General features: G+C 46.3%; 1 protein-coding gene across 18 annotated transcripts; it reads right to left on the bottom strand.

Annotated features, from left to right (window-relative positions):
- Positions 1–36,278: 36,278 nt before the first annotated feature.
- On the bottom strand, positions 36,279–390,509 carry DAB2IP (DAB2 interacting protein). 18 transcript variants are annotated; one of them, XM_073314874.1, is made up of 17 exons: positions 299,480–299,768; positions 268,589–268,692; positions 230,511–230,629; positions 119,851–120,004; positions 104,886–104,984; positions 102,025–102,579; positions 75,247–75,391; positions 72,263–72,407; positions 66,187–66,423; positions 62,488–62,689; positions 61,583–61,761; positions 58,579–59,452; positions 55,294–55,446; positions 49,148–49,350; positions 45,614–45,701; positions 41,458–41,528; positions 36,279–39,805 (listed from the first exon to the last, which is right to left on the bottom strand). In XM_073314874.1, exons 1-17 carry the CDS (start codon positions 299,598–299,600, stop codon positions 39,796–39,798), a joined length of 3,459 nt encoding a protein of 1,152 aa, XP_073170975.1. In that variant the 5' UTR covers positions 299,601–299,768; the 3' UTR covers positions 36,279–39,795. The 18 variants fall into 18 exon arrangements, 17 of the variants coding, with proteins under 17 accessions (XP_073170975.1, XP_073170974.1, XP_073170971.1 ...); XM_073314873.1 differs by having other exon boundaries at positions 36,279–41,528; positions 58,579–59,049; positions 59,137–59,452; XR_012155308.1 differs by lacking the exon at positions 36,279–39,805 and adding an exon at positions 43,570–43,881 and having other exon boundaries at positions 41,444–41,528; positions 299,480–299,769.
- Between the last annotated feature and the right edge of the window lie 78,259 nt (positions 390,510–468,768).

Below are 468,768 nucleotides of genomic sequence, written 5' to 3'. Positions count from 1 at the left end.
ACCGATGTAACTATGTCACAGCTTGGTAAGCTATCATCCATCCTATTGAACTGAGCAGCTGTTGATTAGATGATGGAGCTTAGCTGTGGCTTTATTCAGTTAGTGCAAGCCCTTCAAGCCGAGAGCTGGACTCCTCTCCTACCTTTCTGCTCATTAACACAAAACCTGATCAATTGTCCTTAGCAGATGAGCTCTGTCTTTTCCTGTGTTTAGAATATAGTGCTTTGCTTTCCAGGGGGTGGGCTTTCTTAGAGCTTCATTGCACAGGAATGCCTACGTCATCATTAAATCCAGTCCTGCCTTACTGGAGAGAGACCCCTGACCAACCTCCCAGCCAACCCAAGTGAGGCCAAGTTGTAACTGTCCTTGGTGCTGCTACTGACTGGAGCTGTACAATTAGCAGGCTCTGGTTTTCACACCATGTGCATTTTTTCCACCCAGTGAGAATGGCTTTGGTTTTTTAACCTTTGAAAGTGAATATCTGCCTGGTTATAATTAACATAAGGGATAAAATAAATCAAATCTAATCTTTTTAGCTAATGTCTTGAATCAAATTTACCGAAGGGACCTCTCAGTAAATGGCACAGTGCAATTTATTTTAAATCTACAGAGCTACAGTTGAAAGGTAGAGTAGATGCATTAAAACCCCATCTACACTTCACCCTGCAACCAGATACATTGTTAGATTTCTACCAAAATCCAGTTGGTTTTCTGTCTAGTCTTGCCTTGAATAACGCCAGGCTGGGAGATTCCTTGGCAGGTAGTTTTTTAAGGATAAGATATTAGCTGAGGCAGTAAGTACGGTGCTGCTCCCTAGTCTTTTAAAAGAACAGCAATAATAGTGTATTTTGGTTATCATAAAAACACATCAGAGTGTATGACACATTAAATTCCAGACCTGAGCCGAATATTCTAATTTAATACATAAAGTAAGTGAGAGTCTTGGAAACATCATGAAACCCTGAAATTAATGGAAGCATCTTAGTGTCAAAGTTGTTTTCAAGTTGGCTAAGGATGTTGTCTCATCATACGACTCTGCCAGACAGTGCTGCTGTTTCTAATAACGCCCAGCTTGGTGGGCTTGGGGTGCTGTTGTTGCTCTGACAAGTTGTGCTGTTTGGAAGTTGTAAAGTTCTCCTTGACTACAAACACCCGCACCAAGAGCCAGGGGTGGTTCTTCGAGCAGATGCAGCTGTGTATCCCAGTTAGGTGTGTACGCGCACCGGAGCTGGAGAATTTTGCCTAGAAGTACCCACAGAGATGCTACAGGTCATACCCCCCGGGCTGGATGAGGCAGCGCCACCCGGCCCCCCTCCCTTCCTCCGCACTGAATGCCCACGAGATGAGACTCTGGTGCAGAGGGGATGAAGGGTGGGTAATGGAATGCACATTTGCATCACAGCTCGAAGAACCACCGGTACAATAAGTAACCATTTCTGCTGAGTATTGTGCTGAAAGTTCTGGAGCCCTCTTCTCCCTGGCCTTTAAAGGCTGCTTGGCAATGGCAGTGCTTTCTGTGCTGGCCTCTAAGGAGTGTGGTACTGCTGATAAACAGGCTGTCTGCGCCTATAAAGCAAAATCTCATCTATAACTCTGTGTGCAACTACCTTTGACTTCACTGTGCGCATCTGAGCGCAGAGTTGAGCCGAGGGAGCTGATTATTGTTACTTTGGAAAAAAAATTGGAAATGGTAATGATGCAATTCTGTCTTTCATTTACGTTTCTAACACTGAGAACCACTTGATAGGAAGTGAAACCAAAAAGAGGTGTTCTGCTCCGTCCGACGGAGACACCACCAAATAGTTATTGCTTCTGGAGCACGACACATCCAGGACGCTTCATCAAACACATGAGGCCAAGGTACATGCCCCCCCGATTTTACAGACTAATCGCTGAAGTAATTCTATTGCAAATACTGTAATAGAAATAGAATTCAGCCAAATGTTTGGCTTCACTGAGTTAATCTTCAATCGGTCCAGATGCTGCAGCAATGGGCCTCTCGTAATGAATGCAAATATTTGTGTCATCTTAAGGTCATCAGCAGAGATTAAAATAATTGACATATCAGTGTAGTGTGGAGTGGAGACAACTCAGAATGTGTCTCTGAACACGATTGCAGGCTGTGGTTTTACAGGTGGGTCTGAGGGCAACAATACCCAGAAAGATCGTTGCATGATATGGAAGGAGAGGGGAATTTCTTAAGAGTGCTGCAGCCCTTGTGCCTCTGTTAACTGTTCATAGCTTCTTCCCACCAAGTCAGTAGTTCCAGTCTCTGGCTGACAGGAGGCAGAGTGTCTGTACGCAGCAGTTCAAAGCAGTAGGGGCTTAAAATCAAAAGGGCACAACCTGGCACTGAAGTTGTGCTGAGCCTACTCCTTTATGGTTCAGGATGCCAGGCAGAAAACAGAAGAGGGCCAGAACCCTCTCCGCCTTTGCAGTTGTCATGTTGGCACTGCCAATGACACATACTAAAATGTTTGCATTTATTAACCCAAGTGTAAACTACAGGGACCTGAATCAACTCAAAATGATCACTTACCAATTCAAAACTAAAGTGCTATTTGCTCTCCTCACTTGGTCCTGAAACAATAAATGTCATTATTGTTTGTACCACTGTGTTTGTAAAATGTTGCACTTTATTGCTGTGGATATTTTGATCTATTTAAGATATTGATTCTGTTATTGCATAGAGAGTTGTGCTATATTTTATCCTTGATATGAATGAATCATTGAATGTTTAGTGCTTTAATTTTTCTGAAGTAGGAAAACAGGCTTTGTGTAATATACATAGATTATGAATCATTGATAAGATACATTTCTGGGTAATGATCTATATATTAAATATTTAGGAGCCATCTTTTAGAATGCCTGGTACAAGGTAGCCAGCTATAACAGCAGCACGCATGTCGTCATGTGCATATTTCAGTGTGGATGGGGGGAGAGGGAGGGTGGGAAATGAGGCCATATCAGAGAGAGAGAGACGTGACATAGGTTTAAGCAGTTATTTATTCAATCTCCTAATGTAAAGGTTAAAGATCACTAAAGCCCTTTAAACCACTAAACAAAATAGACCCACAAGAAGAATCAATAGCAGAAAAAGTGGATTTCAGATTCTCAACTCCAAAGTTGCTTCTGTTTAGTTTCTTCCCTTCAAGGTCCCATACCAAAGTGGGAAGAAAAGAGGTGAGTAACATATAATCCCAGGCCATGCTATCTCCATTCAGCTGTGTTTCACTTTCACCACACAAGGGAGTGACAATTCTTCTGGTGCGTGTACTGTGCTAGAGAACTACAAACCCCAGCATGCTTTGCAAGTGAGCAACAATTCCTATCTGTCCAAGGGATAAAATTACCTATATAACAAACACCTGGGTACTCCCTTCCTTCTGCATCTCTTGCTGTGTCAGTGGATTTGCTTCCGAGCCAAACAGAGGCCACAAGCCTTCCACCAGGATGCGTGTCTGTGAGTAGCTGATTTCTTCCAATTACCCTGCCCAGAGCAATAGCATAGGAGCTCGCAAACCAGTAAGTAGCCGCATATGCTGTATTTACATGTTTGTATTTGCGTGGCCATGGCTTTGCTGCTCTCCTACCATATCATATAACTAAGTAACCATCATCCATTGCTACCCTTGTTGGGGGTGATAGCCTATTTTAATATTGGGGGTGCTGGGCAAATAGGACTTTGTCAAAATCAGTAACAAGTTTAAATAGGTAAACTAAACAGACATGGGAGTTGGAAACAGCCCTTTACACAAGTTAGGGCCACCCAGTAAAACAATACTAGTAGGAAGGCCTTGGGATTCCCCAATTCAGACTGGCTCTGTGTCCTCTCATCCACAGTAAGAAGGCTGCTTAGTAGCTGTGTTGTCTGCAACCCAGCCACCAGACCCCCTGTGCTTTGTGCATCCCCTTACCAACCTGTGTGTAGCACTGGGCTGCTTGTATGGCAAACACTCACTCAAACCCTAATCACTTAAATACAATCACTCATTTTGTTGATTGTGAGGCAAACAATCTGTTGATGCTTTTTTCAAATAAGAATGGATTCTTCATTTACAAACATAATGAGCTCCATGCATGCTTTTAACTTCTATATTTGCTGCTGTATATTCAAGAAAGACATTTGATAAGACTGCTGTCCCAGAGTGGGGCTCCAGATCCAATGGTGTTTGAATAGTGAGGCAACATTAGAAAGAAGCGCTTGTTATGCAAAGAGAACTGTAATGTTGCTGGGGTTTGATTCCTTTTAGTTGCTGAGCCAGGGATTGAAGAATTTCAGGGTATTAGTGCATTGCTCATTGAAGTCAGGTGTTTATCAGCTGGAAATTAACTTGCCTTGATCAGCTGTGACCATGTGCTTGGCAGTGAGGAAAGAGACATCCCAGAACGTTCTCCTCTCTGCTGTGATGCTGCTGAATTCAGAGGAGCAGGTGGATTGAATGTAATTTTTGGCTGGGGACTGTGCCATGAGTGTTTAGAGTAAGGCAAATCTGGTCTATTGGCCCCATTGCCAAGACGGGTCTGGGTGTATTATCCGAAGGTGAAAGCAACTACATAGCCTCCTTGAGTAGGTTTTGAACAGCAATATGGAAGTGAACGAATGTACCTTTTAAATGAATTAAAGTCCTCTTTCGTTAACAGATGTTTATTCACTGTTGCACCAGTTTTCTTCTGTACAAAACACACTTTGAAACTGTATAGAGAGGAGTGCGACTGAAATGAACTTGAAACAGTGGCAGTGACTGACAGAGAAATCTCCTGTAAAGCCATTTGTCTGTCCCTATTTCAGTGTGACTGTGGCCACTGTCCTCAGCCCCTGGCAACCTCCTCCCAGCCTGAGGCCCTGGGAGCCAGCCTGGTTCTGGCCATGCAGCATTCGCGATCACTGAATTCCCTAACTTTTTGGTTGATTTCATCTTAAAAATGTAAACAAGTCATAAAAGAAGAACCCCTTGGTTGTGTAAGGCCGATTTTTAAGTACCATTTTAGGAGTTTTTATAAAACACAGACTGTAACCAGTTGATCTTAATGAACTGATCACAGGGATACTTATGCAAGTGCTGTTAAAACACACCACTTAGGGAGCTTTTAAATGGAGCTTATTAAATCAGTATATACTAGGTGCAGCCTGCCATGTAGATGTGCACTGAAGATCCTCTGTAAAAATTCTTAACTTAACCAATAGACTTTTATGGTTTCTTTGCAGCCATGAAAGCCTATTCTGTAAATATCTATTAGAAGTATTTTTAAATGCATCTTATTTTTAAATCCAATAGATTGAATTTTTTTGAAAACTTTTCTATGGTCTTACCTAGCAAATCTGTATTTAGTGACGTCTTTAAAAGCTGAATTGGATTCTATTCCAGCTAGGTTCTTACTCTGCACTCACCACTGTAGTATCTGATGACCTGACATTCCCCAGGTCACACAGGAAATCTGTGGTAGAATCAGGACTGGAAGCCATTCTGTTAATGCAAAGATGTGTCTTAATTAACAGGGAATCCAAGAGCTAAAGTCTGTCCTGCTAAATGTGTGCAATTCCCACTGATGTCAAGAGGCCATCATGAGGTGGATATGATAGAGGTCTATAAAATCATGACTCATATGGAGACAGTAAATGACGAAGTGTTATTTACTCCTTCTCATAACACAAGCACTAGGGCATCACCAAATGAAATTAATAAGCAGCAGATTTAAAACAAACTGAAGTTTTTTTTTTTATATAACGCACAGTCAACCTGTGGAACTCGTTGACAGAGGATGTTGTGAAGGCCAAGATTATAACAGGGTTCAAAAAAGAATTCGATAAATTCATGGAGGATAGGTCCACCAATGGAAGCTGGGAATGGGCGACAGGGGATGGATCACTTGACGATTACCTGTTCTGTTCATTCCCTCCGAGGCACCTGGCCTTGGCCACTGCCGGAAGACAGGATATATGGCTAGATGGAACTTTGGTCTGATCCAGCATGGCCATTCTTATGGGGTGGAAGCAATCACAGATGTGGGGAAAATCAGCAGCGTGCAGAAAGTCAGCACAAGATCTTGCATCCCCCTGAGCCTCTGGTGGCTCTGTGTACGGGGTGGCAGAATCTGGGCCCAAAAAGGAATTCTTCAGAACAACATCTGTGCTGCACTGCTCTAGGCCTGTGCAAAGCATGTGTTAGCATACTCAGAGGGGCTGACTCATCGAGCACTGTTGTTACCAGAAAGATACAAATTGCGGATTTATTGGTATCAGAGCTCAGTAATCCTGTCAGAATAGTATTTGTTTTTGGATGGGTTTTGTCAACTTGTCCTAAACTAACCTGCCTTTTTCCTGATGATCTTCCTTGTTCTTTCATCAGTGGGGAAGGCAGAGACTGTAGTAGCCCTGTTTGGATCTTGACATTATTAACAGCTGTCTGATAGCTCCATGAGCGTGCCACTATGCAGTTCATTAATTGGGAACAGAAAGATGGTTTTGAAGCAATTGGTACATCTGTTCTATGCTGGTTTTTTGCTCTGATCTCCATCATGTGCATTAGTTGATCAAAACCTTGTAAAACATGGAGCTGTCTGTGTATCTGATCAACGCAAGGAGATTATGGAAGTTGTCGGGGTGGTGTGATATCCTGGATTAATGTAGTATCTTCCCAAAGGGGCTGCTTCTGACTTTACACACTGCCTGTGAATTCCTTGGGAGCATTTTAAATGAGGGCTGTGTTTAGTGCTGGCTTTATTAATATTGTTCAAGTGATTATTAAATGAAGCGAAGTTCACCGTTGCCTTGTAAATGCTGTTAGGAAATAAATTTGTAATCAACTCTTGACAAATGATGCTGCAGGAGTTTATGTAGCAGTAGGCAGTGAGTGAAAACTCTGGACTCGATTTGGGGGTGCTCGCTTCCCACATGAGCGCAGGGGAGGGAGGGAGGGATGGATGGAGGTCATAGGCATAAGGCACAATTAGAGCTGATGGAAAAAAATCACCACCATTTTTCTATGGAATATTTTGAAATAAGTTTTGTTTGTAACTTTTGTTTCCCCTTTATTCAATTTTTTTTCAAAGAATTTTCATGGGAAATTTTTGGTTTTGAAATTTTGGGGTTTTAAGGGTTTTCGGTTTATCGGTCTTTCCTCCATCCTCTCCTTTGTTTCCTTGTTATTTTTTCTCACTCGTCTTCCCCACCTTTTTCCATTTTGCCACTAAAGCATGTGGGGGAGGGAAAGAAAAGGCGAGGGAAAGCTGAAACAAACATTTTCACTTCGGTGGGTTTCACTAAGAACAGGATTTTGAACATTTTCATGAAAAAAAAGTGTTTTTCTGTTTGGAAAAGGGCCATTTTTCAATGAGCAAAGTTGTTCCAAGAGTTTTAACCAACTTTCCCCAACAGCCCAGCTGCTGCAGGGGCTCAGGGTTGACCCAGTGACTCCAGACTGTCCAGGTTGGGAGATAATATGAGGATGATGGGTGGGAGGATGTGCTGAATCAGCAATCCTCCCCACTCCCTTGCAGAGCTGCCTTCCAGTTGCCCTCCTGCGGTGTAGCCCTCCAGGAGCATAGCTAGGGAGCCACTGCTCAGTTGGGTCTAAGTCACAAATACACTCTGCTCTTGGTGTGGGTGGATATATCTAATCCCAGAGAGCTTGCGTTGTGTCCGCGCTGTGTAAAGCAATGGCAAAACCTGGGAAGGTCTGTGTTGACAGGCACTCACCAGGCCAAAAGTGAACTAAAGTGTGTGTTTAAATCTCAGCCCGAACTCTAAGGAGCATCATATTCAAAGAACAGCAGGTTGATACCTCCCAGCGTGTAGCCAGCAGGCTACAGGGGGCAGGCAAGGATCAATAGCAGCAACAATGAAGATCTTTGTGGGTAACTGTAAGGGCCTAATTCACAAAGCCCAGACTGTTCTCAGGGGCTGCTCTGCTGTGGGCTGGAGTGAGAGGTCCCCTTGTGTCTGTTGCAGAGTCTGCATGCAGGTCAGGGGAGGTGCAATGCTGGTGTCCTAACCCACTGGTAGCACCTACCCAACATGGGTAAAACGGCACAGCGGTTTATATGAATACATTTCACCCTGGGATCTCAAAGTCTTTTGCCAAATATTAATTCAGCTTCCCAGCCAGCCCCTGTGAACAGAGTAAGTAACATCCACGTTTCATAGATGCACAAAGGGATGCAGATGGGAGCTGAGATTTGTTCAGGTCGCACTAGCAGAATCCTTCCCGCAGTTCCTCCCCAGTGCATTGCTGCCACTGAGTCATCTAGCCCTGCTTGGGGCAGGTTCCCATGGCAGGATGGTAAAAAAGCACCAGCCCAGTTTACACTAGAGCTGTTGCTACTGCCAGAGGTGGGTGCAGATCTGAATTCCGCTAACCTAGGTGAGGCCCTGCTGAGCCAGCAGCAGGGCTGGGAATAGAGCCCAGAGCTCTCGCCTCCTCATCCTGCCCTCTGGTTGCGCTCTGCCCCGTTTTGAACTAAAAATGACAAATAGGGCATGAGGGAGCTGGCTTGCTGGGTGACTCTTCCCAGTTCTGATCTCCACTGGGCAGCTGATGACTGACCTCCAGGCAATCAGCATGTTCTCTGCATAGGGAGCTAAGCCTCCTGAGAAAACAGAGGCTAAAAATGGGTGGGTTTAGGGGTCCCTTGGCATGGCTGTTTTTAGACAGGGTATTGACTGACACTCCACACTAGGAAGAGTCAAGCTTTAAAGCAAGGCTGTGTCGAATGCTGGATGCCTGGTAAATAGCCTGACAAACCGGCTCAGCAGTAGCTGCTTTCCTCGCTGGCATGGCCACACTTCCTGCAACACCACTCTTCCCCCTTCCCCTGATGTCTCTGCAGCAGACCGCCAGTGCCAGCTTGCTGCCGGAACCAGGCCTCGTTCAGATCCTTCTGCTTCACAAACATGCAGCTTGTGCCAGCTTGCTGTGGAGGACGAATTCCTGGGCAGCTGCCCCTCGCCCAGCCACCTGTCAAAACAAACCCTGAGCAGGTCAGCTGAGATTGCCAGGTTACATGCTTCTCTGCAGCTTCCCTCTCCTGTAGCGAGCGCTTCATCTCGGGTCTGATGGCAATAGTAGGAGAGGGGCCCATGCAGTCCCCTCCATGGCTGCTGGGGCCATGGGCTGTGTAGATCTCACACCCCATCTGCACTACACAGCTAAGGCCTGATTCTGCCTCACTGCCCTCAGTTTCAATGGGAGCTGGATCAGACTGCTAACCCCACTGCTCCAACATGCTTGTGGCCCAGCCATGTTGTCACATGAGTTTTTCCCTTGCTAGTGTGGTTATAACTGTATCAGAGAACCATGTATTGCTTTACCTACACTGGGGCAGCACCAATGCAAAGTGGCTCACAGCTTTTCCTGTCTACACTGGGGGTTTGCACTGGTCCAGTTAAGCAAGTGACTGGTCACCCCTGGCTGGAACAAGGGCAAATTCTCATTGTAGGCAAGGTCTCCAGCAGGGCTCAAACCTGGTTCCCTAACATGCTTACCACATGCTCTTCCTGACCACGAGAGGAAGCACAAATCACGTTAGGGCACAGAGCAAACACTTTCACTGCTAGGGACTGTGTGTACACTGGTCACTTCCTTTCGCAGACACTGATTGGCACGACTGCCCCATGGCGCTCCAGCCTGCAGTGGCAAGCAAGCCCTATAGCAAGCTTGGTATTGAGAAACATGTCCTAAAAATGTGAGACTTCCCTTGGGAGACTGCTCAGCCTCCAGCACTTCCTTTGCCATTGCTCTGGCGTGGGGATAGGCAGAGGAGGGGTGCAGGTGCCTCAGACTGCAACAGGATGGTCCTGTAAATGGACAAGTTGTGTCCATCTTTGCCTGTCTCCACGTCTCCCAGGCACGGCCTGTCTAGGCTCTCCACATGTCCGGCTTAGGGAATGCCTCTCAAAGGCAGTATAAAGCAGCTCACGCCATCTCCAGCTGGGAATGTAGTTTAGTTGTTAGAGCCAGGAGTTGGGAGCCAGGACTCCTGGGTTGAATTCTGACTCTTGGAGGCAGCGTGTCCTAGTGGTTAGAAGTCCTGGCATTGACTTGACTTTGGGGGAGTCAACCTCTTGTGCTTCAGTTTCCTCACCACAGGGATGTGGAGTCTGTCAGGTGCCTTGAAATCCTCTAATAGTGCCGGACCCGGAGAGGAGTGAGATCCCTGAGTTCCTTTTCCTATGCTGGCAGAAGATGGGCTGGATGGCCTGGTAGTGCTCCCCCAGCCCACTTTCCCTGCACCTTGTTACCATTGGCTGTAGAAGGCAAGACCCGGTGAGAAACCCCAATGGCCAGATTCACCCCACCTTTCCTTAGCGTTCTCATCCAGATCCTGGTGCCGGTGCTGGCTTTGCCGGCAGGGCCCCTGAGCTACTGAGGGGAGAGCCAGCCCTGGGACTGTGGCGGAACATCAAAGAGAGCCTGGTGACACAGGCCCAGCCTGCTTTGCACCCCATTGTAATCGGCACCCGCGGCTCAGTCTGCACATGCTGTATGGACCCGCCCTCCGTACAGTCCGAGCATGCTGTGCTGAGAGGCAGCCTCTGCCAACCAGCTGTACGTGCTCTATGCTCCAAGCCATGCTGCAGCCTTTCCCCCTTCCTCCGTTGGAGTCAGCAGCATTTCTAGGACTTAGCCTATGGACAGCAGAGAATTTTCCAGGTGGGGCAGGGACCAGCACTAGTCCCCACCTCTCTGGCTGCAGGAATAAGCATGGCGCATTTGAGAGAGACGTTTAACAAACCTTTGGTTAGCAGCTAACCACTGTAAAGCAATGCGATCTGCTGTGTCCCATCCAGAGCCATTGCTCAGCTCTGGGTGGGCAGCACTGCCTTTCCTTGTGGTTCTGTTTCTGGCAGGAGTTAAAATTATCTCCTGACTGTGAACCCAGCCGTGATGGCCATATCAGCTTGCCTGATACCTGGGGAAATTTATCCCCTAGGTCAGCTGGGCTATCCGTTATCCAGACCTAACATCTACTACAAACCTCCAAGAGGATCCTTCGTACAATGATTTGCGGGGAAGCAGACTTCCCATACTCGTGCCAGACAGACCCTCGCCCTCACTGCTGGTGAGGCCCTTCATGGAAGGGGTGAGGCAGACAGTGCTTCCAGAACCTATATCAACAGCTCCCAAGGAAAGAGGGCATCGGGGCGAAGAGATGTGACACCAACCCAAGCCATAGAATAAATACAAATCCAGGCACGCAGCAGAGAGGGGGAATTCACTGAGAGCCCCAGGAGACATGTGGCTCTACAGTTAAAATGGGGGAATGCGTACGGCCATTTTTACCCAGCCCCAGCTCTGGATTTGTTCCACCCTAGCCTGGGCAGACTGGCAGATGTCTGCCCTTTGCCCACCTGAGCTAAGCCACATCTCCACTTCCATCCTAGAAGGCACCTACAAGCTGAGATTTCACTTTGTAACAAGTTTCTCTGCCATTGGGCGCCTCATTTTTCTGTCAAAGCCCTGCTGGAGCAGTGGCATTAATTCTGTGTTATAGGCACGTAAAAGGAACAATTGCCCTCTCTCCCATGCACCTCAGCAACGGGCACGTTCCAGTCCAGGGCATGTGGCGGCTGCACATGAGCTGTAAAAGCCCTGATTGCCAGATGTGGCCCCATAAATCCTGCCATGGTGTTTACGCAGCACCACTACGTTTCGAGGAGTTTAAATTAAAACGTATTTATTGCCATCTACTTTTTCCATAATGGCCCTTGTTCAGTCTTGCATCTGCTCTTGAATTGCAAGGGAAGAGACGCTATGATCAGTTCTGACCATTATAATTTTTTGATGCTCATGCTCTTCAGTGATTTATGGGAAATCCCAGCTGAGCACCACCTGTTGTCCCCTCTCCCCACCCCATTCACCTTTTTTATTGAGCTTCTGACAACCGTCTATAAAAGAGCTGAAGGTGACCAGTTACTCAGATGCTGCTGTGCTGTAGCTCTCCTGCTTCCAGGTTCGGAAGCAAACCCTCCTCCATCTTTCTTCCAAGCACTCCAGTTCAGACGAATCCATTGGAAACATACAGTCCCAGAGCCATGCCATGGAAGCAAGTCCTTGCTACAGTCTCAGCATAGGGCTCCTTCCTCTCCAACCCGTGCTCCTGATCATTCTGTTTCAGGCTCCCCAGCTCTCTCCCCGAGCCTCCCCCGGTTTTCTGTGAGGTTCACAGTAGGAATATAAATGTGGAGATTATGTAAATTAGGAGGCCAGGGAGGCCTGTGTATTGTGGCTGAGAAATATGATTGCTGGTGCTTTAGTAGGATCATTTAGTTCCTTGTAAATAACTAACTGGTTTTGCTTCCAAGAACCTGGTGAGGAGTTTGAGTTCCCAGCACTGAATTAATTGTCTGATTCGGGCACCTCCAGATGTGTTGTGTTCACTCCCCTCCAAGGAAATGCTGAGCACGTGGAGAGTCTGTGGATTTGCCAAGCCTGCTGTAGGTGGACACATCCACTTCTATAATCTCAGGTGCTCCATGGAACCAGCTCCTCAGCAGGGAGTAACCCCCAAGAAGTTTGCTCCATTGTGCTAAATTCTGCTGTTACTCCCACCAGCTTCCTTGGGAGGGCACTGGTGTCTGACAGTAAAATTTGGTTGCTGGATCCCACCTCTGGTCCCTGGATGGCTTGTTCCCACCTTATTTCAGGTGCTGAGTACAGGTAACTGAGTGCCTTATAACCACACATGGCTTTAATTTCAGAATTACAGGCATGTTGGCAAACACTCTGATTTGGAGCCTGCTGTCTGCGTAGGGTGGTCTATGTGATCCAGCATTAGCACGTTACAGTGAAGTTTGGATGGGCAGCTCTGAGCCCTGTGAGCTGCTTCTGTCTGAAGACTGAGCATGACCTGCCCCCTAAAGACTCAGGGAAGGTCAAGAGCCCCTAAGGTAACCAGATCAAGCCCCATTCTGGTTTGGCAGGTTTCCTGCTTTGAGCCTAAGGAAACTGTGGCCAAAGGAGCCTAATAAAGGTGCATCTAGACTTTGTAGATGGAGAAAGGCGCTCATGTGTTTGACATTAGCCCAGCAAGAAATGTGATTCCAGTTAGCTTGCCATGCCACATTACTCATCGCAGAAACCTTCTCCGCAATGGTTGCGTTATTTCCCTTTGGAGTCTGCACTGTTATTTTGGCAATTAGTCCTCTTAATTTCTTCCTCCTCTTGCAAGCCTCTGCAGAGGGAAAGGACGGCTCCAGAGCACCCGGCTAGGAATGATAGTCAGAGAAGGCTAAAATGGGGGGCAAAGGTGGGTAGAACCGAAGGCACCGACCAGCGTCTGGCCATAGCACAGAAGGACCTTAGAGCCTTGGCTTGCCTACAAGGGCAGAACAGAAGCAAACTCCAAAGAGCCCCAGTGGGGTGTGTTCTGGGAAGGAGTCTCTCTGGCCCCAGAGCTGTCATTGTAACTCATTAAATCTATTAGAGCGCTTTAGCATTTTAACGACGAGGAGTCGTTCTTTCTAGTGGAACCCAGTCAGGTGCAGGATTTAACTTACGTTATAATTTCCCTTGTTTACAAAATGTCCGAGTCCGCATTGGCTCGGAATATTAAACGGGGCAGGGCCCAGGAGTGTGCCGGGGGCTGCATGCCGGCTCTTTGGCCTTGTCTGGCTCCCTGTTTGACAGCCCCTCGGAGCCAAGAGCTGGGTTCACCTTCTTTAAAATCACAGGATGCATGTGGGTTGGGGGATGCAACCGGAGAGCCACCTCTAGCCCCCCTGGCCACAGTGTGGGGCTGGTCCATCTGAGTGGTTAATGAATTGGCTACAGCTCCCAGCTGGGGCACCTCGCCTGTTAGCTTTAGCCATGGAGGCTCCTGATCTTAGACGGAGGGGTCCCAGGTTCAAGCCCTCCCACAGACCAATCACATACCACATCTAGAGGCTGATGTGGTGATGGAGCATGGGGCGGGTGTAGCATCCCAGCAGCCGGCCACCTCCTGGTAGGGGTGTGGGATAGAGTGGACTGGTCTTTATTCCTTGGCCCTGGCCATCTCTTGTATGTCAGGGAGAGCAAGGTGGGGCTGGATTCCCCAAGTCATCACTGCGGGGTGGGTTGCCTCTCTCCCCTCACGTGTTTGGCACTTTGTCCGGCCTGTTTGCATCAGGCATATTTCAAGCTGTGTGTGTGTGGTGAAACAGTTTATTGTGAAAGGACTTTTTAAAAGTGTGTGTTCCCCTTGCACTTAAATATGCTCTGCCCTCGGTGGGAAAGATGGTCTTGTGAGTAAGGCAGTGGCGTAGAACGCATGACATCTAGGTTCAGTTCCCAGTCCTGCTACTGCCTTCCAGCGTCCCTTGGGCAAGTCCCTTAATCCCTCTGTGCAACAGCGGTAGAGCTGCTGCTTTCTCCCGCTCGTGTCTACTTGGCTTGTAAACTTCTTGGGAGATGGCCTGTCACTCAGCACGTTTGTCAGCCCCCCGCACGATGGGACCCGACTGTAATACAGACAAATAATGGAGAATTAGGATGGCACTGGAGAAGCATTAAAGCTCGTTTTGTGTGTGCCTTCCCTCATGTGCGGTGCCGATGGCTAGAGCTGATCCAGTTTTGTGGAGCTTTTCATCCAGCTTGTGAAGGGTTTTTTTAGAGAGTGGCCAATTTGTAGAATCAGAAATTTCCCCAGGAAACGTCTGTTCTTGATGAATTTTTTAGGGATTTCACCAAAAAGCTGAAAACTGACTTGGCCCCTGCCCTCCATTTGTTTTTGTTTTTGTTTTGTTTGTTTGTTTTTAATTTTAGCTTGTTGGACAAAACAATGTTGGCTTGAATGAAAATTTTCACCTGCCCAGCAGAAATTTGTGGATTTTTGTTGCTGGAAATTGAATTTTCTTGATATGTGGGGTGGGGTGGGATGAGAGGGGAGTTTTGTTTTTTGATTTAAAACCTGACCTGTCTCACTGGCTGGGAAATGGGGATTCCCTGGGTTACCCATAACCTGGTGTTGAACACCCCTTTGCACAGCTGCAGTCCCTGCACTGCATTGTTTCTGCAATGAACACGCTTCAGTGGCCTACGTAATGTGCCATGCCCTCCTGTGACATAATCTTTCCGCTCACTGTGGCAGTCAGCGGGCAGCAATTATTGGGGGAACGGGAAGAGGAATGCCCAGCAAACCTTGAAAAGCTGGTCCCAGCAGCTGTGTGCTCCACCTTTTAATACCACGATGACTCTTAACTTTATTGATTCTCAAGAGCTAAATGTTGCAGCCATTAGTCTACTCGTAAATAGCATAAAATAGTGCAAATATGCCTAAAATTCTGCATATTGGACCTATCCACCCTGCAGTCTCTGCCTAGAAAATCGTTACTGGGTCATACTCCTGAGCAGCACAGAGTCCTGCACTTTCTAACAACGGAGCGCTCAGCAGCAGCTCACAACGGAGCGCTCAGCAGCAGCTCACGTGGCCCCCGGGTTAGCGCAGGGAGCTGGGGCCGCAGGCTAAGAGGCACTATTCTGAGCTTTGCTGCTGGCTTGGGCCTCCCTCTGCTGCAGTTTTGGTGTGGCACCTCCCAGTGGAAGGCGACAGGGGAGGCAAGGCATTGTTGTGTCTCTTCTTTGCTAAGGGCCTGGCCCAGAGCCCACCGAAGTCGATGGGAGTTTTTTCCATTGGACTTTGTGGGCTTTGGAACAGGTCAATGATACGAAGCTGGACTAGACTCCTAAATGTTGAGAGCCAGCCTCGGGAGTGGGCCTTGGTGATGGTCGGCTTGGCTTGAACAGTAACCCCTCCCCTCCCACGCCTCCAGTACTTCGCTACAGGATCTAGGGGGGAAGGGGGCCTGACCTGGCCATTGGGGCTCCTGGGTTCTATTCCCAGCTCTGCCACTGGCTCCCTGTTTGATCATGTCCCGGGCACTGCACCTCTCTGTTCCTCGGCCGCCAGGGTGCATCTGCACTGCCAACAAAAGCCCATGGCGCCGGGTCTCCCAGCCCAGGTCAATTGACTCGGTTCTGTGGGGCTAAAACTAGCAGGGTAGCCATTCAGGCTCATGCAGCTGGGTGCACCCCGCAGAGCCAGCCCTGGGAGCAGCATGGATCATGGGAATTGTAACTCCCAGCACATGCAGACAAGCACCCAGGGCCGGGCCGGGCAGCAAGAAGAACTAACAGAGCAAACATGATAACGATGCCCCTGATCTGCCTGGTGCCTGTGGTGAGCTGGAAGGTGGTTCCTTTGGTCACCACCAGACTGAGCAGTGCTATCTGGGTTGCCCCCCAGGTCCTGCTGCGGGTATAGGCAGGGCAGCGACCTGGTGCATGTGGTGTCCCATCCCCCGTGCTCCTGCCACCCGGCCTGTCCTTACCAATGGAGGATGCTCTGTTTCAGACACTCATTGCCGAGCAAACCTGCCCCTGGTGGCTCTGGGCACAAGTGAAGACTGCCAGGCCCTTGCTATTTTGGAAGGGGGTTGTGTGCAAACTGCCCCCCGCCCCGGCTCTGGTGAGGAATGCTGGAACGTTCCGTGTACAGAGGGAGAAGGGTGCAGTGGGTAGAGACTTGGGAGACCAGCTCCTGGCTCCACCCCGGACTCCCTGTGACCTGGGGCAAGTCTATGCCTGGAGTCACAAAGGGCTTTCGGGGCCTAAACCCCAGTTTTGGCTTCACTGTGACTCTCTGAAACCGGTCAGCACATGAACTCTCTCACCCCCTCGGTGCCGATGTTCCCGCCTCTGGGGCGCACTGTCGTCTTGCGAGGGGGTCCCAGCACCTCCGTCCTCGAGCGATTCGCACAGCAGGGAAGAGAGGCCGGCGGCTGCCTAGCTGGCGTGCAGCGCCCAAGCCGGTAGGTGCGCTCGGGGCACCGCTACTGGATCAGGCCCATCGGTTCACAAGGTACCTGCCACCTCTCGCGTGTGTCCTCTAACCACTGGGATGCTCTGGGGTGGGGCTCCCTTGGTCTCTCCTATCGGTAGCTAGTTAAGGAGTCATTGGAGCAAGAGGACCCCGTGTCCTGGGGTCGTGCTCTAAGGGCGAGGCTAGAGTCATGCTCGTGTGTGCGCGCTTGGGCTCTCCCCCCTCAGTGACAACGGGATGATTTATCCAAAGTGGAAGAGTCGCATCAGGAGCGTGTCGGAATATCCACGAGCCCAATCCCTAGGGCCCTCACCTGGGAGGGGGCAGAGCCCAGCCCGGGTCCTTTCTCCTGCCTCAGGCAGAGGGGGAACCTGAACTGGGCTCTCCTACCTCCCGGGTGAGTACCCTAACCACTGGGCCGAAGGCTAGGAGGGAGTGCCTCCTTCCTCTCCAAACACCGAAGTACCCTGGGGAGGCTAGTTCACGGTGTGTCTGCCCTCCAGTTCCCCTTCTGTCCAATGGGGATAAATAGCCCAGCCCTGCCCCACAGGGGTATGGCAAGTGAGCTAAACTACAGTAAAGATTGTGAGGCACACAGATGCTACAGGGGTGGGCCCAGATGGGTCCCTGAGGCAGAGATGTGCCCAGGGTTGCCCTGGCTCTGTGCTGTCCCAGGGCGCCTCCCTCGGGAGATGGACGATGTTGGGTCTGTGGTATCGGGTGAGGGGATGAGCAAATCCTCGACTCCTCCAGCATTTGGCACCTTTTGGAGGCTGGCCTTTTACACCTGCTCTCCCTCCCCGCTGCTCTGGGGGCAGCTCCGTAATCACCCAGGCCTGGTGCCAAGCCACTGCAGCAGGAAAGGGAGAGTTCAGCAGGCCTCTGCCTAGAGCTGTGCAGGGATAAACCCCCACATCTCTGAGAAGTCTGACCCCATGCAGCCTGGTGGGTGGGTGGGTGTGTTGTGTGTGCGTGCGCACACATGCGAGCCCACCTGAGAGAGAGAGACAATTTTTGTTGTTGTGGAATCTTGTGAAAATTCTGCTGCTGGCTTTTTTGGGGGATTTATTTATTTATTTATTTATTTATTTATTTAAAACCATGAAAAACTTTCCAAGCCCGAACAGAGCCAGCCAGAGCCTGCAGCAGCCCCACCCAGACAGTCTAATATAGCTGCATGCTCTTCTGTTCGCTTCTTTCGGCCTGCCTTACCTTCGCTCCTTCATTTCACCTTAAGTGCACTGGCAAAAAAAAAAAAAATAAATCAGAAATGCTCAGCTAAATACATCTGGTCTCCTTCTCAGCTTCATTTCACCTCCCCTAGCAGAGACTGTGTCACATGGTATTCAGCTGAAGCCTATTACCTTGCATGCCCAAGCATATCATACTGAATTATCTTGATCCATAGGAGTGTTTGCTAATAGCTAATGGCATTGTCTAAGTGTGTGGTGATTTATTAGAATGCACTTTAATTTCTTGGTGCAGCGGGGGTTGGTTTTTTTTTAACAGAGCTCGGTGATGGCAAGTGGAAGGGCTGTGGCAAAAAGGTCGGGAGAGTGGCTCACTTCACAACTCCTGAGCGCAAGGCACTGACCTTTCTGTCCTCTCCCTGCTGCCTGCCCCAGACAGAGACCTGCGCCTGCCATGCTGCTCAAGGAGAATCGAGTTGGCTTGTGTATAATTTGTCCAGTTCACTCCCCTTCCTCCTAGCCTCAGCCTGCTTGTCTGTCCTTGGACTGCAAACTTCAGAGCAGGGACAAGTTGGTGGGTGTTTGGAGAGCAGCTAGCACATAGTGGTAATCTGTAACCGCAAGGAAACGGGTGTGGGTTGTGTGTGGCTTGCTCCAGTCTCCTGGGGAGGGGAAGTTCCTTACTTCTTCCCAGAAGGGTCTCTGCAGGAGACCGTTAGTGTTCCAGTTGTAATGGGAGAAGTCAGACTGCCCCCACTTGCTGCCGATTTGATGTAGTGCCGTGAGGAAATGATGTGAAATTGCTGCAGAGGACGCAGTCAAAGGTCCACAGGAGTGCCAAGGCTTCCTCTTCGTAATCATCAGCATGAAAGTCCTGTGTGCAGCTCTTGTCACACCGCTGAAGAAATAGCGGGACCCTGCTGGGTCCCTGCTCCTGGCCTACACCAAAAATGTAGGTCAACCTAGCTACATTCCCTCAGGGCACGAAAAATTCACCCCCCAGAGAGATGTAGTTTTGTCGACGTATGCCCCAGTGGGCGTTCTGCTAGACGACAGAAGGATTCTCCCTTGACCTAGCTACGGCCTTTCAGAGAGGCGGATGCACTGCAGCAACCAAAGAACCTCTTCCATTGCTGCTCCAGCATTTCTTGTGTAGATGTCCTGGGAGTGGGAGCTGTGCTAGGCACGTCTGCCCTGGGGAAGCTCAGCAATAGCAATGAGTCTCTGGCTGAGGTTCATGAGATGGTTTTGGAAGAGATGCTTGAGGTTAGTTTGCCTCTTTCCCTTTTCTCTCTCCAATCGGCTTGAGTCTTCGTCAGCAATGCCTGCAGCCCAGTAACATGTCTCCAGGGAGGGTCCGTGACCGAGCTGAGCGAGGAGGCAGGCTGACCAGGAGCAAGAGCACAAGGAATATTGACGGTCGTCAGTGGCATTGTTGTAAGGAAAAGGGACAGGCTTTAGCTAGAGCCGGAAAATGTGGAGAAAGGTAGGAAAGCGCTGCGAGAACACAATGGTCCTGGTGAATGGAGGTAGGCCCCTGCTAGCAGGGGCGCTGTGGGAATTCAGCGTGCAGCCAGGCACCAGGCACAGCGTTCCTGGATCACCTGCTGCGTGGAGGGTGCCAGATCTGACGCTTGCACTGGAGAGTGGGAGACATGCAAATAGTTACCTATCACCCTCATGGCGCAGGGCGGGACTGTACTGTGCGACGCAGATCCTGAAGAAATTCAACTTCTGCAGGCCTGCTTGGCTTCTTGACCGATTTGGATCTAAGGGGCTGGAGGCCAAAGCTTGTCTTTATTTAGGGAAAGCTCCCACTGACTCCAGTGGAAGCAGGATCAGGGCTTTAGGTTGTAAGTGGTGAGCTCTTTTCTGTGCCGGACACGTGTCCGGGGAGCATAATAATACACAGGAATTCAGATGATCCACTCTGGGGAAATGCTCCCAGCTCTATGGCCTGTCTTCCTCCTCCAGCAAAGCAGCCAGTCTTAATCTTGCTTGTGGTCCCCGTCTGCTAGCCTGGCACCACTGATTCCTGCTTATAGGTCACTGGGCTGCAGTCACATAGCGATAACTTCCAGTCCCCATTGCCAAACTTCCACCCCTTTTCCCAGTGTTTTCATGGCACGGTGCAGAATGATGGGACTGAACTCCTCACTCCTGCAGCTCCACTGAAGCAAGTGGAATTACAAGGGGGATAAAATTGGCCTGAACTTTCCTTTTTTTACAAACAAAGCCCATGCTGTCAGTGGTGTTTGCGTATGATCTTGGCTATGGGACTAGCAGGAGGTGATTAGAGTTTCCCTGATCATCGTACACAGGGGTATTTTTTTTCCTTAGGCTCTCACTAGCCAAGTCATGTTACAGTCTGTACCCTGCAGTTACCGGCCGTCGCATGGCTTTAGAACCAAGAGAATGGCTGCAGCTGACAGAGCTCCAAAGCCAGCGTGAAGCAGGTCAGAATGTCACTGTGTAATAATCCTGCTTCGCTGCAGTAATGGACAGGGGGAGTGGGGATGCTTGTGACACACAAACCCCAGCTCCTTGGTTTGCTGTCCCTAGGTCTGGTCATTAATACTGGGTTTTCCTTCTTTCCTGTGCAGGCTGCCTAGGTGGGTTGGTCTCATTGAATGATTCTAGCTCCTAATGATGAGGGGGAAATACGGATTCCAGGCTGAAAAATATGTCACTGTCCTAAATCAAAGACCACAACATGGGACCTCAGTTATTCAGGCTTCATTCCTTCAAGATATGGCACAAAAATCAAATGGCTGAGGTTATTCTGTTACAGCTTATACCAACAATGGGAAAATCCTATAATGTAAAGGGCCAGCATCAATATGTGCTCTGTGAGGATGAATCGCCCAGCAGCAGATGAGAGAAGAACACAGAAATTGTTAAAGGGGTCCACATCCTTCTGTTTTTTTGGGGGTGGGGAGTTGTTGTTTTTACATAGCCAGCTAACCTGATCTGGAGCGTCTCTTGGATCGATGACAGCATGGGTGTGTAGCGAGAAACTGCAAAACGCTTTTCCCCCAAGTGAAGGGAACGTGTCTTAAAATCCAACCTGAGAGAGGTTTTGATCTTAATTGAGTTGGACACCAGTGGCCTGGCACGTTAAATGAAAGCAGCATGGAGCCCAATCCCCTCCCCCCCCATGCCGCTCACTCGGTAATTGCAATCTTCTCTTTCTCTGTTAACATTGTTCTTTCTAATTAGCATCTGACAGATATGTTTGGACCTGGGCCTGGTTTCCCTGGCGGTGGCTGAGTGTACTTCCACGTGCAGTAATAAAACGGGTGCTGCCATCCCCGGCTAATTGCACCCATGACCAAAAACATATGGGAGTGGCATTGGGGCTTATGCCATGTGGCCTTTCAGCTGCTCCAGCCGCATTGTATAAGTAGGGGCATAGCGAGCAGATCGAGGGACGTGATCGTCCCCCTCTATTGGACATTGGTGAGGCCTCATCTGGAGTACTGTGTCCAGTTTTGGGCCCCACACCACAAGAAGGATGTGGATAAATTGGAGAGAGTCCAGCGAAGGGCAACAAAAATGATTAGGGGTCTGGAACACATGACTTATGAGGAGAGGCTGAGGGAACTGGGATTGTTTAGTCTGCAGAAGAGAAGAATGAGGGGGGGATTTGATAGCTGCTTTCAACTACCTGAGAGGTGGTTCCAGAGAGGATGGTTCTAGACTATTCTCGGTGGTAGAAGAGGACAGGACAAGGAGTAATGGTCTCAAGTTGCAGTGGGGGAGGTTTAGGTTGGATGTTAGGAAAAACTTTTTCACTAGGAGGGTGGTGAAACACTGGAATGAGTTACCTAGGGAGGTGGTAGAATCTCCTTCCTTAGAAGTTTTTAAGGTCAGGCTTGACAAAGCCCTGGCTGGGATGATTTAATTGGGGATTGGTCCTGCTTTGAGCAGGGGGTTGGACTAGATGACCTTCTGGGGTCCCTTCCAACCCTGATATTCTATGGTTCTATGATTCTCACACTCAGTTGACTGAGTCTGGTATTTGGGGGAGCAGTGCACAGGTGCGCTGGAAGCCGGCACATTCTTAGAGGGCTGGGGGCCAGGTAGCTTCGTCCTGCGTCAGTGCTGCTCCTGTGCACCTCCGCACTAGACTCCCCTTCCCCCGCAAGCTGCGACCACCTTCACCGGCATAGCAGAAAGCCAGCTGGCTGGCCTGCTCTGCACACACAGACATACTGGGCCGTATTTCAAAATAATCTGAAACTGCAAAGCCATATGACACACGCAGTGACTCCACTCCCTGGTTTCCCAATTTCCGTGCACAGATTCAGGGACGGCGCATGCCTCTGTCATAGAGGCTACGTGCTGACAATGTATCAGTGTGCATATAAAGATTGCACCAAAAGAGGACCCAGCGCTGTGCTCTCGGTGGCCGTGCCCAGGAGAAAAGGCCTCACGGGGAGGGGAGAGCGTCTGAAGAGCTGAGCAGATCCAGCACAGTGTGACAGAGAGCACGACCGTTTCTGTGCACTCGGCAGGTCGTGCACGTGCGTGATTTCATTGCTGAAAATCAGGGGCTCTCCCATCTGCGTCCGTGGCCACAGCTAAACCTGACCCCACCTCAGCTGGAGCGCGGCTGTGCCCGGGGCTGGAGCATTCTTTAAGAGAGGGAAAGGAAGTGCATAGCAGACACGCCTTGGGCGGGGCTCTGGGTCTACAGAGCTACAGGAAAGGCGGTGCAAGATCTGGGATGGAGGGTTGGAGGGCACAGAGAGCAGCAGGGGCACAGACATAGTGTGAGGTGCTTTGGCTCTTGGAGCACGTAGGCTGTACAGAGAGACCACGGAGAGGCTGATACTTTTGTCCCGCAAAACAGCACTTGGGAAGCAGCAATATGTGTTCCATTCAGCTGACGAAGATGAATATTCAGTATCTTAGGTGCCAGCCCCATTCCCTTCTGGAAGGGATCTCAGTATAAAATATTGGTTAATTAGAATGGGGACGCTAGTGAAGAGAAACTGGATCCTGGTGCCTCAGTGTGGCGCGGGAGCCTTGAAAGCCCTTATTGCCTCATCAGTCTCCTCTGCGTTCAGCAGGCTCGGAAAGCTGACGATGTCCTCCTCCCTGGGAAGCCGCCTCCTGTGTTCACTGAAGGTATCCGCCGCTGGCATGCGGGAGGATGTGCTTCTCATCCCACGGGCTGGCGTGGCCTTTGCTGGTGGAGTGAGTCCCTTCCTCAGGCCCCCTGAGCCTTGTGGTGCTGATCCAACTCCCTCTGTGTGACAGGCCTGTCTCCATTGTCTTGTCTGGGCATTTGCACTCTAACGGAAGGGATGGGATGCACTGGTCTGTGCTTGGGTTTTTATGAGCTGGTGAAATAAGCGTATGGAAGGGGATTTACTAACCGGCATGCTGATTGTGTTGCTGACTGTATAAAGTGGCCATCAAGGGGTTAACTGGGTTATTCAGAGTATTATGGATTGGAGCTATGCTCCACCCCTCCCTGTTGAGTCACTCTTCCCACCCACTCAACCCCCTGGCCAGATGCATGCAGTTAAATAAAGCAGCAAGTTCCCAGCCTGCAGGCTTGTGAGGAGGGTTATTTGTGTTGCACTGAGTGGTCCCTTACCAAACTTAACAGGAGCATATGGCTAAGGTTTGTGGTGAGCATGGCCTGTGATGTGCTTGAGCACGTCTAATGTTAAGCACCTGAGTTGTCTACTGAAGCCAATGGGACAGTTCAGGTGCTTCCTGTGAGACGGATGCATAGATACGGTGCTGACGTGGGGCCTTTAAGAACTTCAGCAGCCGTAGATGTACATGCATGGTAATGTGCATCCCCAGGAACAGTATCAGGGCCAGTTTCCCCTGGGCACAACTTCATGTCGAATCTGTACCATTAGTGCAGCTGCACATGCAGGGTGGGTTATTCTGCATGCAAATAGCTTTCTTCAGTGATGTAGGCGTGCTGTTGGGTGGTCAGGCTTGTCTGTCAGGTGCTGAATATTGTGTGCATTGGGCGCATGCAGCTGCTTCCCTCCTGTTGGCAAATCAGGCCTCTAATGCAATGATTACAGCGGGTGGGGGCTTTGAAAGCAGGGAGCACCACATGGCATGGTGCAAAGACTGAGCTGGAATCGGCAGTGGGTCTCAACAGCGTCCACCACAAAGGGTCACCGTCCTGTGCCAGGCTGGGGAACGGACGATGTGCATGTCTCACTTCTGTATCAAGCAGTGTTCATTCCCTGTGTTACAAACTCCTCCTCTTCCATTTCTCTCTGGCCTTCCTCCCCCAAAAGTGCTACACAAATCGACTCAAGCACCACTTCACAGAAACATGCACAGAATTTCCTCTGTCGGGAAAGGGGGCATCCGCTTCACAGTGCGCAGCCCCACTGCACAAGCCTGCAGGTGAAAGAGGCTCATTAGCTGGCACGCCGGCTTGGAGCTGACAATGGATAGTGAACCAAATTGCTCGCCGAAAACGGCATTGCTTAAAGACAGACAAAGCTGCGTCCTGGAAACCTTGTGAGTGCCCTCAGGCGGCAAGGGCAGCACTAGGAGTTGTGGAAGCAAAGCAGAGCTTGTTGCTGGGGGGGGGGGGGGGGGCATTACAGCCTGGCATCTCCTGAACATTGCTGAATGTGTCCTAGGCCAGGACAGCTTGTCCACCTGTGTGATACTCCTCTTCGGTAACTCAGTCTGCAGCCACCGCCTCTTCCAGGCCACTGCACTGGGGCTCTATCAACGAGAGGCCAAACCCTGCAAGGGGCTGAGTAGCTCTCTTTGAAGGGGCCAGTGGTCAGCCCCTCCAGGATTAAAGGGGGAGAGAGCGCCATTCTGAGAGAATGAGTGCTTTCTTCCTGCACACTCGCCCTGAGCAAGGAGACACTAAAAAACATGACTTGAAGAGTCTGAATACGGCAGAGCGCCTGGCGGAGGAGTCTGAGGAACCTGGACAGGTAATGCAATCCTGTGTTGGGGCTGCAGGAGTTGTGTGGCACACTCCTGTGCATTAACCGCGAAGAGAAAGGGAGCAGAGAGTCCGTAGAGAAGAGAAATTAAGTTCTGCAGATCTAGAGGAGCTGAAGCTTGTAACATCAATAGCAGTTCCCAGATAATCATCCAATTAGAGAAAACAATGAGTTTCCACTAATGACCACCTCTTGCTCTTCCAGCCCCCTTCTTTCCCACCCACCCCTCAGTTGCGAAGAATTGCTTTGCCACCAGGATGTTTGCTCTGGGATTTAGCCCAGTCTTTGGGGCTGATGCATGCATGGGATGCAAGCTGCATTCAGAGAAGGAAGGGAGAGGTCGAGAGCTAATGCAACCAAGCGGCTAACAATAAACAGGTCTCTGGGATGAGCGACTTGTCTACCTGCCATTAATACCACATCCCAGTGTGCTGCCGAAACATCCTCTGCTTTATTAAGGTAGCTGGTGCCATTCCAGATCCAGGCATTCACCCATCCAGACTGGCTTTGGTCTCCAACAGTGGCTCGCACCAGCTGCTTTGGACAAAACCGAACCCTCCCCCGCCACCACTCGCAGTGCATCTGGCTGGCCACGAGACAGTGAATTTCATCCCACCTCCCTGCTCAGGTCTGAAGGAGAGGAGGGTTTGCTCCTGGTTGTGCAGGGGAATGCAGTGAGGCTATCAGGTTCTGTTTCCCACTCTGCCGCTGACTGACTGACTGACTGCAACCATGGGCAGCCCTGTGAAATGGGGCTGGTGGCACCTGCCTACATCAGCTGGGGCTTTGGGAGCTCGAGCGAAGGTGCTAGAGAGGGGCAAAGGCCTGTCAGTAACAGATGGGCCAGTGTGTGAAGGAAAGACTAAACCATTCCCCAGTGTACCCGTCCTGGCCGTACATCAGACTGAACAGCGCTGTCTCCCGTTCAAACGGACCATTAAAGGAAGGCATCTCTCTGCAGCCCCTCAGCCTGCGGTCAGCTGCACTGGGCCTCTAGCAAGATGTTGTCTGTGGCAGGTGGTGCCTTCCTATTGGTGACTGCATCATCCTTCTGCTGCACCAGCGGGACCCCAGCATAGTGTTGGAAAACGCGCCAGCTACCTGCTGCTTGGCCGGCTTTCAAAGGTGCTGAGGGCCTGCCGCCCTCGCTGATTTCACCGGGACTGGTGGGCGTTGCAGATCAGGCCTTCACGTGGCGAAGGGCCTTAGATGCTCTCTAGTGCCTCTGGAGAGCCACTGGCCGTTGAGGCTCAGGAAATCCCTCACGGGCCTAATGGAGAGGCACAAACCAACGTCGAACTGAGACTTGGAATGTGACACCGCCATGTTGAGATGGGAGAAGGTCAGCCCACAACTGAAAACACGGGGCCAGAGAGCGAAGGCTTCTTGCTCCAAAAACAAGAGGGGGCATGCACCCACTGCAAGAGTCACCGGGCTGTGGTGTGGGCAGGTGACTCCCTTTGCTGCAGGCTGCTGCTGCTTGTTGGTAAGATCGCTGAGCTCTTCAACAGGACAGGCAGCAGGGATAGCAGCAGAGGGATGTGATGGAGTCTAGCAGGCAAGTTCCTTCTGCAAAGTAGGCCTGATGGCTCCTTGCTGGGAAGGGCACTCCGCTCCTTCAGCAGTGAGGAGGATCCTAACTGGGGAGGTCTGTAGTGATGAGATCTACTCTAACATGGAGGGGAAATGTACTGTGTTTGAGGTGATGTAGAGGCTTGTTCCAGGCGGTCAGCTGTGGAGGAAGCCAGCCCTGGTGGCGCTGCACAGAGAGATAGGGTTCTCCGGTGATGCTTGCTCTCACCCGCGGCTGGCTACAGCCCAGTGTTTGAATTCTGGCCTGACCAGCTGAAAACAAAAATCAAGTGAGAAGTTATTGAAATCTTGACATCTGTGGAAACAGCTTCATGGCAGCTCTGAACCTCCACAGGGTGTTTGAGGAAGAAAGTGTGACTGTCCATGGAACAGGCTTTGCATGAAGGCCCCACGACACATGCATGGGCAGTACACATCTAAGTGCCAGCAGCAGCAGCCCCCTTTAGGGAGACATGACAGCGCGTGCTCTGGTGGGGGTGGAACAAGGCCCATCTTCTCTGCTCACATTTGCATTTCCAACAATAGCGAGATGGCCTGGTGGTAATTAACGAGGGAGGGGCTCTCTACATGGCACTGGGGAGCTAGACTGGCCTGAGCAGCTTCCTGGCTATTGGGCACTAACTTGCTACTTTGGGATTTTCTGTTCCCAGCACAAAAAGGGGCTGGTTTTTAAGAGCCATCCTGTGGTGATTTCTATCTCTCTGGCTAAAGCCTTTTAAAATAATGGCCTCAATGTCCACCCAGAGCTGCTCACAGGACCCTTCCAGGCCCCACACCTGCATCTGTCCTGATTTCCCACAGTCAGAGCTCTGTTTTCCAATCTGTCCTAGAATTTCCAGCCCCGAGTCTTCAAAAACCAGGAGTCAGGTTCCAAAAGCACGAGAGTTAAACATAAGTTTGGGTTCTCTGTACATTTGCCTTCTGGGTTTTGAACCTTAAGGAGCCCTGGTCTCCAGCTTCTTCTCCACCCTGGAAATGGACCCTTTGCCCCATGAAAGCTGAGATTCTCTCATCAGCATATGACTCCGGGAGATGGGGCTTTCAGGAAAAACTCCAAATATGGAGATGCTCGCCATAAAAATCTAAAGAATTGGCAACGCTGTTCATCCGCTGTATTCCACCCCCTGCCTCACTCACTCACCTAAATGGGCCCCATCTGGTTCATTTGCCAGATGTGTGAGTTCTCCCCACGAGGGCACTGCTCTGATACACAAGTAAAAGCCATCTAACTGGCCTGGGAAGGCGGGCTTGGTCCCACGTGGTCTGTTGCATCAGCTATAGCTGCTGCTCCCTTGCAGTCAGCTCCCAGCTTTGTGGGGAGTGTTTGGAGCCCAGCCTTGGCTCCATCCGCTCTTCGGTTTCCCACAGAACATCCCCCTCCTTGTAAGGACTTGGGTGGGAAGGGAAGGGAAGTGAACTGCATTTCTAACACCCCAGACACTAATCGCGCTCTGGCTTGCATGCTAAATTAGATTCAAATCCTTTCTGGGTATAATTACTAAACCGTTATTAACTCTGATGACATTTGGACTAGAACCACTCTCCAGATAAAATACAAACCAGCCCCATGTGCCCCATGTTGTTCTGTCCTGCTGATTTGCAATGCAGAATCTCACTCCTCCCAGCCTTGCCCTTCTGACAACAGGCGTCTGGGAAATGCCGCCACGAGACTCTAGGAGCCTCAGATGCTGAAAGCCGTCAAGTGCACAGAGATGTTCTCGGTCTTTTCAGCACGGCTCTAATGAAGCGATAACAGAGACCTCTGAAGAGGGTTTTATTCCAATCCAGGTATTAGTGACTAATCCCTGCTTGCTGCAGTCGCTAAAATGCCTTGTTTCTTGGATTGCTTTTGCTTTGCCCAGCTCGAGTTTCTCACAACCTTCAAAACCAAGGAAGGTAAAAGCAAAGACACAGCCGCTCCTGGGCCTGGCTCTTTAACGCCAGTTGGAGCCTTGAGAATTGGGCTCCTGAGCTGTTTTGGGGAGAATTGAGACAGGTGGGAACTCAAGTTTACAGAGTGCTGGAACTGGGGCTCTCACCCTGAGACCCCTGCTGCTTGGTAGTGAAGTGCAGTGGCGTCCGAGCACCTCGCTCCAGCCTACATCCTGTGGCAGGCTGGCTCAGGGAGTGGCCTGCACTGGGTTGCAGGCCGAGTCCAAAGTGCTCCAAGGGGAAACCCTCCTGCAAGCAACAGCTTCACCCACGCAGTTCTTTCAGGAGGGAGCCCTGGGCTCTCGTCTTTAACCACAGTGCAATGGGCTTGGAAAGCGTGTGGTGTGTTCCCTCAAGTGATTGGTACATAGATGAGGATAACAGTCTACTATTGTCATAGGTGAATGGTGTTTTGTTGTGTGGAGGGAGGGGAAGGAGCATTTTCTCTTACATAAATTAAATCCTCAACAGAGACCTAGTTGGGGAGAACCTCAACTGTAGTGGGGGCCTGTAAATGCGGGGATTGCAGGGAAGGTGGGAGTGAAGTTAGTTCCCTGCAGCACTCCAGGGCACCAGGCTAGAGATTACGGTGGGGGAAGGAATTCTCTAGCATTTCTAGTCCTTACATGGACAGGTGTCACTTTACACAGTTGAAGCTGTTGTCCTTGAAGACACTTTCTTCAGGCAACCCTAAAAGAATTACACCTGGGTCCCCCAGTGCCATCTCAGCTCTGCCTGAGTCACTGCTCTGGCCCCATTCCTTGTAGGAGCCCCCCACCATGATTAAAGCACTGAGTCACTGTCCCACCTGTTCCCTGGCTAGGATGTGGGGGAGTCATGGAGCAGATTGATGAACTCTCCTGCTGGGTCACAGCTAGACGGTGAGTCGGGAAATGGAGATCTAAGAGTCACTGGAAATCCAGGGCTTCAGAGATTGAACCACCTTCCTTGGAGGCAGGGCAAGTTTGGGCCAAAATTCAAGAATCTCCTGTACCAATATTAAATTAGAATGGATCCCAGTGAACAAATCCACCTCCCGTGCAGTGTTTTGCAAGGTAGACATTGCAACATCTGTGCTCCTGCAGGAGAACTCAACCGTGGAACTGACAGGCTGCTCTTCCTCGCCCAAGCAGAGTGAAATGCCAAGAACCCAGGAGCAGGGTCCAGGCGGAAGCCCTGGCTCCAGGCACTCCAAGCTGGGGTGGGGGCAAGCCTTGGAAGCCAGATCCACTTGAGCATTTTTTGGCTGGTTGGGTTTTGGGCCGTCCTCTCTCAGCGGCCTGCAACACACCGACGTAGGGAAGGGAGAAGCTACTGCACAGACTTTGGGAGGGCATGAGCCCTCCTGCTGCTGGCCCAGGACAAACCTAGAAGGGTGGTGGTGGAAAGTGCTAGAAAACCTCTGAGCCCCATTTGCTTCGGAGCCAGCACCTGTGCGCTCAGCTTTGCCACGGGCATTCTCTGCATCTTTAGCCATTTTGATCCAGCCAAGCTCTTTCCCTCAGTTCTCTGAGGAGCTAATTATGCTGATGTTAATGAGGCACAGGTGCTCATTCTTCCCAGTGTTTTAATGCATCAGCTACAAGTTTTCAGTCTACTTTTCGAAAGGCCAAACCAAGGGGATTATTTGGAAAGGGTGGGGCGAAGTGGGAGCTGCAGTGGGACTAAGGCTAAGGTTGTGTCTCAGCCAGAGGGAGGCAGGAAGCAAGGGCATGGGGGCTGCCTGGGGGCTGGGCTGCAGCACCCGCTATTGCCACAGCTGTAACTGTAAGGGGTGGGAAATGGAATCTGATCAGTGCAACCTCCTAGGCTGGATGCAGTTGGCCACACTGCGTATAGCTGTGCCCACTGTAGGGGGGGCTGCGATATCCACCTGTGGTGCTAGCAAGCCCACAGTTATCCTAGTATCTGAGCACCTCACATTCTGCAGTGTATTTATTCCCAGGGGGGAGGTGTACGGCAAGGCTATTCTCCTCATTGTACAGATGGGGAAACTGAGGCACGATGAATGAATTGTCTTGTCCATGGTCATACAGGAAGTTTGTGGCAGAGCAGGGAATTGAATCCGTGTCTCCTAAGTCCCCAATTAGTGCCCCGCCCAGTGGCCCATCATCTCACTCCCACCATAGAACTTGCATCCCCAAGTAAACTAGTACAAACCCTGGGTGAGGGGATAAAAATCCAAGGGAAAGGCCTGGGTTTTAGAGCCAAGGGTCAGCGTGTGGCCTGTGCTGGGCATTTCCTGCCGGGTTGGGGCCAGTTGAGACCAGGCCTTAGCGTAAACGTGGGATTGAGACGGCAATTCCCTGCTCTGGTGCTGGAACGGAGACGTTTTCTGGAGTTGGCAAACACCCTTTAGGGAGGAAAGAAGTCTTTGGTGGTGTGTTGTCTGGGGTCGGGTGACCTGCCTCTCTCATGCACCACTTGCCACCATGAACTAATACCCCCCACGCCAGAGCTAGCAAACCTGAGGCTTGTGCAAGGGGGCAGACAGTGGGTGACAGCCTGCAAAGCCCAGCTGAGTCTGTTCTCTGCCACCCCTCCAGCATGCCCTGCCCTGCCCCCCTAATGCCCCATGAGCAGTACCCCCACTGTGGCTGACCCTGTAGGGATCTGTGCCTCAGCACTGCCATGACTGAACTTTGGGGTGGGCCAGCCCCCCAGAATCTGGCCTGTTTCCTCTCAGCGAAAGTGCTGGTCTCCCCAAAAGCAAGGCGGCAAGTGATTTGAGGTGCAAGGAACCAATTAGGCCTCTGGTTATAATGGCCAGGTTTGAAATGCGATTGCAAGGATGCCAGGGAGTTCTTTAATGAAGCCAGTTCATCAGCTGTCATAAGCTGAGATTTGGCCAGCATTAGATCAGTGCTGCTTGCAGCCTTAATGATTCCAGCTGCTGGGTAAAATCTTGTGTGTGCAGGTTTTTTTTTCCTTCCCTCCACTCATCTGCTTTCCTTCCTGGGACCAGCTCCCTGGCTGTGTCTGGGCAGCATCAGAACAACACAGCCAGCAAATGCAGCTTTGTGCCCAGGCAGAGCTGTGACATCTCTTTTATCTCCCACTGTCGTCGTGGGACGAGGGTGCTCTGGGCCAGGCTTGTCCTGCGTTTCCAGGCAGAGCGGTTTCCCACAGGGTTGAGCAGCGTCCTCTGCAGCTCTAACATCTCCCCAGTGTGCACAGCTCTCCACTCTCAAAATCATGCCAAATAGGCTCAGGAGGAAAGGGCCCATCCCACGCAATGGCAAAACAAGCCCTACGGCTGCCCCTTCCCCGCAGGGTCTCAAAACATAAACCCAGGGGAAACAAAGGGTTTGCTGCAGGAATAAGAGGTTCTGGCCTGTCCCTGTAGGTGCCTGGCACTTCCAGCGCTCTGACCATCTCGGTAAACACTGGGGAACTCACAGCCCTCCTGGGACTCGGGAGTAGTTAGAGCGTTGAGAGCCGCTCGGGGTGGGTGCAGCGTGCTTTCTATGGACCCCCTCCCCAGCTGCTATCAGCCTGTGAGGGTGTGTCCCCCACACACCTGCAATCACTCCATCCCCCCATGTGTGTCTGGGCGTCATGTCGCTCGCATGCGTCTCCTTCACAGCGCCACATCCAGCATCTTTCATAGAATATCAGGGTTGGAAGGGACCTACATGTCTGTCTTGCCCCATGTGCACCCCCCCGGCATTCTGACATGCCGCACACTTTCACAGACAGACCGCCCTGCCTGAGCCTCCCAGCCGGCCAGTGAGGGAGGGACCATCTTTTTGTTGTGTCTGTACAGTGCCTAGTGCCGTGGGGTCCCCTGACACGACGCGGGCTCCTGGGCCCTACAGTAATACATGTAGTTACTAATAACATGACGGCATTGATAGCAACGTAGTTCTGTAATTGTACATTGATTGTCCCAGTGTATCAGCACAAACCTCCAAAGCTAAGACTGCTTATTCACAAGAAGCCTGCCTCTCTCCCCCTCTTCACCCTTTGCAGCGTGGCCTGGTTTCACTTTTCAGGTGAAATGTGTTGACGCCTGACTGCAGTGAGCCTCCAGGGGCCCCAGGTCACTGCCCGGGAGCCCAGGTGCTCTGAAGTGTGGAGAAGTCGGACACAAAGCTGCTTCCTCATGCTCTCCAAGCATAGCCATCACAAGACCTGTCCAGTTCTCATGACTGGGCAATTAAGCAACTCAGCTCTGGGCCCAGGTGTGGAGAAACCAGGGCCTCAGAGTTAGTGACTCTGCAGATACCCATTGCAGGCTAAGAGAGAGGGCTTCAGGCTGCAAATAGTTAGACAAATATTACTTGGTTGCCATAAGAGAGAGGAAGTGAAATAATTCCTGGCCCAGGGCTGGGTCTTTGTCTGAAGCCCTGCAGCTGTTCAGTGGGACTCAGACAATGCTAATGCTGCCAGCCAGGCTTAGGGTGTTGGGGCCGTGCCTGGCTCCCAGATCTGCTGGCTCGAGCTCAGGGACAGCGCTCTTCTCCCCAAAGCAAGGGGGTGAGCAGGTTGAGGGGCAGGAAGCCAATTCGGCCCCTGGTATAAAGGCCAGGTTTGAAGAGGGACTGTGAGCAAGTTGATCCTGCATGGTGCTTTGGGCAGTGATCGCAGCCGGCTAGCCAGTCGGATACCTGGCGCTGCTGCAAGAAGTACCCGTGTTGTGTGGGTGGCTTCTCTGGGAGTGAGGCCTGGGATCCCTTCCCAAAGGGATCTTGTAGCCCTGGCCAAACAGCAAGCTCAGTTCTGCTCTGTGACACCTGGGCCGTGGTCAATCCAACGGGGCCCAGCTGCTTGCTGGTGAATTCTCTCTAACAGCCGGTCCCCGCTGCTGGGTGTATCCCAAGCGAGGGGTCACCACACACAGAGCCATGGGGAATCTCCACACCAGGTGCCAAACCTTGGCCTTGCAGCGCATCCTACAGCTGAGGCTCTAGCCGACAGCACTCTGGCGGTGGCTATGCCTACGCTCGGGGCCAGAGGTGGGGTGCTCCTGCTTGTAACCGTCGACAGACCCCGGGGGGTGGTGGGTGGGCTTGAACTGGGGACCGCTGGAGCTTAGTGCAGGAGCCTCTACCACACAAGCTAAAAGCCAGCTGGCTGTTAGCTAAGACTGTAGCGCAGACTCAGTTGAAGTGGTCTCTGGGCCACTGGATGGGCCCGAGCACCACCCCCAGAAGGTGGGTGGGTGGGTCACGCGTGTACTGCTGGCAGCTCAAGCTGGGCAGCCGTGGGAGGTCGTACCCGCTGCACGCAGGCAGCTCTGGGGGCTCGAAGTTCAGCCCAGCCTCTGCTACCACAGCCATGCTGCTCTTGCTCCTCTCAGCAGGTTGCCTCAAGGGAGCATGAGCCTGACCCCCCCCACCCCGGTGCAGTGGAGACATAAGCCTACAGGCTCCCCTGCCAGGCGGGCGGGGAAGCTGAGCTGTCTAACAAGGGGGTGTGTGGGGAGGGAATGTGACTGCATGTTTCCAGTGAGAAAGGCTCCCGAGCTGCTTGGCTGCCGTTCAGGGGCCCAGAGTGACGCCTGCAAGCAAACTGGCTGAAAAAGGGCCTGGCTTCGCAGAAGAAATTGCCCTGGAGAACACGCTGCCGCCTGGCGCGAGCGAGTGAACGATTTCTGCTGCGCGTTGCTGTGTAAATGGGTTTGGGGTTCAGCCACGTGTTAAATGGCGACACGTCTGCATTTGGCACAAACTTCTCACTGCATTTTGGCTCCTTGCCGAGGCCGCTTGTTTCTAACAATAACTAACTGCCCCGGCAATGCAGCGCTGCGGGCGTGGAGCTCGGCTGGGCCCTGCCCGCTGCGTGGCGCAGCGGCCATGTTCCTGTGAGTGACACGGATGCAGCAGCCATGCTGGGCTCAGCAACAGAGGGGAGCCCTGGGGCAGGGGAGCATGGAGGTGCGGGGGGCTAAGCAAGGAATGGGCCTACTGTGCCCTCCCCGCCCCTCCCCACTGCCACGCTTGCTTGCATGACAAAATGGGCTAGCTTGGGCCATTGAGGGAAAAGGGGGAGAAGCCTGGTGAGGTGTGTGTCCCCCTGAGCAACCCCCTTCCAATGCAGGTAGTGCAGGAGGGCCTCTCCTCTGTGCTCTCACTAGCTTGCAGCCCCTTGCGGCAGTCGCTCTGCTTTGGTGTGGCATTGCATCGCTTTACCTCCATGTGCCCTGGCTGGCTGCAGCCATAGGCCACCTTGGGGCTATAATCATGGGACAGCTCATCAAGCAAATCCATGTCAGACTGGAGCCCTCTAAGGAAATCCCCTGGGGCCAGTATTACCTTCTGCCCCAGGGGCATGGTAAAGGCAATAGCTAAATCTCTGCCCATGCATATCCGTTAAAGAGCTGCTACCTCGAAGGCCCTGGCTAGTCTTTGTTGGGATAACTGGAGTCTGCCTCCTAAATTCTCCCTGGTGTGTCAAGTGGCTAAAGTATGTGTCTGTGCCTAACCTAAATGGTCATGTTGCTGTGCTTTAAACTCCTGCTTCCCACCCTAGAGGTGGCTGCAATTCAGCTTTCATGCACTTGGGGTCCTGGGGGATGCCAAATACTAAGGCAATGTCAGCTATTAGGAACATGCAACTAGGTGTGAGTGGAGGGAATGGGATCAGCGGCCTAGCTGTGAGTACAGGGTAGGGGCGCTCTGCACAGGAAGCATTTGTTCCAGACTCTTATTTCCAGCGTGGCAGCTCCCCTCTGGGCTGATTTATTCACATGCCTCCCCTAACAGCCAGCGCCAGGAAGGCACTTTGATTTCTCATGCCTTCCCTTTTATGGGGCTGCAAATTGGAAAATCTGAGGAAAGTGGTTTCTTTAACTGCCTCCCCCTGCTGAGAAACCCCCCAGCCCAGGTGTGGGCCCCTCGTTCCCCACTTTAATTGTGACAATATTTTAGTGAGCCTGTCAGGAGGCATCCAGAAGGCTGAGCATCCAGCGTGTCAGAGCAGGGATTCTGTGCCAGGACTGGCACCCAGGCTGTGTCTGTGCCCTGGGTGCAGGGGCCTACTGCTGGAGTCTCCCCTCGCCCCTGGGCTGTAGAGTGCCCGCCTTGGGCCTGTTGGAGTGCCCGTGGTTGCTGTACTTCTCCCCTGCAGGGGGGCAGGTTTGCCCGGCCTAGGGGCGGATCCCAGCCGCACACAGTGTCTCTGGGATCTAGTTTCTCGGTGTGCATGCTGTAGCCAAAGGGTATCACTGTCTCTGGGGTCCTATGGGGGAGGGGGCTGGTGCTAGGGGGAGCATGTCTGATCAGTCATCCCCTACTTCCAGGACTAACTTGCTTCCCTGGCACACACCTTGGTGCTGCCATTATCTTAGTAAACCCTAGACCGCCTGCTCTGCTTTAAAAAATTCCCTTCTCCTGCGTCTATGCACCTTGGAACTTTCTTTTGTATCTTGTTCAACTGTTCTCCTGGTGGAGGGGGAGGTTCCAAGATCTGTGCCCCATGTCTGGCATCAGTCTAACACGGCTGTGTCCCGAAGAGTAGGGGTGGGTGCAAGGTGCAGCGTGAATGTCCTCTGATGCCTTGGTGCTGTTCTAAGTTTCACTGGAGATCAGGCTTCTGCCAATCCTCCCCCTTGAGACCTTGACCCTAATATGGTGGTTTCCAGTATCTCCCCTTCTGCTTCCCTGAGATCTTTTTGTTTCTGTCTAGGAACATCCTCCCTCCCACTAAGCGGGAGGTCTTGAAGAGACCTCTAGTTGTGTTGGAGTATTTACTCCCATAGAAGACGAATGACTCAGACAGCAGAAGCCAGGTCAGGTTGCCACCCAGGGCCAAACAGGGTAGGATCTGACTGATTAAAGCTATGGGAGACCTTACATAAAATAGCTAAATAAATCTTTAATATTTCTAATTGCAAATGTACAGAAATTGCACGTCCACATCATCTCTTTGAACACCAACAACTTTCTCTGTACATTATTACATAGTTTAAAAGAGGCTGAAGGAGTTTCAGCAAACACTTCCACTTCGCTTTGTTTTTTAAACATACTTACAAAAAAGGTTTTTTGTTTGTTTTTTTTCGTCATAAGAGGATATAAAACATAGCGACTGCTCATCAGGAACAAGTATCAGCCTAAGCAGATATACAGAGAGAGGTATATCTTAAGACACAGTGATGGATGATAAAGGAATATGGGACCATGGAGACTGCACTTTGGGTACCGATAGTTGATGCAGAACCACATAAAATTTACAGCAATGTCACACCTCACGTTACCTGTGAAAGTCAAGTAGCGAAACCAAAACCCTGCTCCAAAGCGCCAGCATTTGAGGATTGTTGTGGAGTGTCCATGGGCTGTAAAGCCTCTGCTCAGCAGACGAACAGGTTCCTCTCTGGCCCAAATTACATACTCCCCCTCCAAGAACAGAAAATGACAACGCTTCTCTGCCCAGCAGTCACACAAGGGGGCCCGTAGCTGACCCATCAGGTGGGGGGCCATTCGCGCAGACACAGTATCTGGCTAGAAGTGAACGGTCTCCCTTCTGGGGCAGTTCAAGGAATCGCTTGGGAACTAGGGAACAGCAGCAGCCGCACTCACTTTAGAGGCCAGGACTAGACAGGCGGAGTTGGAGTCCCAGCTCACCCTGAATACAGCCCCTTTTGGGGCAGGGCTGCAGCATGCCAGAACAGGGATGGAAGAGACCCAGAGGTGACCTGGGGGGAGGCCAGGCCCTGGAGATCAGTGCAGGGTTGTCCCCCCCTGTACATTTGCTTGGTGCTTTCTCAGTGGAGGGTAATGAGCTTGGTGGAACTGACAAAGCACAGCTATTGTCACCCAGGTCCAGCAAATCCCTACAGTGTGCCTGGGGAAACCTCCAGTCTATGGATTCCAGCATAACTCGGTGTGTCCTGCATCTGGCAGTACGTTACACAGCTGTCCTAAAGCGGGGAGCCAAGACACTGCTCACAATTCCAGGAATGCTCTAACAGGGACAAGCAAAAACCACAATGCTGAAGGGACAGAGTGCAGACTTCCAAGGACCTGTTTGGGTGGAGGGCATTTCTGCTTAATAGATTGGGGGGGGGAGGGGGGAAGCGGTTGGTTCCTAAACTATTGTAGTTGGTAGGAAGTCTCCCTGGAGCTTCTGGCTCTGAACTTAAAGCACAACCCCCACTGTATTAGATTTATAGCGTGCAGCAACCATGGGATATTTCACACCCCAACGCCTCGCACGTTTTCTCTCCATCACCCCAAATCAAAACCCTGGATCCATCCCAGCCCCCAAGGGGCAGCTGAAATCTGAACCCAGATCTGAATTTGCTTACTTGAGCCCACCTCTGTTTAAAAACAAAACAAAAAAACCCAAACAAACCAGCGGTAGAGACACTCAACTCCTGACCAAATAAGCAGCACCAGAAGTAAATTACTATATACAACTGTTAGGTGAATAGGTACATTACAGTCAAACACCAAGAACATATACAAAAAATTGTAAGACTTGCATTAAGATAAAAATCTGTGAATGTTTGTTTTGTTTACACAGTTACAGTTTTTGCACTAGAATAGGCTCTTGTCACAGAAAGCACGAGAACGAAAACAGCAGGTCGCATGATGGTCAGTAGAGTGGTTGTTTTACTCTCTGTTGCTGGGAACACCTCTGCAAATTGTCTCTGGTATTGCTATGCGAAACACCAGGCTTGAGGACAGGAATTGCACTCACACCCCCCCACTGGTGTGCAGCTCATAAATAACAAAACCACAAACTGAAGTAACACACTAAGAGATGGGCCTGAACCAAACCTCCAGATCTGGATCCCATGTTTTAGGGGACATCTCTACAAAGAAGAGATTTCTTCTGGGACTGAGTTCCTTTTCATACTGGCTCAGGAAACTACAGATCAGAAGGTGTCAGATCCGGAAATGTTAGTTTTTAAATAACTCCCTGTGGAAGGGTTTAGGTTTTTCTGCTACACCAGCAGCACACTGTGCATGCTTTAACTGAGATTTTGGTATTAACCAAGAGTTTGTAATGTAGTCCCTAAAAAGTTTTGGTAGCAATGGATTGGCTCAGGGCTGAGGAGTAGGTTAAGATGTATGGTACTTAGCTTCAGTACTAAATAGACAATTGTTTCGGGGATTCCCCTGCCAGTTCTTAGGGCAAGCACTGAATTTGCATCCAAAAACAGTTCCCTGAAGTTTCCGTGTAAGAATGGAAATCAGTCCCTGCTAGGGCACCCTTCCACCACTCCTTCCTAGCATTCTAAGTGAAACAGCTTCCATCTGTCATAGGAGGAATATTTCAGACCCTAAAAAAATAACCAGAGCTAAAAGTACATCTCCAGGCACCAGCTGCTTAAAAAGAGTCTTTTTTTGCAGGGTTCTGTAAAGGTATTTGACACTGAGACAAAGGCGGGTGTAAGCGTATGTACCAAATTGTTCATAGTACCCTGTATACGCCTAACCTGTCTGGGTCTTTCTCCAGGGGCTGTCAGTTTTGTGAGCTTCTTCAAAGCCACTTGTGCTAATTCTCCAATATTCAGTGGTCACTTGGCTCTGAGGAGCTCCTCTTTTTGGTCTTACGTTCACGCCACACTGTGAATTTAAATCAAGAGATGGGACGGCATTCCTTGCGTGTGGAGAGCTTCGAGCGCAGACAGGCCGTCAACCATCCAAGATCCGGAGCTGCAGAAGTTGCAGCCCTATGTGACCTGGGCTGGGGCTTCCGTGGAAGAGAAGCTTTTAGAAAAAAGCAGCTTTAACTTTAAAATAATCCCCTCCACAGTGAATCTTTTTAGGATTTGCGGTGGCAGGACAACAGAGAAATGCAAACAGTGTCCTGCTAGCACAGACTAGATACTGTGGAGTTGGGACCTAAGCCTAGCACAATTCAGTATCCTAGTCCCTTCTGACTGTACATTTAAACATGGCACTGGGCAAACTAGGATAAGCATACAGCAAGTATGTGCTCCTAATGGGCGGAATAGGCAGATGTCCTATACACTGTACAGTGGCATCCATGTCTCAGAGAAACCATCTCTCTGGGTCTCCGTATTAATGACCTGTTCTGAGACTGGGAATCAAGGACTAACTTTAAAAAACAAAAACAAAAAAACCTGCACTGGCAGCAGGTCAGTGGCATAATCCCCCTCTAAGGAGATGGCCCTTCCGCTGAGCAACACACGTCTGAATGTGCCGAATCTACTTCTTTCAGCAGTTAGGAAAGTCTAATCCTGGCTTATGTCTGCACAGTGCCTCCTGACCATGGGAATTTCGGTGGCTGCTGCTGTTCTTGTTGATTATTCCCTTATGACCATGTTTTACATTCTTCGAGGCTGTTAATTTCCGTGCAGTGCTCATTCCCAATTTAAAGAGGACAGTATTCCAGAAAATGGGCTGTATTTTTTTCTAATGCATACTGTGAAAGAAAAGAAATATAATTACCAATCTTCATGCTTCTTCAGGGTTTTTCTTTTTCTTGAATGTTTAGCACACACCTTTGCATATAGCACCCCCACCCCCTCCGCACAAATAACCCTTCCTTTTCTGAGCAAGCAGCCACATCCTAAACAAATGCTGGTGTAAAACTGATTCCACTCCCTGAATCGTGATGGGGCTTCAAGACATTTTTCGGCGTGATTTTTGGCTAGTAACCCACACTTCACAACCCAACCGCTAAGCAGCTGGGTGAGCTGAGTGGACGTGATATTTGCTGTGTTCAATAGCAGGAAGTTTAGTGGGATGCTACTCATGTGGAACGTTTCACTGTGTTAGATTTGTGACAAGGTAACATGCCCCTCCCTCCCCTCCTTAGATTGCCAAGAAGAAACTGCACCTAGAAATAAAGACACCATCCCTAGAACACCAGCTCCCCTTCTCTGCTGGCGTATAACAGTCCCGCTGCCTTGGACACAAGCCTGCACCAGCTGCACTGGGCTTGGCGTCTGACTGGTAGGTTGGCAAAAAGTAAAGCAAAGACAGAGAGCTGTTCTCTTGCTGCAAGGTGCCATCGTAGGTGTAATATGCATGGACTCTCCCGGGAGCGCCGGACTCCTACAGAGGTAACACTCGCTGCGACACTGCTTAGCCCAGCAATTCCTGCTGAAGTGCTATTTACTCCCCTCCCAGGTGACCTGCCCTGTTGTCTATCTGTGCCAGCATTCCTTTGGCTCCCACCCCGCACACATAGCGAGCTTTGTCCTTGCTCTTCAGACCCTCCTCTCCTGAGTCACTCGGATTTCATTCAAACACCAGTTCCCTTGGGTGAGCGTCAAACTGAGAGTGGCCCAGGAACCCTCTCTTACTGCACAACGCCGGGGGAAAGGTGCTTGTGCAGGGACCAGTGCATGGAGCATGCTCCAAGCGGGGCACAGGAGCCATGTGCTGCGGCCACCCCGACCTGAAGCTACACAGAATGACCCACCGAGCAAACCAAGTGCCATGGCAGAGCATTTCCTGACCAGGGCTGGAATTAGACTAAGTGGGTTTCAGACCGATACGTTCTCCTCCTCCACTGAGCATTTACCCGCAGGAACCCACCACTGAACACACTTTAACTAGCCTGAGTGGGCCTGGCTCAGGCTTTCCCAGACTCCTTTATTTTGCTTACTGGCACGCCAAGGCCATTATCATGGGCCAGGAGGAGTGTGAGGTATGTCCTTGGGGCAGTTGGAGAAGGAAAAGGTTAAACATTAAACACTGACTTAAATCCACCAGTGACAGCAATCCCCCCCGCATACGGAGCTCTCCTTTTGCCACACATTTCACACAACTCGGTCTTTTGGTCCCCTCAACTTGCTGGCGTTGGCGTCTCCCACCACGGAGCAGTCAAGTGCGCCGTCTGCAGTAAGGAGCTGGTTCCTTGGGGAGTGGGGGGGGAAAGACAGCAGCCATTCTCTGAAGCACGGCTCACCCCTGCTGCTGCGCAGTCTTTCAGGCCAGGCCTCCTCTCCTGCAGCAGCTCCCTCCGCGGGTTAACAATTGCTGCTGTTTCTGAATTCTCCGTTCTCTGTAATCTGTAATTTAGTTGGGTTTGTGGGGGAGATCCCGTTACGTGTCTGCATGCTGTACCTCTCTTTCAGCTGAGTAAGGGCACTCATTAACCGTGCGTTGGCCGCATCCAATGAAGCAATACGTTTCTCCTGCAACCAAACAGAAAGTGGGGCACTTTCAGTGAGCGTGCCTGTAGAAACTGCCTCCATGAGACCTCATCTCTTGGCACAGGTGTGCAAAGGCAGGGTCAGCTTTGGTTTAGCAAACCCAGGGAGGATTTGGATGCAGGTCCTGTTCTACAGGAGCTTGCAGTTGTTGGGGGTTGGACAATTTGAGAAAACGGTACCAGTTCAGAGCCAGAGGTATTGGGATATCTCTGTCCGAAAGGACAATGTTAACAGATACCACTGCCAGCCCTGCCCTCCCTGGGCCAGCCTCTCTGCAGATAACAGTTCGGCTCACACAAACTCCAACATGTCAGGCTTTCAGGCTAGTGGAATCAGAGCTAAATTCATTTCATCATGTTCTAATTGACCCTGAACAAAACAGAGATAAAATGGCTTCTATTATTCTCCCAATTATACAGGCATGTGCCACACGCGGTTTTTTTCCTCCCACCCAGCAGCAGTTAGAATGAGGAGAAGGTTCATGTTCTAAAACCCAATTCTCTCCTTCAATGGTTATTCATATCCATGTTTAATTGATTTTGTTTTAATGGATGTTGATCGTTCAAACGCCTCGTAGCCTGCCCGGAGAGCTGCGACGGCCGGGTCCCATTTCGCGCTGAATACAGAGGGGGCAGAGTCCAGCGTTATGACGACAAGGATGGGTGCCAAGCAGTCCTGTGCTGCCATCTGGTTCTGACACCATCTCTCTCTGTGAACTTGGGTAAGTCACTGAGCCCTCCCTCTGTCGTCAGTTCCCCCAGCTGCAGCCTGGGGATAGAAATACTTACCTGAGGGATGCTCAGAGGTTGGACTGGTGACGGTTTGTGTGTACACGGCTTTGAAAACCGTTCTTCCCCACACACGATTCTAGCACTGAGGCTAATCTTAGGGTGGGGTGGAACCCAGAGGCACAGAAACTGGTTACAAATGGAAAGGTGACGCTCATGCTCTAGGGTTGCAGCTGCAGGGTCCGGAAGGGACCTCCAGGATGTTCTGGGTTTGAGGTTTTTTTCTTCCTCTGAAGCATCGGGGCTGGCCACGGCCAATGATGAGACACTGAGCAGGGAGCACCAGGGCTCGGAGGTAGCCCTGAGCATTTTCTCTTCCAGGCGCTTGGCCGCCTGGTTCTTGCTCACATGCTCAGGATCTCACCGATCCCCATGTGTGGGGGTGGGGAAGGAATCCCCCCCCCGAGTTAGACTGGTAGGGACCTTGGGGCTTTTTGCCTTCCTCTGCAGCGCGTGGGTGCAGGTCACTGGGCATATCTCACTTCATCATTTCCCTGCCATGGCTGGGGCCTCAGGAGGGACGGAGGGCCACCAGTGCTTATTGTCAGCCTGTGGCCTGTCGCAGTCTAGTCACCTGTGGGCTGTAACACTTTGGATTTAGGGTGTAGGTGCTAGGCTGAGGAATGTGTGCAATTCCGGCTTTAATGCTCCAACTCTGAGCAGATCCAGCACTAGTTCCTTTAGAAGAGCAAGCAGACCTTGTTGACACTGAATTGTGCTCGCTCTCCGGGACGTGCACCTCACAATGGGAGGCTGCGTGCAGTCTTTGCTCAGGAGTAGTGCTCATGGAGATCAGGATTTGGCCAATTTAAACTAGAAAATCAAAGTAAAACTTTGTTTCCACTCATTGCTCCAATGGTAGCACATCCATGTAGGAAAAGAGTCCAAAAGGAAACTCCAGCGAATGGGCTGTGTCTACTTAGGGGGTTAGAATCTTTAAAGCACTGCCCAACAGAGCTGGACATGGATAACTATGGCAGGCCTGTGTTGTAACCACTGCTCTCACTCATATTTAAAGCATCACCGATGTCAAGAAACGAGTGAGCCGTCGCCTTCAGCCTGATCCATAGCAGTGTATGGGCCATGGATCTGTCTGAGTTGTACACGAAAAGTTAGAGCATCAAAGGGCATTTTGGCAGAGTTGAGACCATGCTGATATCTATTTTTCTGCCTGGAGCTCTGTGGGCAGCAGCAAGGAGGAAGGACAAAAGTGTGAAGTTTGGTGGCGAACCCACCTGAACGGATGAAATTTCACAAGGGAGAAAGTAGTAACTTTCTGTTCAGTTCTGCTTTCCTGGGACCTGTTCAGGCCCCTGCCCAGCAAGGAGGGAGCCTCTTATGCTGGTTGATCAGCAGGGTTCTTAGGTGGCCGTGTCTGGACGATGCGGGGAATGATTGGTGCCTGGCCTGGCTGTGCGAGATTCTGAAGCAAGCAATGCTCCTTAGTGGACGGGATCAGGTGCCCTCCTCTGAGCTCTACCTGTGCCCCAGGGAACGTTCCTAAAATCCAGTTAAAAAAGCTTGCCGGACAGCCCTGGAGGCTAGCTCTGAAAGGAGGAGAAACAGGTAGTGCGTGAGGGCCAAGGCGAGGCTGAGAGTCAAGCACAATTTGCAGGCTACGGAAGGCACGCTGTCAATAGCTGTCTGTTAACGGACTCCCCGCTCTCTCCTAGGCTCAGCTTGAACACTAGAGAGGTGGATGTGCTGATTTACTAGCACTGACCAAATGACTGTAAAGATAAACTGATTCCTTTTCGCCAGGTTCTCCTTGCTCCTTTCCCATTTGCTACCCAGTAAATCATTACTCAAGAATGGTGACTCAGTCTATGATAAACAGGGTCATTAAGCATGTAGTCTAGAATAGTGGGACCTGGCTGCAGATGGTGGCCAAGACACTGATCTTCTTTTCCTGTGTTCAAACTGGAGCAGAATGTCAGCATCCACAGCGCCTCTCTCAGGCATTGTTTCACACCCACAGACCTTTGCCCCCACCTCTGCACCCGTCGCTAATTGTGGCCATGTCTATTTAATGAGCTGAGTTGTGGGTGCTACAGTTAGCTAGGAAACTAGCTTCAAATATTTGTGCCTGAACAAATGGAAGCCAACCCTGGAATTCTCTCCTTATCGGCTAATGGGAGCCTTTGCAACTGTTGGGCGGGAGGTTGATCGTTTGTCAGGGGGCTGAGGTAAAAGCTCAGCTGAGGCAGATTTCCAACAGCGACTAGAGGAGTCTCTCTGCTGTCCCATGCAGGAGAGAGCAGCTGGGTCCTACACATGACCTGCTAATGGAAACAGCTGCCTTTATGCCAAATGCCTAGAGAAGGAGGAGAAGACTCTTTCTGCGCATCTCCTGCCACCCAGCTGCTCAATGGAAAGGGGAGCTGTGAGCGATGTTGGAATAGTTTGTACCATCTTCCTACAGGTGAGTACCTGCTCATGCTCTGAACTCTTTATCAGGGCTCTTAGTCATCCGATGGGGCGTGCAGCCCTGAGAAGGAACAGGCTATGCTACCCTACTCAAGGGTACATGTTCTTTGGATGGTACTTTTTTATACTGCTCCTGGCATTTCATGGGGAAAGCCCTGATGTCCTCCGCCTTCATCACTAGTGCATGGTAGGTGACTTTCTGACCTACACCTGCTTGCTTCCCTTTTCCTCCATCTTCCCTTCCCCTCTATGGTGGCTTTCCAGGACACCTCTCTCCATCCTGCAACACCCATGGCCAGTAAGCACAAACATCGGAGAGATTCCTGGTACATAAAGGGAAGGAGTGACTTATAAGCCTGTCATGGTAATGTCTCCCCTAGAGATCTCCCTGCAGTTACCAGTGGGCATGGGATATAGAAGCATCTGAGCAGCAGGTGGTGATGTTATCCTGTTTGTGCAGCGTAACTGCTGCACTCAAGGGAGGCTAGAAAGAGACAGGCTTCCACCATTAACTCGGACTCCTTTTGCTTTGGGTTTAAATCAGCCCCTTCTAAGGCTACACTGAAGTTGAGAGAGTCCTAGAATCCCCCAGCTCCATTTCAGCCTCCCCATACCCTCACTGTCTTCTGCCAGGGAGGCAAAGGTCTGAGCCCCTCGGATGGATGGTGCTGTAGCCGTGCAAACACCATGATGGTAATAACAACAGGTTACAACCTTAACTGTGGTCTGGATTGTCATCGGTTTAGTGCAATGCTTGCTATGCCCTCTGGGACAGTAACAATGGGATCTGCACATCAGTGGGGCTCATTCCCCCAGGGCTGCTGTACATCCTGACATTAAAAGGGTACTGACCTGGGCATCAATAATCTTCTGTTTGGAATCCACTGCCGCCTGCATTTCTGCATGATCTTTCTTTAATTCCTCCTCGACCGACATCAATCTGGCAAGAGAACCCAGAAGCAAACGTTTAGCTTCCGAGAAGCAGAGAGTCTAGCTGCTGTTATTAAACAGTGCATTCTGCTGCTGCAAGGAGCTCGCCTGGGAGACCAAAATCTCCTCTCTGTGCCCAGAACAAGTAGAGCATAGGCAGCAGCGGTAACCTCTTCCCTCCCGCTGCCAGCCTGCCCTGGCCCTGCCTGGAAGGACAGACTGGCCCATTCCAGCTCCTTGGCTGCTCTTGCTGAGGCTGCCGGCTGCGTAGTGGGTTTTGTGATAGGGACACCTGTCTATTAGAAACTATGCTCAGACCCACCAATGCCCAGCACCCAGCCAGCAGCCGGGAATGACTTTGGCTTACCCCTGGCCATTGCAGGTTCGCTGTGAGTGCTGGCCTGAAGCAGAAAGGCATCAGGCACCCTGTTAGAAAGCCATGGAGCCCGCCAGGCCAGCACTAGTTAAAGTGCAGTGCTAGTTCCCCTGCTCGTCCTTCATCCCTTTCATGCTCATTTCAGTTCTTCAACTTGCAGAGTGGGTCAGCCCTGCACAGCTGCCAGCTCTCTGGTGACCTAGGAGGCTGCCCTAGCAGGGGGGTGAGATTGCTCTGATCACCTGTTTGTGGGATCCAACACCCTGAAAGGCAGTGCCCCTCTGCAGAGAGCATCCAGGTGCAGGAGTCCATTAATTACACGTGCTAGGATCTATACCGGCTCTGTCACCTGCAGCCACCACGCCATTAGTTTGGTAGACTTTTAAATCAGTCTCCTGGGATGGATGATACAGACTATTTCTTCCCTTACTCCTTGACAGCAGAGGAGGCAAAGGGTTGATTTACATCTCGAAAGCTCAGAGCAAGGGGTGAAACAGCAGGCCAAACCAATGGGAAGCTCTCACATCGTATCCCCGCCTTCAGGGAGCACAAAAACCGGTTTTTTCACGTGACATTGCCGGCATTCGCACACACAGCATCCCACTTTCAGAGAACGTGGAATTTCTGCAGTTAAGATCAGAATAGGGCTGGGGCCGTGGAAAATGGCTGGCCCTGAGAGTCTTATTGGTTAAAAAACAAACCAACCAAAACTCTCTGCTCCAATCGTTCAAAACCCTGCTGTTTGCTGTCTGACTGTTAAACTACTCTAGACATGAGCAAGCAAAGGATGAGGTGGGAAGGGAGGGAGCTTTAGAGCAGCTGATTTAGGAGAGCAGCTTAAAAGAAAGGAACGGGTCTAGCTTGGCTAAAGACTATGACATTGGGCCATAACAGCCTATATGTATGTAAACACCATGGAGGCAGAGGGTTACTTGGGATGTCAGCTCGGAGTAATGAGATGGAGAGGAACACTCAGACCTTCCTGACAGTGAGAGATGTCTGCTGGAGACATAATCTCCAAAGGGGAGAGGCAGAAGCCCCATTGCTTTGGGTATAGAAAACAGGACAAAATAATATACTGAAAGGAAAAATCCTACCCTGAGCCCAGAGAGCTGGGCTGGGTTCAGAGGTCTCAACCATCTCTGAATTCTACCATTCCATGAACCAAGCAAATCTATGGATTCCGTCACCCCGAGCTTTAACAGAGACAGGTGCCCCTCCAAAGGGGCAGAGGGTCGCTGGAGTGAAATAGCTGACGTTTGCAAACCTGAGGTTGGAAAGAACATGGGAGCAGGTGAGGGCCCCTCCATTTCCAGCTGGATCCCAGGAAATGAAAAACAGTGAAAAGCTAAAAGTTGCCCAGACTTGCCTGCACCTCAGAAGAAGTTTGATTCTCTTGTAGCTTGGGGTCAGTGCTGATTTCAGAACTACTTCCCTCCCCCAGCCCAAGAAACACAGATTGACTGAAAATGTAGTGCTTTGGTGACTGTGTATTTTGCATACAACAGTGTAACGCCACCGACGACCATGGGTTATGCTAAGGGTTAATCTGGCCCAGTGTCTGAAGTGCTTCAGAGCTGACAGTGCTATGTAAATACCAAAGTACTTTTACAGCCCTGCACCAGGAGCTACATTCAGATAGCCCAAGCCCCTGGAAGCTTAGAGAGTTTTGATTCAGCCCATTACTGAGAAAGGAGCTAGCTGGAAATTTCACACCTGGTTCCAGGTTTAGCCTCTAAACCCACAACCCGCTCTGAATTTGAAGGTTTCCTGGATCCATAGATTCTAAGGCCAGAAGTGACCATTGTGATCACCTCGTCAGACACAGGCCATAGAACATCCCCCAATACTTCCTAGAGCAGATCTATTAGAAAACCAGCCAATCCTGATTTAGAGTGTCACCGATGGAGAACCCACCATGACCCCGGCAGACTTGTTCCAATAGGCAATTACTTCACCATTAAAAATGTATGTCTTATTTCCAGTCTAAAAGAAGGCACAAATTTCCAGGTGGCTGGATCCATCCCGGATTCACACCCTTCACTACTGGGCACAGGGCCAGTTGTTCATCTTTGGACATTAAAGGCCTTGGGCACTGCACCACTCCTGCACGTGAGATGGGACTATAGAACGAGAGGTTTCAGGGCACCATTTCCAGGATATCCTATTGCCAGGCTTGGATGTGGCCATTTTGAGTGTGTAACAAATAGTGTTAGACAGCACTGTCCGTCCTAAAGCACTCTGCAATCTACAGCTAGAGACGCCAGTCCCGCTACGACTAGGGCGACAGAGGGCAGCACACAGTAGTCCATAGTGTACTGCACACCAGTGCCAGGAGAGGAATTATGGCAAAGAACGTTTAGCAGGGACTGTCGTGTTGTTGTGTGCCTGGCAGCACCTAGCACAATGGAGTTCTGCTCCATCACAAGGGCTCCTAGTTGCTACAAACAGTAATTATGCTCTACTCTTACAATCCCCCACCCCTATAATCTTGACTGTTCACACAGATTGAACATATTCACTATGTGGTAGGCCTTCCTCTAAAGGCTCATCAATAGAGGATAACAACCTACTGTTGCAACCAGCTAACAGAAGGTTATTCCTTGCTTAAGAGGCAGAGCGCTGTGCTGAAGACTTGTGATGAACCTTGTTTGTAAGATTTCATTTGAGACACCCACACAATGACCTGCCTCCATTTCGCTACCTCAGAAGAGTTAAACTGGCCCTCATGGGTTCCAGGAAAGCTTGCTGCTCCCCTTCAGCTGAGCTACAGCATCCTGCTTGCTTACTGCTAATGCGGGGTGGGGCTAGAGTTAAAACACAATGAGGTACTAGTGGCTGCCTATTGCTTTAATGTGTAGTTTCTATCACAACTAAATGTATCCATTTTATTAACAATGACATAAACCAGCTTCTGTTCCAGACTCATTGTTTCCTTTAACAACACAATCCCTAATTATTTTTGGGGGGTGAAGGAGAGCTAAAGCTCCCAGGCTCCCAGTTGTCTACATGCAGCCACCTCCTTGCTACAATCATTTAGATGTTGGGGTTTTGCTCTCTCTCTCCGTCCCCCACCATACCTGCTGATGATCCCCTTCATCTGGATCTCTTTATCTTCCTGCTGTCTGCGGAGCCTCTCCTCGCTCTCCTCCAGCCTGGCCTGGTACTCCAGCATCAGTTTCTGGGTTGTCTCTTCCTGGCATTTGAACCTGTTTTCATACTCCTCCAGCTTCTTGTTGGAGATGCGGAGCTTGTCCTGCAGCACCACCAGGTCCTGCTGGTACTGCAGCATTTAAGGAGAAAGCACAAGGCATTTTTATTGCTAGGGCTTTTCCCTCACCAAGACTCTCCAGTAACCCAGCCATGACCGTCTCCTCGCATTAGACTAGCTGCAAACCCACATAGGAGCAACCCTGAATAGCTGCTCAAAACCTTCTCCTCTTCCATCTTCTCCTCCAGACTGCACGAGGAGTGGGGCTGCCCTTCTGCTGGGATGACAGGTCACTAGCAGGTGCAGAGAATGGTTGGTTAGCATAGTTTGGAACTTAAAATGAGGATGCAAGTTAGCTCGACTGACTGGCATATGTATGCGGGCAGCTGCTCAAGCTGAACAGCAGTACAGGGTTAGACACAGCCAGGTGAGGCAGCACTGGTGGGGTTCTGGCTTCAGGCATCTGCTCGTCAGGTCTGTGTAAATCAAGGGGTGGCACTGAATTCTGCACACGCTTGCATCTGAATCCAGTCAGTTGGCATTCTAGGAAAAGCTGCCTTCCTAGGGTTCATACGGCCCGAGTTTAGGGACAACATTTGAGACCTGACTGTCTGGAAGTGAAAGCCTTGCAGGCCAAGCAACAGCTCATTCAGAGCGATCCCTGCCTGACTGGGCACCGGGGCAGCTACAGCCTTGGAGCTCACAGCCCCTGTAGTCAAAGGACAGTGAAAATGCTCATCAAGGAGCCACTCTTCCAAGCCTAGGGCCAAACCCAGCATGAATCCGGCACCGATCCCACTAAATCCAGGCCACGCTACAGGAGCAGGGGCTGGGCTGGGTTTTGGTGGGATGTGCTTAGTTCCGGAATGTGTTACATTTTGTTACCCTGCTGGGTTTTCTGCACAGATGCACCCAGCTTGGAGACCTTTTCAAAAGGAGCGAACCCAGCTCTGGGGGGCTACGTGGAGCTGAAGCTATGGCGGGCATCACCATTAAACACAGCTGGACCCCAGGGTGACTGAGAACAGCAGAGACCACGCGGATCACATGAGCTCAGCGAGTAGCACTTTCGATGCTGAATGGTTATTTGCTTTTTTAAAGGAAGCGTCGAAGCGTTGTAATGAAAGATGCTGGTCTGGCCACCCTAGAGACTGAAGGTCTCAGCACAGACAGTGCCAATGCAAGATTCATCACACTGGCCTCCGCCAAACCACCTCTCTGCAGCCAATTCAATCATCCTCCTTGGAGACTGCCCCCGTTGCCAGCCGCTTTCGGGGTAGGTCTTGGGAGGCTGATACCTGTCCGCTGCGGCCATCAAACTCAGCGCACATGGGCCATCACGCAGCCAGCAAATGATAACCACATTTGGTCACATACCACGGGAGTTACTCTAATTGGGCCCAAACACTCCTATGGGATTTGCTCTAATAAACAACCATCAGATGCCCCCACAGGGCACGGATGCCCCATTGTCCATGGCCAAGCTTTTATTAATGTGCATTTTCCCTAGGAAGCTGGTGCTTCTGAAGCCAAACACATGGCTTAGAGCCAACTCCCACTGAAGTCAGTGGGAGCTGGACTGAGCTCGGAGCAAGGGCTCGCACTGGGCACGACTGATCGGAGACGGTCAGTTGTACACCAGTGCAGTTTTAGATGATCAGTGCAGAAAACTGACTTTCGCTTAACCCACAGGGTCAGAATTTCAACCCAGGGCTCAATGGGAGAGGAGGTAGTGCATGAAGCCAAGACTCCACCTATTGTGCTTTTCATGTAAAAAAAACTCTGAAAAGTTTTTGGTAAAATAAAAGTAAATAGTGGCAAGACTCACAGAAAACAAATGAACAAGTTCAAAACACGGGGGATTTTTTTTACTCAGTAACATTGGATTGAGCTGTGGTAGCTCAGCATTCGGTACAACTTACTGAGACAAAGGAAAACTCCAGTGTACAAATGTGCAACAGAGAAGAGATTTTTACTTTGGAAGGAGTGACTTTTCTCAATTGCTTAAAAGTGCCCTCGCTCTAACAAATTACCAATGATTAATAAGCAAACAGGAACCTGCCATTTTGATGAGCAGTTTAAGGAGTTTGAGACGTTGTAAATACCTGACTAAACGCAGAAGACTTTCAAATCTGAGCTAAGGCAACTTATCGAGTATATTACTGGTTATAATAAATGAAGAGGGCTCTGGTTGCTTTTGCTATTGATTTAGTAAATAGTGGCTACATAGCTGGTAATCTAACCTTTTGTTTTTAAACCTAAATGAACAGAAGGTACTCAACAACAGCTCTGCAAGTCTCCTGCCTCTGCTGAGCATTCAAACGGCAGGCTGCATTTGTGTTCCAATGTACGCCCTCACACAGGGCCTCCTTCCGGGGACCATTAGTAGAATGGCAGCTCTCTCGGAGTGGGAGACGCGAGCCCCATTCACTGATTGGAGATGGCAAGGGCCAGATTCTAGCTGTGTCAATCAGTGCAGCTCCAGTGATGGCAAATTGCTACAGTCATTTCCATTGGCTGAGAAGCGACTACAACCGCGACCCACACAGCTAGGAATTCATGATGCTGAATAATTTTGTGAGCAGCTGGAGTATTCGAATGATGGCAGGCAGAGATGGGAAAGCCCTAGTAGATCCTTCGGCCACGGCAGAAGACAGCTGTGACAAATCACTGTGGTTTTCCTTTAATCAGGTTTTTACAGAGTCCCTGAGACAACACAGTTCACGCACACCACCTGGTGAAGAGGGGGAGACACCAACGCCCAGACAGTGCACAGAGTGGAGTCACTCAGACACGGAGAGATTCCATACCTACCCTACACTTAAAATAGGAGCAGCGTAAGGGAGCTCCAGGGATAGCAGGAGAAGCCTCAGGAGAGCGTGGGAGTCGCTCCTGTCTCTAGAACACTTGTCTCATTGTTGGTTACCATTCAAGTCTTACAGTAATGGGGAGAGAGATTATGCTAATGAAGAACTTTAATGCCAGTGACTGATATGACAACGAAGTAACAAAGGATGCTTCATGGGAATGAGACACCAGGCTCTGGTGGGGTTTGCGTTTTGATATTTTGGCAGGGAGCAGAATTTATTGAAATACCGTCAGACCTCGTAATCCTGACGTGGTCTGTCTCTACCCAGGCGGAGTACATACTGGAGGAGAGCCTGCAGCATCCTGTCCCTCCCTCAGCCTGTGGGTGAAAACATGGTGGAGATCTCTCTGGCAGGGCAGAAAGCCAGTGCCAGAAGCTGCAGAGAGTGGAATTCACTTGAGAGGCCATCTGTTGAAAGATGAGCCAAGGTTGCCACAGAGTTGGTTTGGTGAGAAGGAGTTTAGTGACTACCAGTGGGGAAGTGGCACACGGAGTCTGCTAACTGGGGTACCTTCTGCCTTGTCAGAGTAGTTTGCAGGTGTAAATTAGAGCATAAGCCTTCCAAGTGGTTCCTCACTCACGTTACTCTGCTGCCCAGCTCTCTTGCAGCAACTACACCAGCCATGCTGATCTCCCGTGCTCCATGCTACACCCCAGTGAGCACCGGTTTCACTGGTGACTTTTGAGACCCCTGCTGGACTCTGTGCTAATTACACGGATTCTACTCTACTCTCATTTAGCAGTCGAGATTTTTATAGCCTAAAAATGAAGGCAGCTAGCTGGCTGACCTTTCCCCACACCAGATGCTTTCCTCCGCCCATTTCTTTTCATGTTATAAAGATGCCAAAATGGGGGAAAATCCATTAATAAACTGGGATAAACTTTTAAAAACTACCCAGGGACTTTTTTCTTTTATTTGAAAGGTGGGAGATTTCTCCTTGTGCGTCTCAGTCCCTGCCTGACAAAGGCTTTGGCATGTCACTCAAGTTTAACAGATGACAGCCCAGAGAATGGTGCAGCACCAGAGAAATTAGACAGAGAAAGTCAGTGTTACAAAACTAGAAACATCCCTGTCCCTCAGAATAATACACGAAGGACTAGCGCTCCAAGTTTCAGGTGATAATGAATGGCTAATGGGAGGAAGAATTACAGTTTGTGAGCTCCACTACCAAAGTGCCTCCAATGTCTGGCTGCTGGGAGAGCTTCTTGCAAATTAAAAAGAAAAAGATCCCCCCCCTTCCCCAGTGTATGTGATTTGCACTCTGACTGGTCTTGTTGTGCTGGGCATGAAGCTGCTGGTGTCACCAACGGGCTAACCTGTCACAGACAAAAGTGATGTAATCCTGGTCAGATATGACATAAGCTCTTTGCTTTTCCCTAGTGCCTGATGAAACCTTCCCCTAGTGATCTGGTTTGAGTTGCAGTATCTTCCGCAAACTCTGACTGTAACATCTTGATTTCTAGCTCCACTTGCTCACCAGGCACGCTGGTCTCCTCCTCAGACTGGGCTGGGAGCTGGGGAACCCAGCCAATCCATCACTCTTCCTACAGCGAGGGCCGAGTAGTGCTGAGCAAATAATGGACTTAGTGGCCGAATGGAAAAAGCTGAAAAAATCTGGTTCATTTCAAACCAAAACTGAATCTTTTTGGGTGGTTTTTCTTGCCGAAACAAAAAAAAAATCCACAACCCAAATGTTCATTCGAGTCACACAAAATGTTTCAAATGGCGATTCAACTCGATGTTTCATTTGGAGAAGATTGCTGTGAAATGAGAGAGAGACAAGGTGGGGGAGGGAATATCTTTTATTGGACCAACTTCGGGGAGGGAGGGGGAAGAAACGTTCAAGCTTACACAGAGCTCTTCCTCTTCTTGATCTGAAGCAGAGCTCTGTGAAGCTCCAAGCTTCTCTCTCACCAACAGAAGTTGGTCTGATAAAAGAGATTCACCTACCTTGTCTCTCTAATATCCTGGGACCAACATGCCTCCACCAACGCTGCTTACAACCGTTTTGAAATGAAACCTCCAGAGAGTTTGTTAAGAAAACGTCAAGGCAAAACATTTTGACACTTGATTTTGTTTTTGGATATTCCTGACATCTCACCTGAAATTCACCAATAGCTTCAGTGCCTGGAAAAAACGCATTTTGTGGTGAATTTACTATTTGCTGAACATATTCTGTGCAACTCTAATGCAGAGCTACTCCCTGGCGTGGGGTGCTCAGATTTCACACAGCAGCTAGAGGCTGCGCCTGCCCTGGGAGCCGGAGGTGCGAGTCCCAGCGCGCGTGGACATTCCTGGGCTCGGTCTCCCCGAGCCAGCGCGCCACCGACCACGGCGTAGCGGTGGTAGTAGAGGCAGCAGCGGGTGTCGGCAGGGGCTCGTCGCTCTGAACACACCCCCATGGGTACCCGGCAGATCTGCGCTCAGGACCGCTCGCCTGTGCTGCCACTTGCCGCCGCCCACTTGCCTACTGTGGCTACACTCCTGTCGGCGCGCTAGCCCGATGAGCACGAGCACGTACACCCACTCAAGCTGGGCATCACCCCCTGAGCACAAGACACAGCCTTTGAGACGTTCTTGGAGCGCGACGGGTCTCTGGACTTGGTTACATGGCCTCAACCGGCAGCAAATGGAGTCACGCCAGCCTAACACTCCTGTAACTGGGATCAGAACCTGGCCCCTCTCCTTGGAATGTGCTAATGGCTTTTGTAAGCCTGAATGCTGGAGCTCATCTTGCCCCACCTCCCCTGAGCAAGCCAGGAGAGCTGCCTGCTACTTCCTGCCTTGTTCATTTCGTTCCGTTCTTTAGTTCACTTGGTAAGCCCTGTTCTCTGCAGTGGGGGAGCAGGGGCACTGACATGCACTGCTTATGCTGGCTCTGCTGTGCCCTGATGCTCTAGCTTCTCATACTCGCTCCTGTCCCCTCTGTTCCTCTCTTGCCCTGAGAAGAGGGACAACCCAGTTCGTGAAGCCTGAGCAGGATCCCCAGCATTCTGCCCCTGACGTGCGGCAGGGGAACAGTGGGGTTTCTCCCAGGGCTGCTGAGTCCCCTGGAGACCCCGCCTCACCCCGTGCAGCTCAGTTAAATGACGTTTAAGGAAACTCTCTCTAGTTAGACACTTGTTTCAATCCAGTCAGGTTTTACCTTTTCTGCTTGGCTGAGCTCGTCCTTATTCCTGAGCTTATCCCTGTGCTTGGAATCTGGGTCAATGCTTTCATCTTCTAAAAAGTGCATGTTCATATTCAAAAGCCATGCGGCAGTGCGGTCCAGGGCATTGGGGTTCACAGGAGAAGGGGCCTACAATGAAACATACAACCATAACAAAAGAAAAATCGGTAACAAAAATGGATGTGAAGCTAGAGAGCAAGAGAGTTTCCTTCCAACCAAGCCCAAGGCCCCAGTACTGCTCCGATGGAAAGGAATGGATTAGAGTGCCCGAAGGGGTCTGGGAGAGAGCAAGGACACTGCCTGTTAATGCACCTTATTTATTTGAGCTTATTAATGTCAGCTTGCCTTTATAGGCCCAATTCTGCCACCCTACAAATCCACTGCTGTTAATTGGGCTTCAAAGGGATCTGCTCAAGATCAAGAGGCCCTAGTTCCTGGGCAGCTCTTGCTATTGTCTCATGCCACGTGGCCTGTCAGGGTTCATGCTGCAGGCAGACAGGTTGTGTCTGCTCAGCCTCTGGGTAGAGCTGTTGCTTAACTCTTGAGCTCCTCCTCCATTGAGATGCCTCTTCACCTGCTGCGGAGATTTCACTATAGCCACAAACAAATTTACAAAGTGAAATGCGATTTTTGATCACACTGGGGCCTCCTGAAAAATCTACGGTTCTTCAAAGGCAGGTAGTCACATGAGGGACCCTACAACAACAAACCTTGGGGCTCTGCGTTTCTTAATGCTACAGTGGCTCAGAGAATGGGATTCTTGTAAGTTTCCTTTCGAGGAGAATGCTCTCTAGCCATCTGCACTACAGAAATGCTACTGTAAGCAGTACTCTACCATCAGCAAATTAAAGACACCTGCCCACCTATTGCCCTGGGCAGTGTCTCTGTAAACCCAAAGGCAAACAAAATTGGCTAGAGATTTTCCAACCACATTATAAACTCCAGGAAGTGGATTTCCAGCTATTTTTCCTCCATTGGAGCTGGCTACAAATTGCAGTCAATGATGTCTCAGGCTGAACGTTGTGGGTTAGAGTGAATGTGCTAAGAGGATCCAGGCTGAAAACCCAGACATGTCAGAGACTTGTTCACACCTCCAGCTCCCTCGTCCTTTTAGTCAATCACCAGCAGTATCAGCATGAGAGCAGATCCCTCGCTCTGAGGTGGAAAGCCCTGGATGGAGAATTCTTCATAGGAGCATTTGGGGAAAGTCCTCCCAGCTCAAGTCAGATGATTCCATGATGGCTCAGTGGGAATGGAAACAATTACACTGATGTTACTACCCCTCCCTCTCCTGCCCCTCCAAGTAAATCTTGCCCTCTGAATCTCAGACTTTGAACCTGAAGTTTCAGACTCAGCTCTTGGATTATCTCCCTGCCATAGATGGGCCCTTAGCTTCCTGCCATTTGGGGCGCCTCTGGACTGGGAATTGTGACCACGGCAGAAGCAAAGAATGCAGGTCTCTCAAAAGTGCATGGCCACAAGAGGTGGAGGAAATTGTCCCTATTGTTCCTTTCAGCCCTGTAGAAGATGTTTGGGGTTTTCCAGCCCCGTGAGTGCTGACAAAATGGGGGTCAGCCCTGCATGAATGGTGCCTCCTCCCTCGCTGGGCTTCTTCCTCTGAACATGACCGAAAACCCCGAGTTAAGTGGATTCAAAATTGGATCCACCATGTGAAATAAAATGAGGAAAGAGGCGGTCGGAAGCTCTTCCAATCAGCAGCAGTAAGGGACTCGGGAATCCAAATGACATGGCCACTGAATGGGATGTATTTCCTCTCAAACAGCACTAAGCCCCGTTGAGTGGGATCAAGCAGTTTCATTATGATTGGCATGGACTGTTACTATACCACTCAGATACACAGATAAAGAGGCAGGAGCGGCGTGGCAGGGACTCCTGCTCCCCCGAGGAGAACCTTTTGCGGAGACAAGGAGTGTGAACACAAATTGACCAGAGCTCTGTGAAGGGTCATCACACATTCATTCCACTCAGCATAACAACTCTGGAGCAGCCCCCATTCCCGAACAGGCCCCCAAGTGCTTTGCCAACCTCTCTGCCTTCCCCACATAATGAGTATCGATCCTTATTATATAAATGCTGCTATATGCCCAGCTTGCTAATGCCTACGCCGACAGACAGCTCCGCTGTCCACAGCTGATTGACAAAATGTCTTTTAATGGCCAGCGCTGGTAAAGGGCTCTGTAGAGTCCTTGAAAAAGAAGAGTAATTGTGCACACCTGTCTGTCTCTTGCTTTCAAGTGGGCTGCCTCCGGGGAGCTGTTCCACTGTTTCTGGATTGAGATGGAGGGGATAGTCGTTAGCTAGCCACATCTTTTTTCGGGGTGTTTTTTTGTTTTTTTTAAAAGAAATCTTCATTTGAAGTATCATAAATCCTCGGTGTGTTTCTTTCCCTATGGGATTAGTTCTGAGAAAAAAGATAAGTGCTAGGAAAACTATTTCCACGTGCCAGCCAAACGGGATATGTCCCAGGCATGGGGACAAAGCAGAGTGACCTGCTACTTTTATTATCAGGGCTACATGCAGTGAAATTCACCCTCAGGCAAAGGTGGACTTCAGCTGGCGCACAGTCTTTGTGCACAGGAGGGAATTTCAGTGTTGCTGATTTTGCTGGAATGACGGCTCTTTCCCCTTTTTTCCACCCCTCCCTTTGCTTCCCCTCCCCAAAAATGCATCCATGGGAGATTCTAAAAGGCAAAACTAACAGGATTGGGAGTGTCCAGTCGCACCACGTCCCCAGCGAAACAGCAGCAGGACGGAACCTCTTCCTGAGCGGAGATCAGGTCCTGATCCGAGTCTGTGAGATGGAACTTGACTGACTGTGGCATGGGATGAGCAGTTGGCACGTGCAGGCAAAGCAGTGAGAGGATGGTGGAGCGGAATGGAGGAGAGGCTCTAACCCCATCGCCGCCTGCAGCCCCGAGGCAGTCGCACTCTAGCAGAGGAAACGGACGCAGCAAACTCCGAGAGCAAAAATGTAAACGTCACCTTTTCAGGATGGGCTCTGTCTCAGGCCAGGCTTCGGGCAGGAGCCAACACATGGCCCCCCACATGGGCCAGTGCGGCCTTGCACTGACTCAGCGGCTTGGAGCCAGCCCCACCTCCCCATTCTGCTGCCAGACTGGAAGGGGAGGAAAGTCATGGCCTAATCTCCCAATTCCCTCCAACCATTTGGGGCCTGATCCCCACCCACATCCCTTCCACCCACAAGGCCAGCTTTGCTCGGCATGACCTCCTGGCACTAACCTGTTTCTGCATGGTGCGCGGCTTCATCTCTGGACTGTCGCCCTTAGAGGAGGACGACTGCTGCCGGAGGCGGGCCCCGCTGCCCGGCCAGTCGGGTGAGGAGGACATCATGCTCCCGCTGGAAGGTCTCTGGTACTGAACCGTGTTCAGCAGGGAGGGCGGCGTCCTGCCCCTGGTGACCGGCGGCGGGGGAGGTGGCGGTTGGTCTATCCGCCTCTGGGGGCCGGCGCTGTTCTGCCGGGGCATGGTGGGCTGGCCACCTTTTTCTGTCAGAGAGAGCTGCCGGCGGGCCAGCTCCCCCGTCCGCCGGGTGAAGTCCTCGCTCCCAGCAGGGTTGACGAAGCCATGCTTGTTGGCCGTCAGCTCTTCGCTGTTGCTGTGGGAGCTCAGGGAGCTGTGGCACTCAGAGCCAGAGTCCCCCAAGCCCCGGGGGGACAGCGGGAGCCCGGCCGCCATCTGGTACACCGGGTTCTGGAATGATAAAGGTGCTAAAAGCTGGGGCCTGCCAGGCGCGCTCTCAGAATTGGGCGTGGTGGGGGTCTGGCCTACCCTGCGCACCGTGGCCATGCTAGTCACGTTGTTCTGCTGAGTTCGTGCGGTCCATATGCCCTGTAACTGCCCGACAGACGACTGACTGTCATTGAGGGAATCCGCGGCCCCAGGTGCATTTGCCCCACTGTCCAAAATCCGATTGTCCTGCAAGTCCACCATGGACAAACTCTTGCTGCCATTGGACATCTGCACATCAGGCTCATTGGCCTCCGAGTAGCTGGAGCTCCGGGCGGGAGAGGGCTGAGCCCCAGCAGACCTTGTGACAAAAAACAAGTCCTTGTTTTCAGGGGTCGGAGACGGTAACCGTGTGAAATCTATCAGACTGCGGGGACATAAACGCATAAAGGGGGGGGAGAGGAGAAGAAGAAAGAAGAGCTGTGAATGCTACACTGCAGCAGGCAAAAGTAATCAGCAAAATGAAACTAGCAGGAAAATCAATATAGCCCAGCAGTGTACAGCTAAGCAAACAAGCCAACCCCCCAGGATGCATGTGAGGGGGGTGCAAAACTCGGTCACAGTACTGTTCCCCTGGGAAGAATGGATTAGGGCTAGAGCTGGGCAGAAAATAGAGATTCTGTGCTGGGAAACGTTGAGAGATTAAAAACGGTCCAGATTGACGGCAAAAAGCCAAAATTTCATGGAAAAAAATTGGTGCAATGTTTCCTTTCAATTTTTTGATTTTGACTTCTTTTAAATTATCATGTAATTTACATTTCAAAATGAAAAGTTGTTAAGAACGGACAAACAGGAACTTTTCATTTTGAAAATGTCAAAACAGGATGTTTTACTAATTTCAAAACTTGTTTTTTCTGAAAACGTTTCGAGCCAGGAAATCTGTTGACATTGGCCTTTTCCTGCCAAACATGTTTGGTTTCAACAAATCAGCATTTTCTGATGAAAGAATGTTTAGTGGAAAAATTCATGGCCAGCTCTCATCAGATCCTCTCTGTCAAGAAGAGGCAGTGAGGTTGGATTTGTCAGTGCACTGAGCGTGTGTGTGTAAGCGTGTGAATGCACAGACACACATGTACATGAGGGAGGGGTGTGGGGTTGGGGATGGATGGGTGTTAGTTGTGTATGAGCGAATGAGAGTGTCTGCGTGGGCATGTTGTATGTGGGAGTGGCTGAGAGGTCTGGGAAGATGGGTCTACTTGTGTGAGTGAGAGGCATCGTCCCGATGTGATCCTTGGATGCTTTGTATCACCAGTTACAACCATGCTGACCAATACTGTCTCATTGTTTCCTTGTGCTCCCCTGTCTGTCTGCATCTGTCTGCTGTCTCTTGTCTTATCCTGAGATTGTAAACTCTTTGCACAAGGATCATCTTTTGGTTCTGTTTGTACAGCGCATAGCACGGTGGGGTCCTAGGCACTAGGATAATACAAATAAAAAAACCCAGCAATAATGACGATAATAACTAGCACCAACGTTGACTGCTGCTTTCCAAGGAAAGGCAGAGGCCTCGTCACCCATTCCTCCTACAGTAAACTGACAGAGTTGTGCACCATTGATTTGCGGTGGATAAGGCAAGGGCTTTGCAGTAGTTTCATGTGAATACGTCAGATCAAAGATGCTGCATTTACATTTACGTAGGAAGTATTTGGGCCAGAGTATTTTGTTCAGAGAAATTCTCCCTTGCACAAAATGTGAAGAGCTTTACCCCATGCAGGGAAACATCAGAGATGAAAGCTCTGATTACAGAGCAAGTCCGGCTTCCTCTTGCTGGGTCCCTCACTCCTAATTAGATTGTTCAATAATTTCTAGCTCCCATTTAGAACCTATTTTACTAGTGGAGGCTTTTCATTTGTGTGAGTTCCTGCATCTTCAGCAAATAGGAATAAAACTAGCATTATAACTCTGCAACACGATCCGCTGTTCGACCACCGGGACCGAAATTCCTCAATGAGAAAGCCAAGAAGAGTGTGTTCAGGGACTGGGCCTGTGGGCTATTGCTCAGTGGTTTTACATATATAATAAAAATTAGGCAGAGCAGGCTGAAAACCCCAATAAGCAAACTACCAAAGGGTGAGTGACTGTTAGGGAAACAACCAGTGATTTGGATCTAAATATACTCAGGACCGATCCAGTGCTTTACAAGCAGGATGGGCCCAATCCTGCCTAATTGCCATGTACAGAATTCCCACCGAATTTATTGATAAATCCTCCCGTCCTGCTGCACTTGCACGTGTGCGTGTGTGCACACACACACGCGCACACAGAGTTTTCGGATTGGGCCTTCTCCCATCCTCACACTCACGGGTGGGAAGGAGGAGAGTATTCTATTCCCCAGATTAAGTCTGGCAAACTCCCAGCCACACCTCGCTTTGCCCGGCTCTGCATGCAGCCAGCCGGGTACCACAGGCTGACACTCACAGAGTATTTGCTATTTCCCTGGTCAATGGCCAGGAGCGTCCGTGAAGATTTCCTCCTGAGGTGATGCTCGCTCTCTTACCCAGATAAGTCATTCTCTATCACCATTTTCTGTAGCCCAGCAGAGATGCTGTTGCCAGCATTTGGAGTCGATGCAGTATGGTCAGCTGTGACGGAGACCTGCACACACGCTGGGTTACTGAGCGCAGCGTTGACGTCCCTCAGAATCCGAGGCAGGGGCCCAAGTTTTGTTACAGTGCCCTGAGGAGAAATGGGTACAGAAACGTTATAGGCTGCTTGCTTCCTACACAAAGAGAACCCTGGCCAGCTGTCCCAGGATCTGTAAAGTCTCTCAAGGAACTCTTTCTTAGCAACATTAGTTTCCTCAGTCGGTCAGCCACACTTCTTTGTAGTAGTAGGGGTACCCCTCCTTAACTCGTGTGTGGATCAACAGAGTCTGTACACAGAAAAAAGCAGGTGTGTGTAAGTCTGGTCCAACCGGTCTTGATGGAGACCCATTAATTAAAAACATTTCTTTTTTAAAGTGAAACTAGCTGAAGTCAGGAGGCAAGTTCTGTTCCTTCCTACTGCACGACACTTGCTGAGACAGAGGTGAGGTCTAGTGCTCTGAGCACAGGACTGGGAACCAGCAGCACCTAAGTTCTGATCCCCCCTGCCTCGGTTTCCCCGCTGGATAAGGGGATAATTATACTCACCTGCCTCATAGGGGAGTTGTGAGGGTTAGACAGACAATGTGTGCGAGGCTACAGAAGTGCTAACCATTGCTAGACTACAGAGATCCTGCTACTCAGTTATCCCTTCCTGATAACCAACAGACGTCTTTCTTGTGGATGGTTTGCAAGGAACCGCCGTGTAGTGTGGTGCATGCTAAACTCCCAGTCACTCCCCGCAATCCCAGGAAGTGTCTGACTGAGGTGTGACCCCCGTAGAGCTTGCCCCTCCAGCTCCCCATCTCCCCATGGGTACCTGCTCGAGCTGAGAAATGACCTCCCACAGTAGAGAGTGCAAAGTGGACAATTCCCGGCCCAGGTCGATGTAGCCTTCAAAGCCAGCTGTGTTCGAGATGGTTTCTGGATTGGAAATCTCCAATAGAAATCGCTGCATGTTAGTCCATTCGTGTTCCAGAAACTGATTCATGAAGGACATATACTCCTCTTTGCTGCCAAACCTGCCAAGACAGGCACATGAATCTCAGCTAGAACTTGTGAGTAACGGCGCACAAGTAACCAGCTGTAAACAGCACAGGGAGGAACAGAGCTAATTAGCGCCATGCTGAGCCTTTCTTCCAGCCCTCTGCACCCTTTCCTGTGCCAGGAACCACCGCCATTTGTCCAACTCCTTTGCCTCCCGCTTTGGGGACTGAGATGAAGTGGGGCATTTGACCCAACCCACCCTTCCATACTGATGTGTCTTTGCAATCTAGAAGCAGTCGCTGATCTTGCTGCTTTGAGCCATCTCTGTGCAAATACAATTCCTGATCGATGCTAAACAAAAGCCTCCCCTGGGTCTACCTATGTCTAGCAAATACCCTGGACCCAACGTTCACGGAAGGGCCTGTCCCTCCAGCAGCTAGCCTGGGATCTGGCCTGATACAGCCACTGGAAGTATCGCTACCAAGTCACTGCTAACATGCAGTCCTCTTTCTCCCAATGATCATTGCCCAGCACCCGAATCCCTTCTCCTGCCCTCTGCCGCTCTCTGCGATGTGTGGAGTGACAGCCCGTGGCAGAGCTCCTGAATGCTGCCACCCCAGTGCATTGATAATGTCATTTCTAGTAGCCCGTCTGCCACAGTCTCTGCTGTCTGTGTCAGAGACAGCGTCTGTTCCTACGTGTGAAGGCTTGCAAGGCGAGGATGTGTCTGGCATGAGAATGTGCTGGGTGTCAAGCTCCAAATATGCTCACTGAAAGATGAAAGGGAGACAGGACAGGGATGAAGGCTACAGATTAGGCAAAACTCCCACTGACTTCACTGGGGCCAGCGTACGTGTATTTGCATCGGGGTCCAGCAGCCTCAGGACCAGCCCCTCCCCTCCATGTTGTCTGCTTGGCTCATTTGGGATGGTGGAGCCTAAGAAAAATCATCCCCCACGTGGGGCTGTTACTGCCCAGCATCGCATGCAAAAGGGAGAAGGCAGGCAAGACCTCCTGCTATCAGTGCACTCCTCTACAGAGCTGCTAAGTGCAGTTTAGTTTTCAAAGTGGGAGTAGAAATCTTCAGCCATAGCCCCTTATGCTGGGATCTTGTACGCTCAGTAGGTTCAAGCCTAAGTAGTGGCGGTGAGACCTTGACAGGCAAAGCCAGGGCACCGCGAGCAGTGGCATAGGTGGGACTCTTCCCTCTGAACCACGTCCCAGGGAGCTAGTACCGGGTACTGTACCACTGGAGGTACAAGGTTTGGAATAAGACCTCATCTGACAACCTATTGTTTTGCTCATTTAAACCCCCCGGGGGGGGTGCTCTTTGTACGAGCACGTTCCATTAATCCCCTCGTCTTGGCTAACTCCCACAACACCTCACTGAAATCTGGCAATTTCAGGCAAGGTAGCTTTTACTGATTCCGAACCACTGACTGGTGCTACTCTGTTCCGCCCACTCAGAGGTGGTTGCATTTCAGTGGTGGGAAAAGTGACCTCTCTGAATGGTCTGAAAAGTGTAAGTGCTTTGGGTTCTTTGGCTGAGAGGCACTTTGTCATTGTGCTCCAGTTACATTAAGAGCAGGGCCAAGCGCCTTCAAACAGTTCCACAAGGGAATTAGGGCCTGATCCGGCTTAAATTCACGTCTTTTGCATCACGTGGCTTAAACAGAGGTCATAAATGGAATAAATCTGATGGTCTTAGCCAGGTCCCAAGTTCAAAGTCACGTAACAATTTGGCACAATTAGTGGATTTAACTTGAAACGTACAGACAGGGCAGGTGTAGCCAGGGGAATGCGGAGGGGGAAGTGTGGGGCGACACAAACTGGATTCATGTGTGAGAAAACACTAGCAGGATAACCGACGAGGCTGCAGCTCATATATGGGGAAACTGGCCATCTACACTAGACCTCGCTCCCGCTGGCACTAGCTGCCCGTCATGTTCCTAAGCACTAAGTTAAATTCACCCTCTGAATGCCGTTCGTGGACCTGGAACACCAGATCATCAGGGACCTTGGGGCTTCTGTCCAACATTTGCCCAATTCTCTTTTGGAGCCAGTTTATTTTCATTGGATTCTCTGCGCCACCCCCTGCTCCGCCCCATGTCATCCAATCTTCGTTCTACTGAAAATGTCTTATTTAAAGCATGACAGATCCCCTTCTACCGGCTGGTACGAGGAGACTTGCTGGGGGAGGAGGTCGGCAGTGACGTTGGCTGCAGGAGAGCTCAGCTTGATTGCTCAGGCTTGAGTAATGCCAGCTTAGTTAAAGAGCCTTTCTTGCAAGGTCCAGAAACGTGAAACTTTTAACTTTTAGTTAAGGACGGGTCAGAAAGATGGATACTTTCTGTCACTTAGAGTAACACACTTGTACATCTTATGTCTGTGTCTGGCTGTGGGCATGTGAATTAAATTAGTTTGCAATTCTAAGAAGCTTTTGACTGAGGTTGTCCATTCACATTTCCAAGAGCTCATGGTTCTGTTGTCAGAGCTCAGGATAAGTAGCTCAGAGCTTCCACTGCAGCCAGTGGAAAGATGTTCAGAAATCTCTTCCTTTGTTTCCACCAACCCTCTGGGCTTAGATAGAGATTGACAGCTTCCCCAATTTCTTCCCCCATCCTCCAAGTTCAGAGACATTCATTTTAATAACTGGGGTGATCCCTGAGCTCAGTTTGAGGGAGCAGATTCCCCCAGAGCTACAGATTCCATAGGCTCTGGCAGCATCATTCATTCGGGGTCTGGGCTGTGCAGTGCCTCCGCTGGGACTGTGAAGAGCTCACGCACTTCAGTCACATCCAGCTGGGTAACTGTGGGACAGAATGGTGGACGGCACCTTTCTTACCAACCCTGGTGTACTTCAAAACTGGGCGTTTCAACTTCTGCCCTATCTGCCTCTCCCTGGGTTGAGAATGGGCCATTCTGCTCAGAAAAGGCCTAGCAGCAGGTCGGTTTGGAGAATAAAATGGTCTCTCTCCCAGTCGAGGTACGGCTGGAGGCACTGACCTAGTGGGAACGGGAAAGGCAAGGTGTTTCCCATGGGGGGAACGTGGAAAACAGAGGAAACAGCAGGCACTTCTGTAAGTCTGTCTTTCTAGAGGGTGGCTGAAGGTAGCAGCAGGGACAAAATTGCCTTTGCTGACTGACTGTTCCTTAGTGGGAATAAAAATGGTCACCAAATCTCTCTGAGCAATGGTTTCTTATCTGCTGCTGTTCAGTGGCCAATCTCAATGAGTTGGATCTCAGTCCTGCTCCTGACATCACACCTGGCACTAACTGCCCCCTTTGCAGCTAGTTTCAGCAGACAGGCCGAGGACCGCGTTCTCACCAGACCCTGCTCCTGCTTCCCTTGAAGTCACTGCCATTGACTTCCATGGCACCTGGGTGACTGCAGTTCTGGCTGCATCCCACGGAGGATGGCTGCCTTGCAGGCTGTCAGGCTAGCACTGAATATTCACTGAACACAATTAACTGACACTGCAGACTCCTTCATGCTCGTCGAGAACAAACCCAACTCCTTCCCCCAACTTACTTGGCAAAGTTGGCGAGGTTCTGTGTGACCTTGGCGATGAGGGTCAAAGTGCGTGCAGTGCGGTCATCAGGGTATTCCTGGAGCAGGTTAAAGAGGGAGGGGGACATGATGGCTGGACAGAGGAACCGGAGGAATAAGGAGGCACTGATGAGCCGCTCGCTGATGTCTGGCCGGCCACGGTTACTGCACTCTTGTCTCCACGAAGCAAAAACCTCTTTGAGTTCCCTTGGGAAGACACTGCAATGAAAATTCAGGGTTTGTAAATTCAGGGCTAGGAACCTGAGCCTATTTCATAGTTCTGGCTGGCAAGTACGACAACCAAGCGTAACAACCCCCTTCCCCAGAAGTCATCCATGGGGCATGAACTCTGCTCCTCCAGCACCAAAAGTAGAGGCCTCCATTCCCTGAGCTGAAAGAGTAACTCCATTAGCCAGTAGCAATAATAGGCTCTTATCCTCTTTTGTGGAGCTATCACTAGAAGGGGATAGGAAGCCACACTGAACCAGTGGGCTACATAGGAAGAGTTTTGATTGCCTCTGAAACTTGCAAGAGAAGCAACTTAATCCACCAGGCAGAACTAGCCCCACTGTCTGTTTCCACTGAAGATGCTGGGAGCTGAATGTGCAGAAAAGCAGGCTCACAACAGCCTTCACGTTTGGTGCTTAATGGGCTCCTATCAGCTGGATCGAGGCCCCCACCCAGGCTTCATTAAGAAGGGATTTACAAAAGTCTTAATAGGAAAAAAAATCATCCTGGCTTTTTAAGTTTCAGCAAGAGAACAGTTTGTCCTGGGATTGAAACTTTCTCAGCTGTGCCGTGAACCCAAACAACAGCCTTGTGCTAGTGCCCGAGACCCGGGAACGGAACCGCGCATGTAACCGGCCAGGCTCGTGTCGCTGCCCAAAGGGAGAGAGATGGGAAATGTCAACTGCACGGAGAGTGACAACAAAGCCCTGTCCAGACATGAACTGATTCTTTCCCACCCCCTCCCGGCAAGGTTGGGAAATGTTAACAACCCTATTCTGCAGGTGGGAAACTGAGGCACAGAGCTGACGTGACTTTACCAAGGGGACACAGGGAGTCAGTAACGGGGCCGCCATTAGAACTTGGGGCTTTTTGTCTCTTGGGCGCACACCCAGTCTAGTAGATCACACAAAGTTAAAATGCTCCTATACTGGGGCAGGGAACAGGAAGTTAGTGTTGTACAGGCATGTGTGTCAAATTCTGCTCTCGGAGACTGGTGTAAAGCCAGAGTAACTGCTTTGAAGCCACTGAAGTTATTCCTGGTTTACACCAGTGTAACTCAGGCCAGCATCCAGCCCATTTACCCTGAATCCCAGACCCCAAATTCACTTGGGTTTAACCCGTGGGTTCTGGCTCCTGAGGGTGCGTCTCACCAGAGAGCCTCTTGCCTGTTTCCCCTCCCCATTCCCAGCCTCCCACTATCCTGTTCCCAGCATGTTTTATTGACTCAGCTGGATCCAGCCACTCCCAGAAGGGAGGCTGGACGATGGGTCTGAGCAGCCTGGCCAGCTGCCAGCAGCTCAGTGGCACAGAATGCCCTGGCCACTCCCCCCGGAAGCTGCCCTGCCCGTGGAGCAGGCTCTTTGTCTAAAAGCAAACAGATCCAGAGACCCTGATGGAATAAGCACGCGCAGACTGGGGTCACCGCAGCCCGGCCCACGTTAGTGAGCAGCCAGCTCAGCGGAGAGCGTCCCAGCTCCTCTGCCGAGAACGGGGGACGAGCTATGTGACAGTGAGAGGCAACCCGCGCAGACTTATCTCCTGCCATCCCCCTCTTGCGCTGGGCCTGACTGCCTGCGGCGTGAACATACCGTGCCCGTTACAAGGAGCCTGGGTGGCTCTTCTCCACCAGCAGTGGTGCGCTGAAGTGGAAGCACAGCCAGGGAAAACCACCCTCCTGGGTCTGCTCCTCCCTGCACAGCGTGGCAGGCGGCCAGGATGTTAATGGAAGAGCACTCCTCCTGGTGCCCGTGCTCTATGCCATGCGCCCCGCACGCCCCAGGCTGAGGTCAGTGGGCCCATCCGGTCCAATGGCACGTTCTCCTCCCCAGTGACACAGCTCAGGACCTACTGGGGCATGTGTTCCATCACAGTCAGGTACGCCCTGCGGCTGAATGGCTTGTTATGGCTTCTTTCCTTCCCTGGCTACTAATTGGCCTGGCTTTTAGCATCTCCACTGCTCTGTTCTGCTACACAGAGCGTGCGCTCATCAATACATTAGTGCCTGGAAATCCCGATATGTCCTTCCTCAGCCCTCCTGGCGGGTTTCCGGGCAGGTCAGAGCGCCATGCCTCTCGGTGAGGGGGATACTCCGAGTCGACGTGCTGTCCCGGTCGGTAGTTCCTGTTGGACGGGTAGCTTTGGCTTCCCCTTCCGATCCTGGTGGAGTGCTCTGGCCACGTGGCAGGGACCTGCCTGTTCAGCACGTTTTTGGGTGTGTCGTTTTCCTCTGTGCTCAGGGTCCTGCCTGTCTCTCCCATGTTTGTCTCCCCACCCTGTACATCCCCCCAGTCACTACTGAGGTCACCTGTACCCCCTGCCCCTTCCTTCTAGACCTGTCACCATTGACAGTTCAGCAGTTACCCATGGAGAAACTGGAGAGTCCCGTCATCACCCTTAGCTCTGAAGCAGGAACTCACTGCGTGGGAACAGGCGGCACATGCTGATCTCTTTAAATGTCACCGGATGCGCCTCTCTCCTCACTCTGTCCGTTTCATCTCTACGTTTCTTCCCTCCCCAGCTCTCTGTCCCCAGCTCATTTCTCTTTCCCCTTTCTTAACGCTGCTCTGTTTTTCCGACTCTGAAATGCTAAAGGTCCCCTGAACGAGAAAAATAGTTAATTTATAGCCACGTGGACTTGATGGAGGGGGACATTTAAAAAAAATGAATGGTCTCCGCAGAAAGCTGCGCACGACAGAGATCTGCTCCCAGTATCCCCCATAAAAGCCCAGGGCCATTACAGATTCTCTACCCCAAGCCTTCCAAGTCACACCGGCTAAATCCTCCTCCTCTGGCTCAATCCATATAAATGGGCAAAACCCCTTTACTTCATGCTACTTGCCCAGTAAAACTGGGATCCTTTAAGCAATTTAAGGGTGGAACAATCTGGACAGGTTGAAGAGTTACTGAAAAATACCCCTTTAAAATGTATGTGACAGCGGCACACGCAGTAACGTGAAGTGCTCTTTGCTAATGCAGGATGGGAGTCAGAGAGACCATAAACATTTAATTGTATAATGAGGGATGGAATTTGGTTAGCAGGGCTTTATGCGATGGAGGGGTCCATAATTCATTATCCAACTGTCCTGTAACGAGCTTCCGCATGCTGAAATTCTGCTTACAGTGAAACTTTCCAGATGTCCAAATCATGCCATAATTGTAAGAATTTTCAGTTATTGTGAACCTCTTTCCTCTCTCCAGCAGCTCCGCCTGCAGACTCTGCCACTCTGTTTTTCAAGCAAGATCTGTAATTGTCAGGGTGCCTCGGCCAATCCAAAACACTCATCGTCAGCCCAATTATTCCTCCAGAATCAGTGAACAACAAGGCCCTGAGAACAGCATCCCGGCTGCTTCAGACTCTTCCTAAAGGGAGGGCCGGAGGAACACATCTCCCCATTGCATCTTTGACTTCCCCCGCGTCTCTTTTCTAGGCTATTTTTACCTTGACCTTTTAATGGCACCTCTGTTATTTTTAGCCAGAAATGAATTCAAACAACAATAATTTGCATCTCTGTCTTTTTCCATCTATAATTTGCCAATGTCTGAAGACATCAGGTGTCACTCATGGGAAAGAGAAGTTCAATTCCTGAGGCCAAGAGAGCAATTAACTGGCCCACAGTAAGTTCTAGGCTACCAGGAAAAGAAGCTGCCCTTTTTGCTTCTTTGTGGTGGATACAGAAGGTCTGAAGTGAGGATTTATTTGACTGACTGTTCTCTCCCTGAGAAATATCAACTCTATTCCTTCCCAGGTTTGCCGAAGGACCTATTGGACGTCTTGGGAGATTATCCAGTGAGAGTTTTCATGGAAGGGCTGGGGGATGAATCTTTAGTGGAGACTTCCTTTCTCCAAAACGATCATGAACATTAATGTTAAACCGGCATTAAGAAAAACTAAAGCCAGAGACTTAAGCAGTCTGATAAAAAGCCCATCCATTTGCTCAGCTTTCATTTGTCAGTCTGGTGATGTCATCCGGACCCGAATCTCTAATGTAAAAAAAAAAAGCAGGATGACAAAAAAGGAAGGAGGGAACTCTTTCAGGCCCTTCTTTACCCACCAAAGAAGCTTAAAAGGGCACAAGCCTAACTTTTTCCCTTTGCAGGGCATCTTTAAAGGGAGCACTGGGGACAGGCGCCAAGGAGTTGTGGCTCCTAGTGCCCTGAATACTTGAAAACACTCTGTATAGATAAGCACCACCACAAACTGAATCCACAAAGAGCAGCTAAGCCAGCTGTGATACACATATGCCATTAGCGTTTGTCTACCCAAGCCAGCTCCAGCCAGACCTCCAACAGCCCCAGCCTCCATCACTTCACAGCAGAGAAACTATGATTCCAGGCAAGAGCCCTGTGCAAGTGAAGTGAGGAATTCCCCATTATCGCTGACACAGGATGCTTCTGATGTAGAGAGACAGGCTCCTCCACAGTCATGCACAGCACGGAGCCAAAGGGTGCTTGAGAGAGAGAGAGAGAGAGAGAAATGAGGAAATTAACAGCGTCAGCTCTGCCCCGCCCGCTGGGGAACTCGGCATCCTGCAGCCCAAGTGCCTTCGATCTTCAGTGCTGCTTCCTCAAAGGCGTGGTTAGAAACTTAGGCACCACCTGCTACACAGAAATTCCAAACCTCACCTGATGTTAGAGAAGTGCAAGATCAGAGGTGGCAGAGATGGAAAAGACTGAGGCGATCTCCAACCCCTGCAAGAGCAGGAGAGAGCCCAAGGGAGGACATAGCAAAGAGTAACGTGATGCTGCACTTGGTTGTAGCCAAAAGGCCAAGATTCTTCAATTGCATCGCAACGTGTGCAAGAGTGAACAGTGTGCGTGTGTGCATGAGTCTGGGGGAGTGTGCAGAGTCTCACCTGATTCCCAGTGGCACTCATGGCACTGATTTCTACACTTTGCTCAAGCCTGTCACACTGCAATGCTTGCAATCCCTGTCTGAATGGGTTCTTAGGGGGGTTCAGGTGGGAATCAGTGCACACACTGGGCCAAATTCAGGTCTGATTGACAGCAGTGGAGTTCTGCCTGCTAACCTCAGGTCTCGCTGGGGAAGGCGTATCTTGGTCTCTTGCTCCACTGCCCTTGCCCAGTTTTGTGTGCATGCGTGTACACACACCACCCTTGGCGTCAGTCCTCATTGCCACAAAGAATGCTAAAGAAGAATCACTGAGTCAAGCAATCCCACTCATCTACCCACCGAAAAGCAATGTAAAAGCAAAGCCATGCTGCAGCCACACTTCGGCTAACACCACACTTGCCTTGTTCTCTCACTAACGACACTGTGGAGAAGGGCAGAGTCTCGCCCCTTGCAGACAATGGACACACAGAGCTGGGCACAAACTGATTGTCACTGTGATCACTTTTTGTAGAAAAAAAGTGATGTTTTCCAAAATAAAGTCAGTTTTTGCAAAACACTTTTCACTGCGAAAATGGCACATTTCTGCAGCCATGACCACCCTCATTCTCTTCCCAGGCAAGACCCCAAGGGTGCCCAATAAGAAGCTGTGAGTGTTTGTAGACCATGCGTGCACATTGACATTGCCTCCTGCTTCCCTACACAGCACCCTAAGGGTCCTGCTTCTGCTCATTTCGATTCCCCACCCCCTGATGGGTTGGTGTCCCGGGGCAGCCCCCCAGCTGAAAGTGAGAACTCTCAGCAGCTACTGAGGGCATCTGCAACCTATAGGGCTCTGAATAGCTGTCTTTCGCCACTAGAAGACAGGACAATGCAAAACAGACTGAGTGCTGGGATGGTACATCTCACACCTACAGCAGTACCATGTCTGCAACAGTGGAAAAGCAGGTGGAGGGAAATGAGGGTTGTAGGGATACTGACCAGTAAGAATTGATGATTTTACAGAAGGCCAGCTCACAGCACATTTTCAGGTTGCTCTGATGTTCAGGAAGGTCCGAGGATGAGCACTTACTGGGGTCCACCTCGCAATTTTCATCTGATTCGTACAGAGCTTTGATGAACTCCCCTACAAAACAGACAGACAGAGATGGTCTTTGGTGGCAAGGTAGATATGCATTCCACAAGCCCCAGTGTATAAGGGGTTAACCCCGACCCTTGCCTGTCACGTGGGACTATAAGGCAAGAGAAGATACCTAGGGGGAAGGGTGAGGCCTTTCTCCTCCCAGCTGGCTAAGAGCCTGCAAGGGGTCTGGGGATTTGGACCCACTGTTCTGGGTGGCTTATTTTTGTCTGGTATCCTTTGTTTATAGATCAATTCAGGAAAACCTGGAGGAAAGGGACTGAAACCCTAGCTGGTGAGTGTTATTCTCTTCCCCCGGCTGGCAGTTCTAGTGATGTGTCCAGAGGCAGTTACACTGAAATTCTGCCGTAATGCTGCTTTGCCAAAACACAACTTTCCTAGGGTGCTACTGGCCTGGATTTGCCCCAGGATGGTGCCAGTTTGGACAGATCACTCCCCTAGCAGAAAGAGTCCACACATGCCATGGCGACTTGTGAGGTCAGGACTTGCATCGTGTCATTATGATCTCAGCTGACAGTGTCCCGATGCTGGAGATTGTGCCGGTGACATGTCGCAACACGGTCACGGGCCACAGGAGAAATGGGCAGTCAGAGGGGGAGATCCCAGAAGGAATTTACTGGTTGGTTGATTTGGAGCTAAACCACCAGGCAGCGTCACCTCAAGGTCATTCTCCTCGATCCCCTTCACTCCCATTTGCCAGTTGATCATTCATCACACTCCCTGTGTTACGCGTTATGGGTCTGACTCACCCCTCCCTCACACTTGCACCACCATTTCTACCTGTGCACAGTGGGCAGAACTATCGCCATTCGGACTGGGGAGTGTTTTACCCCACCCCCACCAACTTCTACACAGGAGTAGCTGACCGACCAAGGCAGTGGGAGAGTCAGACGTAGGACAGGCTCCAAGGGAAGTGGTGGAGACACAGTGGAGGGACATTAATGGGAATACAGGCAGGATTTAGCTGCCTCTCTGCATCTCCAGGAGGTGCAGGACCAGGCTGCCAACCTGGACAGAACAAAGCTCCCTGGGAAGGTGACCAGTTGGGCTGGATATTGCAGGAGAACAACCTTCCCCAGCAGGCTGCGCTGCTTCAGGTTCTGCTCCCAGGCAGTGCAGATGGGTTTGCAAAAAGAATCTGTTTGAGTTCTGGGAAGAGGTTCAGTTTCCCTTTTCACCCTGATCCATTTGCCCATCAACAATTACTGACCACGGGCCCTTCCTTGGTCAGTTCCCTTCTGTGTTTTCCCCCTTCTATTGCCTGAAACAGGTTTTAGTGATTTACAAGACAGCCTGTCCAATGTATTTTCCACTCAGCCGGCCAGCTTTTGGAACCTCTCTGTTTGCTCCAGGTGATGCCTGCAGGGTTTATCCTGCCCCATTCCTTCCTATGCTTAAAGCAGGCAATATGCACTATTGTGTTACCCTGCCACACAAAGATGAATTGTTTCCTTCATAAAATATCTACCGACAATTTGCGCCCCAAACAGTGAACAACTGCTGCAGCCTTCCCCTGCATCAGCCTGGAGCAGTGGGGATATTTGCGATCTAGCCCTGGAAATTCTAGCCCTTCATTAATCTTCTGACTTCTTAGCATTTTCAAAGGCAATCTGCTTACAGACTTACCTTCAGCCAGAAATCATTAGAAAGTAGAAACAAATAATATCCCTTTTTAAAAACTCTCCTGAGGTCTGCTGGTTTGACTGAATTTGCCTGATAACCCCAGGTCTCCATCCCTACTATTTTTAATCTGGTACTTCCACTTTTAGGCATTAACAATCACCTCCCTTCTAATGTTACATAACCCTCTTGCCAGGATCTTGCTATGAATTTAGTATGAACGAGAAGGAAATTAATAGCTAGATAAACAGCAATAATGTACGAATGTGCATCAGATCAGACAATGGATCCAGCAAGCCCTCTATTGTGTCTCTGGCTGAGTCTAGTAGATTATGCTTCAGAGGAAAGCAATTCAGTCCCCACCCTTCCCCCAACAGCACCTGACCATTGTGCAGTGCTGCCCATGTGGGACTTCTCCCTGACCTTCCAAAGTTGATCAGCTTTTGCCCTGAAGCAGAAGCCATAATTATCTTGATTTGTGGCAGAACAGCTGTTGTTTGGGTCACAAAGTTATCCAGCCCTTCTTAAAACCAGCATGAAGGGTTTCTGACCATGTGGAATGCAACAGTCGTCACTCAAATTTGTGAGCTCTCATCAGATCCATTAGTGATTAGGGAAAATCACACTGTGATCACTTGATTTGCTCTTCAGGCGGAAGGAACCAATAAGGCCTGTGTGACACTGCGAATGCATGTATGGGGAGCCGGGATGCTATGGCAGAAGACCTGGTGCATAACATAATTTAAAGTATTAATTTGCTTTCTCCTCTGAAAGTAGATTAAAGAGCTAAAATTAGATAACTCAGCAGTGACCTCAAGGAGGCCCCACAGAGCTGTAAAGTATGGCCCTCTGCAGTCACTTCGGGGCAGCCCACACAGACTACATGCTCCAGCATGTGGTGCTCCATCTGGATCCAAGTGGCCTGACTGCATTGCATGCTGGGATTTGTATTCCCACAGGCTGCACCCCCACACTAATCTGCAATCTGCTCCATTTTATGCAGTATACACACGGACCATAAGCTCCTGACGAAGTGCCAGAGCAGCCCTGGGCTGGGTAAAGTTACGACGCCCCTGATAGAACTGAAGGCAGGTAGTGCTGAGTTAATGTTCCTTCCATAATGGAGAACACAAGGGACTGCAGAGATTAAGGCACTTCGTGGGGTAGATCCAACCTCCCCACTGCTGCTCCTGCTTGCACATACCTAAGGCATCCTGTAAGTACTTCTGCCCCACCAGCTTCAGGTACTCCTCGATGGCTTTCGTGGCCAGTGTGTTCTCTCGGAAAATGAGGTGCTCATTTTCTCCACAGCGGTCAACTTCAGACATCATCAGGTCGGTCAAGAAATCCTGGAAAGGAAAGTCCATTGTGGGTTATCACTTACGACACGTGCGTCATTTAGCAGAGAACACACCGATCCCCCTTCTCCATGGGGCTATCACATTCACAGGGGGCCAGTGCATTGTAGGTGTTGCGGTCCATGAAATCCCCTAGTTTCTCCTGCATGTATCAGTCACTTCTTTACCAACCCTGCCCCTTTTCTGGCTCCCCTGCAACTCCTAACGATGGAGACAAGTAGTACAATACATCTCTGAAGAGTTATTACGTAGCCATCTGGAAAATAAGCCATTCTAGCCCTTATGCAGCTTCAACATTACCACCACCACCGTCTTCACTGTGGGCCTGATTTTTAAAGGGCTCTCTACCTGGCCGCCTGTTCTTTTGGGCACAATTTTGTCCACCCTGTTAACTGCAGCTACATTTAGACATCTAACTACAGTGCCAGCAAAACAGCCATTTGCTGTGCCCCCAGATAATAGCTGAAAATCAAGCCCATAATATGCACCAGGATACTTCAATGTCATATTTACTCTAGTGTTCAGGCAAGTAAACAGTACTGCCGCATGCCCGCTGACGGACTCATTTCCAGTTTGATGTACATGGAATCCAACTGCTCGTTAATCTTTGTGCTGCACAGCCATGTGCCTGGTGAGTGGGGGCCAAACACGCTGCCAGCCATGCCCTCTGCATTAGTGAAGGCTGACCTTGACTTGCCAAGTCTAATAGCACTTCCACACTCCAGAGAGCACCACTGTGTTTGCTGGAATGAAGGGGTTAACAGGGGAAGGCGGGAGGCTCACCTGATTCCCCATGTGCCCAGCTGAAAAGCCGCTGGTATTCAGTTGGCAGGAGATGTGAATGCAGGTTAAATATTGCACAGTTTTAAATGCTAAGAACACCTGCACATGCTGTTATCTGCATTGCTAATAACATGTTTGCTCTGGAATTCTGGACTGCTCTGGGTACTGAAAGGTATCCTGCCCCTTCCCAGAGCTTTGACATTCATTTGGAGGGCAGAAGGGAAATCAGTTGCCAGATACTGTGTGAATTACCCACATTAAACCTTTGACTGTTGCCTCGTGCAGGAGAGAAAGAGAGACAGAAATGCTGACAAGTAAATTTACTTATACAGCTGAAGACATTTTTTTAAACCGCCTTCCACTAAAACAAAATCTTGTGCTTGGTGGTAACTTCACAGAGATAATGAAATTCTTCTTCCTTCGGCTTCCATAAGTATCCGTAAAACACACAACCCGTTGGCTGGGGCATGAATTGTAGAATGCAGTGCCCATCTCCAAGCCTTGTTATGGCATTCCCCAAATAAATACTGCGCAGTCAGTGGGCCAGCAAGGTACATGCATAGCTTGGAAGAACCTCATGGTTTCTCATGTCCATGAATCTGCCCCACCCGACTATCATAAGCACAGCAGAACGATGTTAAGAAAGGCAAATGAGCCCGGGCCGCAATGTTTTCTCCCCTTCAACAAAGTAACGACTCATTCACCTTCCCCTTTTACAGAAACCAAACACTGCAGACAGATATGCTGGGGTATCACATGATTAAACTAATAAGCAGCACATTCCAGGAAGACCTCCAGTCTTGAGTCTCAAGATGTCCAAAGAGATGGGATCTGAACAGATTTTCTTCACTTTGGGGACCCATGAAATCCAATCAAGCCCTAACACCAGCCATCTGACTCCAAGACCAAGGTAGCATTGGTATTGGGAGAGGGGTGGTCCCTGGGAATCAGTTTTCCATTAGCGAGAAGGAGGTGTTTCTGATTATCTGAGTGTGCAGAGTGTAACACTTGATACTCCAAGTCTCAGGCCAGATAATCTGACTGGGGTCTCAGAATCCGTCTCTGGAGAGTTTGGAGGTTTGGTCTGATCCCATCCCCGCATACTTTCCAGTAAGACATCACTGACATCCAGACAGGGGAGGAAGGACCTACCCTTCAAGATAATTAAGTAATATAGTGATGCCAGATTGACAGCCTTGGAGCCTGTCATCCTCCATCCACACAAAGGACACTCACAGGCATAACAGAACAAGCTTCCCCCGTCCGCTTTCCTGCCAAATGTGCCTCACCCAAGGCCTGCGGCTGAGACAGTCATTCAGGTTCCACTCCTTGGCCGTGGCTCCCCAGGTTGCCTTCAAGGGGGGAAGTTAGTTCTAGTCCTGGAAGAGTTTATTTTGGATGTAGACACCTGTCAACGAGGAGCTGAATTAAGACACATTAACTCATCTCACGTAGGCCAAATGGGGATAAATTTCAGTCACTTTCCAATCTGTGTTGAATTTGAACTGGTGACTGTGACAAAGTTCCTGCTCTACCTTGGTGGGTCTTGCGCTTATTGGCGGATTTGCTTGCCTTGAAGCTTCATGGCAGCCCTCAGCTTTGCCGTTTTTCTGAACCTACAGTCCAGGTCAACTCCTCCTGTGTCTGACCAGGAGTTGGGAGGATTTGGGGGGAACCCGGGCCCACCCTCTACTCCAGGTTCCAGCCCAGGGCCCTGTGGAATGCAGCTGTCTACAGTGCCCCCTGGAACAGCTGTGTGACAACGACAACTCCCTGGGCTACTTCCCCATGGCCTCCTCCCAACACCTTCTTTATCCTCACCATAGGACCTTCCTCCTGGTGTCTGAAAATGCTTGTACACCTCAGTCCTCTAACAGTCCGCGTTCTCACTCTCAGCTCCTATTGCCTCTTGCTCCCAGCTCCTCACACGCACACCACAAACTGAAGTGAGCTCCTTTTTAAAACCCAGGTGCCCTGATTAGCCTGCCTTAATTGATTCTAGCAGCTTCTTGATTGGCTGCAGGTGTTCTAATCAGCCTGTCTTAATTGTCTCCAGAAGGTTCCTGATTGTTCTGGAACCTTCCCTGTTACCTTACCCAGGGAAAAGGGACCTACTGAGTCTGGGGCTAATATATCTGCCTTCTATTACTCTCCTACAGACCCGGATCCCAATAGGATTACTCTCCTATAGCCATCTGGCCCGACCCTGTCACATGACCTACAAGCAAAGGGACTATTAAAGTGATACACTGCCCATTCCAGCCCCAAGCAACTTCATTCTTTACCAAGACTGTATTGTCATGTCTCTTTCATGAAAACAAAGAAAAATCCAGACTGCTCACAGTACATTCTGCACTAAAAACAAACAAACAACAAAAAAAAAACCTGGAAGAAAGATTGATAGGGACTGTGAAGCACTGCGAGGTCCAATTCCTCAGCAAAGACTGACAGCTGTAGTGCAGCTCACTGACATGACTGATGGCCACTGCTTTGCTCTCCCCTTGTTATATTTACAGTATTTACAGTATATTTGCTCTCCCCTACGCATATATTTACAGTAAGTGGAAATAAAGCGATACCCAGTTGTATTTTAACATCCGCCTCCATCCTTCCAAACACCTTGTCCAAAGGCAAGGCTCATGTGCCAACCGTGATCAATAGGAGCAGCAATTCTGATCAGCACGTAAGGCCAATACTACTGCTAGTCCTGACTGCATCTCATGGATTAGTCTAACTGGTCTTTAGTGATGCCTGTGAACAGAAGTAAATGCCAGTCTTCCATTGTATGTGAGATGCAGAGTCAGTGCCCCACAAGAGAAAAACACTGAATCCAGGGGTCCGCATAGCTCCAGCTGGGACAGTACCAGATCGTCCGAATGCCTAAGCGGCCTGCCCTGCATTAAAGCAATAATATGAGCAGCTACAATAACAATAATACTCCTTTGCATCTTCTAGGTGCTTGGCAGGTATCTCTTCAATTCCTGCAGCTGCTGACTCCTTTTAAAAATGAACGAACATTTCATTGAAATAAAAACAACAGCCCAGCAGGACATAAACACACAATAGGGTGCATGAAGAGAACATGTGGCACTGAATCATATCCCAGTCTCGGTACAGCTGTGTAGGGTATGAGCCGTGCAGGCATAGAATCAATGTTCTGGTATGGCCATTCATCACGTAGATTCCCCGTCCCTCCTTCCTACCCATTCTGTCAGAAGGCTTTCAGATCCCATTCCGCTAAGTAATGCATTGACATAGGCACTTGATACGTTCCATTTACTTTTCCCTAACATTTCAGTAGAGGCATCAACATGATTCAAACATACAGTCTTTGGAGTATGAATCTGCAGCTGTGCTTGTTGAATTACAGGGCAGGCTGACACAGCTCTAGTGCCAGAATGGGAAAGATCTTAGTAGCATTGGCAGTTTAATTTATGAATGTGGGTGTAATCAACTGAGGCTCCTAACCACTTCCCTTTCTGGGAAAGTCTGATAGGATTTGATAGGGATGCAACCAAGTGGGCTCTACAGAAACTCTGGAGACTGACAGAAATCAACGGAGAATGAGAGCCTTCCTTTAGAATGTTGAAACCATCCTGGAGAATGTAACAAAGAACAATGTCCCTGCCAGATAATTCTGTAGGTGGGTTTAAAACTCCTGTAGGACTTTCCTATAAAGGTTACAGAGAGGCATCACCAGGCACATGTAATGGGAAAGCAAAGTCATCAGGGCAAGTTGAAGGGCAGTCTGTAATGGGGAGGGCTTCATTGTACACACAGGGGCATGCACGGCTGCTGCATAGCTGTGCCCAAGGACCCTGGCCAATTTCACAGCCAGCTGGATGGCAACAGCAGGCCACAGGTGACTTCCACAGGCCTTGTGTTCACAGGGCTGGGACCGACGCGCCAGCAGAGCCTTCCCTGCACAGGAACCTCGATAATAAAAGACAAGCTTTTAAAAAAAAAAAAGTCATTCTGATTATTTCTCTAGACAGACAATCTCTCACCTTGTGGGCCCAGTAAGCTCCATATTTCTCTGGCCACCAAGCAGGCGTGAATTTCCCTCCCCTTGCTGTTTTCTCTGCCTTCTTCCCCTTTTATCAGAGGAGCTGGAAAGTAACTTTAAACCCCCTGTTCAGATCCCTTTAGCTGCTGTCTGTGTAACTCTATCACCTTTATCTTCCTGGGTTTCTCCCTGTGTATGTTTCAGTTCCAAGCAGCAGCACAGACTGACACAAAGTGCTGATTCTTAATTAGCAGCCGCTGACCTTGGCTTTGCCTGATTCTCTTTCCTGTCACTTTCCCAACATACTAATTATCTCAGGACCATGGAGTTTTAGAGCTTCTCTTAGCCAAGTGTTTGCATTTTGTATTTTTTTTTTTTTTTTTTTGTCAATTGAGGACTTGGTTGGGAGCTGGAACAACTCCTGGCCGCAGGGCAGCGAGACCCAAATCCAGGCTGAGCTCAGAGTTTTGATACAAAAGCAAAACTTGGGCCAGGGTGCTGAGATATATGGACCGAAGGGCTGGCCAGAAAAATCAAGTGAATTTTGGTGGCTTCAGCCCAGTTATAGGGCTCCTCAGAATCTACAACTTAATGCAAAACTCTGGGTATGAGTGACCCAACATAAAGCAAGCTGAGAAGAGATCCCCATGTGTAACGATGCTGGTTCTGGCAGGATCCAACTGAGAGTGTCATTTCAGGACAAATTGCTTCAAGCAGGGGAGTTACAGCCCAAGGTTGGGGTTTTTCCACCTCTAAGGCAAACCAAACCAGCCAGCCAGAGAGGACTTTGGTTTTACCCCACTGGCTAACCACAAGTCACACAAGCAATTCCCTTAGGCACTCCAGTTTCCTAGTATCACCACCAGTGCCACTCGTTATGGGGACAAATGGCTGTGAAAACCAATACCCCAGTAAAGAAAAAAGGTTCTCTCGAACCCAAAGGACCAAGCCCCAGACCCAGGTCAATATACAAATCAGATCTTCCCCACAAATCATGCTGTTGCCAATCCTTTAGAATCTAAAATCTAAAGGTTTATTCATAAAAGGAAAAAGATATAGATGAGAGCTAGAATTGGTTAAATGGAATCAGTGACATACAGGAATGGCAAAGTTCTTGGTTCAGGCTTGTAGTAGTGATGGAATAAACTGCAGGTTCAAATCAAGTCTCTGGAGAACATCCACAGCTAGGATAGGTCATCAGTCCTTTGTTCAAAGCTTCAGTGCAGCAAAGTCCCCCCAGAGGGAAGAAGCAGGATTGAAGACAAGATGGAGGAGCTGCAGCAGCTTTTTATAGTCTCTTGCCATGTGGTCTTTTTTCTTTGTTCCAAAGACAAGCTGCCCATCCCATGGCCGGGAAAAACCTCAGAGTTCTGTCCATAGGCAGGTCCCTGCATACCTTGCTGAGTCACAAGGCGTGTCTGTCGTCTCTCAATGAGTCGATTGTACAGAGCTGACACCAACTTCTCTGGGGTGTTACCCAGAAGCAGAGCATAAGTTTGAAATACAGACAGTATAGATCCAGTATTCATAACTTCAACTACAAAAATGATACACGCATATAGACAGCAAAATCATAACCAGCAAACCATAACCTTGTCTTAGACACCTTATTTGACCCCCCTTTATACAAGATTTGGTGCCACTACAGGGCCTTGGTTGCAATCATGTTCTTCTATATGGTCCCAGTTCAAGTCAATAACGTGACACCCTGACATGCCTGCTCTGGTCATTATTATACCCTGCCCTCCTGCAGCTTGGCCCGGTACAGAGACACGAGAAGTCAAAGTCCTTGAGTATGGCAAATACATTTTAAGTCAGGAGTTCAGGCAGTGACAGTGGGGAGCTGAATGGGGAATCCTGACATTGTTATTTAACAGCTAAGCCACACCCCTGCAGCCGTGGGACTAAAACACAGAACCTTATGTCCGCAGGCACAGTCTTCTAACCATTCATGTGCCTCTGCCTGGCCTAGTTTGGGCTAGAAAATGCCCTGAGAAAGGGCTGTTTGGAGAATCTCACAGCAGCTGGTTTCTAGCTGTCTAGCTCAACTCCGAGGACTGAGAAGGCCCCAAACGTTTGCATTACCATCAAAGACAAACCTCCAGAACAGAACACCCCGAACTTTGGATCTGGATCCCAGCTTTCCAGCTAGGGCATGTCACTGGGTCCGTTATCCTGGTACCCTGCCATTGTACTCACAGTGTTGTTGGCCAGAACTCAGCTCTTCCCCATACAAAGGGGCAGATCAGTGCTGGGTTACATAACCAGAATGTCTTCTTTACACACAACGGAATGCCTGCAGAACTCCTCCCGAGGCCTTACTCACCCACCGAAAAGAGGCTGAATCAAATGCAATAACTAAAGCCAATAAAGCTCCGTGGTTCTGAGCAGCAGAGATCAGCAGGGGGTTGTTTTTAGTTTGAGCCCCTGGCTATGGAAGAAAATAGCATTTGTTATTTCATTCCGTCAGTGTCCAGAGGGGTAGTAGAAGGGCTCTACTGAGGTTCTCCAGACCTCCTTAAGTGTTTGTTTAATGGTATTTGCTTCAGATTGGACACAGACAAACCTGTACAAGCCCAGTCGCTTCACAAACCTTGATATGATAAAGAACAAAGATCCAGCGGAATAAATCCAGGGTCTGACAGCAGCGCTGCAAGGCTGGTTACCAGGAAAACCATTTAGACAAACCAAGCCTGGCCTACCTATCCCCAAGTGCCGTGCGCCCTGTCCTAATAATGACTCCGACAGTCCTTCCAAAACAGATCTCTGAAGAAAACACACACAGGAGTTAAACAACAAGGAGTCCGGTGGCACCTTAAAGACTAACAGATTTATTTGGGCCTAAGCTTCATAAAGAAGTGGGTTTTTTACCCACGAAAGCTTATGCCCAGGAGGTAGTCGTTGTTTTTGTGGATACAGACTAACACGACTACCCCCGATACAGGAGTTAAACTGGCTTAGTGGCAATTAGAAACTCTGGGTTCCTTCTCCCTTTGACCGCCTTAATGGGCTTCCACAAGTGCTTCACTAAGGAGAGAACAGGCTGGCCCCACCTCCACTTCTCTAGGATTGTGACATGCTTTGGGATGTCAGGAAAAATCCCTTCTGGTGCTGCAGGCTTCAGTTCACGGGGAAGGACCTTGCTACCTACCTTCCAGACTGCCTCCCTGAGCCTTCTCCTGGCTACCTGCACACTCTCACAACTACCACTAGCCTGACTGAAGTCAGCAGCTGGCTCAGCTGTTGCTGCGGTGGCCCCGGACTGTGGAACGCACACAGCCACCAACCATGCCTGCATTTCTGTACCCTTATCATGGTCCTCATTCTGCCTCTTGAAAGGCTTATCCTAGGCAAGTGGACTTCACTGGAGTCACACAGGGTTTCCCTACTTATCCCCCCAAAAGCCTTGCCTGGTGAATTTCAAACACGGCCTCCCTGGCCCCATCTGCCTCAGTCCAGGCCTGTTTAAAATAAATAAATAAATAAAAAGGCCATAACTTCTTTTTGAAGGTTAGTAAATACATTCTCTGCCCCACCTCAGGCTCAGTGCATTCTGTTAACTGCTGGAAATGGCCCACCTTGATTATCACTACAAAAGGCTTCCCCCCCCCCCCCCCCCGCTCTCCTGCTGGTAGTAGCTCATCTTAAGTGATCACTCTCCTTACAGTTTCAGAGGAACAGCCGTGTTAGTCTGTATTCACTTTGGATGGGCTAGCACCAGCAGGAGAGTGAATTTGTGTGGGGGGGTGGAGGGTGAGAAAACCTGGATTTGTGCTGGAAATGGCCCACCTGTTGATCACTTTAGATAAGCTATTACCAGCAGGACAGTGGGGTGGGAGGAGGTATTGTTTCATGATTTCTGTGTGTATATAAAGTCTGCTGCAGTTTCCACGGTAAACATCTGATGAAGTGAGCTGTAGCTCACGAAAGCTCATGCTCAAATAAATTGGTTAGTCTCTAAGGTGCCACAAGTACTCCTTTTCTCCTTACAGTGTGTATGATAACACCCATTTTTTCATGGTCTGTGTGTATATAAATCTCCTCACTGTATTTTCCACTGTATGCATCCGATGAAGTGAGCTGTAGCTCACGAAAGCTCATGCTCAAATAAATTGGTTAGTCTCTAAGGTGCCACAAGTCCTCCTTTTCTTTTTGCGAATACAGACTAACACGGCTGCTACTCTGAAACCTGCAGTGCAGAGTGTTTCAACAGATACAGTTGTCTGACATTCAGTCCCATGGCTGTTTTACCCTTCCATAGGGCTCACCCAAAAGCTTAGTCAGGGCAGGGAGACCGGTGGGGGGAAGGGGACTAGGAAATTACATGTAAAGCACAGAGAGATCTTCTCGGGAGAGAGGCACCAGCAGCCCTAGGTTGTACAATGCTGTTCCCCGGCAGGTAGCCATGTGGTTCTGTAGTGTGGTTCACCAGGATGGGATGCAAGGAGCCGCTTCCCAGGGAAAGAGCCTGAGAGAGTACATGAGACAGGAGATAGAGCGGAGCGAGCGGCCTGGTGAGACCTTGTGACAGTGGACTTGTGACAGCGTGTGGGCCCTATGTTCTAACCTAGGCATGAGAGTCGGGTACCACCTGCCACAGGCGGGAGGCTGCGAACCCCAAAATAAAACTCTGGTCATAAATAACAAGCAAGTCTACAGGCAAATGCGGCACACACCTCTGTGGCTTTAGAACAGCGGTTCTCAACCCGCGGGCCACATGCAGCCACCTTAGCACACAGCTGCAGCCCAGCTCAGCTGCATGCTAAAGGCCGGCCCGCAAGCTGGCATGGAGGGATCTGGGTTGCCCTGCAGCCCAGCATGGTGGGGACAGGGCTGCCAGCCAGCCCCACGTTATGAGGACTGGGGCGCAGCAGTGGTTTGGGATGGGCGAGCAGCCGGCCAGCCCCGCACGGAGAGGGTCTGGGCTGCCACTGCCCTGCTACCCAGCCCCTTCAGCCCATGTAACACAAGGTGGTAAGTTGAGAACCACTGCTTTAGAACATTGGTCAGAAAGAGTTCACAATGTCTTGTTTTATCTGAACCAGTTTGCTGGCCCTAATTTCAAAAAGCTGCTGCCCATTCTCCCCCCTCTTCCTCCCAATGCCTCTGGTCTCCACGCCCCTGGACTGGGGCAGAGAGGGGGCAACATGATCTATCTGGAAATCCAAACTCAAGAGGCCAGTTGCTCCTTGATAACAGACAGGCTGGGCCCACAGGTCCCATTACATGTAACAGGGCCAGCAGCTAACTATCGTCCCTGAACTTTGGAGAACTGATTGAAAAGTCCACCGTGTAAAAAAACCAACACCCCTCAGAAAAGCAACCCTTCATTACGGATGTCAATAGGCATGAGAAAGCATATTAATTACTAAGCTCAAACAAAGACACACAAAATAATGGGAAGAAAAAGCTTCTTCACTAGAGACTAACCAGAAGAGGAGCAGGCAGCTAATTCACTCCTTCACTCAATCAATAATTCTGACATTCTTTGCCTCCAGGTTTTCTTTCTGCACCACAATGGTTATGCTTAAACCTGCCTCTGGAGAATGTAAAAAGTATTAAGAGACAAGCCCATCCTGCATTAGCTGTGTTTCAAGTATTGGACTGAGCACCGTGACAGACAGCTCGTAATTTTAATCAACAGATCTGCCAATGTCAAACTTGAATAAAACTCTGTAATGAAAATCACTCAAGAAAACAAACAAAACAAAACAAACAAACAAACCGACCAATGCCCCACCCACACTGCAAAGGGTCAGGAAGTCTTTCCATATGATTTAATAAGCCTGGGTACATGCTCTCCCACATGCCTTTGTGGCCCCCTACCCCCTCGTCCCCCCCGCACCCCCCATGCATGGATGCTCTTCCCTCCAACCTGTGCTGACAGGTGTACTCCTGCCTGCATGGATCGGTAAGGTGCCAGTCCTCTGGAAAAGTCCCAGTAGGATTTAATAGGGATGAAACCAATAGGGTTCTATAGACATTTCTCTGGAAGTCTATAGATGTTAACAGGGAATAAGACCATTTCTAAATGGTTCTGGAGCCAGTCTATAGAATTCTGTAGCGGAATGTCATTCCCTACTCAATTCCGTGGGCTGTTTCCATAAGGAACAGCCCACATCTGAGCTCTGACATGTCTGTTTGTAGATATACATCCTTCTATGCTTCCTGGGGCACGTTTCCATGTCTGCTGCAACCCTCTGGATGTAAACACACAGCCAGCCGGCACTTTGCCATAAGGAAAGCACAAGGAGACAAAAGGGAAGTTTCTTTGGGAGAGGCAATGAGCGAAAGAGTAAAGAGCAGCAACGTTTCCTAGCAAGGAAAGGTCTTTCCAGAGGCGTAACAGGCAGAAAAGGTTTGGGACGACAAGTCCTGCTCAGATTGTACTTGGAGCATTTTATAACCTTGCCAACCTGGGGAATGTTTACACAAGATCTAACCTGCACCTTTAAGGGATATATTCACAACTGGACATGCAAGGGGTTTATTTAGCTAGCAGTGTTAATGAGAGCTGCAGAGCTATGCCCCACACACCTGCTGCTCTGAAATGCACTCCCTTTTGTGCTGGAGTTTACTGTAGCGAATATCATCACTGACTGTTAGGCAGATTGATTTTGAAATGACAAGGTTCCGCACATCACAAGCCTGATTAATAGGACTGACTTAACCTTAAGAGGATTGAACTGATAAAGGTAATAAGATTACTAGTTATCCCAAAGACTGGCACCAGAGTCTGGCTACACTCTTTGTGGGGGGCAGAGGAGGGTGGGTCAGGTGTTGTGCTAAGGATTGGCGGGGCTGGATTGCATGTGTACTAATGAGAGAGACAAGGCAGCGGAGGTAATATCTTTTATTGGACCCAGTTCTGTTGGTGAGAGAGACAAGCCTTCGAGTTTACATGGAGCTCCTTGTCAGGTCTGGGAAAGGGACCTATGTATGTATACTCCTGTCAGAAGTCCCTGAACTTCAGTGTTTTATTAGCAGGATAACAAGATGCTCTTTGATTACAGATGCATGTTTGGGAAACAACTGTGCCAAGGAAGAACTGCCTGAAAAAACCCAACCACCACCAACGCAGTATTGCACAAATAAAAAATACGTCAAAAATAAGAAGGTACAAAAGGCAAATGGCAGATTTTGCGGTTGGGGGAGGGTGTGTAGTTGCATCTGTGGAATCAGTGCCAGCCCCTCCACAGGGAAATGCCCGTGGCTGGACATTGGCATGCTCACTATTACCAGGTGTGAAGGCAACGCCCCACCTATCTGGTTAGGGCCCCTCACATTCTCTTACCCTGTGTTTCTCCAGGACTGGTCCGTGGACCTGCGCTGGTCCCTGATATCCAAAAGGTTGAGTAACACTGCAAGCCCCCGTCATTCATTGTTCAAGGAATACACTTGCTGTCAGGGTATATTTTCAAATTAAACAGTGTGGAGTCCAGCACTTCTGAGCAAAGTACTGAGTCTCCTGACATTCATGATCACACATACAAAATTGGATTTGTGTGCAGTGGAAGAAGCCGAGTTTGGAGGAGGAAAACATATTCCTGTTCAGTTCTAGGCTTACACTACACAACAGCAAAACAGTTGATTTTTAAAACATATTGGCAGCTCAATGAACGTCCCTTAAATACATTTTAAAACACCATGTAAACTAAAGCAGCCAGCTGAGACCGTAAACTATAAAACATGTACAAGACAAAGGCCGACGGAGATGTTCTGGCAGCAGCTGGGCTCTCAAGCAATGAACAGCCCTGAGAACACAATTAAGTAGAATGTAAATTTTTCTCGCAGCACAACATGGAGCCAGTAATACCTTGTTAAAGCTCCATATATGCAATAGCCATGAAATAATGGCCTGTGTTGTGCCAGTGGCCTACCTGAGGCCAGTGACTCCCCCTGACTGTGTCAGAGACTGTCCCTCAAGTGACAGTTCTGGGAAAACAGACAAGGAAAATGAACAGAGGTAGAAATGTTCCAACATCAACGTCTCGGAAGGGACATACCCTGGCCTACAATGCTACAGAGCACCAGCAGAGGAAAGAACGCTGCTCCCTGACGTGTCTTTGGGGGGCTAGATAACCGCCAAAACCAGAACCTCACCTAGGAAGCCCTTCATATATTGGAACTGGGGGGAAGGCGGCAGGCCCATGATTTTGGTTCCATGTTTCATTCCAAGCTGATAGGGGCTAATTTTCCAGCTTCTGTTTCAATGTGGCCAGTGTCTTGTGAAATGATGGTGGCTATCTCATAAGAACAGCTGATCTCTTAAGAGTTCTGCTGTCTTGGCCAATGCTCATGAGATTTTGGTGCTTTTGATTCAGCCTCACAACCCAACCCTGAGCCTTAGTCTAAACTTAATATGGATACAGATCCTCAGACTGCCTCTGGTCTCATTCCTACCTGTAGATTGAATTTGTGAGGTAAATACCTGTTTCTCCTACCCCATCAAGGCCCACGTTGAATGAACAGTGGACTTCCCCAGGGATCTGTACTTGCTCCAATGCTCCTTAACACATACCCAGATGACCTACCTCCGACCTTGGCAACAAAGTTTGTATATGCTGATGATCTCTGCCTGGCAATAGCTATGAGGAGCTGGAGACCTGCCTGACTGTGATACCTTTGCCAAGTACTTTTCAAAGTGTCAACTTACCCTATACATATTAAAGACAGTGTCATCCATCTTGCCAACTGGTTAGCTCATTGAGAGCGGCATGTCGTTCTGAGCAACCAGCCAATCGTTTTTGAATTGCACCCTACTTATTTTGGGATAAAGCTTGACAGCTCTCTGTCCTTTCAACAACACACTGAGAAGACGAGCCACAATCTAGCTGAGAGTCGCACTCCTCTGAAGGTTTGCCAGCAATGTACTGGATGCTAGTGCTGCAACCCTATGGACATCTATCAATGCCTTAATTTTTCCACAAAAAGAAAAGGAGGACTTGTGGCACCTTAGAGACTAACCAATTTATTTGAGCATGAGCTTTCGTGAGCTACAGCTCACTTCATCGGATGCACGTAGTGGAAAATACAGTGGGGAGATTTTATATACACAGAGAACATGAAACAATGGGTGTTACCATACACATTGTAACAAGAGTGATCAGGTAAGGTGAGCTATTACCAGCAGGAGAGCGGGGGGAGAAAGGGGGGACAGGGACGGGGACGGACCTTTTGTAGTGATAATCAAGGTGGGCCATTTCCGGCAGTTGACAAGAACATGTGAGGAATGGGGTGGGGGGGTGGTGATGGGGTGAAATAGTTTTACTTTGTGCAATGACCCATCCACTCCCAGTCTTTATTCAAGCCTAAGTCAATTGTATCCAGTTTGCAAATCAATTCCAATTCAGCAGTCTCTCGTTGGAGTCTGTTTTTGAAGTTTTTTGTTGAAGAATTGCCACTTTTAGCTCTGTAATCGAGTGACCAAAGAGATTGAAGTGTTCTCTGACTGGTTTTTGAATGTTATAATTCTTGACGACTGATTTGTGTCCATTGATTCTTTTACGTAGAGACTGTCCAGTTTGGCCAATGTACATGGCAGAGGGGCATTGCTGGCACATGATGGCATATATCACATTGGTAGATGTGCAGGTGAACGAGCCTCTGATAGTGTGGCTGATGTGATTAGGCCCTAGGATGGTGTCCCCTGAATAGATATGTGGACAGAGTTGGCAACGGGCTTTGTTGCAAGGATAGGTTCCTGGGTTAGTGTTTCTGTTGTGTGGTGTGTGGTTGCTGGTGAGTATTTGCTTCAGGTTGGGGGGCTGTCTGTAAGCAAGGATTGGCCTGTCTCCCAAGATCTGTGAGAGTGATGGGTCGTCCTTCAAGATAGGTTGTACATCCTTGATGATCCACTGGCTGATTACTGTGCGGCAGAATGGGGCTCCAGTCGCCATTGTGGCAAGTTGGACTCAGTGATCAGCTCTGCCCTTCACATCATGGCGTGATCTGGACAACTCCAGTCTCCAATCTTCCAGTCCTGGCTGTCATTGGTCCCCTGGTGATTAGGCGTGAAGGCAGGGTCCTGGCTGCATTACTGTGCACAGCCAACGATCACGACAGCGTACTTCACAATTTCATCTCAAAGCCATGTCAACAATGCCAGCGAAAGTCAAGATATCCCTTTTCTGAAATAGCTGACCCTGTCAGACAGCACGTCAGACACAGTCTTTCTAAGGAACAGCAGCAGCAGGTGATGTGGGACTAAATTTTGGATCGATGGCTCATTTCTTTGCAGATAGGCAAAGCAGATCTAGGTCCCTTAGTCTCTCCAGCTCAGTTCTCATGTGCCCCTCTGAACAACCACATGCACCAAAAGATCCTTCCTTGTTACAACAGGGTACATTGGGTTTTAATTTACATCTTCACTGTTGGGGTTTCTTGAGCGCCTTGCCCTGCCCTGCGGAACTCAAGAACAAAGAGCGTGCCATCTGGTCACGGACTGCCCTCTTTCTCCTCAGGATGATGGATGGAGGTGCTGACGTCTCCAGATGATGTGGCCATCATAGAGTGGCTTCATCACTGACTCAACATCAAATTCATTGTTTGTGCTGTCAGAAGCCATGCGCCAGAAGACTATAAAGGCAGGATAAAAACGCAGAACAAATAGGAGCCCAGTTGCAGCAAAAAAATCCTCACCGCAGGAAACCTGCATGAACACTCTGGACAGATTCACAATCTTCTGGGGCACCTGGGGCAGTGTCTCAGATTAAGAAATTGCCTTGGGACATGCCTACCTTCTTCCCATCAGCTGTATACGCTCTAGCCTTCCAGGGGGTAGAACTGCTCCACAACCCAAGCCTGAGACCGAGAGCACAGCAATCTCTGTCGTGGGTTAGAGCAGCCACAGCAGAATGGGAGATAGGCAGCAGCGGTCAGCAGTGAAGCAGGGGGACTCCTTGGTTCTGGCATGACCAAGTCTCATCTGCCTACGAGTCTGGTGGGATCAACTACTGGCATCTCCAGATGACTGCGTGGGGAATCCAACTCGACTTGCAGCTAGTGCAGCCCTATAAAGATCAATGAACCAATGCCTCCCCTCAGTGAACACCACAAGGAGACGCAGTGCACAGGGGCTCCCATCTGGTGCCAGTGGAAGAAGCGGATTACCCACCTGGCCCTCTCATCAAACACATGCAAAGCAGCTCTACCACCCCTCAGGGTGTCCCCCATCCATGAAAGATCCAGTCCCCGCTACCTTTGCAGTCACTGCCCGCTCACTAGGCTCATCTCATTTACCGCACAGCTCCCTGCAAGGCAAGTGGCAATTAAAAAGGTCACGTTGGTAATTGCTTCATTACATAGCTTAATAGGCTCCCTGCAAAATGCACGTGTATTGGAAGGCGATCTTTCAGTCGGAAGCAGCAGTTGCATTGCTGTGTGGGTTTATTAGACTGCAGCGCCCTACTATGCTTTGCATATGGAACAGACACCTGGGGGTATTATTATGGGTGTATTACTCTACGCTTGGACGGGTTACGTGCTTATCTAAAGGCCCGGCACAGCCAGAGTCTATGACCTTTAGGACACATTCAAGGCCTGGCTGTTTTCTCAGGCCTTCACTGGAATGACCGTTACACAATGCATTTGGCCTGTGTTAGCAGGCTAGTCTTTGTACAGTCACTTGGAAGAGGCGTATTATTACTCCTATACGCTGAAGTAACACCAGCACTGGGCACAGACCTTTACAGCAATAGCTGCCCCAGTCCCTGCCCCAGAGAGCTTTCAGTCTAAGTTAGACAAGCCTAGGACACAGAGACAGACAAAGGGAGGCAACAGGAAAAAGATAAAGCCAACAGCATGTCTGGTGAGCTCACAAGTCAATCGTGGGAGCTGGGGAATTTCCAAAGGGAGATGAAGGTCAGGCACAGGGGAGGAGCAGGCAGCACAGAGGGCACGTGGTGAGAAACTGAGGCATATGGATTCCTAAAAGAGGTTCAGCAGTCTGGAAAGGTTGTGAGCCACTGTTCTAGACACAAGGAGCAGTACAATACAAGGGACAAAGAGAGCAACAAGGCAAGAAGACAGGTAAGCTGTTTGGGGCAGGGACTGACCTGTTCTGAGTTTGTACAGCACCCAACACAACGGGGCCCAGACCCATGCCTGGTGCGCCCACGCACTACCACAATACATATAAACAATAGTGAGTGACAGGTGAGGAGACAAAGGCGGGTGCAGAGCTGTGTAGAGCTCTGGGAAGAGGACAATGTATGGAACCCAGGAGTCCTGACTCCTAATCCCTGCTTCTAACTTCTCGGGATCTGCACTGACGGTGGTCATTTCACACAAGCCAGGTAGCTGACCCCTTTTCCACTGAGACTTTAGGGGTCGTCCAGTGAAGACTTTAAAACCAGAGTCTCCACAGCTTCCAGGTCTCTCCGGGGAGTGGGTGTTTGTAACGTCCTTCCATGGCATTGAAAGGATCAGTGTGTGGGCAACTCTAGCAATGACCTCGTTTAAGGCAATGAAGAGACTAATTGAAGGAATATTGCGTTAGTACGTTGAATAACTACCAAACCCACAGGCGCTTACTGTGTGGCGCCTAAAACAACCCCTCAGGCAGGAGGCAGGAGTGCATGAACAGAACTGATGGGTAAGAGGGGAATGGCTCTTACAGGAATGGTTTGGAAATGCCTACGCTTGTAACACACAACGCTGGGAAACCCAGTACTGCTCTCTGGAGCTGCCACGCACCATCTCGCCTCCCTTGCTGGAGAAAACGGGGGGGGGGGGGGGGACGGGGTTGGGGCTGAGAAAGGCAATTAAAGGCATAATTAGCTTGACTATGGCTGCTATAAAAGTATTATCAGATAGATAAGCTCTTCGTGGGGGCAATTATATGGCTGCTGCCAGTTACATACACGCGAGTGAAATGGCATCCTAGGGCAGGGAACAGCACCGCTGCTTTGCAATCTGAACAGCCTTCTCTACAAAGAGGACCGCAGGGCAGGGGGGGGCCAACCTGTGGCTCCGGAGCTGCCTGCGGCTCTTCAGAGGTTAATATGCGGCTTCTTGCACAGGCACCGACTCTGGACTGGAGCTGCAGGTGCCAACTTTCCAATGTGCCTGGGGCAGGGGGGAGCGGATGGGGGCTGCTGGCGTATTCCTGTGGCTCTTTGGCAATGTACATTGGTAAATGCTGGCTCCTTCTCAGGCGCAGGTGGGGCACCCTTGCCCCAGGGCATGTTCCAAGAGAAACAGCTCTGTGCAATATGTCCTACCCTCCTGAACTGCCTGCACCGCAGGGCTCTGTCCTGGGATCCCAGCTCTTCCCTGGGCTGCTGAGTTTCATTTAGGAGACACAGGCTCCTGCAGCCCTCCATGTCATTCACTGTTCAGCAAAGCTACATGAGGTCCAAACTAGCCACACTGCTGGGTGGCTCTGGCCAAACCCATGTGGGCCAGGAGGGGAGAGGATGGGGCACGAGTTGCAGAATGTTTTCTTTCACCCCAGCATTTCCATGGCCAAAAACTGAGGGAGAGAGCAGGGAGCTTCCAGCAGGCTGGTACAGGAGGGAAGTAAATACTTCTGCTTCGGAGAGGCAAATCCTCACAGAACAAACAAATACGGAGCCAAGTGTTACTCCTCATTACTTCATTGCCTGGGAAATATAGATTGCACATAAACAGCCAGTTAGTTAGAGCTTAGTCGGAGGTGGGTTTTGTTCTACCATCCATCTGGGGAAGAGAGTTTTGATCTGTTTACATGTTTATAATACTGGCTCACATATTTTTAAGATGGGCCAGGAATGAATTTAGGCATTGAGACTACTGTGCTGCAGGTTTACAAAACTCAGAGAGTAACAGCTGCATTTCTAATCACGACGATGCTCCTTTCTATAATGCCTTTCCTCTGAGGATCTCGAAGCACATTACAAAGATTACGTCTCACAACATCACATTAGGAGACATTATATTGCTTTACAGATGGGGAAACTGAGGTACATAGCAAGTCAATAGGGCAGCCAATAACCAAATCCAGGAGCCCCAACTCCCAACCCTGTGTAACCACAAGCCCATGCCTCCTCTTCAAAGAAACAACCGTGCCACTTTCAGGCTAATCTTTTCACAAATATAAAAAGAGCCAAGAAAACTGCACCCAGCACCGGAGCACATTTAGGTCTGGATATTTTTCAGACTTTCCAGTGGGCTGGAGCAGCTCCATAAACCTAGATCCTTTGCTTTTAACTTTATCAAATGCCTTTCCCTTTTCTCCCCAGCTATCTTCTGCCTTGGCTACTGGTCAGGGTTTTGCAGGCATGTTGAACTCTCCAACCGCCTGTGGGAGAGTCCAGGGCTTTGGAGCAGAGCCCGGAGCTGGAGTGCGGAGCAGCTCTGGATCAGTGGAGCTGCAGGTTTTTGCCTGGAGCTGGAGCAGAGCCGGAGCACAGCTTCGAAGCCCTGCGGGAGACACTTTTCTTCCTCCTCAAACACCCACCCAAAATAGCACTGTCCTTGAGTTAGGTGCGGGCTTGTTATCTATATTTTCCACAGGCTAATCTGCAGCATGGGCACAGCTGTGCGGCCAGGCCCAGTCAGACACAAAGAGAAAACGGAGCGAGAGGAAAGGCAGGAACAAAAAGAGGATGAGATGAGGAATCTTTGCCACTACAGCTTGTCCTGGTGGTTCTCAGGCCTGAATGCTAACAATCCCACCCCACCTCAACCCAGAGCCTCTGATGAAACAGTGCTGCAGTGTCTATAGGAATGGTCCAAAATGCTACAGCTTTCCCTGAGGACCTGCAGGACCTGCAGTACTTTGGACCTTTGCTGTTTCACACCACGCTGCTCTCTCTCCAATAAGGGGTAGGTCTACACAGCAGCGGGGAGGTGCAATTCCCAGCTCAGGTAAACCTATACGCCCTAGTGCTGCTCAGGCTAGCACCTAAAAACAGCAGTGCGGTCATGGTGGCTTGAGCTAGTCGCCCGAATACAATCCCGCCCAACCTCTGGGTGTGACCTCGGGTGGCCAGCCTGAGCTGCCGCCTTTGCTGCCAGAGCCACAGCGCTGTCTGTGGCAGCTTGAGCAGGTCTAGCGCATGTCTGGCTAGCCACGCTAGGAGGCGCCCTCCCAGCTGCTGCGTCGATATCCCTGAAGGGAGTTTAAGCACCAGGATGATACAGCAAAGAGAAGCAGCTAAACTCTCGTACCCAGAAACACCAGCTGGCACTGACAGCAGAACTCGTGCCGGGAGCCTCTCTCGGGAGTGGCACCCGCACCTCAACACCAGGTGGAGGGCCCTTTAGAACGAGGCGGTACATCTTCACTGCAGAAAGGACGTTGTTTCCTTAGCCCAGGTTAAAGTAACAATGAAGACACAGCAACCTGGCTTTTAACTTGGGTTACTGGCTCAAATTCACCCTGAGGCTCCCCACAGGTTGTAACACGAGCTGCTAAACTGAGCTGCTGTATCTTCACTCCTGTTTTAACTCGGGTAAATTAAACCAAATTAAAAGCTCAGCTTTCTTTGCAGTGAAGACATGCCCTCGGACTGAGCCACCTGCTTCACTAGTTAAAGTAGTTGACATACCCATTATAGGCTGGATGGTCTTATTGCTAATCACGCCAGAAGTCTCCTTTAACCAAGTGAAGGGAAAATAGCACCGAGCTGGTATTTCTGGCATTCCTGCCCATTTCTTATTTTAATAAACCACTACTGCGTTGTACCAGCCTGAAAGGTGGTGGGCCAGACTTTGCCTTCTGACATGGGTGTGCAATGCCCACTGATTTCCAAGGGATTGGTGTGCATGGATCTGGGGGCAGAATTGGACCCCATGGTGTTATTGACCATTTACATATGGCACCATGCTGCTTTACAGAGAGTAAAGGTACTGTGCTTACAATATAGCTCTGACTCTGCTGTAACGCCACGTTTCTGACAGTGGGAGGGGTAGCATAGTGCCTCATGGTGCACAGGAGTTGATGAGGGAAGGGGGAGACAAGAATGATTTTGCAGCCCCTCTGCACTGCTAAGGTCAGCCGTGCAGCTCAGCAGCTGTTTGCCCTGCTTCCAGAGGCTCACATTCTCTCCCTAACACTTGGCTCAGTGCAGCCCCCACTGTCCTGCTCGATCCCCACCCCAGCCAGCAATGTTGCATGGCACCCACGCACTTTACCCCCCCCCACCCCGCCCCTCGACCTAGGCGTCTTCTCTTTCTTAGCACTTGTCTATACACTGTACTAATTTAACTAAGCGACACAACCCCCAGAGTGAGAGCCGTATTGGGATAAAGGTGTATAACTTTGTACCAGTATAACTGTGTGTCGATAAATCCTCATTCAGGTATAAATTCTCTACTGACATTAGATGTTTTCCTTCCGTCTCCTCTCCCTCCTTCCCCAGCTAACTGAGTCTCAGCATGTGGTTACAATCAGGAAAGTGGCTCTCAGAAAGACATCTTCAAGAGTCAGATTTATTCCTCCCTCTTACTTGCACTTGGCTTCCACACCATCACGAGATTTCAACAACTGCCTGACATTACCCTGACATCAGCAAAGCAGGGGAGGCTCTTTCTGCTCTTCTCATTATGCCTGGGCCAACAAAGGGGGGGGGGGTAGTGCCAGGCTACTGGATGAGGCAGAGCAGAATCCCGGTTGTTCTTTCACTGCTATAACGGCTCTGACGTCAAATCCCACATTTTACAAAAATTGGGGAAATTGAGGCACAGAGCCATGATGTGACTTGGACAAGATCAACCAGAAAGTCAGTGATGGAGCAGGAAACAGAATCCGGAACTATGCTGCAATGAACAGACAAGAGAAATGTTGCTGGGGCTGGACAGTCTTTCTGGGGGATCTGCTGATCTCTGTACAGCAGTCCGTGCATATGCCCTCCCTGCCTCTGGGTCTAATCTCTATCAGTCACCTGGGAGGGAAGGAGCACAGAGCCTGGCTCAGAAACACTCCATTGCAGATGCCAAAGCCCCATAGGGGGGCGTGGCTCATGGTTTTGAAAAGATCACTGTGCGGATTGAGAACAATCGTCCTCCTGTCGCCCGGCAGGCCTCTGAAGAGTGACCGTTAATCCCAGAGAGATGGCTGGACGCGGCAGGCAGCCACGCTGCGCACTGTCTGCAGGGCAACAGGGTCATGTTCAATAGAGGTTCTGCCCATCTGCGAGAGCTGCACTGGATGAACACATCTGCCCAATACCTACATGCTTCATTGAAGGATTAAGCCATATTTACAGCAAATCAGTGATGGAAATCAGGGCCTGAAACAGCGCGGGAGCAGGAGCAATTAGCAGCTAACGAGTCTGCACAGATAGATGATAATCCACTGGACACTTAGCTCTCACTTCACCTTTAATTGCTGCTTTAGCATCGCAACTGCAGCCAACAACCACCAAAAAACCTTTATCAGCAAAATTAATGACCAGCCATTTATTACGGTGTCTGTGCTCTACAGCTGAGTGAGGGCAGGAGAAAGGGACTGGAGCACTGCTGAGGTTTGTGGAAATAGCTCCTCAGAAAGTGCAGGCATGAGAGTGGCTCCCTGGGCTAGTGGAGACTACAGCGGGCTGGGAGAGGGGTTGTTGTCAGCTGACTCTCCAGCGCGTACGCCCACCGTGTGTAGTGCAAACCTCGCAAGGGCAGCATGTAAACTAGCCCCAACTCAAACCCAGTCCCCATACCCTCAGGCCTTGATCACTGTGCCCTCGAACCCAGCTGGGCTCTGTGCCCTTCAATCTCATTTAGCTGTGTATCCTGCACTCTCAGACCTGACTCAGCCCCCTGCCTGCATCCCCATGCCCTCAAATCCCATTTGGCCTTAGGCCCCGCACCCTCAATCCCAATTCTGCTCCATCCCACTTCTGTGTTTTGGCCGCCATTCAGACTTAAACCAGATCCCTGATTCAAATGCAAACACGGCTCCCCATGCCCTGGTTCTGATTTGCCCTCTAATGCATTCCCTGCACAGCACTGCACCCAGTGCAGCCACGAACTTGAACCTGAGCCTAGCCCGATGTGGGATCTGAAAATGGCCTCACCGGCTCATCCCTAATAATCCTCCAGCTCAGACACTAAGGAGCCAACTCTCAAGCTTCCCCCTCAGCCTGGCCCCTGGCACTTCCACTGGACTCACAAACTCCACTGTGATGGATGAAGCAGCAGAGGCTGCAAATGGGGCATCATTTCCACTGCCTAATTTTCAGGGCTTGGAGTCTCTGGTGTCAATAATTTCTAATGCTAACGCACCCCCGGCTGGAGCCGCCCTGGGCTAACATGGCTTACTCCAGAGGCGGGCCAGCCAGCGGGCTTACAGCTGGGGGGAATTTGGGTCTGAAGGAGCTGCTGCCGGCCAGCTCCAAACCAGGTACAGTTCAGAGCTCTCCAGATGCCCACCCCTCAGAAACACAACAGCCACACTAAGGGCAAACAAACAAACAACAAACTCAGCTAGGTCTCCTACAGGTTGGGAAGGAAGGGAGAGAGAGACCGTTTCTATTTTTGGATGCATGGGAGATGCTCCAATACCACTGATTAGGGCCAGACAGACAGCTACAGAGCGAGGAGACAACATGGCAATACAGCAATCAGGCTTTTCTAAAATTTGAGCTTTTTAAATGCTATCTCCCTCTGCTCCAGCTTCCAGCAGGGATCCGGGTTCATCTCTCTGTGCGTGCCAGGGCCCTCACATTAAACAGCCTCCCAGCTCCATTCGAAACAGACACACAAATCTGAGCTGAGGTAAAATGGGAGCATTTGCTGCTGGACGATTCACTTGCGAACCCCTGACAAGCTTCCAGGAGCGGACGAGGGAGAGAATGGGGTAAGGCCGTTATCTGAGCTGAAAGCCCTGCCTGTCTGCACTCCCACTGGTCACTGAAGTGCTAGGCATGGCAAGCAGAACGCAGCTTCTGCAGGACAAACACTAAATAATAGAGAGACATTCTCTTCCTCCCGAAGTACCAGCGTTTTGTTAACAATCAGTATTTGAGACTCAGTCTAGTTCCCTCATCCCCAGACCAATGCCCCCCACTAAGCCCTTTGTCAGCAGGCTCAGCAGAGAGGCTGGGGACAGGCTGGGCCATAGCCGAAATTCCCCCTCGCACCTGGAGCTGCTCCCTTTCCAGAGCAGTGAGAGAAGCTTGCTCTGCAGCCTTTGGACTCCCGGAGTGGCCACTGACGTCTCACTAGCCCCAATGTACTAAAAATAAAATAACTTTAATGCAAATCCATGAGTCGGCGCCCAGCCTTGCCTACCCACGTGAGTAGCCCTGTGGATCCCAGAGGGGATGACTCATGTGAGCAGGGTTTGTGGCATCAGGTCTTTCCTGTAGAAAGCCAACCACCGCCCCGTATCATTGCTGTTTGCTAGTGATGACCAGGGAGCAGCCTCCCCAGCCCAGCACCCCACCCCACTCAACAAGCCCATTCTTGGCCTTCTTCAGCTCCGTGCCTGCCTGTGGCTAAGTCACATGGGAGCGGGAGGGGGTTGTGCTTGGCTTTGCCATGTCCCGCAAGACCCCCAGCACAGCCCAGCCCAGGCACGAGCTTGTTGTTGCCCGCGAAGCTCTCATGCGCACGTGTCTCCTCACTGCGTCTCGTCACTCGATCGGCGGCGCAGAGGGTTTGCCGTGCTGCAGCGCCCCGTTTGTCGCCCCGAGGCAGTGGGAGGAGGGGGCGACCAAGGCAGAAGGAGGAGGGGGCGTTGTCTCCCAGTGAGTATCCCTTTCACTGTGCTGCTGTTTTTATTTCTCTTTGCTTGTCCAGCTCCTCTACACAAGATGCAGCAACCGGCTCCCATGCTCCAATAATTCCTGTTGCTCTGACAACTCTCTAACCCTTGTGCTAAACGCTGACGGCAAATGACAGGCAGCGAAAGCAGAAGCTCCACTGTAGGGGGACATTTATCCAACCTGTTTACTGTTTGCTATTTCCCCAGTGGAGTATCCCTGGGCTCTCGAGCAGCAATGCACAGACACGTGGAAACACACTTGCTCCTTCCTGAGCCTCTCTGGGTCCGGCCACAGGAGGGGCTCGGGCAAGGAGCAGCGTGACAGCGCTCACAGACAGACACAGCTACCAAGGCCAGGCCTACACGTAGAACATTGGTCCATATGGTCATGCTGGTCTGGGGGGTAGGTTTTTTATGACCGTTTTATACCAGCAAAAGCCCTAGTGTAGACACAGCTATACCAGCCAAAATAGTGCGTTGGCTGGTATCGCTCATTTCATTTGGGGAAATGTATACGTACGCTCCTGCTGGTATCAGCTACATCTCCACTAGGAGGGCTTGTGCGTGCAGCTGTCCCAGCAAACCTTTGCTAGTGCAGACTAGGTCCAAGTCAGCGGCAGAATCAGCCAGGGCAGAGGTGGCCTCAGGTGCTTTCTGATGGAGCAATCGCAGAAAGTCACTGGCCGAGCTGATCCTGCACCCACTGAAGGCAATGATACCATGGGCCGCTGGACCACGTCTGGGTTTGATGTTCCTCCCTGTGACCAAGAAGACAGTGGCGACGTCTACGTTTGGAGCTGGGTGTGATTCCCAGCCCCAGGAGACGTACTCGTGCCAGCTCTCGTTGAGCTAGCGGGCTAAAAGCGGAACTTAGCCTCAGCAGTGCGAGGGGTGGGATGAGCTAGACACCCCCCAAGTCCACGGCTGTCAGAGAGCCTAGGCCAGTACTCGGGGTGCTAGCCCGTCCTGCCGCTTGCGCTGCCTCAGTGAGAGCTGGCAGGAGTATGTCTCCTGAGGCTTTGAAGACAGCCCAGACATACCCTGAAACAGGGCACAACGTACGCCTGGTGCCCCTGGGAGCAGCTCCCGGCTCCCTGACAGTTAATCCCCTTGGTGAAGTTTTGCTGCCTTGACCCAGTCTATTGGTCTAGTTCATCTCCGCACACAGGAGGTGAAGAGCAGTCAGGAGGGGAAGCCCCAATTCCAGTTCTCAAGCAGGCTGCAAGACTCCTTAGCACCGCAGAGGCTTTGAAAATCTTGCTGAGCCATCAAGCCAAGGCCCCCACTCCCTAGCTGGTAAGTTCAAGGAGAAATTAATGGACAAAATGAAAACTGGCCATTTGTCCCATTCACACCTCGCCCTCCCACTACAGCTGCTGGGCTACCATTGCCCATTCAAGTTATACTGATGTTGCATGGGGACGTACACTCCGCAGCATGCTCTGTGCATACTCCCTTGTCTGGACCTAAATGCTCCGTGCTTGGCTAGGCTGTCTGTGAAGTGATGTTCACTAAGTCAGTCACTCCGCCTCTCTTCCCCTCCCTGCATCCTCACACAGAAAAATTGAAACTACTCGCAGAAATCTCAGACTCCCCCAGGCCGGCCGCCCAAAGCCCGGTGGTGGGGGATTCACAGGGATGTTAGCAGTTCATCCAGCTGAGCTCAAACAGCTGGTCTTCCAGAGTTTGCAGCTCTGCCACATCAGTCCCCCTCACCTGGAAATACCAGTATCCTGTGAGTTCCTCACCAATCCGAAAGCAGGGACAAGAGACACTGCCGTGCTAATGGACCCATTTGCATGTGCCTGAGGTGGGCTCCTCTCTAACACCTCCCACATACTACACAATTTCTTCCATGGCCCTGACCAATGAGGCACACATCCCACTGGGACAAGTGCCAGTGAATGGACTGAGCGAGAAGCAATTTACTGACAATAAATAAAAACAGTCTGCTTAAATAGACCAGGACCCAGTAAGCCCACTACACGTGCTGCTAACTTGTCTATGGTAAAAGAAGAATTATAAACATGGTCAGTGGGGAAGGGCCGAGCCAAAGTTCAGATCCATGTGTAGCTGGGGGGGTATTTGGATCTGAGGTTCTGCATCAGGTCTGTCTATAAGGGGATTGTACAGGTGATGTGGGGATCTTACCTTGGCCTTCCCAGTGCTTTGCAGAATATGGACCAGTGCAGAGGCCATCTCCTCTTTGTTCTTCACACTCAACGCAGGCTCCAGCACTGAGCAGAGCACCATGTAATTGTTAGTGATGTACTCGGCAAACTCCTTGTACATCTCCATGGGGAGGATGCTCATGCTCTGGTAGCGTGACTTGATGCGGATCATAGGCCCTGCGGACTTGCCCTTGCTGGGGTTGGGGCTGATGACAGGGTACCACTTCTCCACAAACTGCCGCCCTGTTACGGAGCCCACGGGGATATTCACCTGCCCGATGAAGTTGGTCTTGTCTTTCTTTTTTTTCTTGTCAGTCTCTTTGTATAAGTGCACCGTAATGGTTTTGAGCGATGGGAGGTTATTAAATTCAAAGTGCTCCCCCCAAAAGACGTTGTCAGTTTTCAATTTACAGGTAGTTCGTGCGTAAAGAACGTCATCCAGGCATAATTCACACAAGTACTTCTTCTTGGCTGGCAGGTCCTTGGCTTCAATAATCCATAACTTTAACATATTCTCTACCCTTCTGCTGTTGTCCTGGAAAAGAGACACAAAGGAAAAGGTCAAGTGAAAAAAAAAAAGGTACACAAACCGGAGAAATGAGTTAATTATTTCTGATGTGCTAAACGAGCAGAGGCTTAATTACATTTTATTTTAAGGAAATACTGGCTCTCAGGAATTTGCATAACAACACTACTTATGTTAATTTTCCAAATATCACTGTGCTCTCCATGTCTGTTGGTGCCAATTAATATAAAGGAACAAGGCAGATAAAATCCCTCCAAATTAAAAATGTACCATTTCCAGTTCTACTGCCAGGAAGGCCTCACAAGAAACAGGAAGGAGCCCTACCAATAATTAATGACGTTTTGTAAAACAGAAGCTATTGCACAGGTGTTTTCCCCTGTTTGTTCCATTGTTGTTATGTGGCAGCACTGGAACAGTATATTTCCTTTTCTGTAGCATGGCAGGAATAGAAGCATCCTCAAGTCCACACATGGATCACTTCATTTGTGACTGGAATGCAACCACTTCTGGGGTGGAAAGCAGCAGCTGTTGCATCACTGCCTACATATTTTAGGACGAGAACGAAGACTATTTAATTCAACTGAAACACTAGGGGGATTAAGGAAGACGGAATGAGTTACCTATGAGCTAAGCATTATTATTAGTCAGAAGTAAAACTTTGGCCTGGGTGCCACTTTTAACACTAATGCTGTGAACGATACCATGGAATCTTTAATGACCCCCAAATGGTCATGAACTCATCCCGATGAGGTAGCTCCAGGGGTACTAGTTTCAGTGATGACTTCAAGGAAAGAGCACCCCATAGTAAATCACCAACAACAGATTCTGCAGCACCCTCAGCTTTCCTTGGGTGTCTCCTATAACAGTAACGACCAGGCCTGACCCAGCTTCACTTAGGAGAGTGGAGAGCACAGTTGGTGGAAGTACACAATGGGGTGATGTGGGCTCAGGAAGTGCACATGCAGGAAATTATACAATACTACTAAAATCCTGGGATAAAAATATCCAATCAGATACTGAGAGTCTGTGTCTAGAAACTCAGACAAAAGGAGGAAAGTTAGCAGAGTCAGTGCAGGGCACTTTTCAAGATGGTGGCAAGTTTCCAAATGAGTGCCCATTGAACAGAGCTGCTCTGGGCCACGTTCAGCTACATCGACACAGAATAACCCCTCCTAATAACTGTTCTAGAGATGCTGGTGGGAGACACGTCGTCCCAGTCTCCCAGAGCTCTCTGCAGGTGGCTACAGCAACAGCTGCCATGCTCTGAAAGCAACCACAGCACAGGGGCTGAATTCAACACACAGTAAAATGTGCCCTGAGGGATAAGTTAGTCTCTCCATGCTGCTGTTTCCCCTCCTGTATTATGGAGGGCTCATTAGTTAGGGTACAAAATTTGGTGCTGAACTGGGGCACCAAACTTAGTGACAGTAAGGGCTGCATTAGAAGCTTTGCAGGGGGCCCAGACCTGTGCCTAACCAGCATACACAGTTACCTGCTGCTGCTAGCAAGAATGAATGCACAGAGCCCCTTCACTCTGAGCAACAAAAACAGCTTATTGGTTGAGTGTGTCAGCTGTGAAACCCTACAGGTGATCTGCTTTGTCCTTACCCTGGCACACAGAGAAGGGGGCAGCTCTAGGCTCCCTTTTAAGGTGCCTTTAGCTTCGACTAGCTCTAAGGGCACATTTTCAGCCCCCACCACCCATGCTCAACTCACAGAAAAGAGTTTGTTGCTGCAGTTTTAAATTCAGCAGATATAGGGAACAGGATGGCCTGGTAGCCTGCGTACAGGAATGGGAGCCATGTCCAAGCCCAAATTCCTCCATGGCCACATGCAACTCACTGAGATTCTGTGCCTCCATTTCCCCATCTCTTTGTGGCTCGCAAACCCCAAATGTGGCTCGCAAACCCCACCAGTGCCAGAGGGGCTGCTGCGAGGACTGAATATCTAGGGTTGTATTCTACCCCTGACGTCACCGTTTGTCTGGGGGCCGCCTGGTAAAGCGCTCTGAGGACCGGAAGCCCTAGATAAGTAGCAAGTATCATTAGTACTAAAACAAGACTGCAGGTTCTTGAGGTTTGATTGTTTCTCAGCGACAGCCCAAGAGGCACGTACTGGGGAAGAGAGGGCAGGAAATAATTGGCACTTTCCCGTAAATATAATTGTGGCAGAAAGTAATACGGAAAAAAGCTGACCTCCAATTACACTTAGTCACTAAAATGACACTATGTCCCCTGCTGCTACCATGCACTGGCTTATAAAATGTAATAACGAGGAGCAGAACTATTACAGAGGCAATTCCTCAAAGCCGCTACCTTATTTGGGTGCACGGCACGCCGCAGGTTCTCCATCCATTTATCTCGTTCTGCTGCAGAGCGACAGGAGAAGCATTTACTTCCTGATGAAGTCGTCACCTGCATGGAAAGGAACGGGGGTTATTTCTCAACAAGCACATTACAGACCTGGCTTTGGGTAAATTATAAAAAGGGGCTGGCTAGTGCTTTTATTAACACAAGACAACAGCTTTTGCCAGGGAGTCGCCTCTAAGGCTGGTGCACACGTCGGGCTGAGACCTCAAGCACAATGTTGAGCATCACAAGGGGTAAATCCTGGAGGCACATTGAGCCCACTTCCCCTCCCTCACATTGGTGCCAACCTGGAGTGATGGCACCAGAGCTGGGAGTTACCCCAGGGACCACCTGCCCCTCCGAGCCTGAGCTTCATTAAGCCATCAAGCGAGTGAGAGCAACTCAAGGCCCGATCCCGAGAGGGGCTGAGTGATGCAAGTTTCTAGTGCTCAGCATCTCTCAGGATTCAGCCCATACTCTGCAATTAGTCAAACCTCTTTCCTTTCCCCAACAGGGAATCTGAGCCCCTCCCACCACATCCTGCCCCTTTGACTCCACCTCTACTCGCTGGAAGTAGCTGCACTAGGAAAGAAAGAGTTTAATAACATTTCTGAGACTCCGCTTGGCCACCATGACATTGCCATCCAGGAATGGCTTGAGATCAATGACATTTCCACAACGTTCCCTAGCCTCCAGCAAGCTTCCCCCCACACTGCACAGAAATTCAGCATGAGCAAATCCGCCTCCGCATATGCTGCCTGATGGCCAGGGATAGGAGGGACGCAACACTTAGCAAGAGTCCTCAGGTGCCAACCATTTTCCTATTCACCTCACTGAGTTTTCACAGGATTAATTACTGTACAGGGGTCTACAAAGGCCAGTAAGATTCCTAAGCAGCTTCTTTCCAGCTAGCTGCAGCTCTGAAGTATCATGCGCCTATTAAATATGTATATTCCTCAAACAACTCTCCTTGAAACCCTGCTGGCAAATCAATAGACTATGATTTGGCATTAGGAATTCTGTATTATTCATAAAAACTTCATTCGGCTGCTTTGACCTCCTTTGTATTCATTGCATCTGTCCACATCCAATAATATTCTTTCTGAACGTCCTTGTTTGCAGACTGAAGGTATCTTACTCACACTTCAAATAAGCCCCCTTGGAGTATTATTTCCTCTGCTCCCTACTTGCAGAGTTCCTTGAATTTTCATCTTTTACCTCAGCTGCATTTGTTTTCCCACCTGGCAGGCTGGGTTCACCACTTTCACGGGATGCAATCTTCTTTTGCTTTGTAAATGCTCCGTGAAGTTTAATCTGTTCCTTCAGTGCAATCAGCATCAGGCCATCATTTCTCATTGGCTACCATCGTCGCTGAGGTTAACACATATTATGCCTTTGAACAGAGATTTCATGTGCCTCTATGGTATTTTCCAAATGGGACAAAAGAGAAGAGGTCCAACGTTACCTTCGCTGAGTGGATCCAATAGCCCTTCCACCTCTTGATATTCCAGCCAATTTCAGGTAGCTTCTGCTTCATGAGCTGTTCAAACCACTGCTAATGGCTAAGAGCAACCTTTTCTATTAGATTGCCATGCATCCATGCGCTGTACTGTAAATCTAAAGGATTCCTCTGGGCATGATGGAGTTATCTTTTATTACTGTTGAGAATGGAAGACTCCACATTAACAGGATTGCTTGTATCATCTCTGCCCACTTTTCTTTTTGGCATCTTTACATGCTTCTGTATGACTGCTACATTCCTCATGGTTTTCCTGCAACAAATCTGGTCTGCTTTATCCAGACTGCATGATCCCACTTCCTCCTCTTCCTGCTATGGCATTTTTGCTGGGCTTGTCAGAATATCTTGACCATTTGCACAGAAGATACCCTGGAGCTGCACTCTTGGTCAGTCTAGCCACGGCACCTGAATGATAACTTTCCCTAAAAACAGAGAGTGCAAAACTGCATCACTTTTGCATACAAAAAAGTATGGCTAACACTGAGTTAAAGGCACAAAGAGCAAGGTAGACTCTGTTACTTCCGGAGTTACTTAACAATAGGGTTTACAGCTAAATAACATGGAAGAACATAGCATCAAATGCCCCTACAGATTGCTCAGTAACTGCTATAGAGGGGTGAATTTTGAATGTGCAGAACTTCAATTCAGATAGGAATCCAAAATGTGGAGGAATTTGAGGGTCTCTTCTCTTTTTACCCTAGTGATTAGACTTTGGAAGATCCAAAGTAATCACCAGGTAACGTACCCTATACTCAAATCTGGAGGACAGAGGTCTTGTACTCTAATGCTATGACCATGTCATTTAATGGCAATTGTCAGGGGCCAAATTCTGCAATCCTAAATGAAGCAAAACTCCCATTTAAATTCTGGGGAATTGTGATTAAGGACAACAGAATTCCATGAGGCTGCACCATTTAATCCCTGGGGGATCAGAAATTTTCGGATTGCTATTGGCTGAAATTCTCTTTAGGGCCAAATTCTGCTCTGTGACCTAGGTAACTCCCACTAAAACCAATAGGATTTACTCCCATATAAATCAGAGTAGAATTTAGCCCTTGTTCTACCCTAACGTCTGTTAATTCAATGCCAACTGTTTATGGTTTACCATTGTTTAATAAGATGTACATCTACTATATTTTATAACTACCCATCAATAAATTGGCATTAATTTAACAAACAAATATTCTATTAAATCCCAACTCAATGGATCACTGGATAATTATTCAAAAGTTATATTCTAAGGTTTCCTCTCATAATAACCCTTCATAACTGGGGCATTCTGCATGTGTCAGACCAGAAAGTCTCCTGGCCCATTAGGAGTTGAAGGCCATGCCCAGCATATGCGCCTGGAAAGGCAATTTTCCCCAGATTTGCAAGAATGCCTAGACTTTGACCTGTGACCTAAATGTCATGCGATATAAATGATCTTCATGAGCTATTAATGATCTCCATGAAGACAGTATTCTGTTCACTTCAGGATTTTTAGATTTGCTAAAACAGTGTTAATGGACTCAAGTACTCAATTAGTAGTACTTGTTAATTGCTAACACTTATTTACTCTCATTATCCCCATTCCCTGAATGGACCGTTCCTCTAGTTAAACCAAACTGCCTTGTGACTTTTGCTACTATCTGAAAAACAGAATTGGGTTACATAACGTGCATTTGCAATTGGCTCATCCTTTGTATAACAACAACAACAACTTTGCAATTCCATCAGCTATTTCAGCCAAGAGTCTGAACTGACTTTATGAAGGAGAGTTAAGCCTACATTGTAGCAGGAATGGTGAGCATTCTCATACCCACGTTACAGAGAAGTTACGTGACCTGTGCCTGGACTGCAGGGGTACCACACACACACACTAAGAACCATGCCTACGGCTGGCATGCAGAGTGTTTGGAAGGTTATCTGAGGGCTAGGGCTAATTGGAACGGCAACTACGCCAATCCAGCTGACATCCCCTTGTGCAGGTTGGGGGTGAAGGAGAACGAGAAGGTCGGGTGGGTAGGAGCAATTGCAGCCCTGAGGCTAGAATAGCAATCAGGAAACGTTGTTGTAGCTGTTGCACATCCTTCCTCCCATCCCCTGGAAGAATCTCTAGCACATGGCCCAGACACTGGGGCTGTGTGCTGGGACTCGCATTTGGCCTGCAGTGGGTAAGCAGCAGAGGCAGAAAACAGAATCCCAGAGTTCTGATTCCCACTCCTGGTTCTAATCACTGAACTCCTCAACTGGCAGAGCCAGGAACAGGCTCCAGGAACCCTGATGTCCAATCTCCTTCAGGAGACTACACTGCCTAATACGGATTTAGCAAACACAGCACACGCATCAGAACGAGATCATTATATTGGCTCGGAAACCTTTCTTCCGTTTGTTTAGGAGAGAGAAAAATCAGATGTTCAATAAGTTATTTGGAAGGATAAAAATAATAAAAAAAACCCCAAATAAATATCGATCCCCACATTTTGCAGGAGGACGAGATTTAGAAAGACGGGGAAGTTCCACAAGAACAAATAGAAAGAAAATCCTAAGACACAGTGAGCCAAATTTGGACCTAGTGGAAGCAGGTGCATTACTATTGACTTCAAAGGGCATGCATCCGCTTATACCTGATCTGAATTTGGCCCCACTGCAGATTAATATAACTGGGCAATCAGTCACATAATGTCTCAATACACGCGTTCGGCCAAGAGAGAAATAATGTACTGTACCTTTAAACAGCCAGCTGCTTCAGATCAAGGCAGTTGGGCTTTTTCCACTGCCGATGGCCCTGGCACGGTTTGGTTTCCGCTCAGTTTAGCTCTGCTGCCAGTTCTCTTCTCCATCATAACCCTCCAGTGTAACTCCATCTGCAGCCTTGTCAAATCCTGCTGGTTTGATCTCCTGAACCACGCACTCGCTGCTGCTCCATGGTGTTCGGGGTTGTCGTGTGCTGCGTCCCACGCGAGGCATGCCAGGCAGCCCGGACTGCAGGCAGCTTCTGGAAAAGCTGCCACCCACTGTGGCTGGCAAGAGCCCAGATGGGAGAGTTCTGGAGCCGTACAGGGCAATGCAACCACAACCATTCCCAAGAGAGACCTAACAGACACCAACTGGCTGGCGGAGGAAGCTCTGTCCACCCCCACGCACAGCTCTGCAAGGAGGGAATTATTAAGAGGAACCCTCTGAATGGCACCAGATGGGCATTTATCTCCAGCGTCAACAGTCACCTCCTCGTTCCAAGGGAACAAAATTGGCTGTTTCCTGACTCGAATCTTCAAGGATTAGCTCCACCACATCCCCCCCCAGTGTAGCATTATCATCCCGCAGCATCTTCATAATCCACTGTACAGAAAATGTCTTGGTTACCCTGGCCTCTGACTTTGGCAGCCCCTTCTGCCTTGACATTTCTTGCTCGGAGCTCGTTTTCTGGGACATCAGTTCACATTTTCCTCATTAGTATTCTCATGTGCAGAACGGTGTCGTGGCTTTCAACCACTGTCTCAGCCACCTTCAGTTCTTCTCTCTGCCATCTGCAGACTTGAACCCAAGCTTTCAAAATTCTAATCCATGGAAGCCGTTGCTGTTCTCACTGACCTCTGCTGAGGCCAACATCCTTTGTTAAATCAGACCTGAGCCCTCAGATAACAGGACACCTACAGTAGCTAAGCTCAGAGGCTGAAGGGAGGACCTTCGGGGGATGAGATTTATTCTAGGGGACATTAGGGGACTCTGTCTTTCCAATAACTTAAACAAAATCTGTGCCCCAGTAACAAAATAACTAAAGACAATTATGGTTTCGTTTTCCAATTTTCACATCGGCAGTAAGACAGATGCTTGGAACCAAACATACATTGTTGTTCATCTCTTTTAAAACAAGGGTGGAAATGTGGTGGTCTGATGAATGAGTGGATCTGCAGCGCACCTCAGTTCTATCAGCACCCCCTGCTAGTCTAGTCCTAGCCCCCGCAAGACAGTCACTGTGTGTTCCTCCACTCTGCCTGTGCTAATTCAAATCCTCTGCCTCTACACATCACACAGTGGCGTAGTGGTCTTGAGAGGCAGACTAATGCCCATTAGGGATTAAGGTGAGACCTGCAAACTCCTTTCACTTCTGAAGCCAGTATTTGAACGAGGGTCTCCAGAGATGTTAGAGGAGGGCAGGAACACAACACACCATTTAGCTTTCACCTTCAGCATTTCCCTATAGAGGCTGGCTGATGAGTACCCATCAGTCATAAAACACTGTCCTTTTTGTTTTCTCAAAAAGAAAAGGAGTACTTGTGGCACCTTAGAGACTAACCAATTTATTTGAGCATGAGCTTTCGTGAGCTACAGCTCACTTCATCGGATGCATACCGTGGAAATTGCAGAAGACATTATATACACACAGAGACCATGAAACAATACCTCCTCCCACCCTACTGTCCTGCTGGTAATAGCTTATCTAAAGTGATCATCAAGTTGGGCCATTTCCAGCACAAATCCAGGTTTTCTCACCCTCCGCCCCCCCCACACAAACTCACTCTCCTGCTGGTAATAGCCCATCCAAAGTGACCACTCTCTTCACAATGTGTATGATAATCAAGGTGGGCCATTTCCTGCACAAATCCAAGTTCTCTCACTCCCTCACCCCCCTCCAAAAACCACACACACAAACTCACTCTCCTGCTGGTAATAGCTTATCTAAAGTGAACATCAAGTTGGGCCATTTCCAGCACAAATCCAGGTTTTCTCACCCTCCGTTCCCCTCCCCCCCCACAAACTCACTCTCCTGCTGGAGACAGTCTCTACGTAAAAGAATAAATGGACACAAATCAGATGTCAAGAATTATAACGTTCATAAACCAGTCGGAGAACACTTCAATCTCTCTGGTCACGCAATCACAGACATGAAGGTCGCTATCTTACAACAAAAAAACTTCAAATCCAGACTCCAGCGAGAAACTGCTGAATTGGAATTCATTTGCAAATTGGATACTATTAATTTAGGCTTAAATAGAGACTGGGAGTGGCTAAGTCATTATGCAAGGTAGCCTATTTCCCCTTGTTTTTTCCTAACCCCCCCCTCCAGATGTTCTGGTTAAACTTGGATTTAAACTTGGAGAGTGGTCAGTTTGGATGAGCTATTGCCAGCAGGAGAGTGAGTTTGTGTGTGTGTGTGTGTTTCGGGGGGGAGGGGGGGGAGAAAGCCTGGATTTGTGCTGGAAATGGCCCACCTTGATTACCATGCACATTGTAGGGAGAGTGGTCACTTTGGATGAGCTATTACCAGCAGGAGAGTGACTGTGTGTGTGTATGGGGGTGGGAGGGTGAGAAAACCTGGATTTGTACTGGAAATAGCCCACCTTGATTACCATGCACATTGTAGGGAGAGTGGTCACTTTGGATAAGCTATTACCAGCAGGAGAGTGAGTTTGTGTGTGTGGTTTTTGGAGGGGTGTGAGAACCTGGATTTGTGCAGGAAATGGCCCACCTTGATTATCATACACATTGTGAAGAGAGTGGTCACTTTGGATGGGCTATTACCAGCAGGAGAGTGAGTTTGTGTGTGTGTGGGGGGGGGGGGGGGGGCGGAGGGTGAGAAAACCTGGATTTGTGCTGGAAATGGCCCAACTTGATGATCACTTTAGATAAGCTATTACCAGCAGGACAGTGGGGTGGGAGGAGGTATTGTTTCATGGTCTCTCTGTGTATATAATGTCTTCTGCAGTTTCCACGGTATGCATCCGATGAAGTGAGCTGTAGCTCACGAAAGCTCATGCTCAAATAAATTGGTTAGTCTCTAAGGTGCCACAAGTACTCCTTTTCTTTTTGCAAAGACAGACTAACACGGCTGTTACTCTGAAACCTGTCTTTTTGTTTTCTGGCATTCTTTCCTTCCTCCACAGGATTTCTAAACAGCCACTATACTTGTAAGGGAATTCTGCGCCACTGTGCATGCACAGAATTTACGTCCCCCACAGATTTCTTTGCTTCCCCGCAGAAAATGTGACTTTCTGATGGAGAAGCAAAAGGACCTCCACAGCAGTATGTTTTGGGCACCCAGGGCAGCCGACAGAGAAGGAAATCACTGTGGGGCAAGGGGCGGAACTGGGGAAGACCCAGCTGGTGGCTCCTACTGTGTACCAGGCTCAGCTGCTAGTCCTGACTGGGCTGGGGAAGGACGGGACTTCCTCTTCCCCTGCACGGCATTTGGGCCTGAGTTAGACCCACCCCCAGATTTCTTTCCCAGCTGAAGGAAGCTCTGCAAACTCCCCCACCTGCGCTTCCTGCACCCATCACTCCTCAGCTGCAGGGGGAGGGATCACTGTACAGGGAGCTGCTCCCCTATCCACCCAACCCCCATGCAGCCAGACCCCCTCACCAAGCCTAAGCCCACTCTACCCAGAACTCCCCCGATGAGCCCCACTCCCCCAGCATCTGGACCCCCCATGGAGCTCCCCACACCCCGATCCCTCCCTGCTGAGCCCCAACCACCTTCACCTGGATCCCCCTGCAGAGTCCCATTGCATTCAAATACCCCAACAAGCCTCTGCGCATCCAGATCCCCCACTGAGCTGCCCATATGCAGATTGCCCAACACAGAACTCTCTCAACCCACACCTGGATCTCCCCCCCCCCCCACTAAGCCCCTCCACACTTGGATCCTGCCTTGGTGAGCCTGCCTGCCCACACCTGATGCACATGGCATGGAGGGGCAGGGCCCTTGGGTGTTTCTGGGGCAGAACTGGTCCTTGCACTGTGTCAGGATTGGGTGCAGCTTCACTGCTGAATCTGTGTCCCCCAGAGGGGGAGAGCTGCACAGTGATCTCCCACATTCTTATAGCCAGTGGCCTGTGCTTCCCAATGCCATGCTGGAGCCTCCACATTTATCTGACAAATAAAATTTGCAGAATTTTAAAATATTGTGCATAGAATTTTTATTTTTTTGGTGCAGAATGCCCTCAGAAGTACCATTACTATGTTCTGTTTTCCTATACAACTCTTCTTGATCAAACTCACTTAAAAATAAAACGTGCTTCCCCCTTACAAGTACATGATTTGTATAATTCCCCTCTCAGTCAACTTTCTACAAGTACTGTTCATATCCCTTGCTCTGCTCTTGTGTGCTGAGCAGAATTGGTAAACAATTCTTATATTATGGATGTCACATCTATTTTCCATCTAGCTTTATTTTATCTTTCTTGAGTGGAATGTAATAGAGGCTGTATAATTTACAAAACTGTTCTCCTCCTGACCTACTGCACTTGCTCAATCCTCCAGAGAGCAAATCACACTGGAAAATTTATGCCTTCTTCTTGCTTTAGGGCTTATGTTTGGGGATAATCTTCTTTTAAAAAGTATTTTCCATTTTGCCTCTTTACATTTTAAGAAATTATTTTTAAATTTCAACTTGCTGCTAATTTCTACAACAACAAAAATTAAACCAACCTCAGCTGCTGGTTCACCATTAATAAACACCAGGTTGTCCCTATCTAGCGCAATCTGCCAAAGGAACACTTCCCTCTCCCCATCACTACACTCTCAAGTATGTCTACATTGCAGTTGAAGGGGTGACCGGGGCTCGGGTAGGCATACCTGCATTAGGTTTAATTTAGCTAGCTTGCTAAAAACAGCAGTGAAGATGCAGCAGGGCAGGCTTCAGTGCAGGTTAGCAAAAAGGGTATGTACCAAGGGGACAGGCGGGCTTGTCCATCCTCTCCCAAAGCCTGCACCACTGTGTCTTCACTGCTACTTTTAGCGAGCTAGGTAGGTTAAAGCTAGTGCAGGTATGCCTGCTCACATCTCTAACAGCAGTGCAGACATAATCTAAGGCGTGACCCAAGTACGGGCTTTCGCCATTGTCTTCCCTTCCACCCCTGAATAAAAACGCGGTGCCCATCTTTCAGAGCAGCAGCAGCGATGACAACCCTCTTGCTGGAAGGAGATGGCTTCCCTGCTCTATAACCAGCTGCTGTGGTGCACAATAATGAGCTGCCCTCCACACCACAGGATAATAGGTTCCCTAATGGCATGTTGCATTACTGACTCACATGCTGGTTTGTGTGCGCACCACTGCCCTCTGCAAGATGGAGACCTACTGAAGTACCAGTAACTACGTTGCCCTCTCTGAGCCCTGGTCTACACTAGCACTTTAGGTCGAATTTAGCAGCATTAAATCGATGTAAACCTGCACCCGTCCACACGATGAAGCCCTTTATTTCGAATTAAAGGGCTCTTAAAATCGATTTCCTTACTCCACCCCTGACAAGTGGATTAGTGCTCAAATCGGCCTTCCCGGGTCGAATTTGGGGTACTGTGGACACAATTCGATGGTATTGGCCTCCGGGAGCTATCCCAGAGTGCTCCATTGTGACCACTCTGGACAGCACTCTCAACTTAGATGCACTGGCCAGGTAGACGGGAAAAGAACCGCAAACTTTTGAATCTCATTTCCTGTTTGGCCAGCGTGGCAAGCTGCAGGTGACCATGCAGAGCTCATCAGCAGAGGTGACCATGATGGAGTCCCAGAATCGCAAAAGAGCTCCTGCATGGACTGAACGGGAGGTACAGGATCTGATCGCTGTATGGGGAGAGGAATCTGTGCTATCAGAACTCCGTTCCAGTTTTCAAAATGCCAAAACCTTTGTCAAAATCTCCCAGGGCATGAAGGACAGAGGCCATAACAGGGACCCGAAGCAGTGCCGTGTGAAACTTAAGGAGCTGAGGCAAGCCTACCAGAAAACTAGAGAGGCGAACGGCCACTCCGGGTCAGAGCCCCAAACATGCCGCTTCTCTGATGAGCTGCATGCCATTTTAGGGGGTTCAGCCACCACTACTCCAGCCATGTTGTTTGACTCCTTCAATGGAGATGGAGGCAACATGGAAGCAGGTTTTGGGGACGAAGAAGATGATGATGATGATGAGGTTGTAGATAGCTCACAGCAAGCAAGCGGAGAAACCAGTTTTCCCGACAGCCAGGAACTGTTTCTGATTCTGGACCTGGAGCCAGTACCCCCCGAACCCACCCAAGGCTGCCTCCTGGACCCGGCAGGCGGAGAAGGGACCTCCGGTGAGTGTACCTTTTAAAATACTATACATGGTTTAAAAGCAAGCATGTGAAAGGATTAATTTGCCCTGGCATTTGCGGCTCTCCTGGATGTACTCCCAAAGCCTTTGCAAAAGGTTTCTGGGGAGGGCAGCCTTATTCAGTCCTCCATGGTAGGACACTACCACTCCAGGCCAGTAACACGTACTCGGGAATCATTGTACAACAAAGCATTGCAGTGTATGTTTGCTGGCGTTCAAACAACATCCGTTCTTTATCTCTCTGTGTTATCCTCAGGAGAGTGAGATATCATTCATAGTCACCTGCTTGAAATAGGGTGCTTTTCTTCAGGGGACACTCAGAGGTGCCCGTTCCTGCTGGGCTGTTTGCCTGTGGCTGAACAGAAATGTTCCCCGCTGTTAGCCACGGGGAGGGGGGAGCGTTGAGGGGGTAGCCATGGGGAGGGGGGAGGCAAAATGTGACCTCGTAACGAAAGCACATGTGCTATGTATGTAATGTTAACAGCAAGGTTTACCCTGAAAGGAGTGTAGCCACTGTTTTATAAAATGTGTCTTTTTAAATACCGCTGTCCCTTTTTTTTCCTCCACCAGCTGCATGTGTTTCAATGATCACAGGATCTTCTCCTTCCCAGAGGCTAGTGAAGATTAGAAAGAAAAAAAACACACTCGTGATGAAATGTTCTCTGAGCTCATGCTGTCCTCCCACACTGACAGAGCACAGACGAATGCGTGGAGGCAAATAATGTCAGAGTGCAGGAAAGCACAAAATGACCGGGAGGAGAGGTGGCAGGCTGAAGAGAGTAAGTGGCGGGCTGAAGAGAGTAAGTGGCGGGCTGAAGCTCAAATGTGGCGGCAGCGTGACGAGAGGAGGCAGGATTCAATGCTGAGGCTGCTGGAGGATCAAACCAGTATGCTCCAGTGTATGGTTGAGCTGCAGCAAAGGCAACTGGAGCACAGACTGTCACTACAGCCCCTGTGTAACCAACCACCTCCTCCCCAAGTTCCATAGCCTCCACACCCAGACGCCCAAGAACATGGTGGGGGGCCTTCGGCCAACCAGCCACTCTACCACAGAGGATTGCCCAAAAAACAGAAGGCTGGCATTCAATAAATTTTAAAGTTGTAAACTTTCAAAGTGCTGTGTGGCATTTTCCTTCCCTCCTCCACCACCCCTCCTGGGCTACCTTGGTAGTCATCCCCCTATTTGTGTGATGAATGAATAAAGAATGCATGAATGTGAAGCAACAATGACTTCATTGCCTCTGCAAGCGATGATCGAAGGGAGGAGGGGAGCGTGGTTAGCTTACAGGGAAGTAGAGTGAACCAAGGGCTGGGGGGTTTCATCAAGGAGAAACAAACAGAACTTTCACACCGCAGCCTGGCCAGTCATGAAACTGGTTTTCAAAGCTTCTCTGATGTGTACCGCGCCCTCCTGTGTTCTTCTAACCACCCTGGTGTCTGGCTGCGCGTAACCGGCAGCCAGGCGATTTGCCTCAACCTCACACCCCGCCATAAACGTCTCCCCCTTACTCTCACAGATATTGTGGAGCACACAGCAAGCAGTAATAACAGTGGGAATATTGGTTTCGCTGAGATCTAAGCGAGTCAGTAAACTGCGCCAGCGCGCCTTTAAACGTCCAAATGCACATTCTACCACCATTCTGCACTTGCTCAGCCTATAGTTGAACAGCTCCTTACTACTGTCCAGGCTGCCTGTGTACGGCTTCATGAGCCAGGGCATTAAGGGGTAGGCTGGGTCCCCAAGGATAACTATAGGCATTTCAACATCCCCAACAGTTATTTTCTGGTCTGGGAATAAAGTCCCTTCCTGCAGCTTTTGAAACAGACCAGAGTTCCTGAAGATGCGAGCGTCATGTACCTTGCCCGGCCATCCCACATTGATGTTGGTGAAACGTCCCTTGTGATCCACCAGTGCTTGCAGCACTATTGTAAAGTACCCCTTGCGGTTTATGTACTCGCCGGCTTGGTGCTCCGGTGTCAAGATAGGGATATGGGTTCCGTCTATGGCCCCACCACAGTTAGGGAATCCCATTCCAGCAAAGCCATCCACTATGACCTGCACATTTCCCAGGGTCACTATCCTTGATATCAGCAGATCTTTGATTGCGTGGGCTACTTGCATCACAGCAGCCCCCACAGTAGATTTGCCCACTCCAAATTGATTCCCAACTGACCGGTAGCTGTCTGGCGTTGCAAGCGTCCACAGGGCTATCGCCACTCGCTTCTCAACTGTGAGGGCTGCTCTCATCCTGGTATTCATGCGCTTCAGGGTAGGGGAAAGCAAGTCACAAAGTTCCATGGAAGTGCCCTTACGCATGCGAAAGTTTCGCAGCCACTGGGAATCATCCCAGACCTGCAACACTATGTGGTCCCACCAGTCTGTGCTTGTTTCCCAAGCCCAGAATCAGCGTTCCACCGCATGAACCTGCCCCATTAGCACCATGATACCCACATTGCCAGGGCCTGTGCTTTGAGACAAGTCTGTGTCCGTGTCCATGTCCTCATCACTCTCGTCACCACACTGACGTCGCCTACTCGCCCGGTTTCACTCTGCCAGGTTCTGGTGCTGCATATACTGCTGGATAATGCGTGTGGTGTTTAATGTGCTCCTAATTGCCAAAGTGAGCTGAGCGGCCTCCATGCTTGCCTTGGTATGGCGTCCGCACAGAAAAAAGGCGCGGAACGATTGTCTGCCGTTGCTCTGATGGAGGGAGGGGCGACTGACAACATGGCTTACAGGGTTGGCTTACAGGGAATTAAAATCAACAAAGGGGGTGGCTTTACATCAAGGAGTATTTCAGGCAGGACTTCACAGAGGGTTCCAATAAGAAATGGTGCACCTAAGTAATTGTTCTTATTGGAACAAGCAGGTTGGTCTGGCCTCTGATTGATACATGGCTAGATTTACCTAGCTGCACCTTCTCTGTGAGTGACTGCAGTGTGACCTAGAGGAATGAGTCCCCTAGATGGGGGAGGGGGGGGAAGCAAATGGGTACAAAACAAATCTGGTTTATTTCTTGTTTTGATCCACTCCATCTATCTTTTACATCTTTGGCTGGCAGCAGACGGTGCAGAAGGACTGCAAGCCATCCACATCTCATGGCTGCTTGGCAGAAGTTGGTGCAGTAGAACTGCTAGCCATCCTCATCTGTTGCCTGCCTTGCAGAAGATGGTAGAGTAGGACTGCTAGCAATCCGTATCGCCTGCCTGCTCACCATAAGATGGTTCAATAGGACTGACTGCAGGACTAAAGAGAATGACCCGGTCAAGTCACTCCAGATTTAGTCCCTGTGCCCAATTCTGCCCAGGCGCTCCTGGCCGCACCTCGGACATGACGATGACGGCTACCAGTCCTATTGCACCGTCTGCTGCCACAAGGCAATGGGTTGATGCTTCTGTGTAGCAATGCAGTACCACGTCTGCCAGCACCCAGGAGACATACGGTGACGGTTACCTGAGTGGGCTCCATGCTTGCCGTGGTATGGCGTCTGCACAGGTAACTCAAGAAAAAAGGTGCGAAACGATTGTCTGCTGCTGTTTTCACGGAGGGAGGGAGGGAAGGGGGGGCCTGACGATATGTACCCAGAACCACCCGTGACAATGTTTTAGCCCCATCAGGCATTGGGATCTCAACCCAGAATTCCAGTGGGCAGCGGACACTGCGGGAACTGTGGGATAGCTACCCACAGTGCAACACTCCGGAAGTCGACGCTTGCCTCGGTCCTGTGGAAGCACTCCGCCGAGTTAATGCACTTAGAGCATTTTCTGTGGGGACACACACACTTGAATATATAAAACTGATTTCTAAAAAAATGACTTCTATAAATTCGACCTAATTTCGTAGCGTAGACATACCCTTAGCTATCGCCTGCTAGGATATAAAACCCAATAATACTCCAGCTCACAGAGATCTCCCTTTTACTCAAGCAACAGAAGCCTGATGTTTTTGGATAATAAGGTCCTGAATTCTATCTCCATGGACAACAGTGTACGAAGCCCATGCAGCCACAGAATAGAGAACTGCAGGTTATGTTGTCTATATGACTATGGATTATTTATCTATGTTCTATGAGGGCATGGACTGTGTTTAGGACTGCTGGGTAGCTCTCCAAGCAGCAGGTCCTGCTACCACTGTAAAATGGGGTCAGAGCTCTCATTTTATTGGTATATTTTTCCCAACAGAATTTTTTTTTACAGAGCACACACAAACTCTCATTGAAACAACTGTCTCCATTAGACATTGCTCTGATAAACGAAAGATCACACCAGAGATGTTTATAAGGCAAGAAGATTCCCCCACACTACTCATTAAACAGATACCTTCCAACACCATGTTGTAGGATGGACACAAAAGCCTCTTACCTCAAAACAATAGTCCTGCCCCAGAATGCTACTGTGAACTGGCTTGATGACCACTTCTTCCTCCATACTGAGATCCAGAGCCTCAACAGCACTACTGGGGCTGAGCAAAGACTCGTGGGAGCGTGATTCTTTCAGCCTCGGCATTAGATGGGATCTAGAGGAAGAACACAATGACATCAGTCGCATCTGTTCTCCGCAGAGAGCTGATTAGGTGCATGTGTTTCAAGTCAATCTACAAAACCACTGGGAATTTTTTTGCATGAGATAACAGGCCCGTTGGGGACTGCTCTGCAACCCCCTTTGTAATTTGGTACAGAGGCTGCATTATGAAGAGGTTTATAATAAAATGTTGGTTTACTTCACTCTGATGCTGTAGGAGAAGGAAGTGCAGCAGGAGTCCATGTTTGTAGATGCACACAACACGTCTCCCTGCAAAGATGTCTGTGTTTTTTTGCAGGTACACAACCCCTGTTGCATCAGACTTTGCAAATTCAGCCCTCAGAGTTAAATGAGGTCAGTTTGGTAGGTTGGCACTGCAGGACAGAACAGTCACCAGTCCCGCTTTAACACACTCACCAACACTAGGATACATGGTGCACGTGCCATATGCCCCACGCCATGAGGTGATCTGTATGGACTATATCTCTACTGCCATATGCTGTGATCGTAGCAGGGACTGCAGATTTAAACAGGGTTGGGCCTGGTCCACACTTGGACGGGAGATCCCCCTCACATGGGGTTTCATCTCACGCTATTTCACAGCCACCAGCCCCAGGTGACAGTAGAAAGTTGTACTAACGGTGCTTTCTTCAAAGCCCCAAAAGATTTGGATTTTATTCAGATTGGGTCTCCCACTTGGGAATACAGAGCTGCGGACGGAGTGCTGCAGGGAGAATGCTAACACGTGGGAAGCATGCAGGACCCCAGGTACCCCGAGACACAGCATTGCACCTCCATCTTCATTTGCAAGGAAAGCACAAATTCCTATCATGGGCGGAGCCAGTGGCTGGATTAACACTTTGCAGCTGATGTGCCCATCCTGACTGTTACAGACACATCCACGTGAAGGAGAGAGGTGGAAAACAGGACCTGAGAGCCCTACAGACTCATTTCAATGCCCTGGAGGTGCATGGGCAGCATTTAACAGCAGGGAAGTCTGCAGGTGGTGAACAATGCACAATTTTCAGCAAGGATCAGTACAGACAATGGTGCAAGTAACTGTTAATGAGGAATCAGAGAGGGCATGGGGAAAATATGAGGCTTTGGAGGAAAAATTAAAAAAATATAAAAGGGCAGCAGGAAAAGAAACATGAGGGCAAATGAAACGGTCATTATCTCAAGTCTACACAATATAAAACACTTCTACTGAGGCCAGATCTGAGAAACTGACTCTAATAACTTTGACCTTTAGAACCCATGGCAACAGTCTCAGTGTCTCTCAGAGAAGCTGTGAGTGTGTGTGGTCTGTCTGTAAGGGACAGCATTTAGGCTGCTTCAAAGGACAGGACTTTGCAAAGTGAAGGGATTTTAGCCTTTATTTTTAACACTGTCCTCAACACACAAAGTGATGCAATTCACATGCATTGTTTCAGATTGCTTCATCTGTGTGAATTCAGTTTTGCCATTCTCAGGAACAAAGCTGAAAGAAACACTAAGAAATGCCGGCCACGTATACAAAATTCACCATTTTCAGTCAGATGCCACACGGAGACGAGAAAACAGCCAACAGTAGTGCCAAAAATAAACCAGGTACTTTGCGAGCTTAGCCATAAAGGTTCATTCCACGAGCAGGCCCTGAGGTGATAAAGGTTCAGACTTCATCTGGTTTGTCTAGTTAAAAGTGCCAGACTGACAGCCCTGCGAAGTGAAGCCCCCTATTTTTCTGCAGAACCGATGCAACACAGACAACATTAACCAAAGGGGAGGGACAGTATCTGAGGGTTAATAGACAGCTCAGTCTCCATGGGCTGTTCAGTCTTTTGTGCTCTCTATTGAGGCTGACAGCCAAGACCAATTGTGGTGGTATCTAATAATGTGTCCACTGGGAACTGCACTAAGATGACCATCAAACACATTTCACACAGGACATCAAGCAGCCCTCAGAAGCTAATAATCTTTGGTCCTTACTGATTTGGGCCGGATTAGAACCAGCGATTTAGAAACAAAAGGCTGTAAATCCCATTAGCAATCCTCTAAACTGTCCACTCAACCTGGAGCACTCTTGCAAGTAAAACTGATCTTTAGGAACTGAGCCAAGTCTCACTGTGATTTTCCAGTAGTTTGTGGCAATTTAATACTATTTTAGAAGAAAAGGGGCCCACATCCTTATTCCCTGAATGATTCTGCAAAGTAACTCTAATGCACCTAGATCGATCAAGTTAACCCCGGCTGCGAGTGCTAGAGAGAAATATCTGGAAACTGTGGAGCTGATAGCATAAACCATTAACCAACTGCTAAAGAACTAACCACGGTAACATTTATATTAAGTCTTACTTTCTATAATTTAGGGAAAAATCTAGGAAATCTAAGCAATCAGACTGAGGCTCAAATTCTTAGTGTGTGTAAAGTTCCGGCAATATGAACTCAGAATTCAATAAGCACATATTGTATGTATATATACACACACATTACCAAGCCATGAATCTGTATTGCTGTTCTCCCAGTTTAGCAAACATTGCAACAAAATCAGTCAGAAGTTGCAGGTGTGGGCATGTGTGTAGAAGTGCACATGTGTAGTGGAGGGAACCTGAGGGGGGAGAACTTTTCATGTTACATTGTTATTTAACAGTGGTTTGCTTCAGAATATCATCTACATATATTTAAGCAATGAAGGACACTACAATAGGACTATGTTATGTCATTATCAACTTCAACAGCGTTCACATTATACCCATAGTTTACGGCACCGTCATACATTAAGAAACTGTACAGTCATTGGGATTTTTTCATAAAAATAAAAGTGGCCGGGGGTCAGATTGCACTGGGGAAAGTTACCTCACCATTGAAGCAACCCCTCCAGGACAGGCATGAACACTGCTTGGGCAGGATCTCCCAGGACAGTCTGACACCATTCACCAGCACAAAAGTCTCACACACACACACACACACAATTAAAAATCAATAAAGGCTACTCCCCATGCTTCCCGTAACCCTCTGAAACTTGCCGCTGTCCAGACTGCCTGCTACAAGCAATGAATGCTTTGTAGAATGTGGACATATACTGGATGTCTGCAAAGGGCACAGTACCCTTTCATTTTAATACCCTCTTCTAGTGAAGGAAAATTTGTCATGTCCTTTAGTGGGTGACATGACATTTGCTGCAGGGATCCATTTACTGGCAGCTGTTTGTAACTCCCTGTCTTAGTGCCCATGGTTGTGCAGGCTTCCCTTCTGTGTGAACAGTAATAAGAAATTCCCGCTAATGCCATGAATTGCCTGGCTGACTCACTGCGGAGAGGGCACTATTATTCTTACTGAAACAATAATTCTGCTGTCCTGGTCACTTGGGAGAGAGAATAAAAGTCAGCCACATGCACATTAAAGATGAAGCAGCTGAGAGGTATAATGTTTTCACAGCTAACGCACAAGAGACCTGAAATGCTTGGGCTGAGCCTGCTCTAACTGAAGAGGGGCAGCAATTTGAGAACAAAAAAATAATTCTGACTTCGGAGGTTGGGAAAAGTGCAGGATTAACAATGGTGCGGTGTGAAGGCCACTCTAATCAGAGAGCTGGTGCAGCAGGGGTAGCATCTGTGTGAGCCTTCTGCACTTACTGCTCTGCCCTGGGCCTAGGAGACACCTACCTCTAGCCTGAAGGGACAGCTCTGTCGCCAGCTCCCTGCAGAGGAACCACGTGTGAGCAAAGTCGTCTCACAATGGGCACGTGATCATACAACGTGCTGCCAGTTCGGAGGGACAATTGCAATGCAGATATTCCTAGCACGTCTCCAATATTTTAGATAGTTTGGAAAGAGCTGGCTGAGGAGCTTGCTGGACCGTTAATGCTGATTTTCAATAAGTCTTGGATCACTGGGGAAGTTCCAGGAGACTGCAGGAAAGCTCATGGTGTGCCAATATTTAAAAAGGGTAAATGGGATGACCTGGGCAATTATAGGTCTGTCAGCCTGACATTGCTCCCGGGCAAGATAATGGAGCGGCTGATACTAGACTCAATTAATAAAGAATTAAAGGAGGAGGATTAATTAATGCCAATTAACGTGAGTTTACATAAACTAGATCCTGTCAAACTAACTTGATATTTTTTTTGATGAGATTATAAATTTGGCTGATAAAGGTAATAGGGTTGACGTAATATACTTAGACTTCTCTAAGGCATTTGAATTGGTGCTGCATGACATTTTGATTAAAAAACTAGAATGATACACAATTAACATGGCACAAGTTAAATGGATTAAAAATTGGCTAGCTAATAGGTCTCAAAATGTAACTGCAAATGGGGAATAGTCACAGAGTGGGTCTTTTCCAGTGGGGTCCCTCAGGTATCAGTTCTTGGCCCTACATTATTTAACATTTTTATCTACAGCCTGGAAGAAAACAAAAAATCATCACTGATAACGTTTACAGAGGTTACTAAAAATCAAGAGACAGTCAGGTCCCTGATTCAAAGCAATGTGATCATTTGGTAAACGGGGTACAAGCAAACAATGTGTGTTTTAATACAGCTAAATGCAAATGTATCCATCTCAGGACAAAGAATGCAGGCCACACTTACAGAATGGGGGACTCTACCCAGGGAAGCAGTGACTCTGACAAAGATTTGGGGGGTCGTCGTGGAGAATCCAGTGAACACGAGCTCCCAGTGCGATGCTGTGGCCAGAAGAGCTAATGCGATCCGGGGATGCATAACTCGGGGAATCTCAGCTCGGAACAGAAAGATTATTTTACTTCTGTACTTGGCACTGATGCGACTACTGCTGGAATTCTGTGTCCAGTTCTGGTGTCCACAACTCAAGAAGGATGTTGATAAATTGGAGAGGGTTCAGAGAAGAGGCATGAGAATGATTAAAGAATTAGAGATCATGCCTTTATAGTGACAGAGTTCTTCAAATCTACCTATTTAGCTTACCTCTAGTGATAGTCAAAGAGATCTATTAGATTAACAAAGAGAAGGTCAAGGGGTGCCTTGACAACAGCCTATGTGTCTCTACATGGGGCACAAACATTTAACAATAGGCCCGTCAATCTAGCAGAGAAAGGTATAATGCAATCCAGTGGCTGGTAGTTGAAGCTAGACAAATTTACACTGGAAATAGGGTGTAAATTTTTGCCAGTGAAGGTAATTAACCATTGAAACAATTTACCAAAGGTCAAGGTGGATTATCTATCACTGGCCATTTTAAAATCAAGATTGGACGTTTCTCTAAAAGTGATGCTCTGGGAATTATTTGGGGGAAGTTCTGTGGCATATGTTATACAGGAGGTCAGTCTAGATGATCACAACGGTGCCCTCTGGCTCTGGAATCTACGAACAGCTATGTAAAACAGGTACAGAACTTCTTGTTGTCAGAGCAACCCATGAAATGACCAGAGCATCTGTAAATTCATCCTCTTCCCTTCCTCATTTTCAGAAACTGAGACCACGATAGCCCCCAGCCACCTAACCAAGCAGTAGAGAGAGTGTTCATTTGCTGTATATACACACTTCCAGGACTGGGAGGTGTTTCCTTCAAATCCATCTCCCTACAGTTACATTTTAAAAAATAACATGGGCACACAGCCAATTTCTTTCTTTAACAACACACGATGTATTCTGGCTCCCATCTTGGTTTACATGAGCAAATCAAATTAGGTTGCTGGGCTTTTATAAGTGCAGCAGATAAATCCACCAGGTCACAGACTTCTCATTGGAGGAACTGTGTCTCCGAACAGCACATTGGGTTTGTTTTGCCACGTGCCTTATTTTAATCCTCTTCTGTGTCTCCAAGGTTCAGTTTAAATGGAAGGGGGGGAAATCTCATAAAATATCACAGCAGCTTTAAAGAGAAATAACAGCATTACCCCTCCTGGCACTGTCCTGGAGGGTCCAACAGAGAGGCAGCCAAAAGCTAGTTATTAAAGAAAAAATGTTTACTGCCCAAGACCAGAGAGAGAGGATTGTTTTTCTAAATAATAAACCTAATGGAACATTTCAGCATTAAGAGATTTTAATGCTCTTGGCGTGACTCTTTAATAAACAGCCAGAATTAGGGATGCTGAACATTATTATTTAGATTGCAGCGATACTCCAAGCTACTGACACTTTGTGAGTAAGTTTACATAGGGATAAAAAAACCCACGGATGGTCCGGGTCAGCTGGCTTGGGCTTGCGGGGCCAAAAAATTGCCGTGTGGACATTTGGGCTAGACCCTGAGCTCTGAGAAACTGCAAGGGTCAACCGTCAGCAGGACAGCTAACCTGACTGACAATGTGCCAGGGATCGGTAATGGGGTATGGAGCCTTTCACTTCCACGTCATGAGGTGAATCTAAGCCTAGCAGGTTAATGTCTGCTGGCACAGCTCAGCTGTACACATGAGGGACCATCAGCAGAGCTGAGTCTCTGTGCTCAATTCCAGAACTCGGCCCTCTGCTGAGGCTCCAAACAAGGACAGGGTTTAGGCCTCGTCCACACATGGAGTCATTCCGGTTCGATGTGTGACACTCTCATTATGGAATTTGAGTGTTCACATGGAGTTATTCTGCTGTAGTTAATCTGCTTTAAATCCACATTCTGTCTTATTCTGGAATATTATCTTCCACATGTAGACAAGCTCTTAAAGGGGAAACATCCACATACTATCTCCACAGTTTTAGTTTCAAGCCTCACCTGCCTAATCCACCTGCTGATTTGTGTGTGTTTACAATGATAATTTTCCTGGTTTTTAAAATATTTCCCTCTCCTCTGTTGCTGAAAGGCACCCAACAGGGGAAACTGACTGAGTACAGATAAAGGGGAGGAGCCACAAAGTCCTGTTAACTGCACTAAGTAAACAAATGGAGAAGAAGATGGCTTCTCGAATATCTTCCAGTTCCGCTCTTCAGTGTCCCTTGGAACAGCAGCAGGTAAGAAAGGTCCAGAGAGAAGTGTGATTTCTAAGATGAAGGTTCCCCTTTAACACTAGGAGCAGTGCTGGACACAGAGTGAGGCTGAGACTGTCAGACTTAGTTCACACAGGCCATCCCACTGCCATCAGAGGGTAACATGTTTTGGTTATCTCCCTGCTGGGATCTAGTGGGATCCAGTCTGGTGACCTGGAGGTAGAAGGTTCTGCATCCCATTACCAGTGCTTGGAGCCATCCGGTTCCCCCAGATTTTACTACACCTCCCGGCCAGGTAACTGGTAAACACAGGGAAAATTCATTACCTCAATTCCAAATCACTTATCAAGGTCTAACACTTCTCCCCTCCCACCCACACGGGGGAATCTCTGAGGCTGTTCTGCTGTCCCCTACGTGCACACTACTCCTGTGGGGCGCCCTGCATACACCAGAGAAGCAGAGCCGCCAGGAAGGGATCTGCTGTGCCAAATGGAGAGGAGACTCTAGCTGCCTCCAGCCTGGGGATTAGGGAATGTTTGTTATGACTGAGAGCAAAGTGGACCACTCTGTGGAATTAATTTGCATCATAAAACAAGAGAAGGATTTTGTCCCTTTGCAGCTGAAAATAAATCAAACCTTATCCTCTTTGACTGGCTCAGTAGTTGTATGGGACCTTCCAGCAACAGCGGGAATGAAGTCAGGCTTTTCTGCTCCTGGAACAGACCCCCTGCTACTGGAGAATCTGCTTTATCGGCAGTAGTAGCACGACTTATGTCCTCTGCATGGGGCATCAGTTAACGGTCAGTCACATAATGAACACATAAATTACATTCAATAGGTCCTGCCCTCATTTTGAGGTGAGCCTCAATTTTAACCAACAGGGAAAATAATTACAACCAGAGGGACTCTATCAATTCAAACAAGGCTCCACATTTTGATTTTGTACAAACAAAGCTTCTCAAAACCCGAGCGACGATGCCATTTTAAAAAATCTTTTAAATTATCTGGGAATGCCTGTTTATTTGCTTAACAAAATATTCCTTGGGAAGGACGGTTGTCGAGAACCTGAAAGTGAAACTCATTATAAACAGTGGAGAAGCTAACTTGATTGGTTTGTATTCTGCAAGGTGAGAGAAATTGCAAAAAGCCAAGAAAGAGCACCGAGAGAGAAGAATAAAAGGGAATTCAAAAAATTCGTTCGGTTTCCATAATGTAAAATGTTATCAGCAACCTAGGGAAATCAACGGCTTTCTTGACAGTACAGGACTTGAGACTGGCAATATCCCTTTGAAAGAAACTAAGGGTCTCAACAACGACATATAGAAACACCAGGCCTCATTCTCTTCTCACGCCAGTATAAAGCAGGAGTATCTCCAGTGAAGTTAATGGTATTATCCCTGTGTACAACTGATGTAAGTGAGAGAAGAATCAGGCCCACCATTCTTCAGAGTGGCACAGCAAGGCATGAAGAACTAACAAGTCTCAAATTGCCAAAAGTTACAGGGTGAAATTCTGATCACATTGACACCAGAATGTTCAGGACAAACTCCAGGTATAATGCTGATGTGAAAGCAGAATCAATCACACAGACTTAGGATATTCCATTGCATTGCCAGCCTGCTCTGGAGGTGACGGGGACAGGACCCGGGGCAGGCATAAACGGCCCCACCCCCCTAGCTATTCACTAGGGTCAGAAGTTGCCATGGAGGGGAGGATGAAGGTTTTGCCATAAATATCCCCCTTACTCACTAACATTATTTTGCTGCAACTTGATGCAAGAGGCAGCAGCAGGATGAGGTGGAAAAAGCAAGCCAGGTCTCTTTCCTTCCAGATTGCCCATGAGGAGAGGAGGCTGGCAAACCACACTTCCCTTTAATGCTAAGGTGTCAGCTCCAGGCGCCAGAGCACGGCTGGCTGCTGAAGACAATGATGACGTTTTTAAAAAAGAACAAACATGGGGACCACAGCTGGGACTCTTCTAAAAATAAGCTACTTGGTGGGGAGAAATTGACTAAAAGCAAATTGCAGGCTTGCGTCAAACAATATCAACCACTGTAGTGGTATCACTCTGGGTGAGGTTGCTTCATTCCCACTTCCAGCTCCCGCCATGGACAGTACATCCCCAGGACGTGCCTCCGTGTTAGCACACGACACGTCCCGTCAGTCACCGGGCAGTTCACTCGCGCCAGTGATGTGCTAACCAACTCAGATGTTTCCTTAATCGGCCTGGGGATTTCTGAATCAACGAAAGGCTAAACTGCTGCTCACTCGAATACCTCCTTTTGTAACAAACCAACACATTCTAAGCGGGCATTGATTAGCCACCCTCACAAAGGTCTGCTCCCCATCCGGACCCAGAGCCCATCCTGCATGGGGCTGAGCACAGGAGGGGAATGAAAGGCACCCGGAAGTTTGCAGGAACCAGTCCTGAATCTTTAGCTATTCCTTGTTCTGAGAAGCCCCACCCTCTCGGAGCTGCTGCCTGCTCAGGACTGTACGGACACCTCTACGGACACCGCTTTCTGCAGGCTCTCCATCCTTCACTATTTCTGTTCAGTGCACAGAAAAGTAAAAGCTTCCCCACTTCCCAACCCATTCTACGCTGACACCCATCCAGCCAAAGGCTGCTTTCACACTCCCCCCCATGTGTGCACATGGACACACCCACGCACAGAGAGAGGTCTCTCAATTCCTTACCAAAAGGCCCAGATTTTCAACTCTTCTTAACTCTGCCACAGCTCCTCTGTCCACCAGGCCAGTTGTCTGGCTTTGCAGAAAGCTTATAAAAATCCACCCTCCATAAAAGGAACTCCCCACCATACAAACCTCCTGGAGGTTTTTTCCTGTCCCCCTTTCTCGTCCTATCCCTTCCATAGGCATAGCTGAACTGGATATGCAAAAGCAGTTCAAGCTTCAGCTCAGCTCCTGATGCCATCCGATTGGCTGTTCTGTAGCTGGGTAGGAGAGCTACAATCACCATAAATGTCAACATTAGTACAGTTACTGGTGAGCATTGCTGTGCTGGCCTGGCCTGCTGTTCAGAGCACAGGCATGTGAGGACAAAATATACTAACTAATGCACCCTGGAGAAGGCAGCTCCCCCATCCTCCAGGGGAAGCAATTAAACAGCTGGGCAATGGCCTAATGGCACCATGCTCTGACGCATTCGGTTTAAATCAAGGAAAACATTTGGACAATATCCTGGGAGCTCTTGCAGCTCTGGAAGCGAATGGGAACAGATCTAGTGATTGGGAAGGGCTGGGGTGACTGTACTCCATTGGGGCCTCTATCAGCTTCTGCTTCCAGCTGGCCGGCTCAGATTCTCTCTGCTCAGTGCCGGAGAGGGCTGTAGGGTCCAGGGCATCTGTTCCAGCAGTTAGCTGTGGTAGAAAAGCAGCTATAGAGCAAGAGCTGCCTGTAGCTTCCCCCACACAGAATTAGCTCCATGAGAAATAATGCAGCCAGCCAGCCAAGAGACATGCTGGCCACACACCCACCCTCTGAAATGAGGCCCCTGTAATTCAGAGATGGCATTGTGACCATTAACAACATCTCCTGCAGAAAAATCAGAGATTTCAGAGTAAATCAGAGAGTTTCCCAGAGGAGTCAGGGCACACCAAGGCTGTGTTGCAACACAATCAGCTGTTTGAAAAATATATTCTCCTTACAGAGGTGCTAACACCACTTCGGATGATTACCGCTGAAAACTAGTTTAGAAACCTAATTTGCTTCCTGCCATTCGTGCTCTTCATTTGCTGCTCCTATACAGCCTAGCCAGCAAAACCGGCTCAGGGCCTTTCACCTCATTGTGCAACCTATCTGATCTCCCTGCGGCACGTATTTTTAATATACCTGATATCAAGTCACCACCATGTACTCAGAGCCACACGACCGTTGTGTTTGGATTCACGACACCCCGGGAAAGATTTTCGGTGTTTTCTTTGCAATAAACCTCATGAGAACATTTCTATTCACGACCGATTCTGTACGACCTTTTACTTTTGCAAAAGCTACGCAGTGTCAACTCCTCCCTGATCACGCCCCTTTATGCTCATTTTGAAAGCTCCACTTTATATTAAAATATACTGGAGAAGGGGGGAAATCCAGCAGCCTCCCCAAAGATGAGGTTGCCCAGTATCTTCCAGCTCTAGGGGATGCATGCAACCAAGTGACTGACCTCCGTGCCAGCCCCTTCAATAGCAAAGGCTGGTGTCCGCAGAGGCCACCAAACCCACCTGAGCCTGACAAGATCAGAATCTGCTGCGCCCACCTAAGAATCCTCCCCACTTAAGAGCAGAATGTCAGCCAGCAGCAGGGGACGCTCAGGTGAGTGCTCTGGTTGTCTCTGGCTCTCCTGGTTCGGTGAGCCAGGCTCGGGGTTCGAGAAGAACAGGCACACTCGTGGGTTACACAGTACTTCTTGGTTCCCTTCAGACTGGAATAGATGGAAGTAGCTGCTACCAGCCACTCCCACTCCTTTTCAGTTATGCATCTAAAACTGCCAAATCCAGGCACTGCAGAAAATAAGGGCTGGCCTAAAACAAGCAGCGGGTAAGTCAGTGACGGAAGAGTGCTGGAGCAGGAGAGGAGAGCAAGCAAAGACGAGGGGAGAGAGGTGACACAGTTTGGTACAATGCCCTGGTTTCAGTCCCCCTTCTCCAGCCCACAGCAACACATTTCCACAGCCAGACCGCTGCCGTCATACCGGTGTAGACAGACCCCTCCATTACTCATCGAGAACAAAGTGAGCCTATTTACAGAACGAAAAACCACTTCATGGCACTGTCCCGAGGGTTATTTATGGGGGTTTCCTTTCCCACCTTTCCAAGACTACAGTCCATGTCTGCAGCAAACCATAAATCCCACAGCCAGAAGCAGGGCTGCCCTCGATCGGGGACAATCCCAGCATCCAGCCGCACCTGCTGCTCAGCACTAGAAGGGCATCTCCGAGCCAAGGGGAGGGTCAATAATAATTAATACTTTGCACTTCGAGAAAGCAGGCTGGAAGCTGGCAGATCTCTGAGAAGGGGCACAGCTCCACCTCCCTGGCAGCAGGTACTTCTTGTTCCTGCCCAGTGACCGAGGAGTCAGATCCCCAGACTTCTCCTCCCGCAGCAACCAAGAAGTTGGGTTCGTTCTTCTGAAAAAGGAAGCAAGCAATCTGACGGTGCCAGCTGTGGACTGGGAACCAGGACTCCTGACTCCTGCCCCCTGCTATGACACTACTCATTCTGGGACATTAGGCAAGTCACTTATGTCCCCCCAATTTCCACTCCTGGAAAAGAGGGGAAATGACTCTCCCCTACCTCAGGGGGCTGGATGCCAGCTTTAATTAATGTGTGCTACAGGCTTTGAGATCACTGGGTGGTGGACACTAGTGAAGGACACAGCATTAGTGTGGGACTCGCACAAAAAAGTCCTGTCGTCCTTCAGTCTTTGCTGCTAATAAATTCTAGTTGGGCCCTTTCCTTCCTTCCAAAGTAAATGGCCCCTCACCCCATCCTACCAGCCATGCAGGGACAAGCAGCACGCTTAGCAGAACACCTCCAGTCAACGGATTTCACATTGCTAACTGGACAGACAGAGGCCTGTTTCTTCTCGCAGTCTGCACAGGATTTAGCAGGATCTGGGGGTCTGGCCTCCCCGCAGGGTGCTCTGCAGCAGCCTCACCCTTTGCAAGCAGCCGTGGCATGCAGAGGTGGTTTTGGAGTCCTCGATCTGGGTTTCATAGTTCCTATAAAGAAGGGCACCAGGGTCAGCCTTCTTCCCAGGTTTGGATACATTATTGGGGTAGCCAAAAATAACAAAAAGGCAGCTCCAATCAATCATTCCAGCCCCAGCAGCAACCCTAGGATCCTCAGAGGAGCGTGCTAAGTGCTGGTTTGAGCCTGGGAGGTCCCTGGCATCCTGGAGTCACTCTCGCCTGGAAGAAAGGCTCTCTGCAGAGCTTCTGAATAACGTCACTAAAGTGCTCCAAAGGGAGCCCGTGTCCAACCGTCCCCACTCTCATAAAGCTGCAATAAAGCGTGGCGGTTAGTATGGGAAAGCCAGGGGCTTTGCTCACCTTGTTTCCTTCCGCTCCTTATCTCCTGCTTGCTAAGGTTAAGTTACACTTTTACTAACTCGTTATCATTTTGGCATGGCACTAAAATACAAGACCTGGACTTTGGAACAACTCTGGCACCCCCCACAAGCGGAGAGCCATAGCGACTTGGGTCAGCGGAGAGAGGCAGCGAGCAGCCAGGCTGCTCTAGCAGGCCACCGCTCGCACTATTCCTTTTGTGCGCTTGTATGCGATATCAGCCGACCCAGAAGCGGGTCTGAGCAAGCACATGCTTCTCGCCCTGTGTAGCAGCCGGCGCCAGATACGCCTGGTATCTCGCTTGTCATTACAATTCATCGAGATGCAGCAGATCCCCAGATGGTGTAAATCAGCACAAGTCCACTGAAGTCTGCGGATTCACACCAGCCTAGGATCTGGCCCATAGATAGTAGAGTTGGAAAAGGCCAGTTAGGCCCTGGCTAGTCCTCCCCGCTCCACAAACGCAGGGCTGTTCCCTGCATGCTACTCAGAGGGACTGTCCAGTAGCTTGAGTCAGTTGAGCCAGGCTCTGAGACTTGGTGCCCTGCAGGGGGGTGGGAGGTGAGGGGGGTGTTATAGTGTAGATGCAACCAGGGCCCTCTAACACATCCTAGACTCAGGAATGTTTTCCTGATACTTATCCCACATTTTCCTTATTTCCTCCACTTAGCTGGGTGTGATTTATGGGCCTAAATTTTGAAACAAGCAGACTGCTTAGAAAGGTGATCCCCAAACTTTTCAGGGTCACACCCGCCTTATCCCTGTCCACCCCTCCCACTCCGGCTGGGAGTGGGGCCGCAACTCCTGGGCCAGAGGCCCCTCTGCACCGCCGAAAGTTCCTCCACTCCCCCCTAGAGGGGTGCGTCCCCAGTTTGGGGACCTCTGGCTTAGAATTACAGGTTCCAGCTCAAGCAAAGCTAACTTAACCCTTCGTCTTCTAGAGAGCACTACGATGACGGGTGTCTTTCAGCTGAAACCTTAAGAACCGGGATCCTGTTTGGTCAGTGGGCCATTACCTCTGTTCCAGTAATTACTGCCAGGCACCGTGCTTTGAAGAAGCTACACTCAAGAGACCCAGTGCTTACATACTACTGTGATGGGCATTATAGGAAAGCTATACGCAGAGCTATTAGTCATAAAGATCCTCGAGCCAGGATTTATCTCAATATCCTACCGCTAAATTGTCACGTCACCTCCCTGTTGTTAATCATGATGGGTGCTGTAGAGGGCCATCGCCACCCATTTCAGCAGGGTTAGATGCAGTTGTAAAATACTCTGGCAGCTATTATTATTACTGCTGCTGCTAATTAAACCCCACTCTTCCTTAGCACTTGCACCATCCAAATTACTTAAAGACTTCCATTAGTCATCCACTAATCTTCTTATTGTTTAAAAGTGCCCTAAGACCAAAGTTTTGCCCTTGTTCACCATTAACAGGTATTCGTCACATAGCTCATGATTACAGAGAGTTCCATCTCTTCTGAGAACCATTCCATCTCTTCTGAGTGACCTTTCCAGCTGCTCCTGTGTTTACTTTTCTCCAGGTCATTAAAGCCAGAGTCCACTCATTCTGTATTGGCTGTGATGTCTGGGCTTTATGATGACTCCATCCATTCACAGAGGAAGCTCAATCACCTGACCTGAGTGGTTAAAGCTGGGAGAGGGGGGTTACTCAAGTTACTTCCATTCCTTTTCAGGAGTTCAGACTAAACTCTTGCCAAAAGCCAGGAAAAACACAACATTCTTTTTAAAAAGCTCAACCAATCCTGTGCTCGTCAGTATAATGCAAACCAGTAGAGTTTCTCACATTTGCAGGGCTGAGTACAGCCGTGTTTTATTGAGGTGTCAGGCTGTGTACTCTTGGCACTGTAGGGCTGATCACAAGTACTAGGGCCGTATGCATTATGCTGCAGTTATAGGGTTGGCTCATGAGTTCTGAGCTGCATTATCACAGGGACATTTTTCAAGCGTGTTGGGTGGAACACACTGGTGTGTTAAGGCAGGTGCTGTGACCTAGTGTCCAGAGCACCAGACTGGGACTCAGGAGAGCTGGGTTCTATTCCCATCTCTGCCACTGGTCTGCAGGGTGATCTTGGGCCAGTCACATTCCCTCTGTGTTCCTCAGCTTCGCCAGCGATACAACGGGGATAATGATACTGCCCTTTTGTTGTACAGCGCTTTGAGATCCCCTGATGCAAAGCTCTAAAAGCATGTATTACTACAGGGTCACTTCAGACATCTGTGCTATTGGCGTTAGGCCAACTTCTGACCAGGAATGTGCATATGCTACCCCCTCTGAAATCAGACAGAGCCCTGTGGGAGTGTAGCCTGGGGGGAGGATATTTCCCCCTGGTTTCTAGTTTGGTTTGAAAGTCCCAAGGACAGACTGAGAGGGGAAAACTACCTTGGTCCTACATTCCGAAAAGTTCAGATGAGAAGCAGCCCTGACTCCTGAACACTGAGGTGGGACTGGCTCAAAGACACAGACCCCGAAACAATGCTCGGGGGAAAACAAGACTATTTCTGTTGCTGCCACTTCTGCCCAGTGCAGCTGGCTGAAGGCAGAAGCTCCTCCAGTCAGGCCTCGCCAGCACTCACATCTTGTCATCGTCAGTTCAGTTCATCTAATTAATCTGGGCTACTTACTGCAATCTGTTCAAGTCGGATACAAAGTTGGAGGCTGAGCTGTTTGATCTCCCCACCTTGCAGTTTACAGCTTTGCATCTCACAACCCATGACATATATTCAACACCTGGCAGACAATAAACCAACACACCACGCTTGGCCTGGCACTGCCCAGTACAGGGGGGACAGATGCCATTGGGATGAGCTCCGAGCAGCCCACTGTGGAACCTCACCTGCAAAGTCACAGTGCTAGAGAAATGCCAGCAAATGGCAAAATGACCTTGACTGTGCTACATTTGTTTATTTTTATCTCCCATTCAGTTTCAGATAAATAGTTAATCCAGAGGTGAAGGGCACAGAAAACCACCCAGGCCTTGAAGATTAGGGGAACAACAGCAAGATAAAAATTATAGATTTTTTAAAAAGATTTCACTCCCTAGCGTTATTAAAAATGTGCCTGATTTGTAGAGATGTTGGGGAGCCACACCTTGAACACAGTTGACTTCAGCTGCAGAGTCATGGGCATAGGCGCCTACTCTGTGGGTGCTCTGGGGCTCAAGCACACACAGAAAAAAAACAGGGGGTGCTCAGCACCCACCAGCCACATCCGTTCGGCAGGGCCTCTGATCAGCTATCCAGTGGCTGGCGGGAGGCGCTCGGGCAAAGGCGGAAAGCAGAGGATGGGGGGGTGCAGGCAGGGGATGGAGCAGGGGAGGAGCACCCACTGGGAAAAATAGAAGTCAGTGCCTGTGGTTGTCCACCATTCTGAAAATCAGGCCCTGAATCAAAGTATATTTAATCTGAAACTATCTTTAGCCTGCGACTGATGCCGCTTTACTCTCTGCACTTGTTCCGCATGGAATGTGGAACTAGACTGGTAAGTTTCTCTTTCTGTTTCTAAACAATTTCACTTTCGGTTAAACTGCACTACCTCATTCAGAAGCACTCAGCTTTTGTGTTGGGTCTCCAGCAAACAAAGGGAAACTGAAATGAACAAGAAACCTTCTTTCAGCGCAATTTCATTTGTTAATCATTAATATTTTTTACTTCCATCAGGTTTTGTAAATCTCTCTTTTTCTCCTAAACCCAGAGCCTGAACTTGCAAATACGTGCTACCATGCAGTGTTGCTTACCATGGCTTCAGTGATCCGAGGCACAGAGAAGCACAGTTCAAGCTGGATCCATCGTATCGATTTTAGGATCAATTGAAGGATCCATCGTATCGATTTTAGGTCTAAAGCACTTAACAGTAGCCTTTTAAAATCATATGATTTGGGTACAGCAAATACAAATGAACTTATTAGCATCTAAACAGCATTTTACACTGCTTTATCTTTCTTAATGAAAATATTTGCATATATAAAACCCAGGGTTTTACAGGCAGCAGCTGAACTTGGAGATTGTTCCATGAAACTCAATGTATTTCCACCTCTCCTTTGTTCCTTAAAAAAATACAAAAATCTTTAAAAACCAAAATAAATAAGTAAAAGGAAATGTATGAGTTATCCTATTTGACACTTCTGATGGTTCCATTACAAAAGATAATCATTTGCTCCACTCATCAGTTGCTATATATGGAGAACAATGCCTTTTCATCAGAAATGAAAAGCAATCCATCAGTTATTCCCCATGACATTTGTGCTGGGACTATGATGCTTACATTCTCCAAGACTCACTTCTGATCTTTTTCATTATTATGTTTTTAATGAAACCATCTTCTAAAGGGAAATAAAAAGTGAGGAGTTTATTTGACTGTAAGCATCTTATCCATGCAGGCCCACACACCACAAAGCCAGCACTAGCAGATACAGCTAATTTCTTCCAATTGCCTGTCTGCATCATAGCCAGATAGACCGCTTGTGCCTTTTATGGGTGTAAAGGACACCCCCCTCCTTATATGAATTCTGAAGTTCTTCCCTTCAAATGGAAGGAGAAGATTCAGGTCTATTAAGTTTGTTATTTTCAACATTATTTTCACAGCTATAACAGGGAGATTCTGGTTGCCACATCCCCTGCTTTCCTCATACTAAAACTCTATATCACACAAGCTTTTGTGATATTCAGTAGATTTGTTGCATTTTTGTGCCTTATAATCTGGACAGTGTACGCAGAGACATTAAAAGGAGATTATAAAGCATTAAGAAACATTTAAGCCAAAGTGCTTGATTGGATAAATACACTTAGCTCTCTAATTTTGCCTTCTGGATTCAGTTCCCGGGTTTACAGGCCAGGGTCTGACACAGCCGCTCTTCACTCCAGCCAGCAGCAATCCCCTCTTCCTCCCTTTCCACATCTACCTACTGACAAAACTCATTTTCCACTGACAGTTCAATGTCTTACTGACAACACCCAGAGCACTTCTACATCTATCCAAGTTCCATTGTAAAACCTGCCCCTTGGAAGCTGCATGGGTCTGACTTTTGGATCCAGACAGGCTTATCTGCAGTCATACATGTCAGTTTTTACAGAAACCACATTTCCACCATCGCACAAAAGGCCGTAAATCCTGATTAAAAAATGCCCACAGAGCCCAGAAACACACACGGGCAAAGGAAACCTATTTTTATAAATCACCTTGCTATTTTTCACTGACATCTCCATTTTTCTTTACTGACTTTCACTAACAGTCCATTCCTGATGGATGATTTTCCTACTGATCAAGGTAGCCTGGGAGATGAGCGCTGTATAATATTCAAAGGAGGATTGAGCGAGTGTTGTTCAGAGCCCAGGCATTTGCTTTGGAATAGTGATTTCAGTTTTCAAGGCTGAATGCCACTACTCCATGCCCCCCAATCAGAAAATACAGTGGTAGATTTCACAGTGCAAGAACGCTGGTGTCTTTCAGTAGCCTGCAGGCATCATTTCGGCAACCCCCCCTGCAAGTCCAGGGGCAACTACTTTCTACACTGGAGCTAAAAAAATATATTAAAACTTATGAAATGCAGAAACTGTTGAAAAGTCAAATCCTGGCACAGCCTTAAATGAAATTACTGTACATGCCTGTGAGGGGAACGTGGATAAGGACATAGTCATGCTTGCATGCAGGCCTTATCCATAATCCACACCTGCTGCTACCCTTGGAAAGTCTGACTAATGAACACAATTTATGGATAGGAGGCTGCAAGACACTGAAAAGGTTAGACTGCAGACCCAGAAGTGAGGCACAGATTGAGCAGGGTTCATAGATGACAGTCACATTATAAGACTAAATCACTGTACTTCAAAATAAGGAAGGATAGGATAGCCCACCTTCAGTCCAAAGGATGCAGCCCTGCTGGGAACAGGTTGCCAGGGGCAAGGGAATGTGGTGGAGAAATGCATTCAAAAGAGGAGGAAAGGAAATCAGTGCTAAATGTTGTCGAAAAATTAATCATCGAGAAGGATCTCAAAGCCAGAGGGTTGAGGAGTTCTATTCAAATCTCTACGTAACAATACGGAAACGGCATCGGGATCTAGCAGATTAAGCAAGGACAGAGAGGAAATGTTGCACCCTTATCCCAGCTCTCTATAAACTGGGTCATGTCTCTTCACCCGTCTGTGCTTCCTTTTCCTCTTCTGAAAGAGGAGGGTCATGACCCTTCATATCACAGGATTAGTTGATGTTGCTGACATGTTTTAGAATTCCAAGTGCCCCTCCGAACTCGGTGTCATATTACAAGAGCTGAGGAGACTCACTTCCTAATCATTACAACACAGTTTTTTTCTTAACATGAGTCATGGGTCATGAGTTCAGCATGTAAGTGAGAAGGACCTTGTAAGAATCAGGGGCCACTGGCCCCTTGCCCAACTCTCTCCAAGGCAGAGACAAGTACACTGAAGACTTTGGATGCGTTCAGGAATGTGGTGAGAATGTGGAACCTGCAGCGTGTGTCGTGCGACAGAACCTTCCCTGTATCTGGTTGGAGACACTTTGATTAAAAAATAGTAATAAAAAAATAGAGCTGTGTAAATTTCAGCTGCCAACCATTGAGTCAGTGAGCTGCGGACTCTAGCCTCCTCTGGATTCAGTTCTGGCTACGTCATAATTGCTGCAGAGCTTCCACAGGGCATTGTTTTGCCTCTACTTCTCCAGAGGCCAATCCTGAGTCCATTGTATTAAGCTTACATGGGGACGGATCCCTGGGGGAAACGTGGGAGCTTTCCATTCTATTCCCTTCCTTGCTGGCTCCCCAGCTGTGGCCCAAGGCTCCTTTGTTAGGTTTGCAGGGGAAGGGTTAAAATCCCTTTGGGAAAAAAACCAACAAATTCTTTGTTCTATTTTTTGTTACACGTCCAAACCATTTTTATTCCACACAGGTTTTGACCCTGAGAACGAAGTTACCACAAAGGTGGGTGTTTTACTGTATGAAATTACTGAGGCCAACAAAGGAAGTAAGCAACAAACCACTTTCACTCCAGAGCTTGGATGTGAATTCCTTCCTCAGGAGGGAAGAGCCAGGGCACCAATCTCCATTTGAATATGAAGGGCCATATTCTGCTCTCTTACATGGGAGGAATCCCCAGGTAACCCTGCTGAAGGGATGTTCTGGATTTACACCAGCAGAGCTGAAATCAGAATCTGGCCCTCCACTGTATACTTAGCAGAGGGCCTTTGAAGTGCAGCATACCTTTCTATGCTGAGCAATAAGGTCAGATAAGACAGAAGGCAGGTGTTCAAAGGGCTGCAGCCTCTCCCGAGGCTGCACCCGCTCTGATTTTAGGCCAGGCTGGGGAGGTGTAGCTAGCAGAGTGCTCAGAGGATGCTGAAGTCCCCTCAGTCAGCTGTTAGCAGGGAGATTTACTCGGGCAATGCAAATGGTAAATCAGGATCCACTCCACTGGGGGAGGCAGCTGGCAGATTTGTAGGTTCAAGTGCCTTTAACAATCATCCTATTTTGCAGTGTGTGTTGCCAGGTTGCCCCAAGGCACCAGAGATGCCAGCAAGGAAGAGGCCACAGACGCCCACCCCCGTTTGCACTGCAGCATCTGCCTTGCTGCGTTCCTTGCAGACAGGCCCCTTGTGTTGTCCCACCACAACCGGGCTCTCTCCTGTGTAGGACAGGTCCAGAAGAGCTTTCCCAACACTGACAAGCCAGGACTAGGTGGAATAACGGCTTTTCAGGGGGCTCAAGACCAAACGGGGCACAGTTCCCCAAGCGTCAAGGTCTCTGAGACACTGGGGTCCAGTTACAGACAAACTCGTCCCTTCACATCAGATCCACTCAGTCTGTTCTTCAGACCCCATTTCCCCCCGCCCCCGAAAGCACCCTTCCCCATTACACACGCCCCTCACTCCCTGCCCAGGGGTTAAAGCAGCACATGGGTTGAAGAAAGGAAAGGTCCCACTAGAAACACACAGGCGCCCAAAAGGAGGGGAGCCCTGCATACACGAAAGCCAGCTGGAAGGTGGGGCAGTGAGAGCAGATGGCAGAGAAAGCTCACAGGGGGCATCTCTCCCTGCCCTTACGCCCTTTGCTGAAGTAGCCGATGCAACTAGCGGGGCAGGCAGTGCACCAGCAGGCGAAGCATGGACAGGAAGCCAGCGGGAAGAGCCTTTGTTACTGACGGTGGCTTGGGGCGGGCAGTCTCGCTGGTGGGCCCAGGCTGGCCATGGTCTAAGCAATCGCCCCTCGAATGTCAGCATGACTCACCTCCCTCCTGCAGCGCGGGGCTGGTTAGTTGTGTGTTGACCCTCCCATCCTCACAACCCAGCAGGCAGGGACTGCAGGGCTTTCCATACCACTTCAGTGGATCGGAAATAAAAACAGCAGGTGAGTTGCCAAACATACATGCCACTGCGCCATAAACACCACGAAGCAAAGTCCAGCCCGCCCACAACTGGAGTCAGAACCGCCTTCGCCTGCCAGCACAAACAAGAGCTCAAAGCCACCATCCAGCGCTGCCCCACCCAGAGGGAAACTCAAGGGTGAAACTGGCCTAATCTCCCGGTGGCAGGAGCCAGGAATCAGAGCCGACTCTGAAGCTGTGCCCCTAGCATGCCAACGTGGCTCCATAAACCTGTGGGAGCACAGTCTGAAGAGTGTGTTGTGTGGGCACATGCCGCGCTGGCCCCTCTGAACAGGCAGAGCGGGGCAGGCGTTAGCCGTCTATCCGGTCTACACCTACAGGGACCCAGCAAAGCGAGGTTCCTCCCCAGGGCGAGCAGGGCTCACAGAACACTGAAGGCCCATCGGGAGCACCCTGACCAGCCAACACTCCATGAGTTTAGTGCTGATGGTAAGGGCTGGACTGTCAGACCTAGAGGCTAGCAGGCTCTCTTTAGCCACAGCTCGGCCTGCCAATGAGCCCTCCTGACCTCCACCACTGACGGGGGAAAGCAGCACCCCCTCCATTCCAGCTTGGGATGCTGCTGGAGCTGCTAACCAGGTTGACAGAAGTAATGGAGGTTTTATGGTGTGAGCCTCTAGAAATGGCCTGGGATCAGGTCATTGATACAAGCCCCGAAGGAGCTCTCAGGGGCACCCGACGTGCTGTCACGCTCAGCCTGTGCAGGGTTCAAACTGGTGACCTGGAGGGGAAAGGCTCCATTGCCAGTTATCAATCCCCTGAGCCACCCAGCTCCCCATGGTACTGTCTGTGCTCTACTGGTGGCTACTGGGCTTCATTCTCCAGACTCCTTCCATTGTTGCTAGCTTTGAAAAGAAACACACAGAAAGGAAAGGTCTCTCCGGACGCCTCACATGGGAGCCTGACTCACTCCAGTCCCCGGCGGGATGGCAGAGCTCATGCCTCTGCTCTCAGAACTCTCTCCGTTAGGAAATCATCACCTCCTCCGTGGGAATTACATGAAAGAATCCTGAGTAACTTACTACTTCCTGTGGCTGAGTCAGTGCATAACCTCGGCTCACATCTCATTTACACAGCAGGAGGAGGACCAATCGCGTCCCACAGGGATGAAGGCAGTTAGAGAGGGGAGGAGCAGTCACGGTATCATTACCCTGCAAGCGTCATAATAATAAAAACCAGCAACTGAGAAAAAGGGTTATGGCTGATTAGCATCTTCAGGCAGCGGAGAAGGTGACAATTTATGGGGATTTGAACTGCTGATGATTTGGGACAGCACAAGGACACTGAAATCAATCCTGCCCCAGTGCAGTGCAATGGAGAAGACGCCCTGCTCCGGTCCAGCCCGCGTGATTCTGCTAAAAAAACCCAACAGTTGCCATGCAGCATATATAGAACTTCAGAGGATCTGCCAAGTGCCTTCTCTCGGAAGGGCCCACAACGAGCAAGTCCATGTTTTACAAATGAGCGGATGCTAATGCAGGTTTTTGTTTTGTTTTCTAAATGAGCTTAGAGCTGGTGAAAAGCGTTAACACCAGCCCTCGGGAGAGCAACAGCTTCTGTTTCTGCCCAGAACAGGTACAAGGCAGGCAGCAGAGCAAGCTTCCCCGGCACTGCACTGCCAATCAGATGGGGCGAGATCATCTGGGCCAGCCTCCTGGTCCAATTCAGTCCCTGGCCTCTCCGTGACCGTTAGCCGGCGTGCTAGCTGAGGCTTCCAGCAATGGCTTTAACACTGCAGACACATACACTGGTCACGGAGCATCCAGGGCACCTGAGATCTGACGTAGCCGGGGAGACGCTGCACCCCTATTCCCAACCCCCTAAGCAGTGTACTCTCCAGGGTGGAGCACATTCTGCTAAGCACACACATCCCTGCTGATGTTTAATTAACAATCAGCAAAGCGATTGGGAAAGATGATTCATTTCACTCCCCATCTGTTTTTGTCAATAATGAACAAGGTTCTCCTCTTATCAAAAGGAAAACAGACCAGTACAGAAATTCACAGAGGGGCCCCCAACTCCAAGTGTCTGCATACGACCTAGCGTTTGGATCCTGCTTGGAGAGAGCACTCTAATAAAACTCAGGCTGCTGACTGAGATGGGGAAAAGGCTTGGTGTTAAAACTGGTTCCAAACCACATCACTCAGAACATGCCAAATAAAAAGAGGTGTCTGTGCTCGGGCCGATACCCACGGCTCACCACACCAGCCCTGCCCTGAGTTTATAGGGGCTACTGCCTGCAGCTCTGGTGGAAGTCAGTATTTTGTTTCACAGGAGGTTGGACAAATAGTTGCTCCTGTTCTGAGCCTGCTGGTTCTCAGTCACTCTTCCACGCCCGTCCCTGTTTCATTCTGAATTTTAAACAAACTCAAAAACTCAACGAAATGACGGGGTTTTGCATCAAATCCCAATGAAACCACAGCACATTTCTGGACACAGCACTGCTGGCGAGGTTTACAAAACGTAGCAATCCGGACCTGGGTTTATAGTGAAACTCAAAGGTGGTGAATTTCAGGTGCATTTTAACCAAAATGTTAGCAATGCTCTGTGGAGGCTTTGGGAACCCCACAGCCCTTGATATACACACACAGACAAATCTCAGACACAAGAGCAAATTACTTCAGTGTTAAATGCTAGTGTCAAGACCAAAGAAAGTAATGAGAGGAAACTGCAAGGTTGAGGATGCAGGCTCCAATGTACAGGGGAGCCAGGACTTCTGAGGTCTATTTTCAGCTCTGCCATTGACTTGCTCTGTGACCCCGACTAATCACTAACCTTTATCTGCCTCAGTTTCCCCACTGGGTAAAATGGGTCTAATTTCACAGGCCTATCTCACAGGAGGGCTGTGAGAAGGAATGAATGCTTGGAAAGTGCTCTGATGCCTCTGGACAAGAGGTACTTTATATATGTGGTCAAACTAGTCCTGGCCTATCTTTAACACCATGCCTCACTTCCAGCTTGAAAGAGAAAAAAAAGCTTTAACGCCTTTGATTGCAGAGCTGTGCAAGTAGCTTCATCACAGCTATGCAATCCAGTGAGATCCAGAGTGGAACCTGAAAGCCATTTTAGTTGTGCACCGTAAAGGCTTCCACAATGCAATTTAATAAGCCTCTCGGAGAACTGAGAAGTGTGCCGCACGCAGCATTTCCGACTCCCTGGCTCTTTTATTTAAGACAGGGTTTTTATTCTCTCCTCACTCCATGACAGTTTCAAGATTTTGGGCATCATAACTGCAGCCCAGCCTGTCAAGCTAAACATCACCAGAGACTGTGTATGTGGTAAGGGAGAAAGATAAAAATAGCTATTAGCTCTGCTTTTAGAATATTAAACAAACAAAATGGTCGCGCTCCAGTAAAGAGTCTCCTCTCTCTCACACCTGCTTTATACTGGTGCAGTACCCGTCACATCAAGGGAGTCTGAGTTACCCCGACTGAGGGCCAGATCCTGCAAACACGGAAGCCTGTGAGCTACTTTACTCCCATGAGTAATCCCATTATTCCCAGAGGACTACATACATGCCTAAGAGTTTCCAGATTGGGCCCTTATGTTGGTGCCAGGGGAGCAGAATCGCACCCATTTAATTCACAGTTGTTTTCCTGTCATCCAGTGACCTTCCAGATTTGCAATACAACAACCCTGGTTTGATTCAAATGAGATACAGACAAACTGTTTCTCAGAGAACAACCCAGCTTGCTAAAATCATTAAAAGCATCTTGGAAATGTTTGAACACTGGGCTCTCTGTTAATAAAAGGGAAGGTGTGCCAAGGCTGGGAGGACAAAGACGTGACCTAGCTGGGTATGTCTTGGCTAACAAGTGTCCCATGAATGTTGCTCTCTCCCTTCCCCTTGCGGCTCAGCTCTGCCCGCCTGCTTTATTCCTGCAGATATTTTAGTTGAAATTTACAAGGATTCCATTTCTCTCAGCACCTGGCATAAATTCTTAAGAATTTCAATAAGCTACCAGCCCACAGGGAGCAGAAGATGGGGGCAGGGCATGGATCAGTCACAATGCTGCAGCCAGAACTCTGAAGGGTGTCCTATTCAAAGAATATATGCACTACAAGAATGGCCTCCAAACACTGCAAAAATACTCACATCAACTGGAGTGTTTGGGCCCATTACTGTAGGATGCTGAAATACTCCCTCCACCCCCTTTGGAAAACATTATGGCACCTTAGGGCAACAGTTCACTGTACTGCAGGAACACCCCTATAAGCTGTCGTGCCTGGGATTTAGCACGGTAGGTACTTACAGACAGAACTGGGCACAATTTTTCAGCTCACACTTTTTTCCGGATGAAAACGCAGATTCGATGACATCAAAATGTTTCACGAATCCAAATCAAAATGTTTTTGTTGCAGCATTTTCAAAACAAAAACATTCAATTTTTTAGTTTGAAAACCCTTTTCACTTCAAAATTTCCTTAGTTTTAGTCTTAAAAATTTCTATTTTGACTATTTTAAAATGTTTTTGAAACTAAACATTTTGTTCAACACCAAATGATTTTTTCCTGACTCTTCAATTCATTAAATTTTTTGAAAATTTTAGTTTATGGTTCAACCTGAATTTTTTCCCCTCGTCTTACAATCCTCTATTCATCCAGCTCGACTTGCAGGATAATTTTTAAGGGATCAAAACAACAAAATGGAAATAAAATTTTAAAGGTAACTAAAACATTGGCCCTATCCATCTAGCCAATGTCCCTTTAAAGAAATCTACTGTATTCCACACGGTATTTACTTTGTCACACATTAGAAGTCGTTGAACATTCTTGTCAACCATAAACTATTTTCCTTAAACAAATGGTACATTGGCAATGGCTTGGGAAGACTGACATTTACTGCCCATGAGGAACAATGTGTCGAGTAAACTTGCAGCTCAGACCTCTCTTTACCATGGGAAGAGACCTCTGCTGTCATCAGATGAAAACATGAACATACTGCATAACCAAAGCGTTAGGAGAAAGCTATACGCTTCCACCAGAACTGACAGCAGACCCACGTAATTATATTGATGGTGATATTAAATATGTAATGATCATTCCCCAACTGCCGAGTAATGATCATCGTTCCAGCTGATCTGCGATTGGCAAACAGGCTGTGCATTTACATGGGGGGAAAAGAAAACAAAAATATTAAAGTATTGTTTGGGGTTTGAACCAGAAGAAATGTAAAGCCATCCAGTGCATTCAGTCCAACACAGTACAGCAGACTCAGAGCAGATTGTTGTACATCCCTCAGTCAAGTCTTACTCCCTTCCTACCCTGTGCTACTCACTTCTACTCGACCAAGTCTTTGAAAAACTCCCCACAAAACCCTAATTAAGAGATCAGCAGAATCATTTCTGACAAGTTTTGCTAGATCCGTACACAGAAGTAATCTTAACGCCCGCACAGAATCCTTAAGCATTTGTCAGGATGCCATGCTAGCATGGCACAGGAACACTAGAACAGCAGCAATCAAATTAGGAAAGTAGTGGTTGGATGACTTTCCAGGAAATGAGCAGATTCAACTGGCCAGTAGCGGCAAACCTATTCCTAGCAGTGGATTTGCACAGCTCCTTGTGAAACAAATCAATTAGATAACAGGCACGGACTGCTACCTAGTGAGACCCTGCCCATGATGTGTATTTCTCCACCTGGCTCTCCAGGCCAGAATACAGGCTTTCCCTGCTTAGGCAGGTGAGCCTAAAACAAAACGCTGGCAGCCTTGGCTTTGAGATATATATTAATGGCCTGTTTGCCGCCAGAGGGAAATAGTGTAGCAAATGATGCCTTAGGGCTTGCACAGCATGGATGCTGCTGCCCTGTGTGTTTTACAGGTATTGGTGGTATGGGCTAGTTTCAGTGCCTGGAGTAAGGTCTTCTGTGTAGGTCCAGGTTAATTGTGCCACGTACAGTGGGGGCTTTCTGTTGTGGATGGGACATTATGAATGCTGCAGCTGATCCCCTGACACATGCAGTGCCTTGCCTCTGGGGTGGGGCGGGCCACCATGGATTAGATGTGTCCCACTGGTACAGGCTCTGTGGCGCACTGTGCATGTCTGTGAACAGTTCTGCTCAGAACTGCGTTGTCCTCTGGATTCGCGAAACCATTGCAAGGACAAGCAAGAAACCACAAACCTACTGCTGTCACACTGCCCCTCAACAGCTTCCCCATGGAGCGTAGATGCATTTGGCAGAGGGTTTTACACAACATTCATCTGCCCGTAAAGAGGCTGAGTTCTAGTTGTGGCCACTGAACTTCTAGCTGAGGAGGCCTGGGTGGGACTTCCTTTTGGTAGGCAGCGGCAGGAGATGCTGCAGAGTGCCTCAGAGTCCCTTCCACCAGGAATCTGTCACTGCCACACGCAGACTCTGGTAGTCTAGGCAGTGCCAGGCAAAGTCTCCAAACACAGCCCCAGTCTCAGTACTGAGCACCAACCCTGGCATTGTCCTTCTGCTTTAAACATCTCAGAACATTCCACTGATGGATGAATCCATTAATGACATTCATCCCATGCTTGGGAGACTTTCCACTATACGTACAACCGCAGGGTCCCTATGACGCTCGCCACCTCACCTTGAGGCGCAGGGACATTATTAGCAAAGAGTTCTGCATTCCACACTCATTACCAGTAGAGCAGGGGGGAAAGTCCTTCTGATGCAGGCGGAAAGAAGAGAATTCCAAGACAGACTGATCTTTGAGCTGCCTCATCAGGTCCTAGATTATAACTGGGGGAATGGGGGGGGGGGGGGGGGGAGATTTTCCTTCAATTTCTCTACACTTTCTTACCATAAATCCTTCATTCTGAAGATAAGAACTAAATCATGCTTGAGGCAAGAAAAACTCACTTAATCAGAGATAGCTAAATTCAAAGTGCACCCAGGGTCAGTATTATTACTAACTTTTGCTTTGGAGGTAGAGCATTGAAGCATAATCCAGGCTTGCTGCAGGAATGACAGATAGCTGGTCTTGAGTGTGGCATGGATCTTTTTCAGCAGTAACTAGGTTTTAAGTTCTGCTTTCTCTTCCCTCATTTTTCAGCTTATTTTCTGCTGTTGACATGCAACCAAGGGCCATGCACAGTGAACAGTATTAGAACATCGTTCACAGTCAAATGACACTGAACATGCCATGTAACACCCTGAGGGCTGTCCTTACCAACTAAAGCAGAAATCAGACCCCAGTGAACCCATCCTGGGTTTTACACTGAGCCCAGTGCACTGCAGGGACAGGACCTCCAGAGTTCAGTGAGTGGTATGTGGCTACCAACCAGCGCAGGCATGATCACTGAACCAGACAGCAACGTCCACTGGATTTCTATCTAAGTGCCTTTGGTCAAAAGGGGTTCTAGTCACCTCAACAGAATGATCCAGTTGAAAACAAAGCTGAGTTAGAGCAGAAGGCAATGGCGATATGCCAATTACACAGGCAACTCTTTCGTAGGCCTTTAGTTTTTCATGTTTGCCATTGACTTCTGTGGGTGCAAAATCAATCAACTTGGGTAACCCTGCCATGCTGCTTTGTCATTATATTCACAACATCCCACATCATACATGAACTCCCCCATGCCCTCTCCCCGCCCACAGAAGCAAAATCTCAATCTTGCAAGAACAGATCCATTTCTGGAAGACATTGGAACGCCAAGGCGTGTCAGTAGGTCACAACTGACTCTCATACATCTTAACAAATTTATTTGGGCACCAGCTTTCATGGGCTAGAACCCACTTCGTTGTTTTTGCTGATACAGACTAACATGGCTACCACTCTGATACCTGTCGTAAGTCTTAGCATTCCTACCTGCAGCAGAGTGGCCCTCGGAAAGGGGTAAAATTCTTCCTTCCCTGCAAAACCATCACAGAGATTCTGTGCACTGACTTCTGGTTCCCCACTGATAAACCAGAGTACAAAAGTTGGAAGTGAGAGGTTAACGGCATGAGGTTTGAGAGCCTCAAGATCTAGTTCTAATCTTAGCCCTGCCACTGACTCACTGTGTGACTCAGAGCAAGTCACTTCATTTCCCTGTGCCTCAGTTTCTTCATCTGTAAAATATACACCTTCCACCCAGGGGAGCTGTGAGGCTAAATGAATTGATGTTTGTAAAGTGTGTTGAGAGCATGAAATGGAGGGTGCTAAAGAAGCACAGGATATTTATGATTATTGCAGGCACAGCAGCACCAGTGGGAAATGGCTTTTGCAAAGCAATTTCTGATCCACAGATATGAATCATCACTGCACGCCATGGCCAGCAATACCAGATCCCGCTGTATTATCTACATAGACAGAGGCATAATGTACAGAATACATTCCAAAATACAATATCAACAGCAAAAACCAGAATAAATACAACCAATGAGAAAGCAGCAACCACTAATCACACAGTTAAACAACAGGGGCTAGATGTTAGTGAATTCTTCTCATTTTCCAAATAGTCACACCCTACCAAGAGTGGCCACATCTCTCATACTAGCCTACAGTATCTCACATCATGGTTCGTTTCTTCCCGGTTTATAAATATTCATTTTTCCTCATTGATATTAACAATAACCCACCCCGTTAATGGAAATCTTTCTTGAGACTCGAGAACATGGAACACACTGTCACTGCCTCCCAGGAGAATGTCAGATTCAGCGGGGGCTCTGGCCCAGGTCCTCAAAGGTTCTGAGGTGCCTAATTCCCATTGATTTCAAAAGGGAATCTGAGGATCTGGGGCTGTTTCCCCTCTCTGGGTGCAAGGAGAGGAGAGACTTCACCCTCTCAACGCAGGCAGCAGATAAACAACTCTACACTCCACAATCCCAGCTGCCATCGCTGGATTTCAGCTCCTCCTAATGGAGAGCTCTGATAGGTGGGGTAGATGCTTCTCAGGGTACTGGAGGTATCTTGCTCTGCAAGGAGACAGTCAAATCTGCTGACTGATCTCAGGCTAGGATTCAGTTTAGTGCAGCACCTGGCAGCTAGGCCAGGGGAAGAGGCTTCCTTTTGGCTCAGCCGATAGATGTTACTGGATAGACTTGCTGCCGAGGACACAAGGATCCCAGTTTGGATTCAGCTACAGCAAGAAGCAGGACACGCCCAGAGCCAAATCCGATTTGTGCAGGTGAGGCATGGATAAAGTGGCCCAACAGCTGTTTTACGGGCCTGTTGGGAGATTGCCCTGAAACAAGGCATCCCTGACAGGGGAAGAAAGAGCATAGCCAGTTTTCTGGCACTCTTGCATAGGGCTCCAGATGCAGAAGCTGAGCCGGGGAGGGACGGGGTATGCTGGGGCCATTTAATACCCTGGCTATTCCTGGATGCCACCTACCAGTTGCATGTGGTGTACCTGTTAGGGCAGCCTTGAAGTTTCTCTAATTCAGTATGGGGCTGAACTAGGCCCCAGCAACTCCAACACAAACCCATCTTTGCACCTCCCTCTCAGTCCCTGAGCTCTGAAGGAATCAGCCCTGCTGTGCATCTGGCCTCAGGATGGGGGCTGTCACATGGCTGCATCTACTCCAGTGGCTGGCACCAGGGACCATCAACAGTTCCTCTAAGGATGCCTCCTAATCAAGACCTGGAATGGATTTTTCATCACAGAGTCCTTCTGCTAGCACTTTGCAGGGTACAATTGAGATTTACGGACCTGGGCTGGTGGATTGCTCCCTGATACCTACATAGCAAAGCCAGCATTTAGTTCCTTCATCCCCACCCCAAATATCTAATTTCAATTTAATTTCACAGTTGTAATGGATTTTTCAAAAATATTCAAGAACATATTTACTTTCCAACATCTTATTTCCTTTCACATTTGAAAAAACTTTCTATCTAATCCCCCAAGTCATCCTTCAGCCTGAATAATTTCAGGTTTTTAATCAATAGCTGTCAGACTTGTCAAATTACTTTAGGGAGCACAAAGCAATTTTTAAACATTCATAAACCCTCGTAGAGTAGTTAAGTGCACTGAATTTTAAAAGAAAGAAGAACTGAATAACACTGATCAAACAGGATTATATTCTGGCAAATTATAAATTAGCTTTTTATGAATCACATCAAAGCTACTTATCCAGTGTCAGGCGCCCACTGCCTGTAGGAAAGAAAGTCACCCACTCCACAGCAGGGAAAGGAACCCTTTCTTCTTCAGCTCAGGGGTAGGAGGCCGCACACTCTTCTGTTGTCCTTCAAGAAACATCATTTTCTAGCTAGCTATTGCAGGGTTCTCTAGAGCTACCATCACTCGGGTATGTAAGCACTTCCCAGGGAAAATGGGTCTGTATAGCAAGGTGAATGGAGTCATCCGTTTCCTGATTGCAGGAAGCTTTGCTTAGATGCCATGTATATTATATTATCACACCAAATATCTTAAATTTGTGTTTCTCATCAATCAGGTTGTGGTGGGAAAACTTGCAGCATCTCCTAGATGATTTAATTAATTTCAAGAAGGTACAGTCTAAATTACTTGCTGAAAAGGGTTTCGGCCCCTCTACACCACCAGTCCCATGTGACCCATTGCAGACAGCGACTGTCATGAACCTAGCATTCCAGTGTCCTGGTGTGGATGGTGCTGCAGGCATCCTCCACTCTGCTGCTGCACACCAGGCCTGGTGGTGGGGACACATCGTGCCCTGCACACACACACTAAACCGGCATCATGGGAGATGCAGTCTGTATCCACCACAGGGTGGAGCCTGCTCGGGACCGGCTCACCAACGGATGTACATGTGGCGCTGTCCTCAGCGTTCAGTTAATAACAACCCACACTAGCGGCAGCATAAAACTGGTGCAAAAAATATCGGCCTTCATTAAAATGTGAGGAACCCAACTGCACAGGGAGAGCGTCTCGCGTTTTCGTGACCAACGCTTATGGTTAAACCCAACAATACAGCTAGGGAGGTGGGACTGAACCTCTGAGGTTTGTCTGGGGACCCATGTGACACTAGAGGCCTCAGTCTAGTTCCAGGCGGACAAGCGTTCACACCACAGAAATCCAGCACCACAACTGACAGCCCCCAATTTCTTGGGCAGAGTGTGACCAGGCCGTGGGCAGCGAACTCACCTCTAAGCCAGCAGGTCAGGACCGAGTCACACTGAGGGGGCCAGAAGGGACGGGGGAGGGAGTGGTGCTGCTCCAGCTGTGCTGTACTTGTTCCGGGGTGGCGGCGGGCCAGCCGCCCCCAGCCTGGTCCAACACCCCTCACCAGCACGGAGTTCACACAATGTCCTGCTGCCCCGCCCCATCAGTCAACCTAGCAGCCTTCCTCATCTGAGGGATGTAGGTCAAGCAGGGGAAATCAGGGGAGCTTCGTGGCTCTGTCAGGAAGGGAAGAAACCCACCGGGAAAAAGCCCCACTCAGCTCACAAAGCAGAACGGAGGGTGCTCGGAGGAATGGAACATTTTTGGCCACGAGCACAGCAGTATGTCCAAATCTCCCTCCTTCCCTCTCCCCGCCCCCACTCCTCCCAGCTAAACCCTCAGCTTCCACATCCTCAGATCCACTAGCTGTTAGTCACGAAAACGTGAGATGCTCTCCCTGTGCAGTTGGGCTCCTCATATTTTAATTAAGGCCAACATTCTTTTTACCAGCCTGGGGATGAGCACAGCATGCCCGGCCATTTAGCCGGACTCGTGGGAGTGAGTTTAACTCCAGCTGCTGCAGGGGACCTATTGTGACCATGGCAGGAATTCCGTACCCTGGCGATTGGAGCTGGTACTGCCTTCTGGAAAGGAACCTCAGCCAGCAGGCGGCGTGCGGCTCAAATAACAATCAGCAGGCGGGGTGATCCTGCTGGAAAGATGTCTGAAAGACAAATGCTGCCAGTCAGTCTCAGTGATGGAGGTCAGCAAGCTGGGGGTTGGGACAGAGATGGATGCAGCTGTGGGAGGGAAGGCGGCAGGGGGGGGAGGGGGGAATATGCACTTTACTGCAGCTTCTGCTGAACGGTGAGCATCTCAGAGGCGTTATCCTGAAATATCCTGTGTGTTTTGTACTGAGATGAGCCTGATCCAGAACCCCACTGCTTGGAAATCCTTCTCTTGAATAACTATTTTATATTATTCTTATATTATTCTTTGCTTTTAATATTGCTTCCCTCGTCATTTTGGCCCAGAGCTGCAGTTGTTTGCACTTCCAGTATGCATCTCACTTCCATAAGTTATGTTTCCCATCCTGTAGACTGCTATCCAGTGTTCTCCTACTGTCAAGATCTGCTGCATATGTCCTTTGCCAAAGAGGTACAATTTTGAACAGCCAGCCTCTGAATAAGGAACAGTGACTCCTCCTTTAACCTTTACGTTATTTACTAATTTCCTGGAGGATTTTTTTTTCTGTTGGCTGAACTGGTGCGGTATTGACAGCAATGGGAAAGGGATGTGTCTTACGAAGCCATGTTTCGATATCCTGACAGGCCACAATTGCCAGACACTTGCACAGTTTCAAATCCCCTGGACAGGATATTCCTCCTTACACAGATTTTTGATGTTCAAGTGACCTAGTTTTTGACAGTTGTTCCAAATATTTAAGCCCTGGTTCTGGAGCCTGAATGTGTTCAGAGCTTGGGAAATCTTGTTCCCAGAACCCAGCCTGCCAATATCTGTCCAAATCACTTCCTTCGCCTTCAACCAGGATTTATGAGTAGGTCTGGAAATAATTTAACACAGTTCAGGCCAGGAAAGGCAAAGAGAGAGAGAGCGCCGATAAGCGAGTCAAATTCAGTAGGAAATCCAGTATTGTCTGACCTGACTTACGGTAACTGCAATTGTTTGTGGCACAAGTTGAAGAAGCAAAATGTTCCCGAATGAGGAAATTTTAGAAAATTAGAGATATTTTCAGGGTTCAGCCTGTTTTCTCTTAGCTATGAGCTCAGCAGGGCTGTCAAACTAGTTGTTACTTCATAGACTTTTCCCTAGAGATCTGTTATTTCTCTTTACTTTTCCTACTCCCAAACAACCTTTGTATTATTATTTTTTGTTCTCCGATATTCATTGATAGCTGTGAAATCAAATATCCTCACCATACCAGGCAAATGCACAGAAACCAGCAAGAACTTACAGGCAATTGCATACACTGTATGATCTAACCCAGAATAACACAATTCCAGGAACTAAAAAAAAAACTAGAAGTAAAGAACATGAATAGGACATTAATCGGATCAGTTCAGCGTAAGTGGCAAATCTGACATTTCCATTCATCTTAAATCATTAACCCTGTGAATTACACATACTTGTGGGAGGGGGGAGAGGAATGATAAAAATTCACAGATTTCATTACTTCACCATAATAAAAATAATAATAAAAATCAGATTGCTTTTTGTCATGCAATAATCTTTCCTGGGATTTGTTAAACTAAATTTAATTAAGGGGCTGTTTCATTAAATGAAAAATTAAATGAAAGACAAGAGGCCCTGAGTTTTGAGAAAAAAAGAGAGTCAGGAAAAGCAGAGATTTAAAGGATGTCAAAGATGGTTAAAGAAAACGCATTGACAGAAGCGAGGAGCTGCTATTTCTCCTCATGTTCACAAAGAACAGCATGCTTGCAGCCTCCCCTTGTAACACACACACACACACACACACACTTAAGATGGAAGAACTTACCATAGTTCAACCCTTCCTTGCCCACTTTCCAGAACCAGGAAGAACTATTTAATGTAAACTCCCAAATCCACTGCAGGAAGTGCAGAGATCACCCTGTTCCTCTCTTTTCCTCCTTGTATGGTCTGAACAGCTACGATCTGTAAGCTGACTGTTGGCCCCAAGCCTTAGCCCCCTCTGGTCTCCGTAAACCATTCCAGTGCAGTCCACTGGGAACAATCATCACTAGTTAAACAAAGGCTATATTCTAACTCTATGTAATGTGCTTTTAAAGGGACAGTGCTCCAACTCCCAGCTATTCCAAATTTAAAGGCACAGAGCTTCTTTTTAAGCTCACAGACAGTAGAAGAAATTTAAATACACTTATTTTCAAACTTTAAATATAATTTTTAAAAAAATTAACAGTGCCCCTAAATCCAGAGATTATAATGGAGGAATTAACAGCGGTTTTTCTAGCCCCTGTGTTGTTGGGCCCAATCCTGCCTTTCTGGAGAACCCCAAGCTCATATGTGTTTCAGAACTAGTTTAGGGCATGTCCTGAATGCAGCATCAGGCCTGTGGTGTTCAAATAAAATGACAATACTTTTATTTGAAACAAACACACATTTGGCATTTCTCTATTACCTCTGTCTGAGGCCCTAGACGGGCTTTATTAACAGTGGCCTTTTTATTCTGAATTTGTAAAGCAGCTGGCACAAACGGGCTGAGCCTCTAGGCCCTAGGGCAATTCAGAAAAATAACCAATAAATCAATAATAATTTGTTACTAAAGGGATGCTGTCAGCTGGAAATCTAGTTCATTAAAACCCCTGAGTCAGAAGTAGTTGGGGGCAGGTGTGGGGACTCAGACTCTCTACCCACATTCTTATCCCTCCAGTTGCTATGCGAAATACTCACACAAACAGCGACACCGGGGAAAGAGAAATAAAGTTGACTACACACAAAGTGCTGTCAAATGCCCAGAGGCAAACAAACTAAAATCATCAGGTCACAGGGATCATAAAAAGTCAGATATGATTTTTAAGTTGTATCCCTGTAACTGTCACACCACATCAGATTGGTATATTTCTTATTTTATGGATGGTGAAACTGAGGCACAAAGAAGTCAATTGCTCAGGGTCATACAGAAAGACAATGACAGATATGGGAACAGAACCGAGGCGTTTTGGCTGCTGGCCCACTGCTTTAACCATTAGATAACTTTGCCTCCATTAAACTTCTGCTCTCACACTGTGCAGTGGAGTGGGGCTCATTTCAAGGCCTCTGCAATGACAATCAGGGGCATGAGCAGGCTCTGGTATTTGTGTTTCAACTACTTATGCTTATCTGTGTTTGTGAATGCTCTGTCAATGCCTCAGGGAGCTGTTTACTGGGCTGAAATAACTGGGGTCTGGTAGTTCAGTTCCTGTATGACGAATAAAAGCGAGCAGAGCAAATCTTGTGGTATTTTGATCCCAGATGGGAAAAAGAAAAAACAATCATAAAACACAAAAACAAAGGCACAAATCTGGGGGCTTATTTGGATTCCTGTTAATCCAAACTCTATTTCAAGCACATTCTCCCAACACCTGCCATCCCTGTATTTTTCTTTTAAATCAATTGATGCAGTCTGCAAATTCGTTTGCATTCATTCTGGAAGGGATGGGTATCTATTTTCCTACTATGATAACAATAAAATATGCCCTGAATCTATGTCACTCTCTTAATAATGAGTCTGAATACACTTACTGTCATGGTCGCATTGCCAAATATTCCTAGCAGCCATTTCATCTCTGTCTGCCAGTCCAGGCCTTCTACCAGAACCCAGCTGTGGGACTAGAAATAAATGGGCTCCCCACCCAGTAGAGCTTCTCTGAACATTGGTGTTAATGGGCACAGATGTCCTCTGCTTTAACACACGTAAGTGCTTTCCACAGCTGAGTAACTCCAGTTACCACTGCCTAGTCTCATAACCGTAGCAGTAAATAAACCAGAAGAATTGGCCCTTTGCCTTCTTAAAATTATGTGCTTTATGTAATCTTTAAAAGGATGCAACCAGCTTAGGCGCCAAAATACAATTGGCAGCACTTGGCAGATAAATAGGGACACTCCTTTGAACTCCACAGAAATGCCATCGTCTACAGAGAACTTTCTGGGAGGACAGAATGATGGAAAATGCCAAATAATCTGCTAAAATATTGAGATTGTCCCTTTTAAATAAGAACATTTGGCAAGGATGCAGCTATGCCTTCTCCACAGCATTGCACTGGTGAGGAACCAAACATCTACTAACAGCAGAACAAGAAGGAATCAGCTTAATCTGCAGCAAAGGAGATTTCAGTTAGATATTAGGAAAAGGTTTCTAACTCTACGGGTAGTTAACTTCTGGAACAGGTTATCAAGGGAGGTTGTGGAATCCCGGTCACCACTGGAGGTTTTTAAGAACAGGTTGGACAAACACCGGTCAGGAATGGTCTCTACATAATACTTGGTCCTGCCTCAATGCAGGGGGATGGACTAGATGACCTCTCGAGGTCACCTCTAGCCCAGCATTTCTAGGATTCTTCACACTGTAAGTCTTATAAAAATACAACAGATATTTTTCCAGGGCTGCTGCATGAAGCTTCTCTTTCATGAGCAAAGGTATCTTGGGGGCCTAAGTGTCCTTTAAATGGTTTGGACACACATGTGTATTATACACACTCACAGAGAAAGAGACAGTTATATCTCGCCAGTCTATAACATGGAACCTGGTAGTACATTTTCTTCTGTGTATAATTTTTTTACTTGCCTTCAGTCACAACCATTGTTTCTTATAGTGATTATACTAGAGAATGTGATCATTTTTGTCATGTTCTCGCACAAACACTGCCCATAAATATGTACAGTTTCAGGTCTGTTCCTAAGAGCCCTGGACCTGGCATATTATTGTGCATTATGGTTCATCCCTCATATTAAAATAATAAACTTGGTTAGAAATCTGATTCCAATATGAATAGCATAAGACCTGACCTTCATAGGCTCAGCCCTATAATTAACACCAGGTTGAGTGTCCGTGAAGGCTAAGGGGCCTCCAGGGTGCTTGATCAGGGAATAACCCTATTTAAGAGCTAGATTTACTATGCATCACAGCTGTGTGCTTAAGAGGGTCTCTGGGACCCAGCAGTTTGACTTTATAGGGATTCTCATGTGGTTCAGATGTCCATGCATGAGCCCCTTCTGTCAGCTGATCACTAGGGCAGAGGGGAGGGCAGGCATTCTGGTTTCATTAGTTCACGACTAACCAGCAAATGAAGACAAGTGTGAAAATGCCCCCGGAGAATGGTGGTGGTAAAACAATTCAAAGAAACAGCTGGTAAGTGTCACCTCTGGTAGCAGTACATGGTAAATTCCCTCTTCATAAACACAGCCCATTTCAGAGTAACACCCCTCGGTCCTTGGCTTCCAGCAGCAATCTTAGGGAGGCCACACAGTATTTACTGAGAAAAGCATGGCCAACTGTTAGGGGTATTACAGTAGCACCAATTGAGATTGGGCCCTACTGTGCAGGTGCTGTACAAACATATAATGAGACAGTCCCTGCCCCCAACAGCTTCCAGTTATTCTGACTCAGAGCCTCTGCTGTGTTAGGCAAGTGATTTAATTTCTGCCTCAGGTTTCCCCTTTATGAAATGGGAATATCATCAATGGTACCTACCTCGCAGAGCTGTTGGAAGGACTGACTGATTAGTATTTAATAAGTATTAAGTATGAACTAAGCATTATCATTACAGAAAGAGCAGTCTGAGAACCCTGGGAGCTGTGGTCAGGTCTGACTCACTCGATGGCCTTTGGCAAGACACTTATCGTCTTTGTGCTTTTACGTATCCCTCTAGCACAGTATCCCAGATCTGACCCCTAGGCCATCTGATACGGTATCCTGCCCCCAGCAGCAGCTAATAGTGGATGTTTCAAAGGAAGGTAATCTTGTATACTGAGGGAAAATGGCATTCCTGGTGCCTACAGACAGGCTGCTTAGACCCTGAAATATTCAATTTATTTTTACTGCTTATATTTCATCAGCTCATCTGCAGATATTCTGAATGGCCCTAACACGCTCACCCTCTCACCCCTTTGTTTTAAACCCAGACACAGTTCATTATTGCTGAAACCTGGGTGATGAAAATGCACGTTGATGTTGTGCTAAGATTTAGGACTCTCTCCTCCCTCTCCGTACGTATGGGTAATTTCCATTAGTGGTAACAGGAGTGAAGAGTGGTACACATGCATGAAGGGGAGACTAGCCACCCCTTTGACACTAGAGGTTGGGAGCAATGGCAAAATAAGCCCACACACTGACGCAGGCTCTCTCATGTTGCTGCTGCTGCAGGACAGCTCAAGGACTTCCACTATTTGCCTGGTAAAGACTCAGTTGCTAAATGCTAAAAAGAAAAGACAGAAAGCCGGCCTGAGAAATCAACTTGATTCTTTGGATCTGTGTAGATAGAACAGACCTGCTGGCAACTTTTGGTTCCATGGCACCATCAGAAATTCAGGCAGGCAGAGCCTTGAAAATGAAGTGTCCCTCAAAAGTACTAAGACTCTCGTTATAAGCACGACATGTTCGTAAGGTCCTCACATGATGCAGGACAGAACAGCCAGGCACAGATGAGCCAGCTAATCACAGCCAGGCTAAAGCTTGCCACAACAACCTAACTGCTCTGAACATATAGCCATGTTCTCTGTTGAAATCCCACCCTGCTGTGGTTCTCTTACCTTTCCCGAGAGCTTTCAGAGTGTGCAACTCCTCCATTACAGCTCTATCGCTTCCTTCCTCAGCGGGCTGGCTCTCAAGTGGTGTAATTCACATGCATCTATCAAAATGGGGGCCCAGCTGTCGTGCTCACTTCCCACTCCCACATTGTGTTTATGTGCAGGACAGGAAGGGGCAGGCGAAAGGTGGCATGAGTCAATAGGAAACAAAGGTCTAGGCTCAGTCTGGGAAAAATAAAAACACTGCAGCCACAAAAACTGCACAGCACAAAGCCCATAAGAAAACAAAACAAGTATCTCTATATAGAAATGCTTTAGCATTTGCTAGCACCAGCAATTGGGGGCAGGAGATGTGGAATTAAAAGATAAACTATCATCTGCCCAAATTAGGGTATGATGGGGCCTCAGTTTCCCCTTTTGTAAAATGGGGATAATGATACTGACCTCCCTTGTAAAGTACTTTGAGACCTACAGCAGAAAGCTCTATATAACAGCTAGCTATTATTACTGGTACGGTTCTAAATTTTCATTACATGAGTGTCTCTCTCTCTCTGTATGAGGATATATTTCATACACGTACAATCTAAGACACAAACACAGTACCACTTGATTTCTATGAAGGTTACAGGAACACATTCTAGAGTGCAATGAAGAGAACGGCAGCTGGCATGACAATTTAATCATTGTGAAAGGGGCCACGTGCAGGAGCTGCGAATGCAAACCAGCTTTATAGGAACTTTGTTGGAGCGTAGCCCCTTTAACGTGTGCTGGTCTGCAAAGGGCAATGAGTGGCACAGTATCCATGCAACCCTTGAGATTTGGTTTCACGCACTCCCTCACGCACGTAGAGTCCTAATCTGTTATTTTGCATGACAGATGGCAGCATTTACTTCAGAAACATGGATTCTTTCTTTGCTTGCTGCCCCGCTCACATAAACTACCCTAAAGATTACTTCCAGAAGGAGAGGAAATGGCTGTTCTGTACAGACAGGGCTGGTGCTGGCTGATTTGAAGTGTGGAATCGGGCTGGGGAGGTGGGTTCCCCATGATTCAGAACAGAGTTATTTATTTGATTTATACAATGTACACATCCATGGTTCATGCACCTAGACCTTGATGACAGCTACTACACACCTCCCAATCCAAACCACAGCGTGCACAACATCAGCTGGAAGATCAAATGCCCGAACCTACAACAAATAAGGTCTTCCCCACTCAACGCAGGCAAAGGCTTTGGAGAGTGCCCTAGAGATCAACACATTCGTGCTCGGTTGAACCAAGTGCGAGGAAGAGATGCAGTGTAGCCAACTCTGGTGATTGTATTGCGCCAATTCTTGTGATCGTATTGCGAGTCTCGTGGTATTTGGTGTTTTTCATGCAGGCCCAGCTCCTGGAGTCATGGGAACATACCAGAATCTCAGCTTTTGCTTTTTTAAAAAAGTAACTTTCTAGCCCCCATGGTTGCAAACAAAAGCTTGAAAACATGACCCCTAAAGACTCACAATCCAGAAGGGAAATGAAAGGAACCCCAGATTTATTTGTTGTTTAAATTTCATGATTTTCAAGCCAATCAAATTCTATGGGTGGAGGGAGACTTTTGAAAACTTGGGGCTGGCTATTGCGGGAGACAGCTGGAGAATGTAAGCTCCTTGGGACAAGAACCATCTCTTTGCTCTGGGTTTGTACGGCACCGAGCCCAGTGGAGACTTAGTCCCTGTCTGCAGCTCCTAGGGGATACCACAACACAACTAACAAGCAGGGCTGCAGCCCCTCCACTGAGAACGCCCTGATGTACCAATTTGGGACGGGGCTGAGCTGATCTCCACAGCTGTGGTGGAAGCATGGACCAGGAACCAACTTGCTGACATTCCAAGTGAGGTTTCTGCGGGGTTCTGGTTTCCAGCTCCCACCACCAGGCATTATTGAGTGGTTTCTGAAGTGACCCCACAGTCAGCAGGCAGAAAGCAGATGACAAACACAGAGAAGCGTTAATGCTACTGAAGCCCATGACTGAAAGCATGAGCATCCGGGGTGGCAAACAAGTTCCTTTGATGCTAGTGATCTCTCTAGCTCAGTGCCCAGGCAACAGCGGAGACACAAATGCTGGGGTTCAAAGGTCCCTTTATCAGACTTCTTTTTTTTCTTTTCTTTTGCAACACAGCAGGCTGCCACGAGTGAACTGAAAAGCACCCAGGCAGCGTGGCCATCAGTGATTAATGTGTCGTGAACCACTTTACTTGCTAAATGTGACAAAGCTCGGACATTCCCATGGTTACTTGTCAGTCTGGCTGAGGGGGCAAACTTGCAAGAGGCTGGCATGTGCTACAGCATTCCGGGTAGCCACCCGGGGACGGTCACGGAGTGCGTACAAGCCAAGCTCTCAGCACCATCTGGCTGGGGTGAACCCCAATTTCGCAAGGACACCAGCTTGGTATCTGACTCCCCCGGCCCAGAGAACAGGATCAGGGACTGATGGAGCGGGACAGACATGGACACACACTGCTTACTGTTTACTCTGCGCAGCAGCTCATGTGTACATTAAGTAGCAAGCTAAGTCTTTAAAGCAACAGCACACCTTCATCTTACTACATGAAAGCTGCCACGGTTAAGCATTCTCCTGCCGCTCAGGGGGCTCGTGGTCAAAAGTGAGCCTACGTTAACATTAACCTGCCAAGCTCTGGGAAGGCCATTTCTATAGCACTGGGAAGGAAACACGTATCCCCGTAAATGCTGTGACTAGCTCTTCCCAGGGTTCTTCCACCTCCTGCAATTGGCCATGGAGTAACAGATTGGAGTGGATGAGAGTTCTGTTCTCAGAATCAGGGAGACAGGAAAGTGCTTAGGACACCAGTAACAAATAAGCAACACAGATAAGGGTGCAGGAATTTCCCAGAGATTTCTCCTGCACTTGCTATGGTGCTGGGAGCGTTGCCTAGTGATTTAGAGCAGGGGGCGGTATGCATCCGATGAAGTGAGCTGTAGCTCACGAAAGCTCATGCTCAAATAAATTGGTTAGTCTCTAAGGTGCCACAAGTACTCCTTTTCCTTTTGCAAATACAGACTAACACGGCTGTTACTCTGAAACCTGTCTTTAGATTTAGAGTGTCAGGGCTTCACAACTGCCTCACCACCTGATCTGGGGCAAGTCACTTCACCCGAGTGATATTACCTTGTGCTGTGATCTTTGCCAAGTTAAGAAGGACCATGGCAGACATGCATGGAATACCCTGATGCTATAGGAAGGGGTGCTGGGCAGTTCTGTGCCTAGAGTTTCCCCTTGTAAGTCTGCACTGAACGAGTGGCCCCTCATATTAATGGACAAGTTGATGCAGAGGTCATTGGCACTTGTAGTCATAATTCTCAGGGCACTTTTTGTAAGAGTCAAGATGATAACCCTGTGTCCTGGCCAAAAGCCATCTTAGTGATCATTCTGCTCATTTAAATTCCCTTCACACTTTCAACGGGATCAGAATTCTTCTTCCGTCATTCTGTGTCTTAAACTGTTGTATGGTGCTGCTGGGTGCTGTTAAACGATGACAGCCCTCTGCCCTTAATAGCTCCTTCACTCTTGTGAAAGGGCAAGCACTGAAATAGACAAGAAATCGGTTCTCTGAGAGGCTCCAAAGCAGTATTCCCGTCCGTTCCGTCACTAAGCCAGCCGAAGGACAAGACTTATGCATGCACACAAACCACAGCTAAGCTCCTAGGTCTAAACGCTTCCTTCCCACATCTGCGCCATCATTCAAGTGTGGCAAATAATATGCTGGCTCCAAAACCAATCACCACTCTGCCACTGACACAAGGAACGGCGATGCTGGTGCTTACAGTCAATTCTGGTTTAGAGGGGAGGGGTTTGCAGGATGGGTCCATGTCCCTTGTCGTCACTGTCAGAAGTGGGAATGGTCGGAGTCTCTCTAAAAGCCTGGCCGTCAGCCACTCTTTTCCAGACTTCCCCCTTTCTCCTTTTTGTTCCTCTCTTGGGTTGCAAGTCTCTGGTGAAGGCTCCAGATTCACTCTGGCTGTGGAACCCACTGCCCACGGATCATCTGGAAGGAGCTGGGTTTCTCTTGTGAGAATGCACTCAGCACTATTCAATTTCATAGATTCATAGATTCATAGATATTTAGGCCAGAAGGGACCATTATGATCATCTAGTCTGACCTCCTGCACAATGCAGGCCACAGAATTTCACCCACCACTCCTAAAAAAGACCTCACACCTATATCTGTGCTATTGAAGTCCTCAAATTGTAGTTTGAAGACCTCAAGGAGCAGAGAATCCTCCAGCAAGTGACCCGTGCCCCATGCTACAGAGGAAGGCGAAAAACCTCCAGGGCCTTCCAATCTGCCCTGGAGGAAAATTCCTTCCCGACCCCAAATATGGCGATCAGCTAAACCCTGAGCATATGGGCAAGATTCATCAGCCAGATACTACAGAAAATTCTTTCCCGGGTAACTTGGATCTTACCCCATCTAAAAACCCATCACAGGCCATTGGGCCTATTTACCATGAATATTTAATTACCAAAACCATGTTATCCCATCATGCCATCTTCTCCATAAACTTATCAAGTTTAATCTTAAAGCAAGATAGATCTTTTGCCCCCACTACTTCCCTCGGAAGGCTATTCCAAAACTTCACTCCTCTGATGGTTAGAAACCTTCGTCTAATTTCTAATCTAAATTTCCTAGTGGCCAGTTTATATCCATTTGTTCTTGTGTCCACATTGGTACTGAGTTTAAATAATTCCTCTCCCTCTCTGGTATTTATCCCTCTGATATATTTATAGAGAGTAATCATATCTCCCCTCAACCTTCTTTTAGTTAGGCTAAACAAGCCAAGCTCCCTGAGTCTCCTTTCATAAGACAAGTTTTCCATTCCTCGGATCATCCTAGTAGCCCTTCTCTGTACCTGTTCCAGTTTGAATTCATCCTTCTTAAACATGGGAGACCAGAACTGCACACAGTATTCCAGGTGAGGTCTCACCAGTGCCTTATATAACGGTACTAAAACCTCCTTATCCCTACTGGAAATACCTCTCCTGATGCATCCCAAGACGACATTAGCTTTTTTCACAGCCATATCACATTGGCAGCTCATAGTCATCCTATGATCAACCAATACTCCAAGGTCCTTTTCCTCCTCCGTTACTTCTAGTTGATGCGTCCCTAGCTTATAACTAAAATTCTTGTTATTAATCCCTAAATGCATGACCTTACACTTCTCACTATTAAATTTCATCCTATTCCTATTACTCCAGTTTACAAGGTCATCCAGATCCTCCTGTAGGGTATCCCTGTCCTTCTCTAAATTAGCAATACCTCCCAGCTTTGTATCATCTGCAAACTTTATTAGCACACTCCCACTTTTTGTGCCCAGGTCAGTAATAAAAAGATTAAATAAGATTGGTCCCAAAACTGATCCTTGAGGAACTCCACTGGTAACCTCCCTCCAACTTGACAGTTCACCTTTCAGTAGGACCCGTTGTAGTCTCCCCTTTAACCAATTCCCTATCCACCTTTCAATTTTCCTATTGATGCCCATCTTATCCAATTTAACGAATAATTCCCCATGTGGCACAGTATCAAACGCCTTACTAAAATCTAAGTAAATTAGATCCACTGCGTTTCCTTTATCTAAAAAATCTGTTACTCTCTCAAAGAAGGAGATCAGGTTGGTTTGGCACGATCTACCTTTTGTAAAACCATGTTGTATTTTGTCCCATTTACCATTGACTTCAATGTCCTTAACTACCTTCTCCTTCAAAATTTTTTCCAAGACCTTGCATACTACAGATGTCAAACTAACAGGCCTATAATTACTTGGATCACTTTTTTTCCCTTTCTTAAAAATAGGAACTATGTTAGCAATTCTCCAATCATACGGTACAACCCCTGAGTTTACAGATTCATTAAAAATTCTTGCTAATGGGCTTGCAATTTCTTGTGCCAATTCTTTTAATATTCTTGGATGAAGATTATCTGGGCCCCCCGATTTAGTCCCATTATGCTGTTTGAGTTTCGCTTCTACCTCAGATATGGTGATGTCTACCTCCATATCCTCATTCCCATTTATCATGCTACCATTATCCCTAAGATCCTCTTTAGTCTTATTAAAGACTGAGGCAAAGTATTTGTTTAGATATTGGGCCATGCCTAGATTATCCTTGACCTCCACTCCATCCTCAGTTTTTAGCGGTCCCACTTCTTCTTTCTTTGTTTTCTTCCTATTTATATGACTATAGAACCTTTTACTATTGGTTTTAATTCCCTTTGCAAGGTCCAACTCTACTTGACTTTTAGCCTGTCTCACTTTATCCCTACATATTCTGACCTCAATAAGGTAGCTTTCCTTACTGATCCCTCCCTTCTTCCACTCCCTATATGCTTTCTGCTTTTTCTTAATTACCTCTCTAAGATGCTTGCTCATTTCACTTGACATTCAGCAGATTGAGCTTTTGCCACCACGTGCCCAAGCCCGGGGCAGACATCCCCTAGAAACCCAGACTGCACAGACCCATGGGTAGCACAGAAAGGGTGGTGGTATTGTTTAATACCAATAATAATAACGATACGTACTTTGTCTTTCTCTAGTGCCTCCATCTGCAGATCACTAAGCACTTTACAGGCTTTCTTAAGCTTCACAATCCCTCTAGGTAAAGGTCCATAGGAATCACTTCGCACTCGCACACACACACACACAAATGCTGCCACTGCTAGTGTGGAACAAGTAAGAGTTTGACAGCACACAGCGAGATTACACAACGGCTTTTAGGTCAGAAAGCAAAGCACACTGTATTCACTGGACACTGCAGGGGCAATTTTTGGAAACAGAAAGGAATTTCCTGAGCTGGAATTTGCCCAGCACCCCAGAATTAATACCCTTACTCCCAAAAAATGTGGGATATGATCTTTCATGACATATGGGGCGGGATCTTCCTAAGAAGGCCCTCAGGAGCACAGACTCCCCAGTGCCAGACATTTCATGAGGGACTGGGAGGACCTGAAGTCTGAGGTGCACTCAAGGGACAGCGGCTCCCAGGAAATGCCCTGCTGGTGGAAGAACTGGTTTAAATTACCTCTGGAATTTTCAGCTCTGTTATGCATGGGATGGCACCAGTGCACGTACCATGTTGCACAATCACTTTGAAAGAATTAATAGCCAGTACATTAGCCTATCAGATTGTGTGTGTGACAAACTGCTTAAAGGCTTTTGCTAAAATTCTTGGTTTTATCACCCTAATTCTTATTCCCAAGTCTTTGCCATACATCTACTGGCTGCAGCCCAGCTTCACTGCGTCCTGTTCACTGGCTGGGAGTCAAGTGGGTGAACTCCGCCCATCACAGCAGTGCAGAGATCTGGACCTACCATTGCCAGAATTGCACCGGCATGAGGACACCCACTGACACCAATGCGCTTTCCCCAGGACTTCTGATCCCACCTGACTCACTCCAGGCCAAAACATATGGCTGAAACAACAGTTCCCAGCTGGGCAAGGGAAACTTCTTTTCTGCGTCTCTGGAGAAGTTCTGCAGCTTTGACTAAGCTCCTGCTCATTTCCTGCTCAGATGCAAAAGTTCTGGCTATTGACAGGGCATCTGCTAAGCCAGCTGGGCACTGGGCAAGTTGTGGGGAGGTGTTTCATTTGAAAGAACTGGCTACAGAGTGAGGACAAGGGAGAGGAGACTCTTTATGGAACTGCGAGCCAGGGTTGTTATAAGCATTTCTAAATCACCGTCACCATATTATCCAGCTGCCATGGGCATCTCCTGTGCTGGGATTTAGTGCCAATCTGCTCCGGAAGGCAACATCCCTCACATGAGTCATCTCCAAGGGCTGGAGTGAGAATATGCACCACACACCTAAAGAGAGCAACAGCCACAGAGTGCAAATGGAATCATGGACTGGACTTCTCAGTTCATAATAAGCAGGGCACATGACGCGGCTGCGTTGTGGCTGGAGGCTCTCAGTTTAGTCAGGAAAACACAGAAAATCCTTACAAGGGGAAAGGAGAGAGAGAGAGAGAGAGAGCGCGCGCGAGCAAGCTGTGGAAGAGGATCCCTGGAGACGACCAAGCGTCTTTGAGGCCTGATCTATACTAAAGAGTTAGGTTGACATAAGGCAGCTTATGTCAACCTAATTATGCCAGTGTCTGTCCTACAGCCTTGCTCCCGCTGATGTAGGTGTCCTGCTACACCAACATAATTACTGCACCTCCCGGAGAGGCTCAGGGCTTATGTCGGTGTAGTTAGCCTGATGCAGTGCCTCTGTAGACACTGTGTTCCTTACATCAGCTGTTGGCTGTCTTGTCAATTTCAGGGATCAGCTGAAGCCCTGAAATTGACAAGAATGCCGGGATCCTGGCTCTCCAGCCGGCTACTGCCAGGTCTCCACTCCAAGCCAGGCTACCACCCAGGCTCCCAACTTGGGCTGCCGCCTGGGCTCCCTACTGTCCCTTGGCTGCCACCCCGCCACACACACTCCTGTGGCTCTCGACTCCCTGCTGGGAGCGTGGCAGCCAACTGGCTGGAAGCAGGGAGGCGAGTAGCCTGGGGGACAGTTGGGCTCCTGGTGGGGAGCTGTGTGGAGCTGAGAACCCTGGCTTTCAACTCCCCACACCGTCCCTCCTCTACCAGCAAGTGCTCCTGGTGAGGATGCGCACCACCAACAGAAGGAGGGTAGTGTGGGCATCAGCCACTCTAATAATTACCACGGTGCCTGTAAGTCAACCTAGCCTCGGTTGACTTAAGATTGTAGTGTAGACATGCCCTTAGTTACCAAGGGAAAAAAAAAATCTTTCCAGAAATGTGGATGCCCACCTGTTCAGAAGTGGTCACTGACTGTGAGTATCCAACCTGAAACACCCTAGGCCTGATTTTCAAAAAGGTGCTGAGCATGCACAATACCAGCAGAAGGCAATGCCCAGCACCTCTAAAAAAACACGTCCCAAGTGTCTCAAGCTGTGCCCCCAGAAACCGAGTCACCCAAAAATCAGTGGTTTCTTTTGAAAATATTGGCCTTGCCTTCCATTATCCCAGCTGATAATGTTACAGGCTCTTTGAAAGCTCTTTGCAACATAAAAGACAATTGTAGCTTATATTATTAAGTCTGTCATCAAAATTACAGATGTCTAACACTATGAGAGTCAAAGAGGAGCAGAGGAGGAGGGCGGTTCTGATGCATAAAACCCCAGTGGAGCTATGGGGAGCATTTTGAATAAGAAAAGGTGTTATTCCTATCACTCTTACAGCAGCTGAGATCCTATGAAATTACTTATTGCTTTCTCTCTCTGTGCACAATCTTTCCAGCCTCTCAAATATGCACCCTAGGGCCACAAAATCCTACTAAGCTGCTCTGCTAAAACAGACAGACAGACACACACAGCTCAGCCCTATTGGGAACAGAACGGAGCACAGCATGCATGGTTCACTGGGAGAAAGCAAGGAGACACTTTCCCAGTGAGCTGAGAATTCTCTTTTGTTTAAACAGCTTTTGCACTCACTGCTCTGGCGTCTCCTCATTTTAATACTGTCAACTAATGAGGCCATGAGAGGCAGTTCAGTCTCTTAGGAGTTTGCTTGGGCTGTGTTTTCAGGCCTAACCACAGTGATTGCGTCTCCTTCAAGCACTGCAGTCATTCCTGGTGACATCAAGTACTAATTGCTAAGGGCCAGAGGTTGCCTGGCTCCTGCATGGGGGTACAGAGGAAAGAGGCAAAGAGCCTGCCCCAGCCTCCCAACCAGGGGCTCAGCAAAAAGGGATGCTGTACGAGCACTCGGCAGAGCTAACGCTGCTGTAGGGACTGGCCTTTCAAAGGGGCCATGGCCCCACTCCCACCCCCTGTGCACCCACACAAGAAAAGTAACTGAACAACTGATGGCTGAGAAATAAAAGGAAGTAAGTGGAGTCAAATCAATTTGCCTTCGAACATTAACTTGACTATTAATAACCACTTGGCCTGTGAAAATGAACCACTGTAAATGCCAGGCTACAATTTAACAGGAACATATTCAAGTACAGCTGTGACCTTCCTCGTCTCCTCATACTCCCTCCCCATCCTCCTCCTCCTGCCTGGCGTGCTACCTCGTAGCCGGGTCCTGCTTGGTGCATTGCCTTCACCCCCCATGGGGAGCCGTCGTCTAGTCCCTGGCCTCGGTAAGACCCCATCAGAAAGCTGTGTCAGACTCTCCCGTGTGCAGCGGTGCTGCCTCACCCCCTGGCCTGAAGCAGTAATAACAAACATCAAATACATAGTTTCCATCATCAGCACCCCCACTAGAAATTGTTCCAGCACCCATCCCCCTGGGGCTCTAGTTACCAGAAGGATTTGCTGTTTTTGTTTTTTTAATGTAAAGCACTATAGCAAACATGACAATCTTCACTTGGTGATTATTTGTTACATTGCATTATTCATCGTTCAAGCAAAGACCAGATCAGATAAAGTAACTGGTTAAGATTTTTCAAGCCGCATCCACTATCGTGATATGTTTTTAACTGAATTTAATTTTTTTTAAAAAGGTTTGTACGAAACCTAATATGAAGGGAAACATTTGCCAGGGGTTATTTGATTATTTAATTTAATTTCAAAGACACCAGTTTTTTTGTTGTTGTCACTTTGCTTTTCAATTTGAACCTTCCCTGCAGTGTTAGGATCAAGCAGGCACCAGACAAGTGAAAGGGGATCCAGAGAGCGGAACTGACCAGTGTTAAACTGGGAGGGAGGGGAGTGAAACTGCTCTACCTAGTTTCACTGCCCCAGTCGGAATGAAATGCAAAAAGCAGACAAATTGCATAAATGGGGGGGGTGGGGAAATGAACTAGGGCTGCCAGGCTTTACCCACTTCCTCAGGGTTAATTCTCAGCTGCCATTAGCCCATTAGGGAAGGACAGTCGCATTCTTATATGACGGGGGTTTAAGTTTGAGTGTCTCCCTTTAAAGATGGCAATTGCAGCCTCCTGCGGGCACCCCCACTCCTCAGTGCAGACACAAAGTCACACGCACCAGCCGCTTTCCAAGCGCTGGTACCAGTGTGCTCTCGTTGTGGGCACGTCGGGGGGGGGCGAGGGCACACGCGGGGCTTAGGCACGAATCTGCTCCGACACCCCCGCTCCCAGGATGGACGCCGGGCACTGCCCAGGGTTTATTCCCATCTCCCGCTGCCCGGGCGCCGTTAAGAGCCCGCAGGCTGCCGGCCGGGGGGTCTGACTGCCCCGCCCGCGGCCCGGCTGGAGGAGCAGCAGGGACGCCCCCCGGGGGCCGCCCGCTCCGAGCGCCGCGGGGCCAGGCGGGCTCCCCCGGCCCCTCTGTCAAAGGAGCCGGGGCGGGAGAGCCAGGGGCTCCCGCGGGGCACTCACCTGGCGCCGCTGCTCCGGCCGGAGGAATGACGCCGCGAGGGGCGCCCGGCCCAGGCGGGGGTTACTGGGAGCGGAGGCCGAGGCCACCCCCCTTCCTCTGCCGCCGGGCGCAGCTCGCTGCCTCCTGCCCTTGGGGAACCCAGCGCCTGCCCCGCGTTTGTAATTCAAGCCCCTTCCCGAGGGCTCGCTCCTCCGGGGAGCAAGGAGCGGCATTGGCTCCGGCGCCCGGCAGCTCGCTCAGGGACTGGCTCCCATCCAGGGCGGAGCAACTGCGCTGCAAAGCTGGTTTACATGGCAAAGGAACTCACTGCGAATTAAGCAGAACCTAGCCCATTTCTTCATCGTCCCTGTCTGGTGTGGTTCAGCAAACCGGTGGGTAGGGAGCGACAAGGCCCACGGGTCTGCCTGTGCGCCCAGCCCTATGCACACGCCCGTCCCCCCAGCTAAAGATTGCCTATAAATCCCTTAACTAGACACCCATCCACTGCCAAGTGGAAATCTCCATCGCTGCCCGCGCTAACTGAGGGATGACCAACACTAAAGAGGGATGTGGCTGGGCAGGGAGAATGTGTTCAGGTGAAAGGAATAAATGTTTCCAAACTCTCCCTGAGATAGGGGGGTCTGGGCCTGAAATGTATCATTAAAATGTCAAGCCTGTTTCACACACATTTGCATCTGGAATTACAGCCATGGTCTTTATTAGTTCCTTAAGACAGTTAACCTTTTAAAGCAAAACCATAACAATGCTGTCAGGCGGATTGGTTTTTTTGCCCCCTGCCTTGCTGTTTATAAATCACATTTTAAATTATGGACAGAGAGAGAGAGAGATTCCAGCTACAAAGCATTAAGCATGAACTAAAGGGCATCACAAAATGCCTCCCCCCAAACCCAAGAGTCTCATCCCCTGTTGAGAGGGGAAGGATGGACTTATGGGTAAGGCACAGGCTTGGGGCTCTAGGTCCAATTCCCTACTCTACAGCAGACTCCCCATGACTATTAATTTCTCTGAGCCTCAGTGTAATGAGCGCTACTACCTCCTTGCTCTCAGCTCTGTCTGATCAGAGCACACTGTGGAGGTAGGGACTGAGTATTTCCATAGCACGGGTGCACTGCAGCCCCTAGGCACTACTGCAATACAAATGAAAAACAATAACCAATGTTGGTGCCTAAGGCTCGGCAACCAGAGATATTAGCAGAGAGCAGCTTGAAACTCCACTTCCATTTCCTGCCTCAGCTTCTCCAACTCTAGCATGGGAATTTGGTAAGGAAAAATAAGTGCTAAGGAGATTCATTACTCAGTTCTTGTGAAGGGGTATGTAGTGGTAGCAGTAATTTCCCTCCTCTACGGAAACTCCACTGAAGCCTAATGTGGTAATAAATCGTGGTTTTTGATAGCAAGACAGGGCCCTCATATCCATCATAGGAAATTAATAGGCAGCAGATTTAAAACGAACAAAAAGAAGTATTTTTCACACAACACACAGTCAACCAGTGGAACTCCTTGCCAGAGGATGTTGTGAAGGCCAAGACTATAACAGAGTTAAAAAAAGAACTAGATAAGATCATGGAGGATAGATCCATCAATGGCTATTAGCCAGGGTGGACAGAGATGATGTCCCTAGCCTCTGTTTGCCAGAAGCTGGGAATGGGAAGGGGATGGATCACTGGATGATTCCCTGTTCTGTTCATTCCCTCGGAGGCACCTGGCACTGGCCACTGTTGGCAGACAGGATACTGGGTGAGATGGATCTTTGGTCTGACCCAGTAGGGCCGTGCTTCTATTTTAATTTTCTAGTATGATACAATGACCTGATAGGCAGCCTCAGCTCAGCAGATTTTAGTTCCCCTTTATCAATTTGGAAATTCCAGCCAGTGACAAAAACACAAGTGAAAACATGACTAGTTTGGTTGATGTCCTACAATGCCAAAGCAGTAATTTTCATACTTCTCATCTGGAGTGTTTATGATCATTGCCTTGATGTTGACCTTGCATAAATGATGCTGTGGCCAAAAGAGCTAATGAGACCCAAGATGCATAACTGGGAATCTCAAATAGGAGAAGAGAGGTTATTTTACCTCTCTGTCTGGCACTAGTGTGACTGCAGCTGGAATCCTGTTTCCAGTTCTGGTGACCACAGTTCAAGGAGGACATTGATAAATCGGAGGTGGTTTAGAGAAGAGCCATGAGAATGATTAATGGATCAGAAAACATGCCTTTGGGGCGATCATTATAACAGTTCAATCTATTTAGCTTAGCAAAGAGAAAGTTGGGGGCGTGATTTGATCACAGCCTATAAATGCCGATATGGGGAACAACTATTTAATAATGGGCTCTTCAATCTAGCAGGGACAGGTATAACAATCGAAAGACGGGAAGTTGAAGCTAGACAAATTCAGACTGGAAATAAGGTGTAAATATTTAATGGTGAGTAATTGGAACAATTTACCATTTTTTAAATCAAGATGATGTTTTTCTAAAAGCTCTGCTCTAGGAATTATTGTGGGAGGTTCTCTGGCTTGTGTTATACAGGTGGTCAGATTACATGATCACAGTAGTCCCTTCTGGCCTTAGACTATGAATACTTAGACTTGTCTACTTTGGTTGCTTGCATCGTGCACAGGGAAGGGAAGCACAGAGTTCTTGCTACAAAAATCAGGATGCATCCTGGCACAAGGAAAAGAACACTAAGCAGATCCACTGTGTTTCTGAAAACTCCTATTTTGGGGGGGAAGTAGTTGGAAGGAGTAGGACAGAACAGCAGCAATGTTTTCTATTGCAACCCCATACAATGTCTTGATCTTATTCCAGCAGCCTGGCTAATACTAGTGAATGACCACATGTGCTCCACGGTCACTCCAATTTAAACATGGTAGCCTTCTAATGTATGGAGTGCAATTCACAGAGCTTGCTCTGTAGTCACATTGGTGTGCAGGCCTTCACATCCTAACCATGTTTACCTTGAGTTCAGCTTCTCTTGTACCAGAGGCCTGGCATGTTGTAAGCTGATAGACAAGAAATCAAAATGGCTGTGTGCAATACCCACAACGAGGTGACTTAGGACAGCAAGAGATCAACTGAAAAGGAAACAACATTCCTGAGGATCCATTTACAGTAGGACTGGACAGGAGGACATTAAGTGGGAAAAGGGTATTAGGCTCATACTGCTATGTAGGTGTTTACAGGCCAGAGCCCATGCTTATTGAACTCAATGGCAAAATTCCCATTGACTTCAGTGAGGGCTGGATTAGGCCCTTTGTCAGCCATTCATTGTTGTTAATGTGGACTGGCATATATCTGGAGTGCTACCAACATGGCATTTGCTGTGGAGAGGGAAGTAACAATTTCCTTTTAGCCGGAAGAGCAGGAAAACTTCCTGGAGCCATAAAGAACAGGTATAAATTATAATTATTTGACTCAGGGGCAGCATGTACAAAAAGATAGCTACTGTTCCCGGTACAAACACATGCAAAGGGCATAATTTGAAGCTTTTCAGGTGCCTTAAAAATGTAGGGAAGGCACAATATCCATGATTCCCGAAGGTCTTTCAGGGAAACGTTCATAGACATATTCCCACAGTTATTCCTGATCGCTCATATGACTCATCAAACTTCTGCCTGCTAGTGAAGTACCAGTTCAATACAGAACATATTCCTCCTGAGTCTGACCACAGGGCACATGATCTTACAAAGCCAGAAACTTCCTTCCTGCACCCAGGTGTGTCTTGAATCAACTGACTAAATAGTGGCATTTTCTTCACGAGACTGTATTCCAGTTCATAGACTTTAAGATCAGGCCACAGAACCTCTTAAATAACTAACTTTTAAATAACTCAGCTCCAGCCCTGCTATTTATCCCTCTGATGAATTTATAGAGAGCAATTATATCTCCCCTCAGCCTTTGTTTGATTAGGCTAAACAAGCCAAGTTCCATGAGTTCAAAGCTTCTGCTTTACCATCTATTTAACAGTCTCTGGTAGTAACTGGATTATCGTATGTTCTTCAAGTCACCTGCACATGATTCCACCATAGAATCACAGAATATCAGGGTTGGAAGGTACCACAGGAGGTCATCTAGTCCAACGCCCTGCTCAAAGCAGGACCAATCCCCAATTTTTGCCACAGATCCCTAAATGGCTCCCTCAAGGATTGAACTCACAACGCTGGGTTTAGCAGGCCAATGCTCAAACCACTGAGCTCTCCCTCCCCCCCCATCAGCTTTTCAATGTTCTTGGGCTCAACAGGGGTTAGGCAGCTCCACTCTTCAGTAGTGTTCCTGGGTCTAACAGGCCAAGAGAATCGAAGACATTTTCTATACTACTGTATTTCTCAGAAAGTTCTCCTTACTTGAACGGTATCTGTCCCTAAACTCTTAGGAATCATTCATGTACTTCTCAGTCTTGAGGATTCCACCCTCTTCCCCCTGCTAATCACTTTATACCCTACATCTCCAAGATTCTGTGCTAGAGACAACTGGATGGAACTCCCTTTGGAGCCTATCAGCTTGGTTTCCTTTCTATCCAGAAAGGGTCATTTCTGAGCCACATGAGGAAATGTCTACACAGCATTTCGGAGTGAGCCTCCCAGTTCAGGTCAACAGACTTGGGCTCACACTAGTGCTCTAAAAACAGCTGTAAAGACAGTACTTTGAAGTTGCAGCTTGGGCCGGAGCTCAGGCTGGAGGGTGGACTTCAGAGCCTGAGCTGCAATTTCAATGTGCTGTCTATACACCTATTTTTAGAGAGCTGCATGAGCCTTGCTAACGCAAGCGTGTACTCGGGCTGGGAGGCTTGCTGCCCTGGGCTCCAAAATATTGTGTAGACATTGGGTACTCTCTCTGCCCCTCCTAAAATACAGATCAACATCAGAGCAGACAGAGAGAAATGGGGGGTAATATATGCTGTAAAATACCCTAATTAACACATTGGCAATGGATAATGAAGGCATATGGTAACTAAGCAAGCATTTGGGAGTTGCAGTTACCAAATTCAGCCTCTAGCACCAGAGATAAAAGCACATAGCAAATTTGAGAATTCCACTGGGAACAATCATCATAGATTGACTTCTCCTGTTCTACTATGGTCCTCTCTGCTTCCATCCTTGAGCCTCTTCTCTTAAGTGTTCAGTTTGTGTCTATTCTGGATAGACCATGAACTCATTGTACAGTGCTTAGCACAATCCCATTGTGGCCTCAAGCTGCTCACTCAATACAAATATTTAATAATAAAGAAACAGTGTGCCTTGTTAATCACTATGTGCACTGATGCGGTCATAAAAATGGGTAATAATGAACCACATTCTACTCTGCTGCACTGGTATAAATCTGGCATAATTCCACTGATTTACTCCATATTTACACTGTAATAGAGCAGAAACTGCCCCATCACCAGGTACTCCCTGGTTTTGGAACCAACTGAAGGTCCATAAGAGGCTGGGAGAATGTATCCATATGCACACTTATCTCTTCATTTCAAATAGTTCATTACTCTTTACTTAGAGGGAACAGTTAATTTACAGTAAGTCAGTGTCAAGATGGCTGTTTAAAGTCCTTTTGAGGATTGCCTTGGGAGGGGATTTTGTCCTGGCTCTCTGGTGCCACTACTGATTCAGCTGAGCCTCTTCTTACTTTTAAGGCACTCAGCAGCAGAGCATCATTGAATTAGAAACAGACAAGACCTACTCAGTTCTATTCAGTGCATCCCCCCACTGATGAAGGATTGTCCCCTCTGGTGTATTCTCTGGGGATTTTTTAAGAGATGGAAAAGAACTCTCAGATCAGTTAGCCCTGGAGAACGATGCAGGCTGTCCTAACAAGTCATCAACAGATCTGATCTGGGCCTATGACCCTCCCTAACAGGTCTGCGGATCAGACCAGTCCCCAGAAACTCCTCAACTGACTATCTGGATTTATAATCCACAGAGTAGAATTAAACTAGAACAAAACACATGCCAGCATATGATCTTATTAGGTCTTGGTTTTACCTTTTCTTTGAAGGACCTTGGTTCAGAGCACATCACCCCTGGTAATGGTTATCCCTGTCTTGTAGCAGGGACAGTATCCGTTTAATGTTTTGGAAAGCGGTTACTTGAAAACACTGATGCCTAGCAATCAACAATGCCTGACACACTAGTGATGTAAATTTGGAAGGTGCTTGAAAAGAGCGTTTACGAGAAGTACACTCTGTTAAAAGTCTGGCTTCATAGCAGATAACAAGGCTAAGACAATGACAGATTTAATTCCCCAAGTAGTCAGAACCAGGCTCCTTCCATTTCTTGCTTCCGCACGTTTATCCAGAGAGCAGGCACCAATCTGCAATTAATTGGCAGTTTGCAAAAGCATATTGCCTCAAGATAAACAGAGTGGGTGACTGTGTCACATGTAAAATGGCTGAGCGCTGCAGAGGTAGAATGGTGACCCAATTCAAAAAAAAATTATATATATATATTTTTTTTTCTTGAAAAATAATTGAATTTAAATTAATACATTTTGCATGATCCCTCTGGCCTTTAAACATTTTGTGTGTGTAAGCCATTCCGGGTCTCCACGCCCTCCCCAAAGAAGTAGTTTAGTAAACTAAGAGTTTATTGAAAATTTTACTGCTGATGCCAGTGGAGTGTTTCATTGAGCGGAAGTTTTTCACATGGCAGCAGACAAAATAGAGCATTATAATATGGTGCTAATGGCCTTTGCCATTTACAGAGAGTGTTTTGCAAACAGGAAAAAAACCAAGGTGCTATGCCAGAGGATTTCACTCTAGCTGGGACCCATGTAATACCCAAAAGGAACAAAACAGCAGCGGGGAGGAATGGAGACAGCACTGGGGAGAAGATCAGAGTTTGGGGACTTCAGGCAAGAAATGGATATTAAGGATGGATTTGAAGGAAGAGAAGGGGAATGACCAGCATTTGCAAAATGGGAGGGTATTGCATTGTAGTGGACAGGAAGAGGCCCAGGCTGTTCCAGCTTCCAAGCACAGGGGGCACCATGAAAGCAGGCACAAAGGGGGCATGAAGCTGAGAATGAAAGAAGGACACAAAGGAAGCAATTAAGAGAGACAACTGAATGGGAATGGTCCTAGGGGACTAGAGAGGAAAAAGGGGGACGTGAGAACAGACATGCAGATTGGGGCCTTGGAGAGAAGTAAAAAGAGAGTTTGAACTTGACACTGAATCAGTTATGTAGCTTGAGAAAGGATGAAAGGGGGGACATATGTGACGTGTTAAGAACAGCAGCAACACACTTGGCAGCAGAGTGGTCAGTTTCACGGGAAGTTTATAGTCTGCGGGCCACGTTGCACTGTGTGTGGGGGATTCCAGAGTAATTCTGCACAGCCAGAATCCAGCCTTGTTTCATTTTCTGGATTCCAGGCCCCAACCTAATGCAGATGGTTTTGGCTTCCCAGAACTGCATGGGGAGGACGCCAGTGAGCTTTTAAAATCTTTTTTCAGTTAGACCAAATTTCAGTCCCTAAAACTGGGTAGCCAAATGTGACAATTACCACCTAAATAAATGGTGTGATATTCAGAGGTGCAGAGCACCCATAACTCCATTTGATTTCAATAGACTCAGCACACTTGAAAAGCAGGCCACTTAAATAAGTGGCTAAATTTGGATTAAGGTGCCTAACTCTAAGCATCAAAGCTTGGAAACGATGGCCTTAAGTTTTGAAAACTCAAGAAAACATTTCTACTCACATCAGAGTTTGCAGCCCCCGCTTACTACTATTTGCACAAAGCTTACATTTGAGAACTAAATCTAAGCTGTCAGCGCTCCTGGTTTCCAGAATAAGGTCCCTGTTCAGCAAGGCACTTGGGCACATGCTCAGTGCTTTCCTGAACTGGAGCCTGCTAGTTTTCTCCTATCACGGGCAGAGTCTTTGTCTCCAAAGAGAGAGAGGTTCTGATCCCCAGGTGAGCTGCTCAGCAGTGTTGAAGCTTGCTTCTGCTTCTCACAATCGTACCCTAAGGAATATACAGCAGTAGCCTACAGTATTTCATTTTTCAAACCATAATAAGGCCAAAAACACTGGAAGGCTGGCTTCAAATTTTGCTGTACTCAGTATTTTGGAGCACTCTGACATGTGTCCACAGAAGTGTGGGTGAAGAGACAGCAAAGAGGACACAGCAAGGAGTAGTCTGGAGCACAGTCATTTGGCAAGTATGCACAAGAACTGATTTAGGACAGCTCCAGCATCTTCTCACCCTATCTGAAACCAACTACCAATACAAACACCAGCAACAGAAGCTGGCCCTCACCTTCAACAGTTATAGTTTCCCTCAAGTCAAGAAACATTAAAGGGTTAAAGACAGCAAAATGTCCCCAGGTCCCCCAATGCCAGGTGTCCTACTGGGGAGTCTGGTAATAATGATCTACAGAAACTGGACAAACTTGCTCTCTAAGGCTATGGAGTCTACATTACCGCGGTAAGTCGACCTACACTACGCAACTCCAGCTACGTGAATAATGTAGCTGGAATCGACATGCTTTAGTTCGAGTTACCACGGGGTCAACTTATCTTACTCTTCTCATCGGGGGTAGAGTACAGGGGTCGACTGGGGAGTGATTGGCTGTTGATTTGGCGGGTCTTTACTAGACCTGCTAAATCGACCGCCAGTGGATCGATCTCAGGGCTTTGATCCTGGCTGTAGTGTAGACATAGCCTAAGTCAAGGGGAGAATGGCTTTGTTTCAGTCATGGGCCATCTGCGTAGGACTGCTGTGCTTAGAGCTGGTCAAAAGTTTTGAAGGACATATCCTCATTATAAAATGATCTTTTGGGGGTGGGGTGGCGGGAGCGGGGGGAAATCAACATTTTCATTCTCAAAAATCATTTTTTCAATTTTTTAAAATAAAACCCCAAAAACAAAATAAAAAAAAATTCTGTCTTGTTTCTTTTCAGGATCACGTTCGTTTTTCATTTTGCCCTTTTTCTCCCCCTTCTATTCTTCCCTGATTTTTCAGTGGCAAAATGGAAAAAAGAAAATGGGAGGGAAAGAGGCAACAAATGACAAGCAAACATTTTAGATTACAATTTTCACAAAAAGATTCACATGAAAGAAGACGCATTGCTTTTCAAAAACTGATAAGAAATTTTCATTTTTTAAATTTTTGCAAGAAAAAAAAAGTTCCCATTTTCCAAGCAGCTCTAGCTCTCTTGGTTGTGCGACTCTAGCAGGGGGACATGTTTCTATGTTCTACTTCCAGCTGGTTTGGGATTGGTTTCTGGTGAGGATATTTCAGGATTTACAGGGGATGGAAGAGCGAGTCTCTGCTGAGTGTGGCCTAGCAGTGATGCCGCAGGTCAGGGTTGAGGTGCACCAGCAGAGCAAAATGCTTGCCTGTATTGTTCCCAGCTTTAACTGGTGTGATCATGACGCTGAGCAGCTGGCACCAAAGCTGCATGGAAAATCTCCAGTTCAGAGTTTTAAAAAGTGAAAATAAAAAGCAAGCAGCTGGGAAACAATGCAAAAGGCAAGTGGGGCACTTCTCCCATTCCCACCCTACCTACAATCCCTATGTCACAGGACACAGATCTGTCATCCAGTGTACGTAGGGGAGCCCTTGCAGCAGTACATTTTTCTAGGCACAGAAATGTATCTCATTGCTCTTTAAAGAGCAAGCATTGCAATACGAAGGGCCTCCTGCCTACAAGAAAATGAGTATTGGACTCCAAGCTCTTGGGAACAGAGACAGTCTTTGTGTTCCGTGTATGGATAGTGCCGAGCACAATGTGGCCTGACTGGGTCCCCTCATTGCTCCTGCAATTCATATACAGACGAATAATAATTTATAGAAATAAGTGATAATACAGAGAGGTTCATAATTATAATAATGCTCAGTGCTGTAAAACCACCACCTGATTAGCCTGATCAATACTGTTGCAAGTTAAGTATTACTATCCCCATTTGACAGTTGGGGAAACTGAGGCAGGGAGGCTAAATGACCTGCTCAGTGTCACAGAAAATGGATTAGGGAACCAGAATCCCTGGATCCCAGCCCTGTGCTCAGACCTCACCTCCCTCTGAAGGAGAATTAACAGGAAGACAGAGGACAGTGGAGTCCTTGTCAGTCACCCTGAAGAATGCAATGGAAACACAGATTTGCTTTTTAAAGGGAAACCTATTTTGTGGCCTGATCACAAAACTGTCAGAGGGAAGCTGTTAAGCCATGTTGGACTCGAAACTAAAAATGAGCCATCAACCAGGGCTGTAGATATGCCAGTCTAGGCTGATCTTAATTCACTAGAATGGACTCTAAATTCAGAAAGGCCACAGGCTATGAAAGGTGCCAATGGAGAGTGGAATGTGGATGACCTCTGACTTCTAAAGACAGTAAGCCACCTTTCCAAGTTAAGGTCACCAGAAAGGCAAGGTGGTGGTAGTGGGGAAGGAGGTCTGGAGGCCTTCTCCACCACATGAGGCTCATGAATGAGCCAGAGGCTTCATCACTCTGCTCACCAGACCGCACAGGAATGACACACAAGAACCATTCACCTGAACAATGATTCAACCTCCTACACTGTTTGCAAATGCAGATCCAATGTGGGCCTGATCCTGCCACGTGCCAAGCACCCTAGACTCCCTCTATCCAGGGTAGTCGAAGATGCCCATCATCTTGCAGCATGGGGCCACAATGAGCAGCAGGTCTAATCCTGCTCCAGAATAAAAATGCCTATTAGACAATGACTTGAGAATTAGGACAGAGATTTGAGGTGAGAACTGTTGTCTGCAAGTCTAAAGGCTAATAAGTGATGGACAGTATTCACTTAGAGCACCTCAGAGAGGGAATCAAATGGCCAATCTGAGAGAACCATAAACATGCAGGTGTTGAAACAGGATGAGCAACATAGAACCTAACTTGCAAGGGAAGTTAACATGGAAAAAATATTTCTCCATCAGTCTGAAGATTCTATACAAATCCTGGAACAACAGGGGCTTCTTGATCTAATACCAAGCAATGAGTTCATGTTTCCAGCGGGTCAGCGTAGAACCAATCAACAGACTTACTAAGGAAAGCCAGAGAAATTAACAGGATGGTAATACAATGAAGCCTCAATAAAGACATTCCCTGGAGACTGAGATGAGGACAAAACTGATGTTCTGAATCCTCTACATACAGGAAAGATCCACAAATCTGATTTATCTGCCAAATAGTTATCAGATTCATGCTTTGAATGCTCTGGTGTACAGTTTGTGCACTACAGATCTGCTATTTTAAGATGATTTGACAAGAGAGATTGGCTATGCATCCCACTTTGGACCTCTAGCGGCATCCTTAGCAGTATTTCCATCTTATGCAGCCACTGCAAGAATAGCAGTACGAGATATGTGTTGTTATCTAAGGTAAACTCAATTCTCAGTGCTGACCATTGGGGCTTGCAGGAGAATTCCAAGCTGGCATTGTTACATAGGGCTGAAGTTATGAAAACTTCTATTGGGAAATGAGTGTCTCTTTCAAGATTTACTGGTCTGATTATGTGGTGGGCTCCCACACTAAGATTAGACAAGACTTTCCCTTCTGGGACTAAGCAAGAAAGCAGAAAAAATTAAGAGGCCATCAATCAATTATTTTACCCTATAATTTATCTTGTATCGCATCATGCAACTCAATGGCCATCATAGTGTATGGATTGGCACCTGGACGTTTAAGGACAGTTTATATGATTGCTTTATATGAAGAATGTGTGGGGGAATAATAGCTATAAATGGAGAGGACTTTCTGCAGCTAACTCAACAACATAAAGTAATTTAATAAAACACCACTCAGCAAAATATTGTGATGGGTGCCCATAGATTCAACTGCTATATAACAAGTGATGGTGATATATCTGCCTCCCTCTAATCACCAACCTTCATTTTAAAAACCAGTCATCCATTTGTCTGTCCACCTGTTTGTCCATCCATCTAGCCAGATCTTTATACCACGCATCACCAGGGTATCTCAGAGTTTCCATTATTTTACAAAATCCCTGAAGAAGAGTAACAGCAGATATGGAAGAGTTCAGTTCATATTCATTCACCCCTCGTATTTATGTGGCTTTAATATTAGTGGGCTCTAAAAGGAATATAGCAATGCCAGTAAAAAGAAAAGGAGTACTTGTGGCACCTTAGAGACTAACCAATTTATTTGAGCGTGAGCTTTCGTGAGCTACAGCTCACTTCATCGGATGCATCCGATGAAGTGAGCTGTAGCTCACGAAAGCTCACGCTCAAATAAATTGGTTAGTCTCTAAGGTGCCACAAGTACTCCTTTGCACAAGATCAAATGCCAGTAAACAAGCTCTTGAAGAGAAGTGATGGGGGAAAAGAATTACAGAATGGATGAATGAGGACAGCAGAGGGGTGTGTGTGTGTGTGTATACACACACACACACACACACACAGAGAACACAGAAATTCAGCAGCACAACCAACATGGATCTAAAGAGGGGCATCTGGGTAGTAACTGGTTATTGAAGTTTGGTAGAAACAGTTCCTGCCACTGTAGATCGCTGCAGGCACTTTTTAAAATATTCCTTTACTTACTGGTAGTAGCTCAGAGCCTGGATTATTCAAAGCATACCCCACTGACAGCATGACTGAAGTAGCAGAGCACACACGAGCAGAGGCAATGGCTGTAGTTTCCCACTCTGCACAGTATATTCTGCTTACTAAGTGCGTCAAGTAGATAATTGTAGTCAATCCTTATGAACCCAGAAAGCACTGCCATGGAGCTACAATACGCCTCGTTAAATAAAGAGCTTTCAGACAAGCTCCCCGTCATCTCTCTCTCTCTTTAGAAAAGAGGGTCTGGTAGACAGGAAGCAGCTTACCCCTGGTGGAAGAGAACACCGTTTACAAGATTGATTGGGTTGATTCTCTGGTGGTCTTGCCCAGTGGCTCAGATTAAATGGCAATTGGGGCCTGACAGAAACTAATGATCAGACACATTATTGGGAAGGATTTCCCCGTTGTAGGTCAGACTGTAGGTGCAACACAATTGATAAGGTCATTGTGGGGAGGTTTTACTCACAGAGGCTCAATAGTCTGAGCCAATATAGCACTAACTTGGCTGTGTTCCTGGGCAATCCCTGAAGCACAGCAAGATTGCTTTCCATGCAGTCCCTCCCGAGGCGGAGCAAATGCTCTTACCTTGGGTGGGGTGGGTGCTGGAAGGCACAACTGTCCCGCATGTTAAGACTCATTCCGTAAAGGCAGAGCTTCATGACTTCAAGGAAAGGACCAGAATTTTAACCACTTCCACAAGTAAAGTCTGATTTTTATGCTGAAAGATGGCAAAGTTTTCCCAACTTGGGAATGGGAAATTCTCATATATTGGGCCCAGGAGACATTGTAGGAGAAATTACACAATTTGTGGAAACAGTTTATCAGGTGGGAGTGGAGAGAGAATGGTTTTGGTAGAAGACTGAAAAAATGTAATGCAAAAAAAGTGGTAGAGATGTGGGAGTTTTGCTTGGGAAAGATGGAGTAAAAACTAAGTACACTGGCCAGCTTTTTCATAGAACTCTGTAGGGACACCCGGGCCAAAGGCTAGGAAATGTTTAAACAGCTACAGCAGGAAACAAACAAGCAAATTCCTAGAAAGACCACCAGGGTGAAATTCACGCCTGTGCAGAGGGCCTACACAAGCCCCATGCACTGCTTATACCCTACTTAAACCCACAACTGACCCTTTAATCTCATCCTCTCACCTCACTGGGCTTAAGCAGGACTTACCGAATGCATGGCCTCGTTCTGGCCCTCCGCACAGCGCAAATTTCACTTCCTCTGAACAAACCCAAGTACAGAACATATAACAAGGCAGGTATACCTGCTCCCAGCAATGCCTTTGAATGTAAAGCCGTTTGAGGGAACATGCCGCTTGCCAGACTTTATATTTCTAATGGGAGCGGACACTGCCAGCGCTGAAACTCAGAGGGGAAGATCTCATCCAACAAGAAGACTAATTTTAAAAAAGTGTAACTGGCACCAGTAAACAAAGTAAAAAACAAAACAAAACAAAAAAAACAAACCCAAACACAACCCTTCATCCCAAAAATAGAACAAAAAAGCCTCCTACTTTTAAACAAGTCAGAATTAATTAAAAGAAGCAAAGCAAGTTTCTGAAAGTCAAATGGTTTATATATGTATACATACACACACTGAGGAATCCAAGGTTTCACACTCCATTTGAAATATTAAAAGTCTGCAAATGTTTCTAAGTGCATGAGAAGTTAGATACAGGAGACCAGCATTTCATGGGAGAAAACAAGGAGGAGCATATATAGGTTGGTAATAGCCCAAGGGCTTTGCTGGTACCATGTATAGTAACGTGAATCCCTCCCTCTCCACAGATGACACTTTTATCCCAACTCCCTTCACTCCCTGATGTTCATGGCCTTTGTTTATATCCATTATGACTTGCCTTCTGCATAATGCACCTCTACATGGAGAGAGGTCCCTCCTTTGCGCTGCAGAGACAACTGCCATTTTGTGTTCTGATGCAGACTGCTCGAGGAGATGTACACAACAGGCGAAATTCTGGCCCACTGACGCCAATAATAACGTCCGCCCCCAGGTGTCACCCATCTTCCCACAAGGAGACTTCGCTATCGTCTCTTGGAGTACGTCTACACCGCAAAAATCTTTCGGCAGTGTGTAGAGTACATGCACTGCACACCTCCCTATTATGGGTATAAATACCAGTGTAGACAGTGAGGCACTCCTTAGGTGAGCAAAGTATAGACATGCCAGAACCTTAGGTTATGTACACCCTACACGGCTCTCTACATGCCCAAGCAGTGCCTCCTCCATCCACACGGCTAGTTTTAGCAGTGTCATGTCCAGCTGCCTCCCCCCTACAGAGCATTTCACTGACACATATAGCTATTCATCTGGGTGTGGACGCAGCCTGCCTGTCACTGCCACATGCAGCTGTCATGTCATGTACGGACTGGTGGCAGAACTTGTGATGAACACAACTGGTGTGTATAAGCAAGATCCTTTAATGCTTTAAAAACCAACAAGGAGTCCGGTGTCACCTTAATGACTAACAGATTTATTTGGGTATAAGCTTTCATGGGTAAAAAAAACCCACTTCTTCGGATGCATCTTTAGTCTTTAAGGTGCCACCCGACTCCTCATTGTTTTTGTGGATACAGACGAACACGGCTACCCCTTTAATGCTTTAAGGTATTTTAACACAGTGCCACATAGAGGCTGAACAGTATAATACAACTTAGCATTCCATTACATCTCCCCTGCTTTAAGTTCTACATTCCGACCATTTACAATGTTTAATGTACCACAGTGTCTTTGAAGTTCAGGGTGTATCAGCCTGGTAAGTGTGTCTGAATTATACTGGTTTCCTAATTACACAACCTGAAAGCTTAACAACTTGGTCATCTGGTTGTCCATTAGTTGGAACAACTGGCTGTAGCTGGGCCAGAATCCTTGAGTCTTCTTCCGCATCCACCATCTCTAGAGTGTGCTCTGGGAGGAACAAACTGTAGACATTGACGGTTTCTGTTGAATTCTCCACTGTCAGTCTAGATCACATATGATCTCAGTACTGAATTCCTTTTCTTGACAACAGCTGGAGTAGTCCATCCCTTTTCTCCATCAAATTTGACACAAGCATAGTCACCAGGTTCTAGACTCGGCAGTTTTCTGAGCGATGTCTGTTGTAAAAGTGTTTATGAGCTCATTTAAGGCTTTACCTGATTGGGCTACTCTCTTCGTGTCTGGCCACTTTGGAGATAGGTTCTTTTCCAAAGTTGGAACAGGAGTTATGAGTTGTCTTCCCATCAGGAGTTGTGTTGGACCATATCCAGGAGCTGCTATAGGTTTTGATCTGTAACTCAGAAACAGGAATGTATCTGCCTGCTGTGGGATTTCCTTGGTTTTCCGTACAGCTCTCAGCCTCTCCATTCACTTGTGGGTAACGGGGGCAGTCAGTAATGTGATCAAAATAATATTTTGTTCAGAAATGACAAATTCTGTTGTAGTGAATTGTGGTCCATTGTCCATCACTAGATTATATCTTTATATTTATATCTTTAAATAAGTACATTATTTCTATATATCAGGAAAAAAGTCCACAATGACCAGGTAATGATGTCCTCTGAATTCACATAAATCCACAGTTAATCTATTCTAAGATCTTTCTTGTAGAAGTGTTGTTACTAAAGTTTCTTTGTGTTGTGTTGGTTTGTTAATTCTGCAATGTTCACATGCAGATACATTATACTTTGTGTCCTTGCTGATGCCAAGCCACCATTGGCCTGTTCATGGAATTTAGTCAATGCTTGAGATCCTTCATGGATGAGCTTTAGTCTTGCATCCACACTGACCATTGTGGGTTTATTCACATTGTAGAATTTGAGCTGTTAAGATAATTTCTTTTACCCTTTGAAGACAATTTCTTAATATGGCCCCCTAGCCAAGGTGTGTTGGACAGTTCATTTCATGATTTTGTCACTGTAGGAAGATATTGTAGGTACCGACCAAGGTAATTTACCATCCCCAGTATACATCTCAGCTCTGGTACACTAGTTGGTGCATTCAATTGTTCAATTGCTTTTACTTTCTCGGGGCTAGAATTGATTCCATCTTTGTTTAATGTCTGTCCCAAAAACTTGATCTGTGGTAGGTGGAAAACACATTTTTCCTTGTTTAGCTTCAGTCCAGAATGACTGATTAGGCTTAAGTCTTTGTTGAGGGTTTTGCTATGTTCTTCCATTGAAGATGCATATATCAAAATATTGTCCATGAAAACTACAGCTCCATTTGCGTTTGTTAACAGTTTTATCATTTTTCTTTGGAAAATTCAGGTGCACTGGTAATCCCAAAAAGGTAATCTTCAAAAGCAAAATCTCCCAAAAGGTTGTGATAAATGTGGTCAGTTTAGCACTTTTTTTAGCTAAAGGAATTTGCCAGAATCCACTCAATGCATCCAGCTTGGAGAATACTGTAGCACCTTTCACTTTGAGAAGGAAGTCACCCAATGTTGGGAAGTTATATTTTTCTTTCACAACTGCTTCATTAACTCTTAAAAGCCACACAGATTGGTATTTTTCCATTTTTCTTTATGACTGGTACCATTGGGGCACACCGTGCTGTTTGCTCAGAGATTTTCTCAGTTTGCCAATCTGCTCCATTCTCTAACTCATTTTCCACTTCATGAAGTAATGAGATTGGAATCCTGTGAGGTATATGTACATTATATGGTTCAGCATGGTCTCTTAAGGTTATTTGTACTGGATGTCCTTTCAAAAGTCCAATATCAGCAATTATTCCATTGATTTCTTTGATCTCTCTCATTAGGCCTACCCTGGCTGCCAAGCTGCAGCTACGAAGTCTCTTGGTCTGTGGTCCTTTTATCACATACCCAAGACAAAAGCTATGCATTCAGAGTGTAAGTTATTTCTGTGGCGACCTGGCCCATACAGTTCAGAATACCTACCTTCAGGGCTAGTCAGAGCCATGTCCGGTGACTTTTGCTTTGAGAGGGGTTAAACGTGATTGTAAGTCCCTTCTGAGATGATTGTGACATCAGTTCCTGACTCAATTTTAGAATCAACAGTTGTGTCATGAACATTCAATTTCACTCTCCAGGCAGGCTCCATCTTGTCACAAGTGATAGATCCCAGCAACAATGACTTTTGATTGTCTGTAATATGAATCAACTCCCTGACTGCTTTGGTGCAGCAAACAGCTGCAAAACTTCCATATTTCATGTTTCTGGACGGATATGCATCATCTCTTCAGGTATAACTTTTTCCACATCTTGATTCCACATAGGCTGGAATTTGTCCCTCTTAGCCTGAGAGTTCTCTCTCCTTGCCTCAGGGCTCTTACGGTAGTGTCTCTTAGCACTCACACTGCATCTGTTAACAACTTCAAGATAGCCTCTTGTTTTTCAAGTCTCTCCAACTCAGACTGCTTTGCATTCTGCATAGCCATAACTAGGGTTAAATCTCTCTTTAGTTGTAGCTGCTGTGAAAGGTTCTCTCAACCCAATAACCACCTTATCTCTGCTATTTTCATATTTTGTATTCCCCCAAAATCAGAGTTTTCAGCCAATGTATGCAGAGCTCTTATAAAACATTCAATATTTGCCCCTCTCTCTTGAAATCTCTGGTGGAAACATGGTCTTTCTTAAACCACATTTCTCTAAGGTATAAAGTATGCCTCAAACATAGCCAGAACACTTTCATAGCCATCTATGTGACTGTCAGTAAAGTCAAAGGATTTTAAAATATGCGCTTCCTCCATCCCCACAGCATAAATTAAAGAAGATACCTGGGTATCTCTAGTTTCTTTGTGGAGCTTGGTAGCAATGCAAAATCTTGGAAAATACTGTTTCCAGTCTGTCCAGGTTCGTCAAAGCTGAAATTCTGTGGGGCATTGAAAAGTGGCAAGTTGCTGAGATCCTGCAACTTTTGTTGCTTTGTTCCTTCGGTTTGTAGCCTTTTTACTTGTTACTATTTTTCTTCTGTTTCTGTTCTTAGTTTACTTCTGACACTATGTCATGTTCCTGGACCAGATATGAACTGGTCACAGAGCTTGCTTACACACACCATGCTTTTCTAGGTATGGCTGAGGTTTCTTAATAAGGTATTTTATACACAGTGCCAACTAATGCCTGAACAGCAGAATGCAGTTTAGCATTCCATTACAGTCGCTACATGTGTAGTGCCTGTACCCTACCCACTGCAGCCAGCAGAGAGAAGGCCTTCATTTGTTACTCTTGCAGCATAAAAGTGATTACCACGCAAAGAAGATGGATGTTTTTTGTGTAAGCAAAAGCATAGCACAGCACACCTTTTTGTTTGACACTATTTTTACTGCATCATAAAGATCAGACAATTAAAAGAAACAATAATTACAAGCTAGAAACATCACTCTACAGTCAGAATATTCAGACCTGGAGGCTTACCTCAAAATGATATTTAGAATCAAAATATTGGGCAAAAAGTGGGCACCTCTCTGAACTGGGGGTCAGGAATACCTCCTACTGGGAATCAAGAGACCGGAGTTTTAATCTCAGCCACCACTGATTGGCTGTAATGGGGAAGTAACTGAACCCCTCTGTAAATGTGTCTCCATCTGTAAAAGGGAGGGTACAGATGCTTATCCACAGAGCAGTTTGAAAAAAAGGAAGGGTTTGGTCTTTGAATTTCCATGAAATTCAGGAAATTCTCAGATTTCTCTCTCCACTCCCCTCTCACCCCATTTTTTTTAAAAGCCTTTTCCCATTTTGCCACAGGGAAAAAGAGAAAGATGGGAAAATAGAGAAAGGGAGGGGAGAATATAAAGGCTAAAACCCAAAGACTTTAGTTTTCCAATGAAAAATAACTCAGAAAATTTCAAAATTAACGATCTTTTTTTCATAAGGGGGGGGGAGAGAGATAAGGGCCACTTTTTCATCAAAAATTTGTTTGAACAAAACTTTCACCCAGTTCTTGTTATCCCCCTTGGAGACACATGGATGGGCAGGAGTTAGGGTAATCATTACTAGAACATATATAAAGCAGATGGTCACCCAAGTCAAATCCATGTTTACATTCACAAACGTTGGCTTTATACGCACCACTCCCTGCAAATACAGCCGGTACAATTCACGTAGCCAGTTTGGAAAACTAGCCCTTACACGATCCCACATGTGACACTCCCATGCCACTGGGGATGAGGCTAATGCTGCAGGGGAACGACATTCCAGAAGAAAGGGAAACAAGCTGGATAGTCTGTTTGGCAAACTGGAGCCTGGGCACCCCAAGGAAAGACCTGTGCCCATTGTGCGGACGAATAATCTCTCAGGTACGTTCCCAAGCCAAGGCTCAAAGGCCCTTCAACAGCATCCCAACAACAGCGGGAGAACTCTTAGGGCACTCGGAAATCAGCGGTTCAATCCTGCTTCCATGTAACTCAATGGCAAAGATCTCACTGACCTCCATGGTAAAGGCCCAGGCCCCAGTTAGACTGAGGTCTCCCAGGCCTGCTGCTGTCCCCACACCGTCTGTCCACAGGTTGCTCTGTGAGCTCTCATTAAAGGCCATCCCCCCTCATATGCCAGAGATGCTTTACTGGCAGGGAGTTCTGGCAGCCAGTGTGGCCCATGGGCATTTGTGACTCCACAATGGTGCATGTAGCTACTAGAAGCAGTAATGGAAGGTCTGAGTGTGGGTGCGGGTGGGTGCAAAGAGGAAGCTGCCTGTGACTGGACCTGATCAGAAGAGAAGGCGGCTTTTACTTTCCTGTTAGCCCAGCTTCCCCAGAGCTAAGCTCACTTACAGGCTGCAGGCACCACTGAGGGCCATGGGGAGTGGGGATGGGATGAGGGCGCCTTGTAACGTGAGGCAGTGGGTTCAAATTCAGTCCCAGATGTTAGCAACTGGAAGCTGCCATTAGTGGCCTGTCTGCAGTGAGAGGGAGGTCCCACAGCCCTGGGGGTAGGGAGCCTTTTCATCAGCACTAATGGTCTGCCATGGCAGCCTCAGAAGAGAGGCCAAGGAGTGCATGAGCCAGAGAGACCAAGCTCTGCCCTGGTCCCTCTTGAGCTGAACGAAGACACCTTGTGCTCAGAAGATCCCAGCCTTTGTCCTTGGGTCTCCCAACCTAAACATTATTCAATGATATTTTTTAAACACTCATGTAGCTGTAACTCTGTAACACGAGACCACCAGCAGCTCCGAAGAATTAATCCCACAGCCAGTCTAATTAATGTATTATCTTCCCAGTAATTTAGTGTAAGCAAGTGATTTTACTGCAGTCATCATAACCGAATCCATTGCCAGTGTGTCCTCTGGATGTCATCAGTAAATAATAAATGAAGCCAGCCAGAAAGAGGGAGGGGAAAATATATACATCAGATATTTGGGAGCAGGTCGAGAGGCAAGTGGCCGTAACAAGCACAAAAGAAAAAGTCTGACAGGTCAAGCCCTGGGGACCTTTTCAATGTCACAGGGACAGATAGAAAGAACCGATGAACCTGTGAGCGAAGGCAGCGTTCTTGGGCTGCCATCAGGTGTGCAAAACAAGCCACAAACCCCAACACCTACCGCATGGCCAGTGAAAAGGACATGTCTTCTCATGCTGAAAGAGCTGGGGAATCACTTCCCAGGCACCCCATCCAAACAGGGAGCTGAGCGACACATGACAATGACAGTCCCAGCACTCGGCCGCTGAAGGTCGGGGTGCTTTCACAGGGATGGGGATGTCTCTTAATACTGCCTTAATGTGGTTGGAGCCCCAGGGAAAGTCCTGGAGAGATCAGTCCTGTGCACAGCCCTGACAATGGCAATGCCTCTCTCATTACAATCAGTGCGCTGGCAGATTCTTCCCCACAACCTGGCCTTGATAGCTCCCAGTCCCCCGTCCCTTATTCCTTCCTTACTCCATCCTAAGTATTTTCTGCCCCCAGCAGGCCCCCTTCGCCCCTTACCACCAATTTGTGGAGTGCATGAAAGGGACTCTCAGAGCAGGAGGCATGGACCGAGCTGCCAGCCCCACACAGAAACTGTCCAGATCTGCTCACATTCCTGTCACTAATGACTCGAGAAAGAATTCCAGAAAGGGAGGGGAGAGAGGTGTGCAGTTAAAACGTGGGGCTTTGGTTTATAATGGGCAAGGAAGTTTCATCCCAGCTTGTCCTCCCCAGGGCTACACGGGGTGAGGGTGAAATTTAAAAAAAAAAAAAATACAAGACAAACCATCTCCATCTTTCCCTGAGCCATTAATTGTACTAATGAACACTGCCAGAGTTCAGGCCAGACAGTCCCCAAACCCATCCAGCAGCACACGGCTCTGCTAATGGTGCCGCTTGATCCTAATTTAGCTTCCCTCCTTCCCCTGGCTTTTCACACCCGTGGCAACTCCTGGAAGCACTGACACCTCTCACTACTGCTTTTAAGCCAGGCAGCTCCCTGCCCATTGGTGTGACAGCAGCGTGGGCCAGAATGGCGTTGATGGGAGCTGAACAGCAGTGGATGGAGCACAGGAAGGGTTTGGCATGACCATGCCTGACTCCCTCTCTGTGCCAGTCGTGCTTTCGTCTGAAGCAGGCTTGCCTTCTGCTTTTGTTCTATTTCTTTCCCTGGATGCAAGCAAGGAAACAAGTATGCCTTGGCACACCATAATACACTCCTGTCAGAGGCACCTTGTCCCTTTCATATAAATAAGGTATTTTTCCTGTCTCTATATTACAGCTCCACTGGTCTATAGCTGCCCGTTGCCCTCCTGCCCTTGAAAGCATTTCAGACCTTATGATATATGATCACCCTATCCTAAACACACCCTCCCTTCTCCATTATTTGTCAGGCTTGGCAACCTGCCCTCAGATTTATGATCTGATTCATTAAGGAGGAAAGAAAACTAAATGAAAAGAAACCCTGGTGGAGCAGCGCGAGATTTTCCTGGGGCGCTTTCACCTGGTGGCTGTAGGAGAAGGGCAATTCTGTGCAGCTGTGTAGCATGCTGTGGGAATACAGGCTAGGCAGGTGCATAACCGACAGCAGAAATCAAAGGCAGCCAAGAGCAGGGAAGAAATATGCTCTTCCCTGGGTTGCACAGAACCGCTTGGTTGGCAACTGAAGGATCATCGTGACGGGGGATCAGGTGCAAGGCTTAATAAGGTTGCTTTGGAACCTGTTCCTAGGCTGCCGGCCTTTAGGGGCCTTGCAAAGCACTGTGCTCAGTTCAACTCCAGCCCAGTCACTCAGCCCTTCACTCTTGGCTTGGTTGCCTTCTTACCCTGCCCCTAGTTCCAAAGCTGGCGTATCCCATTCATTATATCCCAGCTGCCTCTCTGGAAGCCACAGCAGATTCTCTGGCCTTCTTCGCCCATAGCAATGCCAGCCATCCTTCAGTATCAGCATACTTGAGGAACAAGTTTTCCAACTCCACCTACTGCCAGGTACCCACAGTGCACTGCTCTCGAGCCACTGACACCTTGCCATCAGCTCTTGGGGAAATCCCTGCATCACAAGCTATCCCAGCTCATAGAGCAAGCCCAGCCTGCTTTCGACCCCCAGTGCCATCTCTTCCACCTGCGAGTCAGCCCCCCCAACATACTCAGTGTTAGTGTTATAGACAGAGGGCAGTGGTGTACAGACCAAGGTTAGGGGCTTCTGCTCCTTGGATACACAGGTTTGAATCCCAGCGGGGGCAGCTCAGCCCTTCAATCCTTCTGAAGCAGATAAATCGGAGTAACCTGCAGTTTTCTGTGCGGGAGCTTTTCAGAGCAGACCTTAAAATCTAAGGCCCAGTCTGAGGACAATCCTAGGCCTCCGCAGAGCTCTCGGACAAGAAACTTAACTCCCAATGGGACCCTCTATAGGAGCAGGGCACAGAGAAGATGGAAGTTTTACAGTATTGGAGGGGGAATGAGGACTTATTTCAACAAGTGGCCACTTGGCCTCATTAGGTTTTTATCTGCTCGGCCTGGCCACTAAAGATCCCTTGGTGCTTTTGGTAATGGGTGTGTCCTGAATTGTGAGGCCAAAATTTCCCCCTTCCCAGGGTACTGTACTGGTTGGTTGCTACCCTCTCCACACCCCGGAGGTGGCTGCGTTTCTGTGGTACTGTTCGTAGCTGCTTTGTGAAGCTCTTTGAGGTGATTCCGCAGATTTATTTGAGCGCGAGCTTTCGTGAGCTACAGCTCATGCTCAAATAAATTGGTTAGTCTCCAAGGTGCCACAAGTCCTCCTTTTCTTTGAGGTGAAATGCTCTAAAGACAGGGAAAGAAGGAAAAAGCAGTTCCCAGTGGTTAGAGCACAGGAGGGCTGGGTCCTGTTTTCAGCTGTCACTGGCTCAGCACGTAACATCGGCTTCCCACTGCGAAAGGAGGATATCAGTATTCACCCAGCTCTTCAAGGCATCTGCTGAGCCTTCAGCAATGTTTGTGGTGCACAGAGACCCGGGGTGAAAGGTGCTAGCAAAGGGCAAATTCGTAGCGCTCCAATATTGCTAGTCTGTGCCAAGCGCCAAAGGCAAGATATGCCCGACTGCGAGCACACAGCTCCCCTTCATTGGAAAGGGAGGGGGCTACGGGCTGAGCGGGGGGAGGAGGGGAATGACTTCCCTTTGGAAGGTTCTGGGCCCCGAGCCCCCAGGAGGTCCAGACTCGCTGCCCGTCTTGGCACAGGGCCAGGCCCATCTCTTTGAGGCAGTCGGGGGTGGGACCTGGGGGGGGAGCGTGCTGCGGGGTGGGAGGAAGGAGAAGAGCTGCTGCTGCTTTGGGCAGTGGAGGTTTGGTGACCGCTATGTTCCTGTGGGTAAGTACGTTTCCAGGGCACCCAGATCCCCCTCTGGAGCGAAGCTCTTTCAGACTGAAACCTAAGTAACACCGGGCACCTGAGCCTCTGTTTATGCCACAATCCCTCGCCCCCTCATCTCCCCTGCCTTGCTATCTCGGGCTCTGTTTTATGCCCACCCTGCCCCACGCTCAGGCCAGGAAGTGCCATGTGGCTCCGCTTACCCAGCCCTTGCCACGCTGGCGTAAGGACCGAGCCATGGTTCAGCCTGCTGGCCTTGCGCGGACTGGCTGTCCTCCACAGAGCCGCCACCATCAGACTCTCACACAGTCCTGGGCCCTGTGCGGTTGCCATTCCAGACAGAAACCAAATGACAGCGGTCAGAAGCACTGTGTTCCTCCGGCTGACAGGGAGCCACCAAAGGCCTGAGGTTGTGTTTCCAGCCCTCCCTCTTCCCCTGCCCTGATTGGGATCAATAGCCATGGCAGATGCTGGGCCTCCATTAGCCAGGGGGGGGTGGGAGGGTGGCGGGGGGATGTCACTTGGACCCGGTTAGTGGCTAGGGAGAGCCAAAGACTTGAAAGAACGGTGGAAGCTACTCTGCAGCTTCTTAATGATCCGGGATCCAGACGCACTGCAAAGCCTTCCGCTGGCTCCATCAGCAGATGTTACACAGAGCCCAGAACAGAGGGAAGGCGCAAAAGCTGCAGTTAGGATGGAAAAGGGCAAAAGGTACATCAGACACTGCTGTAAACACAAAACCCACAGCTGCCTTGGAACAAAGGGGAGGAGACTCCAGCGAGAGCACATACAAAGGTCCCCAGGAACAAACCCAGCCCCTGCACAAAGGGAGGGGATCGATTTTGAAAGCTAAATGCTCACTCTTGAGCTTGGGTTTCCTAGTCTCGCCCAGGGCCTGTTGGGAGTGAAGGATGCTCAGCGCCTGTAGGGTGTGCTCCACAGCTTGCAGGATTGAGCCCAGGATTTCCAAAGGAAAATAAGCGAGAGGCTGAATTATCAAAGAAAACAAGCAGCTAAGAGAAAAACAAACAGCAATAAGCTGTTATCAAAACACCAGCCTGAGATTTAACTGCGAAAGCAAAACAAAAATATAAGCAAGACAAACACTCCCCACCAATTGGAGAAAACTGGATCGCTAATTTACCAAGTTAATGTTTCTTTCCCAAGTGCCGATCCAGGCACAGCACCTTGGAAGAAAGTGGGGTGATTTTTGTTTCCTGATCATTCATTAAATTGAGCAGGATTCAGGTTTCCACAGCTAGAATGTGGATTTTAGCATTTCTCCCCTCTCTATCCCTCTGGAAATTTCAACCTCTTTGAGTTTGATTACACCCATTATTGTAAATAAGTAGTACACTTTAAATGCACAGTCCAACTTCTGCAAAAAAGGCAAAGTATTTTCACCCCCATGCTTAAAACCACCACTACTTTTCTTAGCCTGGAACAGCCTATGATGGATTCCAAAATGTGACAGACATTTCCAAGACACTGCTCAGAATCCTGACCTCATCCCTCATTGTTTGGAATAAACCTTCGGGAAGCTCAAAACTGAAATCAGTTTCCTTGCCAAACTGCTCTTCTTTCCATCACCTGCACACACTCGTTTGTTAACGTGGGGGGTCCTGCAGTGTGCTGCTGCAGGCATTCAGTTCCGTTAAGAAAGTGGAATGTATTTGTTTGGGAGAGAGTGGGGGGGGGGAAGAAATCTGTTTTTCATCAGTTTAATTGAGCCAGGTTTCCAGGGAGGGGTGTTATGACATTATGGATGGGCCTGTTTATTGGCTGGGGATGTTCCCTAGGAATTTATTCTTCTGTTGTGGCAGCTGCAAATTTCAGGGGAGGAGCATCACTTTTTTTTCAAAGAGATGTTGGGAGTGTGCTGTTAAAAATACAATTCATTATAACACAACTATGAATACACTGAGGGTGTAAGGCTTTTGTCTTTTCTAACTTTAAACAGAAGCAGGGCTAAGTCTGAAAGTTCAGATCTTGACCCAGATTTCAAACACACCACAGTGTTGGTTCAGCCTGTTATAACTGCAAAGTTCACCCCTGAACTTCCCCGCTGTAGGAGGGTTTGGATTTGGGGGTGGTTATGGTCCCATCTCTAAATATAAAATAAACAAAGCCACAAACCCCCGGCACACAACAAGGACTTTGCCAGAAGAAAGAACAGTTACCCTGCATGCTCCCCAGTCTTGGAAGAGTCATTTTAACCAGCACAAAGAAAAGGAAGACTTGTGGCACCTTAGAGACTAACAAATTTATTTGAGCATAAACTTTCGTGAGCTACAGCTCACTTCATCGGATGCATTCAGTGGAAAATACAGTGGGGAGATTTATATACACAGAGAACATGAAACAATGGGTGTTACCATACACACTGTACCGAGAGTGATCAGTTAATGTGAGCTATTACCAGCAGGAGAGCGGGGTGGGGGGGAAAACCTTTTGTAGTGATAATCAAGGTGTGCCATTTCCAGCAGTTGACAAGAACATCGGGGGGGGGGGGGTAGGGGGAGAAGGGGAGAGGAATAAACATGGGGAAATAGTTATACTTTGTGTAATGACCCATCCACTCCCAGTCTTTATTCAAGCTTAAGTCAATTGTATCCAGTTTGCAAATCAATTCCAATTCAGCAGTCTCTCGTTGGAGTCTGTTTTTGAAGTTTTTTTGTTGAAGAATTGCCACTTTTAGGTCTCTAATCGAGTGACCAAAGAGATTGAAGTGTTCTCCAACTGGTTTTTGAATGTATAATTCTTGACATCTGATTTGTGTCCATTTATTCTTTTACGTAGAGACTGTCCAGTTTGGCCAATGTACATGGCAGAGGGGCATTGCTGGCACACGATGGCATATATCACATTGGTGGATGTGCAGGTGAGTGAGCCTCTGACAGTGTGGCTGATGTGATTAGGTCCTATGATGGTGTCCCTTGAACAGATATGTGGACACAGTTCACAACATTTTTCACCTTAGCAACAAGTTTGGCTCATGGAGCATGTGCAGTATTGTCTCAATGAGATTTTAGAACAAAACAACACAACATCAATCTTTTTTTGTGAGAAGCCATCAGAAATTCTGCAAAACCTTCCAAGTTTTACAGCACTTTAAAGAGAGAGAGAGAACTTCACTAAATTGAAAAATTTGAATTTTCTAACATGGACTTAAAAGGTGCCACTGTATCTCTAATGACTGCATTATAGAGATGGTTCTATTCCAGAAGGGTCCCAGAGGTCCTTGTTTGAAGAAGTTAAACAATTTATTTTTAAAGAAAAATATCTGCTACATTTCAGGGTCACCGAGGGTTCACATGAAATCATTTTTTCTTCATTACTTTGACTTGCAATATATAGATTTGTTAATCTAGAGCACCAACTTGAAACTGAATATAATTAGCAGGGGAAAGAAAACATAGGCTAGAATAAAAACCATTTCTATAAAGGAAGGTTGGGAGCTGTGGTGTGCTGTGAATATAGACGGGAGATTTTTTTTTTTGTTTATTTTGAAGAACACGGGACTCTGATTCATTTGGAAATTAAATTTGGGGGTTTTGGGCTATTGGGCTTACTGTAGCCTTTTGATCCTGGTCAGTAGCTGAGAGGAGGAGAAGAAATTATAAATATTATTATGGCTATACAAGATCCTCCATCCCATTGGAGTACTCTGTGGAGCATTAGCTGTATTTTCCCAAGCTGGATCTCATGTTATTTCCTTCCCCGTGTTTCTATCCCCACCCATCCCTTGCTATCTTTTCTCTGTCCTCACTGGCTTTTGCAGGACCACCCAATTCGACATTGGTGAGGCCTCATCTGGAGTACTGTGTCCAGTTTTGGGCCCCACACTTCAAGAAGGATGTGGATAAATTGGAAAGAGTCCAGCGAAGGGCAACAAAAATGATTAGGGGACTGGAACACATGAGTTATGAGGAGAGGCTGAGGGAGCTGGGATTGTTTAGCCTGCAGAAGAGAAGAATGAGGGGGGATTTGATAGCTGCTTTCAACTACCTGAAAGGGGGTTCCAAAGAGGATGGCTCTAGACTGTTCTCAATGGTAGCAGATGACCGAACGAGGAGTAATGGTCTCAAGTTGCAGTGGGGGAGGTTTAGATTGGATATTAGGAAAAACTTTTTCACTAAGAGGGTGGTGAAACACTGGAATGCGTTACCTAGGGAGGTGGTAGAATCTCCTTCCTTAGAGGTTTTTAAGGTCAGGCTTGACAAAGCCCTGGCTGGGATGATTTAACTGGGAATTGGTCCTGCTTTGAGCAGGGGGTTGGACTAGATGACCTTCTGGGGTCCCTTCCAACCCTGATATTCTATGATTCTATGATTCTAATTCAGAGTCATCTGCATGTTCAATGAAGGTGCTGTTCACTTCCTCCTCCATGTCACTAGCCATATTATAGCCCAGATCTAATGCTGTACCATATAGCATGCGGCACTAGACACCGTCCCCTTTTGACACTCCCCAAGGGAGCCATGGGGAGCCCAGGACTCAAAAAGGCTCTGAAAATAGCAACTAGGTCCCATGACAAAGTGTGGTACTAGAGAAATAACCGTATGGTTGCTGCCCAAACTAGAAACTGGCAGCCCTTACCATGCATTCATTTCCTACCAGTGTTGCTGTCAAGCCTACAAGCAAATGGAGCAGGAGAGAGTTGGCCATTTGCTTCTTAAAATCAATAACTCCCTGTTGTTAAGCAAGAGCAGTCTATAATAAAGCCCTTAAGCAGACAAACTGTAGGACTTCGTCATAAATTTAGGTGGTGCAGAGTTAGAGCTGCAGGTTTCCAATGAAACACTTAAGTTTTGGGTCATTCTTACAGCATAATATATATTATTTTAAGTCTCCTTGAAAATATACTGAAGTTATTAGATATTATAACATGTTATACATTTATGTGACCATTTCTATTGGAGTTTTCTTTGTAATTCGGTTTTCACACATTTTATTACATGCAAATAAATTCCAGCTAAGAGCAGTCTGACATGTTGAAGTATTAAGTTAATAGAAACCCCCTTATATGCAGTAGTACAAGATCTCAGGTCCATTACTAATGCCTAGAATGGTAGCTTTCAAGGCAATTCACAGATATGGCTCTACGGGTGAGGCATAAGGGGCTGCAGGAGCTGCCCTTTCCCATGCGAGGGTGTAAGTGAAGCAGCCTGAGGGAAGACTTTCTGCGAGGCTGGAGTTCTTTGCCCCTTCCTACCACAGACACACCTCCTCCAAGGTCAACCTTACAGGGTTTCCAGGATCATCTATCATCTCTGTGGGTATTTTGAAGGAGAGTAAAATGAGTTGCCTAACTCCAGTGTCCGTCCATCCACTCTTAATCCCAGAACAGTAAATGAGACCAACACGAAGCGTAAGGCATTTAACATGTGACCGGACATCAAACCACACACACACTGCAATCAGATGGAAGAATATTTTTCTAGGTAAAATAAATAATATTTATCCATATTGAACAGGAAAAGTGCATCTGTTCATCCAGGCTGCACAAGGCACAATCAAAGAAAGGAAAGTCAGGACAGATAGCAAGAGGATGAGTTGAACCAGGCGTAGGAAGTTCCAGTCAGACTGGGAAATGACCAGATACTAGAGCTGTGCAGGATGCTCACAGCAACATTCCAAAACACACAAACTTCACCTGAGTTTTCTACAAACATGCAATTCACAGCAGCCGCATAGGATCAGGCTCATGGACCTTTTGACAGAACCTTGGTCACCACATGCTTTTGCACCCAAATCCTGTGACAGTTGCCGTTTGGGGAGGTTAGACAGGCATCCAAGTGAGACTCTGAAGTTCAGAATGAGTTTGGCTTTTTGATTTTGGCATTTAAAAAAAAAAAACAAAAAAAAACACAACAACACTCTCCTAAAGAAGTTCAAGGGTTGCAAGCTTTACATGGACTGAATCCAGAGGAATAATTCACATACCATCCTGGAAAGACACACAGGCAGGTTTCTCTCTGCTCAGCCTTCTCCCGAGATGCTTCCCACGCTGAAAGATCAGGAGGCCCAACCTTGATAAGAGAGGAGTCCCAACACCCAAATTCAAGCAGTGCAGTGGGTTTGAAGTCTTGGTCTGGATCCAAATTTTGTGGCTCAGACCCATCTCTAGTTTTGTCTGGCTTGTTATGGGGTAGAACGTGTAGGATGCCTGCTTATATTAGACAGCCGTAAATACAACTAATGTCAACACAAGAAAAACAAAACAATACAATGCAACAAGCTAGTGTGACTGAGCACCACACACAGGCAAAGAAGTGTGCAATGACAAAAAAAGAAACTAACCCATTGTGCCCCAAGACCCTGATTCTAGGTGCTCTGGCAATACAACTAACTAACGAATCATAGAAAATAGAGCGAGAAAAGACCTGTGAGGTGGCCATATCCTTCTCCAACGTAAGAGTCTCCTCTCCAGCACATTCCCAGGGATTTTTTTCACTCCAGCAGCAATGGAGATTTCACTGCTTCCTTGGGGAGTCTGTTTCACAGGCTAATAAATCAGAGCATTAGGAAATCTTCCTGATGTCCAGCTGCTTACATATTTCCTTCCCAACCTTATCATCTTAGCCTCCTATTTATCTGCCCACGATCCACCCTAAACAATTTCCAGCACCTCCTCAATGTTGACACCTCTTAATAACTGTAGATGATTATGAAATTCACCAGTCGTTTTCCTTTCAGCCAAGATAGAGAACAAAACCTTAATCTCTGATACTGTCTTCCATGTGCCCTCAATGATGTCAAAATCTGGTTTGCCTGGAGGTGCTTCCAATATTCCAAGTGTGATCACACACACACACAGTCTAAAGGGGGCATATAACCTTTGCGGATACAAACTCAAACAGCACTGACTTATTTATTTGCTCCCTATGTAAAATTTATTTTGCTGCTTCCTATATAGCCTATTAACCACTCCCACAAGTAGGGTCTTTTTTGCCTTTACTGATTTCCAAGCATTGTTCAGTGTCTAGGATTGTTTCCCTCCAAAGCGTATTCAGCTGCATTCTTCCCAGGCTGAATTTCGTTTAGTTAATTACTACATTGCTTTTTAATTTCTTTAGGTCCATGCGAATTTCCCCTCTGTTGTTAACACCTTCCTGCTGAGTATTATCAGCACATTTATTTGATGGACTTCATCATAGCCTCTTAAGGGGAATGAGTGGAGATGGTCTATAAAACCAGACTCAACACTGACTCCTGGGGCTAGGCTAAAACACAACATGAGAGATAAATGCCATTCAAATTCATATTTTATTAGGTGCATTCATAACAATATGGATAACAACAGAGATAGTAACGAGTGGAGCAAGGGAGGTCTCCCATTTTACTTCTTTGTTGGAGACAGTGTAGCAAAGAACCCATGGCACAAATACTGCTTGATGTGGCCATCAGCAACTCTGCATAAAGACACTGTGTAACTATTATGCGAGTCCGCACCCTGTCCTGTTGGATGTAGTCCTTTCTCAGGGCTTGTCTACAGATTTAGTGAAGATGCTACTATGCCAATGGGAGAGCTTTCCCTATTGGCATAGTCAATTCACCTCCCCGAGAGGCTGTAGCTATATCAACGGGAGAAGCTCTCCTTCCGACATAGCGCTATCTACACTGAGAGTTAGGTCAGTACAACTACGTCACTCAAAGGTGTGGATTTTTCACACCCCTGAGCGACAAAGTTATACCTATTTCAGTTTGTGATGTAGACCTGGCCTCAGCATACACATCATAACTCCCTTTAGAATGAAAAAACACACACACACTCTCACCTGTATATTACAATGAGTGGAGAGGAGCGAAGTGATAACGCTGTCACAGGTAGCCCAGCAAAAGCCTGTTCTTGAGAATTTGCAAATGACTGCAAAGAATCAGCCGTTTAAAAACAATAATATTCAATTATCCCACAAGCACAGAGAAGGGAAAACAAACACACTGTGGGATACGTGGAAGGGCTACTAAAAGCAGCATTATTAAAAATTGATTTTTTTTAAATGAGCCATCTCTGTGTAAGCAGTCTCCATTGGGAACAGGGTAAGTGCAGTCTGATTTCACACGGTACCTTTAAATGCACTTAGCAAAATCCCATCCCTGCCATGACACGCCACATGCACAGTGTGTGCACCCTTCAGACATTAAAGAGAGAGAATTTCTTTTAAAAGGAAAACGAAAACTAAACGGCATGTCAGCACAGTTGCTGAACATGCTACCTCGCAGGGGTATTGATTCATCAGTGCTCAGAGGCTGCAAGTTCAAACAACAACAAATAAGTCTTGCCAAGTAAAAAAGGGAAGAGTCCTTGCACAGCAGATAGGCTGGGAATTTGACTCCTTATTCACCAGGATTTGTATCCAGATGGGCAGTGTGCTGGCAGCTGGACAGCTGAAAGGCCAATGCACGGATTGACAATGGGGCATGAAAGTCTCTTTCTCCCTTTCCCCTGCTCCATTCCCCTTGATCCAGCAAATGAAGCTGCAGAGAGATTTCATGGTGGAACGACAAGGAACCTTATTTACACGTGAACAAAACGGCAAAGATAAATTAAAAAGAAACTCATCTTGGAAAAGAAAGGCAGCCGAGACCCCCGCTCCCCACACACACTCCACTAGCCTGATGTCAAACTGAAGGGCAAGCTGTAAAGATCTGGATTATTACAAGGGTCACCAACAAGAAGACAGCTGCTGCTGCCACAAACATTATCCATGAGAGAAGTATGGGCTCCCACAGGTAGTGAAAATACCTGTCACACAAGAAGGGAAAGTAGGAGTGGAGGCAATATACATGGAACGTGCAAGTTCCTTCTTGGTTAAATATGTATATATTTAAACACACACACACTTTTATTATGCATATATACAAAGTTTATATTTTTGTCTATTCATATATTCAATTACACACACTACAATACACACATGTTCTATATTTGCCTATTTCTATTATTTCTTTAGGATGTGTACCTTGCTATTGCATTAATAAAACAATTATAAGTGATATCCATTGCATCTGGGATTTTAGTAAAAAGAATTCTTAAAAAAAAAAAACACACACACACACACACCAGAGAGGTAACTGGTGTGTTGTAAAATATCCTGGGACCAAACAAACAGCAAGTCCTAAGAAAATCAATTGCCATAGGAGAGTCTCTAGTGGACTTCATGGAGACCCTGGTACTTCTCCCTTTCTGAGCTAAAAACTCTGTTGGAGGTAGGGTTTTTAATTTTTAATTGATTTAATTTTAGGTTGATCAGTTTCAGAATTCATTTATTTACTGAAGAGAGAGAAATTCCCAATATAACTCGCTATCCGACAAAGCAATCTGCATATCTCCAACTTTTTCAATGAATGTAGAGATGGCATTATAAAAGCACACAGGACCATCTGTCTACCTGTGGCTCAATGCTTTGGCCCAAATTTTGATCTTTCTTACTTTTACACCAATGTAATACCATTGGATTCATGGGGAATAACTCCTGATTTACACCAGCCAAGTGAGAGAGGACTCAAGTCCCTTATAACTGCTTGTAAAATAAGAGTGGGCTCCTGTGGAGGGAAAATATATATGGAAACTTTGACAAAGGTCGTGTATGACAACAAATCACTTTATATCAGAGCCAAGCAACATACATTGATTCTAACTCAGATGTAACCTGTATCTTTTTTCTTGGAATGGTTTAATATTCCCACTATTACACATACAATCTATGTGTTGTATAGGCATAGATACACATTTTTAGAGGAGCAATTCTCCCAACATTCAAAATTTGGCTCAGAGGGAAGACTTTCTTGAAACTCTTTTTTTTCCTTCCTATGAAAACAGTGTGTCCCCTCGTGCAAAAATCAGACCGTTTCAGACCAGATCAAGTTCACAAAAAATATGAAAACATGGAATTTCCACACACAGAACTCTAGCTGCAAAACCAGGTATTTTTATAAACTCCAGCCAGTCAGATAGGGATCTGTTGAAGCTGCTCTAACATCCCTCCAACTGAAGACACAGTCTCAGAAACATCCTCCCTGTCTGTTTAAGGCACACTTATAGAGCATTATAGCCACCAGCCACAGACCTGGCAGTTTCTGTTAGCTGTTGACCAGCTAATTCCACTGCCATCTCATAACTAGGCTGAAATAGCCGAAGCCATGAAATTCAAATCACAACGCTAGGGTTTGAATGCTAGTCAATGAGGCAGGTACCGACCAAGGCCTAATCAGGGTTTTTTTTAAAGTTATTTCCAATTCTCCTTTTTTAAAAAAAGTTTTCCAGTGATGATGCTAAAGAAAAATGGGTTCAGAAATTTCAAATATGCTTCAGCTGCTAGGAATGTCTCTCAAAAAGTCATATCATGGCCCCTGAATGAGGTACACAGACACACCTGAACTGTAGTAACACCAAAGAGAATCCAAAGGGTTGGGAAAAATCCACAGTAACGGACACATCATGAAAATGTCTAACTGCCTAAGCAGTTACTGTGCTCTCACTACGGTAGTGCGTGAGCCCCTACGTTAAGTACAAGTACTTGGCCTTTCTCTGTACACTAAATAATCTCAATAGTTGGGTCAGCCAGCTAAAGATGCTTGTGCGATGCCTCTTGTGGTTGTCTCTGTTGGCTCTATTGTGTGAGAGCCTTGGTGCAGAACTGGTTCCCTTTGCACACTGCCAGCAGGGTCTGCGCATGCCACATTTCCTTTTTTGTGCCAAGATGTTTCCTTCTTATTCAGAAAGCTGCCTCTTCCCTGAACAGTGTTTATTTTCCAATAAGCTTTGTTGTTCTGCAAATTATGGGCTATAAAGAATTAATGACTGAATATAAATCAATTTACTTCACTGAGAGAATATGTGTTTTAAGTGGTGAAGCTTTTCAAAGAAAAGTAATTAGTTGATTTGGTATTTTAATCTTCAGAAAATTAAAGAAGTTTCTGCTAAGAGGATGTGTTTGAGGCTATACTTTCTGGAATTGTTATTAGAAAACGTTATTTATTGGCTAGATATGGGAGAGCAGATAGTTATCTCCACAGTTTCTATAAGCTTCGTCACGATAAAGACTTCACTAACTGTACTGTGTTTTACTGTCCAAATCCAAGCACATCGCTAATGCTTTTTGAAAAGTCAGGCAATTAAAATTTCCTTCCCAGGGGCTGGATGGCTCCTGGAGATCGCTAAAGGGACATTGAGTGTTTAAGATCTAGGTCACCAATTCTCATCCTGACCCTGGTTGACAGCAACAGAATGATGGGTCACATCTGACAGCTGTTCAGCAGTCTGTGTGAATTTAATTGGTGGATCTCAGTCCTGTTCTTAGTAGATGTGTGCCCATGCAATCACCCAAGCCCACCGTGATCTGTGGCACCAACTGGTCCCCTGGTGAATAGTCTCTGCAGCAAGGCCAAAGACTGACTGATCCATGGAGAGAGAACTCTCCTCTCAGCCCAAGAGGTTGTGGGAGCACACTGGCAGGTTGGTGCGGGAAAACTTACCCTCCACTGGTCATTGTGTGCCTTCTCCAGGGATAATCTGAGGAGAGTCCATCTGGCTGCTTTCAGCAGGCACCCACCACTCATCATAAAAACAAAAAGCCCTTTTTACCACCGGGGTCTGCAGGAACAGACAACGCCTTTAAGCTCTGGAAGGTGCTCATTCAGGCCAACTAAAAACTATTCAGAATGATTCACCACTTTGCAAGGGTCAATTACATAACATGGCATCACTTTGCTAGCTGCTTTTTGTTCCTAGCTGCAACGTTATTAATATTTCAAGCCGGATGGCTGTTTGATGCTCAGCCAGTGGCATGGGCCTGTCATGCTGGCAGCTCCCATTTGCTCAGTCAAGTGCCCGTACACCTTGTTTGTGTCATGGAAGAGAATATCACCTTAAGTCATTCTTGGAATGTCACACATTAATGCCCTTGGTATGTTTAGGAGACAAACCAAAGTAATTCGCCAGCTACTTCTGTCTGTCTTGCAATGGTTTTCCACTTGGTCTCTTCCCAGCCCCCCAGTAATGACTCATTTCTCTGAAGCAAGGCAATTAGGCAGGCCACAAAATATTGGTATTCTAGGTGAGAGAAATTTGGACTCAAACATTGTTTTACGTAGAGCATTATTTAATGAACACAACTTGCAGCCTCCTCTTTGTTTGGACAAAGAATGGAGACAGAGAGGACAGTGGGGGAAGGAGGGTGAGGTTATCCAGTTGATTTAAGATGATCTCTCTTAATGCTCACTTGGGATTTGCAAAATGCCTTAGACTGGGTATAGCCATGCGGTTATGACATTCTACTAATAAGCACCTCTCTGCCCGTGTGCATATAAATACAGTTACAGAGAAATGCAAGCTTGCTTTATTGTTTAATATCATCCCATCCACCTGAATAAAACAGAGCCTGACACATGTCATAAGGAATTACTTTAAGAATGCAAAGCCTTTAGGCATGAAAGCCCAGTTTGCATTCCAGACACACTAACCAAAAATAAAATAAAATAAAATAAAAAATAATCTCATCTCCACTGCTGCAAAGGGATTTTCTAGCCATTCAGATGCTTCCCACATTGCAGTTATAAGCTCCAGTATTGTATTTGTGAGAGCAAAGAGGAACAGGGAAGCAAAGCAGAGAGAAAGCAAACCACAGAATCCATAGTGGAGAAATCATTCCGATTTGCCATGGTTTGGATTTGGATTAGGAGACTACGTCACTTGCTGAAACACCCAAGCCCCAGCAGGGAAAATAGCAGCGCCCCCACCATTTCCACTAGCTTCTATATTTAGCATCAGTGATTACTGCAACAGGATTCAACAATATCGCCTGTCTGCACACTCCGAAGTCGGAGTGCATTTGGAGGCAGACTGGCTTATTTTCGTGTTATTTAAGATAAGAGCCATAACTGCTGATTATTGTGGTGGAAAACTGGCCCCATGAATGCAGTGAGGGAACAGCAGGGCACAATGTGGACTCACTGAGGACAGCCACCTTTCCAAGCCTTTAGATAGAATGGTAATTTTAGAGGTCCCCGCCTTCATAGCGCCAACAACTATATCCCCTCCTGGCTCCTCTTAGAAAATTGTGACCATAGCATATGTTTTAGATCACACTATGGAGCACAAAAGAGGAAAGCTGTGAAGTGTGCATGTTTGTTCACACACAAATGCACTAATTCTGTAGGGTTGCCAACTTTCTGATTGCAGAAAACTGAACACTCCTGCCCTGCCCTCTCCCTGAGGTCCTGCCCCCATCCTCGCTCGCTCATTTTCACCAGGCTGGGGCAGGGAATTGGGGTGCCAGAGGGGGTCAGAGTGCGGGCTCTAGGGTGGGGCTGGGGAATGAAGGGTTTGGGGTGCAGGAGGGGGCTCCAAGCTGGGGACAAGGGGCTCAGAGTGCGGGGGTGTGTGCGGGTTCTAAGAAGGAGTTTTGGTGCAGGAGGAGGCTCAGGGATGGGGAAGAGGGGGTGGGCTCTGGGAGGGAGTTTGGGTGTAGGAGGGGGCTCAGGACTGGGGCAAGGGGTTGGGGTGCAGGAGAGGGTGCGGGCTCCTGACAGTGTTTAGTTCAGGCTGCTCCCAGAAGCGGCTGTTATGTCTCCCTGGTTCCCATGCGCAGGGGCGGCCAGGGGACTCTGCGCACTGTCCCCATCTGCAGGCACTGCCCCGCGCAGCTCCCATTGGCCGTGGTTCCCCTGAATCACCCCTGAATTTAAACTCCTATTTGAGTGACTTTTGGTTTGGGCCACTCACTAGTTAACATAAAGCTGGGTTTGCACGGTGCAGGTCAGTTTGGGTCTATGATGAGGAGCTACATGAGCAGGATGCTTTGGCATCTAAATGAACTACAGCAGCACAGGTTCAGATCAAACAGGCCAAAAAAGCACCTGAAGGCAGTTCCTCAGCCGGTGTGAATTTTTGCAATTTTTTTTTTTTTTTATGTATTAGGTGGTTAGTTTGTGACAGCAAATGTCAGCCTGAGGGACCGTTGCAAACAGTTCAGTTTAACTATTGATTATTTGTTATTCGTGGTGCGTAATTGGTCACAAGTCACACCGCTGTTTCTGTTTCCTGAATGGACTATACATTTTTAAACAGGAAAATGGTGAACACTGAACACTTCCCTTTACAGATTTTTAGACAAACAAGCATTGGTGCTAAAATCTGTGCAACTTTTGAGTTTGAGTTTCACAAATATACTGGTGACTGTCAGAATACTTGCGAATAAACATGACTAGCAGCAGAGCCAATGCACCATGTTTATTAGTATAAATATTTGCTAATAATTTTTGTACTATTTACCCAGCTATAGTTCCCGTACATGTAACACATTGGCAGAGACGCGCACAATGGCTTGTATAGATTTAATAGAATTTATTTACAAAGATGAATGCAATTGGCAATTTCTCCAATGTATTTTACTGACTGTCCCTGTTCCTCAGAGTGGGGAGCACAAATAGCAGATGCTAACTGTAAAGGAGTGCATTCGCTAACGCTGGTTTAATCCTGGAAATGTTATGAGCTGGACTTTAGAGGAAGAAAAAAAAATACAGCATGAAGGAAAGCATCCGGAAAAACTACTCAAGCTGCCAAATGATAGTTTTACAGTCTCTCAGCAACAAGGTCTGTAGTTTTAACACATCACAGATGAGAATATAAAAATGCCAGACAGCCAGGTGGCACAGTGTACTTCAGGATCTCTGTAGGTATTGATTCATTACCCTAGCCTGTTTCATAGCACAGAGTCAAGATCACGAGAGGATGCCACATGATGATTCAGAACAAAGTGGGATGTGGGGGAAGAAGCGGAATTATTCTAAGGGTTTAATTTAGAGAAATAACTTACAGAGAAAAAACTTGACTCTTCCAAAGCTAGAAGATAGATGTCTGACATTGGTGGGAGCGGCCTTGCCATGGGCTGCTTTGTACTTTAATCACAGAAGCCTAATGTACCTGAATTTCAAATAACTGAGGCCAGGGCCACTTGGCCCAGGAAATTAGCAATGGGTTGTAGGGCCGGGGCTCTACAGGTCACCGGATTAGATCAACAGTAGTTAAAAGTTACAATCTGATTGCTCCTTGGTTGCCTGTATGAAATAAGGGGATGATCTCAGTCCCATTCTCTGTGGCACATGTCTAAGACACGGACTCACCAGCACAACGAACATTGGCACATTCTCCCCAGGGAGGTCATGGGGACTTTCTTCTCACCATAAGAGGTGGTCTCTGCAAGGCCGGGTGAAGGCACGTTGACTGGGTGATGTGGGGGAAGCTACCATTGTCACTGCCCATGTGGTTGGTACCTGTTCTGATGGGAAGCAGAGGGACATCTCCAGGGCTGTCAATCAGCACTACATTCATGCTGGTTTCTAAGCTGTTATTGGGAAATATCATTATTCATTGCCAGAAATTCCCACGAAGCAGTAATTCTCATTACGCCTAAGCCCTTTCAGCACAGAATAGCCCCACACTGATAACCTGAATACATTTGCTGCAGCTGCTATTCCATAGACTGCACTCTTGTGCAGTCAGATTATTTTACATGCTTATTAGTCCCATTATTTTATAACTCATCCCTCTGCATAATGTCAGCTCCATATCACTTCCCTCTAATGAAAAGGTTTGTACCTCTCTGAAACGAGCAGGGCTGCGGATTCCTCGAGATGGAGAGAGAGAGAGAACGGACACGCGAGAGGCTAACACTGCCCCCCATCTAAGGGCCATATTGTGCCGGACCTCGGGAAGGTACAAGGAACCTCATGCTGGGGGCTACTGTTCTGAGATTTCCCTGCATGCAAGGACTGCTCCTTGCTAGTGCTTCCAGGGGGAGCTAGAGCCCTCCCCTCCTCTGCATTGGCCAGCAAAGCTGTCCAGTCCACGCTGCCCCCTCTCAACGCTGGTGCACTGTCCTGCCCTGGGAGGCATCCTGCTTGCCTGAGTCATCACCACTTGGAGATCCCACTCAAGCACTATGGCTTTGCACAATCTCCAATCCCAACTGCTACTACCCAGGCACAGGGCTTCCTCACCTGCTTTGCTCCCATTCACTGGCACAATCCATGGCCGCAGCCTGACAGCACTGACCAGGAGAAAGATTGTGGATATAGGGGTTCATGACTCAATAGACTAAGCACTGCTCCTAGCATGGGTTAACCAGTGTCTTGTTTCATTGCCCATTTAGCAGGCTGGTTGTTGAAGGCCCTTCTGCAGGCAAATGGCTTCCGTCTGTTTGCTGTCCTCTTGTTTTTACTCATTTCTCTTAAGGCATCAGAGGCCTTGGGGCTGGGTGCCACCAAGCGAACATCTATTATTGGCTGTTATCAGGATTCATGCCAGCATCAAGGCACCACTGGCTACTTGTCTCCATCCAAATTAAAATCCAGGCAAGACAGTCACAGTTTGCTGGCAGCAGCAGACCAGCACTAAGCAAGCACCCAAATGCTGGGGGAGACCACGACATGGGGGGTAATGGGTGTCCAGGTTCCCTAGGGAGAGGTACGTTCTCTTTTGTAATAAGACTTCTCAGTTCACCTCCACGTAATTCTCCCTTTGATCCTCTCTTTAGCATAAGAGACTAAAACAGCATCTAGCAAAACATGGGACTCCAAAACTCTCCTGTTAGAGCTTCTGAATCTGAATTCCCCAGCTTTTTGGCCATGTTCAGATCTGGCTTTGAATTTTGTTTCCAGGCCCTACTTCAAAACCAGATTCAAACCACTCAGAGCTGGGGAGAAGTTTGGAACCCAACTTTGCAGCAGGGCCCATCACTAGCTGCAATCAGACCATACCTTCCTCAGCCAGGCTGCAGCCAATCAAGCATTACAGCTCCGCAGGCATTTCCTGAGAGCTGTTGTCATCCTCGTCACCAAGCCAAACCCACACCAGGCCCAGTTTTCTTTCCACAGTGCCCTAGTCTGCACTACCAGTGCAAACCAACATGCTTAGCTCCAGCCAAGACACCTGACTTCCACACACAGGAACAAAAATATGTCACTGCTTTCAAAACAACTGGTGTAGAAAAGATGCTATCTCTGAAGCCAGCACTGAGGGATACGTGCAAGGCACTTATTAGGAAAAGCAATAAATACAATGTGAGCCAAGGCAAGCTTTCCATGCAAGAGAAGTGTGTAAAGAAGGGGGATGTTTAGTTTAAAGAGGAGAGGAATAAGAGGGGACATAACAGAGAGTTATCAAATAATGAATGGCATAGAGGACATAGATAAACTGGGTGCTTCTACCATCGCCTAATAAAAGAATGAGAGAACAGACTGAAAGACTGCAAATTTAAAACTGATAAAGGGAAATACTGTTTGTCACATTGCATAATTAACCTGTGGAAGCCACTGCCACAAGATGTCACTGAGGTCTAGAGCTTTATAGGATTCAAAATTAGATTTATATAGGTAATGAGAACTTCTGCAGTTATGAAAGATTGGGAGGAGGGGGGTCCTTGCCAACCACTATCTGGCAGGGGTCAGGAAGGCATTTTTTCTATAAGTGGCTTATTCCATAATTATCTATTTTAGGCCCTCTTGCATCCCAGCGGATGCTCTGAGTCCTATGAGCCATCTGATACTGGCTGTTACCAGACAAAGGATACAGGAGTAGGTGGGTCACTGGTTTGATTCAGTCTGGCAATTCCTACTTCTCAGCGCCACACTATGAAAAGCTGGCCACGGTTGAGGGGAAGGTGCTAGTTCTTAGGAATCAAAAGGGAGAGCCAGGTTATCTGAAGAGCAAATTGCCCTTTACTAGCACCTTTCATTGTAGGATCTCAGAGTGTTTTTCCAACTGTAATTAAGGATGCTTCCCGACAGACCAGTGAGATAGGTCAATTATGTGGGGATTACCAGCCCTGTTTCACAGATGGGGAAGATCAAGTGGAAAGCTCAAGTCAACGATTTGCCCCAAGTCACACAGTGAGTTGGTGACAGAACTAAGAACAAGAGAACCTTGGCACCCAGTCCTCTGCCTTACCCACTATATTGGGCTCGAATCTCTTTGAAAACACAATTAGGGATAACGAGTTAAAGGAAGAGAGATGACTGGTGGTGGTGAACATTAGCAGACTGTCTTCCCGAGATGGCTTCTGAAACTGATATCAGAGGAGGAAGGTGTGAAAGCAATTAAAAGAGCTAATTTAAATAAATCCCCAAGCATTGAGGGTTTGCTAGCATACTCCTATAAATCCTTTTGAATGCAGCTGGGCCTTTTCCTTTATGAACTTGCTAACTTTCAAACATCAGGGTAATTATCTCAAAGTGTGACCCAGGCTGCAGTTACTGGTATAATCAAGAAAAGCCTCCAAGGATTCAATGTTACACACAGTCTCACTGGTTAAGCAGATTATAAACTGTTGGCTAACATTTTTGTAGCTACTAGACTGAAACAGAAAACCCTGCACGCTCTGCGAGTCTTTAAATTCATCCCACTTGGGGAGGGCTCATGTATTTAGGTAGAATTCTACTTGCCTAACAAGACTTCTAGGTCTACTGTGGTCCTGACTGTCCCTTTAATCTTCCGAGGAAGGGTAGTGGCTCAGCAGGATACTGAATCATAGAAATGTAGGGCTGGAAGGGACCGCAAGAAATCATCAAATCCAGCCTCTTTACTGAGGCAGGACCAAGCAAACCTAGACCATCCACGACAGGTGTTTGTCTAATCCTCTTTAAAACCTCCAACAACAGAGATTCCACAACCTCCCTTGGAAGCCTATTCCCGTACTTAACTATCCTTAGAGTTAGAAAGCTTTTCCTAATAGCTAACCTATATCTTACTTGATGCAGATTAAGCCCATTACTTCTTGTCCTACCTTCAAATTGATCACTATCCTCTTTATAACAGCCCTTAACATACTTGGAGACTTACCAGGTCCCCCCTTAGTCTTTTCTCAAGACTAAACATGCCCAGTTTTATTAACTTTTCCTTAAAGATCAGGTTTTCTAAACCTTTGATAATTTTTGTTGCTCTCCTCTGGACTGCCACCAATTTGTTCACATCTTTCCTAAAGCGTGGTCCTCAGAATTAGACACAGTACTCCAGCTGCATACTCATCAGTAGTGGCAAGAGCAGGTCAATTACCTCCTGTGTCTCTCATACACCACGCCTGTTAATGCACCCCAGAATTATATTGGTCTTTTCTTGCAACTGTATCTCATTGTTGACTCCCATTCAATTTGTGATCCACTATAACCCCCAGATGCTTTTCAGCAGGACTACCACCTAACCAGTTATTCCCATTTTGTAATTATGCATTTGATCTTGCCTTCCTAAATGAAGTACTTAGCACTTATCTTTACTGAATTTCATCTTGCTGAATTGAGACCAATTCTCCAATTTGTTTTGAATTCTAATCCCGTCCTCTAAAGTTCTTATAGCCCTTCAGCTTGGTGTCATCTGCAAATTTTATAAGCATACTCTCCACTCCATTATCCATATACCTTTTATGTCCCGTTCTAGGTGTAACTCATTTTGTGCCTTAGTCTTCTGATTTTGTCTTTACATGCTCATGCTATTCTTTTGTATTTGTCTTTAGCAATTCATCCATTTTTCCAGTTTTTTGTGGAATTCTTTTTTGATTTTCAGGTCATTAAAGACTTCCTGATGGCGCCATAGTGGCCTCTTACTATTCTTCCTGTCTTTGCTTCACATCAGGATAGTTTGCAGTTGTGCCTTTAATATGTCTCCTTGAGAAACTGGCAGCATTCCTGAACTCCTTTTCCCCTTAGATTTTCTTCCTATGAGATCTTAGGTACCAGTTCTCTGAATATGTTAAACTCTGCTTTTTTGAAGTCCACGTCCCAATCATGACAATTTTATAATCACTTTCACCCAAATTGCCTTCCACCTTCAGAGTTACTACCAAGTCCTTCCTGCTGGTCAGAATCAAATCTAAAACGGTTGTCCCCTGGTTTCTTCCTCCACTTTCTGAAACACAAAGTTGTCTCCAATACAGTCAAAGAACTTACTGGAAATTTTATGTTTGCTGTATTATTTTTCCAACAGAAGTCTGGGTAGTTTAAGTTCCCCGTTATTACCAGGTCTTGTGTTTTAGATATATTTCTGTTATTTGTTCTTGAAATGCCTTATTCACACCCTCTTTCTGATTTGGTGATCTATTGTAGACCCCCACACCTAGACATCATCCCTATTTTTTATCCCTTTTATCTTTACCTGCCTCTCACCTCCTTCTGGACTTCAGAACAAGCATATATATTCTTGACGTATAATACAACGCCTCCTCCCTTTTTATCCTGCATGTCCTTCCTGAACTAACGCTATCCCTCAATATCAATATTCCAGTCCTGAGAGAAACTGGAGCAACCTGGCCCTGGACTTACTGACCCATCTTCTAAGATCTCTCAAAGAGTCAACATTAGAAATGGGTCCAAACCAGTGCCCAGAGTCTGAATGCCCTTGTACTTTCTGCCCATTCCAAATCTAAGCACAGAGGAATAGTCACATATTGCAGGCCACAACTAACACCCTAGATCCCGATACCTCCAAGCTTCAGGGTGCTGGAAACGTGGACCCAAGTTACTGTCTTCTCTCCCTTTTGGTTTCTGGCCATAGCCAAGACAGGAATTGCTGAAATGTCACAAGAAAAGCTGGTCTCATCTTATTTCCAGCTATGACTGGAAATGCCAGGAGGCTCACAAAAGAGTCTCTTCTTATGACATCTCCAGCCCAGTTTTGCAGACTCAAGAGATGTGGATAGATCAGAAAAGCCTCCAAGTTTCATCCTAAGCTAATGGCAGAATTGGTCTGCCAGCGCCTGCAGCTGGCAGCAGAATGGCCTGGTAAGGTAGCAGTATGGGAGTCATGTTACTCCTCATCAGGGAAGTGTCGCATTTGGGCTCGGAAAGAACAAACCTACCCTCAGGCATGTACTCAACACATGACAGGGACAGCCTTTGGCCTTCATTAATGCTCATGAGGATTACTCGCATGCACAGAGAGGACAATGGATGCCATGATCAGATGTGAGCCCATTCAGCTGACAGGAATGAGCTAATACAAGCTGATGACCCCCCAACCTCTTGCTCTTAATTCTCAAAGGGATGCAGGAAAAAAAGCTTAAAAAAAAATCTCCAAAGCAGCAAAATATCACCAGACAGTTTAGAGTCCAGTGAAAAACACATATATAATGGAACAAAGCTTTTTCACAGCAAGGGCAGCACAATATTAATTATTCAGGGTACAACAGAGTTATGAAAATCACATGATGACTGTTGCAGGACTAGTTTTCAGAAGGATTCCTATGGGGAAGCAGCACTCGTGTGTATTCCCTCATGCACCGGCAACAGAGCACTGGGGTGATTGCATGGAGCCAGAAATATTTGTAAATCTATATGAAAGGGGATAGCCTGATGTAAAATCTATGGCTTTTGCACTACTAATACATTTACATTGTTTTCTGAATTAATGCCACTTGCCCTCTACATAAAATGAATTGCTAAATCCCTCTATCACGTTACTCCACAAGTATAAACCATGTGGGTCAAAGCCAAGTGCACCATAATTTATTTCTTGATTCAAGGCAATTGGAAGGTATTTTCACACACTGCTATTTTTTCTGCTCAAATGCACTGAACATGGAAGTGGTTAAATTAAATTCTTGCTTCTTTCTGTCGTTCAAAAAAATCACAGGTCTGAATTTTGCTGCAGAGAATGCGACTGAGACAGTAAATGTACCAAAAATCAAATCCACAAATATTGTAGCTAGTAAAACAAGCCTGTAATATTACTACAGGAACAATATATATGCACTGCAGAACAATCGGTGAGAGCTCCCTAATGATTATGATAATTTCAACACAGAGGTCCCCTATAATATGCACAAGGCTCTGTTAACATGTGGGGTAATGAAGGGGGAGAGTGGTACATTCTTGCCTAGCTTTTTCTTCTAATTGATGGATGTACTTGACACAGTTATTTTGTATTCACAAGTCTAGATCATCATCATATCCAGTGCTCTGTAGAGCGAGCAGCCAGCAGTGAGCTCAGTGCACAGGTTGCCTCCAGCCACAATCAATGAATTTCTGTGCATGGTCACTGCAATACGAAATTGGATAACAAGATATACATGTCAAACATCTGTATCTTTTGGAAGAACTTCAAACAAAGGCTTGTAAACGTTGCCCAGGCTCTGTCGTTATACTTCCATATGCAACTCTTCCTGTCCCCCTGCACAGAAAGCTGCAAATTAAGGTATTGCGGAATTTAAAACAGAAGAGAAAAGAACTCGAACTAAACTTTACCTTAAACATTCCCTTCCACCAAAAGAGAAAGGTATTTGCTATGGCTGAATTCACAGAGGACTAAAGCAAGATTTAGAACCATATTCATTGAAACAAGGGCTGGATAATTTTATAACAAATAATAACCTTTGCAGTATACAAGCTATAAATGGTATGAGGAATGGGGCTACGCCAAGCCAGGATGTCTGTGGAAGCCCCCCAAAATGCTACGTACAATCAATTACCGTTCTGTCAATTTCTGCAGAATTTAAAGGTTTAATTTTTAAAACGACAAAATGGTTTCTAGCTATCAGGTTTGGGATGTGGGAGGGGCACATAACAGAAAGCCCCACAGAATGTGACCCTATGCAGTGTTCTTTTACTGAGTCCGCAGGTAAACGACCAGAAATAATACCTCGCTGGCAGGTGTGAATGAGCACATCTTCGCGAATTGATGACTCTGAAGCCTAACAACAAAAATTAACTTACCAGCATGGTTAAGTTTTTTCCTGCAGACTGTGTTAACGAAATCCTCCAGCTACTCTGGGAGTGTGGACAGAACCCGAAAACTGCCACTCTTCCCAACCCCAGTTACATGAAAGTGATCACTTGTCATGTGCCAGGGTGTACATGCATGCTGATCACGGACAGGGGTCAGGAAGGGATTTGCCCCTTACCCACACTTCAGGCGCTGCACAACTCGGTAATTACTGGTATTATAAAATATTACCTGGTTTGCCTTCTTTTGAAGTATCATCCGTTAGATACTGCTACAAAAAGCATAGTGAGGCCAAGATAGCTAGACAGCTATAAAAAGCAGGGAAGGAATGTGTATTTGTTTAAAACAATACACCACATTAAAAAGTATGATTGCAACATACAGGCACTGTGTTTACAAATTCTGGTGGGATTGCTGATTTATTAATTGATTTCCAAAGATTATGATCATTCCTAATGCACACTTTATACTTCTATAGCAAATTTAATCGTGAGGCACCACACAAATAATGTGGTGAATTTTCTCTTCAGAAATGCCATGCAACCACAGTATTTCAAATGGTGTGAATGTGGGGAAAGTCAGGGCAAAATCCGATCCATTAAACTGTATGAATCTCCAGTGAGGTACGCAACCCATTTTACAGATGGAGAACTAAAGCAGAGAAAACTTCAGTGACTCATGCACCTAAGGTTACACGGGTTACATCTACACTTAGAGCTGGAGGTGTAAATTCTAGCTTGAGGAGACAGTCGCTTTACCACTGATTGATCTAGTGCACTAAAAATTGAGTACAGCCACAATGGCGCAAGAGGAAGGAGGGGCTGGCCACCTCGAGTACAATCCTATCCAAGACACAGGGCATGTACGTGGACCAAATGCTGAGACCCCAAGTTCCAACCACTAGACCACATCTCCAGATGGCTGTAACTAAACTGTTATAACTTTACACACAATATCCATTTATTATAATGAAGGCCCCATGTCGTCACTGCTAAAATAATGATCAGACAATGGACCTACTACTTATACAAACACTTTTAGGCACAGTCAAACACTTGCCTGACAAATGCAGTTCTCAATATGCAGTCCTGCCACGATGAGTTATAGACACCAGGGCAAAAGTCCATTCTTCCCAATCTGTTTCTTTTCTCCCCTTAACTACCTTCTTTATACAGCACTATTTTAACACCAGAGCATTTAAAAGATGCCAGCAGAGAATTATTTACAAGGCCCAGCTGTAGATACACGGCATATGCAGGAATCAGTTGATGTAACAGAAGTCCCCAAAAGCCTCCTTCTGCTTCTCATATACTATGCAAGAAATAATTTCACATCGTTAAGCCCACGCAGAATGTAAACTACCAAAGGATTTGTTTGTCAGAATTCAGTGTGAACAAAACTCTCCCTTTCTACAAGACGACTGCTTTATAAACAGGACTTGGAATGAGCAAACCCTTTGTTCTTCAGGCAGCTGGAATGACAACACAGTGAGAAGGTAGCAGTATGGCCTAGTGGGATGCACATGGGTTTGGATACCAGGGACTCCTGAGTAGTAACTCCAGTGCTTTGAAGATTTAAAGTGCTCAATATCACTGCATACAATTTTAAGGACACTTAATTCTTTGGACTTTGCAGTGGTGGATGTAATATAGAGAGATAGTTTTGGAAGTAATATTTTCTTCATGGCCTGTGGGGTTTTCATTCTGGGTCTGGATGCTTAGGCCTGGGATAGAGTTCTCCTGTGTCTTTTAGTTGTTTAATGTGAAATAAGTAAAAATAAACAGAAAAACACTAGACTTATAAAAAGACTTTCTTGTGCAAGAGCCATGGTGGAGTCATTTATCAAGACTCTTATTTCTCACATTAACTTCTCTTCTGCAGTCTTTGGATTTATTAGAAAATATTAATGCCACTGACTGGCTGCTATATGGAGGCGTAACATAAATTAGAGTAGACTTGTTTATTGCATAAGAAAATCTCACCAGGTAAAGTGAGAATAAATGGCGTGTTTGGGAACACAAAGGGATTAATAAGCAATAAAAACACTATACTCTGGTTCAATATCAATAGATTTTAAAGAAGAATTCAACACAATCAGTGGCAACATTTATCAATGTACAGAACAATGCCATGACAAAGACTCATATAGATTTACAAATATTTCTGGCTCCAAACAATCACCTCGCAATCAGCTGCAATGGGAACTAATTGGCACCCAGGATCTGAGTCTTAGCAGGAAAGACAAGGACCGAATGGGTCATCCTCTTTTAACACACCCGAAAAAGGGTAAAACACAACAGTGGTGGTGAAGGGGCTTGCACCGTCCCTGCCAGTCGATGGATGAATCGTGACCCCGGAACATCAATCCAATACCCTGAACCACAATTTCACTCAAGATTAGTAAAATGAGAGGAAAGCTTCCTTCAGTCTGTTGATCAAACTGATACCTCTCTACAGGAACAATGAATTCCAGTTATATTTATTTACCAAACATTCTTCAAAGGCTAACCAGCTGCAGCTGCAATACAATGCTTTGATTACCAATGTCAAAAAGATAGAGCATGAAATTAACTTCCCCTTATTCAGTGGGCAGAGAGAAATGTAGCTTCATGCTACACTAATTCGGTGCTCCTGGTATGAGAGCTCCCCATTATGATGTCTCGTCAAATTAGAGCCAACGATACAAGGGTGTTGTCTCTATCCTCACACAACGCTATATTTTGTAATTAAGACTGCCCAGAAACAACAGCCTTGCTTATGCAGAAAAGGTCAGGAACGAAAGCCATATTTTTTGCAAGCTAATTGTAAGATTCATGAAACCAATTATCACAGTAGCACCACATATGGCTAAGTAGGAAGGATTTTATAATTTTGTTAGATGCCTTCGAGACAAGTCAAAGTGTCAGCAGAGCTCCCCATGGGGCCACAGTGCTCTGTTTTGTTTGGGCTGCTGGGAAACTGGGAAGCATACAAACCCACAAGGGGAGAAAATTAGAATCACTACAAATCCCAAATTCCAACTGACCCCACTTCCTTTATTTTTTTTCTTCATTCACTGGGACAGTTAATCTTGGCTTAAAAACGTCAAAGGAGAAGATCAGCCTTTTCTTCAAAGGCACCCAGTACAAATTCCCTGTCAAACTTGGAAGTCAGCTTGGGTAAGTAACATAAGGAAAGTCCCTACCTGTTTCCTTGTGAAGGTCAAACATGTCTATGTCGGATAGCCTCAGAGGCACAAAATGCACCCCACACTCCCCACCCCTCCACACGGAAACAACTCAGCCCTGCCTGTCTCTGTAGAAGGATTGACAATAGGCCAATCTTCATTCCATTCACACTCATTAAGAGCCTTCACTGGGTTTCCTTAGACAAAAAATTCAAGGCAAACAATACTGAGACAAGGTGTGAGCCCCCCATCACCCCGAGAGTAAATGCTCCCATCACCATTACACATAAGAACAAAACTGCTAATTCCACTCCCAGCATTCCTTCAGCGAATCCCCAGCCAGGCAACTGACTCAAGCAAATACCGCCCCCGTCATCTGTCGTTAACTGCAGCATCAACTTGATTCCAAAGGGGAATAAATACTATTGTCAACATGGTGTAAACCTAAGCCACCTGTATAAGGGAAGTTATTTTACATGGTTGAATACTTCAGTTTCTAAAGGAGAACCTTCGCTTCTGATTCAGTGCTTCCTGTGAATCAAACTACAAACAACCTCTTGCTATTAAGAACAGCTTCCCTTCTTTAATGTTTGAGTACCCGGACTCTGTTTATTTAATGCTGTGATAAAAGAGAATGAACACTACCTTTCAGTGGAGAACAGATATTCTCTTCCTGCAAAGCAGCTCCCTCTTTCATTTTACCATAGTCTTCCAAGATAGCCATTAATTAGAGACCAGTAATTAATTTTCTGGTTCATGAAATATTGTGCAAAGGAATCCCATTAACAGGCTGATTTGCATATTCCTAGACAAGGTGGCCTGGAAATAAGTGCAGGTAATACAGGAGGCCAGCAACCCTATGATTGTCCTTAAATCTTAGCCACCTGTTATTGTTCACGGACTGGGGGGTGGGAGCAGGCACCATCTAGTGCGTGATAAAACGGACCCAATTATCTGCCAAATGCTCCATGCTTCTCTCTGTCCTAGGATGTTGTGTTTTGCGTTTCAATCCCTGATTGTTGATGGAGCTAAATGGTTTTCATACACGGTGTCATCAAGTTTGACAACCTGAACAGTGCATTCGGAAAGCAGGCTTGTCATGGGGCCCGTTTGCAGTGTTCAGCGCACCTATTAGTTCACTTTTGACTGAACACCCTGCTTTAAATAACTGAACCTGCCTGAAAACCCTCACTGCCTCATGCTATTCAAGTAAGTAGCAGGAGGAGAGAGCAGTATGGCACTCCTAACGCAGCTCTGAAAGGCATTCATGCATTCCAGGGCCAGCCAGTGGCCTAGTTCTGCAATGTGAGTCATCTTTCCTCATACAGGAAATAAAGTGACTTTCTCAGACTTCACCCTGGAGGTTCAGAGGCTACCGTATTCTCATCAGGCCCAACCACCTTCACTATGATAGAAATGTACCCGATCCGATTCCTGGAGAATAAACAATTGCCATTTAAATCTAAAAAAGATTTCATTCTCAAATGTACTTTACTAGCACGGTGCAGCTTTTTAAAGTGATAGATGCTCTACTGTGGTGCCAAAAGAAGTCTTTCAAGTGCTTGAAAACCCACAGAACTGACAGCTTCAGCACAGCACCAGGAATTAAACGTGTCATAGTTTGGTGGTTGCGCATACTCTCTCCCCCCTGGGGGCTGTACATAAGAATCTATGATAGAGAAAAGATTTTGGGGAGGGGGGAATGCTACTGTAAGTCCTCAGTGCTATTCATTAAATTCACCGCTGCATCCCTTCCAAGACTGAGGCTCATTTAACAATTGGCCATATGTTCAGACTTTTGTAGAGACACAAAAAAGCTTAAATGGAATGTTATCTCCTGGAATTATGTAGAAAACTTACAAAATAACCACAAACCTTTGTAATTGAGTGTCTCTTAATTTTAAATGAGTTCTAGGTATGCACAGAAAAGTATACTCAGAAAAGATCAATATTGGAATTAAACAATTTGGAGGGTTATTTATTTTGCTGATTTACTTCTGTATTTGTTCATAATAGAAGGTACAAAAGGTCCCAAGTGCTTGATGAACTTACATCTTTACATAGAAGTACCATATGATCATTTTAACAGGCAACAACAGTGGTTGTTTATATACAGAAGGAGTTGATGGGATTTTCCCCTTTCACACCATACAAACATTTATGGGATGTTGCATTGCTAACACCCAAAACCCCATTAATTTCAGTGGGTTTATACCTGATTAACAAGCACAGGGAAATAAAAGTGGAAAAAGTAAAGGAATGACATTTCATCAAGTCTCTGTAATCTGAGGGTATTCATGCAATGAAAAGTATACTGTACAACTGCCTAGTCTAACTCTTCTCTAGTTTATATAATGATTTCTAACAAGACAGGTATAAATCAAAGCCTTAGATATGAGAAATGAGAAGTCCAGGCCCTTAACCTTGTGTGGAGCACTAGCTGCAGCTGCAATGTAATCACCAAGATCCATAACTGCAAAAATGAAAACCCCAAAGAAAAAGAAACCCAATCTCCAGCAACGAAAACCTTACAACTAAGACACCCAGAGCCAAATAACCCATCCTGTGCTAAACAATCAGTTGTGAAGGAAAGAACCACTCCATGCTCAGTCCCTGGAAAAATCATGGAGCAGGTCCTCAAGGAATCAATTCTGAAGCACTTAGAGGAGAGGAAAGTGATAAGGAACAGTCAGCATGGATTCCCCAAGGGCAAGTCATGCCTGACTAATCTAATTGCCTTCTATGACGAGATAACTGGCTCTGTGGATGAGGGGAAAGTGGTGGACGGGTTGTTCCTTGACTTTAGCAAAGCTTTTGACACAGTCTCCCACAGTATTCTTGCCAGCAAGTTAAAGAAGTATGGGCTGGACGAATGGACTATAAGGTGGATAGAAAGTTGGCTAGATTGTCCGGCTACATTGTCCGGATCAATGGCTCCATGTCTAGTTGGCAGCCGGTATCAAGTGGAGTGCCCCAAGGGTAGGTCCTCGGGCCGGTTTTGTTCAATATCTTCATTAATGATCTAGAGGATGGTGTGGATTGCACTCTCAGCAAGTTTGCAGATGACATAAACTGGGAGGAGAGAGGTAGATATGCTGGAGGGTAGGGATAGGATACAGAGGGCCCTAGACAAATTAGAGGATTGGGCCAAAAGAAATCTGATGAGGTTCAACAAGGACAAGCGCAGAGTCCTGCACTTAGGACGGAAGAATCCCATGCACCACTACAGACTAGGGACCGAATGGCTCGGCAGCAGTTCTGCAGAAAAGGACCTAAGGGTTACAGTGGACGAGAAGCTGGATATGAGTCAGTGTACCCTTGTTGCCAAGAAGGCCAACGGCATTTTGGGATGTATATGTAGGGGCATTGCCAGCAGATCGAGGAAAGTGATCCTTCCCCTCTATTTGACATTGGTGAGGCTTCATCTGGAGTACTGTGTCCAGTTTTGGGCCCCACACTACAAGAAGGATGTGGAAAAATTGGAAAGAGTCCAGCGGAGGGCAACAAAAATGATTAGGGGACTGGAACACATGACTTAGGAGGAGAGGCTGAGGGAACTGGGATTGTTTAGTCTGCGGAAGAGAAGAATGAGGGGGGATTTGATAGCTGCTTTCAACTACCTGAAAGGGAGTTCCAAAGAGGATGGATCTATACTGTTCTCAGTAGTAGCTGATGACAGTACAAGGAGTAATGGTCTCAAGTTGCAGTGGGGGAGGTTTAGGTTGGATATTAAGAAAAACTTTTTCACTAGGAGGGTGGTGAAACACAGGAATGGGTTACCTAGGGAGGTGGTGGAATCTCCTTCCTTAGATATTTTTAAGGTCAGGCTTGACAAAACCCTGGCTGGGATGGTTTAGTTGGGGACTGGTCCTGCTTTGAGCAGGGGGTTGGACTAGATGACCTCCTGAGGTCCCTTCCAACCCTGATATTCTATGATTCTATGCTAGTCTGTTAATTCAATAAATTAAATTTGATTTTTGTTTATTCTTTTTAAAAGGAATTAAACTTAATTTACTGAAGTAAAAGGATAACGTGGAGTTGGAGTTGAGTTCATAAAGAAAAACTGGACTGTTTCATTTGTAGGCTGCCAGTTCAAATCCACCCTAGCTTGGGAGAGACTGAAAGTTATCACCATCTGATGGCTCTCCGGGGGCCTCAAAGCAATGCGTTTGGGGCTCAGTCTAGCTTCCAGGGGACGGGTTGGCACGTCAAAGAAAAGAGCTGCCACAGCCAGCTTCCTTGTTAATTCAGCAGAGAAGACAAAGTTGGGACAAAACATGGAGACCTCCGGACTCTAGACATGGCTCCTTCCAATTAAGGTTGAGGTGTGCGGTTGAGAGACATGTAGCACGGCTGCTCATGCTACACCCTTCCTAAGGAAGGGAACTTCCTTCTGCCAGGCTGAGAATCCAGCATGCTGGACAGCACTGAATTCAGAGGATATTTTTAAAATACCCTTTGTTGTTGTGACAAAACCCCAACACAGGATCTTTGCCATTCACGGGATGTTTCCCAAGAACACTAGAGAGACTGAACAAGGGTCTTGCACAGATCCCAAACGGGAGACGTGGCAGTCCATTTGAGTCAGGTTGAAAGCCATAGGCATGTCACATGCCAACAGATGGTTAATTATCTCAATTTTATTGTGATTTAGCTCCAAGACCGACCGAGTGGGCCAGCACTTGTGTTAGCAAGTTTGGCTGCCTCACCAGTTATCGGAGGGCACTCTTGTCCTCCATTTCTCGATGGCCAAACCAGCAAATCCATTCCTTCATCCTCCTGAAAATCCTCAATTAAAAGGAAACCCTACAGCTAGGGACTATCATTTGCTCCTGAAGTCAGACCCTGTCAATACATTTCTGAGAGTTAGAGCACTTAGACTTCAGGACACTGTCAACAGTCATTACAGCAGAGATCAGAGAAAAAACACAGACACACAGTTTTCCCTTCTAAATGAGGGCCCCAGCCCGATCCCACTGAGATCAAGGGTGGTTTCCCATTGATTTCAGAGGAATGAGGATCAGGTACATTGCTTATAAACTTAAGTCTAAAAAAACAAAACAAAAAGAAATCCCATGTAAAAGGGCTCAACTCCTGGGACTCTTCTTCTCTTCAAATATATTTTTCAAAAGGTCAGTATAATAAAAATCAATTGGAAATAAACTAACAGTAATTAATGACTACCGCAGAGCAATCCCCCTCCCCCTTAGCTACCCAACTCCACTCTCTGTGACTCAGACCTGTCCTAAGCACTAACTCATCACGTATTTTAAAGGAAGAAGGGGGGTCCAATTAAGGAGAACATGTTAGCCAAATGCTTGATTTGTGGCAGATTCCAAAGTGGCCGATACAAAGACAAACATTCAGCACTCCACAATAAGAACTTTGTCCATCACTGTAATAAATCAAGCCGCAGCCGCTTTTACTGAACCCTCTTTTACCGCTAACGAGCAATTTGACTAGCCAACAAATGGACAGGAGAGCTCATTCCACAGCCCTCATTTATACCTTGCATCTGATTGCACCAGATTAATGCACATCTCCTGATGAATAGTTGCTCATACTGGGTCAGATTCTGCCACTCTTACGCGGAGTAGAAATCAGGGGGGGATTTTCAGCATGAGCAAGGATGGCAAGAGCTGGCACCTACCACGCAAAACTCGGATTTTATCCGCCGCAACTTACTCAATTCAGTGTAAGACCGAAGTGTGCCTTGTCCGGATCTACAGAATGGCAGACCGGTACTGATTCACGTCTCTCTCCAGACAGCATAAAACCCAACAGAGCGAGGCACATGGGAAATCTTTGCTACAATTGATGGGCTGTCTGTGGTATATTTTACACAGCACTTTGAAGGATTCCTCAGACATTCTGCACGAAAAAAAACAATCAAAAGGGGTCAGCTGAGAGTTCATTAAAATTTATTTCCCTGAGGATCAATTGCTCTGTGCGCACACACCCCCCCCCCTCTGTCCAACTTCACAAATAAACACCTGGATATGGAAGTGGAACCTTTGCAGATGCCATTTCAACTCCAGCCAAGAAGAGAACCGGCATGTCAGAACTGTCATCCCTCCTCTAAGACCAGCTCTCTGACAGTCCAGGAGAACATGGCCTCTCTCTTTGTGCCAATATAAAGTATGAAAGCCAGACTGTTGTAAAATTAACAAGGCAGTTCTGCACCGGTGCCAGTGAGACATTCTGCCAACATTTCCCATGTTTAATAATGGTTCCTGGTTTTGTTTTGTAACAAAACTCCCATCACACAGACTTTCTCCCTATTGTGGTAGGTAACCACTTGCTTTTTGCAATTTAAATAATGTATTCAAGTTCATATGCATATGTCTGTTTATATAAAGGAAAACATATGGTTCATTCGTTTACATCCAGACTCTGTATGCACTATCCGTGTGTGTGTCATGCTTCTATCGTATTCTGGCTAGCTGAACCTCAGAGTGTGTGCATGCACACACTATCTATTTATTCACTTGTACCATATACAGCTGGATAGACAAGATGTGTGAGAATCAAAGGAAAAAAGCAACTAAGGTTCATGATACATAACAGAGATGCTGACACACAGACTCAACTACAATCTGCCAGGGCTAATATTTAAGACACACACATTTCGACTGTATCCATTGCTTTGCTCACTTTTGCCATGGCATCTCTTTCCCAGCAAAATTCTATGAAGCCCTGGTAGGCACAAATAATGTATGGTTATTCAGCTTCTCACACCAGATAGGAAGGAGAATCAGCCTGGAATACAAGATGGAGTCACCAACAAAATGTTTAAAAGGCAAAATGTTCTGATCCAAGCTGCTTCCTCTGAAACACTTCTTAGGTCACAGGGAACACAAGGAAGCAGTGTGGAAAATGAGCAAGAATGGTGTGAAACCTTCATGTCTTGTTATATACAGAATTCAGTATATTGTGCTTTTTGTAGACATGGGAACTTTCAAGAGTATTAAGTTAACAGTCATAACAGAAAACTTGGGGTGTGGCTCCGAGAGGCTCAGCAGATGCAGCCGAGAGATTTCTTTCACCTCTAGGAGAACAGCTGTCGACAAAGACAACCCTACATAGAAAAGGAATATGCATCCGATTAAGTGAGCTGTAGCTCACGAAAGCTTATGCTCAAATAAATTGGTTAGTCTCTAAGGTGCCACAAGTCCTTTTCTTTTTGCGAATACAGACCAACACGGCTGCTACTCTGAAACCCTACATAGGGTTGCCATTTTTGGCTGGATGTATTCCTGGAGGTTTCATCACAGGACATAATCTTTAATTAAAGATTAATCTGCAATTTCTGGATATGCCAGGACAATCCTGGAGGCTTGGCAACCTAGGCCTATGCAAAACGATATTAGCAAGTATTGTGGATCTGACCTAACTATCAAAGCCCAACGGGCTGGGCACTTGCATTCGAGAGGGAAAAAAAGCACTGCCTGGTCCCCTACAAGTCAAACCCGAGTGCATGTGGCCGGAGGTGAAGTTTATGAGGCAACGCCTGCACTAACAGAAACCCTTGCATTTTCAGTTCCTTCACTCTCCTATGCACAACTACCTGTGGCTGTGTTCACTGCTAGTGAATGTCACTTCTACTCCTCCCCATCCCTTAAGACTTACACTGAAAACCTACAACAGCCACTCAAAGAACCCGCCAATATGAAGGCTGTGGAAGGTCTGCTTGTATCTGACAGCAGACTAACAACCCAAGAGCTCTAAGACTCTCACCCTGGGAGAGAGACTTATCCACAAAAGGGAACGGGAAAGGAAGTTACAAGTCCTAATTTGTGGTGATTACTCTGGGGTCCTTGACCTGCCCTGCAGGGGTGACAAACAGTAAAGTCCCCACCCCCATGTCACTAATTCACACAGAGAAACAAACCTTCTAGCTAGACTTTTGATGTATATTTTAGAGAAAACTGTGTCTAATGCAGCCAGCTCTTCCTCTGAGAGCAGCAGAAACACAAGCACGTCCCCTGATGCCTAACTAGATTCCCTTGGCTTCCATGCAGAACACACTGCCCTACTTAGAGTCCATGAGAAAATCTCAGCAGAGGCATCAAATCTGCTCATCTTCTCCATATGCTAACCTCCGGAATACAGCACTGCACTGGTCAGCAAAACCCTTTCACTTTCAGATTCTAGAAGGAGAGATGCCTGTAGGCAGCACCAAAGAAAAATACAGACCACTTGTTGTCATTTATGGGACTTCAAAAATTAACACCCGTTTCCCTACCCAAATAAATAAAGCCAAAAATAAAATGTTGTCATTGCTTTTAAAACAGAAGTACAAAGCGGATTCCAAAGCAAAGACTACACCACATTTTAAGCCACTATTGCTACAACATGTTCCCAACAGTTGATCTACATCATCCTTAGCATCTGGTCATTGCTATTTTTCATACATGGAGTTTTCTTGGCTCTCTTTTCCTATTGTGTCACTCTCTATTGAGATTCACGTTAAAGCTGAAAGGTTCCTCTTTTGCAAGCAAACGTTTGGTTCATTTCCATGATTGGTCATAGAGTCAGAGTTAGCCAACTCTGACCTCGATCTGCGAGAGTCAGTAAACAAATATGTTCATATAGAAATATGCATCACTCTGTGTGTGTGTGTGTGTGTGTGTGTGAGAAAGAGACATGAACACGCACATATGTACATCTATAAAGCAGATAAAGAGCTCTCTCACTGGCTCATCTCATTCCAGCTCAGAATGAATAAAAACTGGATTTCACCCCCCTTTGATTTTGTTTTTAATCGGTCTCTCCTGCGACCCATCCCATGTCAAATGCTTCCTCTGATCCATCTGCACATTCCGCACAACCCTCTTCCGAATGAAAGCTCCTGTCACGGCTCAGGAGGAAGAAGCATCCGATGGATCCAGCCCAGTAACTGAGGGGGGTCGATGGCCAGAGGCAGGAGGGATTTGTGGACGTGATAAGTTGATATGGTTAAACATTGCTGTCTGCAGAGTGTTGTGTGACCCTGTAATACTCAATGTAGTACAGCCTGTCAGCACCTCCCTCCCTCAGCCTCATCTCTATGCTTCTGCAGCTGCATTTATGAGCTATTTGCATGCCAGGGCAGGGGCTTAGAGTTTATCATCAAATTAAAAAAAGTAGACTAGATGGGTTTCTAATCCTGATAGCCTAAAAAGGGTGGATTTGCATTGCATGCTCGCCTGCAAATTAAAATCTCCTCTCACTGTGATTAAATGAGCCCACTTCTACTGCACATTTAGCCCTATGCTCCAAGTGAGATGAGCAGTGTATTAGCAAGCCCAGGGAAATCAATAACCTCATTCTCTCTCCCCCCGCGCACACACACACCCACACCCACACACGACGCGTTCCCTTACCTTTCATTGTCCACACTCCTGAAGCCAGGTAAAATGTGCCGGAAGCTGCTGTTCCTATCAAGCTTGGGCTGGCTCTTTGTCCTTTTGATGGAGCCTTTAAGCCGACGGCTGAGAAACCCCTGTGGGGTGAGACAAGAATACTAAATTATAACCCCCCCCCAAAAAAAAAAAAAAAAAAAAAAAAGAGCGAGCCCTTAACCTGCTCCCTTGCACCCAAGCACGACTAGGCAAACTGGTCTCTTCAGCACCCTTCAGCTGCAACTGCTGGAAGCATTGTTCGTGCTGTCAGCCCCGACTCCAAGGATTCCATCCAACATCTGCTCCCAGCGCTTGCAGAGGCCAGCAAGCTACGTAGATGCGAGACTCCCCTAAGCCTCTGTTACCTTGGCAACCATCAGCTCACATAAAAATACTGTCTGAGAGACAAGACTAGCATATTGCAACTCCCAACGAGAGGAAACATTCGGACTCGGGGTTCTGTTTGACTCAGCCTGGCACCGCTGCCAGGACTCTCTGCCAGGCACAAGGACTCGCTCACTCCATGCCACCGCGATTGGAATAAGAGATTGACAATAATTCACTCACCTGTCCAAAAAACCCCAATTGCTTGCTTCAGGTGAGTGGAACTGGACAAGGCTGTTTTAAATGTATCACCAAATATCTTCCCCCCACCCCACTCCTACAATGTGCAGCTTTAGAGTAACCTAAATACACATCCTACAGGCAGTACCTGCATAGAGAGAGGACAGACCTATGCTGGACAGAGAGCAAATACACTGTGCCTCCCCTCTCCCCTATGAAATATAAGTAGCAGTCACCGCAGTGCTTTAACTCTAGCATTAAATATTTTAATAGCAAAGCTTCTAATGTGTTATTTGCTTATTGCTATGAGTTAATGGCCAACATAATCTGAACGTTACATTTACTCTTGGAGCAATGTAAGGCAATAAAAGAATCATGCTGCTATGGTGCCCAGCCCTTACAGGAGGGGAGAAGGGCTGAGGGGACTGGCATAGTGGCCATAAGGTAACAACACATTTAAAAGTAACAAAACCATGGTCATAGGAGCCCAGAGAGCAATTCCACTCTTTGGGACACATGGTCATAGCCAGTTATTTCACAAGCTGAGATCTAGCATGTGCCTCTTCTCAGTCCTATCCTCACTGAGGTGGTGGTGACATGCTTAGCCCAAACCAGTATTCTGACATACGAGAGAGTGGAACCTCACTTGCAAGTAAATTGGGGCAGTACCCCCACCTGGGGCCCATGGAGCATGTTCAGCCATGCCAGGCTCGAGCCTATTACACTTTTCCAACCAATCCTGGGAACCGGTTCTAGGTCTCTCTGGGTGACTCCTGAATATAAACAAATGCACTCCTGCATAGTGTAAATAGTCTCTCTCTCAAGAAGAGACTTGTGAGAAGAACCAAGTATAGCTAAATGAAACACAGACCTTCAATTTGTCCATTCTCAGAAAAACACCCCTTCCCAAACAGTGTCAATGGGTCAGATAAGATGTTCCTGGGGTATCAGGACTGCCTGGAGCAGTGTGTGCAGGCTTCTGATTCACAAGCAACTACCTAGTTTGCAACTGTATAAAAAAAGAGACATTCAGACAGGTAAAGGTGACTCAGATTCACCCAAAGGCCATTTCACCCATGAATGAGGCATGTAACCTGTATTCACAGGCCAAGTCATTTTTTCAGAACCACTTGTTTCATTGGAATGGGGATAGAATCAACTGGAAGCAATCTCGAGAGGTCATCTAGTCCAGTCCCCTTCACTCAGGACTAAGTATTATCTAGACCATCCATAGCAGAACATGTCACCAGGTCATGCTACAAGAGAAATGTACAAGACAGTAAGGGCCCTTTCAAAAAGCACTGTAGCTGTGGAAAATATAGCATTTTCCTCTCTATGGAACAGGGAAGCGAGAGGAAGCCCACTAGCAAATCTGGGGGTCTTTTTAAAAAAACCCGAAACAATAAGTCTCAAAGGTTATATCCTCATCTATTGCCTCAGCCTTGCCAGACCACTTATCCTTTCATGCATGCCTTAGACATCCCCATATTTGCTATGTCACTCTACAGTCTCTTGCCTGTCCAGCACACAGAGAAACAGACTTTTTGTGTGTTACCCAACTTTAAACACAAACAGAGTGAAATTCACCTCAGAGAAAAGCCAAGGGAAGTTAGCCCACACAGCAGTCTAAATCTAGTTGTATAATCACTGGCCTGAGTGGGGTATCTGGGCTCTGAAAGGGAGGGAGAAGCATTTCGCTACACCAACATAGCCTCTCCATACCATTATTTCCTCCAAGGCAACCGAAAGATCCAGTAACCTTCTCTTGGACATACTGTAGTTTCTGCCATACCAGATCAGACCCTCAGTCCATCAAGTCTGGTCTCCTAGTATGGGCAATAGCCAATATGTGATGCTTTGGAGGAAGGTCAAAGGGGAAAAATGCAACTGGCTAATTCTGCATTCTTCCCTAACCCCTGTGGCAAACCGGCTTCAATCCAGAAGCAAGAGATTGTACTGCCTTTATCTCTGCAGGCCTAGCTACAAATATTATATGTCGTAACTTTATCAAGCCACTTCTTTAAAATCCAGTGACAGCTTTTAACTCTGGACAGGGAACTGAGAATGCAACAAACATTTTTCTGTAACAAATGATCACAGCCATCTCACACTATCTTACATTTCACATCTTGACAATTGCTAGATGATTCGAGCAGGGCTTGGAAATTAAAATTGAAGATTGCAATAAGACATTACATTCCTTCTGTTCCCCATTGTTTTAACATTCATCGCCACCAGCAGGAGAACACACTGTGCCATTTTCAGTTTTCATTGCCAGCTTCAGTGGGAGAATTAGATGTCAGAGATTTTAATGCCGGTAAATTATAACAACACAGTAAACTTACGTAGTGTGTGTTGTTCGTACATAAGGAACTTCACAAGAGTGGGAAACTATTATTTCTGATTTTTATAGATGGGGTAACACAGACCCACAGTGGGGAACTGGCTTGCCCCAGGAAAAAAAAAAAAGAGAGAACAAACAGGAATTGGTTTCTTGGGCATGTCTGCCATGCTTTTGTGGTATAACAACAAGTAGAATAAGACTACCCATCTCATCTTCACTGGTGACCATAGACAAGATTTGAACTCTGCTCTCTACAGGGGATGCTAGTTGCATCTTCCAGCACCACTACTCCTCTACTCCAGTCTTGCTACAATCTCCTTGAGAGTCCCTAGTGGTTAGAATAGAGTATTCTGCTGGCCTCTGTATGTGGTTTATAAATCTTAGATTGAGAGTATTTTGGAGCAGGGTCTATTTCTACCTCAGTGTGGGCAGCATTTAGTACTAATAAATAAATTATAGGAAACACTGTGCTATTATCTTAAATAGATTAAATATTCAGAAGCACAAAGACAGTTTAATGGGCTATAATACAAATGACAATCCACAGAAAGCTGAAGGAGAACAAAGGATTCCTCCAGAAACAGCCACACTAGAAAGTCATCAGAAACGACAACCTGTATAAGTCCCCTCCTCAACATAACTCAACTTGCACTCCTTGAGCTCCGATGTTACAGAAAGGCCAGAGGAGCTCAGTGTTTTCATAAAACTGCCAGTGCACCTCTTTGGCAGTTTCCCTTTACAAATCGACAGCAGAATTCCAGCACAACCAAGACTTGGTCTCCCTCCTTGGCACTTCAGGCAGGTGACATAGCTAGAGCCTGGCACGGGCTATGCAAAGAGGGATTTCCCCACACAACCACTCTGCCAATGCATCTCAAGCCTGGTGGCACACTCCTGCTATTCCAGAAGGGAGATTACCTGCTACACTGATGTTAGGAGGGGCTTCCAGGAGGGAGGGAGGTAGGGAGAGGGAGGGAGAGAGTGGAAGAGAGAGACAGACACACACACCCCGACCCAAGGAGACAATTTGCTAGAAACGTATGCCAGGATTTGAACATATGTCTCCAGTGACAAATGGCAAGTGCACTAGCCTGATGTGCCAACAAGCCCCTTCCATAATGACATACCAACCAGCTTTCCCCAACACACACACCAAACCACCAAGCTTCTTGCCCTTGCGTGACACCTAGGTATGCTCTTTCTGGTCTTTTATTAGAGGAATTCTTAACTGGATGGAAAGCTCTGTTTAAGATGTACATATGGCCAAACTCAGGGCCCTATCCTGCACTGCGCTGAGAGTGCTCAGCACATGACAGAACAGTACTTCCTCCATGGCCAACACAGCTGCTGCCCTAGACTCTTATCAGGCCTTGTCAGGATGGAAAAAAGCAGCATTTAGTGTATAAATAATCTCTTTAATGGTGATGGACATGAGCGGGTACAGCAAAGAAATACCTTTCCAATGCTGCCAGATGAACTAGTTCCATCAGCTTGACCTGCAAAGCAGCAGTGAAAGGGTTAAGCGCTTGTGGACACTCCCTCCACTCAAGAAGTGATCTTTTTTCGGGGCAGAGGCAGCCACTCTGGCCAGATGTAGTCTGCAGCGCCACCTCAAAGCTGCCCGGAGAGCTGCTCTGTTCCAACACCTGTACAGGGAGCTCAGGCACAGTGCTCCATTGCCTAGAAATAAAAAGATGTCCAGGTTCCCTGCTCTGCAGCTAAGCAATTCAACTTTTGCAAGTGGAAGGGGCTTGGCTGTTCTTGGTTTGTCTCCCTAAACACAGACTCACTTCTGGAACACAACTGCCCTAATCCAGACAGGAGATTGAAATGATAAGACGACACAGGAGAAAAAAGAAACAAACGTTTCCTTTGAGGAATGGCTGCTACCCTTATCTGCTGCTGAATCCACCGCCCCGCCTCTGAAAACAAGACAGGCAAACTTCAAAACAGGACAGTTAATCTGGATGTGATCTGGGTTCCTTCTCCCTACACCTTTGGACAAAGCTTATTCATAAGCAGTTAAGACCCCACAGGCAGGAGAAGAAATTTAGGAAGACAAGCATGAAGTCCGAGCTCTCCTTTCACAAGGGATGGGAGTCACTGAATATTGACTGTTTTGCCCAGGCAGTGGTGTTTTTAGCTGAAATCTCACTCCTGAGTGTAACAAAAGGCACAGAGTGCATAACTGCTACCAGCATCCCGAAACCGGCCGGGCCTGTATGTCATCGCAGTGTGGCATGGGAAAGCATCCTACTGCAGAGGAAGAAATAAGGCAGCTACCCCTAGACGTCTTCAAGAGAGGATTGTAGAATATCTCCGTAAAAGTTTCAACACCTCTCAGGAGGATACAAGGGACATCCCTATGTATGTGAACGGCTACACAGGCCCACCCGCTCCCCCAAACCCCACCTAACCCTAAAGGGGAACAGAAAGTAGATACCAACTCTACCTCCATTTTTGTACTGCAACCTCTTCTCATCCAAAAAACCCCAAAACAATGAGAAGTTGATACCTGTGTCATGTTGGGCTGGGCGCCATCTTTAAATTTAAAGTTTGTTAGGGAAAACACATGCACACTCTGACCCGAGCTTCCTTCCCCTTCATTGAACACCTCCATGCTCAGCTGGTATGACTGGGTAGACCATGGAGGAGTCTCAAACTGGTCCTGGCTTGTGGCATAGCTGGACTCCCTAGCCCCCTTTCTCCTGTTTCTCACTCTTCAGGCAGGGATCTTGGTCTAGGGCTCCTCCCAGGTATCCACAGCAGTCTGCGGAGTGCTGGTGGGATCTCCACAAAACATGGCATGCAGCTCATGCTAAGAAAGGCTGGTCTGCAGCTCACCATCAGATCAACTGTTGGCCTCCCTAGCCTTGTGGTACACCTGCCACAGTTCCTTGGCTTTCACACAGCCCTGCTGCTGACGGACGTGATATCTCTTTGCCTGCATCGCCCCTGCAGTTTTTTTGTAGATTCCCACATTTCTACAGCTGGTCCGTAGCTGGGCCTACACAGCCTCTTCTCCCCACAGGCCCAGGAGAGCCAACACCTGCTGTCTACTCCAGGCAGGAGCCCGTCTTGTCTCTCACAAACGTTACGACAGCACACAGGACCTCTATCCCATCCAAAAGCCACACACACAGTAAACAATAAACTGACATGTTCAGAGAAACCACTGGATTTATTTTTTCCTAGTTTGGTGTTAGTTTCATGGTTGACTTCAAGTAAAACCTCGCTACGTATTTTTCAAAGATCTTCTGTAATGTGTTAGCTACTCACAGTAATAAAATTGCCAACCACAGCTGAAGTGTCACATGCAAATAGAAAAATCCCAGTCTTAAATAAATGATTACCTGTCATTATTATTTTGTACCTCATGATGTCCAGTTTCTAGGGAAAATGGATGATCTGGTGGTTAAGGTAGAGAATGAGCCCAAGGTCTAGTCCTTGAAATGCCAGACTTCTTGTATGACCATGGGCAACTCTCAGTCTGGCTGGGTCTCATTTTATTCTGGAGACTTATATTATGTTCAAAAAAAGAAAAGGAGTACCTGTGGCAACTTAGAGACTAACCAATTTATTTGAGCATAAGCTTTCGTGAGCTACAGCTCACTTCATCAGATGCTCACGAAAGCTTATGCTCAAATAAATTGGTTAGTCTCTAAGGTGCCACAAGTACTCCTTTTCTTTTTGCGAATACAGACTAACACGGCTGTTACTCTGAAACCTGATATTATGTTCAGGCACTTTGGTCTCTGAGTATCTCAGCTCCTTGCAAAGATTTAAGTTGTTTGGGGCGTAGACCATCTTTTTGTTCTGGGTTTGTACATCACCTAGCACAATAGGGTTCGGGGCATGGCTGGGACTCTTGGTACTACCACAATACAAAATGATAATAAAATAGGAATAAGTATTCTTACAACCTACTTTGAAGCTAAATTAGTGGATGATGTTTACAAAAGGTACTGAAATACATGATAGGAAGCGATCAAATTACAGCTAAAAAATGGTGATACTCTTCTAAACTCTACTGAGGAAAAAAAAGCTCCATGCTCAAACCAAGTTCCACCCACATGAGACACCAAAACAAGACCTCACTCACAACAGAACTTCAAATTATTATTTCCTTTCACTTTTCTGGCACACCAATCAACCATGAAATACTGACATGTAATTGCCATCATTATACTTCAGAGTTAACATGCATGTGAAATGAATATAGGCAGTTCACACTTTTTAGAGCTATCGTGTTGCTGTCTGGAGACTCAGGTGAACATTCCAGTTTATGCTTGAATCACAATGTTTTCTTCACAAGCATAAGGACCAAAGACTTAACTGTTTTGTTTGCTTTTTAAGTTAAATCTTATTTTCTGAAACAGAAGATGGCAGCCTTCATGAGATACCAGTGACTCACTGACATGACACCATCCAACCTCTAGTGCTGGATATTGGTATTATAAAGCGAGACGGAAACAAAATCAGCACTATGGAGAACTGTCTGGATGCTGCAAAGACAAGTTCATTAATATCTGTGTTGTGAAGCAGCTGGAGATTCTCAGATGGAAGATGCTAGAGAAATGCAAAGTATTATTAGTTTCAATGGACAAACAAGTGAGTTATCTTTGTGATCTTCAGAATTTGAAATAAAATGAAAGCTTTTTCCTGGGCAGTATTCAGTATTTCCTCGTTACCATGACAAAGATACCCAGTGTACAACTCCACCATTGCCTTGTAGAACATGTCTGTATTCAACTCCACCAGTGAGCACAAAGATAAAAGATAAAACCAACAGAAAGTTCAAGAGTGAAAAGTTTATCCTGCAAGTCTGAGGGGGGAAAAGCAAGCCATAAAGCAGACTCCTTTAATTGATACAAGTAAGCAAGTGAATTTCATGTATAGAAGTAACCTTCAGAGATCAAGTGCCTTTATATTTGTTTAGAATCTGGGGGATGCTCTTTTGAATAGATCATATATCATTTATTACTGTTGGCTCTTTTGATTTAAACTTTTAAGTTAAAGCTGTTCCCCTGTCACTGTCATCCAATTCTATTCCTGTCAGAAGTGACAAAGGGCTCAATTCATGAATTTAAAAAGCAGACAGCCTCTGTCGAGTCACCTGCCTGAGAGTGTGCATTCTCTGTATATGCCATTTTTGCATAGGCATATTAATGAATAGTGTAGAGAGAAACATCAGTCATAGCCTCACCTGAGAAATCCAGGTGTCATCAGCTACATGAAAATTCCCACGAAGTTAACCTTACAAGTTATCTTTGCAAACTTCTCAGGTGAGGACCTCTCAGATTCAGATTGCATCACAATGCCCGGCTCGTGCTGATCGAGAGAGCCTGCCTAGCATGTATGGCACTGGGTCCTGGGGAGAACCCTTCACAAGTCAACAGAGCATTAGGGATCAGAGCTCAAAAGGAGAAAAATACACACTTCTCCTGGTCAAATGACTAGTGTATCTATTAAGACAGCCATATGCACAACCCTAGCAGAAAACCTGTACACATGCAAGAGGGTGGCAAGATCTCAGATTTATCTTTTCATGCTTTCATATACCTACCTCAGCTGCTATTCCCAGCCACGCTGTAAACCCATAGAGGAATGTCCATCTGATGTGAAGTGAGGGGCACTTATGCCAGGTGACTAGGGCAAGCAGAGTCCATCCATGCAGAACCAGGTTGCAATGATCCCTGGAATGTTAATATATCTGTGTCCAAAGGGGACCAGGAAAGCCTCTCTCTCTCTCCCCCATACACACGAGGGCTTAGGATGAAAGCCAATAGCATGAGAAAATATTTCCAGGAACATTCCATGTGTCCAGTGACAGATGCTTATCATGGCAGGTCAAAGACCCATCACTCCACACTCTTGCCAGGCGTGGGCCCTGGCATGCAGAGCACCTGGGCAGACATTGACACACAACATGGGAGTGCACAGACGTGTATATTTGTGAGTCAGGCCACAAAGCAGTCACAGAATGCAAGAAACAGTGCAGCTTGTTAAAGGTTGCCTAGCAACAATGCCCTTGTATGACAAGAGACTAATACAATTTGCACCGTCATTGAAATACTTAGATCAGTCCATTGGAAAAATTGGAGGAAAAGGCACCTAGGAGCCAGCTTGGGTCTAGCCAGGACCACAAGACTGGGAACATTTAGCGAGAACAAGCAGGGGTTAATCAGGAGGCTGGGGATTTTAATGCAGGCAAGTATCATTCAATCACACAGGAAAGAGAAAGAAAAACTCTAGCAGGTCACATTTTGTCCCTGTCCACCTCCAGCTAAGGCATGATTGCGGTTTACAGCCTATTCTCCAGTGCTCTGCTCCATCCTGCTTTAAGTGTCCCAGGCCTAGGTGTTCCACTGCACCTTAGGGAGAGGACTCCCCTTTAACAGGCTCTCCCTGCCACAAACCATGACACACATTGTTGAGGACTCCAAAATGACTCCACTTCCCGGAGGTCTTCGTGCCTTGAACATCATAGATAAGAACACTGTGGCTTGGCTTGACTGACTGCATTCACCAAATAAATAAAATATATTCCTGCCAGTACATTCACCCTCCCCCAGGGACTTTTCTTGATCCTCAGCCTAAACGTTCCTCTGCTCAATTTCATTCCATTGCACCTTTCCCTCTGCATTGGGAAATAATGCCCCTCTTGCCTTGGCCTGGCCACCTCCTAAGTACTCACACTCAGCTGTCACACCTCATACTAGTCATGGATTGGACAAGCTAAGTGTGCTCTGTGCTCTTCATCTTTCCTCCAGGAAGGTGCGGGTCACTGTGAAAAGTTCAGGCAAGCCAAGGCCCTATACTGGAGCAATCAAGTCCATGGCTGCACTCCTTGGGTAGTGCTGAAGGGCTGCTCAGTTACACAGCGGAGGTGTTCACACACTCTGAGGAGCGGTGGCAATACAAGAATCTGGATCGACAGAGAAAGATCCTGCCGGGAGCAGACAGAGTGCGGACTGCATCCTGAGGCACTCACTAGGGAGGGATCACCTGGGTCTTCAATTTGGCCTCTTCTGTTCTTCTGTTGAAACAAAAACAACCCTGCCCTGCACTGTTTGTTCTCTGGTCCACGATTAGCATACTGCCAACATTTCACAGCCGCACAAGGCAGAGAAATATTCCCAAGGAAGGTAGGAGCAGGGTAATTGGGCAATCAGCAATGAACGATGCAGGAACTACTGAGAGTGACCTTGAAGAACAGAAATGAAGAGCAATCAGAGAAGGCATCGCCCAGGAAAGTACCATGCCAGGGCGAAACAGCCTCTTCACAGACACAGTGTGCTGGTTCTCACAAAGAAGAAACTCCTTTGTCAAACTTTTTGCTGCTGTGACTCATCATCTTTGGTGCTAGATGAGCTGAGCTCTCAACACGCACATCACGTCACTTTCTGGTGACTACAGGGGCTTGATCCTGGTGAGATGCTGAGTGCCTCTTCTGAGGTGCTGAGCTCCATCTCCCCCACCCCAAAGTCAAAAGGAGCATGCAGATCACCTTTCACAATCAGGCCCACGTTAGCAGCTTTGGGTCTCTTCTGAATCCCCACTCTGCTGGCTCTGTGGAACGGAAGAGCACTGCACTCCTTAGCGCTTTCCTTGGCGAACTGGCATGAAATCAGGGCCCTGAATATTTTTACTCCTTTAAAAACAAATCATCGCCAACAAACAGAAATCCAAGCAAAGCAATGGCATGGCCACGACAGGTGCTGAACTTCATCCCACCTCTGCTATCGCTGCCCCTTGATCGCGCTGGTATCCTTGTCTCTGCCCTTGGTCCAGGTTCTCTTTGTATCTATTTGAGGCAGGAGCTTGCTCTTCTTACTCGTCTATAAGGCACCGACAGCAGCTGGTGCTATGGAAATAATAAAGACGTTGTAGACGTACCCCTCCAAGCCAGGCCACGTCAGGAGCCCCTGAGGGTCTGTCTCCGCTGCAGGGCGAGGTAGGACTGCAGACATCCCCCAGCTAGCTCTGATCTAGCCGGCTCAAATAATACCTGCAGCAGCAGCAGCTCACAAGGTCCCCAACAGGCTTGTGCAGCCCACGCTGCAGCAGCTTTGCTGCCGTCACTCTTGGAGCGAGCTAGATCAAAGCTAACTCGGGTATGTCTACACACGCTGCAGTAACGCCTCTGACTGCCGTGCAGACGCACCCTAAAAGCGGTTACTAATCCAACTGTTATTGAGTGGAGTTTGAGATTCTAAGTAGGAGACCAAATAAACCTCTCATCCCTCCAGATGGGTCCCTCTAGATTAGAGCTGCAGTTAACTGGCAGGGAGAAGCAGGCTGGTGTCTCCATCATGTGGGAAAAAACAGACCACAGGCCTCTTAACCTGGGACTTTTCCTGCCCCCTAGAGCCACACAGTTCCTTCCAAAAGGGGAAAGCAGGCACAAAATGCAAACAAAACAGCTTCCTTTCCTGCACCGCAAGCCTGGAGCTGTCAATCAGCAAGTGTTGATTCCAAATGACAATCTTACAACTTTTCCCAAGAATCAGGATATTCCCTTACTATGAGGTAAAGTTTGGCACACTGAAACTGACCAGTCACAATTCCCAGGCTTCTCCCGATACAAACAAAACACCAGGAGACAGAACATGTTCGAGCAGAATAGTAAATAAGCAGTAAGGGAACATTTCCTCCAGGAGATTTGGTCTATTACATGTAGCCAGACATCTCTTCAGATGAAATTGTCTTCAGCCCAAAAGGAAGCACCGTACAGGGATCCAATTACTAGACTTTCAATTTCAATTGCAAATGGACAATGCAGAAAGCAAGGTGTAAGAGGGGAGTTGCAAAGGTCCATCATGCCAAAGTGCCACGCCCGCACCACTGCCCATTCTTGGGGCACACAGATGGCAGCAGTGACGCTCTGTGGAACAGATTGCCATGGGCTGTGGTAAAGGAATGCCTGAAAAAAGCTACCAAAGGATTGGTGAGCTGCCTTACGTGGCTGGAATCAGATAGGTCACTGAGACGCATTTGATTGAGACAGGTCGTTGTTACTAGAAAACAGCACTTGTATAAGAGCCATGAATGGAGGAGACAGAGGATGCAGTTACTGCTCTTGCTGGTTAGGCAAAGCATCGGACTTAAGCAGCTGCATGCACTAGTTCAAAGAGGAATTATTTTGGAGACGTTCTGTGGCCTGTATTATGCAGGTCAGACTGATCATAGGGGTCCCTTCCAGTCTTAGAATTTATGACTCAAAGAAACTCCACTGAAGCAAGTGGAGTTGTGCCTGCTTACGCCAACAATGAATGTGGCCCATAGAGATTAATACCTTGGCTTGAGTCACAGGCTAAGAGTGAGCGTCATGGTTTCGTTGTAGCCCCCAACAGACATTTGGTCACCTCGCAGAAAGCGCTGCGCAGTCTCGCATGATTGACGGTTAAGACTGGAAAAGCAGAAGTTTCATGTACATTATGGGAGAATGTAGGGGCTCAGAAACAGAACACCAGGAGATGCTGAAGGTCAGGAGTGAGGCGCCTTGGCAGAAATCTGTTAGGGGAAGCTGGATAGATCCTGATCCTGCTGAAACGATGCTCGGTTCTAGCTGGTGCTACTCAGTTTCTTTAATACAAAGTTTAACGTTTAAAAAAAAAAAAGATACAACCTGGCTATGAAGCCTCCACGCTAATGCAAGAAAAAGGGGCAGCTGTTTAAAAAGGATAATCAGAAAACACACACACAGTAACAGTCTATGGAATTTGCTGCGGCAGGAGATGGAAGCAAACAGATTAGTAAACTATGAATAAGGACAGCACCTACCAGTACACTGGCTAGGTGGAGTGATCATGGTAACAGGTATGTTAGAACTACCAGAGACAGATTAGACAGAGTTCACCATCCTCATGCTACATGGTATTAATCGGTCAGCACCCCGCCAAAAGGAATCTGCCCTTACCCTAGCACAGAGTCACGCAGTCACACATGCTGTGGCAGCTCACACCTTCCTCTGCAGTGCCCAGTAACGGGCGCTGTTGGGACAGGTGCCACTGCCAACGGCTGCCCACACGCAGTGCTGAGCACACCCAGGGCTCTGAAAAAGGTCATTCTTCCCCACTGTCTGCGAAGAGAAAGCCAAAGGAGTGAGGCGTGAAGCTCCTTAGTGACTGAAGCAGGCTTTATTTGTAGGACTACAACTCCAAGGAGCCTGAATCATGGATCATGAACCACTGTGCTAGGCACTGTACAGACACACAACAAAAAGGCAGCCCCTGTCCCAAGGAGCTTATAATCTATGTATAAGGCAAGAGACATACAAAGAAACAATAAAGATCAGCAAGTAGGGTTGCCAACTTTCTAACCACACAAAACAGAACACCCCTTCCCTGCCCCTTCTCCGAGGCCCTGCCCTTTCTCTGAGGTCCCACCCGCCACTCACTCCATTCCCCCCTCTGCCGCCTCCCACCCCCCAGTCGCTCACTCTTTCCCACCCTCACTCACTTTCACTGGGCTGGGGCAGGAGGTTGGGGTGTGGGAGGGGGTAGGGGCTCTGGGCTGGGGCCAGAGATGAGGGGTTTGGGGTGCAGGAGGCAGCTCCAGGGGTTTGGGGTGCAGGATCCCAGCAGTGCTTACCCCGGCTCTGAGGAAGCGGCTGCCAGGTCCCTGTGGCCTCTGGGTGAATGGGTGGCCAGGTGGCTCTGAGCAGTGCTTGTTGCCTTCGCACCCGCAGGCACTGCCCACTGGAGCTCCCATTGGGAGCTGTGGAGTCGGTACCCGGGGCAAGGGCAGCGCGTGGCACTTCACTGCCCACCCAGCATCTAGGGGCCGCAGGGATCTGGTGGCCGTTTCTGGGAGCTACATGGAGCTAGGGCAGGCAGGGAGCTTGCCTTAGCCCTGGGCCCCCGCTGCGCCGCCAACCGGACTTTTAACGGCCCGGTCAGTGGTGCCAATCAGAGCCACTTAGGTCCCTTTTCGACCAGGCAGAGAGAGCACTATTACATGAAGCTCAGGAGTTCACCCTTGTTGGGCTCACAGTGGTTTTCCCTCAAGCACTAACTTTAACAATTTATATTAAATTTATAAGTCAGCCCTACTGGAACTTACAACTGAGAGACCAAGAAATAGGATGGGGTGGATGGTCTCTTATGTGCCATGCAGAAATCAAAACATTTCCAAGCCAATATTCCCAGCTAGCATTCCATCAGCATCTTCCTGACATACACTCTTGATACCACAGTTTAGATCACCTGTGCCTCTAAAAGAGAGACCGCAGCCTGCATAAAACTCTGCGTTTATTCCCGCAAGGGGGAACCACATGGGCTGTGAAATTACCTGGGTTGCGTTCATAAAAGGGGATTCATGTTCTTGTAAAAGTACATGTGCCTCCAAATTATTTGGAGACCGTTGTAAAGGCCCACTGAAAATCTGGCTTTGTGTAAAGAATAGCTGCACTGACTCAGCATCTCAAAGGTTTTAGCTCCGTTATAGGCCTATTCTACATCATATCACTGGGAAAGGCATGGGTTTTTTTCAAGCAAACATCCAGCCCAGGATAAAAGGCAACAGGGAGAAAACCAATTACTTGACTCCTAAGAAATTCTACAATTTTCCATCCGCGTTTTCAAGAAATGTCCTCAAAGGATTAGCCCCACAAGACCTTTATAACTACAGACCTTCAGCTAAAGCCCTCAAATCCAAGAGATACGCAGCTAAAACATACCCCATAGTGTTCACAGGATTCAACTGTTTATGACATTAAGAGTTTGGAGTATTTGACTTTCAATAAATCTAATAAGTTCACATTTACAGTATCCTATGCCCTGTATACACAAGAGATTTTACAATGGAGAGCAATAGATTCCAATCAGACAAATGTCTTTGAAACCTCAAAGAGAGAATGAGTGCCTTTTAGATTAAAAGGGATAATCCCCATCTGACAGAAAATTATTCACACTCCTATAAATCTAAACTTCTACAATACTTTCTGTAGCATAATAATGACTTAAGCACTTGATATCAGCTGTAAATCATTACGTCCGTTCTGCTTTTAAAATGTAGTTGTGATTTCACTGAAGATAAAATAAAGAATTTATAGGACATGGTAGCAAAGTGTATTTGGATTCTTGGTGATCCCTCTCAGACATGACCAGCAACCAAACTCTACGAAGATTAATGGTTTCTATCACTCAGACTCTTTATAGAGGGCATCCAAGGGAAACCATCTATCTGCTCCTAATACTTAAAGCTAGTGCACAAGTTTCCATGATCTAACCATTTAAACTGTCTTGCTTGCTGTGATAAGTAACTCAACCCAGGCATGTGGCTACAGACAGCCTGACCCCCACCGCGCAGGTGCCCACTCAAGACTAAGCAGCACAGAGCCTTTCAAAAGTTGTGCTGTTATAACATATTCTTGGTTACAGTTGGCTAATGAACCCTGAACCCTCTCCAGGTACACCAGACCCCTCACCGCAGGGTCAAGACCATCAACAGTCAGATACACTGTCCCTTCCAAATGAAGAATTCCTCCCTTCATCATCTTTACTGAAACAAAAAAAATATGTTTTCTTTCCAACACAACAAAACCAGCTGAATTCTTAATGCCAGAAATGCACATGCTTTTCAAAAGACAATGAACAGATCCACCCCACAGCAAGCTTTCCATCTAACAAAGATGGAAACGAGAGAGGTCAAGCATGGGCGGGTGCACAGACAGCGTTTTAGAGGTGATCACTCTAGGACGGTGGAGTGAAAGAAACTGGGTTTGAACGAGGAGAGGCAGGATTTTTGGGAGAGGGGGACAAAAATTGGGAGTCCATTTCTAGCACAGGATCGTACCGCCTCCTAATCTTTATTTAGCATAATGAAATCTGAACTGCCATACTGAAACAGACCACTGGGCCATCTAGCCTTGGGTCCTGCTTCTGGCAGTGGTCAAAAAACAACCCTTCAGAGAAAGGAGAGGGAACCTCTATCCAGAAAGTACCTGGAATGCAATGTCTTGCATTAGGGGGAGGGCAATTCTTCTCTGACACTACAGGTGATGATCTCTGATAGCACGGATACATTTGCAGTTTGTGAATGAAGCTTTGGCTTTCAGTTAGGGCAGCCATCTCTGCTTATCAGACAGAGAGACCCAAAGCATCAAAGAGAAATTCTTTGTCTTCACACTTTCCTTAGATGGAAGCAACCTCTAATATCAAAGACGTGCAGCTGCAAGACACTCAAGGTCATTGTCAAACCTGTGGTAGCAAGCCATGGAGAGTGTGCCATCTCCTCTAAAACAAACAGAGTCACAACGTATGAAGCTGTGGGACAGTCTCCCAAGGGACGTCCCATCGTTTGGGACATTTAAACTGAGATTGGCAAAGCACTGTGAAGAACAGCCCTGTGCTGGCCCCAGGGGAATGGGCTGGGTGAGTTACTAGGTTCTTCCTGTATTTATAGTTCTAGGATTCAACAACAAATATGTTGCACTCATGTAGCAATGCACCTCTCAAAGCAATGTGCCAATGTAAGCTAATCAAGGCTCACAATAACCTTGTGTGGTGGATAAATATTATCCCTGCGTAACTGAATCATACAGAGGTTAAATGACTTTCCCAAGGCTACACAGCAGGTTGGCAGCAGAGCCAGCTTTATAACTCATGACTGCTTGGTTCTCAGTCTGGGGCACTATTAACTAGACAACACCGCCACTTACAAAAATGGTCACCAGACGTTATCTACATAGCCTTGGCAGAATTCAATTTTTATATTTTGATGGATAACATCAACATTCGTTGGTAAGTCTTTTTTAGATTTTTTTCTCTATTTATATTTCCACAGGTGCACGAAATTGCGGAGGGGAGCAATTATTTAAAGATCTAATCCAAAAAGTTAAAGCTTTATAGACAGTTAGCACCAATTGTCAACACCACATGTCAAAGTGTACATAGTAAATATCTTTAAATCAACAATCGTACCTGTTTCTACAATGCTTTTGTTAGTGCATTTGTAACAAGCCTAATTCAAGACTAAATCACTAGATTTTGACTCTAAGAAGTTCTCAAGCAGCACTATTCTGAGGGTGGTCTACACCAAGAGCTACGTCTCTCGGGCAGTGAAAACTCCACACCCCTGAGCGACACAGTTAAGCCGACCTCACTCCTGGTATAGATAGTGCTAGGTTGATGGAAGAATTCTTCCGTTGACCTAGCTACTGTCTCTTGGGGAGGTGGATTACCTCCAGCGACGGGAAACCCCTCCCATTCCTGTAGTGTCTATACTAAAATATGACAATGGTGCAGCTGCAGCATTTTAGGCATGGTCTATCCGTGTATCGATGTTTATCAACATTTACTGATAAAAATCTAATCTTTCCAAGCCTGGATACACGGAACTCCACAAACTGTGCAATAAAACCCATACGGGAGACAAGAGGACTGTCTCCATAAATCTGTTTACATGAATGTTCTCCTTTAAAGTCCACTTTCACTGTATGAGAAAAAAAGAAAACGTTTCAGGAGCACATTTTATAGGCTCTTCCTCTGTCTTGATTTATGGTCTGAACAGCATGCAGATTTCATGCTATATCTAGTCATCAGGCTACTTCCTGCCCAGTTCTGTCTTGAAAATGTAAGAGTGGGACTGGGACCCACGCTTTTACGGTCTTGCCAACTGATTTCAAGTTTATAGGGCAGCACCAGCACTTTAATTGTTTGACTTTTATTGACAAATCCTCTGTGCTTTTTAGTAACACGATTGGTACAAAAGCAGCTGCTAGGACCGTACATTTTAGAAAGCAGTATTGTCATCCTTTGTATGCAAGGGATCATGGTTATGCAATTTTGCAGTAAAAGTTCCTCATTCAAATGGGAAGCTCAATTCTCAGACAGATGCTGGTGGCTCCAAACACATTTGCCAGATTTATGAAAATCGAATTGCAATATTAGTGTTTCAGCTAATTTCCAATCAAACAAAAATGTTAACTGTCGCAAAGGTAAGGTGAACTCCATGTAATTCAGACAGAATACCAGCCCTGTACATCTCCAACTATCTACCTTTCCCGGCACTTAATCCTGGCCAGACATCATGAAAATACTTATTAGGCATGGAGAACTCAGAGGAGTGATTTCAAGGCAATACTAAAAATCACTGAATAGTTCAATCCAAATGTCAGTTAAGTCACATTCTGCTTAGAAGAGACTTTGAAAAAAAGAGCAGAGAAGGGGAAAGAAAAATTCCAATGAAAGAACAAACATAGTACATATAACACATACAGGGTATGCTAGCCTCCTAGCTTTTACACCACACAGCACAGGCTACTGACTGGGTAGGGAAGTTTGGGTTTTTTAAATTAAAAAACAAAACAAAAACCCCAATCTGGGGGCAGGGGGGAAACCTATTGGTTTTAAATGATAGGAATAAAAAGTGCAAAAGCTCCAAGTGGTTTTGCAAATCCATAAAATAGATAGCTCCAGCCATAGTTAAAACAAGGGTAGGGAACAAGAAATATGTATGGACAACATATATGCACATTACCATACATATCAGATCTAGAGATACACACACACAAATTAATATAGGAAATCTCATGATACACTTTCACACTTGAACCACAAATATTTAAATCTAATAAGTCATTTAAATGCAAATAAAAACTAACTCCGACCCTGCATTCTACCTGCTTTTCTCCTAACTTTGCTCTGTGTTTGACCCTTGTATCGTCTCCTCTATCACCTCCTCCTGGTTAGGGTAAGGACGAGTGTACTGTGAGTCAACAATAAGCCATAATAACTACAATTTTCTTTTCAATTAATTATGTTATCCAAGACATTCACTTTGAAAGCTTGCAAGTGGTATAAGGAAGATCCACTACACACACTGACCAGATTTTCCCACTAGCTCCCAAAATATTAGAAAACCGAAATGGAGTTATTGCTCTTTTTAATCTCTGCAAAACAACAGCAGAGATTTTGAGAGGGGTAGGAGGAGATGCAGAGACTGTTAGGTTTCGGCAGTGATTATATTCTACCTAATCATTAGCAGTGGATTTGATACATTTAAAGCAGGATTTTGTTACCCAGCAGGAAACTCAAATCTGTCAAGGTGATTTACCTTTCATTTATTTTTATCTTAACTGTTCTCGACTCACTGGCTAATTATCAAAGAGAGCTGCATTTAAAGTCAGGCTGCAATCAGAAAACCACCATGGGAAAATGGCCCTCGCTGTCATCAGTGAGAGCTGGCTACCTTACTGATTAGAAGGCTTTCGTTATACCTTGGTTTTCCCGCTCTGTAAAATAGGGATGCTACTTCTGCTACTTCACAGGATTAGTGGGAGGTTTAATTAATACTTGTAAAGAACTTTGAGATTCTAGGATGAAGTGTGAATTATCACTGTCTAAATATGGCCCCTGTACTATAGTGTCCAAGTACGATCATCCTCAGTTTACAGAGGGGAAACTGAGGCACGAGGTCATAAAGGAAGTCTGTGATAGAGCAGGAAATTGACCCTGGGTCTACCAACTCCCAAGCTAGCGCGCTGACCACAGGTGCATATGCTGCTTCCCAGCCAGGTCAGAACACAAGGTCTCTACCTAAAGAGTTTACAATCTAAACTGTATAATCTATTATCATCTAACACTACGAAGAAATAAACCTGGCCCTGGTCTCCGCCCATGCCCACAGCCCCCCATGTCCATACAAACTGGCCCTGGGCACTGCCTGCCACTAGAGTACCTGTTGTCCCTAAAAAAACAACCTGTGGCATGAGCAGGCTGTCAAGTACCGCAGGCTCTAATCGCTCTCCCAAAGCGGCAAGGTGAAGGGACAGTCACTAAGAACCTCCGGAGGCTCTCTGGAGTTTGACATGGACCTGCACAGGTTTTCCCTAACCATAACCACTGCAGCCTGAAGTCTTAATCTGGTCACAGCTCCCAAGGATTGCAAGTAAAGGCTTTAGGACGTGGTTGGCTCTAGCAATGGGAAAGGCCAAGTGCCTCTCCTATGGCTAGAGACAGACAGATGCAATCCAGAGATCTGGGCTGCAGGGTTGCATTTAGCACAATAGGTGGCATACATCACTTCAGAGATATTTGGGAAATAAAGACGTGATTAGTGTCTGAACTAATTTCCTTCATGTTGTGAAGAATGTCACAGGTAAGATATGACCCAGTGTAATTATGGAGCAAGATACAGACAGGCTGACTGCTGGCAGAGCTCCAGGGCCCACACAAGTGCATCACCAAAGGCATTACGGCTCGTATCATCATTTTGTCAAATTATCCCTGAGGTCTCAGCCACCATTATCTGTGCTCTCTAGAAAAAAGGGAGAGGAGGAGAAATACAGCTCGCATCTTCAGAGGGCAGAGCTGGGGAAAGACACAATATAAAGGGGAAAGTGAATCCTGTTCCCATGGCAACTGGAGTTCGAAATAGTATGCAGAAATCAATGTCACTTTAATGCATACACACACACGAAGGCGCAATAAAAAGTTACTCGACTGGGAGTGCTAAAGGAACTGAGTGAAAAGGATCTGTCTGGCCTTTCCTTGGTGTTCAGGAGACACGGGGCCCAATTCCCATGTAAATCTGGAGTAACACCATTGAAGTCATTAGAGTTACACTAGTGCAAAACCTGGGTAAGTGATCAGAACTGGGCCCACTGCCTCAAATAAATGTGCTGGGTTTGGCTCAGCAGTGTCACCACTTGGAGATAAGGTCTCCCCACATCTCCCAAGCTAAGGAGCACCAGTTCCATTGGGATCTGGAGGGAAAAAGACCAGAAAAAGACGTGCTGGTGATGCTTTAACTTTGCAGCCCTAGACATGGGGAAAGTGCTGCAGGGCCTGACGTGATCATGAATGCTTAGGAAGTGGGTCAAGTTTTATGACACTTCCAGCATCACAGTGGCCTAGAGCTAGGACCCTGGATCAGTACTGACTCAAGGTATGTCTTCACTGCAGTCAGGAGGTGTGATTGCAACACGCGTAGACACATCTGAGCTAGCTTTGCTTGGGCTAGCTCTCTCAAAATATCAGTGCAGCTGCATGGGTGGTAGCATGGGATACTTGGTATGTATTCGGAGAGGCAGCCAATTCCATCAGGGCTTCCCTGTTATTTTTAGCAAGCTAGCTAGATCAAAGCTAACTCAGGCATGCCTATGCCTGCTGCAATCACAGCGTAGACATGCCCTTCAAGGGAAGAGCTCCCCTTTCACTATCGTTTGCTGCAGAGCCCGGACTTTCCTGAGAGCGGACAGACCCAGCATTAGCCACCTTACCCAATGAAAGTCAAAGAGATCACAGCCTATGACATGATGCAATTGCTGCTGTTAGAAAGACAAGTGTTCAGTCTTAGTACGGCAGGAACAGGTTTAGAATTTAGATACAGACAACAGGCATCATCTTTAGATTCAGCATGAAAAGTACAGCCAAGCGGTGTCCTCAGCCAGAACTACCAGTGACTGCTGTAGCAAAGGCGGCAGTTCAGCGTACGCCCCAACTAATAGGAACGTGAGGGAAAAATAAACTCTTTCCTAATGGGAAAAGTTCAGAGACTGAGGGCTTCGCAAGTTACCGAATCCATCCAACAGGACTTCAAAAAGGTCTTCAGAAAACATGTCACTGCTATAAAGTGTTGCCGAGGAAGCGGATGACCTTACTGTGCCGCTGATGTTTTCTGAATAATTCTTTAAACTTTATTTCTTGATTATTGGTAAAGGGACAATATCCAGTTGATATTATAGGATATTCAAACGCTTTCAGTTTGAAGAAATCAACATTCATACTATTTGTTTACTTTTTGCACTTCATTTACCTTATAGAAATGAAACTAGCCTGGGCAGTTTCACTTTCTGGTTCTCATGCATTACTTAAAGTGGTTGCTTTTGGGTTTCCAGGACTGCAGGGGAAAGTGTAAAATCCCATCAATATAGAAAGAAAGGTTTCATTTTTCTTTCTTTCAAGTTTGAATGGAAAGAGAGAGAGAGAGAGAGAGAAAGAAAGAGCAAGAGAGAACAAAACCACTTAAATTATAGTTTGGAAATGAAACCACACGTTTTAAAAAAACCCGGATATGAATCAAATTATTGTTAGGACATTTAAAAACATGTCCATGAATTGGTATTTGGGGGAGGGGGTTGGTATGGTTTGGAGGGGAATTAAACATCCCCTGCAGCTTTGGAAGTCAAAAAGAATATCAGACCGGATACAAATGAAGCGCATAATAAACCGAGAACCATCACAAAAATAAAAAAAAAATCCTATTCTCTGGGAGAGTTTTTCCCGTTTTAATTAATTTTCAAATCACTGTGTAAATTAGTTCTCCTGGTTAAAACAGGCATCTGCAAGCCTTGATATCGAGTCCCAGCTCTTCCACAGACAGTTTGCATGACCGTGGGGAAAGTCTCTGTGCCTCAGTTTCCCCATCTGTAAAATACATATAACTTTGTTTAACAATCTCATCAGGGTGGTAAGGCTGAATTCATTCGTCTTCCAAAGCACTTTGAGAGCCTTGGATGAAAGGTGCCACAGAAGTGCCAAATAATATTATTGTGGATTATGATTCAATATACACTGATCAAAAGAGTGAAATGTGAACTAACACTTCCTATTAGCCCTACTGATACCCTAACTTTGAAATACTCTCCCCATGGACTCTTTCCATTGAAAGGTAATTTATCAGCAACAGCTGGTATTTCTGGCATGGCTGTAACAGTTTTGACAAGGGGGTGGGGGAGGGGAGGTGTTTGAAGGCGGATGGACAAATGTCATCGGAGCAGCACAAGATCCTCTCCCCGGCATCTGCCCATAGCCGATGACTTTCCAGGAGAGAGCAGAGTGCAGGCTACTGAGTTCTTCTACTGAGTTCTTCTGGATGGATTCCAGCCTTTGATCTCCCTGCAGGAGACAAAACAAACATTCAACCCCAAAGGTAATGCCCACACAAAGGTCAGTTGCCCCAGGCTTTTGTGTGGGCATCACCTTGGTGGTCGAGGCTTTTTGGCTCAGGCTGCGGGGCTAAAATAGCAATGAAGACATTTGGGCTCAGACTAGAGTCAGGGATCTGAGACCCTCTCTCCTTGCAGGGTTTCAGAGCCTAGGCTGTAGCCTGAACCTGAAACATCCACACTGCAGTTTTATAGCCCCACTGGCCTGGATCAGCCACGTCCATTCATCGATCTTTTGCTGCCGTTCCAAAAGTTCAAACTTCTGCAGATGGGGGCTGCTGCCCAGCCACAGTCTCGCAGTCCACACACCTCCGATTTGTCTGAACAATCCATCTCAGCAGGACCGGGGGTGTAATAGACGGATCAATGTCGTACCTTAAATCATGGAACAATAGAAAACAAGCACAAGACAGGGCACTGGTTGGTGTCTGCTACAGACCACCAAATCACACTAGGGAACAGGACGATGAGCTTCTTCAGTGAATATCTAAAGGAGTACTTGTGGCACCTTAGAGACTAACCAATTTATTTGAGCATGAGCTTTCGTGAGCTACAGCAATATCTATAATGTGTAGGGGGGAAAAGCTGTGTAATCGGGGGGGGGGGGGAAGGGGAGAGACTCAGTCTGCATGACACATGCTGCAGGTCTCATGCGGCCAGTATTAAAACATCCTTGGAATTTCTTAACATTATAGATGACAATTTCCGAACTCAAACAGTGATGCATTCAACACAGAGGAATACCATAGGAGACCTCGTCTTGACAGATAAAGAGGAATTGATCACAGAACTAACAATCAGTGGCAGCGGAGGTACAAGTGCACATGACTAGATGACATTTAGAGAGAAAAGGGGAAGAGGGGGAGGTAACATCTTTTATCAGACCAACTTCTGCTGGGGAGAGTGGCAGACTTTCGAGACACACAGAGCTCTCCGGCAGGTCTGGGAAAGGAACTCCCAGAGTCCCAGCAAAATGCAAGGTGGAACAGATTGTTTAGCATAAGTAGTTAACATATATTGTAAGGAACCATTCAAGCTAGAAAGAAAAAGGAGTACTTGTGGCACCTTAGAGACTAACCAATTTATTTGAGCATCTAAGGTGCCACAAGTACTCCTTTTCTTCTTGCAGATACAGATGAACACAGCTGCTACTCTGAAACCATTCAAGGTAGAGTGGTCCGTTAACACCTCTGCAGTCACAGGACAAGAAGAGGGGGCTAGTGGGTTCCAGATTATTGTAATAAATCAAACTCAGTGTCTGTTCAAACCATGATTGTTAGTGTCCAGCAGAGTTACGTATTTAAGCTCCCAGGCTTGTCTTTTGAAAGCGTTGTGCAGCTTTCCTTTGAGGATGCGGGCTCATAGGTTAGATAGAGAGTGATTGCTTTGATTCCATTTGTTATGGTCAAACAAAATAAAGTCCAAACCAGTAATATATACACACATGATACTTTCAAGCCAAATCAGTTGTGAGAAAAAATTTAAACAGACAAATGTGACTGAAGCCCTGTGAATCCATCAACCAAACAGCAGAGAAAGCAGCAAACCAAGAGTCACACGTTGTCCTCCGCAATGAGTTTCAACCCCAACTCGTGGGTGGGAGCGGGCAGATTGGTGAGCATGACCTTTCTCCTTTTAGCCTCAGGGCTGAGGCTTCCAGGGCTGCAGATAAATAAGCCAGCCTACAGGTCTGTTAGCATGTGATGTGGATCCCTATCCAGCAGGCACTGACCCGAGACTGTTAACTCATTTGATGTAGACCACCAAAGAGCCACTAGATGCTAACAGTGCTGAGCCACTTTCAATCCCCACAAGCCAGACTCCAGGGATGTCATCCCCAAATCAACATACATACATCTCCGGCCCCCCACAACAAGGGGTTACTAATGTTTTAAAAATATAGGCCCTGTTCTGTGAATTAAGCTGGCTCCATCAGTATGCCCTAGGGTCTTTTCCTTTCTGTGAAAGCTTCCTTTGGACAACTGCAAGCCCCGATGAGGAGACCTCCCTGGAACACAGTCAGTTCAAACAGGAGGAAAAAAAAATCCACACTCTGCCATGCAACATCCTTCCAGTGAAACAGGTCATAACACAATGTCTTTTATCCTGTCATTGCTGTCTCCTGTTTGATGCACAGAATAAATCCACAGTGGATTCAGCAGCAGCCCGGTGCTGAAATCTGACAGTTCCACATACCCTGAACCCTGCTGGAGGCCAGTGCTCCCAGAGCTGCAAGAAACCAGAAGTTTACTTTCTAGAATTTTACAGGTACGTGGCAAGATTCAAATCAATCACCTGATGCATTTTTTAATAAGATTCTTTCCCTGTTACTTACACCACAGATGATAAAAAGTAAAATTACCTAGTTAGTTCTTCAGTTGGAGGCGGTTTTGCACTTCACTCAAAGGACGGTGTTTCTAGACTGGTCTGTTGCATTTTCTGATTCTCATGCCAGCATTAAATGAGGAAAATGTCTTAACTTCTATTTAATATCAATTTTTGTAAGTTTTGAAACAAAACCTAACTTTTGCCTTTGACCTGTATATTGTAAAAGTGCACACACACACACACCAGGTGATGAGCAGTAGCTGTGCAATATGCCTACAGATTTATATGAATGGAGTAGATTTCAAGAGATAAGGAGAAGAGTTCAGGGTTTATTAACAAGTCGGAAAGTTTGAAGACACCGGCCACCAGAAGAGAGGTGAAGGAAGCTGGGGCATGTCTGGTCTGGGAACAACAACTGGGAGGCCAGATTTTCCACTCATTCATTTTCACAGGCCAGTACGGAGTTTGAGAAGAATACTAAATCCTCTAGAAACTGTAGCTGGAATTCAGAGAAGCAAGATATAATTAGAAGCAGCTAAAACTAGTGGTTAGTCTGGGACTGGAAGTTAGACATTAGGAAATTAAATTCAGGAGACCTATTTCTGACTTTTCTGGGTGACCGTGGCCAAATTCCTTAACTGCATGCGGCCTCAGTTTCCCCAACTGTAAATCATGGATGATGATACATATCTACTCTGTAGACAGCTTGCAGAACCTGTGATGAAAGATGCCATTTAAGTGCAATGCATAATATTGTTATAATCACCTAAGGAGGATTCAGATAGCAAGTTTAACACACCTAACTCTTGCAAAACAGTGTCACTTGGACTTTAAATGACCACAAATGGTCATCAGGATGACCACACTTTTGCTTCCCAACCCAGAGATGCCGCAAAAGCCACAGCCTCAGAGTGTGTCCCATTCCAGAAAACTGTGACTGAATCCACAGATAAATCCTCAAAGTAATTTACATATAATTTCTTGCCGCTGCTAACACTCGTTATCCAAATTCAGTTGCAGTTGACAGTTTAATGATAATAGCTTTCTGTTTATATATCATCTGTGATAATGTTCCTATTCTCCTTAAATTCTATCCCCAGTAAAAGGGGTGCTCTAATGTATGCAGCCACAGACCAAAATGATAGTAATTTTCCCTTCTAGTTGGAATGGTTTAGTAAACAATTACATTTCAATTAGAGATAGGGTGCTCATGCAGAGGGAAGCACCAGTTCATTCCAGTCAGCTCGCCTCACAATATCAGAAGGAAAATTCTCCAAAGAAAGTTGAGCTATTGAAGTATAATTTACCTGAGTGCATTTTGAAAAATTAATAGAAACTAAATGGCAAATAGTGTACATTATGCATTGGAAAAAACTTTAAAAAATTCTTTAATATCTAGTCAATAGCAGCCAGCTTGAATCAGGACCCGACATTTAAGATTATGTTGAAGGGAGGAGAAGGATAGGTGAGAGCTTATTTCATCTCCCCAAGAGTTTCTATTTAGTGGAACGCTGCCATTAGCACTTAATGAAATATTTCATTTATCACGGGGTATTAAGCCAGCTAGGAGGAAGTAAAAATTTTAAACTACTCCTACCACAATGCATTTCAGATGCTGCTGCACGTCCAGCTCATCTGGACCCAATCAGCATAAAGAGACAGGTTAAAGATGTGAACAGGTCAAAAAGCAAAGAATCCTGGGGAGGTTTATTTGTGACTGCAATTACTTCATTGCAAAGGGATCTGAGTGGCACAGAAAGTTTGAACTGCTGGAGCCCCTTTTTGAATGAAATTCAAAATGGGAAGAGCAAGATGTCCTCTTAGGGCAAAGCACCTCAAACTGGGCTCTCCGAACAGCTCCTACGGGGATTCAGAAAAACTTCACAGGGGGATCTTTAGAGTAACTGGAGTTCCCGTTCAGTCAACCCCAAATTTAAAAGTCATTAATTGAATGTTATTTATTTGTATTACGGTAGCAGGTAGGAGCTCCAGTCACAGACCAGGACCCTGCTGTGTTAGGCACTGTACAGACACAGAACTAAAGACTGTCCCTGCCCCCAAAAGTTTGCAATCTAAGTATAGGACAAAACAACAACAGATGGATACAAGCAGGCGGAGAGCACAAGAAAACAATGAGACAGTACTGGTCAGCACACAGTCATTAGCACAAGCTGCACTTACACCAGTGAGCTCTGCTAAGAGATCCCTGTCCATTTCCAACCTCTTCACGCCCTGAGGATGTTCCACCAAGCTCCTGGCCTGCAGACTAAATATTTTGTTTCTACAACCAATGAGGCTTCATTTGGGCTTGTGATTTAGGAGCAGCTCTTTGCCTCGAAGATGCTGCCTGATATTTTTCCTTTCAGCAGAGTCTACAAGAACTGACTCCAAGTCAGACTTCTCATATCAGAGAATCACATTCAGGCACAGTTCTGAATGGGGGAACAGCACAGTGAATGTTGAGGGAAACCTAAATCCAACAGCAGGGTTTTGAGGTGTGGGGGAGTGTAGAGGAGGGCACAGGGTGAGAGTGTCTATAGAGATGCAGGATATTCAGCCTAGAGGAGAGAGGACCCTTCATCCAGCCCCATCAGGGAAGCAGAGTATGTACTTTAATGGAGTTGCTTTCAAACCCCTTTTGAAAGCTTCCCAGATTACATATCTGACCTATTAATTTACCCTGTCAGAAAGTGAGCCTCAGCACAAAGTCACTGAGCAGTGAGAAATCATTCCAATTCCTTGGCCCACTCTCTCACTGCCACAGAAACTATTCAGCAGGTCAGACCTTCTCCCCACCAGGGCAGCTGCCTGTCCAGGAACACGCAGGCAGGCAGAGAGAGAATTTAATAAAACCAAGCTCTAATAAAAGTGACCAATAGATGGCAGTATCCTAATGAGATGGGATTGATGTAATTACACTCTGACTTATTCTGCCCTGACTCACAATGTCCCTGCAGAAGCAGAGTATCTCATTTCTAGTGGAGTTCCTCGGGTTCCAGGTCCTTTGCTTGGCTGGTTTATTAAACACCACCACAGGTTTCAGTGTCAAACCCTCCACCCGCTAAGCTGTCTGGATTCTATGCAGGAAAATTTGACTTTGGCCAAGGCCTCTCTCTAGCCACAGAACAGGTACATTGAAGGCAACCGCAGGCTTCACTCACCTCCTGCCTGATAACTCATCTAAGCAGTGACTCCAAAAACCCAATCTAGGGAGGAAGGAGGAGTCTAGTCTGTCTCTCTTCAGCCCTCGGCTCGTTTGCTGGGGCTGTCAAAAGCAGCAGCAGTTCCTGCCAACTGTGGCAAGAGGCTCTGTAATATCAACCCCTGCCCACTACCAACCTGCCATCAGATGGGAACAACTCTTGGTCACTACAAAGCTGGGTTGGATTTGAAATGACGACTAAATAATGACCAATCCCTTCAGCCCCTATTATTTTGTTTTGTCAACTGGCTGATAAAGGAGCACCTGCACATGAGCACAACAGACCTGTCCTTAGACGGTTTTTTCATGGTGGACATGCTGGTTACAATTCCTCCTCCTAGGAGTCTGTTGTCACCACCCACACACTAAACAGAGAAGGGTTCATCAACACCATTCAACTTTGTGGTTTTCTTCAGCTAATTGGGGGAGCTATCAGAGTCTGTAACCTCCATGGGTACCTGAGCATGTCAGATAATGCAAAAAACTCCCAGTGACTTCAGCAGGGCCTGGATTCACCCTTTGTATGCTGAGATAATGCAATCAAATCTCATGCTTCTGGGCATTAGCTAATCACTGCAGTGGACAAGAAGGAATCCCCAACTCCACATACGGCACTGCGTAATTGGCTGGGTAATGTACATGATGGTTGGTTGGTTTTTAAAATCAGATGCTGGCCAGAGATAGGATGCGGGACTTGGTTCAAGAGTATACCCAGTGTAACAAATTCTGTGATCTTATTTCTGTAACCACATGCCACTTTCAATCATTAGGACACTGCAGACTGCATTTCTCACTGGCTTCACTGGAGTATTCAGGAGACTCTTGGCCATTAAGAGCCATCCAAGCTCCAGTCTCCAAGGAATCAGATGCAAGCAGTAAGACTATTTTTAACATACTAGATGTACTTTGGGAACTCAACAGTCCTGGGGGAGAGGTTTGTACTCATCTCTACAGCCTACACTGCACAAATCTGCCCTGACAGATTTGGAATTGCATTAGTTCTGAGGGACACACCAATGTGCAGCAAATGAGCCTTAGATAAGGCAAAGCTTTTCAGATCATGGTTCGTAAGACGACATCAGATTGCCCTCTGCTCCCATAGCACACAGTGTTGGGGAGATGAGTAACAAAGAAGGAAATTAAGAGTTTTGCAGCATATGGATCGTCCTGGGTGAGAGGGTTTTTCACATTTGAGATGCTCTATTAAAATCATATTGACATTATAAGGTGGAAAGAAAAATGTCACTGTGCAGTACAGGATTTTGCTATGATTTTGGGTGCAGTTAACTCTGTGGATGCTGCAGACATATATGCACAGACTCAGACAAGCATAAAGACCAGGGATGAAAGAGATCCATTAGGTCAACTAGTTTTTTTCTCTCTGAGACAGTTGGGAAAACGGACACATGGAGGAGACATTACAGGCTTGATTTTCAAAAGGTCCCCAACATCAATAGGCGCTGTGGGTGCTCAGAACTTCCAAGACTCGAACCAGCTTCCCCCAGCCTTTCATTCATCACACGTTGCACGAGCCACAACAGAGCCTCCACCACTTCCAATCTCAGGCAGGTTGGCAGATCTTTACATTGAGAGGGGGCATTTCCATGCTGCATCGCTTCGCATTGCAAATGAACACAAGCAACAGAAAATGCAACAGAGCCCAAGCCTCTGAATTTAATGGCTCCTGAGCCCATTGGGCCCTTGGAGACTCCAGAGCACAATGATGGAGATGTCAGGGAAGAACAATCGGCTGTAAAATATGAAAAGCTTACAACATCAAAACCTACAGCAGCAGACTCAAAAGTAATAATCCCATTACCACTAAACTAAAGCACTAATTACTATTCCCAGTGGCAGGAGTGGACTGACTGCTAATGCTCCTCTTCTGGTTAATGAAGGAAGATGAGGAAGAATATATTTCTCCTCTCTCATATCTTCTAAAATCTGGGAAGTCAGAAAAACTATGCAGGTAATGAAGCCATTCATATTAATGGAAGTCACATTCCAAGGGCTGAGAAGAAACAGAAGTTAGATGATAGTGTACTGTGTAATGCAGAAGACAAATGCCAAACTTCTCGCTAGCAAGGGGGTATTTACCGACTACGCTTTTTAAAATTTCATATGGACTTTGGAGCACAGGTTGGTTTTGGTAGCAAGCCACCACATCTCATACAGGCAATCGCATCGGCTAAAGACTGCAGTCACTCCTCTGGAAACATACAGTAGATGTACTCCATTTGAACAAGAAAGAGGAGAAATAGAGCTTTACTTCTACCAACCATGAATAAGTGAAAAGATTTCTCCTACATCATCATATTCATCAAGGCAAAACCCAGAGGGACTTAGCATCTTTGCAGATCAAACACCACCAAGATTGATCTCTAGCCAGGGCCTTAAGATGGTCAAGCTGGATGTTCAGTCTATGAGTCTATGTCCATCCTTGGTCACATCATCACACCACTGATGCTTTTGGCACCCACATGATCATCAATCATGTAGAAGCATCCCTTGATAAATATGTCCACCCTAATAATGTCCATTCCAAAAAAAGCTGCTGAAATCAGACCAATGCTGACAGAGGAGGTTGCTGGGTTTGGCTACAAATATCCTAATGGATTCAGATTCTCTCCCTCAGCTTCCTTAATGCAGAGCAGGTACAAGCGCATAAAACTCATCAATGCCATTTTAAAAACTCTAGAATAAAAAAAGAAGAAGAAACCTGGTTATCTGGCTGGTCTTCCCATTTCTTGGGAACACTATTTCCTTCTTCTGCAGGACATGTCCCAAGTTTACAGAGATGGTTCAGCAAGTTGATTAATAAGCCTTACTTTTTGCCAGTGCAGCCTGCATCCAGCAAGAAGGTGGATGATTAGAGGAATGGATTTGCAGGTCTTTGAGAAGAAATTAGTTCTCCTCGTGGCACAGAAGCAAGATGGACATCACTTATGCCAAAAGTTACTGCAGAGAGAACCAGATCTAGAGAGAGTGAGTGTTTTCACACATGGCAATCTCTCTGTACACAGACACTGATAGAGTATGGAACACACCATCCTGGTGCCTTTAACAATATAATTTTCACAGATGCTAACAATTGCTCATGCCTCCTAGCAAATGCTAACAAACATCCCACACCCTGTTGTTTAGTATTTCACACTCCTCATTATTTGCCGTTAATTAATTATGTAGAACACAGTACTTTACAGAATACACAAAAAGACAAGGTCCAGGTTTCCAAGAGCTCCCGCCCAGCGATAACCAGGCCAGCAGTATAGTGCAGGGATACAGTGGGCAAGGGAAACAACGTAGGTGGCTTTGCAAGTACTAGGTTTTAAAGAAGAATTTGAAAGAAGGAAGGGATAAAATAAATGGCCTAAGGAGATGAAGACAAAGGGAGCAATTAGCAGAGAGGATGCCGAGGAGCGTAAGGAGAGAAGTGGGATGTAGGAAAAGATGAAAGAAGAGATGTAGACAGGGGCGGAGTCGTGCAGAGCCTTGAAGGGGAGGATGATGAGCCTGAGCGTAAGGACATGCAGATGGAAGCAGAATTTCTGCACAGGAGTTCTGCTCCCAATGGGCTCATTCCCCCTTCACCTGAGCTCATCCTCCTGGGTGTGACAATAAGTGATCTTTACTGTGCCCAATGGGTGCTACAAATCAAAGATTAGGGCTTCAGCTGGGGTAGAGGCAGTAGGAGCAGCAACAAGAGGTTCTGTTTGCTTCCAATAATACAAGTAACAAAAGAGCAAAAGAGAAACACAATCTATGGAATCGGCAAAATCTTTGAGTTTCCCCAAGACTTTCCTATGAGGCCTCTGCAGTGCTGTAGGGATTTGTGGCAAAAGCATTTTGCACAACACCCAAAGTCTAAACATTTATTTAGAAGTCCAGCATCAGAACAGACAAAATTAGGCTCTACTCCTAATAAGAGATCAGATCAGCAAATTGAGAACTCCCCCCCCGCCCCCCGAAGAAAAAGAGCGTTTAGATGCGGCAGCCTGGTGGTTACTGATTTTGCTTCAGATTTTAACATTAACATAAATTAGCTGGTGTCTAAGGTTATGTTTACGCTACAAACCAGGAAGTGTAGTAAGTGTAGACATACCCAAGTTAGCTTTGATCTACTAGCCCCACCCTCCCAGGACCCAGGTACAGACTTGTGTGGCCAACGCCCGTGCTTCTACAGCTTCACTGCTATTATTCTTCAAGCTAGCTTTGATCTAGTTAGATCAAAGTATGTCTACAGGTGTTGTAATCATACCTCCCGGGTACAGTGAAGACATATCCTGAGATTCCTCTAGCTCTGTTTACTTGTTCCAATGTATCCATGACGTAGAAAGGATTGACTGGTTTAGATTTAGGACCTGTCTTTGCGGGATCTCCTCCAGAGAGGAGGCAGTTTTACACTCTGGATTCAGGGCTATGTACAGATCAGTTACTAAGGCAGTATGACTCTAAAGAGATTAGAATCAATTAGTTTAAATTTGGTATTTGAAGTCTGGAACGTTCTCTCATTTTTTTGTTGTTTTCAGGCTTTCTTGGCCATTTAGAAGGAAGATACTTTGTAAATGGAATTTTTTTAATGAGTTTGATAAACTTGAGGAATTTGCAGCAGCTGAATTTGGTTACAGACAGATGAAATATAAATGACTTAATGGTGCCACTGGCATTAACATGCATTGCTTTGGATATTTTATACTGCCGTGTGTGAATACACAACTAAATAATATACGTCACTGTGTCTTATGCAGTTTGCGGATATGCACAACATTGCACACATGCATGAATAGGATTGTCCCCTTACCGAATGCCTTTCATCTGACAGGAGGATCTTAAAGAGCTTAACAACTGTCTGCCCCATTGTTCTAATTTTACAGTCAGAGAACCTAACACAATGAGGTTAAGTGACTGGCCCAAAAAGTTACAGAGCAAGTCAGTGGCAATGCTAGGAAAGTGAACCCAGTTCTCCTGTCTCCTAATTGCTGCTCTTATCACCACTCCTTACTCCCGTGAGTAACTAGTTTATAAATAGCACAGTACAGATGAACATGGCCATGCATATTTATGTACTAACATAAATGACAACTCTAGAGTATGCAGACCCAAAAAGGTCCACATGCGCTCACACAACTATGATTTACACGTGCAAAATGGGCTCCATAGACAAACAGCTTCCAGTGCAGCACAGAATCATAGAAATGTAGGACTGGAAGAGACCTCGAGAAGTCCAGTCACCTGCACTGAGGCAGGACCAAGTAAACCTAGATCACCCTGACAGGGGTTTTTTCTAACCTGTTCTTCAAAGCCTCCAATGATGGAGATTCCATAACCTCCTTTGGAAGCCTATTCCAGAGCTGAACTAGCCTTAGAGTTAGAAAGCTTTTGCCAATATCGAACCTAAATCTCCACTGTTGCAGATTAAGCCAATTACTTCTTGTCCTCCCTTCACTGCACATGGAGAATAATTGAGGACGTCCTCTTTACAACAGCCTTTAACATGCATGGAGAGCATCACCAGGTTCCCCTCAGTCTTCTTTTCTCAAGACTGAACTTCCCAATTTTTTTAAACCTTTCCTCAGAGCCCAGGTTTTCTAAACCTTTGATAAAATTTGTTCCTCTCCTCTGGGCTCTCCAGTTTATCCACATCTTTCTTAACATGTGGTGCCAGAACTGGACACAGTGCTCCAGCAGAGGCCCAACCTGTGCCACGTAGAGCGGGACAATTATCTCCCGCATCTTACGTGACGACACACCTGTTAATACACCCAGCAAAATATTGACCATTTTCACAATCGTGTCACATTGTTGACTCATTCAATTTGTGATCCACTACAACCCCCAGATCCTTTCCAGCAGTATGACCACATGGCCAGTTAGACCCCATTTTGTAATTGTGCATTTGATTTTTGCCTTCCTAAGTGAAGTACTTTGTACTTGTCTTTATTGAATTTCATCTTAAGTTCAGACCAATTCTCTAATTCGTCAAGGTAATTTTGTCCTTGTGGTAAATTTGTCAAGTTCTAATTTTGTCCTCCAAAGTGCTTGTAACTCCTCCTAGCTTAGCATCATCTAAATTTTTTAGAAGCATACTCTCCACTCCATTGTATTGAATAGTACTGGACCCAGGATTGACACCTGTGGGATCCACCAGTTGTGCCCTCCCAGTTTGACAGTAAATCATTGGTAACTATTCTGAGTAATATCTTTCACCCAATTGTGCACCCATCTTATAGTAGTTTCACCTAGACCACATTTCCCTAGTTTACTTATGAGAATGTCATGTGGGACTGTGTCAAAAGCTTTACTTAAAAATCAAGGTATTTCACATCTATGGCTTCCCCCCATTCACTAGGCCAGGAACCTGTCAAACTAAATTAGGGTGGGTTGGCATGATTTGTTCTTGACAAATCCATGCTGGCTATTCTTTATAACCCTATTATCCTCTAGGTCGGGGTCGGCAACCTTTCAACAGTGGTGGGCCGAGTCTTCATTTATTCACTTAAATTTAAGGTTTCGCGTGCCAGTCATACATTTTAACATTTTTTAGAAGGTCTCTCTCTATAAGTCTGTATATTATATAACTAAACTACTGTTGTATGTAAACAAGGTTTTCAAAATGTTTAAGAAGCTTCATTTAAAATTAAATTAAAATGCTGATCTTATGCCGCCAGCCCGCTCAGCCGGTTGCTGGCCTGGGGTTCCGTTCACCTTGGCCGGCAGTGGGCTGAGGGGGCCGGCGGCCAGGACCCCAGACCGGCAGTGGGCTGAGTGGCTCAGCCCACTGTCGGTCTGGGGTTCTGTTCCCCAGCTCCTGCCAGCCAAGGTCCCGGCTGCTGGCCCCGCTCAGCCTGCTGCCGGTCTGGAGTCCCGGCCCTGTCCACATAGAGTAGGTACCTACCTTCTCCCTGGTTCTAGCCATTCTCTTCCTCTCTGCACTGAGATGAGGGTGGGAGTGTGCTGAGAACAGGGCTGGGGGTGAAGGAGCAGGCTGGGGGTTGGGGTGCAGGGTCTGGCCAGGAGCTAGAATGAGGGAGGGGGCTCAGAGTTGGGCAGGAGGTTTGGGTGTGGAGCGCTTACCTGGGCAGCTCCCATTTGGTGCGAGGGGTGCAGGAGCTCCCATTTGGTGCAAGGGGTGGGAGTGGGGATGTGGGGGGTACAAGAGTCAGGACATGGGGTGTAGGGGGGCTGGGTACGTGTGGGGGGTGCAGTAGTCAGGGCAGAGGGCTGGGGTCGTGGGGGTGCTCCCAGACCCCGCCCTGAGCAGCTCACAGCAGGGGCCTGGAGGGGATATGCCCTGATTCCACCCCCTTCCCCAAGGTCCCCGGAACAGAGAGCACGCTGCAGCTCCGCTTTTACCTCTCCCCCTCCTAGCAAGGACTGTCAGCTGATCGGCCGCAGGGAGGGAGAGAAGGAGAGACAGGAATCCAGCGGCCGGGGGGGGGGGGGGGGAGGAGAAGAGGCCGGGGGAGAGGGAAGCTTGCCTGCCCTGCAAGGAGAGAGCGGTGGGCGGAAAAGAGCGGGCCGGGCCAGGCCGGATTTTTAGTGGCACGCTGCTGTCTGCCCAGGTCTGGCAAACAGCAGCATGCCATTAAAAATTGGCTCGCGTGCCATAGGTTGCTGACCCCTGCTCTAGGTGCTTACAAACTGATTGTTTCATAGTTTGTTCCAGTATCTTCCCAGATATTGAAGTTAGGTTGATTGGTCTGTAATTCTCTGGGTTCTCTTTCTTCCCCTTTTTAAAGAGAGGTACTATGTTTATTGTTCTCCAGTCCATGGGACCTCACTTGTCCTCCAGGAGTTCTCAAAGATAATTGCTATGAATCAGTGGGGATTTCTGAAAGTGAACTGGGTGTGCTCGCATTTTTGAGATTGTACCCATTGTACTTCCTTTGAAATTCTGGCCCTGCATATCTGGGCTTACCATGTCCCGCCCCTGCATACAATCTGAGTGCTCGTAGTGTCTGGTCCTGTATAGTATGTGTGACCACACAGAGAAAATGCAGAAACATACTGTGAAAGCCAGCTCCTAGAGTACATGCCTGTCTCATACATACAAATACGATGTGCAGCTTTATTCTCTGGGCACAACACACACCCCACTCTTGAAAATGTGCCCCTTTAAGTGCCTTGGCCAGTGCACAGATCTGGTGTATCAGTTTCTAGCTAGTTACACTTTAAGCTTACACTTTCTGCAGAGAGAGCTGTGAAGAGATTTTCCTCGTAAATTATTGCTATTGAAGGTTACTCCAAAGACCTTGGTGCCCTCAATTGATTATGAATCCTGCATTCCCCAACATACACGCTCTGTTTCATTAACTACAGATGGGGCCAGGATGAGGATACTTTTAAAAAAATGGCTTCTCTTGGCTGGATCATTACAGCCTAGTTTTAAAATGGTTTATTTTGCTTCCATGGTTGTACCTCCCATTTGTCAACAGAGCTTGTTCCTGACCCATATAATTATTGGGCTTTCATATTATTCTTTCAGAAAGCTCAGCCTGTAGGCGGAACATAATGCAATCTGTTCAGAACACCTATGTATGGGATGCTATGGAGAAGAGCTGACTCAGTCAGGACAAGGAGGGGAGCAGTAACAAACACCTCTGTGCAAATTCTAACGTAAGACAAAATGAAGATCTCAGACCTTATCTTCAAGGCAACACCAAGAGTCTGTGCTTCCACAGACGTCACTGGGAAACAACATAAAAATCTAAAGAAAGACAGTCCCTGATTTAAATTAAATCTTAGAAGGTTACTGAGAAGGTCTTTACAGCTGTGTATTCTAATAATAGCTACTAGCATCTGCACCTTTATGTAAAAATAAGCAATCGAAGCAAACATGGCCCTCATCTCTAAGCACAAACAGCGACAGATAAACTCTCCTCTTGGTCTGTCATAAATATAAAGGGAAGGGTAACCACCTTTCTGTATACAGTGCTATAAAGTCCTTTTACCTGTAAAGGGTTAAGAAGCTCAGGTAACCTGACTGGCACCTGACCCAAAACGACCAATGAGGGGACAAAATACTTTCAAATCTGGAGGGGATGGAAAAAGGCTTGTGTGTGTGTGTGTGTCTGTGTGATATCTTTGCTGGGAACAAATCAAGGATGCAAGCCCTCCAACTCCCGTAATGTTAGTAAGTAATCTAGCTAGAAAATGCATTAGGTTTTTTTTTGTTTTGGCTTGTGAAATTCGCTGTGCTGGAGGAAATGAGTATTCTTGGTTTTGGTCCTTTTGTAACTTAAGGTTTTGCCTAGAGGAATTCTCTATGTTTTGAATCTGACTGCCTGTAAAATTATCTTCTATTCTGATCTTACAGAGGAGTTCTCTTCTCTTTTTTTGTTCTTCTAATAAAGTTCTGTTTTTTAAGAATCTGATTGGGTTTTTTGGATCTTAAAAATCCAAGGCTGGTCTGTGCTCATCTTGTTTATTCTCACACCCCCTTTCCTGGGGAGGCTTAAGAGCTTGGGGGGATATTTTGGGGAAATCGGCATTCCAAGTGGTCCTTTCCCTGTTTTTTGTCTAAATCACTTGGTGGTGGCAGCATACTGTTCAAGGACAAGACACAATTTGTGCCTTGGGAAAGTTTTTAACCTAAACTGGTAAAAATAAGCTTAGGGGGCTTTTCATGCGGGTCCTGACATCTATACCCTAGAGTTCAGAGTGGGGAGGGAACCCTGACATGGTCAAACCCCAGAGAGGTAATGAAGGTGGCGAGAGACATTTACCGTGACACGGAATGGCGTTGTGGTGGTGGGCTCCATGCTGGGATTTTTCTCCATGACCCCGCTGGGCATGCTGCGCCGCTGCCCGGCCCTCTCTGGGGGGGACTCTGCAAAGGGCACAGAAAACAAAGGACAATTAAAACCACACACCCAACGCCAGAGCAGCAGCAGGATGGGGGCAGGCCACTGCAGGTGCAGCTTTCTTCTTTGAGATACACTTGCAAATGAGCTGACTTAACAAGCCCACTCTAACCACTCGCATTTCTCACAGTCACCAAGGTGCATGGTTAAACAGCAGGGCTTTTCTGCTTACAATGACTGGCATTTCCTATAGAACCTTCCCATTTCAGGATCTCAAAGTGCCTTCTCTACGTTCGTTAAACTCCAGAACAGACCCACGAGGGAGCCATCATTATTCCCATTCTGCAGATGCGTAAAAAGGAAATGCAGAGCAGCTAAATACAAACTGTACACAAATCAGCGATCCATGCACATGCTGCTTTGACACTCCTAAGGCAGAAAGCAAGCCTGCTCTTAGGGCTAAAGAACAGAACTGAAAATCAGTAAGTGGGGCGGGAGAGCAGGGAGTGAGGAGGCTAAATTCATGAGTATCTATAAAGCGCTTGGGGAATCTCAGAAGGAAGGCTACAGATTAGGGCACAGAGTTAGTTTCAAAATGTGTTTTTTCAGTTAAATGCACAATCCATAATCCAAAAGCACAGTGGGATTCAGGGAAGTGGTCGTATTATCAGAGTGCCACACGATGGGGCCAATTCCTTACACTGGTTCCACACCTTTTCACCCGGGCTCTTAGTTTTGAGCAATAATAATAGTCTGTCCTTCTCTTTAACCTGCAGATCTCGCAGTGCTCTCACAGCCTGACTAGTGGAGCCTTGCAAGATATCTATGAGAAAAAACACATCAGCTCCACCTTATAGATCAGGAAACTAGAATAAAGGGGACCTGCCTGAAATCACACAGGCAGCCTGCAGTAAAGCAGCCGGAGCACAGAACCCGAACGTCCCAACTCCACGGTCCCAGATCATGAACAAAGTGGCCTCCCCGCCCTTCTGCACATCTACTCAGACAAGTGTCCCACTGCTAGCAGGACAGAGCCTCCTCTTCAAACCTACACAGGGCTCCAACTGCCAGGAGACACCAGGGAGCTCCCAGGCTGCCCCTGGGCGAGGCGACAGTCACGCCTCCAATTGCAGCGATGACAGTGTCTAGTGCCTCTCAAATGAAGGTCCATTGGGTACTGAATAGCACAAGGGAGTGGATGCTAAACTAGAAGCTCAGACTTCTTATTTTATTAGGACCTAGGATCTCCAGGGCTCTGATTTATTCACATCCTTTGGGGGCTTGCAACGTATATTATCCCAATTGCTCCCTATTGTTTATCGTTAAAGAACCACTTAACGTCCTTCGTGTGACTCTGCTAATCAATGTCACTGGCCTGGAGAAACCCCCAGTGCTTCACCACTTTTGAAAGAGGAGAGGATCTCAATGAGTTTTTGTGGCATTTCCTAAGCACAGGATCCATGCAAAAACAAGTAGATTCCAGAATCTACAGAAAACCAGCTCTTCCCCCTCCCCCGTCCAACATAAGATAAACTAAAGAAACTAATCATAATGCTTAAACATTTGTGAATATTGTTCAAATACCATATTTCACAAGCAACAGGTCCGCTCACCAATATGATGACGTTGCTGAGACCATGGTTGGGAACAACAGGTAGCTTAAACTTGCTGCAAAGGCAAATTACTGGGGTATACTGTGTTATGGGGAGGGCTTTGCAAATTAGCATGCAAAGAAATTTAAAGCTGGGACAACCTATACTTTTGAATGTCTGAAAAAAGCGTGCCTCGTGTAACTAGTGTAACTTAGAGGTGCTTTGTTTGCCAATTCTCAGCTTTTACCACACCTGCGATCTGCAATTTGCTGCAATCAGGTCTTGGCAAAGGCTCAGCCTTGGCAAGGATTCTCTCCTTGCTTTTGCCATAGGCTGCCATCAGCTGGGGCCGTAACTCCAGAGGGCACTCGCTGAGCCGCATATTAAACTACTGCAGGATTGTGAGAGTCTCCTCCTGAACTGGATAAAATGCCTGCTCAGTGACATCTTCATTGGTGGGGGTGCCCATATGGAGCTCCTGAGCTTTGGCCATGCAACCTGTGTCTTCAGCCAAATCCCAGGAGCAGCTAATTCACTGCTCTCAGAATCTGTAGCCAAGACTTCCAATTAGCTAGCTGCCTTCTTTGAAGAATGTTGCCTCTTGCTTCTCAAGGAAGCAATCAAGTCTTTTGGTTTTGTGCTGGATTTGTGCTGGAAATGGCCCACCTGGTGATCACTTTAGATAAGCTATTACCAGCTGGACAGTGGGGTGGGAGGAGGTATTTTTTCATATTCTCTGTGTATATATAAAGTCTGCTACAGTTTCCACGGCATGCATCCGATGAAGTGAGCTGTAGCTCACGAAAGCTCATGCTCAAATAAACTGGTTAGTCTCTAAGGTGCCACAAGTACTCCTTTTCTTTTTAAGTCTTTTGGTGTTATCCCCTTTTGCACGAAAGCTCTCACATGATTCCTTTGATCAGACTCCTTTTTTGGATTGTCATAAAGAAGCCACTTGATTATAGTGGTTTCCAAAGTGGGTTCAAGATGACATGGAAACAAACAGGCTGCTTTGCATTTTTAATTATCAGAACTATGAACAGGCAGATTAACAATTCTTCTCATGTACATGGCTGGAGAACAAGAGTAGGACGACTAAATTAAAAAAGCGGCAAGAAATCCCTTGCCCTCTCCTCCCCGTCCAATGCAGAGCCAAACACTGCCAGAGCCTATAGCTCAAAGGGATAGCACCAGTTGCTCTATGTAAATGTCACAACACTTTTGACTTGCACCATGGTGGCTTTTCAGATCAAGTTGCACAATTGTCTGCCTTTTTCTTTATAGCCTCTGAATCTGCTTCATCTTCTAATCGCACAGGGCAGAATTCTGAGGAGTAAAGGAAGCAGATTAGAGGTGGGCCAAGAAGACTGTGTTTGGATCTGGGGTAGGTTGAAACAAGAACTCGGGAGTCAGGCTCGAAGTCCATTCAGGACTAGGGTTTGGAGCCAGATTTGTTTGCACTGAAGTCTCATGAGCTGTTCTCACAAGATCTTACCCCAAGATTTCAGTTGCATACAATCCAAAACCAGAACACAGACCACTTCCATCTTCTGATCTGAGCCCAGAATCAAAACATACAGATGGGTTAGGATCACATTATTCTCCAGCTCCAATTTCAAAAGGGGTTTGCAGCCAAGTTTCCAGTTTTGACGCATTCAGAGCTCTGTTTGTATCACAGCAAATGCACCCCCTGGATCTCTGTGAAGAGGCTAAATACAGCAATGGGAGGGAGGGGTTTTGTTGGAAGGAGATAATCGCCCCCAGACAGATTAGGATCCTTCTTTCTGTCAGAAGATTATAGCAAAACCAATTGTATGTGGTGGAGAGGAACAACAAATTAAGGCTTGGATTTGCCCCTCTCCCATCCTCAGTGCTAGCCCAAGAACTACTGATCAGGAAAGCCTTGCATGTTTCTTACTCACCCATACCACGGGTGTTTGGCAGGGCTATTACCTCTGCCCATAAATGAGCCACTGTCACCAGCACCTGTCCATATGAAGTGCATGGTTACATTTGCCTCCCTGCCTACAGCAAAGACAGGCAGGCTGTAGGAAGACAGAGTCAATCTTTGACTTTACCTCTCTCCTTCTTACTTCTACTGAAAGTTCCTTCTATTTTGTCTGCCCATCTGGAAACGGAACAGCCCTTAGGGATGGCCTGGGTTCTAGTGATTTGACTTGGGGGTGGGGGGGATGAAGCAGTTCTGTTATTCCTTTCTATAGGAGTGAAGTCTTAGCACACAAGACAAAGGAGGATTCCTAGATCCTATTCTCAGCTCTGTCACAGACTCACGGGGTGACCCTGGACCTTTAAGTACTTTGTTGCTTAGGTTCTCAGTCTGTAAAATAGGTTTAATACTTGCCCATCTCAGAGCAGTGTTATGGGGTTTCATTAAAGTCTGTAAATTGTTTTAGGTCCTAAAATGAAAGATTCTGTGGAAGAGGAGTGTGTTATTACAGGCAGCTAACCAGAGTGGCATTTACAGAAGTACTTAGTATTATCAAATGCCACCCGCTCCTCACTAGCTGCTGAGTTTCTATGTAAATTGGATATCAGCCTTCAGCTCATAGAAATACTTGGATTATACCTTCATTTGACCATTTATTGGCTCTAGATCCGAGGTGATTTGGGGGCTTAGACACACAGTATCTCTGGACACTATTTGCTGTCCAAAAGTCTTCAGCAGGTTATTAACTTAAAGCCGCCAAATCTCTCCTTTATGACACGCATGACCTGAGAAATCACTGAAGTAACAGTCTACAAAGGAGGATTATACGTGCAGGCAAACTGGATCTGAACGACGACTCCTTAGGTGTAATTGATAAAGCCACATTATCACAGAGCAGAGATGCCAGTGGGCAAAACAAACACGGATAGCAAAGAAAGCGATGGCTTCCATGTTCCCTCATGTTTTCACCAACCTTCCTTGTACGAGCCAGGCTAAAGTGGCTGGGAAGCATGTGAATGAGTAGCAGGCGGATTTTCTGCCCTTGCTCTTGGGAAGTTGGGCCAGACTTAACAAACACGCAGTATTGCTGTTCCCTTACAAACGCTTTGATGGATCAGAAGAGGGATACAAATCACAGGAGGCAAAAATGAATTTTGTTGCTACCCCACCTCAGATTATTCATTTAATTTCCTTTTTGCCACTGATGGCCTTGCTTCTTTTTTCTGCTTGTTTCTCAGCAGAAACAGAGAGAGCGAGACCACTTTACTCATCATCAGTTTCACTTCTACTGCATCTTATGCAAAAATATGCTCCTTTTGCTGTCACCTTGAGCTCCTTCTCCCTCACCTCCCTCCCCGTCCACCTGGGACATCCTGTCATAAACCTATACTGTCAAATCTCTGGGTCAGAGCCTGATCTTTGATTGGGGCTATGTGCCGCTGTAATTATGGAGCAGTGATAATGACTGTCATAGTGAAGGCAGGTTTCAGAGTAGCAGCCGTGTTAGCCTGTATCAGCAAAAACAACAAGGCGTCCTTGTGGCACCTTACAGACTAACAAATCATAGAATCATAGAATATCAGGGTTGGAAGGGACCTCAGGAGATCATCTAGTCCAACCCCCTGCTCAAAGCAGAACCAATCCCCAATTTTTGCCCCATATCCCTAAATGGCCCCCTCAAGGACTGAACTCACAATCCTGGGTTTAACAGGCCAATGCTCAAACCACTGAGCTATCCCACCCCACTCCCAATCTGGCCCATTCAGCACAATTGGAAGGCTCTACTCAGAGACCCAGCATAAAAAAGCAGCAATTTAGGATTATTGCAGGTATAGACTAAGGTGCATTGGCAGGAATCCAGTCAGGGGGAGGGAAGTTTACACAAATATGCCTGGGTTCTCTCGAGTCCATTCTCCACAAGCATCAAATCCATCCACATCCACAAAGAACTCAATTGTGCAACCGAGAGTAATACGAGTGTGAGGAAGGACTGCAGAATGGGGGTGGGGGTGGGACGGTTGACACTAAAGCAGAGCAACAAACTCCTGAAGGTATTTTTGCAATATAAAATATTAACTTACTCAAGTGGCCAGTGCAAAAAGTACTACACTGAAAACACTTAGGGAGTTTTTAAAAATTACTCTGAAGGAGATCAAAAGAAAAGTATTCCCCTTTCTGGTCAGTTCCAGAACCTCCTAAAATTATTCTTTAATACAATAATTCCTCAATACAAAAAGGTATTAAGTATGTAAATCTCTGCACATCTAGACAAGACAAATTTAAATAGTAAAAAAATATTATGTTGGCCAACTCAGTGGCTTTTTTCAAGCATGAGAAAAGCTTGACTTTGGGAATAAACTGGCAACTCTTCCAATTCCCAGGGTAACATAGATAAAACAGTACTTCAGGATACATTTATTATCTAGCTACCTCACAATGGAGCAGTCCACCTGTGACACAGTGTTTAGAAAGACGTGTAACCCTTCTGCTTGTCAGAATTGGCAGCAACAAGGGCCGGGTTCAATAACTAGGGGTTCCATTCCAATAACAATGCAAAACCGGCTCAAGCCCCCACCCAGTGACCTGGGACAAATATATACCACCCCCGCTGGGCACCTCCAAGAGGCAATACTTCCCCTCTCGCAAGCACATATAGTCTGAGTGTAGCAAAAAGCCTTTTAATAACAGAGAGAAACAATGTGGCATTATGTTGGGGAAGCATGTATTTGGGCATAAGCTTTTGTGGGCTAGTTAAGGCAGATACAAATGGACAACAACTTTCTGGTTCTCCTACATTCTCCATTAGCCCAAGGCTGTGATGTGCTTGGCTTTGCAACACTGCCGGGGAAGATAATCTAAAATAAAACTAACTTCCTTGAAATTCATTAAAAATAGACTGGAAAACATTTATCCCAGGTTCTTAAATATATATAAATAAAATGATCTGCCTCCCCATGTGTGTGAAACTTTTCTAAGCAGTGGAGGTAGGAACATTTACTGTCACGCCAAGCTTACTACCCACAGTATTAGGATGATGCTAATAAATATTCTAAATAATAATAATTAAAAATACTTAGTACTTCATAAACATTAATTAATTTAGGATCGTCAGGAACATGGCTACGTCTGAAGATTATTTCTAGACTGTAACAAATGGATTTGATTTGTTAACTGTTAATTTGATTGGTTAATCCCTGGTGTTTGAATTAGGAAATTAACTAATCCTCATCACAGTTTTTATATCCCCAATTTTCAGATGGAGAAAAAACCATAGAGTAGTTAAACTATTTACCCAAGGCTTACAGGAAGTCAGCAGCAAAACTGACCATGTCAGCAGCTCTGGGGTCCCAGGCTCCTGCTCAGCCCACTCAAGAAGGCTGCTTTCTTAACGGTCATTCAAATTACTCAAAACAGCGCGTGTAACACATGGCACCAATATTAATACTGTTCACTTTCCACTTAACAAGTCTTATTTTACAGTAGCATCACCTGTTCCTGTAGGTCACAGCTAGTCCAAGAAGAGGTCATCAGAATTACCCTCTCACTGTTAGGAATGAAATGTACTGACTACTTCTACTTGAGCAAGTGTAACATTCTCAGTTCACTTCCCTGAAAGCCCCATATAATTCATGCTGAACAAGGTTCCAGGAGCCAGCCGATGGAAGAGACAGATCGTAAGAACAAAGGAAAAGCTGGAATTACTAACCGACCAGCAGAGACTTCCAGCAAGTTCTCACTTGGACTTTCTGATATGAAACTGTTCTGACTTCAAACAAGAAAAGGAGGCACAAAATCTGAATGCACGCCCATAAAGTTAGCAATAAGAATCATCTCCCTTAACTCACCAAAAGGAAACGGTGCTTGTTAGCAATCCCTATGCCATGACACTCCGAACAAGTCAGGAATAAGATGAGATGCAGAGCTGATGACTTCATCATCTTCTACAGGAAGAAAGTGAAATATGACTGGAATGCTGGCTGGAGAGGCACAGCAGGAGGTAGGGAGCGGAGAGATGTCTTTGCCAGGACTCTAATGCTGAAGTGCTTTAAGGAATGGAGACTTTAGAGGATAAAAAAACTCCAGCAGGTCACCTGGAAATACTGAAGAACTACTGAAGTCCATTAGGACTGGAAATGGACATGGGAAATACAGTCTATACAATGCCCATGAAAAAGAGTTAAACACCCTCTTTCTTGCCCTCCGGATATGATCAGCCAATGAAAAAGTTTGTTATGGTTACCCAATGCGTCATTATTTTGTCCCCTTGGCAGAATGTTTTGATACTCCATGACCTGCTTTGGAGATTTAAAGGGGTGGAGTTTCTGTGAAACCAGGGGGAACTGGAATTACCTGTCTCTTGTTCGTGCTGTTTAATTACACGCAGCTGAATTAATCTCTTCACCTTAATGAACTCACATGTTCTTCAACTAATTTCTGCACCATTTAATGGCTCTTTAACCCAACCACAACAGGAGAGAGGAGGCAGCAAACGTAGAAAGAATGAATATACTCAGAGTGGCTCAGATAACCATTTGTTGGTTGAAAGGGACCCCTTGAGAGAAGATGTCTCTAGCATCAGTGTGATCCTGAATAAGAATCTACAAGTTGAAGAGGGGTTGGGAGACAACCCAGAGAGACTCCCAGAGAGCTTTAAGGGTCCCCAGGACTCCAGATAAGCTTAAAGTGTGACCTGGGGGGTGATGGATGTTAAAGACATAGCTAAGAAGGGTTGTTAGGGCAGTAGAGGAAAAATGCATGAGAAGTTTTAAAATGGACAGAATGCCCTGGGAGTAAAATGAAGACGGAAATGAGTATGTATGTGTTGGGTCAACTCTCTCCTTCAAGATTCGGGAATAATTTCATATGGGAGGCAGAGACTCTCAAAATGTTTGAACTCTAATGGATAAGGATCAACTAAGAGCTCATGAAGGATTTCAAAAGTGCTGTTATCAAGATCTGCCCGTTTCAATCAATTTCTAAACTGCATATTCCAGGACTAGAAATATTGTATGGATGCAAGGTGAGCTTCCTTGCCTGAGCCCCTAGAGATCTATGGGCACACACCACTCATTGCCCTAACAGTCCATTGGTGTATTCCACTAGATCCCCTAAAGCAACATTGTAACCCTCATTCCACACAAAATTAGCTACAAGTTGAACCCTTTATTGGGCAGTAATATCGATTTTTATATAAAATTGTTGAAAATCATTGTGGTTTAGATCAGTTAAGGACTCCCCTTGAAAATTAGATTTAGCTGAAGTTGCTGCTAACAAACATCCAGAATGGATATTCCCAGGGATAATTAAAGCCTTTCCTGGAAAGTTCACTGCCACTTTTTATATTAGAATAAAATTATTTCTTTTCGCCTCTGGGAATCTTAAGATGTAAAATGGGCTTTTGTAAAGCACAAGCAGCTCATATCCTATAATCTTGTCTCTCTTCTCTGCTGGAGTCGGCACCTCACTCCCAGTCCATTTAATGACTCACATAGAGGTTTCATCTTTCACATTCTCATCCTTTCACTATAATTTTCAGAACAATTAATGATGCATTTTGCAGCACTATGCCTTTTAAAAAACTACACTTTTCACATAACCATTCCGATAGGACAAGAACAAAGTCGGGCCATTGTCTGACACCCCCATTTATACAGACACTCACCCACTGTCCATGATGCTCTGTGACACAAATGAGTTAGAATTAACAAGTTAAGAGCTGCCTGTGTTGACTAGCAGTTCGTGCTCTGTATGGTCTAGTAGGACCTCCAGGTTCAATTCCTGACCCAGAGCTCAGTCCCCTCTTGCAGTGGCTGAGAGAGTTACACGAGACAGCACATTCAGCTAGGCAGGGGGAGTCCCCAGCTGGCTATTAAAGTGTAATTGAAGGGTGCCCGAGTCCCGCCCAGTTTTCTGCAGCTGGGAGAACGGTAGCTGAGTTAGGAGTGTAAAGACAAGGCCCTGATTAGACCTGGCTGGAAAAGGGAAAGACAAAATTCACAGAAATTCTTTGGCAAAATTATTTTCCATCAGCTCGTCACTGAACGTGAAGGATCCCTGGGAAAAGGGAGCCTATTTTTGTTACAAGGAACTGAAGTAACACTGGCCCACACACCTAGTGCCCTGGGCATGTTCATAGATCTTTCTGAGTACTCAGCTGGTGTACCTTACCTTGGTATTGGAGGTAACAAGATACCAGTTGAAGACAAGGAAAGATCTGTGTAGTATACAAAACTCCGTATGCTGGTGTGATACTGGGATTTGTCTCGAACATGGAGTTGCCTCTCAACCCTAGTCACATAGCTCCTGAGGTATAGGCAATGTTACTGCTCAGTAATCTTGACAACTAGCTATCCCGCTATTCTAATATCACCAAGCAGGAGAGCTGTTTTCACCAACAAATGTAGATTCTTATTATAGGCAGCCTACAGATGGGACCTGCTTGCCTTATTTCTTCTCCTTTGCTGGGCACTGGCTGCCCAGTTTTGGCAGGGAGTTCTTTCCTAATTGGTTTTGCGATTCCCAGCACCCTACAGAAGTGGAAATACTACGAATACCTGCTATCACCCAAAAATGGGGCAAAGGGACCAGTGCTATGACACCGCAGTAATTCAGCTGTCTCACAAGAGGGAGCTAAAGCTTCTTTGCTAACTGACACAAGAACACAGTAACTGATAGCTCAAGAACACAACAAAAAATTCCAACAGAGAACAGGAGGATGTGTGGCTGTGGGGCAGACATCAGCAAACAGAAGGAGGGCATTCTGTAGTAGGAGAAAGAAGGAGATATAAAACACATTGGCTTTGGGAGTTCCTTAGAATTTTATTTATACCTATTTACATTGTGTTCTAGTTTGCATTTGGCACATCATTACTGAAAAGCTTCACAAAAGCCAGGCTCTCACACACTAACCTTTCTGTAACGGTTGTTCTGCAAGATACATTGCACATATCCATTCCATGTAAGGTGTGTGCACACCGCATGCAGAGTTGCCGGAATTTTTTCCCTCAGTGGTACCCACCAAGTCAGCTCTAAACACCCTCTGGTGCCACGCACTCATAATGCAGTAAAAGGAGACCGGCCAACCCCCTACACTCTCAGTTCCTTCTTGCGGACTAACTCCAACAAAGGGATAGGAGGGTGGGTCATGGAATTGACATGAGCAACACATCTCAAACGACAACAGTTACAGAAGGTTAATAACGGTCTTTTCTTCTTCGAGTGCTTGCACGTATCCATTCCATGTTCGGTGCTTCCCAAGCAATACCCTAGGAGGTGGGCTTGGAGTTCATGAATATGCGGATTGCAAACTCCCCTACCAAACCTTGCATCATTCCTAGTTTGCTGGGTGATGGCACAGTGGGAAGAAAAAGTGTGCACTGATGACCAGGTCGCCGCTCTGCAAATATTCTGGATTGGGAGCTGGCCAAGAACTCCACTGAGGAAGCTTGTGCTCTCCTAGAATGGCAGGTGGTATGACACCCACCTGCTCATAGCAAGTACGAATGCAGGAAGTGATCCAGGATGAAATTCTCTGAGCCGAAACGGGCTGACCTTTCATCCTATCTGCTACTGCCACAAAGAGCTGTGTTGCTTTACAGAACAACTTGACCCTTTCTATATAGAAAACTAGGGCATGCCTAACATCCAGCATGTGGAGACACTGCTCCTCCCTATTCTTGTGTGGTTTCGACAAGAAAACTGGCAGGAAAATAACTTGATTACTATGAAACTGCGAAACGACCTTTCGAGAAACGAGGAACATGGGGGGGGGGGCAAAGTTGTACTTTGTCCGTAAAGAACACCATGGGGAAGGAGGGGGAAGAGACGGGTGTCCTAACGTAAGGGCACTGATTTCTGAGACCCTCCTGGCCTAACTAAATGCTACCAGAAAGTCATTGATGCCAGCAGTTGAAGTCCCACGAGGGAATGGGTTCCTGGATCTGTAGGTATAGCCCTTGAGGAACAAAATGGCCATTTCATGCAAAAAAACTGACTGACCATCCACTGGAAGGTGGAAGGCTGAAATGACCAGTAGGTGCACTTTAATAGACGAAATAGCTAGGCCTTGCTGTTTCAGATGAAGCAGATACTCCAGCACAGTCTGGAGAGGTGACCTAGCAGGTGGGAGGCCTTGATAGGATGACCAAATGGAGAAACATTTCCACTTGGCGAGGTAGGTAGCTCTAGTAGATGGCTTCCTGCTGCCTAACCAAACCTGGTGAAAGGGAAAAGAAAAGAAAGGGATGGAGAAACTGTGAGAATCACTGAAAATTGCCTGTTAAAACAAAGAGGAGCAGTTCCAGGTCGGTAAGAAGGAACTGTGAGGGTGCGGGGTTGGCCGGTCCCCTTATACTGAGCCATGAGCATGCGGCCCCAGAGGGCGCTAGAGCTGACCCAACGGGTACCACTGAGGGGGAAATTTTCGGCGACTGTGTGTGCGGGGTGAGAACAACCCGAACGTGGCATGGATGTGTGCAAGCACTCAAAGAAGTAGCTAAGCTTTGCTAAAGTTAAAAAGGGGACTTGTGACATTCTGTTGCACTGTCCTTTCCATCCCCTGAGGATCCCTCTCCCTGCCCACTGCCACTCAGGGGTAGGAACACCGCCTATAGTCATGGCTGTACTGCACCCGTGATGATCTCATACTGACTAGGATGATGGCCTGTGGCAGGGTGGTCACCCTGCCATGCCTCAAAGGGCTTAAAACAGCCTTAAGAGAGGGCTATAGGCGGAGGAAAGCTAGGCCGATTGGGGGAAGTAGTCACAGGTGGGGCCACCTCCCAATCAGGCCACAGCTGGCCCTATAAGAGGGCTGTTAGCGAGGAGCTGAGGGAGACACTCTCTCTAGCTACATGGAGAAGGGAGGACCTGGCTGCCTGGGAAGCTGAGGCAGAGGGCAGAGCAGAGCTGGGAAAGAGCAGAGGGAGCTGGGGAGCTCCAGCCTAGCAGAGTCCCAGGCTGCAGGCCGAGGTAAAGGCCCACAAAAGGGTACTAAGGCTGCAGAGGAGCAGCCCAGACCTAGACAGAGGCAGCTGGTCCAACCCCCCTTCCCGATGATGAGTGGTACAGACTGCAGTCTGCCCCAAGGAGCGGGGGCTAGACGATGACTGACAGTAGCCACTGAGGCAAGGGAGGGATAGGGGGCTCCCCTGGGAGGGGAGCTCCAGACTGAGGGGGTATTGCCAGGGGGCAGAACCCTAATCTAGAAGGGCATCTGGGTCTGGGAGGGGCACGGGGCCAGCAGCAGCAGGCGAGACACTGACCAGGAGAGGGCACTCCTGGCTGAAAAGAGCTAATTCCCTGGACAACCAGCAGGAGGCGCTGCAGCGGTGAGTCGCTGTCCCATCACAAGGCCCAAGAGGAAGCGCTGCCTCTCTCCTGATAGCCATTTGTGGGCAGATTCCGCTCTCACCTGAAGCCAATGGGAGTTTTGCCACTTACTTTAACAAGAAGAGGATCAGACACCCATGCATCAGGGAAGAATACCCTGTGGAGCAATCAGGAGGAGGAGGAGAGAGGGGAAAAAAATCAAACAAGAGAGAGAGGTGGGACCTTAGGCAGAGCCAAGCAGGAGGAGAGAGGAAACCTACAACTTGATTTCCCTGCAGTACAAAATGGGGAAAACAGATCTGAGTACAAGAGAAACAGTCCCCAGCCCGAACCTCAGCATCAGATTCTGCACCAGGGAAAGAGAATGTTGGAGACACCAAAAAATAAAGGTTCAATTTTCAGTAAGTAATATGCAAATTGGGCTGGTTCAACAGCCATCAATACGAAAAAACCTGTTACTTACCAGTTCTGTAACTGTTGGTCTTCAAGATGTGGGTACAGAAATGCTGTCCACTCCGATTGAGCCAGAGCAGAATACACATTCACAACCGCTTAAGAAGAACTCTGCTTTTACTCTGCCTTGTGTTTTTAAGCTATAGAGATTAGAGGTGTTTTACTCTTTATTGCTCAGTCGCCAAAGTAAAATATGTATATTTATCTTGCTCTGATGCAATGCCTAGAGAACAAATTCAGCTTCTCCTAGCAGCATATCATCAAAGGCCGTTTTCCCCCAGGGTAACATTGAAATGTGAATGAAGCACAGCTTTAAAAAATACATCAGAACACTATGAAATTCAAGCCTGATTGGGGTCCAAACAGGGCAGGCTGCTAATATTCTGGTTGAACTGGGAGGGGTAGTAAAGTAAAGTGAAACATCAACCCTCTCCTACGTGATGATAAAGACAAGCTACACGTAGTTTGGAGAACAAGAAGTCAGCTCTGGGGAGATTTAAATTAGAGTCATCCATCACTCTTAACATCTCAGTAAAGATTCAAAATTGGGAACGTGCTGCGTTCTCAAAGCACTTAACTAGCACAGCTGCGTGTTCACAAACACAAGAGAAGACAAAGAAGGAGCCTTTATGGTAGCTATAATCCGTGGCTGCATACAGACATTATGGTAATCAGCTTTACTGCTGCATGCACCAGCGGGAACAGGGCACCAAAAACAAGTCTCTTCCACCAGAGCTGACGAGGAATCCCTGTGAGCTGCAGTAGTAGCATGGCTTGTATCCTCTGAGGGCTGCAGTCTCATACACTTCGGAAGTGTATATGGCAGTGGTGGCATATATACACTAGTCAGACAGTGATATAGTTTGAATGCTTATCCAGCCTTTACCTATAAACTAGCCGAGCATTGTGAGACAGTGGCTGGGGGACGAAGCTCATGTGTGACAAAACTGCTCTCTCGTGGCTGCTGTATGGCTGACACTGAAGTCTACTGATTCATTACAACCATTGGAGTTAAGTAATTGAGCTTGAATCTCAAGATTTCAAGGATGAACCATTGTTTCAGTATTAGTTTTAGTATTTTGACCTACTCACGTCCAGTCTCAGCTGCAGCCAGCAAGCACAGAGACGGGTGGAAAACTAAAAACAGGGAGATGTGAATTATCAAAATTTTTCAAATTTATAATAGGTCCAGGATTGTGTTTCAGGAGGAAGTTCAGGCTGGTTCTCATTTCAACTTTTCTCTAGCTCTTATTTATTGTTAAAACCACTTGTCATCCCTGCCCCACCCCAGGATCCTAGGCACTCAGAGCTCTAATGAGAAGGCAGTTTGTAAGGTGTTTGCATTAAGTGTTATAAAGTCTCTGTTTACAACTAATCCTCCGTGCTGGGGCAATTCTGCTGAGCTTGGGTGCCACATTGGAATCTCCAAATGAGATTGCAGATGCAAAAAAAAAAAAAAAAAAAACCAAACAAGGAACATGATTCTCATCAGTCTCCCATAAGCGTTCCTCCTCCTCTCCCCCCAACCCCTTTGAAACAGCTGGCTCAGAGAGGTTAACTACTGAGAGGTTTGGACAGATTGTTTGCTTTGTACTGGACGTAACAGCAAGAGAGGGACAGGAACCTTTGCACGGTTGAATTACTGGCCCATTTTTAGCTGTCGTGCTCCTACTGCTATAGCAGGTCTGTGCTGGCAACATGTAAAATAAATTAATTAAATAAATAAAACAAATGCATATTTTATAAGTGGGATTCATCAGATTTGATTTTCAACAGCAAAGAAACAGATGTTCGATTGACAGCACTTCATTAGAGAAGTAAATGAGGTCACTCACACTACATCTCTCTCTTCATATCCATCTGCACAAGAGACCAAACATTAAGATCTGAAGCTCACATAGTACATGCAGCTTTAATAATAGTCTGCAAACCCGAGCACCAGCTCCGCACTCCCATTGGCCGTTTTTACAATGCAGATATTTGTAATAAAAAATAATATAAAGTGAGCACTGTACACTTCGTATTCTGTGTTGCAATTGAAATCAACGTATTTAAAAATGTAGAAAAACATCCAAAATATTGAATTTCAGTTGGTATTCTATTAACAGTGCGATTAAAACGGTGATTAATCGTGATTCATTTTTTTTAATCGCAATTCATTTTTTTTTGAGTTAATCGCGTAAGTTAACTGCTATTAATCGACAGCCCTAATAATTTGTAATTGGCTAAAACAACTGCAAGATTGGCATCAACTTTTGATCTGAAGACCTCAAGAGATGGGGAACCCAACACTTGTCTGCTAAGTTTGTTCCAATGGTTATTCACCCTCACTGTTAAAAAAAGTAACACCTTATTTTTATATGCAATTTGTCTGGCTTCAGCTTCCTGCCATTCGTTTTTGTTGGGCCTTTCTCTGCTAAGCTGAAGAGTCCTTTTTTACCCAGTACACTGTAATCAAGTCACCTCTCCATCTTTTTAGATAAGCTAAACAAATTGAACTATTTAAGTCTCTCACTGTAAGGCATTTTCTCAGTCTAGTAATGGGTCCATTCCATTGCTAGTATTTTTCTCCTTAAATATACTTTCAAAATTTTTATTTGTCCTTAGCCCTTCATGCCATGAATTTTTCCTGGATGTATCTAGCTTCCCTTAATTTTCTACACTTCATTGCACATTTATACTGCCATTTATTTCCCTGTTTCTGTATGTTTGCTCTTCTCATACAACTTCCTTAGCACAAAAAAAGGTGTAACACCAACAAAAACACAGGGGTTTTTTTTGTTTGTTTGTTTTTTTAGAGTTTCTTTCCCTTTCTGAAATCAGAATCCTATTTGTCACATGGATCATTACTTCTACAGCAATGGAACTCTGACTACATAGACACAAATGACAATTTGGGGTTTGGTGGAGGGTTTATAGGAAGATATACAGAAGGTGGTATGTGGCTTCAGGTACTGCTGCAACAGATCATCCATGGCCAGTTGCCTCCTGTTTTTGGAAAAATCCATCCGTTGCAAACAAGCATTACACACAGGAAACTAGGACTAGCGCCTTGAGCCTTCAGTGAAGTGACGAATATCCTGGAGGAGATTAATCCACAATCTAACACCCCTCACTGTTTGAAATAGTGCCCTGGCATTCGCCCTACATTCAGGTGATGGCTCCGGAAGCACAAATATTATTTAAATGGAAACATAGACATTCTCATTTTATACACAAATGCCAGACCACAGCTCTCTCCCATCTAACCTTTGATTGTTAAAGATGCAAAAGGAAAAAAATCTTTCATTAAAAACGGCTAGTTCAGTTACCACGGACGGAAGCCGCTTAATCATGAAGAATGACTGTTGCTTGTTACCATAGCAACTTGGAAGTTTAGGGAGCATCTTGTAATTTCAGTTCAGACACTGACTTTTACAGCAATCCACCCACTGCTGCCACATTTGGATACTTCAGAACAAGCTCAGGCTTGACCTCGGCTGCTAAGAAAAACGCACTCATGTAGAATACTGTCATAAACCAATGTGTAAGAACATGATGTACATAGGAAACTAGCACTTAGAGCAGACTGGCTTCTAGAAAAAGAAACACAAAGTACTTGGAAAAAAATAAAATGACATTGAAAAAGAATCCTTGGTGTTAATTAGTCTAAACTTTGACCTGTCATCTTCTACTCTGTTCGCTGCTCACAAAGTCTATACACTTCTGCGTATGACACGTTTTTCCAAAATAAATGCTTCCACAGTCATTCAAAAATAATTATCCAACACCAGCACCAGCAGCCCAGCACTCACAAGCAAGCCTCCCATAACAAAGCAGCATATGCAGCTTAGCACTCCTGAGCAAGCCTACAATAGACGAATGTGCACATGCGTGCAGTGGGGAAAAACAACAGTCAGAACTGGATTCCAGGTTCAAGCTTCCAGTAGGTCATTCTAGATAAACTTGGATACAAAACTAAGGGCATTTGAAAACATACCTGGCCAGTATCATTCACTCAGGTCTGTAACTTCCACGCTGTGTACATGGCAAGAAAGCTCTGACTTTCCTATGGATGGCCTATCATGGGCTTTGTTCCTATGAACTTATGGAGAAGAGGCTTTCAGGTCCTCGTTTGTGCTACACTTGGGGTGAACTCACCATTTTAAAAAGCTGGCCTCATTCTGAGTATGATGATCTTCAAAGGCTCATGAGACACCTTAATTTAGGACCAGTATTTAGATTGCAAAACACAATGAAATGAGCAGTCATTTCATCTTTTTTTAAACGTAAGATTTAAATGAAAATCTACCTTTAAAAACTTTCCCCTGCAGGTTGGGCAGCCAAGCAACAACCCCAAGACAGTGTCTGAGAGCCTGAAAGCATAAGTAACTACGAACCAAAAGAAAACTGATCAGCCTCGTTCCAGGGTCTCTGCTGAGTCCAGAGTAAATTAGAGGATTACAGAATGCCTTCAGTGCAATAACCTAAGGTGTTGGGAACACAGAACAGCTTCCAAGAGCAACACAAATGTAAAAAACAGTGTTGCTTTAAAGACAGCTCTGTGTGTAAGCTGTGTTGCCTGCCAGAGCTGTAAGAAGATGAACTTACTCTAGTTTAATAAAGATCATTAAAGAGCTGCTGATGCTTCATAGTCCACACTGTGTAACAATCTTCTGGAAACCATTCTGCTTAGAAAACCCAGACTCTCTGCATGTCTCTATCCTCCTCCTTTATTAACAAGGGCTTTAAGACAACAGGATCTGCTTCTGCCAGTCATTCCCTGCCTGATGTTACCAGCCTGTCTTAGCAATATTATTATGCAGAACTGACTGAAGTTACAAGAGATGAACAAAAGGGACCCAAAAAAACCAAAACACCCCTCAAAAATAGATCAGAGGCAGTCTTAGAAAGTGTGCGGTTCAGTGTGTGTCCCCAATTATTGGGCGCTTCTTGACTCAGAGCACTGAGACCTGGTATTTAGATATGTAACTATCTATCAGCTTTCCTGAACATTTTGGCATGGCACAGCATGAGTGTCTAACACCATAGTGGCTAACTCTCCCAGCATGCAGCCCAGAGCAGTCATTTCCTGAAATGCTCCTAAATAGTGTTGCCAACTCTTGCAATTTTACCACAAGTCCCATAATATTTGGTGGGTTTGGATTCTAAATGGATTCACCTTGCTCTGCCACTGACCACCTGTGGGACTTTTTGCCAGTCACTTAATGTCTTTGGCTGGGTTCACACTGTAAAATGCCAAGTCCTACCTACCTGTTGTCAGACCTCATTAATTAGAGCCTGTAAAGTGTTTTGTGATCCTCAGAGGAAAGGTGCTACAGAAGAGCAAAGGACTGTTATTTTAAGTGCATTTTAGTTACACATGCAGATATTTTGGTCAGGGTTTAATATTTGTTGGCTGCACCACAGACCCTCTTATGGACACATAACCCACACTCAGAGTGCCAGAAAAGCCAAGTTTTTTCCACTTCCTCAAATTTCCAGATTCTTCTGCCAATTCTCCTTCCTTCCAGCACTCAGAGGTCTGACCTGCAATCACCTGCTCAGCCCTTACATGCTATCACAGACAGCAGCTGACGCTAAGTGAAGCTGGCTGTGTGGCCCTGCATAAACCTCTCCTACAAGCAGAGTATTCCCTGTAGTGTTCCTGTCTTTCCTTTCCTCCCTTTTCCCTCCCATCCCCTCTTATCTTTCCATCAAAGCCCCATGCCCTGGAAATCTCAAATCACCAGTTTCACAGCTTTCTCTTTTCAATTTAACATCCGTGTCAACACATCAGGACCAAAGGGCAGCCAGGAAGGAATAAATGAAGCCCAACAACAGTGAGATCTCGTCAGTTAAGAGAAGGGGAGAAAAGCAAAATAAAGAGAGCTGAGGAGTTCACTCAGCCTGTCAAAGGCAAGTAAAATGCCCCCAAAGCCCCAACACCTCACAACCTGCTGACATCACAAAGTTTCATATTGTGCACAGCTTTATGTTTTAACTTCCTTGGGTACTGGACACCGTAGGTGGCCGTGTGGCTCTATGGTTACCATTCATCACCTGGATGGTCAGGAGTTCCCATCCCAGGGGATACAGACACCGCTGCTCAGTGTGATGGGAGGGAGATGTGCAGGGACATTGGAAGATCCTATTATGCTACAGTTGTCTCCTTAGTAACAGGAGACATGCATATATCAAAGAGGCCACAACCTTCTCTCGAGACTCATTCTTGGTATCCACAATGACTCCGGCTTTTGAGTTCGCTAGTCACCAAGCCAAAGGGCTGGCCTCACAAGTCCAAATCAGCAGGAATCTACTGCCACATAGAAGAACACGCGGGCCGATTTTTAACATTTCTGGATCACTGACATCACTCTGAAGGGGTTACTGCAAGTTAGCAACAGGTGCCTCAAAGCTGCATGCGAGACCCTAGAACTGGAGAGGGAAGGAGGCTGCAGGTCGGGCTGAGGAACAGCAGCAGAGTTACATAAGGGAAGCTCGAGCAATACCTGCCTCTGCACAGTTCTAGATAGCCTTTGCCTTCAAGGACACTCGATTCACTCTCAATTTTTGTTCGTTAGACATCTATTGAGATTTCTGTGCCCATTGTTTTCATGTTAAAAGCAATCCATGAGCAAAAATGCCACTGTTGTATGCTGCTTCCTAATCTATTCACTCGTGCCAATTTTTTATTGGACAGTTAAGTATTGAACAAATATTGCAGAGCCTCAGCAAGAACACAACTAAAAATACCTGGGCTGCCAGAGGACATTTTCTGCAAACAGCAGAGCTTGAAAACTTTTTCAGGTCTTTTGCATGGGCAGCTGTCACCCACACTGTTAACAAGTCCAAAGAAAACACCACTAGAGAAAGGGTTCGGCTGGAAAATGCCACAAGGCAAACTTGAAAAGCAAAGCAAAGATCACTCTCACAAATTATGAACATCTGCTGAGGAGGAAGTTCTCCTTTTCCTGATACTTAAGGACACTACTCTGGAAAAAAAAAAAAAAAACACATATCGCTAACACCTAAAACCAGAAATCTAGATTCCCCGCCCCAAGCACAAAATGTGCTTCGTTAATAGCTTTTTTAAAAGGTTGAACAAAGGTTCTGAGATGCAGGATTGGCCTCTTAGTGAAAGAAAGCGAGAGGGGAAATGGTCAGTGGGTGTCACAATTACCAGCCTGTACTCCCAGCTCTGCTGCTACCTCGCCCATGGAGCAAATCATTTAAAGGGCCACCAACAACTTGAATTCTACTCAATTACAACAAAAGAGAAGTTAAAAGTAATTTCAGGCCCTGCAGCTCTCCCTGTATCCCCAGATAGTAATTTGTGGTTTCACAATCATCAACAGATGGCTGGTAAATGCAGCACCCCACAGAGTTGTGGGTCACTGCCAGGAGACCCCCTCACTTTAAGATGGGGATGTGGCCTATGGAGGCCTCAGCTCCCAGTATACCATACTCCCTCCTGGCTTGGTTTTCTGCTCAGACCAAGATAGGGCATTTTATGCGGGGCCCTGCAGCTGCTGAAGGCTGCATCTTTATAGTCCCGATGGAGCAGGTTGCAGCCATCCTCATTTTACTACTATTTGTAATTTCTTTGCAAGTCTGTCCAGCTCTCAGCATTCTGGCAGGTTGCTGGCCTGGCCTGCGATTGGGCAAAGTTTGGCTTTTGCTGATCTACCTCCTACTGGGAGCCACCAAAAGTCCTGCAGGAAGGAGACAATCTGCTTAGTGCTGCTTTGGAGTGTAAATATAATCCAGGCAGAGTGTTGAGCAGCAGTACCTCATCACACTCGCTCTGTTTCTAGACCTGACCTCCCACCGCACGGGCTGTGCCACTTCGTAAGAGTGAGTCATCCATAGAGGAAGATGTGCTGGAACAGAGAGATCACTTCTTGTCTTCTCAAATGTAGTAGGATATGCATCAGGGAACAATGGCGAAACAGGAACTGAGGGTGGCAAACATTTTGTTTCCAGGTCTCACCTGTCTCAACGAGTTAGCTAAACATGGGGGCACCTTTCAGTTTGCAAGGACCACACTGGGTATTTCCAGCTCCTACACATTGCTGTAGAATTAACTTATTTGGACAATAGAGTATTCTTAAGCAATCCAAAGCACCTACAGTATGCGCTGTGCTTAGCAGAGAGACTTGGTCCCTGCCCTGAGGAGCTTATGCTCTAAAATACAGGATGCAACCCAAAGAGTAAGGGTGACACACTCCAGAGGGGGAAATGATAAGGAGAGGGAAGGACTAAAGTAACACAGTCATATGGCAGCTCATTATAGACCAGTGTACCATTAAGGGTTGTGATAGCTATTTTTTAGCCAAGCACGAGAAGGACTACACATGATTTATTGATCCTGGGCCCCACAGCAGGCCTGGAGCTTTCAGGAGAGATTTGAATGAAGAAATAGGCTGTGGCTCGGCAACAAGAGTCAGGAGGGAGTTGTGAGCATGGGGGCAATATGCAGGAAGGTACATACGCTGAACACACCTAACTCTTTCCATCCGTGGATCTCAAAGCTCTTTGTCATAATCAAGTAATATATGGAATGTCCCTCTGAGGTAGGCCAGTACCGATCGGACCTTACCCAGCAGAAAAGCTAGGCTCAGATACTTACCAGACATTCTGACACCAAGGCCCTTCTGCTAACCACTAAACATTACTTCCTCCTCTGAAATTCTACATCTTAGAGCATGTGAGTCATGGCACAAAACAGATGATTTTCAAGTTGATCACAAACTCCTGCAGTTAGGGTGATCTAATCATGTCATATCCATGAAGAGCTCCAAATATTCTTAGACTCTTAGATTGGTTGCTAACAGGCCATTGCGAATGGGCTTAGCTAGGAATAATCAGAAGAAATTAACAGGGAAAATTTGGGTCAAATATCAAAAACTTCTTAACAGTGAGATCTCCTAGGCCACAGCAGAGTTTCCTACAAAACATTGTGGAAGTTCCACCATTTGGGACATGTAATTAGGGTTGCCGACTTCGGTTGGAGGAATTCCTGGAGATTCCATCACATGACAAAGATTAATTCCTGGAGGGTTGGCAACCTTGCATGTAATATTAAACCAAAGCACTAGAAAATTAAATTGTAAGGAGCAATCCTGTACTGGCTGGTGAAGACAGTATAGATAACTTTAACCTCTATGATATGCTAGTGATCATACAGCAGCTAACCTCTTGTGTCGCTTAGGCTTTTCCCTTTAGGATTCTGTTTGAAGCTATTTACAGATTCTTCTTACCAGACTCCAAACTGTGGGTCCTTCAGGGGAAGGGCACTTTGAGGCTTTAAATTCTGGCCCTTTTCATGACATTACAGTGATACTTATTTGAACAGCCTGTGCTAAGACAGAAAGCAGAGAAGCTGGCCGTAGCTTCCAAGATCTCACTGTTTGGTGTGCCCAAGTACAGGTCTTTGCTGAAGATCAGACGGTTGTCTCTTCACAGCAGTCTTCAAAGGAAGGGGGTGGGGGGAGGGAAAGAGCCTATTTAATGAAAAAAGTCTTTTTGTGAAGCAGCCTGAAAAGCATTTGTGATAAATATATATAGCAGACAAGACATCTAGACCAAGGAGCTGACACAAGCAGAAGCATCAGGAACACCAACCTTTCAAAAGAAAGGTTATACTAACAATGTTCTGAAACTCCCGGGGCTTTGGCGCTAACTGGTCATCTGCAGAAAACAGCAGCAGGAAAGAAAACAAACAACACAGTGGACTCATGTGAGGGACCTACTGCAATCCTGAGAGAGGAGAGAACTCCGCCAAGTCTTCAGTGCCCACAGACAGCTTACAATTGTAAAGGCACTCAGGGATGGGATGGAAGAGAGACTGATGAAATAAGAACTTGATGTCTGGGAGCTCCCACCAATGCCAGCCCACTTTTAAGCCTTTCATCACATCGTGGCAACTGGGTCACGAAGTTAGGCTCTCACTTTAGAAGGCAGGGTTTCAAGTTCTGCAGCAGGAAGCCACAGTGACAAGGGGCAGTTTGCAAAGAGAAGAGAAGGGCACCAGAAGGCAAAAATTATGACGATCCAGAATGCAGGTCGCATTAAGTTCACCGGGGAAAAGTAACATAAGAGGTGACGCAGAGGGAACAACTCACAGGGGTTACAGAACTGCCTAAGGAAGTCTGAGGAGAGGATGCCCTTGGATAATAAAGTCAGGGGATGTTTTCAAAAAGGATCAACTAGGAGAAACAGAATGAAATTAAGCAAAGGGAAATTTGCTTGTATCTCTTACCACGGAGAAGGCTTTGCACAGCCCTCATATGAGGCATATACAGTCCCACGGTTGCTCTCACCCATCCACCTCTGGAGGCAGCAGCACCTGCATTTTTGTTTCTGTTTTAAATCTCAAAATATTCTGGTACATCTGAAAACATTTCTTTAAGGCCATCTTCTAGTTTGAGCAGATTCTTTCCTCCTGTTTGTGACCTCCACTATCAGGAGGCAGGAATGAGAGAGGGGGTCCTCTAGAAGTCAGAGCTACCAAGAATCACCTGTCAAAGTGGCTGTCCCCTCCCACTGCTCTCAATGCACCTGCACTCAGTTAAGGTGACCACTTTCAAAATGGCCACTACCTCTCACTATTTCCAGTGAGAATTTAAGCAGCCTGCGGCCTCAGTACCACTGAGAACAATGGGAGATGGAAGTCATTAGGAAAGAGGGCAGGTGCACATGGAGCTCTTTGTTCTAGATTCTGGAACATTATTTAGCAGCCCCCGCTGAAGAAACTCAGTTATGAAAAATAATGGGGAAAATTATTCTGAACTCTAAAAAAGTCTTTAAATATAGCCTGTGCACAAGGGTTCAGTGAGTTTTAACAATAAGGGAAATGTGAAATACCTGTGTTATTCCGTTATTAAAGATCATTTGGGATAAAAAAAAATACCCCAATCCAGGTGCAAACTTCTTAGGGGACCAAATGAATTTTAAACCACAAAATAATTAACTGCTTGTAAATTCTCCAAAATAAATAAATTCTGTACTCAAGGAATAACTGCTGTAATTTTGGGGAGGACACATTGTATTCTTCATGCATAACAAAGCGGTTGAATCTCTGCATTAAATGTAAAACTCAGCTCAGCCTCAACTCTGGACCCACAGGCATTGCTTCCACAATGAAGTTACTATGGGAAGGCAGTGAATTTGCATCCTTTTGCAAGACTTGCTGGACAACACCTGTTCCTCTATTCTGGACCCTAATTAAGTAAACGCAGACATGCTAGGAAGAATGCTAGAGATCAAAGTGCCAGAGGCTACAACCAGGTGCTGCTTTTGTAGGGAGTTTTTCCTCCCTTACCCCAGACCCTCAAGAACCTTCCATTACAGGTACATGATCACCTGGTGTAATAATGACAGGATGGATTCTTCACATATTTACCCACAACGCCACACAGAACAGATGGCCCAAGGAAGAAAAGAGAATTTCAGAGGTTTTTAACTAATATATGTTCAGCTTGTCCAGAATCCCTGTGGTAAACAGAGCCTGGAGATTTCAGACATCATCCTTCAAACTCAGCTTAAATCACAGGGGAGAAAGCGGCCTTTTGGTTTAAGCAGCAATTAAATAGCACTGGCTTGAGCACAGTGCAGACCGCAAGTGCACTGGCTTCCCCCATGCCAACCTACTGCATCCCCTGCTATTCCAGGGCAGCCTGAGCTCCCCTGCCACCAGCTCGGATAGTGCCCCATGCGCGTAACACCCCTAGCTATTCCAGCTCTGGGCCTCTCCAAAGCACAGCTTGCCAATGGTACCAAACTGATGTGTGTATCATATGCACAGGGGCGAGCTAGGGGAAACCCTCAAACTCAGAGAATGGAGTTAGCAGCACACTGGAGCATGAAACGCAACCTCACCACTGCTGGGATGCAGTTCCGGAGCTCTTAGCCGCTGTGGCACAGCCTGGCGTCACAGCAAACAATGCCCTTCTCTGGAACAGAAGTGCATCCTGCAGGTTACGAGGTTGGAGAGTGGGCATCAGCTAGACATGGAGTCAGGAGGCAGCAACATTCTCACCCTACCCAACACCACTTCCGGTCCTCAGTCTGATCTAGAAAGTGGCTCCCTCAATCTATAGGACGACTAGCCAAGATGGACAACACAACACACGTTTCAGGAACAACGTTCTTATGGGGGGAAGCCGCAGGGCGAGGAGTGGCTTGTGTGCACGACTGAAGCCCAAAGTGAGGCCAAGGATCCCAACACCATGAATCCGCATCCCACTGGGTGGCAAGACCGAAAGAGGGCAGGAAGGACACAAGGGGGGCAGTTTGGACAGCTCTGTGCTGCTGATTGATTGGACTTACCATTATTTTAGCAGTGACGGGGGCATGGGGCAGGTAAACGATGCACCACAAGTTCAGACCTTTTGGGCGGGGAGCAGCCGTCTACGCGGAAGAGAAGGGCCACGTCGAGATACGCACAAGCCCAAACTCAGTCAGGTCCATGGGGTGAAGATGGGGACGAAATTAGCCCAACGTGGCAAGGATGCTGCTTTGTTGGGGCGAAGGGCTATGCTCAGCTGGAATCCTTCTAACCACCCACTTCTACACTTGTGATGAGTCCCCAGCCAGAGGCACCAGGCTGAGTGATGCAAACTCTGGAGAGCAGCGCTCTAGCAGAAGGGAGCCTGGGAATTCCCGGAGAGCTCTCTTTATTGACTTAGAGAAGCTGGGCTCTATGACACAGCTCAGAGCGGCCATGGCTGAAAGTTAATGAGTCACCAAATACAGGAACTACTCACGGTGATAAGATACCTGGTCCCAAAGCCCCTCCACAGATGCTCTCACATGCAAGGAGAGGTCAGATTCTTAATGAGACGCAGCCCTCTTCAGAGCATGCCTGGCCCCGTTAACAGATACTCCAGGCTGGGTTCTCTGGAGGAGAGTATTCTAACCCGGTCATGCTTAGGTTACGACTACACCACAGCTGCAAGCTACAGAGATAGACAGACACTAGCTCTGCTCCAGCCAGCGTAAGTACATACCCAGGCATCAGGGCTGGCTTGTACTCTGGAGGCTAGCCAGAGCTGCTGCCAATGTTACACTGCTGTTTTTAGCCTGCTGGCTCAAGCAGAGTTACATGTCTGTCCACCCGAGCTGGAAAGCACGCTCCCAGTTACTGTGTAGAGATACCCTTACGCTCAGCGTTTCTATGCTGCTGTTTGCAATGGACATTTCCTTTGAGGAGGCAGGTGCCAGCATCACTGTGGGGGTTGCTCAGACCTGGGGGAGGAGAAAGGAGCATGATGAAGGGGCAGTTCCTCAAGTGACTTCTAGAGGCAGTTGCTTCCAGCCCCTCCTGAGGTAGGCAGAGGAACAGTGACTATACTGGTGGCACAGGGAGACACCATGCAGGTGGAATAGCCTCCTGGGTTACATCTAGTGCATTCGGCAGCCAGACTAGCGTAGGATTATTCCCTATAGCACAGTGCCTAGTGCACCATCCAGCCTGTGGGCCTCCCACCACTTGCTTTGGGAGATTATTCCACAGTCTAGCAGATCTCTCACTCATGCTGAAACGTTTCCAGATGTTTGGCTTGAGTTGTCCATCGCTTAACGCCATCCCCATACCCCACCTGGACCACTCTAAACAGCCCATCTCCTCCCTTGACCGTCCCAGCCTTGGCAAGGGGTTACCCTTCCCAGAATCTAGAAGTGCCAGCCCTGCTTACACAGGGCCAGCAGCAGCACCCTTTGCTGAAGTCGCTACCAGCCCCGTCCCTGTGGGAAGCTGCAAGAGATCACCTGCTCTCACACGTTATCATCTGGCCGGGATGTCTGAAAGCTGGCTGCCTTTCCAAACAGCTGTCAGCCCTGCTTCGCCAGTACAAGAGTCCATGCTGCACCGCGTCCTGCCTTCCTAGTCACGAAGAAGTCATTTCCCCCCGGCTCCGCATATTCCTCAAGTGCTTTCTTAGAAAATGCAAACTCCATCCCTGTAGTCTTTCAGAGATAGAGCGCAGCTGAGCATTTGGGTGGGGGGTGTTGGTGTCTCTCTCTCTCCACCCCTACCAGAGGCTCAGTTCTCTGCAACCTTCTAATATCTCAGCCTCACCAGCCAGTGCCCACCATCTCCCTTCAGCTGCAAGACCTCCAGCCCACACCACAACTGTTCCCAGCCCACAGCCTCACTAGTCGTCTGAAGTTAAACTCCACACACATGGCTGGCAGGCAGGCAGCAGCCATGCCCCAGGGCCCAGCAGTGCAGCTCATCAGGAAGGAAGGCAGAGGGAAAGGCATAAAGGGCTGGTGTTAGAGCCAACGCCCTATGGGAGCTGGTGGGGGGAAGTGGGAAACAAATACAAACTTTTCTTCATTTCAAGAGACCCCGTTGCTCTGAAGTGCGTGGCTGAACACGGTCCTGCTCCCATGCGCCCATTACGGCTTTTTAGAAATAAGAACCAAACCAGTAGCAGGTGGCAGCACCTATGCCCGCCCAGCATCAGGAGCGGAGCAAAGTGGACAATGGTGAGTGACTCAGGCCGGAAAGGCAGGAAACTGGTGCCCGCAGAGAACTCCCCCTTCCTGGGGAACATGTAACAGCTGGCTGATCCCCACTGCTTCCTGTCCAAAGCAAAACCAACCCCCGCTCCACCGAAGGACTCCCTGGATGCACTGGAGTGTTTCAGGGTGTATGTGTCATTGCTGATCCAGCTACTTGCTACAGCCATGATGCCGTTAAGGCATCTAGAGAGACAACAAAAGCCTGTGGGTGATGCAGATGGTAAAGCACAAGCCTGCTGCCCAGCAGACACACAACAGCTATAGTTCAGTGGTTTGAGCATTGGCCTGCTAAACCCATGGTTGTGAGTTCAATTCTTGAGGTGGCCATTTAGGGATCTGGGCCAAAAATTGGGCATTAGTCCTGCTTTGAGCAGTGGGTTGGACTAGATGACCTCCTGAGGTCCCAACCCTGATAGTCTATGATTCTATAAACAGCCAACTGTGCAGGCTGCTGGAGCTAGCTCCTTCCCGTAACAGGAGGACAGTGCTAATGAACCTATGACAACCTTGCCCCCAGGGTGACTCGCTGCAGCACGAGATACTCGGCATCATGACAGCTCAGCACTGGGGAAGGTAAAACTTGCTCTCCCCAGCCGCATTTATACATTATTGAACTCTGTAAAGTTCAAACACAGTTTGTACGACAGATGCTTTAGAAAACCGCATAGTCACCCACCCATTGTCTTCCTTCTGAGACTTGTGGGAACTCGGGTGGACCAGACCGCTGAGAGCCAGCACAATTTTACTACAACCGGGATTCTTATAAATGAGAAATCAAAGGGAACTGATGAACAATCCTATGGTGCAGCTGCATCTATTCACACCAGCTAATGGCGAGCATCTGAATGCTCAGCACCTCATCCTCATGTTCATGTCCAGGAAAGCTAGCCTGGAACTCCCCGCCTCATGAAGTTGCCTGCTCATCATCATGAAGTCCACCAAGTAGGCCAGAAGTCTCAAGAAAGCCGTCTGTCCCGTGGCATTCTAGCACTTCTGTTACCCATCCCAGACCAGCGTACAGGGCACTTGGCTGGGAGAGTCGCGGGTTGTGAGTTCTAGTCCCCACTCTCGTGCTGACCTACTGTGTGTGACATGGGGCTAGTCACTGCACCTCTCTGTGCCGGGGTTTCTGCGTGTGGCGAGGAGGAGAATTCTCACTCACTTTTGAAATGTGCTGGGAGAGCTACAGATGAGCAGTGCTATAGAAAAGAGCTAACCCAGTCCCATTCGATGCTATCATCATCCCACTTCAACCCAATCTGCTTACATGTCCCCAGTAAATAGTTCAGTCTGGATCCAACACTTGTGATGGTGGTAAGTCCATGCTGTAACGAGTTACAGCAACGAACACATCTCATTTGTCACAGCAGCTCAAGTGACAGGAAAACATTTTGGTTGTGAATGAGACACAGATAAAGGGGAAGAAGGAACAGCCACATGCCTGTGAGCCTGCAAACACACACTCTTCCCTGCCAGGCAAAACAGAAACACTGTGGAAAGAGAAATACACTATCTGCTTATTCGAAAAGCTGAAATTCGGGGACTGATTTAGCTTCCTTAATATTTCCAAGTGATGATTCAAAACACTGAAATGAGCCTCCCTACAGAACAAAAAGAAAAGGAGGACTTGTGGCACCTTAGAGACTAACCAATTTATTAGAGCATAAGCTTTCGTGAGCTACAGCTCACTTCCTCAGATGCATATCATCCACGATATGCATCTGAGGAAGTGAGCTGTAGCTCACGAAAGCTTATGCTCTAATAAATTGGTTAGTCTCTAAGGTGCCACAAGTCCTCCTTTTCTTTTTGCGAATACAGACTAACACGGCTGTTACTCTGAAACCTACAGAACAGTGTGTGTTATCAGTGAAGGGAGAAAGACAACACTGCAACCTAGCTAGAGCTTTTGGAGCCAGATTCTGCTCTCAGGTATGCTGGTGTAAATCTGGGCTAATGCCAGTGAAGCCAGCATAGGTCTGGATTCATACCGGTGTCCTAGAGAGCAGGATCTGGCCCTAGGTGGCTGGCTTCTGACAGATCCTCTTACTCACACAACAACATTACCCTTCTTTTTAAGGAATGCTTTGGGAAGGGTGTCACACAACCCCCTCCCTACTTTTACGGAAAGATATTACAACTGCAAAATGACCAAGACACTAAAAAAAAAAGGACAGTCACTTCTCCGAGTGCTTTAACTTTAGGCATGAGCAGCAGCAAATACTAGTTTCACCTCGCAAGAGAAAAGCCAGAGCAGCTTATTTTTAAAAAAAACGCAACTGGGTCAGTAGCTGCCTGGAGTGGAACGAATGGACGGCCCGAATGGGTACGTCCAAAAACCCATCGCTCCACGGGCCCCGCTCCTGCTGCGCAGGACAAATACATTCGGTTACAGTGCGATTTTTCAAGATCGCCAAAGTGGCTTATGAACACACAAGCCCCACTGCCTTTCACCAGCGGGCTTGGGAGCACAAGCCCTTATATCCAATCACAATTTTTTAGACCCTCCAGGGGCCCAGCTGATGAAGAGCAGCAAATTATAACAATAGTTCTTTGGACTTCAATAGCATCTTTCATTTAAGGATATCAAAGTGCTTCACAACATCAATTAGGCCTCAAAATGTCCTAGTATGCTGGGGAAGTTCTCTTGTCCTCATTTTAAAGGTAAGGAAACTGAGGACAGAGTCAAAGGGACTTGCCTGATGGAAGTCACAGCATTTTAACATCAAAGTAGGGAATAGAACTCAGGCATCCTGACTCCCAGATCCATACCACCACTAGACAGTCTTCTCCCCCCTTACCTGAGCACAGCATTGAACAATCAATAGATCCTTTCTAAAGTTCACTGTAAACTTTGCAGCACACAGGTACACTAAGGAGCATTTACACTGGTCTTTATCATCTACAGTAATAGACTTGCCTCTTAAGCAATACGACTTAGGTCTTGCACTTTCAATTAAATGGAATTTTGGTTGCAATTACCCCTGCTAAGTGGCCTGTTCCGGCTCCGGGATCTGCTTCGCTGTCTCTGAAGTCGCGACCTCCGGAGCAGTCGATAGTAGTAAGACGGTCTCCCAGAACTTTTCCTGCTGTTCACTGACATTTTTGTATCTATATGTGTCACACAGGCACACACGCACGCTCACTCACTCCCCCCTCCCGTCAAAGCAGCAACACTTCCAGCGTCTAATTAACAGGAGTCCGATTCTTTAGAGTAGAAGGGGGGAGAAAAAGAAAGGGAGCTCTTCAAGTTTGACATTTAAAATAAAAAAAACCCCAAACCCAGCACAGAGCACATGTCTGAGCAGAGGCAGAACTCGCAGCAGGCAAGATGCACTGTACGAACAATTCCAGCCCCCAAAACGATAAGCCTGTTGGAGTTGGAATAGGAAGCCAGAGTTGGCCTGGGCTCTTGAAATATGAAGAAAAGGCTGGAAGAAATCCTGGACTGGATCGTCTTCATTGGACAGCAATATCTGCCTGAGCCACACTGGAAAAAGCAAAGCTTCCTGCTAGGGGATGGCTGCGCAACCCAGGGTGCTAATCAAGCTTGTACCTGCCTCTGGCCACTACATCTTTCTGAGGGTGAAGCTTCAGCCAGCAGGATCTATAACAGGAGGTTCCTAGGGCTTTGTGAAAGAGGAGATCGGGAAAGGGTGTAATGAGTTCCTTGCCATGGGACACATGTTTATCATCATGGAGTGAAAGCCCCAGAAAACAAAGTGAAACTTGAGAGGGGATCACTTTAATTAGAACTCAAGCGAACAGAGCACTGGACTCTCCTGGAGGCCCTTTTCCTTTCAACATTCAAACTAAATTATAGCATGTCGCACGAGTTAAAGAAAAAGACCCAGTTACCATTCAGATTCCGGCAGCACATGAGATTCTGTCTCTGGCTCATAGAGCTCAAAAATTACATCTGAATGGGCAGAATTAACACTTTAAATCACAGCGAGAGAAAAAAATAAAGGTGTCAAGGAGTCCCTGGGCGATGCTCTGGAACTGCTCCCCACGAAGCCAGGCAGGACTCTGGGGAAGTCTCCTCTCTGGGAGCAAGCTGTCTGCAGGACACACAGCTCACACAGCTTCCACCTTCCTGGGTCTGACCTCGGAGCATTCAGCATCCTCTGCCCCTCCGTGCGCGTCCCACAGCCAATCCGCTCAAGCAGGGTCTTGTGGAAGCCAGAGGGTCCTGCCCCCCAACTTCGCAGTCAGACAGGACTCTCAGCCAGCCAGTAAAACAGAAGGTTTATTAGACGACAGGAACATGGTCTAACACAGAGCTTGTAGGTGCAGAGAACAGGACCCCTCAGCTGGGTCCATTTTGGGGGAGGCAGTGAGTCAGACAACCACGTCTGCACTTCACTCCTCATCCCCAGCCAGCCCCTAACTGAAACTCTCTCCAGCCCCTCCTCCTCTGGGCTTTGTCCCTTTCCCGGGCCAGGAGGGCACCTGATTCCTTTGTTCTCCAATCCTTTAGCTCTCACCTTGCAGGGGCGAAGGGCCAGGCCATCAGTTGCCAGGAAACAGGGTGTCGGCCATTCTGTGTCCAGACCCCTGCACACACCTGCCCTCTAGGGCTCTGCAATGATCATACACCCTTATCCCACCACCTAGATACTTAAGAACTGCATAGGGGAAACTGAGGCACCCCCACAATATTCAGAGGAAACACTAAGAACAGTCCCGCTTCGTCACAAAAGGCCAACTGGATGGATTCCCAAGTCTCCAGTTTAAAAAGCTCAGCTAAGAGGTGCGTTATCCAGAACCCCTCATCCAGGCACCCAGAGAAGCCCCTGCAGCTGCAGGCATGGAAATGTTCTGAGAGAAGAGTGGCAGGGAGGATTTAAGAAGGATGGAATTGCTGTAGGCCAAGGAATTAATACACTAGCCCTTTCTTCTATGGAAACCTGAATTTGCACTCCAAGCTAATTGAAAAGCCGGAAAAATCTGACTGCTGGATGGGTTACTGGCTAGTGACATTTTCAGAGGGCCTGCCTGCGCTGTGGCTGGCTTTGCTAACTTTCCCAGTCTCTTGCAAGAAATGTACCTATTGGCAATATCAGTGAGGAGATCAGGGAGAGAAAAGGTAGAGGGACAAAGCCACCCTGGCCATGACTTGGCCATCTCTGGGAAAGCGTGGAAGCTTGTCTTACCTGTGCCATGCCTGTTCTGGTGATAGGCAGAGGCTGCCACTCTGCAGGGCTCTTGATTCACCACCTTTCGCTAGCACTACATTCACTTAAAGAAAACAAAAATCTTTAATTCCACCCCAGATGGTCTCAGCCACCACCACCTGCCCACCTACTTCCAACATTTGCAAAATTTCCCTGATTAAGCTGGGCATGAGAAACATTAGGATTTTACATAGTTTATATCCATCTTATCTAAATACTGAGCAGCAAAGGCATATTTTACTTCTCTGTTTAGAAAGGCCCTTCAGTCCAGTCCATGACAAACAGCACGTCTTAGTCTTTGCTGAAGTCCAGGCCTGGTTTTGAGGCCATGCCTAAGGAATTCTATACTAACTTTTAGATGGTGCTGAAATGAACCAATCAACCTGGCAATGACAAGTTTAGGTCAAGTAGGCAAAGTCACAGCTGGACAACAGATGACTCTAATCTCTCCCCCCTCTGCAAGATGCAACAACGGAGCAACATTCCATTGCCTGGCTTCCACCCAGCTGCACCAATCACTGACCAAATTCACACAGCAGATCAGGAGAAAGAAAAAGGCCACAGTTGCTTTACTTCTACCCAACTCCTGCTACCCAGGAGTGACACGGTTTGTTTTCACCCATCTGAATGGCAAACAAACTACTAAAACATTTTCCACAAGAACTTCGACTCCTCTTGGACTGGTTTGTGTTTTCAATTCAAAGGAGAGAGAGGCACATATTTAAATTAGCAATGGGGAAATCTCAAACTATTTGGAGGCTCAGTTTGGAGATTTGGTTCAGAGCAGCAGCTGAATGTTCAGGTCTCTATATGGTGAGCAGGACGTTTCAGAAGAGACCCTCCTCCAGCAGGATTAATAGGACCTAGGTTTTGGTCAAGCTAAAAATGCCACAACAGCCTTTCCCATATCTCATTTATGTCTCTGGCATCTCTCAATCAGAAGGCATAGATGGAAAATGAACATTTAAAGTGAGAAATTATTTTAAGAAGTTTACCCAAATTCAGAGGGTCCAAAAGGGTAAGGTTCAGCAACTTTGTTCTTGTTTAACCAGAACCAGCTGACATCTTTGATCGACCTGGGATGGAGTGAAGGAGAGATACTTGGTGATCTTGCTAAACTCTGAACAGGTGGAAGTGATCAGGTGGTGTGTGGTGATGGTTCTGCATCCATTCATGTGCACTTAAGCATCTGTTCTGTATTTAGTTTTTTCCTATTTCCCCCTCCAGTACCTAAGATGTTCATGCAGGTGACCATAAAATAGGAAGAGTTAATGAGGGGCTATAAACTATCCTGACAAGAGAAGGGAGTCTTATAATAAGAACATAAATAGCCTGGAGTTTTATTAAAGTTTAGCCAGCCTGCCTCTCGGTCTGTCTCACTCACTTCAATAAAGGTTTTGAAGGCATTAAGTACAGATGGCTACAGAGCAGCCGGTAACAAAATGAATGACCCAGCTGGGAGGTAAGAGACTGGTTTGGACATTTCCAATTATTCCAGAGCTATTTCTTTTTTCCCTTTTGAAAGCCATGTCCTGACACAAGTGCTCAATTGTGTGAAAGACTCTAGTGCTTGCAAAAGCAGCCAGATTAACAGCCCTGGAGAAAAAAATCTTTTACTTATCTCCAAAATAACATAGGCAGTGGGAATGCAAGCTTTCTGCCCAGATCTCTGCCAGGGTGCCACAACCAGATCTGAAGGGACCACCTCCAAGAGAGACAAGCTCAAGCTCCTAATGGGGGGGGGTGTCAACTGGGGCCAAATGTGGTGCGGATATTTGTGATATGGAGACCTGTTCACTGGGCTGAGATCCAACTCATAGCAATGGAGACCACTGAACTGTAATCAAATGGTAGCATCCTATCAATCACGTACAACCGTGAGCTAGGTTTACACTGATGAAATTTAGAGCAGAATTTGGCCACCCGTATTTGCCTAGGCCTCAGCAGTGTATGAGATTTTCCATCAGACCTGTCGTATTTTCTGTACAGCTTTATAAGTCAGGATTTATTTCACTGCTTTGCAAAACAAAACAAAAAAAACTTACAGGGTCTGCAGAAATGTTGGGTCAGCACCAAAGTCAGTTCTGTGATGGAAGCAGAGAAGCACGAAGATTTGTTTGTTTGTTTTGAGAGCAAGAGCAGCGTGCAGTTGCCTGAGGTTTCTACCAGTTCAGAGAGACTTATGTCCATGGCAGCTGGCAGACACCGATCTCCAGTGGCTGTAGTTTTTCTTTTATCATTCGCCTACTTGTTTATGCCTGGAAAATAATCACTGTTCTCCAGAATCTATTCTCTGGAGACCGCTTCAGCAGTTAGCCTTCTTCCTTTCCCACAGGGCTTCAGGGGAGAGCCATCATCTTTCTCATCTGGTTCTCTGTCTATGGAAAGGCCCTCTCCACCTTTATTCTTCGTGCCTCGCCACTGTGCCTCAACCATGGTTGGCGGGATCCTTATAGGCAAGGATATGAGAGTACTTCAGATTCCATGCCCAGTCAGTTCTTAGACTACCTATAGAGAGAAAATTAGTACTAACTGTGGTGAACTTCATTTTTTATGTTGACACCTGTCCACCAAGAACTGAACTGAGACCCACAAATTTTTTCTTGGACTACTGTCCATAGTTGTGAGATCGAGATAAGTTTCAGTGATGTTACAATCCGTGTGGAACCAATAATCTAGAGGTCAAGGATCATTAAAACATAGATACACTGCCTACCTCCGCCTCAGCCTCTTGTGCTATTACATGGCCACAGTAGCATTAATCATTGTGTTTTCAGGGACAAAAAAATTGGGGGTGAGGGAAGCAATTAGGAGGAGCCCCCCACCCAGTGTCCCTGCCCCCCAGTCCCCCCACCCAAGGCAGGTGGAGGATCCGTGCCGCAGTTCTCCACAGCTGCCCGCCCAGCTCTTATCATCAGAGCCCTGCATGGATACATTTGTATCCGCATCCGTGCTGCTATCTGCAGAAATGGTACACGGATACAAAGCGAATACCCGCACATTTGCGAGGCTCTTCTTATCCTGCTCTGCCTCACCATTGTGCACAAAGACTTCTGAGTCCCTTTCTCAGAGACCAAGATAGGGCCAGCTAGCTGCCACTCCTTTAGGGCTGATTCCCACAGCCTCCTGATAGGGTGGTCTTTTCTTTTCTCTTCCCACTGCCGCAGTTCCATGGGCGTTTTCCCCCCCACAAAAGGATGGGGAAGGCCAGACATCAGGAAGCCCATGATTCTTTGGCAGAACCATCATGTTCGGGGGGGGGAAGGGGGGGTCAAAGGCCCTCCAACGGTCACCTCTTTGTAGTCTTTTCCTTATCAGAGGATCTGAGTGAGAAAAGAACCCAGGGGGTTACATATAAAAAAAGGTCAAAGCAACTGGTTTTCCAGTAAAAAGGAGTACTAGTGGCACCTTAGAGACTAACCAATTTATTTGAGCATAAGCTTTTGTGAGCTACAGCTCACTTCATCGGATGCAAGTGAGCTGTAGCGCACGAAAGCTTATGCTCAAATAAATTGGTTAGTCTCTAAGGTGCCACTAGTACTCTTTTTCTTTTTGGTTTCTACTGTTACACAACTGTTAGGCACAAACTACTTTTGACTAAGCACCCGGATGAAGTTTCCACTCAGTCTGGATTCTCTAATCAGAAAAAGGCTGGAGACAAATTTGAGGCACCAAGCTTCTTCATTTCACCATGAAGTAGCCGATATTCTTCAAAAGGCCACTAAGAACGTTGGTGACCTACTAAGACTAAGGGTGAGCAATATAGCTGGGTTGACCTGAGTTTTAGATGTAGACCATGTCTAAGTTTTAAGTACATTCAGTAGAGAGAAGAAAGCAGGCAACTCCTAATGAAAACTCTAGTAATGTATAGGTTATCTTGCCAGACAGGGACTTGGGATCTTTAACTCAACTAATTGATCTTTAACTACTCATGGTAAATAGGCCCAATGGCCTGTGATGGGATGTTAGATGGGGTGGGATCCGAGTTACTACAGAGAGTTCCTTCCTGGGTGTCTGGCTGGTGAGTCTTGCCCACATGCTCAGGGTTTAGCTATCACCATATTTGGGAAGGAATTTTCCTCCAGGGCAGATTGGAAGAGGCCCTGGGGGGTTTTTGCCTTCCTCTGCAGCATGGGGCATGGGTCACTTGCTGGAGGAGTCTCTGCATCTTGAAGTCTTTAAACCACGATTTGAGGACTTCAAAAGCTCAGACATAGGTGAGAGGTTTATTGCATGAGTGGGTGGGCGAGATTCTGTGGCCTGCATTATGCAGGAGGTCAGACTAGATGATCATAAGGGTCCCTTCTGACCTTAACGTCTATGAGTCTGAACAAGCTGAAAATACATCCTGAAGTGGAGAGGTTCACTGCAACTTTATTCAACTGCTTTGTTTGGAGGCAGAATATGATCCTGATTTCAGAGTGGATGAAAATGAGTCATGACAAATTTACACGTCCAGTTTTTCAAAATGAGATAAAGGTTCTTAAAGCTGCAAGAAAGATATCTGAGAACATTTCTGGAAAGTGGTCTGCAATTTTGGTAGATTAAACAAACACACTTCTCCAACAAGGAGAAAATGGTGTTATGCCTGCTGTATGTTGATGACGACATGAATATTCATTGGATAGTATAATGTAGCCTGTACCTCAGCAGGGGCTACCAACTCACTAATTAAAGATGCATTGTGTCTAAATTTGAGCATCAGCAATTGTCATGGAGAATATTATGATGGCACCACTAACTTGACAGACTTAATTTCAGGTGTAGCAACCAGGCTAACAACCGAAACTATGAGCTAGATACACTCACTGCTTTGGGCACGCTTTGAATTTGGTGTGCTAGGCTGCTCTTAAAAATGCTATCCTTAGAGATGCTCTTGAAACTGGTTGATTTAATTTTGTCATTTGGTAAACAAACAAAGGGCTATATTTCAGGACATAAAACATGAAGTGGTCAGTACAGCATCAGGCATCTATGTACTCTGTCCAACAAGATGGTCTTTCTATCCAGAAGCATTGGCTTCAATTTCTGAAACTCCCTTGCACCACATGCAACTTGGGAGACACCAAAGGATGCAACCAAAGAGCCTGAAATGAGAGCTCTCATTGGTGGAATAACAGCTCAAATGGAAGAGTTGAACTAGCTCTTTTGTACTGAACTAGGTTGAAAGTCCTAAACATGGTAGACAATCTATCCAAAACTCTGCAAGGCTCAGGCATTTCAACCACAGAAGGCCAATTTTGTATGAAAATGACATCAGATGAAAGCTACAATTTACTCTGGGAGCAAATCTGCCAGAAAAATTCAATGCTGGATATAGTCAGAATGTCTGGGCTTCCAGGGAAGAGAGAAATTCCCAAGAATTTCACATAGGGAAATAGAACCCAGCTACCCAAATTCAGCAAAGGAATATTATAAATACCTCTCCTTTGATGTCACTGGTTTTTACAATGTCCAGTATTCAATAAAGATCTAAACAGAAAGACTACAACATTATTCAAAATCTTGAAACTCCCATAACAACTCTAAGCATAACACAGACTCAAGTTCAAGATGTGTTTCAAGTGTATGGTATCGATTTCAGCCATGATTATTCAGCTTCATCTGTTGCAAGCCAACTGTCAGCTTACAGAAAGATCACTGAAGTCAATTCAGAAGTCTCAGTTCATTCAACCAGACTGAACACCAGCTGTTTCCTGAAGTGGTAAAAGTTACTAAAAATGATTTGGTCATATCGGCAACGAATATTGTAAGCGAGAGCACTTTCAGGGGTCTACACCAGTGGTTCTCAACCAGGGGTACACATACCCCTGGGGGTATGCAGAGGGCTTTCCGGGGGGTACATCAACTTATCTAGATATTTGTCTAGTTTTACAACAGGCTACATAAACACTAGCGAAGTTCATACAAACTAAAATTTCATACAGACAATGACTTGTTTATTCTGTTCTATATACTGTACATTGAAATGTATGTACAATATTTATATTCCAATTGATTTTATAATTATACAGTAAAAATGAGAAAGTTCGCAATTTTTCAAAATAGCGTGCTGTGGCATTTTTATATTTTTAGGTCTGATTTTGAAAGCAAGTAGTTTTTAAGTGAGGTGTAACTTGGGGGTATGCAAGACAGATCAGACTCCTGGAAGGTGTACAGTAGTCTGGAAAGGTGAGAGCCACTGCTCTACACCACATTAAGCAATGGCCTTGATCCCCAGTGTGGACAATCACAGCTCAATAGGTATATGATTTTACATGTACCCCTGGACAAAACTGATGACTTACAGATGTTGAAGAAGAATTTATTTCAAGAAACCCAGGACAAAGATCATCAGCTGGAACTTTTTCAGATTTGTAAGTCATTCTTTTTACTCCTGTTTTTAAAAAGTAATGCTTTAATGAGTAATTTCGTACCATGACTATATTTGTCCAGTTTAATAGAGTGTGATAAAATGAGCTTCTGTTCCACCCTTAGGACTCGTCTACACTATCTCTTAAGTTGATGCAAGTTACATCGCTCAGGGGTGTGAACCCCGCCCCTTCAGAGAGATGCAACTTACATCAACTTAACGCAGTGTCTACACCACGCTATGTTGGCGGGAGACGCTGTCAGTGTTTCCTTTACTGATACACTCCCTGAACTTTAGCATCTGTGCCCCCATCTCCCAAGGACGTTCCCATGTGAAGAGTTCGCCTGCTGGGCTTACATGGTGGGCTCTCACCCATCCACATCCATGCTTCAAGAGGAATATAACAACATAAGAAGAAAAGCCTTGTCAGACTAATTTCTTGTGCCCTCTCCCATCTCAGAACACACTCGCTAATTAAATCATAATATTAAGCCAAATGCTGAGGAAGTAATTAGGGCTGTTCTGCAAAATGTGTCCAATGTCGCAGATGGGCTAGAACCATCAGATGCCAAATATAATAAAACAGCAGGTGCAACTTACACTTACAGCACTGTAGGGCCTTTCTATCAACTCTATTCAGTCCCCATCCAGGTGAAAGTTTCCAGCTGATAGATTAGATACTGAAACAATCTCGTCTCTCAAACATTTTTGCAGAAGAACGTATTTTCTTTCAAAATGTTCTTGTTGTTCAACCAACCTCCTCCCCCCATCCAGTTTTTCAGACTTTATATTGTTGGAAAAACTGAAAAGGAAAGTTTCCACACAACAAACCGTGAGGGGAAAAAAATCATTTTTGTTTCTTTTGAAATGTTTTATGGAAAATAATTACCATTTTCTTATGAGCTCTAGAACCAAAAAAAATAGATAAATAAAACCTTTACAGGCCACACACACACACACACCCACTGAAATGCAGTCACCTCTAGGGTGGAACATGGCAGCCGGTCTATAGTTGCACAGCAATACTACACGAGGGTTGAGAAAAGGACATGAAAACCTGAATCCTTTACTTGAAATTCAGACGTAGCATTTATTGCTCACCGTTTAATCACTGGGGCTATTGCTAGCAGGATTTCAACCATGGCACCTGTTGTGCTGTTCTGTACTTTGACACTCATTATACGGGTTTTATCATTAATTATTTATTATTGTTAGCGTGGTAGCACCTAAAGGCCCTGAACAAGATCAAGGTCACGCTATGCTGTGTACATGCAGACAGACAGTCCCTGCCCTAAAGAGCTTACAATCTATCTAAACCAGACAGGTCCATGGTGGGAGTCAGGAATTATCATCCCCATTTTACAGGTGAAATATTCAGGAACAAAGTGACTTGACCAAGGTCACACCAGGATCCCAGATCTTCTGAGTCCTAGTCTAGAGCCTTCTTCTCCAGACAATCCTTTCATAATGGAAAAAAAAAAATCATTATGATGCCAAGCACTTGCAGACTGCCTTTCATCCAACGACCCCAAAGGGCTTTTTTAACATTAATTAAGCTTCATAACATCTTTCCCATTCTCCAGACAGGTTATAACCCCAATATTTTTAAACTCAGGTGCCTAAATTTAGGCACCTACATCCATCTAAGTAATAGTGGCCTGATTTTCAGAAATCAGGATCACCCACAACCCCCCTACCCACCCCCAACTCCAAACATTTGAAAGACGTGGCTAAGTGAGTTATCAATGTTCCACAAAAAAAGGAAGTGGCAAGACTGCAGGTGGAACCCAGGAGTCCTGACGCCCAAGCTGCCTGATCTCACCAGCTGACAATTTGCTCCTCCACCAGAGAGTTAATTTTGTAAACGCGACCTTTTGTTTCTGTATTTCACAGACTTCCTTCCCAAGCAAGGAGTTCAATCAATGTGACATACCAGCTCCATTAAAGTTGATGCGACAGGTAAACAGAAGAGTTGACAAACGTTATTCACTGCATGGTAAACACCACCACAATGATCCACAGAGGAAGCGTCACTCAGTAACCAGACAGGTTACAGTAACACTGAGGAGAGTCAGCGTGTCTGAGAACCCAACCAGAGATATTTCCTTGGCAACCTAATAAACTCTGTGCCTGCCAAAGAATTGGAGAGCAACAGAGGTTGACCTCAAAACAGGGACATATTTCCTGACGATTTCCCAACAAAACAATAGAGCTAAAGTCCCAAACAGGTTTGTTCAACTTCTGACTCCAGCCAGGAGAGATGTGGATTAAATGATAAAATTGAAATCTAGAGTAATTTAGCTATGCATTTCTAACACCATATGAAGCTGGACTCAGATAACGTGGTTTGTATCCTGACCATTACTGACAGGAATAAAATGTCTACCTTAAGATCTGTGTGTTTGAGTCCAATCGACCTTCATGAAGCTGAAACATGTGCAATGTCTTATTGTAGAATTTCGTTCAAGAAGTTTTTATTTCTCATGTAGAGCTCTTGCCAGAAGCAAAGAACAATAAACCTCTGGTCTGAAGCAAACTACCATAGAAAATATCCTACTGCAGAGAAAACATTGAATAATTTTTTTTGCAATATTACAAAAAGTGGAAAGTCTGCAGATTTGCTGTGTGCACAATTTCCTGGCCCTTTTGGTTTCCACAAGTGGCTGCTCTAGGGCTTTATTTAAGTCTGATCATTCTCTACCAAGAAGTTATTACTAAAATAAAACAATGATCCTTTGAATGGCTAATGGGGAACCTATAGCTCTGGGCTTCCAGGTATCTGCCGTTTCCTTCTCCATGACAAAATTAAAGCAGGAACCCATTGTGACCTCTGCAATTTGAGCCAAGAGGTTTGCAGTGCACTCAATTCACTGAAACTCTTACTCATTCCTGCAGCCCAGCTAAGCTAACATTGCTATTGACAGGGGTGACTAGCTAACATAGTAAAACAGACTGTCTCTAAGCAGAAGGATCCAGGCATAAAGAATTCTTTCTAATACATGACACCAACCCTACTTTTCACTAAGCACAAAAGAAACCATAATACACACCGAGTATATTGCTTGCTACCGATGCAAAAGACGGATACTCCAGAGACTCTGAACAGGAGACTGAAGAAAGTTGCCAGGGGTATTCAGAGACAACTTACTTCCTCATTCTTGTAATGGTGCTGCTCAGAAATACGTTATTTACAACTATGGGAAGAAATAGGACAACAAAGAAACTTTCCCAGCCTTTTTGAGACTATCAACCCAGATGTCCTCCATATGGGGCCTAGAATCGATCAACATTTTTCCACTGAAATTTCTTTTGATGGAAAAATCCTTTGTAACCAAAACAAAAATATTCACCAAAGCAATTTTGGTTTAATCAAACATTTTTGTTTTGCAATTAAAAATTTTGTTTTAATTTCAGTGAAAAAAACCATCAAATAAACCAGACTTTCTTGCTTTCTCACCCACCACTTTTCCACTGGGGGAGAAAAGGGGGGAGATGGTCGGGGGAGAAAGTGCTTTTGTTCCCACCAAAACAAGTGCTCAAAATTCTGAAAATTTTCATTTATAACATTTTTTTTTAAAATGTCTCAAACTGTCAAACAAAATGAAAAATCATAATTGCATTTGAAATTTTTCACAAGATATAGTCACTCTTTTCTGAGCAGCTCTCAAAGGCACCACCAGAGGCCTGGCTCTGCAGGCCCTCTAACTTCACAGGTCTCCTCCTCCTCCTCCTCCTGGGTGCGTTCTGGGGACATCCAGGTGGAACATGGTTGCTGTGCTGCTCAGATGCCCAGTGAGCCCTAACGTGGAACGATGTGATGCTGTAGCATAAGTATGCGCGAGGGGTGGCCGAGTGGAAGAATGAGTCAGTGAAAGTTTCTCAATGGCCAGGACAAAACCTGAAGTTAACAAGAGGAAAAAAGCTCAAAAGGTTTGGTCAGCTGGATACACACCAGTGCTTCCCTCCAGAGACCTCTGAGCCAAAGCGCTGTGAAACATGCACAATAAAACTCCGAAGCAGCTGAAAGGCACTGAGTTCCAGATTTCACTAGAAGCCCACCATCAAACAAGGTTCAGCACAAAAGTTTGTACATTTCATGTCGGGGTTGGGTCAGCTATTGTATCTGAATAGATTCCTTTATGCCTGCACGATGCATCGTCACTTATTTCATCATGCTACTCCCAATGACAAGCAATGGAACAAGACTCCTGAGCACAGGGGTGCTTAGGCTCAAACCAGACCAAAACAGCAGTGAGACTGAGCTGGCAGGACTGCCCTTTTTTCGAAGGAATAACAAACATTCAGAAGTGAGAGAAAGAGGATGTGTGAGGAACTTCCGTTCTGGTAGATTAAAAAAAACAAAAACAAAAAAACCCACAAAAACAAAACACACACCTCTTCTACTATTAAATGCCAACAGTGCTAGTTATCAGTGTTCGTGCCAGTGACACGTCAACATGCCAATCCCTGCCAGTGCTGTTCAGACAAGAATTCGACTCTTCCTTCTGAACTTTGTGATCTGCAAACTCCTAGTACAACAGTCACGCCCCATCCAGGTGAGGAATCTAATAATCAGAACTGTTTTCTCCGCACTAACCTTGATGTGGAAAATCATGTAATAAATAATAATGAAAAACAGTCCCTTAAAAATAGTCTTTTTACTTTGTATCTCAGTGCTAACCTTGCTATCAGGTTGCTGCAGGGAATGAGCAATTTGTTAAAATTCTGCATTACAGACACTAGATGACAAATGTATTCATTGTTATTAGCAGAAATCTCTCAGCTAGTTCTGAGTGCTCCCATAGTGGTTTCCCCACACAGTGTGATGAAAGATCAGGAAAAACGATCAACCTTTCTGCAAGTTGCTGCAGGGCATTGCTATCCTTGTCTGCTTGGAAATCCACTCTGTTTAAATGCTAAGGGTTTTAAAAAAAAAAAGTTCACAGGTGTTCTGGGGAAGTTTAAGGATTTGCTCCCTGCATAAATAACCTCTATTAATCCAGGGAAGCTAGTGGTGTTGGAATACAAGTCTCCACTTTCACACCCATCTCCTGATTGTGTAGAGTTTCTCAAGTACAGCGAAAGGGCACACAGCAACATGAATCAGCTTCTCCTGCGTGTTTAATCTCATGTTAACATCACACATCACCATGAATGCCAGTTTCAAAGTGAAATGAAAGATTAAGTTGTTTACATATACTGTGTAAAATTTACTTACTGATTAATTAATAGATTAGACACATCCAATTCATGTGTAAATGCCTGATAATGATCTCACATTTATGTAACAAATCATTGGCTTATGTACACAATACAAACTTAATTTTTCATGTGATAAATGGCTTTTTCCCCTTCCCTGCCACATAATTTACAAGCTACCCTGCAGACAGAGTCTGTTGTATTCAGGGCCAGGTTTTATTTGCTTCTAGGCATCACATTACACTTCTGGGAATCTTTTTTTGCAAACAAACTCAAATCTTTTAACCCTACCAACACTCCGGCAGTCTGATGAGACCACGTCTCTTGGAAAACAGACATTTGTAAAGGGGCACCCCATTAATAAGATTAGACCTGAAATGTAGGCATGATTTTAAAAAGTTTTATGAAACCAAATGGAAACATTTTCATCAGTTTTTAAATTTCAATGAAACTTGGTTTGTTTGTTTTGATTTAAAGCCTTCCCAGATAGTGGGGACGATGGAAACACAACAGCGCAGTGCCAGAGCGGAAGTGGAAAGGGAAAGCAATCAATCTTGTTTCACCGTCCTAGTGCAGCGAAATGCAAAAATTGAACAGCTAGCCTCAATCTGGAGAGAATAACGAACAGTTAATCAGTAACACAAGAGGTGAAACATTAGAATGTTAAATTAAAATTAATATACAGCAACAATTTACATCTCACCTCCCCCAGAATAAGGGTTCTTCTGGTCCAGCACGTGATCACAAGGCTAGGGCTACCAGAACAAACTCTCACAGACTGGGGCACCACTGAGGAGACGTGAACAGAGCGAATTCATTTCCCCCAATATAGTCATAAAAGTCATAAATAGAAAAAACCTGGCAGGTCATCAAGTTGCTCTTGCCAGGTGTCAGTGCAGTGCTTTGCCCAGCTGGTAGCAGACGGTCAGCTGAAATCCAGACAGAGCTTTTTTTTTTTCTTTTCTTTTTTTTTTTTTTTTTTAATCTAGGTGCCTATACAAGCCTCCCCCTACAGCAGCAAGGGAACACCTATCACATGTCCACTGCACTGATTTTCTCAATAGCTCCTTAAAAGTTAGAGATGGAGAAGAGCTACCCCACCAACTCTTCCACTGTGTTCTGTAGAGCTACATCCAGCCCCATTTTCATCCACCCAAAGCAATTTCCCCCACACCACTGCCCTTGGGATGACTACTCCCTAGTGCAGCAGGCCTCGCTGGTTCCCAGTATTCAGCAGTTTCCTTTGCTCAGTAGTGTCCCATTATTTCTCCCTCTGGCCACCTCCTTCCTTCAACCGCCTGCCAACAGCCACCTGACGACAGCTTGCCAACCAATCTCGCTTTTCTTAGTGCCTAAGTGTGACCGCTCTCATTGGTGATCTGCCTTGCATGGTTTGTACCATTCATTAGTTGAAATGATACACTAATCTGAAAGGGCTGAAATTTAATGTTGGTGAATATTTTGGTCTATTACAAGGCAAGTACAGTCACTCCTTCAGCAAAGTGCTGTCCATTCAAAATTATTTAAAATGGGAGCTTTTGCAATTATTCTTGATGAACTAAAAACAGTGCGACAGGCAGACTCAGCAAGGCTCACAAGCCTTTACACTCTAATGATTACAAGCTGGCTCCAAAGGGTCACTGCCTGACCTTGATGCACTGCTTATGGCCAAGTGCAATTTGAACAGGGAGTGAAGCACGCAGAGGGAAGCATTAGAGCAGAGGGGAAGGAACAACAAACAGGAAATAGGCAAGTAGCATCGACCAGGTCACAAGATTGGCTGGGTGACACTAGTGAGGATCCAACCGTTTTTTTGCTTGTGGGAAGCAGATGTCTCAGGGGACAGGCAGAGAGATATAAAGCCTCCCGCTGCTAGGTCACTAATTCTACCAAGCCAGGTCTGTACCTATAGAACATAGGGACTTCCCTACTGGATCAGACCAATGATCTATGTCAAGATCCTGTCTCCAAGAGAGGATGCTACCCACAAAGAGCCACACAGCCCCTACGGGGACAGTTATGGGATAACTGGCTTCTCCCTGACACCAAGCTGTAAGTGGCTGGGGCCAGTGGTCTGATGCTTGTTTGATGGCCTGGGGACACTGCCATGTGGACAGCTGTCAACTTCATACAACCCATCACCCTGGCTACAGAACAGATGCGCAACAGGCAACAGTGCGGGCATCATGCCATTACCTCAACTTAAGTGACCATTTCCAAGAGTGAAAGCAGAACTCCATCTCCACAGCCTCTCCACTGAGACTGCACCAATAGATTTGTGTGAGACAAGCACCTGTCCACTAAGAACGGGGCTGAAACTCACTAACCTGGACCAAACAGTTGCCAGCTAGTAACCACTTTTGGCCAGTGCCCGCTGCACAATGAGGGTTCTACACATGTTCATTTTATTTCCATGACAGAAAAGAAAGTGCAAACACTTGCTACGACTCAAGATTTCAAAACAGCTTCTACAAATATACAGAAAGAAAAGTTTAACTTGGCTTTGATTAAAATCACAGCTGGGGGCCTGCAGCATTTCAGACAGTGGAAGAGACCGACTCTCACATCAGAGGGAAGGAGAGGGAGAGAAAAAAAAATCTACAGTAGAACCTCAGAGTTATAAACAGAGTTACAAACTGACTGGTCAACCACACACCTCGTTTGGAATTGGAAGTACGCAATCAGGCAGCAGCAAACACACACAAGCAAATACAGTACTGTACCGTATTAAATGCCAACTACTAAAAAAATAAAGTTTAAAAAAAAGATTTGACAAGGTAAGGAAAAAGGGTTTCTGTTCTTGTTTCATTTAAATTAAGATGGCTAAAAGCAGCATTTTTCTTCTGCATAGTAATATTTCAAAGCTGTACTAAGTCAATGTTCAGTTATAAACTTCTGAAAGAACCACCGTAATGCGTTGTTCACAGTTACGAACCACCTACATTCCCAAGGTGTTCATAGCACTGAGGTTCTACTGTATTAGATCATCTCCACTACAGTCCAGCTTCCCAGCCAGCCAATGCTGGAGCGTTCCACATAGGAGAGAGCACATATGCAATTTTGGTCTCTGCTTAGCAGGCTTGCTCACAGCTCTGGCCATTTCTTTCCTACTAAGTCATCCCCAGGACAGGACTGGCATTTCTTTTGAAATGCAAAGGCTCTACTGAAATGTGGAAACAACATATGGTACGAATATGAAGCGTGAACATCTCTTCCCATCTCGTACATTTCAAAGACTGTGCAAACAGCACTTTTCCCTAGTTTTGATCCTGCAGCCAAAATGAGTCATCTGTGAACAATTATGACTCTGGCAAGGGCCTGACTGTTTGAGAATGAAAGGAAACACTTTATTATTGAAGTGAACGATATGCCAGGCCAAGAGGAGACTGCACAGAAAACAGAGCCTTTTCCTTCCTATTTTGTTGGCCTAAGGACAAGGAGGGTAAAACTATTTCTGAGATGCCTGATGCTACTCAACTCCAACAGTCTCCTCACCCAATGGTGGGAAGAAGGGGGTTGATGCGGGAAGCATGAGCAGCATGGAAGGGAGAACATGCGGAAGGGAGAACATGCACAAGAGAGAGGGAACAGAATATGCAGGGAGAATACTGAGGCAAGCAAGCTTGCCCTGCAAAAGCACTGGTCATTTCAACCTTTTTTCTCCCACAGGAGTTGCATGAGTATCCAGGGAGTAGAATGTCAGAGTCATGCTCTGCCGTGTAGCTCTGAGCTAACCCCTGAAATTCTCCCTGGTGGGGGGGGCTGTGCAGAAACACAGCCTGGAGACTAGACCTAACCAGCTGCTCTGAAATGAGGAAGGACATGCAGGAAGCCTCAATACAAGACGACAAAAGTCGCCAGACTGGCCAAATCTTCCAGTATGAATGGGGCAGCTGGATCTTCTATTCACAGCCCACTTTCAGAACCAGTTTCACTACCTGGTGCCCAGAGGTAGACAGCAGAAAAGGCCACAGTGCTACTCTTGGTGGAGACTTTTATGATGTGTGCATCTGCTCGCGGGAAAGTGGACAGAGACTGACTAAACTGTTGTGCACAGGCCTCCACATAACCAGTAGAGGATAAAACCTGGACTAAGACCACACAAGGTCAAAGAATCCCCAATGTAGTCCCGGGTCCCTTCCAGGAGCAGTTTGCGGGGAGGATGGGGCGAGAGAGTATTTATACTTTGACCTTTGCCTGGAGCTATTGGATTGTTCAGAGACTGTTAAACAAGCGTGGCTGCTGAGCTGGAGCAGTGCTCAGAATAATGCTCATCCAGATGATGGGGTTAGGGGTTTAAGGAAGTACCTGACAAGACCACGTTTTCCATTCGGAAATTTTCAGTTCCAACTCCCTGACAATGCAGGAGATTGAGGGAGACCCTAGGATTAAGAGATTGAAGTCTGAGCATCTAGTGCAAAATGCAAGCTGAAAAATACTCCTCCTGCTTTCTGAAACTCAGTTTGGAAAGCCGCAGGAACCATTTATACTCAGACTGCACATAGGGCTCGGATGGTGCAGATCACTAGAACAAATTGATCTGGCAAGCCCAGTGCCTTAGCTGGTGCTAGTGTGGTTTACACCATGGGAAGCTAGTGAGCATGCAGGCTCACTAGTACAGGGAGCTCTTGCTGGTGTGTCCAGCAGAGGTAGGGAGCACGAGGAAGGCCACACTCCTAGTATCCCATAGAGGAGAGGATCAGACAGACCGCATTCATCTTTTGCGGCTAATCAAGGAGTGTTAATAATCAGCAAATCTTCCTCCTTCTCCAGACAGCCCCACAGAGAGCAGAAACCATGCTTACCGTGCCAAGCTAAATGCAACAACCACCAGCCCCTCCAAGCCCCATTCACCTCAAGAAGAAGTTCCCGTTCAGCTATTTGTACGAAGGACCTTTTTCTCCAAACAGAACTTTGGAGGGTCAGAGGTACAGCTCTTCCCCAGCCAAGAGTTCAGACGGCATAGCAACTCAGTTTAAAGGAGGAGCAGTCTAGCCAACATGGATAAATCTGAAAGAACAGGTTGCTCACTGCAACGGAGTCCAGACATTCCAATACACCAGGCAAAGGGAACAGCTCTAAGTGCTTCTGTTTCCCCAACTCCCACGAAGGAGCCTCTCACTAACTTTAGACAGTAGGAGAGGACATTACATGGAGGGCGCATGGTCTGCTGGTTAGATGAAGGGATGAGAGTCATCTGGGTTCGAATCCCGTCTGCCGCTGGTTTGCCATTTGACTTCGGGCAAGTCACTTAAATGCTCTGTATCTCAGTTTGTCCAAGGGTAAGTGGACAGAATACTTACCCTGCCCCTATGGGCTTTCTGCAGCCTCAGCTAACACTGAAAGCGCTGCGAGCTCTTTGGATAAAAGAGGCTCAAAGAGGCTAACGCGCTCTCCTCCAGCTGCAGCTTGGGTTACCTACCCCTTCTTGGTGCTGCTCAACTGATTCCCTGCATTTATTGTTCTCCAGTGGATGTGAACCTGTTGTCCACAGAAGTTGAGGAGTCTGAAGGATTTCATCGTCAGTACTGTACTATTCAGTCACATGAGACATTGCAAACCATCCACATCAGAGGCTGCAATTCCCACAGTCTCTGGCAGACGAAAGGATGCCAACAACAAAGAAGACAAAATGGTAGGCAATGCAAGGACAAATGTGCATCCAGGGAAGCTACCTCTGAGGAAACTGGGGCTCTGCCCCACTTGGGGAGAAAAGAATGAAAATCCAAGGAAATTTCTCTTTCATCCCATTTCTCTGCCCTGACAGCTGTTACGTAAATGGTGTTGAGCTGTCATCCTGCAAAGGAAGGATCTGTATGGAAACAGGTGTCCCAAGCTTTGTGGCACATACCCATGTGAGAGTATGCCTCTGAGCTCAGCTAGGCAGACTCACACTAGTTCCACTCAAGCTAGTGCACTAAAACGAGTGGTGTGAACTCTGCAACACTGCCAGTGGCTCAGGCTAGTCACCTAAGCCCACCCCAACCCCCTGGGTCCAAATTTGTCTAGCCAGCCCAAGTGACCGCCTGTGACACAAAATCCACATTGCTAAGCACTCCAGAGCAGCAGGACAACTTCAGGCAAAGCATCTACACTTCAAAGAGCAGCCTGGTAGCCACAAAAAAGGACCCTTTGAAAACTCTACTTAACCGATGAAGATTTTTGCAATTATGGGGCAGTGAAGGACAGTTAAACCTGAAGTTCAAACCTGCAGCCACTTCTGCCTGGGTCCCTCTTTGGCTGGTTCCCTTACAGAGACCACACATTAACCTGGCTATTGTAACTAAGAATGGACAAACAGATTCAGATAAAACCAAGAAGAGCCTCAGACTTTTGCCCCAAAACTCAAAGCAATGTGCCCAATGTTTCCTGCAGAATTCCTGACCCTGCACCAACCAGGAATGGCTGGACAACTTATTTCACAGCACCTACAAAGTTAAAATGGATTTTAAAATACAGAGTTGCAATATTGCCAGGGAAACCCTAAAAAACACTGACGAATGGCAGCCAAGTTGATTTCGGCCCTCTAAAAACAAAGTTGTACAAAAACTTGATCAGCCCTGTTCCACCCTGACTGCTAAGTTGCGACTGACATGGTGTCCTCTAACTTGATGTTTTGAGCTCGACTGTAAACTATGTTACCATTTTGCAATGGAGAAAACCCCACAGTCCTGGCCTGTCCCAAGCACTCAGGAGAGGCACTGCCGATCCCATGGCAAGTACAGAGGTGATGAAGACTGTATCCAAGTGAAAATGCTATGAGCATGATTGTGTGATGCTCATGTATAATGAGAGAATGGTCAGATGGACATGCAAGGGGCTTTCAAGCAGCTTCAGAGAAGGTTCTTGCTAATGCTCCACTGATTCTTTACGGCGTCTTTAATACCCCCCCAGGCGCACGACCCCGTAGTTCCTAAGCTGCGGCCTCACGGTCAAGGGGCGCAGTCTTTCCGAGCCGTACTCTTTGGTGGGCCCTGGCTCCGTGTCAGCAGCACACACACTTTCACGTAACCAGCCCTCCACGTGGTTTGCCGCCTCATTTGAAATTCCATATGCAGTGGAGAGAAAACAAAAAACACACAGGCCCTTGCGGACGAATGCCATCCCAAGCTGAGACATGGGGACAGCTGTATTGCCTCTCAGCCCAGCAGTGATTTCTTTCCCCTACAGCAGGGGTCAGCAAGCTTTCAGAAGTGGTGGGCCGAGTCTTCATTCATTCACTCTAATTTAAGGTTTCGCGTGCCAGTAACACATTTTAACATTTTTAGAAGGTCTCTTTCTATAAGTCTATAATATATAATTAAACTATTGTTGTATGTAAAGTAAAAATGTTTTTAAAATGTTTAAGAAGCTTCATTTAAAATTAAGTTAAAATGCAGAGCCCCCTAGACCGGTGGCCAGGACCCGGGCAGTGAGAGTGCCACTGACAATCAGTGTGCGTGCCGCCTTTGGTAGGCGTGCCATAGGTTGCCTGCCCCTGCCCTGCAGCTTGCTGTGGCCATTTGTTGCAGCTCTGCTGCCCCCTGCAGGAATATTCAGGTGTTTAATCCTTGAAACGCTCGAATAAAAAAAAAAAAATCACACTGGGGTTCCCTATTGTTCTGGTTTGCAGCAATGTATTTCTTCCAGAAAGCTTGGCTCAGACACAGAATCTGGTTTCCAGACACACTCACATTTGGGTTCTGCAAGAACCTGAATAAAGCCAAAATATTTGTAGTGGTTTATTTTTCTGAGAGCTTTTTTCCCCTTTGTAGAAAATGCCTCAGAGCCTTTTGGGGAGCTAAAAGAAGGACCTTAAAAAATTCCAGAATTCAGGAATGAAAATGCTACCAGCAGTGGAGCTCTCACTCCTTATTTGAGCTGAATCAAGGATGCCCTGAGGCATTAAAGAAACAAACACCGAATGACAGGTTTCAGAGTGGCAGCCCTGTTAGTCTGTATCCGTAAAAAGAAAAGGAGCTACAACTCACTTCATCGGATGCTCACGAAAGCTTATGCTCAAATAAATTTGTTAGTCTCTAAGGTGCCACAAGTACTCCTTTTCTTTTTGCAAACACCAAATGGTCACACTCCGCACTGCTGTAGATAGCCACCTCCATGCCCTGATCTCAGTGCACTTTACAGAGACTTAAAATACATTAAATAAATTAAATCACATCACCCACACTATCAGAGGCTCGTTCACCTGCACATCCACCAATGTGATATTTGCCATCATGTGCCAGCAATGCCCCTCTGCCATGTACATTGGCCAAACCAGACAGTCTCTACGTAAAAGAATAAATGGACACAAATCAGATGTCAAGAATTATAACATTCAAAAACCAGTCGGAGAACACTTCAATCTCCCTGGTCACTCGATTACAGACTGAAAGTCGCAATATTACAACAAAACAAACCTGTAAAACAGACTCCAACGAGAGACTGCTGAATTGGAATTAATTTGCAAACTGGACACCATTAAATTAGGCTTGAATAAAGACTGGGAGTGGATGGGTCATTACACAAAGTAAAACTATTCACCCATGCTTATCTCTCCCCTTCCCCACCGTTACTCACACCTTCTTGTCAACTGTTGGAAATGGGCCATCCTAATTTCCACTAAAAAAGGTTTTTTTCTCCTGCTGGTAATAGCTCACCTTAATTGATCACTTGTTATAGTGTGTATGGCAACACCCATTTTTTCATGTTGTGTGTGTGTGTGGGGGTGTATCTTCCTACTGTATTTTCCACTGCATGCATCCAATGAAGTGGGTTTTAGCCCACGAAAGCTTATGCTCAACTAAATTTGTTAGTCTCTAAGGTGCCATAAGTACTCCTTGTTCTTTCTCCCAATCTCACTGAGGGGGAAACTCAGACACACAGAGGGGAGGGGAGCTGAGCCGCCTAAGGCCATCAGCAAGCTCCCAAGTCCCAAGCATGCATATCTAATCCACTGTTAGACCAGAGCTGTCCCCAAATAGTCACAAGGCTATTGGAGGTCACAGTATTGCCACCCTCACTTCTGCCTGCTGCTGCTGGTGATGATGCTACCAGCAGAGCTGGGTTCCCAGCCAGCAGCTGTGGAGCTTCCTGCACCCAGGGGAGGTTCCTGGAGGTGGGTCTGACCCAGCCCTGGTAGCAGCCCTTGCAGGAGAAAAGGAAGTCCCATCCCTCCCCAGCCTGGCCAGGACTAGCAGCTAGAGCCCAGTGGACAACAGGAGTTCCCAGCTGGGGCACCCCAGTCCAGCCTGTCCCTGGCTCTGGGCCCAGCGCTCGGGAGCTAAAGGGTGGTGGGGGAGTTGTGACCAATGTGCCCTCTAATTTTTTACATCCATGTGTGTAATGAATTTTGTTATGTGCACCAACATGGAGCTGATGTGTGGCGGGGTGGGGCAGAGGGGATTCACAACTGGGGCAGAGGGTTGGGGTGCAGGTTCTGGGGTGGGCGTGGGATGAGGGGCTTGGGTGCAGGCGGTCCCAGGGCTGTGGTGGGGAGAGAGGACTCCCCCTAGCCCTCTCTCGCCACAGCAGCCCCAGGGCCAGGAGAGGCGCCTCTCCCTGCTGCGCGACTGCACGGCCCTTGATAACCTGCTGCGCGACTGCGCAGCTTAGAGGGAACTTAGGTTGTGACCACAGCGCCCTGGGCTGTCACCCACCCATAAGGCCAGCCCTGCCCCCCATACCATGCTACCCTCGCTTCTCGCGGCACTGCCTTCAGGGCTGGGCCCCTGGCCAGAAGCCACTGCTCTCTGGCCGCCCAGCTCTGAAGGCAGCACAGAAGGCCCTCCTACAATAGCCAGATTTCACAGGGGAGACCAGGTTTCAGAGTCTGCAATGTGTTTTTCACAGCTGTGAATTTGGTAGGGCCTTACCCATGTGCATCACTTTAATCAGTTCACACTGGACTGGGGCCATGGTGCTCAGCATCTTGCAGGATGTAGCCCTAAGGGTTCATGCACTGCTCTCTAAGCAAGGCCGGCCAAAGAGGGTGGGTGCACAGGGTTTGGATTCCCACCTGACCTGCCAAGAGTCAGCTGGGCTGATGGAGGCGGCAGGCAGGTAGGTGGGCGAGCAGCAGCATGGGGAGGGGCGGCGGGGGGAGAAAGAGACCCGAGCCGCAGGGGGCAGTTGGACAACCAGCTGTCCGTACCAGGTGACACTGTTGTTCCTGTCCCCGCCCCCCGGAGCCGCCTCTGGCCACTCCAGACGGTCACTGGGAGCATCCTCCTGTCTACTGCGGGGGGGGGGAGAAGAGCGCTGATGGGTTGTTTCCCCCCTCGCACCTGATTTCCACTGAGCTGGGGTGATGGGGAATCTGGGCATGCTGCTGCCGGCGGCTTATGTCTGAACACAAGCCTTCAGGCCCCTGACCCTGAGGGCTTTCTTAAAGAGACAGCATACTCATACACACTTCCCTCAACACGACACAAACTGTCTCACACGCACTCCCCCCCCCCGAACACACACACCAGGGCTCCCTGCATCCAGGTCACTTCCACACCTGGGCTGGGCTGAGACATCAGCAACTGCTGCTCTCTTGCCCTCCCTTATGCAGCCCAGTGGGAGCATGGAGGAGCAGCCATCGAGTGGGGGAACGTCTCCCCCGACACAGTAAGACTTGCTCTCCATATTTAATTCTATACCTTGCCTTTTAAATCAGCACCATATTCATTTTTTGTTCCCTCCGTCTGATTACATCTTTACCATTGACTTGCTCACACCAAAACGTAGCAGGAAACTGCTAACCGAGCTAGTTTGCAACTTTGACAGATGCTGCTGCACATGGCTACATTTCAATTGTCTCAGACAAATGATAAATGCCTTTATTGCATGGTAACATGTCAGCAAAACTTGCCAAGAGGTTAGAATATCATTTATCTGCCAAAGACATGCGTGCAGCAGGCCAATCATATAACTGCATGTTTCAGACACACTACAAATAAGTAATAAACTAGGACTGTGTAAAACATTCCCAGCAAAATCAGGAAACCACAGAAATTTTACATTTTAGCCATCCAGTCCAAGGCTAAATATATATATTCCCCCTGCCAAAGTACAAAATGTAAAGCTCTCCCCCTCAAAACAAGCCTGTTTTCAAATGAAGACCATTCCCTCCCCACCACATTTAAATTTCTGAATGCAATATGCTGAATTTTCACATTGTAGCACAAACGTAGGGATGGCAGCAAACTATAATTGGTCTGAACGCTGTGTCAGCAAAGCTGTGCCAGCCAGGTACACTGTATGCAGTACAGGTGTAGCCAGGTTGGCAGGTACATTGACAGTGTTTTGTCACACGATTCAATGTGTAATATACGTTACCCTGTATTTATCCAGCGAAGTGGATGTGCTCTAATATGCCAGGATATGGCTGAGACAGCTCTGAAAAGTGCAGAAAATTGGAGGAAAGAGGCTCTTGAAATGCTGATTTTAATCCATCCCTTGACAAGCTTCACAGGCTCGAGTCCTTTGTCACAGAACCCCAAATGGAGCTGGTTTTCTCAACTCTCCATTGCTATTGGATCACAGTCTGTCCCATTTCATTTCTGTTCTAACTAAGCAGGAAGACCAGATGCAGGAAAGATACTGCACCATTCAGGCCTCTAATGTCTGACCATTTTCATTCCTAGAGCCATCTCCTTCTTAGAGCAGAAACCAAACTTAGGCAGCAGAAGGTAGGAGCAATTGCTACTGGCTTTTGCATAAGCATGGTTTCCTTTGGCCTGGCTGCTGTGTGGTCTCTTTGCCCCTAGACAGGAGGTTTCCATTTAGTAAGTGACATAGGTTTGTTCAGCCTGGGGTTTACAGAAATGGGGGAATTAGCACAATACTGGGGTGCTATTGTTTTAGCCAGTTGCACGGTTTGTAGAGCACATCAGGCTGCATACTGGTCTCCGACAGCCCTCGGCAACGGAGCAAATGACATTTTAATGGTTCTCTGAATTTCGTACTGATGAACAACGGTGGATTCACAGCCCTGGAACAGAGGGTCTCTATGAACAGAAGCGCAGCACGAGAGCATCAGCATAAGCTGTCCCCACCCAACTCGGCCAACATGCCCCAACCTTGACTTAGAGGGACCACTGGCAAAGCCGAGGTTCCATAACCCATTCAGGCGTCAGCCTCTGTGCGGACATTGCCAAATCCATCGAACACAAAGGCACACGTCGTCCCCATCTTGCTCCAAGCAGGCCTTTCAACAGTCCCCAGACAGTCACGAATTTGGGTTACTGCCTACAGTTTCAAACTGGAACCAGAGACCTAGAGGTAAAAGTTCTACATCCGGGGGACATTTCTTGGAGCCATTTAGTCCCCCAAGATTCTATTTTAAAATCTTAGTCTTCTAATGTTGGAAGTTTAAAGTTTATTAGTAATGGAAAAATCAGCGTGTTTCCCCATCACCTCCCTTCTGGCCTGACCCTCAGTTGCCCCTTCTCGTGCTGAAGCAAGGGGAGATGCAGATGCTCAACCCCCCCTCAGAACCAGCCCTTTGGAAAGGGTTCTCATTCTGCATATGGACCAATAGCTTTTTGCCAATTTAACAAGACACCAGTTCCTACTGACAGGCTGGTCGACAATGTCTTAAGGACAAACAGTTCGACACAGGGACTCCGTGTGCAGTCATTAAAATAGGTGATGGGAACCTGCACAACAGATGAACAATACTTGTAAACGGACGAATAGAAACGTAGAATGAACGTAAAGGCTGGAAGCACATACACCAATTCCACAGCTTTCAGGGTCATACAGTAGTACCAGTGAGGGAGTTTGGAAGCAGCCTGTGTTATCAGCTATAACCACACTGCGAAAGAGGTTGTCCATCTTCACTTGTACGTGAATGGAATAAACTAATGGCCCCTCATGCCCTTAAAACTAAGTGAACCCCTACAAATTTATTTCAGGGTAACAGCCGTGTTAGTCTGTATTTGCAAAAAGAAAAGGAGTACTTGTGGCACCTTAGAGACTAACCAATTTATTTGAGCATAAGCTTTCGTGAGCTACAGCTCCCTTCATCGGATGCATACGAATACAAATAAATTGGTTAGTCTCTAAGGTGCCACAAGTACTCCTTTTCTTTTTACAAGTTTATTGTCCGTTTATTACTGTATTTCGTTTTCACATTCGCACACTGGTTCACTAAACAGCCCTAGCAAAAAGGTGTTCTCAGAGCATTTTTAACATGGCTGGAACCAGAAGTCACTTGAGAAGGTGCTGGAAATAAGGTGCATTGCACCAAAAAAGACTGAGGTGGCATTTGGCTAAACCTGCAAATTCAGGGACGCTGAGCCAGAAAAAACCACCAACCTTTTCCAGGTTCCTCTGCCACCAATGGCAACTTTTCCTCCTTACTCGGGATTCTATCAGCATGGTGCATTCCAGGGCACAGCAGCAAAGGTAAGTAGCTTCAGCAGCAGCAGGGCATTGTGGAGTCTTTTGGGGGTTCCTCCTGTTACTGAATTGGGGTTGCGGCAGGCAGCTTGCTCCCCTGAGAGACTACACAAGGTTTATTGCATTTATTTCTCTCCCAAAAACATCCTTCACACCAATGGTCTCCAAATCCAATACCCTGGGCTAATCCCACTTTTCCTTTTTACTTCATTTGATCTTGGCTATCCACACATCAGCAGATTTCAAAACCGGCATTGATATTGATTTTTTCCCCAACCACATGAATAAGTAATAGCCCAGAACTTATTTAGATATTTTGTTTTGCAGACCAGTGATTTATAGCCCATGAAATAAATTTACTCATTTTTCAAAGTACAGCACACAGCTTTTTAATAATATATTTGTTCCATTGTTCCTTTCCCCTCAGAGAAATCAAAACTTCATCATATAAACAGAAAGACCTAATATTCTAATATTGCAATTATTGGAGGGCACAGCTGAGAGACGACTCTGAGCAAGATCTGTGAATGGGATCACGTGACTAGACTGACTTGTTGGGTAGGGGAAGGGTGCTGAGTGGGGGAGATTGGGCTATATTTAAGTTATTATTGAACATATATTCACCTCATCCAGGTCTGAGTATATCTACACAGCAAAGAAAAACCCACAGCTGGTCAGTGCCGGCCAACTCAGGCTAGCAGGACTTGGTCTGAGGGGCTGTTTCATTGCTCTATAGACTTCTGGGCTCAGGCTGTACCCCAGGCTCTCAGAGCCTGGGCTCCCGTCCAAGCATGGAAGTCTACACAGCAATGAAACAGCCCCTCAGCCCAAGCCCTGCTAGCCCAACTTGCCTGACACAGGCTAGCCGCAGGGTTTTCTTTGCTATGTAGATGTACCCTCTAAGCAAATAGTTTAAGAACAGACACCAACAGCTGCTGAAGAAAACTACAGGAGACAAGGACTAGGTTCCTCTGCTTTGAGGGTACCCCAATAGGTGACAAATGGTTGGCCACCTGTTTTTGTAGTACTGAGGATTTGCTTCCCTTCTCAAAACCTTTTCACCAACATCAATTCCTCACCTCCACACACCACCACCTGGGCACACACTGTAGCCCCAAAATAAAAGGGGGGATATGAAATATCTTCCCTGAAGTATGTTTGGAGCCTCGATAATAGCTAACCCAAAGGTTACAGGCCCTAGCAGCACATGGCCGACAGTAACACACTAACTACAGGCAGACCACTTAGCTACAATATTGCTTACAGGTCAAAAAGGTTAAAAGTACCCTGTGTTTCCAAATGCACGCCAAGCGCCCCACCAACCTGACAAACAGCCAAGTCCTATGGCCAAACTAAAAGGGGATGACGTGCGATATGGGGAGGAGATTACAGGACTTGAAGTCCAAAACTCCCGAATTCCACTCTTGACCCGGATATGGATTCACAGTGGGACCTTAGGCAAGTCTTTGTGCCACAGTTTCCCCATCTCCAACAGCAGTACTCTGGTTCACAGGGCGTTCTGGGGCTGAAATGTTTGCAACGTACTTTGAGAACCTTGGATTGATTGTGCTAGAGAAGGGCACGGTATTATTAGGAAGAACAGCAGGCAGACAGTCCTTTGCCACCCCCCACCGCTGGACTAACTCCCGAACCGGCAGGGATGCAGACAGCTCCCCCCCCCACGATGAGAAGAGCAACTAAGCTGATCCGTACACAGCGCGCCTTTCGGCAGCTGCTGCCTTGTCGCAGAGCTTGTGGGGGCATAGACCCTAGTGCTCCATGCTGCCGTCCTCACTGCGAACTCCGGCTGCACGGAGCCGGTTTTCCCAGCCACACCATGGCAGAGACGGCCGAGAGGGGCAACAGACTCACTATCTTGGCCCAGGAGAAGGAGAAGGGCGGGGGAGGCTGATAGCTTCCCACCAACGCTTTGCACTCAAGTCTCTCATTTTAAGTTCTTTTTGCAGGAAAGTTTCTGCTTATACTCTGGAGTTTCCATGGCAACCACATTTCTTGCCTTTCTTCTGCAGTATTAAATTTATTTGGTTTCCCTTCTGTCCAAGACAAGAGTGGGCAGGGGTTTGGTTTTGTTTGTTTCGCTTTTTGAAAAAAGAATGCTAATTGTTGCCGTCTCTGTTAGCGAGTGATGTTGTTACAGGCTGGCAAGAGGAGTTTATGCCAACACCACTGCAATGTGGCCGAGGAGCTGTGTACAGCCAGAAATGGAGTAATCCAAACCAGCATGCTGGGAAGATTCCCTTCGAGTAAAGTCCGTTTACCTCACCTGCACATGAATGGCACTCTGGCTCTTAGGAGCCTCCACACAATCACATCAGAACCCAAAATCTGGAGAAATTTTGCTGGTTGGCCACTGGAGCACAGCAACCAAACCAGCCGAGCGGCACTTGGGACCCCAGGAGTTCTTCTTTTATGCGGTCTCTGGACACGGACATTTCCCCCCGAAAACTAAATTTCTTGGTTCCATAAAGAAAGTGACACTTGGGTTTCCTGGAGAGAGTGTAACGAATGCATGTACATCAGACAAATGCACACAATTTCTGTTATAATCACACACACACACAGCGCGCAAGGGCTAGAACCTAGGTCCTTCCATTTTAAAGACCACCCGCACCCAGTACTTTAGCTACAGGCGAGCTCCCTTAGCTGGGATTGGTGTTCGCATAGGAAGCGGCATCCTTTTTACTGGCCAGCCACTAGACAGCAGAGTCACACAGCACCATACATAGTGCAGGAGGACAAAGCCTCTGCAATGCACAGAGCTTAAAGCAACTCACTTGTTTTGCCTTTGCTATACTAGGGCTGAATTAAACCGAAACTGTAAGACAGACTCCAGAGGTACAAAGTGAAAGGATGGGGAAAAGTCCATGAGAACCCAATAATTGAAGCCTGTAGATTTTTCTAAGGATCATTAAGGAGAACCAGAGTCTGACCACTACTGCCAACTATTAAAACAACACTGGGCTTATATCAAAGCTCACCACCACATTCAGGCCATAAACTGACCGCTCTGTAGAACAGCAGATAACAGGGATTTAAGTCTTATCTCAGCCCGGTGGGATTTCAAAGTCAATTCTTCTAGGACTGAATAATTAACCAAAAAAAAAAAAAGTAAAAAAAATTAGCATTTGGCTCACATGGAAACAAACAAATCTGTCCAAGAGTGCTATCTTGTTTGCAGCACATGTGCACAGATTAACACAGATGTATGACGGAGGCTAAGAGCTGCATTTGTTTAGATTTTTTTCCCATAATTCAGTCCCAGATGCATCAATTAAATTAAGTTATATATGCGGATGTTGGAACAAAACTAGAACATTAAAAGCAGGTTGATTTTATGATCCCAGAATCAGGACCATGTCCTGTTAAGGAATTAATCAGGGTGTTGGACTGAAGCAATGGAATGCAAAGGCCCCCATGAATATAGCCCAATCAAATGGATTGCATGCTGAACTGGTAGCTGGGACTTTGGATATACACTCAACGACACAGAAACTTGGTAAGCCCCTTTAAAATATCTCTGAGAAATCTTATGTGGAAGAACATAAAAAAAATAACCCAGGACTACTGATATCCCAGCAAAGAGAACAAATACAGGATTTGTTTAAGACTAGAGATTTGATGATGATAATACTGGACACATTTCATTCTCACCACACAAACACTCTGTGACATACCATTAACCCCTCTTAGCATAGGGAGGCAGGAAGGCTAAGTGGCTTTTCCCCCAAACCACATACAGGAGGAAATATTAAGAGCACAGATTAGAAATGGTGCATTCCTGACTTCCATGTTTGGACTAGACCTCCCTACTCTCTCTGACAAATTCCCATCCCCAGAGTAGGTCTAGCCCAGAAAAGTCACAGGTTCTTATACAATCTGGCAACATTCAGCATGGTTGGCAGCCAAATTATTTTAATGGTCTCATATCAAAAATATCTGCCAAGCCCGCCACTGTTCAATCCCTTTACAACACGCAGAGAGCATAAACACCCAGCCTGTCGGTTTAGCTCGGAGCCAGACCACCAGGGCTCAACTGGATGTTAACAGCAAGAAGTTCCACATAGCCAAGTATGGGCGCCACACTCCCCTCCCCAAGGGCTGGTGGGACTGAGGAATTCAGGAGAGCTGCTTGAGCACAGCCCCCTAAATTGTAACCATGACACATCTTTCATGCGGCTATGGGCAGGCTTCATATCTCCACTGCCTCAATTCCCCACACAAGGATTGATTTAGACAGAGACCGGCTTGCTCAGAGGCTGGGATAAGGCAAGAACAGGCAAGCAGCCCCATGCTCAGCTTCTCTCCATTTTAGAGGGATCTGCTGGCCAGCCTACAGAGGACGCCTTGCAATAATTCATACGTGTGTGAGGCAAAACTAGTTGGTTGCTGTTCCTCATCTGTAATTACCACTAGGAAAGCTCATCAATCACCAGAGCCGCTCTATACAGTGTTTCGGGTTAGACCAGCAGAGGGGGTCTCATCAGTAAGGACCCAGTAAGTAAACTAACATTCCCCAATCCTGCTCTGCGCTGACCATGAACTGAAATGAAGGCTCAGATAGTTCCCCTCCCTGTTCAGGTTTCTAGGCAGGACCAGAACCACGAGTGCCAAAATACCAGAGGAAAGGCTGGGTCTGGTGAGACTCGCAGTCTGGGTCTTTCATTTCAAGATGTTTTGATCCTTCTGATAAGATTCGGATGCTAACCAAATGACAAGCCTCAGGAAGCGTGACAATCATTAATTGTAACCGTTCTTTGATCCTATGGGACGCAACAACCCCGCTGCTGAATAGCCAGACTACATTCCCCTCTCTAGGGTTTCACACCAGGCTCACCACTACGCCATTAAGCACCTACATCATCACGCAATGCTATGTCCCAACAGCATCAAAGTCAACTCAGCATAAACTTGGACGTCTTGCAAACTGCTCCTTCGGGAAGCAGTTGGAACCATGAACAACACAGCTGTCTCAACTGGGGCAGCTCTATTTCTCCCACCATTTCTACCTTCAGAGCTTCCACCAGCAAGATGTCTCGTTGCTGCAGATTCCTTCCCTAATTCAGTCTTTCATGTAGAAAAACATCAACAAATGATCACAGCTGGTTAGAGTCTAGACAGCAAAATACCGGTACCAGAGGGCAGCGGCAGAGGGTACAAAAAAAAGTCACTAACTTGGAGAAAGGCTGAACATGGGGAAGCTGGGAGGCATGAGAAGTAGGATCTGATTGGCAGTTAGGAGTCGGACCACAGAAGAGTCTGGAGATAGAATCTGAAGAGCATCAAGAATCCCAGGAGGTGGGAGAAGGCTGTTGGAGATCGTGCAGGGTAGCGTGGGAAAAATATTTAGCACCCTCTGTGAGGAGATGGCAATGGGGTGTGGAGCAATCCGGCGTTTGAGGTGTACAAGGAATGGGCTAGAGAACAATGAAGAAATCAGGTCACACCTGAGGCAGGATGAGATCTGGGATTAGCAGATCAGATGAGTTGCAGAGGAAAATCTCTGAGTCAGCCCTCCAAGTCAGTCCATTCAGCTTCATTTGTTCAGTGTCTTCACAGTAAGTGATAGCCCCAATAGACACCAGTATCATTCCCTCTCCGAGGATGACATGCTCTCTCCAGTTACTGCAGAGACAAGCGTAGTACAGAGGCTAAAACATGCGGAGATGCTGCCATTTAATGGGATGCTTGATATGGTCAATGCCTTATTAAGGTGTTGCTAACCAGAGATGGTCCATTTATCCTGCCTCACTCCGCATTTAACGACACGCTCACGGTTACTCTACAAGCACTTGCATGCTGCTTCTGTGCTGCTGTTTCAATGGCAATGGATGAAAGGAACAGTATGAACCACAGCGTAGTTTACCCTACAAGCTCCTTTCTTATTGTTTTATCATACAGAAGTGACCTTGGAAGATTCACTCCAAGTACCAAAACAGACAATGCAGGAGTTATTCAGCTGAAACGTACCTGACGGCAGACTGATGTGCTATTTTCAGTTAAAACAGTGATGTGAATGTTCAGGTCATCTAGCACACTGCTGGGGCCACACAAACAAATAAAAATAATGCAGCACTATGCGAGAATTAAAAATCAGCACACAAAAAGGGGTGTGCGTGTGTGTGATAGCACCCCTGAAAAGAACACCAAGGAAGCCATCTAAGAGAAAAAATGCTGAATCGGGTGGCTATTATTCCTATTTTAGTCTTAACTGCGCCAGGGCAATAATCCGACTATGCTCCATGCAAAATGCCGCTACTCAATCCCTGCATTTTAGCCATTCAATTTCCTCTGTAAGTATTTCCTCATCGCTGTGAAATTTGATTCCAAAGTTTGTCATCAGGCATAAAAGCCTCACTTCAACCAAGAGAGGAACTTCTTTGAATGAGTAGTTTTATTTAAAGAAAATAGAGACATGGGGAAGAGCTCTCATCTCTCTCGGACTCAGATCCCCACTGGCAGCTGGATGAGCACTGAATTCTGCATGGGTCACTTTAGTATATTTCCTACTTGAAATTGTTTGGAAGCTGGAGGACTGAAGGCAACTAGAAAGAATATTTAAAAGCCACCTGCTGACTATAAAGTCTCTTTTCGGATGCAGCAAGCACCTCTGATTTGCTTGAAAGTTAGCAGTTGAAAAGAAATCCACTCAGACTTATACAGCAGGATTTCTGGATATTCTGTAACAGTCTTTTTCTCACTCCTCCAGGTTCAGTAGACACATGTGACAACATCCTCAGACTTAGCCTTCTCTCCCCCTCCCACCAGGTGAGCTACTACTCTGAGCACAGAACAGAGAGCCAGGAATCCCCACCTTTGAAACCAACTCTCGCTCTGATCTCAGGTACATGATAAAACTCCCTGCCTCCATTTTGCTCTGTGTAATGTAGGGATAATTTTGTTTACTGCACAGGTAGGTTGTGAGGGTCCATTAGCGAATGTTTACTAAATGTTTTGAATACAAAGCATGCTGAACTGTTTTTACGTTGTGTGTTTGTAAAGGGCTAAGAACCCTGGTGGTGTGGTCTATGCCTGGGATCCCTCGACAGTAATATAACACACTATTTCTAGATAAGTGTATAAGTAACACACTTATCTAGAAATGCCAAGTTATTATTTCTTGCCTTTGGTCTATTTAGGCCAGATTTTGCCACTGCTTTCCCTTCAGAGGGACGTGCTGTAACAAATGTTACAGGGCAAGATAGCCGCAACTGCCAAGTAGACACTGAACTGAAGCAAACATTTTACTCCCTCTGCAGTGGAGGACGGGGGAAATTCGCCAATTGTACCCCTCTACCAGGGGAAGGGAAAGGAGAGGAAAATGCTCAGCACATTTAAAAGTTCAACTCAATAAAGAAAAAAAAAAAAGTGTCCCCCAAATGGGGAAAAAAACCTAACCTGAAAAGAGCAGAGTTTGGATTAGATTGAACCCAATAGGTCTTATCCACCTAAATGTATGCTAGTGTGACTCTAGGTACATATAATGAATCATTCACACCCACGAGGGGAAGGGGTCATCTCACAGTCTCCTGGGAAACACCCTCTCACAGAGAAGGGGTTTAGAGAATTATGGGAAGGGAACTCTCATGTACATGGAAGCAGGAGACAGCCATATGGAGAATCTGTCTAAAAACCCTGGAAGTCAGATCCCCACGGTGCATCCACAAGGTTTCAGGGAGAGCCAGTGATGCTATAGAAGCAACACTCCCTCCCTTTCCATTGTCCCACACAAGCAAAGGGGGATCATCGGGGCATAGGATTTATTTTCATATAACGATGTGTAGAGAAACAGTAAAATCCCTGCTGATTCCCATTGGGAGGGGGCTGATCCCACAGGCAACTGGGACCAGTGACCAAGAAACACTGGTGGAGGTGAATGACTGTATGGCCGCATCCAAGCTCTCTGCAAACCCAAAACATTCCCCCAGCCCAATTTAGAAAATTGTGCTGTTATCAGAAAGGTACAATCCTAATCTCTATACTGGAATTGCTCTCATTAATTTCCTGGGGTTTACCGGAGCACAATCTTAAAACAATTTATTAAGAAAATTACAATTTAGAAAATATGCTCCTCCGTGCTCTATAAAGCACAGCAAATTTATTCTCTGCAATCAGTAAAATCCGAGGCCGAAAGCTGTGCAATAACTCAGCAGAACCTGAGCTGTAACTGTGGGACCTTTACAGCAGAGCAATTCAGATAATCAATTAGAACTGTGTTTGGCCCCATGGGGGCCAGCTGCACACACTCAACAGGCTAATGGGGTATATCTGCACCTTGAGAAATAGAGCAGGAGACAGATGCTGATTAATAGTTAGGGGATTTCTCATTACCACTTGGCATTTGGCCTGTGGAGCCAAACCCACCATGTAAAAAAGTACGGTGATGAATGGTGATTTGGTGCAGCCAAGTGTGCATGGCTAGGGTCCTCACCAGGCAGTGCAGGAGGAAGGCAAATCTCCGAGGTCTGCAGGCAGCCAGCCACCTGTAATGAATCTCAACAGGCACTGGTATTTTGGGCAACCTCAAAACAGAAAGGACAAGCTCAGTAAATAACTGATTTTAAAATACGCACGTTCCCAAAACTGAATGGTACTCTCTGGACATAAAGAGCCAGCTTTGTCAAGTCCATTCTCAAGCAAAAACACATAAGCAGCAGTTTCACCAGCTGCAGCCAGAAACTGATGCAAATGGAATATGATGCAAGTGTCTGGAAGAACCCTGGGAATCAAAGCCGACAAGTTGTGCACAGCTTCAAGGTTCACTCTGACTGGAACCCAGATGGAAAACCACAACCCACAGAGTGCTGGAAAATGCTCTGTTTGGGAAGCTGGGTCAAGGAACACAGGGCATCTGGAGTGCAGCTCCCAGCAGGTAAATTAAGGAAGAAATTATATACACAGGGTTTGGTTTTCACCCTGTTGTCCCTGGTCATATTTAAGCCTGTGCATAGATACCATTAATGATCTGAGATCTTTAACTCTTAATTGAAACAAAGAAAAGAAAAAGCTTTTGTACACCTGATCCCATAGAACTTTGTGTACAAATTGGACGTGTAACTCCAACACCCCAGCCAAAACCCAGCTCCCACTTTTACATTCCGCCTCCTTAATTCTCTCTGCAGTTTCAGGTGGATATGTTGTTCATTTTACTTTCTTTCCTAAGCTGTGCTGTCGTTGCTCATGCAAACAACTGAACATTTCAGCAGCGGGTGAGTGATTTGGATGTAGTTTGTGAAGTGCTCTGGAATAAAAGGTGCAATGGGAATGTAAGGTTCTGGACTATGGTGATATACCAAAATGAGAAGATAAATGCCATAAGTATAGATCATAATTGCACATGGAATCCATGTACTCTAGTCTCTTTATCTACTGTCTCCTCAAGAATAAAAATCATGGCGACCTTTTCATGAGCACAGAGGCTCAGTATCACACCACTGCTGGTATCTGAGTGTCAGCTTCAATCTCAGCATTCCTATACACAGGTGATATTCTATGCTCCACCTCCAATCCTGGCTATGCACTGTTGTTTCTACCCTCATTAGTATAAAGAGGACACTAATCAGATGCAAGATGCAGCTCAAAACATTCACTACTGTAGGAACCAGTGGCGGATATGAAAGTCTTGCTCTCCCCATGGCAAGAGTTCCTCAATTCAGGATCCGATGAAGTGAGCTGTAGCTCACGAAAGCTCATGCTCAAATAAATTGGTTAGTCTCTAAGGTGCCACAAGTACTCCTTTTCTTTTTGCGAATACAGACTAACACGGCTGTTACTCTGAAACCTGAATTCAGGATCTGTATGCTATTTGAGTAGGAAACAAGGGCTTGAATAGAAAGTGGGCACAAGCAGTCCAACTCACTGTTTGACTTTAAATGAAGGGAGTCAATTCAGTTTGGGCCTCAGATGTAAGGCACCGTGGGGCAAACTTGTTTCCTTCAAAAGTGGGGGATTTTTACCAAACTTCATGGTTCTCCTGCACTAGCACAGGGCTCTTGTCATTTGGTTTCCAATTACCACCAAACTGAAAACAGAACAAAAAAGGGTAACTTTTCATTGGCAATAAGCTACTGTAAAAGTCACTCCTTTCTCAGGGATTGTCAAACTGGAGGTCATCAGGTTATTACGTGGGGGTCGCAAGCTGTCAGCCTCCACCCAAATCCTGCTTCTCCTCCAGAATTTATAATGGTGTTAAATTCTTTTTAAACTTTTTTTTGGGGGGGGGGGGCGGGGGGGCAGGGACTGTCTCACTCAGAAGCCTGCTGTGTCAAAGGGGTCACCAATACAAAAAAGTTTGAGAACCACTGATTCTATCTGCTAACAGAATATCATCTACTGCTATTACAGAGCTCAGTCCAGAGCAATGAGATAAAATGCCTATTTCAACTATAAACCAACAGAAAGAATTGCCAAGTAAATGAAAGGTGCAGTTAACATCAACATATGGCACAAGATGGTCACTTGCCACTATTAATACAGGTCAAAACATCTATTTTAAAAAGAAGAAAATGCACAATAAGACCTGTGTTGGATCACAGAAAACCCCTTGGGAAACTGCCAACTGATGTGCTGAGACTACTTTTGCCCCTGCTTTCCCTGCCAGCTTGGGACTCCAGCACCCTGTCTTTTTGAGCCAGACAGAGCAGTCTACTCCAACACAGACCCAGGGTCTGAACCACATGCCCCAAAGCTGCAGACTTAACTAAAAGCAGCTTAAGAAGTGTTCCTGTCTTTGACACTCAGATGCCCAACTCCCAATGGGGTCGAAACCCCAAATAAATCCATTTTACCCTGTATAAAGCTTATACAGGGTAAACTCAAATTGTTCGCCCTCTATAACACTGGTAGAGAGATAGGCACAGCTGTTTGCCCGCCCCCTCCCACAGGTATTAATACATACTCTGGGTTAATTAATAAGTAAAAAGTGATTTTATTAAATACAGAAAGTAGGATTTAAGTGGTTCCAGGTAGTAACAGACAGAACAAAGTGAATTACCAAGCAAAATAAAATAGAACATGCAAGTTTAAGTCTAGTACAGTAATAAATCTGAATACAGATAAAATCTCAACCTCAGAGATGTTTCAATAAGTTTCTTTCACAGACTGGATGCCTTCCTAGTCTGGGCACAATCCTTTCCCCGATACAGCCCTTGTTCCAGCTCAGCTGGTAGCTAGGGGATTTCTCATGATTGCCGCCCCCTTTGTTCCGTTCCATCCACTTACTTATCTTTTGCATAAGGTGGAAATCCTTTGTCCCTCTGGGTTCCCACCCCTCCTTCTCAATGGAAAAGCACCAGTTTAAAGATGGATTCCAGTTCAGGTGACATGATCACATGTCACTAAGAGTTCTTTACCTACTTGCCAGCCCTCAGGTATACAGGAAGACTTACAAGTAAAACAGAGCCATCTACAGGTAATTGTCCTAGTTAATGGGAGCCATTAAGATTCCAAACCACCATTAATAGCCCACACTTTGCATAAATTACAATAGGCCCTCAGAGTTATATTTCAGATCTCTAGTTTCAGATACAAAAGTGATACATGCATACAAATAGGATGACCACACTCAGTAGATTATAAGCTTTGATACCTTACAAGAGAAATTTTGCATGAAGCATATTCCAGTTACATTATATTTATACTCATTAGCATATTTTTATAAAATCATGTAGAGTGCAATGTCACAACCTGGACTACAACACTCAAGTGAATAAGAGAAACCCCCGGGGAAGAAGAAGGGGCTGTGTAATGGAAAAACTGATTTTTTATTTTGTATCAATGAAAATACTTCTATTTAGAATAGTCCAATTCACATAATTCTTCCTTGACTTTTGTGGGAATTTTGTTTGAATCAGTATTCCAGGATTTGGCTCAATGAAGGCTTTGATCCTGCAGCCCCTTCTCAGATGGGACGGCTACTTGGTCTCACTTAAGACTACAAACTCTTCAAACATAAAGGAAGATGCAGTCTCTGCTTTGAACAGACCCTATCACAGAGTGATCACTATTGTAAAGTAAACAACCATCATCTAACAAAATCTGAATTTGTGCCTAAACTAACTTAACAAAGACCCTCTAAGGCTAGGATCTGAATGGCAGTCAGATAAATTGCACAAAGATCAAAAGCGAAGTCATTTTCTTCCAAATCAGGTTTAATCTTGTGTTAGCATTCTCTTTGACTAAGGACATGAGATAACAGTCACACGGATAAACAGCCCACCTGTACAACGGTTAAACCCTGCATTCAAGAAGTGCAATAGTTGGGTAATTACAAGTTTGTTGGAAGGCTATAAAAGCCTTTGGTTACTGGATCGAAAGGCTGAAACACACATGTTTCTTCATTAAAATCACTTTTATGCAGTTCAGACCCGCAGAAAGGGGACTTCATGTATTCAGATCGCATCGAAGGAGAGATGCGACAGCAGAGATTTCCAGCTGGCTGTTTGCAAAAAACAGTTACTTGTCTGAAGCTACATATCTTCAATAGATAACGAATACAGGGCTTTAGAATGCCATTGGCTCAATACCAATAAACTTGTTTTATACATTGCATAAGCAATACCGACAGGTGATAAATTGCAAAAGTAATGTTACAGCAGGATTTAATGGTCTGCCGAGTCACACTTTACTGCTCCAGCATTGGGACGTGGGGGGGAGGAGGAACAGCCCCTGCTTTCATTACTAATGAAACATGGCATTAATTACTCGAAATACAGGAAGCCTTGAAAACATGTCCAACTGATTCACACTGCTGTTATTATCAAGACTCTTTTTTCCAGAATATGACTTCAAAGAAATGGCCAGCAGTGCTCCTGGAGAAGATCAACTGTGCCAGCTCTGATCTGCATGCTGGGACTACTGCTGGTCTGAAGTGTTTGTCCAGGATCTGTAGGCTGCAACAACAATTGTTGCTAAAATATATATATTTCTATCTGAAGAATTGTCACTTCCCCAGATTTGTGACAGGAGAATCACTCAAGTTTGGTGGTTCAGCAAAGCAGCCCAAATGTCTGGATATTGATCCAAACCTCTTGAGTCTGCAGAGCTGTAATCTGAGAGGAGTTTCTAGTATTCACTGCTGCTGGTCAGGCCAGGAAGAACCTGGCAAATCTAATGAGAGCCTGGAATCAGCAAGAGGAAAAGTTCTCCAGGTGCCTACCCTACCAATTAAAGGTCCCATACCTCCCTCCCCGACTCTCACTCTTTCACAGGACCTTTTGCTTTTATAACCTGTAGCAGGCCCCGCAACCTCCATGCTGAATTCAGTGCTGAAATGTCTTGTCCTAGGCACTTCCCTGGGAGATCCCCTTCAAATTGCATACCAGAGAACACCAAAAATCTAGACAACCTTAGGCCCGGTCCACACTACAAGTTTATTTCGGATTTAGTGTTAAATTGAATTAACCCTGCACCCGTCCACATAACGAAGCCATTTCTTCAGCTCTTAGGGCTCTTAAAACCGATTTTTGTACTCCTCCCCAAAGAGGGGATTAGCGCTGAAATCGACATCGCTGTTTCCACTTAGGGTTAAGGTGGACGCAATTCGAAGGTATTGGCCTCTGGGAGCTATCCCACAGTGCACCATTGTGACCGCTCTGGACAGTGCTCTGAACTCAGATGCACTGGCCAGGTGTACAGGAAAAGCCCTGGGAACTTTTGAATCTCATTTCCTGTTTGGCCAGGCGAGCTCATCAGCACAGGTGACCATGCAGTCCCAGAATCGAAAAAGAGCTCCAGCATGGGCCAAACGGGAGGTATTGGATCCAATCACTGTATGGGGAGAGGAATCCATGCTATCAGAACTACGTTCCAAAAGACGAAATGCCAAAACTTTTCAAAAAAATCTCCGAGGCCATGAGGGACAGAGGCTACAGCAGGGACACAACGCAGTGCCTCATGAAACTTAAGGAGCTCAGACAAGCGTACCAGAAAACCAAAGAATCAAACGGACGCTCCAGGACAGAGCCCCAGACATGCCGCTTCTATGCTGAGCTGCATGCAATTCTGCGAGTGTGGGGGGCCGCCACCACTACCCCACCCCTGTCCGTGGACTCCGATGATGGGGTACTCTCTGCCATGCCTGAGGATTTTGCGGGTGGGGAAGAGGATGACAACAAGGAGCTTGAGGAGAGCACACAGCACACTGTTCTCCTCAACAGCTAGGATCTTTTTAATCACCTTGACTGAAATATCCTCCCAAACCAACGAAGCCGGAGAAGGGACCTTTTTAAAATACAATACATATTATACAAGCAAGCGTTTTTTAATGATTAAGTAGCCCTGAGGACTTGGGATGCATTTGTGGCCAGTACAGCTACTGGAAAAGTCTGTTAACGTGTCTGGGGATGGAGCAGAAATCCTCCAGGGACATCTCCATGAAGCTCTCCTGGAGGTACTCTAAAAACCTTTGCAGAAGGTTTCTGGGGACAGCAGCCTTACTCTGTCCTCCATGGTAGGACACTTTACCACGCCATGCTAGTAGCAAGTAATCTGGTATCACTGCATGACAAAGCCTGGCAGCATATGGTCCCGGCATTTGCTGGCATTCAAGCAACATCCGTTCTTTATCTCTTTGTGTTATCCTCAGGAGAGTGATATCGTTCATGGTAACCTGGTTGAAATAGGGGAATTTAATTAAGGGGACATTCAGAGGTGGCCGTTCCTACTGGGCTGTTTGCCTATGGCTAAAAAGAAATCCTCCCCACAGTTAGGCATGCAGTGGGGGGGCTGGAGGGCATTGGCGCTGAGCTGTTTGCATTTGGCTGGCAGGGATCTTCCCTGATACCAGCCATGCGGTGGGGGGAGGGGTAAAGCAATCATCCCAGAGAACTGGGGTTAGTTTGATTTCCGCTACTGCACGTTAACAGGAAAACCACAGCACTAAATGGCTAACTCAACATGCTTTGCCTGGTAGGGGAGAGGAGGGTGCTGCAATTATGAAGGATGCAGAAGCCGAAAGACTATGGATTACCTGCAAGCCAAATTCTGTTGCCCAGCACTGCATGTGTGATCTAACACCAAAGCCGCAGGCTCTCAATATAAGATGCAAAATGCAGCCTTGTACCAAAAATCACATGTGCTATGTAATGTGAATAGTGTTGTTCACCGTGAAAGAGTATAGCCATTGTTCTGTAAAATGTATCTTAAAATACTTCACTCCCTATTTTCCTCCAGCAGCTGCAAATGTTTCAAGCCTCCCTCCTCTGTCCCAAAGGCGATCTCAGATAAGGCGGCAAAAAAAAAAAAAAACGCACGCGTGACGACAGGTTCTCTGAGCTCATGAAGTTGTCCGGCACTGACAGAGCTCAGCAGAATGGTGTGGAGGGACACAATAGCAGAGTACAGGAAAGTGGCCGATGAGGAGAGGTGGCGGCAGGAAGATCAGAGGCGGCATGAGGCAACGCTGGGGCTACTGCGGGATCAAACAGACATCCTTCAGCGTCTGGTGGAGGTTCATGAACGGCAGTAGGATCACAGACTGCTGCTGCAGCCCCTGTTTAACCGCCCTCCCTCCTCCTCAAGTTCCATTGCCTCCTCACCCAGACACCCAAGAATGCAGGGGGAGGGGGGAAGGGGAGGAAGCTCCGGGCACCCAACCACTCCACCCCAATGGACAGCCCAAGCAACAGAAGGCTGTCATTCAAGAAGTTTTAAAGTGGCCTTTTCCTTCCCTCCTCCCCCACCCCACCCGGGCTATCTTGTGAGTTATTTCCTTTGCAATCAAGCTGTGATCGAAGGGGGGAGGGCAGGTGGCTTACAGCAAATTTAAAGGCAACCAAGTGGGCGGGTTTTCATCAAGAAGAAACAAAACAGAAGTGTCACACAGTATCCTGGCCAGTCATGAAGCTGGTTTTTAAAGCTTCTCTGATGCGCCGCGCTTCCTGCTGTGCTCTTCTAACCAACCTAGTGTCTGGCTGCACGTATTCAGCAGCCAAGCTATTTGCCTCAACCTCCCACCCCACCATAAACGTCTCCCCCTTACTTTCACAAAGATTGTGGAGCACACAGCAAGCAGCAATAACAATGGGAATATTGGTTTCACTGAGGTCTGAGCGAGTCAGTAAACTGCGCCAGCGACCCTTTATACGTCCAAATGCACACTACCACCATTCGGCACTTGCTCAGCCTATAGTTGAACAGCTCCTTACTACTGTCCAGGGTGCCTGTGTCCAGCTTCATGAGCCAGGGCATTAAGGGGAAGGCTGGGTCCCCAAGGATAACTATAGGCATTTCAACATCCAACAGTTATTTTCTGGTCTGGGAAGTAAATCCTTTCCTGCAGCCATTTAAACAGACCAGAGTTCCTGAAGATGCAAGTGTCATGAACCTTTCCCAGCCATCCCACGTTGATGTTGGTGAAACGTCCTTTGTGATCCACCAGTGCTTGCAGCACCATTGAAAAGTACCCCTTGCGGTTTATGTACTGGCTGCCCTGGTGGTCCAGTCCCAAGATAGGAATATGGGTTCCGTCTATGGCCCCACCACAGTTAGGGAATCCCATTCCAACAAAGCCCATCCACTATGACCTGCACATTTCCCAGGGTCACTACCCTTGATATTAGCACCTCAATGATTGCGTTGGCTACTTGCATCACAGCAGCCCCCGCAGTAGATTTGCCCATTCCAAATTGATTGACTGACCGGTAGCTGTCTGGCGTTGCAAGCTTCCACAGGGTTATTGCCACTCGCTTGTGAACTGTGAGGGCTGCTCTCATCTTGGTATTCTAGCGCTTCAGGGCAGGGGAAAGCAAGTCAAAATTCCATGAACGTGCCCTTACGCATGCGAAAGTTCCAGAGCCACTGGGAATCATCCCAAATCTGCAACACTATGCAGTCCCACCAGTCTGTGTTTGTTTCCCGGGCCCAGAATCGGCGTTCCACGGCATGAGCCTGCCCCAGTAACACCGTGATCTCCAAATTGCTAGGGACTGCAGTTTTAGAGAAATCTGTGTTCATGTCCTCATCACTGAGCTTCCGTCGCCTCCTCACCTGGTTTTTCAGGGGCTGGTTCTGCATAAACTGAATGATAATGCTCAAAGTGTTTACAATGGTCATAACTGCTGCGGTGAGCTGAACGGGCTCCATGCTTGCTGTGCTATGGCATCTGCTCAGGCAATCCAGAGAAAAGGGTGTGAAATGATTGTCTGCTGTTGCTTTCATGGAAGGAGGGTTGACTGATGACATTTACCCATAACCACCTGCAACAAATTTTTGGCCCCATCAGGCATTGGGAGCTCAGCCCAGAATTCCAATGGGCAGCAGGGACTGTGGGATAGCTACCCACAGTGCACTGCTCAGAACGTTGACATTTGCCAGTCCTGTGGACGCACACCGCCGAATTAATGTGCTAACTGTGGACGCATGCACTCTACTTCATACAATCTGTTCCCAAAAATCGACTTCTGGAAAATCGGACTATATTTGTAGCATAGACATGACCTTAGATCGTGGCCGACCTCTTCCCATGATAAGCACCAGTCTCATGAAGACAAAGGGGGTAATTCCATGCATTCTACAATGCGGCCCTAAACTACACACAAAGCAGCAAGATGCTGGGTCCTGACCTGAAGCTAGCTGCATTCCCCTCCCCTGTGGGGAAGTCTGGATGGGAGGGAATGGAGGTGAGCCACCAATATTCTCTTGCATGAAAACAGACACCATGCCAATGCTGTCCACCAGTTTGTGGATCAGGGATTTAAACTTCCAGGCATCAGTCCAGCCCTTTCAGCAGCACTGATTGAACTTAAAAAGAAAGCATCAGAGAAGAGGTAAACTGGGAAAGCAAAAGAATCATTCAGCAGCCAAGCAAGCTGCACGCTGAAAACAGAACACTCCCAGCAGGGTGTTTTTTCTGCCTTGACTAGTGGAAGAAATAGAAGGGGGCAGCTGTGGACCTCATGAAGGGACTGAGAACTCGGCTAGGAGTCTGAGACATAGAACTAAAACCAACAGACTGTTATAATCACCCAGTGCAATCACGGTTTTTTACCACGAGATGCAAATTATACTAATTAGGCTGGATATCCAGGGGATGAAGTGGGATTTATCAAGTAATTCTAAATGGATTCCCTAAGAAAAATACATAGTCTTCCCAAAGACAGTATGGGCCATTGAAGAGACAGAACCCATTTGTACTATTCTAAGGAGGGAAAAGTCAGTACTGCTGGAGAATAGGAAAGTGCAGCCAAATTTACTCGGTTATAGAAGATTGACATGCAGTCTGGAAAATGCTTAACTAAATGGTTAAGATGATGTGTACAAAGATACATATCCACAGCCTTCAAAGGCTTTTATCATCATTACATTGGACTAGAACTGAGCTAGCAAAAGCAAGGAAATTCAGACTTAAGGCTGCCAATTTGTCCTTAACGGAATATCACTCTCAGAGCCTCAGCCCAATGCTGAAGTGCTACACAATTTTTACGAAGCCCAGTACAAGCTAATCTTCTCCTGACATTTTCCTTACATGGAAAACAAATGAACAGTTTTTAAAGGAGAATTTAAACCCTTCCATAGTGGTGTGAACCCAAAACAAAACAAACGAATAAATAACAGTTTTATGAGAGCAAGGAAGGAAAACTGAACAGTGTAGAGCCCAAAAAAATGAGACAGTCAAACTAATGAAAAGTTATGCTTTTAAATTCTCTTTTAATAACTTACAGTGACAGTAGCAAAAGCTACAAATGGTTTAAAATATTATTTTTATTCTGGCAGCCTCTAACTCTCCATGGCGAGTCCAGGATAGCACCGAAGGGACAGACAGTAACTATATAGCCTGAGATGCATAGGCGCAACTTTAAGCCGCGATCCCGCCCACCCGCACAGTCTTGAAGAGGCAGCGGATCAGCTTGCCAGATTAGAACCTTTGTCAATGAACTGCCGCAACTAGGGCTGCCAACTTTCTAATTGCAGAAAACTGAACACCCTTGCCACAACACTTCCCCAAGGCCCTGCCCTCGCTCATTCCATCCCACCTCCCTCCATTGACCGCTCTCCCCCAACTTCACTCACTCATTTTTACAGGCTGGGGCAGGATGTTGGGGTTTGGAAGAGAGTGAGGGCTCTGGCTAGGGCTGAGGGATTTGGGGTGTAGGAGGGTGCTCCAGGCTAGGACCAAGGGGTTTGGAGGGCAGGAGGGAGATCAGGACTGGGGCAAGGGGTTGGTACATGGGGAGGGGTGAAGACTCCAACTGGGGATGTGGGCTCTGGGGTAGGGTCAGCAATGAGGGGGTTCAGGGTGTGGGAAAGGGTGAGGATCCGAGCTGGGAGTGTGGGCTCTGGGGATGAGAGGTTTGGGGTGCAGGAGGGGGCTCTGGGCTGGGACCGAGGGGTTCAGAGTGTGGAAGGGGTTCCCAGCCAGTCAGAGCTGTAGAGTAGAGACTCGGGGTGAGGGCACCATGAGGAGCCCCTATGGCCACCCCTATGCCTAGGAGCTGGAGGGACATGCTGGCTGCTTCCTGGGAGCTGCGCTGAGCCAGATAGGGAGCCTGCCTGCACTGCCAACCAGACTTAACAGCCCAGTCACCTGGCAACCCTAGCCACAAGTGCGACTTATTCTAACTTTAAAAAAAAAATCACAGCTTGCTTTTAAAATGTAAAGGCTAAGCTTCGATGACAGATTTAAGTTTTACTTCAGGTATTTTGGGTGGGATTTTCCAGAGCGCTCCGCACTGGCTTAACTCTGCTCTCAGATGAAGAGAATGGTAAAACTCCACTTGTACTAGACAAATAAGGGAGAGGACTTCAACAGGAGCAGAGCTAGGCAAAGCCGAGTGCTATGGAAAATCCCACCATGTGTTCCTGCGTGGGGTGTAGGCAAGGAAGAACCAGAAACATCACTTCTAATGATACTGTGCTTTTCTATAGCACCTGGAGGACTGAATACATTACAAACCAACCCCCAAATAAGATACCTTTTTGTGTCACCTTACAGACGGGGAATCAGAGGCAGGAAAGGGTAACTGACTTGTCCAAAGCCAGAGAAGGAGCTATTGTTAGAGTTCAGGAGTTCCTGACTCCAAGGCCCGCACTCAGATCATTATGCTGTGGGTACATCTCTACTAGAGCTGGAGATGTGCTCTCAGCTTGGGCAGACGTACATTCCAACTCTGATCAAGCTACAGCACTAAAAGCCAGCCGCATAGCCACACCGGCAGGGGCAGCAGGATGGGCTAGCCCAGGGGTTCTCAAACTGGGGGGGGTCAGGACCCCTCAGGGGTCACGAGGTTATTACATGGGGGGGGTCACAAGCTGTCAGCCTCCACCCCAAACCCTACTTTGCATCCAGCATTTATAATGGTAAATATAAATTAAAAAACCACTTTTTTATAATGGGGGGGTTCCACACTCAGAGGCTTGTGGTGTGAAAGGGGTCACCAATACAAAGGTTTGAGAACCACTGGGCCAGCCACTTGTGTATGTAATGAAGGTCTTGGATGGATTTTGCTCAGGCAGCTAGCCCATCCCACCGCCCACATTGCTGTGGTGACACTACTATCTACCTGAGTGGCAAGTTTCTGCCAGCGAGTAGCTGGACGAAGCACCCAGACCTTTGATTGATTCTCTGAATGTTTTGAAGTTTGGCCCTTGCTAGTTCTGACACAGTCCTGAACATTGGCATTGCGCTTTATGGGCCGTTTCTCTGCGGCTTTCACAAAATTGTTTGCCCTAGTCACAACAGCAGATACATTTACCACCCAGAACTACATCAATAGGGCTGATGTGCTCTCCAGCATTAACTAGGTGCTTGTTTTCTCTGCCGTTTGCATAGAACACAAGCAAGCAATGCAAATACCTGAAAAGAACAAGGGGATTATAGTGATGGCTATAAAACTTGATAGCTGTTCTCAAATGCATCATATGGCTTATGATCCTGAACAGCAATTACTTTAAGGTTTCCAAGCCCATGCTGGACAGGCTGCTTTGCAAAACACACTCTTGTCATCACTTCACAGATCACAGTTAGCACAGAATAAATTCTAAGCAAATCTTGATTTGCACACCAAGCGGTGAAGCCCACTTGACATAAAAATAATTACGTGAAAGGAATAAATTTGCTGGGCACTGGGCTGGATTTGATAGCAAGGATGTTTAAAGCCAGTTTCCTGCTAAAGGAATTAAAATAAAAGAACCATCACCTCAAACACTAAAGCAGATTGGTTATCTGACACCATTAAAGGAATAAATCTGGGGAATGAAATAAAATCTGCCATGTACTAGTCTGCATCAATGACAAATGGAGATTTAAATTTGAAGGTGTGAATTTTACTGATCATGAAAATGAGGCACTGACTGACAGCACTAGTTAGAGCCAGGTACCAATCAGGTTTCTCCAGTGTGGCTGAACCAGTGCATCTTCGCTGGAATACTGCTTCTCTCGAGCACTAAGCCTGCGACCGCTACTGAATGCTATGAGAGAAAACCAATCAGGAACCTCGGCGGAGTCCAATAAACTCATCAACCAGAAGCAGACCAAGCCCAGTAGCTGAAATGCCACCTGTAAAGGGGTGGTGTCCCCATCCCATTTCCGTCACAGGGCACACAAAAGTCATATTGTTCAAACTTATCCCCTCTTCTTGGGATTTGCCTTTTTTATTGCCTGAGCTAATAAAGCCCTAAGATAGGACGGTCTGTACCTCTCATATCTTACCTCTTCCCCAACTTCTGAATGAGTTGACTGGGCTTCCTCCTCTCCTTCCAGCAAGCTCTCTCTCACATCAGTTCTTGAATGGAGCTAATGAGACTGACCTGGTCTGGGTACCAGGAAGAGTCAGCAGAATAGCACTGCATCTCCACACACCGTCCTAGACCCGCACAGCTGGTTACACATTCAGCCTCCTGCACCCTAACACCTGGTTTCTCCTTTCAACTCACCCTCCCCATATTGTTACAGCAGAACCTCAGAGTTATGAGCACCAGAGCTACAAACTGACTGGTCAACCACACCCCTCATTTGGGACTGGAAGTACCCAATCAGGCAACAGCAGACACACAAAAACACAAATACAGTACAGTACCATATTAATGTAAACTACTAAAAAAATAAAGGGAAAGTTAAAAAAGATTTGACAGAGAAAGGAACGTGTTTCTGTGCTTGTTTCATTTAAATTAAGATGGTTAAAAGCAGCATTTTTTTCTGCATAGTAAAGTTTCAAAGCTGTAGCCAGTCATTGTTCAGCTGTAAACGTGCGAACAAACCACCATAACATTTTGTTCAGTTACAAACATTTCAGCATCACAAACAATCTCCATTCCCAAGGCATTTGTAGCCCTGAGGTTCTGCTGTATATGGAATGAACAAAATCCCTAAAGTGTCATGCTGGGCAGTGGAGAACAGTGAAGGTCAGAGGAAGCTCGAATTGCTATTTGGCCCAAACCAAGATTGCTTTAGAAAAAAATTAAAGGATCAAAAATGGGGGACCCCAGAAGAGTTGCAGTCTCAACAAAAACAGTATTTTTGTAATGGTATAAACCCTTATTTTCCCCAGCAATTAGATGCAAGAAAAACTCTCACATTGAAGCATCTTGCTGCAGGCAGTGACGTGAAGGAATCTTCATTCTGAGTTTCAGTAATTTTCTAGTCATTTGTGTGCATTAGAAATGCAGTATTTGTATTTGAGGGTAGGACATTAGGTATGTAATATTTCACAAATGCAGCATGAAGACACCTTAAAGGAGGTCTGTGAAAAACACAGATCAGCAACAAAGAGTGTTCAGTCCAACATGCAAAAGATGGATGTGCTCAAAGAATTTCATTCTGGTTTGGTTTGATTATAAACTTTGAGAAGATAGAGGAGGGAAAAAACCTACAACACCTGGGTTTCAGTGTGGGCTTGATGATGATCTTCTGCGTACAAGTTTTGCACCAATTTTAAAAGGCTCAGCTAACAGAGTTTTCGGTTTCTCTCTCATGACTAAACTTTCCACCAGCCCACTTTCTAATTTTGATCTTGGTCCCAATGCTAAAGCTGCATCGCTATCGCTCTGGCTTTATTGACACGTCTGTAACATTTTCAAACAGTCAGGATGAGCAATGCCAACGAAACAGCCCTTTGTGGCATGATAATGGTCTCCTGGTGCTAGATCAGTGTCAAGGCATTTATGGGAAACAGAGAATAAAGAGGCAGATGACATTAATCCTGTGACAACTCATCCTAGGGGCTTCACTTCTATCAGATGCAGTGATCAAGGTGGATATAATCACTGGGTCTGATGCACATTGGCAGCAAGGAAGCACAAGATGTGCTTCACACCGCTACTGACATGCTGCATTCTGACTAGCTTAAAAAACAAAAAGTGAGGGCCTGTTCCAGAAGGGTGCTGAGCAACCTCAGCACCCATCAGAGTCACCAACATTCTTTGTATTGTAGTAACAATCAAAGGCCCTCATCAGAATTGGTGTCCCACTGTGCTAGGCACTGTACAAATTGCAAAAGAAGAGACAGAGCCTGCCCCCAAAGAGCTTACAATCTTAATGGAAATAAGACACCAATGTTACCCCACTAATCTAAGGACTTCATTCAGAATGTTAATTGCAAACACTGTTCCCCACGAGAACACCCTGCAGCCTCTCTCTTGGACAACCAAAGCAGCTGCAAGACTCACAAGCCATGTGCATTTTCCAGAGCCACAGCACACGTCTCACACTAGGCTTTGGCAGGGCTTCTGCCTGGTCGCCAACAGGTAAAAGCCAATTACACTGAAAGCCCAACAATTATGAACTGTTTAGAAACTGCCAACAGACTAACCGTTGGTGTCCTTTTGTGCCCAGAAGATTTAATTATTTGTAGCTCAGCTTCAGTCTGCCTTCAGATCCATTATTTGAAGATATACATTTCCCTGCGCCCCCTTTTATTACTCTGCCTGTCACAAATTAAAGCCCTAGAGTCATACTGAGCCCTCAAATGACTCAATCTTGATCCAACAACACTGACAGAGTGCCCTCATTACATTGCTCTAATATTGAGGTCCCCAACATTTGGGCTTCAAACTGTTGACAACCAAGATAAATAACTGGCTTTAATTAAGGACTGTTGCTTCTTTAAAGTTTCTACAAGTTCCCCCACAAGGACAAAAAAGGGCAAGAGCAAAAGAATGACCCTGGATTATCAGGAGTTAACTAGGAATTCGACTCACCACTCAGCTCCAGCCCTTCAAATTAAGCCAATGAAAACGTCTGTAAATCATTCATTTGCAAAATTGGGCTCAAAAGGGTGGGGAGGGAGAGAGGTGTGTGCACGTGCATTGATGGCATCACTCCATTAACATGTAAAAACAAGCTTAGTTCAGCCACAGGGGAACAGCAATTTTTAGCAGCCAGTCCTAAGGATTTTAAAGCACATCTTGGATCTGAAAACATCTGTACTGCAAACAGCAGGCACACTTTTAGAAGAAGAACTTTACTGAAAGGTGGGTTTGTTGAGCTGGTTGGAGACAAAACCAGATGGAAAGTTTATGGGAATTGGAGAAAGGGGGGGGGGAGGAGGAGAGACTAATATCCTCTGCTCTGCCACCCCACTGGTGTCAAACAGTAGGGTCAATACAAAGAGGGAGTCTTAGGGTTTTCCTCTTCCAAAGGACTTCTGCTTTGGGGGGGGGGGGGGGAGTCGGGCTGGCGATACCTCAGCCATGACCAGGTACGGATAAGCTCAAACACAGCCTGAGGAGACCAGGTTTCAGTCCAGGTTCACAAGATCAAAAGGTGCAGAGAGGCACTAAATCTTGTGCAGATATCTGTATTCTAAAAACTATTGACATTCAGTGTTCACTGGTGTCAACACACTTGGAGCTGCCCTCACTTCTGTCAATGCCTGCTCTTTACACACTCCGTGGCTATGCTTATATCTAGGGCGACCAAATGTCCAGATCTTATCAGGACAGTCCTGATATTTGGGGCTGTGTCTTATATAGATGCCTATTACTGCCCACTTCCTGTCCTGATTTTTCACCCTTGCTATCTGGTCACTCTACTTATATCATAAATACTCAACATGTGTTTTGTGCAATACTCCATGATTTATTACACTTCTAGTCTATTACCTCTCCCTAGGTATCTTCCAACATTGCTCAGTCATGACTGAACAGATTGTTGGGATAGTCTATGCTCAACTAGGCTTTATTAAGTCAGAATTCCCTATGTATTCCCTTTTTAACGTCAGATAAGGGCTTTCGGTATCTTCTACACTGCTTTAGTTTCCTAAGTCCCTCTTACTATATACTGCAGGTGTGTCTTGAAACCCGTAGGACCACAGAAACTAAGGATGAAAAAGCCCCAGTAGGCCACCTAGTACAACCCTGTGCCAGTGCAGGATTATTCTCAGCAATATTTTCTCTAGTGCTTTGTCTGGTCTTGGAGAGAAATCTCCACCACTTATCACAGGAGACTATTAGACTAAGAGCACTTGCTCCATGCCAGGGATTTTATTTGATACTCAAGTCTCATTTTCCCTATTCTTAATGTCATCCTATTACTCCTATTTATACCCCCTGTTCCATTCCTCCCTGTCTTCGGGGTGGGGGGGGAGAGTGTCAGATTATTTTTGTGCCTGTTTAGATTCTTCTGTAAATCTTGAGTAGAGAAGTTGGGATGTTTACCCAAACTACAGGGAGCCATGTTTGTTTCCTGCAAACCACCTCCTAAAATGTAAGAAGTCTGTCAGTTGGAAGTTGAAGTTGTGAAAGGAGTTAAGACATAAGATCGTGAGGCGAGACACATTCTGCTCGTATGGAGATTTGCTATTTGTTCTCTTTTTTTTTTAAAACAATTTAATTTCATCTAGAACAATCATCAGCTAGACTGAAAATCTCTTTGAAAAAGGAGACAAGCAAGCTACTGAACAATCTGAGATTCTCCCATGACCAAAAGTCCAAACAGAAGTGAAAAAAATTCACAACAAAATTTTAGATACTAAAGTGGGATTTAAATCCTCCTCCCCAAGAGCAGTCTTAAAGCAGTGAATTATTAGAACCATACACCTAGCAAGGAAGATGGTAGGGAGGGCTCAGAATAAATACATTCAACAATTTAGAGACCGATAGTATTCCCATGGCGATTTACAGGTAATAAAAGAAGAAATGGTTGAAGAGTTAGACACTTTTCAGTGCTCCTTGAACAAGGGAGAGATTAGAAACTGACAAATGGATGACAACTTTTTTTTTAACCAAAAAAAAGTTGACACTTATCAGTTAGTCCCTTATTGTCAGGCTGTAAAAATGGATGTCATTGTAACTATTAAAGTATTCAGGATGGAGAGAAGTACTATATCAGGACAGAACATCAAGCAGAATGAATACATCATAGCATCAGGAGATGGGCTTTTAACCCTCAAATATTACAGTATTTTCAAATGGCCCTTATGTTATTTCTGCTTGGATCTAAGTTCTGTACAGTGGAAAGAAGCTAATTATTATCCAACTGGGAATGTTTGTATGTTGGTTTTTGATTTATATTTCATCTCCATCCTATACCAAAATATGTACATATGTAAGGAGCTTTAAATATTTAAGGACATTTCCTGATGCTACTCATTTCAAGGAGCATGATACTGAAATACCAGGACTGAATAGAAATGATTTACTGACAAAGTTTCAATATTTTCAACACATATCTTAGACAGTCTGAAGGATCTGCGTAATTTATAACGTTCCACAACTCTCCTAGGGTACTCTGAAAATCTTCAGCGTGAATTACATAAAATAAAATCTCTTGCTGTACTTTTGGGCAAACAACTATACTTTAGCTGAAAGGAGCTATCAGTGTAAAGGCCTTAGAGGACCTTAAAGTAAGAAACCATCTCAGCTTACAGCCTTGCAACATGATCGGGACCGACTACAAGTGTCGCGTTTGAGTCAGGTCAGAAAACAACCTGATCCTCTCCGGCTCTGGCTCAGGCTCAGATTTGGTTGTCTCTGATGACCTCCTCCTGCCCAGGGGGTTGGCACAGCAGCTGCATGCCCCACTCCTGCCAGCCACTGCCACCTCACTGTACCATATGCACTGCAGAGTAAGTTTGCTGACAAGTTGCAGCACATTTCACTCCACAGCATGCACAGTGCAGCGAAGCAGGGGGCAGATAGCGTGAGCAGGACACAGAGCTGCTGATATACTGACCTCAAAAGCAGGAGACAGCTGGAGATGGATGCCAACACAAGGCACAGGAAGCCCCCACCAGGCCAAGTCCCCATCAGGTGGTGGGGCCAGGGAAAGTATTGGGTCCGGATCAGGTTGGGTCTGAAAAGGCCTCGACGCTCTTGGTCAAGTTTGGGCTAGCTGTGCCAGGTCGGGCTTTAAAATTATACCCAAGCAGACCTTTTTCCCAGCTAAAAACACAGCAAAAGGAAGAGACTAGAGTAAAGATAAAAGTATTCTAAATCTTTGGACTGCTCAGGAACTGAGTTTCTGCAAGGAAAAACACATCCCACATTTATTTCATAGTAAACAGGAGAAAGCACAACTCTGCAGTCCTTCATGTGCCCCCCTTCTTAGTGAGAAAGGCACAGTCCTGTCTCAGCACAATACAAGAAAAGGGGGACGGCTTCCCGTTTGTAAAATGGGATACTAGCTTAAGTGGTGCCATCTTTATAGAGAGGTGCTGGAATGTTAAGCTTCATGCAGACAGACAAAGTGCCCCAGGGCTTGAAGAAGTCACAAGATTAGAATTGTATCTGAAGATCTCAACAAGGGAAATATGCATTTCGGAGAGGTCTGCATGAGTCTGACTGGTTCTGTTTTTCCAGACAGCGCTCATATTTATGGCAACACAATGCAAGGGACAGTCAACATGGCAATAATGTCCCTTCAGAATGATAATGCCTCCTATCAAAAAGGAGACAAATGAAATGCAGACAAAACTTCAAACCTCGTATTACAAATGATTCAGTGTCTCACATTCAAATGTGCACACGCAGAGGAAGGGATGGTGGGGAAAGAGAGGGGAGTGGTTGCACATGTTGGGAATACATCCAAGGGGAAAGTAAAGCTTTGCACAGAATACAGAGTGTGTAGTTGGGAAGTAAGCAACATCTATAGTGTGGAATTTAATAATTAAATCCTGAGATTCTGTAATTGCTTTTAATTATGGTTCCTTTCCCTGAAGTAGGATACATAGATTGGGGGTTTTTTTTACTATCTGGGTAGATGCTTTGTAGTTCTGCTCCTGACTGACTACTGAATTAAGCTCACAGCACTTCTCCCCCCCCTTGCCTTTTGAGCCTCAAACACAATGAGAATATAAATGCTTTCCCCTAATAACTCACCTCACACACAAATGCTTTCCAAACCCAGTAGGGCCTGGTACAAAACAGCTGTAGGACTGGCAACCCAACATAAAGTAGTAACTGCTGAGACAGGCATGAACATTTAAACACTCTCACAAGAGGTCTTCTTCAGCTGGACTGTTGCCCAGTGGCAGTAACCCTAGCTGTATCGGAGGGAGGAGCTGAAGTAGCACACCTCTCCAGATAAGCTATTGATGTCTGTGCAGAGGTGTGGAATCCAAAGAGGTGGCTTTAAACATTAAAGTTCCATGCTTTGATTTCTTATTGTTTGTGTTATATTTGAGGCTAGCATCTTGGAGCAGTTGCTGGGCAGATGGAATAGCACCAAGATAAACAACACCAAGCCGCCGATTCTCTCATTTACACTAGTGTAAAAATGAGCAGAACCCCACTAAGGTCAGTAGAGTTACGTCCACATAAAACCAGTGAGCATGATCACAATTAAGCCCAGAGACTGTGATTGCAACCACAAACCCACGCAAGTGAGTAATCTCAGGGGTGAAATGAAGATGAGGGAGCTTCAAGCTGGTTCAGTTCAGATGAAAATCTGAAATTTTGAAGAAAAAAACCCAACAACTTTTTCCAGTTTAATTCTCTCACACTTCTATTCTTCCAGGATCCAGCCAGGTATGAAGCAGAAATGCCAAAGGACCTCCAGAAAGAGAGGACAGCTCAAGAGAGCAGCATCATTCTACAAGTTCTAAGAGTCTGGAGAACAGAGCTGCTATGCAGCTTTTGAGGGCTTATCCGCATCTGTTAAGATGCGTCTGTCACTGAGGAAAAGCCTTATTAATGTGCCTTAACTATTCATGGTCCTTGGTGAGGAAGCACTCAGAAACACAACACCCCTGCACCTTCTTTGTCCATCCCAACTCCCCAAAAATCAAAACAAAAGGGGAACATTTTTAAGGGGGTGAAGCCCTCATTGACCATTTGCATTCACATTTCTGCTGCACCTCTGACTTCCTGATCGCAGGCACAAAACAGGTTGCACAATAGATAGAGGCAACTACTCAACTTTGGTCATTTTGCAGCCACAAAAACCAAAAGAGTAATTCCCACCTGCAAACAGGGAGCCTGGGGCTTCAAATCTAATCTTAATATAATGACTGACTAGCACTGAGGCTCATCAAGATTTATCACCCTCCTTGACCAAAACTAAAAGTATTTAAATAAGCTGTTTGTGGGCTTGCTCCACATGCTTCCTCCATTCCCTGCTCGGTCCCTTTCCCAGTTTTGTTGTTATCACAGTTGTATGTGAAGCTTCTCTCATATTGCCAATGGGCTTTTCCTAAATTGTGGGAATAAGCTCATGACAATAACGAGCTCACATTGGATGCCCCTTCCCTTGCAGACCCCGCTGCTTCCTGTAGTTGCTAGCAGAACTCAGACTGCTCTTCTTCCAGGCCCAGTGAGCTCACGATGTCCACTTGAAGGCTTGAGACTTTTAGAGAGACTTGCTCACTGCAGTTGAGATGGAGCTCCTCAGCTCTAACAAGCTGTTATGGCGGACAGACCATGAAGCTACAAACCTGCCCTCTCTGCCTGGGGGAATCTCTTTGCAGAGCCAGCAGTGCTCTGCAGGTCAGACTGTTTAGACAACCTCTTACCTAGAACTTCCATCACTATGGCTTTGCTCAGCAATCTCAGAGGGAAATTTACTTAAGTCTTCTGCCACCTGCCAAAGATTTTTCTCAATCCTTTGCTTTGAGAGCTAAAACTGGTTGTTTGATAAAATCACCGTGCCAAATTATACACGCAATTGAGGAAACTATACTACCCAAGATAAGGATCTTTCGTAGGAGGGGCTTTTCTTTAAAAGCAAATTCCTTGCCTCCTCAGTTCCCTGCATTTCCCCTCCCCACCCCCACAATTAAACCACAGGAAAACCACTGGTCATGCACAACACCACCAGTCCATTTCATTTTGAATCCAATAATCACCACTATTTTCCCCAATTAATACTATCATGAGAATTCTACTCTGTGAAAACCCATATGGTATAGATACAGGCAGCAGCCACACTGCATATTTCAATTCGAGAATAAGACTAGCCCACACCCATATCCTCCCTCTCCACTGAGACACGGGGGTATTTCAAAGGCCGCCCTCTTTAGATACTTCGCCTCTACATGCTCTCTGCAGCAGCCCAGCGGCAAGTTGTTTGACCTAATTCCATAAGCTTAGCTCCTACGATACGGTCATAGAACCATTTCAACTTAGTTCAGGTAGATACATGAACAAAGACTGCAGTTACATAATGCATCTTGTTTGCAGGGAATGGTAGTTTTGTCTTAAATTCTGTGTTACAGAAAGTATAACTTGTGTAATTTAAAGACAGGGAAGCCTCTTTTCATGAACGTCATCATGTTTTGCAGCTGTGCAGATGGTGATCGGAGCACTAAGCACATTGGAAAGAGTTTGAATAAGAAACCCTTGAAACACCCTCATTTTTGTACGCTTTGCACTCTACCTTCCACATCTTCCACTTAAAGATGGTTCTGATGCACACAGTACAGTTTCCCTGAGCAATCTGGTCTTACTTAACAAGTTTAAAAATCCTATCCTCAGAGAAGCACTTTGCAATTTAGTGGCTTTCCATTCTGCACTGTACTTCAGGTTCAGCCCACAGCCTTCATGGAATTACCCTTCTATGCATCACCTCCCATCCCTGGCCATCATCACACTAGTCTGGCAACTGATAATCTTGGTTAAGCGAGGCCCAGAAATAAGCACTCTGGAGTCTAAATTAATTCTACCCCATAAAGGGTGTGTAAGTCTCCAGTTCATGGTCGAGAGGGTCACTAACACGGTTTGCTGGTTAATCTTCCATTGTTGCTCTTGGCACAACACCCAGATACAGCCTTTAGAGCTTAGATAGATGCCTTCCATTTCTGACAGTGCCAATCACAAAGGGCATCCAGGCAGGAACAGAAGGCAGAGTACAAACATGGTCAGTGCCTTGGAACCAATACCAATCCCATCTAGCTCTCAGACTACAGAACAAAGCATTATGTTCTGGTTTGAAAAGTACCAAAAAACCCTTCCAAAAACAGCAGACAAAAGCTCTCAAGTTTGGATCAAGTTTGATTTTAATGCAGCCGGCTAAACAAGTTACTCTGGGAAGTTTAATCAAAGTTATTCCTACCTTACTAAAAAAAGCCCAACTTTAAATTAAAACTGTTTTATTATTATTTTACAGCCCAGAGCTAGAAAAGGTATCTTTTCATAATTTATCTTAAAAACAAACATCAAGCCATCATTGTTTGGAGAAACCCCTTCAGAAGGCTGTAAGCAACATAAATAAATCCTTCTGGTTGTGTCCAGAGGGGCCAGCTAAGATTCAGGCCCCATTGTGCTAGTCACTGTGAAAGCCATAGTTACACATTCTAGGCTCTTTGGAGAGATACTATTTAATAAGATAAGACAATGGCTGCAAGGGAAAACAGGGATACAGAAGGGGGAAGTGATTCATCCAAGTCAGATGGCAACAGAACCCAGGACTCTTCTGAGTCCCAGTTCATTGTGCTTGCCACTAGTGTCCCCTGTCTCTCAACATCTCTCGTCCTACCTATTTTGTGTTTTTCCTGCTTTGAAAACACACTGGATTTCTGCACCCACCTTTGAGTTTCAATAGAGGCAACATGACCATCTTTTGTTAACTTCATTGTTGGAGCAGGAGCACAGGTGATGCACATTACGAGATGAGGAACTGCATCTGTCCTGTTACATACTGATATAGATTGAGCAGAGGAAGTCCCAAAAGCATAAACACATTTTTGAGAGTCCCTCAAAAATAGCAGCTATTAAATTCTTAACTTCTTGGCAACAAAATACTGGATTATAGAAAAAGCCAGATATAAATAGCAGTGATAGATCTATAGAGATAGTAGTCATGTCAAGGCAAATGTATGAACACTCAGGCTTGGGGCTACAAATATCGAAACCTAAGCGGCAAATCAGTGCCATGTACTGATCCCGGCTCCTGGCCCCAAACATTGCATAGCGGGACTCACGTTCTTTGTGGTTTAAGTGACAAGAAGGTCCCCAGGAGGATATGGTAACTAACCAGGCCAGAACAGTGATGGAGGGGTAGGTACATATGACAGTTGTTGAGCTTCGCTTTGAGAACATACACCTATGACAAATGTGCATTTTGGTGAGCATGGGCAAGCTTGTCATTTTAACCAGACAACATGGCTTCCTGTGGTGAAATTGACAAAATTTTGTCTCCAACCAGGCAAGAGCGTCAGTCTGCAATCAATCGACCAGTAAATAAATACCCTCTGAGATTGACCATTTTTACAGGCATTTCATACAGATAAATGGCAGGTTTACTCCCAGAAGGAAGATTTCTTTGGGAAAAATTAGAAGGAGAGGACAGCAATGACGCCAGAATGATGGCGCAGTAGTTAGGGCATTAGCCTAGTACTCAGGAGACACAGGTTCAAGTCCTCTGCGTGGCACATGCTCCAAGTGGGATCTTGGGCAAGTCATCCAGGGTGTGACTACCCTGCATTGTGGACCCAGCTCTGTGGCACCTGAGCTTATTTCCAAATGTGTGCGTGAGCATTCACACTGCACTGTAAACCTGGGCTTACAGTGGCTGGACCTGGGTTCACAGCTGTGCTTACACAGATCTTCAGTTGCGTCCACACTGCAAAACGACAGGGCTTGGACCCATGTCACAGTAGGGGTCGAGCTCGGACCCACCCCACCTAGTGGGGTCCTAGGATCCAGATCCTCAGTACTGATCTGGGGTCAATTTTGTTTCAAAATAAAAAAAGTCATTCACTTGTAACCAGAGTTCTGAGATTCACCTGCAGATTTGACCTTGGAGTAATATGCTGACCAGAGCACCTTTGACCATTACCCGTAAGTGGGAATATGCAGAGCCACTCAAAGAATTAAAAATTTTTTTAGTGTAAAAGTTAAAAACTGTCAAAATTGAAACTGCAGCCTGTGACCCACTGCATTAAAAACGTTTGGCATTCAAAAGACTTGTGTCCAAGGGGGGTGCTTGGATGTAAGGGATTTCCCCCTCCTTGTTTGTTACAAAAGGGACTCTCCGAAAAGTGTAGTTTGGAGCAAGTCTCAAATATATAAACCCCTTGTTCCCCCATCTCATAAGCTTTAATATTTATTTCAGAGTTTCTCTTAAAATATATAGCGATGGATGAACGTTACTCTGACAAGGTCAGCTTAAAACACAGGGCAAAGTGTAACATAGTGGCAAGGAAGAGTAGTTAGAAAATGGCATTTTGTCAGAAGAAAAAAGTTACACTAAAGCCTGCAGCAAACCTGATGTATTAGAAGTACATGCTATCAGTGTTTTGCAGGTTGCCATTTAAAGCCTTTACTAGAGACCGATGACAGTAACACTGCATAATCTAGTTACAGGAGGAATGTAGGGATTTTATGAAAGGTCAATATTTCAAACACTCCCTTAGCTGACCTTGCCTTGTGCCTGACACAAGTGATTGGTTGAACTCTACCTTCATAAAGAAAGATCACTAATTAGAGTGTAAAACAATAAATCTGGCAGCACTATGCAGAGCTGAAGCAGCATGCTTAGCACACCGGGGGCCTGTCTGGACTGCTATTACCTCCACCCCCAGGTTAGGGTCAAGCCTGTGGTTTCAGGCAAAGGGAGATGGCTGCAGTTTGATCTTTTGCGATTATCAGTCCACACTAGCAGGTCATCATTATTCAGCATTTTAAAGGCTAAAAAAAATAAATCAGATTCCACCCTCTTCAAGTCAGGGTAAAGTTGATTCTGTTTGATTTCAAACGTGGGCTATTGAAAATCCAGCCTTTTTAATGCCTACTGGTATGTTTTGTTTGTAAATATCATAACATTTTTTTGTTAAAATAAGGAAAGCAAAGTCTTGAGACACTTTTCTTTGCATTGACACTGAACATACATAATGATCAGCAGTCACTATTGTTTCACTAGTGAAAGGTTTGGGTTTTTTTTAAGACCTTCAGGACAATAATTCCTATGCAAGAGAGCAAAACTGCAAAACAAAGCTAGCAATCACTCCAGTCCTGCTGATTTCACAGAGCTGATTACACAAGTTCTGAGACAACACACACTATCTGATCAACTCAGCCATTGCCACAGGCAACTGTCCATTTACATATGGGGGGCTTTCCCCCCCAAACAGAAAAAATCTCATGCATGAGGGGGGTGCTAGTATTAAAATACAGAGGTCCCCAATCACTTACCTTTAAAAGCAAGTCAGATGTTTGGAACTAACATCCCATAGTAACTCAGCCATTTCATGTTGAGAGCTGGAGCCAAAAAAACAACAAGTTTTAAGGACATGCAGCCTTGTATTGGTTCCCCCACTCCGTAGACGAGCAAGAATCCCAGGCAGGGAACAAGAGGTGCAAGCTCCTCACTCTTCCAGCGAAGCAGAAAAGTTTCGCAGTGAGAGGAAAAGAAAAATCCAGCCCCCGCTGAGAGACTGGATCAGAAAGGAGAAAGAAAAGCTTGTTCCCCTTGTTTGTATTCCTGGCTAAAGGTGCCTCTCCAAGCAAAATTCACTGAGCCTCTCAACCTCTCACAGCAGATGGTATTCACACATTATACTCCAGCAGCAGCTCTCCCTGGGCCAATCAGAGAGCAGCACTCAAAAGCCAAGCACTTCCCAGACTCTAGCTATTGAAAACCATATCAGAGACCGAGCAGATGAATGACTGCAGAAAGTGAATAAGCATGCAAAGTAAAAGCACCCCCCCTCCTTTTCTCCCTAGTTTAGAGGTACAAGCTGCCAGTTCAACAATGCTGGGTGGGTTCTGTGCAGACTTCAAGATAACAAACGCACCTGTTTTCTTTTTGTAAATCCCAAACAGCCAGCACATTTCCCCAGGCTTTCGCTGTAGTTTCTCAACTGACTCTTGAGTTAGTCAAGTCACAGTAAGTGCATCACCTGTGCATTTTGTTCCACCCACCGCATTCAGGAACTACTTCCAAAAAGCCTGGGAAGTCACAGACTCGCTTTAAGTAGCAAGAGAGGCTTCCTACCGGTCCCAGTCCTGCAAACACTTAAACACATGCTCAACTGCACACACAAGTGCTTCCCTTGAACTCAGTGAGATTACTCATGTGTTTACCATGAGGCACAAGTATAAATGTTAGCAGGATTGAGGCTTAACTCTCTCTCTCTCCATTTTTACAAAGCAGAACAAGATACATGAAAAGGCAGCAGCATTATTTGCAAAACAGTCTCTCTTGGGCAGATCAATGCTTCCTTCAATCTTGTTTAAGATTGACTATAGATATTATAAAATACAATACTAATAAATAAAAGAACAAATACAACGGATGAGCTAATGAATTAACAAAGCCTTGCTCTCACTACAAACATTCAGCTGAAGCTCCTTAAGGAGTTTCTAGTTAGTACTTTGGGAACAATCTACAAAAAAAAATCTTGTGTGCCACACAGACGAGGGCAGAACACAACTGGTGGTGCAACTACCCAACAACAGGACAAATGGACTCAAGAATATTCTCAGCTGCAGGGTTTCATTTGTGAACCAACTCAGACCCTACCTCACCCAGTGATCAGTTTGGGATACAGCTGTGAAACTAAATTCCTCGCTTGTGCTGACAGCTGCAGCTGAGTAGTAAAGGATGACTTGCTAAACAAAGCAAAAAGTTCCTCATGGAAACAGACTTCCACTCTAGAGGCAGGTTTCACCCTTGCAGACAATAACACCCTCACGACCCTTCCAAAACATTATTGAAATTCTCTAGATTCTTACGGCAGAAGCGGTTACAAGGAAATAACAGGTGTATAAAGGTGTATAAGGTCCCTGCAGAAATTCTATTTTTGCAGTGCGATGAGTGGAATCCGCTAAAAATCAGTGAAGTTGTTTGGGGTGGGAAGCCTGCTTCCTCCCAGGATCTCCCTGGACATTTTCAGATTTCTGGCTATAGCTGTAAATTGATCCTGGGCATTCCTTTCTGACACAAGAACCACGCAAAATCTTTAGGGATTCTCTTTCTGCCATGAGTAATGCTGTAATAGCACTTTTGTAAAATACAGGACCACTTGCATGGCGAGAAAAATATTGTGAGCTTTTTTGTTTGTTTATTTTAGGTCACATACCTATTTTTTCCTCTCTGGAAATAATAAAACAATGGTCTCCTTCCTCCAAAACACCCAAATACTTCTATGTTTGCAAATGGCCAAATCTAGATTTAGCTGCTGTTTGGGTTTTAACCATGCAAAGGAGCCTTTTACCACCTAACCGCCACACAGTGTGCACTCTCTCTGGGTTAAGGAAAAAACAAACACCAAATAAATGCAAGCCTTCATGAGAAACAGCACAGTGTGTGCATGACTCCTTCTGCAACTGCCGCCTTGAACTGCCCTACAGCCCCAGGGCAGGCATTTAAAGGGGCAGTATGCAGAAAAAAGAATACACAGAAAAAAGAAAAGGAGTACTTGTGGCACCTTAGAGACTAACCAATTTATTTGAGCATGAGCTTTCGTGAGCTACAGCTCACTTCATCAGATGCAACAGAAAAAAGAATGGTAGCTGGAGGAAAACTGACATCGCTTGGACATTTTCCTCCTTTTTTTGGTGAAACTTCATTTTGGAAGGAACTTCCGACCATTTCTATTCACAGCAGCTGCTACATTCAACCCACTAGTGAGTTCTAAAAGAGCAGCCACCTAGCTCTGCACAAAAACGTCATGAATTCAGGGGAAGTGAGGAGGATAACCAACACACTGGTGCTGATGATGCTGTCACTTTTGGGGCTGCAGCCCTGGATCACATTAGGGACATGGCACTTTCCCTGGATCTGTATACACAGGGACTGGTGTATCTTTCGTATAGAGAGGGTTCTCCAGTAACAGACCTATGTGCTTTCTCTAGAGATGTTTGAGTGGAGCAGAAGTTTAACACAACATTGCCACCTCTGATATTTGCTGTTTTTCTTACAGCCCCAGTTCCTGGAGTGAGATAATTATGGGAGAATATCAACTTTAATTTAAAACAAATGACATGGATACTCACTGACTGTGGAAGTTCCAGCTACAGAGCTGTGCATGAAGGCTTGCACAATCAGGCCCTGGGAATAGAGGAAATGTGTCATCACTGCTTAGGTCCCTATCTGGCAAGTTGATGCAAAACGCACAGACCCACATGCTCATCCAGAGCACCCATGAACTTAACAAGCAAAAGGGTCTCATGTGGATCAGCTTGCAGAATCAGTTATTTCAGAAACACAAACCCTGGGAGCAGAGCTCTAATCAGACAACACTTTATGCAAAAGCCCATCAGCTGGGAGAGAAGTTTACAGAGAATCATACCCTCATGAAAGCGTTTTTTATTATGTAGCAAAATATCAAGCTGTTTGAAATTACTCTCTGAATCACTGTGCAAGGCCACGTGCTTCAAGCATTTGTAATTTCCTGTAGCTTTCATTATGACAATTCAAGTAAAGTTTTATAATGAAAGTAAGGAGACTGTGATTATCTTGCACACTTCATCACCACACTAAATGAAGAATGTGGCAAGTCCTTGGTAAAAAGCCAAACAACAAAACCAGCTCTTGGAAGCTTTGGTGCTTCAGACCAGGTAATGTTCACAATGCATGTTCCAAGTTTAGGTCACTTCAGTCCAAGATCACAAGAGGTGATTTCTTGTTGAAACATTAATGTAATTACTATACTCACTTTCCATAAAGAAGTGATTAAATGAGCCCACAATTCCTGTACAGCTATTTGTCTCGAGTAAGTCAGCTGAAGTTGGTCTGGTAGGGAGGATTCATGGCCATAGCTACTAATCATATGAAATCATTTTGCTAATAACAAAGGTACCTTGATATAATTTAGTTTTAATGCCATGAGGTCCTCTCTCTTCTTCAAGGGAAGAAGATTCAGTCAGAGCAGCTCAGAGTTCTTTCTAGATCACACAAACTCTTCTAGAAATTAAATGGAAAGCTCAACATGTTTAAATAGAAAAGCCGTGGAGCCACAGTGGATGCTTAGGAGGAAGAATGCAAGTAGTGGCATTCCAGGGCAGCTCACCAATGTGGTCAGACCTAAAAAAAACCAGTTACTCACCTTCTTGTAACTGTTGCTCTTTGAGATGTGTTGTTCATGTCCATTCCAATCAGGTATGCGCGCACTGCATGCATGATCGTCAGAAAGTTTTCCCTTTGCAGCACCCGTCAGGTCGGCCGTGGAGCCCCCTCAAGTGGCGACTTTACGGTGCTCAATATATGACCCTGCCGACCAGCCCCCCTTCAGTTCCTTCTTACCGCCCGTGACGGTTGTTGGAACAGCGTTTGCTTGCCTCACAAGTGCTTCCCTGAGCTTTTTTGTTAGGTTTAGTTTAGGTTTCAGTTCTTAGTTCAGCATAGTTTAGAGTTACAATTTTGGTTAGGGACCATGGATCTACCCTATCCCTTTCCTTCCCTCGGCTCTGGGGCATTGCTCGGGGCCAAGGGTTTAAACCATGTGGGACCTGCACTCGAAGAAGAACAGACAAATTTTGATACTCCTGTCCCATCATGTATTGGTAGGCTGCATCTTTACAACTAAAGATTTCAAAAACAATTTTTGCCGAACCAGAATATCAATTTTTCAGTTATCGGACCTACTCCAATAAAAACTGCAGGGAAAATATCTGCGGCTGAAAGCCACCGCCCCCACCCCCAAGGCAGCATCCTCCGCTCTGCGTGGAGAGCCCCACAGACAAAAGGCACATGTGCATCCAACAGGCAGAAGCTGTAAACTAATCAAGGCACTAAGGATGATTACTGTCATTTGTGTCCACCCACATTACATCCAGAGAGCTCAGCTGGTTTCTGTTGAGCAGTGAATACTTTATGGACACATTCTTTGGCCAGGACTTGTATTGCCTGTTAAGGTAAAATGCTGCACAATTTAAAAGAGGAGAAAAATTGCAACTTGATATCTGACTTGGAGGAAATGCGAATTCATCTCACTGATGGCTGTGCTGCATTGGCCCAACAATCCAAGCTGAATGTGTCCTATATTAATGGAGAAAACAGTAGACTGACACAGAGGAGATTTGCAAGGATTTGCGAAGATCTCCAAGGATTTGCAACCTCACAGACCTTGGCTCTCTTCACTCCTCCCCTCCTCCTGCCCCAGGCTCTTCATGCAGGTTCCCTACTAATGGTGTAAGATCCACCTCCTCTGTAGCATCTAGAACAGGGGCCCTGCCACTCTGCATTTCACTGACTCCACAGCTGTTTGCAAATCTCAGCTGAAAACATCTCCCATGTCTGCGATTCAGCATGTCTCACCCCCTCTGCTGTAATTTGTATTTTAACACTGTGAAGGATTTTGAGATATGGCTTGTAAAGTCTGTCTGACACAGCAAAGCAGGAGGATGCTGTCCACTTTCTGTGTCTACTTTACATTGTTACATATTTTTAAAGTGCATTTAGTGCAGGCGAAGGGGCCTGGATTTGCAGCCAGCATGTCTGAAGTCCACCAAACAGGTACAGCACAGGTTGCCTCCTAAATGCACCATCTCACCTATGTACATCAACAAGGACTCAGTGACCTCACTGCCAGAGGACAGAAGGATTACAGTATTGAGGGCCATCCATCCAGTGCTTGAGGCCCTGTTGATTCTAGCTAGAGAGGTGTCTTTTGTGGGGATTCCTTCTGCTGTGCATACCTGGCCAATGAGAACGGGACCGACTGACCTACTGTACCACCTTATTTCACACTGTCAGACAAATGATAATCACTGCTGGTCTAGGCTGGATTTCACAAGTAAGGTGAAAGACCTTGCTTTCCATTCCCAGTGCCCCAGACCAACCACTTCCATCCTCACTCCTCAAACACACCCAATCTTTCATTTTCGAATGAATGGATGATCTTCGTTTTCTGAGTTTAACACCGAGACCTCTGTGTCTCACGAATGGCTCTGGCATATCCACAAGCATCTCAGACCTAGATCAAGAATGTTTTCAATTGTGATATAATGCGAAAGGTTAAGGATTAATAACAGACACTAAGAGTTAGCAAGAAAAGGCTCCAAACCCTGCCACCTGATTTAACTGAGCACACACACTCACTTTGCTACCAATTCAAACAAATCACTGCGCTCGGCTGTAGACTGTTTCATCTATAAAACACACGACCTTGTATTTTGTACACATTTAGCAACCTCCATTCAGCTGTGTAATGTGCTTCTGCACAAGGCCTGCAGCAGCAGAGTTTTCAGCTGCAGTTAACAATGTGCTTGTAACAAAAATTAGCTGAAAAAAATTGTAAGGTCCCACACTCTGGATCTGAGACAAGGCAGGTTTGTGGGCTCTAGAGAGATGCCTCCCTGATGTGGAGGAGTTAATTTGATGTATGGGGTCAGATTCTGATCCCTTCCAACCCTCTGATGCCCTTTCTCCTGCACTTCCTTCAAAGTAAATACGTCCCGTATGTCGCTGTAAAAAGTAGCCAGATAGGCCATCACAGGTGTCATTAAGTGGCATACCATGGCTACTTGGAGCGTGACTAATACCAGTGTTTGATTCAATTCCCCACTGAACTTGGACGAGAGCCTTCCATGGGAGATTAACTTGCTGATGCCAGGTCTGTCTGTGGCCTATTAAATCTGACTTTCACCACTGACTTCAATGGGGAGTCTCATGGGCATTAGGAGCTGACAAGTAATGCTAACGATTGAATCCGATGGGGACTTTTTACAAGGGCAGTTCCGCAGATCCACTGAAAATCTGCCCCAACAGCGTCTGTCCCAGACAAAAAGGTCTCTGTTATTAATGACAGTCACCTGAAATTCATTCCCTGGCTCACTAAGCAGGTGTTTAGAAAAGAACTGCATTGCAAGATTCACATCTTTGGGAATTTGCCCTTTGCCGATTTTATGCTCTCTAGCAAAGATTTCTCCATCCATCTTTCATCATTTGCATTATCTCAGCTAGCAAACATGATCAATTCAGGGTGCATTTGCCTGAGTAAGGATGGTAGCATTTAGAACTCCAGGTTAGGAACAGCCAGTGCCCTGCAACAATCTCTTTTGTTTTATAATATAAGTCATGATTAATTCAGCCTAACATCCTGCCTCTCCCCTTGTCAGCTGCTTCCTGGCCACATCATATAAAACCACGAGCATGTAGTCTCCTTCCCGGGCAGAATCGTTAGCGTGGTCCCTCTCCCTTCATCAGAGTCTCTCCTCTTTTGCTCCAAGGTTCTCACCCCTCCATTTATCTATAATATACTACTTCTGCCATCTATTAACACCAAACGCACATAGTCTGCTGAGGGCCATTCCACCACAGAGTGACCACAATTGATGGCGTAGCACTAGGCGTCATGTAGTGAAGCTCCCTGATCTGGCTCAATTCTGCAAATCCACAAATCTCTGGGGCAACCCCAAAGGTACATCAGGTAGGGTCAGAGTGTGCACTCTTTCACGCTTCAATGGAGAGCTTGAGAGCACGGTGTGCTGGAGTGATTTTGTCTCCACTCCCACCCCTACCCAGGCCATGCCACTGTTGAATACACTGAGTATTAAAGGGACGCTAAATCTCTGCAAGACTGTGACATTTCGTCAAACCACTTTAAGCCCAGGATTTGGTACCGACAGCACACATGGAATGCCCGTGGCCACTGCCAATAAGACAGTCCAGGTTTCTAACCCATGTAGCAATACAGGTGGTACGCAGGTTTGATAGATCCTGAACTTTGTTTCAACACAAAGACATTTTTGCATCCATAAGCAAGACAAGAACTTCATGCAGGAGGCCATGAGACGTATTAGTCAAAGAACTCGGTTTACAGCCCAGGTGGATGAACTCATCAACACCCTCCATGGTATTTGACCTCAGGGGTTCTGGTGGCCCAGCTCCTAGGTTCTGGACCCTGGTCTTCTCCAATGAAGCATTCAACTCCATTTGCGAACAACATCTTAGAGACCCTGGAGGACAGGGCTGAAATTCTCTAACTTCTCCACAAGCAAAGCGGCATTGTCGGTGTAGTTTTGGTTGGTAAGCATTTCTTCACCAACCCTGATTCCAACATATGTAGTGGCAAGTCCTACAATCCAATTGATAGCTCAGCAGAAAAGTGCTGTGATGAGAATGCATCCCCGCCACACACCTGAGGCCCAGGTACTTTTATCCCAGGTACTTAAAGGATTTAAATTCATCTTTGATTGCACCGTTCCTCATTATTTAATGTTCTAGCACAGTGATACTCGGACTGAGGCTCTTTAGCTGCAAGTGGCTCTATAATTTGTCTTCTGTGACTCTTTGCAGCACATGATATTAAAACATGGTGTGATTTAATTATCAAGCAATCCAAGTTGTTAACCAATCAGTCATTTTGGCTGTGCAAATATATATAACTAAATGTTTCCCCGTCATACTGTTTAAATATGAATCTATAGTACTACAGTCAATGAAACAATGAATTCACACGACTGTGGTGCTTTTGGGTAATGTTGATTGCTAATTTGGATCCTGAACCACTGAGGTCTGAGTATCACTGTTCTAGCATCATTTGTACATTTGAAAACAAGGCATTTATTACCATGATGTAAGTAACAGATAGTCAGGCAGGGCACTTTTCTAGGTCAAGGCTTGGGTTAGACTGCATGCTCCGCCATTGGCTCAAAGGGAGACACTTGATCACATTACGCAATGATGGCCAACTGGGAGATATAAATGAAGTGTCTCAACTCCAGGATGACAACGCCAAGCTTCACACACAGCTTGACAAGAGACCACCTCACCTTCCATCCTGGGGCACCTCTTGCGGGCTCCCCATTCCTTCCGAGACCCAGTTGGATATTGTTATCTTTCATAAGGCTGGTCAAAAATTTCCCATCTAAGATGTTTTGCATTTTGACAAGAAGCAATTCTTCATGGGGAGTTTCTGCTTCCTGCAGAAGTCTTTGACTTTTTGTCAATATAAAACCCAAACACTGAATTTTTCCACCAAAAATTTTCATTTTTTGATTTTTTTGGCAAAACCTTAAAGTTTTCTGCTAAAAAAACCCACCCTCTCCTACCAGGTCTGTTTTTTGAGCTTGCTCCCATCTGCCTCCCAGACCATCCCATGCTCTCCTTCCACCCCCACCTTAGCCCCTCCGTTTGTCTAGCACAACCCTCAGCTCTGTCCCCTCCAGTCTTCCCACTGCTGGTGGGAGAGCTTCCCAGTGATCAGCCCTGCCACATGAACAGCTCTCTTGTATCTCCCTACCCTATCAACTCTCCACCTGATTTCAATTCCCCGCTGAAAACTCACTGAACCTCATCTCCATGTATCTACTCTTATGGATGAGTGCATCCAATGAAGTGAGCTGTAGCTCACGAAAGCTTATGCTCAAATAAATTGGTTAGTCTCTAAGGTGCCACAAGTACTCCTTTTCTTTTTGCGAATACAGACTAACATGGCTGTTACTCTGAAACCTATGGATGATATAACTCTTAACAGTCCAATCTAACTCTGCAGAGCCTTTGGGGACACAGCTGCTCTGTAAGTCATCACACATTACTGGGCAGTACAGTTATTCACTGCAAGAGGGCCTTGCAGACCTTGGTCAGTAACTTTTCACCATTCACGGTTGGTGCTCTACCATTCCGACCACTGCTTGCTGTGAGAGTTCCCATATACTCCATATTTATTCATGTCTACTTTCCTTCCCTTCTCTAGCCAACTGAAAGCAACTGCTCATCCATGCCCTCTGATGTGTCAACAATTTCAATCTCTTCTTTCACAGCCACAACAAAAGCAAACCTTCTCCCACTTAAATCCATTCAAAACACTGCTGCAAACATCTTCCTGGCTAGTTGCTCCATGTCACCCCCACTTTGTGTCTCTCTCCCACCTCCTCCCAACACAAGCTACTTGTCTTCACTTTTAAGGCCCTTTGTGGCCTAGTCCTGCCTTACCTTTTATCTCTTGTATGATGCAGAGCTGTTGACTTGTGCCTCAAATCCCACCTGATTCCTGCCAGTCTTCATTGCCCATTAGTCACATTTTCCAACAAACCCCTTTGTGATTTCACCCTCCTGCCCCTTAAACCTGTGTGGAGCTCCAGCAAACACCTGCTCTGTCTGATTCCCTATCTGCAAAGCTGCCTAGCTATAGATGCCGCATGGTGCATGGAGAGGATACAGGACAGGGAGTCAGGAGAACGGACTGCTGCTTCTGTCACTGATTCATTGAGCAGCCTTCAGCAAGCCCCTTGAGTAGCCTCCGATCCCCATCTGTAACATGAAGCTGATATGGCTAATCTCCTCCTCACCAGGGGTGTTTTGCAGCTAAAGCCATTAATGCCCTTGCAGATGCTTGGATGGGAGCAAGGCTAAGTGGAAAACATTGTTACTGTAACATTCCAACCCACATGATAACCCAGCTCCTGTGCTCAGAAATCTCCTTGGCAAACACCCTAATCAAACATGATAAAGAATCTCATGGTGCACTGTCTGGAGCTAAGCAGTATTTATTTGCTTGATATCCCCGGTGTACAACACATTTGCCAGAGATGGAAGTAAAACCATCAGCCGCATTCAGCCGTTCAGGCCATCTGTGGAGAAGGGGGCTGTTGTCCAATATTTTCGCTATGTGCAGTACATGATGATAACCCTCGATTAAAAGGTCTGAAGGTCTTTAATCATCTCATATATCCATGCCCTTCCTTAAAAATAACACTTTTCTGGCCTTTTGCCAGGCTTCAGGGCTCTCTCCTGACCGAGGACTCGTAAAAATTTCTACTGCAGCTTCTCTGGTTTCTGTCAGTGTTGTCTGCACCTGGTGCCTTATCAGTTGAAAAGCTTCTGATCTATAAATAAGACCTAGGAGTGTCAGCTGTGGGCTTTTTATTTCCTCTGCATCTTTGGTTCCCAGAAAATCCCCATCTTCTCTCATTTAGCAAAGACACATGAACAAGAACGTTTGACATCTCAGGCCTTCACTCACTCACTCACTCTCTGCACCATTGTTCTGGAGGAGCCTTTCCATTCAACGTCCACCTACAACACACACACTTAGCTAACATTAGTAGCTGATTTGGATGGTGGAGACCAACTGATTGGTTTTTCCTTTTGATTACTGGAATTTATTTTGTTGGTTTTGTTCACATAAGTGCGGCTCTAGTAATCAATAATCCACATAACAGCCAGTAGGGGATGCTCTCCTCTTCCATGCTGGGATTTTGAATCCAGGGCCACCACCTGCTGCGGGGGTAGGAAACATGTGCTGTAGTAACTGTTGTGGGGGCCTCAGTAGTGGTGCTCTTCCCTCTGCGTCAGAATTGAAGCAATGCCCAGGCTGCTGGAGTGGCTGTCTTCTGGATGCCATATAAAACTGAGGCCTGGACCAGTCCTAGTTACTAAAGATCCATTGGCGTTTTTCCAGGAAGAGCAAGGCTGCTAGCCAGTCCCAGTTGGGTGATTATATTCTATCCACCCATTTTCCCTCATTGCTTTAACATATGTAGTGTTCCTTTGTTTCTTGTTCATAATCTGCCAAGGGTGCTGTTATAATGGTTACTGCATCCCACTCCTAGGTAGCTACATTTCAGTGGTGTGTGAAGGGAAGTAATCCCTCTGTTTAATTGCTGTTTATAATTCTGTAAAGGCGTTGGAGGCATTATATATATAAATATAGATATAGATTAGATATAGATATAGATATATAGAGCTATACAGCTATATATAGATATACATACACACACACATACACTATGTTTTATTTATGTAATCTCCCTAACTCCTGGTCTCTTATGCTTCCCAGGAGTTCTCTGCTTCTTTGATAAAACTACTATGGATCTTTCAGTTTTACCACATACTGTAAATTATACTGAAATTAGCAGGTATTGCTCATATCTTTTTAAAATCCCTCTCTTTGTTGCCAACTGGAATTTGGGGACAATAAAGGATTCCAATTACATCCTCCTGTCTTTTTGAATGCCTTGGATTTTGTTCTACTTTTCATACTCTCACAGACATTTCAGACCAATTACTTATGATTGCTCTCCCAAAATATTCACTGGCCTCTATTATTTGCCACATACCTGGTTTGTTTCTTTGGAGTAAGTCCAAACTGGCCTGTTAACTTGTTGGCTGCTCAGCAAGCAATGTAGGACAGCAGGCTAGTATTAGTCCAGAAACACACACCTGTTAGTGGCCAGGCTGCAGCTATTTCAGACAATCACAAACATTCCCCCAGCCAGGACATGGTGATGGCATTTAAATTTATCACCAGTCTTTTCTGTCGGCAAACACCCAGCATCTCTCTTGTACTGGCCTCTTTTCAGGATTTAGAATACTTTTCCGTGGGATTTATTTTAACCCTTTCAATCTTGCCCCTGAGTGCAAACCTGACATTTCTATAAGCCAGCCTTTTTCACATGTATTTCCTCTCCATACACACCATGCTGCTGATGATAATCAATTGATATTGCTTTCATGTAAAAATCTCACAGCCATGCAGAGTTGCTCAGTAAAACAGTTACTTTGGCTACTGCTGTGTTTTAGTGCCTGGAGGAGCCTGATCCTGTGGGCACTGAGGACCTTTGTCTCCCATTCTCTTGGATGGAAGTTGGGGACACTAAGACTTTGTAAGATTGGGCCTTACATTAAGAAGGAACCAGTATACTGGGACACTACAGATGGACCAATTTGGGGCTGTGGCCAGGTGAAGTAATGATGATTACAGCTCTCACTCTCTCTAAACAATGGTTGTATACCAGTTCCCCTTGTGCACATAACACTAATCTACCTCCATCCAGGCATCTCTGCTCATTTGACTTCCCAGTATTAAACTGTGTCTTCACTTCCTCTGCTCCAGTTCTCCTACCCTCATGCATATGATTCTTTACCTCTCCTAGTACTCAGAGGCAACAGATGATGTACGCGGTATTAGAACCTGAACAGAAGGAAACCGTGCATAACTGTCGCAACTCTTCATTGTTCTCTGCTTGCCTCAGCCTTGAAAATGTGAACCCGTCGATGTTATAATGTTTCAATAGTTTAAAGATGGCTCTTCAGAAAAACATAGCTAAATCTTGTAATGCTTTTGATAATGTAACATCAGCAAACCATGCACTTTGATAACAAATTTTCCCAGAAATACCTTCAGTAAATCTCTCCTGCAATATTTAATGTTTTGTGCAAAAAAGAGTCCACTGCAAACAAACAGAAGCAGAGATTATAAATGGAAGGGGGGATCAATTGTTAATGATCTGTGTCGATTACAGCACTATTTAATCACTCAATATTAGTGTAACATGCTTATTCTTTCAGCTGCCATCCCTCATTTCTTTTTCCCATTTTTCTCTCAGCCCTGTAGGTAATACTCAGAACTGAACTTCTAAAAATATCTAAGAAAGGGATTTAGCTCCTAAGAATGTTCCTTTCCAATGTCCATTCTACACAAAAGCTGAGCCCTAAGCTTTCATTATATAGGGCATGTTCAAAGGACACGGTCAAAGATCAGAAGCCCCAAATTTCACATAACTATGTTTTCTTATAGCATTTTGAAAAGAGCATACAGTCCTGGACATGGGGTTTTGCCCATGAACAATATTTCAGTGCTTTTATCCCCTTTAAAAAAATCTTAGCCAGCAGCCTCACATTTGTGAACAAGCCTCCATATCAAACCAGCATACACAGTCCAGTGCCCATAAGCAACCCTATAACAACAAACCAGCTTTCATGCAGAACAAAGTTGAATACTGTGCCACACAGAGACAATTATAGCACCGTTGTTAATAGATCCCATGGAACGTGCATGTGCATATATAATAATCTCCCTCAAATCCAACTTCTAACTCCACCTTTCCGCCCACATTCTCTGACAATGCCAGGCTCCTAACTCATTATTTAGAAGAAAGAAAAAAAGCCAACAAAGGACCAAACACGAAGGTGCGCTGTGTAAAAACAAACTCACAACCTTATTCTGTGTAGTCTTTCCCCTCCCCTCCATCTAATGGCCTTTCTCGCTGTGTCGTTATCTAAATCTAACCTACTCCTCAGAGCAGGGGGCATGTCTTTGTTCTCTCTGAAAACCATCATCCATATTCAGGGTGCTATAAACAAATGTTCTATAACAACAATAATGTTGCTTCCCTATGCAACATCCCAGGATGGCAGCCCCTACAGGAAACAGCACAACAAGCACATCTAGACAAGTGCATATAGAACACAAAAAACATAATATTTAGAGGCTGCATGCAATTTCCCCAGAGCCAGGAAATTCAGAGCTGAGGAAGGGTTGCTCCAGAGTGAGTTTAGTTCATCACAATGATACAAATTAAACAAGTTATTTTGGGGCTTGCAAATTCTCAGTTGCTGGTAGATGAGGAGGAGTTTACGCTGCCAACCTTTATCACTCCCCCCCACACACCACACAGAACAAAAACCAGTGTGGGCTTAAACGTATTGTTCTGGGGATGAGTGTGTTGGTCCCTCTTTCTTTCTCCCTCACTCTCAGATGCTTGACAGTGCGATTCTGGGGGGAAATCTCCAGTTCTGCTCACTTCCTCTCTGCTCTGTCCTTGGAAGCCCATCAGCAGAAAGTTCCCCCTGAGAAGGAGATGCCTGGGCCCACCTGCTGCTCTGCCATCCTCCCACACACACTTTAAAAGGGCTGCTTTAGATCAGAACAATCCATCCTCCTTTCGCTCTCACATGTGCTCGCTTCATTGGCAGCTCACCCCAGCTCTCCAAATCAATCACCTCCAGCGGATCACATCAGAGTCAATAACACATTTACCTTTTCTAAAACGTGCAAGTGAGTTCAGCGTCCACAAAGTTGAAGGGCCAGGAGTGCTGGCTTACATCTGGCACTGGGTAGGGGGACACTGGGCAAACTTCCCCCAAATCCAATGCTCTGCCAAATACACGTCAGCCTTAAAACTCAACACCTCCTTCTGTTTCAGTCTCAATCCCCCACTCAGCTCTGCCAAACACATCTCAGTCTTCACCAACAGTATCCCAGATTCCCTGCTATTCCAGTCCTTCACAGGTTTCCATGTTGGTCCTGACCAGCAACAACCTCTGCTTTTCCAGTCTTTGAGCACACCTCCAGCTCTACTGATGCATCACAGAGTGTCACCTGGGACAGGAATACATGAAAGGCTTGAAGAGTCTAAGTTAAATTAAGAATAGCAGAAAAGTTCAGTCAAGCCTGTTAGTCAGGTAGTACGCCCAGGTGCGTGTGTATTTCAGGGGGCTAAGAAAAGCAATAGATAGTGTGTGCTTCAATACCTAGGAACAGTGATTGTGGTAGTCTGACTTTCCAGGCTTTGTGGGCTTATATTTAAGTCTATGGGCCACATTCATCCAGGGTGTAAGTGGGTCTCATTCCACTGAATCCAATGGCTGAATTTTGCCCACAAGTCTGTTTAAAATGTACTTGTAAAAATATGTAATTGTAACATATTTAAAAACACAATTAGTAACACACAAAGAAATACTGCCAAGACTCACAAGACACCAAATTCAGAGAGATGAAACCAGTGTACCACTATCCAGTGTAGCCTCATAAACTGTTACTCACAGAATCAGAAGCTGCAATGAATGTACAAGGTTCAGATACTTTGCAAACAATGGCATCGCTATAACATACGGAAAGCTTCAGCAACTCATGCGTGTAGCTGCAGGCAGCCAATCTCCCCAAGAGAGGGAGCTGCAACACTGACCTGGCATCTCTGGCAAACAGACAATTTAGGGTTATGGTTTCAGAATCAGCACATTCCTAGGACAATGTGTGTTCCAAGCAGAGTTCTTTGCATAAGAAGCAGAAAACCATTTCAGCATGTTTAAAAGCTAGAACTAGCAACCAAAAGCAAATGACAACAACGAAATCCTCCTTGAGGTTCCCAAGTTCCAGAGAGAAAAGGCAGGTCTGTGTGGCATGTGTGTGTGTGTTTTTCAGAGACCTGCACTTTCAGGTCACCTAGCCACACGGGTAGGATTTTGGACGCTAATGTAAGAAACAGGTTACAGCACTCTATGACCATCTACACAAACCACAGAGATGGTATCAACCATATGTTCAAAGTACAGCAAGTCCTACAGCTGAATGGAGAAGAGTAGAGGAAATTCAGACATAAGTAACTTGGGTTACTCACTAGTTTCTATTTTATTCCACTCACTCTCTTATGCTGGAGCAGCTTAACACGCTCCTTTCTGAGGGCATTATCACAATGGACAATCCCTTCTCAGAAGTTTCAATTACAAGGAACGATATACCTGTAATGACTCTTCATTGAGAAGCCAGTAGCCTAATTTGTTCAAAAGCAGCTTTGATTTGTGGGAGAGGAAAGAGAGAGCAGACTCCTCAGTGCTGAACAATCCCAACCAGGCCCTACTAAATTAACTCACCCTAGCACTGCCAGGGAACGACAAGGCTGCAGGAAAGAAAGATCAATTCAAGAAGATATTTTTCCCATGTATTCTTCAAATTGGCTTTTCCTGCCATTAATGATCCATTTATTGGGAAGGAAACAAATGACTAAATCATGAAGTGACTTTGGCTTCACCTGGAATTCTAAAGTGCTCCAGACAGTTAACACTCATCTGATAAAGACTACTGGGTGGTTCAAAAACAGTAAAATAGCTTCCCTTTTTCCAGGGATGAAAGGGTTTTCTATTAACGTTTTTGGTGCCAAAGGAGACGTCTTTACTGGATAGGTTTCAGAGTAACAGCCGTGTTAGTCTGTATTCGCAAAAAGAAAAGGAGTACTTGTGGCACCTTAGAGACTAACCAATTTATTTGAGCATAAGCTGAATGCTCAAATAAATTGGTTAGTCTCTAAGGTGCCACAAGTACTCCTTTTCTTTACTGGATAGAGGCAGACAGGGGTCCAAATTATGACGCTTCCTGGGGCACTAAGTGTCACATGAGCAAGGGGAACACATTTGTTTTCAGAGTCTGAGTAAATTTATAGCAGCTCAGTTGGTTTTTGAGAATGAAAGGGATAAAGGAGCCTTTCCAAGAAACCATGGCTACAAGAAAAACTGCTCAAAGGAGAGAAATCTTTCTTCCCAAGCACTCTGCTAGCAGGCCTTTGAGGAGTCGCTATTGATGGAGTTCATGCAGAGTAATGCATGGTATGTCACAATAACTAACTACCCCATAAGTCCTGGTAAATAGTTTGTGTGTCACTCCCACAGCTGGGGAAACCAACAATCTCCTGTCCCTGATCTCATAACTGAGACCATGGCTTACCCCATTGGCTTTATCCTACAGCCAGGACAGTTTAAGTCACAGTAACTGGAAATAATTTAAGCAAAAGAAGTGGTTAATTTTTTTTGTCAGTCTAGGATTCTCTCTGGAGGCATTCTTGTATGGTGCCATGAATGCTTAACAGTCCCTAATTCCTCAATTTGTGAACACTTCCCTGTGCCTGCTTCCTTGTTCAAATATTCAGTCGCAAAACAAGTTTCTTTGGAACTTGACAAAAACACTTTACATGTCTCCAGAAAGAAGAATGAGAATATTGTTCATCTCACTATATTCATTCTATATTTAGGGAGCTATTATGTAAGAAATTCATATTTGACATTATCTGAAAAAGCAGAGCTAAAGTCATATTTCCTGTAGAATTAGGGACATTCTCTTTGTGGTTCTTGAAGCCCAGATTCCAACATTGGGAAAGCAAGAAGACTTGTGGTACTTTCAGTAACAGACCAAAATCTGCAGTATTATTTCTATAATCTTCAAAGTCCCCACTATAAGGAAGGAAACTTGGATTCAGTTCTATGTCCCAATGGGACGGAAGGTTAAGTTTATTAAGGTGTTGTACCCCTGCAACCAGAGAGTCTCAGTCAAGTGAAAGGAAAGAGTCCAGAATATCAAAAGGGAAAAGCATGATTCTCTCTTTTAATTTTTAAGTGCAATCATCATCACTTGAAATATCCCTGTAGTCAGTCCCTGACTATTTTAGACCAGCCAACTTCAGTGTGGCACGGAGCCCCAAATAAAGCACCACTGCCCACCCAAATCTGGCCAGCCGACTGCTTGCATAGTTTAAATGTTACCTCATTCCCTTAACTACATTCCTTCCACAGCATTGAAGGGCCACTGTGGTATTAATACTGCAGCTGGGTATCTCTCGAGGACTCAGTTTTCCCCAGGGAGCACACCCAGAAAAATCTGCAGTTAGCCTTTGAACCATATTTTTGCAAAGAGCAGAGAGTGAAGGGTTCAAAGTGTATCCAGAAAGGTACCAAATGCACATTTAAAAACCTGCAATGAGTTTATTCTAAAATCACTATCTTAAAAACACAACTTAAAAAAAATGGCAAATAAATCATAGTGCTCAAAGCAACCCATCCATTCTATTAAAAGGAGAAAAAGGGTTTGCAGTGGCAAACAACTTCACCCCAATGTTACGCAGATCATCTTCCTTCCAAGGTACCAGTCACAATAACATGCAGCCTGTGGGATCCTATAAATCCAGGGAATGGTTGCAGTTTTAACCATAGACTTTAATTCCTGGGTAAATTCCTCTGGTCTCCATCTAAATTTATCTTCCTAACTAAATTACCCACTGCACTGCCTTTAGCAAAGCTTCCTGCAGATAGAGTTTGTGAATGCTCCGTTTGACAGAACAGAAGGTACAAAGTTGCATTCTTTTCTTATTGGCAAAAATTCCTCCAAACTGCATAATGTAGTGTGTAAGTTCCTCTTCTATCTGCAAAGTGTCTAGGACACAGGCTGATAAGAAAAAGCACGGATTATGCTTGATCTATTGCTTCTTACAGTATCCTGCACTTTTCAGCAGACTGTGTGTTTATCTCCAACATTTCCTCCCCATAAACAGTGATTTCTAAGATAAAGTGAAGTACATTACCCCATCCTCTCCACCTGATCCATGCAGACGATAGTAAAAAACACATGCTTAACCCTCTGCCTGAAGTAGGATGTGTATCTCAGACACTCTTCCTCCCTGTTCTTTTGTATGTTTTCTACTCCTTACCACGGGAGTTGTCTTGGTCCAAGGGATTATCTGGCTCCATTACTTCAAATAAAAGCATCCAACATGCAGTTCTCCATGCAGCAGAGGCATAAAAACACAGCAGTTGCCTAAGCTGATTCACCTGATTTATGAATTAGTGCTGCATCCATAAGAGGCTGTGTTTCTTCTTTTGTATTACATCTGGCTGCTTTTCCAACTAGATGGCTGGGTATTACAGCATGCAGGCCCTTTTCCAGCATTCTCTTAATGCATTATATTTAAAGTAGCAGTAACCTTTTTCTCCCCCCTCGCTCCCTCCCTTCCTCCCTCCCCACCTCGGACTAAGTTAAAGCAGCATCACTAGGCTGAGCTGGCAGAGAGTGGAGCACGTTCAGACCAGGACCCGCGAGCGTTTTCCAATTCATGTTGCTGCATAAAGAAAACGACTGATACAATAAAAAGTCAGTGGGGTTTGCTACAGGACTGTGTGCGCGGCAGAGAATCACACCAAAACCCACTGGAAAGGTCTGCAGGGTTTGAGGAATGCCAGCGCCCAGCCCCTGCCACTCAAACACAAATTGAGTGCCCCGCTCCAATCTTTTGGAATACTGGATCTCATCCAGCGATAGCCTGCTCCCTGACTCCGTTTATAATGAACTCTGCCATTCCCCCGTGTCCATGTGCTGCCTTGGAAAGGAAGGAGGCTGTTTGCAGGATGAATAGAGCAGCCACTGTCGAGAAGGGAGGGAACTAAACGACAGCACTGGGCAGTTGCTACAAGCTGCAGCAGGGACCTTCTACAGTGACCTATATTCACCTCCCCTGGCAAGCCAGCAGCTGCTCCTAAATTGGCTCTGCAAAGAGGATTGGAAGTGAGCAGAGGCTATGCTCAAATCATGCAGCAAGCTAGTCCAGTGCAACTGCAGCCTGTCTCAACTGAGGCAGTGCTGTCTAGTGGTTAGATCACAGGACTGTAAGTCAGAACTCTCTGATACTGGCTGTACCAATGAGCCACTGTGAGACCTCAGACATTTCACATTGGAAAACTGAGGCACAGAGAGGCAATCAGTAATATGGGTACTATAATACCTATCTCACAGTGACACTGGGAAGTTTCAACAGTAATGTTGGTAAAGTGCTTCAAGCTCTTTGGATGAATGATGCCAGGGAAAATGCAAAGTATTTTTATTTTGGTACAAGGGCTACGTGGACCCTGCTGTCTGTTTGGGAGTTACATGTGGTTCACTGGCCCTGAAGACCTCCTCTGAAAAACGATATTAACATAAAAAAACTAACGTGTGTGTACCAAGCTGCTTGGCAGAGAGCTAATTTCATGCTGCCCAAACCACACTGCAATTTCAGCCAACGGATCCTGCAGCGATTCGACCTGGAGCAATTCTGTAATCCCAGAGTTTCAGGGTCCATTTTATTTGGATCCTAGAATTCAAATTCCCACTGAGACATCAAGCAAACCCCACCTCCTCTTGTTTTAAGGCTTCTGCCTACATCTAGGGCAAGGATGTCTCTACATGTCTATAGTTGATTTAGTGCCCTCGGGAATTGGTAAGGCTGCAGCTGTGGCACTCTGAAACTGGATAAATACTGTGTGCTCCCTAGGTTTGAATGCTTCTGTGGGGTGCAATCCTCAGTAGCACGTGCTGTACAATCATATAACCAGTGCTTCCAAGCTATCGAGTCCTGTTGGATGCTGTAGGCGTACAAATGAATGGCTAGCTGAAGGGAGAAAAACACATGGCTCTGTATGTACTAGGTTGGTATGACTGTACTGTAATTGTACCCTGCAGAGAAGCATTTCATTGCTGTTCTCATGGCTTATGCCATATTAGCAAAAACTCCCCTCACATTCCCACTTATTGTTGATAAGCTTCACACAGCATATGGTCCCTATTAGCTAATGATCTCTGCCTTGGTCTAAATAATGTTACTGCAAACCCCATAGTCTCGCTCCAACCTCTCACATTTCCTATGTTCCTCACAGCTTCCCTCCTTACTACTCTTTTCTACTTCTCCCACTCACTGACGTAGACCACGCAACCTCCCTCTCTCCACCTTCCCCCAGTCCACCTCCTCTGGAAAGTATCCCTGCACCTATGGGAACATGCCACTCTGCCTCTTAACTCTCCTCTACCTGCTGTGTGTCGTCAGGACCAAATCCTGGCCTGCATATCCATGACAGAAGAGGGGTATTAATTCGACTGACATGTCTGTTGGCCCTCTCCACACTGCCCTGACAAATCCTGAGGCTGGTTGGGGAAGGGGTTGGGAGAGGCTTGGGGAAGGGGTTGGGAGAGGCTTGGGGATCCATGGAGTCCCCATCTCTCCCTAACCAGCGTCTGCAGACAGACCCCTCCACAGTCCCTACATCAATCACCAGCACATTCTGTCCAGCCCCACAACAGTCACAGTGTGAAATCCTCTCTTCTTCAGACCATCGTGACCAGCACTGTCCCGGAGCTCATAGGGTCCCTCAGCAGCGCTCGAGCAGGCCCGTAGCTCAGAGGGAGGAACGACTCCCACTCCAAGATCGTCCATGGTGCAGCAGCACTGATGTACAGTGCACCCAACTGCTTTTTGGAGACACAGAGATATTTTGTTCCCTTTTTGAAGGGACATGCCCAGACCCTGCTCTCACTGCAGTGACACAGGAATAAACCAGCCCCAAGCCCACAGACTGAGATTTAAGAAGACCCAAAGGGCTGACCGGTGCCAAGGCAAAGAAGGCAGAACCGGAGCCATTAGTTAATGATGAGTTTCTTTGATGTATTACGGAATTGAGACTGAATCAAACCCCTGGATCCATCCCCCCTTTTCTCCCGAATCTGGATAAGGGAAGATCAGGACTTCACAGCTTGGATTCATCTCTCCTCTATAACTACCTGAAGCCGGGGTAATGTCCACTCCACACTGTAATTGAGAAAATATCACAATGGAGCAGACCCAAATGCTCTCCTTACACCCAGCCCAGGTTCTAGGAATGCAGCTGCAACATGCTACCCCGCTCCCCTAAATTGCATGAGCAGCAAAGTACTGTACCTGAGACAATGGTGACCCCCCAAAATGCAACCTTGGAGCACCCACCGAACTCCTGCTTTGAACAGGACAGGTACAAGATATTCTGACAAGGATGTGACTTCAAAAAAATCTACTGATGCTTTAACTGCATGGAGGAAATTTCCCAACAAAGCTTTTAATTATCTAGGGCCCCACTCTACAGCAAAGCATGATTTATGGAGTTTTGGCTGTGAAGTTTCTATGGGGCTTTCCCAGCTCTGCCGCCTACATCAGGATCCAAAAGTTATTCAGCCTTGCAATGCCCTGTCTCTTCTCCCCCATGGAGCTCAGAGCCCAGGAGCTGGCAGCAGAACCTGGAGTCGCACTCTCCATTGCCCATGTAGTCACAGTGGGTGTGCTCAGCCAGTAAAATGCCCCACATACAATGCAGCTTTACTTGGCAGAGTGTTTTGCATTCACCTCACCCCAACAGGTTTGGCAGAACTAAACAATAACTTATAGGAGAGAGGTAGCAAGAACTTACATGGTAAAGTCAAGGGAGATGATTTTAGCTGATGTATGAAAGCAAATGGAAAGATCATGAGGCAGAGGGATACAGGGAGGCTACCAAATGGCAGCAGATGGAGAGAAGACTCTTGCACACACCGTGACAAAGTCGCATGGGATTGCACCAACCGTGACAAAGTTGCGTGGGAATGGACAGAGAGGAAGCTAGTTCTAGGTTAGTTCGTGGAGCATAGAAAGGAAAAGCAAAGACAAGGAGGGGGATTTTGAACTGGATCCTGGAATGAATGGGGAGCCTGTGAACTTGTCTGAGGATAGAGTGATATGGATTCCTGAGTTTCTTTGGCAGCTGAGCAGGTACCATGGGAATAGACACCATGACTTCTGAAGATCAATTTCTGGAGTAGTCTTGGCCCTGACCCTTACTGACCAAACTTCTCTAGGAAAAAGACCCCTTGGCTGTTGACTAAGGACCTGACTGCTCTGTGCTTTCACTGCAGCTTGAATGCCAAAGGCAGCCCATGTACGTGTAGCCAGAGGCTATTAGACATCAAAAAGCATGGCAGCCAATCTGGGTGCTGCTGCACAGCCTGAATCAATGAAAGCTGTGAGCATGAGATTGGCCAAGACCAAGAAACTGTTCCCATCCCTTTGTTTAAAGCAGAACAAACAGGCTCAGCCCTGCTCCAAACCTGGTGTGTGAAAAATGGTCACGTACGCTATGTTTCACTGGAGTGCCCTCTTCTGTAAAATCTAATCTCTCCCTCTGTCCTGTTGTGCCCTATGTGTTTTCATTGCACTCAAGCCACAGGGAGAGAGTGTGAATGCTGGGAAAGCCATTACCCCGTGTCCTGCTTTCTCACACACAGTTCCCAAGTACTCTTCAGGCACTAATGCTGGGAAGAGAAAAGTATAGCAGATACACCACCCCACACCACACTGGCCAACAGGTGTGGGCTGGGTTTGGCCAGTCCTGGCCTAGATTTCTAAGGAATTTAGTCATTGGTTATCATTGCAGGTGGTTATGTGACTATAAAGCAAAGGAAGACTGGGAGAAAAGTCAATTTCTTCTCTTAAAATTATAAAGAAGCTTTCTAGTTGCTGAACTGAACTTGTGTGTTTTCAAGGATGAACATATCATTCGTCAAAGCCATTGCAGAGGCCTGGAGGAGGGCATGGAATAGAAAAATACCAGGGTTTATGGCAAGGGGAAAGCAAAATTCATCAGTAATTGGTGCATATGAAGTAAAATGAAGAAGTTCTAAATTCAGGTTTGATTCAAATAAGAAATGGAACTAGCTCAAAGCACATTAACGAACTGTTAGTGTGCAGCAGCGGAGCCCACAGGGACAGTCAGAGTGCAGCAGGCTAGAGCAGGGTACATGCACATACCAGCTGGCTGCAGTCGAGCTGTTTGTAGAGACATACCCTAAAAGTTGGGCTGCTTAGCTGATCCCCACCAGTCAGCAAATGAGGGCTGGAAGCAGAAAACTGATGTTAACAATAGTATTTCCCACTTCTGGCAAGGCCTGACGTATCTCGAATAGAGCCTCGGTCACCATGTGTCGTTGCTTTCACTGCGATCCAGAGCATGGCAATGCAGAGAAGGGGACAGTGAAAAGTAATGGTTAGCTAGACACCAGCAAAATTCTATTTGAGAACTGAGTTGATTCTCATTTTACACATCCCTAGCGGTGGTCCTAGCAAGGGTTAATCCTCTATCTGCCAAGAGGAATGATGTCAATATTTTGGCCAATTCAGCAGACACAGTTTGGAGCAGTTGTCAGGTGCTCTTAATTTAAAGCACAGCTAAAGACCTAGGGCAGTTAGGAAAACGAGCTCATGCCATGATTTTGAAGATAAGGTGCCAGTTGGAAGTCTGGAACTTTGATCACCAGGGAGATTAATTACTCAGGCAGTGGATGGAGAAACTGCAAAAATGAAGAAGGGAAGTGATTTTCACACAGTCAAATAGCCTACATGGTCAGAGGCTTTTCTGGACTGAATGCTAGGAAAGGAGCCACACACACGTAATAATGAGTGCGAGAACAGAGGCCTAGTTAGTGTATTCTCCGGAATACCTAGGAGCTTCTGTACAACACCCAGCCTGGTGTTTGGCTAGCTGACTGGGCAGGGAAAGAGTTTTGAAATGGTTGGAAAGAAATAGAAATTAAATGTATTCCAGCTAGGCCTAATCAGAATATCTGTTCCCTTCCCTAGAAGGCCAGTTTGAGACAGAGTACCTGAATGAAGGAAATTAGGTATAATCACCTAATGTCTGCATGCGGTTTTTCACCCTTTTTTGTATTGTAGTCCAGTCACATATGAGCATGAGACAGTCCCCTGTAACTGATTAATAAGAAGGAATGTGTAGTCACTTACTGGTTAACTCACATTTCTCTCCATAACAAAGCCAGACATCTTCATTAACGGATAAGTCACTGCTCCTCCTAGTCATCATTTCACACCAAGGCCCTGGCACGAGGAATCAAGAGAGATGGGTTTCCTTTGCAGAGCTGCCACTGACTTGCCGGTCACTTCACCTCTGTGGCTCGGTTTCCTCACCAGTCACATGGGATAACAGCGCTTGCCCCTCTTGGTATGGCACTTTGAGCTCTACAGTTGAGAAGCACTATGTACTGTAAGTGTAAAGTAGCATATTACTAATAGGAGACCAAACTGACCCCAGTGGAATTCCTTTGCGCTCAGTGGATTTAGAGCAGGGATTAATTTGGTCCAGTGCTCGATATATTATGTAGAGTCCCTAAAGGTCACATTTAGTAGGTAGATCTGTGACATAAAAGATGGTAAGTTCTATGAGAATTGCCTTTTCTTTACTGCCTGCCTCTTACAAGAGCTATAGGAAAAGGTTACCAGGGAACATGTGTATGTACAAATGCACAGAGGCACCAGGGCTCTGGTGACAGCCTCTCCTCCTCCAGACATGAACAGACACCTCAAGGTAGGTGGTGGTAGTTTTATATTTCACCTGGTAACTGATCATTCTACTATTATGAGGTACACATGTCTAATTAATAATCCAAGGACCCCACAATGTGTTACAAGCATTAATTAAGCCTCGCAAATCCCCTGCACGCTGGGTAAATATCCCCATTTCAGTTGGGGAACTGAGGCACAAAAGTGAAGTGAGTTGTCCAAGGTCACACACATGACCTTAATTTCAGATCCAGGAATCCTTACTCCCAGTCCCTGTGCTTTAATCGCTAGACACTCCTAAGTGCAGTATACACTGGGTACAGTATAAGTGTAATGGTCTACGGTGTATAATGAGAGAGGGTCTTTTATAGTGGTCCCCAGATGATAGATTAAAAGATGCATTATGTAAATATTGTTTCTTGGCACTGGAATCTCTCAATCTATTTTTATAACAGAAGAGTAATTGGGGCTGCGGTTCTGCTGTTTCAGCTCAATTATGTGACTAGAACAGGTATTCCTGTACCACAAGATGCACTATTACAGAGACAGCACTCCAGGTAGAAAGGCATTAACAGAGTGAAGTGTAATGTTATTTTCCACAGCTATTGCACCAGCCAGGTAAGGATTCCAAGGCACTTGCCAGCAGTAATGAATTAAGACCCATTACCCACGCGTGAGTTTTGCCCATGGTAACACTGATGTCAGCCAGGTGCTTCTGCTGAAGCAGGTAGCCTATAACTAAGTGCTCGTCCTTGAGACCCGCTGCAGTAAGAATCCCACATGGAGAACTGATGTGCTGGGTACTGGGCTGCAATTGCACTTGCGGTGTTAGTACATGCACGGACACCGAGTGCTGCCAGTCTATTCTCAGCGTGCCACCCCATGCCCAGCTGCAGCATGTGTGAGGAAAAGGGCAGGAATGGAGAGCTCGCTATTACTGAAAACAAGGAGAAAACATCAGGCTGCATCAGGTTCAACAAGGACAAGTGCAGAGTCCTGCACTTAGGACGGAAGAATCCCATGCGCCACTACAGACTAGGGACCGAATGGCTCGGCAGCAGTTCTGCAGAAAAGGACCTAGGCGTGACAGTGGATGAGAAGCTGGATATGAGTCAACAGTGTGCCCTTGTTGCCAAGAAGGCCAATGGCATTTTGGGCTGTATAAGTAGGGGCATAGCGAGCAGATCGAGGGACGTGATCGTTCCCCTCTATTTGACATTGGTGAGGCCTCATCTGGAGTACTGTGTCCAATTTTGGGCCCCACACTACAAGAAGGATGTGGAAAAATTGGAGAGAGTCCAGCGGAGGGCAACAAAAATGATTAGGGGACTGGAACACATGACTTACGAGGAGAGGCTGAGGGAACTGGGATTGTTTAGTCTGCGGAAGAGAAGAATGAGGGGAGATTTGATAGCTGCTTTCAACTACCTGAAAGGTGGTTCCAAAGGGGATGGATCTAGACTGTTCTCAGTGGTAGCGGATGACAGGACAAGGAGTAATGGTCTCAGTTGCAGTGGGGGAGATTTAGGTTGGATATTAGGAAAAACTTTTTCACTAGGAGGGTGGTGAAACACTGGAATGCGTTACCTAGGGAGGTGGTGGAATCTCCTTCCTTAGAAGTTTTTAAGGTCAGGCTTGATAAAGCCCTGGCCGGGATGATTTAATTGGGGATTGGTCCTGCTTTGAGCAGGGGGTTGGACTAGATGAGCTCCTGAGGTCCCTTCCAACCCTGATATTCTGTGATTCTATGATTCTGTGATCAGGAGAAAGGAGTGAGGAAAAAGCTCTGATTTGGTTCTCCTCTTCTGTAGTGAGAGCGCAGTACAGTTCTTTGCCTGGTGTTTGATTCAATCATTAGCCAGTGTAAAAGATCAGCATGATGCTACCACTGCCCGCCACCGCACAGTCTTGCTTAGAAATGTAAATTCATACGTAGGAGGGAGTGATGAATGCATATGAGCTGAAAACCCAGCGAAGCACAGAACTACTTAACAAAACACTTTGCCAAGGTTACCGGGGTGTCATCATAGCCTTCTCTTTTGTAAGGGCTGCATAACAATCCACAGAGAAAGCAGCTATAGGGTTCCCCGAACTGAGTGGGCAAAAGCATTGACATCACCTGGCAACTTCTCAAAGCCAGAGGTGACAGCAAGGGCCTCCTCCCAGTAAGCTGCTACTGCTCTTCCCCTGGGTGAGAGGAATAGGGGTGATCTCAACCCACCCCCCACCCCCACCCCCCCGCAATCCTTACACCAAAGCCCCACTTTGGCTGACTCCTGCCTGATCACTGTCTGTTATAAGTGTTTGGATCATGACTCGGGGACAAATTGGGACACAAAGTGCCTGTGGTTACTTTAGCTGGAGGAAGAGTCCTGCTGCCCCAGTGGGGACTGATGGCAGCTTAGGCACGTGTCTGGGATCAGGTACACCTAGGAATTTTGGAAAGCCCTAGTCTTAGAGGCAAGGGCTTGCTGAGTCTCTCCATACAGCAAAATGTCTGAGCCCGGCAGTGCTCACTCTTAGTATTAGGTGTATGAATGTGACCATATGTGTCGAAGGAACAGTTACTCGTCAAGGGCTCTCAAGGGTCCTCCGTTGTGGCTGCTGGGCTGTTCAATGCAGTGCCTGAGCCCACCATGAAATCCTGTGCAGCTGGGTCCCCTGATGGGAATGTGCATTGCATAGTCAAAGGAGCAGCTGCCCTGCATGGATCCTTCAGCTAGAGAGATGGAAGGCATGGTGCTGTTAAATCAACAGCTGTGAGAGGCACAAAAATGAGGATGAAGGTAACATGACTTAGATTTCTCTGAGCTGGGTGATGACACCATGGTAGAACCCCTTCTGGAGCTGAGGTGACATTTCTCCACCCAGAACACAGCCAAGTCCATCTTCTCCTGGAAAGATGGCATCATAGAGGCATTTGTTTGATTGGGTGGGTGAAAAGAAGAAAGCCCTGCAGTGGAGAGACAGCATGGCTGCATCTGTGTGAAAGAAGTCAGGCTCTAGCATGTCTTACTCTTTATATGTTCTATGAGGTTTCTTCTGCTAGTCAGTGCAAGATGTAGTTTATAAATATTCCCTTTGGAGCAGAGAGGTTTGGTATCTATCACACCCACAAACTGGCACGTACCTCCCTGCGCCATCTTTCATCTTCCGAGTCCGGAGAGAAAGAAGGCCCTGAAATGATTCAACCTCAGAAGTGCACTTCAGGTAGACCAAGAGACAGAGTAAACAACGAGAGATCAAGTACCAGGCTCTGTCAGGGACTCAGATTTTCTCATCAGAAGCTTTGAGCAAGTACTAATGTGCCAAAGTACTAATTCTCATGGCAGCCTCATCCCTCAGAGATACAGGCTCATGGAAAGCATGAGTGAGAAATGCCGTTACAGCTTTGGGAGGACTGGACATTAAATATATGCTGTGCAGGATGCCACAAAACAGTTGGATGTAGCTGAGGAGAAACAAGTTCCATCTCTAAGATGGGGAAATGAATAATGCTGTGGGGGCAGAGTTAAAGCCAGGACAGCTGGAGGGAAATGTTATCTCTTGATACTGTACACATCAATACTGACGTAAATATCTTTGAATGCCTTTGGCGGAGTCCTAGTGGCAATTTTAGGGAGGAAAATAAAACCAAACGGACTCCTGGGCAAAGATAACAAAAGATTTGCAACATGCAGAGAGCTGTGCACAATTTAGTAAGCTGTCTGTTGAGATTTCACCTTACTTGACTTTACAGATTCCTAACTATTTTTCTGCATTTATCTCCTTGGAACAGGAAGACATTTAAAAAAATCTGCAGCAGCTTTCCCCACACTCAGAATCCATCAGCAACAAATTCATGTTTGCTTGAGGGATAGACAGCCCTAATGGATGGGTTGCTGTTTGACAACAGGATGACTAGATAAACACAGCAGCCATTGAGGTAATGGGATAATGGTAATGAAAGCATGAACAATAAATAGCAAGGGAAGGTTCACAGTCCACAGAGGCACCCATCCATGTATTTGGATACTTACCAGAACCACAAGGGGCTCCCAGAACTGGGTTAGAGGTATCATCAGAGCATGCTCTGTGATGAAGAGCGCTGGTTACTTTGTGCCTGCATTGGGCTGGAATAGCCATGAGAACAGCTGTGCCTGGGATTTGGTGCTTCCATCCAACAGTGGAAACAGAAAGTTAACTGAAGTTTCTTTGAAGTTAGGCAGAGGTTCAGTCTGAGTTTTGGGTGAAGGTTCAGGCTAGAATAACTGTCCAGCCAAGCCAATTCATACATCATAAGAGCAACAAATGTAGGAGAAATAGCCCTGTGGGAGGGTATATTATATAAATCCCCTTCCATTTCATCTTCTCTTCCCTCCTCCAGACATAGGCTTGTCATTGTAACTGTATGTTTGTTTCCTGTTATGGGGCAAGTGCTAATTATTGTTTTTGTTTCTCCAATTGGCATCAGGGTGCCCAGGTCTCTGGGCAGACAATTCATTTGTGTAGATTTGTTCTAATATCCTTCATAAGAGGTTTTCTGATTTGTTTGCGACTGATTACTTACATCACCCAAAATGGGCCTTTGATACAAGCAATGCAAGTATCTTACTTGGGGTCTTGCATTTTGAGTGGGGGCTGAGTTGGCAATTCAGATGTGGGACTGGAAGAGAAAACTTGCATCTAGATTTCTTCCCATCTGGAGTCTTGGGTCCCTGCAAGATAGGGCACACAGCTAGAGAATTTGCTAATGAAAGGAAATATAGCTTTACATATGCAAGTTCAATAGACACATATACAAACACACATTGTTTATGGAGGAAAAATCCAACACAATATTTATGGACATGCCACCTCACCTAGAATTAGATGTGTTCTGAAACCTCATAGGCTGCTGTTGCTTGCACTGAGCTGTTCTCTGCTCCATTTGCCATTTCCTGTGGATCCCTCTCTCTTTATTTAGGAATTCGGCCAGTTGTCCTTCCGGATCAACGATGCTCTTCACTTCAGTAGCCTTTTTGGGCTACGTGGTTCCATATTTGTCTCGCTTTATGTGACATCCCCAGACCAAGAAGCGAAGATCTCAAAATAGCTTTTCTGTTTGTTGCTTCGTTATTGCTTGGGCACTAAAGGAAAGAAATGCACGCGGGAGAGAGAGATGAAATCTCACGTTTCCAGATCATTTCACACAAAATAGTTCTACAATGCCTTTTTTTCAGATGTACCTCTGTCGTTCTCTCCCTTTGTTGTCTGTTACATTTGATTTCACAGTCACTTTTCCTATGCTCTTTCTAGTTTAGGAATAGTAGAATAATCAGACTATTGGATCCAGTTCTATAGGCCAGTAGGAGTACTGACTCAGTAAGGACTACGGGGTTTGGCCAACCGTCTGACATGGATAACACCTTTTTGGATTCCAAAGGACTTTTCAGATGCTTGTTTCCTTGCACAAAAGCACACTACAACCTAGCCCGGGAAATGAAGACTACCCCCACACTCAACTGAAGAAGAGGGGAAATTTAGGAAGGCAAAAATATAACTAGTCACACTGGAGTGTATCTAACACTTGAATCCTAACAAGAAACGTCCTGGGAACTTTAATGACCAGAAGCGGTCAGGATTTTTGTTTTATGGTTCATCCAAAAGACGACCTCTGGAGCAGCACAGCACCCTAGCACATGGGGGCACATGCCATTTCCAAGGAAGTTGCACTTTTGTGCTCTTCAGTTCTTCCTCCTTCCTTCCTTCTTTCCCCTGTCAGCGCCTGGGGGCTCACCAATCCTCCACTGATTGTACCTCTCAGAATTAATTCAGTTCTCTCTCATCTCCTGCTCCTTGTGCCTGCAACAGCTCTCCATGGCCTCTTTGTCTGCGTGTCACCTACAGTGAATCCCAGAGAGTGTCTCGGGTTCCTTTCTCTATTAAAGCAGGTCTCTTTACATACCAAGAATTTTGCACCTAATCAAGTTTGATTTCTCACTTAGTTCCCTTCCCCCCCCCACCCCACCCCAGTGGTTCTGATTTTAAAAACCTCACTGTGAGCGTGGCTGCCAAAGAGACACAGGAACAGCTCATCAAGAGAAAGTTAACTTGGATGGCACAAAAAGCAGGACAATGAGAGAAAATATTCCTTGGAGGAGTTTTGCCCCTTTCCCACCCAGATTCCTGATTTTTTACTCTCCCTGCGCCCCCTATGGGATGTTTCCCTTTGCAAGGGTGAAGGGTTTATTTCGACTGAGACTGTCAGCTCTCTTCATCTGAGAATGGACTCTTACAGGAGATGACCCTGACTGGTTGTGCATGCCCTCTTCCTCGACCCTGCCTTTCAGCTGTTTTGCAATTACTTTCTACAATGCCCTCATAGCCATTTTGCAAAAGTTCACACAATTGCTTAATCATCACGACTATTAAACCCAGTAGGGGGAAAAGGGGGGCAAGGAATCACAGAGAAAATCTTTAAAACAATTATGTGGGGGCTTTAACCTACCCCACTGAAGTGCAGCATTCCTTTACCAGCTGCTAGTGTGTAAGAGCCAGGCAATGAACATGTCACAGAGGGGGAGTTGGCCATTTGTATGCTGTGTGCTGACTGTCCTCCAGACCTAGCGAAGGAGAAAAGGTGCAGAGAGTCACCCCGAAGCCTGGATATTTCTCCAGACTCCAACGCAGACTGTGGGCTCTCTTACAGCTTTTAACTCAAATGTGAAATTCCAGAACTACTAACTGTAGTCTGTAACCTATTGTTTTAATCAGTTTCTGTACCAAATGACTGGAGGATAGCTAATGTGACCCCAATTTTTAGGTGATCTTGGCAATTACAGACCAGTAAGCCTGACTTCAGTACCAGGAAACTGGTTGAAACTATAGTAAAGAACAAAATTGTCAGACACATCAATGAACATAATTTGTTGGGGAAGTCAACATGGTTTTTGTAAAGGGAAATCATGCCTCACCAACCTACTAAAATTCTTTGAGGGTAGTCAACATGCATCTGGACAAGGGGGATCCAATGAATATAGTGTACTTAGATTTTCAGAAAGCCTTTGACAAGGTCCCTCACCAAGGCTCTTAAGCAAAGTAAGCTGTCATGGGATCAGAGGGAAGGTCCTCTCATGGATTGGTAACTGGTTAAAAGATAGATCAGAATGAAGAGAGGTAAATAGTGGTGTCCCCCAGGGGTCTGTACTGTACAGTCCTATTCAGCATATTCATAAATGATCTGGAAAAAGGGATAAACAGTGAGGGGGCAAAATTTGCAGATGATACAAAATTGCTCAAGATAGTTAAGTCCCAGGCAGACTCTGCGAAGAGTTACAAAAGGACCTCTCAAAACTAGGTGACTAGGTAACAAAATGGCAGATGAAATTCAATGTTTATAAATGCAAAGTAATGCACATTGGAAAAAATAATCCCAACTATACATATAAAATGATGGGGTCCAAATTAACTGTTACCACTCAAGAAAGAGATCTTGGAGTCATTGTGGATAGTTCTCTCTAAACATCCACTCATGGAGCAGTGGCAGTCAAAAATGCAAAGAGAATGTTAGGAATCATTAAGAAAGGGATAGATAATAAGACAGAAAATATCATATTGCCTCTATATAAATCCCTGGTACACCCACATCTTGAATACTGTGTGGAGATGTGGTCACCCCATCTCAAAAAAGATATATTGAAATTGGAAAAGGTTCAGAAAAGGGCAACAAAAATTATTAGGGGTATGGAATGGCTGCCATATGAGGAGAAATTAATAAGACTGGGACTTTTCAACCTGGAAAAGAGATGACTAAGGGGGATATGATAGAGGTCTATAAAATCATGACAGGTGTGGAGAAAGTAAATAAGGAAGTGTTATTTATTCCTCCTCATAACACAAGATCTAGGGGTTGTCAAATGAAATTAATAGGTAGCAGGTTTAAAAAAAACAAAAGGAAGTATTTCTTCACACAATGCACAGTCAACCTGTGGAACTCCTTGCCAGAGGATGTTGTGAAGGCCAAGACCATAACAGGGTTGAAAAAGAACTAGATAAGTTCATGGAGGATAGGTCCATCAATGCCTATTAGCCAGGATGGACAGGAATGGTGTCCCTAACCTCTGTTTGCCAGAAGCTGGGAATGGGTGACAGGGGAAGGATGACTTGATGATTCCCTGTTCTGTACATTCCCTCTGGGGCACCTGGCATTGGCCACTGTCGGAAGACAGGATACTGGGCTAGATGGACCTTTGGTCTGATGCAGTAGGGCCATTCTTATGAATGGGTTGCTTAAGATGAAAGGCGGATATCATCTTAGGCCGTTCTTATGTTTTTAACCACAGCTCTGCTTTGAGAGTGGGACAGAATCAAGCTGCCTAGTTGAAGCCCTGGGAGGCATTTCACCTCCAGAAAGCACACTGAATCCTCCCACGCCCGAACACGCTGTGGTAACCTCCTCCATGTCTAGAGTCAGCTCAGCATAATCTGCTAGGACAGGCATCTGCACCGCAGTTCCTCCTTCAGTGAATCGGTTTGTACACACCCAGCATTTTCAGTAACATTCTCCCTCGTGGGGGCTGTTTTTTAAAGCCATTTTGGTTCCATGATCTAATCGCTTCCTTTGGCCCTTACAGGCACATGTCATTCTATGCAAGTTCCTCTTAACAGGTGGCTTGTGTGATTTGCAGCATGAGGCTTAGCAGAACAAGGCTGCAGGTTCCCTCCCTTTCCTGCTACCGGCTGGCTCTTCTCTGAACCAAACAATCCCTTAGCCCTTTGCCGGGCTCAGACAGTTCCTTAGCCCTCACAGCAGGGCTTCTCACCCCAAAACCTTTTGGCTCTTGGATCAGGGCTCCAGCTGAAAGCTTCCTGACTCTCCTAGACTGTTTTCCCTGGGCCACCCTCACCATGGATAGCCTCCTAGAACACCCTGCAGGCCTCTTCACAGCTCTCTCCCCCAAGGATCAGCCTAAATCATAGCAAGCTTCCACAGCCAGTCACCCTCCTGGTTCTGCTGCAGGAGAGCTTTTCTACTGCCTGCAACTCTCCCTTTCTGTGGGACCGGGCCGCCCATTTTATAGGCGGGACCATCTTCAAATTGTCATCACGTGACCCTGGGTCACCTGACTCAGGCACCAGCCAGAGCTTGGGGCTCTAACCCCTTCCAGGTGCAGCTCACCCCATGACAGATGGGCTGCAACTGCACATTTCCACCCTAAGTACAAACTCCTCCAGAGAGTGAGGCTAGCTGGATCTGGTTTGGCCCGTTTTGGAGTGAGGGCCAGCTGCCTAGTCTGGATCTGGTTGTGGGGATTGCATCTGCCCTATAACTAGGAGTGAAATTCATCCATGTGCTGCAGAAGGCCAGCAAAGGCCTGTGCCCCTGTTGAATCACAGTAAGGTTTAGGCTGGGCTGGCCCTTTACACAGCTCAATAAAAATAGGCTTCTCAGTGAACAGGTAAGTAAATAGCTACTGAAACTTCTCCAGTTTCTCCTTCCTTTCACTCAGCACTGAGATATGGGGCCAAAGCCTGGTCCTGATGAAACCAATGGGAATTTTGCTACTGAGGTCAGTGGGACCAGAATTTGGCCTTATCGGTTTCAAGTTCTGTTTCCTTATCTGTTTTCAAAGCTCCTGAGCGCATAAATAATATCTGTGGGATCTGCACAGTATTGCTTTCAATTCTCACCAAAATCTGCTTCCTGATGCTGGCAAATGCTCTCCCTCTCCACTGCAAGACTGATGCAAAAAATAATTAATACCTCCAGTCATTCTTGAGCCTTCATTTCCAGCCTCCCCCATATCTTTCTTCAACAGCGATGACAAATCTTGCTCACTAGCTGCCCAGGAGCTGCGCTTACGGACCCTTTCTAATATACCTTAGCTGGAAATTCTTGCTCTGCTTGATGCTCATTTTGCATTTTGGCTTTTCTAATTATTTTTAAGCTGCCTTCACTTTTATTTAATAATGCTCTCATTTGCATGTTCTTTATTTCTGTCCCTTATGGTCCCTGGTGAACCACAGTGCCTTCTGCTTTTGTTGTTTTGATAATTTTATTTTGTTTCAATGATAATAGAGTGCATTGTCCCCATCTAGGGTTTTATATGCAACACCTCCTCATTTTCCAAAAACTGATTTTCTTTTTGAGTTGATTCTTGTCAACTTCTCCCCATTCATTCTTCCACATCCTCTTTGTTAGACCTCCACTGTACCAAAGGCTTGTAGTAAACAGATAGCTAACTTTCATGCAGAGATCAGCATGCATGGTGCATATATATGTTACAATGTCTGCTCTGCAGGCCACTATTCTCTGTGTGTGTGTGCTCACACCTACATAGGGTATCTGTATGGTTGTGCCATATATACTCACCTCATGACACTTACAAAACACTTTTTACCATAAGTCACGGGGGCGGCTCTGAACCAGGGACTTCTTGTACTAAAGCATAGACTTCTACTACTTGAGCTAAAGGAGTGCCTCCATTAACCAGCAGCAGTAGGCTGTTATCCTCAGTAGTCTTACCATTAGAAAGGTACACACTACACACCTTACAAGCAAATTACATTTTTGCAAATAGACCTCTGTCATTGACTATTCTATGCCACGTCCATGCAAACATGTTCCTGTGAATACCGCAAATCTGATATAATTGTGGTGTATCGAATTGGAATGATCAAGTCCAGCTCATTGCTAGATGTTAGCTCCAACTACCTAATCCTGTTGGCTGTTCCAAGGCAAGAGTCCTGGATTATCTGCCCAGTGCAATACTGCCCCCCCGTGCACACACACACACACACGAATTCCTTGTCTAGCTTTGACAACATAACCTGAAGTCCCCATTAAATGAGCTCTAAATTCTTCTTTCCCCCTTTCTTTTTGGCAGAAAGCTCTTATCTGCTTTAAAAATGCCCGGATTCCCCTTCTTATCCTGCCTAGCGGCTTCCGAAGCTCAGCTCCATCATTTGACATCATTTCAGAGGTATATTAAACTAGCTCGTCTTTGCTCCTCACTTGGAGATGCTTCTGTGTCAGTGATTAGTCCCCATCCTCCCTCACTTGCTGCCCAGTCTGTGACCCTCACTCACCCTTGTACATTATGTCCACCCTTGGAACACAGCACATGGGCTCAAAGCTTCGCAGCCTCGCCCTGCCTTCATGGACCAACGATCACATTTCCACTTCTGCACTGAGTCTTCATTTCCTCATGATGTTTTAGCAACATTTTGTTTCCAGTCTGCAGCATTCATCATTAGCCTCTCGGTCTTTTCTCCCTTTTTGTATCCCTTTCCCACTCCATCTGCTAATTTCAAAGGAAATTGCCTCGTATTTAGCATGATCAGCCAATCTCCTTCCCTGTTCAAATGAAACCAATTTATCACACACTGAGCTACTCTCTTTCACCCCCATGTGCACTATTATTTATCCACAAAGTCTATGTTTTCCGCCTCATGCCTCCTAGAGAGCCAGTCATCCTCAAACTCTTACAGATGCTTAGAACTCCAGAAAACCTCTCTCTTCCTTTAATGAGATAGAACATGGGAATGGAGAAAGGAAAGGGACAGAGGTCTGGGTTTGGACCTTGCTTCTCACTCCTTGGTTAGCCACCAGGCATTAAGCACTGTGGCATCCAGAGAGAAAGGGAGCTCCTGCATCACTCAGTCATGATCCCTCTGGCTATTGAAGGAGCAGAATTCACAATGGCTCCAATCATGGTGTCCACAACTAGCCATAGAGACTGTTCCTCAATTGAAGAGATGTCCCTGATGAGAAACAGATCTCAAGTTAGCCCCAATATTTCCTTTGCTTAGGGTCAGCACAGCTGTTCTTAGCTGTAAACCTTTGAAACACCCGAACTAGTTCCTCTCCCTCCTTGTTGTTTACACACATGATGTTATTACCCTAAATAACACTGATGACGACCTTGCTCTCCAGGTCCTTAAAATAGGAGATTAATTATTTGAAGCCCCTTTTGATGTCCATTGGAGAGGCTAATGGTAATAAAAAAAATGTTTAACAGCCCTTGATAGCAGCAATTCGAAGGTTTTATGTACCTAGGCATGGTAATCACAGCTGCTATTAATGGTGTTTAAAAGGCAATGCCAAACCTCTGATAGGAAAGGTCTTATTAGATCTGCAAAGATAACAACCATTTCTCTCTTGTGATCCAGTGAAGCATCTTAAGTAGTTTGGACAGACAGTGTCTCTTAGAATGCAGAGATTAAAAAGAAGCATGAAAAATAATTAACATTGGAACAAAGAGACGGTCACAGGAATTGCACTGAAATGGCCATCTATGTTCCTTTAGAGATAAGGGAGGCTGGGGAGAAGGCTCTCTGCTATCCAACATGATATGTTGATTCACAAACTATCAGAGATCAGATATTTTCAGATTCACAATTATAATGGTTTGAAATTGAGCAATTTGAAATAAATGAGATAATTAAGGATTCACCTCATCAGATACAATAGTGTGTATAGACATAGATACAGTAGACAACCACGTACGTTGCTCCGGATATACAGTCCAAGGGCCCATCTCTGCCCTCCGTTTGGCACCAATTCCGCAAGGTACTTAGGCATGTGCATAAGTTTAAACATGTGAGTAGATCACCTAAAGCTAATGAGTCTACTCATCAGCTTAAAGTTATGCAGATGCTTACGGATTTTGCTGAATTGGTGCCTTCAACAAGTACAGCTCCCATCAAAGTCAGTGGAAGTTGCCCCATCTGTAAGTGAAAATACTACTTACCAGCTTCATGGGGGTTGAGGGGAAGGATTATTAATGTATCTAAAGCCATTTGAATTTCATTTACCAAGTCATTCGGAAGAATAAAAAGGAAATATGAAATCCCCACCACCTATTTGGGATTTTTTTTTTTACTGTTACTGCAAATCCTGACTTCTATTGTGAAACAAACTGATTCTTATGTGACAGGAAAGGAAGCCCACCACTAGAAAGAGATTTGATTAGATAAAAGAGCTTGCCGTCTTCCCAACTGCAGGTGGATAACATGCTGCTAGACTGTATGTTGCTTAGCAATGTAATGTAGGAAGCAGCACTGCAGCCCTTGATAACATCATTGCCCATTGAAATGCTCGGAAATGTTATCTCAGTTATATAGAGGTACCGTATAATTTCCAAGCAGGATGAAGAGGGAGAAGAGGGCTACAGGGGGAAAAAAGGATACTACTCTAATGGTAAGAATGTTTTCCAATTCTAACTATAATATCAAACTACCTCTCACCATCTGAGATATGTGGAGCACACATTTCACACAAGGTTGATAAAACATTTGAACAAATGACATACTTCTTGTTATAAAAGTAACTTACAACAGTGATATAAAATGCTATAATGTACTAGCAACTCTGTATGTACCCTAGTGCACTCTTACATGGAATTAAATCTGCCCATCTCTGTGCCATAGTCTCTACACTGCTGTCCAATAAAGGAGAATCTCCTTTAACTTAGTTGTTAGGGCTTCTTCCTTTGGAGGAAGATCAGATTTCTAGCTCTGTTGGGGTGAAGTTTGAACAGCATAGGAACAACTGAGGCACTGAGGAGCATTAAGCAGCCATAGATTTGCTCCATGTTTTTTATATATCTATATTATACACACTCACAAAAACCTGCATTAAAAGAACCTTAGTGAGGTTGCAAACCCAAAGTAAAAAAAATACCAAAATTATTAAGGTTGCCTACACAACCTTAATTGGGTCCCCTTGTGCATATTCATGATGATAAGGTCTTTAATTACATGACAACATACTATTCCCCCCCCCCACAGTACCATGCTTCATATGGTGCACAGAATGGACAGTGATCACTTAATGAGCAGCTATTTAATATTTTATTTTCTCCTCCTTGTTCAGTGTATGGATTGTAGAAAGATGGACTCGCTGCCGGCACAGCCGCGCATGGCTGAGTGCAGCACGGCAGGCACCTTCTCTAACACCTCCTAGGAACAGCCAACGCTGGCCTATGGGGGGGTCTGCCTCTTCCTTTGACTCAACACTCCAACCAGGCCACTTTGAAGGCTCTCCCCTTCCATAGTATCAAACTTCCAAGCACATGTTTCACACAAACACTCATCATCCATCCATCCTCCAGGGCTCCTCTTCTGTTCCGCTTTTCTGTCAGAGCAGTGGCCTCAGGGCTTCTCCCTGGAGGCTCTCAACCAAACTCAAAAGCAAAATTAAACATCAAAAGCAACTTCTGCCCCTTCCCTGGGCTTGAACTTGAGCCCATCCTGGGTGCTCCCCAGCTCTGTCCTCTGCAGAGCACTGATTCCCAGGAGTTACCTCCCTGGAATCTTGCCCCTAGTCTGGATCCTCAATTCCCATCTACCCCCTAGGCCATCTGCATGGGGGTTGGCCTTCTCTCAAGCCCACTTCAGGAGTCTTTTTCACCCCTGCTACCCTCTCCTATCAGAACCAGGGTCTAAACTCCCTCCTGAAGTTCCTCTGCTCTCTACTACCCAGAGAGAAATTTCCTTCTCTCCCTGCGAGCTCCTTTAACCTATGCTTCCTTTCTCTACAGGCATCACTGGTTTCATCTTTAAATTAAGCCTGGTCCACTCTTCAGGTGCAGCCAGGTAGCATAATTGGCCTCTCAGGCCCGCCTGAGCCCTATCATTGCAGGTGTGGGGTACACACCCCATCACAGGACACAGGTTTCATTTACTGCACACTGTTCAAACCCAGATCTGAATAGAGAATTCTTAATTTCCTCATGGGCTGTTATATGGCACACCTCATTATAGTACTGAGTGTTTTGCAAACATTAAATAATTTATCTTCACAACTTCTCCATGAAGTGAGGTGGGGGGAAAATCACCCCCATTTTACAGATGGGGAACTGAGGCACAGAGAGAATAAAGTCAAGCAATTTCGGCTGCCCAATTTAAGCGTACTTCACAATTGATAGTACTTTATGTTCAAAGCACAGCCCCTATTGACTTCATTTGCAGCTGTGAGTGCTTAGCACCTGTGCAAAACGGACCATCCTTTCTCCTTCTGCAATCCTGCCTCATTCACTACACACCTTCGTATTTCTGAAACAAGTGAGACAGGGGTCATATAAACAACTGACTCCTTAGTACACAACTCTGCTCTGTCCCCAGAGCAGGTCCCATGTGGTGCAGTGAATGAGATGGCGGTCCCATGGAAAAAAAAAAGTGATCATGTAATTTCAAATACATATACACGTGGGAGGCCAAATTAAGGTTACATAGGCAACTGTAAATCGGGTATTTCCTAACTTTTGAATGATTGACTTTGTAATCTCAGGTTTCAGAGTAACAGCTGTGTTAGTCTATATTCACAAAAAGAAAAGGAGTACTTGTGGCACCTTAGAGATTAACCAATTTATTTGAGCATAAGCTTTCATGAGCTACAGCTCACTTCATCGGATGCATACTGTGGAAAGTGTAGAAGATCTTATTATATACACACAGAGACCATGAAACAATACCTCCTCCCACCCCACTCTCCTGCTGGTAATAGCTTATCTAAAGTGATCACTCTCCTTACAATGTGTATGATAATCAAGTTGGGCCATTTCCAGCACAAATCCAGTTTTTCTCACCCCACCCCACACACAAACTCTTTTTTCATTCTTTGTGTGTATATAATAAGATCTTCTACACTTTCCACAGTATGCATCCGATGAAGTGAGCTGTAGCTCACGAAAGCTTATGCTCAAATAAATTGGTTAGTCTCTAAGGTGCCACAAGTACTCCTTTTCTTTTTGTAACCTCAGTTAATACTCTTAATGCAGATTTTTGTATTTAGTTTCCTAGGGATCTTTTTAATAAAAGGAAAATCGCAGCAGAATCAAACACGCATAGCCTACTGAGGACCGTTGAGCCAGCCAGAATGACCACAGTTGATGGCACTGTAGAGTGCAGTTCCTAGATCTGGCTGAATCCTGCGAATACAGGAATCTCTGGGGCAGCCCTGTGGGCATTATCAGGTAATCCCAGGCATTATCAGGAACCCCTTTGCACAGCAATGGAGAATTTGAGAACACAGTGTGCTGGAGTGTTTTGTCCATCCCAGCAACCTGGCTGAAGAGTATGCAATGCTGCTTTTCAATATGATGAGCTATGGAAGAAAGCTCAGATCTCTGCGAGATTATGGCATTCTTCACAAAGTCGAACCACTTTATGCTCAGGATTAGGTGCTGACAGAGCATACAGAATGACGCTAGCTGCTCCGAGTCTGCCTGTCAAAGAGTGTGGGTTTCTGACCTGTATAGCACTACAGGCAGTAAACAGGTTCGATAGCTTCTGAACTTTGCCTCAGCGCAAAGACCCTTTTGTATCCATAAATGAGACACTGACTTCGTGCAGGAGGCAGCAAGACCGGTTCGTTGAGGGACATCTGGTTTGCCGCAGCCTTCTGAACTCTGCTTACAGCTTACATAGAGGAACTCATCAACACTCTCCACAGTACTCAACCCCACCTGCACCAGGGGTCTGGTGGCCTACTTCCAAGGTTCTGGAACCTGGGATTCTGCCCTGAGGGGTTCAATCCCATAGGATGGGTGGATTCTTCAAGACCGTGGAAGATGGAGCTGTAATTCTCTGACTTCTCCCCTCTCAAGGCGGTATTGTTGGTGTAGACTTGGTCAGTGAATACTTCTCGACCAAACATGACTCCAGCACATGAAGTGGCAAGATCTAATATCCAGTCAATAAGCTCAACAGAATAGTGCCCAATGAGAATGTATCCCAGCTGTACACACGATGTTGTAGAAACATGTCAAAAGCCATGAACCAATGTGCACTCTTCCACTGGTTCTAGAGTGAAGATCACACAGTAGATTCGACAGAACATCTGGGACACCAACTTCTTTCAGTTCAAGTCACAATGCTGACTTGTCAACCGAATCAGAAGCCACTTTGTTGTCAGTATATAATACATGAAGTTGGAGATTAAATTTCAGTGCAGCTCAGCCAGTCAGGAGGGTAAGGACAACGTCTGTAGTCAGCTGCCCAGCAGGGAACCTGATTGCAGTGGAGATGATGTCTATTAAGGAGTGGCTGCATCCTACCAAGCAGGACATGAGTGAAGACTTTTCCAGGGACTGATAGCAATGAGATTGGCTGTAGTTGCCACACTCAGTTTGAGAACCATTGCCCTTGTACAGGGACACTATGATGCCGTCTTTCCATTCTGCTGCTATTCTGCCTGATACCCTCACTTTTAAGAACAATTGATGCAGGCCAATGCTCACTGATTCCAAGGCACCTTTGAATAGCTTTGGTAGAATACCATCAGGTCCAGCAGCACATCCGTTCTGTAACTTTTGGATGGCCTTTTGTACTTCCTCAAGTGATGAAGGATCAATATTCATCCCCGGGTCTGCAGCCAGGTGGTCTGCCAGGTCATATAACCCTGGAGAGTTGTCAACAGGTGCATGGTTCAGCATGCTTTCATAATGTGTTTTCCATCTAATTGGGACCTTGTCTGTTGACGAGCAGGGAGTCGTCTGGTTTCATGATGGGGATGTTAGAAGGCTGTTTATGGCTGCCAGCCAGACATTTGATAGCTCTGTAGGCAGGACACAGATTGTTGTGCCTTAGGCCATCCTCTGCTTTGTCAACCAGGGAGTTGATGTAGATCTCATGTTTATGTTTTGCAATGGCCTGGAAAGTGCCTTTCGGCAATTTACATTCTTCGACACCTCCCTGCTTGCATGCTTCCGTCTTTTTTGCTAATATATCAAAGTCCTCTTCAGAAAGCTAAGGTTTCTTGTACAACTGTCTGAAGCTGATTGTTTCAGTTGCAGCCAGCAATATAGCATTACTTATACCACCCCAAGTGATCTCCACATCATCCAAGAGGGTGCCGAGATTAAGTATGTGATCTTTGATGGCCTGTGTGTTTTTCACAGCTTCCTCAGGATCCTCAGAAAGACACTAGGGCACTAGAAGCACTACTAGGGCTTGGAGATTTCAATGCCATGACTGGCTGTCATTGAACTGGGTATGAAACTGTGATAGGTCCCTTTGGTTTGAGTTCCCCAAATGACACTTCCACCCGGCTTCATTATGTGTCACTGAGGGTTGTCCATCATGGGCTCCTGGTTCAGCCTCAGCTGAACTCAGGTTCAGCCTCAGCTATCATTGGACCTGGATTTCAAACAATGGCTGTGCTGTGAAAGAATCTGACCCCATCCTCATTAGAAATCGCTCCACAGTGAAATATCACTGGTGACCAGTGGCACAGAAACACCAGCAAGCTCAGACCATAGACTAGTTGGTGCTCATCTCTCCTTGCATTTTCTAACTTCACAAGCCGGACACCCACAGAACAGTGTCCCTTGTCTTTCTGAGGAAAGGAAAATGGTAAAAACTAATTCAGCTATATGCAACTGTAAGCCTCCCCAACTCCCCACCACCTCATAATTATGGCTTGAACCCTGAAGCTTCAGCAGTCTTCTACTACTTGAGTTTCAGGACTTGCTACATTAGCCAGCAGCCAGAGCAGGCTGTTACGTCAGAGGGGAGATGTAGCCATGTGCTGGGTCTGTGGATGGGTGGGTGGATGAAGCCCAACCTAGTCTTGCTCTGACCCACTCCAGGAAATGGGAGGTATTTTCCCCCATGTGATGCCCCCAGAGAGATGGATGGACCACTGGGGTTCAGGGGAATTGCTGGGGAAAAGCCCGGGGCCCACCTCTTCCTGCTACAGCTGCTCAGGCAGCAGCTGGGCTGTCTCCTCATGGGATTCCTAGAGCAGCATGTGCTACTACACCTCCTGCTGCTTTGGCAGTTGTGTTGGTCCAGCCTTTGAGTAGAAGGATTATTTTCGGTTATTTGGGCACACTGCAACACAAGCGAGAAAAGGGAAGTAGCCATTTTTCAGCAGTCTGCAATTCAGCAAAGTCTGAACAGAATTTCATGGGACAAAAAAAAGGCACTTTTCCGGCCCCAGGGCCTTTTCCTTGCTGAATTACAAAGGCCTGCTGCACGCAATGGAAGTGTTAGAACTTCTCATGAAAAGGGGGCAAAAATCTTTTTGATTGGAAAAAGTGTTAAGCAATCTAAATATAGGGATTGCTACCAGCTCCCCATAACATTGATATATATGTCTGTCTGTGTATATGTGAATGAATAATTACTTATTCTTCATACATATTGAATACCAATGTGAATGATATTAGTGTATTGAGGGGACTGTAATGCTCATTACTGCTTAAGTTACATGAATCTTTAGAAAACAGTAAGTTGGAGTGGTTACCATGGAAAACTCTGGTCTACAGTGAATAATATGTTTCTCTCTATGTTTAAATGGCTCTGGGTAGGCATCTTACCTTTGGGAGCCTTACATGGTACAGTCTGTAATACGTTTTTCATTGAATAGGTGCAGTCTGTTCTCCAGACTAGGCAATGCCTTTTTAAAGCTAATTACAATGAAGTTGTACTGCGGGAATTGTTCTAAACTCTGCTGGGGTCCTGCTATCACCATGGGATCCTCTGGCATTTTGATTTTATAAGGGCTGTGGTCTCTCAAGGCTCTACGGTTTCAGAGTAAGATCTTCAGAAAAAACAAAACAGGGCAGGTTTTCAGCACAGTAATGAAGCAAATCCTGTCATCGGACTGATTTATGAGAGGGTTAAAGGGCAAGCCACTTTCCCCCATCCCCTGAATCCATCTCCAAACATCTAGCTCCAACATTCCCCAGACAAGGACTTTCCACAGTCTGAAATGACACATGATGGGCCACTGCCAATAGTGATGATTACAGCTCTTATACCAGACACGTCCCCTGAATTGGAAAGGGGAGTCACTCCAAAGGAAGGCAGGCCGCATTACCGTACTCTCGCCTGGGGTTTTTGCCAATGAAATGTGGGAACAGCCTTCATTTATGATGCCAAGAGAGGAATCAGCACATGCACTGGCTGCTTCAACCCTTCTAGGCTGCCCCCATCCATGTTATGGTCTGAGTCATGCATAACAATACCATTTTCTTTCTCCACCACCTCCTGTGTTGCACAATGGATTAGCACAATGAAGCATAAACCAGGCTGAATACATACACAGGACACCAACCTTTGTCAGCGGGTATCTAAGCAGGCTTACACACACAGCACATTATAAATACCATCATTTAATACAATCACACCTTTCAAATAGTGATCACTAATTTCAGGAATCCCCTTACCCCCATTCTCACTTCTCCCCCTGCTGAACAAAGCTCAGATAGAAGTTACCATGCTGCAGATACACGCAGGAGTGCATCTGCATCTCCGTAAAGAACACTGAGCCCAGGGGCCTCTCCATGGAACCATTCAATATTCCCTTTTATAGTATTTGGCATGAATACATCAGAGTTCATTCAGCTTCAATTAACTCATGGGTTGGAGCTTGCTCTTGAACAATGAGAAAAGATGGTGAGTTACACTGACTGCTAGGGTACAGACTCTTTGGACAAATCTCAGAAACTCTTACTACAAAATATGTACTGGCTGTTCTCTAAGCCCAAGGAACACACTGCTTCAGATTTCAATATTTGTATTCATAGAGCTGACTAAAAGGCTCTTTCAGAACATTCTCCTGCTTGGCACCAGAGCCAGCAACAGGCATGGGGAACTGGGATTTGTTTATAGAAAGAAAGCGTAATGCTGTTGTAAGGTACCAGATTGGCAGCACCAGACTATTATAGATGGCCCAAACTCAAAAGCCTGGATGGATTCTAAAATGTCCTGAACACTGACAGTTCAGCTCCACAGCTGAGCTTTACAATTTGGCGCACACTGAAAAGTTAAACTCCCTGTTTAGCCACAATTACCCTAGCTCAAGATCCCGGCCTAGATTCATTAATGGATTTTAGGCCTGAAGGGACCATTTGTTATCTAGTCTGACCCCCTTGTGACACGCTGTACCCCATGTGACATCCTGTACCCCATGTCCACCTCTTTTATATTGTTATGATATATTTTGTACAAAGTATGCCTTGTGAGGTATCATTTAAACACTCATAATCTACTGAACATCATTGTCCTGTTAAAATGTGTGTATCCACGTTGTATGTGGAGCTAGGAGATTTTACTTATGATTTTTTCTGAAAGATACTGTAGTTCTGGGGAGAACATTTTTTCAAAGACAAAGGCCACACCAGCTAGGTGCTTAAAGGCCATTATCCATTTAATTGGAGATTCACCAGGAGGGGAGTTATAAACAAAGTATTTACAATTCACCTGAAGGACTGGTGGCAGAGCATTTATGCAATGGAACTGTTGACCGCATGACCTAGGAAAGATTTTCCAGTACAAAGCATCAGAATATAAGAAAGGGGGGAAAGGCCACCTCTCCCTCCCCTTATTCTATTCACAGCAGCAAGATCACTTGAAAGACAAGAGGAGCATCATTAAACGATGGGGAAGGGTCCTGTCTGGAATGCTTCCCAGCTAGCACAGACTGCTGTAAGTTTTTGGGTGAGATAAATCTTTTTGCTTTCAAATCGTATTTAGCTTGGTAAAGGTTAGGAATTAGATTGCAGTTTTATCATTTTATTTCCTTTGTAACCAATGCTGACATTTATGCCTTAACACTTGCCATCATTTAAAACCTATCTTTCTCTAGTTAATAAACTTGTTTTGCTTTTTTACCAGAACCAGTATGTTTGATTGAACTGTTTGGGGAATCTCTGCCCAGGTTAACAAAGTGTGGTGCATATTCATTTCCTCTGACGAAAGGATGGACTATTAATAAGCTTACATTGTTCAGTAGAGCATTTGACAGTGCAAGATGTACATTTCTCAGGTGCAAGGCTGGGACTAAGAATTTGTGGGTGTTGCCCTAGATGTAATTCATGAATGACTGGGAGAGCATTCATGTAACTTAGCTGGGCGTGACTTTACATGCTAATGGCTGGGAGTGATCAGAGCCTGGACAGATCTACTTTTCACTAGCAAAGCAGTGAAAAAGGCACCTTGGACCGGAGAGTTAAAGGGACACAGCGATTCAACAGTCCAGATTGTACCCTGGGGGATGTTACACCCTTGTATAACACAGACCAGAGAATGTCATCCAGTTACTCCTGTACTAAGCCCAATAACTTATGTTTGACTGGCCTGGAAACACTGGGTATGTCTGCACTGCAAAACCCCCCATGGCAACAAGTCTCAGAGCCCGGGTCAACTGACTTGGGCTTGCAGGGCTTGCACTACAGGGCTAAAAATAGCAGTGTTCCACCTTGGGCTGAAGCCCGGGGTCTGAAACCTTGTGTGAGGGATGGGTCTTGGAGTCTCGGCTCCAACCTGCGTGGAAATGTCTACACTGCTAGTTTTAGCCCCATAGCAAGAGCTCCATGAGCCCGAGTCAACTGACCTGGGCTCTAAAACTAGCTGCTGCAGGTTTGTTGGGGGTTTTTGCAGCATAAATGTACCCATTGAGTCTTGCACCAGCGCCAGGTCTAAGATCAGGTACCTTGTGAACCAGCAAGGCTAGAAGTTGGAACTTTATACTCGAGGTATGGGCAGGCTCCTAGCTTGCTAATCGGATACACAGCACTAACTTCTAACCCTGCTAGGTCCCCAGGTGTCGGGTTTTACCACAGCAACATTATATTTAGAAACCCTATTTTAGGTCACCTTTGAGTTTTCTAATATATATATTGGCTATAATTTTCCTCTTCAACCAAAGCATTTCCAGTTGGGCTCAAGACAGCCTGGTTCCTCTGTAAAATGGCTCTCGTACAGAACAGGTGATTTACCATGTTGTGTGCTATAAAGGCTGTACCGGTACTTGTTCAGCATGCCCTGAATCACTCACTCATGGTAATGCTACCATTCCAAACTCAGATGGGAAAAACTTTCAGACCGTGCCACACCACCATGTATTCTCTCTCTTTCTGTCAGACACACCTTCCTTTGCAGTCTCCAATTTTGGCATGCAGACAAAGGGGAAAGAATTATTCAATGAGTTCCTTTAATTTTAAAATGCATTTTAACTGCCGTCCAGCTACTGCAATGCCAGCGAAGGGCAATTGAGAGCAGTCAGCAAGAAATCACCGCTCCACATTTTTAATTAATAACTTCAGTTCCATGGCATTTCCTTTCTCCCTTTCTCTAAATGTTCCGAAGTGGTCATTTAAGCATTGCCCATTGTAGTCGTACAATCGGTTCTCAAAGCAGAGATGACTCTTTTCTGCTGCTTACAGTAGCTTCCCACTGAGTTAGATTCCAATCCCTTAGAGCCTTTAAAACCCCACTTTTATTTGGACGGTTAACAGGGAAAAAAATACATTCTCGACTCCCCCTCCTGATAAAAGGGTGGTTTCTGTGCAACTCCAGGTGCTGAGGAGATGGACAATGCCACCCACGCTGGGGTTTAGAGTTATAAGAAGTTGAATAAAAGCATCAAGCTTTGCAGCCAGCATAGAAAGAAATGGAGATATTTGCAGAGCCCTCTAAGGAATGAGTGGAAACCAGTTACAATAGGGATAATTCAGCTATTCATTTAACTTCATGATGGTGAGTTTTCCTGCTAGTGAAAGGGGCTGGACGGACACCCCCAGAGAGGGGAATATGGGCAGAAGCTAGGTGAGCCTCCCTTTCGTCACCCTGCTACCATGTGTCTGTAGTTACCTGAAGAGCCCACTTCTGAGCAGAGTCTCCACAGCCCATTTGATCTTGAACCTCTGTGGAGATTCCAACAAGGAGAGCGAGTGTGCTGTGCGGAAATCTTTCCCTCTCGCTGCTATGAAGCAGACGGACACCCCACAACAGTATAGCAATGAGACAGAGCGAGGACACGAACTCAAACTGATGAACCTCCCCACGGCCTCTCTGCAGCAGCTCTGCCCCCGACCCCCCAACTTCGCTGTGGAGCTGCGTACTTGCAGATCTCCCTGTAAGACCATTCTACCCTGCAAGGCTGAAAGTCCCAAGGAGTGCAGATGTGTTGTGTGCAGACCCTTTTGCTTGAGTTCCCTGTATCTGGTCCCCCTCTTCTCCAGTGCAGCAGATGTTATGAGGGCATGATTTACCAATATATAACAGCAGCAAGCCTCTTTCGTAATCCTTAGGCTTGAAGCAATATGGTTTAGCTCCTTACTGGGGACATAGCTGACATGCAATAGCCATTCGCCTAACTTGACAATAAACAGGGGGTTAAACAGTGAGGACACTTTGTTTCAAGTGGTAGCATTTGTCTCCATGTGACAGAGCCTGAGGTTGCAGGCCGTCACGTATACCAAAACAGTGCACAGTTACTTGGGATAGAAACCCTTGTCCATGACCCCGGAGTTGAAGGTGGAAAGAGAAGGGCCCCCATCACTGCGTTGCTCCCAGAAGTCAGCATTATCCCTTGGCAGCAGGAATGCCTGTTCAGGGTATAACTAAACACAGGGCTCTGCTTCCAGACTCACATGTGGTTCCAGCAGAGGGTCCATTTGATGATTTCCCCTCTTCGCTGCAGGTCTCTTGGAGGTGGCAGCTTCCCCAGCCCGCCCAACTACCCCCTTCTTGGCACCAGCAACACGATCATTTTATCACAGCTTTCCTTCAGCCCTTAAATCGTTAACTTCAATATTTCACATCTTTTTGAAAGCCCTTAATTGGATCCCTCCAACTTAGTTTTCTAAGCTTTTGCCACATGCTCTGGGTGCCTTTGCCTTGGACTCTCTTTTATCTGATCTTAAATTAAGATCTGTTCCATGGCCCATATGCCTCTAATGGATTTTCTGGTTAAGGGTAAGTGAATGTATAATTCAGCCACAAGGTTTTTCATAAAAGTGCAGTCTTAGAATAGATTAAAAGCCGCTAGCTTCTATTAATGCAACCCCCTTTTTGAATCGACAGCTTCAGAGAAGTTTGATAGAGACAGGCCTCTCTCTGTATTCCTTACTTTCATCTCCAGGAGAAATCTCTCACAGTTTCAATAAGAGTCACAGTTCTTTAATTTTTCTATTTTCACTTCAGCAACTTGCAGCTCAAACATGGAGAAGCTGGCGTGATGCCCCACTCTGCCACGCTATTTGTAGACTCCAAAAATTACATTTTAATTGAGGGGGTAACTTCTGTTTTCACAGTCAATTTCAGAGCCTGCCCTTGCCCCATTCACCCTCCCAAGCATTTCAAGAGTCACAGGGAACCCCAGGAGAAGGGAGCAGCCACAGGTAAAGGGTGAAAAGTAAGCCCATGGCTGGCTCCTACACAGCAGAGCCTTTCAGCCTCAATCAACATCATTTACTTGGTTTGTCAGTGCAAGGCCACAAGGTCACTGATATTCATACTTGTTTTCCCTCTCACTGAGCCAAGCCGCTGGAACAATTCCCTCTTGCCTGCAGATGAAAGACACACACCTGCCCAACATGTGGCATAGGCAAACTGCCTGCAGTGCACAAGTTCAGGAGTTGCTGGTGTTAGGCGAGGTTTCTTAGCATTTGGAAGCTCAAGACTATCACCAGGAGAACTTTAGAGAGGCCCCGCCTATAGCATTACAAGTTTGAGCACTTTCCTCTCAGGCTTGTATTTCCTGGTGGGTCACCTGCAGAGCTACTCAGAGTCAGACCTATCAAGGGTCACCATTTAGCTGGTCTAGCGTCAGATTTCTCACTTGCTACTACAGTAGTGGGGAATGGGGGGGGGGCCTTGGTTGCATGCTCCTTTGCTCTCCACCTCCCATTGCTTGTCCAAAGGTCATGCAAAAGGCTAAATCGGCATAGCCAGAAGCAATGACTCTTCAGCACTGCCAAGTTCAGAACTGCCATTTCAACTCCAGTACCATGGAGCTTTGCCAACCATTTCGGCCAGGAGCACCTGAGGAGGGGCCCATATTCTATTATGTTAGATATTTGCCCGTTCCTCACACACAAGGCCAGATCATTTCCCTAAGCATCACACACTACAGGTGGGTGCAAAACCAAAGATTTGGCACATGACAGCAGGCCTGGGGTGCCAGGTGTCATTTCAGGTACATGATTATTATTTTCGAACTAGATGCTGATATCACATATGTACTCAGTCTGTGTAATGCACTTCGCCAGAGCTGGTAGAAAGTAGATTGCTAGAGTAATTTGCAAGGAGAATTGGTTGGGCATTCCACTCCAGCCAGGCATCGTTAGATGAAAGCCAGGATCAAGAAAAGTTAGATTTCACATTAGCCCAGGAATGCCTCTACTCCCTCATTTTAGCTGCTGAGGAGCCTCCGTGTTGTAGGAAGGGTGCTTACAAGGCCCACTAGGCAACATGCTACCGAGGGTAAATTGATACACAGGACCAAAACCAATAGCCCCATTTTGGCCTAACAGATGAGTGCGTTTTAAATTGTCTGACGGTGTGGACAAATGGCTGCAAGTCTTATAAAAGCTACCAAATGAACGGGCCTGGAGATGAAAGTCCCCTGTTCATCACAAAACAGGTACAGCAGAGGAAGTTGTGTGGCAAGCTTCCCTTACACTGACTTGCTGACATGTCTCATTGCTGATGCAGACTGGTTACCCTGAGACAGGAGTTTAGTCCCCCAAGCCCATTCAGTCCTTGCCCTCTCTGACGCCGTGCCACAAAGGAAGCCAATTAGCATCAAGTGTGATGACGTATTTCATGATATTGACACATCTTCTCTGGACTGAGATCCACCAAACTCATTGCACACAGAGGCTACCAAACAGCTAGCAAGTGAAAAATTTCAGTCCCTGTTAATCTTGGTGGGGTTTAACCCTACCCGCCCAGAATCTAAAGGAATCCTATTCCACTGACAATTCCCTCAGCCATCCAGTCTCGTCCAGGAACCATTTTAGATCATTTACGACATGATTCATTTGGCTCTCTGCAAGGGAAAGTGGCAAGTCAATTGACTTCAGTGGACTGGGAACAGAACAGCAGCACAGCCGATGCAGTGGTGGACCAACAGTGAAGGAATTAATGTGTGGTTATTTCAGAGAAGAGGAGGAGGAGGTCCGGGCTCCCTCTACTGGCTACATGATGAAGTAAGTGGTGAATGAGCAGATGTCTGAGTAGTGATTTGGTCCTTCCCACACAAACTACAGTCCACAGCACTCCCAGAGCTATCGCACAATGGAAGAACATTCCAACAGGCTCTAGGGTGACCAGATGTCCCAATTTTATAGGGACAGTTCCGATATTTGGGCCTTTTTCTTATATAGGCACCTATTATTCCCCACCCTCTGTCCTGATTTTTCATAATTTCTATCTGGTCACCCTAAGAGGCTCCTGTGTGCACACCAGAAGGTCACATCTCCCCACAGTGCACTGCCCCCTATAAATGTTCATGGGGCCCTGCAAGCACAATGAGGGGATTATGGAGCCCCCCCAAAAGTGAGCAAAACCAGGATGGCAGCATTTCAGAAAGAGCCCCATGCTAATGTACAGCATCTGTGTGAGCATCTAATGACACTGTCAGCTTAGGACTTGTGATAATGGACAACCCAGTCATTTGGCCCTTTAACAGAGTATTGCAGACATTAATTACTGCTCCATTACATGGAACACTTTAAATTAATGTTATCCCTTTATCTTCTTCCTGGAAAAGGCTTAAACTCCCTCTTGTGGGGATCTGAAGAAAATCCTCTCTTCATAACAGAGGAAGTCGTTTCCAAATCTGTCCAGAGTTTTGCATCACTCCCACGCCTTTAATAGAAAGACGAAGCACGGGTACTTCTGATGGGTACCTTACAGACTGCGGATTAGGTGAGGGCTGACTGGGATGTGGGAAGGAAACAGAAGTAGAGCAGAAGAGAGTGCACGCTCAACATTTCAGGAACCCTACACTACTCTACAGCAATGGCTCTAAACACAGGTGACCTCACTGTATGCTTCAACTCGTTTGGGGACATTGCTATGGAATGCTTGGGTAAGCGTTTATAGTAAGAGACCAATTTCTAACTCAACCGCACATCACATGAAGAAAGACTAAGGATGAAATGGACCATAGAGATAGAACTAACCACTTTGCAGTCTCTAGAAGTCAATTTTGAATCACACTGACAGCACCACCTGAAGAACTATTATCCAACACGCCCCTACACATTCATTCACTGTAGAAACTCATCTGCACCTACATAGTGACAAAGAGGACTTGTGGTTTATTGCAGCCATACTGAACCACACAACAGCTTGGTGCAACCAAGTGACACTGCCCACTGATCTTTATTACAGTACTGACAGGTTTCAGAGTAACAGCCGTGTTAGTCTGTCTTTGCAAAAAGAAAAGGAGTACTTGTGGCACCTTAGAGACTAACCAATTTATTTGAGCATGAGCTTTCGTGAGCTACAGCTCACTTCATCGGATGCATACCGTGGAAACTGCAGTAGACATTATATACACATAGAGACCATGAAACAATACCCCCTCCCACCCCACTGTCCTGCTGATAATAGCTTATCTAAAGTGATCATCAAGTTGGGCCATTTCCAGCACAAATCCAGGTTTTCTCACCCTCCGCCCCCCCACAAACTCACTCTCCTGCTGGTAATAGCCCATCCAAAGTGACCACTCTCTTCACAATGTGTATGATAATCAAGGTGGGCCATTTCCTGCACAAATCCAGGTTCTCTCACCCCCTCACCCCCCTCCAAAAACCACACACACAAACTCACTCTCCTGCTGGTAATAGCTTATCCAAAGTGACCACTCTCCCTACAACGTGCATGATAATCAAGGTGGGCTATTTCGAGCACAAATCCAGGTTTTCTCACCCCCCCCCCCATCCCCATACACACACAAACTCACTCTCCTGCTGGTAATAGCTCATCCAAAGTGACCACTCTCCCTACAATGTGCATGGTAATCAAGGTGGGTCATTTCCAGCACAGATCCAGGCTTTCTCCCCCCCCTGCCCCCGAAACACACACACACACACAAACTCACTCTCCTGCTGGCAATAGCTCATCCAAACTGACCACTCTCCAAGTTTAAATCCAAGTTTAACCAGAATGTCTGGGGGGAGGGGTAGGAAAAAGCAAGGGGAAATAGGCTACCTTGCATAATGACTTAGCCACTCCCAGTCTCTATTTAAGCCTAAATTAATAGTATCCAATTTGCAAATGAATTCCAATTCAGCAGTTTCTCGCTGGAGTCTGGATTTGAAGTTTTTTTGTTGTAAGATAGTGACCTTCATGTCGGTGATTGCGTGACCAGAGAGATTGAAGTGTTCTCCGACTGGTTTATGAATGTTATAATTCTTGACATCTGATTTGTGTCCATTTATTCTTTTACGTAGAGACTGTCCAGTTTGACCAATGTACATGGCAGAGGGGCATTGCTGGCACATGATGGCATATATCACATTGGTGGATGTGCAGGTGAACGAGCCTCTGATAGTGTGACTGATGTTATTAGGCCCTGTGATGGTGTCCCCTGAATAGATATGCGGGCACAGTACTATATAGAAATAAAATAATTGCAGTCGGTTGGCATAGTGCTTTCCGCCGACAGCTCTCAAAGCATTGTACAAAGGGGGATACACATTGGAGGCAGAGATGTTAAAATTACTTGTTTAAGGTTGTGACATCTAGCAAGTCAGTGGAATAAAAGCCAGGTCTTGACTGTCAGTCCAGCATTCAATGCACTGGAGCACGCTGCCTCCTCATTAAGACAATGCCAAGAAGCTAACAACGGTACATCCTGATTGACTTGGTTTACCCAACACAGCGAGATGGCAGGGGATGGCCACAGAAGACCTGACAAGGAGGCAAAGGCAGAGTGTACAGCTCAGAAAACATCTAGCTCCAAAGACCATCCATAAAAATAAACATTTAATGCCCTTTTTATCTCAAGTTCTTTCTGATAATGACGTTTCATAGCACTACAGGGATCAGAGTCTTTGTTTGGCTCAGCTGATCAAGGTTATAGCCATTAAAATGCTCTCCAGATACAAGCAGATCTCCATGTTGCCTGCCAGTATAACAGGAGTCCTACACTCTCTCCCCCTACTCCTACCCCCAATTTCTTTGGTAAGTGCATTTAGTGGTCATTTGAACAAAGGACTGAATGACACTGGCTTTGTTCCAGTGTAATGTTGGGCACCTCACAAAGCAGAGAAGCACCATTGGGCTGAACTGTGTAGTGAGGTTGCAAAGAACCTCAGTGGAAGACACCCGAGCTCCCTTTCACTTGTGATTCAAGAGAGAATCTCAGAGGGGAACTACCTGTGGATCCCATCCCTGAGCTGGAACTGAAGTTGTGTGATGCAGACGATACTGAGGGCATCCCTTGCTGCTTAGGTTGCAGTGATGAGGAAACCCAGCACAGATGCAGTTATTTGCAATTCTCCATCAGGGAAGCTGACTACACACACCTATAACAAAATGCCTTTTGCTGTAATATTTTGGGGCCAGGCATTGGTACAACGGAGGCAACATTTTATCCCTGCTTCAAAGCAGCTCCCACAACATCCCACTATCCTCGTACAGCCTGTGTCCTAGTGGGAAGGACATACTGTACAGCTTCCTTGTTGCAAGTGTTGGAAGTATGAAAAAATGTAGGCCTGCTCAGATGAGAGCGGCAGATTCTTCCTACACCCATTTTTTCATGGTCTGTGCGTATAAAAAAATCTTCTGTATTTTCCACAGTGTGCAGCCGATGAAGTGAGCTGTAGCTCACGAAAGCTTATGCTCAAATAAATTGGTTAGTCTCTAAGGTTCCACAAGTACTCCTTTTCTTTTTGCAAATACAGACTAACACGGCTGTTACTCTGAAACCAGTGAGATGGTGCATTTTCTTTTCAGCTCCAATGATTACCCAGCATTAAGGCTGATTTTGAAAACTATTAATGCACCCAAATACACTGTCAAACACAGAACAGGCGGCTAATGAGTTCTGACTGGTGGAAACATGCCATTAGCAGCTAGGAACAACCTTCCTGTCTTAGATCCTCCAGCTCTAGGTGTACTGGGCCCTGTGAAGAGTAAGTACATCCAAAAGCAATTCATTCAGCTCTATGATTTGAAAGTTTCACCTGGATAATTAACACAGCACAATCCTGCAGCAGAGTGGTTAAACCGAGCAGAAGGCATGAGAATTCCAGCTTAACTCTCTCCTTAAGGGCTCAGGATATTTTTTAGGAAGCATAGAACCACCCCTGTTTGGCAATTCCTAGCCCCAAAGAGACACATTAAAAAAAAAAGGAGGGTTGGCTTAATGGCTTTAACAGAAGATCACCCTTCTTTGCTTTGTTTGTGTGCAGCAAGAATGTTATTCTGTGTACGCATTATTTGGGTTCATTACATGTCTTCAGCATTTAGAAGGGATTGGGGGCAGGGCTGGGATTCAGGACTCCTGGGTTCTGCCTCCACAGTCACATGCTACGCAGCCTTGGGTGTGTCCCTTCCCCTCTCTGTGCCTAACCGTAAAATGGGTACATCAATATTTAATTCCCAACCCCACAGTGGGCTGGTGAGGATTCATTCATGGTTTGATCCTGCTCCCATTGCTCTTGTTCAGCACTCCATGGTTCTATTTGCTGGGGATCACTGAAGGGGACACTGAAGGTCACTGCCTAAGCCAGCAGACCAATGCTAATTTACACCAGTGAGGATCCGCCTCTCACTCCCCTCTCATCAGGACCCCAGTTCAGCTAAGCACATGCTGTTATCACACTGAGGACAATGAGACTTTAGCATATGCTTAAGTGCTTTACCCAGTCAGGGCCTAGTTCTGGAAACATTTTTTAAAACTGCAAGCATGGGACTAATTGATGATTAGTTACCTCTCCAAGTTACAACTTGATGCTGGGCTGAATCTGCATGAAGTACGATGTGACTTGCCGAAGGAGAATTTGTACTTATGTAAAAATCAATGAGCTCTTAAAAACTGTATTAAAAAGAGCTAAGCTGCACTAACTTGGATCTTTATGACATTAAGTACGTCAAGCAATTCTCAATTACGAAGTGAATGTTATTTAAGTTAACATGTCGTATTCGATTTACAATAAATTAGGATATAAACTCTCCAAAATATAGCTGATGAACATGGTGGCAAGGAGGCGATGGACATCTGATCCTGGGGTTAAACTGATTCCAGCCATATATACGTAAATCCTGCTTTTCTGAATCTCCAAGTTATGTACCTAATCCTCTAGCCCCAATACAGACTGTAACCATTAGCTTGTCCCTAGAGATCCCCCACGTCACTCATTCTTCATTTTGGAACCAGACTTCTTCTGAAGAGCTCCCACATGGTGCTCCTGCTTCACACTGAGCACTGCTGCCCAGGAAGTGGTACTTTCCCAGAGGGAGCAGTTCCCATTAGGGAGGCATTACATACATGAAATCCAGTAATGGAAGTACAGTATGGGTGGTCCAAACTCTGCCCCTGGTGCACCAGAGCCTCTTCACTGAAGTTGATGGAATTGCAACAGAGTAAATGGGCTCAGGCATGTAATAGAAAAGGCTTGCTAGGGACCTGCTGTTGAAGGACAGTCGGTGAAGGGAGCGTATGGGAGTTAGAGATGGTGCTTGATGTGAAATGCTGCTTGTCAGATTTGACATTACACCTCAATAATTATATCTGTTTTAAGGAGATGGAGTTTGCTGACAGTGAATGATGGCCATTAAAGCAGGAATAAACCTGCTGGGAAAATTTGTCCAAATCAGTTTAACTGGGCTGTGCTTGTTGTTCGGATTATTATAGCTTGTGACAACTCACCCACTGAAATTATTTTTTCTTTTTAAGTCCTTTCTCCTTACCTCCTGTCGCACAAGCTGTGAACACTGTTGTTCCTGACTCAAAATTACTTTTGGCCAGGCCCAGCTGGGGGCCAAATTCAAGCTTGCCAGTGCCTCGCCCCGGTGAAGCCCACGTTGTATTGTGCTCTGAATCACAAAGCAATTTCAGGACATGCAAGGTGGCTTCATGCCATCATTTAGGAAGCACCTGCTCATGTACTTAGTGGCATAAGGAAATGCTTCTTTTTTGATCACTGGACACTGAGACATATGCTCACCCTGACAGACAGAATGTGCATGTAAGGACGCAGTCAGACTGCCCATGCACTTTGTCCCTTTCCTCTATGGTATATTTTTTCCTCCATGAGTTTAAAGCGAACGAGTAGGAAGATTTTTCGGAGCAGAGGATGAAAATCCACTAATTTTTGCATAAATGTTTTTGCTGTTTCATTTTGTGTCCCTTGAATATCAGTGTTTGCTGACATTTGACATCATGGCTCTTGTGGCAATGAGAACATGCAAAAATTCAAAATGTCAAACCTCTCATTTCAAAGCCACCTTTTGTTCAAAGTTGAGCTTATTTACACTGGAAAGAGTAAAAACTTTAAATAAACTTCCTACATTTTCTTCCTGAAACATGATGAAACTGAGAGTGAGGTGTGCCCATTTCAGTGTTTGTGAGAAGACACTGACAAGAACATAGACTCTCTATCATCCTGCTAAGGAGTTTAAAAGAGCCACGTAACTGAGTGTGTGTGTGTGTGTGTGTGTGTGTGTGTGTACAAATGCCAAGGAATCACTTGGATTCCTCTGGAAATACCAGTCACCCAAGATTTATCATCATTTTTCTCCACGTGCTTCAGACATCTGGCTGACAGAGCTGCAGAAGTGAGTAATGAGAAGAACTGTTAAGCTGGGGAGCACCAGGGGTGTCCAGCAGTAGGACAACTGACTCCCTCTAAAGGCTAAGAGAAGAAGAGCAGGGAAGGGAAAAGATGGCCAGATGTGTCACTGGCTCTCTTAGGCTGATGTGTGTGTGGAGTCTGGAGAGCAGCTAGCCCCTCCTTACATATTGCTTTACAATTGCCACTTCAGGATGAAAGCTGCCCAATGAACTAATTAAAAAAAACACTAGACACAACCAAAGGGGTTAATCTAACAAACATCTGGGAATGGTGACTGCGGCACTCAGTTACACAGCTGTAAGCTCTGTACACACACTTGGCCCTGACAAGCCATTGACAATAGACATTGTTTTAAAGTGTTTGGCTTAGTTTGCAGCAAGGGAGATTTAAGTTACATATTAGGAAAAACTTTCTAAGTCTAAGGATAATTGTGGGTGACAAGTTACCTAGGGAGGTTGTAGGAAGCTCCCCCCCCCCCCCAACTTCATCACTGGAAAGTTTTAAGAACAGGTTAAACGCCTGTCAAAATATATATCCTGAAGTGAGAGGAGAACACTTGGGTAAGGAGACAGTACAAAGGAGACAGTATAAATGCACTTGGAAAAGCATTCCGTGTTGCTACTATATTCATCTGTCACCTAATTGCTAAAGCTTTGTGATAAGTACCTGATTACTAGAAAACCAAGAAAATATTGCGTTTAAAACACTTAGATTTAATGGGATAATTGCTTCTCATATGACAATTGATTTTAAATATATGGTTGCCTTTCAAAATACTATGCTTATTCACTGGCAAATTGATACTTAATTGAAGTCACATTCTTCACTCTTTCCGTGTCCTGCACCTCCTGTTACATCCCCTTTTCTGCTCTTTTCCCCCACATAGAAGATAGGTAGTGACCCTGACCCTCTACTAGGCATGCCACAAAGATGAATTTTAACTTGTTACTAAGGCAATCTATTGCACATGGCAGTAAACCAGACACAGGGTAGCCGGGGACATTGCTGTAGCTAAGCCAGGGGTCACACTCCAGCCGTCAGAGCAGCCCAGAATCAGAAAGGCAAAAAGGTGGCTTAAAGCCATTGTAGCACTTCCTCCCCCTGGACTGTGTGTTGGGTGCTGCACAGAATCTCACCACTGGTGAGAACTCTAGGGCTCCTCCCTAGGTCCTGAAAGACCGATGTGGACTTCACACTGTTGCTGTCAGCACAACACTCATGCAGATGTTGATGGTCTACCAGGAGGTGTTGCCAGGTGTCCTCCACCTGTCCTGGGGCATGATGTTAGGGGAATGCCCACTACTTCCTGAGGCTAGCTGCACACCTGGTGTTTATGCTGTTCTACTTACAGGAACAATTCCTGCCTACATTTTGAATAATGGTGCATGTGAAGTGTTGAGAGAGAAATTTTCACTTCCTATTAGGATCCGGGATATGTGAGATCTGATCATAGCCACAAATGTATGTAGGTTGTTGCTGCTGACAAGAATACTATTAAAGTCCTTTTAACATTGTCAGTTGTTCCTATGATAGGTACTGAACTGTACATGGGGGCCATTTCATTTGATTATTCCTCTTTGTACTTACAAGCCATTGCTTACAGTAATAAGCCCTTCAGCGAGCATCAGAAAATCATGCCTCCTGCGCTTATGTTGTTTTAATGTGGTAAATGTATTTAACTCAGTAACATTCAGAGTACCCTGGTTACTCTTATAGGTAGGCATCTATTCAGTGTATGAGATAGACCTTCTTCCCTAGCTAATTAAACCCAGATTCTCCCATTGTTTAAGAGAGAGGAAATTGAATGTTTACAAAAACAAGCTAGGCAGCTTAAGTCTGTTCTGGGTAGCACTGGGCAATACAGTAAAACAGAGTTAGCACAGCAATTCTGCTTTACAGGGTGGTAGAAAAAATGATTTCTGGCTTTTCGAACACAAAGCATTTTACTCAATAACAAGGGCTTTGGAGGGTGCAGAGGTAGGCCAATACTGAGTACTTTTGAAAATCTTACCCTAAAGCTCATTTTTATTTTCACAGTAGGAGTGGTCAGGGATTGAGGAAGCAACCACTGAGTGGCAGAGAAACAAAGGAAGGACAGATGTGTAATAAACAGGCATTAAGATCCAGGTGGTGGGTGCAGTATTCTGCATAGAATAAAATAAAAAAGCAGAAACAATTAGTTCAGTTTATAGCTTTTGATGTGTTATGCTGAAGACCTTTTAAGGCTAAACATGAGTGAAAGTAGCATTAGATTGTATTTTACAAGGATCTTGTACTCACAAGTTGAGATCCCTGAGATCCTGTTAACAGGATGTCATTGTCGATAACGGAGCTAGTCGAAGTTTTTCAACTGAAAAAACTTTCCTGCTGAAAACTGGCATTTTGTTGAAAATTATTTCAAATTTTTTCTACAAGAAATTTTAAAATGAGAAGTTTCATTTGAAATACAAATTTGTATTTCAGTTATAAAATTTTATCTGTTTTTGGATATTTTCCTTCCTCTTTTCTCCTCCCTTTTTTTGCCACTGAACACAAAAGAATGATCCCTGGGGTCGGGAGGTTTCTTGCTACTTTTTTTCCCTTTTCCACTCCAGTTTTTCAAAACTTTCTCAACTTTGGAAGAAGTAAAGAATAGCAAAATGAAAAATAAAATCCTGAGAGTAGAAACCTGGCCCTATTAAAGTCAATGGCAAAACGCCCATTGACTTCAATGGGGCCAGGATTTTGTGCTATCACTTTGCCCCTTTGTAGCTTTTCCAAAGTGGAAAAAGTGAAAAAATGAACAAACCCTGGACATTATACACTATTATCCTAAGGGAAAAAGGGGGAAGAAGTGGGAGAAAATGAAGATTCAAAATTCTGAAGAGTCAGTCAAAAAATAGCAAAAAATTAAATTGCTGCAATCCATGTGCAAGGGAAGCAACTTTTAAAATGTTCAAAAATTGTTTTTCTATTTTCCAACCAGCTCTAACTGATCATCATTCCTGACTTTCCCCTCCTGAAGTCACTGGCTACATAGGAAGTGACACATACAAGGAGAATGAAGACCTTCCAATGGATGAGATGATCATGTAGAGAGTATTATAACAAACAGAAGTACGAAAAGTCTTCTGAGCTCTTTCCCCTCTCCCCACAACATGAAAGTTCAGACCACTGAGTTTCCTCCAAGAACGGATTCCTTCTCTTGTTCATGTTTTGCACTTACATTTTTACTTCAGTTTCCTGCTTGCTGCATAAGAAGTTCAGCCAAAAGGGGTATCCACTTGATGTTGCTCCAGCCAATGTCAATGTTACTCCTTGGGAAGCTGTTAATGTAGAGTAGAAATGTGGGAAATTAATATGAAATTATACCATACAGTCCAGGGGAATAGCAGATTACTGGTGTTCTTAGTGCAAACCCTATCTGACAACGTGTAAATAATGAAAGCCTGTAAACTGTTCAAGTGTGGAGTGGTGAACAGCAGATGGTATCATGTAGCTAATATTTTACATTAAATGTAAATGGCTATAGCAAGAAGTTGAAATCTGTAGGTGCAAATGTAACATAGGCGTGATTGTCAATGTCACGCAATAGGATTTACCAGAGCCTCGTAAGCTAATTTCTGCTCAGTTGGTACCATGCACCTTGGCTAAATAAACCAAGATAGAATAGATACTGAATAGTTCATCCATCCACCTACAATGGGCTCTATAGTAAAAGCTGAGTACAGGGATATATACACAGGGAAAGGAACTAGACTGCTAGGAGAGACTAACGCAGGATTTACATGGGGCTTCAGCAAAAACTAGGTACATCTGTGCTGCTGTTTCCTCCTGCAGCCAATGGTATGAGAAAGAGAATAACGCCCCAGGGAAACCCACAACAATAGTTTGAGCACAGTTGTCAGTAGCCAAATAAGTAACTCTCGCATTGCTCCTGTTCAGAGGGCCAGCACAAAGCCTGTGTACCACTAATGCCTCTCATATGCCCTAATTAGAGCAATATCGTAATTCATAGGCCATGTACTGGCCCTCAGGAAGGGGTAAATTTCACCCCATCTCTGTCACCTAAGCCCTCTGCAGAGTGCACAAAGGAAGCCATTTGAAGATTCCACTGCACATGCCTGGAATATTGATACACTGTCAGCAAGGAGCACCCTAAGCTGTATTTCCTGCATTAAAATTCTCACTTGCCAGATATTAGCTTGAATATCCATGTATCCTCACACTGGTTGGTGAGTACACCAGGGAGCTCAATGTCCAGGGGTGTTTAAAAGTCCATCTTAGTACATACCACTAGGAAGGGCGCTTGGATTCAGATGGGGCATGCAGTTTTTCTAGTTTTTTATTAGTGTGCAACTGCAACAGAAAGAAATATTAAGCACAGGAGCCAAATGTACCGGGATCCTTTAGATATTGGCAGCAGCATAATTTCAGAGAAAAATAATATGCTTCTCTGCAGTACATGAGGGCTAAAACTCAGCCAAACTATTCAGGCCTTTTCCTCCCCCTGCCTTATAATAGCTCAAAAATGGGCAAATGGAGTCCTTAAAACAAGTTTCAAAGCAATTTACTCCTGAGTGGACACCTTGTTTACAACAACAAACTACTTGCAGCTGAGTAATAAAACCCCAAGAAAGGCAGTTTATAATGGAAGTGTTGGCACGATACTAACTGCTTCAGCACTGGGGCCTCTCAGTCTGTTCGGCCTCTTTGGGGCTATTTTTAAACTACTGAAGGAAAGAGCCAAAGAAGGATCCTATATGCTGAGCAATGGAAAAGAGGATTCTTTCCAAATGCATGAGGACTCTAGCAGAGGAAAGTTCAAAAAGCCTTTCCATTAGGATTTAGTCTCAAAGAGAGAAATATGGGAAGGACAGCAGAGCTATTTCATCTCAGGTATGATCCTGGCTCAGTCCTGCTCACATTAAAGTCAGTAGGAGTTGTACTGATGACTTCATGAGGAACAAGATCAAACCGCTAAAGCAAACTACTTTTGCAGGTTACTGTTCTTCACGGAGCCAGTGGATTAGAGAAAATAGGTTTTAGGCATGGCGGGGAAGGGGAGGAGGAAACGTAGCGCCATCTGCTGTAAGAGAATGGGCATTAACATCCTAATTCGTCTGTCATGGCTTTGTTTGGAGGCCAGCAGGCCTAGTGGTCAGGCCACAGATGAACTCTCTCCCCAAACCTTGGAGGTAGCTCTTCCCGGTAGTACAGGGGCCTGGCGGGCAAGCCACAGTTGGTCACCCCCACCATCACACACCCCAGAGTCGTCCAGGCTCTCTCAGGAGGCCAGGGCAAGGAGAGGGGGACCTGGGCCTTCCCTGTTAACCAGGTCCCAGTGCCTTCTGGCTGCCACTCCAGATCACTCCCCTGGACCATTTCCTATTTTCCCCTCAGTTTGGAGTCTGGCCCCAGCCTTCTGCTTACACAGTCTTGGTAGTTCAGGGGGCTCCAGCTGGGGGGTGGGATGCTTCTCAGCTGTCCCTCAGAGTTCAGTTCCCCCGTTTAGTTAGGGGGATCCCAGCTGAATCCTGCTCAGTCCTGGTCCTTCCCCTGCCTCAGCCTCAGCGGTGGCAGCGTCTCTCCTCCATGCTCCTCCAGCCAGAACTCCCTTTTAAGCAGGCCCTCCAGAGGGCGCAGGCCCAGCATGCTTCTCGGCCCAACACTTCTCCACCACTCTTTTTACTTTAGTGCTGGGTCTGTAAACCCCATCCCACCTCCACACCAAAACACAGCAGCAAACCCAAAGCTGCTTTGGAACCTCCACAGGCTGCAGGTGTTACTAGCCAAAAAAATCTCAAGTTCTCATTGCTGCCTCAGCATAATTTTTCCTTATCCCTCAGTAACTGTTAGCTCTCCTCCATTGCAATCACGGTGTTCACCTAGGTCAGGAAGTCTTTGGGACAGGGATACCGTCTCATCTGTTAAGTGCTATGCAAAGAAGTAATCATGACCAGGGAAGCAATGGTATTTGAAGATGGCTATCAGTGGCATGCAGATAGAGACTTGAAACATGGTAGAGAAGGAGTCAGTGTGTTAATTCACCCAGCAATAACCCACCCAAACTTTTTCTGTCTCTACCTGTTTGGCAGCTATTCTGTTTTTGGCCACTTTTTTGTGCATCAAGCAAATCTGTTCATCTGGTAAGGCAGGTGGATGGAGAATTTTCTGTTCGGACTCAGAAAATTTAGCCCTTTTCTGACAAAAAGTGTACAGAATGAAACGAATCCTGGGCATGTCACAGCCCAGGGGCTTGATCTTGAAATCTCTACACAATGCAAAACTCCCAGTTAAGACAACAGGAATTGAGTCTGGGGGAAAAATGCAGGATCATGCTGCTGGCCAGCTGGTCCTTGACAAGAGTGCCCTCTGCTGGCCACCAAAAGGGCAGCATCCACTTAAAATAGCTGTTCCTTCAGCTTAACAGGAGGCAGTAGTTGAGGAACTTTTTGCGAATACAGACTAACACAGCTGTTACTCTGAAACCTGTTGAGGAACTTCTGTTATCCCAAAGTGGCTGAGCCAATCATCACTTTCTAGATTCATCTGCACAGAATCGGTCTCATTACTAAATTCAAACCAGCTGTGGAAAATTCAGCTTCATTAAACAGAAGCAAATTCCTTTTACTAAGCTGGAATCTTTTATACATTTCACACACAGTCTATTTTGAACAATGAAAATATCCTGAAATCTTCCAACGTGCCAGACTGTTTTTTCAGAGGAATAGAAGAGACCGAAAGGTATTTGTCATAAATATAAAGGGAAGGGTAAACCCCTTTGAAATTCCTCCTGGCCAGGGGAAAGCTCCTCTCACCTGTAAAGGGTTAAGAAGCTAAAGGTAACCTCGCTGGCACCTGACCAAAATGACCAATGAGGAGACAAGATACTTTCAAAAGCTGGGAGGAGGGAGAGAAACAAAGGGTCTGTGTGTCTGTCTATATGCTGGTTTCTGCCAGGGATAGACCAGGAATGTAGCCTTAAAACTTTTAGTAAGTAATCTAGCTAGGTATGTGTTAGATTATGATTTCTTTAAATGGCTGAGAAAAGAATTGTGCTGAATAGAATAACTATTTCTGTCTGTGTATCTTTTTTGTAACTTAAGGTTTTGCCTAGAGGGGTTCTCTATGTTTTTGAATCTAATTACCCTGTAAGATATCTACCATCCTGATTTTACAGAGGGGATTTCTTTATTTCTATTTACTTCTATTTTTTATTAAAAGTCTTCTTGTAAAAAACTGAATGCTTTTTCATTGTTCTCAGATCCAAGGGTTTGGGTCTGTGGTCACCTATGCAAATGGGTGAGGCTTTTTATCCAACATTTCCCAGGAAAGGGGGGGTGCAAGTGTTGGGAGGATTGTTCATTGTTCTTAAGATCCAAGGGTCTGGGTCTGTAGTCACCTAGGCAAATTGGTGAGGCTTTTTACCAAACCTTGCCCAGGAAGTGGGGTGCAAGGTTTTGGGAAGTATCTTGGGGGGAAGGACGCGTCCAAACAGCTCTTCCCCAGTAACCAGTATTAGTTTGGTGGTGGTAGTGGCCAGTCCAAAGACAACGGGTGTAATATTTTGTACCTTGGGGAAGTTTTGACCTAAGCTGGTAAAGATAAGCTTAGGAGGTTTTTCATGCAGGTCCCCACATCCGTACCCTAGAGTTCAGAGTGGGGGAGGAACCTTGACAGTATTTAAAGCAGGAGATTGGCTGTGAGGTGATAATACATGGCTTGGGAAAGCTGATCAAGATGAATTTCTGTGCAAAAAGGTGCTCTATGAATAATGAATTCAGCACTGTATAATGTGGGTGCTTAACAAACAAAACAATACACAACAAGAGGAATGTCTGTGTGGCAGGGACACAGCCTCTGCCCTCATCCTAGGTCCGGGCTCCATGTTAGGGAGGGTACACTTCTCCACAATTTGTTCCTCATCAAGCCCTTTATGAAACACACCAGCAACTCTCTCCAGCCGCCCTGCTGGGTTGTAATCAATTTGGGTAGGATCTTACACTCCTTGCCCAGCCAAAATACTCACTGGCTCCATGGGAGTTTTGCTGGAGGTAAAGGAGTCTATTGTGGGTAATGGCAGATTTGCCCTGGGAGGGAAGGAGACAGTGGGCTGGCCATATTCCACACTGCTATTTACACCTCTGCTCCAGTCAGGCTACAGGTACTAAAGTGAAAATATAGCACGGTACAGTACGTTGACAGAGTGCCTGTCATTCCAGGAGATCCCATAATGCTTTACAGATTTAATTCAGTACAAGCTATACAGGAATCACTTCGCCAACCTGGGGTGAAGTGTAGCAATTGCTTAACGGCACAGAGGAGCATCTCGGCTCTTTAGGGCAGGAGACGAGTGAGGACACTGAATTCAAGTGATACCGCCAGAGGAATCTAGAGAAGTCTGGCACAATTACCCAAACTGGAATTCAGACAGGACACAGGAAATGTGTCCCAAGAAAACGCCATGGGATCTTTAAGTGCAGCATGAGAGGTCAGGAGCTCCGCTTCACATTTCTGCAAGAGACAGCAGCTCCAGCAGATTCCCTATAATATCAGGCATTGGTTTACTATTGACTCTGAGCGAAAACTCTCATATACTGAATTTCCCCAGTACCATGGGTGTTTCTTGGAGGCCTCCCGTCGAACACTGACACAGCCCAAGTCTGCTTACTGTATGAAATCTGATGGGACTACAGTACAAGGTAGGGTATCAGAGGGTAAAAAAGAGCCAACTTTCAGGGACATGTCACGTGGATAGCACATTATAGATAAAACAACAGTTCCTGATTGACATACACTGATTAAAAAACAACTAAGAGAGAACAGCACAGCACCCCAGTCAGATTATTCAATTTTATGCATTTGGCAAACTCCCCTCGTCATTATGTAAAACTGTAAAGCAGGAAAGAATCTCTAATTGTTTTAAGTAAAACACTTGGCTGTAGTAACCCTAAAATAAAGGCTTCCTGCTCAACAAGTTTGAAAATATGGCAAAAAATTAGCCCTATAGGGAAACCATAAAGCAATTTACCTGTCAAGGAACTTCAAGATATAATCCCCTTATGGTGCAGTTTCTTGTGGGGTCTTCATGTTACTTCAGCTAGGAATAATGAGAACAGATGCCCTGGATATTAAATTGTCTCACTGAAGCAACAGAAATAAGATGCAACGTTTGTTTCATGCAGCATACTGGATGCCAAGTAGCTGATTATATGATAATACAAGCACAATGTTTATTGCTTGCCTTTGTGCAATGTACGTCATGGACTAAAGAGCCATCTTGACAGTTTTAAAGAAAACTCAATTAAAAACTCTTGGAAGCAGTGCTGCATTAGTGAGATTTACAGTGTACATCAATATCCCCCTTGAAGAGGGTTCCCTTTACAAGAAATGTAGTTATTTCATCATAATTTGTGCCAAATTTACCCAGTTATCAAGCCAATGTTACTTTGTTCACCAAACAAGTTGTCAGAGACAACCGCATTTGGTGAAATAATCATTTCTATTTGCCCTCCAAATACAATTGCTGAGCATAAAGAAACATATCACTTTATTTGGTTCTGCTGAGTTCTGGTTTAACACACAGTACAACATTACACACTATATATTTGGTGTGTAGTGTCTAGATTCTAACTGAAAAATTGAAGCAGATCACCACAACTCCTAGTTAAATATATATATATATGGTTTGTGTGTGTGATAGCTTCTCAACCTCATTGCAGTTGATAGAGAGGTTTTAGAACTTATCGGGAAAGTTTTAGTGGCTAGGGAACTATGTTGGCCATTAAGAGTGTGTGGGCTAGTGGTGAGAGCAAGGGACTGGATTCTAATCAAAGCCTTGGCATTGATTTGCTTTGCACTTGGGTACATCACTTCAAGTTTTGTTTATCCATCTGTAGAGCGGGTATAATAAAGCCTGTGTCACAGGGGAGGTGGGAGGCTGTATTCATTACTGTTTGTATGGTGCTGGGAGATCCTCAGATCCAATGGCATGTTGTACAAGAGTGTAATAAAGTGAAGCCCAAGAGACTGGAAGGGGCTGTAGATGGTGGCTATAATCCTCTCCACCATTTGTTATGGCACTGTCTGTAGAATGCAAAGGGTGTGGGGAGCTGGAAATGCTCTTAACAGGCAAGCTCTGCTCCCCATCCTAATTGTAGCCTATGCTGTAAAATGACCACTACATAATAAAACAGTTGATCTCTTTTCAATCACCATAAGGCTGGAACAACAGTAACTTCAGCAGTGACAACTATAATGGAACTGCAGTTTGAGCTAACTCTAACCTTCAGTGTTGGCGAGACCTGTAACTCTGCAGCTGCCTACAGTAAGCTCCCCACTGCATCCTCAACCAGCTTCCCGTTCCTATTGCAGAGGTGCCAGGTCAAAGGTAACTAACCCCAAGAGGGGCTTCTTCCTGCTAAAGTTTAGATTTGCTGCAAGAACGGGTTGCAGAATTTTGAGGTTCAAGTTTTTAAAGCATTAGAATTTTCATGGAAGCCTGGATAAAGCCCTGACAAAGCCTGACAAAATGGCAACTTGGAAGAACCATGCCATGAAGATCTTGACTTTGCAGTTGAAGTCTGAAAGTCCAAATGCAGGAATAAGGAACAACGGTGGGGAATGCTAGATAAGCAAGCTCTGGTCGCAGAAGAGATGAGGTTAATGCTGTTCGAACTGCAATGAGCCAATGTATTACAGAGAAGGGTCACAATTAGTCTAGAGATCACAAAGACACCTCTGGGGAGCTGGGCCTAAATCCCTGGTCCTTCAGCTACCATGAGCTATAGGACAACTTCTTTAACTGGTAGTAGTCTACACTCCTTTGCCCTCTCTTTGGAGCAGGTCATAGACATATGTGTTTCACTCAGACACAAAGCAGTACCAGCTGCCCCAGAAGGAGGTGAAACAATAAATATCAATAAGCAATGTTCTGTTAGGTTTATACAAGGTTGTGAGACTATTAGGTTGTCAGGACACAAATACTGCATAAGAAAGAAGGGCTTAGCATTGCTACCTCCTAAATACAACAGGAGTTTCCATTTTTGCTCATCTCATCCTGCTGCTGTCTACATACCATGGGAATCTGTCTGCGTCTCAGTTGCAACACATGCAGGATGCAGAGAGAGTCCAACTACTGGATGGGGGACTCCTCTAACTGGTAAAGCCAGTGTCGAACCACCACAAGAAGCCACACACAGAAGACAGCTGCTACTGCAGACAGACCCAGTGCAGAGACACAGAAAGCTGATATATCACAATGCTGCCACCAAGAGAGGAAGAGAAAGACAAATATAAGCATCCAGTAGCTATGGGAATATTGGAAGTACATCCTCACCCAAATGGAGGAATTTAGATTTCTTTAGACTTCAGATATAGGCTAGTCAGAGACAGCAACACACGACAGGCCAGAGATTTAAAAAATGAATCCTGACATTTTGACATCCTATGCAACTCCTCAAGAATCATAGAATATCAGGATTGGAAGGGACCTCAGGAGGTCATCTAGTCCAACCCCCTGCTCAAAGCAGGACCAATCTTCAACTAAATCATCCCAGCTAGGGCTTTGTCAAGCTTGACCTTAAAAACTTCTAAGGAAGGAGATTCCACCACCTCCCTAGGTAACGCATTCCAGTGTTTCACCACCCTCCTAGTGAAAAAGTTTTTCCTAATATCCAGCCTAAACCTCCCTCACTGCAACTTGAGACCATTACTCCTTGTCCTGTCCTCTTCCACCACTGAGAATAGTCTAGAACCATCCTCTCTGGAACCACCTCTCAGGTAGTTGAAAGCAGCTATCAAATCCCCCCTCATTCTTCTCTTCTGCAGACTAAACAATCCCAGTTCCCTCAGCCTCTCCTCCTAAGTCATGTGTTCTAGTCCCCTAATCATTTTTGTTGCCCTCCACTGGATGTTTTCCAATTTTTCCTTCTTGTAGTGTGGGGCCCAAAACTGGACACAGTACTCCAGATGAGGCCTCACCAATGTCGAATAGAGGGGATGATCACGTCCCTCAATCTGCTGGCAATGCCCCTACTTTTACATCCCAAAATGCCATTGGCCTTCTTGGCAACAAGGGCACACTGTTGACGCATATCCAGCTTCTTGTCCACTGTAACCCCTAGGTCCTTTTCTGCAGAACTGCTGCCGAGCCATTCGGCCCCTAGTCTGTTGCGGTGCATGTGATTCTTCTGTCCTAAGTGCAGGACTCTGCACTTGTCCTTGTTGAACCTCATCAGATTTCTTTTGGCCCAATCCTCTAATTTGTCTAGGTCCCTCTGTATCCTATCCCTACCCTCCAGCGTATCTACCTCTCCTCCCAGTTTAGTGTCATCTGCAAACTTGCTGAGGGTGCAATCCACACCATCCTCCAGATCATTTATGAAGATATTGAACAAAACCGGCCCCAGGACCGACCCTTGGGGCACTCCACTTGATACCGGCTGCCAACTAGACATGGAGCCATTGATCACTACCCGTTGAGCCGGACAATCTAGCCAACTTTCTATCCATCTTTAGTCCATTCATCCAGCCCATACTTCTTTAACTTGCTGGCAAGAATACTGTGGGAGACTGTGTCAAAAGCTTTGCTAAAGTCAAGGAACAACACGTCCACTGCTTTCCCCTCATCCACAGAACCAGTTATCTCATCATAGAAGGCAGTTAGATTAGTCAGGCATGACTTGTCTTTGGTGAATCCATGCTGACTGTTCCTGATCACTTTCCTCTTCTCTAAGTGCTTCAGAATTGATTCCTTGAGGACCTGCTCTATGATTTTTCCATGGACTGAGGTGAGGCTGACTGGCCTGTAGTTCCCAGGATCCTCCTTCTTCCCTTTTTTAAAGATGGGCACTATATTAGCCTTTTTCCAGTCCTCCGGGACTTCCCCCGATTGCCATGAGTTTTCAAAGATAATGGCCAATGGCTCTGCAATCACATCCGCCAACTCCTTTAGCACTCTTGGATGCAACGCATCCGGCCCCATGGACTTGTGCTAGTCCAGCTTTTCTAAATAGTCCCGAACCACTTCTTTCTCCACAGAAGGCTGGTCACCTCCTCCCCATGCTGTGCTGCCCAGTGCAGTAGTCTGGGAGCTGACCTTGTTTGTGAAGACAGAGGCAAAAAAATCATTGAGTACATTAGCTTTTTCCACATCCTCTGTCACTAATTTGCCTCCCTCATTCAGTAATGGGCCCACACTTTCCTTGACTTTCTTCTTGTTGCCAACATACCTGAAGAAACCTCTCTTGTTACTCTTAACATCTCTTGCTAGCTGCAACTCCAGATGTGATTTGGCTTTCCTGATTTCATGCCTGCATGCCCAAGCAATATTTTTATACTCTTCCCTGGTCATTTGTCCAATCTTCCACTTCTTGTAAGCTTCTTTTTTGTGGTTAAGATCAGCAAGGATTTCACTGTTAAGCCAAGCCGGCCGCCTGCCATATTTACTATTCTTTCTACACATCGGGATGGTTTGTCCCTGTAACCTCAATAAGGATTCTTTAAAATACAGCTAGCTCTCCTGGACTCCTTTCCCCCTCATGTTATTCTCCCAGGGGATCCTTCCCATCAGTTCCCTGAGGGAGTCAAAGTCTGCTTTTCTGAAGTCCAGGGTCCGTATTCTGCAGCTCTCCTTTCTTCCCTGTGTCAAGATCCTGAACTCGACCATCTCATGGTCACTGCCTCCCAGGTACCCATCCACTTTTGCTTCCCCTACTAATTCTTCCCGGTTTGTGAGCAGCAGGTCAAGAAGAGCTCTGCCCCTAGTTGGTTCCTCCAGCATTTGCACCAGGAAATTGTCTCCTACACTTTCCAAAAACTTTCTGGATTGTGTGTGCACTGCTGTATTGCTCTCCCAGCCGATATCAGGGTGATTGAAGTCTCCCATGAGAACCAGGGCCTGCGATCTAGTAACTTCCATGGGTTGCTGGAAGAAAGCCTTGTACACCTCATCTCCGTGGGCCGGTGGTCTATAGCAGACTCCCACCACGACATCATCCTTGTTGCTCACGCTTCTAAACTTAATCCAGAGACTCAGGTTTTTCTGCAGTTTCATACCGGAGCTCTGAGCAGTCATACTGCTCCCTTAAATACAATGCAACTCCCCCACCTTTTCTGCCCTGCCTGTTCTTCCTGAACAGTTTATATCCATCCATGGCAGTACTCCAGTCATGTGAATTATCCCACCAAGTCTCTGTTATTCCAATCACATCATAATTCCTTGACTGTGCCAGAACTTCCAGTTCTCCCTGCTTGTTTCCCAGGCTTCTTGCATTTGTGTATAGGCACTTGAGATAACTTGCTGTTTGTCTTGCTTTCTTAGTATGAGGCAGAAGCCCTCCCCTCTCATGCTTCCTCCCGGTATCCCACTTCCCCACTTACCTCAGAGCTTTGGTCTCCTTCCTCCGGTGAACCTAGTTTAAAGCCTCCTCACTAGGTTAGCCAGCCTGCTTGCGAAGATGCTCTTCCCTCTCTTCGTTAGGTAGAGCCCGTCTCTGCCTAGCACTCCTCCTTCTTGGAACACCATCCCATGGTCAAAGAATCCAAAGCCTTCTCTCCGATACCACCTGCGTAGCCATTCGTTGACTTCCACAATTCAACGGTCTCTACCCAGGCCTTTTCCTTCCATGGGGAGGATGGACAAGAACACCACTTGCACCTCAAACTCCTTTATCCTTCTTCCCAGAGCCATGTAGTCTGCAGTGATCTGCTCAAGGTCATTCTTGGCAGTATCATTGGTGCCCACGTGGAGAAGCAGGAAGGGGTAGCGATCTGAGGGCTTGTTGAGTCTCGGCAGTCTCTCCGTCACATTGTGAATCCTAGTTCCTGGTTAAGCAGCAGACTTCTCGGTTTTCCCGGTCAGGGCGGCAGATAGATGATTCAGTCGCCCTGAGGAGAGAGTCCCCGACCACCACCACCCGCCTCCTTCTCTTGGGAGCAGTGGTCATGGAACCCCCAACCCTAGGACAGTGCATCTTATGCCTTCCAATCGGCAGAGTCTCCTTCTGTTCCCTTCCCTCAGATGTATCATATAGTCCACTCTCTGCATTAGTACCTGTGGAGAGAACATGAAAACGGTTACTTACCTGTGTCTGCATTGCTGGTACATGGACACTCCCCTTTCTTCTTCTGGAGGTCACATGCTGCCAAATTTCTTCACCGTCCTCCTGTCCCTGCAGTGCAGCCTGCTCTGAATCTTCTCTGAAGAAGAGGCCAGAGAGGGCAGGAATGTGCTCTTAATTTTTTATCGTACCTGTCATGAGACATTTTTCCACTGGAAAAAGCAGCAAATGCTTCAGGTCTGCGCAGCCACTGCCCTAGCGTGAATGATAACACCATCTGACACAACTGATGTTGGCTATCTCCTGTCAACAGAGCCACGTGAAGCAGAGAGAAACCCAACTGGCAGTTTTCCTAGAGCAGTGCAACCAAAAGAGTAGAGCAAGTGAATTAAAGGTGGTTCCAAGCATGAGCTAAAGGTGTCTCGTACTACAGACTGGGGTCACATCCTAACCATCCAAGAACGCCAAAGCATCTGACTACAATATTATCAAAGAGAACATGGGAGCACTGCACATATGTTCCTCAGTGCACTTCTAATGTGCCCAGCACCATGCTAGTCAATTAAGTATTCCTGGGATTTTGTCTGCAGAGACTCTGGAACTGTGTTACTCCTTGTTTCAGCCATTATCCCCTCTCTCCTCATCATCAGTATGTGTGACATGTTGCCAAGATGGTTCTGTCGTCATTATTGGGGTGAGGCTTCCTATTGAGTTTAACCAATTTATGAGAAGGAATTAAGGAAGCTACCTTTGAACTGCAATAGTTTCCTTGCCTGACAGAGATTTTTCTCCTTGTCCTGACATATCAGAAGGTAATTTTAAGGGGAAAGGATTTATCTTGCAATCTCTGGACAGCTGAAAAGATTTGAGCTTGTCCAGTTTCTTCCAAGGCAGGGAGAAAGTTAAAAAAAAAAAAGGAGGAAAATATACCGAAATCTCCCATAACCCATCTGTGACCCCGGTAGATCAGGGTTCAGACATGCATATGTTGCCTGCTCTAGCTCTTTGGCCTCTTCTCTTTCCCAAGAACTATTGCAGGGTCCTGATTACCCACCGAGTCTCTGTCTCTAAAAATTAGATTGTAAGTCAAGGAAGGAAAATACCCACTCTTTCAATTCATTAGTGTCATTGATTCTTTCAAACCTTTGGCTAGAATTTCAGCTTGTCCCGCATTCTGCACTAGTATCCTAGACTATATGTATGCATCCGATGAAGTGAGCTGTAGCTCACGAAAGCCTATGCTCAAATAAATTTGTTAGTCTCTAAGGTGCCACAAGTCCTCCCTTTCTTTTTGTGGACTATAGGGAGACTGGATAAGAAAATGCACCTGAGGTGGTACTACAAGCATGGAGAGTACATAATAAAACTCTGCAGGCTTGTTTTCTCTTTTGAATTTACAGCCCATCACTGGGATAACTGCAGCCAGCTAAATACAGGCGTCCTCGGACTTACGACACAATTGGTTCCTGAAAATTGCGTCATAAGTTGAAATGCCGTAGCTTGGAACCACAGCCCACTCCATTGCGGGACCGAGCATCATAAAGTCAAAACCAACGTTGCATGTTGAATGAGGGTGTCAATTCAGAAACGTCATAAGTGCCATTCGTCATAGATCGAGGACTGCCTGTAGACCTGTAGAGCTAAGGCAGTGTCATTCGTTGGTTTATGATGAGACACTGCCTAGCTGTTAGCCCCTGCCTGTTTCCATTCCCTTTTACACAATGCAAATGGTAGAACTGCCTTTCACTGAACCATGTCTGCTAATTTAAAAGTGACTAAAGTCAGAAATAACAACAACAGGCTGGTGTTGTGTGTTACAACCCCCAACCACTGGAATAAACTACCTGGTAAATTTAAAATAGCATTGACGTGGTCTGATTCACAGAAACTTTTCAGCTTGCATCTCAGGAAGCTTTTAGTATGAAAACTTGAGGCTGCTGCTCACTAGCTGCTGTTTGAGAATCAATGTCCTTACTGTGTTTAGTGCTGAAGTATAGGGCTTAATGCTACAGTCTCTCACCAGCAATGAGACCAGACAAGATGTGGATCTCAGTAAAAGTCTCTCTCAGTCAGCAACAGTTCTAATGAAATACTTTCTGGCTCTGAATCTCTTATTTAATTGTAAGAACTTACCAGGGAAGCCAAGATGCTGCAATCACCTCTTGTTCTAATCCTCAGTGGGAAAGAAATAAAGATCTTTCTATTCCACCAAATTTCTACTGTTCTGCAAATCATTCTTAGATTTAAGGCCCTGATTCTTGATTCCTCTGATACTTGCTTCAGGAAAGAATCCCTTGTCAAGACACCACTAAAGCACATGCTAAATCTTAGGCATTTCCTGAAGCGGCACCTAAGTAAAAATATGGCTTTGAAGAAACCCCAATAGAAGCCACGGAATGGTGACCCCCAAAGACAAATAAGAGCACCCACATTTCTGGCTGTTTTTCCAAGTATCCAAATCTTTTAGATCTCTAAAATTGGGCTTCAGATCTCAAGAAGAGGGTTTTCCCCCTCCCGCCCAAGATTTCTCAACTTCCTGCTTCTGGCCAGATACCACCTTCCCAACTTTTCCTGCAGTATTTTCTTACATTTCCTTTGATGAAACACGTAAGTACAGAAAATGAAAAACAATAGGAAGGTGAGAATGAGTTTAACTAACTTTTTCAACTCTCCAAAAAGGGACGTGTTGACACCGTGGGTTGATTCTTATTTTATATCCAAATCCATTTCACCTGTAAAATAATGATTTGCTCAAATCTATGTAAAGCAACAGAGATAAAGAAATACAGGGTAACTGGAGCAGTTTCTCCACATCCACACTCAGTTGTATCCCAAAATGATCTATTCCTTCCATCCTATCTCTGTACACACTTAAATTGCACATGGAAATCCACCATGTACATAAAAAGTGCAAAAGACAGGCCTGTGAATCAGGTTCCAGGGCATTGCATTCTTGCTGGTTGCGAGACCCATCTGTTGTTTTATCAGAACCTGGCACCATGCAGATGGGCATGATTTCTTTTGTAAGAGTGAAAATAGATGGCAGCCATTAGTATTCAGCTATTCTTAATTCAATATTTTTCCTCATTAGAATGAAATACGTATTCGCACTTTCATTCTATTTCATTTGCTCTGACAGCCAGTATTAGAAGACTGTCAAAGACAACCTAGCCTCAACCAATTGTAAGCACGACCGTATGCTATTTTCATAATGAAGCTATTTGTATGGCCCATGGAATTGTGAAGGAATTATCACAGCTAGCATGAGGTGCCACTGGCTTCCGAACAAAATAGTTAATTAAGTGAAGATCAGTTTTTATTGCAAACCACTGAAGAACCTGGTAGGATGTAAGGCTGAATAGACTGTACATAATGAATTTTAAGAATATGAGCTAGCCCTGTTAGGACAATGATCCATAAGCATTCAACTCAGAAGAAAATGATGTAATGCCATTTTGGACATAGTACTACTCACTCCCACTCCCATTTTGCCCACTTGATCCTTCCTAAATAGATTAGGACCATTGATTTTAACATTCCAGTTATACAAATCATCCCATCAGTTTTCAGTAATACCAACTAGATTGAATTTATGCTAATAAATGAGCAGTTCCAATTCCTCATTTGTTCTCAGACTCCTAACATTAGCATATAGACAATTTAAGGATTTCTTCATTTCATGTTCTTTGGTTTTGTTCTCAACATCTCAATTCTGTGCTGACTGAGTGCTTATATCTTCCCTCTTTTTATCCTCCCTGTAACAGGGTCAGCACTCACCTCTCATGAGTGCCCCTCTTCTGGTTGGTGGTTTCTTCAGCAGGTCTTCAGCTCTCTGGCTGAGTCACACACACTGTCTGTAGATGGAACAAACAAACCCACCCCTTCCGGGGTATACAACCTTTACTTTCTCATGACCCTGGTATGGGGCAGTACCGCCAAGGCTTCCTCCCTGGAGACACTGCCTTCTATAACTGTCCAACAGGGCCCATCACAGTACCCTCAGTTGGTGTGTCCTTTTCAGCAGCCCTCCCTGGGCTCAGTCTTTAAACAGACTAGCAGGGCCCATCACGGTATCCTTGCCTGCTCTGGCTAGGTTCTGGGCTCAGGTCTTGCTTGGTCCCCTCAGCCAGCCAGAAGCACCCTCTTAGCTCCACTGGTCTTCAGAAATCCTCCCTGGACTCAGTCTTGCCTGCGCTGTGCTGCCCACAGTCCGCTGCTCCTCCAGCCACTGCTTCCTCTTTCAGCTCCAGGTAGCAACTGACTGCTCTGCCGCTGCTGCTCCTTTTAATATGGCCCTTCTTGCCCCTGATTGGCTGGTTCCCCTGCATCCACTCTACACTGCCTGGAGGACTTTTCCTCTGCTCTTTTCTGACAGGCGGGGGGGTGAGGCATGGCCACGAGGCCTCCAGCAGGGGGCCTCCGGACCTAGTCCACCCCATCACATTCCTTTTTTGTTATTAGTTTAATCCCCGACTACTCTAGCCAGCCTGTGCCTGAGGAGATTGGGCCCCCTTCTACTGAGGTGGACGCCATCCAAACTATACAGATCCCTTTGAAGGTGGACCAATGTTCCACAAAACCAAAGTCTTCCACACTACACCACTTACCTAGCCAGCAACTCACTTGCAGAATTTTCTGCCTTCTGTCTTCCTTTGCTCATGGGACAGGAAGGATCTCAGAGAGGATAGTCTTGCTTGGGTAGTCTTTTTCAGCACATTTCCCTGAAGTCATCTACTATCTACCAGATAATCCTTGATGCAGTGTCATGAGTGCCAGTATGAATCACTAATGGATCCTTACCCATAGACTTCAGAAGCCTATCCAATCTTAGAGTGACATCTTGTGTCTTGGTTTGGGAAGGCAACACACTATTCTCTTGTCCACCTGTTATCTGCCTGTCCCTTGCAGAATGTTCATTTATGAAACCTCACAACACTTCTAGGAAATACATGAGTATTGATACCTCTAACAGATGGGTAAACCATGAATCCCGTGAATTATTATTTCATAGCACCTGAGAGCATGACTAAGTGGTGTGAAAACTTCCCACCCAGTGCACCTCAATCCTGATTGGAACACTTCCTGCTACTAGAGTCCTTGGTCTTTCTTGACTAGAGCCTCCCAACTGTGCCACACGCTCTTTAAAAAGCAGATCAGTATGTGTTTGCCATGTGCATTTGGACTTGTAACTTGAACTTAGTTGTAAATCTGCATTTTCCCAGATTCATGGTAAAAATGACCCTCATCCCAGTGCACTTGCTACCCGGACCATCTGCTCTGACTAGAGTGACTACCTGATGGAACTAGCTGTGGCTTCTCTTTTATGATATGGCAGTTGTCTTTTGAATGCCTGAATCATGTAGGTGTGCTAAAACAAAATACTCAGGTGCATTCTTTGTGGATTGTTGGTTTTAAAGCTAGTCAGATCCTGCTGGAGAAGATAGTAAGCTTTAAGTATCTTGGCCAAGGTCATGTAGCAAGTCAGTAGCACAACTGGGGGTAGAAACCAAGAGCTCCCTGTTGCCTGCTTTTATAACCAAATTTCTCTTTTTATAAAGGTTCAAATGTATTTACTCAACAATAGTACCACTGGGCTGATAAATAACATTTTTAATGCAGACAAAGCAAGGTTGTCTTTTCTTTGACGTATTGCACAGCTGCACTTTGACACGTGTCTTTCTGAAATTTAAACTCTTAGGCATAAACAAAGATTTTCTTTTCCTTCACCACACCAGGCTTTGGAGCAGCTTATATAGAGCAGACAGCAAGCTGATTAGGAAATAGAATTCACCCAGAACCAGCTATAAGAGGAAAATCAATGTGGTAACCTAATTATTGTGATTACACGTCTACAATAAAAACCATATGAGACAAATCACAATAACTCATAACTTTTTTCTTTTTAACATTGGCTCCAACTGGGACTGCCTGCTTTGCAGAGTCATTTAAAAGATTGAGACAAAAAGAGTAGGTCTGCACTAGATGAGATACCGTTTCAAACAACGTTGATTTCATAAACTGGTTCTCTTGTTCTTCTGCCTCTCTCTGTTTTAAGGGGACAAGGCTAGATTGGTTCAGCCAGACCACAGCTCCAGACCTCCCACAAGCATTGCAACTAATTGGCATAAATGTCTTCTGCATATGAGTATGACAGATTGTACAGGTGGAGGAACCTCAAGGGGTTCCAGTCAATAGTTTAAGGCACACTTTTGCCCAGCATAGACAAGATGAAACCAAGATGTCTGCTCTCCCTTGACAAAGATCCTACAGAAATTTTTACAACAGCAAAGGTTAGCAGCAGTGACTTTTGCAAAAGCTCTCTTTGCTCCTTCCACCCTGGTGGATGTTGGGTCTCAGGTGATGGGGGGGAGTCATTCCGGTGTGCATATAGTTTGTACAGTGCTTTTAAGATATGCTACTATTTCAAGGCCTAGAATGGACTGACTTGTATTTGAGAAGCATTGCTGGTAGCCACTAGATGGCATAGCTAAGTAGGAAAAGGAGTATTGCCTGCTCTGTAGATTTCTTTAGGGGGTCTTTTCATGGATTCAAACTAACACAGCTGCTACTCTGAAACCTGTCTTTAGGGGGTCTAATTTCCAAGTGCTTGCTGTAGAATGATCCCTTAGAAACTCTGGTTTTCCTCTCCCACAGCTTGTCTGGAGGGCATGGCCATCATGTCTACAGTTTTCTCCTGTAATCCCATTTGGAAAATATTTAACTCAACAATTTGGACTAGAGGGACAGCTAGAAATGTGTTGCATGTGTGAGCCAGAGGCTCTTTGAGAGCAGCTGGTACAGTTTTATAAGGGATCTCATGAAAGCTTAATTGCAGTTATGTAATAGGAGGGCATAGCTCACCTGGAGGTTGTTGGCACTGAGCTTTCAAATTATAAAAGCCCAAATTTAGGAACTCTAAGAGAGCCAGTAAGGGCTTTGTCTACTTACTATATAGAAGGCATCTTCCATGTGTAGGTTAGGTATTACCTCCATTGTACAGAGGAAATAGCACAGAGCTGATGTAACAAGGTCACACCATGAGTCAGTGGCTGAGTCAGGAGTAGAACTCAGACCTCCTGATTACTAGCTCCACATGCTGCCCTGCCTAAAAAAATCCCTGTAAAGAGCTCTGAGATGCTCAGCTGAAAGGAACAAAGTTATTCTCTTTGCCCAGCAAATGGGGTTCTCATTGGAGGCTGCTGTCTTAATGACAACACAGCATTGTACTGCCCAACCTCATGATTTGGGCAGAGTCAGAATTCAGCTCCCATTTAAAGCATGCAAAAAAATCAGAGTGCACTTCAGAGTGATTATAAGGTAACTTCTCCTCTATTCTTTGAAGTGTAGATGGGGAGCAGGGGTTGTCCAGGAGGGCAGGAGAGATTCCAGTAGTGGGGCTCTTCAGTGCCTAGAATCTGGCATGAACTCCATGGGTAAAGTAACTCTGGAGGCAGGACTTCTCTTAAGAAGCTGTAAGCTGCTGGCCTGTCTCCCCATCCCACAAAAGACTCACTGCACACCCAGAGTCACTTAACCAAACATAAAAAAAAAACCTCAGATATTTTCCAGAACACCCTGGGCTGCAGCTCCCACTGGATTCTCACCTTTGCTCACAGTCCCTACTGCAGAACCTGTCTCCTTCCTCTAGTCTAATGGCATAGGAGTTATCCTTCTCCAGGACCAACCACAAGCACCATCCTCCTGTAACTCTCCATTCAACTGAGGCCAGGCTTGCTGGCTTTTATAATCACTTTCTTTCTTCCCAGCTGGGTCTAAGAATTGGCCAGTGCTGGCTGGCCCCAGGTCCCCCAGTCCTTAAAGGGGCAGACTATTCTGTTACACACCCCAATATTGGTAGGGTTGTACATTACTCCAGACCAACCATGCAGGTCAGGGGAAGGAGTTCCACTGGCTTGGTAAATTGCCTATTGTACATTAATATGCATTAAGTTATAAGTTTATTTGGTCATGGGCCTCCAACCACCTTTTAAGTCTATTTGCAATATGGCCAGACCAAGGCCACGTTAGCTTCTTCACACTCTTCAAACCTGTCTTGCACCTCCATTTGTTCAATCTTGTGTCTTTCTCTCTGACACTATCACCTTTCAGATTTCCACCACAGCTCTGTCTTTCTAGCAAGGCTCTATTCCTATTAGGGACAGAAAGACAGGAAAGGTGGAATTGCTTGACATCTGTTGCTGAGATATACAGCCAGATTTGTTGACGATTGTCCTGTCTGAATACACAACATACTGTAGGGAAAAAGCTTCTGGCAGATCATGAGTCAGAAATATGTTTGGACATAATTTATTGCAGAAATGCACGTACTGACACTGAACCATCAGAAGGAGTGAGTTGCAGAAGCACTGAGTACTGGCTATTCCACATTTATCGAAACAGAATCACCAGAGGTCAGTGGGAGACACTATCATCAGTTCACAGCTGGGCAAAGTTTTTCAGCCGAAACTTTTTTTCTGAAAAATGCAGATCAAACAACAACAGTTTGCAAATTCATGTCAACCTCAGTGAATTGTTTCAGTTGAAATGAATGAAAGAAAATTGGAAGTGTCAAAATGGTTCATTTTGATGTCTTCAAAGTGAAACATTTAGATTTTTTTCAGGCTAGATTCCAGTGCCATTCACATGGCCAGATAAGGAAGCTGTGATACTGCTGCCCCCAATTTTGTCCACTATCCCACTGGTTAGGGCACTCACCTGGGACATGAGACACCTCCCACGCAGCCCCTGCTCTGGAATAAGAATAGTTTAGGACCTTGGGAATGTCTACAGATGTTCTAATCTGACCTCCTGATTACAGTGTAGATATACTCACAGATTGTCAACAACAGGTCAGTGCTGGGATATTAGTCTCCATTCCAAAGCAGCAGGACAGCAGTGGTTTTAACTGTCATTTAAAAGTGAACAATTTAAACTAAAAAAGAAAAGGAGGACTTGTGGCACCTTAGAGACTAACCAATTTATTTGAGCATAAGCTTTCGTGAGCTACAGCTCACTTCATCGGATGCATTCAGAGTCTGTATTTTCCACTGAATGCATCCGGTGAAATGAGCTGTAGCTCACGAAAGCTTATGCTCAAATAAATTGGTTAGTCTCTAAGGTGCCACAAGTACTCCTTTTCTTTTTGCGAATACAGACTAACACAGCTGCTCCTCTGAAATTTAAACTGAGTATGTCATGTAATGGTTAAAGAATGGGATTAGGAGCCAGGACTCCTGCATTCTGTTTCCTGCTCTGCTGCTGGTTTGTGTAGAGTTCCTTTTTGTGCTGCATAGTTCTTCTCCAGGCCATTTCTTCTACTTGTAGAGGTGGGAATACTCCTCACCTAGCTCAAAGTGATGTTGAGAGGATTCATTACTTGTTTCTGACCGCTTTCTTCTGAGAATCTCAAAGCACATTAAAGTATTACCTAATTCTTTTGGTTGCTGCTCTTAACTCTAGTTGTTTTAGGCCTCCATTGTGACATAAACCAACATCACAGAAACTAATAGGTATTCTGTCACAGATGTTAATAAGTATCACGGGTTACTATTATGCATACTTCACTTTGTATCTTGGAACAATTTGCAACACTACTAAAAGATTGGCCTGATGCAAAGGTGAACAGTCAGATATTGGGAGCACTTGACTACAGCCAAATCCACTACCCTAGAAAAAAATTTGCTATGAGATTTTTAACAAAAGAATCCATGGATTATTATTTCATAGCAGCCGAGAGCATGCACAAGTGGTATAAAAACTTCCCACCCAGTGCACCTTAATTCTGATCGCAACACTTCCTACCACTGGAGTCCTTGGTCTTTCTTGACTAGACCCTCCCAACTGCGCCACATGCTCTCTAAAAAATTCAACAACAGATTAGTATGAGCTTGCCAAGTACATCTGCTCTTGTGACCCAAACTTTGTTTTAAATCTGGATTTTCCCAGATTCGTGTTAAAATGACCCTTATCCCAGTGCACTTGCTACAATGATCAACCGCTCTGAGTAGAGTGACTACCTGATATAAAAGAGAAGCCACAGCTAGTTCTGAGATGGTAGCTGTTCTTTGATTGCCTGAATCATATAGGGTTGGTAGAACAAGAATGCATCTGGGTATGTAGGGAGCCAGGGTGGCTTCCCTCCAAACCAGAGGGTAAAGAGCCACCCTTGCAGCCTGAGTGGGCGGGGCCAGGCCAAGCTTCCGCCAATCCCAGGAAGGGGAAGGGTGGGACAGGAAGTACAAAGGGCGGGGCCCTCTGCCCAGTGAAGAGAGCACCAGGGAGGGAGACAGACACAGGCTGCTCCCTCGCGATCCTGCTGCTGACCCAGGCGAAACCCTGGGCAAGGAGGAGCCTGACCGGGAGGAAGGCCTGTGGCAACCAGGGCTGCCAGCTGCTGAACCAGACTTCGTCGAGGTGCTCCAATCCCTACCCACCAAAGAGGCGTTTGAGGGAGCCCCGCCTGAGAAGAAGACAGGACCTGACTCAAACTCCGACCCTGGAGTGGAACCAGGCCCCACCCCCGGGCAGGACGGCCGGGAAATGGCGGGTCCCCCTCCTGACCTGGTGGACTTTAGCCGAGATCAAAGGGAGGATCCTACGCTCCGGTTTGCCTATGAGCAGCTGGCCCGGGTGGATGGTGAGGTCGTGGAGGCGCAGCGCATCACCCAGTGGCCCAGGTTTGAACTCAACCACGAGAGGCTCTACCGTCTTGACCGAGACCCCCAGACCCAAGAGGTCCGGACCCAGCTCGTGGTCCCCCGCATCCATCGTTGGGCTGTCCTGAAGCTTGCACATGACATCCCGGCTGCCAGCCATTTAGGGCAGGAAAAAACGGCGGCCAGGGTCCTGGCCAGGTTCTTCTGGCCCGGCGTCCACCGTGAGGTGAAGGAGTATTGTGCGTCATGCCCGGACTGCCAATATGCAGCCCCGGCCGGGGTATGGAAGGCCCCCCTGGTCCCGTTACCAGTCGTAGGTGTGCCATTTGAGCGGGTAGCAATGGACCTGGTCAGGCCGTTCCCAAAAAGCAAGGCGGGCCATCAATACATCCTTGTCCTGATGGACTACAGCACCCGCTTCCCGGAGGCCATCCCCTTGAGAAGTATCACCGCCCGCACTATCGCTGTGGAGCTCGTGAAGATCTTCGCAACGGTGGGCCTCCCACGGGAGATACTCACTGATCAAGGGACCAACTTCACATCTAAGCTGTTCCGCCAGGTATGTGCCCTATTGGGGATTAAGAAATTGCAGACCTCGGTCTACCATCCCCAGTCTGACGGATTGGTCGAGCGGTTCAACCGGACCCTGAAGGGGATGTTGCGGTGTTTCCCCACCCAGGACCTCCGCCAGTGGGACCAGCTGCTCCCTCCTTTACTACTGGCGATTTGAGAAGTCCCACAGGCATCCACGAAGTTCTCCCCGTTCGAGCTCCTCTATGGGCGGCGACCCCGCGGGGTGTTGGACCTCTTGAGGGAGACTTGGGAACACAACCCGTCCGCAACACAGGGTCTCTTGCAATATGTCTTACAACTGCAGGGGCGGCTGGCGCGGGCGGGTGAGCTCGTGAGGGAGAACTTAAACACCGCCCAAAGAGCCCAGGAGCAACACTACAATCGGGGTGCCCAGGCTTGATCATTCGGGCCAGGGGACCGAGTACTTCTCCTGCTCCCCTCGGAGGAATCAAAGCTTTTTGCCCACTGGCAGGGTCCGTATGAGGTCCTCCACCAGGTCGGGCTGGTAACTTATGAGATTCGGCAACCTGGTCACCGTAAGGAAAAGCAGATTTATCACGTAAACCTCTTAAAACCTTGGCAGGACCAGGAAGGGCTCCTAGTGGCCCCATATCTCCCCGAACCAGAACTGGGGCCCCAACCACTCGAGGAGTCGGATAATGGTGAACCCCAGCTAGCAGAGACACTCACCATCGAGCAGCGAGAACAGGCCCTCTGCATTCCCCAAAACGTTCACCACAAAACCCGGGCGGACTACGCTCACCTACCATGTGATCCAGATGGAACCCGGGGTGGTGGTCCAAGAGACAACCCGGCCATTGCCTAGGCGAATGCAGGAGGCTGTAGAGGAGGAAGTCCAGGCGATGTTGGAGCTGGGTGTTATTGAGCCCTCCCAGAGCGAGTGGCGGAGCCCCGTCGTCCTCATACCGAAGCCCAATGGGAGCCGGCGGTTTTGCATTGACTTCTGAAGGGTCAACGCCATCTCAAAATTTGATGCCTATCCGATGCCGCGCGTCGATGAGCTCCTCGACCGGCTCGGGGAGGCCTGTTATATCACCACTTTAGATCTCACCAAAGGGTACTGGCAGATCCCCTTGGATCCCAGGTCCAAGGAGAAGACCGCGTTTGCCACCCCTTCAGGGTTATACCATTTCACCCGGATGCCTTCCGGCCTACATGGGGCCGCAGCAACCTTCCAGCGTTTGATGGACCGGGTGTTGCAACTACACACGAAATACGCGGCAGCCTACCTGGACGATGTGGTCATCTATGGGAATAACTGGGAGGAACATCTTAACCAAGTAGCAGCGGTCCTCCGGGACCACCGCCCCCGAACTCCCCGCCCCTAACTGCTCCCCGCCACCCCATCTAACCCCCCTTCTCCTTCCTGATTGCCCCCCTGGGATCCCTGTTCCATTCAACCCCCCTGTTCCCGGCCCTCTGACTGCCCTGACCCCATCCACACCTCCAGCCCCTCTATCCAACCCCCCTGCTCCTTTCCCCCTTACTGCGCTGCCTGGAGCACCGGTGGCTGGTGGTGTGGCTGCACCAGGACAGGTAGCTGTGCCGTGCAGCACAGAGCACCGGGTCAGGCCAGGAGCTCAGAGGCCCGCCACCCAGAGTGTTGCACGGGCAGCGCGGTGCACTCAGGCTGCGGGGGAGGGAGAACAGCAGGGGAGGGGCCAGGGGCTAGCCTCCCATGCCAGGAGCTCAGGGGCCAGGCAGAACGGTCCCATAGTTTGCCCACCTCTGTACTAAGGGTACATCTACATTTAAAATGCTACACAGGCATAGCTGTGCCGCTGTAGCACTTCAGTGTAGACATTGCCTGTGCCGACGGGAAGTGTTCTCCTGTCGGCATGGATAAGCCACCTCCTCGAGAGGTGGCAGCTAGGGCAATGGAAGAATTCTTCCGTCAGCCTAGCTCTGTTGACACTGGGAGTTAGGTCGGCTTAACTACACCACTCAGGGGTGTGGATTTTTCATGCCCCTGAACAATGTAGTAAAGCAGACTTAATTTTCTACTGTAGACCAGGCTGCCTAAGACACACTGCCTCCACCACACTAGTCTTCATTTTCTGGTTTTGGCCCAAGCAGGCTACTGCAGGAGAGAAAGCTCTAACGCTGTATTTAGCCACTTTCGCTTGAGAACTGCTGCATCCCAAAAAACGTGTTCGCAGTTGACCAGAAGCACGTTACACAAAAAATGAGGTGAAGAGATCAGATCGGCCATCTTGAGGCTGTGTTACAAAATCTCCTCTGACAGCAGTCTAGTGACTTGAGAGGTTCCTCAAAACCAAACTACTAGCTCAAGATGTTCTCAATATGAACTTGGTGCTTTTATTAGCAGATTTGGAGGAATGGTGGAGAGGAAAAAAAAACTCTATACCTTTTAAGGGGACAACCATCTTCCCAAATGGAGAGGAAGTAGAGTCCATTCTGGAGGTTAAAATTGGCACCTTCCCAATCCCCTGAGAAGTATCTTTCTTCAACCCTTTCTTCAGGAACTTTCTACAGCCCTTAGAATACGTTCTATGTGGAATCAGACACTGGAGTGACGTGGGTCCCTTCACCCCCATTCCTTTGTTCGAAACAGTGCTACATATTTTTGGACGCTACAGCAGCCTTTTACAATTGGAAACTTTTGGCAGCATGATCAGGAAGGCCTGCCAGGAAGCCAGTTCCAAGACAACAGCATTCAGCAACAAATCTTCCTTTCAGTCCTTGGCTGGTTGGGAAAGTATTTCTCTCCACCTCTTAGCTCAGCTGTGACTGGTCAGCAGGTCTGAGTGTTTGAACCCAATGTTTGAGCATGATACATAGTCAGGAGCTAGTAAGAGCTCTGGACATGGTGGTGAAAAATGAAAACAGAATTGATATATGTATTCTAGGGAGGATTACAAGTGACCCAGGGGGAAAAAACCCTGAAAACTTTCCATATGAAATGGGTCCCTCCTCCTCTGATGGGATTTTTTCTTCATCAGTGGAAGATCTTCACTCTAGGCAAAGTTTCACTACAAACAGAAACACAGTTCAAACACAGCAAGTGCATGGAAACAGTCTGGGTTCTTTTCTATTACACTTATAAATGGTTTCAGAGTAGCAGCCGTGTTACTCTGTATCTGCAAAAAGAAATGGAGTACTTGTGGCACCTTAGAGATGAACAAATTTATTTGAGCATAAGCTTTCGTGAGCTACAGCTCACTTCATCAGATGCATTCAGTGGAAAATACAGTGGGGAGATTTATATACACAGAGAACATGAAACAATGGGTGTTACCATACACACTGTAATGAGAGTGATCAGGTAAGGTGAGCTATTACCAGCAGGAGAGCTGGGGGGAAAAAACCTTTTGTAGTGATAATCAAGGTGGGCCATTTCCAGCAGCTGACAAGAACGTCTGAGGAACAGCCGGGGGGTGGGCGGGGGGAATAAACATGGGGAAATAGTAGACTGCTGAATTGGAACTAACCTGCAAACTGAACACCATCAACCCAGGCCTGAACAAAGACTGGGAGTGGATGGGCCATCACACAAAGCAAAACCATGGAGTTTTACTAGTTCAGCGTTCACCAGCAACTGATACAAAACCCACAACCTCAACTGTCTCAACCTAATGACACATTTTGCTTCCTCATTCTTGGCACCCCAATTATGGTGTACTTTTGCAAGAGTGTAGGAGCAGTCTCATCTGTTTAGATACTTACTCTGGTCATAAGACCTAGATGTTGCTGCAAACTTTAGGTTAGAATCAACTCAGTTTCAGAGTGAAACTGTCAATCCACCCCCATCCCCAAGTTTTGCCTCATTTGATGTCATAACTACTGTACAGGATTGAAATAACTTCATGCAAATACATACTAAAGAACCTTTTGATGGCCCTACTGAGAGTTGCTAATGAAACATGCAACCATGTGGCATTCACTCCAAAACTAGATACATTTTCTTGCAAATATTTTGAAGAGTTGTAATTGTTACATTATCATTCCAAGTAAACTGTCTGCTTTACTGCTAGTTTTGATCCACACTGAATCTTTTAAGGGTTGGACATCTGGTAATCCTCTTTAAAAAAAATCTTATTGGCAGCAGTATGGCAGAGTGTATGGAAGGGGCTGGGGGAGAACCTGTAGCCATTTGGGTTAACCCAAAACCTGTTAAATAGGTTCAGAATTGAGATTAGTTCCCAGGCATAGTTCAAGAGCAAACAAGAAACAACAAGTCCAGCATGTGAGGCTTTCAACATTACAAAAAGCATGAATTTTATAGCACCTACACGTGTTCTGCATACGTCATGGAAAATCTAGAAAGCCCTCAAAAGCTCAGTCTCAGGCTTTGTCATGATATGAAACAGAGGTAACAGATGGAAGCAGGAGGAAGGCTACAGTAAGATAGTTATGTAGTTGCTCAGTTTAGGAACATGCCCCTTTTAGCAGTTCAGTTAAGGTTTTTGGGTTATTTTTTATGAGCGATAGAAGAAGTGTGTAAAATACATTTTGGAGATTCCAAGTGTTTCTAGTTATTCCTGATATTCTGTAGGGTCGTTTACCAACCTCCCCTTCCACATCATGAAGTGGATCTTCCAGGTCTTCCACCAATGGGAACAATTCTGCATTTAAAAAACAAGTCAGTAAGTCAGTCTTCTTTCTTTGCCCAGTCACATTTGTTGCTTGTACTAAAATGCTAATCTTGCCTCAGGTTTCAGAGTAACAGCCGTGTTAGTCTGTCTTTGCAAAAAGAAAAGGAGTACTTGTGGCACCTTAGAGACTAACCAATTTATTTGAGCATGAGCTTTCGTGAGCTACAGCTCACTTCATCGGATGCATACCGTGGAAACTGCAGTAGACATTATATACACACAGAGACCATGAAACAATACCCCCTCCCACCCCATTGTCCTGCTGGTAATAGCTTATCTAAAGTGATCATCAAGTTGGGCCATTTCCAGCACAAATCCAGGTTTTCTCACCCTCTGCCCCCCCCCACACACACAAACTCACTCTCCTGCTGGTAATAGCTCATCCAAAGTGACCACTCTCTTCACAATGTGTATGATAATCAAGGTGGGTCATTTCCAGCACAAATCCAGGTTCTCTCGGTGAGGAAAAGTACTCCTTTTCTTTTTGCAATCTTGCCTCAGACTCTCCCACCACTGAGCCAAACTCATCATCTGCAAAGCGGGCCACATGCAGTGTGGGCTTCGTTACCCCTACGAGTTTTCTTGAGCAGTCTAGGCAAGGTGTGCACTTACTCTGTGCATCTGGGGTTCTTTTTGTCCATTCCATAGTCCTTCAGTGCCAAGTGTCCAATGCCCCCCATCAAAGAAAAAAAATTAGGAAGTGCTTTCATTAACACCTCTAGATTCTTCTGGTCTCACTCTTGACATGGCTGTCACTGAAATAAGATCCCTCTCTGAAGTTGTAGGCTGCTCCTCCTGGGCCCTGACAAATTGCTGTCAACTGACTGACCATCAGTGCCTAATCAGAGACCTATGCTCTTCCTTTGAATCCCTGAACTGTGATTTTTTTTAAAAAATGGATTTAAGAGTTGACACACCCTGAAGATAACTTATCGGGTAAGAGCATCAAAATCAGATACCACAGCACTCATAAAAATAAAGCAGATTCACATTGTGACTGATTTTAACAAGCAAAAGTCTTATTTTTATAATAGAGTTTGTAATATATTATAGGTTTCAGAATAGTAGCCGTGTTAGTCTGTATCCACAAAAAGAACAGGAGTACTTGAGGCACCTTTGTTAGTCTCTAAGGTGCCACAAATACTCCTAATATATTATACACACCCAGCCCTATGAAAGAAGGCTGCTGAATGAGCCACTTCTCTGCTTTCTAGAGCCCAGCCATCAAGGAAAAACAGGGTAAAATATGTGTTTGGAAATTAGGTGCTGTGTTCTACTCAGATTACTTCCAAATCAGGATCACGGCATTGACATTGATGTGAAAATCATGTGAAAATGATGTGAACAGAAAATGCAGGCTTTGAAAACAAAACTAACATGGCTTTGACTCACTACCTCAAACACTTTCTGTTTGTGCAGTTAAACCTTTAGGATTGTACAGCAGGATAAAAGATTAGAGCAGCAAGATATGAAAAGGACCTATTAGCTCAAATCCACCTCCTTGCCATAGCAGGATACATTCCCCTAACAGAGAATATATCTGAGACCACCACCTACTGAGGTGACTAGAGGAGCCACCTCACCCTAGATGCTACGAGGGCCCACTAAACTATGCAGGAGCTTCTAGGATGCTAACTGATCTCCAGATTCAGGAACTACTCTGGGAAGTGAGGATGCAAGGTTTTAAAATGAGTGATGAGAATCTTTAACTCATGTATCTTTGGAGATTAATAGGGAGTGAAGCAGCGTTAACAGATGGTTGATAGCAATTTTCATATGCTGGTCTGGAAACTGGTTTCAAGAGGTTTTTTTTAAAGTGACTTACTTAAACACTGCCTTAAATACACTAGCAGATTAATAAACCAGTTATTGAAATAGTTCTGCTAGCAGATGTGAAGATATCAGAAAGTACTGTAAATGGAACAAATACATTGTGTAATCACTGGACTGGATGTAGTTGCATTTGTTATTGTCAATTAATTTTGTGCTGAAGTTTGAACACACTTCTGAAAGCAAAAGTTTGTTCCAGTACATTTCCACCCCCTGCTGCTGAGGTTACACAGTTAACCACTGATATTTAACTCATGCTACAAAACAAATTATAAACAAAAAACTGCTGCTGCCTTTTTCCTGTTTGCAGACTGTGATGCAGGAAAGAGTCTGGTAACTGTCAAATAAGAAAAGTGAGAAGGGATAAGAAATGCCAAATAAGGCCCTAAACTATGGATACCATCAGGCAAACTTATTTTCTGATCCTGGTCACAGAGCTATCTAAAAGTTACAATATATGAGGTCTAAAAAACAAAAGCTACTAGCTACAGCTATTCACACTGAGGAAAATTAATTTGTGTCAAAAGCCTGTCACTGAGGAGGCTCTGCCCCAGGACACTTCACATTCAGGCATTTTAAGCGCTCTAGAAAAAAGAAAAGGAGTACTTGTGGCACCTTAGAGACTAGCCAATTTATTTGAGCATAAGCTTTCATGAGCTACAGCTTACTTCATCAGATGCTGTAGCTCACGAAAGCTTATGCTCAAATAAATTGGTTAGTCTCTAAGGTGCCACAAGTACTCCTTTTCTTTTTGCGAATACAGACTAACACGGCTGTTACTCTGAAACCTAAGCACTCTAGTACATTCTGGTATGAGATCTCTGCCACTTTGCCCATATTTCTAAGTGGGAAGGAGATCTAGAAGAAGGGGAGAACGATTGTTTATATGAATAGAAGTGTTAGAATAATGAACCATTAATGTGATTAAGGGTCTATGTTTATTTGCTTGTTTACTCAGCATTCTCTACATAAAGCAGAAGTCTCTGCAAAACAGAGTTTTCTCCCTTAAGTTATATTTTCTATATTGGGAGGGTTTCTGTGCAGATATTTAGTCATTTATGGATGTTCTCCTGATGAAGCTTTATACTATAAACTTGCAGTTTGATGGTGATAGGCATAACTATTTATATGAAGAGGGTACATTGAATATGAAATAAAATTGTTGAACTATGCAGAAGGAAAGAAATGTTAAAGTTCTACATGGCTTTTACTAGACTTTTGCAAAACACTCAGCTAGAATGCTTTCTTGTCACTGTAGCTTTAGAATTTGCCTACATTGATAGTGAGGTTGGTAAGCCACAGTGTTCATATTTGTTTGTACAACAATTAGTAGAGCTAGGCTCCAGTCTACATTAGGGACTTTGGAATAGTACCCAATCGCTCTCTTTCCTTAATTTAGATTAGAGTAGCATCCAGAGTCAGGACTTGAAGCCACTAACATCTGTTATTCAGCTTCTGATACTAACATCTGTGATCTCAGTGTCTCCATCAGTAACATGGAGATGATACTCTCACACTTTCACAGGGATATAGTGAGGATCAGCTAATGCTTACCATATGCTTTAAGATGGGGAGCACCATATATATGCTATTGAGATGCCATGAGACCGTCCCCCAATGAGGGAAAAACTGTCCCCCTGCCTTCGTATGGCTTACATTGAGAGAGGATTGGGTATCATTTTAGTCTTTATGGAAAGCTATTTTGAGATTTTCTGCATAGTTGGTCTGTTTGGTACAGAGATGTGTATAAAGCAGCGGTTTCCAACCATTTTTCATTTGCGGACCCCTAAAAATATTTGAATGGAGATGCAGACCCCCTTTGGAAATCTTAGTCTGCAGACCCCCAGAGTCGACAGACCACAGATTAAAAGCCACTTGGTAAAGCATACAGTTAAAGCTTTGATAAAGTTAACATACTTCAGCACTTCATTTTCAGTATTACATGGGATTCATAAATCTACAGTACTACTTTGGTAGTTGACTGAATTTTAAAATCAGATTCCAGCCTAGAGAGAAACTACAATCCCAAAGTGCTACACTTACACTAAACTGAATTAACATGAGTGCGTAATGAAAATGCAAGTCTTAGCCCTCCACAATAGAAGTAGAGTCTTTTTAAGAAGACAAAGAGATAAGTGGCTTAGGGTTCCTATCCAGAAAATAAGATTCCACATAGCTGCTAGCCAGTGAAAGCTCAGATTTCTGAGCACTAGTGTCATGGAGGCCATTCTGAAGTTCGAAGGGATTTTCTTAGTTTCCAACTGCCACAGAAATCTGCCTGAGATATCTGCAGCTATCTACAACAACTAACTCTCAGGTCGGGAGTCTGACCAGCTTTTTCAGTGTTGTTAATCATGGGCTTACTGGGGATGTCATTGAAGGGATTGTCACAAACACCTTCAGTATTCTTGTATGGAAATGGATTATTCTTCCACAGCTAACCAATCAGTAGTTAGATAGTGAAGAACTGCAGAGAAGCACCAGACCAAAAAAATTAGATCTCATGGCAAGCAGCTCCATTTTGTTACAACCATTCTCCTGACGTAACCAGCATATTTGTCAAGCAGGCATGGGATGGACTTTTTGTGGAAAAAGGGCAGCAGAAAAGGCCCTCTTCTCTCAACAATTGTGTTTTACCTTTCTTTCTCTTCCTGTTCTAGGCCAACTACCTCCTCTTCTAACTATTACCTTCTCTTCCTTTATTCACTCAGAACTTGCCAAAGGAAATTATAGAACGCTGAAAAGACTGAAGTCTATAACAGTTGAGAGAAGCCAGGAATAACCCTTAGAGAAAACTAGAGAGTTCTTTCCCCATCTGTTTTTCTAGCCCAGTTCACCTGCGGGATTCTGTGATGCGCAAGTGAGATGCAGTAGTTTGTTATACATTTTAAGAGACTCCCCCCCTTACTTTTTTAGGAATTTTAAATAGATGAATAATTAGTTAAGTGAAGGAGCCTGCTGGCCTTGGAGAAGTAAGGTTGGTTGAATTCTTACCAGGAAGGAACAAAGGTCAGAACAGGAGCATGAAGCAGGCGGTAGTGCTGTACTCAGTAAGGGAAGAATTTAGTGTTAATCAAAAGTAGTTCCATTAACATCAGCGAAATGAAGTTAATCTGGATTTCAATGTTATAATCAAAGCAGAATTAATCGGTTTTCAAGCAGTTGGGAAGTTAGGATGTGGTTGCTACATGCTACAGGAGAACTCTTAAGAAGCAGGGTTCCTAAGAATGACTGAGATTTTATCTTTGTATTTATAGTTGTTCATTAGTTGGGGCTGTGGTGTTTTCTGACACTGCCAGAGACTTCAGGTCACCATGACTGACCAGTCCTTGGAAAACATTAGAAGAACTGAATATATCTGCATAACAGAATCCCAGAGTCAAAAATGCCTAAGTGAATGGGACCTCAAGCGGTCATGTAATCCAACCCCCTGCACTTAGGCAGGAGTAATTATACCTATACCACCCCTGCAGGTGTCTGCCTAACCTTTTCTTTAAAACCTCCAGAGATTCCACAGCCTTCCTTGTTAGCCAGTTCTAGTGTTTAACTATCCTTGTAGTTGAAAAAAGTTTTCCTAATCTCCAACAGAAATCGCCCCTGCTGCAAACTGAGCTAGTCACCTCTTGTCCTACCCTCGGTGGACACTGAGAACAATTGATCGTTGCCCTCTTTATAACAACCTTTTACATAGTTGAAAACTATCCTGTTCCCCCTTAGATGTCTTTTTTTAGACTATGGATGCACAATTTTCTAAACCTTTTATTGTTTTTGTTGCTCACCTGTGAACTCTCTCCAATTCGTTCACATCCTTATTTAAGTAAAGTGCCCAAAACTGGACACTATATTTCAGCTGAGGCCTCACCTATGTCAAGAGGGTGAACAATTACTGCCTTTTGTTTTACATACAACACTCCTGAATGCCTCCCCAAATGACATTAGCCTTTTTTGCAGCATTACTCATATTCAATGTGTGATTCACTATAGCCCCCAGCTCCTGGTTCTGCAGTGCCGCTGCCTGAACAGTGATTGCTGCCGGACATGCAGGCTTGTTGCCACTTGATCTGCTGATGTGTGGCACCATAGGCATAGCTTGACTTCTGTACTGGGGGGCAGGAAACTTAATACTAATAGGTATAGGTCTAATTTCCTCTTTTTTTTAAAGTAGTACTTAAATAGCAAGTCGGGGTGGAGGTGGCACTCTCGCCCCGAGCCACATGTGGCTGACCAGCCCCACCACGCAGCAGGACTCAGGAGGGATTGTCATCTCCACATGGCGTCGCCACTTTCCCCCCAAACATTCCATCCTGTCACCCATTCCCAGCTCCTGGCAAACAGAGGCTAGGGACACCATCCCTTTCCATCCCAGCTAATAGCCATTGGTGGACCTATCCTCCATGAATTTATCATGAATGGAAGCATGCTGAGGAGGAAAATGAGGCTGCCCACAGGAGAAAAATGGAGGCAAAGGAAAATGAAATGGAGGCTGCCCACAGGAGAGCTATGGAGGCAAAGGAAAAAGAGAGGAAGCATACACTGGAGATGGAGAAGGCAAAGGCTCAGCAGAATATACCAACAAACCCTAGCAATCCTTCTCCAGGTACCACTTCCCATCCCAGAAATTTCCCCACCTACAAGGCAGGCAATGATACTGAGGCCTTCTTAGAAAACTTCGAAAGGGCCTGCTTTGGGTACAGCATCTCTACAGACCAATACATGGTAGAGCTGAGGCCGCAGCTCAGTGGACACTTAGCTGAGGTGGCGGCTGAAATGCCTAAGGAACACATGAACAAGTATGAACTGTTTAAAACCCAGGCGAGAGTCAGAATGCAGCTAACACCCGAGCATTCCTGTTGGCGGATCAGAGCCCTAAGGTGGAAACCAGACGTGTCATTTACCCGACATGCCTACCACATTGTGAAACACTGGGATGCCTGGATATCAGGAGCAAGTGTTAAATCTCCAGAAGATTTGCCCTTCCTAATGCAAATGGAGCAGTTCTTAGAGGGTGTTCCTGAGGAAAAAGAAAGATACATCCTAGATGGGAAGCCCACAACTGTAATCGAGGTGGGGGAGATGGCAGAAAAGAAAAAAACTAGTAGCAGTTGGGGCAAATATCAGAAGGGGCAAACCGGAACAAAATGGGTGGAGGGAGGAGAAAGGAACAATCCTGGTCACAGTTGGAACGGGATACCAGAAGGGACAAACTCAGACCACACCATACTACCAGGGGCAGCCCAAGGCCCCAACTACAACCCAAGGAACACTCCAGACACCTTATCGTCATGCCACACCGTTCTCCAGCAACCCACCTCGCCCCAGTGACCCGTCAGCTGAACGATGTTTTAAATGTAACGAGCTGGGGAGTGTAAAGGCCAACTGCCCCAAGAACCCCAACAGATTACAGTTCATTGCACTGGAATCACACCAGAGGTCCTCAGGCCCAGATGCCTCCCAGATACCCTCGGAGCAGAGGGAAACTGTGAGTGTGGGCAGGAAGAAGGTCACTGCGTGGAGGAACACTGGAGTGCAAGTGTCGGCTATCCATGCTTCCTTAGTGGACCCCAATTTAATCAACTCAGAGATCCAAGTAACAATTCAACCCTTCAAGTCCAACTCTTTCAATTTGCCTACAGCCAAGTTGCCTGTCCAGGAACGTGGACTTTTGCAGTCTATGATGATTATCCCATCCCCATGCTGTTGGGGGAAGACTTGGCCAATCATGTGAAGCTAGCCAAGAGGGTGGGAATGGTCACCTGCAGCCAAGCTAAGCAAGCTGTCATGCCTAGCTCTGTTCTGGAAACTTCAACCAGGACCCGGTCAGAGGTAATGGAACCGGACCCCATGCCAACATCTGCAACGGCAGTAGTGGATCCAGTCCCAGAGACCCAGACAGAGCCAGTCCCAGAACTGGAACCAGCGGAACAACCAGCACCAGAACCATTGCCGGCACTGAATCCAGTACTTGCAACCCCAACACCAGCGGGCCCCACCGAACCTGCACTGGCAGCAGCAGATAACCCTACACAAGAAGCTCAGCCGAAGCCTAAACCCCAATGTAGTGCACCAGTGGAAAGCAGTTCACAGTCAACGGAAACAGCCCCATCCCCTACATCGCTTCCAGGGGGACCAAGCCTAGGTCCACAATCCAATGATTAACAGTGAGATCTTGAATTCGCTTGGTGTTCTGTGCAGAGCCAGTGTTGTGAGTGGAGCTCCAAAGTGATGTGTTTTCATTCACCAGTGTTGCTGAGAAGGCAGGCTGCTACCTTCTGCACTGATTGGGACAGATTTTCAAAAGTTCATCACCCACAATCAAGGACGCATTTTTGAAACCAAACATGTTGAGCAATTTTGAAAGTCTGGCATGAATTGTAAATGTTGAACACTTGAAAATCTGGCCCTATGTGCTCAGCAGCAGTAAGGAGTCAAGGAGATCTGATTTCCCAGTCTGGGAGTAGATCCTCTACAGTGGAGGGTGATCTGGTATTGGTTGCTAGGACTTCCAAGAGATTCCCCTTCTCCTCCAATATCATCTCCATATTGCCTGGGTTCAGCTTCATTCAAGTACTGATTCTAAGCAAGACAGTAGGGAGATGGTACAACTGAGGTTGAAGACAAAAGAGTAGCAGAGTGTGGTGTCATATTGAGGGATTTGAGACCCTGGTGTCTCACAAAGACGCCCATTGGCTCCATGAAGACATTTAAAAGGATGTGGGAGAAGACTGAGCATTTCAGGATTCCCCTGGGGAGTATTTAGGAGGTAAAAGTACAAATGCCATTCTCTGTGAGAATCCTATGTCAGCCTGTCAACACGGGCTCCATCTCCGAGCTGAGATACTAGAATGCCATGGTCAGCAGTAGGAAATATCACCAACAGATCTAAAAGGACAAATATTTTTTATTATTTAACTTGCTTATTATAGTAGATCGTAACGGCCAATAACGAATGGGGCCCCATTGTGCCAGCCACTGTATAAATGCAAAGTAGTAGATGTGCCTGTCCCAAAGAGCTTGCAATCTAAATACACAAGACAGATACGGGTTGAGGGAGGGGAATAACACACAAGTAGAGTGAACAATGTGACAGCAGCAAATATCACACTAGTTCAACTATTTTTTAATTCTTGTTGTTGGTTTTGGTGGGGTTAGTTAGGAGCGGGATAAGCTAAATGGAAGAAAAAGTTGGGGGAATCAATGCAGGGAAGAAGAGGGTAAGAGGGGTAGGTGCGGAGGTGAAGAGACTGCAGGGGAGGAGGAGCAGGAGGGCTGGAGCAAACAGCCAATCAGCACAGGGCAGAGAAAGTCCACATAAAACTGCAGAGTTCTCTGAATGAGGGGAGGTCCAAAGGTCCCTTCCTGGCTGGAGAGTCTGGCTAGCTCCTCTCTACAGCCCATATGGGGGTGGGGAGGCACTTCCTGGGTCCTAATGTCCCAAATCCTATGTGTGTGTTTGTGGGTATCCTGCACAGTTCTGGTCTGGGGGAGGGGTGTCCCAGGCTGGGCCCCATTTTACTCCCTCTCCCCAAGTGCAGAAGTCTCTGCTTTGCCTGCTTCTGCCCCTACCCAGTGAACTCTCTGGCCCTGTGCCTATTTTTATTCAGCTCCCTGATCTGTATACTTTCCTGGAATATACTTCCGGGATTTCACTCTGTCCCTCCTCCAGTTCAGCTGTAACGTCTGTCCTATGCCTTTGAATCCAAGGATATGGTTCTCCTGTTGCTTCCCTCCAGGGAGTCAAAACTGCTCACCCGAGGGCAGGGGCCCTAGAAGGTTATCTGCCAAGTGGGACCTGTTTAACTATGAGAACCAGCAGCTGGCCAAGAGAAAAAAACAACAAATTTATCAAGTAAATGTCCTGTAATCCTGGCGGGATCGGGAGGGGTTGCTCATTGCCTCATATAGCGCTGACCCGGAATTGGGTCTGCAGGCCCCAGTCCCAACAGACACTGAGAAACCGCAAATTGGAGATAGCCTGAGTACCGAACAAGAGAAGCAAGACAGCAGTCTGCTGAAAGCCTTCCCCAAGTTCTTTACAGCCCAACCAGGACAAACCTCCCTCATGCAGCACACGATCCTGACAACCCTGGGGAAGATCATCCATGAGAACACTTGGCCTCTGCTGCAGTAAATGTGAGGGAGAGTGAAGAAGGAGGTCTGAGCCATAATAGAATTAGGGGTAATCAAGGCACAGCCCCATCATTCTGGTTCCGAAACCCGATGGAACCCTCAGGTTCTGTATAGACTTCAGGAGGGTGAAAGCCATATCTAAGTTGACGAGTACCTGATGCCTTGGGCCCATGACCTGTTTGACCAGGTGGGTGACGCCAATTACATTACCACTCTAGACCTCACAAAAGGATACTAACAAATCCCACTGGATCTGACCTCCAAGGAGAAGACAGCCTTTGCCACCCCAGCAGGACTATACCAATTTACCAGAATGCCCTTTGGGCTCTATGGGGCACCAACCACCTTGATGGACCACATCCTATGACCACATGCACCTATGCTGACACCTACTTGGATGATGTGGTTGTGTATATCAGTAACTGGGGGGACCTTCCCAACGAAGTAGTGGCCATCCTCTGAGCCTTACACAGCGCTGGGCTCACGGCAAACCACATCAAATGCAAACTAGGCTGAGAAGAGACCACCTATCTAGGATACACCCTGGGCGGCAGTCAGATCCACCCCTTTGTTGGTAAAGTCCAGGCCCTACAGACTTATCTACCACTGTCAACCAAGAAGCAGGTGCGACAGTTCTTGGGGTTGGTGGGCTATTATTGCCACTTTGTCCTCAACTTCTTACTGCTCGCGGCCCCGTTATTGAGCTTCTGAAGAACAGCCCCCAATAAATTTCACTGTATGGAAGATTGCATCTGAGCCTTCCAGGCACTTATAAACTGCCTGTGCCAAGAACATGTGCTGTTCAGCCCTGTCTTCTCTTGAGAGGTTCATCCTCCAAACAGATGCCTTGGAGGTGTGGCTGGGAGTGCTCCTTTCCCAAGAAGTTCAGAGGGTGGAGCACCCCATTATAGGAGGCCCTCACTGTCAAGTTGACTGTAGATACCTTGCGGTATTATCTGCTGGGAGCCCCTTTTACACTAGTGACTAACCATACCCCATTGAATTGGCTGCATACTACAAAAGAGACCAAGTACCATGAGGTGGTACTTGACCTTTCAACGATTCACCTTTTCAGTTTGACATCAAGCTGATAAGACACCCCTAAATGCAGATTTCTTTTCCAGGGTTGGGGAAGGTAAAACTGCCATCTCCAATGCCTCAGAGATTGACTTAAGGGGTGTGTTTGTGTAATGAGATGTAGTGGCCTCATTTTGTCCATTAATTCACTGTGTTGGACGCGGTTAGCCCCGCCCCATCCCACTCGCAGGAACCATAAGGGCCAGGCTCTGCAGCTCTGCAGTTGAGGTCAGTCCAAGGAAAGAGTCTGACGTCCGTTCCAAGGAGCCAAACTACCTGTGGAGCCCACGACTGGCTGGGGCAGGTGACAACACTCACAAGCCAGCCTGGAGAGAAGGCAAGCCGTGGCCCCAGGAGACAGAGGAATCCAGAGGGAGCTGCTCGGCGTGGAGACAGGGAACCAGGTCCCAGCGGTTGTGGAGCAACCCAGCCAGACACCGGTAGGAAGCAGCCCAAGTAAACGAGACACTGGACCTGTTGCATTGCCAAGACTTGAGCCAGCAACCTCCAGCAGGTGACTGGACTAGATGACCTCTTGAGGTCACTTGCAGTCCTACAAGTCTATGATTCTATGATTCTTTGTTTCCCCATCAGCCCAGCTTCAAGGGCCCTAGGCTGGGACCCAGTGGAGCAGTATGGGCCAAGTTCCCCCTATTCTTTCCCCCACACTCAAGGTTGGATGAGCACTAACCCCTAGGCCAAAGGGCCTGAGCTAGTGACTGTGTTTGCTCAGCCCACACCCAGAAGGTCTGAGCCTTTGACTATTTATCAGTTTAACAAGGGATGGGCAAACTTTTTGGCCTCAGGGTCACATTGGGGAATAGAAATTGTATGGCGGGCCATGAATGCTCATAAAATTGGGGTTGGGGTACCAGAGGGGGTAAGAGCTCTAGGGTGGGGCTGGGGATGAGAGGTTTGGGGTGCAGGAGGATGCTCCGTGCTGGGATCAAGGGGTTTGGAGAGCAGGAGGAGGATCGGGGTGCGGCAGGGAGTTGGGGTGTGGGGAGAAGCTCAGGAGCGCAGGCTCCGAGGAGCGCTTCCCTCAAGCCGCTCCCAGAAGCAGTGGCATGTCCCTTCTCCAGCTCCTACATGTGGAGCAGCCCCCCACCCTCAGAGTGGGGCCACACAGCTGCTTCCGGGAGCTGCATGGTGCAGCCCTCAACCCTGCACCCCGGAGTGGGGCCAGGACTGGATATCCCAGGCATTTCCACAAAACTACTACTATTAATGATAATAGTGTGCTTTCTATTTTTATTTTTGCTATTTTAACCCTTTGGAGACTCCAAATATATTTATATGTTGACCTTGACATTCATTTGGATGTGAGTCAGGAAAATGCAAGTATGCTAAGGAATAATGTGTGATTTTTACTATAAAACACATCAGTATAGGAGTTATTGTGTCTATATACCATTGGCCTCTACTGGATAAAGTTAGAACCGTTCAGCTGTGTGTCATAGACCCTGTATTACTAAAGGATAATCTCGTTTGGTTGATATGACAGAGGCCTCTGCTTTTTGAACAAGAAGATCTAAGAACTTTCCGTTCTTGCTACTGTGAAATTCCAAGTAGCCACGTTTCAATTTCATGCTTAAAAATAGGTAAGAATAGACTTGAGGGGTTGTTTGTTTTTTTCAGGTATTCTTGCCTGTTTTGTTCAGGATCAGGGCTATTATTAGTAGAAAAGAGGATTTTCTAAAAATCTTTAATGTAAGATTTGCTGGTGTGATGGGGATGTTCACTCCACACCAGTACTAATGGGGTTAAAGCTAGCAGGAAAGGCCATTTAGCCATAAGCTGCACCTGCTGGGGATCTAAGGGGCAATGCTGCTAACTGAGAATGAAGCTCACCAGGGCAGGAACAGGTGAGGCTTCTATAAAGCCTAAGAGTTGAGGCTAGCTGCTGACTGCAGTCACACTCCTTAATGCGAGGTAGAGCCCATTTAAATCAAAACCCAAACCCAAGTCAACCCTATTGAAGTTCTGGGAAAGAGCAGTAAAGGCAGAGAGTACAGTGCTGAACTGCTGGTTTGAAGGTCCTTGGATTGGAACCCAGAATACAGGGTGGACCTAGGTTCCCCTGGAGGCGACTCAAGGAACCTTACTCCTCCAAACCTTGTCAACGTTCTGTGCCAGAAGCTTACTTCTACTTTAGTGAAGGTTCATTAGCTCTGTATAGGCCAGGCGTGGACAAACTGTTTGGCCTGAGGGCCACATCAGGGAATAGAAATTGTATGGTGGGCCATGAATGCTCACAAAATTGGGGTTGGGGTGACAGAGGGGGTAAGGGCTCTGGGGTGGGGCTGGGGATGAGGAGTTTTGGGTGTAGGAGGGAGTTCTGAGCTCAGATTGAGGGGTTCGGAGGGCGGGAGGGGGATCGGGGCTGGGGTAGGGATGGGGGAAGGGGTGCAGGTTCCAGCTGGGGTTGTGGGCTCTGGGGTGGGGCTGGTGATGAGAGGTCTGGGGTGCAGGAGGATGCTCTGTGCTGGGATCAAGGGAGTTGGAGAGCAGGAGGGGGATCAGGGCTGGGGCAGGGATTGGGGTGCGGGGAGAGGCTATGGGGTGCAGGCTCCGAGGGGCGCTTACCTCAAGCGGCTTCCCGGAAGCAGTGGCATGTCCCTTCTCCAGCTCCTACACGAGAAACTGCCCCAACCCTCGGAGAGGGGCCATGAGGCTGCTTCCAGGAGGTGTGTGGCGTGGCCCACAATCTGGCACCCCGGCTGGAGCACCGGAGCGAGGCAAGCCCCAGACCCCGCTCCCCAGCGGGAGCTTGTGGGCAGGCTTAAAATGGCTTGTGTGCCAGAACCGGCCCAAGGGCCGTAGTTTGCCTATCCCTGTCCCTTCCCCACAAATCTCCCCAGTGCCTAAATAATTTAATCCAGACAGGTTCTGCTGTCTGATTGCAGATAGTGGGTCTGACCAGCACAGGGGTATACTTCCTATGTCTACTTCTACACCATGGATCCATCCTTCGATGTGACAAGCTATACGTGTTTTAGTTTGGCAATCATCTGTGTGACAGCGGTTGAAGGAAGGCATAACTTCACAGCAACCTGTGCCAGCACAGTGATAGAATTTCTATAAAGGGCCCCATTACTGTGATTTCGGAGTGGCTCACAATCGTTATTGTAGTGAACCTCATAATGCCCCAGTGAGTTAGGGAAGTACTATTAGCCCCATAGCACAGATGGGAACTGGTGAATTGCCCAGTGTCAGACAGGAGAGCTGTGGTAGAGCAGGAGATTGAACCTGTGTCTGCCAAATACAAGGCTAGCCCTGGAACAACTGGATCGTCCAGCCTTACGCTTTTGGCTTGTGTATAAAAATGAATGTATCTTCCTTGTTGGGAAAGCTTTACAATATTTTTTAATTTTTAAAAATGGAAATTATAGTGAATTGTGAAAATCAGACCTCTTTTAAAAATGGCCGGTAGTTCTACCAGACAGAGACTGAATAATGCTGCATCATTAATGAAACATTGAGCTTGCCTAAAATGAAAATGAGTGGTTTCTATGATACCAATAGGGGAAAAAAATTAAATAACACAGATATCTGGGGTTTTATTAGCTAAAAATATAGAGACACAAACACAAAATGAATATGATGGTAATCCTCAAAACTATGAATGTACTGGCTTTCAAAGAAAGAATGAGACAAAGTCACTTGATATGGTATACATCTTCAAAGTACATTAGGACCAGCACAGAGGACGCAGACCTGAGGTCTCTAAATCAGTGGTTCCCAAACTTGTTCAGCCGCTTGTGCAGGGAAAGCCCCTGGTGGGCCACGCCAGTTTGTTTACCTGCTGCGTCCACAGGTTCTGCCGATCGCAGCTCCCAGTGGCCGCGGTTCGCTGCTCCAGGCCAATGGGAGCTTGGGAACCACAGCTCTAAATCAATAGTCTTCATTTTCAGCAGAACAGTTGTGATTTCTCTTTGATAAAAGGATACCTAGGTGCGACAGCTATATTTTATTAATTCAGAGGATCATTTAGAGACTGGGAGCAGCAGGAAATTTTAGTACAAAAATGTTAATATAATATATGGTTGTAGGAATTTTGTTAATTGAACCTTCTGATCTGCTTGCAGCATGCAAGCCAATAATGTGTATTGAGGCAGGTTTTATTGTTTTTATTTCCTGATAACAGCATGCTTTTTTGTTCTCTCGTTAATAGTCTGTATTTGTATAATGGTCTTATGCTGTAGATTTTATTTTTGGGAGTTTATGTCTAAGGTAAGGCTTGGGAGGTGGATAGATTAGATTTGTAATGACATGAAATTCTGGGCGTTTCTGTATCTGTGGTGAAATTCACACATCAATGTGCAGGGGCTCTGGCACCTTCCTCATTCCCGTACAACAGAAGCGCAGTCTTTGTACTGTGTGGGAGACGGCCTGCTATGAACAGAGGGCCTCCACATCTTCTCTGTGTGTTTTAGCAGGGCTCCTATGCCACTTCCACACAGCCCAGCACAGAAGAGGCCTAAAGTGAGGGCTGCAAACCCCCAACAGGGGTCATCATGTCATTCCAGCATAGGGCCCAGAATAGCTGCTGAACAGAGGCTGCAGAGCTATTCTATTTTATATAGGTTCTGATACCCTACACCCTGCTCATATGTTGGGGTGGATTCTCTAACCCTCAAGCACCATATATAAGCCCCTTCATTTTCAGTTTAAACCGATTTTTACCAAAAAAATTCCCAGGTTTCAGAAAAAGGATTTAGTTTTTTCTGATTTTCACCCTACTTTTGCATCATTCCAATATATAAAAATAACTTGTTTTATTAGGAAAATACAATCCATTGTGTGAGATCTATGTATTATAATACATTAGTCTGTGTGTACGTGCAAAGCTGCCTGTTGAAGTAAGGCTATGTATTAGTTTAGAACAGAGGTGGGCAAACTACGGCCCATGGGCCGGACCATCCTGCCCGGCCCGTGAGCTCCCTGCCGGGGAGGCTAGTCCATGGCTCCTCCCCTGCTGTCCCCCCTCCCCTGCAGCTATGCCGCCACGCGGGCAGCGTGGCTGCCTCCAGCATGGTAAGGGGGTGGGGAGCGGGGGGGTTGGATAAGGGGCAGGGGGTCCCCAGGGGTAGTCAGGGGATGGGGAGCAGGGGGAGTTGGATAAGGGATGGGGTCCCGAGGGGCGGGGGTGTGGATAGGGGTCATGGCAGTTGGGGGACAGGTAGCAGGGATGGGGTTGGATAGGGGGGTGGGGTCCCGGTGGGGGTTAGGGATGAGGGGTCCTGGGAGGGGGCGGTCAAGGAGCAGGGGGGGGGGGTTGGATGGGTCAAGGGTTCTGAGGGGGGTGTGAAGTGGGAGGGAGTGGATAGGGGGTGGGGGCCAGGCTGTTTGGGGGGGGTACAGCCTTCCCTACCCATCCCTCCATACAGTTGCGCAACCCCAATGTGGCCCTCAGGCCAAAAAGTTTGCCCACCCCTGGTTTAGAAGATACACACAATAAACAAACAGGTACGCATGCAAGTTCTGAAGTGCATATGCAGCTGAACGTACTGATTAATCTCACGCCTATCATGTACACATTTCAAGCTGTTAGCAGATAACGATTTAAAGATTTTACACACTAAAATGGGAAGAAAATGAAAATCTGTATGAGAATATGTTTCAGAACACAAGGAAGTATTCGAAAAAAATTAAAAAAAACAAACAGGAGAAAAGGATGAAGTTGAGTGTATGAGCAGCAAATGGTGGGGCCCAATTATTAAATGTAAATATTTATAGGCTAATAGTTCTAAGTCTACAACAGTAAACTGTTTATTAAAATGAAAAGTTTTATTTGGGGATTAGAGATATATTGTTTTCTTCAACTCAGAGGTGGCTTTGTGGTTTGAGTTCTGTTTTAGTTCTGCAGCAAACTACACTGATAAAACAGAATTTAAAGCATTAATCTACTGAATACTTTTTTCTCCTGTCTTTCTGTCCACCAAAATAAACCCCGATATTTACCCAGAAAAATTATTAATAGACTTTTGCACTGATTTTCACCTGTTTTTGGTGTAGTGGTAACAAACACTGATAAATTCCCAGGAAAAATTAAATAAAATCAAAACTTAAAATGAAGGGCCCTAACTACATAGTTTCATGAATAAGACTCGTATAATCAAGTTTGTGGATTGTGTGAATTCCACCCACAGGATATTAGTTACTGTCTACTCTCAGACACCTGGTGCTATGCAGCGTGGGGCTTTTTCCAAGATTTTATTTATTTATGGGAAATGATATTCTCCAGCATAGCCTCATGAATTACATCTCATTTTCATTCATGAGGAGCAGCCAGTAGCCACACCTTCCCGGGGGAAGGATTAAAGGCAGGATCCTTGGAATCCAGGCCTCATCATCAGAATATAGACGGAGCTGAGCCGCAGAGGCAGAGTAGCAGGCAGTAGTACGCTGTCTGCAACGGGTTGGGCTGCTTCATTTAGGAGGAAGATCAAGGATTCAAGAGTGGTAGGAAGAGAAGTCTCTGCTCTGGGGCGTAGGGATTGGGGTTTGAAGAGTCTGTCAGATTGTGTGGGGGTGGGGGTAAGAGAGAGAGAGCGTGTGTGTCCATCCCTGACATTGCTTATCTACATAAACACAGATGATACCATGCTTTTCAGGCAAAATATTGTTGTTAATTTACATAATACATTAATGTTAGAATCACTCAATAATAAGGCTCTTTGCACGGTTTCATTCTGAAGTAAAAATAGACTTCTTATGAAAATTCTAACCAGGTTAGGATACACCTGATAACACCAATGCTCCCCCACAAAATATATATTTCTCCATTGGATAGATATGTTGGCTGAGAAAGATGAGAGAGAGAGTGGATTGCAGATTGGCAGCAATGGCTGCTTATGGGAGAGATCATTTATATGCTAGTAAACAAAGCAGAAGGTTTTGATGAGCTCTGGAAAAGGGTTTTAAATGATATCAGAAGGGAAGTAGCTGACAGAAATAGAAGCAGATGAGCAGGGCCCCATGGGGGTGTAGTAGAGCCACGGAGTGACCCAGCAA

This window comes from Lepidochelys kempii, chromosome 16 (genome assembly GCF_965140265.1).
Source record: "Lepidochelys kempii isolate rLepKem1 chromosome 16, rLepKem1.hap2, whole genome shotgun sequence".
NCBI lineage: Eukaryota > Metazoa > Chordata > Testudines > Cheloniidae > Lepidochelys > Lepidochelys kempii.
This window is presented reverse-complemented; position numbering and strand designations above follow the sequence as displayed.

What these genes read in the sequence shown, in the direction of transcription:
- DAB2IP (XM_073314868.1), bottom strand. Translation starts at nt 299,600, where the DNA reads ATGTCAGTGAACAGCAGGAAAAGTTCTGGGAGACCGTCTTACTACTAT. An exon ending in GTGCCGTGCACCCAAATAAG is followed by an intron (nt 102,580 to 104,885) that starts GTAGCGGCTTTG and finishes TCTCTTTTCCAG; the next exon opens with GACAACAGCAGAAGGGTAGA. An exon ending in AGCTCAGCCAAGCAGAAAAG is followed by an intron (nt 49,351 to 55,293) that starts GTAAAACCTGAC and finishes TAAATGCTGCAG; the next exon opens with TACCAGCAGGACCTGGTGGT.